Here is a 573,120-nt window from a genome sequence, read left to right on the forward strand (position 1 = left end):
TTCCGAGATAAACTGCTACCCCGGAATTCGTGATTGCGTCCCTAAACGTCGTAACGTTATTGGAACTCATCGCTACACTTGTTTCCGCACGATTCAGCGTTGCATCCTGTTTTTCAAAGCAACTTTGTTGTGCTTTACGAAAAATAATTCCCCGGCTTTTGAAAATGGGCCAAGTCCATAATCCATTTTTCAAAATTCCATTAGTCTATTGACTCTCCAATATTTATGGAGCATGTTTTTTAACGCCTTTCCATTCGAGCTTGTTTTTCATCCATAAAAATTCTATTCATGTACCGCACCAGCCGAGTTACTCATATTTCCCTGGCCTCTATGGAATTTCGAATTCGTATTCCTCTTGCTATGTCCCTCGTGACCTGGTACGCTCAATCATTCGTTGCATACCGTAGACGCGGTTTTGCGAGTACCGTCAATCATGAGTTCGAGCAACAACCAACGTCTATCCATGCATCTCTCGCCTCTCATCCTGTTTATACATTTTGTCTCTTTCGTGTATACACGCGCATCCATATATTAGTAAATCTGTGACGTGTTTGCGTGTGTCTCATCCGTGATACGCTTCAACCGTTCGTGCAACGATTTTCCGTATATATACGCACAAATATACACGCATGCGTACGTGTATACAATTGTGTTTCTCGGTGCACAGAGCTTCCCGTGCTGAAACGGTGAATATTTTCTTTTCAGGATGTCAATTCGCATGATTCTTTTTCATTTGTGCGAATGAATATTTTTGACCCTGGGAATCGTTTAACTTTCGTTGTCATACTCTTCGCATACGTAATTTTTGTGTTCGGACTCGTGGCTTATTCACTATCCTAGATCCAGCAACTAGGCTTCTGATTATTTTTACAAAGAAGTGTTGCCTTAAAGAATTCCAATCGTGGCATTTTTAAATAGTGACAATTGAAAAGAAAACACATGGTTATATTTTTTTCTAAAAATGTTTCCTCCCATTTTTTCGAATTGAATGGTTACGTTGAGAAAAATGTCAGAGCCAATTTTATAATCGATTTGAAAAATAATTCTCCGCTGCATTAATCGATCACTTTGGCGATTGCACTGAGCAATTTCGCAGAAAAGGGAGGGAACACTGCTTAATTATCTCAAGCCAGATATAAATACACCAGCCGTAACAGCAGAGGTTTTCCACAATTTGCATAGGCCCCCTGCAGATGTGATGCCGTAGAGCAGTGGAAAAAAATTATTTATGGCCCAATTTACCTAGTTTGTTCTTTGTGGTTGACCCTTGTGCAGACTCTTCGTGACGTCGAAATTCATTTGGTGGACGAAAAATAATAAAACGGGATTGGGAAACCTCGAGAAAATAAAACGCTGGAATAATAAATACGAATTATAACTATGCATCTATTCAAAAATTAAAGACTGCAGTGAAAAAAAATTCACCCATTAAACTGTGCTGAAAATGAATCCAAAAATTGATCCTAAATTCTTAAGATTCTGAATTCTAAGATATTAAATTAAAGTTAAAAAGTTCCACGGTTTCAATGAATGATGAGAAAAGCAAAATCATTTTTCACTCGCTTCCTCGATCTTCAAAAATATATTCAATCCTCAAAACTAAAATGAAAAATCTCCTGAGAAATTTCTATCCGACGAAAGTATTGAAATCAAGCTTAGCAACAAGGTTAAAAAGCAAAACGGTCCGATTCAGTTGGGAATGTAAAGTGAAATGGCCTTTCATATGGCGAATGCCCCGTGTATCTCATACACACATGTGTGTTTGCCTTCGTACTGACGATGTTTGAAATTCGAGCGACGTTCCGATAACGAGGAACCTTGTCAAATAAACGAACGTCGTATGAACATATAGCTATACACGAGCTTTCCGATCGATCCGATCCATCGTACAATCGATATATACCGTTATAACTGCAAGATTCGAGATATAAATCGTAATTTTGGTAGCCACATGATTCCGCAGCAACAAAGACATGTTCATATAATGCATGTGTATATATATTTATTCATATCCAAACGATATCCGCGAGCATCAGCTCCTCCGTTCTTTGTATCCCAAGAAGATGTTGAACGGTGCAACGGAGAATTATCAGAGGATGTATATAGATACGCTCATCGATAACGATTTGCCCGAACTCTCGTAGCCATACATCAAGGTGAATGGCGATGGGACCAACTATGGCTATTTCGCTGTATCACATAAGATATATAACCCGTAGGGGTCAAGCGTTATTTATCATAAAAATTTTATATATGTACGGGTGTACACGTATGATAAGAAGTCTCGAGTCTCGAGAACGAAACTCGCTGTCTTTTATCGCGTATAATAGCGAATTTAATGAATTGCACTCTTCATTCTTCACACGACTTATACGATGTGCTGCAAAATAAATACCGTTCAAATATCCTCATGAGTATTATTACAGTCGGACGAAAACATGGATACAGAACCAGTTAGACCTGATATCAGGACGAACTAGTAGTCGTGTCAAAGGATCAAGTATTTTATACTTAATTCAACCAGTTTTTGTTCTGGAATAATAAGGTTCCTTTGAAAATTCCTTTCTGCTGTGTGTTGAATTGTAAGTTCAATTATGTGAAAGTAGAGTGTTTTTCGAATAGCTGTTACAAACACCTTGTAAGTTGTATTATTAAAAATTTTGTATAGAGTGGATTTGTATTCAAATTTTGTTGTTCTAGCTTATTTAACAACGAATAAGTTTGTACAGTGAGGATCGAATATTCATATAAAAAATCGTTCTCCGAGAAATCTTTTTTTCGAATTTAAGGATGCGTGACTTGTGACTTGGGGCCACTGATGATTTTATGATAACTTTTTACGTTCGTTGCATTTACGATCTAACGAACTGCAGACTTTTTACTACTGTACCAAGTGGCGTTACTGAAAACTCGGAATTAGATATTTTCTCTTCATACTTATTTAGCAGATCGAATACTTCGCAGGGCTGTGGTGTGGAGGGAAGCTGCTCTCGCATCTACGGAATAGTGATATCTCAGAATATATTCATGTACACAAAGGAAAGCATGGAAATATTTCTGCAAGTATACAGTCGTGACACGACGATGAAAGATTTTCGGCCTTCGTCTCTCGTGCTTCTCTGCGCTCCGTCAAACTGTAATTGCACTTAAACACCGTTCAAACTTTGAATCTTTACGATCCATAAAGGAGGAGACTATACGCTGGACATACTCCGATGCACAAAGCCACAGGAGGACGATAAATTCGGCTGGATGAGCCATTAAACGAAGTAAGACGGTGGAGGGGAGAGCAAAAAGAAGGGAAGAAGGAGAATAAGTGACTGGACCATTTTTTATGTGCTTCCTTTCTTAACGTCGAGAACCCTAAAACAAACATAAGACGCCCGTGAAACAAACCCTTCTATACTCCTGCTTTGAAGTGAAAGAGGACGACAAGCGATGTAAGTCGACGAACTTTCTTGGTGCATGTGTTAAAGTCGTTATATCCTCTGCGTACATACATATTGAAATCCATAATACTTGTGTCTGCCTTATTTCTTTGCGTTGTTTCGTAAATTGGCGCGACTACAAAGTTTCGATGAGTTTTGGTGAATATATCCGTTGTGAAATACTGTAATCGTAAGACTGACGATTGTGCATTGTCTCGGCATCGCGAACCGAGTTCGTTCTCACGCTTTTCAAATAGCCTACTTCGAAAATAACCTGAAATACTCGAGAAAGAATTAGTCTGTAGTCGTCTAATTCACCCGGACGTTAAAAAAGTTAACGAGCTCAGTGCATGCTACGAAAACGAATGGAGGCAAAAGCTTGGTGTTTGAATTCACAGAATATTTAAATTGTGGGCTCGGAATTTCGATCGCATCCAATTTGTTGGATTGCTGTACTCTTCTTTCTAACTAACCGACAGCGACGGCTGCGCAGTCGGTGCATGTCTTCAGTGATCTGTCGAGTTGAGTAGCCTCGGGCGAAAACAAAACTAGGTTCGGTGACCACCTGACTATGCACTGACTCGTGCATCAATCACTGAGCTGGAGGTGATTTTTCTGAGCCTCTGATGCTCCAACCCGCTGAAACTGTGGCTTTTCCTCGGCTCCCTTTGGCCCTCGTGTAATTGCGATACTTTGATGCATTAGGACTGCTGTGGGCAACCCTCGGAGTGAGGGACATCGCAGGAACAGGAGCAGCTATGGTGAAGAGAGGAAAGAAACGGGGCTAATGTGATGGGATAGCCTGCTAAAACCCCATAGGAGTATAAATACTGCTTATTTCTCTTATGGGGTTTTATAGTTACTGCTTATTAAAAGTCATGGGTCAGTCACTTAACCTCACTTGGATAATTTTCGAAATCGAAATTCTTTGACACAGTTTAACTGATTTAAAAAAGGCTCTGCGTCAGCCCACGCAGGGCGATGGCAAAAACGCTCTTAAGCGGTGACAATAAAAAAATACTTTAATCTTTATTTGAATTAATTTTTTATCCTATCGTTTTTCTATATTGTACTCCGCCGCGGTTTTCCATTGCTCGCACATACTTATAAATCGAAGAATAAATTCATTTCAAAAGCACTTGACGAATCTGCGCCTCGTTCTGCCTGATCGAGACTCTCTCAATCTACTAATAGTCTACCAATAATAGTGCAATCGCTTTCTGATGGTTGCTGTCATTTTACCATGCTTCGTAGCCCGATTCAACTCGATATACGAAAGTGAACAATCATGCAGATCACAATTTCACGAGTCGAGATTCCCTAAAAATAATATTCTATGCCCGTGCTTACATACAAACTTCGTTTCAGGTAGACTAGCCGGTCGTTATGGAGTCGGAAGCATTTTGCACCAGTTTTGTTAATGTTAAAGACCCCCTCTTAATGCATTTACCGAATGAACCTTATAACAACGAGCGTGCGGTCGATAAATATCGAAGGTAGTGCACCGAACTGCTTCCTGACTAAACTGCGCAAGACGTGTGTTCGGTTTTCTCACTTTCTTCGCCTGGGCTTTTCGTGCTGGTGGTAACCACACGTCTTTCATATACTAGCGTGCAGCAAAAATCCACTCTCAAAATACACGTATACATAAACGAGAGGCAAGCTCTTGTGCTACATTAACGAAGTTTCGGCAACCAAGATAAAATCGAATTTCTCGAGTGAAGGAAAAAATCGGTCGACGCGGTCGATAACGGTATTCTCGGGCGAACAACTGTACCGAATGAAAGAGAGAACACGGGAGGGAGAAAGTCGGGAAAAACGAGAAAAAATATCTCGATTGTACGATAGTGATATCACCGTTTCTTTGCATGCAGCCTCTGATAGCGTACATAATTTTTGGGCCTGCTGCGTTAAAAAATTAAAACGCCTGTGGCCAACGAGGCATCTGATTACGAATGATTAATGACGAATATCCCACGGAATAATAATCAAATATTGTTTGTTGAAACAAAAATACTATCGTAGACTCGTACGACCGTTGAACAAAGTGATTATTGATTCGTGAAAAAAACTTGATTAGATCGACGATATTTCTGGCTGTACAGAAGGAAAACTACTGTAAGGTAAATTCTGGGGACCATTGATACAAAAGTAAACATCGATGTAATTATAGCACTCAGCTATTTTCTTTAGATTACTAATGAGGTACAGGCTGAGGCTCCTTGGATGCCCTCGCCGTTCCCACATCAAAGGCGCACAGCAACTATAACACGAGCGACTAGAATTGCCGCAAACATAAACGCAAGCATAGGGAAGCTTTTCGTGGTCAGCAACATCAACGTTTCGCACGTGTCATTGGGAAAATAACTCGTTAAGGGCTGCTAGACGATTGATTGGTCAAACACTTTGTTGGATGGTTTCCAAATCCTCTTCTCTTTCGTGATTACGTAACTACTGGTTCGCGCGAACATCATTTTCACCTAGAGGACTCTTAACGAGAGTCAATTTTGCAACGTTTATTCGAATAAAGTTCAATTTCTTTCGTTCAAAGCAATGACCGAATCGTCTTGAGAGTGTGTATAAGCTATAAGTTCTCATGACATTCAAGAATGACACACACGTGGTGAGCGAGAGCGAAGACTTAATTTATTAAGGGTCCGATAGCGAGTGTGGGTGACAACTATTAATTACACTCATCTTGTGACCAGCCCTCGTGTGCTGCCACACTTCACTGAACGTCCCTTTATATACTTCTCTTCCGATGGACCGTATACCAGACTCCCGAGGTACCTTCCACCAGGTCAATTCTATCTCTTTGTTTCGAGCTTCGGTTTGTCACCGCTGGGAAACCCATGTCCATTTTGTTTCAAGGATCCTCTCGTCGCCGACGACGAAGATTCATTATCTTCTTCCATCCCATGCGCTCGACTTTTTCTAGGTCTGGATAATGTACTATGAACTGCTGCGCGATCCACATTTTAGAAACCCTTCACCTTCGGACCAGTTGAAACGGGACGATGTCTGTTCTCGAAATCAATGACACACTTCGCGTTCTCGATGTTCTCTCGCTTCCAGAAATATCAGTCGTACCAGGTACACGAGCATGTAAACACCCGGAGACCCAGAACGAGTTCTCCCCTTCAGATAATCCACGTCGAATGATGCCTCAACGAAAATTCGAAGCCTCTGGACATTTTACACTGTGGTTGAGATGCTGGAAACAGAACTAAGGTTGTTTCCGACACGAGAATTTCGACCAAGCATGAAGTCGCTCAGCTAAATCTGATATAACGTAATACAGCCTGCGGTGTGCCAGGGTGAATATGATACGAGTGAACGCGAATAAGCTTTGACGGAAATCCCTTCTACGTATCGTGAAACTGACAGAAAACCGATCGAATCCTTTCCCCCGAACGTCGTGTTCTTATTTTTCTTTAGCTCTGCGATATGCTTTTGTCAGCTGTTTTTTACATCGGGTGCATATAATCCAGAGGCCACGATAATAAAGAGCGAAAAAATGTGCTCTTTACGTGCTCAATGAATTTATCAATTTACATTAAAACTCTCGCAGCTATTGTGATCCTCGTGTCCCGTTGGGAAAGAAGCCTGCACGTTGCTTCCGTTTAATTCTATATCGTGCAATCTTTTTCCTCTCCTGCTGACGAATACGCGAATCCATTAGCGTGTCTTCAATTCATAACAGAGTGCAACCACGTTACCGTCCAGCGAGAAGCGAAATCAGCGATCTCTCATGTCTCTTACCCTTTATTTCTCTTTTCACTCCTCTCCGTTATGCTCAGCTGGTGCTTCCGTCAGTAAATACACAGAGTTCTCAAGTTTCGCCGTGGCCCAACTCTGCGACGAAGATTAATCGTGGAGTTTGTGATAGCATCTCTGTCCATTCTACCCCTATTTCTAGCCATCGTTCTTTCTCTTTCAGTCTCTATATCACAGCTCCAGACTTGGAGCCACGAATGGTCACAGCTACGAATCTCTTCTATATACAGCAGAGTCAAAATCAGTCAGTCACATAGAGAAAGTTTGCTGGCTTCGTATACATCTTGTTGCGGACCTGGCCGACATTCTAACCACAGAATTCTGCATCAAGCTAGATCCATTTATTAGGTGAGATTTTCACCAACTATTAACCCTTCAAATTCGAGGCCCAGATGCCACGAAACCATGCAAAGCTGTGCTCTCTCCAAATCTTATGGAAACAGCTCTCAATTTTATTGTTACCGCTATGTCATTGATTAATTAAGAAGATTGACTGCGTGCCAAAACGTTAGATCTTCGTGCCCTCCGACAGAAATACTCGGGCATTTTCGATTTTACACGATTGTAAATGGTAAGAAGTTATATCTTCCAACCCATTCGGATGTGCATCGAGTACGTGAATGGAAGGTACGAGAAAGATTAATTTTATCGTAATTTTTTATTTTGATTGCTCCTGCGTGAAGCTTTGCAGGATTTCCCGAGCCTGTCGCGTCTCAGCAGTTTCATTTTCATCCCACTTTACTCCTTGTTCTCCGTTCCTGCGAAACCCTCCAAGAGTATCGCCCATAACCATTCTTCCTTAAATCTCGATTGTATTGAATTTGCACGAGGGCAGATATCAACTATATATGGAAAACTTGACCGATACCGGTCACTATATTTCTACGGAATTTCAGGTCGTTAAGGCTACCGGAAACTCAGACGGAACTGCCTCTCGTCAAGCGATCGACGCACGAACCGGTGCAGGGCTAAGCGGTCTCTCAACCGAGTACTGGCCTGCTCGCCCAAGGCTATCTAACTTGGATATCCCCGGATATACCACATCGACCACGTACCCATTGCTCCCAGCGAGATAGACTATATAAATAATTGATTTAACGATTTTGCCAATTGTTTGAAGTGAACGTTTCAATGTATTGAATGTATCGGTAAAAAACCCGTTAAACATCGTTCCTCGTTAATGCCACGAAAGTTTTCTCATTTTCAAAGAATCGAAAGCGGTGAGCTTTAGTTAATCATTGAAACCATGTGATATTAGCAAAGTCAAATACACCGGCGTGCACGTGAGACGTGACAACTTTCACGAAGTTCGGAAAACTTCATTATTTATCCAACGATTCGGCGTAACCTATATGGAATTTTTACTTCGTATACACAACTCTAATCACTGGAGTGTTCGTAGTACGATTTAATTGACAATAGTTCCCGGGGGCATGCGACAGAGTAGGCAGGTCCCGTAAGCGCGTCACAGTGCATTAAAGTGAATGAATATATGAGTCTCATGAGAGTCATGTACGAAGACTCTATACTATTTATCGAGCAGCGGGAAAGTGAGGGAGGGTAAGGAATGGAACGAGCGCTGGGGGTGTCATTGCATGAAATATCCGAATTTATTTCAGAGGAACGTTTTATTCGCGTGCTCGAAAACTGGAAAAAAAATGAGTGAATTATCGAAAAGGTATGGCAACTGTGGACGGGGATTTATAATCGAGCATCAGAGGCGTTTCGCGTCTAGCGAGCTGCAAAAATTCACTTGCAAACAAACGCTGTATGCAGATTGTACAACGAGCAGAATAAAATTTGCCTCTTCTCGAATCATATATGATCTTAGGATATTAAAAATTAGTGTATAAGCCTGCTCAGGGGGAGCTTTTGCCCAAGCTTTTTTTCATTACTTTCGAGGAACAACGGGCTATTAATTTCTCTCGAAATGAACAGATGTTCGGCGTTTTCCGTGAGGCAAGGTATCGCGAAAAGGAGGAAAGATGTACCACGCTCTTGTTCATGCATTTAATTAAGCGGAGAGTTCTTATCGAGATCCATGTCCGATCCTTCGCCCAGTGTTTAACTTTTCTCAGCGCAACTTTTTTCATTCCCGCGTCTTCCTTCCTCACTCTCTCTCTCGATCTTGTTCGCGAGCTTCTTGTTCATCTCTGTCGTCTCGTTCATCCTTTTTCTATGCGGCGCGAAATTTTCGAACTCGATTATTTCAGCAATTAAATGAATTATTCGTCAGCTCCTTTTCTTAGGTCTCTTCATCTCGACTGATGTACGCGATCCATGCTAATACGATCCTTTTTAAAGTTTCAAAGTTTCGAGACACTAGCTTAATATTACAAACGCGAGTCTCACGCCCATCACGATTTAATTTAGACTACGAGAAAGTCTGCGAACAAACCCAACATCGCGAGAGTCCTTTCAGAGAAAACGAAGAGGGAAGCGCAATCGATAAATGCATAGCGCATAAATTTTCAAACCTGCTCTATTTCCATCCTCCCAAAGGCTAAAGAAATTCTTCTCTAAAAGAGGCTTCTATTTTCAACTTACGATGCTCCGCATCTCTCTTCGAGCTGAGCTTGAAACAATTAATCCCACGAGAGCTGTACGCCGCTTGAAATCCTCATATTTCTCATATAGCAGCAACTTACGACGAGCGATTAATCCTTTGTTCCGTCGAGACGAAAATTCCAAATTCAGAATTCGCTAACAGGCATTTTGCCAAACGACCATTTCCTTCCTCATCTTCGACCACGCGTTCAATGATTTTTCCAATTTAACTGCCTGAGTCGGAACTTTCATTATTGTAAAAACACATTTTTAATTTCACGCCCCGCAGTGCAATTATGCGGAGGAATTCCTGAGGTAGTAATTTATTTACTAAAACTACAGAGAATTTACGACCACGAAACTTTAAGTTTTTCGATTTTCGTGCGCAAGTAAAGCACTCATAAGTCGATAATTTTTGAAAATTTTCCCGGCTGCTTTTGCAGTGCAACAAACGAAAAAAGTCAACACATGGAAAAGTGGGGCGAATATTTTGTAAATTACCACATAATTAATAGTAAGATCTGCTTTTATTCGAGTACATGAAACTCAATCCCAATGGAATTTATTCGAGCATATGGGTTCGTCAGAAACTATAATTGCAGAAAGGTATATCGCAATTTGTTTATTTTAACCGGAAATGCAGGGATTGAAGCAAGTATCAAGGCGTGCTCAGTTTTATCGCAAATTGCTCTTTCTTTGACTGCGTAGAGCAATTCTCTCCTGCTTCTCAAGGATCGAAACACTGGCTCAGTAATTATATACATGGCTTTAATAGGGTTTGTGTGATATGGCACTTGGTTTATGGGAAACGCGTCACACGCCTGAGGGCTCGATTTACCTTTGCGGTGACTTATTGAAGTATGGGCCAAGTAATTAACTGCGGTATGCATATCGCGAAATACGTACATACGTTTTGCCATAATACCGCCAGTAAAACAACTTTCCTCGTGTTCAATGAATTCTAATCGTAAAGTGCGACAAGCGTTTCACGTTAGCTTCCTCCCTATTTCTCATCTCTTTGCGTAGCACGTTCTACGTGCGTAATATATCGCTCGTGATGGTTAACCTTGCAATGCCACCGTTGATGGCTATGTGTATATGCAACGAACACAGTTATCGAGCCTTTGTGTCCGAAGGATTCAATTTATTCATTGAAAAGCAACCAATCTCATCTGATTGATTTTTTTTCAGCCCCGCGGTATAGATCCTCGAAAAAAAATATTTCACTTTATTCTTTACACCGCGTTGATTGCCCCACGCGTGCAGGTGACTTTCGATACATCAACGTTTAAACTTAATGAAAAACCATTTTTTCGTACAGCACCGTTGGCTCGGATCGTAAAAAAAATAATTTGAAAAAAACTTTCATTCTTCATCAGAGTTTGTTAATAGAAAATAAAACGAGTTCGTAACGTTGTCTTATCATGAATCCCTAAGGGCAATTTGTGTCAAGGCTCAAAATGACGTGAACAAAGCTTGTTTCTTCGTCGTCATTGTTGAATTTATAAGCTGTTACCTCATTCCTGCCATTTAAATGTCACCTTTTACAGAAGTGCAAGTCTGCATTGTACAACGCTAATGTATCGTACGCCTTTTGCTGTAAGGAACACGAAGACAATTGGCCAGAACTTGAGGAAGAAAAAGATCTAGAAATAGTGAAAAAAGGAATCTCTGGAACACAAAAAAATGTTGTAGCGCAGTGATGAGGCGAGAGAGGCTGCTCCGTGCATGAAATTCGTGTCTCGAATAGTTAGAAAAGATGCAAAATGTATGCGCCATGGTCTGTACAAAACGTGTGCAGCTGTACCGAATGAGTACTATACGTACCTCTGCTTTTATTTCGTTTCTCAAAAGCTACTCGCACATTTGCTCGTTGTGAGCCCACACTGTGCTCTCATATTTTCGTGCACATGTATATATATTTATATATATATATCTATAAATGTCAGGTTATAGGCGAATGTTCTAGTACAGTGCTCTCACACTTGCATTTATATAGCACAAGAAATCGCGCGCTCGTTCAACGCTTCTATGGTGGCTTTCGTGCTCATGGGTTCTCGGCCGTTGTTGTTGCTGTTGGTGCCCCTGAGACCCACGCAGACAGCAGGTTGTTCCACTAATAGGCTGCACGTTCCTCGTGATTTATTTACAGCCACGCTCTCGACGGTGTTTGTGGAATATACCACTCACAAACTCGCTTCAAACTAGTTTCCAAGGCTTTTTTTTCATTCATTCGTCCGTGCTTTATTATACTCTGCACCAACAAGTTCTATTCTCTCTTCCTCTATTTTTCGAGGACGCGAGTCTCAACATCTAGGCAGAAGCAGCAGTGCTGTCGTTTTATTTCTTGGCATTGAAATCGCTACCCTGCGCGAAACCTACATTTTCACCTTCCATTTATCAACATTTTGATTCGATATTCGTATCCAAATATAATTTAAATCGTCAACAATGCGACGCTTGTTCCGTTGCATTCGATTTGCAAATATTTGTCAGTTTCATTGACTCCATTGTCCATCGAATCTTCCCTATTTCTACGACATCCTTCGGTAAAAATTCGAGCTCTGTAAACTCGCTCGTAGGAATTGTTTGCCACGGGAAGTATACAGACCGCGGCGGGTATACGGTCGATCGAAGCCACCCAGTGAACATCTCTTCTCCCGGATGAACTAATTGACGTTTGCTATATACTGGGTGCTCTATAGTTCCGAGTTATCGTGTTGAAACACTCGATTCACTAGAGGCGAATTGTAGCTATACGAAAAGCTTGTAGTTCGATTAGTGAGCCAAGACACGGAGACTGAGAGAACAGAGAGAGAGCGATTTTGTTCTATCCGTAGCTTCACCCCCTTCAATCTACCGATTATGGGTAGACGATCGTTCGAAAAAAATTGTTTGCCCTGGCTATAACGTCACGACAGACGCGTCGAAATGCCGCAGGCAAGCTCGGCACCTCCTACGATCCATTCTGGCGAACCTACCGCCTCACATTATTTCGCAAAAGTCGAAAAACAAAAAGAAAATTGTATGGGACTAGCTGAATTTATTAAAATGGAGCAACCTTTTTGCGTGTATTTTCCATCGTCTCTATTACCTTCCGTTCCCAAGTAACCCCAATTTTTTCGTTCGAGTGAAAGGGATTTTTTTCCCACGTGAGTCCTTCATAATCGCGGCTAACCGTTTCCTCAACCACCCTCCACACAGCCCTCGTCCGTCGTTAGGAAATGAATCTGAAAGCCCTCCCTATTTTTCTCCGATCGTTCTCGATCATTGCAACCCGATACTCAATTTTTACTTTTATATTATTTGCGGCAATGAGAGCATTACTATAATTAATGAGAGAAAGTTGGCAATCGAGAGGGCGACGAGCTTGGTACGGAAGATGCGACGAAGATAGTGCGCGAGAGAGAGCAAAGTACGCTTCTGTTTCTCGAATGAAACTTTGTTCGCTGTGGCATTATAGAAATTCTTCCAACGTTTTTGTTACAACAGTATTCGGCGTTTGTATACAACGCTCCCACTTTAATAAACTTCAAGAACCCAAGATAACTTACATAACTTGGTTACATGCACAGAAAAATTTAGAGAAATTCATAGGTGAGGGTGATATTTAACCCTGTTTTTAAGCGAATTATTTATTCTTTCATTTCATTCCGCTGGTTACTACGATACGAGCCGCAGTGGTGGCCAAATTCGCATTCTGCACTCCGCACGTTATGCTTACTCTTATGCTTTTTCTCCATCCAGTTGTTGCCTGCTCCTCTTTTATTTTTTTACTTCTGCTCTCTTCAAAAGTCCCTCGGCCTGGTCTGGCGCATCGAAAAAGAGGGAGAGGGAAGGAAAGGCGCGGAGATTAAAATGGTGCAGGATAATGAGAACTGCGTGAACCGTGTGCAATGCACGGAACCTTACCCCAACAGTTGCGTCTCTATATTCCCATTTTGCTTTCCATTATTTTTCCTTTTCTTATATCCGACTATGCTTCTCTGTGCATTTTTCTACGCGCGTGTCTCTATATTTTTTCACCCTGCTTCAATCTCTGCGCGCATTTTATATTTATCAGGGCCAACGAAGAGTTTCCGCTCTCGTTCTCAGCTGTGTTACTTTCCCTTAAAGAAAATTTCATTATTCGCATTTCAAACTTTCTTACTGCTACGAAACCCAGATATTTGTCTTCGCTGAACAGACCGAGCGCAATTCCTAATCCACGGTTGATCTCTGCTCAATTCACACACGATTTACTCGCCTATGATTGACGCTCGTTTTTGTCCGAGTGAACGCGACGTTTGAACGACTTAAAAACTTATTGTATCCTCAATCCTGCACCACCTTTATGTGTGCATAACTGTTGAAATTATTTACTGAGTGCTTCCTTAAGGTATTTACTTGAATATACAATCCAAAGACATTCAGATCCCACGGGTTTAATATTCATTGACTTTTCAATGTATACGTACGGGACAGACTGAAAAAAAGAGGAAGAAAGCCCTGGATCTTGAGTCAGAGAAAATGAGAAGTCGAGAAAACTATACACGAACTTTCAGAGTTTGAATAGAGTTAATGGTTTTTCAATTATCAAGTCTCCGCGACGGCAAACTCATTCGGAAAGTCCCCCCTTTATGTTACCTTTATGTACGAATTCAATTCCTACATTTCTCTGCTCGCCTATCTCTCCGTTACTGTCTCAATTACGTTTCTTCTTTCTTTGTTCCTTATACATTCAAACTTTTACAAAGTGTTCAGTGTACTGATACCGAAGCCAGGATTCAGAGAGGATTAAGTAGCAAAAGATTCACTATCCGGAACTACCGCAGATACCATTTTTTCATGGATTTACTTTTTAACTGGGGAACGAAACAGATGATTGCACGTAGAGCTCTGAGGATTTATCGCGAAAAATCATTTCGTCGCTCTTCGTTCCTCGCAGGGCGTGAAGTGACCGCAGTAAAAGGTACGCAAAGTATTCCATTCGAAAGATCATTCCCTGGCAAAAACTATAGCAAGGTGGAAAAATAATCGAAGAAGTAAACCAAATGATTCAAACAAACACCACTCCGCCGATAAAGACGCGTTTTAGGCCTGGTTCATCGCGTCGATTTCCGGTTACACGAGAATTACCCGAAATCTTCGAAAATGTATAAGTAACAGATCGAACTTGCGCAAATCGTTCCAGTAACCCACAAAATCTGTATAAATCACGGGGAACAACCAGTTTTTTGTAATTCGCCAATGGAAAGATGGAAACCGGTGCTCGGATCAGTTCAACCGTCTGTATGAATGTCGTAGCAGGGTCGCGTTAGAAACTCAGGTGTTCGATGAACGCGAGAAGAGATAAACTTAGCAATTTTCTCAAAGAAAACGTGTCTTACGGGAGCAAATGGATAATTGCTCCTAATAGGCGTCTGGGGGTTCGAATTGCCGTTATCCAAGCGTATTACGTACTGCTCTCGGAGTGCAGCATCTTGTTTTTCGCATCGTCGTATCTCTCTGTATCCCATCCGCTTTTTCATATCTCATCTCGCCCATATGCGTTGCTCGACGATCATGTGCGTGCACTTTTCTGCTCTCACACATAGAGGACTCGGAGCCTCGAGGCTTTTCACCTCAATCGTTGTTCGCGGATTGTTGTTACCGTGCGCGAGATTCCATTCGCTCAGATTTCGCGGCATTCGACACGCTCCTCTCATTCGCTCACTCTTCATTATTTTTACCTTTTTCACCGTCGTTGTGACCGCGAGTATCAACAGTTATACAGAACGGCTTGAGTGGGTTTGCCTCGCGCGTATACGAACTGGTGAGACCGAGTTGGAAAACTGAAGAGTCATGTACGCCAGGTTCGCCTCCAGAAAATCGGTACACATTGCTACACTTACTTTGCTTTTCGTTATATCGCGTTATCTTTTTCTCGCGATACATGTTGCCACTTTCGAAACAGATACCACTGTAAGCGGGCTTGCACACCGCCTCGCGCTTCCGGACTCCATTGCCGATCGTTTATATCGAACAATATGCGAGTCGGTTTGAATATAGTAATAAATGAACTTGCACTTTACCGTCCATATGACTCAATAAGAATGCAAAGTCGTTTATGCCTATCAATAGAATTGGAGAATGATCAGAATTGATACCGTAGATATGCGTGGACACTCTGGAAATAAAGAATATAATTGCGCCACACGCGAATGTTTTCGCCCGTTATCGTACGCACAGTTTGCGCAAACTTTCACAATGAGCCTCGTATCTTCGGGCGTCTTTGCTATGTACGCGTCCGACCTCTACCGTGGCAAGTGGATTTTTTTATGCGACGAGGGTAACCGCTATGGGTATATTTACCACGAAACTCAAGTCTTCGAGAGACGTTTTTTCTCCGGCACTTTAACCGTGCGCACAAATATAGGGTGAATTGCTGTAGGGTTCGCGCCTATATGGGCCCCACAAAAAGTACGTACACACACTTTTACCTAGGCGCTTATAGTACTTGGCATTCCAGCCTGCTCGGCTCATATCCTTTTACGAGCGTGGAAGGGCGCGCCTGGTTTCATGCCTCCTCCTCATCCCCTTTTTCTCGTACCTCGTCCACTTGATAAGGAGAGTTTGTAACCGATACTTCGTCTCGCCATCTCCTTCCTCTCCACCTTGTTTCGAAACTTGCTGGTCTCCTGAGCGAAGGCAGGCGAATATGGGCGCTGGCGCCTAGCCCGAGCACGCGTAGCAGCCGCAATCTCAAGATTAGGGAGTCTCGCAACAGCCGGACCGAAAGTGAACGACCGCGAGATCTTAGCTCCGCAGTGTGCTCCATCATTTTCGTTTCAACGTTAAACGATTATTTTCCAAAATATTTTTGAATAGTCTGCTGCTCGCTTCGAAACCATACGCTTCGCATATAAGTCCAAAGTCCCAGCTATTCGTCAACTAGATTTCGATTTTTCCTATTCAAAAAAGAATGTTTTATTCACAAGAATTTCTCTCAATTCATCGAATTCTTCCTGTGTCCTGCGGTATCGCTTTGGAAACGGTCGCACGCTTTCAACACAAACGGGCCACAGCGTCACCGGTATTGGCGAAAGAATTACCACAATTATCTATGAGATTCGTTAAACGAGGGCTCCCGGTACACACCGTATTATGGAACGATATACTCTTCGTGAGAATGAAACACTGACCGTTATGCAAATTCATAGAAACGATGACGAGCGTGCAAACGCCTGTGTTGGATGTGCTCGCATGTGCATGGTACGCGCGTAAGTTGATGTACGCAATGGCAGCGCAGCGACGTGTGTCTATATACGAGAACTGAGAGCGCAAAGCTTAATCTCTCACGAGACAAAATGATACGCTACTGCAACGTTCCAAGATTTACGATGGAGCCTAATTGCACCGACATATCTATATTCACCCGACATCGCACACATCGCGGTCCGATCCGTCGACCGCGTCCAGCGTACCTCAGCATCCAGTCAGCCCAGCCAGCCAAGCATTTAGAATGCTTCATACACACTGCCTAATACACACATAGCAAATCTCTCCTACGGATGACAATACGTGCGTACAATCGCGTCCTCGTGGAATAGTTATTCCCAATGCTGAACGTTCGAAGAATCCCTAGTTCTCAATGTAATTGAACGAGCAGACATTCTCGAACGACAGCCATTACGGATTTAGTAACATCATTTGTTAGATTTATTATTCCGCTTGAATTATTACCGTAAATGCTTGCCGACCGATGATATCCCGCTCTGCAAATGCCGTTAAAGAAGCAATTACGCGGTTAAACGACTCACAAAGCATATTTGGAATCACGTGTTGGAGATTCTCATTATTTCAGGGTAATTATCGTTCCAAATACTGGAATCGTTACATCTTGGAATATGATGTGAAGCAGAATGCAATTTAGAAATAATGGCTTTGATTATTAAAATCGACATTTTATGGATTCTGAATAATTTTGATTTTTGTTATTGTAGAAATTTATGAACAACTAAAAATATAATGGGCCGTTCAACGGAAGATTTAATTGACACAAATTCACGTTGTTCCTCACACAAACTTCATATTCTCCAAAATCGAATACTTTACAGTTGCTATTCATCTAATATATAATTAACATCTAATCGATTCAACGTCGAATTCATCGCGTTGAGCTCTCGCCGTGGGAGGCAAAAGACTTGTGAAAGAATACATTTAAATTTAAACAATAAACCACCCTTTTCCGCATCTTCCGGCTTTAATTTCGTTTATGCATAGCTCCAGTAGCACAGCGAGAAGCAAAAACCACGAGTTTATACGTGTGCGTGTATATTTATTATAACAACAGTTATCAAAGAAGTGCGATACGTTATTGCAGTAATTGTAATTATCCTCTGGGAGACCGCGCACGCGGCCTTAACTATTCCAGCAAGTCGTAACTAAGATTTAGATTGCGGATAAGGATATGATGCTGCACACTCTTTGCTTTCTATGAATGTATCCATGCTTACGTAACACACGTTTTTCGCGCTGTGTGCGTTCGTGTGTTACCCTCGCGCTCTAGCAGCCTCCTCGTATAATTACGAATGGTTCATTTGCTTTCTCGCGGGAATCTCTTTACTCCGACAAGGATGGTTGGTGCGCGGCCTTCGCACTGAGAATACCTAGCGGAATATATTCAGATTGTCAGAGCGAGTCAAAGTTTGGCTGCATGCGTTTGAGCCGAGCTGGCACAGGGTAAAATGAATGAGTTACAAAAAACTAAGTGAAATTTGGTGCAAATGTAACGAGAATGTAAACCTTGAGAAATCGTTGAGCAAATAAATTTAATGGCAAGTTATTAGAACAACCCGATAATTATCGTAAGCGAGAACTCTGCGATTTGACAGCAGCCAGTATTCTTCCAATAACATCAATTCGTACTTCGCGTCAACGTGTTTGTAGCAGGAGTAAAGACAAAATAATTTGAATATTTGCCGTGCGTTTATTTTGCAGGGCAAGCACTGGTGGATAATCACTCGTCCCTTGGCTCGATAAACATTAAATGTCCAAGTATTTCATTCGTGTCCGTTTAGTCCTCTTCGTCGGCATATAGTCACGAAGTAGTTGGGTCGGTATATGGAAGCGGTGTAATATCCGCACGCCTTCTGCGGTGGTCGTAATAATTCGTTCAGTTTCCAGTCCGAAACGATTCGTTAAGCCGACTACGTGTAATTACACTCCCGTTTATAATTGTTAAATCTTTATCGCTCTCTCAATATCCGGAACTCGCGTGTGCGTTCTCTATTTTATTCGAATATAATCTAGTCGTTGGCCGTGTAACACGGGAGTGACAAATGTTTAACTTTCCGAATAAATTTCGTATGAGTTATGCCCACACAGCAGGAAATTGAATTTATCTAAGTAGAATAGCATCGCGATGAGGCCCGCGTTAAACGTATGTTATTGAATGCAAACTCAAAATTATCTCCCCTCAAATTATTTCACCATGCCCAGGCAGACTTCCGACAATATTCGCTGGATGCTCGCCACTGCAGGTGGCTAACTAGTAAGACTATCCGAACCATGGTGTAGGAATCTCTAGCATATTTATGCTAAAAGCACGAGAGAAAGAGAGAGGGCGAGAGCAGAATCATGCAAGAGCTATGACGAAGGATTTTGCGATAGCCGGAGAGCATAGCTCGCGTGGCAAACTAGGCGTGTAATGTGCTGGATTATTTTAACTGACGACGAAACGGAAGAAGCGAGAGCCTGCATCTCACTCTGACACTATGGGAGAGGATAAATCTCGACCGTGATAAATGCAGAACTTGCCTCACCGTAACTTTTATGACTTGCACTAATACTCGCACTGCTACCAACAAGTCGAAGAAGCTTATTAACGCGCAGCAAAGCTGATACCTTGCAAAAAAAACATTAATGTACAGAAAGTTTTTTCATGTTTTCACAAACTAAAGTAGAACAATTTTTAAGTTTACTTTTATCATTGGGATTTGATAGTTCTTCATGAAAGTAAAAAGAATCTGTGTCGATAACGATCTTCTGGGACTGGTTCTGTTTTTCTCGAAAATTACATTTTAAGTCAACCCACGCAGAACAATGACCTACTTTTATCCGCAAAATCCTTATCAAAGCGATACAAGCGCTTAGTCAAATCATCGGAATTTTAGTGGAACGGACATTTTACGACGAATGCTTCCTACCGCAAACGTGTTTAAGAACTGTGACAAAGAACCCTTTTCATAATTAAGCGTGAATGTCTACTTATTTGTTGAATTCCCCCAACATTTAACATCCTTATACGACTCTTCTGCAGTTTTATAATGTCAATTTTATTTTAGCTTTTAAATTGCACAAAATTCTTAAATAATTTCTAATTCTTAGCAATCTTCTCGAATATTTTCTTGATTAAAAGATCATTATTACACGTTGACATAGTTTCAGATGGGTTTTAATGCGAAACATACCCAGCACGCTCGATACGTTTGCAATAGCAATAGTTCTTCACCAGCACGGAGTAAGCGCACGTACATATAATATGTATATATTCCAGTAAAACTTCGTCTTTGGTGCGCCTCGCCTTTTGGTTATACGCGTCTACCGGTTTTGTGAAGTTTCTCAATGGTCTTTATCACCGCTGGAGAACTCGAAAGTGCCGCGCTCTTGCCAACTTCTCAGCTCTCGCGAGCATTTATTGGATGCCCACAACAATTCGAAACTGTACCACCGCTTACTATATATACATGATACAAATGATATAGGGCGATGCAGAATGAGAATGCCGCCTCGTTCCGTCGAGCATTACAGATTAGTTTCAGTCGAAATAATTCCTTTTATTCACGCACCGTGCCTCGACGAAGCCCTCGTTCAGTTGTAGATTACAGAGAATAAATACTTTCGGTCTTGCAATTTTCCCATCAAAATCCCCACCACAGAAATTTCCTAACAACACTATGCAACATAATAAACATCCGTGTTGCTGACATTGCTCTGAATCATTGCTACGCCGAAGTTGAAATTATGACACAAATAACTATTGTTTAGTTTTTTAACGTCCTGAACGCTGTGAAAAGCATTTAAGTGAAAAATTACAAAAACATCGTTTTTCAAACACTTTCCTATTTTAGTAACATCAAGAAAAACTGACGTTTTTCTACCTCGGATTCCTACCGTTTTTTTTTCGTACCACAATTTTCATGATGGCAATGAGAATGGATGGTTGTCACGATGAAAGTATTTTACAAGAAAACGGTGAATCTGTAACGCCTTGTATAAAGCAGTCGGTGGTATAATCTAAATTTAGTGGGGATGAGGCCAGGTATACCGAGTGGAAATTGCGACGAGGCGTTTTTCACGGTATATAGGTGTCGGCCGGGGTGCGTTCTTCAGGCGACGGACTCGTTCGTCGCTTGAAAACGGAAGCCAGGAATATGCATCGGAGTAAAATTGCAGTTGTGTGGGTGGGAAAGGCGGTGGTAAAAAGTCGCTCGACGGTGTCGAGGAGAAAAAGCGAAAAGGAGATTCGAACGAGGGAATGGAAAGAAGGTTGATGTTGCGCCGGGTATACCTGTAGCGATAATGCTTCAATACGCAGAGGCGTGGACACGTATAATTACACAGAGAATCAGGGGAGAGAAAGATTTTTCTTTCTTCTCGTATATAGCCGCGTTCCGGGCGAGAGCTTCACCTTTAGGTAAAATCCGCGATATTCTGGCTTGACTCTGTTGAAATATGCGTGGTTCGTTAAAAAATCGCAAGCTTAAATGAAGACACATATTTGAGGAGAATGTTTTTTTTATAACTATTCGAGCGCGGACGAGGTAAAAGGCGTTATTTACGAGTTGGCATAGCGGAGGCATCCATAATTAAACCATGGGACGCTGACGACGATATTCTCTCGCACAATGTCTACGTACGAACGCACACGAACGGTCTAGCGCACATGCATATACGACTATTTTACGACTCTTGATCCGCTCTCGAAGTTCGTTCCAGTGTGGTCGCGAGCAGCGCATGTTTTGCTTTTGTTCCAGTCACGGAACACTCTGCCTGCGAGTTAAATGCTCACCTTGCATCCTCCGTCCGAAAGGGTGTGTACGAAGCAATGATAAAATTCTTCGCTCGATGAATCTACGCTCGACGAGTGTCAGCTATACGTATATTTACGGTTCATTCGACATCCGACATTATCACCATCATCGCCATCATCATTATCATCATCGGCCGAGAAAATGAAGATACGTGCGTACATCTGAACGCTGCGCGTGTGCGCGCATGTGACAATGGAGAGGCTAGAATCATGCAACAGTTCTCACCGAATGACAATACACGACAGGCACAATGGAGCACAAGCGGGAAATCATGAGAGAAGGAAGATGCTTCTAACGCGCGTGTGTCCCAATAACACGCCTCCGGCAATTCGGAATGAGCGGTACATGACGATTATCATTCTGTTCCTGTGGTGCGTCTCAACCTCTCCTCTTTCAATCCACACGGCTATCATTTGCGAGCGAATCAATTTATCGGCCGATTCAGTGAATTCGCGTTGCGTAATATGCGCACGCATACTCGAAAAATCGCATTTTTTCGTTTCTCCGTGTGCGCCCTCGCGCGGCTCTCAAAGTTCGTTTTTTTTCCTGACCCCTCGAGGATACCTCGTTTGGCACTGTACGCGGTTGAGTAACTCATCGACACTCGAGCAGGAGAGAGACGCGCTCTTGAAAGACGATATAATATGCATACACCGCCTGGTGAAAGTCCTCTCGATGCACCACGAGAAATATAACTGTGCGCACCTTTGCTCCGTTGTTATTAACTCAGTTGACCCCTGGGCATAGATATACGTATATGTACAACGCGGCATTTGTATTAGTATTTCGTTCATTGAACGATCAGACACGCTTGTGACGGCTAATGAAAACATTATAAACGCCGTAGCTGTTCGTTCACATCGATGAGAACATTTATCGATGCGGTTGGATGTATTAATAATCCTCTCGTTTATCCTCCGGGCCTGTAGAGCCCGGCTATTTTTCGTATTATTCAATAGAAGTATCTATTCGCTTATTAGATATTTCATCACTTGTCTCGTCGACCGACGCGCCGAACGTTTTCAACGTTTGTTTTTATTGGATACCGAAGACACGTGTTCATCCCTCTCGTATATCAATCTTTTGGACTTTTCTCATCTGAACTCTCAGTCGCATTAATTGTTGGCATTTCGATCATTTCGATATTTGTTGGAAAATCGATCTTCGTGAAAGATTTAAACTGTGGGCTATCGGCTGTTACGAAATTCATTTCTTTTTATTTTGAAAGGAAACCAAGCTTTGTCGACTATCATTGAGCGGTTTATCTTTTTTTTATGATTGAATTTTTTTTGTATTGATAAAAACAGCTTTCCGAGGCTCGCACACACATTTTAACGCGAAAATGGTAATCATAAAAAGAATTTAATTATGATTGTTTCAGTTATGAAGAAATGAAAAGTTGGTATTATAAAATTTTTATTACTTCGCATTGAGAGAAAAGCTTTTTTTCGAGATATAACCCGGTACTTCTACGTCATGTTTTACTACTATAAACACTTGTTGTACCCACTGTATATGGAAGTTGTAATTAATAATTGCGAGAGCAATTACATAGTTTAATGAAAATGGTGGAACGAACATTGTTACGGTTTATTCCGCGAGCATAAATCTACGGATTGAAGGTCCATTTAATACGGATAAAATTTCTCTGTCGCTGTTTTACCCAGGTAATCCGATATTTCATCCATTACGGTATTTTACACGTAAAGAGTCATTGGATATTTTGACTTGTGTTACAGAATGCTTTGTTCTCTGGGATCTATGTATTGGTACTCAATGTCAGTTGAGTATTATTGCCAATAATATCGCATGCCTTCACCCCGTTACAGCGATGTAAGCTCTCCCTTGTCCCCACTTCGCGAACCATAAAGATCTGACGAGAGATCGAACGAGAGGATGAAGAGTAACCCTCCCGACGACGAAGTTACCGTTAACCGCGCGATGCAATAACAGTAGCCGGTCGCTGGACGAAAGAGCGAGGGAGGGAGAGAGCCGCGAGTGAGAAGAAACAACCGATCGGTGCAACGTGATCAGTCCGCATTGTTCTACAATGGCAATAAATGTCAGTAGATGGCATTCATGAGGTGCGCAGCACACGCTTTTCTTCGTTGTAAAGCCGCCTCTCTCGCTCGCTCTCTTCCTATTTTTATCTCACCTCGCAGCAAGCTCGACTCCCGCACAAGCGCCTTAAAACTGCACATCGTAGAAACAAAACGACCGCGAGTCCGTATATCGGAGCCGGCGATACGTGCTGATTTCGTACTTTACTCTTTTCTCAGACATCAGCAAATCCGGTCAGCATTGCTTTCGATACGATCTTTCATATACTCTCGCTGTACGTATAACCAACGTCGCATATAAACCTCTACGAGAGAATCTTTTCTTTCGGTCTTTTCATCTATCCTTTAAACTCTTCGCGCATCCTTTCCCACGTATTTTCACACGAGATTTAACTCGAGATCTTTTCGTTTCGTGTTTATCTTCTTTGGCAAATAGAGTGAATGGAAAATTCGTATATATACACGTGTATTTACCAGGAAATTTTTTACGAATAATTTACATTATCACTGCGAGTTTAAGATCAACCTCGCGTCGTTGCAGTTTGTACCGCGCCTCTCTGCACCGGGACTAGGCATATCGCATTGTCAAGCAAGAACATTATTTACCTATCAATGAGCTCAGCTAGTTCAAGTTACTTCGATTCAAACTCCACAGAATGTTTGTGCTCATACAACGGGCGTTTGACGGAATAACTAATAGCAGAACGTTGCTCATAAAATGAACTTTGTTCAAAGGAATTGCGAATCACCAGCTTTTCATTTGAAATGTGACACAAACGATGTAAGTTTCGATCTGTTGCTTTTCATGCACCACGAAACAAGCGTGAATCGTAGGTGGGACGACAACAGCAACATGGGTAGCATGACAAGTGAATGTTTCGAGTACAACTCAACAGACAACTCATAGAAGCATGCACGCAGTTGATGTACTCTCTCGTATAATGTTTTTTTTTTCCCCTCATATCTGCCCGAGGCAGTAGCTCATCTCGCTGCTTCATTGCCTTCATCTCGAGCAAAACCGTTGCCGGGTAGATCATCCGTGTACCGTCTGAGTCTGACATTTCGCATAGCCGGGAGTAACCGCGTAGATGCGACGAGAGAAGAAAGGAGAGTGAGGGAAAATAAAACATGAGAGTTTGATTGAGACAAGGAAACGTGTGAAGGAAAAAATGATAAAATCAAAGTTAACGTACGAAAAGTGCACGCTCGTTTTTCATCGTGCGGGAGCCTCGAATTGGCTCGGTTTTATCCACCTTCTTTTGTGCTTTATTCCTAATGATCATGAAAACCTGCGCGGAAACATTTGCGTTTCTTTCTCTCTATCATTTTCTCATCACAACGAGAATGTCGTCTCCGTGTGTCCGGAGCGTACGACCATCTTCGAGGAACACCATCGCCGAGAGCGATCTAACGATCCTCGACTCGCAAGGATCCCACAGTCTGGAGCAGAGTTTCGTGTGTATATAAGAGAAAGAGGGAGGGAGAAAGTAGCTACTCGCTCGAAGCACAGACACTATAGATTTGGGTTGCTACCGCGCTACCGCGGCATTGTTTACCATAACTGTTATCCCAAATCCCGTAATCAACAATTCTGTCATATATATATCTGTTCAGTGTGCCAGGGCGTGTATACTTGAAGCTTTACGTACGAAGGAGAATCGTATAATTCTATTGATATGAGTTCCGGTGCAATTACATATCGAATAGACTGATGAGCGTCTGTTTACCTCGATGTGATCTCAAAATGAGACTCATCCTCTCACTCTGACGAGTAGGCTGAAAAAGTTATTCTCTCAGTTCTGTGTTCGATCTCGACTACTTCGTCAGTCTGCAGCGTCTCGGAATAATCATTGGAACAATGCATGATTGGGAAGTTTAGCTGGCAATAAAACGAAAAGCCCGAGTGAGATTGTCACAGCAATAGCAGAATTCCAGTTGACGTCGTTCGGGTTTCTCCGCAGAAAATACCTTCTGAGAATCATAAAAGCATTGACTCAGCACACGAGTTGAGTTTTACGGAATCCTTGTCTTTCCCCAAGTTTCCTCTAGCAGAAGACTAAGTTAATTTTCTCACCCTCCCCCTTGTAGTGCTCCATCGCATTAAAAAATGTTCGCAGCATCCTAAAACTTGATTTGACGTTTCCATCGAGGGCTTTCCCGCTCACAAAAATCTCTACATTTTCTTTTAATTCGCTGCTAATAATACTCTAAAGCTTACCGAGTCCGGACAGTGCGTATATTCCGCAATATGCTTCCATGTATTTATAACTGCTGGAGCGTTGAGTGTACGCGAGTCAGAGATCAGGGATTTATGCATGATTATCATAAAAGTCACATGCCGGGTGGCACAGAGCATCGTCGATGTGTCTGTGGATCGGTTACCGCGCGGTCCCCGCATATAGTCGCATGAGCGTTAAGATTCACGGTGATAGGAAAACATGACGCGGAAGTTGAGTGCATACGTATATCTATACATTGGAGAAAGGGGAAGAGCTGAAGGGAGAAACGACAAGTGGGACAACTGCGCTACTTGCATGTAAATAATGTGTGTATTCGTTTATGTGTATGTATGTACATATAGTACTTCAGTGCCAGAGAAAGAGTGTCAAAGAACGAAAGATTTATTTCGTCTTTTTTGCTCCTGCGCTTCGTCTTTCTCTATTTCTCTGTCAGCCTCTCGCGCGTTCTGTTTCTCTCACTTTTTCTCTCTCTCTCTCTCTCTCTCTCTCTCTCTGCTCGATTCGCCCCAGAGCTCTTTCCTCACATACATCGCTCGTATATATCGTACGACAACAGCACGTCTGGTTGCATAATTGCTCGTTACCAGCATCAGAGTCCACAGCACCGAGCCTTCCGATACTAAGGGTCTCTATGAATGCATATAGGTATGTGTAGATCCGAAGTTGTATCGCGGACGCGGCGCCGAGACCCCCGGAAATCACGTCCTTTAAAACGGCGCTCGAGCTCTTTCTCTCTCTCTCTCTCTCTCGAGATTTTTCGCGATCATTCATATAGTTACTCTCGGTCTGCGGTTCGCGCAAGGCTTCGGGAACTTGTTCACTTCGACTCGTAACCTGCGCCGCGCACCAACTAGGGTCACATCGTGGGTTCACGCCGCGCCGCGATGTGTATATACGCCGCGAGCACACTTTATAATAGCTCTGAGCTTCGCTTCTCTTATCTGTAAACTACACGCAGAATATCCCTTATAATTTAATCATGACGATTCGAATCGCATATACACCGCAGGCATCCGAACATTTTCCTGTGTTTTTCGATGTCACTGTACGGAATTATCGATACGTTTGTATATGAATATATCCGCGCGTGGGTTAATTGCGAAAACTTCAAAGAGAAGTAGAATGAACGAATTTATGCTCGGTTACGTGAACGCGGGGCTTGTCCAATATTTTTTTTCCCCCTCCCCTTTCCTCCGCATTACGTAGAAGAATATATTTTATGCATGTGGTACATTCGCCGGGACGTCTATCGTATTATAGAATTTATGCGGCGTGCAAATTCGCGAGGATAAATGAACGACGGGACGCGCCGGGAGAAAAAAAAATAAATCTATATATAAACATACAGATACGTAGATCCGAAGGTTTTACCCGTCTTCGCGTGACCCCCTTCCTCCCAGCGACGAAGAAAAGTCAAGTCAAGCCGCACGTCGAACCTCTCTCCGAGTGAAGCTTCCTTCGAATGTGTTCGCAAGCCCCCGATAGATGAGAGTAAGAAAGATGAATGTGATCGTGTCGTACATGGGTACATTGCACCTTGACTCCTGCATAGTGATATGCACTCTTATATATATATTTGTTTCATCCTCCGCATAACGTTGAGACGTCTTTTTTTTCAAACTCAATCGACATGCAAGTGGGTCGCAAATATCTTCCTCAATGCGAAAGAGATAAACATCGATTCACACGACACACCCCGGTGACCCGTTATATATTAATTAAGAGAGGGCCCCGAGATTCGCAATCTATCGGGATATGGTACATTGAAAATTCTGACTAAGAAAAAGGCTCTGTCGAAATTTATTTGCCTAGGGAATCGTCCACGTTGAGCCCTTTCTTTTCCAAGCGTCAGGCTGTGAAGAAAAACAGCATCGTTTGCTTGCTTTTCTCTTGCTTTTTCACACTACCGATTGGTCTCTGAGTATATCTCGGAATTGATTATTCCATGCGCGCCAATTAGAAAAAATTCTGATGCTCGTGTACTTGCAATGAGACAAAATTTCCTCAAGTCTGAACTTTTATTGCTAGATTATGGGAAAAATCAATCGGATGAAGCACCCCGGATATGTTTGATTCATAAAACGGCGTACGGATTGGGAGGGTCGTTAATGCAGTGCACGCAAACGAAGTACGCTGTATCGGAATGAACCCGGAAGAGGAAGAGTTTCTCTTCGGAATGGAGAAAGATAGAGAAAGGAAGGAAGAACTGAGTAGAAAGATGTAGAGGAAATGCGGAGGAATCTCGATGGACCGAGAATATAGAAGCGAGCGGGTGAGAGCTTGAGGGAGGGTAAACTCTCAAGATAGATCGTAGGAGTTGGTTCGCGGTCTTATTACATCGTAAATTCTCGCCCGGTGATGGATAACATCAAGCCATCGGCAACGACAAATTACTTAACTCCCGAAACCGACGTCGACATCAAGCCCGCGCTTTTCTATGTACGTATATACGCGGAGCTTCCTGCTCTCACTGTCCCTGTCGCGCTCCATCTTTCTCGCTGGCTCAACCGTTCTTGTAGTTCCATTACCAATCGATCGAAATCGATCAATGATGGGTTAAAGCGGAGCTATCGACTCCGAATATCCGCAGTCAAATCGCTGAAGATCGGTGCGCAGCTTCGGCCAGCAAAATACGCGTAGGGAATTCGAACTTTAACATGGACGACGAAGTTTCTCGCTGTATTTATTTTTATTCTCATCCTCTCGCCATCAAATCGTCTCCCCCTTGCTTCATCGCTCCAACGTTTTAACGTACATTTTCTCGAATACTTTTCGCTCCAGGAGAAGGATCTCTTTCCCTTGCACTTTTTTCACATTCTCTCCTCGAATGTATCCAACGAACTATTTCATGAAAACTCTACTACGAACGATAACTTGGCTCGTTTCGTTTTTATTGGCTAGTATCACGTATATGTCTCGTTTGGACTCTCAACTCTGTGCTCATGTTCTTTTCTCGCGAAAGTCCAAGCGGAAAGATTTTAAACTACTACTCTTGTGACCGAATCTTCACCCACTCTTTAGCGATATGGTTTACTGCACGTTCTCGATCTCACAGTGCCCACAGACACACATTTTTTTCAAACGGTAAATCCTCCCAGCAGGACACGCGATATACAACACTCGTATAGTTATATAGATCGAGAGGCACTTTTCACCATCATGTTTTGCACGTTTCCCCCGCCCCTCCATCACCCTTCTCCTGACGCTCTGATTCTCCGCGAGTAGACGAGTTTTTGCCGAGATAAACGCGCTTGCACTGCTCAGATATAATAAAAATAAAATAAAAAAGACAGCGAGGAAGGGACAGAGAGAATCGTGGTTTCTGTACACATCACATAGGGTGACCGAGGAAACGAAGGAGGGAGCGTAAATTTAAGCTCGCCGCAGCGTTTTCTACTCACCAAACAACAGCAAAATAGGAAAAAGGGACGAAGTTTCATCGGGCTATTTCTCACCCCTTCGCAACTAAGATACAACGTACCGAGTACGGTCTTTCCAGCCTCCCATTGTCACTGTCTCTGCGTACTTTCCCAACTTTCCTCCTCCACGCTTATGGACTTATCTGTACAAAGGCTGGATAACCGAACATGTGAAATGAGAAGAAAAAACAGCGATTTAAATCAGGGCTAAAAATCCAAGAAGATTTTGCTTTTAAATTCAACTTTATTCTTTGATAATTCTGACTGAGAATATATGGCCTATAAAATAAAAAGGCGATATTTTTCTCATGGAAAAATGACTTTTCGACCACCTTTACATAGGTTTTTCAGCAAATGAACGTCTTCGTCTCTCTCAGCCGGGACTACCTGGTTGCAAAAAACTGCAGCGTCGTACACCATGATGTCGAGACGTTACCACATCTCTCAATTTACGAGAAAAATCGTTCTTGAAAACTTTTAGCTACCGATCTTCCAGAGCTGTGGTACAACGGTTGAAGGCATATATATGTATACATTTGAGTACGAGACCAACGGCGATAAAATGCACATGTCATACCGGGTGCTCTTTAAGGGTTGAGTGACGTGACGCGTGTGCGATGGTTCGCTCGAGAAAGCTCTAGACGTAAATGAAAAACGAGGTGGATTCTAGTATGGCTCCGCGAGGAGCCACAAAACGTGCGGCTTCAACTTCTTGGAACGAAATCCATTAACGTGACGAGGGCTCTTAAAACATTGCGTTTAATAAGTTATGGCTAATATAACTTCGAAGACTTGCATCAATAGACTATTATTCTGTTGATGCTGGAAGGCAAAAAACGCGCTTAGTTGTGCCTCGAATTATTTCGAAGATTCCAGACTCTTGTGGGCGAAATTCATTTTTTGCTTCAATACTCAAATAATTATTTGAGATTTGAAAAATGTATCATCAAGTATTCTCACGATAATAATGCCGACGGTATCTCTGTCAAGGTCGTCTTCATTAATTAGTAAAGCCGTTCATGAATTTTGGAATTGCCATTACTCGACTCTCGCCAGTGGGAACATTAGAGGATTTTATTTATTCGCAAAGTAGCTTGGAGTTTATTATTTAAAAAGTGTATACTTTAGTTGATGGTAAAAGAAAAAAAAAAAAGAAAGTTCCATCACAATTTTAAAGTGTAAAATGGACTGTAGTGAAGGTATGACGGCTGGACAAATCGGCCAACCCATTTAGAGTCCCTTCACACCCTCTTTTCCCAACTGGAATGAAAACCGCTCGCACTCTCGCATTTTCACAAGCATATTTTCCGTCGATAAATGGCTAACATAAATATCCCGTTACAGGAATAAAATCGCTGGGTTTTGGCACTCGCACGACGAGAGAACCGTTAACGCTAACTGGCAGAGGGTGGTTGTTCACTCGCTCCGGTTTGCTCGGGCATGACTCGAGCTGTTCGTGGCAGAGTATGCGCATGTGGATTCTGTATACACAGCCTGCTTGGAAATGCGTTTGACAGGCAATTGATGCATACATTATAATAGATTAACGCTAAACGCGTTCATCATCCGATAAAATAATGCGCGGTTCAATTTCTCTCGACTTTTCCTCGTTGCGGTGTCGCGGCCAATTGGACTGAAAAATCATAACCAATCATTTTTTCGCATGAATTTTTCTCCGCTTATTTTACTGATGAATTTCAATTGTAAGCACGATTTTTCGTGTATATCATGACCGATGTATATTTAATTATAATAACGAAAATGAAAATATCGAATATTAACGAGTGAAATGATTGTCAGGATGGAATATAATTAAGAAGCAACAAAATTCTATCCCTCAGAAATTCAAAAGTACAAGCTACCTCATAGAGATGTCGACAATTATCGACCGATTGCGAAGTCATCCATCCCATTGAAAAAAAAAATATTAATAAGCACAAATCAAACATCACGAATGTTCGTCTTTCAATCGTAGAAGCATTCAACAGGAAAGCTCTGCACGCGTTGCAAATTTTTTGAACGATAGCGACCGGGAAGAGGGTCACTTCCGGGCCTGGCGGGGCCCGAGCGATTTGTGGGTACGCGCCTTCTCGTTCGTCTTATCGAAGCTCGTTTATGCATATATAAATATACGAAAGCCCGTTGGCTCGCCGAGTGCATGGAAACCACGAGAGGGAAATAGAGAGAACGAAAGAAAGATGAAGAGCAGGTAGGAAATGCACGAGAGACAAACGAAGAGAGAGAGAGAGAGAGAGAAAGCTTCGATCTCGTTAGTGTTCCGGGCACACGTTCCTCGTAAGCCAACAAAATGGCGCCGTTCGTATAACTTAACCCACGAAATCGAGTGTACTAACGCCTCTTTGTCAGTCAGCTGTCGCGATGTAGGGTCTCAGGCTCGGCGCGCATGAAAACGCTCAAAGCATCTAGATATAGATATAGAGCGAAGCCCCAAGAAGAGAGCGTTCATTTACCTCCCGCGATCGTACGCGATAAGGGAGAGGCCCCGAAGCAGCTCTATCATATCTCGAACGGGTGTGCGCGCGCGCGCTCGCGCACCACACAGAGAGCCTCTTTCGCGGTGGCGGAAGGTCTCGATAACGATCTTTTGCCAGAGACGTACTCGTGCACAATGCAAACTTAATTAAATGGAACGACGTTGCACAGACGAGTGAAAGCTCGCGACGTGATATGCACATATCCCAAAGCGAGATACACGCGAATATCAAACGATTTCCACCGGTTCGCAATAACTGAAAACGGTCCATTGCAAAAATTCCATGCAACGTACAATCCACGCTACGACCATTCCGCCTCTACACATTAGTGCTATTGAAATACTATACGAGAATTTATTGTGTCGTTACATCTACCGCTTTATCATAATAATACTTTTCTCTCAATAACATCTCATCGATGTACATAATGATGTTAGCGAAGCGCACGCTCCAGAGAATATCGATATCGAAAATGGGGGCATCCTGAAACGTCAGAGATAACTACACACCACCGGACACCCTTGTGGAAACGCGGTCTCAAGGAATCCTTTGAAATCTTAAACAACAAATTCAGGCATGACTAACGCGTATTTTCACCCCAATGCACTGTTATGCACTCGGATCGGCACTACGATCGGCTGTGCGCTAGTCAATCGCAACTGAATAGATATTTTAGCGTATAGCTCCTGCGTACTCGTGCTCGATAACGAATAGAATGGAAGAAGAGAATCTGAGTCAGGTCGTTCGTGTTTTATGACGGAACCGAGATTTTTCTGGATAGTAGCAAAATCAACTGCCATCCGATCATACGAAACACAAAACTACTACGGGCCCGCTGTATTAATGATTTATTCAATTCAGCTGGAACGTATGCTGCAATGGTATCATCGCACGAGTTTATGAAAAAAGAAACGCAATCGTAATTTGATAGATTCATCCCCCGGCTCATCATCCAATACGCTTGTACGCGATGAACGAATTAATATGCAGAAAATACACGAATGTAGCAAAGCGAGCAGGAAGAACGAACCGTGAAATATTATTCGCTTTATTAAAATGCCTTCAGTATTTAATCGAGTACTCGAATAAAATTGACACGAATCCTGAAATTGCGATATTCATGCGAGTACATTCGATTTTCAAGTTGAAAATAAATTCTAATAAAGATTTCAACATGATTATCCTAATTACATAAAATCGTTTAAACTAGATCGCTGATTCAGAGATCTTTATCTGCTTAAATAAATCGCCTGAAGGAGTATTCGAGAAAGCCAGTTTCTGAATGCAGTTTAACGGTTCATATTCATATTTTCCATGCTTTTTTTTTCAGGAATGTATAACGTTTTGTTATTTACGAGGTTATTCATATACCTTCATACACATATCTCTGAGGAATGTGTGCAATTAATCAGAGCTTCCTCACCGTACACGGTTGTTTGTTTGATACGAATCGTGGTGTACAGAACTACCTATTTCGAGTCAAAACAAAAGTTCAATTAATCAGAATCAGTATGGAAGCGTTGTGACACAGATTTTTATATAACGCCAAATTTTGGTTGAAAAGTTTTGTTGAACCAGCAGATTGAATTGGTTCGCCCAATAATTTGTTGCACCCAAGAAAAGTTTTGTCGGGCTGGCAGATTCTTTTTCTCAGACTCTACACTAAGAAAAAAATGTGCAGATTTATTCTCTCGGAAAACATAGCAGTTAAGTGAAGAAAATTCTTCCAATAACATCAATTGCTATTGAATCAAACATTTTTTTTCTAAGTCTATACTTGGTTGGCTCCTTGGTTGTTATGTATAAATATATTTCACACGTGCGAGAATTAGTCAACCAAACACTTTTCACTCTTTCAGATGCGAGTTTATTCCTTATGGGGGATTCCCGTTGGAATCTTAGGTTACTAATCGTCTCCGGTCGGATTAAAAAGTATCGAAATACACGAATCTGCGACGTTAACATGTGAAGTACAGCCTGATATTGAATACGTCTCTGGAGCGAGTGATTTAAATCCTCTCGGAGAGCGTGTCACGAAATGCGAGCTCGCAGGATCTCCTGAGACAGAAGTTGCATCGGTGTCTCTCGAGAAAATGGCCCAAGTAAAAGTTTCAATAAAATGCTTTTCAGAGGCCAAAGGACGCGCGAGCGTGTGTGCGGTGTGAACGTGCAGTAGCATCCGACGGAGTATTGCTTGGGCTTCCGGCGAGCGAAACGATATCTTTTTCTCTCCTGCTCCTGCGTCGCATGCACGTTCCCTTCGCATCTTCCTCCTTGTCGAGGGGAGATACGATGTAGGTTTCTCTCGCGTTCGTAGGACGTTGAATTCTCAAGAGTTCCCTCTGGAGACTGTTCTCGTGAGGCTCTCGAGAATGAACCTGTGGTGGCCACAGGTGGCTACCGGTTCACCTTGAGCGGCGGACGAAAAATTGCACCTGTCTTCTCCGGCGCCTAAGGATTTTTCGTTCATCCCTCCGAGCTCTCATATCCGCTCTTGGCTCGGTCATTACGTTTACAAAGTATTAGTAAAGCGGAGTAATCGCGATCCGTTGATGGGCAGCAACATCCTTCTCGATTATTTAACCATTTAATGGCTCGGTATTGATCAATGCTCGATATTAAATTTTAGTACCAAACGTAAGTATAATAATTCGCATGGATCCAGCCACAACTTTCTTTCAATGTGTTCACGTTTCGTTAAACCGACGTGAGCATTTTAACGTTCGTTTTATTCCCCTTCACCTTGCGTGCTTTGCCCTTTTCTTTCCGTCAGACTCCAGTCATCTCAAAGGATTTTATCGTAGAAATTGCTCAAGAGTTATGATCTTCTCTATTATAGTTCACCGTGTTTTCTCGTACAATTCTATCTCTGCCACGATCGCGTTCAACTTGCTCGGAGTGTTCCCGAAGAAATTCAATGGATAAACCGTATATACACGCAAAAGGCACGAGACGCGAGCATATTTTCCAAGGAAATATACGAGATGGACCAGTTTCGAAGTTCTTTTATTCAACATGCGATTTTAACTCTGCGTGCAATCTTAGTAATTTCATTTCTAAAATGCTCAAGCCGATTAATCCGAATTTATCGACAATAAGTTTTTCTTCGATTCAGTTCTCATCTCCCGAATAAATTCTCTAAAAGATTCCCGTTCTTTGCGCCGGGTTTCGAAAAAATGAGGTAGGATAATATCGTGATACTTTTTTTCGCCGCCCCCCGAGTGTCACGGGACATATAAGCTCGTAAACTGTGTTCTGAAACTTGAGACCTAATCGTCTTATTTCCCAGAGAGGGGTATCGGCGTCGGTTCTGTAAGAGGATTCTCAAACGCGTCCTCGGATTAGGCTTCTTATTCCATAGTGCGAAATCTCCGTTGGGGATATAACGGAAATTCGAGCTTTGTCGATGTTTCCCAGTTCAGGATGCTCACGGATCATGGATGACGCAAGCTACCTGGGAAAATTAATCGAGCAACGTAACGCGAGTACGATAGGATTGTCCTTTCACATTTCTCTAGTTGTCGTAAGTTCATTCCAACGGGACCGTTGCGTTGAGCAAGAGAACGACTTCCATGAATTGAAATAATCGAGTCCACCTAAACGGTGTGTGATGGAAACTCCCTGTAAATTCATAGAATACCGTTTTCCGAAAATTCAGTCGTGTATCAACGTTACGAGTTCGTTAACCTAATCGAACAACAACTATTTCGATTGAATACTTGGCGCAGAATCGAGAATTCCCTGTGCACAAGCATCCATAAAAGCTTGTAACTGAGAACGCGCTCGCGAAACCATCAAAGCGAGAACTTTCTCATGCAGACGAGTCTTTTTTGCATGTTATCACGGACGAGACCATCTGGCTCGCCGGTTATTTTGCACGGTAAATATTTTGTCCTTGGAAACGTCTTTCTTGCGATTACGTAATCAAAAGAATGAAATTCCGATGGGCTTTTATGGTGCGGAACGAAATTGCTATCGTTTCATAATCCAGAATAAAACGAGTCCTATTTACATCAGCATGCGTTCGACTTGAGGAAAAATATTCTCATGAATTAATCTGCTGGAATGAAAACTGTTTGGTGCTTGAGGAAGGGATGGTAATCGAAGAAACTCGAGGGCCTGCAGAGAAATGCTTAGATTGCAGATTTTGAGGTAGACCGTTTTTTGCTTGGCATCGATTAATGAGAGGAGTACGAAAGGAATGAGTCTCCGACCACAGTGCTGACTGCACGGATAGCAAGAGAGAGAGAGAGAGAGAGAGAGAGAGAGAGAGAGCAAGAGAAATGAAGAAATGGAGGAAGAAAAGAGGAAAAGAGAAAAGACAGTGAGAGAGAACGAATTCTTGGACGATGTGGGTCAAAAAATCAGAGAGCTCAAGCAATTACGGCTCGTTACCGCGAGGGAGAGATCGCACAGAGCCATCACACACCACGTGTGTGGCAGTGGCCTCCAAGTGCTCACTAAATACAGAATCCGGCATGGTTCTGCCTCTCTTCTTCTAAAGGTAGAGCGAAGAGAGGAGTTGGGCTTTGAGAAGTGAACTCACCACGTCCGCAAATGGAAGTTCTGATTTGATATAGCAACGGCATGAAAGATAATGATAAAAATTCCTCAACGTTCGAAATTATTCCGACTGCTTTAGCGATGCATGACCACCTTATTATTGGGGAATTTTCGTGACTCGGTCATTTCGGTATTTCGTCATCGCGGCTGAGCCTAGCGGATCGAATAATAGGCAGAAATTTCGATCGACATATGGGGAAGGCATTATTACATTGTCAAATTGCTCGAGAGCCAGCCTGAGAGAGATCACGCATAGAGTGGAAGCTGGCCTTCAGGGAGAAGGCCTAAAATGCATACAACTGAACCCATAACACACCCGCTTCTGTTCTCGAAGGCATGTCGCCGATAGATTTGCGTTCCAGTCACGCGCTCGAACACTAACCAATCAGGCGTAACACTGCGGCAAACTCGTATGTCCTCTGCGGCTCTTAGTGTGTAATCCCTTGTATGCACCGGCAAATACTTATTATCGTGCGTTATATACACAGGGTGTCTCACCGCCGAATCTCGTCAAAATCGGTCAAGTTTTGAGTGTCGCCTTGAAGCTTCGTATTTCGATGGGAGTCCTTACTCGTAAGTTGAATCCTAGAAAGACACGTCAGAGTTAATATTTTTGAGTTTTTACTTCATTATCCCACACCTCGCTATGTGCAAAGAATCTATTTTACAGATATAATTAGCTACTCGGGACACCCCGTACAGGTAATTGCGCGAGTATTTATTTGACTGTTTCACTAGCAAATATAATCGTCTTACAATTTACGAGATCACAATCCACGACGTGTATATTATTGTGCATATCTGCATCATGTTTGTCAGGGATTTCACGATACGCCATCGCAGAACAAGATCGCTGCGTAAAACGTGGGTGCGGGACTGTAAAATTTTGAGGGTTTATGCCGATGCAGTAGTGCAGCAATTTCTATTCAGCATTTTAACGAGGCTAATTTCTTTCGCTGCGGATATCCAAGGACAACGGTGAATTATACAAGAAAAGGGCATTGAAATTGTAGAAATTCTGATATAATAAGCTTTGCTAGATAACGAGATGATTATCGCTGAAAAGTTGAACATCGGTTTTCGATAATTTGTCAAATGATCCGACCTTCGATTGCGAATCGATAATTAAGATAACCATTTTCTATAGACTACACCAATTAGGATTCCGATCCAATTACAGTCCGTTCATTGATAAATCCAATTAAAACGCTCAAGTTGATTACGGTTTGAGGGTTTTGAGGTGTTACCACGAGGACCTTAAATAACAGCAAAATCGTATTGTATTCACGACGAAAGATCAAATCCTTCAGTGAGTTCAAGGAAACATGAAGTTTCCACCTAGATATTTCATAAATTCGCGGTATGAAGGGAAAAAGTAAAAAATAAAAAAGAGAAAAACTCGACACGCACACTAACATTCATTTGGAAGCGAACTACGAGGGGCAATTGAGCTTGACCGCTTTATTGATCGGCATTTTTGCGGTACGGTGTGAAATACATGGAAAGTTGTTGCAACGTAAAATGTGTGGGTCGAAAAGCATTGAATTGCAGTTCAAACGGCAAGGCTTTGTTCGAGTTCTATCACTTGTCAATGAAATATGAACTGAAAGAAAATTTGGTGATTCTGTGACTCGTGGAGTACTACGTGCACATACTGTGAAACTGTATCTGGTTGTCGTGGGTCGATTTCAGCTAGAATTCAAAATAAATGTTTCCAGCACGAGCAGGGAAAAGGTTGCTATTTGATTGAAGTCCCCAGTGATCATCAAATCCAACGAAAGTTTCGAAAGTCTTCGTGTGATACAGTTTTAAAAAATAGTGGCAATCAATTCTTTTTTAATCAATCTCGAGTTCTACCAAACGTACGCTCCTTCATTTCGATTGATAAAATCGAGACAAAAAAAATCTTCCATGACTTCGACTGAGAATAACTCGTTGATCGGATGCACATTCGAGCACAGTTACAAAATATTCGAATTTTCGAGTATCCGAATCGATCATATTCGTTTTAGAATTCGTAAGCCTAGAGAAATCTACTATTTCTGTGAGACGATCAGAAAGTACCTGGACATTTATACTCAAGCACAACTCGAAACGATCTATTCGCTGCAACAAGCTGCGATTTACATACAACAAGGCACCGCAATGATTACTGCTGGAATACATTAACCTGCATACTCGTCGAAATCAGGCACGAGAACAGACAGTCGGATGAACAGCCAAGTATCGCCGACTTCTTCCCATTCTCCTCCAATAAATCTTCGGCAAGTTTTCTTGATCTAATTCCAGGTGAAAAAAATTATCCAGTAATTCCGTTAGGACCGTTGGTGAATTTGTCTTACATTATATTGTAAAAAGAACAAAAGATATTAGAAAATAATAGTTGAAACAATGAGGAAAAATTGCTTCGACTGACCAAAAAGATTTTTTTTTACATATTTTTTTCAAAAAACGTCACAAGATCGACAGTTCTACATTTTTCTCGAATTATTCGTTGGATTGTCTCAAAATCTTCGAGATTAACGAATGAATTTTTCGTCGTCAGTACACGCCAAGTTTCGCCGATTAAACAACTGCCTACGAAATTAAAATAACATTTTGTACCCGAACAGCGTTTAAGTTGGAAACTCGATCAAAATCACAATTTATCAGTATTTTGAGCTTCTTTCAGGTTTACCAAAAATAGTTGTAGGCATTAAATGAGAAAGTCAAATAACCGGGAATACTTACTTTATCGACTATGAAATCATTGCTAAGAAATTACGATAAATTCGGTAGAAAATATTCGCGACAGTTTTACGAAATGGAACATGGATGACATCGAGTTGAATGAAACATTTTCGTGATGTGAAAGATAGATTTTCGGAATTTTTCGGTATCCCCGATTCGGTAAGTTTTAGTCATAATGAAGAATTTCTATAATATGAAAATAGAAGAAAAAATAGAAAATCGTATAAAAATACATGAAAAATGAAGAATTAAAAAAAAAGTTTTGAAGTTACATAACAAGACGTTTTCGATGTTTTCTCATTGCAGTATAAAAAAGCAGTGGCAGCTTTGAGAACATTCGTACTAGAAATTACATTTTATTCAGACAAATATATACAAATAAGAGAAGTTTTTTGGACGCCTTACTTCGAATGTAATTAATGCTTTTCGAGCGCCAAGCTCAATAATTCGTTCATCGATGTCAATAAAACACGAGGATCTTCGACTAGTCCAGCGCCGACCATAGCACCAGTGAACAACTGAAAATAAAATGTTTATTGAACCTTAGGTCACCTGAATTCAACGTGTGAATTTCAAATGATTGCTCGTATTGAGTGAATCAACCCACCTGTTGAATGAGAAGATCTGCAAGCTTCGGATCAGTAGTTATGAGTTTCGATAATTTTTTGATTATCGGATGATTTGGGTTTATTTCCAAACGTGGCTGCAACAAAGTATATCGAGTCTCTTCGTTCAACTGATGACTCTGTGTGCGAATGAAATGCCTTGCGCTCGCCATGTCTTGTACCGTTATTACACAAGGATGCGTTTCGAGACGTTTCGTCGTTTTAACTTCATAAGCTTTGTTCGACAAAACTTTCTTTACGTGGCCCACGAGTTGATCTATTTCTTCACGATTGATCGAAGCTGTTGAAACGGACACAATTATTTTATGATCTACAAATTCAAGCTAAGGATTGTTTCATGCTCTCGCATCATGTGACGAATTAATCCACGATTGTGCCCATTGTTTGAGGTCAATAAAAAAAATTAAACGTTAAAAAACTATGAATGAAATTGATTTCGAAAGTTTTTTTTTCATTGTCACTTCTCTACTTTTATTATTTAGTTACTCACGAAAATCATCTTTGCTCGCATCATTATCCTGTCGCATTTCTTTTTCTACAGACGTAAGGGCTCGAGAATTGTATTGTCCCAACTGCATCAACACCAATTCGTCGTAGGGTTCGTAGCAAAATAAAACCTCAACATTGCGTTTCTTGAAGGACTCGTAATAGGGTGATTGTTCAGCGAGTTCTCGACTGGAAATTAGGAACAAAAAATGAATATAAATTAACCTCCAGAAAGATTATTTGTACGGTAAAAGGTGGTTAAGAAAAAATTGAACTAATTGTGAGAAACTTAACCCCTTTATAAATAAGGAGTCAATATCCTTCGAAAAAATTTCTAAATAACAGTAGCAGCAGTAAATCTTCAGACTCATTTTTTATCAAAAGGAAAATGTAAGAGAACTGTGATATATTTTTGTAGAAAAATTTCGCGTCGTTGGAATATAACGAATAATTTATATACCGTTGCCCATCTTGTTGTACAAACTTGAAAAAGGCAAGTGATAATAGTGACCCTTTTTCCAACTTTTTCATTGATAAAAAACTTGAAATTTATCAAAAAAATATTAATATTCAAATGAGAAAGGAATCATTTTCGTTGCATTGTGAATATGGAAACTCCATAACAGGTTTTCTTATCCACCGTTTTGTGCAAATTCATTGTTCAGGAAAATATGAATACAAACCTTGGTGCCGCTAAGTAATAAATGTCTTTTTGTTCCGCTGATAAGCCAGTGACGTATTGAGGAATGCTCATGAGTTCTCCGGCCGGTTTCTTCGATGATTCGAATCTCAAAAGTTTTCCAATTTCCTCTTTCTCCGATTGTTCTTGACTCGTTACGATCCCTTCTTTCAAAAATAGCCCATATTCTTTGTAGAATTCGATAAACTCCTCAGGCTGCTTTACAGATTTATCGTGAAGGAATTTCAATACTCGCGCGGTCAAAACGTTTCTCAGCTTTCTGTTATTAAAACCGAAAAAATATGAAAATTAGTTACTTTCTTCATTCCTCTCGCTTCTTTTTTCCAATTGTATCATAAATCGTAGTTTGTACGAATTCCTATCGTTTTTGCATACTCACGCAATAAGAGCACTGTTCTGTAGCAATTCTCTGCTCAAATTGAGCGGTATATCCTCCGAATCAATGACACCTTTGACGAAACGCAACCATTTTGGCAAAATGTTATCCGCTTTGCTATTGATGAGGACTTTGCGACTGTAGAGCGAAATTCCTACCGATGTATCTCTGCTCATTTCAAAGAGTGCTGGTTTTTGTTCAGGGAAGTATAAAAGAGCTCTGATACTCAACGGTACGTCGGTCGAATAATGTAGCGTAAATCTTGGTACATCGTAACAGTTACCAATGTACCGATAAAATTCTATATGTTGATCCGGCGTTACTTCTTTGGGGTCGAGCATCCACAATGGCTGAAATAATTATTTTTGCATCAACTATACCAGTTTATTCAAGTACCATGATCAAAATTTATTTGTGAAGTATTTCTTGTGTAATAAATTTCTTAGAGGAGCTTCAAAAATAGTTGAAAATGCATTTTTAATCATTTATACCTGAATAACGTTGACCCTTTTACCATTAACGAAAATTGGACTGCCCACAAAGTTGCTATATTTCTTAATAATTCCTGCAAAATTTTATCAGTTTAAATATTTGTGTGAATGGTATTCTTAAATGATTCCAACTGAATAATATCTGACCATTTATTGTCGCGTCGTCACTGAATTCTCGACTGTCAGGTCTCAAGTGTAGAACAATTTTGGTTCCAGGCTGTACTCCTTCGGCGTTAGATATTTCGTACGATCCTGAACTGTACCACGAAAAAAATTAATTTCATGGAAATAAATGCTCTTGTCAATTTCAGTCTTGAAAATAGGAAAATTACCCATCGTATGACCAGCACAGTCCTTCCGCGTCTTTGGCGTGTGATTTTGTGAACACCTCCACCTTGTCTGCAACCATGAAGGCACTGTAAAATCCAACCCCAAATTGTCCGATAATCTTGGAAGGATCTGCTGATTCTTGCTTATTTTTCAATTGCTCTAAAAATGCCTGCAAAATCACAAGGGAATCATTATCATCTAAATTCGAAACTTTTACAGAATGTAGCAAAATTGGAAAACGTGTGGAAAGCATAAGCGACCATACAAAAATTCCAGTTTTTCATCATTGTAGCCCATTTACAAAAATACTTTTATAAAGTTTATTTCATAATTCTTTGATTCGAGTAGAACATGTCTCGCTAAACTTCTAAATAAACAAGTTAAAATTAACAGTTAGAATTCGAAAGGGAGAAATACACCCAAGATACTCTTTATCAGAAAAAGGCTTACCTTTGAGCCAGAGCGTGCTATAGTACCCAGATTAGAAATTAATTCTTCTCTGGTCATACCAACTCCCGTGTCTTGGATTGTAAGAGTCCGATTTTGTTTATCTGTTGCTATGTGAATTTCCAAACTTCCATCATCGCTCGTTACAAAGTTTTCACTCACTCGCAAATACCTAAGTTTTTCAAGAGCATCACTTGCATTCGAAATCAATTCTCGAACAAAGACCTAATAACAAAAAATCTGTTAGTGATCTGAGTAGCAACAATTTTTTTCTTTTTCCTCATCATTTTTTCACAATCAAGGCACTATTTACTCAAATAAAAATATTGAATTGGAATTTTTCTTCCTATTTCTCTAAATACAATACAAATTTTCTTATTATAGCAAATTATATTCAAAATCTTCCTATTTTTCATGTAGTTTTTCCACTGAACAGAGCATCTTCGAAGGTACCAAAATATGAGTGTCCAATATCATAAGATTAGATTCAATAAAAGGTAATTTGTAGTCTACCTCTTTGTCGGAATAGAGAGATTTGGCAACAATTTCGAGTAGCATACGAGTTTCGGATTGGAATTCATGTTTAGCTCCTTCACCTGCAAATTTACAATATTCGTGACAAGGCTGATGCCAACTGATGCCAACATCGAACAGAATAATTACCTGTTGATTTTTCTGTATCTTTAATTATATTGTGGTAATCTGACTCTGGAGAACTTTGAGCTGCCGCTTGAGAAGACAGAAGTCGCGTGTTCTCAAATTGGAATACTGAAAAGAATGTCACAGTATATCAGATGAATGGAGTTTGATGATAGTATAACACCTTCCTTTATAATTGAATGAAAATTCAACTGACAATTTTAAGACTATTAAGTGCTGATGAAAACGATTGATACACTTCCAGAATTCGTCACTCAATAAATATTTTGCACATTTTGTGCATCGTTTCACAAAGCTTATACTCTTGAGTAGGCCGATGTACAAATCTTAATATCGAATAGAACGTAATCAACAAATGTCTTTAAAAAAGTATTGATGTACGAAAATCGTAAGTTCTAGTAGCATAACCTCAAACTGAAAATTCCACTGTAGCATGCATAGCTACATCAGTTTAATGACAGTCAGTATAATTGAATCGTAATCAAACCTGGAGATGTTTTGTAGTATCTTTCGACAGGAAAATTCCTACAACTGACAGTCCTAGAAAGATATTTGCTGATTTTTATAGCATGCCGAAGTCTAAACGCTGCCGCCATTTTGCTGTTTGGCTGTTTGTCTGCTCTGTGCTGTGCCTGGTGTTTCTAGTTTCTATCTCCCTGATTTCTGTGATCTCTGATGCTGCTACCGCCGTTGCCGCCAATGCCGCCATGCGGTTAACAGCCACCATTATTACCACTCTTCTTGAAATGAAGTTGATGTGAGCTTGGGAACATATCCCGCGGTGACATATAATTTTCATCAATAAAGAAGATGCGTAAAATCAACGTAAAAACACCAGGTAATCAAAACCAAATGATAAAAATAATCCCAAAGATATCGTGCTTATTATGTGATATCTGATCATATTAATTTTCAATGTTTTTTTTTTTTCAATTTTCCAAAAAGATGTTTACCCAAGCACAATCTGCCAGGTCTCACATATAGTAACGTCGTTATATGGGCATAAGCAACATAAGCGTTCAAGTTTAGTAAGGTAATGTTGAGTATTATAATAAATAACATCGGATTAGCATATAAATTTGTTTATTATCATTATTATCTGTATAATATATTTGAAACAATATCATTCTACAACATTGCATAAAAATATACAAAGACATGAAAAAATGTCTCGACTCTCATACAATAAAACATGTTCATGAATAATTTATCATCGTCATACATCGTTTTCAATTATAACCAAATTTAACTAATTAAATTCTTTTATTTTCCTTCGCGATTCAGCACCTGGCTCATACCGATATTACTTCTTTAAGTTATTTATTTTAAGAGTGATTAAGGTTTAATATTATCTCTTCATTTTTTTTTCGTGTTTTTAAGAATGATTCTCGATGAAATAAACACAACTCAGGCTCTGGTTTATCGCAGCCTTTCAGATAAAAAATCAAAAATATCTACGAAATTCATTGAAATAGTTATAGTACTCAAATCAGACATAAAATCGAGCAATGAAAAGAGAGGAATATCCTCGACCTTGATTTTTCATTTTTTATCTATATTTCTTTTCATACTTTTGTGTTAGTCCATGGGAATTAGATGATTATCAAGTAGCGACAGTTACTCCGAAATACGTTCATCACTAATACGAACATCTTAAACCTAATCGTGTAGAGCAAAAAGGATCTTATAACGGCCCGCCTACCAAATCCATGTTCCGGAAGATACGCGCTCCGTTTTTTTTTGGGAATTCTTTCAAATAATAAAACGCAAAAAAAAAAAAAAAGAAAGTCATAAAAATAAATGAAAACAAAAGACAACTTTTTGGAATGCGCTGTACTTCAGAAATGCGATAAAAATTAATATTATAAAGTATGACAAGTAATCGAATGCTGAATATCGGTAGAAAAACTAATGGAGTTGAATGAAATAGTGTTCGAATATCGGTCGAGGATCAATGTTTCATATTTTTATGGATAATTTTCTTGTGTGTTTCTGTTTTACAATACGAAACTGAATAACGGTATGCTCGTTGCGGCACATAAAAATGGATTCAAATGACAATTGTGTATATCTTGTTTTTTGTTCTCCATTGTGTGAGATCATTGGCCAAATAATATAACAATGACAAAACGCTATCTTAGAAATAATATTTAGTTCGTATTAATAGTAATAAAAATAACTATCCGAAACTATCCTTTTACCACGTGGGATATAGCCATAGTTTATATTTATATACACGTCGTGTAATTTATGATTTTCATTGTTGTTGTTGTTGTTCTTGTTCTTGTTGTTTTTTTCAGTTTCATTCACTTTTTAGATTATCATTTAACCTTATTATTTAGAGTTCATTATTACTATGTTCAATAGCAACATAAATATTAACGCAACGCCGTTTATATACAGACCTTTTCTATAGGCGATACAACATTTTATTGCTGTCTCGTGTTACTATATAATTAATACGTTGGACGACACGAGTTCGTATATTTAGCGAGACAGAGTTCTGATTCGAGATGCTAAAGATTCTTGTTAATTAGCCATCGCTTTTGAGAGCGTTTTTTTTCGCTCGAATTATCGTGTCAATTGTTTCGCGCGGTGCGTCCCACCACGAGTGCAGCTTCTGCTTGGTGAATAATCGGTGAGAATTGACAACGAACGCTTCAACGGAGGCAGGACTAACTCTATCATTAGTTTTACGACTATATCACAATCATTAAGAATAAAAATGTTGATTTGTTTTACTTTTCGTTTTTTTTTTCTTTTCTTTTCTTTTTCATCTCTTTATCTTCGTCGTTTTCGTATTTAATAACTGTTGCGAATAAGCCTCGAGAGAGCGGGACCTCGCCGCAGAAGTTAGAATCTCATTTTGGTGCTGGTAAAACGAGATTTTAACCGAGCGCGATCATTTTTATTTATTTTTCCAAATATTTTAGTCGCAATCGACTCGTTCTGTGTCGAACGACCATTGAAAAATAACCCACGAAAACAGTACTCCAAATTACAATCGCTAAACGTACGATCACGCGCGTCTTCCTCTCTTTCATCTATTATCCTCTCACACCTCGCATATTCGTTTATTTACAGTGTACAAAAAGAAAAGCGAACAAACGATGCTGCACGCGCACACCTTTTGTTTATCTTTTCTTATTTCATTATCAAAATCTCTTCGCATGGTAAATGGTAATATAATGTATGTATATCGTGGATGTATATTTGAATATATACCACATAGAGCCCTCGCGACAACTGATTGCTTATTAACGTACAGCCATCCGTCATTTTAAACAATCTGATAAGACCTATCGAAATAAGTGCACACCCACTCTGTCCGATCATCGCTTTCGGCATCGTTTTTAATATGTACTCTTCAACTGCGAATTCGCCCGGGGCTTGAGAGCTTCTTCGTATTGTTTATAACAATTTTAGAAGGAAGTTACGCCAAATTACCAACGAAAACGGAGTGTCACGAGTCGAGTCTTTGAGGCCGGGCGTTACTCCCAATCGGGCTCGAGATTAAAGACCAAAACCAAAAGCACAAAAAAAAAAAAGTAAAGAATGGAAAAACAAAACAAAAATTTTTATTGATTTTCTGTGAATGTATCGACAAATACGATCGCGATCGTTGAACAGGAATTTTCGCCGGATTAGCTTAGCTATAGTTACAAAGTGGCTCAGGTAGATTTTAAACGCTCTCGCGATTTTTGTGATTTTCTTTCTTTTCAATTTTCGTCGTTTTTTTTTTTTAACATGACGCGTTATCCGGTTTTACGAACGCAAATTATCGAAGGTTTTCAGTGGATCGTTGCGACGACGAACATAAATCACGAGACTCTATCGATTTTCTGCTCGTCTATGACTCCATAGTTTCCTGATTCATGGGCTTGTCATTTTCTTTAGTCTTGAAAATTTTCCTAGATCCGAGAGAAAATGTCTAGCTTTTCTATGTGAAATCCGTTAGGAAAAATACGTTTCCGGTGTTTGTATAGGAAAGCTTTTAGGCGAATGATGATCATTTACCGCTTGAGAGACAATGTTTTTCGCAAATTATTCAACACTTTAAGGATACCACTATGGCAGAAATGCGAAGATAAAAAAACTTTTGCATGTGAGAATAAATGCGAATTTTCTCTGAATTAAATTGACGAACAAAATGAGTAGAATTGGGCGAATGATTGTTCCAAAAAAAGAATAACACTTTAAAGGTTCGTGGGCTTTGTAAAGCAGTTCTAGTATTGAGCTGTAGCGTGAGGAGTTGAAATTTTCGGACAATCCCTTCTATCTGCCTCAAACCCTCCCTTTCGGCTGTCGTTGCACGTAATCCTCGTCCCTCGTTGTTCGCTCCTATACGCGCCTCATCCTATCCTCAGGCTCGTCTCGCCCTCACTGTGATATTGATCCTCCTGCCTTCACCCCGCATACTCCGACTGCGGAGGGCTGTTGCCACCGCGTACACGACCCAAGGCTTCATTGGTTCTTGCGAATATGCGCATCGTGGTCTTACTCACTAACCCAAAATAAAAATTCTCTTATACATCGCTGATTTTAATATTCAATCGTCAAATAAGTATCGCGAGTGTTCATTGTTAATCGTACCAATGAATTCCATCTCGATTTTATAATTTTCGGGATTTTTTTTTCCTAAACACATATACGATAGATTTTATGCCCCAATGAATAAGCAATTTATCGGTGCGAACGTGCCGATTCGAACGAATTGGTCAAGCTTGTATGCCCGGAACTAGAAAAAAACCTTAACGTCGTTAACCGCGATTGACCTATTGCCAAGTGTTCATTGAAACTATTCAGCAGTTCGATTCGATAACGAATTTCCGGTTCGGACATATGTGCGGTAATCTTCGTTTTCAAATTTCTCAGTACGGATGTGCAAGTATTGTAAGACTTTTGTTTCGTTATGTTTCATACTTTTTTTTTTATGATGCCTAAGCATCGGATATTTTGAATCAAAAGAGATGTACGTAGGAACTCAACGCATTTATTCAATATAACAGTTTTAAGTTCAACATGTATATTCTATAAGAATGCCCAGTTATTATAAAATTATAAATAATATAAATAATTAGGTGTACATATTCATATATGTGTGTATTTATATTAATATGGGTCCGTGGGATTGACTATTTCAATGATCAACAAACCGAAAAGCGTCATTTTTCGGGTTACGCGTGACAGCGATAAGGGCCGAATGGACGATTATAAACAGGGACAACGCAAACGTTCGATTATTCGTTCGTGACAGACGCAACGATCCACTGTTGACACACGCACTCGAGCACCTGCCTCTTTTACGTTGGTCCCTAATACTCATTTTTCCATAGTCTTCTGTTTTTCCGTCTCACAACAGTCCAAACCACTCGTTTGAATTTCTTCAATTTCATCATTATCTGCGTCCGTGTAATACGTAGAAAAAGAAAAATAAAATACGAAATAACTTCAATACGTGGCGATTCAACTTTTGCTTTTTTTCTTCTCTTCCATGTCCTCCTCTTCATTTTTATCCCCATTAATAATATTAATTCTATATTTTTGATTTACATAGGTTATATTGACGTCGAGAATCAGAGCACCTGTCTCCTTGATCCTCCTTTTACTACTCTTCAAAAGTTTATCGTCGATAGATTATGTTTCGTGGCCCCAATATTTTACAAGACAATAAATGTCACAATCGTCCGGTACAGAATCTCATTGAATTCCTTGTTTTGTTTGTTTGTTTTGCTTGCTTGATTTTTTATTTTTCTTAATAACTGTGACGAATGAGTTATAATATATCGCAGACAATTGGATCTCTAGGAGCCAGGAAGAAGAGCCCGTACCAATAGGATCCTCGGTGAACATTTATTTATTTTTTTTCGGCGAATGATCGGCCAATCGAGTTTTAAGCTTTGACACTCGTCTACGGATAGGCAAGAACACATTGCTTCAATGCAATGCTGTTTCCCGGTTTTTTTTTTCTCTAAAATTTTATGTTTTCATTTTTTTTCTCCACAATATTTATTTAAACGCGACAGTTTTGATTGGAAAACCGCACGACGACGATTTTTTTTTTTTTTAATTTCATTCTTCTCGTTTTTTTTTCTTTCAACTATGGAATGTATCACTATTTGGAAGATTAGCTGCTCGCAGATCCTGTTCTCAGCGACGTCGAACTGGAATCACACTATACGTTCATCTATCTTGTTTTCTTTTATTATTATTTTCTTTTTTTCCAACACGCGTAATCGCTGTCAATGGATAGGTGGGGGCGACAAGTCATTTTGTGTTTGGCATACAGGATAAGGTGAAAGTTTTTGTTTACGTGGGCATTTAGAAAATTTGTAAAAAATTATCGAATTTCGACTTTTTTGTCGTTCACGTAACGTATTTTTTTTTTCTTCTCTTTTTACGATCGACTACAGTTGCAGGAAACGCGGAATTTACAAGTGGCGGTTAGTTTACGGCCTTTCGGGCTATACGAGACGGTAAACTAGTTCGTTGTGCCGAGAGCGGGACCTGCTCTAACGCGAATTTTTAACCATTTGCGAGAATGGGATCGCGAGAGACCGAATTTCGACCATCCGGATGGATGATGTAATCCGCTCTATCGCGCTCTTCGCCGCTGATTCGCGCGCTACTCTCTCGATATATTATCGTGTTATAATAATCGTCGATTATTAAAACGCGATCAATAATTATCTATTTTTATTATCTGTCATTAACCGTTATCGCGTTATAATAATTATGCCGTAGAATTCTGTAGATAGAACAGCGACAAATCGTCCAGCAGAATTTCCTGCGTTGACTTTTCTGTCGATTTTAAAAAATCATAAAATCGTTGCAAATACTGTACTCCATAATACGTGAAGTCACAGAAAGAAAATGTTTATTTTAAATTTTTCATGGTTTTTTTCAGCGGAAGCATACTCGAATCCATTCAGTAGATAAAAACATAAAAGTTTTTCAGTCCAGATATGATATTATCGTTTGATCCATTAGTGTGAAAGTTTTACAAAACAGAAAGAAGGTTTATTTGCGATTCCGGGCCGACTGTGCGCCGAACTATCTCGAGTCTTCTAGCTTTAACTTCGAATTTTGGGTGCTGCGCTCAAAAATTCTTTCTACATTACGTACTATATATATGTATAAATATTTACAATGAAAGTTCAATTGGCTTAGGTTTCGTAGGCCTGTTAAAACGCGACGCGTGGGCTTGTCCGATATGGGCTCTTTACGCGTCCAACGTTACAGAGCTTCGGAGAGGATTCAACTGTTGGTGCGAGATTCGCCCGGTTAACTCTACACGTAGCCGAGGATCGCTTTCGAGCACGTACGGGTTTGGGCACTTTCGCTACACCCTAATATTGGCTCATTATAAACGATCCTTCGACTCTCGCCAGCTAACTCGAATGTGTTTCATAATTGACTTCATCTTAATAAGTAGATTGCGCCGTCGCGGCGTACGGTCCTACGCATACGCGTATACATATATATTAATATCGGTTGATATAACTATATATATGTATACGGAGTATTTTATGTTGTATAATCAATAATGTTAATTTCAGTGGAGGATCAAATTTTTGAGACGAAACGTCAAACACTTTTTTTTCGATGAGAAGCCATTCCGACTGTTGATTAATTATCAAAGAAACCATTGAAGAGAAAATGCATTTCGTATCCGACATGGTGGCAAACGCTTTTCTAACTTTGGTATATTTGTTCTGAAAACAGAAGGAAAGGAAGAAAACCATGTTCGTCTGCGAGCCACTCACAGGACTAAACTACTGAAGATGGAAATATGTTGTCCATCATATTTTTTTTTTTTTTTTTAAGAAAATTCCTCGCTTTATAAAATTAGTCCTATGAATTTTTCTGCTATCCCTAACAATTCCGTTAATAATAATCAAATCATTGGAAGGGCATCGGATCAAAAAACCTTGATTGAACTTGTGAACTAAAGCTTCGATCGAGGCCTGAGATTTCCATTATTCATTAGACAAACTGTCATATATTTATATGTGTGTATGTACATATGTATTTAAATACACTAGACTCGAAATAATTATTACGGTATTACCTTAAACGCACGAAAGCCGTGAGTGAACGGCAACGGAGCGAATAACGCTTGATTTTTATCCTCGTTAACACTCCAGGGACGATCGATCTTCCACGCATTCTCATACATCCTTGCCGAGGGGGAAGGGGGAAAGCTACGGAAGGGATCGCGAGAAGGAAGTTTAAAGTCTCGAATCGTAAAAATGCTTCAACTAATTCATAAGTAACTTGGTGTCATATTGTATGAATCTTCATTTACAATAGTGGGGAGGATTATCTCCGTTGCGAAGGATCAAGCGTGGAAGATCGACGATACGGTTTTGGAGTGCTCGTCGAAGTAACACCGACAGGTTCAACGTCGACGTGAGCACTCGAAGCGCAGAGAGTGAGGAAGCCAAGTACCCCCCCGTAGTCCCTAAATAATAATCGAAATGAGGAACATATTTCGAGAAAACTCGACTGCACTTTCGTTCTCTGGAAACGGAATTGGAATAAAACAAATATTTTCAAGGAAAATGAAAAATCGAAAGGAGCTTACGTCCTGTTTTTCAATGTACAGTTCCTTTTTCATTTCCTTGCTAGGCAGGCTTGCACTTATTTCTTCCTTGCTCTCTGCGATTTCATTAAAAGGTAGAAAATTTGACTAAATTGTGTGATTATCTAGGAGAATTAGCACTTCCCGGAGAGACCGGTCGACACGAAAATGTGCCACCGAGAATTTCTGTCGAGTTTCAATGACTAACGACATTCCCACGATATCAATGAATCCCGAGAAACGATGATTTTTCTCGTTCATAACTGATTCTACTCTGTTACTGTTGTTACGCCATTGAGCTGTTCGAACCAGAGAAACATAAAAGTACAATCTCGTGGTACGATTTCATTGTGATCGACCGTCTAACTTAAATATCCGATGCTGGAAGAGCCTTCGATAACGTATGCTCTCTATATGTACGTGTGGATTGCGTTTATTCGTTGAACGCAAAGAGAGAAGGAATAAGATAGAGAGAGAGAGAAACAGAGAGCATACTTTAGAGAGCGGAAATCGGAGCAAGATTCAGCAACTCTTGGCGATGACCGTTCAATGAAAAACATTTACGGGGGTCAACATAATGTGCGCGAATTTCACAGCCTTATAGAATGTCGAGATTAAAACCGGCCGTCGATTCCAACGAATTCAATAATTCTTGGGGATTGAAATTCGATGTGTCACCAGCGGGAAGATTCTCTAGTAGATCCAGACTGAATTCCGCAGCTGTTCCTACCGAGGGATCTGGCGCTGACGAAGGCGGCTGACTGTGTTGCTGTTGGGCTTGTTGCTGTTGTTGCGGCATATTACGAACTCCTGGACTTCCTCCGCCGTATTGTTGATGCGGATGTAACGGCGATCCTGCGAATGATATTAAATTTTGAATTTCATGAACTGAACCACCTCCGCTGAGGTCCGAGCATTCTTCACGATAGATAAAACAATGCGATCGTACTTGCGGGGTGGAGAAACCAAAAATTGCATTATTTTTACGAGTGATACAAAAACCTTTTTTTTTACAAATATTTATTCTCGAAGCGTTAGAGATTGGACTGGAATATTTAGAATTGAAAATTTTCAATATTTTTCTTCCCTTAGCAAGAATCCTCATACATTTGACATAAAAGAAACAAAAAATTCCGCATTTTCCTTCGACATTTGATATTTTTTTTTTTCTGTACTTGACATGAAAGAAAAAAAAATGTAAAATCCTGAATTTTTACTTTTACGAGTTGTTTCATTCAACATTGAATTCATGATCGTGTACACCATCCGGAATATTTGTTTGAACAGAAGAGAAGACAAACTCACCAGTCCCCGTGTTAGTAACGGAGTTTACAGAGGACGATTGGGACATTTGCATCTGCATAGACATCTGATTGTTGCCCTGTTGCATTGCAAGTGTTTGTTGCTGATGTTGCTGGGACAGTAATTGCTGCATCTGAGAACTGTTGGCCATTCCTGAACCAGCCATGCCACCGCTCTGCGACCGAATCAACTGCTGATGTTGCATTTGAGCTGCACTCATTTGCATTCCTCCAGCTCCACCCATGACGAAGCCACCTTTTCAACATAAATTATTATTCGTAGCCTTTTTCCTGGTGAGTTATTTCGTTAAGTTTACAGTTTAAAAAAAAAAATCACTAAATTTTGAAACAGTGTTTGATGACTTTTACTTGATACGAGTAACATAAAACACCACTTTTAATGCCTCAATCAGGCATTACTATCAAAAAGATAAAAACCGAGTAGTTCTGAAAAGGAGTTTGCTATAGTCGAATAGGAAAATAAAAACTCCTGTTATTTCACAAGTGCCATGAACATACAACGATGTATTTCACAATGTTTGTATCGCAACCGAGAACGGATAAAAAACGTTAAATCTGTTTATATATTCCGTTTGGTAGGGTTTTGTAGGCGATAAAGAGGAAAGCTTTTGAGGAGGCTGGCGAGAGTAAATCGAATGAGTGAATGGAAACTCACCTTGATGACTCTGCTGATTGAATGGTTGTCGCATTTGAGCTTGAAAGCCCTGCTGCTGATGCATCAGTAGATGTCGCCACTCTTGTTGAGCGCCACGTCCGGCTATACTGTTGGCCAGTGTATCCGGTGGGCCGACGTTTACATTGGGCGGCCGTTGGTTGTTGGTCCTTGGATATCCCAGTCTCTGATGCATCTGGTGCATGCCGCCAATCGCGCCCATGCTAGGGCCTGTGCGTGCACACGTTACGTTGACACCGACGTACATATTACCACCGGCTGCGTGTAACGCTTGTTGCTGCTGTTGCTGTGCCATTTGGGGCCTCATCATTGGACCTGTGAAGGAATTCAAACAGGGCGTTATGAGGGAGAAGAAAAAATGGCTAATCCGAGCGCTGGGTTTATGGTACGAAGGTATAAAATGAGAATGAAAAAGAGAACCGAAAAGGTTGCATGTATTGCACGTTGCTCGTGCGAGCAGGAGCCTTTTTCACGCGGAGATACTTCGCGAAGATAGTAGGAAAAACGCGGATAGAAAAGTTCTCGCGTATTGCTCTTTAAATAGGCAACGAAGGGAGTAATTTTAGAGCCCATAGAACTCTCTCATCCCGGCTTTTCGAACGAGACCATGAAAGAATCGATAAGCCGACGTATTCTCATTACTTTGAGTGCCTCTCAGTTCTGGCCAAGCGCCAATGTACATGAAAGTGACAGGGGGGTTTGAATATGTGTATTTCGTCGAGCGCCAGATAAAATGCAGGCGAATCGAGCCATGTCGCATTGCCTTTTCACCAACAAATTCAGACTAAAATCCAAATGACCGGGGTTTAAATAAAAACTCGATAATGTCAATCGCCTTATCGAATTTCATCATATTTTATATTCGATGGGGAGATGCAATAATGAGACTTACCTGAGGGTGGCATCGGTTGTTGGGCAACACGACGCATAGGACCGGCGTTTGGAAACCTCGCTTGTTGACCCATTCCTATGCCGGCGTGCATCATCTGCGCTTGCGCAGCAGCTTTGTATTCCGGTGGCGGTGGTCTTACACCACCCATTCCTCCGGCCATGTGCTGCTGTTGCTGCATCACCTGCAACAATACAAAAATAACATTCCATCTTTGAATGAACCCTTCAAATGCAATAAATCCACAATTTTTCACTTTACTACACGCAGTCGCAAAGGAATAAGCTGGGAATGCCCGTTCAATTCTGCCAGGTCCGCGCACTCGCTGCTATTCAACACATCAAATAATAATTCTTCTCAGACTGTGCAATTTACTGAGGCGAGAAGTTTGAAGTTTGCAGTTGAACCGGCCAACTTCGGACCTCGACTACGAGGACCGAGTCTAACGATCTGGATTATCAGTCAAAAGACATCTTGTGAAGTTTAAAAAGCCACTCAACTCAGCTAATATCGCTAACTTCGTTTTCAACTAAGCCCTGAATAATGAACTGAACGAATTCTCTAAAATCTCTGCAACCTTTTGCGATTCAATTAGACTTCGTTTATCAGCTTCGGAGTTTTCAACTACGCCTCGGTTTTCAGCAAGAACTTCGATGGAATGAAAAATGATTTTAAACTCGTTATCGATAACTTAAATTCCCCAATTTTCGCACCTTTTATCAAAAAACTAGAGACTTACTCCGAGAGACGAAAAATAGGGTTTTCGACAACTGACTTTAGAAAATCATACTCATTCACGAATATTCGGCTGATGCAAGAATCGAATATACTCAAACTACTTCTGCGTATGTGTTCATTGGAGCTGAAGTATATGCACGTAACAGTAGGTCACGATGTTCGTTCCCGCTGTAGCATTTCGGTTTTTCTCATTCGTGTTTCATTGACTTTTATATTCTCTCCGTAGCTAAAAATTCTTTCGCTACGATCATTATCCGCATGCGCGGAGAGAGGATTTTTTTCTCCACTTTGTTTTGTACGAATAAAGCCTCATCGACGCCGAATTGGTAGGAGGATCGGGAGAAAAAAAACGTTTATGAAAGGTTTGCCACATGGTTACACTCTTACTTTATGTGTGTGTGTGTGTGTGTGTATGTGTGTGTTGCTTGGAGCATTACACAATTGGAGATATCGCTAGCGTTTCAACTTCCTGGTGTTACGCTTGAGACTAAGAGGAGACAACAAAAATCAGCGCAACAGGCTTATACGAGAGCTCGACGACGAAGATAGTGAGAGCACGATCGTGCCGCCGCTAGCCAGAGTTAAATTATTTTAACTGTGCTGTTCATAGCTGTGCTCGGACAGCAGAGAGAACTGTAAAAATGTTATGCCGCTGGCCTGTCACCGCATCATTTCAGGATCCTTTTTTTCTCCTTCTCTTTCTCCCTCGTTTTGCTCTCCCCCCACTCTCAATGCCCTCTCTCTTTCTCTCTTTGTTACTTCATGCCTCGGATTCTCGCAACTATTACAACTCTCCAGCCGTTACACTCAGGCATGTGCAACCCGTGATTAGGCGAGCGGCGCTCTCATCCGACCAGAGAGCCATCGAGCATACGTACACTGGCCTTCCCTCCAGCCCGTGCCCGTTTCGAGAACAGCAGGAAACGGTTCTTCGAAATTCTCATATATGCCGCAATTTCACGGATATATCGAGCCTACTGAGAGATCGAGGCAATTGATTCTCCCGAGAATATTATTCGACCTCGTTGAAAATACGCTTTCGTCTAGTACATGCACGTATACAGAGTATACGGCCACGCAATGGAATATCGGAGATGTCTCTTCGCGAGAATTACTAGTGAGCTCAACGCGCAGTCAGTGGCCTCGATCGCAATTATATCGAGACTCCATTTTTTCCGCTCCTCTTTATCAATCCTCCGTTTCCACTGTGAAGCAACTGTCTGAGAAACTATTTACAGATCTTTTGGCGAAGCCTACGCACTATTTTTGTCACGCGAACATTCACGAGCTGACGGAAGTTTGTGCGACGCCATTCGAAGATGATTATCGTATACGTCAGTTATCTTTCGCGCTGCATGCACCGAGAGCAACGCAAGCAAAAATGCCAACGCGAATCCGTTAATGGAAAATTCGAGGTTTTCTCGTGTTATAAAAAGAGAGCGTGGAACTATGAGCCAAATTTCGTAATTCACTTTTGATACTCTACGACAAAATTTCATGCTCTATGCGACTCATTCATGATTTTAAAAAAGTCGTTTAATCGCCTCAAAATATTTGGTTAACTCCGGAAAAACAAAAACAAAAAAGAATGGATGATCGTGAATAGGAAATAAGGATTGAAGAAAACGGAATCGAAGGATGGGACGTTGCCACTGTTGGTAAATTGAACCGATAGATATCCCCCGTTCGTAACTTTTGCCGAAGGAAGTTGACACAGTGAGGTCGGAAAGCCGACAAAAAGTTTCTACGCATTGTTCGGGATCGGAACAATGATTCTTTGGAGTTCAGAGCTCGTCGTCTTCCACGCTGCGAAGGTTTTTCTTCTTCCAGCGGGTCTTTCGAACCAAACGCGGGCTATTGCGGGCTCGTCCTTTCTTTATTCTCCTTCTTCCACTTTTTTTTATCGTATAAAGGAATGAAAATTGCATTGCAGAAATGAAATGAGAGTAAAAGTGGAGGAGACCTGTTGCATCGGGGAGAAAATAAGTGTTTTGTCGAGTGCGGGACAACAATTTGAAAAAATGTCAAGGCGATGCTTATAAATTAAAGCTATACAATAAAATTCCGCAGCTACTCAATTTTTCATTTTTTCCTTGAAATATCTGAGAAACTAAAGCTTTCGCTAGATCGTTCGATACAATTTGGGAAATCCAATTCGACAGAATTCATAAAAAGTCAAGCGAATTAAATTTTTCCAAAAACAACGTAATCTCGACCAAAAATTCCTACAACAACTCTTCCTCGGGTATTACAAGAAATTTCATTTTTTTTAATAACCGCGCGATTCTCGCGAGCGAATCGTGGAGAATTTTTTTCGCATGTATTGAGATCTTCGTAGAAGGCATATATCGAAGATTGTAAATTAGAAAATTTGGCACAAGTGTTTGTGGCGGTTGTGCAGAAACGCTTATAATTTCCATTTCGAAATTTATCAATTTTAAACTCAACTTCGGGCTTGAACCTCCAATAATTGAATTCGTTGCAAGTGTCTCGATGAAAAATAATGAAAATTCAATAGCATACGAAGGCTGAGTCCTCCGTCCATCAAGCAAGATTTACTGACCTGTTGTGCCCGCATTATCTGCTGTTGTTGAAGAAGCTTCGCGTGCTGATGTTGATCAACTTGACCAGGTGGAACCTGCTGTGGATGACCACGGCCACCGGCCCCGGCATTGCCAGGTTGAGGCACACCGCCACCGGCGGCTGAGGCAGCTCGTCTTATGTTTTGTTGTGTAAAGTTGATGGTCTGGGACTGGGACACAGAGCAATAGGTATCGGTTTGTTGGCCGCTCGGTCCCGTTTGATTTTGGGCTTGTTGTTGATTGAAGTACATGCCCTGTTGAGCCGCGACTGATACGCCGGGTTTGAGGTCACCCGTTAGCTGCATATGCTGACCCGCTGACACCTGTAATAGCAGAGTTAAATATGGACGTTAGAGGCGTAGGCATGATGGATGAGAGTACGGGAGAGCGGAGTGATTGACTCTGCAGAAAAGACCGCCCGCTGTCTTCCTGATAATCAATATCGACGTCATTGAACAGCGAGAGGCACAAGCGCCGTCATATGCGAAACAAGATATTCGTAATGAAAAAGGAATATGATTATGACTGGATTTCGCGTCGAGAAGACTGAGGAGAGAGTACGGCTTAATCGTCAGATCGGAGAGCTGCCTTCCGGAGTTAGTACGAGAACTGAATTCTACGGGCTTTAATTTTCCAAACGAATTCTACGCGAGCAGAGATGGCCCTTTGCAGTTAACGTGTACAGCGGCAGTCCCGGATGGACCCTCGCAACCCGCCACGGCTTATCTCTGACTCTGGGAAGCCTGGGGTAATATATATGACCGGTCTGGTAGGTACGTGCACGAGAGACATACCCCGGGGCAGTTAATGTCGAGGAACATAGTCCGATTAAATAGAGTCATGAGGGACAAAAGTTTGATGATTTCTACGTAGTGTATAATGGAGTGTCGGAAAGCATGCTTTCTCCTATATGGTGAGCATCAATAATGCAATCTCAATCAAACCGTCTTCATCAAAGCTCAGCGTGCTTGACTTACGACGCGAATAATTCAATGCTGCGTACAGCACGTGAGATATTGCACGTGTGCCTCGCCATCCGGTATGGTTCAGAGGGTATGACAAAGGGAGCGAAGGTTATCAGAGCTCGGAGAAGCAACGCGCGCGCCACATCCATACGTGAGTACCCGATAGAACTCGCTCCTCTCCTGTGTATATACGCCTTGGCTATTTACCGTACGTAAGGGACCCAAGGACAACGTGCAATCGCGAACGTGGAGCCCAACTATATCACAGCACACTGGCTCGTACGCTGTTTCACCGCTGAAGGAAACGGCCGGATAGTCAGGCTTCAAACATGGCGCAGGAATAGTATTAACCGCGTCGCAGTGGTAGTAGCCGCCAGTACAGTGCATACTCCTGCACAATCCCTTGCAAGCTCACGCCCCGTGACGTTACACAGACGTTCGTGTGCGCTGTACTAGCTGTCGGTCGCTCTCACATAATTAGCCTAAATCACATCGCGACGGTAGCAAATCCCAGGGGGGACGCTCGCCCCGATGCGACATCTGCATGTAGCACGTATCTTGTTAATTTCCGCGGCTTCGGATAAACAGAGGGTTGGCGTGACGAGAGTCTTTCGCTTCCTATACGGATCGGATAATCATTGAAAAATTACCAATTTTCTTTTATAGAGCTTGAAACATTTCGAGTCGTTTCTCACTTTCAACGCAGCACAAAATGTACAGTCTGGAAATCGTTATGTGCAGTACAGTTCAAACGATTGTTCACGAACTTTACGAGTTCAATTATCAAAGGTTTTTTACTACAGAACAATTCCAAGGAAATTGATCGCGGTGCACAAATAATGGAAGCGTTGGCGCGCACGATCACGTATCTTCGCACATTTGATGGTCCGATATGGCTAATAGAGGTATACGAAGTGACGGCGTAAGCACGATCAGAAGCCTAGCAAATTGTGAATCCAGCATCATTATTAACATAAAATAGGCATGCGGCGCTCGGAGAGTCGGGAAGGCTCGTCGGGGCGAGGGGTTTGTGGAGAGTATAGAGAACGGTCGGACACGCGCGAGGAGCTCAACGCATACGTTTCCTCGTTTGGTTCATGTGCGCGATATGAACAAATTCGAAGCGCTCGCTCTCGCTCGGCCTGCAAAATACCGTCATCATCCACGCCTGCTATACATGCGGCGATTGCATTGTGGCTAATATCACGATGCTGCGCAATCGCTAATCATAGCACACTCGGTGCATGTAGCCCGCTTCGTTTCCCGCGCGGCTGTCTCTGTGGACACCGAGCTTCGCGCGATGTTCCGCGTGCACTTCGCTACACCTGAAACTCTGTGTGTTTTTTTTTCTGATTTACGATATTTCTGAAAAACTACCCAAAATTTAGTGGAAGAAAACAATGACTTTTGAACAGCTCGTTGACTTGCGACGAGCTTTCAAAACTTTATTGTACATAAATAAATGAAATGAAAATTAGAAAAGTTGGAGTCGAGGTGAGAGCCTGGCTCGCTTCGCACCCGTCAAACGAACCTCTCATCCTTCGATGCAGAAGGATTTCCGACTCCAACGCTAAACGTACGTTCGTACACACTCGGTAGTGTTACTTCCTCAGAAAATGTGCTACATGTGAGCCTGCCGAAGGAGATCGCGTCTCGGAGAAGGGGGAGGGAGAGGCGGCAAAAACGTAAATGTGGAATGGCCACACCGCCGATTCTCTCGGAGTGCATTCAGGGTGAAAGAAGTTAAGTATGGAAAATATATATACATGTACGCGCAGTGGCCAACGGAGAGGAGAGCGAGAACGAGTACTGCGAGTCGAGGACGTTGCGGAGGCGCAAGTTGCGCGAGACTCTCAGGCCGCTGACCTCCGCCCCCACCCTACTCTCGTGTGCTCGGGTATATCGAGAGGGAGATTCCTCTCTCCCTCTCTCTTGCACTCTCCTGAAACAAGTGTTCACGCGCGCGCGCCTGCAATCCTCGCTTATAGTTTACGCTGCTTCTGCTACTTCGTCGAAGATATCTCAAGTCTCTCCTCTCTCTTGCTCTCTAATGAAAGGAGCTCCGAATGCACACTTGATTCCCTATTATCCGTTTCAAGATTTGATCCCATTTGTTAGTCTCTTAATTTCAAGGGAGCAGCACATTGAGACGGTGGGACTCTCGAGACAAACCGCGACTGTGTTGCTACCCCTATATAGATATTCTCGGGATAATCGGAAGGTGTTTATTGAACAATGCGAGTGATGAGGGCGCGAGGTTTGACCAAGCGCTGAGTCGTCCCGTTTCCATGCGCATGCCTCAGCTGTTACGATCAAGCCGAAAGTTAGAAAGCTTGCCACAAATCTTGTTCGGGTCTTTGTTCCCCACTCTGTCCCAATACAGAATCCCGAAATCAACACTTTTGCCTCAATGCCATTGTGAGAGTTGAGTTTTAGAGTGTAAAAATGAAAAATTTATTCGACGGACCAAGAAACTTGAAGCCGAATCCATCGCACGTACAGCCTCATAGCTTCGTGGTAGAAAAGCAAATTTTTTTCCCATACCATCCGGAGTTCATGGATGCTCGTTACCAGGCTCGAGCGATTTTGTGCACCTGACGCGTAAACGAATTCCCACGAACGACGATAATCAGGATAAGATAAACGAGAAAGCGATCGAGATATAAAGCAAGAGCGAGAAATACGATGCAAGATGAAAGCAGTTCTCGGTTTCCGTGTAAGACAACCTTCTGCGCGTATCCTAACACGAAACGAGGAGCAAAGTTAAACGAAGAGACAAGTCCACGAGAGAAGTGTACTTCGCCGAATGTATATAGTCGCGTGCGCACGTACGCCAGCAGGAAGCACAGCCTCTGAGCAAGAAAGAGAGAAAGGAGATGCTGAGAGAAAACGCGTTTAAAACCGCGCGACGCCCTTTTTGTAACATCGTATAACTGACGCGCGCGCTTGTGCACTCCCAGCAGAGCAGCCCACAGGTAGATACGCGAGAGAGCTACGTGGCATAATTGCTCACGGCTCATATACGGCGAGTTTCCTATCTCATAATTTTCACGTCCTTTCTCTTCTTTAAATGAATTTTTAAAACGCATATTATTCACAATAAAGAGAGAATGTTCTTTTTGGAAGAACGAGGGAAGCCACATTTTGTTGAAAAACAAACGAATGTGCTGGATTTAAAAGGAGCGCACGCAATTCGAGCGCAGTCGAGTGAAATCTCGGAGCTATTCGAGAGAAATTGAGTAGTAAAGCCAACGCTTTGATCAGACACGACTCGAATGATGTCGCGCACACAGCGAGAGAATCGCATATGCATACCATTACTGAAACGTCAGATAAATTAGACAGAAGCATAAAATTTCATCAGCATGCACTGTCATTCGAGTGAGCGAGGTACGAAACTCTTTTGCATAACCCTGGGCGGAGGACGAATGATGGAAAGAAAGCTTCATGGCTGTTTGTAGATGATGCCTCGTGCAAGCAGCATGTACAACGTGCGAATAGTGCATTCATGATGTTATTCGTGTTTATATGAGTGTATGCGGGGGGATGTATGTGTGCGTGCGAAGGAGAGCAGCAGGCCGAAGGATTTACGGTTGACAGGCGTCATGTTCTCAGAGGGGTGGCGCACACATTGGCTTTCCGGTCGATATTACGTGTTCACGCTAGCGCATTCTCGCGCTTACTCTCTCGTTTGCTATATTAAAGTCCTCACCGTTAATACACAGACGTATGAATACATGTACGAAAATATATAACCGTGCAATGGTGGCCTGATATTGCTGCAAACGTTGGACAGATGCGTATCGTGTAACTCGATGATTAGCAAGCCTGACAAACCGGCGAACGGCCAGCACTCGCTCGCTCGCTCACTCTCACCGTCGAAGGGGCACACGCACACGCGCTCACCGATGATAAATTTCCCTCTGCTTCTACAGACCAAATGTATACAAACTCGAGGCGAAAGTTCGTGGCTTATGCGTGTGTGAGTAGAGTCACTCCGATCGTTGCCTTTGACCGGCGGACAACGCGTGTCACCAGTCAAGATCGATCGGTCACTCAACATTCTCCGTGGGCTCTATTGTACCTTTAGTTTATACCAAAAATTTCAAAAAATCGATCGCTTTGAACCGTTCACACTTATTGAAACCAACGACAAAGCATTATTCTTTGCGTTTCCCTTATTACGTTTCATCAACGTGAACAAACTTCTGTCATCTGCGATAAATTTCTTCAGGATCATACTTTTCTACGTTCTTTGGATAAAATTTTCAATTGTCCCTGCCATCTCGCTCGTGCATCGTCCTCCCCTGTTGCCATCTCACTGACTTCATGGAATAACTGGCACGGAAACGATATTTGTTTTCCAACGTTTTAGGTCTTCACATCGTTAAGAAATAATCGTAAAGCTGACGCTATCGACCTCCTGCATAAAGGTTTTTTTAAGGGAGTTGTACGGATGGTCAAACACACTGAGGCAACCTTTTGCCCGTGCATAAAAGATTTAACGATACGTGTACTTGAGCGTAATTTAAACAAAAGGAGTAAAACAACCGTGAGAGTGAAACACGCGATCGAAGGGTCTTACACCGATGAACGATCTTGGGTAAGGACGTTTCGATAACGCGGACGCGAATATGACTCAAAGGGCGGAGGGTTGAAATTAATTCGTTCGATATGGCATGCTGGACGATCGGTTTTGTTGAATTATATCTTAATACGTAATGAGAGCGTTCTTCCGAAAATATACACGATAACGATGAACCAAAATAACCGAAAGACCGTGGGATTCTGGGAACGGAAGAATCCCTTTTGACACGAATGTCAGCGTATTTTTATTTGTATACGATACCGTCATCGACAGATGGACGAGAAACTATTATACGAACTCTTCGTCCTCTCGTAACTGTCGTTCGCCGATATTCCATTACGCGCGCTCGAAACAGTCCGTATTTTTCGCTCCCACCCCCCCACATGTCCTCCTATCTCGCAGTGTTTCTGTATGTCGAGCAACACCATTAAAAGCTTTGACTCGATTGTAACTCCGGATCTCAATCCCGTTTCTTTCATCCCCATCCACATATCCAATTGGTCTCTTATCCCTTTTTATTTCACGACTCGTCATGCCCCCTCGGCGAGTAATGTATTTATACGAGGGTAGGATGCCGCCTGCTCAATAGTGACGATCAATAAACTATAGTTGACTGGACATTTGACGTGAGTTTCTTTGTGTCTTCGGAAATCTCACTAGAGCGATAGGCACATTGAAAGAAACAACTCGAAACGGAGAGGCGGGTATACATAAAACGCGATCTCCGCGGCGACGTGATTTCTCGATGATTTTCGTAAGAGGAACGGTGATTCGCGCGCGGGGGTACGTCGATGCCGGACGATTTTATCGATCCGTTATTTTGGGCGGAGGAAAAGTATACCGAGCTTATTTAGTTTATTAAAACCAGACCAACACGGTAGAAATAATTAAATTGCGCCGAACGCAAATGAACACAATTTTTCTCGATTTTTCCTCGACGGCACCATGCAGTATTGAAATGAATATTTGCTATTCGTGCGAACGAAAATAGCCCGAGAAAAGAACGTTTTCAGAAAATTTGACCGATCATTGCTTTTGCGAACTTTATCAGTAGATCATAAAAGCTACGAAGAACAATTAGTGATTTTATTGGAAGATATTTCAATAGAAATTTTTCATCAGTTTTGGAAGAATGCTTTCGAAGCAGTGGAAAGCAGCCCGCCGCACAAAGGCGCGAATAGGGGGTGCGAATGGAAAAAGCATTCGCGCGATCTTCGCAAAAATCCATTTTCGTTCACGTAGGCCCGGCCCGGTTGACTCGGGAAATAGTTGCGTTAGTACGTGTAACACGAACGCGTGAATGCACGCGAGAAGACGTATGGTGGAGAATCGTTGGACGTATAGGCGCGCACAATCAGCTCTGCTTCGGTCTCACTTCGGCCCACGCAAATCCGCGCACAAAGTGTATGTACGCAGAGTGTGCTAACAGAGAGAAATAACGAGTGAGAGGAACAGATATATGGACAGGGGTTGAAGGGAGGTTGAGTGAGGCAACGTGAGAGCGACGAAGAGTGGTTGCTCTGCCGCTGCTGTTGGCTGCGGCTCTCCGATATCGATTTCCGATAGCGGCATTTAGTGCTCTGTATATTCTGTCTGCTCCTATGCATATACGTGTCTGATACGCGCGGGCAACTCTACGTATATCCATGAGCATTCGTATATATACGCCTATATTCGGGATATTGGAAGTGACTGAGCAGTGCTATTGGCCTCGTCGCAACAGGACTGTACTGCAAATTGCAGTCAAGCGAGCGTATAGGTGCTTGACAAACCATGCAGTAACTGTACAAGATGTCCGCGAAGCAGGCCAGCGTGCGAATTGTTTTCATACCGTTCCCTCGCCTCTGACGCCCTTCGAAATATTTGCCAACTCAACTAGTCCAAGGAACGATGTAAAAAGTTTTTTTTTTGAAAATATTATAAGGTGCGGCACCAAATATCAAGTGGGGAACTCGATCCTCGCTATTGGTGATCGCTGCAGGTACGATGATTATTTGGAATAAGGATTGCATTGGTCAAGGGAAGCTGAGATACTTTCGATGATGCTGAACTTTGCAACGCTGGAGTCCAACGAAATTATATAAAAAAGCTCAACAATAATTCCAGTAATTCTCCAATTTGGCTGAATTTGCGTTTCGTAATTTTCCAACCTGCAACGATGCTTCGTGAAACGATAAATTGGTGAATTACAAATTTCGTTGGACTCCAACGTTGCAAACTGCAGCGTCGTATACTTCCGAAATGTATCGTGATTTGGGAAGTTTAACTGTTATGCTTCGCGCAGAGAGAGAACGAAAGATTGGTCGAAAATTGGTAACAGGTCGCTTTTATGTTGCGAGTACATTTTTTACAACGAAGATTCCGATGAGGAGCTGAGAATAGCGATAGTGCTTTCTCCCCAAAATTGACGTTGGAGTCACACTGAGAAAGTTAAGAAAAATGTTTCTGTTTTATCGAAAGCCCGAACGAACTTTAGTCTCCGCAACATCTCGAAACATCCTCAGGCTTCGTGAAGAGAAGCCTTCGAGAAGAGAAGGAGAACGAGTGAGAGTGTATGAAGAAATACCTCCGGTCGTAATTAGCCGACACAATAGTCGAGGCGCCAGTAAACTCTCTCATTAATCAAATGCGACTTCGAGAACCGCCCACCCCGCCTCTTCTAACTCGCTCTCTCGCTCTCGCTCCTTTTCGAGAATCCCTGAGGCTACAAGAGGAAAAGATGCACCGGTTTCGCGAGCCTCACTGCAGAATCGAGAAAGGGATAGTCTCAACTTCATCCTGAAACAGTATTCGTGGTCTGCGCGTTCGCCTTGCGTATTAATTACTCGGCTTGGGGTATGTTTGGCGCTGCGGCTTTTGTTTGCGCTCTCTGTACGGAGCTTCGTGAGAGGCACCGGTGGATGACACTCGGGCCAAACAGAGAGGTTGACATTATTTTCCGGCAAGGCTCGGAGCAAGGGATCGTCAAGAAAGAGTCGCATCGGTGTGGTGCACTCTTCAGGATTCGTATCATAACGACGACCCTTAGTTTGCTTCCAAGACGAGGGTGCACCTTTCTACTCATCTTGGTCAGCAACAGCATGCAGTAATAAAAAGCAGAAGCTTCGAATGAGCCTGAATGAGAGAAGGAAAAAAGGCGAGGCGCACCCCTCGTGCGCGCCTCGGGAATCTCATGATTATGAATGCCGGACCATCGACCCGGTGCGGAGCCCTTCCTAGCTTCTCCTCCTTCACTTCTTTCTCACCACCTTCACACTACCACTGCCGACTTTGTGTACGCTTCGCGTTCGCCCACACTGTCACGCGACACGGACGTGCAAACTTGCCCCAGTTTCGTAGCCTGCAGAGAGCCTGGGGAAGAGTCAAAAAACTATGCGAATGAAGAGAAGACGAGAATCGACAAACAATGAACTGGCGCTGCTGCTCTTGGTGCCCCGCGGAGGTGCTTTTTTCTATAATTTAAACAATCGTCAAACGTGTGGAAAATTATTTATAACCTGAGCGTTTCGACCTACTGGGATGCCTCTTAGCTTTGCGATCCGTAATAAGCATACCATGATCGACGATGTTGACACTTCACTCCGCATTATCGCTCATTTTTTAATCGAGTAAAATCGAGTTACCTGCCGATAAAACCAACGAGGAATTTCGTTCGGACGATTGTGGTTGATTCTCCGGCGGTATTCGTAAATTTGTTTATTCGCGCCGTTGATTCACCATTGCGCTAATTCGACATACGGATTTCTATAATAGAGTTCGATCGCGCAATGTGCAGTCTCCGTATGAGAAGGGATTGCGTTGATGCAGATGAGAGAGTGAGACGAACAACGAGAGGGGGGGAGAGGGAGATAGAGAGCCGGTCGAGCGGGAGCAACTCTCAGTTGGGAGTTCGCGCGGGAGGTAATCGATGCTCGGCACCAATTAGTAAAACCACCACCACCACCACCACCACCCTCTACGACAAACGGTTCATCGAACAATGCACGCGCCGTCTGTACACGGTGCTTGCCAGAACCCTCGGCATCGATCAGTTCTACAACTGTCTCACTCTTTCTGCTCTCTATTCCCTCCTACTCGCATCCAATTTTCGAACAATATCTCCATATCGCATATTCCTGATTGTTACAAGAATTTACGAAAATCGCGAGACACAACGAAATATCGCATCAATCAATGACCCACAATCGGTGTCGAGAATTATTCCAAAGCCGTCGTCATCCGATTCATCATCCGCAGTGTTCTATATGAAACCCCATGGTGTATAGTGGAAAGGGACGTAAACTCAAAGTCGTATCGCTTCATAGAGAAAAGTTTTCCGCTCCTTCCTCCCCGTCCTCCTGCTGGTCAATGGTACTCCTAAGGGAGTCGAGAGTTGGTGGATATCGACCGAGAGCCTAGCGAGAGAGAGGGAGGGAGGGCGAGAACACGAGAGAAGGCACGAAGGGAAGAAGAGAGATGGATGCGGTAGATGGATAGCGCGATTTAATCTTACCCGTGGGTGCGGCGGGAGAGGGAACGTACAGTCGGAAATCTAAGGGAGTAGAAAGAGCGAATGACTTAGGGGGAGGAGGGAGGGGAGAGGCCCGTACCGCTCGGTGCAAAAGGGAATTGCTCGGTAAAATTGTTATCGGCAGAGAGGCTGGTGCAACATCCAGAGTAAATAGTGCACCTCTCTTTTCCCTCTGCGCCCGATCGCTGGCCTGTTCCTTCTCTTTCACTCATTGCAACGACCTGCTCGCATCACGTATAGAGCAGCACTGCTTTTTTTGACTTTGAATCGACGCAGTCTAGCCAACGCGTTTCTGTAATCTGCACAACGGGATGGATAACGGATAACATCGAGCGAAAGAGCGTTGATTAATGAAATGCGCAAAAATTTCCATCGCACCTGGCCAACGCGGAGGGACATTTATTCCATATTGAAACGAATATACCCGGCGGATAATGCATTGCTCGTGGCTTGGTAAACCGTGAGAGTTTTATCCATAACGAAATTTGGAATAAATTCTTGCGAGAGGAAACGAGAATAGTACAAAAGTAAATGATTTTATAGTTTAACGTGCTCCCATGCGGAAAATCCATACATCCTCGGACATAACTGAATTTTCATGTATGAAATATTTGAATTATCCCAGCGTCGATTATATTGACACGGTCATACTCGACGAAGGATTAAATAAAATCATGTGATTCTGGATCGAGTGGTGAAACGAAAATCTCAGGCAGATTGTACGCGAGCTTTTGCGACAACTTCAAGCCCGTGGCGGGAAAAATCGTTTACCAGCATGAGATATGGGTTACATTTTCCGAGTGGATTTTTCGCTGTTCTTTATGCGCGTGGAAAATGAGAGAAAAAGCGTGAGAAAACGAGCGCGAGATAAAGACAGGAAAAGGCACAGAGAAAAGCTCTTCCGCGAATACGTATAACGATCGGGTATGTACCCGTTAAAGTCACGAGGCTTCTTCGCGTAGGCGTGTCCTGATGGGCGCGCTCGAAAGTTCAACTCCAGAAAGAGAGACAGAGATAAAGGGAGCTCTATGGGCGAGGGAATGTTAATTAATTAACGCTCTGCCGCGGCATTGATCACGGACGACTGTACGTTACTTTATAAGCACAGCGCGGTGTGTCTCTCACTGATGCTTCTGCAGCTTGCAGAGATCTGTCTGAGAGAGAGAGAGAGAGAGGAAGAGACGGAGAGACAGACGAAGTCAGAGACAAGGAGACAAAAGGAAGAGCGAGAGAGATGCAACCCTTCGCTTCGGCCTCACCAAGAGCGAATCACTGCCGCACGCGCGAACGAAATTACTCTTTCATTCTCTCTCTCTCTCTCTCTCTCTCTCTCTCTCTCTCTCTCTTTGCCGCTCAACACAAAATCTTTACCGAGACTCGTCTGACTATGAAGCGACGTACCGACCGTTACCACTGTCTACCCCGAAGCTAAATAGCGTCGTTGCAGTCTTAATACCGCATCGGGTTCGTTTGGCGTTCCTCAGTTTGAACCACAGGCGTTGCCAAGCGCGCTCACGAGAGTAAGTCTTTTCTCTATACTCATCTTCCTCCGCGTAACATTATTATTTTTCCGACGGTGCGCAGCACACAAAACTGATAAAGTATAAACCCAGCAGCGGAGATTGCGAAGACTTTCGAGTGAAAGATGCGCGTTTATGTGTATTGTACATTGACACACGCGCACGCACATACAAACACGCCCATAAACGGACCTGTGTACGTATGCATGGGAAGCATTAGTAGAATATATTCCTAGAAGGGAGATGAGACGATGGGAACGAAGTATTACAAGAAGCTATAGTTATAAACGCTCCCTCTCCAACCGAGCAACGAACAGAAGGAGAGAGAGAGGGAGAAAAAGAGGGAGATTGGCAAACGGGGAGAATGCGGAAGTTCGATGGCTCTTCTCGCGCCTCCGGGGTCGCCGGGTTCTCGACGCCATTGCCCAGCACCAGAGAGCGAGATACCACAGAGGGATATGTTATTCTCTGGTACGTGTATAGATATATATATATATATATACGTGTACCGCACCATGACACGGAGCTATCGCGCCGCGAGTAAACTAATGGAGTTTATGGGTCGCTTTTAGTCAGTGATGCTTGCGCTCGTCTTCTCAACCGAGATGAGAATCGAGAGTGGGTCCTGCTGACGGAACATACCTCTGCCGATACTCCACGACGCTGGCCATCCTATTATACCTACTGTGCAGGAGAAACACCCATGCTGTAACTAATGTTCGGAGAACGAAAGAGAGAAATCCTATTAACAGCTGAAAACTAAATGCGGCATTACGTTTATTTATGAACGTGATCTTACGGCCCCTCAGAGATTTTCCACCGTATCGAATTTATGGTTTTTTCCAATAACTCATCCGGTGAAAATCACATTTTTTTATACGACATAAAAAATGTAGGTCATGCCTTGAATCTTGAGCCGTTAAATAAGTTCGATCTGAGCAGTCCTATCTGAACAATCGTTTTTTCCCTGGATTTATGTCAGAGACCTCAGCAAGAAGATTCTCCAGGTTCTGGACGTGGGCATAAAGCTTCTGGCAATTTTAGCCACGCGCGAAGGCACTTTGATCGAGCCTACCAGCAGCAGCAGCAGCAGCAGCAGCACACCTACACACCGTCTCTGGCTCCAAGCTTTTTACCCCGCCGTTCTCTTCAGTCACACGACGATTCACCCCTCATCGGCGATGCGGAGGCGACGTGCGAGAAAGAAGAGAAGAGAGAAAGCTATTCTCGACGTCAGGGCGATGCTTAGCGGCAGAGCTTTGACGCACACGAGACCGCAAAAGCTTCCTACGCCGACAGACACCCACATAGCGCCCCGCACATGGCTCTACACACGGATGAGTATTCAAGGAGAGCGCGTTCTGTGAAGCTCCATCTCATCTACCGATGGAACGCTCTCTTACGGCACCGGAATACGACAGAGTAGGCGCCCGTGAGCGCACCCCTCTAGAGATCTCATCATCGCACCGCCACGAGAATCACGAGGAAGAGAGAGACAGAGCGAGGATGAGAGGGGCGAGAACTTGAGCGAGCAGGATAGAGAAAGGATCGCGCGCAACCCCCTTCAGGAAAGTCAATACCTCCCGCCATGATCGCACCTTTTCAAATATCTATACCGACAGCTCCACCTTTACACTCTTCGCACTGCAGAATCTTTTTTTTCTTTCTAACATACACGCATTGCACATCGCACACATTTCCTGTTTCGAGTTCTGCTTCATTGAGGCGTTGCTTCGGCGGAAGTTTCATTAAATTATCTTCAGGCTACGCTAGTTTTGGGGTTAGAAACTTCATGCGACATGGAAATAGAGGAGAGTGGACCGGATGAATGTAAAAGCAGTGGTGTCAGGGGCACGAAGTTGCGTTAAATCGAGTTGGCGCGTAAACGAATCTGGTCCAGTGCGAATGAGTTCTACTTCGAAGCTATTTCTCACAATGAAAATGCTGGTCTTGATGTAAATCGAGCGACGTTGTACTTTAGGAAGAAAAGGAGTATATGGAAAGGTGCCTTGAAAAGAGCAGAAAAAAGGAGGAACTGCGACGAGTGAGCTCGCTTGGATAACGCCATCATCATCGTCGTCGTTGTCCCGGTTATCGGGATACTCGAGGTGAATTTCTATTGGTGCTGGCTTCCCTTCTCATACATCGGCTAAAATTTCCCAGCCAGTTCCGTTGCTGACCGAATTCCCTTCCTTCTACAGCTCACTCGCATGCTTCCGCTTTTCTTTTTTCCCGGCCGTTTCGCGATTTTTTCTCATCTTCAAGCGTGCGCCGCAAGAGCTTCGGAGAGGAAGACAGCGAAGCCAAGGACTTTTCTATGACGAGGGTGAGAACGCTGGGCGAGAAGGATGCTCGAGATACGCCCGTTTGCCGTGGGTATCGTGTCACGTTGCATTAGCAAAGCGTTGAGGTGCCCTACGCGTCCTCTGGGTTTTCTCCATTCCCGTTTCCTCTTCCACTCTTCTCATACACAGCGATAACCTATCTCTGTGCTCCTCTAACCATCACGGCGACAACCTCTGCTCTCGATCTTCGTCACTCATCTTTACCCCCCACCCTCTCTCTCCTCCCCTCTCAATCCTTTTTTGCCATGTTCTCTGCGCAAGAATATGGAACGCCACGGAGAGAGCTCCGTGTATAAGCCCATTTCGCGTTGGACGCGCGGACTCGATGGTCCCAAAGGAATCGAATGATCGACCTTAACGCAGGACATCTCGCTCTCTTTCGTTTTTCCTCATATTTGTTTTTGTTTGTTTACGTTTTTTTTTTCTTTTCCTATGACGAATGTTCACGGATTTATGATATTTTAACACGGAAGCGACGTTAACGAATCGCCAATTTATTTTGAATTATAACCGATAAAATCTAGCATGAAAAATGTGCGTGTATATACCGGCGAAGATAAATGGTCGCTTTTTAATGAGCATTCCATATTACATATTGAATTTACGGCTCGTACGATTCGTAAAATCCGGTAAAAATACACTAGTCTGTATATATTTTCATCATTTGCAGGCTGGATATGAAGCGAGGGATTGGCACAGAGAAAGCAATATCGTCTATCATGAACCTAAATGTTTGTAACTGGAGAACATTTAGCTGTGTAACGAACATGCGAAACGCATAATGCACATTCAACGTTGTTATATATGAATATGCGTTTGAACGTTTGAAGGCAAATCGCGAGAATTAATACGGCGATTTACGATTATACGAAAATAGTACAACCGAGTTGAATTGTTTGCGCAAAGCGTGGTGGGTATGTATGGCACCTCAACCAGGTAGATGCATCGCGTTGTATATCAGTGCGAAGCATCGACCTATCAGCTCCGACATATACCTTGTCTATGAATCAGAAATCGCGTTTGAATAATCCCACTAGTATGTTCGTATTTGTGGTGGATGAATGCTCCCGCACTCTCAGCGAATACTCTCTCGGTTACAATCGTAACTGCTCGTACTACCGATGCTTGTGCGTGATCAGAATTTCAATTTCCAGCAGAATCGAAAAATTATATACACATATAGAGAGTGAATTTAATCTGACGAAGTGAATGGGCTACACGCTCGAAACCAATGTACACATCGAGAGTGCGCGTATGTGTGCGCATGCCTCAATTGATGAAACATTGTGGACATAACACTGGATTGGAGTTGTTTATTTTTTCTTTTATTTTTTCTTTTTCAAAGAAAAATTACGATTGTGAGAGATGCGGCGGTATCTCTCATTGGTAGATATTATCGGACGTTAAGCCTGAAAAATAAACGTTTCCAGGACAGGGCACGTCCGTAACCTAATTCGCTGCTACATTTTATCCGACGCGCCGCGATTTGCATAAGGCATACGCGAAGAACAAAAGACTCTGGGCGCTCTTCTTTTTCTCTCTTGTTGAATATACACATGATATAAGGTGGGTCCCTCCAGAACTGTGACTCCACGGCCTCGTGACACATAGCCCGTGGTCATGTGTTACTATTCTGGTACGTGTGCGTCACGGTACTGGCACAAAAAAGAGCATACTGTAGTATTGGCACATGAAAGTAGTCGTGAATCTATTGAAACTGCGATCGTATCTCTCGGAAGATGATTCGAATCCTGCGAAGGGGCTATTTTTTTTTTCATTTTTCATTACTTCCGAAGGTGTTTCAATGTTTCGTCATGAGAATTATTCGCACGTGGAAAAACGCAGCTTCGTGTAGCGCCTCGTTGCCGGGAGGCAGGAGAAAAATAATCAATGACAATGCAACGTGCAACTTCGCGATGCAGCGATGCGTTATTAGCAACGCAGAAATGTGCATAATCGTACACTGTAAGGAAAACTGGAGGAGGAGACTCTACGCTCTCGCTCTTGGTTCTCTGCACTTCCGTCTGGGTACACCATAACAAGAGATCAACGAACCGAAACCTGCCGCTCGCTGCGAGTTGCAAGAAAAAGCGGAGGACCGCGCGCACGCGGCAACAAAATCATAGCGCCTCGGGCGAGTAAAGAAGTGTTAAATAATTGATAGCGAGCAACGCGTTTACGGAGATGAATCGTGGAACGCTATCATTCTTTCAGGATAACTTCCAATTCGAGAGCGCTCGTGAGTCTCCATTCACCGATACTCGCGCAGAACGATAAGCAACGAAGTTACGAGTACGTTTCTCCGAGGATCCTGCGTGTGTAAAATATCCCTACCAGAACGGAAGGAGACTCCCAACCACTTCCGGTTCCTGACAGCAAGTTTCGTATGCGTGAACGACTCGTATTATCTCTGCTCAATAAACACACTCGTGACGTCGAAGTAGGAACAAATGACAACGCGTCATTGGCATAGCTGCGAAAAAGTAGGCGCGCGCCTCCCTCTTGCGATTCACTTGAAACGCGTCTTCAGCCCGTCAGCCTGCTTCGTTAAACGTCGCACTCTTTCGATCACCGCTTTTCGAACGTATTTCTGTAAAAATTTCATAACCTTTCAAGAGAAACCTGATAATAAAACGTACCGAAGCAATCGTCCGGTCTGAACGATCGATTCGAACGTTAGATGCGTGCAGTCCTTGTAAACTGGTCGTTAACGACGAGGGTATAGTAACGAAGGGACGTCGGGCCCCGCGACATACCGAAGAGTGTACAGTTTTATGCAATGTCAGTGTCTGAGGGAGTGCAGCACCGCAGACAAGGGAGAAACAAGAGAGGATGGGAGAATAGGCAAGGGGGAAAAGCGTGCGAGGAGACAAAGCGAAGTAAATGGAGAACGAAAAAGGATAAAGGGACGTACTGCGACGCCCGTATAGCGGGGGGAAATAGCGAGTAAGTACAACCGAGACAGAGACTGCCGCGCGGAGGAGTACAGCGCGAGGTAGGGAAAAAGCACTGGTGTACGCGCGCTTGGATATATATTCTCTCTTGCTCTCTCGCATCGACGAACTCGGGGAATGTGCGGAGACGTTGCACATAACGCCAACGAATGCTGCAATGCGGCGATGTCAGCGTTTTAATTGAAAACGTTACCAACATTCTTATATATATTTATACGGACGTATATCTAAATGCTTTGCCTTCGCTGTACCACACGGTGTGCTTCGTCGTGCCTATACATGTGAGTCCACCAGGACGTCGGCTGTGCCCGCCTCAGTATCATCAGCAACGAGACAGTCGTGTGTCTTTTTAAATCGTCGATTACGACTCAGAGCGATGAAGACCGATCGATGCTCAAAGGTGAGACAGAATTTGAGACATTTTTTCGTTCGTAGCCCAATGAAATTTGCCCAAAATTACGAGACACAGTGAATCTTCGCGGTGTGGAGTTTCGACGAGTAAGTTTTATTCACGCGCAAGCGTGTGTATGGACAGATATTAAATTACTGGCTCTGCCGGCTGGCGAAAATGAATGTAAAAATCACTTGGAAACAGGAGAGCTCGAGCTGCGTCTTTCGCTTTTTGGATATCTCGGTAAACGAGGCGCGTTTACGAGCGGATGTATTAGAGCATGTAGTAGTTGAAGCAAAGGGCCACGGTCTGGGCGCCTACTCGTCGTTGTGAAAAGTACATGTATATATAGAGGTTTGAATAAAGACGCGAAACCTGAAACTCAGGGCATGCATAAAAGAGACCTCCAGGCGCAAGAGAAAGAAGGAAATTACGCGACCAGGAGCCAAAGAGAAAGCGAGAGAGAGATGCATTGTTTACAGTAATGAAGGCGTAAATAAGTGATGAACAGGAGAGCCGAGTCTCGCCTCCACCGCCACCGCCAACGCCGCGCCACGATCGATCTCAGTAGACCATGCCAGAAGGGCGGTACGCTTTCCACGCGCACCGGATAAGACACGATAGACACTGGTCTTTCGCCGCCCCGAGGACGAGACAGCCCGTTCAACATCATCGAACCGCTCCGTCCCCCTTTTTTTGACCCTCCGAACAATCTAAACTGCGTGAACGTTTCCCCGCGTATATACGAATGAAATGGGGGAACGTTTACATTCTGTCGCTTCATTTCCTTTTCCATTTTCGCGATTTTATACCCCCGCAACGAATCCGCATATCTTCCAAGCACTGAACACGAGAGTGCGTGTGTCGAGAACCATGCGGGAGCACTCACTTTCTTCCGAGGGCACCTTTCATGACGCGTTTTCATAAACGTTGCGCCAGAAATCGATCGCCGGTAGGGAGCGACGGAGTATATGAACAAATTTCCAGTTGAGAGACAAGGAATTTTTCGGTAAAAGATTCAAGTTTTATTTTTAATGCGCAATTTCATGAGGAACAATATTGTTTTGCTACAATTAAGGTGTCTGCAAGCACGAGGAAGCTCGTTTCGTGGAGTTTTTTCATTTTCCAATCGCTTCGAAGAAAGGAAAAAAATATCGATGGGCAAAAGTTCCAAAACATCAACAGAAATCCGGCATCCTACCAGACTCTAGACAGAAGCCAAATATGCCTTAAATGACCGATCCGAAGCTTTGTAGGGATTTAATCCATCCTCCTCAACTTCCTTAATCTCCGCGATGCAAAGACTTAATATTCTCTCGTTATTCCGACCTGACAAATCCTTCGATGCGTGCCTATGATCAGATACGCCATTTTCCGATTTTACTCTCGATCCAAAGACGGTCACCGAGCAGTCTAAGAACCGATGACGATATTTTCGGATTGATTTTTTGCAGCTTACGCTCAAGAGCTTCAATTATAAAATGGAGTCACGTATAAGAGCCCGGGAGAAGGAGACATGAAAAAACTTCAGTTTTTGGACACCTTCGTTGATGTTACAAACGCGTGAATAACAAAATCGTGTATAGCAGAAATGTCCGCCTCTTCCGCCCCGACGAAAGAGCACTATGCAATTATTCCGAGAATTATATGTGTACTTTGCCCCCGCAAAATAAGCAAACGAACAGGAGACCTCGTACCACCACAATATAATTGAGTACGCAGATTTAATACTTAGGTATACTCGTTTTAGTGAGAAGGATGAATATCCACGAGTTCGTTACGTCGACGCAACTTCAGCGACTGTTTGACGTCGTTACTGTGAGCATAGACGGTGAGTAGAGCTCATAGATATGTTACAAACACGAAGTGACGATGCAACTGGAGCTCTTTTAGGTGATGGACGATCCAACGAAGCTGCTTCATGTGCGAGAGTAACGCGTAAAGAAGATTAACATAAACGAGAGCTCGCGGAAGCTTACATCATTCTTAACAACGCAGCAGAACGAGGAAGGAGGAAAAAACATTAGCGATATCAACGAGAGCATCTTGGCGCTCACCACTGAACGGCACACTCTTAATTATCATTGTCAACAGTGTAATCGTAGGTGTTGGATTAGCCGTTTTAATCATCAACATATAACGCCGTGTTACAGTGCATTAGATGCTCTTGCCTGCGGACGAATAACTCCAAGAGCTGCGAGACTCTATGTACGCTGTCAACTTACTTATGACTTCCATTTCTCTGCATCTATCCCGCTCTCTAACGAAGCACAAAATTTCTTGCTCTACTGCGTCATCGACGATAAATAATGCAAAGAGCGAAACAGAATGTGAGGACGAAATTACCGACTTTCGTACCGCGAAATAGACACTTTCGTGGTAGTTGAAAGATATTCAAGGGTTGGGATCCTCGGAGTCGTTACGATTTTACGTTGAATTGCGGATTTTTACTGAATTCTGTTGCAATGAAGCGTAGCTGAATATTTGCTTGAGATATTCTGCTTCACTTGCTCACGAAGTTTGGAGCAAGAGCTTGACAAAACATCGCAGTAAATCTCGAATTGTCTCGCAAGTACGAGCCCCCACTTTCAGGCACTTTTTTCCAGCCTCTCACTCTCGCGTTTGTTTTTCTTTTAGTTCCGTCTATGTGTTCTGGTACGCGTACGCACCTCTCATTTTTCACGAGCTGCATATATACTCCCGTGGTGCAAAGCTAGTTCACCCGTATATATTTAAGCTGCAATGCCCGAGAGCGTTTTGCCAAGCCCTCGTCGTCGTGTCCGTCTCGTTCTTTCGCCTCCCGATAAGGACGCAAGTAGCGAGGACTGGAGTATTATGTTACGTTTGTGAAGGTAATCGAGATGCTACGTAATTCTCTACAACGTTGCTCCCAAGAAAAGGAGAGTCTTTTGCTACCTGCGTTCGTTTGAGACTTCTAAGAGTCTCGGGATGGCCAAGGGCGCACAATAAAGACGAAATGTGTCTTTGTTTCGACACACGGGGAAAATGAACAAAGTGAGAGCAAGTAGAAGAAAAAAGAGAGTGAACTATCCGTCTCATGGCGCTGAAAAAAAAAAAAACTGCTAACCCGAAAGGCTTCGTCAGAGCTCAGTCTTTTACGCGTATGACTGGAATCCCCGATTCGTAATTGGACCGGAAATGGCTATCGCACGAGCCCGCGACGCGTCGTCCGAAGCAACGAAGTTTTTAAATGTCTTTTACTCGCGAGTGCATACAAACACGTTGCGCAATCGAAGACACAAATAGTAAACAAGTCCTCCCATATTTTATTGCTACGATGCCTCGAGTCTTGCTAGTAGTAGAAAAACTGCCGGCATCGTGCCTTTTTTCAAATCTTACCAGTTTGATGAAGAAGAAAAAAACGAAACACGTTCAGCATCGAAATTCATGAGCGACTCGTTATAGAGCCATTTTCTATTTTGCTGTGCTGGTCTCTCTTTTCTCCACTGACTCCACTCTTCTTATAATCTCTACATGACGTACGGTTACTAAAAAGCATGAGTGTTTATACGTACATGTATAGCATATAATACAATCTGGAGGCCTCACGGTTCATATGCCTGTTCTTATACACGAACGACTTCCGGTGACCTGAAATTTTTTTATCTCATAGTCTTATCCACACGTAGACTGATCGCGCAACGAACAAGGGACACGAAACGTCGTTGTACGAAGCTTTGAATCTGGTAAGCGGTCGCCAAGATTTCCACTAAAATAGGGCTTTAAATATTCGTTGTCGCATACACACACGCACACCAAACGATTCGAATTCTTTATTGGCTGAAAATTCGTCTGACTGTCCCGCGTCGAAAAAAGCCCTGAATAATTCAATATCGAGAACGTCCAAATGCTGTATATCTCGTTAAGCATCAAAAATCACAAAATAAAAATTATTCCTGAGTCGTTTGTGTGTATGCATGGGACCGAGTCGGCAATTCAACGTGAAACGAGACTTTGAAAAATGGTCTGATCTTCTCTACCGGAAAGGGAAGTTTCCCAGCACGAAAGTATTTCATAAATTTTCGTCATATTTAATTATCCGGAAAAAAGTATCGAGAAATATTCTCGCTCGATATGGTTTTGGGACGAAAATGATTCAATCACGAAAAGGAAAGATGCGCTTTCCCCCCGAAACTCAGATGAGGGAACCACAAATGATGAGATATTGCTTCGCCGTCGGAGGAACCGCGAGAAAAAGAATTCCCACACCGCCGTCGGGGCGATACATCGCGAGCAATCGGTGCGAGGCAGAAACCGTGCTGAATACACGTTCGGAGCACATCTGTGTCACATGCACACGTACGACGTAAGCGAGCATCGAGGATACCTGTGGATATAAAAAACGAGCGTGCGTGTGTGATGTAGAAAATGTAGGCAAAGTGGCGTGGGCTGTTTCAACGCATTTACAACTCTCTCGATTATAATGCAAGCGTTATTTAAGGCTTCTCGGTTAGCATGCAACGAGGGAGATACCAGCAGTGGATCAGCATCAAGTCTGTTTTCGTTGGAAAAGATGCGCGCGCGAGAGTACTGCGGCATGGTGCGAGCGCAGGACACGGACGAAGAGTCATTTCGCGGGAGCAGCTCGCGAGATGTGATAGCATATGCTCGCGAGCTCGTACGCCGGAAAACGAATGAAGTATATGCCTGTAGATACATGAACGTTGATGCACTGCATGGGTGTGTACGTATAGTTTGTATGCCCGCATATATGGACATAGCAGAGAACGAATGTTGCTGATGTCGCTGGAACGTTGCAGCGCGCGCTCTTTTCGACGCTATAAACTGCCTTAACGTTAAATATCTCCGAAGAGTATCGCGCGCTTGACTCCCTCTGCTCACGAAAGAATGGCATGCACGCGAGAGCCCGAGCATTGGACGAAAGTTCCGCTCAAGTGATCGTATTCTAGAAATACGATTGTCCAATTCGCCTCATTCGTATGTCATCAGGCATGCACGAATATCTGTGTGAGAACATCGCGAGCCGGCAGACAGTCTCAAAAACTCTAAATCTACATATCGGGATAGCCTGAAAGGTTACTGAACGTCTAATTATTCAAAGCTACGATAAGCAGGCCGCGAAAACCTTCTCGTTTGTTTTTTTTCTGGGAATGATGAAAGAAAAAAGCATCGGTCGAAAGTTAGATTATAACCTCAAATGAAAAATGTTGAACGAAATTCTATGGCTATGTCGAAGCTAAATGTTTCAAAAGCACGCGAAGTATTTAAGGTAGCAGAGAACCATCGCTGTTTACGAGTGCCGTTAATGCGATAAATATTGAGTTGATTGAGCACAGAATGTTGGAGAAATACATGTAATTGAGTCGACTCTAATTGATATGCCAGAGTTCCTTTGATTATTTCAGCAACGTTAAATATTCTCCTAAATGGTTCAAGCCAAGTGACTGAAATCGAAGTAAACCGGAAAGGAGCTTAAAACGACGGAATTAAATAAAATGTCGAACCAACGTTGTTGATCACAGCTTCATTACATGGGATCACATTGAAGTAACGTCACGTAAAACCTGCTGCTGTGAATGGATCGAAATAAATAATCGTGCTGGTAAGACGATAGATCTCATTAAGATTCATTAAAGACGACATTTTCAAGTACGCAGCAAACAATTTTTCGACGCGCACACGCGCTATTATACTCCGGAACTGTATAGCTCCGAAGTATCTTGGTTATGCGATGCTATGAGATTCAGCAAAACGATTATTTGCAAATGTAAAGCATGCGAGTTTCTCGTACAAATATATGTAGGAGGGTGCGCGAGGAGAGACGAGAGATGAGAGAGGCGAGAGAACTTCGTGGAACGAACGTGACGGAAGAAATATCCGCAGTGAAGAGTTCTGCCTCGCAACCCGCAAATACGTATTTGTGAGCGTCTATATAAGTTGTGCACACGCACCGATCCCTGTATATGCTACGAATATCAGCGTGTACGAGTGTACGAATACACATGCGAGATTCCTGCGAAGGTTCTCCGCATCTCATACGAGCGACGAGAAGCGTTAGTCCCTGAAAGAGAAATAAGGCGCTCTCGAGGAGAGCCATAATATGACTAATATAATATCGAAGTGTGGTGTGTTATAGCTCGCCTTGACGAACGCTTGCACATTGCGGGAGATGAAGAGGAGGGCGGGAGGGGGGGGGGGGGGCGCGAGAAAAGAAAAGAGTAAGACACGACGCAGTTCGAGAATAACTATTTTCGAATATATGCGTGCTCTGTTTATCCGACTCGATCAAGTACGTATAGTTATGAGTTCCAGAAGGTACGAATTGATAGTTCCACGAAGAAGATTGAAAGAAATTTAAGTTAGCAGAGTATACGGAGCTAATATAAGAACTTCGCGTGCGGCACATACAAACGTTTATGTGTTTGTGTGACCGCGTATGTAGGACATATTATTACAACGCGGAATTTAGTTCCGAAGTGAAAAGCCTCTGATCGACTCGACTCTTGAAGTTAAAATAAAAAGTTCTTCCTTTCGTCGAGCTAAAACGGGCGGAAAAAGGAATTCTATAAGAGCGTCAATTCAGTTCGGACAAACGGAAAAATCGCCGTCGCCAAATGGACGGGATGCACGAATTTTTTTTCGTCGCTCTTTCATCTGCGGATCAGGGGAGAAAAACACTTTTGCTGAATAACCGAAATATGGGAGGATTGAACTTTTTTTATTTCAAAGTGGAAAATTAAATTTGCAGAAGAGATTTTATGACGATGCGCGCGACGAATCGAAAAAATAATGCAACGAATATTATTTCTGGTGCATTCTCCAACAACCGTAAACTTCAATACCATTGAAAGACAAAATTGAGCCCAATATCTTTCGATTCTGAAAATTTCTGCAAAAGTTTTAAAAGAAAAAAGTCCCTTGTCCGCAAATCTACAATAAAATCATTATTCGTACGCATAGACATGCGCATCAGAGACATACAAAGGTGTAAGAGTATCACTCCAATTCGTAATTGGAGCTGTGCATTGATGGTACATGACTTTCTCGTTGCTTTCACGATCACTGCTTCCATCTAGAGCCGGATCTTCTCGTAGCGAGGAAAAAAGTGCTTGCTTAAATGGAAAATCGCGTATGAGCGCATCGGGCTCGTTGATGCGTGTTTGAAAATGTTATTATTCCCAACTGATGGGCTCGAATATTAAAAGCATAAGTTGAAAAAGTAGCGAGTCAGTTTTCATTCGGGCCTATGAACGATTATCGCGGAGTCAGGTGTCAACTGAGAGTGCAGCAAGAAAAAAGAGTGATTCGAATCGAGGGAGTTTAATCGCTCGGTAGGACAATGTTGAAAATGAAACAATGATAGAGCAAATCGTGAACGTTGCAACGCGTCTGTTATATCGAAGGCTCGAACAGCTTGAACGACGAACACCTGTGCAGTTGGAGAAAAGACAATTGTGAGCGTGAGTGCACCCGCGACCGCTATTCTCTCCCTCTGTTTCTGTTTCTATGTTTCTCTTTCGAGAGGGGGAAGAAAGAGAACAGTAAAGCGACGCGGCGGGATGTCACGGTCGAGCTAAAATTAGCGAGACGACCGGATTGGCGGAGAACCCAACTCGCCTCGTATCGGCAGCATCGAGGATTATATACGCAGCGGCACACGTTCAACAATTAGACGATGAAGATCGAATAAATCGACGTAATTAATCATTGCGTTGCATGGAGATAAGACCACGATGATAAAAGAGTGTTATAATTTCATCTATAATCACTCCTTTTCTCAGACCCTAGAAGTTTTTCATATATTGTACGAACGGCTTTTCATATATTGTAACTGAGAACTCGCGATAACGAATCGTACTTCGATAGCTCCTCATTCACTGCTCGCCTTCCCTAACACATCGAATTAAACATTTTTCAATTACGCTCCAGAACATAAATTAATTAAAATTGGAGTCAAAGTGAGTGCGATGAGTCCAAATTTAACGAAGTTTGCAAAATCTAGTTTTCATATTATCGCCTACCAAATTTCACTTCAATCAATTAAAGATTATGGTAGAGCAAGAATTTCCCTTTAATTATAATATGCTGAAAGAATGATTCTCGCATGCGATAAATCAATAAAATTTGGCTCAATTTTTTTTCGGTAACGTATATAATCAATTTAGTTCTACGTGTCGAGCGTACGCGCTAGCTGCTGAGCGGGGGTATATTACCAGTTACAATCCAGACGGGGATTACAATAAGATGTCTAAAATATTCAGATATTTTCATGCCAATTATATGCGCGGTCTTTTCGTTCTCGCTTTCTCTCTCTCACACACACACGCTCTTTTTCATTCGCGACAGAGACGATGTGGGTTACAAACTATAGAGTCATGGATATCGATTTCATGCACGTTATATACGTTAGCATTATGGAATGTGCCTTAACACATAATGCCATCGTGGCTACGAGACGGACGAACGGCGTATGGACAAACGGACGGATATATGCAAGACGTACGAATGAACGCACACACCGACAAGCGCAGAGTACGTTCCCGTCTCGTTTGCTCGTCTTCAAGCATTTATGTACATGTTCGCGCGAGAAACCGTTCACGTTACGAGAGAAACGGCGGAGCCTGCATTCGAGATCAAGTGTTTTGACGGTTGAGTTACGACCTTTCGTTCGACAGGAAAGTCGCCAGTGAGCAGCGCATATGCAAACGGCAAAGCGTGCGTGATCCCGATCGGACGCCGTGCTAGATTCTCGAGACGCAGTGTATGGATATGGTATTTCGCGGCTCTCGTCGACGTGTGCACGGAGCAAGCAGCGATATAGCTTTCACAATTTTTAACCCTTTGCGTACACGCTTTAGCGAGAAAAACAAGAAAATTTTGGTGGAAAATATAATTCATAATATAAGTCATAATAATTCAGTTAAAAAACGACGAAAGGGGAATTTGGATCAGATTTGGGAGCGCGACTGTTTTGAAGATTTTTTTCAGGGACTCCAATGCGATCTTCTCGAAAACAGAATTTCTTATAATGTGCATTGGATCATGGGCATTTTTAGATGCACGTGTAACAAATCTACTTGGGAGTTTGTAGATTATCATTCGTATAACGTAACGATCTTATATAGATCGTATTTTGGAGACTGAGAAGAAATCCTTGCCTCGATTATCGTTAGAACGATAAGAGAGAACATGAGAATTCGAAAATACTTTTTTCTTTCTTGTACAAATCTGAATGGTATTAGGGCAGAGGGAGAATGGCTGAATTCTATTTCGTTGGATGATAATTTGAATATTCCATCGATTAAGGCTCGTGTGGCCTGCTTTACATATGTCAGTCTCGGGGTTAAAAAAACGAACAAGAGCAGCAAAACCATGACTGCTGCTTCCTTCGACAGATCTCGTGCATTTCTTCAAGAATGTGTATTTCGTTTCTTCTCCATAGAGAATCTTCGAGATTTTCTGGCTGGATGTACAGCCGACGGATATCGTATCGTATATCTATCATAGCAAGGGCAGGGCGTTTTTTCAATTGATGAGACTACTTTTCGTAAGACTTGAAAACATTTTGAAATTCTAATTTTTCATGAATATTTGAAGGGTTTACAAAAGACTTTTCAAAGATGCCGAAAAAGTATTTTCATTCCTGAAAGTTTTCGAGTTCCATTCCTCGTTACGGATGGTTTGGCGAAACGCAAGTTTATTATACCTCAACGTCCAGGTCCGGACGTGTGACAATAATAATTCCAGGAATATTCGAAGAGTCGGGTCAGCCGTTTTCATTAAATTCCTGCGGAATGTCGACGATAAGAATGTTAATATCACCGGGTTAAGGATACTCGCGCCCTGTGCGGAGCGTAATTCGATTAGCATTTTCGTTTTCTTCCTCAAAACGTATTCCACACGTCGAGGACTCTATTAACGGAAACGAATTTTAATGAAAAGAAAAAAACAGGAAAAAACTCGACCTTTGAACGGTCAGAGAGTGAAAGCGCGCAAGACAGAGGGAATCAACGATGCAAAGGTTCGGTCTTCATCGTCATCGTCGTCACCGGAGACTTCCTGTACAAAAGGAGCGGTCGCGCACGAGGAGGGCTAGGGCGCGGAAGTTAATTTACATAAAATCGTAAATACAAAGAGCTGTCCGTTCGTCGTTGGGTAATCAGAGGACATTTGCATCTGAGAACGACCCGCCTGGTCGTTCCTACTGCCGCATATACATTTCGATAGATATATACGCATATCTGTGCCCAGATACATCCGCGTAGAATTACAAATGCTTTTATGTATATGTACTAATTCAGAACAGGATTTGGTCATACGTGTTACAGGGTCACAGTGATACAGCTCAAGTTGTATGGGAACTAAGCATATGAGGTTAAAAACCAGCCAAAAAGTCGGTAGTAGAAGTTAAACGAAATCGAAAAGTTGCTCTTGAGTGTGTGCACGTATTCGAAAGAGCAGGAGGCGATATAATCTTGTGGTCGAAAAGCCGTTTTCGTGAGCCAGCGAACAGTTCGGGCACTTCCTGTCTGCGCGGCGATAAAGACGCGCCGTGAAATATCTACTATTATCCAGAGGGTTTGAGGTCGTAGCACTTTTGCCGAAGTCAAGCATAAACTTAGTTTTCATCTCAGACGAATTGGCAAACAGAATTTTAAAAAATGTTGATGATTTGAGGCACCTCCGGAACGAATGATGCGAAGGGCATAACGCGCCCCGAGGAGAAATAGCAATAATGATATGAAAAAAGTGGAATAATCGAAACGGAGGTGTGCGACGAGAGAGTAAGAAGGAAAAAAGTTGGAAGGAAGAACGGAGACTATCGTGTGTGCGACTCGAAAAGAGATTGAGCGTTGGGTTCTCGCACGCGCATTGAAATGCAAATGAGCTCGCGCGCGGTGATTTACGAGGGCCGGAGACACGTACGCGGTACGCGCTAGTCCCAGCGCGCGTTCTCCATCTCGTGAGGTTCGGAAGGGCGCGCGAGCGGCCGCGTTTTACGAACGCCGAAGAGAACGCGCGGCGAGCCCGACAGCGGGAGCGCGATACGATCTGTTGGCGCTCGGAAACACCGCTCGACTGCAATGCACTCCGAGTCAGCGACGAGAAGGGATTCGTCGGGTTGAACGTTCGATTTTCTTGTTCGCTAACTGCGCGACGCGGCGACGAATGCGTCTCATCTCGATAGAGCGTGCCGTCAGTCGTTTCGGGAAAACAATTTACGACGGATAAATGCGACGCGTCGCGCGGCTTCGAATGCTCAAGTTTCTCGTACCTTTCGATGCATTTAATTCTTCTATGCACCACGAATATTTGATGCGACTATGCCCGGAGAACGTACAGTGAAAAAAACTCCAAGGATCGAGTTTTAATTCAACGCGGTGTCGCGCCTCGACGAAAAGCTGTAAATCTCGAAACAACCGACACTGGAAGAACGTCTCGAGTTGCTCCGAACTCCGGCGCACAAGTTTTCAAATTTAAGGGTCGCTCAATTATACCGGCGTCCTATGTATCGAAATAAATGTCGCGCGAATTTATGATCAAGCGAGGATCAACGATTTTCTTATATATATATATATACGGTGTAGCTCGCTCGACGCGACGAGTTGTCGAAGCGTCTATTATATGGGCTGACGCGCCGCCGCGGTGTATTGACGGGGGTGTTGGGCGGCCAGAAGCTCTGCAGTTAGCCGCGATCTGCAGTGAGAACGCGGTTAAATCGAGCAGACGTTGGCGTCGCGACGTCGACGTCGAGCGGGTGCTCGCTGTCGTGAAGCGGGGCAAATTCGTCCTCTCGCTCTATCATCCACGTTCTCCTCTCCATTCCTCTGTGCTACAGAGCTATATGCGGGTGCGCACGCCAATATAGAGGGGATGGCTCTGCGTGGAAGGGCGAGTTCAGCGAGAGAAGGAAAACGGAACTGGGGCGGGGGGTCGCGAAAATTGCTCGAGACAAAGAGAGCGAGAGGGAAAGACGGTTGGAGAGAGCGAGAGAGAGCAGAGATCGCGAATGATACGGGGAAAGAGGAGAAAACTACTTGTTGCGCTGAACGAGCGGCTCTTCCTCGCGACTGATGATAAAAAGAGAGAGAGAGAGAGAGACGGCTTGCTTCTCGTACGACCGCGGCGCTCGCGCCCCCAACAAAAACAGACGCGTTGTCGCAACGCAACAGATATCACCCTCCTCACAAGAGAGAAAGAGAAAAAACGAATGAGCGAGCCTGCGAACCGTACAAATTCACCCTCAACCCTCTTGATCTCTCGATATCAATTCGCACCCGACGAAATTTCATCTTTACTTTGTTCCAAGAGCCTTTTCTCAGGATTCAATTAACCGGAAAAATGCGATTCGTATGTTAGACGGAACGAAGAAGTTCCGGTCGCGTTTCGGGAGTCGAGTATACGTTTTTCGTTCGACATGAAAATCGATGCGATGAAAAATAAGCTATCGAATTTGATTACATTACGCTGATAAGGTTTCCAATTGTTAGCACTCGGAATTCTGATTCCGGAGCGATTTTACAATTTGGTTTTTGACGATTGAGGAAGACCATGAGTTACTCGCCATTCAAAAAAGCAACTAAACTTTTTTGCTCTTTTCATGAACAAAGAAACGATTCGAATTAATTCTCACAATTATTCAAATTAAGTGTAACTTATTTGTAGAGATTGATCAATTTTGTAATATACTGATAGCGGTTAAAATACTTTCGTTGTGAAATCGTCAAGCAAAATGTGACAACAGTCATTTTCTATTTATATGAGTATGCATATCTATATTTTAAACCAATTGACTCATGGTGTTGTCAAAACTTCCAAACGGGTGTTTTTCTTTTTCCATTCCCAACTCATTTTCACCGGTGACAAGGCTTTCTCAGGACATCATTGATATCTAAAAGCATTATATTTTCGTATTATCGTTTTTGACTCTCTAAAGTTGGGAGGATCCAATTTCATTGAATCCAAATCGTCGCACGGGAAGTGTGCCTGCTCTTAAAAAAATGTGGTTTTCGTGAATTGTTTTCTCGACAACCAGACGGTGTACTCTCAAAGTTGGAATTTTCGATTTCCATTAGATACCCGTGGTCTTCCTTAATCTCAGGTGAATATCGATTTCCAACGATATTGTGATACTCGAGCGTAATTGTTCGATAATTTTGATGCAAATAAGATGCTGGAGCTGCTTACCTGTATCTGGTGTCCCGGATTGGTGATGTGGAGTTGCTGCGCCTGATTGATCTGCAGAGTAGACGTGCCTGGTCCCGATGGTGGCCGAGGCGGCGTCGAACTGGTGAAGGGTCCCTGTGAGCCTGTCTGATTCGGTCCACCCCCTTGAGAACCTCTCGGAGGCAGAGGATAACCAGGACTGCCATGATTCGGCATGGAGCCTGGACTACCATAAGGCGAGTACTGTTGCTTATAGGCGCCAGTGGGACCGAGCATATTTGGCTTTCCACCGGTCTGCTGCGGCCTCTTCATATCGGCGAGTCCGGAAAATTGATTTTGTCCTGAGAACATGTCGTTCGTCTGTTGTCCTTGAAAAGGGGCGGACGTGCCGTTGTTCTTATTGTGATAAGAGGCGGGATTGGAGGCAGTTTGATTTTGATTTCCCGGTGGGCCATTGTTGCCGGGGCTCCCGAGATAATCATTGGTGTTACCGAATTGAGTAAACTCGGCATAAGGCGATCTGGCGGTCGGGCCTCTCGCGGCTGCAGCGGCCGCAGCTGCGTTGGGATTGAAACCACCGAGTCCGAGCTGTTGGCTCTTGTGCTGATGCTGTTCGGCCATTTGTTTGAGAGTTTGGGCGGCCGGACTCATTTCCGATTTGAAATCGAGCCCGGAATATGGGAGACGAGCGGGGGAGTATTGGGACGATCCGAGTGCACCGGGACTCGAGTTGGAACCGATTCCTGCCCCGTTATTACCACCCCCGACGCCGTTGCTCGCGGTACCGTTGTTGGTGTGCTGGTGCACCGAGTCCTTATCGTCCTCGATCTTTATTTGGCCATTGTTCGTCATGTTGGCACCGCCAGGTCCGGTGTTCCCGGTAGGGCCGTTCCCACCGCCGGCACCACCGGCGCCGCCGCCGCCACCGTCGGCGTTGCCACCGCCGACATTGCCGGGGGCCCCGACGCCAAGAGTTTCGACGCTCTTGTCATCGAAGTCAAAGTCCTTTATGAGATCCGGATCGAAGCCCGATATTTCGGAGAGAAGATCCTTGAAGGCGTCCGACGTTATTATTTCGTCGCCGGTGTCATCGCCGAAGTCCGGAAAACCGGGGAATCCTGCACCGTTCGCTGCGGCATCTTTGGCCAACGCAGCCGCGCACTGTTCGAGATCAACGAACTCGTTGTCCGGTTCTTGTTTGCACTCGACGAGGTTGCCGATGTCAACGCAACCGATTCCACCTCCACCACCGCCTTGCCCACCGGCCTGCGTTCTCGAGGAGTTCGTCGACGACGTCGTGTCCGGACCCGCTTTCGGCGAGGACGTCGAATTCACGTGATCGCTCTTCACCGATGCGTTCGTCAGTGCTTTCACCGTTACGTTCGTCGATATCTGCTGAGCCTGCGAATTCGCCGCCGAAGTCGTGAACTCCAGCTGTTGCACGATCTCGACCGAAAACTTGGTGAGGCCCTCGTTCCCACCGTTCCCGTTGTTACCATTAGCCCCGCCCTGCGAGCCCGGCCCGGTGTTGGCACCGTTGCCCGATGGATGCTGACTGTGGCCATGGTGCGATCCCCCACCCGCCCCCGTCGGGGCTTGTTGATGCTGATGCTGCGACTGTGTACACTGCAACTTCACCGGTGGCTCGCCGAATCCACCGTCCCCGCCACCCCCGCCGCTTGGCTCGAGGTCCTCGGCCGTCCTCTTCAGGAATTTCTGCTGCTGGAACAAAGACATCGAGGTTTTGACGATTAACAACGGTGCGATTCGTACTATCGATAAAAATCCCTAAAAATCTTTAACAACGATTCTAGATAAATCAATAATACTAAATAAGAAATCAAAGAATCCGGAATATTTCTATCGAGTTATTAATGAAAACGCCTCGCACAGTCAACTCTTCCGTCAACCAAGAACTCGCGTCTCATAGCCAGAAATAAGGAAAAAATGGCTGAAAACGCAATCGCTTTGATCTCCGCGGATGTACCGATGAGTTAACATCGCAGCTTTTTAACGAGATCATGTTTTGTTGTCACGAGCGCTGCCTTATGAGGCATCAGAATGTCGTCGTGAGTTAGCCGACTGTGCAACAAGAAGGCGAGGTGCAAAACGTAATTGGCAGAAGTTTTTTTTCGTCGAATTGGCGATTCTTACGCCTCGTTGGAATGCCTGTATTATTAGAGAAAGTTATGCTCTTTGAATCGGTCATGCCCGGTTGGATGTGCGCGTTGTTTGTCGTCGACTCTGACACGCTAACATCCCGAGATACCCCGTGACTATTTTTTGTAATTGAGCAGACAATTGCTCACCGCTGTTGTCAATACGGGGGAGCTTTTTTGCCTCAAGTTCGGACGTTTGTGCGAGACCGGGGACTATGGACACATTCGGAAATTCACTATAGCACGCTTACCACCGGTGTGTGGACGGGGTTTTGCGCAGTCGCTACACTCTACATGTATACGTAGACAAAGATTCTTCGATGAATTCCGTTCGCCCTCTCGCTTCTCATCTGACTATGCCCGTGCCGCATCACTTTCGGCGGGCCGTATAAATCTCGACAAACGAATAGCCGCTAAATTAAGCGACTGGCCGCGCGGTACGTGAGCTTATGCACTCGCTCCCTCCCTCCTTCACCTTCTCTCTTCCTCGCTGCAATATAGTATAACGCGTCCGGTGAGCTTGGCGGCCGTCACTGCTCCCGCGAACTTGCACTACCGACCATATTCTTACTGCGAAGAAGTTAATTTCGAACATGTGTGAGTTACGTACAAGCGTTATTTGTCTCGTTACATTAATCTCTCAGAGCTTGAAAGAGCGTTGAAGGAGCTATTCGTTAGCACTGCGATGAGCGAGCAATACATTATACGAAATTATATGTTCCGAACGATCAAGAAGGCACCCACCGTGGCCAAACGCGACGATCACAATAATAAAAGTATTTGCTCAACCATCCAACCTCATTATACGAACTAATTGATTACTCGTGATTGAAAGAACTTTGCGAGATAAATTCTCCCTGGTTTTTCTTTACGAATATGTTGGGAATGAAACAGTGGGAACTGGGCGAAACGTGGAAACGAGGTTCCCAAGCAGAAGACGCTTCGATGCATCCGTGAAGTTATTTAAAATCAACATTCGCGTGGTTTTTTTTTTTTACAATCGGTGCACGTCGATGCAGACTCTCAAGAGTTCGACGAACCGATGACGTTTTTCGTGAAATGTTCGCTTTATATCGCACGTCCAAACGCTTTTCCAAGGTCGTTAAATCTTGAATCATCAGGGGATACTATTTTCGGAGGATACCTCCGGAAAGATGCGTGTGCGACACCATGCACAAACGTCAGATTCTTATTCATTTTCAGAACTATTTGTGCTTCTTGCTTCTAAATATCTGCGTAATGGGACGTACAAAATCGTATGAGTCGAGCACGCGTGCGCATTCTCGAAGATGCGACGATGACAAAAAAAGATTGTTTCCAAACGATTTTGTTCTTGATCGAGCGACGAATACTCGCGAGATTCTTTGACGCGCGACGATTCTACGCCGAATTAGACTCGCAGCCACGTCGATAAACACACGGTCAACGCGTAACCGTTGTTTTTCATCGACGCTGTTATTATTCTGCTTATTGTGATTCGAACGAATGTCGACGCTATCGGCTCGAGCGTGACTCATTCTACGAAAAATAATGGAAAAAAATAACACACGGATTCTATGAAAACAAGTAGTTCGAGCAGTCTACGGTGGATCAGACCATGAAAAAACGGAATAGAAAACGAGAGAAAATACAAACAAGCTGTAGACACTAATGAACAAGTCACGTTACAATTGTTTCAATAAAAAAACATTTTTCCTGGAAAATATACTTTTTATTTTCTTCGTATGCATCATTACGACGGTTCCTCGTACATCAAAACCGTATCAGATCACACGCAATCGTGCAATACTCAAAAAATTAACTCGTCGCAATTTTCCACACGATTGCTGACGATACGTTGCTGACGATCCGTTAATTAAGGCGTATTTTTTTGATCCTCGGGCCTCTCGTATATGAACAAAAATATACGAATCCGGCTCTCGGTGCAAAATTGAGCCCGGAGTGAGTTTCCATCGTTCAGATTGCGTGACAAAGGAAAAGAGAGAAGATAAAACAAAAGAAGAAAGCGAGTGTCAGACGAGCAGTGAGAGAGACACTGAGGAGTGACGACGGAACGAGTATCACATGATTTCGTACCGACGGTGCGTATCGGAAGCTTGCTCGGGGTTAATCAGATTCGTCTGATCCATCGGGCGATCGTATAGCGATATTGTGCGGTTTCGTCGTATTACCAGAGCTCCTAGAATCGCTCAACAAGTCGATCCCGAGCCTTGACAACTCAAATTCGGAAATGTTTAATCATTGTTTGTCCGATTCCTCAAGTAACTCGCAGTTTCCATGGTCGATGCGCAAGAAAATTACACTCTTTTTGGTGAGGGTGATTCTCTCGTGTTACCATATTTTTGTAAATGAAGATTATTTCGTATTTTGTATTCCCGGAAAATAAGACGAAAAGGAATTTTCATTAAATTTTGATTTATGATCACGTTACAAGAAAAAAAAAGCGATGATTTTGTAGAAAACAGATTAAACTACGGTCAAAAAAGATCCATCTATAAAGTTTGAAATTGTAAATTCAATCGGAACGTCGAGGCGACAGAGAACTCCGTCTATCGATATCCAGAAAGTTCTTTCGCTCTCTCGAACTTCCAGCAGGCGTACTTCCCTTGACATGCAAATCACGAATAATTATAATAACAAATTCAGGCTTCGACGAGAAACACGAAGCGATCACGTGATGAAACTGCCATATACTTATGTACAGATATGTACGTGTGACATCGAGAAGCAGTATAAAAAAGAGAACGCAGTGTCTTCACTCAGTATGCAAATTCTCTGAGATGGCGAGAGAGGTGGAAATAGAAATTTTGCAACTTTATAATTACGCATAATTTATATTTATGAAATGAATAGCAGTCGAAGGTAAACAAAAACTGTTGATTCTTGATGAAGCACGATTTCCACTTGTTTTTTAAGGTATAGATCATGCCTGTAGAATTGTATTTTATGGATGTCCAAATTCGATCGATTTTTACTTCCTAATTAAAGATTTTATCACTCTAAATTAATGTCAGAGTTGTTAATTCGAAATTGTAAATACATTTTTTCGACTTATCTTTTGGCGAATGAAATTACAAGCCATTAATTGAACGGGGATCCATATCACTGACCGAACCCAAAATTTCATTTGCCCCTGGCTAAAATACTTTTTATGTAAAAAATTTTTATGGCCAAGCCAAGAAGAAACAAAACGCCGAAATGAGCAAGTGTGAGGTTACGAGTGTTCATTTTACCAATTTCTTTCAATCTTTAACGTAATATATCTTTATTACTAGTAAAACAATCGTTTCGAATTTTTTTCCAAACCTTCGTTGGGTATACTTCAGCTTTTCCATAAACTTCGTACGAAGCGTTCGTTCGTTCTATGGAAAGATAAACGATTTTTTACGCACGGTCCCTATAACCTTGTGTACTTTTCTTCATATTCAAGCACGTTTATTTCAATAACCAATAAAACGAACCCTTTAAAATTTGATACGCGTGTAAGTCGACTACTCATTTAAACTTTGAGTAAATTTCAAAACTTTCTCAAGAAAATCGTTTCGTGCATGAACTACCTTAATAAACTCGCATTCGTTTTTATCGAACATCTCCTGTTTCGATGTGCAAAATTTCTATAATTATCCAGCACTCGAAAATTTCAAAAATCCTCAAAAAAAAAAAAAGACTCAACGTGATTGAATCAATCGGCCCTCCTTCTGTCATTTTTTCTCCTCCCCTGATCAGATAGTAAGCATGTATTTTCCACATAATTGAGAGTTTTCATAATCTCGATACGATGTATATGAAAGTCCTTGTTAACTTTCGAATAAACCGACTACTGACCCTTCGAAACGGTGCTGCATCCGAGTGTTCACCGTTCGCGAACCCTCGAGACCGCACCAGTCGGCGGTCCATTCAATAGAGCGGTCGAAGCTACCCTCGCGGACTCGATATCCCTCGTTAAACGTAACCGACCACCTCTCGCCCCTGGCTCGATACACCATCGGACCACGGCGAGAGAGATCCTCGTCACACTTTTTCGATCGCGGTGGCTGTGTATCATATGTCCAGGACACTCGGTCGTAATTTCGATGACTCACCAAAATCAACAATAACATCATGGAAAATAATGAATTGACAAATAAAAAATAAAAAATAAAAAAAAACTAACTCTTCGTTAGTCTTTTTGTTCAAAGTGACGTCAAATATTTTCTTAAAAGTTTCGTTGATTTTCAAAATTCTTTCCTCGAAATGTTTTCTCGCGACCTCAAAATTTGTTCCGCGTTAATAAAATTTCACTAAACAAGGAAATTCGTAGACCGAAATACTCTCTGTAAAATCGACAGCCGCGGAGCCAATTTTTTCATATTTTCTTTAATATATATCAGCGAGTTTCAAACTTTCGTGATTCAGAAGGAATTTCACCCGTCCGTTTGAGACAACAAGCTATTCAACTTCCATCTGCAACGAACATTGTATTCGTAGAATGCGAAGAAAAACAAGAAAGGTAAGCGCGACGTAACGAGGCTGCGTTTTCCCTTCGTTATTTCAGTCTTTTTCAATCTTCGCGTCACCATATATAATATACCGCACGCCATTCCACTGTTGTACACGCGCGTATCTGTGATTATACAGCAGTATTAGCCTTCTCTATTGTCGTGACGCGTGTCACTTCCGTTGCCTCGAGGAACATATTGCAGTTGCACAATATCACGGACTCGCGAACGTTTTGTTCCTGGACTGTATCATTCTGCGCAAAGAATGCGCACGTAATAGTTCTTCCATATAACATGAACAGATAAATGGACAGATTATTTATCAATAATGAGTTTTTTCCACAAATTTATGAGCGATTTATTGATCTACACGAACGTCAACTCTGCTATTCGTTCTTCTTTATCGAATACAATGAAAATCTCTGTGATTGAAGATCTTGAATTCGGGAGCGACTTTTCCAGAGGATTTTTTCCCAACACTGCTCACAACTGCGAGCACAAAAATATGAAGAAACGCAAACAAGAGTCCTCATTGTCACGCAGTTTTGAACGATCAGTTATCAATTAGCTCGTTTTTTAGACACACGAAGAAAAACCGTTCCGCAAGTGCGCGTTTGGAGCATTCGTCGCGAGGCTTTCTTCGTTAAGAATTTCATGCGACAGAGGGGACAAAGAAAAAAACGCGATCGCGTATGACGGATATATCAGAGACACGGAGAACCGCGACGGGCAAACAAATTCCGCATATATTAATTATTCGAGAGACGCAATCGTCAATCAGGAGAGTTATGGGATTGAATATGAGTGTATATATCCGCGCATGGATCGAGCCAGATGCGTGTAGATGTGAGCGTGTGTCGGGCGAGAACCGCACGCTGTTTGATAAGCTCGAGAAAGTGGAAAACAAGGAGTGGGCACAGCTCGTCGTGAAACGGTTCTCGAATGTGAGAGCTGCGTGTGAGATCGTCGAACGAATGTGTGCGAGAAAGGCTGCATTCTGCTTGTATACAACGAGTAAAATTTTACTCATTCACGCGTCTGATGTATCAATAAACAAAAATTCAATTCCATCGAGACTGTCGATTTTTTGTACAATTCAACGTGCTCGAATCAACGCGTGTGAAGTGACTTTCCAGCGTCATCGCTCGCGGATCCGGGATTCGTTTTAGCTGGATAAAATAGTGATTTAGCTGCAGTAGTTTCATCATCGCAGTAATGACGTAACAATAATTCGATTCGGGAAAACGATCAAGAGTTTTTTTTATTTCAGCCTCCGAGGAGAATCGTTTTTCCAAACGTTTTTTTCATTCTTCAGGACCATTAAAATTTTACAATGCACACACATCGAGCTACGAAGCAACAAACCCGAGGCCCAACGATCTTTCTGTCAACGACGAGACAAGAATGGCTGCTGCGTGCACCCTTGAACTTCAGCACCCGGAACACGCCGAAAGACCTTGCTTGATGGAAAAGATGTCGATAGGAGAGTTCGCGACACATAATGCGCGAGCTCTCTCGTCACGATGTCGCGATGCTGATTCGAGCGGAAGAATACTGACATAGTGCCTTTTCTATTCAGTAGCATCCCAAGTCACCGAACGTTCTATTCATCTACCATGTCTATCCGTGTATGCATATATATACGCGAACGATGGCACGAGATAAAAATGTCCAAGCAGGGATTACAAACGACTCCGCGAAACGCGGTAGAACTGTTTATTTCCGCACCGATCTTATCGGCCTGTACAAAACTATTATCTTGTACAGAACGATTCTTCTAACCGGTGTTTTCATGGTATGCCGAATATTTTTTTCGAGACTGCGAAGACGGAGAGTACAGTGACAGCAGCGGTTGGAAACAAATTTTCTGGGAATCGCTGATTCATTTTTGCTGGGATTTCATTCGGAAAGATCGAAAACGTGATAAAACTTTGAATTCTTTGAATTTTCATCAGAATGTAAATTCCCATTAATGAAAAAATATACATTTCTTGCATCATCCACGCCATTTTATTCGATTTTCGATAGCGATTCACGCACATTTTGATCGGTGAAAACGATCAGGGTGCCGATTTCCACTGCTGTGCCTCGATAATTTGACCACTTTAATTGTACCCGTGCATTACTTTTCCAATGAATTGGTCCAGAAGTGCGTGTGACCGTTTCAATAAATTCTATACGAATAAACGAATAATACGAGTGCGCAATCGAGCGAAAATGTTCTTTGGTCAAAAACGAGCGTGCGATGAAAATTAGCCGAAATTCGTTGATGTTTGAGAGAAAAAATAGGGTGTGAGTAAAATTCTTTGTTGAATTTACAAGCCGCGATAAAGTGCTCGTGTTTGTTGGTTACCGAGACGCGCGCGCGATGAGAAGCGGTATCGCAGGAACGAAAACGCGCTCTCGCGATCGTCTCGTTGGGTCTTTTGCAGTTGATCGATATCGTCGTGATTCGCCGACTCGTGTATGTTCCTTCTTCATGCAAAATATATTTCAGCACCTTGGCAAGACTCCCGTCGCGGGCGTCGAATTGATTATTGAACAAACAAGCGTGCTAACACACGTCCACAATACAAATACATATACACATACAACTTGTAAAATAGTGTGCGCCACTGTGGTTCTCTCGCGGCTCAACAACGTTGGATATATATACAGGAAAGTCTGCGGGGAGGAGAGAAGTAAAGGGTTACGACGAATCGACCGAATGCGGCGCCCACGGTCTCCTCTTCTCCTCTCCATTACTCTCTCATCCTCCTCATCCCTCTCTCTCTCTTTCTCTTTCTCTCTGCCGCACTCCGTATCGAAAATGCAGCGCTTGATTTCAACGTAGCGAAACACTCGCCCGAAATAATCTCGAAACATGCCGCGGCTTCGCTCCTGTGAGCTTTCCGTTTGTTAAATGCAACGAGAGCGCAGCAAGTCGCGCGGAACGAGAGAGAGAGAATTTTAGCGCAAAACCTGTAAATAGTCATTACCGTTTGTGCGCTGAATTCGGGCTTGCTAATATATGACAGAGAAACTTTTTTTTGGAGTGTGTACTGGTTCACCGTTGATCGTGACATCTTCATACTCGTACCGCTGTCAGTATCGAAACAGTCCCGCTCGAAGATTTTCCCAACGAGAGGTGGATGGAGCACGATTTAGTTGGAAGCCAAAAATCTTCGTTTTTTCTTTCGCATTACGATGAAAATATTATTGACGTTTTTTGGCGAATTAATGTTTTGCGTACTGCCGTCGGTTCCATTCCATGAAATAAAGCACCAGCGGATATAGCGTTAACCGGCGCATTCTGCATTTAGATTTCGTCTCTTCTATATATCGATTTCTAAACTAAGAACTGTAACCAGCCAAACTTCGTTATATAGCGTAAGGAACCTCGAATAATCGACGAAGCCAGTGGCTCTTCCATCGAAGATACGCTTCTGACACGTATCGCCGTACGAATAACAGCCGAACTAATATTGACTCGATATTCCATGGTTGAAGGCAATTATGAGGAAATATTGACTGTGTACGCGGAATATATCAAGATATAAATATACGTAGCGCAGTAATGAAAATACAGGAGAGCGCGGACACGAAGAAAACGGAGAGCCGAATTCGATGCAGAGCAGAAGAACATTGCGAGCGGTGTTCGCCCGGAGTAGCAGAGAAAACACATTCAACGCTCCCACGGCGAGTGACTTACAGCGATGGACTATATTTACGAATGCAACATCCACACGGACGCACACGCACACAGTCCTATTTTCGCCCGAATCGCGCCTTCTGCCTCGAGAATCATTTCGGATAATTTTTAACGCCCGCGAGCGAAGAAGTTACTTGTGCGCGTCCGTATCCACGGAAAACGTACGCACAGACGACCGAAATTCGTGTGTGTTTACAATATGCCCGCGTCGCTTATGCAGCGTGGCGATTGATGCAATTGTAATTTTACCACATTTCATTACGAATAACTAGGATACAATGAGATATAATGAGAATTACGATCAAAAGGTAATCCGATGTCGTTAAATCCGTAATACATGTATATACATATGGCTGAATTAACTAGCTATTGAATTAATTGTCAATCATGCGGTAAGCGAACACCATTAGAGAGGCTTGTGAGCGAAACTGGTTGGATTAAATGCGATTGGACGCTGAAAACGATATAATTTCCGTGTACGACCGCTAATACTGTTGCTACGAGTCTGTCCTCGCGTACGTTGTACATGTACAGACTTAATTGACGGAGGTATATTCACGAGAGACACGCGAGACACGAAAGCGAATATGTATTCGGGTGATTTTGTTAAATTTCGAGTGGACAGGTCCAACGAGAGCGAAACCGAAGCAAGTCTGAAGCAAAACAATAGTCGAAGCCTGTAAGTCTCCTGTGACATATATATTCAGGGTCTTATAGCTCCGAATATAACATATTCATCGTGCAAATTAATGTCACACTTTCGCTTGATTCTTGGCACTAAATTGATCATGTAGAATTTGTAGCTTAAGGTATTCCTTGCACGAACCCGAATATTCTATAAATAACTGATTTTAAAGATAACAGTAAAGTAAACCGAAATTTCAGGTCAGCTTATCGTGCATTTAATGCAGAATAAAAACTTGAAAAATCGTAAAATTTCTATACGGAAGCTTATGGAAATTCCAAAATCGTCAAATTGCTATTCAATAATTCACACACTAAATAATTCCAAGTTCCCGATACAAACCGGCTCACGGATCGAAAAAAATGTAAGGAATTCATAGCGACGATAAAAATAAAGGCTTACCGAATGCTTAAAAGAGATATTAACGATACAAGTTGGAAAACTGGCAGAAGCAGGAGCTTTTCTTAACGGCGACTTCTCAGAGGTTAGGAATCAGTCCAAATTTCAAGCGCCCCAATTCGCGCCACCAAAAAATACGCTCATGCGAAAGGAACACCTTGAGCGTTTGATATATACGCGAAAGTTTAAGCCTCTATAAAGCTGCTTCGTACTTAGTTATTTACGAGAAAGTGTATGCATTGCCCAAGCAATTTGCGCCAACACTATTCCGTGTCACCGCTTTAATAATGACGCGACAGCTTTTCAAAACGTATGTTCATCTATAAGCATATCTTTGGAGTATACGAATATAAATATGCGCACGATTGGTTAGTGTGAGTAGGTGATGACGATGGAACGAGGTTTTACGCCTCACCCGCCGACAGCGAAGGGTTAAACGCGTGGCGGTGCCATGCGAGACACCCCCGCGTTCACTCTGAGCGCACCTCAGTCGCCAATGACGCTACGTATGAAGAAGGAAGAGAGTGAGAGAGAGAGAGAGAGAGAGAGAGAGAGAGAGAGAGAGAGAGAGAGAGAGAGGCAGCTTCACACACGTGAAGAAGGTATCGATTCCACCCTTAGAATGTGGGGGCTTTCTAACCCACGCCAAGCCTCAAACGCGCAGCAGCAACGACGGGATCGCCACACGCGTCTCTCTCCCTCGCTGACTCTCTTTTCCGTTTTCCTGGGGAGAATAGTTCGGCAGCAGCACGAGGGGGTAGCAGAGCTTTTGCATCTGATTGCCTCGTTTCCCCGCCAGTCCGCATGCTGTCGGGGTTGCGCGTTAGGTTGCAGCCACATCGGCACGGCGCACGACGGGGAAGATCGAAGGAGTAGCGCCAGTTAGTCGCTTACGAGAGAAAGGGATCAAAGAGAAAGAGAAAAGAGAGGGGCGGGTGAGAAAGAGTGGGAGAAAGGACTTTGGCTGGAGGTATAACTTCTCGTCCTCTGCGTGTCTCTAACAGGATACGGACTTGGAAGTTCCCCTTGGAGGTACACACAACTCCCAAACGGCAATGGTCATAGAGACAAACTTGAGGTTCCTACCGGCTCTAGAAAGGTCTCTCGGTATTGCCTACACTTCCTGCCACGGTCTTCTGCCTCTTCCTTCTCTTTGGTAACCACACGCATCTTCCATCCGCTCGTCTCGAAGAATCATAGCCTTGGGATGCCAGTTGATCCGGTATTCGTGTACCATCGACGATTCAATTTCAACGACGCTGAAGTTTGCGACGTTGAAGCCCAAAGAATTGAAGGAAAAAAAGATTTGTGATTCACCAATTATTCATTTCACGAATCATCGGTGTAGGTTGCTAAATTACGAACTGCGAATTCGGCAGAGAAAAAAATTGAAGATTTACTGGAATAATTCGAGAATTTTTTTAGATCACTTCGTTGGACTCAAACTTTGCACACTTCAGTGCCATTCGATTTGAAACCTCGAACCCCCTATTAAATGTCCTCATATTTTTAGAATTTTTGAACAAACGTTGAATACTGACCACGCAGATTTTAGGATTTTATTGACTACCAAAAATTCTACAGTTCAGTTAAAACAACAATTCGTGCTAGTAGAGATTATTTATACACAATTCGTCCCACCGGTATGAAAAAAAGGAGGATCACTCGCAAGAAATTGAGTCTTCATTGAAATGAGACAATTCCCGAAACACCAACATCCACTTAGGCACTTTTCGAAGATGGAAAGAAAAATCATTTTTTACGGATATTTCGAAAAATGATGGATTGTTCCCAGATTTGACAACGCTCCGTTTTCGATGATTCCTAACAGCCCGATAACTTTGTTTTTTTTTTTCGAGATAAATTCTCGGAACGCGAAACTCAGAAGCTCCAATCTCACTGGTGTATTGCAGTTCACCGTTTTTTCATCGGTCTCGTTCCGGAGTCGGTCGACTTGGGTTCGAGATCGACGAAGAATACACCGTAGCGTTTCAAGTGAGCATGACTGTAGATATATGTATATGCATAGATATACATTACTGAGGCTTCCGTAATACATTTGATCGATAATGCCCTATCGCTTTGCGGTTTGAATGTTGTATATGTGTGCTCGAGCTCCGTGTGCCAATGAGAACGAGCGCATGTAATAAAGCCGAAGTAAACCTTTCGTACAGAGCACACTGTGAAGTTGCGAATATGCAGTTCCCTCTCTCTCACTTTCTCCATCTATCTCGCCCATCAGCAAGTAAACTAGAATTCGAAAGAAACAGTTCCAATGTTGGAGACCTCAGTCTATTTTTGTATTCGCCAAATAAGGATCGTATCGATTTAATAACAGCGAGTGATCACAAAAACGTATTCCTGATATTGTAGGATGGAAGCACCTTTCGCCAAGATATGTCAATTCCTTGGTTCATCAACGACATCAACGTGATTGACAGAAATATCGAAACGGATCAACTGATATGAGGAAAATGTATACAAAAAAATGTTTCATCATAGGGAGCGCATAAATCACGCATTATCTATGGCACTGTCATTTTTTTCATTCGACAAATTCCCAACATATTGCTGCCACTTCGACTTCACGATTAAGGCGAAATCGCGACCGATCTCGAGTAAAGATAACGACGCTGAAGTTTGCTACGTTCGAATCCAACGAAATGAACGAAAAACACATTTGCAATTCGCCAGATTTTCATTCGACGAAGCTTCGGTGTAGAGGTTGGAAAACTACGAATTGCAAATTCGGCAGGCAACGAAATTGGAGAATTACTGCAATTATTGGAGAACTTTTGTAGATCATTTCGTTGGACTTCAACGTTGCAAACTTCAGCGTCACGTAAAGATACACGGCCCGTCTCGACTCGCTCTGCCTACAAAATTCTTCTTTTTAATACTTGGCGTCAAGACCCTGCCGCGTCTCTAGATATATACAAATCCATCAATATTTTGTTAGTTCTTGGATCTTTGGTACGATAGATTCGTATAGACGATGAAACCAAGCAGGTACGAAAGGTCCCGAGGCATTGAGGTATGTTCCTGCAGCGATTGGGGAATAAAAATTCGTAACCTCGGGTGCTGAACAAGCAAAACTCCGAGATGATAACGTCCTTAGTTCGTTAAGTATTTTAGTACGTATACACAATAGGCCCTGTAGATATTCGCGAAGCACCAATTGCGAAGGCCTCTCCGGAGTCGAACGGACATGTACTCACACCCCCGCGCACGACGCCACCTTCGGCCTTTCTATCGATCCGTGGCGAGACAGGGAGAGAGAGAGAGAGAGCTTTTACGCGCCCTCACCCCCGCCGCTTGGCTCTCCTCCGCCATCGAATCGCACAGAGCCAAGCACCAGCGCCCGCACGTCACGATGGTGTGTACAGAGAGGAGCAGAGGAAATCCTCGCGCGAGTAGGTGTACGAGTCAAGACAGGCGACTCCTCGAGATCTCGGCGGTGAGCGCGCGCTCTCTTTCCTCTCGTAAAAAGGAAAATAAAAAAGTGGAATGGAATCAAGGAAACGAAAGAAATGGATGGATATAGAAAGACGAAGGGAAGGGTCGAGGTGAGCACGAGCGTGGCCGCGAGGAATGAGCAAAATGTACGGGGATGCGTTCACACAGGCTTTTTCAGTTTACGATTTTTTATGCGACAGCGGTTAGAAATCGTGCCACCGCCATCGCACCATGTGGAAAGTAAAAGAAAGATGACGAATAAAGGAGAAGCGAGAGCAGCGCGCGGTAAAAGAAATGTGCTCGCGGTGGTCAAAGGTCTCCTCGAGGCAAGTCACGATGACCTCCCGCGAACCTTTATGCCGCGGTTCATAGCTCGAGATTAGGAGCAGAGGGTGGTATAAAACGTTCCGCCAACTTGCACTCTAACGCCCTCGAGGCCTCCGCATACATAAAGTCCGACCGAGTGCCGCCGCAGCACCGCGGCGAAAATGATGAGCTTGCGTATGCGGTGACGGATAGATTTTCACGCGTTTATCCCGAGAGTCAATATACCCTTGAAGGACTCGCGCTAAGCTCACACTTCCACGCTCCGGAAAAGCGAGGGATCGACGAGCCATAAGCGATCTGGAATCACTTCTGACACGAGTCAGAAGTCACGCGAAGTATGAAAAAAAAAACATCAGATCGCATTGTCCGTGTACGCTAATGCCCAAAATCCAAGTATCGATAAACCGAAAACTTTACGTGACGGGCCCGTACCTCGATTCCTCGAACACGCGAGCATAAAAATGCTTTCTTTATTCACCAAGAAATGAGCAGAGTTAAGGAAAACAACTGATAATGTAAGGTGACATCGTTCTCGTTGATCGTTCTCACAAAAAACAAGTTGTTCACATATTTACAATAAAAAATTGTGTAAAGCGTGCGTGCACGCGTGCACTCAAAAGTACAAATACATACTCGAAGCGCTAAGCACATTTGTATATTTATACCGTACACGATACGACTAATGTAGGGGGCGAAGAAATGTGCTCCAGAGTCGAGTGTGCGGCGAGTAATCTGTAAGCTCTCTCGCGGTGTGAGCAACGCTCAGACGAACGCAGCTCGAACAATCCGACACGTTGGAACCGGCACGTTACGCCCTTACGTATTCCAGCTGCCACATGTATTTGCAAGGGTATGTGGGACGTCTTCATGATCGCGAAAGAGCAGAGAGGATCGAGCTCGAAGAGCGGAGAGCACATACGGTACACCTACTACTACTTGTACACGTGCAAGTCACGAACAGCGATTATTTCGGACGTCCTCCGCACGAGCGATCTCCGTCACGCGGCTAAATATACCATCGCAACGCGCGCGCGAACTCTCGCTCGCGCGGGCTCTGTATATTAAGTTGACGCTGCGAGAGAGAGAGACAGACAAAATATGTTTGCTATGGATAGGGGCGCTCGTGCGCTACGAGAAAGATGCGAGCTTGGGGCTTGTCGAGGCAAATGAGAAAAAGATTACTGATCGAAACGTGTCGACAAACTTTCGTCAATTTGCCGATCTACTGGATTTTCCGGTCTGGAAGAAAAACGTTGGGGTGTGAAGCGACACGAGGTTCGTTAGGTTATTTTAATTTGATTCGAATGCTACATAATTATTGCCCCAATCGACTAATTTGTAGGGTCTAAATTTATGACTGTGTATTACATAACGTTTATTGCCAATGAGAGAGAGAGAGACCAATTCAATTGTGCGGGGAAATTTGTGCGGGGACTCAACACCCGACTTATATTGAGTTGTCGAGAGTTCTGTCCGATTGGAATCGACTAAATAAAAATATAATGGGTTCGTAAAAAATGTTTACGATTAAAGCCAGAGATTTCGGGCGAGTGGTTCTTCGACTCTCTGTCGTCAGGGCAACCAGTTTCTCGAGATCACTGTTCTCCTCCTTTGACGCTCGCCTTTTATTTTCGGATGTTGGATTCGTTGCCGCGATCTTCTGTTTTATAGTGTTATGAGGTGCGCCACCTTTCCTCCTTCTTCATCTTCACCTCACGCACAATACAAATGAGACCCGCTCCGCTTGGCTGGGGGTTTTAGTACTTTGGCTGCTAACAGTGTCGCGGGCGCTCGCGGTATCGGTCAGTCAAGGCTCACAACTTTCTACGAGCGCGCTTCCATTATCGATCGTTGCCGAGAGAAGGAATGGAAACAAAGAAGGCCGCGCGTGGGTCTTCGCTCTTTTGGAGCGCGGTCTAAAAGTCTCGGCTCGAACGACACGCCACTGTCTTACGTCGCGCAGGATTCGTTTTATCAAAGCATCTACCAGAGTTCTTTCGCATCTTTGGGTTTATACATACGAAAATGTGGATAGCAGAGTGTTTCTAAACTTGCCTTAAAAATTGTTTGTATCAGCAAACCAACGATAAAAATGAATTCATTCGACATGGAAATTGAATTCATCTGTACACTGGACACTTAAAATTTTGCCACAATTTGGGCCTTCCAACCGAAATGTCAACGACTCCAACTGAACGAAATTTTCAGTCAAATATCAAGAACCTAAATATTTGCAAATGGAATGTACCGAAAGAAAATCTACCGATGAAAATCTCGCTCAACATTCATTAAATATAAACGTCTTCGTTGCTCTGGACTCCGATAGTTCAAACCTCGGCTGCGTACAAAGCGAACCAGTCATTAGTGCAACGGAACCGATCCGCTGGACTCGGAGACGATGTGGAATGTCTGCAGAATATACTCACATTGATATACGTGCACAGAGGAATATACATACATAGAGACATGCATATACGAGTCAAGTCAATGGCAGTGGCTCTGCTTGCCCCTGTTATTGGTGTGGCATATACCGGCCGTTAGAATGCCGTTAGACGGAGACCGTTCCATTGTCGAACGGAGAGACTTGAGCGAGCACCAGCAGCAAAGGAGAATTGCACATGCAGTAACGGCGAAGCTACTATACTGCTGTTGCTGTTATATGCGCGCGCTGCTACCGAACGCCGGAAGCACGGCCTCGCGACTTAACCGGAGGGGGACCGCAGCCACAAATTAATTCTATCATCATCGACGAACCGTGTGTACATTGCCGTGTACACATACCTGTGTAAGTCTCTCTTGTGTGTGTGTGTGCGCGCGCGCGCGTACATATTGAAGTTCCCTACTACAATATTCGAAAATCCTTCCAAGTCGAACGTACGATCATCCCGTTTACTCGTTGCGCTCGAGAATCTCGCGATCTATCGCGAATGGATAATCGACGCGCTTATCGAGATCGCTGCGTATCAGTATCGGAAAGTTTTTCGGTTTTTACTATTCGTTCCCGTCGAGCCGAATTCGATAAGTCTGAAATAAATAAATTCGGTGGAGACCAAATTTCGTTGGAATCGATGGATACGTAAATATTCCAAAAACTTTCATTCCCAGGTATTGAGGCTTTTTTTCAATTTTTTATTAGAAACTGTATGTTGAAAAATTTGAAGGCGTTGATGGGAAGGATTGGAGCGATTTCAGAATTTTAGAATAAGCTGTTGACGTAGAAACGAAAATAATTCATTGAGTACAAAATGAAATCGAATGGATATACGTATAAATTTTTCGAGTGAATTATTCTTCCAGATTTTGATGGCGACGCGTGCATGTGGCTCTGCTAAACTTCATACTAAAACGTTCATCCATTTTTAAAACTCTTGAATTTCTACGGATTAACGAGCATTAATTAAAAATCGTATTTATCCTGCGGTAGTGTTCAAAATTTATAAGCTTTGAAGTTTCCCTTGTAAATAAAAGACTCCGGGATGTTATTAAACGGTGAACGCGCGCGGTCGATAATTCGTAGAGGTGAATAGACTGGATACGATTCGAGGATTGAAACGAAGGATAAAAAGAGTAATAACTGAACAAACCACGCGTGAACTACTGTGTGAACATAAATGTTGTGCGTGTACGAATAATTTCCATATAATCCCACTTTTTCCATTCCTTTGCCAACTCCCCGTCTCGTAATTTAGACCTTAAAAGGGCAATAAAAAAAACAAATAAACAAGCAAATTCGAGCTCGCATATTATTTTCCAACTGTTGTGAACCGGCACAAAGTTTCACTGATAAAGACGCAGCATTCAAAAGTCAAATAGAGACCATTTCCGCGTGAGCGTCGTTTCTATAATCCGAGAAAAAGAAACTTTTCTTTTTTCAAAAAATCAAACCCCAACGAGGCTTATCGGGAAACAAGTATTTATGAGTTCGTAAAACGAAATCTGAGCTATCAGCAGCCCCGAATTATTGTGATCGACACGAAGAGATGTAAAACCCTCGAATCGTAACTACATTAAGAGTCCGGCGGTTTTCAACGATGGTATACACATATTTAATATATTCTTCGGCCTCTCGTGCTCCGCGATAGTAATTTGATTACGTCTTGAAGACGTATACTTATGCTTTCTTCGCTAAGATATAGATTAGATTAGATGTAAGTGAACTTATATCGAGTTCAATCCAATTACATAGTGGCCAGAACCGGTGAAGTCACCGGCCAAACTTGAATATTTCTCAGATTGTATGCATAATATATTGATACGTTGATTACTCATCTTGCAACGCATAAAATGTACTGTAAACTGATAAATATTTCAGATCAACTCAGACATGCAACGAAATTGAACTTGATCAAAGTATTTTATAGAAATTCGATATGAATTTTATATCGTGGAACTAGGATAGCAGTGCACGGTGCTTCTTTCTTTTCTTGCTTTTCCTGCGCTGCAGCGTCTTTATCGAATCTCCCTCTCTGCATCTGTCCATCCTGCCTGTGTCGCACGACCTCCTACATTTCTGCCTCTTCTGCCTGTGGCCTTTCTGCTTTTCTGCGGTCTTTTCTGCATTTATCTACCTTCCGGCCCTGCCTCTTCTGCAGTGATTTTTTTATAAGAAATAATCGAGCTCTGAAAAGCGGTTATTTTACTAAGGACTCAGTCTCCGAAAGCTTTCGGAGTTTCCATGCGTAACTTTGCACTGTAAAGTTTATGGGCCCGCTTTTGACGAATCTGTGCGCAAAATCCTAAAACTTGATATGGCGCATCGCTAGTTGCCATGGATGCGATTGTTCATTCATTCCTGAGGACTGATTGCACGAAATGTATTTCCGGTACCGTAGATATACGAAATTGCTAGTCGCCACGGTGACAGTCAAACAGGAGGTTGGCTTGCATCCAGCGACCAATCACAGCACGGATAGAATGAGGAGAGTCAAATCCGCAATTGGATATTCAATAGCCCATGAACTTTCTATTCAGGGATTCAGGGATTGCCCGTGAACTTTTTATTCGCGGGGGAGAAATTCTCGTTAACTCAAATATGCAACGGAATCCATCCGAAGATTTGACAATTTGCTGTTTATTCGTTTACACGATTTACAGACTCCAAAAAACCTGCACCTAGAAAATCAGCCAATTTGAATTTTGTGATTTTTTTTTAGTTTCACATTACTCTGCTCTGCAATCGATCATTCTGCACAGACACATCCAAGTATCTTCACCGCGAAGTTTAAAAATGATTATTGAGAGATCATGGTTATGTTGAAAACATGTTTTACGAGTTAAAAAAAAAGTCGATTGTGCCATTTCGAAAAAACCTTTCATTTGATTCTTTAAGATATGAACGTACCATCATTCCAGGTGATGTGTAGTCGCGCGATTGGCGAGGTAGAGACTGCGCTTCTCACAGGGTTGGCCTGACTCGGGCCTGATAAGGGCCCTCCAACCAAGGGGATTCCATCATCCACCTCACCAATCCACTTTTTCTCCTTCGTCAATGTCTCCACTCGAATAATTCACTCCACTGTCTAATCGCACGTCACTCGAGACGTACGAGATTCGCAATTTTATTTTCCTGTCTCTCTTTCTCGAAACGTTAACTGTGCGTACAGGTTGTTATTCCTTGCGTTCAACGGTGCGGAAGATATCACGAAATCAACGAAACTTGAACGTCATTTTACCGTCGTTGAGACATGCACGTGTCCAAATAGCACGATGTTATCAATCCCGTTCAAATCTTCGATTATTTTCTCACAGTGTCATCACAAAAGTATTAAAAGTTGGCGGATTTACAAAAACTCGTGTCCCAAAGGTCGATATTATTTTCTCAAAGATTTTTTTCCAAGTTTCTCGGTGCGGAGGTTCGATTTAATTCCGGTTTATTTTTGTGTTGTACCGACGTCAGTGCGAGTTGACAGACGAAAAAAAAAAATCAATCGACGCAAACTACACGCAACACTCGTTTCCTCTGGTCTCCACTCGCGAAATTTCGTTCGTCAAACAGAGCCAATTCGTCCCTCGGACACTTTTGCTATTCTGAAAACTCTCCGTGCCAGTTGGTATATCGAGGATTCGAAAACGCTTTCATATGCTTTTTTTGGCCATCGTTACTTTTTTCATTCGCTTTGTTTTCCGCAAACAAAATCTCGACGCGAGATTCTTCAGCAACGCTGCTCGAATCCCGCGCGTGGCGGTTCGTTCAGTGCGTGTGAGAGCGATAACGCGAGTCTCGTTTGACGAGAGGGAGTCGATATCGCTTCAGTCAACCTCGCGGTGCCGACGAGTACATGTACACAGAGCCGTATATTCGAATGTATATATCTATAGATATACCGTAGCATGTAGCTCGCTCTCTCGCTCTTGTCGTTTGGGCGTCGTGAGCGCCCGTAGCCACGAATACTTGACGTTCCACGAAGTATGTGTCACGCACGTTTTTCTCTCTTTCGCTCTTAACTTCAGTGGATTTAGGACTTTCCCACACAAACTTATCAGCTCGACGATCGACGACCGATTGATTTATTTTCCGTTCAATTTTTCTTTTCCATCTGGTCGTACTGGCACTTCGCGGGAATAAAGCAATGAGATGTTTCGAAGCTTTTTGAGCGTACGGGAGAGCTTCGACGAGAAACTGGTCGTTCTAAATTCACCGGTGTCTCCGGAAATAATGGAAAATGGAAAAAAATAAAAAAAACACTTTTATTCGCATAACAATGTTCCCGAGGTTGTAACGAGGCCTGACACGATAATGATGAGATCGATGTAAAGCAGTTTATAACGAGTGGACGACGCTATTTGTCGCTGAGGAAAGAACTATAGCATTCGAAACGTCAATTTTCCTCTCGTAAATCGTCAACAGGTGGTTCGCAACGGTCGTGTACGTTCATGCCGAAGCTGCTCGTAAGCTCACTCGTTTTGTTGTGAGAGCTAACGAGAATAGAGGAATAATGTTTCTTTTAAAATTTGTCCATGTCGGGTTTTGATGTTTATGATTAATTCCTCGTATATGCAGCGTGCTCCTCGTCGCTTTGTGTCGTTGTACAAAGTTCTCGGGAATAGTGTTAGATCGCGAGAGCACAAAGGTTGATATTAAATTCTACTGAAATAATGAAAAACTTGCACGAAACTCGGGAGATTCAGTATTCGCTGATCACAGAAAATCACGATTAGGAATTTCGTATTTCGTCCGATTCTTTGGTATGATTGATTCGTCACACTAACTTTGCGTTGACGTAAAATGTCGTTGTCGGAGGAGTATCGTAACGCGTCGTTTGAGGTAGTGCGAAGGCTTGATAAGAAATCCCTTGCGAGGGGAAAAAAAGGATTTGGAGCACTGCGTTGGACTTGGCTTATTCACGAAGCTCCGAATGTCAACGTTGAAACTTTACGCACTCGCGGCGTTCTCGTAGCGAAAACGCTTTGGAAATAAGTGTTCTTTCATAAATGCAGAAGTATTGAAAGACGCGCACACACAACAAACACCCGGGCGGTACACAAAAAACTCGAGGTCCAAGAGCAACTGCACGCGATCTCTCGCGTATTTCTCTCGCGATTGTCCTGTATTTACGCTCCGGCTCTTCTCACTGCTGATGTTCGTTCCCTCTCGCTTTCTCTCTATCTCTTTCCCTTTCTCGATCTCTTTATCCCTCCCCCGCGCCTTCCGCGAGAGCTTTTACAGTCACGCTCGTTTTCCCCCTCTATCTTTTTTCCTCTCTCGCTCTTTCTCCCTCTCAATATGTATTTCTCTCCCGCGTTCTCTCTCTCTCTCTCTCTCTCTCTCTATCTGTGCCCCGTTGCTGCTCGATCTCGCCGTTCTCGAGTGTATGTCATACTCGGATCGCAGAGTTGGAACGAAAGCGTGTGTATTATCGAATCACCGACGTGTAAAGGAGGCGAGTGTACATTTATCCACGTTGGAATTCAGTGAAAGAAAGACAGAGAGAGAGAGAGAGAGAGAGAGGGCACTTGTAGGCGCGACTTTTTCGAGAGTCAAAAATTGTCATTATTTTCGCTGTTAAACGACGTGATTTTTATTCTCTCGTATTCCAAAGAGCAAAGTTCCAAAGTCCGTTGATTTTCACAAAAAGTGTATTTCCGGAATGGCCCTGTGCACGAGAGGGTAGAACAGAGAATAACGACGAGCGAATGTAATTTATTGTTCCCCTTGAAGCTTCTCGGTTCGACGAAACTTGGAAGATTTTCAATCACAACACGAGTTTCTTAATCTCGTAGACAAATTCTACAGAATCGAGAGCTGCTGTCAAATATCGTCCCTCGAAAACATGAGCTTCGTGCGAGGATGGGGGGCGAGAAAAAATAGAGAATCGTAAGGACGATCGCTACTTTAAGAAAACGGGGGTTGTTTTTATCTAGACACGACGCAAGCAGGTCGTGTGTTCGCCCTGTCGAAGTCCGCGAGCGATTGGAGTCCCGCGCGGGCGTCCCGGCTCACGGCCGTGGCACGCGTGTGAGAGGCAGCGTTATACGGGGTGGGGAGGAGGGATAGACTTGTGTGCGGTTCCACGGATTCTCGCGGTAGGGAGTACAAAGTGGGTGGAAGAGGGAGCCGGGGGGATCGAAGGAGCGGGGAGAGGATGTGAAAGAGAGAGAGAGAGAGAGGAAAAGAGACAGTGCCAGAACGGAGTGAGGGCCTACGAGAGGGAGAGGATTATGGCGCGTGCCACTACACGCTGGCAGGTGGAGTGCGCGTGCCCAGGAATCTTCGTTCTCCGTTCTATCTCACTCCCTCTTTCTCTCTATCTGCCGTTCTGCGTGATCTTTTTCTCTCTCCCTCTTCTTCTCTCTGTTCTTTCGTTTCGCAGCTTCCCCTATAACTCTCCCGTATCTTGCTCTTTTCTCGCCACCCTCAACGTACACGAACTAACCAATGTCGTTTGCCGCGGAGTGCTTCTCGCGAATAAATAAACGGTATAGACACGCGCACGGTATAGCCGCGTGAGTACGAGCGAAACGGCAACAACGACGGGACTAAAAACGCAGCACAAATTTAATCTCAGACTTCACTATTTCTTCTTACGCAGTTGCAATCACATTTTTCCTCATTTGTCACAAGTGTCACATCGTTTTGCCTCCCTTCGATCAAAGTCGGACAGTTTGGTGTCTCCTTTTCCTTCTTCGCGGTTTCTACTATATTTTTCCTTATTATCGTGCGTTCCTCGTCTCGTACTGTTCGCGTGAGTTGTCGACCGGCGAGCCTGGCTCTCGAGGCTTATCGGCGATTGATGGTCGCACGCTGCTGCAAGGTACACTCGCACTTCATTCGTATACAATCGACAATCGCGTATGCATCGAGCACGAGCTCGGGGTTCGGAGTCCAGACAACACGCGCATCGAACTGTAGCTAAATAGCTCGCTCGTATCGATGCGTTGACCGATTATGGTCACGGCTTTATCCTCGATTACGATTATATCGTGATACTTCGCACTCCCGGAACGTTTCGGCTTCTCGAGCTCGCAATCACGGCCGTTATTTATTTCGATATTCTTCGCTCCAGCTCGGTCGTGAGTAAACCTCATACGAAACCGGCTTATTTTCATCGAGAATAACAAAAATATGGAAAAATCCGATCCAATTTGAAGAATTGGAGGTTACCGTTGCATTCGGCGTTTTGTTTACGACGTACCCCTCTCCATTCTTCACACTCCTCTTCTCTCTCTCTCTCTCTCTCTCTCTCGCTCTCTTTCACTCTCGCAAAGTTATTCTCGTAGCGCGATAAGAGTTGCTAACGCGGCTGGTACGATAACGACTCCGTAGTTTTTTTCGTCGCGATGCTCGTCGTCGGTATTCCTCGTTCCGACGATTCGTCGAATTATCATCTTAACAGTATTTGACATACATATACGGATAAAGCCACGTGATTGGGCACAGATACTTGAGGAATAGAATAAAAAAGTGTGCGGGATCGCTGCTCCGAAGAATCGAAATATTTTTAATCCGGGGAAGACAAAATACCTCGAAGCATGCCTGTGGTCTTTCCCGTCCTTAAATCATCGTCAGTCCCGTCGTATGAAACGCCCATTCGAAAAACCAATTCCGATCTCGTAATGAAAAAAGATCTGAAAATCAGGTCAATTCATCCTCGTACACCGGAGCGTTTTTCAGGATCCGCGGATACGATTACCCGCGAGATAGCGAACCTGAGATTCCCTTCGTTTGGACGAATCGACGCTGTGGCCGGCTTCCGACTGCATTTTTCTCTTCCCCTCGCGCAGGCTCCAGTCTCTTGTTTACTCCTATTTTCTCGCAGCGTCATTGAACGTACAACTTTTAATAATCGCAGTTTCAATGATTATCGCGACAGAAAAATATGTCGAATGATGTGTGTATTTCGTTATTCGACTTTGGCGAGTATCGCGCTGTCTCTCTCCCTCTTTCTCGCTGTAGCTCCGGTTATCAGCTGTCACACGGCGCACGTGGTCGTTAAGTAGACGGCCGAGGGAATGGGGAGGGGAGAGCCTCGTAACTGTATGGCCTATGTATCTCTACCGCACATTTATATACTTATTGTATATAAAGATAGAAAGATCTGTAGTGAGAAGTAGGTGTGTGTGTGTGTGCGCGCGTGTGCGTGTGTGTATGTGTGTGTGTGTGTGTGTAGGTCGGGTGGTAGGAGAAGCGACACTCTCCACCCTAGCACGACGATCCTGACGCCTCGAGGAGTCGTCAGCCACTGAATCGACGGCGGCACGAAGCGGCGAGTCTCGCGTCGACTCGTCTCGCCTCGGTATGTCTCGACTCGGCTCGCTCACTCCCTCCTATATAGTTATTCGCCTCGATGTCGACGTAAATAGATGTATAGATATATGGGGGAGCACTCGCGACCATCGTCTGCAATTCTCTCCTTTCTCTCTCCTTCGCTCGCTCTGCTCCGTTCTCTGCTTCTGACTCCACATACCCTCTCCGCTCCCCCCGCCGTGAATTTCGCGCCCCCTCCATTCTCAGTCTCTGGCGCTCTATCGGCTTACTTTTGTCTCTTACTGTCTTCCGTTTGTTGCTCCGTCTCCCTTTTTCTCACGCAGTCTCAGCAGGCCAAAACACACGCGGTACTCGCTCCTCGTACAAGCGCACTCGATTTCACAGTCCACACACCGGAGCGCGCGTACCACATTTTCGTACGAAACCCGAACATCTACTCGATCCCTCGCGCGCCCGCACTCGCCTCGCTATATAGTATAATGCCCCATAAGTGTCTGGAATGCGAAGTTCGTACTGTGAAAATAAACTACAGTCGAATCCCTCTTTCACCGGATCTTTCGCGAACCAATGACGCCTGAATCGATTCGATAAGCGACTGCTCGGTCACACACGGGGGTAGGTTTCGGCGCTGAACAGCCCCGTGGTGGCAAAAGAAAATCCTCTGCGGATGACATTTTCGTTGATATTGGCGCGACTTTTTAAACGAAATTACATTTTTTTGTGGAAACAAACGTTTGGTTTATTCGAGCACTGTTGGCTCGACGGATATTTGAATCAACGAATGCTTTGTTTATTGCTAAATATTGGTCCACCAGCAACCATCAGCAAACTATTGCACCAGTGCAATGTCTTCGTGTTTCTTAACAGTCTCGTTGCTTCCGCAACTTTGTAGGGGAGAGCCGGACAAAACGGGATACCCGAAAAATTCGGGCAATTTTTTTACTTTTTTTTCTCAACTTTTATATTTGTCCGAAAATGAATGAAAAATATATTTCTTCCAAAACATCATGTTTTGTTTTTTATTTCCACTACTGTCTGTGGGAGTGGGGCAAAGTGGATACCATTAACAATTGAGCTAGATGTGTCGGTTTAGATGTGTGTTGTCAACTACTGCTGCGTTAAATAATCGATTTTTCACAGTAATTTTTCATATTCTGTCAAAAAAATCATGGGGCAAAGGGACTTCCCCTTGAAAAAAATGCTCTACGGACGATTTTGACTAGATGTCTCGAATGTGCGGTGAAATTTGAATGAAAAAAAAAAGAAATAGCCTCGAGTGGCCACTTTGCCACAGCTCCCTTATTTTGGCGGACTATCATCCGTGGTCACACCTGCACACAAATCATGTGCCCACTCCGCACAACTTTAACACTGTATTCATGATGAATGAAGAATACAAACTTTTATATAATAAAAACGCACCCAAGGTGCATTGGATGAAAATTATTTAAAAATTCCAGTACATTTCTTGGTTTTTGGGAGTAAAAAATAGACGGAGCTTTTCAAACTCCTGAAAAATTCAATATTTCCTTAGGCATCCCGTTTTGCCCCGCTCTCCCCTGCGTATTCGAGTTTGTTTTTCGCTACTGTTAATCTTTAGATTTTTTATTGTAACTGAAGGCGCGGAGTGTTTCTTGAACCCAATCGGTTTGGTGGTGTTAATAAGGTATGGCTACGGAAGCTTAACCTGCTTAACGAAGCTTTCATGAAGGGATTGGATGTTTTGGTAGGTCATCACAGACATTAAGCTCCGACGATTAGCAACGTTCGGTTCGTATCGCAGCCTTTTTCTTCATAAACGTTCGTGCACCTTTCCACGTTCCACGTGACTTTTTCAAAGCTCTGTATTCAAAATTATTAGCCGTCGCCGCATGCGCAATTTCAAATATTGCACAAGCGTCTCGAAATTTCAATTCTATTCCTACTAAATGATTAATCTATCAACCGGAGCACTAAAATTTCGGCGATATGTTTCCCTTCTATATATTTCCGTGGGCACGAGTCACACTAACAATGTGACACTCGCCCCGCCGAGAAATTTCGTCATTCGAAAAAGAAATTAACTGCAGTGAATTGATTTCACGCCGCAAGGAAAACGATTTTTTTTTGTAAACGAATATCCATCGATTCCCGAGAGCCGATCCTACATTTATCATCACTGAACTTCAGCCTCGAGATTATTATCGTTGAGAAATTCCAATTGGAAGTTGAGCCTTAAAAAACGCTGTCTCCAAACGCGAGTGACAACTTACGAGGATTTTTACTGTACAGAATACACACAAAGTACTATCTCCACCTACACTTTCATTCGCGGGAGTCTCGGAGTCACTTCTAGTCACGTACGCCAGAGTAGTAGTACACGAGAAACCGCGAGTTAAATAAATATACAGATATGAAAACGGGAAGAAGAGACCCTGAGGATCGACTCGCAGTACGTCACATATACACCCTCGAGCTTTTAAATAAACGTCTCTATAATTATATATGAGCTCGTACGATTCAATATGTACGGAGCATCATCTCGGTGCAGCATTGCTCATTGCCGGAAGATCAAGAGTATGAGTGTGCATTCTATGTGCGGTAAAAGATGGTAAAAGACACGCGAAACGGATTAGCGGACTTCGGTGGGTGTGTGTGTGTGTGTGTGTGTCCGCACGAAAGCTTGGGGGTAATCAGAATCTTTGCAAAATCGATTTTTTTTTGTATTTCCTTGAACAAATAATTTTCGGGTGTGACTGTCGATCATGGGTAGCTAAAATTTTGAGCACATTATCCTGAAAACAATGTTCTATAAAGTCGGTGGTTGATCACTGGAGTACGAAAAAAAAGTTTGACGAATTTGAATAAAATTTATTACTGGAAATCATAAAACCATTGGTACCGCGGCGAAGAATTTTTTTTTACTGGAAATCCCGTCGTTTTGGTAATTAAAAAAAATGTGTAATCGAATACTATATATAGAAATTAACTTATTAAAATAATTTTAATTACCGTCAAAGAAAATTATTTGAAATACTCATTTTTTTTACGCCTCTGACTAACCCTAAACCCCTATGTGTGCACGGGAACATACATGCATTCGTAAATATGCCCATATAAGTCAACTAATTTGATTTCACTACTGTATACGTATAAATGATGAAAGGGATAAACGCAGTGCTCGGCAAATCTTTTTTACGACGCGTCTCGTTACCACCTCGACAAAAGAGCCTTCAGTTCCATAGACGATGAGAATAATCGTAGCGGCGAATGTACAGAAAAGCGTATAAAAGCAAAGTATAGCGATCATATGTGGGCAGAGAGAGAGAGAGAGAGAGACGAGTCGGCGAAAGATTCGAAGCGCGTGAGGAATTTTTTGCACACGCTTCTCGCTCTCCGCGCCTAAGAGGATTACAACTCGTTGTCAGAAAATATATAAAGAAGTAAGCAAAAGGACGAAAGTTTTATGAAAGCAAGTGCGGGGGTGGAGAGGGAGAGATTGAGAAAAAGAGAAAGACGCAGAGAAAGGGAGCGAGAGAGTTGTTAAGTTCGACGTGTGTGTATATGTGTGAAAACGTTGTTCGCGCTTCGTAAAGTCCGAAATATATTTAGCAGCGCGCGAGAGCCACGCGAATGCGTCTGAAGGGCTGCCGATAATATTCCAAAAGATGCAGCCTCCCTCCTTTCGACTCGGTGTTAATGTACGAGAAAGCCATTCACTGCATGTATTTCCATGTTTTAATGCATGTACATTTTTAGTAGCGTGAATCACAGTGTAAAAAATCTGAAATATACGAGTCTGGGCTTACGTTCCTGGAGCAACTTTCAATATTCTCCATCGGCTATCCACCGTAAATTGCCATCGTTTATATTCACCTTTCTGTCTTCAATTTCAGTGTATGAACTAGCTTAGTCTAGGAGCAGAAGCGAGACTGTCCCGGCAACAGTCGAATAGGAAAAACTGGTTCGTCTCAATATCAGGTTTGCTCGGCAACATATAAATAACAAAGTATTTCAAAAAGCATATGCGCGTTGGTTGTGTGTTAGCTCGTCAGTGAAATGAGGAAATCAATACGAAAAAATATGAATTTTATACAATTTTCTTGTTTTCCTTCGATTCGTCTCTATTTCGCCCATAAATTGTTAGCTGCCAAAGAGCAACGGACAGCTTCCTGTTGCATCATCGGACGACGCGAGACCCGATGAAGAAACTAGAGCGAGAGCCATCGCACTGACGACAATACGCCGAGACGGGTATCTCCGTACAACAGCGATGCTTGTATACGCTTTTTTTAGTTTAGAAAGTCAGGAACGAGGCTCCCAGTGTTTCTCAACCTGTCGAATCCCTCCCGATAACTTTCGGTGGAAAGAAACTCGAGCCTGTCCCGTGTCTGACTATACGTCGATCGTACTACCTACTTGTCAGCATTATTTTCACAGTATTTCCTCAAATAACTCGTATATTGGGGCTTTCCAGCTAATTTTCAAACCCTCTTTCAATGTCTTTACATTATTTTGCTCAAATAAATAAATGTTTGTGAATAGAAGCCTACGAAATCTGGTACAAACGTTCTAAGGAGACAGTTGCTCACTGCTCGCCTTACTGATGCTTCTAATTGAGGGCAATCACATTTATAGTGTTCTTAATTGATTGTGATTCATAATCTCATTATCAATAATGCTGATTGAAAGACCCTTCGTAGGTGTGTATATAACACACGAATGTCATCAACACGAACGTGTGCATTGGGTATGTTAACCCAAGCAATTTTCAGTGTCTTCGCATTTATGTATTCGTCAGTTACAACGTTAATGGAGATTAAATTTGTGCTGAAATTTCAATTGATAGAGCGGTCGGGTCCATATGAAAAAAATTCAAAATAAATTCTTCGTTCGATAAAATTGCAAGTATAAAATGCAAATTAATAAACTGCAACAAGAAAAAAAACGACGATTGTTGTAAAAAGTGCGTGAGAAAAGAAACTCGTTGAGTGTAAAAAATTTTTATTGTATCAACTGATCGTGAGGAACGAAAATCAATTGAAAAGCTGAATTCGTTGACTCGAAAAGATTTTTTTCACTACGACAAAAACGTTGTTGCGGATCAGCGAAACTTTCGTTGAACCAAAAACATTCACAAGGGCTCGAGCCACTTCACATTGCACAAAAGTCTACTTCATGCACAATGTCATTTAATCTCAAACTTTCGTCAAAACTCTTGATTATTTGTATCTTTTTCTCCCTCTCTCTTTCTCGTTCGTATTTCCTTCCGTTATAGCGGAATTCCTAGTAAATTTGGGTCTATCGGGATGTAATCGTTTGCGGATGCGCCGCAAATGTCAGCACGATACTGCAACATTGTTCGAGGGAGAGTTGAAAGACCGTTGGTACATCTATGAGTAAAATTTCTTTCAATTATCGACTCATCTTGGTTTACCAGCGATGATGAAGCGAAATGGAAAAATGTATGAAAAAAAATAGTTGGCACGATTCGAGAAGTTGAGACGATGATGATCTTTAAACGAGCGACGATTGATCGTAGTTGAATTTATAACTCGTATGCAGTTGGACAAATGATGAATCGGTGTTGAGAAAAAAAAAAAAGTAGATGAACTCGTCTTCCGCCTATGGAAAATATGTCCTTCAGGACTTTAAGGAGTTCTCGCGCAACCTTGTGCGTCTAGAGTCTGACAAAAGTATGGTCCACGAGGCGAGAAGATTATTTTCTATCGTACCGGTGTGTCTGGCCCGATTTTATTTTCCCCGGTTATTCTCGGCTGCATAACTACGCAACGATAAAAAGTGAGTACAAACACCCACATTCTGGGAGCTGATGATCGAAACGGCGAGAGCGCGTGAAGTAAAGCGAGGAGACGAAAAAATAAAGGACGGACAAACGAAGGAAGGAGTGCGAGGGAGAGAAGAAGATAGAGAAGTGGATCGAAAACGAGTCTCGCGTTGCAAAGGAACGCGAAATGGCCGTGAATTATTGCCTCGAGTGGTTTAAAAGTAGGGGCAGTTAGGAGAACCCGTCGAAGCTACAATAAAGACCGAATGATGCTGAGCGTCTATGGACAAGAGAATGAAAGAAAAGGCGTAAGAAGAGCGTGCATCGAGGACGCGCAGCGCGAGAGAAACGAAAGAGCCACGAGCACGAGATGCGAAGAGGAAGAAAGAAAAGAAGGAGAATAAGGAGGATAGGATCTTGGACCATCGTGCAACAGTGTTTACACTCGAAAGTCTTTCTCGCTCTCGGTAAACGCGAGCTCCTCGCAGCAGACCATCGATGATCCCAGAAACCAGACCGTACCACTCTGACGCATCTCCCTTTTCTCTACTCCACTCGAAGGGACCTTCTCTGCTCGCGCTATTTGTACCGCAGACGCACTCCGCGCTGGACCATGCACAGTCGTCGCACGACCGAGAATCACACGCCAGTTTATCTGTACAAAGTACATATACAAACGAACGTGTGTGCATCGCTACAACTCGGATGGCTGATCTCTTCTCACTCGCACCAGTAAATAGGCTCGAGAGCAGCGAGCGACTCGACGCTCTTTCATTTCGCATCTCGACAAGGACCTGCTTACATCAATGAAACACAAGTTTGACTATTCCAATGACTTTTACCCATCACAAATATAATCGAGCGCTATTCTGTTGAGGAATATATATTTTCGGCGTAGCAACGAACAGACGCCGTCCCCTAGGGATGAAACTTTTATATACGCAGTAAGATATCGAACTCCGCGATAACTTTTGATCGCGCCCGAGAAAGAATGCGATTATACACGGTCAGTCATATCTTATGATATCTGATCGTGTCCCCGTGTGGCCACATCCCAATGTTGCCAAGATCTGCTCGTGTATATGATTGGATATTATCGTATGTACAGTCACATTATGTTGATACATGGAAACAGATATACTTGAATACATTTCAGTTTATGTACAGATACGTTAATGAAATTTTGTATCGAGGAAGTTTCAATGGTTCATGATCATTGCAATCGATATTTTTATGGTTATGAATGAGAAGGATAAATTTTGAAAGTAGACCGAGAATGTGATAGATTTTTCCAAAATAGCCAAAAATTTTATGAAGCACAATAGGAACCGTGCGTGAGCTGTAGAGAGCAGCACTACTGTCGATGTGCGCGCTCTCTTGTGTCTGAGTGTGCAATTCGTCGGGTGCTATTCTCACTGTGAAAACATGCGGAAAGAATTAAAATATCTTGAAAAAATAATTTTAACCCTACACCTCATGTTCCTTTTTTCATACCCTCAACCTCATGACCGGGGTTTGAACGCACCCCACTATTTTTTTGTTTATAAATCCGGTCCTACGATGCTAAACTGACTTTATCCTACACCATTTTCTTCGTTTTTTTATAACGAAAAGAATGATGTACGATAAAACTAATTTCAATTAAATTTATATATAAAAAAATCCGTCGGTAATCAGTCGATAATGTGACTTGTTAGGACGGGAGCGTAGTTTGAAGTTCGCGTGGTGTGTGCTCACACCCCAGTCATGCGTTCTAGGGTTAAAAATAATAATCAAATAGGGTTTTCGTCCGATCAAAAACGATCGCATACGGGACCAAAATGACGTAAAAGGGACAAAACTGTCGGAATCGAACGACGTTTTAAACGTCGTAGAAACAGAAAGTTTAGTGGATGAGTTGACAGTGTTTAACCTTTTGGTCCATTTGGTTCGTTTCGATGAAGAATGGATTGTGTCCTCCGGAAAACAATAAAATTTTACTGGTAGTTTAAGGTCTCGACGTCGAAATTGTGGCTTGAGCACCCTCGAATGCAACAAGGACATGATAAAAATAATTTTATTCCGTTAAAAATAATATGCGAAAATTGATAATTCCCATATGAGCCTATGCTTTAAATTGCACCTAGGAAGTTTCGTAGACTCTGCGCACGGTTCCTATAATCAGAAAAAAAGTAACGAGCGCTGACGTGTGTTGATTCGCAGTCAGCTTGCTCGATACTATCGTGGCGAGGCCTCGACCATTTAAAATTTCATTCGTTAGTTTCGATTTTTCTGTAATGCTGCAACGAGAAGATTGATCGCGATGGTGATCATGAAATGGTTACGGAATCCCGATGAGGGTACACACTGGTTTGCAATATCGATTGGTCTCGAGCGCAATATCGAGTCCGATGGGGATTGAAGTAACCCTTCCGCATATTGTATAGCACCGAGAGATCAGCTTCGTCCCGTCGGTTGGCACGATCCGGAGGTTGACGCCAGAGCTTTGCATCAAAAGTGCATCAAAAGTGGCGCGGAAAATTCGGGATTTTATACTCTTTGGCCCGTGAGGATAAAAGAGAACTGAAAAGTCGACCTCGCATATTTTTTTTGTCGGATGTAAAAATCCGGCAGTTTTTTCGACGGATATTCGAGGGCTGCGTGTACGTGTCTGTAGTGGTATCATCGCGTAGCCCGTCGATATTCAAATAACAACACAAAGTGACGGCAAGCTCGCGCTGCATTATTAATTAGAGGTGCGCAAAAGATATCCAAACATAACGACACAACTGACGAGCCCTTTGAGCTAACTCAACGTTTGTTTCAGGTTTCAGTCACACTCGGTATGAAAAATTGAGTGTAACAAAATTTTGAGTAAAGATCAAACGGAGCAAAAAATGACGTTACAGTCCGGAAAAGAAGATGAGAAATTGCTCCGAGTGCCTTAAGTACGACACGGAGCCAAACGTAGATAAAAAACCGGCAGAAAGAGGATAAGGGAGTAGACAGAAAAGAAGTAAGAAGAGCACTGACAGGATGTTGACGGCAAAAAAAATCTCCGAAAAGGTTGGAGGTTGAATGGAGGGTCAAAAAGTCTCGTAACGCGGTCAATCCGGCCATAAGTCTACCACAAAAGCAGAAAATTTAGGATTGTGTTGATGTTAGAAGAAAAACGAATGACGGTGGCCCCGATTCGTATAGACAAAAAAGAAAAAACATTGAAATCGTGACAATTTTCGAGTGTTCCCGATTGTATTTCGAGAAGAAAATGAAAGCAGGCGGAGAGAACCAAGGATATTTCGTGGAAACACGAGGACAGCGAACCTCGCGAATTTATTCGGTGAAAGCAATATATCGGAGTTTAGAAAAACTTGGATAAAGCTCGAGCTACGAAGGCGAGAGGATGTAAAAATGGTTGTGTTACGAATAAGCGGGCGGGGATGTACGCGTGTGTATATGCTTCGCCGATCGAGTCTCTCTCGAGAGGCAAAGAATCGGAATAATCGGGGGATAAATACAGAGACGGAAATCGCTGATCCCATGAGCGTCGAATCACGGGTGGCGTATTATTGTATTCTCGAACCTAGTGTTTCCCGATTATCGTCGTGGCGTGTATTGGTAGCGAGAAACAGGAGGATAGAGAACGCGGAGGAGCGATCGGGTTGAGCGGCACTGGAGCAGAGCCGCATTCCCTTTGTGCAGTCAGTGGCGTAGCCAGTGTTTACTCTCCTCGCTTGGGAGATCTCGACTCAAGTGAGATCAGCGACACAGAAGAAAGAAGAGATGCTGTATATGCGTAACGCACACACGTATACATGTACTCGATGTATCTGTGCATGTGTGTTGAGCAACGTTTTGTAGGTATATAAGGAGAGCAGCAAGGATACAGCCGGAGCAGTGGCACACGGTACGACGCTGCGCGACCCGAGAGTCGTCTCAATTTATTTCGTAAGCCGACGCCGAATCCTCCCACTCTCGGTGCTCCTTCGCCCTCTTAACCAACCTACTCCTTTCGCGATCTCTTCTCTCTCTTTCCATCTTTCTTTCACCACGTCTACTCGCGTTGCTTTGTTTCATCCTCAGCGATTCGTCTTCTCCCTCGCTCGCTTTCGCACCCACCTTCCTCGTTTCTCGGCCATCTTTCTCTTTCCATACTCATTTCTCCGGCGCTCTATCCTTACTCCAAATTTTCTTCTGTACCAACCGACGAATTTCTCCCCCAACGAAAAGCAGGAGCGCTCGGGCGCGTGGCTTTCGTCGTTTATTTCATCCCGCGATCCCTCTCCTCTCTTCCCATTTCTCTCGCCTGTTCCTCGATCGAACGTTTCTCGTCAAGATGAAATCTCGCATACTCTGCTCTCCTCTCGAGTGCTGCAATTTTCTTTCCTTCTCGACGCATCAACTTGGCCCCCTGCGAGCAAGACGCGGGCGTGTATTTTTTTCTTCGGCTTCTTTGTGACGCTACCCTCTGTCACGCGCGACCACCGCTACATCTTTCCGCCCCGCGTGAACGCTCGGATTTTCAAGCTGCCAAGCTCGTGCCCCTCCGTATCTCGATCTGACGCTCCTTCCCTCGCGCTTTTTCACTCTCCTTTGCTCTCTCGGCCTCGCTCAAATCCGATATGACGAAATTTTACTACGCGGTAAGGCATCGCCCCGTCTTGCTCTCGCGTTGAGCCCTGCTCAGCGCGTCTTTTCATCCTTCTAGATTCGGGGCGATGAAAAAAGGCATTTCCGTAGCTAAACAGCCATAGATAGAGCTCCGCCGAGCCTGTTTGAAGACTTTACGATGCTCTTCCTTCTGTTTGATCCACGTTTATGGAGAAACCCGCGGGAGGATATTCAGCGAATATTCTTGACTGTTAAATCCAACGGATTAAAAGCCCCCAAAGCGCGCCCGAGCTAACGCCAAAGTGCTCGGAAGCCTATCTCTCCGAGTACCCGCGCGTACGTGTACTCGGTACAATATACCCGTTTGAGCGGTGAACGAGCGAGAAGCATTAGCGATATCCGGCGAAAGAGTAAATGCAGTCGCAAGATTCCTCGCTCGGAGCTCTCCCAACGAGGATTTATGCGGCGCAGGAGAGCGAGTGAGATGGGTTAGAGCGAAAGAGAGACCACTTTGAAGCGAAATCCACCCTTCTTTCGCGAGTTCTTTCCGGGCGCCCGCGCGCGCCTCTCGTTTTCACGGTAGCCCAAACGCCCTCCCGCCCGCCGAGCGCGCTTCTCCGTACCGCAGCTACTCGCGCCACTCTGCTTTAGTATGGCTGTCGGCTGTGCTCTCAGGGAGACTCCTCACATCCCGGAATAACGACTCGGGCCGCGATATAGCTAGTGAATACGTTCATCAACGACTCGCTAACAAAAGGGCTTCGAGCGAGTTACGTTGGCCTTCCTCAGGAGAGGAAACCGCGGCTTTTCGTAACTCAGAACCGCGTGTACATTACGTCGAGAGAATCATATATATACGAGAGAAATAGCGAAGGAAAGCGAGAAAGAGAAAGAGATGTGTGAGCAAAGAGAATGAGAAAAGAGGAGAGAACATTTGTATATACATGTCTATATAGTAGACTGGGCACGAGTAAAGGTGGCTTCACGCGCGGTGTGGTGACGGTGCAACCACCCCGCGCCAACGCTACACCGCCACCGGGCCTCCCTCTCCATCCTCGACGGTATCCTGACCAACCGGCTGTTTACTGTTTGGCCTCCCGGGATATCGATCCCAGTGGCGTAAGAACACCCCTCGCACGCAGCCACCACGGAGCGAACCAGTGACGGCTGTGTGCCGAGGAGAAACGGTCGCGCGCGCGATTCTCTGCTCGCCGACCGTTTCGACCCGGCTCTGCACTCACTTACCTAGACGAATTCCACGTTGGGAGCACGTACTCTCTATACTCTCCACATAGATTACCTTATTTCACTACTCCCGTTTCTCTTCCATCCTATTCTGGCCCAGCATGCATCCCTCCGTTTCTCTCCTCCCTTTACCCTTCCTTCCCTTCTCAATACTTTCTGCTCCTCTCCGCGCGGCGTTCTACCAATATCAGTTTCCTTTCCGCTTATACACATACACACGGCCGCGTGCGGGAGCGTATTACTGTATAATAATTCAGCCAAGGACCTCTCTTCATTGCTCTTGCGACCCCGATGACTTGCCTTATTTCCCTCGCCGCATATTAGCTTTTCTTGCGCGCTCGCATCTCCCTCGCTCCTTCCAGTTCCTTCAGAGCCACACACCGTCGCCAGAGAGTAAATAAACCCCGTCGCCACGGTTGCATAAATCCTGTTTGATTATACGAATAGCCATGCGACTATTTGGCTGTTGTCTGCAACCGACAAACCAAGATCTTGCAGTATCTATATATTACCGCAACTAGATTGACAAACCCTTTGATCGATTTTCCCGTTAATGTGTGCGCTCCCCGTCATCATCGTTACTCGCAATCTCGGTGAGCCGTGTTTTCCGTGAATTTAATCTAAATACACGAAAATCCTCGACTCTCTCAATGTCGTTCTAATCGGCTGAGTAATTATTTCCTCGGCGCTCGTTCGCTTTGAGATTCGTGTCCTTGACACTATTCTTCGCGGCTAGCAAATGACACGAAAAATCTGCATCCACCAAATGATCGCACGATATTCTCAAACGGTCGTTCTTACGGAAAGCTCATCTAGATCTGACAATTAAGGAAGTTCACGCGAATCTAATGGAAATCGAAAATTCCAAGTTTAACAATTGAAATTTGGAAATACGCTAGAAATGTAGAGCGTGTTCCCGGAATTCTTGTAGGATCTACCGTCTAGTTTTCGAGAAAACAATTGACGAAAATCACATTTTTTTAAGGGCCGTACATTGGCTTTTATGGCAGGCACAATGACGTCTTGAGAAAGCCTTGTCACCGGTGAAAATGAGTTGGGAATGGAAAAAGAAAAAATCTTATTCGAGGTTAACGAGTAGTAACGACATAAACGGTGGAAGGTTTGACTTGGAAAATGGTTGTTGTCGCACATTTTGCTTGATGATTTTACTACGAAAGTATTTAAGCCCCTATCGTTATATTACAAAATTTATCAGCCTCAACAAATAAGTTACACTTAGTTTGAATAATTGCGAGAATAAATAAAAAAACTTTAAATAAAAAAAAATAAAAAATGATTTTACTTGTGTGCACAGGCAGCTTCGGGTTGAATAGTCAGGATAGCAAAATTTAAACAAGCGACAGTTTCAAAAGCCCGGCAGATCCACCAACATCCATAATTTCCATGGTTAATAAGTTATCAGGAGAGAATGTGATCGAAAAATGGTGCAAGATTATTTCATTTACGTTTGCAACAGCAGACGTCCGTACTGATACACCCAGTACAGTGAGTCGACGAAGCTAGCTAAAGTCGACAGGGTCAGGTTAGAGAAAAAAACGACGGAGAAAAGTCCCGGTAATGTGCGAACATGGGAGATGAGAAAGGCAATCCGTCGGCTCAGCCACCCCTTATTACGACGCCACCACCAAGACGATGACGACAGCGACGGCGAAGATGGTTCCACCGTGGTCCAGCGCGAAAATACACACTCAGAGAACTTCTATGACTATATAGAAACGCTAAGCTACGAGAAGCTTCCGAAACGAGGTTCATTGGATACAAGAGCTTTTCCGTTACAAGTCTTATAAGGATCGAATGAAATACTCGTTTTATAACATTAATTTTATCACTGTTATCGTTATCATTGATATTTTACTTTGAATTTACCAGCCTGATTTAGAAACTTCTATATTGAATTATAACGCATGAAGAAGCTGGTGGATGACATTGAAAAAAATCAATCCCATATCGTCATCATAATTGTGGGCTTTTACAAATTTCGTACCATTTTTTAACGTGTCCAAATATCTTGGATTAATTCTTTCTCCATCCTACCGAGTAATGCTGGGCTTCGTGTATATACGAAATTTATTCTCCTTTCGAAATGAAATTCTATAAAAAAATCAAATGACGATACTCTCAGGGCAAGAAAGCATTAAAAACGATTGAATACGACAAAATATGGTGCAAATTACACTTAGCAAAAATGACGTTTCCAGTGAGTTATTGTTTCGTATATGGTATCCAAAAAATCGCCACCGTTGTGTCGTCGGACGGTTATCGTGCAACATTTTTTCTTTCATTTTTCCTCGGTGTAGGAATATAGGTATGTTTGATTCGACTTTCTTTGCGGAAAGAAACTTGGCTCGTAAATGCAAGAAGAAGAAGAAGAAGCGAAAAGGATTATTTTTTCTCTCTTTCTCTCTATTGCTCGACGGTGTCGCGAACTTTCTCCAAGACTGCGTGTCAGAAGTATCTCCAAGTTTCTCACCGTCCGTGCTGTGGCCCCGGTACGATGACATCGTTTCTACTACACACAAGAAAATCCGAAGAATTTCATTTTTTCAAATCTCGCCTCAAAGTCTTCTGTTTTGATACAAGAAAATGAATTGCTTTTCACTGTAGGACGATTGGACCGTAGCGGAAGAAACGTCCCACGAAATAAATAAAAGCAACTTATCGTCGCAGAAAAATGTTAAATAATTTCGATAATTTGTATTAATAATCGTGGGAACGGAACATGAAAGAGAAAACGCATTCGAAATGTGATATGCTCGCATTAAAAAAAGTACCAAAAAAAGCACAAAGACCCTCGAAGAATGAAGTCTTTAAGAAAAAAAAAACATACTGTAATTCGTTTGAAATTGAATGTGAAAATAATAAATTTCGAATTTATTATATCCGATCCTACATAATGAAGTAGCATCGACGAGTGTAATGCAGCGTCGCACGCACTAGTATCAATCAACCGCCCATAAAATTTCTTGCTCAAACGCGGTTCCATTATTATATTTTCCCCCCGATTGTTTTATACGCACGCAAATAATCCACGAATCTCTGTATACGTGTACACGCGCTTGAGTACCAGTCGAGTAATATGTCCAGTTTGCATCTGACAGAAAAGTATTTCTTTCGTTTGTAAATTTGTGAAAATTATTTGCGATGCTGAACTCCAGAGAATATGGCGAGAAATACATGCACTGATAGAAAAGGCCTGGAGATTGACGCCTTTGTCAAATGCATGGAACAGGCGTATACCAGAACGTAATGTGGGTTTACATAAGCTTTTATACGGAATCAATACTCCACACCCAATATACGCCACCCCTCCCCCCCCCCCCATCTTCCCTCCCTCGCCCCCGATTTCCCATCCCCCTCCGAATGAGGGAGACGATGGCCCTCTCACGTATATAATACTTTATGTGTATACACACACACACACACACACACGCACGCACACACTTGATATATATCGAGTGTGAGGCAAGGGAGAGGGAAAGAGGCCACGGTGAAGCGGGATGGTAGAGAAACGGAGACAGGGCGATGGGGAGAGTTTCGGAAGCGGAGAAGCGAGATATAGTCGAACAATCTGATCAGGTAATCCCCACCACATATACAAGCACTCAGACACGCTATCACCCAAATATTCATGGTGGTTCTCCGCTTTATCCTGGCAGATTCGGTGCAAGCCGAGGAGCGATGAGCGAAGCGAAAGCGCGAACAGTTCTCGCAAGGGGCGACGTGACCCTCTTCAATATCCTAAACTATATCGAGCTGCTGCCGCAGCTCGCGGCAGCAGTCTTCCTAGCCGAATAATTATACGAAAGCTTAACAGACTGTTTCCTTGGGTTAAACGAGTATATAATCTAATTTTCTATCGAAATTGGAAAATCCGAATTATATATAGGATAATATGTATCGAGATAGCCGCGCCCGGGTATAACGAAAGTACGGCTGCAACGGAGCTCCGCGAATCGATTGAGAAAAAGGTATCGCAATTAGTGATAATCGAACGGACGATTTACCCTCGAATCGGAAAGGAATAAACGCTCTCTCGTCTTTTGTTCGATGCTTTCGCGGAACAAGGATTTCATTTTCGCGCGATTGCTCAACGATCGAAGATCTCTCCGATTGAGAAAAACTGGAGCTGGACATTCGGAGGACGATATAGTCGATTATTGAAAACTCAATTAGGAATGTTTGATTAGGTTTTGGGGTGGAAGTAAGGAAAAAACGTATTTTGGTAGATAATTTTGGAACTGTTGACATTTTTCTATGTTGACAGATGTCAAAGGTTTCGCGAAACAAACGCAGACGTTTTATCGCAGAAACAGGTGCTCCGATGATCTTTATACTCGTAGTTTAAATTCATGTAAATAAATAAAGAGATCACGAGGGTTAAAAGGACGCTGAGAAAAACCGAATGTCGCATCGGTCGATGGCTGGAGAAGCAGCGTCTGTGACTCCCCCTCACGAATTTCCGCAAACAATTTTTCTTCCTTTTTTTCCTTCCACAATTGTGAACCTCTTTTAGCCGATCTATTCGTAAATTCAGCATTGAGTTTCTCGTGACGTGACCTGTCGATAAATCACGAGAAAACGTCATTAAAGAAAATCTCTGAAATCTCGATGGGTTCGAGTCAAGAGCGAAACAAAAAGAGGGTCAGAACGAAAACGAGAAAGTAAAACGTATATGAGAGAGGACAATGATGCGTCTGTCAGTAACAAATGCGAATTTCGATAGATTTCAAACCGCGCGTCAACCGAAATGAATTTCGCACATCTAAACGCACCTAACCTTTTCCGCAGCATAGTCACACATATAAAAATAGAGAAAAACAGAAAAATCATAGTAAATTGAATGTTTGCGTGAGCAGAGATTTTCGGAATTGTGAGAACTCGGGACCCGGCGACGACGCCACCATTATCTCGTTTTACATACGCGGCGCACACGCGTTTTACATACACGAGCAAAAATCAGTGATGTTGGAGTATGCAGGCTCGACATGCACGCGAGCAGCAGCGATAGGAGAAAAATGTGCAAATCAGTCTGAGAGTTTCGCAGGCTTCCTCCTCCGTGCAGGGCAATGTGCGTGCACCGAGAATTTTTCCATATAAATCATACGAAAGGATGGGCCGGGAGGTGTGTGCTTTTGTCACATTACCACTCCGCGCCACTATACGCGCTAATATATAAATACGGATGTGTTGGTATGTTTAGTAGTAGTGAAAGCTAAAGCGCAGTGAGCGAAACCACCGCGCAAAAGCCCGACGTCCTCGCTCTTCCTCGAGGTGTCTATAAATCAGGCATTACCCTGACTCTTGCCGCGCGAACCGGGAACAGGAGTTGTATATTATCGTCCCAACATTACAGCGCGGGTGAATCCGCCACGCCGCGCGCGCCGCTGCGTGTACCGCGTGGCGAGAGAACCCACGGACCTGCTCGCGTAGTGACTGAAAATCTCGCCGAACTTTTGCATGAGAAGATACCAAAAAATTTGCAGACACAAGCCGTTCCCATTCCCGCCCACCAACGGCGCCGGAAAAAAAGGAAGGAATTTTTCTCATCGAGGAATTTGGAGGCTCTCAAGTAACCCGAAAATTTGGAAGCGAGTCCAGAGACGCCCGGTAGATTTCGAGACGACGAAGTCTCTCGGTAAAATCACAACAGCAGCAATGCACGCGTTGATGTTGTACGTGGTCCGCGCGTGTACGCGCGCGTCGTTTCCTTACGTACATTTCAGCTGTTTACGTGTATAAATATATACACTCGCTCGTGTGGGCCATTCTCGGCTTTCCTCGCTATCTACACCCAATTATGCGTAACAAGCTCTCGCAGCTCCTGCACACCACGAGAAGCCGCAAGTGCTCCCGAAACCTCTGCGTATATCCGCATGCATCGAGATATACTTTGTCGTATTAAACGAGAAATATGTTGCTGTCGTTATGTCCGCGAAGCGCAGAGACAACGAGATCATCTCGAGTTTCAGAGTCAGCCTCCCCCGTCGCCGGAGCGCGTAATGCGTTATATGGTAAAAGTTGCAAAAGTTCGTACATAAGATACCTTATCAGGAACGTGGTGGAGTAGAGAGAACCAGAGACGCGCGCGTGTGTGTGCGCGCGGCTCGAAGACGGAACTTACCTGAAACATAAAAAAATGGTCATTTTTAATTATCTTCTTACGCTCACAGTTTTCATTTGACGTTCTTTCTGATCTTCTGCGATGATAAAACGGCGAGAAAAAATTCGTGTCGTACGAGTCGAGTTGGGATTGTGCAGGCGAGCAAAGTATTTGAGGGAGTTTTTCAACAATTTTTCTGGATGTGTGCACATTCCACGTTCGAATTGTATCGAGTCCTGCTTTCACGGTCGTATACAGATGGCATAATTGCTGTACGAAGATTCGAGTATCATTAAAAAGTTTAAGAAAAAAATGGTCTAGCATGGGTTCTCCATACTCGTGTACACAGGCAATGACCAGCAGACTTGAGATGAGAAAATCACTAATTGGTAATTACCAAGAGCGCCGAGTCCACGACCCTCTTCGAAATCGCTTCAGACGCGGCCCGATTATACCGCGGTGTTCTACCGTTATCCTTCGCGGCGAGAAAGAGAGCCTGAACACCCGCGCTAATTCAACGTTGAAAGAGAGAAAGGAGGAAGGAAATTCTCCGTGGCCATCTTACGGTGGAGGATTAATTCGCGGAGGTACGGGAGACTAGCGTGGGGTGAAAAAATGAGGTAAAAGTTGAAGGGGTTCCGATTGAATCTGCGCCAGAAGCAGGGAGATATGTGTTGAAAAAATATTGTCCGAAATTGATTAGGCAAAAGTTTGGGTGTAAAAAGAAATACAAAAAAACAGCATGAAAATGAGATAAAAAGCGAAGATGACAGCGTGAAAACGCGGCGAACCCAAAGTTTCGAAGCGCGTCAATCGTCCTCGATTTCTCTCGATTAGCGTAATTGCCGGAAGGACGCAAACTCTTCCAAGTGGATAAAGTTCGTATTGAAGTACGCGCGTGAAGTCACAATGCCTTTCGTAATAAAGGATGTTAGGTGAAACGACAAAAGAGAAAGAGAAAGCGAGGGACTCACAAAACCTCTTCAAAATCAACGACGGAAGAGTTAATCGCGTAGCCCTGCTCTGATGACATGCAGCAATGAATCCCCAACAAGTTTCATGCTGACGATGAAAAATTTTGAAGTTTGAATGGCGTTGAAATTTGAGTAATCTCGTAACAAATTCGAACACCGCGAGGAAAGGTGATTTCGACCCTTTTGCCGATGACTCAATAAATAAATCATGCTGTTTCACAATGAAGTGCGTGGGAATCACGTTTGAATGGTTGCGTTCAGATCGATTTGCCCAGGGCAGGAAGTCTGTCGCGATTTTGATCATGAATCGCACGCTCGTCTTTCCATCTCCGAGTTAAACTCATTGAAGATCGTTGCTCGATGAGCATCGAGTCAGTATGAACGTTCGAATGTTACATTAAGCAAGATTCCCAGCAGTCGAGATAAAACGATTGGATCGAACGTCTCGTTATGGTCGTTCACCAGGTGTAATTAAGTCGAAAATAAGGTATTAAAGGTAGTACTGAAACGCGCGGGCAATTATTACTTTCCGGCGTTATTCCCGAGCTCCTCCAACGTAAAACGAGCCACGATCTACACGGAACAATGGGAAGAAGAAGTTGTCTCGAAAGAGTAGGCGTTCCGGCAGGCTGCATGTCCTCAGACCGATTTACGTCAAGAATATAATTAACAGGACTAACCCCGATCATATCGATGTCCGGATGAGCCCTGAAACAACGAAGTTTCCGAGGAAAACTTTACCCCAAGACACGAAAGCTTGATTCGATTCGGCTAAGCGATCCTGCAACGTAAGAGCGTCATCGACACTCATAATCGAACGAATAAAACGTGAATGTGCTTTTCTGAGGAATTCGGTTTAAACCTGAAACTTGCAGGATTATGGTAACGAGACAACGGCTATGAAATCTTGACGAAAGAAGTAATAAAAAACTGAAAAAATGATGAAAAGAGTTTGCCTGCTTCGCTGAGGCTCTCACGAAGCCTCAAAGAGGAGAAAAGAAATTCGAAAAAAGAGGATGGAGAACGGAGCGAAGGAACCGGCGCGGGCGACGGACAATCGAGTGGGCAACGCGCTCCATCACAGCGTACAGACTTAATCAATTTGTAATTACGTACATAGCCCGCGGGGGCCGCGTAATTTCACGTGTACGTCCTACGATCGACGAGAGATGCGCCTATCGATTCATCTCTGTATATTATATATATACGTTCAGTTTATATGCTCTATCACGATGGACGAGACGTTATTATTCAGGATGGAAGCGCATTATAACAGGTACGTACTTCCAATGCACGTTCACATATTTAGCAAAGTGTTCAGCTGTTGGTGGCAGTGAAATCTCGTGCGTTGCATAACCGCAAGATTACTCGTAAATATAAATGATATTCCCCGTTTCCCCGTTGATAAACGCGATACGATTCTGATTGAACGAAACACGATTATGTATTATCGAAAGTTATGCTTCGCACGAGTATCATTGTGCTGGTTACTAGATAACTCGTGAGTTTCGATTTTCCTATGACTTTTATCATTGCCTATAGAAAGACACTTTGCCAATCGATGCAAGCCGATGACACATTTTCAAAAAACCTTGAACATAAGCATTCGAATTCTGCTCATTTCAAATTCGAAGAATTTAACTATCGAAATTGGTGGGACTTCTCTTAGGATTATTACCTTTGAGTGTAATGCGAGTGTCGTATAAAGCAAATAATCAAAACTTCGATACTGTGGAAGACGCGAGTCTTCCAGACCAATTTGCAAGTTTCAACTGCGTGGCATTCCCAGTCGGTTTTCTTTATGCTCTGACAAAACGAGAGGCTAAAAAAACTTTTTCGATTTCATTTTTTTGATAGATGCGAATTTACTGCATCGTTGGCACAAGACAAAAATAGTTGATGAAATATTGATCCGTCCTACATCAAGGTTTGTAGCATAGTTATGAAATTCTTCGTGTCCTCGCACTCGCCAACAGTCGTTCGTTTGTTTTTCACAGTACTGCAAAACTAAACTAGTGACGATTTCATGTTATTAAATCGTATATTAAAAATCGAATATATGGATTCGGACCAAAAATTCGACACAAAATTACAGCCCGGATCGATGTTCTCTGCGTTCGCGTCAACGTCGCGTTCGATCGTCTCGTTTTCCTCGTTTTCACTTTCACCGCGGTTTCGTTTAACAGAAATATCAATCTCGGGTACTCGGAACATTGGTATTGCGAGGCGAAAGTTGAGACAAATCCATCGAAGAAGCATCGCGGTTTATCCATATCGACGAGAGCGGCCTAACCGGATGGAACAGTAAAGTGATTCATGAGCCTTACCGCGCCTCTGTAAGTATCTCAGACATCCGGATAAACATTGTCCCGGTACAAAAGTAGTTGTATACGTGGATGTATTACCGACATTATATGCTCGGTAGGTGTTTTGTGCGGCAGGTTTCTACGGAATTTTGCAACAACAAGATACGAGCGAGACACGAGGAGACGGAGAGAGAGAGAGAGAGAGAAAAGTGAGAATGAAAGAGGCGCTGGAGAGGAGGATAGAAGAAGAGACAAATTACCGTGAAGGTTTCATGAGCCAAAGAGTGATGTAGTCGAGGTACAGCAGCTCGAAATCTTGCGAAAACTTTCGTGTGGCTCGCGTTATGCAAATGTGATATGTCAGTGTGTTACAAAGCGTGTATACAAGTGCGCGAGGCGCGGGGGACGAGCTCGCCAGGATGGTAGCGGGAGAATTAACTCGCGATTGCGTTGCTGGCGCGTGTACGCGCGACGCATGCATATATGCACACCTCGAGAATTCCTTTTCGGGTTGAGATAACGCGAAAAAAGCCGAAAACAAACAGGGCGAACGTCGGTTAACACGATTTCGCTTGATAAACGGAAGGTCGTGAGTGGCGATTCAATGTTTGTGTGCGTGGATGCAGCAGACACGACGAGGTCGGATATAGTAAAAGAAGGGAAATCGAACAATGGGAAACTCGTGATGAGGCTCTTCGCTCTGCAACGCCTCTTCCTTCTTCTTAAAGCGGAAAAAGAAGCCAGAAAATATAAAGAAGGAAGAAGAAAAACGCGTTACCCGGTGAGATCCTCGCTCGTACGGAAGAAAAGTGAGAGGCAGAGTATATATTATTGGGAAAGAAAGTAAAATGACAATGGAGCCTCGAGCGATCGGGGAGAATGGAAATCTCATAGAGAAAGGTGACGCGGTCTTTAAACACAATCAAAATTTTATCGAGACGGTTTTACAGCACAGTCCTTATTCTTACGCTGGAATACATATGCACGCATACTCGCGTGAATACGTTTCAACAATACCTCAATACTACGTAAGCGCGCTACGCGTGTAAGAAAATGAATACGATCGCTCGTGCGTTTCACTTTCGCCACAAGAAATTTGTGTCAATGCTTCGAAAATTGCCTTCGTATCGCGGCTCTCTGCAAACCATGAGTTCTCTATAAACTTATTACATTGTGCGTGGGCCATTTCGATCGCATATACGAGCAACAAATTCATTCGTGCGCGCGCTACACGCGTTAATATTTTCAGAATTACTTTCCCCCCCCCTTTTCCTCGCGACTACAAACGCGATCGGCTTTTATAGCGGGCAAGGAAAATTGCTGATTCAATAGGAATTGATGTTGTTGGAAGAGTGTGAGCTCGACCAAGTATTATCAGGGCAGCGTTGACGCGGAGGATTGACGCAAAACCAGAGCGCTCGTTTGAAAGTTCATAAGATTGCGATAATCATATCTTTCATTGGCCACTCCCAATATCCGAGGTTTCTTCGTCTCGATACATTTTTTCTCTCACTCCACACACGCATAAAATTTTATTTATTTTGATGAAAATCTTCGATTTCACTCCCGGTAGAAGATATACGAATTTGAGGCAGGAGAAGCAGCAAACGGCTAGAGAAATGCGTCGATTTTTTAATGAAATATATATCCTGGAGGAGATAAATAAATAAAGAAGAAAAAAGGAACGGACGAGGTCACGCAAAGCATGGTCGACTCTCACCAGTCACGAGATACACTGTAAAAGTACCAACGAACCTACATTCAGGCATAGTCGTAATAATATCTACTGTAAAACCACGTCCGTGCTGTTCGAGCCTCGTGGGTCCTAGGCTTGATTTCGTAACGGTGAGAGGCGTGTGCTCGTTCTCGTAGCAGCTGTGTATATAGAGACGTGTGTATCTCCGTACTCGAAGGAAAAAATCTACCAACACTGCGTAATCACTAATCTGAGGCCACTACAAACTTACATTCGCACAGTTTTTATAAAAATCTTGCAATGAGTTTGACATTTAGAGTTTGCGCCGTTGAAACCCCACGGACATGGATTTTGTCACTCATCTTTCGATGTAACAAACTCATCGAAGCTTTAGCTTGTTTTATTTTATCATACGAATGTAAATTCAACCAATTCAAATATTTCAACGAAACTTTTATAATCGATGAATCGGCGTGCATGATTTTCAACGGATATTTTGAAAATTATCTTTTCTCACATATTAAAGAATATAAACAAAGCCTCAAATAACTTATTATCATCAACTTCATCGTTTTTAACATGCTTAATAACAAATCGCAGTCATTCGATCGCGGTATTATGGAAATTCAGATACTAAAGTTTCGCTAAAGTTGAGATTCCTAGTATGAACCGCATGCGGGAATGAAATGGAGTTCGAGAAGTTTTTAAACTTCTAAAAGTCACTCGACATTCGTTCGCAATGATTCTGATTAAGCACAATCGAGATGAAACTGTTACGCGTATTTTTGGTTGAAATTGATTGTAGGCATTGCGCTATCTCATAAGTTTATGGTCCATTTATTGTTTCAGTGCGAGCATGAAGACAAAGGCAGTAAAGATTAGCATGACAAAGCCTAAATTGGACCAGGATATACAGGAAAAAGAGAGGGAGAGTGAGAGAGAGAGAGAGAGAGAGGAAAATGCTTATACGGCGGAGATCTCTGGTTCCGTGCAGTGTGAAGCCTGGGGAGCATCAGCCCCGTTAACCTGGAGCGTAATTGCAGCTGGGCGTGGAGATAATGCAACGAATTTAGGGATTTGTGAATCCCTATCTAAATCCAATAGCAACGCAGCAGTCAAGTAATAGTTGGCAACGTGTAACTAGCATTACACCAAAATACCCGAAACTCGTATGCACCTAAACTCCGATTAATTACCATCAATGAAGATAATAATTTCAGTATGAAAATTCCAGACATTCAATTTTTCGTATACCAAAACGTGAAAGGAATTAAGATTATTCTCTGTTCAGGATCAAATATTTGCGTATGAAAAATAATGATTCCAGAACCAAAAAAGTGGCAAAATTCAGCAACGAAAAGGCGACGAGAGAGCCAAGTACGATCCCGAATGAATTATCAGCTGACAGCACCATGAAAAAATTCAATTCCAGCAAACACCCCGTAGATTCAAAGAGACCAACGAAGTCTCTCATTTTCCCATTGGACGTCGAGTTACACATGAAGCCATGAAAGATAAAAGCTACGAAATATTTGAATTACGTGTTCCCAAGCCCATTTCTTTTTGCATAGACAGTGACAGTAGAGTTCTCTGTAAACTCGTCGTCTGAGAAGAGTGCATCGCGGATATTGGGTGCTGTGTGAGACTCAGTGGGCCTGTATATGTATATAAGAGTCAGCAGCAGCAGCAGCAGCAGCGGGAGGAACGACACGCCCTCTAACCCACTCGCGAGCGACGCCACTGCGGCCAGCGTAGCGCACTCTCGGGTCGGCGGTACTCGTTGGTAGATACTCTCCTTTTGCCTTTAATCCCCCTCTTTCGTGGGCTCCTAGTCTCTTCGGCACAATTTCTACTCCACACAATCATGGCATGTGGATAGTGAGGATAAATACAGTGTGAGCGAGAGGAAGAGAGTGAGATTTAGGTGTACGACTAACATCACCAGCGGAATAACTATGAACGGACGTGGGTGGGAGCATGCCGGAGTGTATACATCGGTGCATATCCAAAGCGTGTATCTGTACAGACGCGGATACAAATACGTTCATTTGACAGAAGGCGATATGCACTGGTAAGCGCACTCGGACATCGGGGCCCACAGGCATTTTATTCGCCTCCATTGGATACCTCTCGAATGAACGTATATTCGAGTTACTCACAGGAATACCCAAAACCTTCGATATCCGTACGGAGATATATACGCGAGCGTGTACCCGCGCTCCGTGGACGTGTATGTGCGCGCGGATACATGCCAAGTACAACTAGGAGCAGAGCTGCATATCAAGCTCCACTGTGAGTTTTACACTGCTAGCGATTCCCGTGAACGCTGAGAGAGCTTCAACGTTCTTCGCCATCAAGCCAACATAAGCCTCGAGTCTACTCTCCATCGCACAGACTCGCGTTCATTCAGACACACGTGCATGCACCACCCATTTCGTTCGAATGTACGCCGCATACGTGTGTTGCACTAGTTTCACTCCTCGCATGTGCGATCCCATGAAACAGGTGCATAAAAACGAAGCTACGTATACGAATACTTGTTCAGAGTTATGTGTTCGTGCATGCACGCATCGATTCACTAATGCAGGAGTTGAGATCGCGGGCTGGAGAGGAAAAGCCCTCTGTGAATTCCCTCACGGCGAGTTTGCGGGCTTCTCTCTGCGCTGGGCATCAGCAGCCAGTGCTATTCTCAAGTTGGCATCCCGTCTCGGGTCATGTGCTCCGAGTGTAGTTGAATTACTGTCGGACGCAGCTATTCCATATTTTCGTATGTAAATTCGAATGAGTGTGTGTGTGTGTGTGTGTTTATATCCATTTATTTGGGGCACGTTTTTTTCTAAACATCGAATCGGAAGGAGGAAATTTGAGGATTTTGGGACGCGTAAGAATGACACCGAATTGAGATAGCTTTTCAAGGCCACTCGCAACTGTGTCTTGTTGTTCGAGTTTCAAGAAATTTAGACACAGAATTAAACGAAAATATCTTTTCAGGTATACTTCAATGAAAGAGATTTTTGGATAACTTGCAAAAAAGCAAGTTAGATTGGAGGAGAATCGATTAACGAAATGATATTGGGCAATCACCACCGGTTTTTCGAGTAGTAAATCAAATGAGCTCTAACGAGATCGATCTCAGATTCTGACTTTGCTAATCAACATATAGGAAACAGCTGCTAGGCAGAGAAATCACAGAATTTGGAGTTGACCTCAATCTTTGGTGTGTATACAAAATTTTGCCGTTTTCATTAAAATGTGAGTCAACGCAAAGAAAACATTTTCGTATTATGTAATTCGAAGTTTTCGAGATTAATCTTTGGAAATACTCTGATAACGGGGTTAAAACCCGCTCGAATTGAGAGTGATATTTCTATCGGAATAAAGCAACGATCCTGGCTCGTGAACCGCAAATTAATATAAAAATAATAGAGAGAAGTATCAGTGAAATAATAATTGTTCGTACTTTTGTCTGCGACCTCCGATCCATTCCGAATCCTTTGAAAAAAGCATGATTCGAAGCGTAAAAGATTATTGCGAATCGATGAATTCTCTCGATAGAAACAAAGGGACGCTCTCTACCAGCAGTCGTATTACACTCTATTATTCAAATAGGCGAGGTTAATGATCTTAAATTAAATGAAATGTTAAATGGAACAATTCCCTTTACGATCTTGGAGAGTTTTTATATTTTCAGTGCACAGGAGGAACTCGGAGACGCGTATCGAACGTTGAAAACGCAGCGTCTCGCTCTCCCGTACACTTGCACATAATGGACCATGTGCAGACTGCACACGCGAGAGATGAAGGTGGGAAAGCGTGTGCGGAGAGAGGGAGAGATGTATGGAAAAAGCGTGGCTCAGAGGTACGCGCGAGGGTGAGCCAAGAGTGCGACGAAAGTACGTATATACGTTTTGTGTAGCCGCTGCGGACTTTGGAGTATCGAGCCACGCGAGTCCTGCCTCTTTTGCTTTTTTTCATCCTCTTCCCTTGCCGCCTCTGCCGAGGCTTCAGCCCTGCTCGCGTCCTCTTCTCTTCTCTCGCACGAGGCACTGTGACCGCGGATGCGAGACGCGCGCGTGAACGAGCGAGCGCGCGCGAGCCTTTGCTTTGTCGTCGTCGTCGGTGGCGTTGCTCCTTTTTTTCACCGCATCGCGCGCTCGCGCAGATTCGCGGGTGTCCCGCCACGAGAGCGCTCCACTCTTTCCTACTTTCCCTCCCACTCGTGCCCTCACTTTCTCTCTCTCTCTCTCTCTCTCTCTTTCACACACACACACATTTTCGGTATGATCCTTGTTGGCTCCCGAGACCCAACAATATCGGCCTTTCGTTGTGAATCCTGCTCCAAACTGGAGGGAAAAAGAAGTAATTGCAAAAGAGCAAGTCGAGAGGTGCGCGCGCGCCCGGCCCCTGCCGGATTTTACATGCGTGCAAACTCGCTGGGATACACTTTTCGTCGGCCCTAACAAAAACTGAATGTAAACTGCCTCGTGGATGCGCGGCGTCCGATGAAAACATTGAGTTTTCAACGGCTCTGTTTTCCCGCATTAATGTATTGGACTTTTTAATAAATCGTCCCAGACTACTTCATTGGATCGTAGTCGAAAACTCGAAAAAAATTAAATAACTGTTATTTTCAGCGCCACTCGAATTTCATTTGCACTCAGTCAAATTATACTCGCACAATAATTGGACATGATTCGTTTCCACGTTGAATGCAGCGATCCAATTGTAAATTACAAAATTCGAAGGACCACTCTGCTTCGATGCAACACTTTTCGACATGCCTGCAATCATTCGCTCACTGTAATTACGAATATTTGAAAGCATTGGTAAAAATAAAAAATCGATTCTTCAAAGAGTCACTTTAGCATGGAGCGTAATTGACTTGAACACATTTCGAGGGAAAATCATCGGTATTTGCGCTACGAGTTTCCAACTGAGCCGTTGATTCAATCATTTTGATCCAGATGTAAGGTACCGTTAAATAAATCAGCGTAAAAAACCGAGCGCGAGTTACAAGGATTAGAAGCTGACCTTCGATGGTACGATCGAGGTCACCACCGAAATTGAGCAAAAGTACAAAAACTTGGCTCAACATATAAAATACAACAATTATTTATTGTTCCGCAATAAAAGTCTCTCGGAAGCGAATAAACGTTGGTGACCTTTCGTTCTCGTGGTTTCTGCGATACGTTTGTACTACGTTGATTTCCATAGCGATATCGAATCAGGCACGCGGTTATACGAAGTCACCTGGCGTGTCGTATCAACGAGAGGGGTAAAAAGTTGCAGGTGAATTCACGGGCGTCGCGACTTGATTAGTAATATATTCGTGTATCGTTTGACCTCCGAGAATGTCAGAGATCATGATTTTGGGCGAAAAAATGGAATATTGAGGGGGAAAAAAAGTAGGACGAGGAGAGAGACGAAGCGAGAGCGCCGAGTTATGTATTACGAATTAATAACAAACATATGCCCGTGACGCGTGTATCGCTCTGAAAGAGAAGGTTGGTGCACCTGCATTATCGGATTACTCGTAGCAGCTGCTCTGAATGAGCAGCATTTGCAGGACACAATGCCGAGCTTTTTGACTGCTGTCGAATGGGCATTTATAGCTTCGAAATTCGGAGTGGGAATACGAGCGTTGAATTGTAATGTCAAAGGCCGATAACGATGAAGGCAGCGAATTTCGGTCCTTTAATACCGGAAGTACATCGAATAAATATATTTCTGCAGTACGAGGGAATTTTCTGTACACAGAAATGATTTTGGGGCAGCAAGCCAATATGATCAGCGCGAAATGGATCCGCGTAGCAGGGAAAGTAGCGGGGCAAGCTCAGCCTAAAATGATCATGAAGAAACATGCAGGTTCGTCGCAAGGAAAGTGTGGATTCGGGCAAAATATGCTTACCGCTATTCCCATGTGCGCAACACCGTCAGCCTTCCTATCCATACTTTCATACCGTCGCCGTTGTCGTCAAGGCGCGTCTCTCTCCCTCTCGCACTCCAGCTTACATATTATTACGCTCGTGCTGTATTATGAAAATGCGCACGTCGGCTATAATAATTTATGAACTCTGGACGAGCCTGAGAGCATCTGATCTCAAGCAGCACACTTTGCAACGCCCTCGCACCACCGGAGACTTGCCATGTGGAGGCGTTAAAAATATGACGTAAACGTAAAACTTTAATAATATTCTTCTTTTATATTTTCCACTAAATTGGAAGCTGACGGACGCACGACGTTATTGGAACGAATGTCTGTAGAGAAAGAGTACGAGAACGAAAAACATCGACCAGCAGCAACGATCCTGGTTTTTAACAAAACTATCATTTCCACGAAGCTTCCATTTTTTCAGTCAATTTTCATTTTTTTTTGTTTATCCACCACTTTGCATTGGAAATTGTTCTTCGATAAGCGCAAAATTCCGATAAATGTATTCGTCGATGACAGCGCATCATGTTCAGCGACCGTTTTTAAGGTTCTCTCGAGAGCGCCCGAGTCCTCAATATCGCCGAGTTATCTGGACTCGATCTTTTCTAAGGAGCAATGAATCGCACGTGCGCAAATGAACTCTTATTCGAAAATCGATCGGTATGAATCATCCGCTACGTGCTAGATTACGTTTTAAAGGGGTCGAAAATTCCATGTGACCGCACGTACAGAGAGAATAAACTACAAGGGTTTGCAGCGCGAAGTAGTACGAGTCGATGAACGGCCAGCCAGTAAACCTTCCCAAACCATAATTTTCACAGGACTCCTCGTTCTTATCGTTCACAGTATCAATTACAGGAACGATGATTAAACAATTTATGATTATTTTTGATTTTTAAAAATAAAAGTTCTTCAGTCTGGAATTTCGTGGCTTTATCCTACGATAAAAGATCTTCGAGGTTTTGAACTGCAACCGTTTTACGAATGAAATTCGTGCGACATCTCCCATAAATTGAAACCGAGAAGGTATATGATACGACGCTGAAGTTTCCAACGTTGGAGTTCAACGAAATGAACGAAAAAAAAGTATTTAATTCACCAATTTTTTATTTCACGAATCGTTGGTGCAGTTTGAAAAACTACGAATCGCAAATTTGGCAGGGAACAAAATAGGAGAATTACTGGAATTATTTAAGAGTTTTTTTCGATTATTTCGTTGGACTCCAACGTTGGAAACTTCAGCGTCATTATATGATTAGTTTTAGATTGATAACTCGGGTTAATTAAGACCAATAATATGTTAGTGCACAGCTGCCAATCACCTGGATCGGAAGTACCGAGCAGCCGTGGATATGATGCTCCACGTTGTTAACGAACGAGTCAATTATTGGGTGAGGTGCCCTTTGGAATTAGTCGCGTGACATCGAAAGTCTTAATTAGGCTGCTTTCATATAAATCGCGCGGTCTTGACGCTTCGTCGAGAAGTCGAAAGGAAGACAAATATTATGAGAATAAGTTTTCGTAAGAAACTTGGTCGTAAGATGGAGAATAAATTTCTTCCATAATTCCTTTCCCAAATGTACTTTTTCCAGCAGATGCTTTCTACTCGCTTCCTCCAACTGTATCCATTTCGAAACTTACCATTGGCAGAAATCTCGTAAAATGTATTCGAGAGGAGAGGAATTCAGACTTTTCTCGAAAGGAAAAGTCTGACTCTGAGACGGAACGAAAGTGGCCGAACTCCGCTCATAGGCATCCGCGATAAATCGATGCCGTTATTTTTTCAAAGATTTCACTCTGAGAGGCAGAGATTGTATCTGAGATCATATCGTGCCAAATTTGCGGATTCTGCGAAAGGTACGTTTCGCTAATGGACGCTTAACGTACATTTTTCATGAGGACTCGATAGTTTCGTCGCTCTTTCTCTTCCTCTCGAAAACATGCTTCCGCACCAACTTTGAACACTCCGCAGCATGTTCATCCGATCTGAAATTGTGCGATCTGAATACGGGCGATGCGGAAGATCCTTCATAATTCCGGACGAGTGTTGAGGTCTAGCCTAATTAAAATTTTCAAAAAATCCAATTTTTTTTATTCCATTTTTCGAAAATATACATATTCAAAAGTATCATACTAAAATTTTATAAAGATCTGAGCAGTCGCTATAATACGCGCCGCCCAGTGCGGTACCGCGACCTGGCTTTGTTAAAACACGTTTTTCTCAAAATTGCATTTTTGGAGGGCTCGTTGATAAAATCTCTGAAACTATTTAACCGATCCTTACCAAAATTTTAGCACAAGTTCTTTATGACTGTAGCTACAGCGCAAATCATACGAATTTTGAAATTTCGAGTGGAGCTGTTTTTTTTTTGCAAAAAACGATGAAAAAAACGTGCTTTTCCGTAGTTTTTGGAAAAATGGCCACCATTTCGTAATTTTTGAAAAAATCAAAAATCGATGACGCTGAAGTTTCCAACGTTGCAGTCCAACGAAATGATCGAAAAAAACTCTTAAATAATTCCAGTAATTCTCCTATTTTGTTCCCTGCCAAATTTGCGATTCGTAGTTTTTCAAACTGCACCAACGATTCGTGAAATAAAAAATTGGTGAATTAAATACGTTTTTTTCGTTCATTTCGTTGAACTCCAACGTTGGAAACTTCAGCGTCGTAAAATCGTATGATACGCGTTCTAACCATTTACCCATTGAATCTAAAACCATTTTTATTTTTTTTCTCCGACCATCCGTTCCAGAGATTTTATCAACAGCGCACACCCATCTTTTTTTAGACCCGCCTCCTGCCCCATTTTCCTGTACGAAAACTGAGTAAAATAAATATAAAAAAAAAATTCGGATACTTTAAGAGTGCATTTTTTACACCTAACACTTTTTATATCCATATTTATAATTTATACCGGTCAAAAAGATTCGTGAAAATAGTATTTTTTGTTTGCCCGTCCAATTAGGATAGACTCCTTAATACGCGTACTCGTAGCGTATCAGTTAGAAGTTGGCCAACAACGAGGATTCGTATCTCCTGAAGAAGAGTCGAGTATCCGCAGCAGCGACCGTAAATCCTATCAAAGGTTTTATAAAAGAAAACTAAGAAAATGAATACGCCGTTTTGATAGTGAATAATCGATACGAGACCGTTCTACAGTTGCAGCCGAGTTGCAGAGTCGAGTTTTCTCCGCGTTAAATTCGTTCGCTAGCTCTTTGCTCTCTTCTCGCTATACTTATCGCGTCGTTACTATGTTGTTGCCGTTGCTCGAGAGTGAATCAGCGGGGCTGAGAGCTCTCGGTGCAACATCGAACCTTGGAATGTGCGCGCCTTCCAGCACGAGAAGAGAAAGAACGGGAGAGAGAGAGAGAGAGAACAGACGAGGACGAATTGCGCCAGAACTACTACAAACCGGTGCAGAAGAGGTGGATAACCGAGCGACAAAGAAAACGAAAGAGGAAGACTAGGACGAAGAGAAATCTCCGAGCGAACAGTGATCCTTCGGCCACTTACGCAGTTGAGCTGCGTTTTCTTAAACGGACATGCCGATTTTTCAAATCGAGTGGAATTACTCGTCGAAAATGTATTTGTTCAAAAATTTTTCAAACTTTATTTACCAAGTTCGTTAAAGCGATAAGCGTAAATAAAATTCTCCAGTAACTTATCGAGCGTTTAGTTTTCTCGATCGTTGAATCGTATTTTTTTCCCAGCACTCAAGAACTACCGTTCATTCTTAAGGATCTATATTTAAAGACGATGAAATTGAGCATTGAAATCGGAGCCTGCAGGATAACGGTGGAGGCAAGAAAGCACATGACGCAATCCTCGAGAATGTCAATTAGTTTGAACTCTACAAAAATTAAAGGCAAATTCGATCGTCCGTTAATGACCCTCTTCTTAGGAACGTTCCGCCCATCATTCTGTGCGTTCCTCCGAGCTACCTTTTTCCCGTGTAAATGTATATCATCCTTCGATACTCGCTCACATCTCCGGATCACGTGAGGCTCACTACCGCTCGATTTTTATATCGTTCCAAGTCAATAACTGAGGCCAGAACTGTGTGGACGTTACTGCAAATGATATTTAGCGCGCACGCAACGCCTTCGGTATGCGCCTCCCCGTAAGACCTCTCCAGTCCACATTTTTCATAGTTTCAATTCAACGGAATGCTGCATATACTCATAGATACCGAAGGCACAATCAAATTATTCGAGCGATAAGTGCTCAAATGATTTTTCTTCCAAGACTTTTCAACGGTGGCTCGGCTTGAGAAGCATTTATCGTTTTTGACGAGTGCAAGAACGATCGAGAAATTTGCTCCTACTAATTTCGCCTGCTAACGTTTTATCGAGCGGTTTCCATCATTTTTATCCCAGTCTCGAGCGAAGTGGCTGTAATTGATTTTACAGAATGTAACGTACCGCTGGATATACGCGTGAAGAAAGGCATTTGTAACATGACAGCAGGACTCTGGTACGTAGAAAGAAAGGGGGGAGGAAGAAAGATAAAAAGAAGCCGGCATCCAAGAACGAGAATAAGGCGCACGTGCTGCGGATACCCGAGTCTTTCAACGGGCACAAAAATGCGTTGAAACTAAGTGGGTGGCGGTTTTAGGAGTTTCAGCACAGCTCCTTGTCTCTCGATAAGTTAGATCGCCAATCAAGAAACGTCAATCCGTTGCAGCGTTGCATTACGCTGTTACGCAATTGTTTTGCCTCTCCTGCGCGAACAAATGACGTACGCGCTTATATATATTCGCGCGTATATATGTGCAATTGGCCTGCCTTAATAAGAATACATCTACAGCCCTACAATGTCGTAGAAAGATCTACGCGCGCTGTACGGAGTACGCGCTGATACCCAGGCGAATACATGGCGGCTACAATCGGTCCGTGAAATTGCACAATTCCTCGGGAGGCCCCGCGGCATTGCGTACTGTATCCTGTACGAAATCGCACGGTGCATAAACATCTCGAACGCTAGCGAACAAGAGGCCCGGAGCTCCTGTCGATTTTCCGGTACTATTTCGCGCGTTTACGCCCTTACGGTTTCTCCTTCCGGACGCATTCGTACACGAGTATGCGAATATGGATACGCACAGTCTCGCTCACAGTTTTGTACGTAACACGAGGACATGACCCGAACCGTTAAACTCGTAAAAATATCCTGCTTCCAGACTTTTTCCTTCGAGTTCAGTTGCTTCCTCCTGCTTCGCGTGCGCATTCCCCAGAACTGCTTTACAATCGGTGATGAGCTGAGAAAATGTTGCTCAATTTTACAGTTTGTTTTAACGGATGACGACCCTTCTGGTCGGGAGCAAAAGTACTCGAATATTCGAATAGCACCGCCGAAAGAAAAACGGTCGACGGCCATTAGCGCACTTTGCCTGTTTCCTCATAGTGCACTCTGCTGGTAGGAGACGAAACGAAAGCATCTCTAGAGCGATGGTATAAAAAGAGAGGAAACGAGAAACATGGGAAGGAGCGCCAGCGCAATCGCTGATTGTTACTAAGCTGCTAGAATTAACGACGCTCTTATAGCTCCGTTGAGAAGCCTTAAGAGAAAAGAGAAATGATAAGACTTTTGTGTAATATATACAGGCTCTGGTCAAACCGATAATTATATCGAATGGATCAGAAAGTCCAATTTTTCTCGCGCCGATACTTTCGAAATGTCTGTAATCATTCATTACCTCTAACGGTCTCGTCGACGACTACGCACGTACGATGTCGAAAATCCTCTTCGTTTTTAGTAATTATTATATTGTTATTACATTCACGCAGTAATCATACGTTTCGATGCGAGAGTTTGACAATTTATTGCGGAATGAGAAAAAGTACTTGCGCGTACTTCTCCTTTTCGTAGCCCGACTCCAACAAACCGAACCGGAAATTCTTAAAGTAGGGGAGAGTGGAGTAATTCCGGACGCGGGGTAAATATATGGACACTGCAAGATCTTTTTATTCCGGAACTCCCACGTTCGGGCCCTTGGACTCGTGCCATGGTCTTATCGATGTTTTTAATAAACTCGTATTGTACAAGCCGTGAATTGACATATTTTCGTACATTTTGATGTCACTTTTGCCTATGAAATGAATTGATGAAACTACGAGATGAACGGTTTCAATGATATTGAGGAAATAAATTTAATATCCTTATTCCATGTAAGAATCATAAACGCAATTCATACTTTGGCTTTTCCCAGCGTTTTTGAACTATTATATTAACTTTTGAAATTTTGCGCAGTTTAAATACACATGAAAAACAAAAACACCAACTTGTGATATTGGGTGCATAAATAGAGCAGTGAACGATGTGAAAACAAAAAAGTTATTTTCGTTTTGAAAAATACGAAGATCCACCATCCGAAGACTGGATCACTCGCTGGATCATGTGAATCGAGTGTGAAATGTGGCGGGCTCTCAAAGTTGTATACAAGCGAAAGTACGAGTCGAGAATTTGTTTGCGATATGTGTAGTAATTTCTAATGCAATCTAGATTTACCCCAATAGCCGTCCGGAATTACCACGGAAGTTCGGAGCAAATCCGAATTTACGGAGTGTTATTTTTTGCTAAAAATCTATCAATTTTATTATCTATCAGTTAAAATTTACATCGAAAATCGTAAACGAGATATCGAAGGTTAAAATACATCGAAAATTTGTTTTGTAATTTCGTCATATTGTTCGTCAAATCAATTTCCCTTAGGCGGCCAGAATTGCCCCAATTTCCATAATTCGAAAATCTTCCATTGGACCCTAAAACCTTCAATATTGGAATGAAGCAGCCACGATAAAGTTCCTCATTTCGGAAATGGTGAAAATTCCGTTATCAATGAGCTAAAATAAATTGGAGCGATTCGATTACCATTTTTCGTAAAAATGCGCGCGTACGATGCGCTCTAAGGATCCGTAATATGTAACAGCAGAGCAACGAGAGAGCTCTGCAGACTCTGAATAGTGGAACGAGAGTGACGAAGAGGGAGCAGAGCGAATAGATGATGAAAGAAAGATCGGAGGGAAATCTTGGGTTGGTTTGCGCAAGCGCACGGAAGAATCTCGTCGCGGAGGGGGTAAAAGTGTATGCACGTATACACATATTTAAAAGCGTTTGTATGGATGTATGCAAGTGCATGGGAATGATAATAGAAGAAGGGCGAGGCAGGCGGTCACTTGTTGCGATCCTGTTAGTTCACCTTTTCGTCCAAGCGTCTCTGTCTTCGCCTCGGCCGTGAGTCGCCCTCGCTCTCGCGCCATGCCTCGTCCCATTCCCGTTTCGCATCCTCCTCGTCCCGAGCCATTTCACGAGTGCGATAAGCGTGCGTGGGAGTGAGGGAAATCGGCAAGATTTCTGGGGTTATTTCACGCTTTAGCAGCTCGATCGCGAGCACACATTTTTTCTCCCGCTCGCCCGATGACTTTACGCTTAACCGGCTTAATCCGGTGCGCTTCAAAAAACACTTCGAATCGCGTAGCAAAATCAATAACAGATTGCGGAGGCTCGCACGGAGATCGGAATAAATCGAACTTTTCAAAAATTTCCCAAACGAACAGTGGCTACGGAACGTCGATTCTCGCTAACAATAATTTATCGAATATTGCACGAGGATTCTCGACAATCAACCTTCCGAAATGATTAACCCTGCACAAAACTAAAAATAATTGAAGTACCGAAAAAGAATTGAGACTCGACCATAAACGGCGCCAGCACTTCTTTTGAATGAGACGGAACTCTTGAGACGTACGATCGAAGAATCTTACAGGGAAAGAAAATGAAACGATTATCGAATGGAGTGAATAGTATTAATTCAAGGGCTACAGAGTACAGACGACGACCCCTTCCGAATGGGCAGCACCGGCCACTGGCGGCTCCTCTGTATATCGCTCGCTGAACGCTGCAATCGCGTCGAAACAAGACGGCAGAGGTACACTTTATGGTCTATCGAGAAAAATGGCAAGAGCTGATTCAAGCAGAGCAAGAGAGAGAGACAGAAATGCAGCCTCCAGCTCTCCTAGTCGCCTCCGTAGCCGGTGGTTCGGTCGGGAGAAATTCGATAAAGCAACGCCTCGGAAGGCAGCCCGACGTTAGTCTGACCGCCAGAAGAGACCAAGCAGAGTTCTCCTGTTCGTCGCCTCTGGCACTCTGAGATGTTTCGCCTTTTTATATAAATGCATGGATATAGCGTACGTAAGGAATACGAGATATATATATATATAGGACGATATAATTGTAAAGCTTGTACCTCGTAGAGAACATATATCTGCGAGGATGAGTACAATACAGTTATGGCGTGGAGAGAGAACTCTGACTGAAGTTTACTCACGTTAAGCCCAAGTTAAGACGGCTACTCGCTACTGGCATATTTCGTAATGGTAATATACCGTTAAGTTCGAACTTACCTGGAACAGAGAAACATAATGTACATACGATTAATACAGAAGATCGTTAGCGAACGGTTATTCAAAAATATTATAAAATTTCCTCCTTACGTAAAAAAAAAAAACAAAAAAACAAAAAATCAAATTAATTGAGTTCTTGATTTATACAGAAAGCAAACGCTTGAGACGACGTTTTGTTTGATGCCAATAAAATCAAGCGAGAGGCAAATGTTAAAAGATTTTACACTCCTGCATGAGTTATGAGCACACGCACAAGAAGACTTGCCCAAATTTTCTGACAACTCGGAGTTTTGAGTTTGAGTGTGTGAACTTGAGCTTTTACCTTTTTTAGGCGAAATAATTTGTGCATAATGTCGATGAATTTTTCAAGTGGAGTGCCCGAGCAAACTATAGTGATCGAGGAAGGATGACTTTGAGAAATCGTGAATCCAAGTCAGCTGATAATCGGTAAAACAGTGCACATAATCGATTCAGTAAGTTTGCGAGTTAATAAATGAAAAGTCATCGAGTCGATATATCCGAAAACGTAACGAATGTGCCTTCGAAAAACTGCGAGCCCCTCGAATAAAATCCTCCATCCATTCCACTACATTTATATCTATATTCAGGGTGTGTGTCTGGGTCGTGTAGAAAGGGTATCGCTATTGAAGTATCCGGAATGCCGAGCTTGATATTACGGCTTGTAGCACGTTAGCATGAACAAACACCCGGGCCTTTGGCCCCCAAACGAACGGAGGCTCCGAAATTCCATACAGTTAGGGCACAACGTATGTAAAAAGCGAAAAGCTCACACTGCATTTATCTTCATCGCGCGTGAAAAAAGGAAGATAAAAATGAAAAACAAACAAAAAGATATGAGGAAAATGTTCAAACCGTCGGGAGTGCTGGCACTTTTTAAAAAATTTTCCAATATCGCTTCTGAATGCCGCGAAAAGCCCTGTCGATTATGCGAATCGAAGCGAACTGCGGTCTGCCCAATTTCAATGGACAAAGTTTACGTTGCAAAACGACGCTAAATTCGATCAGTTGAGAGTGACTGAATAAACATGAAACGAAGCCCTAGCACTTACAGCTATTTGCGAGCACTTTTTTCCACTCTCAATTTAAAAACTGTTGATGCTTAGTTTATTGTTAAAAGATATGTTCGCGTACGCGCAGGCTTTGATGTCGACAACCCCCGCTCGCAGCCGCGCTACGTCTTCTCACGCGTACCACTTTCAATATATTTTCCTGTAAGCATAATAGTGCTTCGTGTGCTCTGGCGCGGCCCCTGGCCCCGGAATCCGAGCTTTTCGCAACTTCTTTTCGCGCGAGGCAATATTTCGATCGAGTGAAAAATTCAACCAATACCGGATGCCTCAATCCGCTCCATGGGGAAACTATTTTGCAAGACTCATTTGGAGAAGGCGTTCGAAAGACTATGCATCCAGAGTCGCCATTTAAAGGGGTCGTTTTTTCACGAGAGAGCAGGGTAAAGAGCCGAGGAATTCAATCCGACCTTCTACCAATGGAAACGTCGTCGAGGAGCTTTGGATATTTCGCTCGTGTTTGAGTTACGAGCGCAGGGAAAAGAGAAGCGACGAGTCATCTGCTTCGAATTCGCATCGCAAAAGGACCTTTCTCTCTCTCTCTCTCTCTCTCTCTCTCTCTCTCTCTCTCTCTCTCTTTCTTCTGTTCTGAATCCTCCGCGCCTGCATGTGTCACAGGGTTTATACAATTTCGGGAAATCGATCACCGGCTTTTCCTCCCGCCTTCCCGCCCGCGTGTCTCTGCCCTACGTCGTCCCCTATCGACGGATTCGCCAACACGAACATTCGCCCAACACACGGCAAAGAATCCCGGAAATGATGAAAATAATTGTTATCGGTTATATGACACAGCGGTGTGGTCATTGTTTCGTACCTGTATATGGCATTCGTCGACCCCCTACACAAGCTATGACATGCGGCATCACATTCGAAACGCGCTCCTCTGCACCGCCACAGATATTTGAAATTATCAGACAGCTTTTGACTCTCCCCCTCCTCGTGCAGTGCACTGCATTCAGATATGTGGAAACGTGATGGAAATTCATGCTCATGCATCTCTTCTAAACCGTGGAGATTAACACCGTCGTAAAACGCATTTCCTCGTTTCGGATATCTAAATTAGCGGCTTCGTTGTGTCAATGTTACGATATTTAACCGCGACGCGATCATAAAAAATGCCTCAACGACTTTGCACGAGGGGAACAATTAATACGCATTTGAATTGAAAAGTTTAACGAATCAGAGGGAATATGCAGGTTGAGCTGAAAGCTCAAAGCTACCGCGCGTACAACGCTGATTGTTTGGGTACGGTATGCACTTGAAAGTAGTAAATTGCGAGCTCCTACTTTCAAGAGAGAGAAACCATTATTTTTCCCACCGATTTTGTCGCCAATTTCCGAAATCAATTCCGTTTTTTTATAGTAAATTCATTTCTGGGGAGTCGATCGGAAAATAAACTGCGCGGAGGCCACGATCGAGCTTCGCGAAGATTCGATGAGAATCTTCGCAGACGATTTTATGCCACGAAAACCATGTTGAAAATCGAGTAATATGATTTGAGGAGGATTTGGATCGTGGTTATACGAATAGCATCGATTTTAAGGGAGGATACATTCGAATATTTCAAACTTCTTAAATATTAAGGGGGAGATATCTTTGGAATTCTGATCGTTTGAAGAATTCATTATTGAATGGAATGAAGGGATATTTAACGTTATATAGATGACTCCAGACACGAAATCACATGAAGTTTTGGAATAAATACCGAACAAACTCAATATTTTAATATCTCGAGGCGCTTTAAGCGCCTTCCTATGACAAAAATGACCCTAACTTCGTTCTGTGCTAGAATTTGAAGCACATAGAATTGAAGCATCTTTCGTTTAATTATCATAGACTCTTCCGTTGCAACTTTATTTTGTTCGTATCGCGAGAACGAAGTCCGATTCTGAAGAATCTTGGGAAAGCAATTTTTCGGAAAAACAGTGTGATTTTTGGCTCGGAGCACCTGTCCAGATAAAATAGGACGTGAGTGAAACAAAACGTCGGTTCCAATAATATTTTCACCTCATTTCACATAGATTCCAAAACTCCATTTTCAGCTTGAAAACTTCGATTGCGAAATAAAGTCCGCGGCTAATTCAAAGGTCATATTATTTCTTCTAGTCAACTGATCCGGATGAAATTTTTTTATAAACCCGTACTCTTCACGGGGAGGCTGAATCAGAAGTGAAAATAATAAGGATCAAAGTTCTGTTCCGACGTGATTAATAACGTGGGTTATTCTATCCGGAAGAGTTCGCTTTGCTCTTTCAACTGTTTTATCGCGCGTTCGTGTATCTGAACATCGACTAGTACGTATATAGGCATCGACACGCATATATTGCAGGAGAAGTGAGGGGTTCATGCATCAGGATGACGCGAAGAGGTTTCTCGTGCTTGTGCAATGCATCGCATAGAGGGAGGCGAATCTATACGCAATCCCAATAATTCAGCATCTATCGATCGATCGAGAGCGTGTGGAGTGCTCAAATTTGCTAATTACAGCATAATTGTACAGGCCAACGTTAGGGAGTCGCGGTGCTCAGCCGCCTCCATCTATTTCTCCGTTATATATACAACACAGCATTGTTGGTTGAACTATCGACCAAAACACATACTTAGGGGCATAAATATAGAGGTAGATTCGAGCGTGCGTGACGCGACGTGTGTACATGCGGAGGCATGTATATCTGTAGGCATTGCAGATTGATGATGGGACTGCGGAAATTGGCATTGCACGGTGGACGGCGCAGCGAGGCTACGAAACGCTTGTGTATACTGGGTTAAATACACACGCGTTCCTATTGGAAGGGCGATGCATAATATACATAAAGGCAAATGCGTCGCGCCGTCAAGGGAGTCGTTAAAATTCGACGGCATATAAATACCGTGGTGAACGCATCGGAGGCCGTGGAAATCGAACGCGCGCGTTCGCGTTCCTGAAAAAACGAAATTCTTCCGTTGCAACGGTTCCGAGACTTATTCCCATAATCAGTGAATGAAAAGTGTCTACGGCAAAACTATGCGTCCACACGATTTAACGCGAGCAGGCTTATAAGGAAGAGCGCAATCTGGAAACAAGAGAGTCTCTCTGCGGAGGATAGCGAGAGGTGCCGGTAGCGGAGCAGACTCGAGTTTCGGATGATCCCTTAACGAGCACGAAAGCTAATATCGCGTTACGCGAGAGGGCTGGAGCCCTCCTGCCTGCCTCGACAAACCGGGAGGCAAGGCCGGGAGGAGTTATCCCCACGCAAACTTCGAGATACACGCGCGCGGCTTTCCAATGGACTCTTTCCCCACCATTTGCAACCCTCTCGGGCAAGCAACGCTCCTTTTTGCTACGCACTTTCGCCAGATTTTAGTGGGAGTCGCACGGGCAGAGGGAGAGAGAAAAAAGGAGCAAGAGAGACGAGGAACACCGAAAGTGTGGATTTCGGTGATGTGCACACACGGATTCGTTAACTTTGTCACTACTACTCATGACGTTTGCATTTATATCGCACTCGCACAATGTGCGTCTGTGGATACTCACGCGTGTTAATTCGCACACGAAGTTCCCCCGTTCCGGCGCGCCGGTAAATGAAATCGTGTAATCATTGACAGGGAATGATAACGCCTTAATCGGTTACACGGCTAGTCAACGCGCTTGTAAACTTCGTACCGTAACAGTCATTCCTTTTTCAATTAACATAATACGAATATATCCAATTTCGCGTCATGTGCTAACGCTAAAAAAATTCAACCGACACCTGCGCTTCCCGAGTTATTCACGGATGTAAAAAACAACAATGGAATTGGTTACAATCGTTTGTACACTTGCTCGAGCAAATATGAAAAAAAAAATACTCTTATTTTTTTATTCAGAGATCGTCCAATACAACTGAGGTAAAACAATAGTCGGTTTATTGCGCTGGGAAAAAGTTTTTTTTACTAAAAAACAGTTGTTTGGAAAGGGAGGGAGAGAAAGAGTTCACATCTCGAATGGACGAAGCAAAACACAATTATTGGGCATGCCGAGGCAAGTCATTGACCGTAGCAACGAAACAAACGTTGCAACCCCAATGCAATGAAAATCTTTCAAATTATTATCGAATTTGGACATTATCTTTAGACGAAAAGATGAAATTAGACAAATTACGATTTAGACAACTCCGTAAACGAAAATTCCAGCGAATATTACAACGAACAAAAAATATGCGTAAGCAAACAAACGTTACCAAATAATTTATCGAACGTCATTTCGTCTCGACTTCTTTATTTCAGTTTATATGAAGAAAAAAAAAAAAAACATTTCATATTCATCGAAACATCGAGCCTATACTTCCAGCTATTCCACCTTTGATCGTAAAATTTGGAGGCGTTGTAAGAAATAAATATACATAAGAACACAAAAGTGGATTTTGTCGACTCGATTTTTTGGCCAATAAAACGCAACTCTCTATGATCGGACCCGTTTATATTAACAAGAGTGGTCTAGAAATACTTCTGCATTATCGCGATTCGATCCTATCTCCAAGGATATTTATTCCGGCACTGCGACAAAAATTCTCGAGAGGAATAAAATTTCTATGCGCGCAATAAAATTCCCAAATGTCCGTACGCCGTGAATATTTGAATCAGATTTTATATCGTGAGATTGAAACGAAAAAAAGAAGCTCAAATTTTCCGATCGATATCGAACTACAACGCCAGCAAATTAGTACGCCGCTTTGAATTCAAAGAGTATTTATATCGCGACGGAGGGTTGAATATCGTTTGGAGCTTGACAGGCAAAAAAACTACGAGCGTAAGATTAAAAGTCCACCCGGGTAATCGCGGGTGTGACCGCGCACAGCGGCTATTATTTTAATGAAATAATTGATGCTATCATCGTCCGCGGTACGCGTGAGGAGAGGGGAAATAACCGAGATCCCACGTATACGAGTTTTTCTCATAAGTTGTGTGTACATGGAGCATTCCGAATTACGTATGCGGCATACTAAAAATATCAAGATGACAGGGTGCAAAGTGGGCTCGCTCGTCACCGTCGTCTTTCAAGTATTTTGCCAGCACGAGATCCCGACGCAGGGAAACGAGGATGATGAAGTTGCTCCGATCGATTGATGTACCATAAACGAAAAGACCGGAGATAATTATGTAAATGGAAGGTACGTGTAGGAAAATCGATTAGGTTGTCTCGTGAGCAGCGAATTTCGAGTCCGCTATGAACGTCCTCGGAGCTAAGATACCTTCGGGGAAGATGGCAAAATACGGGACAGAGTCGTCCGTTGACTTCCTTTTCAAGAGCGTACGAGGAACAATCATTGAGTGAGAAAAGGCGAGAGGAAACAAAAAGTTCGATAGGATCATCGATTGTTGTGCGTAGCTCGGACAGCGGGCGGATAAACTTCTCGTGTATATGACTGGCGTGACGCAAGCATGAAAGTGAAGAGAAGCGGAGGAGTAGAGCGCGTGTATTAGCTCGCCTATACGTATAGATCTGAAGAGCGTGCGAGAGTAAGATAACTAAACTGACTAGAGAGGGGCTAAGGGAGGAGTTGAGAGTTTAGGGTGGGCTAGGCATCAGGGTCGTGGTGGTGGTGTCGCCAGTATCCGCAGCACGTCAACACGAGGAGGGAGAGAACGAGGAGAAGGCTGAAATGGTTAAAGTTTTTTGTTTTATTTTTTATACTTTTCCTTTTTACGAAAGGGAGGGAGGAGGATGGGGGAGTGGGGCGAGGGTAGCATATCGCCACGGTAGGTTACACCTGCGTGAGCTTAACGGCCACGTTGGCTCCCGGTGTAGGTGAAGTGGTGTCATCTCTCGGCAATATCCCGAGTGACCTCCCTTCCTCAACGTCGCAAAACCCCCTCCCCAAATCTCTCACTTTCTCTCTTTCGTCTTTCTCTTTCTCGCGCGCGCGCGCGCGCGCGCGCTCGCTCGATCACGGCAGCAACCCCTATATCGAAGCTCTTCCTTCCTACGTGTGTGTTCCATCAGGGTGTTCCACTAACCGTAGATTTTTTCGTTTTTTTCTTCTTTTTATCGTACCATTCTCGCCTGTAAATCCAACCGAGAGTCTCCCCTCCGTATTCGCATCAGCGACGCACCAACACCACCGTCGCGTCATCATCGAGAGAGCAAAACGTGCAGGAGAACATTACACGAAGAGCACAAGAGCAGTGGCGTCGGTGGTGCGACCACGGTGGCTGAACGATGCTCGCATCCGCTGCTGACTTCCCCTACCGTCAACGCGTACGTTCGTGTGTTATATATGCTGCCCAGATTCCCCACCCGGTGCCACTCCGCCGAGTGTCCACCTCGTCGCTGGCACAAGCATGTCCAGCATTCGGCACCACCAGAGAGAGAGAGAGAGAGAGAGAGAGAGAGAAGTGTATGCTGGTGCTCTCCACAACTCTCCGGCTTGCTTTCCTGCCTCTTCGTTCACGGTCACACCCACGGCGGTTCTCAAACTATTTTCATAAGTGCGAGCTTCACCGGATGTCCGGTATCATGGAATGCAGAACGGACACAGAGAACGGAGCTATCAAGAAAAATCATACACACCGAACCGCGGCGACTCAATAACGCACGTTTCGAAGGTATAACAAACGAGTCAAAATCTCCGGTTGCCAGTTTTTCACTAAACGTGTCAAAAACATGTTCAATATATACGATAACATTGAAACTAAATTAAATATAAAAGAGCCGCGAACAACTCGAGCCAGTACTTCGATTATTCAAACTGAGAATACAAAATATTGAAAAAAAGAGTTGCCGGCCCCCAAAGAGGAGACAACGACAGTCGAAGGCTGAAAAGTCCAGCACACACGAGAGTCGATCGAAAAGCCTCGAACAAATGAAAAAAGTGTCGACAAAAAATAGAAGGGGTTAGAAAAGCCGAGTCGCGCGAAAGAGTCGAAGAAATGCCACAGCGGATGGTACAACCGACAGGCGAGTTGAACGAACGAATGATGGGGAGAAAACGGTGTCCGCGAGTTGAGCGTCACTGAGGGTACAGACCGGCTCCACCTAGCATAGGGTGAACGCGGGTCGGAGGCCGTTGGTTCCTCATAGAGTTGCTCTCTTCTTATTATTATTACACGAACGTGCACACCGATACGTACACGGAGCACGCAACATTATTATACGGCTGTACACATATATTTTGAGTATATAAGCGAGCAGGACCAACTTACGAAGGCGCACGAACGCATGCGCCGAACAACGGTGCAGCTCGGAGTCTCCAACGGGGAGAAAAGAGAGGAAGAGTGGGGGGCAGACAGTACGAACTCACGCGAGCATCGCGTGGGAGGGGGATGAAACAGGTTGACTCGCACGCGAGCGGAGCGATCGTATTCTCATCTTTACATATACGCGTGGTGTATGCTCGTGTATATATAAAATAACGAGCGCGGAGACGGAGTGGGGTTGAAAGAGGGATAAAACGTCGCGTCGAGGATAGCGAGCGACGAGGATTCGTCGGCGGGGGGGGAGTCGGCCCGCCGTGGAAGGGCGAAAAGCGAAGGAGGAGAATACCGAAGCGGTGCGGCGGCGACGGTGGTGGTGCGATGCCTCGGTGAGCAAGAGGGGATAATACGAAGACGCGGGTTGCCGCGGCTGAGTGACTACGTGCCGCCACTCTTGCAACGAGCACGGCGTACGGTGGCGTTCCCGCTATGAGCAGCAGATCGGAGAGCCCACATTGAGCAGGGGCAACGCGCGACGAGGTTGCCGCACTCGCACTTGCTTTCCGCGGATTATCATTATCGTCATTATTTCATATTTCTGTAGCAGTACATCCCCGTCGTTTACCGTGAAACGGTGATTCGCCGCGGTATGAGAAAATAAAGAAGCACAGGGCCATGCAGCCACCAACCGGAGGAAAAAATGTGTCGGCGCAAATGAACCGGGCGATTCGATTGGGAGGCAAATGTCATGGGAGAAAAACACGACGTACGATCGCGTTTCGCCTCGCTGCTTGCCACCACCTCATCCTCACGATCCCAACGAAACGGAAAATCCTCAATTACAATAAAAAAAACATCGATCGTTGTGCAGATTATCGAATCTGACGACGTCCCAATGACTTTCGCAACGAAATTTTCTTTCAGGCTTCCCCAAACATTGGAATACGAAGAAATATTTGGTCTTCGAACCTTTAAACTCGCGAGCCTCCCACGATTTTATTACTCCGCACTAACGAACGCGCGTCCATCAAGCACCGAATCAACGACAACGCAATCGCGCCAATCAAAGTTCGATCCTTTCTACCGATGATAGAAATAAAAATAAGTTTTCGCAGCAGTACTCTCCGTGCTCGATGAAAAAATGGGTAAACAAGCATAATACGACGATGCGCACGATAATGCACGCTTCCGAAAGCACATCGTCGATAGGAAACTACGGTCTTTCACCCACGCGATACCGTACCGCATGTCTGGAAAGTGTTCGCAGCTAAGCACTTATCTTATCGAGTTTTTGAGTCATTATACCGGTTATAGCTCGGCATCTGCATACATCTATAGATCATCGTCAGTTTAAATGAATACAAAGAATACAAAGTATGTTTTTATCTATCTATAGGACGATAACGAGGCTGGACGCACCTGACTATACTTTCGGTGTATTTCTATACGAGCGATCGATTATTCGGATGTAAAGTCGGTATATAGCACACGCTCCGTGTACAGTGCGACGCGAGCGGGTTTAATCGATTGAACAATGGATTGATCTCGACCGAGGCTGAATCAATTACGCTTCAATGGCCTACTTAAACACACGCACGTGTTTCAACCGATCGATGAAAATTTGGGCTTGAAAGGCCTTTAAAAAAATGTAATTCGTACACGAAATTTCTCAAGATCGTGGCACATTCGTGCGAGTGGATGAGACTCCGAGCAGTCGCTCTTGCGGCGAATCCAAAAGCACATGCGGCACCCGGGAGTAATTTTTGTTGTCCCCCTACATATCGGGATGATCCTTCGTGCTTCACGAGCTTTTATCACTATTCGCACTCGCTGCTCGGCTATATTCGTGAGGGAATGGTCGTCAGGCTGGACCGTCCGGGTCTAACGATAAGTAAAAGTTTTCACGGCGGGTGGCCCACCGCGCTCCGTATTATAGCCCAATGTGCGGCTTTCACGATCTCACATATGGATGCATACGCGTGTAAATGTGTGTAAAAGAGAGAGAGAGAGAGAGAGATCTGGAGGAGCGTAGGTGTAAAACGTGGGCATATTTGCACGGCATATTCGTGAGCTCGTCTCTCGTGTTTCCTGTATCCAAGAGACGAGCGAGAGAGTGGGAAGATGGAGGTAAAAAGAGAGAGGAGCAGAACGATACAGCCGGTGTGAGGAGATACACACTTAAAAGGAGAAAAAAGCGAGGAGAATACATTCCGGATGATGCTCTCGTATATGCTTCAGCGACAATGTACCGCCTGCTCGTATCTTCGCAGGACACCTCGAGTCTCGACACAAAGTGGATTTACGCAGGCCGGACGTATTTATCGACTCGTTTTCAATGGCTCTTTTCCCTTTCTTTTCTCCCTTTATCTCGCTCAGCCGTGCTCCCTCATATTCGCTGATGCAGCTAAACTCTTAGCCGTAACCGCAACTCTTTACTCTTCGCCCCAACCCCGTTGAATTTAAGATCCGAAAGGGCCATCTTGTACAGGCTTCGGGTTATGAGGGTATTCGCGGGACGCTCTAACCCGCGGAGCGGAGCGAGCCTCCTCGAGACGCGAATTCCCCGCTGAGCCAAATCGCTGTACGTTCTCACAGCAGAGCCCGCTTAAATCTTGCTCAACGATTTTTTAATGCTACGAGGATCCAAAGGGCATCGTAGGCTTCAATAATCGAGATGAATCGGCTTTTTGGGAATGAGAAACGAGACGATAAAAGGAAGAAAAACACTGATAAACATGCAGCTTTTGAGCTGGCTGAATTCCCTTCGCGTGCTGTCACACTTTTTAAGTTGTCACTTCTTTGAAATCCCTGTTCAGACTTAACTCTACGCAATCATTCTGTCCCCGCGTTTTTTTCTCCTGGTCAAGAAAAAAATCGCCCTTGAATATTTTTGGAGCGTCTGCTCTTCCATCCCCCTTCGAAGTTCCGCTGCGGAATACACACTCCGACGATGCTGACATTCTCGCGGGGGTGTCTAGGTACGGACGCGCGCGAGCGGGCTTACGCTCGTGGGTGGGGTGTGACGCGACATCTCACGAGGTTACTGGGCAACTTATCGATCTCCGTGGGATTCCGCAGGAACGCGCACCCGCTCGTTCACTCCCGCACCAACTGACCTTGTAGAAGCTTTTCTTGGAGAGATCGAACTCCGCGCGCGCCTCTCCCTGTGGCCTATTCCGTCCCTCATATTTAAATTGCCTCGTTTCTTCAATCGCGCGTTTCATTTTCGTTCGATCGTTTTCTATCATTATTGACTGCGGTGCGTATAATCACACATCGAAATGAGATCGAATTATGGAAAATCAGTGCTGAAAATTAGAACGACCTGGAAGGGAACGAATTTCTCGTCTGGTTTGAAGAAAAATATTGGAACGAGAGCTCGACGCGAGCTCATTCATAACCGCGGATTGTATCAATGCTATTGTTATGATTTTTAAATTAAAGCGCACCATATAATTTGGTGATGGTAATATTCGCGATAAAAGAAGGCCATCAAAGCGCCATAAATAACCGATGACGAGACGAAGGGCTAATTTGTCAGGTCGAGATGCCCGCGCATGCAATAAAAATCGTTAAACCGGTTGAGGCTTGGACGACAGTTGGATAATTGAAATTGTACGAGATATGCCCTTTGGCGAAAAATTAGCGTCGTGAAAAATATACAGCCCGCGAGATTATACCGAGAAATCTTGTATCGCTAGCGGTTAAATGATCACGAATGAAATCCGATTTTTATCGGGCTTATTCTGGCTCGCCTCATCGTTTTTCTTATCTTTTTTATTACGAATATACGCGGTCGCGTCAGAGGCAAGTGAAACTTGAGGATTTCTTTCGACCGTTGATATTATCGACTGCGTTTTATCGAGCGACTGGTCCTTTAAAATACAACGATTCTCGGACGCTTACAAAACTTTATCTTTTTCTTGTGATTCTTGTGGAATTTTCGGAAGCAGTCGAAAAAAGTGCTTTTGTGACGCGCTGCGTACTGAAAATATCTTGCACTCGTTGCGATGCTCGATTTTACTGGCGTCCCTTGAGCGCAATTGTCCAAGGATAAGAAAATAATCCGCGTCGGACGCAATACAGTCTAAAAACACCGCTCTAAAAGTATTGAGATCGTCCCTTCATTCGGTAACGCGAATTCCTCAAAAATTCAAACATAAGCGTCCGTATATTTTCATTGAATCCCGCCGCGCGTCTCACTCTCCCTGGCACAAACAATGAATTTTTGCCCAGCAGAATACACGTTAAACCCAATAAATTCAATCGAATTAAAACCTCGCGCGTAATTCACTTACGTTAGTAATAATGAATTGATTATTATTTGGTGGTTCGATAGCATCGAAATTGTCGTAGCGAACGTAACGGATAATTTATTCGATAATTCGCTGGTGCGTCAAGCAACGATAAATGAACGTTAATAACAAACATTATCGAGCTCGAGTCTCGTGGTTAGTTGCGAAAAAAAAGTCGTTCCTCTCTCTCTCCCTTTCTCGCTTTTCCACAATCACGATAAATTCCCCCGTTGTGTGTGCGTGCGCGCGCGCGTCGTGCGTTGCATGCGCATTTCAAATGCGTCAAGCTAATACCTTCGTATCAATATATATCTATGGAATAAACCTGCGTAGAAAAGTAATTGCGATAGCATTGCAAACATATTACGCCCGTCAGTCTCTCGGCATTTACGAGACTGCTAAAGGGCTTCCCGGCAAGAATTAAGTATCGTAGAATGCTGCCGGATGATATTATGCTTGCTCCTTCGGTGAGAGACATCCCGCATAGGATGCACATAGATATATTCTCCTCCGATTGATGCGCGCGAATGACAACAATGTCTGAAATGAGCCTCGCACCGAGCAACCGGTGCGAGGTCTATTTTTAGCAAAACGTTTTCCCACCATCTTTTCCCCTAAATCATCGCTAATTATTCGAAATTAAACGAATCCTTTTACTATCTCCGATGTACGTCGACGTTTGATCGCCCAGCTAACGTCCTTTACTAACAGAAATTAAGGAATAAAATGCATTTCGTATTAACCGACGAGTATCGTCAATTCATACGAATACAAATAGATAAATAAATAAAGAAGAAACAAAAAAATGAATGTTTATATTTATATAAGCATATTATATATATAACGTGCGTTAATAACCTCTTAGTCACGACTGGGTACACACTCAGATCGAGCGCAAAGTATGCTAAGCGAAACTGTTTAACGCTGTTGCCCTACGTGCACAACGGGTCTCTCTACTCGTGTGCAAACAACCATTCGGTTTATACGTAAAACGGCCTAACTTTGGAGGCAAAGATTGAAAAAGGAAAATATTGGTAATGCATGCTACGCTCGCATCGGCGAGTACGTCAACTCGCGGGCATGCGATCGTTGTACGATTTCTGAGCAGGAAGAGCTCGCTGGCAAGTAACTGCTAAAGAGCCGCAACTTCACCAACAATTTCAAAGTTTATAATGAAATAAGATAGCCAGAGTTATAATGGGGAGTTTTGTGGAGAGAAAATGGGAAACGGAAAACAGCGTCCTCGGGAAACTCAGCCACGGAATATGCTCGACTCTCAAACAACGACTGTCTCAGTTCGGTTATTGGCAACGTTAAAAATGTCATAAATGATTAGCGCAAACGTCGTTTCGAGCGAAACGAAATAAATAGCTGCGAGTTAATTTTTCGTAAGACGAAGGTAAAAGCACAAATGAGCAACATAAACGTATACATTATTTAATATTAAAAGTGAATACAAAGGTATTCCCAGGAGAGGAAAGCATGGGGAAATGGATACCGCTCACTGCGGGAACGGAATTTTGATTCGAGAAAATCTCAGCGTGTCGTTAAATGAAAAAGAATTCGCGCATGAAAGCATGAAAATATAGCGGTAATTCATGGTCGTTTGGTTAATTCGATTTTTCTTTATCAAAGCACATGAAGCTGCTAAATTAATTGGAAATATATTTATGAGCAGAAAGTTTTCCTTAATGCGGGAAGCAGAGAGGAGAAGCGAAATTGAAATGAGAAACGACGAATGGAAAGCCTCAGATTGAAATTTCAACCATTTTATCCCCCTTATTTCCTATGATTTTGGGACGAGCCCCCGTCGTGTTCGGATCGGTGCGAGAAAAATCTCCGAAAACATAGAAAAACTGTGAAAACATATTCTCAAGTTTTATAGCCCACAATAGCGCAAATCAGAAGGTTGCCGATGCCGCGCGTTTGAAGGCTGAGAAGGAGAGCTCGAACGGTAAGAGTAGCGTGCGTTACCTGTCGTGTCTGTGAGTAATAATGTTGGTAAGGTGTACGCAATGTGCACGGGATCCCGGAGAGCCCTCGACCGCGCGATTCTGCCGTAGAAGCAGGCTGAACTCAAAGAGGTGGAAGGATAAGACTCGTTCGTTGCTGGCTGCTGGTCGAGAGGACCGTCGCTCGTCGATCGGGATGCAAGCGAGTAAGAACAGCCCGAAGAAAAACGAGAAGTAAAAGAAGAAGAAGAAGAAGATGAAGAAACAACTAAGAAGAATAAGGAAGAAGGAGCAAGAAGGATCAACAACCTGCGGGCACTCCCCTAGTATGTATATGCTATGTGTGTATGTAGATAATACGACTGTAGGATAGGTAGTTGAAGAATTATACGCAAGACGAGAAAGAAGCTGATGCGGAATCCTCACGTCGTGCCGGAGAATTCAAGGACCGGCTAAGAAAATCATTTGCACTTGAGGGCATCTATGAGACTGATGTTTACGTCGATGGAATCCAACGAACATTACTTTTCTTTGATATTTTCATGTGCTGATATCGTTGACAAGTGAATTTTTATTAGTGCATGGACCATCGGGACTCGTGGAACACGGACTCAAAGAATTTGGCCAATTTCCAAAAAATGGTTACTCCAAAATGTGAGCCACGAAGACGATCGAGATTCTTCATCGATTTTACAGCTCATATTTGTCGAGAGAAAGATACACGGAGACAACGAGGCCGAAAATTCTAGAGGAAAGTACTAGGAATATAGTATACGTACTGGTTTGCAGTATTAATTCGAAGAACGGTAATAAGAACTGTTTTATCCACCATAGCAAAAAGACCCATACCTTTTATTCGAAAGACTCGAAAGTGTTTTTCTCTATAAGCATAGCAAAAAATGTTTTCAGTCACTTCAAATGTTTGTGTTGTAAAATATGCGCTCGAACAACCCTGAAAAAACATCAGCATTTGTACGGTTAAGGAGGGTGGCTACCGACGATACAATGTTGCCATGCTAAACCATGTTAAATACATTAAAAATTTCAAAATGATAAGAATTTAATAAAATTTGGTGAACATATTCTTTAGGGCCAAATTTGACAATACAAATTTTTTAAGATTTTTCTTCTGTACAGTTATCGAGTAATTGATCACTAAAGTTCAAGTGTATAAGCATAGCGTTTCCATATATATAGGTATACATTCCGGGCATAAGAAATCTGCTTTTATCCGTAATTACTCGATAACTAAGCAGAAGAAAATTTTGAAAAAAATTGTGTCTTCGCACTTGATGTTGAAGAACATTATCACCAAATTTGATCAATTTCTTATCAATTTGACGAACGTAGCCACCCTCCTTAAATGTCACACATATTCGGTGTATTTATCATAGAATTTACTATGCTGACAATGAAAATTTGTGATCTACAATACATTTCCACTTATGAGTAAGTGCTAGTCTGACCTGACAAATAACACTCGAAAACAAAACGAAATATAGTTCTCAGTTGCATCACTTTTTGCTATCCGCAAAAAGCTGTTTAGAATTAAAAGTACGAAAAATATGAAAATTCAAAAAGTACTATGCTGTTTGTAGTCGGTGCCTAAGTACTTTGAAAATTTTTGAAAAATAATATATATTCCTCAGTATACAAAACGAATCCGTTGTTTCCGTCAATTGTCGACGAAAACTAATCGTTTGCAATAACGCGTATCCTTGAGACGAAACTGCAATTGAATAAGGATTCTCAGAATAGGATTCCATAACGTGATTTGTCTTCGGCTCTTAATCACGTTCTTATCAGTGTGCAGTTAAAGTCACATCTCCGCACGCTACAATATCGATTTGACATTTACCTTGAGTATTTTATTGTGTGATAAAAGTGGCAACTGGTTAGTAAAGATGTCAAAAGTGAGTTCTGTGGAATCCGTGAAATACGATAAAGAATTATTTTCCGAAGGATTATTAACGGAGGAGCTAAACGTCAGTGAATTATTCGACGATCAATATATACACGTGGGACAGTCATTTTGTCGAAGAGACGATTATTGTCAATTTCGAATGTTCGAAGGACCCTGCAATAAAGCATGGAACAAAATTGCCAAACGATCGTTCGAATATCGTCGTAAAGTCGTGTCTCATGCTATATATCGTTGAATCTTTCCGCGCCTACTTTGCGGCACAGCTTCATTGGCTATTAAAGGTACACATAGGGTTATTTTCAGAGAGTGTGGTACGAATACAGTATGATGCTTCCATATTGCTTATATCGTGGCCTCTTACTATACAGAATTTCATACCTAACGGTTACAACCGCGAGCATCTTTCTCATTCTGCCTCTCCCTCCCTCCCTCGGTCTTTTATATGTATGCATATAAACAAATATAAATATATTAAACCCGTGCATCGAATGTAGATAACGCGCGGAATCGACTATCGTGGCAATCGCTTGCTCGGCCCCTGTTGCTCCATCGCGTTTATACTCCCCAACCGTGGGGCTTTCTTTATTCCAAGTGTATTACCTGCTGACGCGTTCAAACTCCCTTTTCCTCTCTCTCTCTCTCTCTCTCTCTTTCTCTCGACCGTTGTTTTTCTCTCAACTCGACTATCGTGGATCGCCAAGGTTAATGGCACTGCGAGGTCTCGATACGATCCTAGTTATCGCAACGACGAGAGAGTTCATCCGCGCCCATGCAGCCTTATCCAACGGTGACGTCGAGGCGTATGCAAGGGTCTGCCGAGGATGCGTCGACCACTGGTTAATGCATCGCGAGTAACTCCAAGAATTCTCCCTCGAAGCGATGCCTGTGAGGAAACATTCGCCGGGGGGCGCATACGTATTGAAAAATCTCGACAAATGGATTCTCACTTGGTCTCATTTCTTATTGGCATTTTTATCATTTGTTATTCGAACGGATAAAAGTATTGGAAAGTCCAAAATAAATAGAGGTGAGTATTTGTGTCGCGGAATGTTGAGAAAGAGAGAGAGAGAGGAAGAAGGGGACCGTAAAGGTGGATGGAGCTTTTGTTCGTCAAGACTGCTGTTACACTTACTGTTCCGAGGATGGTCGAGTTCGTATAACGGTACGCTCTCTTACTCTCTTTCTCGAAGATTCTTTCCCAAAGAATATTTTAAACTCCGTCGGATTCAAAGCTTTCGTCAACTGTGAGTGTCGAATACAACGGGAAAAGAATAAGCACGGGATGACAAGTTTATCGGAGGAGCGATTCTACGTCGATTTCCTCTCAACCCATCAATATTAATCGACTATAATTTATTTTGCAATTAGATCAAGTCTCGGCGTTATGCATATTTACGTTGAAACTCCGCGAGCATGTACTGAGAATCGCTGAATATTTTACCTTTCAGAAGTTCCTCTTCGGTCAACGAGTTCGAAGTGAATCATTTGAATCTCGATCTCAAGTCTCGAAGATCTATTAGTTTTCTACCATATCGATGCGTTTCTAGCGTCGTCGAGTGCAAAATGAGTCAGCACCGAGCTCATCCAATTTCGAACTAATTATCGCGGCGAAGGGTAACTCCAATGGATAGAGAGTTTGATCGCACACGTCCCTGCCCTTATTTTCAACGTGTGTTTTATCTCGCAATGAAAATCGAATGGAACCTCACGGGTACTTCCACATTTTCTCCGTTACATATTGTCGCGATGAAAATTTTGACGTGCTTCCTAACAGCGGAGTCAACGAAAGACAAACCCGCATTCACACGGACTAAAACTGATGAGAGGATAAAAAAAAATGTCGTGCGTGATACTTAAAAATATAAAGAAATCGCGCTACTGCGTTCCAGCGATAAGAGGGTCAACACAATTCCCATAGTCTTTGTTTCTCTTCGTCGAGGATTAGTGACTCCGGTGCAACAAGCCACACGAATCCTAAATGGGCCAACGAAGAACTCATTTTTCTCCCACTCTCCAAGTACAAAGATCGTGGCATCCTCGGTGAGAGCAAATCGCTTCTTGCTCTTTTCATTCTTGTTCTTGCGTTAAGGGGGTGGGGGAAGCCGAGAGAAGTATGAGCGTGTGGTGTACCGCATTGTGTATATACACCGCGGAAAACCGCTGGCGGCGGGAGGAGCACAAGTAGCGCCGGTATTCAACGGCTAATATTAGAACGGTCCACCGTGTTATCCAATGCGGGCAGTGCTCTGGCACTTTGCTCGTGGATAGTGGCTCTCGTCGTCCGGAAGGAGCAAACTAGGGGTTCCCCACCGCCGCCCCAAACTTGAGAGGAGAAAGACAACAACCGCGAATTATTCGAGCGAGCCTAAGCAAACTCGCACACAAGAGTACAGGAGAGGGTGAGAAATCGCGTTCCAACGATCAGATTTTATACGGTCGAATAACTAGACCTGTTGGAAAACGAACCCTCAATTTCTCGATAAACGAATCGCCGGGAACTGGCCAATAATTCGAGATCAGATGAGAGATTCAACGATATTTTAAGCAATTCTTCAAGTTCCTCGATGCATCTCGACAGCGCATTGCGTTCGTTGATTTTGGAAAAAAAAATGTAAAATAGCAGTCAACCAACTGGGGGGGGGGGGGGGGGGACTGAAGATTCGTCGTGTTTGAACGATCCAAACTTGAAGATCATCAGAATTGATGAAACTGCAAGTCTATCAGAAATTCCCATAAAAAAAGTAGATTCTCCGATCGGATGGTGCGACGGAATTCGTTTTAACAATAAGTGTACACGCACGATCTCAATGAAATCTTAATGAAAATACTTTTCCCTCGAACGCGAATAGGGCGCACATGGACCATAGAAAAATCAACGGTTTAGAATACGCGCTGATGTTTCCTTTCCGAATAAAATGTAATCGAGCCTGCACAAACTCGAGTAATACACACGCGCAAATTTCGATATATTGGGGGTGACGAGTGAATTGATTTAACGAGCAAACACTGGTAATGGAGGCTGACGGGGTGTCGCAATACAAAAGCAGACGACCCTAAAAAGAGGGGACACATTGTTGGGGATGAATCATCGTCGTATCTGTGCGTGCATACAGGCTCAGAAATGCTTTGAGAACCCCTACGCATTGAGGGGTGAATAGCTCCGCTGTTGGTGTATACAGGATGTCCGAAAAGTCGGAGTTAACACCGCTCAGAGTTCATTGAATCCGGAGAATTCCGGAGGAAAACTCCAAACTTTTTGTGACGCTGCAGCGCTCAATATATTTATTTCTCGATCCCGCCTTTTCTCGCTCCAAAAATTCCGTTCTCCGTCGCTCTGTCATTCGGTAACAATAAACGCATTAAATATTGAAAAAAGTATAATTAAAAGGACAATAAAGATGAGTACAATTTTATTCGCACACACGTGACGAAAGACGGAGATGCGTGCGTCGTGTTTTCCTCAACCGATAGACTTCCTAACACCATAAGCTCTCATGGGGGTAAATGAAAGTCTAGAAATCATTTTGACGCCCTCAAGAGGTCCGGACATGGATCGAATGTATAGGAATACCGGATCGAGGCCAATAGTACAGCTGTTTCTTTTTTATCCACTCGTATATAGAGGCAAGACACACTCGAGGATGGCGCGGAGTGTGCGGCGACGTTGCTCCCTCGCTCATTCGTTTTCCCTCGTTTCTCATCTTGCTCCTTGCGAGCATCAATCTCTCCCCTTCTGTTTCATTTCACGTATTCTTAGCAGTGCAGCGTGCGAGTGCGTGTACACATAATTCGACGCGAGAGTGTTGGGCCCCGTCCCTTAACCAGCTCCAACCTCGTACGCGCACGGGCATCCAATGTTCTCGGTCACACACATACAGAAACGTGGCTCGAATCTCCGCAGAAGAATCGGAGTGAAAATAGTCGAAGGAACACATCCTCGAAGATTAAGAACAACCCGAAAGATTCTGTGGATACTTTTTTTCGGAATACATCTTGGGAATGAAATTTCAAACATTTTCTCCCCACGCCGGTTATTGTACGGACAGAGAGAACCTTCCACTTTCCGAGAAGCCCACCAAAAAGGTCCGCTCGTATTTTTATTAAAAGAGAAATAATGTAGAATGAAACGGGAGGAGTATCAGAAAGCCTTTATGAAAAAGTATCGGAGTACCCCGATGTACGCAGTCTCGACAAAGGCCTCCTCCCTTTGACCTCGAACATGTGGGTAAAAACGTACGAGAAAAAGCAGACCCGATCTAGACAGACGCGTTTATTTCAACAAAATCCCGAATCAACGAGGACCAATATTTTCATAAACGTTGCTTACTTTATTTCTGTAAACTTTTCTGATGTACTCCAGGACGAAGGGGGCAGCAGAAAATTGATTAGGTCGGAACAATAAAAAATTATTAAGAAAGCTCACGCGAATCTAATGGAAATTGAAAATTCCAAGTTTAAGAGTTGACATTTGGAAATATGATAGAAACCACGCATCGTGCATCTATTCCCGGAATTATTGTAGGATCTACCGTCCAGTTGTTGAGAAAACAATTGACAAAAATCACATTTTTTGAAGGGTTGTACACAGGCTCTTGTGGCAGGCATAATGAAATAGGATCCTCCGAAACTTAGAGAGACAAAAGGGAAAATAAAAAATATAATGTTTTTAGATATCAATGGTGTCTTGAGAAAGCCTTGTCACCGGTGAAAATGACTTGGGAATGGAAAAAGAAAAACACTTATTTGAGGTTAACGAGTATAGTAACGACATAAACGGTGGAAGTTTTGACAACACCATGAGCCAGCTGGTTTAAAATATAGAAATGCATATACGCACATGAATGAGAAAATGGCTATTGTCGCATATTGCTTGACGATTTTTCTACGAAAGTATTTAAACCGCTATCATTATATTACAAAATTTATCAATCTCAACAAACAATTTACACATAATTTTAATAATTGCAAGAATATAAATTTAAACCCATTATTTGATCATGAAAAGAGCAAAAAAGTTGAGTTGCTTTTTTAATCACAAGCAGCGCACGATCTTCCTCAAATTTCGTGTATTTTTTTTCCATTCAAAAAATACGAAATTATTTGATGGAGTAAAAACAAAAAGCAAGATGTGGTACGAATCGTGGCTAAAATGCTCAAGCAATGATGCTGCGTACGAACAATTTCCAAGATTCGAATGTGTTATGAGAAGACCGCTTTAAAGCCCCGAAAATGAGCAGTCATGAAAATGCGAGCACGCGCATTACACATTAGTGTACATAAACCATATGAAAATGTATATAGATATACGGAGATAAGCACATATAGCAGTTTATTCGCATGCAGTGTGCACTCTCGTAGCACACCCACACCTGCGCGTAATTCACTTAATAGTATCGCCCTTCGGTGTGCTCTTCGCGAGTGCACTCTGCGCATAAAAGCTAATTACCTGTTACACACTCGGCCGAGTAGAAAATAGTCCGGTGTGTGTGCTCGCGCGCGCGCGCGCGCGCGATCTTCGAATCCGCGGGCGGGACCGTGAGCGGTGCACAATGCGCGGCGGTACTACGGCGAGCCTGTGATTCCGACGGATGCGCCCGCTCACGTTCATCAAATATATACAAACGTATGAAAATACGTGTTCGATATCGATATACGAGAAGGGAAGCTTAATAAACGTGTGCACATGGGACGAGTGTGCATTTTCCAAAGGCCACTAGGAAAATTCACGGTAACGAAGTTAATGCGAGTAAATCGAATGAAGCGCATTCAATCAAGGAGAACCCTCTGTTAAAATCATAACGCCCAACGCGAGGACAATGTTGGTGCGAGCCAGCAGGAAACGCGATCGAGAAAAAACTTTGCGCCATCCAGCACCCACGCGTGTTCAACTTAATGGAATAATTCTGCGAGGAAGCTGGCAATTGCGAAGCGCGCGAATATGAATTTTCGTAGACGCAGAAGCAAATTTAGGCTACGGCAAAGCGTTTGTGCGCGTGTATATCTGGTGAATCGAGAAAGTGAAAGACAGGCGTAGCCGCTGCCGTTGCTTGTGCGCTGTGTAGCGCGATCCGACACAACTGTGTCAAATGGTTGATTGTGACGAATTGTTTCGGTGAATGACCGAGTCCGTTGATACACACGTCGTTCGCACACACACGCTGCTTTTTTAATCTACGTCAACGCGGGGCTATGCGAATGTAGAAACGTGTTATAGATAAACGTATTCGTATTATATTCGAAGTGTACATCTGGCGAATATCTGACGAGGCTTCGTTGCTAGTGAGAGTGCGAGCGAGCGAATCATTCATGAGATTAGAGTGTCGTACACATCGCGGGAGTTTCTCGGGACGGGGAGAGCCCGAGAGGGCACGAGGAAGAGAAAGAGGGAGGGACGGGGCAGGCCAGAGAGAGAGAGAGAGAGAGAGAGAGAAAGGAAGATGAAAAACTTGGGAAATTGGTCCTTCTCTCGCTCGAGAGATCCCCAGGTTGAGAGCCGGTGGTAGAATAAAAGCGATGTTTGCGGAGCGATTAGTAAGTTACGGGCGTGTACTGTCTGGCTCGCGCACATCAGTTGTCAGCTGTCGCGGTGTTTAAGAGGGACGCTGCTGAGAGTAGCGCACCGACAACAGAGAAGCCAAGGCAAGAGAAGCAGCAACGCGCCAGCGGCCCGGAGAAACCAGAAAGACGGAGAGAGCGAGAGCGAGATACGTGCGGGAGTACAGATCGCTTCTAAACCGATGAAAATCTGCTCCCGGTCCAGCCAGGGAGCAACTGCTTTACCATCGCGAGAGAGATACGCCGAGGAGGAAAGAGCCTCAATCGAGCAATCGAAACACCTTTTGCCGAGCAGTTGTCTTCGCTCCGTTTTCCTAATTAATGCTCTGACGTAGCGTCGCCCTGCTCGCGATATGTATACGCGTCACATCGCGCGAGGCTGACATAGTATTGTATACACTCGCTCAAGTAGCCTTCGCTTGTGTACGAACATTCCGCGGAGACTTACTGCATTTGAACGGGGAGCTTGGACAGCGTAGAGGACTGATAACCCGAGACGCTTCGGTTTTAGTGAAACACCGAACGAGCGAGCTACGTTTATTCGAAAAACGACAGAAAAACATTTGCTCAAACTCGTATCGAGTCTCGATCGATTCTATAGCATGAAAAAACAAACTTTTCAATAACTAAACACACGTTTTTCACTTTGTCTGAATTCATCGACGTATTTACGGGGGTGGACAGAATTTTCGAAAGGCTTTTTTAACTCTGCTCCGTACACTGGAAACAAAATTTTGTTGAAACGTTCAAAATTTTGTTGCCTGAATCGAATAAAACAGTCGAATACGTCGGACTAAATATTATGGATGAATGCAAAATAATTTGTTCATGTGGTAAATAAATGTTTGTTTCAATTTACAAAATATGAATTTTTATGTTTTTTATGAAGCATTGTACGATTAAAAAATATTATGTTTATCACTGAGACTAAACATTTTTTTACTTTATAAGAAAAATCACTGTGTACATGACAAAATATGCTTTCGTAAGGAACAACCTTTTCGTTGTTTCAATAACAGAAATAATTTAAATCGGAATATTTGGTGGTACAAAATCTTGATCAGCTGATTAAAAATCTTAAGAAATCAACGAAATATCGATAGTTGCAGCAACAACATCAGAACTACAAATATAATCAACGGTTCAGTCAACAAAATCAATTTTGACCAAATGAATTTTGTTGGATCAACAAAGGAAACATGCTTCGGTTCGAGAAATATCCTCGCAATTTTCTCGATCGATCGAATAATTTTCCATTCTCGATTACGACTGAAATAAGGTGTTAGAGTCCCGGCGTGGATTTCGTGTACCGAAGAATTCAGTGACTCGTTTCTACCCTTAAATGCTTAGTTAAAGATTTTCCTCGGGGGGCTCCCTCGTACTAGAAAATAAATCTGTCCACAAGTAGCACTTGTTCCCCTCGCCACTTTCCCGCCTCTCCAATCTCTTTCGATCTCCCGTTCCAGTCATTATATGTAAATATGCCATAGCCATCATCCAAACCATTGTTGCCGTACGCGTGTATACGCGCCGGACGATTGTAACGGACAATATCGACGAAAGTCGGTTGAAAAACGCAAATCATTCGTGCCAGAATACTTTTTTGAGAGCGATCGGTCAGTGACCTCTTCGAAACCTATCGAATTGTATGAAAAAAAAAGCGCGTTCGGCAAAATCAATTATTATTATTTTTTTGCTATTCGATAGAGGGAGATTGGAAAACAAAGAGCACAGGCATGAATAAGCGGTTTTTAGTGCTTCAGTTAAATCACTCGTTTTGTTTATTCATGAAAGTCAAACGCTTCGGTTTTTCGAACTCATCGCTCCTCTTCCTTCCTACCGCGTTCTCTCTCTCTCTCTCTCTCTCTCTCTCTCTCTCTCTCTCTCTCTTTTTCTCTTTCCCAGTCTTTATCTTTCTCCTTCTTTTTCTCATTAATTCTCAGCCGCGACACAAGAATCTCGGTCTCTCTGTGCTGGCATTATCAAACTTGCGCGGTACTCGAGCCTCGTGCACCGCGGGGTATTACGTAACGAGACAACGATTACACACTTACTTTCTAGCCAAGGCTGCTGCGCTCTTCTATAGCTTTTGCCTCGAGTTTATTCGCGCAAACGTTGCTTTACTTCATCGCGGGTTGTCCCATGCTGCAGATCTATCCAGACCTAGTTATTATATATGGCATTAAGCTTCGAAACCGAGGATTACTATCGCGATCGATCTCTTTCTTTCGCGTTTGCTATTTCTCGATCTCCTTCGAGCTAGCGCAAGGTTAGCGCTGCGAGAGGTTCGCAATTCTCGTTCAGTGTGTTTTTCATAAGCTGGCAAATGATAGCCGACGTGTCGCACCAATTACTGCACCCGTGACCTAATAACAAGTGGCCGATCTCATTCGTACTTGACTAATCTTGCAAAACGTCAGAGATTTTTCAATACCTTTTATTTCTTGTACATAAGTTGTGAGATGCGGAATAATTGTGGGAGAATTTATCGATCGAGGTCCTCTGCGCGATCGACACTCGAGTAATCGTTTGAGGACGAATCATCCTACCGAACGATATTTCGTTTTTCATTACGTTTCGCGTTACATTTGTCGAAGGACGGTCAGGAACATCGTGCGGAGTGAAGGGGACTCCGAAACCCTGTTGGACATTGGAAAGATCGAACGGGATGTTAATCATCGATGAAAAGCGCAGCCATTAGGATCAGCGACGTTTGGAGTATCTCGTGAATAATTATATTCGGTGACCATGATGTGCCAGCATGGAAAGTTCAGAGATAAATCTTCTTCGAGTTTTCGCGTTATGTCATGCGGATTATTAAAACCAGTCAAAGTTTCACTTTCATCGGATTTTGAACGGGTTTTCATGTTACCAATAAATAATGAGAGCAAATAAACTTAGCTTGACGGCGTTTCACGCGTTTGACTTTTCCGGTATGAGACTTAGCTCGTAATGCGAATGCTTCCGAAGAGAAATCGATCGGCCACAAGTATCTGAAGTCTCTCATGAAACTTTTATCACGTTTCGATATCCAGAGCAGCTTTTCGAAGGAGCCTTCTTTTAAATATAATTGTTACGCAACTTTTCAACAGAAATACCACGCATGCTTTAAGGAAATCTTTTACGTCCAATCGTGTTTTAGACCATTATTTCAGCTCCAATGTAATTAGAGAAAGCGATCATTTGATAAGAGAAACGAGTTTATAGCTGACAGATTCGACGACTATGAAAATGTATTTCGCGTAGCGTTTCAGGTGCTTCGTTCTAAACAATTTTGATTTATTGTTTCGTATTTTATTAACTCCGGGAATGATTTCTTGATGATCAACCTTCGAGGCAATCGGTTTATCGAATGTGAGCCTGATGAACGTGAGCAATTTAGTACCAATTAGTAAAAAACATTTGTGACTGAAGTTGCAGCACTACTCGTAGCGAAGATTTAACCATTAAAATTAAGCATGCAAAATACTTTTACCGAGGCGATCGCAGCAATTAAATTTCTTTTTTTATGTAACCAATACACGAAGAAAACGGATTCGTTTTGTATAGTGAGGAATATATTATTTTTCCAGAATTTTCAAATTATTTAGAGGAACCCATTACAAACAGCATAGTATTTTTTTCAGGTTTGCTCGAAGATACTGTTTACAACGTGAACATTTGAAGTGACTGAAAACATTTTTTGCTACGCTAATAGAAAAAGACTCTTGAGATTTTTGAAAAAAAGGTATTGCGGTGGTCTTTTTACTTCGGCGGATAAAACAGTGCGATCCCATCAATTTCAAGCCTGCTCCGATGAAACTAAATTTTATTTTGAATCATTTATAGAAATAACATTTTTCGCATTATGAACCGCAATTGAAAAAGCGAACAGAGACAATTGAACAGAACTTCGATGAGCTTTGGAGTGTTGAAGAATGGTCCGAATAAAGCAGTGAAAAAAACTTGACTGAGATTCCAAAATCATGAACCCGAAATTTCCTTACTTGGGATATCAAAAAGCATCGATGAGAGTTTCACATGTTCGTCGATGCATCCCGTTTGAATACGTTCATTTCCAAATATTTTCACAAACGAATATTCTTCCCCGTGCACAGAATTCGATGAAATACGTTAAAATTCCAGAACCCAGGAATACCGTGTGCACGGAGGAAGTTATCGAGCGAAAATCGACTTTGTTTCAACAGTTGGGGCTCTTCTTATAAAAATACGCGAACGATTTGGATGACGGCACTCCGAACAATTGTCGGTGCATTAAAGAGCGAGGGTGGATATTACGGATATTATTGGTACGGTTCGTAATTGTGTTGTATTTTTAGCATACCGCCCCGCGGCTTACAAACAGAAATGTACGTCCGTACAAAATGGATGTAAGTACACGCGCATGTTCTCAATGTGCAGAGTAATAAAACGTTAAGTTTCAAGGCGATGCATTTCTCACACGTGTGTGTAGTAACGACGAGTCTCTCTCTTTCTCTCTTCATTTCTGTCTCTCCTGCAGGTTAGTCGATGGAACGACAGGAAACAGAGGTGGCAATCGCAGCGGCAGTGTTCTTGGTGAGCGTAGCGTATATAAAACGATACTTGAAAAATTTGCGTGCTCTCTGTACCACCGTCCATGTGATTATTGTATGTATAAAAGTTCGAACGAAACATCGTACGATTGACACGAGAGCTGTGTGTATAACGCCGGCAACAAATAACGTGAACATGTATAATTATTTATGTCGTCGAGCGCGCAGTTCTGCATCGCTCGCGATTCAACTCGGAAATACGAATGAAAAAAAACATCAGGCTACGACTCAAGAGCTTGTGGAATTGAAAAATGTGTTCGATCCAAGAGACCTGCGACTGCTAAATAACACTCTTTTTCGTATTGTTTAATTGCACGCTTGCCACGTCGAGTATAGAGGGGAGGTGTGACATCGGACCACTCGACGAATTTTTTTATAAAGCGTGGGGCGCGAGGGGTGTAAACAAAAGTCAAATACATGGTCCAAAATGCGCCAAGTTCGGTTGTCAGTTGATTCTTCCTGTTATGAAGCGTTAATCAATTAGAAAAAATCTCATTTACTTGGTGGTGCACTGGTTGAGAGTTCAAATAATTTGGGTAACGACTGCCCCTTGGTAATCGATTAATCAAGGCCCTGCCTCATTCGTCAACTTTTTGTATCACGAATTGGAGAGTTACTGGAATTATTAGAGGCTTTTTTGTCATCATTTCGTTGGACTCCAACGTTGCAAACTTCACGGTCATAAATCGTGGTTGATTCGTTGATGAATGATTTCGTTGATATAACCAAAGCATATACGGTGTTGGAAAATCTCGTTAAAGCGATTCTGTTCCTGAACTGAAGCCTTTTTTATCGTTTTTTATCAAGATTGAATGTTCGAAAATTTGGCATGTGGAAACATTTGAACGGTCAGGTATGTTACAGTGAGTTGCGAGGCCGGTTGTGATCGACGTGGTCGGTGGTTAGAGGAGCATGAGCCCAGAGACCGTCTCGTAGATCGTAGAGGACCAACGGTGGGCTGGCTCTCACTGACGGGACAGTACGAACACGGAGCAGGCTCCAGTCCGCGTACACCACCTCTTTCTCTCTCTCTCTCTCTCTCTCTTTCGCTCTCCCTCTCTTTTCTCTGTCGTCCTGTAACAACCGTTCGCTCTTTGTCCGCTCAGCTGCCTCCTGCGAGCAGTGATTCTCAACCCGACAAGTCGAAAGAGAAAGAGGGAGCAAGCGAGAGAAGTGTGGGTACTCCAATTTTTTTTGCCCGTATCGCCTCATCTACCTTGCCTACGATCCGCTCATTTAATCATGATTCAACGAAAACAAAAACTCAAATGATTCATTAATACTGCACGCTTTTTTAGCCCCTATAAAGAGCATTCATCTGGTATGTGAATTTACTGCATCACTCTGTGCGCGCATTCGAAAAAGTTGACATCGTAGCTCCAGCATCGATTATAGCCTCGGTAGTCCGTCATGAAAATAGCGAAAATGCCATGGAGTTAATCAGAAAAACGTTTCCCGAGTTCTCGTATATCAACGAAAAGTTTATTTTCAACTAATTTCGAAGTACGTAAGAGGCATTACGGCAGAAAGAAATCTGGGTGAAAGGAATGTCCATCTTTGTACAGTACGCACCTTCGAACCCGTTCAAGGGAAAGTCCAAATTTCTATGTTCTAAATATCGACGAGGATACCGATCAAAGATCATTCCCGCACTGACGATCGATCATTCGATGTCTCAATTGTAATAATCTTTAATCAGAGACGAGCCAGAATGAATAATCATTCGACATCTCGATCTCATGTCCATGGGGTTCGTTTGACGCACAGCAGGATATTCATGGGATTGAAAAATCAACGAGACTCGAAGAGAAACATTTTCGTATGAGAGCGATTTATCGTTACAATGGCGACGATTTTCACGGGACCGAATGATTAGTATTTGAGAAAATGATGAAAAACAGTCAACTGATATTATGGGAAAAGAAACAAAAAACTGGAATGACCCGATTCAAAGGCTTGAGAAAGGTTGAAACGATTCAATATTCATGAGCTCGAAAAACCGAATCTCATACATCGTAAAGTTTTCATAAATTTGTTTTAATTGAAATATTCGGAATAATTAGTGTGTCAGGTAACACGTACGCTGTCCCAATATCCGGTTCTCCTCCTAAAGGTGAAAAGGGATCGAGAATAAGCTTCTTGCGGAGCTCCGAATCGACAATGGCCTTCGATGAGCTCAAGGAAGTTGATCTTCGGAGCGAGCTCGGATTCGTTTGAATGCGGACGCAACCAGTGCCTGAAAGAGGATACGCGGCAAATTTTGCCGGTGAAAAGTTGGAAGAATTCATAGAATTTATCTGCCGAGAATTCATCCAAATTAATAAATGATAATTTCATACTCTCGATTCCCCGACTCGTTTTCGTTTGAAAAGTAAATTAATCAGAGTTACAGCGAACAAAATAGAAGCATTGAAAAAAAGTATCGTTCGATCCAAATGGAGGATTTGGAGTGTCTGCAATTTGTGCATCGGAGGGAGAGCCTATGAATAAACTTGAAAGTCGCGAGTCTTGAGTCTCCCGCCAGGGGATCGCCGTCTGCTCTTTTGGCGCATCGAAGCACGTTAATTGTTCGTGAATGACGCGTTCTATCCGAGAATAGTATTCGTCAAAATATTTTGGTATAGCCAATGGGTTCGGCAGGCCGCACTTACTTTCATTTAAAATTTTATCTACTCGGTACGTCGCTCTTTAGTGTCATTTATTTTACCACTAATTTATGTAGACTTGCAATTATCAACAAACATTGTTACTGTGAGTACGTTAAAGTTAAACTTTACCTTCCAATAATAACGCGTTGAATTTCATTATTCGCGCATGAGCTTCAACGTTCTTACATTATTTCGACGAAACAATTCCTTTTGAAGATATACGAAAATAAACAAAACGTGAAAATGCACGAGGTACAATAATAAACCTCGTTTAAATTGTCAATCTCCCAACTGAATTTCTATCCCAAAAGTGTGGATTAGTCCAGCTCGATCGTCAATGCTGCAGATTTCGAGAGATAATTTTATCGATATTTTTACTTCTGTCCCGAGTGGGCGAGCTTTTTCGTAGTCGTAGATTCGGTCGAAAAATATTTCGACCTTGAAGATTCGAAGTGAGGTTGGATCGATACTTTTATTTCACTCGCTTTCAGCACGTAAATATACAAATAATTCGCTGAGAATAAAATTCTACCCATTGATGGCTTCGTACTTCTTGAAAAGTCGTAAAAACATCGTATTTGCGAATAGAAAAGTCATTATTTGAGCATGTGTGTTGCTGGATACGCACCGGTAGCGTATACTACGTGCGATATAATTGTACAAGTTCAGCGTCAAACTTTTCGTGCATATAAGTTCGTGATCGATGTACGTATTGTGTGGGTGGAGTAATTACGGAGATAAGTGTCGGATAGTTTATTAAATACCGGTTTATGAAACGAGGAGACAATTGCTTATTAAGTTAGTGGCAGCGTCGTTTTTTGTTGCAGTTGCAGCTGCGTTACTACGGTCTGAATATAAAAATCATGTGCACAGCGTCGCGGGGATAACACGTGTGTGCTGGGGCAAGGTTACGATCTACAGGGTGTGCGAGAATTGGTCGCGCTCCGCTTACGGAAATATCTCCGGATAGGGTTTCGGAAAAGAGGAAAAAAAGGGGATGAGAAATAGGATTGATCGGTGGTGTATATGAAATGTGAGTACTTCAATATGAATTTCGTAATAATTGGCAGTACGAGGAAATTGAATTTCTTGTTGGAATGAGATCGACTCTCCCGGGTACTTCCGTGTTGCTCTTCCCGTTTGGTGGAGTCGAAGAGACCATTAAATCTCAGAAGAGAGAAACACCGAGAGCGAGAGAGCGAGAGAGCAAGAGAATCTCAACCCTCGAGTGAGTTGGACCATTCGCCAGCTTCCGCGAAACAATCTCCCAACCCCTGGGCGCGAGTGCCAGTCGCCCCTTCCTGAGCTCTCTCTTACTCTTCATCTCGCCATCGCTGTAGCGTTACATCACCGAGTGCCTAACTATATGCTGTGTGGCCTCAGCATCCTATTGAATCAATAAATAGCTATTACCTGCTGCTGCTCTACCCTCTCGTAACAGCAATTTTCAAAATCACACGAACTTATCAGATTATGCTTGCTTTCTTCACGACAATAAATGCCTGAGATTACTTTGACACGAAAACACTTTAACTCCGTGCGCGAGAATCAATAATAACTTATTGCGTTACATTCTCACCTTTCAACCCTTCGAGAGCAGGCTATTCCAAAAGTAATTCCGCACTCTACTTTGTTCGACGTACGAAAAATATTAATTACTTGAGCGTAAATAAAAAATTGAGGTTACTCGAAATGCGAAAAACATATGGCGATGTTTCTGTAAATCGATTTTATTCTATAATTAGAAATTGTTCAAAATTATGGACAAATTGATGCATAGATTTTGTGACAACGGGAATCAAAAGTTGGTGCGAAGCAAAAATAACGTTCAGCGATGAGGAAACTTCGATCGAGTAACAAAAATATAATCAAAATAATCTTCTTGTTTTCGACACAATGATGCGTCCCTCGTTGAAGCCTTGAAATTTGAGGACAAATTAAAATGTATGTACGATTCGCAGAACAATCAGTATATGCGCGTATTTAGTGTGAAGGTCGATTAGAGTCTTATTTTTTTTCTCTTTGCAACGTCTGTGAACTTCGCGAAGCCGCAATGTATTCTCGCGTGCGTGGAAACTCGAATTTGCTCGCATCAAAACACCTGTCACTGTCATATTCGTACGGAACGGAACGACTTATCGCGACAAAAATTATAGACAAAATTTCCAACACGAATGATACGATCAAAGAGTTTTATTTCGATTTTTCGTATTTGCGCTCATTGGTTCTTATTCCATTGGGAATTCATTTAATTTGGAACTCGATCGTTTAACCGTTGACTCATTCTTGAACGGAAAATGAATTATTGCTTCGCCACGGCCATTTTTTAATCATTTAGCACGTTACTAATAATTCTTTGACCGAGAAATAAAATGTGCCGATTCAACGAATTTTTTTGTTGGATCAACGGATCGTGGCAAACAAATAAAATTCGTCGGTCCAAACAAAAAAATGATTTGATGCGAACTTTTGGCTCGAATAAATATTGCTCGCTACGATGAAAACGTCGTTGAATCGGGTAAGGTTCGATATGTCGAATAACCGAATTGCAGAACGGTCGATATTTCGAAATTTTTAAAGTTGTAGTAGCAGATTGAAGAAAAATGAGTTATTCGAAATTCTTATCTCCGATCGACTATTTAGCAGATTACGTGTTTAATCAAATATTCCTTCTTTGAATTCGTATTTACTCGAAAATATATATCTCCATGGTTTTCATTTCGACTGCAATTTTAACAGACACCATTCGAACGTCAAAAGTTCATATTTTCAAATTCAAAATGGAGAGTTTTATAGACAGACCAGAATACGGAGTAGCAAAAAATCGAAAGTGAATTTTTCGAGCCTATAAAACGTGGATATATGCAGAATAGCGATAGCTCGAAAAGGCGAAAGTCAAAATGACGATGTTTGAAATTGGAGATCACCAGTTTGAGTAAGTGAGTGAGTGAGACGCGTTTATTTTGAGCTCCGTTGCCTTTCTTTATTTTAACCGGTCGACTTTCTAACGTTTCGCCATTTTGACAGTTCGACTTTTTGCTGCTGTTTCAGTATTCAACCTCAGTAGCATTCAGTCTGTCGTTATATTATATTTTCAAAATAGTGAATATTCACAGTAGAATTTTCAAAAAATCGATATTTTAGTCGTCGTTCTATGTGCGATCGTTGCATTCTATTTTCGATGTAAATGTGCTTCGAACCTTAAAGTTTCTACTTTATTTATTTCGACATTCAAAGCCGCCATTCATCATCTGAATTCATCTGTCTCCATATTATCATTCCAAGCTTATAAACTCGAGATTATAGCTGTTCGAAATTTTAGTCGTTCTAACGTTTTATCCCCACCCGTCCAATAATTTTTGCCAAATACAAATTCGCATTCTACTCGTACAACAAAAGTAGAACGAATGAAAGATTTTATGATAAAATGGGGAACTCGGAGTCGTTGAGTTTCGACGTCTACATCCCGCTGTGGAACAATAGTAAAATTGCGCAGGAAAAAAATTGTCAAGGAAAAGTTGACGACCGGCTGACGGAGGGGTGAAGGCGGGAGGAAGAAATATTGAGGACCTCGTTAAGCATGCCGCTTAGAGCGCGAACGGAGTTCGTCTCGTCCTCACCCGAAGCCACGACTGCTGAACGAATAATAATCCGGCATTATTCGTGTAAAAAAAAAAGCATCCGAGTTCTAGATCGAGTTGAAAGAACGCGTTGGAGTCGAGAACAAAATTTCGGCAGCAAGAAGAATAAAAGAACGACGGAATTAACCAACTCCGTTAATACAATAGAAAGTTAAGGAAACCGGGGGGGATGGAGTGGGAGCACAGTCTTATTGCCGCGTCGTCAATAACACTGATAAGGAGAGGCAGGAAATTTCTTGTTTTCCTGATAAACAGAGATCGAACTCGCGAGAGCTGTGGATCAAATAAAAGAACCGGCGAATTTGTACAAATGGCGAACATACGTTAAAAATGTGACGTTCGTATCTACACGGGAAAATGAGCGAATAAAAAAGTGAACGGGCAATTGAAGAAGCAGCTTTATCGATAGACGTAAATAAAATTTCCATTGAAAAAAGGGAGTAGAAACGACTCTCAGCGTATCCTGAATATTCGTAAATCATCGATCGAAGATTTCTAGTAAATTCGGTTACGAATATGACGCTGAAGTTGAAATAACTGAATAATTCCAGTAACTCTTTAATTTCGTTCCCTGCCGAATTTGCCATTCGTAGTTTTTCAACCTACACCGATGCTTCGTGAAATGAAAAATTGGTCAATTACAAATGTTTTTTTCCTTCATTTCGTTGGAGTCCGACGTCGCAAACTTCAGAGTCGTAGTTACGACGAGCCCTTTCAGTGGAATTTTCTGCAAGCGCTTGAGTTCATTCTCACATTCATTCGAATGTCTCGTCGACATAAATCTTCAGGTAATAATTCACTGATCCAAAATCCTTGGAATTTCTACCTTTTCTTAGCTGGCAGCTTCGTATCATACACTCGGCGATTACGTTGAAAAAATGTTTCAGCGACGTTGAGAGGGTTGAAAGAATCGAAAAGTGTGAATGCTAGTTGTCATTCAAATTCATCAAAAAATAGATTTCTTTTCACACGTTAATCGACAGTTTCGAAGAGTATTTCCACCGTTCCATGCGCGGATACAAACCAACTGCTTTTTTATGAATGGTATTCCAACGCGATAATGAAAACGAAGCGTTTATCAGACCGATAAAAATTCGTTTTGGTTGGAGCTCATTAAATGGTAGAAACGAGCGAGTATTGGAGAGGTACGATTGTCGAGTATTGTTAAAGAGTAAAGTTCATGTCTCGATTTCACTCTTACTGTCGTCGTGGCAGCACGACGACGGAGTCAGTGACGGTGCGGGTGACCTCGTTGCGCGCGAATCCTTCACGTTTTAACGTCCTGAGGTTATTCGTCGTTACTCTATACAATATAACGCGACTTTCCTATTTTCCATGTAAATACGTAGCTCGCGGTCAATCAAAATTTTCGAAAATATGCTCCCCAACGGCGAGTGTTCGAGGTGGAAATGTTCTCAACTAATTTTCAAGCTTTTCAATTATCCTCGTAACCATCGCCTTCGCCAAACGTGTGCAAAGTTGATGGAACACGGCTCAGTATTTTCATTACTTCATCGGCGGTTGTCAAGTGAGAACTCTATAACAACATTTTTCAGGAGTCAATTTCGGAACTCTCGTGTTTTCGGCGCGAGTCTTTGAAAGACAAAATAAAATAAACGAATCGAGTTTCTGTATCCCGTATCTTTCACCGCACCAACGGATCGCGCGATTTGCGACGATGTTACGTGATAAAGAGGCGAAATTCGTGGAGTAGGAATAAAATCGATTGACTCAAAAGCCTCTGACGCAAGACAGATAAGATTTTATTCCAAAAGAAATGTATAATTTTAGCCTCGCGCCCACTCGAAAGAGAGTACAGCAGTTGAACATTGAGATTATTTTGGTAATAGTTGGCACTGAGCGGTCTAAATCGGTCGTCCCGATCAATTATTATCAGGTTCAATGAATTCCGGTCGTCAGACGCGTTCGCCTAGGTTTGTATCGGGGCAGTATTCCGACACTGCACATTGGCAGATAGAAAATTCGTAACGAGCGATGAGCAAATAATAATATTCGATTATTCACTCGGCACGGCTTTGATTCGCCGATATTTGTTTAGCGAGGTGAGCGTGTCGGTGAAACACGAGGGAATACCGATCAAGGAGAATCGAAGATTGAAAAATTGCAGGGAGTACTTGGAGAATCGAGTGGATGAGAATGCAAACGTGAAATAAATCACGGCTTGGTTATTTGCGGGCAAAACCTTGATCAACGTTGTATAGCCGTTTAAGAAAAATAAATCCATAAAGAGAATATACCGCGGAGAGGCAAGAATACCTGCGTAGGCATGTGCATCCGGATAATTTGTAGAGGGTTAAAGAAATCGTCGCAAGAGTCGATGTTCGCGTTAGCAGTGTCGACAATACGAGAATTAGGGTAGAGAAAGAAAAGAGGTGGAAAGAAAGAGAGAAAAAAAGGAGAGGATCGCGGCGAGCATAGTAAAAGTGGTTGGAACACGTTCTGGATGTTGGAGCGATGCTTATTGAAAACGATAAGGCGTCACGGTTCAAAGTATATTCTCGATCCGTGGACGGACCGAGAAAGAGAGATAATAGCGGGGGACTGTACGTTCGCTCTGTTGGGATATTCGCGCGTAGTGTGTGCCGCTCTCGTGAGCGCGACTCCGCTACTCGGAGCACACAGTTCACGGCGAAACAAACGATATTCTAAATATACACGGGCACACATGCACACACGCACGCACACACACACATAATTCCATGCATATCGATGTCCTTAAGCGAGAACAGTGTAAATCCCTGCACCGACGAGAGCTCAAAGGTCTTTTTGACTCTAAGCGCATCGGACGCAAGTTCTCAATAAGAGAGTAGAGGCTCGAGATGAAAAGAGGGCGTTGGTAGCCTCGCTAATGCAGGTTCGATGCGCCCCTTCCGATGGCTCGGATCCCCGATGCGTTCGCTCTACAAATCGGTGGCTCAGAGTCACGAGTGCATAAACCTCGTTCCCGCGTGGCTAAAGATACGCCCTTGTGTATTTTAATGACAGATTTGTGGTGCTACAAAGTCGAGATGTCCCCACCATCGCCGGGTTGAGAGCTCCTGTAGCGCGCGCCCAGCTGAAGCTCTTGCGTGGAGAGTCGGTATAAAGAGCGCGTGAGGAAGCGGCAACAGCGCTCACCAAGAAGCGCGGAGCGCTTCTCTTTCCCTCTTGCTAGTTGACGTTCGTAACATGCAGCGCGGATTCACGATTGTCCAAGCGAGAGGGGGCAAAGAGCGAGGGAGAGGGTAAAGGAGCCTAAGGCATAGTGAACTGCCGCTGCAACAGCAGCGGAGAAGCACCACGCGCGTTCTCGCTCTCTCCGTGTGCTCCGTGTGAGAAAGCATCAGGAACGGTGCACCATACGGCACAGGAACAGACTCACACTCGTGCGCGCACATCCCGGCGCCTCTGCCAACTCTTTCTCTCTCTCGGGCTTCCCTTCGTCCTGTCTATAAGTCTGTCAAGGGTCTCTTTCGCCCGCTCCTTTTCTCTGTTGCCCCCATCGCGTTCCTCCTCTTGGTTTCCCTGTCTTTGCTTTTCTCCGGGAGTCTTTTTCTCTATATTTTTCTTCGTGCGTTTCCTCCCTTTTCTGTCATTCTCACTTTTCCTTATTCCCTCCTTTCGTCTCGTTTCTCTCTGCTTCTAGTTTTCTTCTCTAGTCTCTTCCTCTTTCAGTCCCAATAGTTTTTTCTTCTCTTTTTCACCCATTTTGCGTGAACTCGCTCTCTTTCTCTTCGCCTCCGTTTCTTAGTGTTTCTTCCTGTCACCTTCTTGCTTTCTCTCTCTCTCTCTCTATCTTGTTCGCGTGTTCACTCGGTGTTTCCAACTCTCTCGAACATCTTGTTTCTGTCCTCTTGTCCTATTGGATGCAGCTCTGTAAGAGCAGCACAAGAGCCCTGCACACCGTGTTTCGTAACGCGGTCTGCCCTCGGTTCGACGCTTTTGAGGGGTGTGTTCACACAACCACGAGACGTTTTTATTCTCGCAACAATCCTATGACCCGTTCGTGTTCCAAAGTGTTTGTTCGCCTTGCCGCTATGCCGTCCGCAAAACCCTCGTAAACGACAACTTAGCAGGTCATGAAATTAGAGGAAATAACGATGTATTCCGAAGGGCAATTGAACCTGTCGCTCTTATTTATAGTGCACGGTTTAATCAATTAATATTTCATTGGACGATCAATCGAAATTTCGATTAAAAACGATTGTAACTGTGAAATATTACGGCGGGTATAAAAATTCTGCAAAACTTTGTGAAGAAGCGTTCACAGGTTGAAGTCTTAAAAGTCTATCAGTCTTGGTGAAGAATTTCGATTGAATAAATAGCCGAAAGTTTCGATTTCCAATTTTCGGTCTCAACTTGGCATAATCTCGTAAAAATGACGTTCATTTTTCGAGCCGAGTTCAAAAACAAAACGAAAATAATTTCGGTGTGTTCGAATGCTGAATTGTCCGAAATAACACGAAGAATATCCTTGAGTCTTCTTATCTCAAATAAAAATTGATGGGCCTCTGACTCATAAAAATAATTAGACAGTTAAACCTCTCGATTCTATTGTAACGGATGGAAAAAGAAGCACAGCAAAGGACGATATTCGTTCGACGGTTTTCCTCAATCATAAAAATTCATCGACGTCTCGGTCATTCTACGCTTTAATTTTCTGACTGAAGCGATCTTTTTTCGAGATAAGTAAAGAAGAAAAATGTTGCCGAAAATGGTAGTTCGATCGGTACAATATCGATGCCTGAAACGCGCTCGAAAAAAGCGCTTTACCGCGCGCCGGGCGTGCGTCATCCAGCCGGAATTTAACACTCGCAGCGTCCAGACGAGTGAGAGGAAAGAAATGCGTCTATGCTTATATCGCTCGGTTGTCTCGACTACGGAGTGCAAGTGTGAGAAAGGCAAGAATGGAGAAGAGAGAGAGAGAGAAGGAGAATGAGATACGGAGGATGAGCGAGAGCAATCTAGAACAAGCGAGACAGAGAGCGAGGTAAGCCCGATTGGAATAACAACAAAGTCCATATCGTTGTCTCAACTGATATCCACGTAGCTGACGCTTGCAAAACATCGAAAGTATGTCTCCGAGAAAGTTCGACATCTCTCGTTTATCCCTAATCGCGGAGACTCCGAACTATTTGTCGAAACGAAAATGGTGAGAGAAAGAGTGAAAAAGAGAGAGAGAGAGAGAGAGCGATGAAACGTAGTCGGACTCTGAGCACAGACGCGGTTCCAGACTATGAAGATTCTTTCGAGACAACTCGAAGGAAGGGAGAGAAGAAGAGAAAATAGATGAGCGAGATGGATAGATTATTCATTGGCATTTTCGAGCCTCGAGGTAAAACTCCTCCTGCAGCAGCGCGCGGTGTTCCCGCGCGGCGTTGTTTCACCAGCGTCGTCATATACGAGATCATCTCGGTCTCCGCATCTTTTTATTTTTCTCCTCATCTCCTCCGATCGTTCTCTTAATTCTCATCTTTCACGCTTGCGCGCGCTTGTCGAAAAATCAGAGATTCTCGCCCGGGAGATCGCGACCGGGGGAATCGGTGCTCTGGACTTTCGCGCACGAATCTTTCTACAGAAATGATTTTCTCCAAATACGTAACGCGTAGAAGCGAGATGTATACCCACGCAACAAGACAGACGATAGACACATATGAACGAGAGGAGTAGACAGCAGACCCACAGGGGGGAGAATGTCCGTCCTCTGTCCCTCCACCCTCTCGCTGGACCGCGCGAACCGCAGTGCGTTCGTGGAACAGTGTAATTTTCGTTCCCGACCTCGGACTGACCGGATACCATCGTAGGCGACTGCGAGCACTACACACATGGAACGAAGCAACTTCTAATACGCTCATCGGCCGAGGAATATTCCGTTTATTAATGCCGATCGAATAATTCACACGCGAAACATTCTCCATCGATTCAACGCTTTTTGAACAATTGGCCACAAGCATTTTTTAGCGCTTGCGTTGTTTGGATTACAAATTCTAATGCGACTCGTCGATTAACACTTTTTTCTGATCTCATCTGTCCGGAGACGGTCCTGCTGTTGGTGTAGCGACCACGAACCTGCCATGTTGTTAATTTCATTCGAGAATTTAATCGAAAAAAGTATGTGCGATGCGAAAATAAGGAGGGAAGATCGAACGAGAAGGAAAGGGCCGCGCGAAGGTCCGTGTTCGTGGATATCTCACTACAAATAACACAAAGAACGAGCAGGACACACGAAGGAGGAAGGAGAAGGTAGCGAGAAGAAGAATGAAGAAAAAAAGGAGTTTCTAGCCTTGAATTGTCCTCGTACAAACACCTTTGCGAGAATTCTCGATATTTCGTCGAATCGTCAAAAGATGAGGAGGTCCAGAGAGAGAGAGAGAGAGCGATCGAGGATTTAGTCGCGGCGTCAAAAGAGTGAAAACTCCAACGATTTGCGGGGGCCTCAAAGGCGCTAAAATCGGGTGATCCGTCTTCGTTTTATTTCTTTCTTTATCGCATCGTGCGATTATTCAGCTCTCCATTATAGATTCAAGCTAGATCATAGAGGTTTCTGTGCGGCGCGGATGATCGCGTCTGAACGCTCAGCAAAACGGAATGTCTCGGGAACGCCATTGTACAGCGAATGGAATTCATTCGTTGTCTTGACCACCCAGAAGACGAGAGACGACGGACGTGCCACGCGTGCTGTTGTACCGACTCGGTCTCCTCGCGCGATTCTCGTGTCGTCAGAAGTTCGGTGTAAAATCATGCGAAATCCTCGACCCTCCCCCCATCCTCATACCAGATTTTATACGAGTCTTTTGCCACTTATGATCTTCCCTTCCCCCCCCCCCTCCCCCCACTATCTCCATTCGCGCCTCATTCGCGCATTAGTTATATTGCTCGAATCTTTCCGCATACATATATACCTTATCCGCATGCACGCACGAGCACACATAAAGAAAGGAATTACAATTAAACGAGTCGGGATTTTATAGACCTCGTTCGTAATCGCAAGCTCGCCAACACTTCTGTACAAATGTGCTGTTAACGGTGGAACGAACACTTTCATTTTGTTTTTCCGAACTCCCAAGCGTCGCTGCGTCCAAGTGGCAATCACTTTTTGCTTCATTTTGTGGAGGGCAGGCGCGAGGGGGGGAAGGCTTTTTCCTTTTCTTGGTCATTTACTAATTGGATACGCTTTGATCCGTGATCGGAGTCTATAAGGCTCGTAAAAAGCGTGAAAATATAATTTATGTCTTGTATAATTTCGGTATAAACTGTCGCTAATTTGATTTGAAGGTAAGTGCGTGCTGCGATCTAACATCGAAGTATGAGATAAATCTGGAAAACGTAGGAGCTTGGAAAAGTGGAGGAATGAGAAGAGTCGAAAGAATCATAAGACTGATGAAAAGTGTAAGGCGCGCGATCGCGATGTGGTTGCCGCGACAGGAAGAATGGCGATTGAAATTTTTTTTGAGTTTATTGGTTGAAGGGAAAGTATCGAAGGGGGCCAGCCAGATCAGGACGAGTTAATGATGATCCACATAAAAAATGATCCTCGAAATGAGAATCTCTGGTGTCTGTGAATCCGTCCAATCAGGAGAGTCCGTGGTTTTGCACCACGTGATGCAAATCACACGCGTATAGAGAGAGAGAGCGAAAGCGAGAGAGAGGAAGAGAGAGCAGGAGACGGAGGAGGTTTGTCCCTCACCCGCGCCTCTCGAGATCCTGTCAACTTCTCGTCCAAGGTGAGCAGAGCCATTCGGCAAGCTCGGTTACCCCAATGCTGCTGTATAGGCGCGTCAGTCACGCCGTCACCAAGCGGACACACGACGAGAGAAAGAGAAAAAAACGTCGGAAAGATCCTTAGATACAAAGGAAAAAGAACCCGTGAAACAATTCGCGCTCACTCGACTTTGCTTTTTTATGTTTTTTCCCCCATTACGAAAGAGCAACTGTCATCGATCGATTGCCAAGACGCTACTGCTATGAGTAATGATGCGCGATAAAGAAATGAAAATGATTCGAAGCGAGGATTAACTTGGCTGTTGTCTTAGTTTGCCTAAAGTTCAGTCCAATTTTTTTATCAAGTCCAATTTTCGTTGGTCACTAATTCGTGGAACCTGAGCCAGCACTTCGCAGTCCCATGCCTCGGAAATTTTTCGAAATAGAGCAAAAATTCATCCGTCTACTGATGTAGAGGATCGAATTTTATATTCAGTTCGATTTTCGAGTCTTTCTGAAGATCAAACTAGCCCAGATGTTACTAAGGGGATGAAACGATCTCGTGTCGGTTTTAACCGCACAAGACTTTTGCTCTGTTCATTCGATATTCTCCATGAATAAGCAATTCGTCAGAATTCGCGATTAAAACTACCCTCATTACGTTAGACACTTTACCTCAATAACGAACTTGTCGACTCGGAATTCGCGTTCTTCGAGATAAAACGGGTCACGTCGGTAGTGGGAGGCTGCTGGAAAATTGGAAACGTTTTACGGAGGATATTTGAAAAAATTATTCCACCTCCTCGCGAGCCCTGACCAGCGCCCCGGGTCGAAAAACCAGCTCGTCCCATGTCGATATCCGCCAAAAAAAATTGAATATCAAACGAAAAGCTTTGCGGAATTCAAGCCCTGCCAAGGCGGAAGTAACAATTGTTAGAGCGCTGTCATGACGCTGAAGTTTCCAACGTTGGAGTCCAAAAACTCTCCAATATAATTCCACTAATTCTCCTATTTTGTTCCCTGCCAAATTTGCGATTCGTAGCTTTGCAAGCTGCACCAACGATTCGTGAAATAAAAAATTGGTGAATTAAAAACGTTTTTTTCGTTCATTTCGTTCAACTCCAACGTTGGAAACTTCAGCGTCGTGCGCTGTCGCGTTGATGCTCATTCGCACAAAGCCTCGCTATAAGAGATATCGGTGGTGTAATCGAGGATGATTTCCAGTACCCACGTATAGCGTACAGCAAATATAACGCATTGACCAACGGAACACGGTCAGAGGGAAGATTGCAGGAGTTTGCCTCTGATGCTATTCGAATGTACTACATGTACGATGTACATTTGTCAGTTTATGTATAAATATATCTCTATAAGCTCATAAAACATATGCACTAACACAAACACGAGAACATTGTTAGTTGCACGGTAATAAAGTTTCGTACAGTATCGGTCAAAGGGAGAGGGAGGCCGGCGGAGGGGGCGATGGCGGTTGTTGAGTTGCAGCATTCGATTCCAACGTACTAAATTGCCGGTGGGCGTTCGACTAATGGATTGTAATGCGAGTTGTCGAGCAACCATAATGACAACGATGGTGCCTCTGACCGTGCAACGCAAGCTCCATAAAACGATGGCAAAAGCAAAGACGATCGGGAAAAAAGAGAAAATAGGGAGAGAAATCCTTCGAGGAATACTGGAGAGCGCGGAGAGAAAGGCGGTCGTGAGTTCTGCATACGTAAAGTGAGTATATGATAATCTGGAGCATTTCACAGCGAATGCCACAGAGGACTAGTGAACGTGATAAGACAGTTGTGAAGCTTCGGTGTATTTATCACATTACAGGAAACAAAAATGAAGTGAAAATCAATAAGAAGCAGGGTACGAGGCCCATCGAAACTCGAACCGTGACGCGCATCAATGGGATATTCAATGCAGATTAGATAAGAAAATTTTTTACAAGATGCATGAATTTTTGCACAAAGTATGATTTACTTTGAATTACGAGTTTCACTGGATTTCAATCATGGATCGAATGAAACGGTAGACCAATTTTACAAGCTAATATTAATTATGAGCACTCGAAATATTAACATTCCATCGAGCTAACGCGATCATTAAGAATTTTATTTTTAGACAATATTTTTATTCCAATAAGTCCAAGTCAAAATAGTCAGCGAGTTGGTCGTTCATTTATTCGATTTTTCAAGCTTCGAACCGAACCGAGAAATTCCCTGTCCACAACGAACCGGAAGAACTCCAAACACATGCAACGCCTCTACTTTTTTCTTTCTCCACAGGTGAAAGCTCTGGAGAAAGAAATTTGGTGATTCCTTAAAAAACATCGTTGGATCATGAAATCCCGGAAAACGACTGAAACTTGTGAAACCAAACAAACCTTCGTCGATGAAAGGGTGCTTTCATCCTTGTCAGAAATGTCAATTTGAACAAACAAATCGAGAGTTCGAATCACCCAAACGTTCCTTCAGGCTAACCAGCTTGATTTCAATTTCCACGATTTATTGGACAAGCAAATTAGTTGAATCAACGAATTTCTATTTTCAATACACCTCCGAAGTAACGAAGAAACTTTGCATTGCCATGGAGAATAAAAAGCTTTGGTGCAAAATTGAAAACGAACGAATTCGAACGATCGCTATTCCGAATGAAAATAATAAGCGACCGAAGGAATCTGCAAGCGCACACGCGTGCGTTTGGTGCTCGCTAGTGGGGAGGAGGAAAGAAGAAAAGGCCGGTGATGAGCAATAATAACATTCGTCTCGAGAGCAACGCAGAAAATCAGGCAAGAGGAGAGGCACTTGCCGAGAGTATCACTCAAGTTTACATACACGTACGTACGAGCATATATTATGCACGAATGCACATATACGAATGCATACGTACAGTCCGTCATCAGTATCGTGCTGGCTTAACGAACCGGTAAAGATGCACTTTTATGCATTAATGTCCGCGCACCCACGATAATGAAAAAAAAAAAGGGAAAAAAAAGAATGCGAAGACTGTGAAAACTCTGCGAAGACGAAGAAAAGGAAAACAAAGAGACGAAACGGAGACAAAGAATCTGGTTCATGGCGGCAATGGGTCGACGTTCCATACCAGAAATCTCGATTCCCACAGCTTTCCATCGCTAACTCCATGCTCTCGACACTTATTCATACAGTGGCAATCCATTCACTCTCTCGTATACCTGCGTTTCTGTAATGCCAATACGTACTCGAGGCAGTGAAAACTGTAGTCGAGCATGGTCTGAGTCGATGCAGGGGGCTTAGTCCATTTTGGTTTCGTTCCTACATACAAATTGTTTGTGTATCGATACGGAGGGTGGGGGAACTTTATGATAAATATTCAAACGCTGTTCCTTCCTTCATTTCACGAAATTTTCATTTTCTTTTGCCTGCAATTATTTTTTTTTTTATACGACGCTGAAGTTTGCAACGTTCGAGTCCAACGAAGTGAAGGAAAAAAACATTTGTAATTGAGCAATATTTCGTTTCTCGAAGCATCGGTGTAGACTGAAAAACTATACGAATTGCAAATTCGCAGGGAACGAAATTGAAGAATTACTGGAATTATAGGAGAGCTTTTTAAGATGATTTCGTTGGACTCCAACGTTGCAAACTTCAGCGTAATTTTTTCCTTGTACACTGAACTCTTTCTATTGTTTTTATATTTTTTCTGCTCCAATATATTTCGAAAAAATTCAAAAAACATTCTCCTGCGAATTTTCCACAATAAGCAGACCGATGCAATTCTGTCATAAAAACGAATGTCATTTTTTCCAACCCAAAGAACATTGGAAAAGATCCGCAGAATCAAGGATAAGAAAACCGATAGTCATTTCACTCCCAAGTGGAACGGACGAGCTCCGAAATTAAGAACGACGCTTGTCCGCAGGGATGAAAAAAAAATCAATCGAGTGGAGAAAATCTAAGCAAAAAAGGGGCTGCAAATGAAAGAAAAAACGTGCTTCAGAAAGATGCATTCGGGACGATTCGTTATCTCGTGAACGGCTCGTTATCAACATCGAGCTCCGTCAATCGGCGTCATCGTGTCAAAACCTCGCGAGAGGAACCGACGTGATCCCCTTCCGAATATTGAGATCAATGAATTTTGTCAGTCCAACGGCCCACCGATCGCGGCTCCATTTCGAATTTCGCTCCTCAATATTTGTTTTCCACCCCAGAATACAGAGCATCCTCCACATGGATACAGTGCTCGGAGGTTCTTGATAACCGTCAGTTCTGACGAGATGCAAGAAGAAGAAGAAGAAGAATTGGAAAAAAGGAGAAATCGGAACCTCCAGTATGGCAGCAAACGGTACGACGACCCACTCGCGCAATCCCTTCTTTTTTATTCGCCCCCCCCCCCCCCCCCGCCCTCCTCATCGCCCCCTCCCCTCGCTTATTACCGTACTCCTACGTCTGTATTTCAATGAGAAAGTGAGCTAATAATAGAACCTCAAACCGACAGTGGCGAGGGAGTGTATTACGTGTTTTACTGCGTATTGAATACGCAGCGAGCGTGTGTATCCCAAGACTAAATATGTCTCTCGGTCTGCCGGGACTCAGTCTTTTTGTAAAAAAAAGCCCCCGCGCACCTACCCCCGTCCGGGAGGGTACGAAGGGCGGAAATACGACGCCGGACACAGACGAAGAACACGCAAAGGACAATGAGCGATATTTACTCCAGGAGTAAATGTCGCGTCTACCGCGCTCTCACTCTCGATATGGACACTTTATTATGTGCGCGCGTATATACTAAATTTTCGCGAATAATGTCTGGATGAGCTCTGGTCGAAATCGAGGAGACTCGATCTCTCGAGGCTATATGGAATTTATTATTTTAACATGAATTTTTATTGGAATGGAACAACACGATCTTCAGAGACGGAAGACCGGGAAAAAATACAGAGTTGCGTCGAAAAATATCCACGCGCCATGAGAATTGAGGACGACACGTAAGCTTGTGTTTATAATCGATCAATACTTCGTTATCGAGCTTCACGGAGTAGAAGAATTTTATTGACAATCGAGGCCCCCCCGAACGAATTTTGTGCGAATATGGGGAATTAAGGGGGAATCTAATGAAAAACGAAAATTCAAACTTTGAGAATTGATATTTGGAAATATGCTAGAAACTTACAGCGTGGATCTACAGCGCGTCTATTTGTCGAGAAAACAATTCTATGTACTTTCGTAAGAATTAATAAATATTATGATATAGAACCCTGCTCCTATGGCACCATAGTAATTTTTATTGGAATTTTCTCTGCGTGTAGGCTCTTATGACGGGCACACTCCCTGTGCGACGATTTGAATTTAATGAAACAGAATCCTCCCAACTTTGAAGAACCAAAAACGAGAATAAGCAAATATAATATTTTTAGAAGTCAATGATGTCTCGAGAAAGCCTCGTTACCGGTGAACATCACTTGGGAATGGAAAAAGAAAAACACTTATTTGAGGTTAACGAGTAATAACGACACAAACAGTGGAAGGTAAAATGGCTGTTTTCACATTATTAAAATAAGTTACAAAAAATGTTAATAATTGCGAGAGTAAATTTGAAGCATTTCTTTCATCATAAAAACAGGAAAAAAGTTCAACTGTTTTTTTGAATGACAAGCAACGCACGATCTTCTCCTTAAATTCGTCACAACTCGACAAACGCCGGAGTTATTTCTCAACGTAATCAGCTCGCGTACGCGAATACGTTGAGAATGAAAATAATAAGCTTTAAAAATGTTTGAGAACTTGGACGCGGACGTTTTTTATCGGGTGAACCATTTGTTATAGGTGCTAGGAGGTTTGACGTCATGTAGAAATAACATCGCATACATGTCCGCGTCGCGCTCGTTTCGCTTGTATAGCATTGACGTAATTTCGAGGTCTAGCGCACGTTAGTTCGAACGTAAATACATGTAGTCATGTACACGTACGTACATAAAGTTCGGACGTACAATATCCACTGATATACACACACATATTTTTGTACATATAGATGCGGGAGGAAAATGCGAGAGGGAGAGAGAACGAGAGAGGGAAAGCAAAGGTTCTACGTAACGATCGACCTACGTTCGTCGACAACCCCACGTTCTTCACCCTCGCCTCAAGAACGCCTTCTAATCCGCCAACGAGCTCATAACCTTACCATTCTCGCCCTCGAACGACGAAAACCTCTAATCACTCCATTCCTGACGTATCACGTCAGCGGAGAGACTTTCGTTAACAATTATCGGGAAACTCGTTTGATAAACGATTCTTGTTGAATTTAACCGGGGCTCGGGAGCATTATTACGACACCGAAGTTTTCAACGTTGGAGTCGAACGTTGAAAACTACAAATTGCAAATTCGGCAGCAGACGACGAAATTGGTTGGAGAATTACTGGAATTATTGGAGAGCTTTTTTATATTATTTGCGTTGCAAACTTCATTGTGTAAGCATTTTTCTTCTGAGAGACTCCACTGTTCGTGGGTACGAAACTCGCGATATTTTTACGCAATGTTTGAGGCCGTCTACGCTTTTGTTTTAATCTTTTTTCTTTGAATTTAAGGTATATCATGCCCGAAAGATCGTATTTTATCGGTGTCTAAATTGGATCGATTTTTATTCCCTAATTAAAGATATAATCACTTTAAATTAATGTCAGAGTTATTAATTTGAAATTGTAAATACATTTTTTCAACTAATGTTTTTGACGAATGGATTGACAAGCCATTAATTGAACCCAAAATTTCATTCGTAATAATTGATGCGTAATAAATTGTGTTCAGTTAATTCACTCGTTCAATCTCAATCAGAAGCGAATACTAACGTTTTGCTCATTCCTGTAAAAACTGTCGGGTGAATTTAATTCGTCCAATTACTCTTGCAATCACGTTACATCATTCCGGCGATGGTGCTACACTCAAAGTCTTAATTACTTAGGACTGCAACTCGTGCTACGACTGGCCTGAAGTCACATTTGCCTCGGTCAGCACACGGAAAAATCTCCAATTCCATCTCCAAAAAAAAGAGAGAGAGTGAACTTGATCACGAGCTCGTCAATGAATCCGAAAGGTTCCCCTCGAACTTATCGAAACAATGGAGAAATCGTGGCACTTTCCCGATGCCAAAGTGACCGGTTAACTCAAGACCTGAAAGAAGGATCGTCCGCAGGTGGTGCGCACAAAAATTTCGAACAACTCGAGGGTGGCGTCGCAGAGGTTTTCATGATTTTTCCTGAGATCTCGAGCTCGGAACGCAGGCAGCCAACGTCCGAAGCGTTTCGTCGCAGCACTCCCCTTTAAACCTGTGCTCGGTGCGAACACACAACTGCGTGTATAGTATTTATAAATACGTGAATAGGTACATTATAATATTGTACGAGAGATCGAGGTTCCTCTGTCGCAGGGAGGACAACCGGTCATTGTAACGGTTCAGGTATATCGCACTTACGCTACAGTGACACTGCGTTATAGTTATACTGCGGGGTTGAAAATCAGGACACGCGGCAGCAGCAGGCGCCGCAGGTTGAGCATGACGTCGTCATCAGACGTTGCTGCGGGACGATCGGAGTTGCCGTCCAGTCAGCGTGTACATACATTTGCGAATGGTATTAAAGTGTTAATCGTCGGAGGGCGCAGCGATGCTTTTGATATTTCCTGAATTTCGTTATTTTTCAGTATGTTTTTCGGGCTTTTATCAAACGCTTGATTTTTGCGATAAATTAAGGCAATTTCATTGTATTTCGAAGCAAACTCCAACGGGGCAGAATTTAGTGCGCGCGCGCGTGCGCGGGTACGCGCGAGCGTGCGTCGGGATCGGAAAAATTGGCGGTGAGCAATAAACGCTGGGACACCCGGTGAGCCCCGAGGACGCAGGTACTTTTTCCGACTCGAAAACCCGCGGTAAGGACATTTCTCAGCTCGCTTCGGACAAATTGAAAGGCTCGTTATTTCTCGAACCGATTTAATATTCGTTCGGACACGCTCGCGATTACGACTCTCCGAGATACTCGACGACGGCATGTGCGCGCGGCTGATTGTGATCGATGAGAAAAAACAGTTCTCGCGCCTCGTTCGGCGAGACGCTCCTCTCCTCTTCACAACCTCTTTAGATCTCGGTTTATCTTATTCTCTCGAGTATCAAGGATTTCACAGAATTCCGCGTTATTACTCAGCCACGAATGCGCGTACAGGTCGCTCGTGGCAAATAAAAGTCTCGGGCGAGCGAGCCCGAACATCACGAAATACGCTGAGAGTTAGCGAACTCAAAAGAATCTGACGTTGGACGTTGTTCCGGCACGGAAACCGCTTCATTCTTTCGAGATAGACGATTATTCGGAAAAATCGTAAAACAGACACGAATTTTCAAACCTTCATTCAGGTATGAAAAAAATCTCGAGTGAATAGGAACGAAGGGCCGCTCGGAGGAATTGGCCTGAAAAATATCTCATTCACTTCGGGAACAACCGCCGGGCATATAAATTTCGTTACGAATATGGAAAAAGGGAAATAACGAAGGCAGTCAAGTTCGCTGCGCAGACGCGAGTTTCTTCGAGAAATAAGAAATTCGGTGAAACATTTCAAGGCGAGAATGCAAGTGGATGGAAGAAATGTGTGAAAAAAACAGCAACACCGAATGAGAGAAAAAATGGTGCTAGGGACGCCGTCGCGGAGAACCGTGCGTTATGAGACCAATAACGAGAACTGCTCCACGTATAAAACAGTCTCTTGTTTACAGCGCGCGATTATCCCTGAACGCTCCAAGGTGAGGAGGGACACGCTCGGACGTTTACTTCTCTCGTTACACAAGGAACGAAGAAATCTCGCTCAGCGGAGCAGCCGGAGAGCCGGCCCCCGCGAGAGCCTCGACGAACGTTACACGTCGCGCAGTGAGATTGAGGAAAATCATTCGCACGTGTACACAAAACGTGTGTAATCGTAAAAAACGGAGAATGAAGAAAATGATTTAAATTTTCTCACGATTTCGACGAGGTTGCCTCATTTATTCTGTTTATATGCCATTTTCTGTTACAAGAACGATTCGAGTTTCGAAATCAGATCGAAAGATCCTAATTACCAAAAATTCGAGACCAATCGTCTCGGTTTCGGGTCTCTATTTTGCTTTTTTTATTCTTATTTTTCATCAATCGCGCCTCGATATTTGTACGTAGAAGCGTAAGAATCCTATCTGGTTACAGTGCACCATTTTCACTTCCGTCCCCGATGCCCCATGAGCCCGGGTGCGAGAAACCGAGAGTCTCTGTGAGAGCACGGTGTAGTTTGTAAGTTGTGCTCTCAAACGCCCCGTGGTGGGGAGAAGCGGGCCGAAGCCAGTGACTCTCATTCCGAGAAGGCGAGCGCGACGAGAAAACAACACGAGAAACGTTTACGATTCACGACCGTACGGGAAGCAGCCACGGTGGATCGTCCCGTTCCAATAAACTCTCCGGGTGACCACGTGTCTTTTTTTCATTATACAAACGACATTATTCATGAACGATGAAACGAGTTTGTTTCGGATTATGAGACGCCGCTTTCGGAATACCCCTCGCAAACAGAGTTTTTCTTCCATCTCATTTCTACGTAGTTTCGATTCGAATGGTCGACGGAATTAAATTTCGTTATGTTTCAACTAAAGATCGAGGAGTGACAACTGAAGCGCCAAAGAAATGGGGCGATTCGATTGATCTGGATAGAATTTTTTGTATTTAATCGGCATTTCTGTTGAAGCGTAATTTTGTGGCTCAACTCACGAGGACAGGAAAACATTCGTGCAGCTTAATTTTCTCGCACAAAACGAAAATCACAATGTCACATTTTTTTACACTGAGATTTTGACGACTCTAATAGAAAGATTTCCGTGCTCGATTGATGCGAGGGAACAAAAAACACTTCCACTGTGGAATTGTCTTCGCGGAGGTATAGCGCTGCGAATTATTTTATAATTTCTCGGAAATACATTCCTGAGAAAATGTGTACACATTGATTCTGAGAAATGAAAGCTCGCCGAGCGAATTTGTCCCGTTCTTGTTATTGAAGATTAAGGAATATACCGTGAGCAAAACTTTTCTAAGGGATTAGCAGGAACAACGTTGTTCAACATATTTAAATCATTGTCTGTTTCAAATTAAATTAATTTTACATTGCGAACAATTATTTCCAACGATTAAACAAATTTTAGCTCCCTGTAATGCGAGTTGAAGCGTTTTTATTAAATCGTTTCGGTGCGAACGTTTGATTACTGGAAATCTGATCTTCGTTATCAGATACAGAAATCCGGATGGTAAACGATGAAAGGAGAATAAATTTATCGATATTTAACGTAGTCGAGGGTCTTCAACGTCTCAAGTACTGTTAAAATTCGTTTCGTGTTTCCCTTTTGTCAGACTCTGCGTTTGATCAGTGGATGAAAGGCTGAAATTCAGTAATTAAGGTTCACGTAAAATTGTTCATTATATTCAAGGCCCAAAGTCTTCATTTATGCACGGAATAATAATAGTTTGCCTTAATTATAGACACAGCCAATGAGGCATGTAATTAAACTGGAAATCTCTTAAGTATTTCTCAATGTTTATTTTTTGCAGATTCAAACCAGAAAAGTGGTTGAAAATATTCATATTTAAAAAAATTCATCGCCTGCTGACTGAATTCATAAATTTATTGTTATTTTTGTATTGTTATCGAGAGATGTCAAGAGATTTATAAAAAAAATGACATGAAAATGACAAGCGACATTTACGAGGAAAAAAGAAATTTCGCAATTGAAAGACTCACCACGTGAACGTTGGACAATCCGACATTCTCGTTCTGCTTCTTGTCGGTCTTCTTGGCCTGTCTTTTGTTCTTGTTTTCGAGGAAACGTTGTTTGAGTACGAGAGTGTCCTGAATATTTTGTTCACAAAGGCCGTTGAAGCTTTGATCAAATCGAGGTATGCAGTCGGTTTGACGTCTACGGTAGCCGGTGATTCGTCTCCTAAGACGATCGACGACGGCTTGTCTTTTGGGGGTGAGTACTTCACCCATACCCGGCGCTTGTCCCATTTGTTGTTGTAATTGTAACTGCTGATGATTGGTAAGACTCAATTGAGGAGGACCGGAATTCAAATCCAAAACGGGATGCAAGGGCGATTGATTGTTTAAACGTTGTTGCAAGTTCAAATTATGACCCTGCACGGCGCCCGTGCATACGTTGACGCCGGTGCCGGGGGGGCCTTGCGGGGGCTGCCGGGGCAAAAGCCCCCCGGCCTCCATACAGCCCCCTAAATCCACCACAGGGTAAGCCAGCTCAGTGACAATCGCTGACTAATAAGTGGCCTCCGTTGCCCCCACTGTTTTTCCTCACTGCTTTTCGATCACTCAACAACACATTCAAATATTCTTCCTTTTTTGTACAGACACCACTTTTCTTCGTAGCGAACAATAATCCTCTCGCTGCGATCTTTTTGTTACCAATCAAACACTTTTCTTTAAACCCGAACGCGTCTGACCCCGCTAATTCGATATTACCGAGCAGCATTATCTTTTTATTGTAACCACAATGAGCCGTCCTCACTCTCGTCTCCCTCATGGAAAACATCTAAGAGGCAAACGCTTCGTTCCTCACTATTTCTTTCGTTATGCACACACATGTGTATACTTGCGTACACGGTAGATGTGTATCGATCGGGAATAAATGTATTTTTATTGTTTCAATAATATATTTCACTTTTTCCACTGCATGGGAGTTTCATTTGACGCGATAAAATACGTTTGTGGAATGCTCCATGTTTATTTTTCGCTCATCCAAACGCGCCAACACTTTTCGCTGTTTCACGTTCGTTGAACGACTTTCATCGACAAACACGTGCACAATAATGTGCACGCCGCTTTTTTTTTCACTTTTAATTTTTTCCTGTTCGAAAACACGACTATGTAAACTCGAGAATCCTTGTGTATACCCCCACCCCTCCCTTGCGACGCCGCCAGCAGTGGCGACACCAACTTCAACTCACTGTCACTCGTCCACAATTTGCTTCACTTTTTCCTGCGATCTTTTTCTCAAGTCACCGAATCCTTTCATCGTGAGTTATTCCATTGCTCACGCAATCATCGGAACACCGAGACTAAAGTGATAACATATTATCGAGCTTGTAATAATAAATAAAATCTTCAGATAGCGAGAAATAAATGTTTGGAGGCGCCAATATTCGTAAACGCGCTTGCGCCCTTCGCTCGTGCACCCTTTCGCGTTTGTGTACACCGTATTTTAATGCGTTATGACATTCCTAAAGTGAACTACGATAACTCTACGTCACACTTCAATTTTTGGCATTTTCATACGACAAAAGTTTTTAACATTAAACATCATTGAGAAACCAGAAGAAACACGCTGCCCACGCTTTAGATCGTTCTCTGTTTGCACCACTCTATTCGTGTTTTTCCCTTACACGCGATCCTTCGTATAACCTCGAAATGTTCGTTTTGTAAACGGAGTAACTGAAAGGAAAACACAAGCACATAAACAAATAGCGAAAGCGTAACGACGATCGGACTATTCCTCGCATTTGCGAGTAAAATACCGAAATAATTGTTCTCTTATTTTGATTTTGTTTTTTTTTGTTTATTCGGTCCCGGTTTACGAAACGAAAACGTTGAAAAGATCGACGCTCACGCACGAGATCGAGCTTTACGGCCGCGATCGCCGGGCTAGACTAAGTCCTCGATAAGAGAGCCCGCGCGCTCAACGGAGCAGCGCTCTCTTGCCCCCGTGAAGAACCCGCTGTTGCGGCGGGAGGGAGCGAGACGAGCGTGACGAGACTGAAACGCCTGTGAATCAGACAAAGAGAGAACGAGACTGAGGGGAAGAAAGAGAGAACGAGGGGAACACAGTGGGGGCACGCACGAGCGGCCATGCGGCCTTTCGCCGCTTTTATCGGCTATACTACTCGTGTCGGGGAACCGAGAGTCCCCGAGCCCCCTTCCTCCGTCCTTGCCTGTCCCATCCCCCCTACGAATAACGCAACACGACTTGCAGAGGGTCCCAAGGTATTGTATACACAAAATATACTGTATTTATATTTTACCATAAGAGTTCCCCGCTCCACTGCGAGCTCGACATTTTTTTCAAATAAATAAATATATATTTCTTCCACTTTGTCAAACTCAGCTCCACGTTACACTTCAAAATATTTCAAGTTTCACTTATAAGCAGTTTATACATTTTTCGGTCCTGAAAAATATCTCAAGTGGGCATTAGTCACTCGAATTCTCATCTGATCCTAATGCATCCGGTTATCGTTTCCCGGAGATTCTGACATGAGTCAAACTTTTACTTCTTTGCGTTAACCTAAATTTAGAATCAACGTTTAAAAAAATCATCGATAATTCCAATTTTCTCTGCGAACTCAATACCATTGTGGATTATGGATTTAATGTTATAGTTGAAGCCGGAGCTGAATCGTCAAAGTACTTCGACGAAATGAAGCCTCGAAGGTTCCAGTTTAACAGCGCCGCCATGCATATAGCTATAAAATTCGATCAACCTTAAGATCAAAATAAACTATTACGGAACAAATGAGCCATGAATCAATGTGAAAATAATTAACCTAGTCCACCATCCCGCCATTTTTGATTGCTCCGGAATACGATTTTACGTTGTCCGTTCTTGAAACTCCGAACATATTCTAGCCCGTGAGTAAATCTACATATTTTTTTATGCTACCACTTCGTATACATGCGAGACCTGATCCGCCGTAGAATGCAAAAAAAAATCGAAATTTTTGAATGATATCGAAATTCATAATTTTATAAAGAACGTAAAAATACAAATTTTCCCGTGTTTAACCTCCAAATTACACTAGAATCTGTGATCGCCCGATTCAAATTCTCGATGTTACGAATCAATAAATGTAAACCGAAATATTACTGACGAAATAAATCGTTCTATTGAAGCAAACGAAATACACGAAAAGCATGTCGAAAAGTTACCCGCCAGAAAAGATGAATTTATTCAAAACTCCCGTGCCTGATCGAGGCGCTTCTCTCTGGCTCGTTGAAAATGTCACAACAGGTAGTTGCGAGGAACAGCAAAAAGGAGATAATACAAGGAGAAAGAGATCGAGAAATGTGTGTGCTCCTTGAAACGCGCGCTAGTACACAGAATCGCCGGTATGAAAAGTGGGGAGCGCGCGCGCCTCAGAGTTCGATAAACGTAAACGAGCAGAAATTATATACGAAAGGATCGTCGCCGCGCGTCTCGTTGTCGAGCGATCGTGGCTATGCGACCGACAGACCGAAAGTCGAATAGTGAGTCGGAGGGGAGGGATGATGCGAGCGTAGCGAGCGTAGTTGAGAGCACACTGCTCCGCGTACGCATACATTAAATTCGGAGCCGCTTTTCTGACTGCAGCTGACTGACTGTGAGCGAAATTTTATAATGAAAACAACTAAATTTATCGAATAAAATAACAGGTGTTTATTCCCGCTGTTTCCTCAGCCTTTTTTCTTCATCCCTGCTCCTCAATTATGTCAACATCATAATACGTTGTTGGGTCGTTGAATACCTATTTTTCGACATTTTGTAAACATCGGTTGGAGATCTTGTCTGAAGGTCGTAATTTCGACGAGTTTGAAATCGAGCCGAATATCGAACACGGCCATTGTCATTGTTCAATTCAGTTTTGTCAAATCTTTTCTCGTCGTTAGACCGTACGAGTAGTTTGAGTAAATAATCGGAGAATCTTAAAATTATAATCACTTTTAAAGGCTTTTAAAGGCGGTGCACCATAAATCGCTGAGGGATGAGTTGCACAAGTATCGATTGATCGTTTAATCACAATTCTACCGTGTAAATTCTGCCAAACAACTGTACGATTAGATCGCAAATCGAATTATCATGCATATTCTATTATTGAGACCGACTCGCTGCAAAGCCAACAAAAAAATTGAATATGGACGAGCCTGTACGACGTATACTGGCGATGCAGATCGCTCGAGCGAACGAGCATTTTAAACGAATTTCAAAACAAAACGAAAGTGCTGCCGTCACCCCGACATTCGCGTAACTATGAGCGCGCAAAATTCAAACACACGATTATGTATTTTCCACAGTTTCGAGTAGTGTGAATGAAATTAATTGAGCAGCGGAATGAGCAACCCAAATTCAGAGGTTCGGAGGTCCAACGGACACTTGTACGAATCCAGGAAAAATAATATAATCGTTGTCTGTATATATATATCAATTTTATTTAAACAATATTTGCTTCAATTTGATAATACAATGTTTCCAGCAGTCACCCAATTATAACATTCACCCGGCAATTTAACATTCACACTGGGTTGCGATACCCTCTCCCTCCAACAAAAATACGACTGCGCACTGCTCGTTCTTTCCTATTTATTGAAATTCTTTCACGAAATTGCGCCACGGGACTCGAAAAAAATGTCGTTCGCCAGTCTTCGAGAACAAAGAAATAAAAATCGAGACGTTTTAACGTGCATTGATCTAATTATTGCGCAGTTTACAAAATTATATTTAAAAAAAAAATGAGACAAAATTCTTTGTATTCGGACACAGTGAGAAATGATTTCTTTCTGCAATGACCGATGAAATGCAATCTGCGAGTAACAGTATTTCTCGTATTTTCTTCCCTTCACCATTTTCTCAATAAATTTTTATCGACTGTTGCTCAATATTAATTAATTCGAATTATGTTTGTGTCTCAGTCAGTAGTTGAATCGTGTCGACTTTCGTTACTACTACGCTCCTGACGTGCTCACATCACATTCGCCTCCTCGTTCATCTTTAAAGACTAGATCAAGCAGAATACACGCTTTGAATGAAAATATGTGCAAAATGCTTGTTTGGGTTTGTTCTTTTTTTTTTTGTTTTTTGTTTTTTTTGTATACGTGGATGATTTTTTGTTTCTTTTCCAATCGCTATCTATCGGAAAACCCTAATTGTTCTAGCATTTTCATTATTATGATTCGATGAAATTCGTGGCATTGGTACGAGGGCCACGCGGACACGCCTTTTTTACTTTTAACAACTCACAATCGTTCGGGAAAACAGATATCAGGGTTGAAGAGGCGGAATGTTTTTTTTCTTCTTCATTGTGACAAAATGTGGATTTTGTCACAACCGCAACCAGAGTTACGAGAATATATATAAATTTGGCAGGAAAACCCGAAAACTCTAATGTCTTCACCGTGATATTTTGTAGATAAAATTCTGTTTTGGGTTGCGAATATCGTTTTAGTGATTTTCGTGTGTATTCTTCTATGATTGATGAGAAAACTTTTGGTTTTTCGAGTTTTATACAATTGCATAATTTTTTTTTCAAAAATAAGTGTGACGCCAGGTTATCGTCCTCGCTCAAAGATAATATTTGTTAAACTCAACTGAAACTGAAGCTGCGAACTGCTTATCCTCCCTCTTCTTTATTCACAGTCTTCGTCGCCTTCTGATTTGTAACGTAATGAAAAATGTATTATCGTGTGTATATATCGAATTCCGTTTCTTACGTCTCTATTCGGGTTGGACGAAATTGGATACTGTTTTGAAGGCTTTCACAAAAGTTTGACATAACTATTATAATTCATACGAAAGATTCTTATTTGTTTTTTTATTTTTTTTATTCGTCGAACTAATGGTTCCTGAATATTGTGATTAAATGAAACGAGTTGACTCGATGCCCGCGTTCAGTTTGTCATTTTTTTAGCACAACGGCAGTTTTCCGCAACTCGAATGGAAAAAAATGGTAAAAATGATGTTGTTTATTTGTATTTTATGAAGAAAAAATGGAAAATGAAAAGACAGATGAATAGTTCACGAATAAGGGTAGACAATAATATCGGATACACAACGTACTTAAAAATTCTCACGTACGTCACTAAACACTAACTTCCGTCCACATTACTGGCGATATAACGCGTTATAAAAAGTACGAGTATTAAATTTTTCGAAAGAAATGCATTTTTACTTATCCTACATCGAGCGGTTATAAATATTATTCACAATCCTTTAATTGTCATTAATGAGACACATGGATATATACGAGGTTCGAACTAAATGAAAGTCTGTTGAACGAATATATTTCGCGGTTGGTTAATCTTTTGTTTTTTCTTTCTATTTCGTTTCTTCCTATTCTTTCATAATATACTCTACGGAAGAACGACAGTACTTTCGTACAAGGAACGCTGAGAGAAAATAAAGCGCTCGTTTGTCTCTGCCTCTGCCGTTTAACTTCGCTTTTTCTTTTTTTCTTCTTTTTTGTTCTTTCGATCTATGACGACGATTCACGTGTCGAAGGACAATCGTGTACTCGAAGCTTAACATTACATACAAGGCCCTCCGAATCTCGAGTACCTTGATTTAGAATTGGATCCTCGCTTATCCTATAATCCAAAAATTTATACGCTTCTAACCGACGAATTTTTCACTCTCATTTTTTGCTTTTTCGTTCGCAACTATTGTTGAATCTTTCATACCAGATTCATTCATTCTCCGTTTCAATATATTGGCATAATTATCGATTATTTCACCATTCTGTTGTACTGTACAACTGTCTACTCATTTATTCGAGCTCTTCCTTCTCAGTTTTGATTATCACCGTTGAGTTTTTCTAATTGCCGTTCGAGCCAAGAACCTTTTGTTTTTTTCTTTTTAAATATATATATTTATATAGATCGACGCACAACCGAAACCTCCCTTACTCGTATTTACAATTTTCGCGTGGCGTCCAAAGCGCGCAAGTAGCTACAATTCTAAGGCAGACTATAACCACCAATTCGCGAGATCTCGTCCAGTCGCCCTCACAAAACTTCTGTATCCATTTCAATACCATCGTAGACACTATTCAAAGAAAATGTATTAAAGTATTCCTTATTCGAAGACATTTAACGAGCCAAGATGCAATTCTCCGGCTGTAAGATTTTCAGTTTCAATAAAGAATGTACACCGATAGAAAACGAGAGCGCGCTAATAAAAGCGATAAGTACGGGTACTCAACGGAATATATAAATTTTTCAATCCAAACTCAGGAGTGAACCAAAAAAAATAAAGAAGCATTGAAAAATAATCATATTTCGAATAAATTTATACTTTTATCGGCTTCGAAAATATTTTAATGGACTTGACGTGTAACAATGTACCCGAAAGAAAACGAACTTTTAGATGATACGAAAATCGATACAAAAGTTTTCTGTGATATATTGAACTGATCTACGAGTTTCAACCTAACCTCTTATTTCATCTAGGGAATTCAAGGGAAAAAACGGAAGTTAAGAATTGGATAGAAATGTTGAAAATTGAACAAATTATGTGGTTTCGCCCGAGCATCGAGACATTTCAAAAACTAAAATAACCAAAGCAGGAAGTTCGTTGAAAAATGTCTCTTATACAGTAGCTTACTATTTTGAATGGTACTAGAGCTTGTATCGACGATACGTAACGCAAAAAAAAAACAAGTCATCATTTGTCAAATTTTAACGTCACACATAATCAAATTTTCTCGACTGATGGAAAGAAGACAAAATCAAACGAGATTTTTTAAGAAAGTTTCAAACTGTTGGTCACTATCGACGCAAAAAAAGAAATGTCGTTGTATTTCAGGTGAAGCAATCTTTGTTTACGTTATTTATAATCGTACGAGATTGGTGCGTTGCTTATAGTTTCAAGAGATTGGCCACGTTTCCACTCTGCATTAAAAACTCGCATACACTTCACATGCTTTCACATTCTCCCTCTCTTCATCATTCTGTTTTCTAAAAAACTTCTAATAGACGTATATACAAAATTGTACAATTCCTGGTATCGATAGAATCGGATTAAGTTTAGCCAAACAACATTAGGGACGTGTGCTCGACGTTAAATTCTTAACGACGGATCGTAATAATAATAATAATAATAATAATAATAATAATAATAATACGGAAAAACGAAACTTCAACCCCTTTGCATTTATACAAGTTTCGAAAAAGCAAATTATACGAGTCTCGTTATCGATGTATCTTCGGGAATTTCTAGTTTGGCGAATAATATAAAAACGAATTGATCGAAATAATGAACATGACCGAAGGAAAATGAGAAAAAATCGTGGGTGCTTCGAAAAATAAATCACGTGGTTCGATGAATACGAATTTTCACTTAGTTTTATGTTACTCTCCTCCACGTAATACTTTTTTGGTTTCGGTAAACCGACTATTTATTTTTTTTCTCGTGGTTATAAAATATTGGAGAGCGCGATTATAAGCGGAGGAGGCCCGTGATACACCGTTGGATGTGTGATCAGTCTCTCGCGAATTTCAAATTTTTGAAATATCAGGAGTTTTTCCTTTCGGAACAATCCAAAGTTAGGGTATTCTTTTTTCTATTTGATAATCTCAAATATTCGTAGGAAAAATATTTACTCTAGGTAAATAGTATTGTATGATCAAAGTGTACGATAAAAAAAACGACATCATTTGCATACTCAATCGCCAATCATTTTCAAGTTGAAAAGTATGGAGCAATATGAAATAAACGAACGAGGAAATCTCGTTTTAATGACGAAATATTTAAGAAACATCAGCAAAGAAACATCGCCATGCGACTGACGGCTGATAATACCGATCTCGTTACGTTCGCTCTTTCGTAAGTTAAAAAAAAAACTCTCTACATGTTCATAGAGATAGTCAAAATTGTAAAATAAAAAAAATGATATATCTAAAATTAATTGTCGACTTTTCTGAATAGAATTTTTTCTGCTTTGCATTATCGACTAAATGCAAGTTGAGTCTGGATGCTGACTGGCGGACTTTCGCGATTTTTTCGGATCCTTCGTGGTCAGTTCCTGAGAGGGCCTTCTCGGACTGCCCAATGTGACTAGGGCTGAGGCTACTGCAAGACCGGCTCCTTGCCCCGTCGGTGTATAAGACTCACCTCCGGTTGGTAGTCTGACTAGCAGCGACAGGACAGCAGCACGGTTCCCGCAGCAAGGCTCCAGTGCTATTGGACTCGGTACATCCTGTCGAATAATTAACAAAATTCGTTAGGCACAAGCTCACAACATCATTTGAGAATGTATCTTATCCATGAAAATGTTTAATTCTTTCGTATAATTTCGATGAAGGTTCATCAACATTATTTTTGTGTTTCATGATATTCTAAAATTTTCCCCCCTAAGAATGATTGTAACCATGTTTACCTGAATCAAATTGTTTGAATCTTGTTTCTGTTAAGAATTTTGATAAACAAAACTTTTCACGCAATCAATTGCTGCATTATGTTTTAGGAACTTAAAAATTATACGGACCTTCTTCTTTTTTCGACAACCATTCGAATCTGGCTCCGTGCGTTCCATATCCGATGAGATAAGAACGTCTCGCCTTTCAATCTCCACCAAAACTTGACTGAAGGCGCGGCTAGCCATCTGTTCCATTTCGACGAAAAGACGTTGACGTCGTCGATACATGTCGTACTTCTGTTTGATCTTCCAAAGAAACGCAGCGACCAGGAGTAGAGCGAGGAAGCACCTGTGCGGTGTCATGTAATCTCTAGTTTACAAGTTAGTACTGCCTGAGGTTTAGGACAACAGAAACACTCGATGATCGGAAAAAAGGAAAAATATCGAAGAAACGAAAAAAATTTAAAAAAGTTTGTGTACGGGCTCATAATAATTTTCGAGGTTTCAAATCCATGATCAAGACTTTTTTTCTCACTATTTCGGTCATTAAAAACATCACCGATACTTACGTGGAAAATGTGATGAAAAACTGTTGAAGATTGAGCTTGGAGTATTGGGAAAACGAGATTTGTATCCACAATGGTGTACGGAAGTCGTAAACGTAAACGTAAAACGTCGTGAGAGTATTGTTGTCCTCGCTACCAAAGTTATACTCAGCCTTGTTGAACCGATGCTTGTACGTTGTACAATTAGCACCCAATAACAATGGTTTTTCCGGGCTATTCGCTTTTTTTATCGTTATGTTCATTCTCGCGAGTACCGAACAGAAGATCGAAAATTCCGCATCAACATCCGGTTTGGAGGGTGAATTTTTAAAATTTATCGCTGTATAATGGCTGTCATCCTTCTTACTGAGGTTGAATGTGAATTGATAGTCTATAACGAGGTCATCTGAAATGTTGAAAGTAGCATGAAGAGATGAGACTCGTAAAAAAAAAAATATTACAATAAAAATATGAGAAATAAACATTTGCAACAACGAAAAATCGAAACTCATTTTTCATAGTGAAATAGAACTTGCGGGCAATAATTCATGACGTGATTTTGTTTCTTGGAGTACTTACAAAAACATGATCCTTTCGTCGGATCCCCGTGATAAAGATTGGCAACGTCACATCGCTCGCAATGATCGCCGGTGATTCCTTTCGTCGTACAAAAACACTTGCCAGTCTCACTGTTACACTCGGTTCCTTGATCGTTGCAGGAGCAAGCTAAAAATTCAACCGATGAGAATTCGGAGTTGCATTCGTGCTTAAAAAAAATGACACGTGAAATATGTTTTGAATTTTGAAAACTTACGTTGGCAAGTTGCACCGTTTAATGGACTCCCGTAATATCCGGCTATGCATTTCTCGCAATGAGTACCGTGGGTCAAATTAGCACAGGGCTGAATGCAAACACTGCTGTTTGGAAGACACTGACTGTGACCGTTGCACTCGCAAACTAAAAGACAAAAAGGATTTTTAGTAAGAAGGTACTCTACGAAATTGCCAATGTTAAAAAAATTTCCAAAAATAAATAACTATCGGTAGCAAAAAGTTTTATAAATCCAAGTATTTACGAGAAAAATATGCTTGTTAACTTTAAAAAAAAATCTTTGAAACGTTCGTCATGACCAATTTCATTGCGGTTCAAAAATGAGAAAATCAGAATGAAAAAAATATGCTTACTCGGACATCTGGTAAAGTACCATCGCTCATACAGACAAGTATCGAGAGTACGGCTGCTGGGTCCTCGAGCACCACCAGGCATGCATTTGCCTTTTCCCGTGACGGAGCCATCGTCACACCATCCGCAGCCGGGATCGGATCGACAACTGGAGCAAGATGAATAAAAGCTGCACCATTCTTTGCCGAGTTCGGTGGCGCGACACCGAGCATCGCTGGTAGTCCATTCGCGACATCGTCCGTATGGAAAGCTAGCTGGATAGGCATTTTTGTCGACGCACTTAGCCTCGTTCTGGCACCATACACAATCCGATTCTGTACAATTACGACAAGAAGTAAATTCGACGCATGGACTCCGACAAGGGCTTTCCATCGTTAAACGTTGAGCTTGCACGGTACCGTTGATTATTTTAATGTCTCTAATTTTAGTGAGTTTTCGACACCGATCAGGGCCGCTGGACCACGACCATATGCAATAAGGATTGCTCGAGCAGGCGTGACAAGTGTGTAGCGGTAAACACTCGTCGCGCGAGTTAGCGTCGCAGTGATCGAGTTCTCTAATAGTTATTGGCAAATTAGCGTTCCTCGGACATATCTCGTGAGAACAATTTTCACCGCACCACACGCAGTTGTAGGAAGTTTGTACGCAGGCGGCACAGTCGGTAAAAAGTTTGCACAGCTCTTCGTGCGAGGTCATGCCTCGTGGTGGTGTTTCGTCGACGCATCTCATGTACGTACCGTCGTGAAAGTCGTCGTTTTCGAGCTCGTTCCGCGATATGTTTGTAATTCCGAGACACCGCTCGTCTTTTTTATCCCAAACGCATTTCACGCCATTTCTCGAGACGAGACAGTGATTTTGCGTTGTCAAATAATCGCAATTGCCCGGTGTGTATCTCAGCATATCGGCCAACATTTGCCCGTCGAAACCACCGTAAATGTACATCGAGCCTTCGAATACCGTTGCGCTATGACCGTACCTTGGTAAATCGGCCATTTCACGTGGCATTGGAAATTGGTGCCACGAATCGCAAGTTACGTCGTACGATATCGTATCGGCCGAGTAGCAACGCGCACCGTGCGAATGCAGAGTATCGTTATGCGTATTTCCACCAAACACGAGCATCAAACCCCCCGTGACAAATACCGCGGTATGGAAGAAACGTGCTGATGGTGCTGCAGTCAGTAATTTCCATTCCCGATAAATCGGATGATACGAGTATATGCGGTTAGTCAAAACCTGTGTACTCTGGGTTTCGAATACGTAACCACCGTAAATATATATACGATTTGTCAGAGGATCGTAAGCCGAACTGTGACCGTATCCACCCTTCACCGGGAATCCTATTGTCTCTACGATCTGCCATTTTCGAAGACCGAACGAATATTCTTGCACGGTATTCAGATAACCATATTGCGGAGAGTGACCAAATATTACGATCATCTTCTCATCCTTTCCATGAAGTTTTATTAGATTTGCCGTGTGTCCTGCTACCTGTTAAACAAAATTTTTCGAATTATTATTTGTCATGCTTCGCATTGCGATCATTGGCGTTCGCCGCCACCCTACACAATATTTTTAAGTACCTCAAACGAGTTGTCTCTCAATTTTAACGCATATTCGTTATTCATCGAGCTTCCATTTCGAATCGTTACAGGGAGAAAGCCCATGATAATAAAATATCAATTTTTGTATTAAAAACAAACTTGTTTGTAAAGAAATCTAATCGAATGCAGAATAATTCTGATCCAATGGCCAATCCATTACTCAATCTTTCAGGCGTGCATTGGTTTCAGCCCCGCGGCTCGATGTCTATGTTTACTATAACGTGAATAAACAGTAGAAAATAATTACCTTTAACGGACCGCACATAGTTTTATTGTTACAATTATCTCGCACTGTAACGTTTTCCCATACTTTGGCAGATATATCGAAAGCCCAAATTTCGTTGGTGACCGTTGAATTTTGTACAACACCACCGTACATGTAAATTTTGTCACCGAAAAGTACACACGAGTGAGCGTAACGAGAAGCGGGTCTTCGGCCAACGATGCGAGGTGTTTCCCACACGTTCCCGTTATAATCGTAAATATAGATCATCTTGGTCTTCCGGAAGCTCTCGCCTCCCACGACGTACAGTGAATCCTTCCAAACGACCGAGCAATGACTCGCCGAGCCTTCGGGTGAAAAATTGTAAGGCACCGGCTCCCAATAGCCACGTTCGCTTTTTTGACTGCAGTCTGATCCTGGATAATAATAAAAAGGCACGTTTACTCGAGCTCATGTTCCAGTCTCGGACAGGACAATAAATCTCTTCGAAAGATGAGCGCGCCTGGCGTATTCCATGCAAGAAACTTTTCTCATGTACGAAATATGAATTTAAAACAGAAAATCCATAGGAATAAAAATATAGTAATAAAGTTGAAAATAGAAGAAAAACATCATCTCGGTAAGAACAGAGAGAAGGCAGTTCGAGAGAAAGCGCTTCTATGAAAAAAAATTTTATTGCAGGTCATTCAGAAATCATTTGACTACAAAAATTTCTATTATTTTAATTCTGCATTTTCTTTTGAATTTCTCATCTGTTAAGACTTTCCATCACATTTAAATCAGAAAGAAAAAAATATAGTCGATACGTGCCTATTTCAACGTTTCAATTTCTACGTTTCTCACGTCATTACAATTAACTCAATTTCTTAAATCCGTGGGTTTCTCGAATGCAAGGGATCCCCACATTTTTTTGTTTCTTTAAACACAAAAAAAATAAAATATAGCGAACAAAGCGTGAACAAGGAAGGAAATTTTTTTGAAAACTCACTTTCATAAAGCAGCAGAAGAAAATGAGGGAAATCGCTTTGTAAGGAATTAGTGAAGAATAGGAACTTCTTAGAATTGATAGAGAGCAGATGGAAACTTGCCTTTGAACCCTGGAGCGCAATCGCAACGATGTCTCTCCCGATCGCACTCCCCTTGTTCATGATGTCGGGAACAATTGTTAGGGCACACTTGGACGTCGCAAGCATCACCTGTCCATGTAGCGTCACAGGTACAAACTCCTTCTATACAGACACCGTGTCCCGAGCAATCCGTATGCGAATATCTGAAACAACAACGGCGTATCAAAGTTGTAGCCTCCACTAACGGTTTCAAAGGTTCATATTTATTTGCCAAAGTAAAAATCGTGGAAATTTCCACATTATCTCCACTAGTGTATACCCTCGGAATATTATTTTTCAAATCTTTGCTCCACTCTTTTTCCTCTTTTTCGTATTCGTCACTTTTTCAGTCATCAATTTTTCAATGTTATTGAATTTAATGGATAATCTGTCAGTAAGTCAGCACATTTAACTATAAAATTCACCGCAACCGAAAGTTTTTTTACACGAGTCCAAATGGGTATAAAACAAAATGAACTGTATCCGGTTCAAGATTAGCCGTCAAAAGTGAGTCGATTTGGCGTTCATGATTCGTATACAAAGTAGAAAATTCAATACTGCTGATATTGCCTGGAGGCTCTTGCTATATTGCACGGACATAATGCAACCGTATTAACCGTGGTGGCTCAATTCTAACTATATGCTGGGAAGCAGTACTCATGCATCCACCTAATACGACTGAATAATTCAATATCTATAGGCACTTTGATATTGCTGCATGGCAATAAATGATAAAATATTGTTAATTTACTCGAATGCGCGAGTACACGAATGTAAAGACGGTGGTTCACCTTTGAGTTAGCTCAGGAGGCAAATTCAATTTTCCAAATATGATTTTTTATCATAAATGATGGGAATCTTTGTTCTTTGTGGTTTGTTTACCACCTTCCAGCCGTTATTTGATGTCGCAGATCACATCGGGATATCGATAAACTTTTATTTTCACAATTTCGATAAAACTCGACAGATTTTAATGAAATATGGAAGTAAAAACGAAACGACATATTTTCTGCACATGCTGAGAATTTTAATATCACCGGTGACGATTCATGTGTGCAGACACTCTGTGGAAGTTAGCTATTCTTTGACAAACTCAGAACTTGTCAATATTTTTTTTTTTTCATTTCGAAAGCTTCCTGTGGCATTTGATTTTCAAGAATTTTTCATAAATACTTCCAGCATTCTATTTTTTCACTTATCCTGGAAAGCGTCAAAAGTGAATGAAACCAAATCACTTATTTTCAGTAAAAAGAAACATCGACGCTGCACCGAAGAAGCTTTCAATTCCATCGATAAATAAGCTTACAATTTTTTTCCTCTAAAAATGTATTAAATTTTCAATTTTTGGCGACTCTGTCGCTTGAAATTCCGTAGCTGCAGCGCCCCAAAAGCGGTTAAACTTCTACCGACTTTTATCGAATCTTCGAGTACCGAAGTACTTGACGAAATGAAGTTTCTTATGGTAAAAACTTCAGCAATATGAAAAAAAAGTGTTGGGAAATGGAATGTAAGGAAATTTTGAATAAACGACATCGCGGCAGTGATTCACCTGCTGGGACACGCGTTGATCTTGTAAGTGATGTTGAAGCCGCTCATGTTGTACGCAACGTCGGAGTAAAAGTGAAGAAGTACGCTACCGGAACGAGCTATTACTTCCGGTACCCGACGAATGTGATAACTGTCCTTGTGCATGAGACCATTGAAGACGCCGAGCAGCGGCGCCTCGACGCTGTCTCCGTCATAGATGTACAGATGATCCCAGCCACATTCCGTTGCAAATTCCTCGATGTGCATACGTATCGAGGAATTCGGATTGCTCTCGATCAACCACGAACATTTCACGTCCGTTTTATAATTTCCCGTTCCGTCGTGTATATTTCCGTACGGTGCTGTGAGCCTGCAAATATTTAACAACATTTTTATCCCAAATTCATCTTTATCTCCTTCGCAAAATGGCTTTTTTTCCACAGAAAAATCGATTTTCAAAAAGGCCAATGACCAAATATCATTTCGAGGTTTTCGCTACCCAAATTACGTGTAACCGAAAGTTTGAAATTTCGAAATTCCTACTCAGCATGGCACGACTCAGCAGCGAATTATGTTTGTAAATTTTATTCAAGAAGATAGTGATTTTCTTATGACACAGATTTCAATATAGAATTGTGAAAAAGTATTCCTCGAAGGTATTTAAGGTATTCCTTTCACGAACAGATTGGCGAAATTTCAGGTCAGGTTATCGATCATTTAATGAAGAATTAAAATGTTAAAAATCGTAAAATTTCTACGGGAGCTTATGGAGAATCCGTCATCACCACATTTCTATTCAATAATTCGTACACTGAATAACTCTAAATTCCTGATACAAACTGTCTCACGGTTTGAAAAAAATGTAAGGAATCCATAGCAACGATAAAAATCATCGAATGTTTAAAAAAGATATCAACGACCGAAGTTGGAAAAATGGCAGAAGCAGAAGCTTTTCCCATATAACAGCAACTTCTCAGAAGTTAGGAATTAGTCCAAATTTCGAGTGCCCTAGTTTGCGACACCAAAAAATACGGCCCTGCGAAAGGAATACCTTAAAGAATGAATTTTTGGTCATCCATAAATAGTCTGCTCCATCCTGGTGGGATGTTGAAACTGCTTTTTTTTTTTTTTTTAATAATAGAATATTCATTTAATTTTTTCATCAACGCCTTTTTAAATTTTTCACATCGCATATTTTCAGCACGCTGTACGGAGCAGCTCGAGATTCAGAAGAGCACAGTGATTATTTAAGAACGTAGATGGACATTTAAATAAATTATAATCCATCAATTTAGCATAAAATGTGATGTGCTTTTATATGGGAAGTCCTTCATAATTCATTTCCACAAAATGGATCAGAGTTTCCTCCGTCGTAAAGATCGACGATTATGAATGAATTTTTAAAAAGCCAATAACGCCGGGGCTATAAAACTCGGAAATTTATTTGAGACCATGATACAGCATCGCTTTTTTCCTTCCTCTCTTGCCTTTCCCTGCAACGATAGCACGAAGCCGAGAGACTCGACTCCCGGAAGTCTAACAGACGGTTTATCCGGCTCATCACCAACCCTTGAAATTTCGTCGGTGGCCTTCCCCCTGCAGTTATTTTGCACGCCTGCGTCAGATAGATATTACGCCTTATCCTTCCAGACTACAACGCTCAAGATAGCTGCTTATTTTGATATTTTTAAATCGCCTGATTTCGTTATTTGCCCTGCCATTCCTTTGATATTCAATCTTTGTTTTCCTCATTCTCGTTATAAATATTCTTCGGGCTCGAATAGCTTCCACTTTTCGAGTAAACCCGACCTCGACTGCGTTGAATCTCATAAAACTCGATGTTCGCTGTATCGATGAATAAAAAGATGCGATCACGCGTTAACTGGACCTCGGAAAAACAGGATTTTTAATGAATTCCATCGAATCGAAGTGAATATAAAAAAACGAACTTTATTTTAAGAAGAAGAAAATTAAAAATCATTTTTTAGAGTCCTTCCCAACTTATCTATTGCCCTCGTAACAATTTGAGATCGGCGTACTATTGAAAGGTCAATTTGACGTCTCATCCCGGATTTTTAGGGCAAATGATTACAAATTGAGGGAGGAACGTCTCGAAGAGTGTATAAATGTTGAAACAGTGGGAAAATTAAATTTTTAACTCCTAAAAACTCGAAGGTGGGTTCCTTCGAATAATTGATTATCTATTACCGATTTTCGCGCCCCAGATTTCACCCGATATTTTAAAAGCAGTCTCTAAGGACGTGCCACGAAGAGTTGACGGCGGCCCGCGACGGAAAAACAGCTACATCGAATCTGTAATTGAGTTGAAGTACGTAACTTGGATCAAGGAAGGTCGAAAAACTGATTTCTTAAGGGCTTACATACACTTGTGATGGGCGGAAAAATCGAAGCTTTTGTTATTAGATATTTTTCAAGTAATACAATTTCTGAAGAATATTCTCACCAAATTTCATAAAAATCGGAGCATTTAGAACGATTACTAAAAAACTATTAATCCAATCCATACCAAATTCATACCACGTATTTATTATAATAATAGCTAGGGCCTGGACGAAGGATTTCGTATTTTGTTGGAAAAAAAGAATTGTACTGTCGCCATTTTTTTTTTAATCATGTACTAATGAACATCGTTCACAGTTTTTCAATAAACATTCATTTTCTTGTCGAAAAAAATCAAGAAAATCACGTTTTTTCGCCTGCTGTAAGCGTATACACAAGGCCTCAATCTGATCTCGAAAGCAAACGATAAATCGCGTGCAATAAATTTCAGTTCATAAAACGATCACAAAATATGTGTCCATGCACAGCATGGAGATTTCGTCTGAGTTCGATTGCTCTACTCCATCGATAACAAAAATAAAAAAATCATGTTGGTCAAGAGTTTTCAAAACTATCAATAGCTATCGATATTGCTGAATTTAAAGGTCAAAAGAGTTTATCGAACGTTTTCCTCTCAGCGAACACTTCGGGCACAATCCCCTTTTTATGTAGAAGGTATTTTAAAAGCGATATATCACGAAGGCACAATCAAGTTTGCGAATCGAATCGAGTAATCTGACGTTGACATTGACGTAATCAGCTTAATCGTTGTCGCGAGCTTGGCATCAAAGAATTCAGGCACTGCCACGATGCCGATTAAAAAATACGCAGATATTCGACGTGATTCGTTTGGAATGATAAAAATAGGCGGTCGCGCCACCCGTAAGAGCCTGTCACTCGATTTTGAAAATCCACCGTGGGTAGAAAGCACGAAAAAACCCAAAAAATCGAAAGGAAATATTTCTTTCTCGATTCTTCGTTCCAACCTTCCATAAAATATTTTGAATATTCGCGATCGAATTCGTCTAATTATGATTCTCGTTAATTGGACGGAAAGTTGTGAAATTTATCTGGAATTTGAGAGAGATGGCGATTCGTCACGTTCTTTTATAATTCTCACTTTATACATCAACTCGACGTCAGCCTCGAGCGCGTCCCCAAGGACCAAACGGTCGATGGAACGACGAGCGTGTTCACATGTTCGTGTGCTCGATCCAATCGCCAATGTTGTATCGACTTGAACCATCCAAGGAGACAATATCTCGCCAATTAAACGATCTTCTATTCACGCATACTCGTATATACACGATCGTGCTCCTCGTGTATGTGAGAAAAACCGGACATCGTTCACTGGCCGAGAGTCGTTTTACGATACAGGCGATGACTTCACGCGCGCCTTCCCATCCGAGACTATCATCAGTTGCAATAACGGTCAAACACACCGAGAACCTTTTCTGCCCCTTTATCGCGTAAAACGGTAAACAGCGCACTCTCCGAGAGTTGTCAATACGTTCCACGGTCTATGAGACGACTTTGCCAATGGGTAGGTCGTCTCGCATCAACCGGATTGTGTGTTCGAAAACAAGTCGCATGAAAAGTAGTCTCGACGTATCGATTTTCAATGATAAAGCTAAAAAGGCCTTCCACGAGGCTGAAGTTTGCAACGTTCGAGTCCAACGAAATGGAGGACAAAAACATTTGTATTTCCCCAATTTTTCGTTTGACCAAGCATCGCGCTGTAGGTTGGAAAACTACGAATTGCATCCTCTGACGAAACCGAAAGCTAAATTCTTCGCTGGGCTCTCGCGTTGTTTTGTTTGCGACCACAGGCATACTTGCGAGGGTTCGTCAAACGAATTTTAATATTTTTCGTGTTCCGAGGACGGGAACCGTTCGAGAAGAAAAAATGTGGCAAGCTTCTTGAGCACCAGTCAACCTCTTTTATAAATATACGAGAGTATCGATCATCTCTCGACAACTTCTGGATACGAGGAAGGAGAACGTTGCTTTTTCCGGGCACTGCGATATTCAGCACACGTCCCAATTCCTCCGCTCTACGCGACGGTCACCTATTTCTGAAACGCAAATATCGGTGCTGAGCGTAAAATAAACTAACGAAACATTATTCTTAAGCGCTCTCGACTAACGACAAATTCCTCGAGCTTTGGAACGGCTTCAAGCGTCTTTCAAACAACTTTCCACTCGTTTGTTCTTATTTGAGATTTAAATGGAGAACAAGAATTACATCGAAACGGAAAATTCTAATTCGATGTTTCACGTTTCAACGAAAAAAATGTGAATCGCCACCGCCGATGCGACGTTCGAAGCTGAAATGAGAAATTAATGATTATCGATGAATTATTGCGTGGCTCGAACAATGATTAACAGAAAATAAGTGATCGGATCACCGAGTCGGACTTCAGCACGGGACAATCGTATTGGGGAAAAAGCAAACGAATTCGATATTCCGACGTTTTTGTTCGACGATAACAATGAACGAAAACAAAATAACAGCATATTGACATTCATTGAATCGTTGAATAGACGCAAGCCTCGATCGAAACACCGCAATTTATTATTTCCAACAAAAATCCTCCAATTCGAGGTTTAATCCCGCAAGTATAATTAATACTGAAAGCCGAGTTTGATAAAGGGCTGTAAAATTTACACGAAACTCGTTACAAGCTGGAGCAGAAGTAATAGCAGAAGAGACTTCGATTTTTTAATTATTCAAAGCTGCTGTGGTTTGGTCGTTCGACGAGTTCGTATTTTATTGTGCTGTGAGGCCTTAACGAATGTATTGGACTTTTTTATCGACTCACTCTCTCCGCACACTCCTCCCTCCACTGACGAAAATCTCGTTTTCGGAATCTATGGAAATGTCAGCGAAACCTGAGGCAGAGTTGAAGAACTGAGACGAAATGGCAAGAGTTCTTGTGACGCTGAAGTTTCCAGCGTTTGAGTCCAACGAAATGATCGAAAAAAACTCTCCAATAATTCCAGTAATTCTCCTATTTTGTTCCCTGCCAAATTTGCGATTCGTAGTTTTTCAAGCTGCACCAACGATTCGTGAACTAAACAATCGGTGAATTAAAAACGTTTTTTTCGTTCATTTCGTTGGACTCCAACGTTGGAAACTTCAGCGTCGTGAGTTCTTTTTCCAAGGTCAGATTTGTCGAAATTTCGATCCCTGGCAAATGTGAAGACAAAATTGATCGAAAATCTGTAACGACGCTCGCAACGTCACTGCTGCCAAGTTTACCTCCTTCATACAAAAAGCCCCCTTTTATCGAGGTGAGACACGGTGACGAAATTGAAGCACGGGGCGAATTCGAATGACGCCAACTTCAACGTCACTCTGACAACTGTATTTTACGAGACGTTAATAGATCGTAAACGATGACGAAGAAACTTAATTTCGTGAGATATCACGATCCATTTCTTTACGTCAAACAGTCGAAACCACGTTATCGAATCGTACTTTTGATGACGCTGAAGTTTGCAGTGTTCGAGTCCAACGAAATGATTTAAAGAAGCTCTCCAATAATTCCAGCAATTCTCCAAAATTTCGTTCCCTGCCGAATTTGCAACTCACGACACTGAAGTTTGCAACGTTGGAGTGCAACGAAATGAAGGAAAAAAAACATTTGTAATTCACCAATTTGTTTATTTCCCGAAGTATTGGTGCAGGTTGAAAAAATACAAATTGCAAATTCGACGGGGAATGAAATTGGAGAATTGCTAAAATTATTGGAGAGTTTTTTTTATCATTTCGTTGGACTCCAACGTTGCAAACTTCAGCGTCATTGCAACTCGTAGTTTTTCAACCTACACCGATGCTTCGTAAAATGAAAATTGGTCAATCACAAATGTTTTTTTCCTTCATTTCGTTGGACTCCGACGTTGCGAACTTGAGCGTCGTACCTTTCTTGTAGATCGAGATAAGAATGTCAAAAAACCATGAAAACTCGTAAAAATTGTCGAGAAATTTGTTGAGACTGAGTTACAAAAAACTTCTCGAGTCACTACGAATAAATATTTCAAGTGAATAAATAACAGCAGCAAAAGCACCAACTCTGCTGCAGCAGTTCATTTTACCATCTGCTCACGTTGTCTCGCGCCCGTTTGTGTTTTACTAACGCTTGTACACGTCTGTATATATTTATCTTTTTGTCTCTCCGTGAAAGAAATATATGCTTGTGCGTCAAGATCGCAAGTTCCATAATGAGTCTCGGAGGGCTCTTCGGAATATAATTGTCGCGCAAAGGATCCGGAGACCTTGGAAGCAACGAGACGAAAAAAGGTGCCTCGACGTGTTTACTATCTTCGCGCAGCGGCGTATCATTTCTTTCTCAACGTTAACTGCATGTGCAGAGTGCACAAAAACGTGTTATCGAGCTATTCGTTTTCACTGTGAAAAATTTGCGATCCTCGTCGGTCCAAGATTTTAGTAATTTTGCATTTTTCTTTCTGCGAATGAGTTTTCGGGGATCTGTGGACCAATCGATACGAGAGTTTTTCTCGAATGACTCAATGACCGGACGGACGGAAACGCATTTTTTCAAGTTGGAATAATTCTTGTGCGGAAGCTGCCAAAATTTGTCTCAATGTAAAATTGAAAATGAGCAAATATTTCGAGGCGTTTGAAAATAAATCCCAAGAGGAAGCACCCCAAATGCATTTTTCTCATCGTTTGAAGACGCTTTGTTTCCCACTGTTTTTCCATTCCGCATCAAAACCATTATTGATTTTTTTGAAGTTTCCAACGAAATGATCGAAAAAAACTCTCCAATAATTCCACTAATTCTCAACGATTCGTGAAATAAAAAATTGGTTAATTAAAAACGTTTTTTTCGTTCATTTCGTTGGACTCGAACGATGGAAACTTCAGCGTCGTTGCGGCTGAAAATGCGAGCGTGCTACTGAGGAACGTGGATTATCATTGAACCGGAGAGTCGTTTTTATGACGCAGCATGATTTTTTATTTTTCTAATCGCACTGTAAATTCGACGTAACATGCGGTTAAATTTAACCACCAGGGAAGTCGTGGATTCTACAAAACCCGAGAGCAAGTTTTTCTCGCGCTGCAATATTCTTGTCGAGATATCTTGGTCACGAATGGACAGACTGAAACAAAAGCATTGTCCAGTACCGTGTTCAATCTGTCGCAGAGGGCTGCTGTGAGAAGAGGAAATTTCATTTCCGTTGTAAAATTTCGTTGAAAAAATTCTTGCATCGTGAATTTTTGGATTGTCAAAATTCTTGCATTTTTTTCGTCGACCAACTGACAACTTATTTCATATTTTTTTCATACAAAAAAGAAACTTTGTTCCCACAAAAAGTGTATTCCTCGTTGATTCATTGATCGGGAGAAAGAAAGATTACATTATTCGATTATATCCAGAAGGAGGAAAATTCAAATGAAACTTCAGTAAAAACTGATCTCGCGAATGAGTTCGCGCGGCGAGGCGCTGGCACGAATGCAGTACAGTATACGAATTGTACACATTCAACAAACCGGTACACATACTTCAATGAGGAAAAGGTGCTACGATGAAAAACTTTTATCCCCATAAACTAGACTAACTACATAAATAGACAAACGCACGCTCTCGTATGTACGTATATAAAAACGTATGTGTATTCAGTAGCACGGGGCTGCTGTCGCTCGGTTACGATTCCCCGTTATTCGCATCGTCTCGTCGATCTTGCTCGTCGGTCTGCCAGGCGAGAGTTGCTAAGTCCTGGTACACACGACGTGCAAGAAAAAACGTTCAACTTCGTATGAAAGTTCATTTGAAAAGAAGGAAAAAAAATGAGGATATAACATTTGAATCGGGGAAGAACGAGCGCTGAAACGAGTACACGCTGCGATTATGTTTTAGCCGGAGAGGTGAACAAGCAAAATATTATTTCAACGATGAATTTATTGAGACTGGATTTCCAGGAGGTTGCCGTTACCATTCGAATCATCATTTTTATGATTTCAGTAAAGCTCGTAGTGCCGAGTCCATTTTAATTACAAATTCAAACGTTTTTTTCGTGCTGGAATTTTGTGAAATTTGTGAAAGTATTGAACGATTAAATTTACTGATAATATTGAGGCTCACGTCGATGCGGAGCTGGGAATCGTTCTTTTTTCGTTTGCAGCACGCCCCCCCTGAAATTTATTCGCACGTTCAGTTATGAATATTGCTTCGATCTACATCAAAAGCGATAAACTTGACGTGGAGAAAAAACTATTCGATAAATAACTCGATTCATGAATATAAACAGGAAAAAATTCATTTGCGTTCGAATATTGGGAACTTTGAAACCGTTTTTGATTTTAACCAACGTTAGAATATCTCCAATTGTCGAATTGCGAATCTGAAATAGATGGATGAATATAGGGAAATAGGGGAGGAAAGAGAAATAATTATTCAAATCCGTGAAAATCGATCAATCCAATTTTGATGGAATAAATTTATTCGTATTTCTATTCTATCATTGGAATTAGAAATTGTCATGAATCTGATTATGAATTCTGGAATCAAATTCCAGTACGAAAAAAAATGTTTCGTTTTCACTGTTGGAAATTTTATACGACAACTGGACTTCATATTTGTTTGAAAACGTTCAATGAACTTTTATCAGTGCAATGAAACGCCAATAATGATTACTGCGGCTCCGAGCGACCCGATGACCCTCATTTCCCTCTTTTTTCCCACGCTGTCTGGGGAATTCTCGTCACGCTTGTGTGCCTATTTCCGTTCGATTTTATAATTCGTCATCGGGACTAGTACACCCAACGACAGAGAGTATTTTTGAATATGCTACGAGAGCTCGAAAAAATGGAGGGAAAAGGTCAAACGATTGTACATTTGCGTGGAGAATGAAACGAAAGACGACGGTGATTGAAAGGAAGAAAAAAAAGTGATATTGTACTTTCTCTCCGATCATCGATGTAGCATTGTGCGCTCGCATAAAATATTTCCATGTGCAGCTCAGGCGCGTGTGCTCGTCCATTCAAGCATGAACTAATACGAAAATAAACCTATGTGTGAAGAACGAGAGAGAGCGAAAAAGAAAAAGAAAGATAGCGAGAGAGATTACGAGCTGTCACACGCATGGTTCTGTGCCTTGTTTATTTACGACAAGTCGATAATTCCACATCTTTGCGTAGTACGAGGGGAGAAAAGCTATAAAAGTGTATAAAACGTGTACCGATTGCAAGGAAACGTCAAACCCTCCGTCTCAAGTCGTCTCCATAACAAGAGCAATGCCTGGCGACCACTTATCCAAAATGTCAAAACATTCTAGTAAACACCGAAGAAGATTTGTTACGCCTTTGTTAGTGAATACAGTTTTTTTCTTCCGCCGGAGCTGCACCTCTTATTTCGTGTAAAAAATGGGCAAATGAGGCAAGAATGAAGATTCATTTTTCACCGGTTAAAGCAAGTGCTAGCGCCGATGCATTGCAAGGCAAAAGAGAAAAAAAAAATAGGCACAGGGCAGCCGAGCGAGCAATATCGTGCCGTGGCATTTTTTCGCCCCGCACAGACAGACGTTCGAACTTTTCGCTCACTGTTCCCCGTCAAAATTATAATAATACACAACGGTTGATATACACGTTTGTCAGAATTCGATAGTAAAATGTACGTACCTGACTTTTCCACCGCAGTATTGACAAGCAGTACCTTGCCAGCCATCCTGACAAACGCAACTACCATTGACACAATCACCGTTTACACAATTCTCGATGTCGCAGGGTACCTCGGTGCTCGTGCTCGTCGATGTCGTCGAAGCTGCGGTCGCTGCACAACGCAACACCACCGCCCATATTAACACTGACCATATAAAACCGGTACTAAAATCACTGTCCTGTCTATCATGGAATATTCGTTTGTTATTTTTTCGACGATACTTGGATTTATATAGGAACAAAAACATCTGCAAGACTTCTGCCATTTTGATAGGCTTCCATGTCAGAGACAATGGCCGTTGGCGGACACGCAAGACGACTCTTTCTTTCTCATACACCCTCCTTTCTTTCTCTCTTTCATTCGCACGCACACTTCGCTTTGTATCGTTGCTCTACGGGTACTTTCTCTCTCCCTCTCTTTCTATCTTTCTTTCTCAGTCTCGCTTCGATGACGGCTAATACGAGACTGCGAAAACGTTGCTGAAAGTCTTGCTCTCCGGTATAGTCTCCGTTTGCCGCAGAGAATCAGCAACGACTCTGCCTCTGCCAGTCTGCCAACGAACCGCCGGAGTCGCCCTGCTCTCACTCCCTCCTTATGTTCTTTCTCTCTCCCTCCCTCTCACTCTTCTCGCACTACGTTTGAAAATTTTCTAATTTCTCCCCTCCGCGACACTATTAGGTTCATTGATCCGCGCCATTTCGGCAACGGCAAAACCACGGCAAAACTGAAGACTGGACTGAAATGTAGAGAGTTGGAGGGTAGATAGAGGAGAGACTCTTCTTCCGTCCGCCGCCATACGATAAAGATCCTCGAGGCTCGTGCCCTCTCGCGATTATTTATCGAGCTAATTCCTTCGAAAGCGACATCTCGCGCTCACCGGACGAACTTACTTTGCCGTCGCGGAAACATTTGAAAAGCTCTCAAGATTTTTTGCTCAATTTTTTTTATTTTTAAACCACGTTTTTTTATTTTTCGCTTCTACCATTTTTTCAATGCAGACTCCAATCGCGTCGACAATAATGTCTAATCGTTGTTAAATCAACTTTCGGAAATGGATTTTTTCCGAAAGTATTTGCTTCTTTAATAACTCGTAAATAATGAGAAAACGGATCGATCCGTTCTGAGTTTTAATCTAATTGATAAAAAAAATTTTACGCCTACCTGTAGTCGTACGAAAGCAATGAGCACCGGAGACCGACATCATCGCATCTCCCGTATTTGTTCCCCCACCACCCATCGATTTATAAACATTTTTAAAATTATTTTTGTATCTTAAATAAGAGCGAAATTTCCCAATGACGATTCAACAGGGAGGGTGCTGCTGGCGCTGTCACGGTCAATTGATCACGACGAATATGGAAAAGGATAATAACGCGAAGGGCGAAGAGAGCAGAAGTTGAAGCGGTAGATCGTTCGGGGCGCCACACGAAGTGAGTGAGCTACTTCCGCCGCCGCCGCCGCCGCCACCGCGGAGCGGAATAGTCGAAATACGAAACAAACGAGTCTCGTGCAGGAGCTCGATCGTGCCGCATATGCTCCGAAAACACATCAGCATCGATGGTCCCGTGATTATCAGTAAAATACGCTTCCTCTTTTTGTCTATGAGGAGCTCGAAACAATTTTCTACCAATAAAATCTTCGGGTCAAACAGTTAAGCACGACTTTATCTATTTTAATCTGAATTTTTATTACTCAAGTACGATTATTAAGAAAGAAAAGAAAAGAAGGAAAAAAAAAAACAAAAAATAAACCGCAGTGCCTTGTTCGTGATCGTGACGATCGTTTAGTCACTAAACTGTAAAATGTACGAAGTTCGTAAGATTTTTGGACGACGGGAGTACTAGATTGAAACAATCGCTCCGAATCGTCATGAATAAAAATATCGAAATCTGCGAATTTTCTGAGACGTTTCTTATTGTTTTTAATAATTAGTAATAATAATCAGTGCTCGAGGAAAAAACTATCCGCGTCAAGATCACGTCGCAGCGATCGAGTGTTGCTTGACAAAATAATTATTGCGATAAATACGACGAGAAACGAGAAGAAGAATATTCATAGAGCCGGTGTAAAATGATCGGGCCACCGTCCGGATCCAACGGTATGCCGACTCACCAAGTCGTTGATAATCCAGTAAGGGTTAAGAGAAAAGTCTTCGAGGATCTTGACATTGAGAGTCTGTGCGAGGAAGTTTGTCAAAATGGAAAAAAGCGTTTTCTCAATGAACTCCGAGAGCCAGTGGATACAACGATCATTCAAAATCTCGTTGATCCTACAGAGTTTTCTTCTCCTTCATCGGCCTCTTCTACGTCATCGTCGCCCGGCTCCTCAGTCCAGGAAATAACGAACGTCGGTGGCTCGGTCGCGAGATTGGAAGTGCTCGTCGTCGACGGTACGTGGGATCCCTCGAGCCTTGGGAACGCCGAATTTACCGATATCTCAAGCTCGATCGGCAACGACTCCGAAATTCCGACACTCGATGATGTTAAATCGATCGAAAATGGATACGGAGCTATACTTTCCTACTGGGAACCAACCGACGCTTCCGAAACGACCCAAAATCCTACAAATGCCACTGAAAATCCTGTTACTCCTGCACCACGAACGCCCTTATCCACAACGACCACCTCGTCGACGCTTCCAGTCGAGGATCAAGAAAATGGCAATCTCTCCTGGCTTCTTGATTTCAAACTTGATTCCTTCATCGAGGCACCCGAGGAACGAACGATTTTCCCTCCTGTCAAAGACAATCACATTGGTAACTCATTAGTACTTTACAACTCAATGTATCCATTTTTTTTCATCTTTTTAAGTAAAAAAAAATTTTTTTTTATGTTTTATGATTAACCGTTCGATTCTACTGATGAAAATTCTATTAATAGATTTCTGCTTCTAATGAAATTGATTCAACTCGCTCATCTTTTTCCCATATTCGTAACACACATTACAGACATTCGGTGGGACGGATCCACTCAATAAAAATAAGAAAAATTGATTTTGTAGTTTAACCCTAAAAATGCTAGAAAGAGTCCCAAAGGTATAGGCCGAAAAAAGGAAGCCAAATTGAAGCTGATACAAAAAATAGCTGAGAAGTCATGCACGAATATTTTTCGCTAGAAACACGATTCTCGAGTCCTCTGAGTCAACAATCAATGATTACTTAAGGATGGCAAAGATGGAAATTAGCTTTAACCTTTTCAAAACTTGGATCTCAATGATGGAAAGTCCATTTGAGTAACCCTTCTAGATCGAGATTAACGTAAAAATATAGAATGCCCTAAAACACAATTTTTCCGAAAATATGTTGTCAGGTAATCGAAACAGGTGCAACGCAAACGCTTCACGGGCAAACGTCACAACGTCGGGCACGAACGAGGCGAAAAAAAGTAATATAAATCATCAGGAGAACGAGACAGTTGTTTCGAGTGCGAGTCCGGTGCAGAACGAAGTAATGCGTCATCCGACAATCGTGTCGGCAAACTATGGAGCTGAGAATCGAAGTTATGCAGCATCGCGTTACGGTGGTCCGAAAAAGCCACCGTTCACGTACACCGAATTGATCGAGCAGGCTCTACAAGAGAGAGGAGAGCTCACTGTTTCTGCTATTTATTCCTGGATCTCGTGAGTATTTACGATTTTTTCGAGCGATACCAGAAACTCACTAAACAAGTAACTCTCGTCCTACGAAATAAAAACATTTCGAAGAGTCTTTTTGTCCAATTTCTCATTCAGCAATTTCTGATTCTCGATTCGTCCTGACGTTAATGTACTTATCGAAAATAATTCTGTAAATCAAAATAGTGAGTGACAAAAATATTCTTCCACATTTCTTTTCGACACTGACCAGCAAAGTCGCTAAAATAAATTGAGAGAAATGCAAGATACCAAAACTGGCAAGTAGTACCAAGAATTTTGGTTGCATTCCACCGCGACTAACTTCAGTGCGATGAATATACATACCACGTTGACATTGATCGTTTAATTGGACAATCAATATCGTATCGATTAGGTACAACTTCTGCAGTCATATTTTTCCGTATTATCGCGCATCCGAACGGGCTGTTTATCCGAGGAAATCGTGAGTCTCGGGTGTCAGCGTCGGTCGGGGTTGGCGAAGGGTCATAAGGGGGGTGGGTGAACGAGGCTCGCGGGTGTTCCCGGAGATGGTACTCGTCGGTACCGCTGCCCTCGTTGCACGGTACCACCTGGTACCACGTTTTAACCCCCTTCGCCGTCCTCCACCGTCCATTCCCTTCTCTCGCACCGTCCCCCTTTCGCTCGAGCCTTTCAACGTGCTGTATACGTGTAGGAAATATCATCGCCTCGTGTGCTCTCGCGCCAAGACTTTTCAACCCTCGTTTTCGATTGAAAGGGACCCGCGTCCGAGACGCCGTCTACGGGGTCTTCCATTCTTGACGATCGATCCTGAAAACGAGACGGAATTCTCAGTTAAATAAATGTAATAGTCCTTTTTCCCGAATTACCAAAATTGATACGCTCTCGGTGCTAAGCATCGAAACGTTTACGGATTATAATAAAAATACTTACAATTTATTTTTTTTAATATTATTAAAATATGAAGAGGCTTGCCTGTGGAGTCACTAGAATCAAGTGATTTTTTGAGCTGCTCTCAAGACCCGGATCTGAGGACAGGCAAGCATTGTTTGGAACTTTTTTCTGGAGAATTTTATCATCTAGAATATATTTTTGCATTTTGGTACGCGAGTATTTTATATTTATGACGAATATGAAGGGTTCAATAAGAATAGGCGGTTCCTGATTATTCGAATCGGGACGTAGACCTTGCAATTACAAAATGTTCGATCCGAGACACCCCGTAGACCATTCGAAGTCCCGACGACCCGGGGATTCTTGATTTTTACTGAGAAAAAAAACCCGGGCATTACTAGACTAGAACCGAAAGCTTGTATTTTTTACGCTACTTTTATCCTACTTTGCTGCAGTCCTTGTATCCGCAATATAGCAAAAGCACTGTAAGCAAAGGTAACACATGTATTTTAGTAATTTCCTGTTCAATGCACTTAAAATTCAATCGAGCAAGTCGTTTTTTTTGCAAATTATGACCCGTTCGAAATAACTATCGAAATTCTTGGCATTCGTTCCGAATTAATGCTACAAAAAAGTTGAACGAGATAATAAAAACTTTCTATAGTTATACCTAGTAATTAATTAGCACGAGTTTATTTCACTAAATATCCGAATTTTTAATTTCATGAATTCTTCTAATTTGGCAATTTTTCGGAAAAAAATTGACATAAATGATGTCAAAATTGTGATCGTAATGTTTACAAATTTGATATAAAAGTTAATCAACGATTGAAGAAAATTCATTGTCTCGAGTCTTCATAATTCTCCGAATGCACGCCGCCACATTCGTATTTTTTCAGTATGCATCGATATCAGATGTTAGACTCCAAAAAAGTGTTGAAAAAAAATGGCAGTTATTTTTCAATGCTCACAAAGTCAATTCTCCAAGCTCAATGCGTTGTAATCGATTCTATATTGTGTGGAAGATTAGCATATATCGGCTGGCTATAAAATGCTTGTGCATTTTGTCCATACATCCCTCGAAGAGTTTGCTCGAGCGTGTAATCGGAACGTTTAGGATCGCCACCAAAACTATGATCCCTTGAAAAGAGGGCGAAGCGCCGAGTTCAAGTTGCCGAACGAAATAGCGCTCTGTACGTAACGAGCCGTGACATCGTCAGGTATGAGCAGGTGAAGTAAATTGTTGCTCGAAGGGAAAGGAGCGACTGTGCGGTTCTCGGACGACGTGCCACACTCGGCGAGAAAAGGGCGCGTGACCAACGGGGGTCGTTGCCTGTACGAGACAACGATTAAAATCGTTCACGAGGCTGAAACAAAGAGAGACATTGAAATGCGTGGGCAAGGCGGTACTCGCAGGTGCCTGTCACCAAAAAAGACGATAAAAAATTCTCAAATGCGATTTATATTCTGCCAAAATGAGACTCATTTTTTATCCGAACTTTGAGACACCAAATTGAATCGTACTTTCAAACAGTTTCCAACGCTACTGTCCAGAAAAATCAAAGTAAACTTGTTTGTGGATATTTTTTTTTTTTTTTCAGTGAGCACTTCCCTTACTACAAGAGCAACGACGATCGGTGGAAGAATTCAGTTCGACACAATCTCTCCATAAATCCACATTTTCGGAAAGGCTCGAAAGCTCCCCACGGCGCGGGCCACCTTTGGGCAATTGCTAACCGAGGTGACACGCAACCACGCCAATTGATAACCACCAATGGAACGATTCTACCAATGCCAAGGCAATTTATAAAGAATCTTGGAGAAAACGGTTCACGGAAGCAGAGTAACGTTAACAGGTAAAAAATGAGATTTCGTTGCCAAATTATTCTGGCGTTGAAGTTCGTGCAGTTAAGATCCAGCGGAATATTTTTTTCATCACTTTCTATTCCATATTCCATAGTTTCGAAGTTGGATGTTTCCAGTCTCAGAACTCCCCGAAATTGTCGCAATTTCATTGCAATTTTGCTTGCAAACTCCAAATTATCCAGAAAAAAAAAGAATTTTTGTTGTTTCCCAACTAAACAATTTTCTATAACTGACACGAACCGTAATAGCTTTAAGTATGGAATTACGTTGATCGCTTCTAAATTGATCTAGCCAAATGGTCACATTCGACGAAGTGGCGGCTGCAACCGCGAGTATAAGCCAACCTGAAGAGATCAACCTTGTCACCACTTCCGTGACATTGGAACATTGTGCTGAGCAAATTTTGAACGGTGTTAAGCGTGAAGTCGAGGTGCAGTATCTCGTACCCATGGTCGTACCAGCTAACGAGCCCGAGCCAGAAACTGTACAAACACAGAAGACGGAATCGAACGAACCTCCGTGTCCCGACAAAGAAACGGGTGAGTTTTGTTCCAAGTTCGGTGAAACTGAAACGAAAAAACAAAATTAATTTTTCTGCCCATGTAACAATGTCATTAATCGAAACGAACTGATCCATCCGTACAGAACGTGACTGTTGGAACGTACTTGCAGACTTTTTGAATCCCGTATCAAAGGAGGAAGTCGCAGAGGAATGTGGCCTGATCGGTGAGGGCTATTTGGTAACCGATTTGAATCCAACAGCACTGGGTTTGAATATGGTAGAGCCTGAAATCATAACACCCGACAATCTCTTCGGAGAAGAGCTGAGTTTTCAATTTTACGAGTTAACGTCGCCATCTCAGTTGCAATCTGCCTGACACACGGAGAAAGGCAAGCTGCGCGTTATATTCGTGGACAATTCGAAGATACAAAACATAGGGATTGTCGAGAATTCGCCAAGCAACGAGGGAGCATCATCGTTGAATAACGTTTCTAAGAATACTTGCGGGGAAGCGACCGTTACGAATTTTGGAACTAACAAATATTCCATGGATGAACAAACAGTCGGGATGCGCCAAGATTCTGTAACTTTGGTTGACAGCTGATTTTCCGTACGAGCGTGTCGTACTAATCAGTCCCAGAGCATGCACATCACCTGTTCACCCAACTTCCAGCACCGTAGACAACGAAAAATCATACTAAACAAAGAAAAATAACAAGAGCTACGCGTGCGACTGGAAAACAGTGCTTAAATTATCTCTTGCAAGCACACGATTATCCGATTATTATTAATCTTCATTTCTTCTAGTCTTTACGAAACCGAATGTAATGTTTTTGTATTAGCAAAAGAAATATAATATAATATTTACAATATTGTAAATTTTTCATGCTCCAAAAGTGTTGTGTCGTGTTCAAAAAATTTCATAAAACAATATGATTACTCTTGGTATTACTAGCGGAGACAATATTACTGTCCAATGGATAGTTGGAATCAAATTTATTGATATCAACATTGTTTATATTTTTACAATTATGAAACTTCAAGACAAATTCTTAGATGTTGTATCATTAGTAGTATCTTTCGTTTGTTGTTCGTTGTTGCTTGCCTTATCATCGGGGGAACCTTCGGTCTGTTCTCCCAAAAGTCTTGCCATCAACTTCTCGGCTCTTTCCTTCTTCTTTTGTTCCTTTCGGAACTTTTTCTCCTCTTTCTCTTTTTGTAGCAACATTTTCTGGAATCTTTCATCTTTTGGATCAACCTTGAAACCAAAGTGCCGACGAATCTCCTCCATCATTCTTTCCTTGCGCTCCTTAGCTGCCTGAAGGTCTGTCTCTTTTTTGGCAATCTTAGTATATAATTCTTTTTCCCATTGACTCGTTTTTGCTAATTTAGCTGCAATCATGTCTTGTCTGGAAAACATTATTTAATTTTACTAACGATAATTCGATCCAAAGGGTATTCTTACTTTTTTAATACGAGTAAATCCTATCAACATGAAAACATCCATTACTAAAGCAAAACATCTTGACGGATTGCAAAGTTGAAACCTTTTTGAAACGATCGGATATAAGATTCGCATTACCTTTTTTGTATCTCAGCCTCCTCTTGTGCTTTTTTAGACGCTATTTGTTCCCAACATTCGTGGAGACTCATGGGATATGCAACTTTTTCATATTCTTTTCTTTCTGCAATATCTTCTTTGGTTGGCCAAGCAACACCAGGATGAACACCGGAGCCTTCGATCCCATACCGTCCAAGCATTTTCCTTTTCCACTGCCAAGTATAATGATGAAACGCTGGTCCATCCTCTTCGTAAGGACGATTTCCATGGATTACGTTATAGTGCTCTTCGCTGAGACGAGATTTGTTTCTCCGTGTGTTTAGTTTTACATTCTCATCTTCGGTTACTTGATCGTCAAATCTAGGACGTAGCTCCACAGAGGTTAGGTCAACGACTTCCTCCTTTCCAGAGTCCGTCGTACTGGCATACGTTCTAAGTAGAATAACGCTACGCATTCGAATACGCTGCGTTAATTCATTCACTAATAGAGCTTTTAAACTCATTTTTTTCGACTTGTTTCCAACGAATATTGCTTGTTGATTATCACGATTTTTAGGTTATGATCGAATCTCTGAAGAGTTCAGAGCAGTTCAGAGAATGTCCGCGTCGTCTCCAAACGCGGCGCTCCAACCGAAAGATACTGAACATATAATTAGACGAAGACGAATCGACATTTAAAGTACATATTCAATGGATGCATCCCCGAGGAGGAAAAAGCACTTGCGGATCATCGTTTTATTATAAGGTAATGTTGAAATATCGACACACCACACAGTAGGAAAATCTAATTAATCATTGTTTATTCCAAAAAGCATGTGTTACAAATTGAACACAAAAAAAAGACACGTCATTTCGTATTGTATAAAAACATAACACACCGCAATAACACGAGCAATAATTCTTGGCTAGTACTGCTCCCCTGAATTTTCTTTTGTTTTCATTTAGAGCTCCACCATATTTTGACTCAGTACTGTTGAATCAACCGTAGAATTCTTTTGTAGAGAAGTTCTCTAACGTCACGAGCCCATATGAAATCCATATGATTAAATTTTCGGAAGGGTACTGCTTCCAAAATCGTGACATTGCTCAGAGATTCCGCCAAGTCGTAAATTTCCTAGAAAATCAAAGCAAAGCCCAAATAATTCCCTCGAGCTCTGACATACGAAATTATATGACTTTTGCAACTTTTATCATCGTTACCTCGACTGGTACAATTGCATCGTTTTTTCCATAAAATAATGCGACTGGTGCGGTTACTTTTTGCAACTCATAATTCGGTGCTTCTCTTTGTTTGTACCTGTCAAAATTCTCGGCAAGGCCGTAGTCGTATTGTTGAAATTCACCTGACAGCCCAAAGTTTCAATCTGAATCGTTACAGCTTTTCAAAAAACAACTAAATCGCGCAGCTTTGTTAAAAATTCGGTTGATTTTTAATGCCAACAATCATAGTCAATGACTTTTTCGTTCATTTGAACCTTTGCCAAAGTAATTCCATACACTTCTGTCTTATATCCCTGATCGTTTCAACAATAAAGTACTAACTCGAATAAAACAAACAGAATTTTGACTTCAATTTCAGTTTTTTTTAGAATTGGACAGCTCTCTGGTAAAATGGCCGTTTCGTGAACTTTGTTCATTGAAATTGAACGACGTTTGAAAATTGATCACTAAAAACGTAATTGCAGAATACCAAAGATTTTTTTAGCTTCGTACCTGACAGTATGTTTTGATGAAAGTGGGCCATCGTTCGTAGCGAAGTCCCGGCGGGAAAGGACGAGAAAAGATATGGCAGGAGACTCTGCAAAAAAAAAAGAAAAAAAAATAACGAAAAAATCGAAATGTTTTTTTTTCTACGAGCTCAATTTCTAAAAAACCTTCAGCTTATCGAAAAATCCAAATTTTAACTTTATTCAAATTCTACTTTGAGATTCTTGAAAAATCAATTAAAATTCACTTGAAAACGGTTCGATCGACATTGCGCGACCATCTTATTATCTCGCGTCGCTGTGCGACGGACTTTTTCGATACTCTGAGAAACAAAATTTACAGATTCACCGAAATTTCTTGTTGGCCAAAAAAAATCGTGGCGAACGAATTGGTTGGTGCAAGAAAATTTTTATTCGTTCATCGAATGATCGTTTTTTAGCTCAATGTAAATTTGATGTTTATCTGTCGACTCACCGAGTTCAGTTGTTCTCGATCTTCTCCGACTACCCCAAAGATCATGTTCAAGCAAGCGCTGTGTGAAACCGCGTCCTCGTTGCACCACTGTTCCGCTTGTTTTTTCAAGGCGGTCGTTTGAGGTAGAATTTCGTAGATTTCATTACGTTTTAATGTTTCCTATTGATAAATTCGTTAGTCCGACTTGACGAGTCTTCACAAATAAATGATTCGAGAACAGTTGAATATCGCTTTCTGTTCACCTGCAACGGGCAACCAGCTTGTTTGAATAACGCTTGCATCGCGTTCAGTTTGTGTTTCCAGCGCGTAACAGGAGCCAAGCTAACGAGTAACTTTATCCTCGAGTTGTACTCTGGTCGCAGCGACAACATAACATAAGCGATTGTTGCCCCCATCGAATGTCCGACGAAGCAGACCGCTTTTTGGCCGGTAATAAGGAGAACGTGATCGATCATTGAAGGTAAGTCGTAGTCGCCCATTTCATGGTAGCTGAGAGCGCGTCGAGCAAATGGATTGATCACATTTTGAGTAAACTTCCCAGTACAAAAAATGAGGCTGAAGTTTGCAACGTTGGAGTCCAACGAAATGGTGTAAAAAATCTCTCGAATAATTCCAGTAATTCTCTAATTTATAGTTTCACACCGATTTTGCAATAATTCGTAGCTTTTCAACTTACGTCAACGGTTTCGTGAAATAAAAAATTGGCCAATTGCAAATGTTTTTTTCGTAAATTTCGTTGGACTGCAACGTTGCAAACTTCAACGTCGCGACCAGTAAATTAATTTTGGTCAATGGAATTAGTTTCAGGCAATGGATCCCGCGGTGAAGACGAATCGATTTGAGATGGGGAATTCCCATCAACTGCCAGAAATGTTGGGTGCTTTTTTTTCGATCGTCGAAACTTCGATGAAAGTTACCTGAAATCCCAAAATTTAGGATCACTTGGCTTCTTATTTTGGTGAGTTCGACAATACGTGTTCCCTCTGACGTTACCGATCCACACATCGTAGCCAGCATCAACGAGCATGAAAGCTGAAAATTGTAGAGAATTCGAAAAATTAAACGGATCCGAAGCTCCGCGACACGACAGGGGAATAAAGTAAAAATTTTGTTCAATTCAGGAGTCTTCGTCGCTGCTATTCATTGATCTTGACCTCGAGAGCTCGGGCATTAATATTTCTTACGTTTCATTTATTTTCATATTTACAGAGATCATGGCTCGGTCCCATGAGCACGAAAGCATCGGAGGACCAGAGAACTCCATGCTGCAGGAAAACAACGGGCTTGTAATTGGATTCGGGCGAACTGGGACTCCCGGGCATGCGAAATAGACGTAAAAAATATCCATCCTCGGTCCTCAACGTGTGCTCTTCGACGGAATAACCATGACGTTTTATGAGACCGGCCTGAAAAGGAGAAGAATCGTTGTTTGTGATAAAGAAATTTGGCGATGAACATTTCACCGTAGTAAGCAAGCGTGTTAAAATTTTATCCACAAACTCGAAGGCTTCGTATTTACACACGCTTCTATGAGCAACTCGGACTTTGCTATCCTCGTAAAAAGTATGTTTTTCATGGTTGTGGCCTGATTTGATGGAATCTAATAGCGTTTCTGATCATTGATTAGTTGAAAAACACTCGTTTCATGGCGAAAGTTGTTTCAAATCACTCGGGCAACTTTGTAGAATTAGTGCAGTCGGAAAAGACTGTGGGCAGTATCAACATTACTCGTGCCTTCTCGCTGCCGTGGCCGAGTTGCTCATTCACAATGAATTTTTATTCAACTCCATTAAACTTAAAGCAAACTAAATATCTTCTGATCGTTAAATAACGAGATTACGCGATGTAATGACAGCACTTACGGTATCAAACGCTACGTAATCCTCGTCGACGACGCGTTTCGCGTTTCTCATTCCCGTCAATCGCAAACGAACTTCTCGGATAAAAGTAGCCCTAAAATTCTTCTCAACCGCACACACCAGTCCTGAGGTTATGCAGATCAGTAAGTGTCTCAATAAAACACGTTGACTCTTCATTTTCGTACTCCCTTTACGGTTTGTACATCGGAGCGGACTGTCGGACCAGCGAAAATCAGAGAAATATCTCGGTCGTGCCCCGCTGGAGACGGATATCACGTAATTCCACCATTTTTATTCATTTATTTATTGCAATATTGCCGTTTAATCGGGGTCCAAAGTTGCCATTACGTATCCCAGGTGCGGATATCGATACATGCCCTGCTCTTATTCGTCATTCTTGCCAGATTATTATTACCATTTTGTCAATTCATGAACTCGACTTTTTGTTGACAGAATTCGACAGTGAAAAACGCCACTTCTGGAGGAGGAGGAGCCAATTTCGTTCGAATACTACGAATTTCCGGAGAATCAGAAGAAATTGCGGACTCTCGGTACTGTGCTGCTATTAAATTAACGAGCAGATTTGGAAATGTTCGTTGAAAAATGAACAGCGAGCCATTTGCAACGGGGATGATTTTCGTATCTTAATAATGAACGAGTTCGTATGGGAAGTTTACATTGATGTGACAAAAATAATTCGAGTCCGTTGACTGGATGCTTTGACTGGCACATGGATATTCGAGATTATACTTTATTAACTAACTATCTCGAATACATTGAAAGAAGGCTTATTACTCTGTCGTACAATAATTCTTTAGCATCTTTTGCCCATACGAAATCGAAATGATTGAAGTTTTCGTATTCGACTGCTTCGAAGGTGACAACGTTTTGCAACCTTTTCGCCAACTCCGCGACATTCTGAAAGAACGGAGTGAGATTATCGTTGTTTTTTTGTTTCAATTTCAATTTCAAAATTTGTTTCAATGGCTATTGACTCGATGGGCTGGCGAATTGGTTTCTTTGCTGAAATCACCTTTTCGAACGAGCTAATGTCGCCTTTTCCGTAAATCAAAGCGACCGGTGCGGATATTTTTTTGAGGTCATAAATCGGTGGTTTCTTCTTTCCGTAGAGTCTGAAGTTGTGGGCGTAGCCGAAATCGTATTTTCCAAAGGTACCTGTGACGCAACGAACAAGTTTGATTCGAGGCAGAGAACGATGACGGTTTTTTCCGGAATTCACAATTTTCTATTTTCTGCGTAAAGGAACGAGCTGAATTCCTCAAATCGTTTATCCACGCACACATACGGAAAATAGTGATAATGCTACTCTGTTCGAGCTCGGAAACTGATAATTATCCAAGTAACCGTGTCGGCATGGTATACGCAACTTTCAACGGTAAATAAACTCTCCCAATTCTCCATCGGATCGAAGCAATCTACAATTGAATAAATAATTGAGAACGATTTGGAAGAATTTTACAAGACTTCACCTGACTTTATATTCTGGTAATAATGAAACAACGACGCGGTTGATCCACCAGCCGGAAAATGTGAAAAGATGTAAGGCATTGCGGTCTGCAAAAGGAGCATATGAAAACGTGCGTCTTTATTTCTCAGATTGTTTTTCGGGCGTAAAAACTTAAAAATCAGAGAATTAATGAGCTCAAAATTCAAGCGCTTCTCATTCGAGCGAACATCATTCTCCCCGTTAAACTTACAGAGTTTAGCTGATCAGGATCATGTCCAGCCAGGATTGAAATCAGCAGTTTGCAAAAGGGTTGAGCAAACGATCCATCGCTGCACAAGACCCGGGCCATCCTGGCACTGTACGTCGTTTGTGGCAACAACTCGTAGATTCCATGCTCATCGAATATATTCTGCTCGAGCGACGAACAATCCGATTTTAAACTTCATCGTCTCGACAAATTTGTACTATTTTCTTGATTCATATGAAATCTTAACTCACCTGGAGTACCCGTACAACATTATCGTTAAGGGTAAGGGTTTTGGGAGGCTCTTTCCAAATTGCTACAGGCGCAAGACTCACAACAATACTCATTTTTTCATTATACTCCGGTTTTTCAGATAACAAAACATAAGCCATCGTCGTTCCCATCGAGTGTCCGATGTAAGAGAGTGACGTGCTGTTCGTATATTCGAGAATGTAATCGATCATCATTGGAAGATCGAGCACCCCATGTTCGTGGTAACTGAATGGAAGTTACATTTTTCTCAATTCAGTTCAATTATTCAATTGCTTTATCCTCGAATCGAAGAGGCTATTTTTTGGATTATTTTCCCTCGAACACAATGCGGATTAAGGTATTACCTGAAGCTCCAAAATTGTGGATCGCGAGTTGATAACTGTTTGTGGGATCTGCCGTAACTGTTGCCTCGCAAATTACCGATCCAAACGTCGTATCCTTCATCAGCTAATAAAAAAGCTGCACCGAAAAAAATCTATTTATTGATTCTTTGAAATGATGAGGGAACGACGTGAGAAGAGAAATTTCCCTCGAAAAGTGGCTGGATTGAAACAAAACACAGAAACTGGTCGAAAGCTCTCGTCAAAGTTGTTAAACAAAAAAAAATCATTTCGAAGGACAATTTTGACCTCTCAGAGTCATTCTCCCCTGCGATTCTGCAATATTTTAGTAAAATCCAGGGAGAATCTTCGCATCGTTTCCTCACCATTATTACGAAGTGAATCTACGGATGATAAGCAATAAAAATGCATTTGAATTGCGAATCGTGAGTTAGGAACGGAAGAAGAACCCACGACAAAATCGATCTAGCAACTGACGTGCGAGAGCCTACAAAATGAGATCTTCGAGGCACGACATAGCTATTCAGAAAATGTGTCACGCGTGCTTTTGTTGCGAGGAGAGCATTGAAATCGATTCACTGATGAATCTTGTAGGTTTTTGCCTCTCTCTCTAAATGACTCAACTGAATTGAGATAAAAAATATACAATAAAAAAATGATAATAATACACGTAATGAGGCACTACAAACTTTGGCCCCGAACCCGTCTGTCTTGATTACCTCGAACAAGACAATTTCATTGTAAACTACCATTTCAGATTTTCAAACTTAACTAATCGACGACGATCATCTAAATTTTTCAAGCTGACCAATTGCGCCCAAGATGCACAAATCTTATGAAAATTTTAACGATCAATTTGTAAAGGAAATAAAATACGCGGTACGATGGAGAATTTTTTTTTTTTTTTTTTTATAACGACAATATCGACATGGCTCGCAGGTTGCGTAAATCATTCTTAACAGAAAAGAATGACAAAGCTGTCTAATTTATTCATGAACTTGTAGGGAAAAAAAAATATTTACGCGATACGGAAGTTCATGTTTTTTCAGTGGCTCATTCAATCGATGCCCTTGAAGTCCACTTTTTGTCAGCAGTTTTCTTAAATCTGATGATCAATATTTTTCTACCGATAAGTCATTGCATTTCAAAGTTAACCTTCACCTTCTCGCAGTTGGGAACATTTCCGGGTTGTTTTATTGGTCTTAATCATGATGAAATGAGTAGTCATTGGACTTAGTGGATGGAGCGTCGTCGATATAATATTACCCAAATCTTTTCCGGGTCCGAAAAGGACCCAAGTATCCGAAGACGCGAATAATCCATGTTGTAGAAATACGACCGGCTTTCCTTGTTTTTCTGGAGATGCTGGACTTGCATAAATCCGGAAAATAATAATATTGTAATCGTCCAAAGTCGTGATATTATGGTCGTCGCTAGAATATCCGTATTTCTCAACCATGCCAACCTGTCGATAAAACAAAGTATTCAGTCATTTTTCACTAAATCGCTGTGTACATTTATCCGAATGAGCTGTCAAGGACTGAACCATTGTTTCAGCTACGAAATCAAATCAAATCCGAAACAATAGAAAAAAAAAAAAAAAAAAAAAATACTTGCAGTATCCAAAACAGCAAACTCGTCGCCACGAGCCTCTTCAATGTTTCTGACCCTGTTGACGGTGGGATTGCGAGGAAAAAAATAATCCTCGATGAATTTGAAGCACGTGGCGTTCCATGGGAGAATAAAACACACGAGAAACAGAACACCGGTATTCATGATGGGTTCTCGTTTCCAGTATGAAAACTTAACTGTGTAAAATCAATACAGGATTACTCAGCTTCGAGTTGGCATTGGCGAAAAAAAAAACCAGTTCTGAGTTCAGTTTTCTTGGAAAATGTCACGAGAATAACCGACTATCCAGAAAAACACATTTTTATCCTGCTTTTATGTTGCAAAGTATCAATTAATATTAATTATAAATGAATTTTGAGTATGACGAATTAATCGAATTGAATTGTTTTGAATAATCATATCATGAATTCGAACATTATAAAATTAAAATTGATTTTGTGTCAATAATGTCTGATGATCGTTTCATCAAACTGTTTTGGTTAAAATGCACCACGAATAATCGATTTATTGAAGATAATCACTTTGTCTTATTGACTCTTTGAACGTTCATCATCAATCTTATCGTGGACCGTGGTATTCGATCAATGAATCGTTACTTTTATCTGACCAGCTGTCAACTAGAATTTCACTATGAAGAAGACAAAGGAAACAAAAGGATCCTTAAATTATCAATGAAACGATTCCATTACGATAAATACAAATTGGTCTTAATAAAATCTGAATAAAATAAAACGGAATTTTGACAAAACAACAAATTAAATATTGCACCATTGTTTATTACATTCTAACAGTAAAAATGTTCACCCCAATGAGCAATAAATTTATAACGAAATAAATAAATCACGAACAAGTACGAATGTTTGCCAAGTTTCATCCGAAATTGAGTTCGCACCGAGTGTAATTAAATTTGCATTCACAATGTTTGTTCTCAATATCCCAATAAATTTATTAATTGCACATTCTTCATCGATTTAAAATTTTATTATTCGCGCAGGTGGAACTGCTATTCTGACCGACGCGAGCTCATAAACTGTCAACAAAAGGTCGTAGAAAAACTTTGCCTGCTCGGATAAGAAGGCCCTCGTCATCAAACTCAGAAATTTCCCCCACCCCGTTTATCTACGAGATCCCCAGAGAAGCCCTCTTTACATATCGGAGCTCGACGACGTTTTATTTTGTCATTCTTCTTCTTCGTTTCCTCGCATCTTCCACACCTGTAACCACTAGCTTGCTACCGAGGAATATGATGGGCCCGAAACGGCTCTGAGAATAACATTTCTGTGTGTACAAAACTCGGGGAGTGAGAAGCGCGAATAAAAAACACTAAAATCGCCAATTTTCGACAACGTATTCAAATACCTGTCATAAATCGCGTCCTAATCTTCTCGAAGATCTGACAAAAGTTTTCCAAGGTCTCCGAGACATTTAATTCGCTGATGAATTACTTGTTGCTCAAGGACAAACCATTCACGAAAAGTCAGTGGCTCGATCGGACGACGTGACTACAAATATTTTCGTACGAGTTTCTCATTTCGTGTACTCTGAAATCTAATAACCGAAACGTGTAAAAAATTGAATGGAGTACGAAATTCATTCGGCGTTGAAATCTTTATTGAAGAACATACGGATTTTATCACACAGACGTCGAATAATTGTGCCCACAGTATCGTGAAATTTTTCTCTGTATAGCTCACATAATTTGAAGCTGGAATATCCGACCATTATCGCCAGTAAATATGAAAATTTTTCCATGATGATTCAAGAGAATCGTATAATGATTAACAAACATGAGAAAGGTTTGCTTAATGAGATGAGACGAATGAGATATTCGGTAAATTTAACGATCCCGAAAATACGATCGACGTGCAATTTTTTTGTTTAATACCGATAAATCAGTCGACTGCACGATGACAATTCAAGGATCTCAGAAGGTACAGAAGCTAAGTGAGTTTGTTTAATCATAGAATTAAGACGGATGAGTGATTATCAAAAAGAAAAATGCGTCGAAATAATCGTGCAACCGAAACGGAGGATTCGTCGTTTCAGAAGCACCTCATTTTATTCATCATTTCTCACTCGCTTCCAACCGCTGTGAGTGTTCAATGAACATTCGTACCTCTATGAACCGACGAAACTTCACGCGTCATTCATTATAATATTAAAAAAAAAAACATAATTACTCAACCGAAAAACTACTCGGTCATTATTTTTTCTCATCCAGATAGAAATGAGCCTCACTTCAGTATTTTACAGTAATTGGCAAAAAAAAAGGCTCGAAACATGTGCAAAAATATATTGTGGAGCCTTGAACCGCGTAGTGCATTAATTAACAAAATTATCTTGAACAGAGCGTTGACCTTTTTTTCAACATTTAACTTATTTTGCGGACAGACATTGTTTTTCGAGTTTGATTAACCAAATTGGAATTAGGTGAGTGCAAAATTACACGACTCTCCGAATTATGCGAACCGATAACATCGTCGAGCAAACGAATATTCGAAGCGAACTTTCGTCTCGTAATGACGCGAGATAACACCTGTAAACAGATGCTGTATCTACTGTCAATATTTAACAACACGGTAGTGAAGCGTGATGCAATAAACGACGTAATTATATCCTTTGAAGTGTAAACAATAAATTCTGTCGATTTGCAGATAATAATTGAAGGATAAAGAATTTCCGCGATCAGTAGGCTTTGTTGGAGCATCCGAGTTTCAAGTTCTGAAAATAAATAAAATATTTTTTTTCGTTACTTCGACGAATTCTTTTTCCTGTTTCAAATCGAAAGGATCTCAAATTTATAAACGAAGCTGGATCGAAAAAACTCGATTTTTTTATATTGCGAACCATCAACTGGAAACTACTTGATATTATTTGCACGCAACATGTCGTGATTGATTTAAAATTTCCATAAACTTTTTATCCATTTTGCCGTTTCGTTTTTTACTTCATAGCGTTTTTATTCCTGATCATTTACGTAACGGAATATGATCATAAAATTAGTATTAAAGTATTCTCTTTGGTGTTGATAAACGAATAGAACAGCGCAGTTTAAACCTTATCGGCGCATTAATAATGTTTACAACAAAGTTTTGTATGGGAAAAAAAGGTTGGAAACATTTTCGATTCTGAATTGAATTTTGTGTTCTGTCATTGAGAACGAAATAAGGAGCAGCAACAAATTTCTATTTCTCGATGGTACTTTCGCTCTCGTTTCTTAGGGTCGGTAGCGTCGTCTCAATCTTCCGTCGAGAATTTCTCTTTCCGCAAACTCTCCTTGTTAGCTGGTTAAGGAGGAGCTATTAATAGATCGACAAGTGTTACGAGGCTTTAAAGAAATGGAATAGAGTGTCTCGGAGAGCGGTTACAATACGGACATTCTCGATCGGTCCTCGATATCCCCTTTTTCCATCGTGTTAGGCTCCGAGCAGGAGGAACTTGGGGGATCGATGCTTTATCGCAGCCTCCAGTTTGGAGCACGGAGCGGCAACGATCGTAATCGAGGAACGAACATCTTTCTGATCTACGTCAGTGAGAAATTTCTGCATCGAGCGACTAGCGCATAAATAATAACGAGAAAAACGGAGAGCGAAAAAAATCAAGGTCCGACCTTGTACCAATTTTCTCGATGTTTTCGTTCCATATAAATCGAGTTTAATAATAAATCTTCTCGCGGGATACATCGAAGGCGGAAGAAAGTCGGCTTCGTACGACGAGTTATAAGTTACGTATACATTTACGTACTGAGACATTGATACGATGAAAAAAGGAAGAAAAAAAGAAAACTGCTACTGAGTGGCCGGCGTGGTCGACCTTGAAAAAATGTGGAGCATTCAGGCTCCTATCCGTGGTTAGTGTCGATCGAGTGTGCGTTCGTCTCGTCGTGGATCGAGGATAATTGGATCACGAACAGCATCGAATCTTCGGTCTTATTTTCGGATAATAAACCGAACCGCATCGTTATTTCTTCGTATCTCGTTCGTCGTACCCCCGGGTTCAAGAACTCGAGGCGCCTTGATAAGAAAATTTAAATCCACTGCTCCGCATCATCTGCATAAAATAAAATAACAATTAAATTACTCCATCCATATTTTTTCGTAGTTTGTTTGCACGGTTCAAGAAATTAGGGTCATTTTTATCTCCACGAGGAAACTCGTGCCTCGTTTCTACTGAATACGAAAAAAATTGTTAGCGTCTCGACAGAGATAACAGCCTTTGCCAAAAGATCTAAATTCAGCGATCTTGCTCATTGAATATGCAGGAAAAAAACACGTGATACAAAACGCTGGCAATAATTTCTGTTTGGAATAGGAGGAAATGCAAAAACGTCCTGTCTTTATTTCATCCTCGTCGATCCTGTCTATTTTAATAAATCACTGCAGTCTCCAAATCGTGAGAGGATTGCTAAGATTTTTGTTTCCCGAGGAGAGGGAGGCTGCGCTCTTCCCCGACGACAATGTTCGATAACGTGCTACGTGGGGATACATGCATCGCGAATCGTACAAAGAACTAATAAAAAATCAAATAAATTTGACGATGCAAAGGATTCAGGATGGAATTCCACCGCGTGTAGTTTCCAGTTTACAAAAGAAAACACGAACTCGAATGAGAGAGGAAACATTCGTCAGGAAACGTACAGCTCCCCGAGTCCCGTTGAGCTTTTATTTATGCGATTGTATTATTTACGAGTTTTGTCGTCGTCGTTGTCGTCGGGATTTTTCGTGAGCGTGAGGTAGGGCGGTAAGACGCGTCCGTATAAAACTGCCGAGAGCTTTCGATTTCGGTTCATTGACGGGTTGATTATCGTTCTACTCGGAACATTAAGAAAGTTCATTGAGAAGCTGATAAGTTGGCCCCGGAGGAAAAATATTGGGATCTGACGTTCCGTGGTGCGACATCAGTTTCCGCGGATCCGACACATCGAACCGGTAAATAGAGTGAAAATAGATCGAGCTCGTTTTTTTTATTTTTCTAACGTGAATTTCCGGTGGAGGATGAAATCGAACGAATCAGTTAGATCTTTGGTGTCGCACGACTCGATTCATCATTATCTAACCCGTTACGTTATTACCAGTTTGTGCAGGAATAAACGCAGAAAAAGCGTCGATACGTTCGTGGAAAGAAATCCTTCGCAGTGCTTCGTCTACGAATAAACAATGAAGACGATTCTCGTGTTCCTGTTGCTCCTTGTACACGTATTCGCCGCACCGTGGTTCGATCTTTTCGGCACTAATTATTCGTACAACAGAAGACCGGTTCGTCCAAAGCCACCAAATCGCCAAGGGAAAAATGGAAAAGAAAGATGGAAGGAAATCTGCCGAGTTCATAATCCGATCGGTATTTCTTATCCCGGACAAATTCCTGTTCCCGCGGTGCCATCGTGTCCTTTTTGATATGTTTCAATTTGACGTTTGTGTGTGTGTGTGTGTTTTTTTGTTGCTGTTGTTTCCTTTGTAGAGATGCAGAACTGAAAGCTTTTTTAAAAATATGATTTTTATTATGTACGATCGACAACTGGTTAATACACTTAACGCAAAGGTTGTATGAAGTGGACACACGAACGTTTCGTATTTCGTTCCGTACCGTGTCACACAAGCTGCCTGTATCATTAATCAATATATTTATATTTATTATGTCTATATCTACGTGTAAATATTATTCAACGATAAATAAAATCATTCAATTAATTGAAATCTCTTTCCCTCTCATTTTTCTCTCATAATATTTCTCTCGTACAAGTACACGGTTAAGAAATTTGAACTTAAAGCGTATCATACCGAATGACGACGATTGAGAAAGCGCATCGGTTTTGAACGTGCTTTTTTCACGTTCATCTCATTTACTCAAGTTTTAATTCTCGTATGTACAAAAATAATTTACTTAACTTAGAATACACAGTATTTTGGTGGCTCAAAGATTACTGTTGCAGACTTCTGCTCGATGCGTCATAGCATTTTGTCTTTCTTTTCTTTTAAGATATTTATGAAGTAAAGGGAAATCACAGCGCCTAACGAATTTGAGAAATTCGGGGGACGCATCGACCTGTTATTGACAGCCTCTCACACAAACGTTCGTTGCCAGATGTTTCATTCGATTAGAATTTCAATACGTACTGGTTTGATGCAAACTCAAAAAAATCGGTCACCTTTGAGTCGTTCGAAACGCTGATTTTTTTGGATGTCGATTTAATCGATGAGACAAAATGTTTTTAAAAATGATCCGAAAAAAAAATTTTTTAGTTCTTAATCGATTTTTTTGTTCAACTTCTAAATCGAAGATTCGATAAAATTCACCTGAGCTTTGCATGACTTTTGCTTACAATTTTCTACTATATTCTCAGACGAATAGTAACGCAGAAGATGCGGATGTAACATTGAAAAAAGGAATTCTAATATGCATTAAAATGATTTCCAAGTTTTCGAATGAAGGATTCACTGGAAGTCACATTTGAGAAAAAAAGAATAATTCCAAATTTTTTTCAAAAATCAGTAGTTCTGGTGATCATTTTGGATCATTATTTTATGGAAAAAAATCATCGATTGTTTTTCAGCTTCGCTGTTGTATAAAGAACGTTTTCAACAAGATTGAGAAATACTGAAGTTTGTAATGAAATTTTAATCGAGTAAGCTTTTTGACTCGGAATACATGCAAAACGGTTGTGTCGATGACGAGCCATCGATAACTTGATGCACCAACGACTTTAATTTCAGTGTGACGTCATCGCACCAATGCCGTACAGGATAATTGTTTTGAACACGAGTGACTCGGTTTTCGATTGCGTAAATATTGTTTAAGGGTAAATACGCGATACAGAATTTTTGTCACGATCATCAAGTCACCTGGAAGTCACTTCCATACTTGTATAAGACCGTCTGTGCTACCAGTAAGAATGGACGTGTTTGACATCGATACCGCCGAAATAGTATCGTGATGACCCGAGGACGCGGTCTCTTGTCCTGGGCCAGAATCGTCGAGTGATCCGCGACTTCGCACGTTACTTCCTGTCGACGAAGACATGGCGACACCACCGGCCGGGACCTCCTGAACCACATTCGTGCCATCGATCAATCGTTGTCTGAAAAAAAAATCGAACAAAAACTTTTTACTTATTATTTCTGTTATGGATTGAGTAAAAATTTGCAGAGTTTCCGTAAAAATTACGAAAAATATTTCGTTCTTCTGGAGGAATCTTATTTTCAAGAAGTGCGACATGATAAAAAATAAATAAATTCTTCGTAACGAAAGTAAATGGAAAAATAAAAGTGAAAAATTTCTTCAATTATCCAGTGAATACTAACTCATACGCTAATGAGTTGGGGACTAAGACGTCGCTGGCAGCTGGCAGAGTGACGTAAGATTCGGTCGGTGTGTTTAAATCCCAGAACCGTAATCGCATGTCGGTTCCACCAGCTAATAAGAAACCGGAACGATCGATCGTTCCGGAATGCATCGCACAAACGCTGTGCCCTTCTTGGGAGTGACTGAGAGGTGGAGCGCTCGATGCCCAGAGAACCGTCTGTCTGAAAGCCGTCTCGAGATTCCACATTGATATTTCGTTGTTGCCTTGAACCGCAGAAATTATCCACGAGTGTTCCGTGGGATGCGTTATCACTTTTCGAACGCGGGCTCCTGTAATTTTAACAGCGTTTCATACAAACTCCGAAACCCAGAAAAAAGTAAAGAAATAAAGACCCCTGAGCTCTGCCATTTACCAAAATGACTCACAGTTCCACCCTCACTGCCGTGGATCGCTTTGTTTCAGCGTGATTCGAACTCTTGGTGAATCAGTTACTTTTGCATTTGGATATTTTGATATATTTTTTATAGAATTTCCATGTTCAAGGACGTTTTATCGAAATAAGGGGCGCTCAAAGTTGGTGGAAATGGAAAATCGAAGGATTCGTCCACATTTAACGAACTTACCCGTCGGATGTTTTATGCTACTGATCGGTAGTTGAAACCTCAAATCCCAACAGATGTGAACACCGGAACTAGTACCGAGGGTCAACCACTGCTGGGAATTATTGACGCAGAACGAAGTTATAACACCATGTTTAAGGTCGTTCTCCAAACGCCACGACGTCCCAGGGCATCGCAGATCCCAAGCAACGAGGAAGCCATACAACGAGGCATAAATGAGAACGGATTGTGATCCGGAGTCAAGGTATTGCACGTCTACGGCACATCCTTCTTCCTATGGAAATAAAAAATGTGATGCAGTACAATTGAATGATTGAATATCATTTTTCGCATTGCAGATAAAAACGGAAGCAAAATGTTTGTTTAACCTGTAGATCCAGTTGTCTCGAATAAAGAACGTTCATTTTACTAGAATTCGGTTCGATTCGAAGAACAAACACAGATCCAGATTGGCTAGCTGAACTCGCTAAAGATTGGCCCTGTTCGCAAACCGCAAGACCGACCAACGGACCTCCTCTGTGAACGTAAGTTTGCCGAGAGCGATTCGTTATACTTCTTCCCTCCATTTTACTCGCGTCCCAGATCTTGACGCAACCGTCTGACGAACTGCTGGCGAATAAGCCCGAATCTGGGATGGCAACTAGACGATTGACCGAAGCTCTGTGCTCGTAAAGATGAGCCACGGGGACACCCCGGGGCCTCCATCCATTAGGCAAAATTCGGGTTCCTGTTGGGCGGCATGCACGAAAAATAACCACAAAAGGTTAAGCCTAGGGAATATCCTCTGCTTACTCGTAATCGAGTATTAAATATTTACCACCGTGCCAGGCGATATTGTCAGCCCAGTGCTGGGCTCGCAATGCAGCAGCGTGTTGCTCCTGCTTCCTGTATGTGAGTTGTCGCAGTTCCAATCGGCACGGAGCACATCTGTCTGAAATCCAAATTATTTAGGAAACTTTAGCCACGAAAATTGCCTCAACATCTGTTGGGATATGGCTCCGAGTACTTGATGAAAAATCAGCGTTCAATCAGCAACGTAAATTAGTGGTTCTCGTACATAATTCAATTAAAATAATGGCGGACGAAATATTTCGGGTAGTTTGAGCCTATTGACTTACACTGTATGTACGATCGTTCGTGCAACGAATGGTCGTTGATGCTGTTCGTATCAGCGAGACTGTGCTGAGGAGAAAGATGAATATCTCCTCCCTGCAAACTCGGACTGTGACTCCCGCTGCTTCCCGTCATGTCCGACATTTTTACAATGGTTTGCTGGAAAAGATCATTTTCTTTACTATTATTCGAAAAAAATGAATATTGGTCAGACCAAAAGGCATTTATATTGCAGAAACAATAAATAAAAAATTACACGAATACAATCGTCAACTTACTTGAGAATTGTCGTGAGCAGCAAACATCGTTCGCCATTCTTGGTTCATCGTGGCGTAAGTTGTCGTTGAGTCAGATGTCCTACGATCAATTTTTTTATATCCAGGTACGCACAATTCGTTCTTCGTATCTGGATAAAGAACAACTATGTGATGACGAATTTTGTCTTTCATGCTGTTCAGTTCGAGCTTTCCATCGAGAGTCGATCGACTCATCGTCTGTTTGCTATCGCTCGACAAGCGATTATATTTGTTTATTTTTATGAGGTGGGGCTTCATCACCAGTAAATGATCCTCAACCGTGTCCGTCATAGAATCTGAACTGAGACGACGAAAGAGCTGACAAAAAAGCCGGTTGTTAGTCTTATAAGCTTTTGAATACCTTCTAAAAAAAAAAAAAGAGGTAAAAATGAATTACATTTCGCAGTGAAGTACTCGTTTCATTGTACTGCGGTACAATACCCGCTGATGCTTTTGCCCTGGCTGCTTTTCTCTCATCGAGAACATGAAACAGTTCATCGATGTCGTTGTATTTTACGACGGAGTCGTAGACAGCCCTTGGTATCGGAGCTACCAAAGCTTCTAGCAACAAAAATTCTTTTTCGATCTGTATCAATGAATGTTTGAGGTATGGTTGAATGAGGGTTTGGACCTTGCACTGAACATCAACCAAATTGAGAGTTCTCGCCGACGCCGAAACAAACCCAACCGTTGCGTGCCTGATCCACAAGTTTGGATGAACCTATGAACAAAAAAATTGGATAAGTATTCGTGGGAAAAATTGTGGAATTCTGCCTCATCATCAATAGAACGTCACACGAAAGAAACGATTAATTCTGCTTTACTGTTTACGCTGAAACATTAAATTTCATCTATTTTACAGTTGAATCTCATAAGACTTTCAACCATGCCCGCTTATAACTTGGTCAAGAGAGTGAGTTCAAAATCGTATTGGGTCCTATAACGTATGTACATGAGCATGAGCTTTTCATTTAAAATATCCAAAGTCTCAAAAAATCGTAATTGTGACGAGACATTACTGTCCCAAAGACGCTATGAAAAATTAGTCGAGTTCCTGCGGTTCCGTACATTCGTACGAAAACCATTGAAAAAAATTTCCATAGTAAAGTCTGTTATCATTACCAAAAAAATCACAGTTTCTGAGAGCAACTGATAGAGCGCCGCTTTGTGCAACAGTCCAAGTTCTGTTAGAGTTGCCATTGCATTTATTGCTTTTTTCGTCACGAATTCTTCGGGGTCCGTCAGGCCTTGTTGCAAAAGAGGCACCAGAATTGGACTGCTGTGCCAACCCACGTAAGCTGCTACACCAACGATACACTCGAAAAAAGAACCTCGCAATTGTTTGTCCTCCTTGTCATTTAGAAACGTTATCACGTGGCTCAACAAGACATCGTTTGCTTTTTGTTTGCCAAAGAATACGCATAGTTTGTTAATCCCATTCTCCATCAGAGTTTGTTTGACGAGATTCTGCGAATCCGTCAAGAGCATCGACACCGACTGTTGTACCTGAATATTTCATAGGACAATATTCAAGGATTAATGTCAACAATCAAATTTCGGTAACATTATATTGGAAACGAGCACTTTCATGTTCCCGAATAATATTTGATTTACCATTTCGTGGAGAGTTTGGAGTTCGCTGTCATAACTCGGCTTAGGTCCTTCTTTATTTCCCAAGTTCGAAATGTGAGCATTCTCCAGGTAGCGCAATGCTATGTGAGCCAAATGTGCAATGTTTTCGGCATAAGCAGCGCGTACAATAACCGCCGAATCTTGAGTAAGATGGGCCAGGCCTGGCAATATGTATTCAGGAAATATGTTAATATCGCTTGGTGGTATTGATTTGACAAGATAGAGGCACTTTGTCAGCGTATGTATTGCTGAGACTCGAACACGAGGCGCTGGATCATGAACCAGATGGAACTGCAAATGTTACCACAAAATAAAATGGACATTGGGCATAAACTGTTTGAATAACAACTCTCTGTTGGAATAAAATTGTTTACGATTCGATAAATTTTCATTGAAAAACGAATGAAATATCGTACGTTTACTGGACCACGTATTAACTTACGATATATGGCAGAATTCTGTCAAGTATCGTTTCGTCGGAAGTATTTTCTGCCAATTCGAGTAAAATTTCAAGACTCTGTAACTTGGATTGTGAATGATGAAGTCCTCTTATGCAAGATGTTACGAGTTGCGTGATAATAATGAGACCATCCAGTTTATCAGACGTCTTGGATTCTCTATCGTCATCGTCATCGACATCCTCCTCTTTACTCTTCACCTTATTACTCCGTTCTTCATCACCGGCGACATTTTCAGAGCGACATTCTTCAGTGTTCTTCACATTTCCGGTATTCATTTCATTGGAGTCTTCCGAAATTTTGGCGTTATTATCTTTTACATCGGTATTGTGCGAATCGCATTTTTCCGAACTTTGGTCACTGTCACCCTCCACAATCGTATTGTCCTCGCTTAAACCAGATTCCTCTTTGCTTACTTCGACGTTCGTTACATTTTCGTGACTATTCTTGCCACTCTCCGTTTTATCAGCTTCGCTGATACTCTTTCTGCTTAAATTTTCCTCAGCTTTTAATATATTTATGATATTCCCGATATCTTTTTTCAGCCGATTGATTTTCTCGTCCGGCGAGAGTATTGGAGCTGCCGAAAATATTAACATGTACGATTGCAAGAACGAGTAAAAATATTCCGGAAATACTTTTCCTCTTGCTTGGGACAAATAAATCTCGGCACTCTTCCTGTTCAATGGATTTCTTTCTAGCATAGAGGCCAATAATTCTTGGATCCCAGGATCGTCAATTTTGTCGAGATGCTTGCTCGCGGAGTATTCGCTGTTTCTGTAAGCTGAAAAACCATTGTTACATTTAAAATTACTCTTACACACAAGTCTGGCATTATATGCCGTCTCTTATTCGAATTTACATACCCAACAATTGTGAGAAATCAAACGGTGGATGGCCCTCGTTGTATAGCTCTGTCAAAGCACAACCCGCTGAAAAAATATCCATTGACGGATGCAAATCTCCAGTCTTGAGCTCCTGCTCGGGAAGCAACAATGTGTTGCTCAGTTCAGAAGAAAGTGTTTTGACAAACCTCTCAGGCGCTATGTAGCACGTTCTAATAATATATTCATTAATAAATATATTCTAACATTTAAACTTGACATTTTGTAATCCATGTCAGTACCTTCTCCTCGATGTATCAAAAAAATATGAAAAATCAGCTGGATTGTCCTCCGGTAAGTAGGTTGGTTTAAAACTTGCAAAATCAGTCAGTAATACCCAATTCCAACTTGTTATCATTATATTTTCCAATTTAATATCTCCATGACACACTCCGAACTGAAATTATTGGAGTCATATATTATTTCTCAGCCTTGTACCAAATACAGTAAAAAAATGTATTTACATTATTTTTGTGGACTTTTTTTCTAGTACACGCTCATACAAAATAAAACATTTATGAAAATTAAGGAAAAAAAAAGATCATTTCAATATATTCAGGAATTTGTAAGATTTCATAAGTCGGCAAATTTAGGTTCTCTAATTAAATGAATGGAAAATAAGAATTTTTACCTTGTGAGCTTGATGAAGAGCATACAGAACTTGGAAGGTAATCCATTTTTTTTCTATACTTGATAGAAAAGGTCTGGTGCTGATTCTATCGTACAGAGAATATTTAACATATTCTCTCATTATAAAACCAGCTTTTTCAGCAAGCTTTAAGAAAAAAACAATTATGATTAAAACAGCTCTAAACTAAAAGAGCTGAGCAGTATTGAAGATTATACTTTTAAAGAGCAATGAAAATATTTTCAATGCATTTGTCTTCTACTAAATACTGAAGGAATAAATAGCAATTTTTTAACTTCATCTTTCTATATTATAAAAATTATTTTCTGAAATTCTATAGCCTATTATAGCAAAAAAAAATCTGACATTTCAATTTTCATATTCTAGTTGAAGACAAATATAGCCTGATGAAAATTTTTTCAAGGCTCAATACTAATCAGTCGCAACTTGGCAACAGTTTAAAAACTCTGAGTGAGTTGAAAATGTATGTAATCTGCATTCTACTACAAGAAAGTAACCGTTTTTAATGATCAAGAGTCTATCGCAATGAAATATGCAGCCTTCAACTTAGTATCAAATATTTCTATAATCGGGCTAATATTGCCCAAAACTCACAATAGTTCGTTGAAAAGGTAGACAATTAACAGCAGATGCTAATTTTGATCTTATTTCCTCCAATTTGTCCTTATACGTAGAAAGAGGCAAGGTAGGGTCATGAATAGCAAAAACTTTGACAACTATGAGACCCTCTTGACTGCGAGCTCTGGCAACTTTGAAGAATCTCGTGCTTCCCAAACTGCACAATTTCAATGAAAAAGATTAACAAATTTGTGGGTTTACGTGCTGAAAATGATTGTTTTCAATGCATTTTCAAAAACATACTTAACATCAAAAAGTAAGTCACTGTGATCTGTCAAATAATGCTCAACTGGGAATATTTGACTCGGAGCGATACCGACCAACTGGTTTCCCATATTGAATGTTTTAATCACTCGATCGGATATTATTACGAGGCACTTTTTTCCCAAACGATGGAAATAATTAAATCTTTAAACTAATGGCAAACCGAAAAGAAAGCATCCTACGAAACATCATAAGCATAGATCAAGAGAAACAGAGTTTGCGAAAAAAAAGTGAGGTTATAGGAGTCAGCTGTTTGTGTTGGATGAACGCAAAGACAGAAGCAAGACAGAAGCGCCACTGTATTCCCACGAATGTTGTGTATCGCCTTTGGTATCGCGCACTGAATTCTTATATTATTTTCTCTCGCGTACGCGTGTATATACGAATCACTACTAACCACTCGTTTGGCGAGTGGCGCATCTCGATGTTGTGGCGGATCATGCGGTTTTAAAATACTTGTTTTCTTTTTCCTTTTATTTTTTTATCAACAAATCATTCGCAATTCTGAGTCATCGAAAAACGAATGGAATAACTTATTATGGATTATTCTTATTGTCACCATCATCGTGATCGTGGAGTCGTGTGGAATATATAAATCCGGCACAGCTGCTGTATATGCTGCATATGTGCTGTGTATAGCTATAATGAATAAAACTTCGAAAAAACTGTACATAATCCCTCTATAAGCCATGCTGATAAGGATGATGTCATGTAAATGGCATCCTCCACATAACCAGCCATTTTTTCTTTGGCCCTATGAATATTATTCGAGATTATTTCACATTCAAAGTTAAAGGCTAATGAAAGTTAATAAGTTTTAAGTATTATGAGAAAAGAAATTTCCAAATTTGGCAACATACAGAAATTCAACAGACTAGGAAAAAACACTAGTTCATTTTTCATGTTGACAAATTGAACATAAATAGAAAAAGGTCAACGTTCACTGAAATGTAAACAAAGAGACGCGAGAATGCGCGAGAATCTCATATATTTCTGAATGACATTTTGTGAAATGAAAAACCGAGTTTCACAGGACATATTTTTTTACAAATGTATCTATACCATTGGAACATATATATATGTTCTATCTATAAAGGCAAACTATATCTAACGTAATAATTATTTAAACATATGTACTTCGAGGTTATATATGTGAATGTCGATTTTCATGGTTCATGATTACCATAGGACAATCCTTCAATATATGCTCTGAATATAGTATGTATGCTTGTACATGAATAATGTCTCGAGTCGCTGCTATACGACTGAAAAATTCTAGTGTTAAAATTCTTTCGTTGGCTTTTCGATACTTTTACGTTCAGTATATATTCTCCCGTCACCAAAGAAATATAGCAGCGACATTTATTTGGAGTATGAATTCAAAATATTTCGATTTTCAACAACTTTTTGTAATATTTTAATAGCACAATTATAGAGTCGTGCCTTTCTAGCGCAAATAGAAATTCACCTCTACTTAACCTTCAAATTTTCTTTCGCTATTATTAGATACTGGTACAAATATCGTGAATACAAATGAAAACAAATGAAATTCACCTATATTTACATTTGTGGAAATTCCATCGTTCGTTATTCATAAAAAATAAATGAATTCCGATAACCCTCTAATCTGCCTTCCATTTTACGAGAATGTTGAATTTATCGTATGTATTTACAAAGAAACTTTTATGAAGATTATTTCATAAAAAGAATCGATCATTACAACGTGTAATCTATAAAATTTGTATACAAAATAAATATACGCAGGTGTCAAAAAAATATCTTGCAAAATGTTCTTTTTTAATGATCTCGTCGTTTTAAAAAATGTCATGAATTTATATGGAAAATCATAACAGGGAAAATCAAAGAGAAATAAAGAATTTATTCAGAAATAAAATGGTTTTGCTTTACGGTTGAATAAATTGTGTTATGATACAAAAATAATCCTCCTTCTCTTATTTTTCCGTTATAAAATCTTCAGTTCGTCGGACACGGGTAAATTTCTTTAGCAACAAAGTGTGTAATATCAAGTTCATTTCCTGGAAGTATCCTGGAACAGAGGCTTCGTGAGGCCGGTTGGTAGCTACGGTTCTGTGAAGGAATTTAGCTGATGACGCGTTTCAACGAGGCGAGAGAAACCAAGACGACGGGGGTCAGCTAGCGCATATATGACTCACGAATTTCTCGAGTCTCTCATAACGAGACAATAAAGTAGGGGGGAATAATGCGAGACAATGAAGCGAATTTATAACAATTTTAAAACAGTTGAGAAAGCGCAGTTGAAGGGGATCAAACGCGTGTTGACGAATGTTCGAAAAAAAAAACATTACGAACGATCGAAATACGTGTTTTCGAGTAAACGTACTCTTCGAAATGTTCGAAAAGTATTTATGGTGAAAACAGCGAGTCGGAAGGTTTTTTCTTCGAGTGCGTTTAAAACGAGTGTAGATACGATATCGGAGAAGACGTTTCAGACGAAAATTCCAAGTTTTTTCTAATCGTTTATATTCCAACGAGCGTGGAGTTGTACTCGCGAGAGGCATTGGTAGATCAAAAAGCACGTGGGAGAGACGTACAGGGCCTCTGGAGTAGTGGTGAGTCGAGAAAACAAACAAAGAATCATATAAACAGAGAATAAAAGTTTGGTTATGCGCGTGAAAGTATAAACGCGTTTATCTGGTACGTTGAGTTCGGCGAGTATTCAATACTTCAGTCCACACATATGCGTGGCCGAGTTGAATGTATCTCGGAGGAGTTCCTCATCGGTAGATTGAGAATTGAGAGCGCGTTGGCGAGTGGGATGTGCTGTAATCTTAAATCATTCGTTCCCATATATAAATAACGAATTGAACGAATACACCCGGAGAAATCACTTTCGCTTCTTTCATCCGCAATCTCGATAAGGATAAATTGCCTCAGCCCGTCGTCTTTCAATCCCGCGCGAGAGACAAAAAACCTGTTTTTTCCATACGGAGAAAGTGCGAGTGAGCGAAATACGAAGTTAAATTCTTTACATTTGCGTGTATAGCTGCGAGGTCTCAGAGGCCCCGAGAACGAACTTTTATGATACAATTTTCGACGAGTAGAGAAAAAAAAACGCGACGAGAGCGAAAAAATAATTAATTCGCACTCGGAAATTTCTCGCCTCCACCAGTTTGCTCCAATATTTGTCGATGACTCAAATTCACGATAACAACCAGAGCAGACGAGTTTGACGAACGTAGGTTTCACCACTCACGATCGCTGTGCGTATATATCGGGCATTCCAGACCACAAATCGGCGTTAAGCAGACAATATAAATGTGACTTTTGCGACGACAATGAGGTTAGTTCTCGAAAAAATTCAATTGTGATTCCACGCAAACAGTGCATTTTTTTTACTGACAGCAAAGAACGTGAGACGTGCGCGAGTGATAAAAAAAAATATCAAACGTTATGCTCGATATTCGCTTCTTCCGTTTTCTTGATCGTTCGTAAATATTTAGTGGCCAACGAAGTGATGAGGATAGCATTGAAAAACTAAAAGATTATCCATCTCGGTGGAAAATCATGCAGAACGTCAACCAACAGCACACGCTTTTGTCTTTCATCGAGAACAAAACAACGATTATTTACTAAACTGTTTCGAACGTTTTTTGTTTTTCGAAGTATTGCCCAACGTAGCATGAAAATAATTCCATAGCAACTGGGATCCAGGAATATTAGATTTTTAAGTTGTAACTGTTGTCGAAAATATTCGTCTACGCAGCAGAAACGAAGCGACGAAATTTACCTCTCGGTATATTGTTTTATGTTGCTATAACCTTTAAATTCAAGTACACCAGCGTATTAAAATGCGTGCGGTGAGACCTTAAGGGGACATGTACACGGTGGAGCGTATTATTATAATGTCGCGGTTTTGCGGCAAGAGGTATTCGTCATACTTGATCAGGGTAAAACCATCAATAAAATTCTTCGTGACGAATGTTCCGAATCAATCTATGAACATCTGTCCCCGGTGCACATCGATTTTAGATCGATTTTGAGTCGCATACAAACACAAAATCCTTCATTTGAAATAGTCTACAATTTTTTTTGTTACGAAGAAGCAAAAACGTATCGAACACCCGGACGATCTTGATGAAAAAACGAAACTGAATTCGCTCCTAGCTTATATACGCGAAGCATTCAACTCGAATATGACTTTATTCGCTGTAATGGGAAAATGCAAAATCACGATTTTAGAGCTTTGTCGTGAGACACGAAAAAAAAAACAAATGCAAAACCTGCTCACTCGATTAATACAGCTATCAAATTGCAATTGAGATATCAAGGTGAAAACGACCGCGATGACGTCACTATTTATGCAAACCTCCCATTAAAACAAACTGCATTGCACACACGAGCATTGCGACAATCGGAGGTTGTACAGGCGCTCGGAGTCACAGAGATACCAATCGCATACACAACTCTCGCCTTCGAAAACAGCGTATGCAGCACATGTACAGGTAGATTCATGACAATTGAGCGCACACTCAACTGCGCTTCAGACAATCGAGAAATTTTCAAGAAATATTTTCAGCAGGATATTAACCTTCTCGTTAATTAACGCAATTCCGGGCTCAAAATAAATATAATTATTTGGCCTCCCATGCGATTTTGCGTATCGTGATTTTCGTCAAACTTCGTGAAGATTTTCAGAGTCGTCACCTTGAATCTACTTTCTCCTGAGAACGAGAATAATTAAACCAAGTCCGGAAAATTACGCACTTGCCCGTCGTGTTCACAGTGATTCATCAGACACAACGCAAATTCAAGTTTTCTCATAAATGATACAAAGTAATATACTGCGATTATATAAAATAGAAGTCGGTGGACTTGCTCACATCACAATAGTAATATTTTTTATGAAAGTTATCTTTCTATTTGTCGGTACGGTTGTTATCGTGGCCACACGATTTTTGGTTTACTATCGAATGAATCATCACTCAAACGGACGTGTGATCCGAGAGTTTATCGATTTTATTCAATGAGAACGAAAAATTCGAGACTTTCCTGTACCCCAAATCTTCGTGGGAAGATAATTGTATAGAAAATGGCAGCTCCGCGTTTGTGAGTCAGCGTTTGGGGGTTTTTCATCCGGAATTTAAGCAAATACGGTTTTTTGAAAGTTCAAATAAAACTTGAATGAGAAACGACTAGGTTTCGAGATATTTTCTTCTCGCTGAACTTCCTCCGCGATTTCTATTGATGTTTAATAAAAATAAACGGTGAATTCGATTATTAAGGAGGGTGGATCGCGACGATACAATGTTGCCACGCTAAACCATGTTAAAAATATTAAGAATTTCATAAAATTTGGTAAATATATTCTTTAAAAATTAGTAAGACAGTATAAATTCGCTTAGATTTTTCTACCACAAGCTCTCGAGTAATCGAACACTAAAGTTCACGTGTATAAGCATAGAGTTCACAGTTGTAGATCTCGTGCATAAGAACTTCGATTGTACACTCAATAATGAGATAACCACGTGGTAAAAAAATTTGAAAAAAATGGTATTTGTGTACTTGATGCGAAAGAATGTTATAACCGAATTTGATCAAATTCTGATTATTTTTATTTCGTGATCCACCCTTCTAAGTTATCCGAACATTGCCGGTGAAATATTGAGTTTTCGGTATCGAGTCCCGATCGAAGCAGCACTTGCTCTATTCCAATAAATATCGTTTCTTTTGTAAATTCCATGATTGGTATGGAAAAAATGGTGAGCCTGGAGAGAAAACCTCGTACAACAGAAGGCACGATTGCAGTACCGCGATTCGCAGTTAACCGTGCGGAGAATCATAATAATCGAATCCGTCGAGGAGGTTGAGCAACTCGTTTAAGGTGACGCGAAGGCTGGTGGACCGGAGATTCGAAGGAGCGCGCGAGAGGCGGTGCGAGTGCGAGCACAGCGTACTCGAGGATTCGTAGCGGAGAATTCGTCGCCGTTGCAGCACGTTCTCCGTCTTCTCAGGCTCGTGCCCTCTCCCTCGGTCTTTCTGCTTTTCAGAATCTTGCTCACTCCGAACTTTCCATCGAGAGGGGCCTCTCCCTTCTCGCTGTCAGATCTCACAGCGGCGGGGTGCTCCACACGTAGCTGGAGAAATTAAGACGCATTCTCCGATCGGCTGCTCAGGAGGGAGGATCGTGCGGCGTGGGCGCGTCCCGATTTCGCTGACAAACTGGAGCAAAATAAAGAACAGTAATTAAACAAATTGGCTCGATGACGTGCCGTAAACTGTGACGCGATAAAATCGAGAAAAACGGAGTGCGCGATAGGAATGTATCGAGTTTCGCGAACCGATGAATTCGTCGTTTAAGTGAGTAAAACAGTGAACGGCTCAAGCTTGAAAAATGAAAATACTCCAGTGATCAGTGACACGGATTATTTCCGTCTCTAAACAACCGTCCCGAAAGAACGTCCGTTAAAACTCGCTGTCCGATACTTTCGGTGCAGAGGTTACTCGAGTTTCGCGCCGGCACAAGCGTGCTGTACGTGCATCTCCAGTCGTAAAAGATCCGTTTGTTTGGGTCCCCCGAGTGAAGACGATTGCCGTTCAGCCTCATACGTTGCTCCCGGGGGGGTTGAACTTGCCGATGCACCACACGGAATGATCTTATTTTTAGAATTTCCCAAAGTTATTAACCCTGAGTGTTATGTATTTCTATCTCGTCCTGGAGCTTCCGTTTCTATTCGCAGTTGCGAGCACTCGCTCTCACCGATGCACAGTAGAGTTTTTTTATTTCGGGCCGTTTACCGAGGCTGTTTTTAGAAGGCTGCACATCTGTTGTGCATCAAAATGAAAACTGAAGATGTTACATCGCATTTTGTATAAATATGTAAATATGCGAACCGCGAAAGCCTCGATGCAACGCTGAAATCATTCTCGTCTGCGAATACTCATATTTTGTACTTTCTCATGCGCCACTTCCGGGTTACAATGGACATTAGAAAAGAAATTTGATCCTAGAAACTACATAATTGTAACGTCACAAAGTTTCCTTGATTACAAGCATTTTTCTAGCTTTCACTGCTTTCAGATGAAATTAATAGTTTCGTCGTACAACAATGTCTGTTATTTTATCGAATGCTTTTTCTGTGCCTCTAATAACAGGTAACAACGAGCGTGAGCTCATGTCGTAGGAATTCACGAGTGGCGAATACAAAAAAACGGATACACATGCGCACAGAAATGAACAAGAGCGAGCTGAAGATAGTGCTGCAAAGTAACCCAATGGAGACCTCTCAGTCCAGGGTACTGTCACCGAGCGCGGTAAACAATGGGAATCACTCACACATTCCAATTCCAAAGATTCCGAGTCTCGTGAAGCTGCAGCAGCAGCAGCAGCAGCAGCAACAGAATGGTTCTGTCAAACGTTTCGGCGAGGCTAATATCGTCGGAAGAAACAGCAGAATTTCAGTCGCCGCTCAGAGAGCCTCGTTCGAAAAACTCCAAGACTCGGTGAATCATCAGCCGTCACTAATGAAACTCAGCAACAAGCCTCAAAGTCCTCTTGGCGTCAATAACAATGGAAACAACGATTCTCCGATCGGTCCCTCCTTTCTACGCCACAATTCCCATCACGATGACAGACTCCACACGTCGACGACCACCTCTCCGTTATCCTCACCTGTCAAAAGAAATAGTTATGAATATTCGAAATTGAACAGAACCAATAGCTCGTTGTCATCGGACGCACGATGGAAAAGTAAATACGAAGAATCTGAACGAATCAGAAAATCTCTACTCCAAAAATCAGAAGCTGGTAAATCTCTTTTTATTCTTGGATCTTTGACTAGACAGCTGTTTTAATAGAAACACGAAAAAGGCAGATCGAATGTTGAGACTCGAGGCACCGAAAAATGTTTGAAGCACATGAAAAATTCTTCGTACATAAAGTCGCATGTGAATTTTATAAAATAATGATTGCAGTTGGAATATCGTACACGTGAAACTGGGAAACTTTATTTCTGTCCGAATCTCAACGATCTTGATCTCCGAACGGAAAAGCCTGTGGCAAAGTTTGAAATTTATTTTTCGATCCGTGGCCCTTTCTTCATCGATGATCGACACCTTGGAACGTTTGTTATTCATGTTTTTTTTTTTTTTTCCAAATCGCAAATGACAACCACCGGTCGTAAATTTGACATTAATCAGTGTAATATAATGTCCAAGTACGTGAGGCTGGCTCGCCGAGTACGGACGGATTTATGACGACGTTTTGAGGATCACCGAGCCTCACGTTCCAACGTCTCTTGATCAGAGCACGCCCAATGTGCTTTGCCCCCACGCGGACCTTGCCCCTCGCGTGCCGGATCGTGATTCATTCATGCCTACGTTACGCACACTCGTGCGAAACCACATCGCAAGAGATTTTAGTAAACGATATATGCGAGCGAAAACGTGATTTTATACCGGTCCCGATTGAACATGATTTACAAGGGTATCGATTGTAATCGCCCATCATTTGTATTCAACAATGATCGTCTTAACTGATTATCAAAAATATACGATCTTTCGTCTGGAAATATTTAAAACTACTTAATGAGTCATCGAAACAAGTTTTTTATGTTCAGTGTCTAAGACTCTGCGAGGATCTTTTTTTCTTGTTGAGAAAATGCATAAAATGTCGATCTTTTTCGTGTTTGAAAAAAAAAAATCTTCACAGGATTCATGAGATGAAGGTGTGAGGAAAAATATAAGAACGTCAAAACATTGCCAAGAGGTCGAAGAATTCCGAAAGATCGGAAAGATTTGAACATTGTTCCATAGAACTGAACGGAGTACGCGTTTTTATGGGGAGTTTGTTTCATCGAGCATTTATGAACGAATTTCCAAAGGAAATGTACCAATATTGCTTGAAAAAACGATTTCGAATTTGAAGGAAAAGTGGATTTCAAAGTAATTGAAAACTCTTCGAGTTGGACTCGTTGTAGCGTAGAGAAAAGTTTCGAGAAAAACGCTCTACTCGCACAGTCCGCGTAGGGCAATCTGGCATTCACGGGGCGTTTGTGTTTAACGTTTCGACGTTGTCACTGGGGGGGGGGGGGGGGGGGGGGGCTCAGTGAATATTTTTTTCTTTTTGTGCTCTTATAGACTTGCCGAACAATGAGCGATAACGATTGAAATACTTTTCTTTCGATCTAGAAAAACTTGACCCATCGATTTGAATCTCACGAATCTTTTCAATTTTGAAAATTGCAATAAGTTAGACACATTAAAAAGAATTTTTTTCCAGCTATTCGAGAGCAAACTGATCTACAACGGAAGTGCAGGCAATTGCAGAAGGAAAATGAATCGTTACATCTACAGTCGGAAGACAAAGATAGAAAATTGCACAAATTGCGTACAGGTAAATATGGAAATAAAGAGACTCGAAGATAACTCGAGCACTGAATTGTTAGCATTCGCGTCTAATTACACGGGAGTGTCCGACCGTTAAAAAAATATCAATTAGTATTTTTATTTTTATTCATTTGATAGTCTCGGAGGCAGTTTGCAAAGAGTACGAACAGCTCAAACGACAGTATGACGTCGAGACTGGTGCTATGCACAAGGCGATGCAACAAGCGTCTCAGGTAAGTCTTGGTTCGGATATATTGTTGGGACTCGAATTACTGTCAAGACGTTCGCGAGCCTTTTATCGCAGTTCGTAAGAACTGTCCACTGTACAGGATGTGCCAGATTGAATGACCAACCGTTTAATTTTTATTTTATTCGAAAAGACCTCAACGACTTATACCAAAACGAGTTCAGAGTTCAAGGGAACTCGAAAAATATCTTGGTTTTCGATGGTGTCAAGTTTTGGATTCTTTCCAATCTGTCTTCAAGTCTGAAACTTAAAAATGAAAAAATCTGCGGCGACGCGACTTTCTAAGAAATTAGATCACGATTATTAAACCACGATTCATGTAACGTCGTATTTTGATCGCAGTGGTACAAGCAAAATCGTGAGCTGAAGAGACGCTCGCAGGTTCTTGTGCAGCAATTCATTCAGTCACGTCCCGATGACTCGCAAACGGACGTCGAATTTTCGGACGAAGTCGACGCTAATTCGGACGCTGACATCGAAGAATTGAGAGAGACTGTCCGGGGTACGTGGTTGCAATTTTTCACCTGCAAACCAAATATTTCAATTCTACTTTTAATCTTGCTAATATTTGCTTTGAAAACTTCTATAAATACTATTCATTCGTCTAGAGTATTGACCATATTCTTATACATCAGTCCTTCTATTTTACATGTAATTCAAACTATTGCAGAACTCAGTCAGGAAGTCGCTCGACTTCAGACGGAACTGAACTCTGCGAGGCTTCAAGAATTCGAAGCCCAGGAACAAGCGGCCTTGCTATCGGCTCAATTAGACGAGGAACGCGCATTAAGAAACAATGGTACAAAAATTTATTTTAACCAGAAAATTTACGGATGGAAAAAAAGTGATGACTATTTCTCTATTAATGAGCTTGATTGTCAAACTGCACAAATTCAATGAAATTCAATCACAAAGTTTAATCAATTTTTTGCTCCATCGCGTCCTGAGTGAATCAGATCCAAAAAGAGTACGCGAAACTATTCGAATTACCGGAAGAGCTTCGTAGCAAGACACCCCGTATACGAAACTCAAAAATTATAGCACTCTCTTATCTCTTCAATCGTTCTCTTATCTCGACTAAGATCGAGGTAAAATTTCGAGAAATGTGCCTCGACAGTCTTTATAATTTGAAAGAACAAATCTGAAACGCTTTTCTCCAACGGATTTTTATGTCTTACTCTCTATAAATAACGATTTTACTTTCCGACAGATGAACACAAACTTCGAGAGCTGAAGGTGCACAAAGAAAATATGGAACGTGTGAGTAGAATGGTGGCGGAAGAAGTACAAGCGCTAAAAACACAATGTGATGGTGAAAGAGAGCGAGCCAAAGTGATGAAGATGGAGGCGGACAGGGTGAATATTTTTCTTACCTCAAAAATTGAATTTTGCCAAAGAAATAGTAACACTGCTGAAATCCTCCTTGAAATATTGCAGGTGCAAAAAGAGCGTAACGTTTTGGCGCACCAGAGCGCTCTATTGATGGCGGAGATAAGCGAGGACCCAAACGGTCGTCTGTTGACCGTTCTCCAGGAAGTGGAATCTCTCAAGAGGTTGCTCGAAGAGGAACATCAGGACCATCAATCTCAGATTCAAGCACTCGAAGAAAAATTGGAGGAAAAAGAAGCGAATCTTGAGTTCGAAATCGTCGAAGAGAAATTGAAACTCGCCGAATCCGAGCTCGAAATGGTTGTCGAACGGGCTGAGCGAGCTGAAAATACAGTCAAACAGATGGAAGAGGTTATTCGTAAATTGGAAGAGAAAATTATTGAATTGCAAAATCCACCGGTTTTCATACCTCCGCCACCGCCTCCTCCGCCACCTCCACCACCATCCAAGTTCGTTTCCTCGCCCAATGCTCTTGCCTCGATACGACTTGCCACACGAGAAAGAATGAGCTCAGGAGAACAAACTGCCAATGCAGTTTCCGACATGGAGAACATCCTTGGCATAAATCCCAAAAAAACTCTTGCCGTGCCTCAACAGCCAGGTATTTTCCAAATGATCCCGATTTATCGCTGCTTCTTCATTGCCACTCACGCAGTCCTGTGGAAATTCAAACACTTTTTTTATCTTCACAGCCATTGACGATATAATAAACCAGATTAAAGGTGGACGATTCACCTTGAAACAAACTGATGTAAGTATAAACTTGTTTCAACGATAAAACATTGTTTATGAGCCATAAATCCATGGAATCAGAGACGTGCATGCAGACAAAAAAATAGAAAGCGAATCCCCAATACTACTTTCTCAAAATATTTTTTTTTCTGAAAAAATATATCGGGCTCGAGACGCGATACTAAGTCAACCCTCTTACGTTGCTATGTGGGCTAAATCTTCCTTAAAAAATTGATGTACATAAAACCTTGCTGTGTTTTTATACAGTTCCTTTTTTTCTTCGCGTATTACTGATATTTCGAGAAAAAATGTAGCCAAACTACTACGTTCAAAGACATTCCTGAATTTATACATTCCGGAATGATGGTTGAGCTATCATATGTTCTTGTTTGACTTCAAAATTCTTGTAAATTGTGGTTGTAACAAATTAATATGAAAGAGCAAGGAATATTTAGATTGCATTCTTTTCGCTTTATCCAGATTGTCTGTTTTTTCAATGTGCCTGCTTTCTGCCAGTAGACAGGAACAATGAGCAAGATTCAAATTTGGATTCTTTATTCTATTTTCCTTGCGGCTGAGTAACTTGTTTCCTTTATGCTGTTTGAATGGAAATGGAGAATTATCAAGATTCCGCCCAATTCCTTACAAACGTTAATCCACTTTCTTACCAATTAAAACAAAAATTTTGTGTTTCTTTTCCAGAAGCAGAGAGAAGAGGAGAAAAAACGACGACAAGAAGCCGAGAATGCATCGCCAGCAGTCTCGGAAATGCTCAACATCCTGGGAACGATGAGACGAAGAGCGAAACCAATCAGACAATCCTTCAAATTTACCGATTTATCGACGTAACAGTATCAAGAAGACAGTCGAATACGAAACAATCGTTGAAGCATCGCATACCGAAAAACGCCAAACGTTTAGAGCGACGAAAGAACAAATTGTCGAACCGAAGTGCAGGATGAAGTTTTACGTTGCATTTTCATAATCGTTCACCCACAATGATCGCATTCATATTTTGTAAGAATTATATTGTTATATAATATATAGATATATTATTAAAAAAGCTTGGTACACGTTGATGGCTACGAGTAATGACTCACGATGATGCGAAATCTCGAGTAATTATACACTTTCGTTTGCGCTGCGCGAAAAGCTTTTACAAATGAGGTATGAGGAACGTTTTTTCTTATCCAGTCTTAAGTCCTAACGAACGTTCGCGTTGTTCCGGTATAAATACACTACCATTTTAAATCTGAACGTAGCGTTAATAGATGAATAATTTTGTATCAATTATTTGAATAACGTCGACTAAATTCTTTATCACCCCCAGCGATGTTACCAGATATTGATGGAACTCAATATTAAATTTTTTATTAATATATTCAACACAATACAACAAATTAACAAACAATTCAAACGAAACTTTCTTGCGATGTCAGATCGGTGTATCTTTTTTTCACCGGATGATCTCATTTTTCATCATTTAAACTGATCAATTGGGTATAATTATTCAATTTTTCAATTCGAGCTTTAGAAATTTCGCTGAACTGAAAATATCCGCATGTCTTGCACTCACGTCGTTGGGTCGATCTACCATTCGATTTTGAATACAAATTTTACTCGTTCAAGAGCGAGATTACGTTACTTTAACGTTATTTATTAATAACGTTCTCATTGATCGATTATTTTTATGAATTTCTGTTCGAGTAAAAAACATTTTCTAACTTTTAAGAAAAACTCAGGCTACGTTCAGATTTTTGAACGGTAGTATATATTTAAAAAATATGTGTATAGCTAAATCGTTTCGCATGGGAATAAAGCTGGTTAAGATACGAGACGCTTTATCTCATCGAGGCTGGAGCGAAGTTTGGGTGCTTCGAGGATAAGGACTCGTCTGTACGGGACCATTTCAGCGTCGCCCTCAGTCCAATTGCCGGATAAAGCACTGTCCGAATCTTTTTCAACGGAAAACTCGAACGAGCAATAAGCGTTTTCGGCGAGCACCTCTTCTTCTGGGTTACTCCATAAAATATCGGGATCCTCGTTCACCGATTTTTTCTTGTTCTTCCGTTTCTTGCCGCTTTGGCCCTCCGCGTATTTGTATAATTTGCAAATAAGGATGTAATAATCGAATTTGAAAGCCATGTTCTTGCGTGTGGCGCGATCCATTTCAGCTAGTAAATTTTCAAGAAGCGGCACGGATATTTGGGCAGGAATGTTGACGAAACGCTCGTTTATCAGCAACCCCAGGGCACCTTTCTCGAGCACCGTTTTTACGATGGCATTTGTAGCATCGGTGCCATGTTCACTCGCCAATTGACATAGTAAATCTCTGAGCTGCGATATACACGGATTGTGCTGAAAATAAAATAAATCTATTGAATAAGCTCATCCTAAGAATTATAATTAATATGCAAAAACTGTGATCATTAAAATTGCTGTCTTGCACCTTTATATCTTGTGAAAAGTAAATAACAATTTCACATTTTTTGCAATACCTGTAAACCTTCTCTGATTCTATTCTCGAAATACCCAGTTGCAAAAGAACACATGATGAAGTTGGCCATGCAAAAACTTAGATTTTGAGTATTGGTTTTTAAAAGAAAGCAACTAAAAAATTGGAACCCGGTATGAAGAAACGTTACTAGCACTGTTATTTTCGAAACTGGATTTTATATTGAACTTTTTCCTGTGACCCACCAAGTTTTTACATTTCTAACTTGTGAATATGAATGTAGTTGAATAACTAATTCAAGTAAACCTTAAGATTGTTTTAGAATGGTTGAGAATTACCTGTGTTGACGAAACATTGACGACGGTAGTAATACCAAAAACATCGTTAACGTCACTCTCATCGTCATCAGATGTGTTGCCATCATCCGACTGCTTGACTACAGAACCAACATAATTTTGAGAAATTATTATATCCGTGAGAGTTCCAAGATCTATGTGCGCTTTCAGGAACAATTGTTGCAGCAGAGTCTTTATTCCATGAAAATCATTGTCCTGTGGATTTCTTCCCTCAAAATCAACTTGTATTTCCATTCCCTGTGATACACAGAAGCATATTGGAATCTCAAGTTATTAATAAATTCATATAAGACATACAACGTTTGATAGGTTGGGCTTTTAAAAACCCAATTCTAGTTAGAACTTTTGTTATCTAACAAATTCTTCAAAGTTGGATCCCTAATTGAGTCCCAAATTTTACAAACTTTTTTTTTCTCTGTAATTATTCCATTGCTCGTGAATTTTCATGGAAATCTCTTCATTTTCACGTAACGACACAATATCTTTAAAATCGCTGTAAATCTGTACATAAATGTAAATAGGCCCCAGACAGCCGGCGACCCGAAATATCGACATGCACTTGTCCACACAATACTATAACCGCACTATGTAAATTACGTTCGATTGTGCAATGAAATTGAAACGACCGATAATACTCAGAAACTCTGCTTTCTTCTCCCAAATTTTCGTAAGGACCTTTAAAATAGTATTTAAAACAAAAAATCTGCTTAAACCGAAAGTCATGAGTATAACACATGACCAATAAGCAAAAGTCGCCGCATATACCATTAAGGTTATGTTCGTGGCGACGCCCAGGTTCTATCAATTGACCATGTTGTAGAAAAGTAAATCACAATAACAAAAACGCACCTGTTGTTCGTCGTCCACTTCATCTTCATTATCGTCACTACTCATCGGTTCAGCATCGTTGTCTTTAGTCGCTTCATCGACCTCACGTTTTTTCACCGGAGCCGCCATGATTTTCTACAAACCAGAGAGTTTTGACTGATTACTGCCGAACTGTTGGCTTTGACACACGCGTTTCTCTACTGTCTACTGTCTTTTCACTGCAGATTACGCCGCTATATATATTCCTGTTTCCGCCTGTGTACGCCAGACGCCAGTCGAACACTGTTCTCTCTCTGCTGCTGCGACGACGATATAACATCGAGACGACTATCGACGATTGATAACCAAGGAAACATTAATGAATAACGTTCGATCAACAAAATAATAACTGTAGAGGTCGACACCTTTTTTGGGTTGTACGGCATCAGTGTCAACACCAGTCACTAACCGTAATATGCACATACCACATGGCACATACGACATACGTGGAGTGTTGCCACTATAGGGTTTAAGAAATTGGAAAACCTCCAGGACAAAAAAGAGAGAACAAAACTTTCATAAAATCCTATGTTCCTATGCTGTAAATAGAATTGAATCGAAACAAAAATGCCGGTTTTAACGCGCTTTCAAAAATACGCTATTATTGGTATCGGAAGTTTGGGAGGAACGGCTTTTTTTTACGCAAATTCTTATGGTGATCGTGAACATCCGCAAGTTACTAATTCTTGGACGACGAATTTCACACCCTCGGTCAAATGGGATTCCAATTGGGATAGGTTATACGTTTAGCCGATTATTATCACGATTTTTTAAAAAATAAAATGATCAATTAATAGTCCATCAACGAAAAAGATTCTTTTTCCTTCGGAATAATTATCGGACTAATATTTAACAATTGAAAAGACATTTCCAACTCATTTGTCTTCTCTCATGACAGGCGAGATCCAAAATGTTTGGTTAAACCAATGAAATCTTCCACTGTCAGTAATGAGGTTGACGAGAACAAACTCAACGAAGCGTACGAAGCAAAAAAACCAAAAGCTGTCAGACACCTGATTCTCATTCGTCATGGTCAATATAATCTTGAAGGAAAAACAGATGCTGAAAGGACACTCACTGAGCTTGGTAGGCATTAATTCATAATATCAATGTGTTCATTTATTGATATAGTTGTTTGAGCCAGTTTCGTCATATAATATAACACACTATCTCAACTGCTTTCCAGAAAACATGTGACTCAATTCTGTGTCCAGCACTATATTTTAGTCTTTTCTTCTCGATAATATCGCTATACCAAAGATCTTGATCGATGCCAAAAACTTTAAAAACTAACAAAATTCTTCTCAATATTAATGTCAAAATTGCTCATTGAACTAACCAAATAAAAGAAAAATCTAAGAGAACCTCGTTATTAATCTTGCACCAATCAATTATATTTACATTCATTCAATTGAGGACTTTTATTCCAACATATTGTGTAACAGTACTTGCAATAAATACATAAAGTACTTCAGAAAAATAGTAAAGTCAAGTTTTTATTTATATATGTTTGTTTTAAACTTTATGCTCCCAGAGGTAAAATGATGCAAATCTATACAAATATATAAAAATGTTTGAGAAATTATAAAATTGTGCCATTTATGAATTAGAAATGCTTTATAGAAATAATATAATCGATAAAATCATGACTGTGTATTTGATAAATTTCACAACCATTGCTCGAATTTAAAGGTAGACGTCAGGCAGACTCCACAGGAGCAAGATTAGCGGAGCTGGGTCTACCATACACATTGCTAGTGAAGTCTACCATGAGCAGAGCGCAAGAAACAGCTAAAATTATTGAAAAACATTTACCTGGAGTTCCAGCTATAGAAGATGGTTTATTAATCGAAGGAGCTCCTATTCCACCAGAACCACCGCTAGGTCATTGGAAATCAGAGCGATATGTACGTTTCAAAAGTTTTGTTTGTACATTTTGATTTTTCTGTCTTGCGAAGGAATGAAAGGTAATAAACGCACTAAATTTTTTTCCTAGTTCTACGAAGATGGGCCACGGATTGAGGCAGCGTTTCGAAGATACTTTCATCGTGCGGATTACGATCAAGAAAAAGATTCTTACACAATTCTAGTCTGTCACGCGAATGTAATTCGATATTTCGTGTGTCGGTGAGTTTCGATTCAAACATTGGAGATCTTTTTCACTCCTTTATGATCTCGCATTCATTAACAAAAATCATATTTCAGCGCATTACAATTTCCGCCAGAAGCGTGGCTCCGAATTTCCCTGAAAAACGCAAGTATCACGTGGCTCAGTATAGTCCCAAGTGGTCGTGTAACCCTTCGATGTCTTGGAGATGCTGGTCACATGGTTCCTCAGAATCTTACGACCACATGAGTATTAAAACGGCGACGACGCCAACATATGAATTCAATTTCAATGATATTTCTCATCGCCGAAAATCGGAAAAAACATATTCAAGTGAACAAGGCACAAATGTACGAGGCAGTATTTCAACGCCCTCCGGAATTACGCGTACAATTTATTGTTCAGGGATGATGGAGTGTTAGTGGACGATTCATCGGTCTACTAAAGTTGTCATTTTCATTACATTATATTTTTTCTTTATTGTATCTTGAATTATTTACATAAAGCGTTTTTATATATATATATAGGTATATGCGCGTGTATATAAAATGTACGGGTTGAATTTCTCAATCTTCAGGATCACAGAGCGGAAGTCTTCATTTAGTGTTCTCCTCTAGATTCTCCATGAGAGATGTCAGGAATGTGTTTCCGTTAATCAGTTTCGTTGTTCCCACGACAAATTCAACGTTTACTGCAAGAGAAAAAAATTATTAACGGGAACTGTATCTACAACGATTAAGTTTATCCGAACGGTCGCATAGTTCGCCAGCTTACGGTCTTCTTGTTGGGATAGGAATCGTAACGCCGAAATTTCTGCGTATGTGCAACCACCGATGAAAAATACCAGAACTAATCTTGGTGGCTCCGAACTCGAGTCTTCGCTCGTCAAAGAATTTCCTGTCAATGAAAAAATCGAAATCGGCTTATATGAAAACTACTCTTTGCCACGAAATTGGAACAGACTTCATAAAAATTGAAGTGCAGTATAACGAATCGTTTTTCAACAAGGAAATTCATGCTAATAACCCGGAGCAGGGATTCATTTATTGCCGGGTGATTTGCCTTACTTCGATAAGTCCCGGAAGTATTTCTCAGGTCGCTGCTGACCGCTGGTCCCGGAAGCAAACCCAAAACATCATTCAAACCTTGCCAGCCTCCCGGTTGGACAAGCTGCTCGGCCAAGCGTATGCTCAATGGGGCATACACCGAGTGTACATAACTTATATCTTTGGGTGCAATCTCATTCTCGTCCTCCACTGTGAGTCTCAATGCTTTCCTCAGAACGGCGTACTGTCTAGCAGATTGTTGCGAACGGAGTAATCCAGCTTTTTCAAGATTCAACAAAGTCGGGAGATGCTGAAAACCGTATGTCTGGATAATTTCTTTCTTGTAATAATCCAGCAACTTTGGTTTCAAGCCCGAATTCGTCAGGGATTGTATACACAAGAGTCGCAAAACTTTCAACAACGGTTTTTGCTGAGCTATCATATCCTCGATGTAAGAATTGGGCTTGTCTGTATCTATGCAATTCAATAATTCTTGCTCAATTTGCAATGACTCCAGAAACTCGCTGGAGTCTGTAACTTCTTTAACCATTTCAGCTATGGTTGTATCTGCAATATAAAAATGAAAATTAACAATCCAAGGCCCGAAATATCGCGTTGGACAATTCAATACTTACGCCTGGCCAATGATTGCTTGGTTGCTAGCATGTGAGGTAATCTCGCAACAAATTGTTTTATTTCCTGAACGCTTTTATCCCCATGTCTCTCATCAAATTGAGATGATATTATTTTGGCTTTCTGACTCAAAACTGGTCCCACACCGTTGAAATTCTTGTCTCTGAATAATTTGAAAACAAACGTATTGACATTTTTTGATAAATTTTATATCTCACACTTTCAGAGGAAAGAACTTTAACCTTTCGTCAAAATCTTTATTGTAATCATTGAATGTCTACCTAATCTCAGCAAACAATTCTTCTCCAGAATTCAGAATAATTTGTTCCTTCTTATCGAGAGAAACAACGGTTGGAGAATCGTCAGATGTGTGAAATTTTTCAGGCGGCAGATGTACGGTAGCTAAAAAATAAATGACATTTCTCAAAACGAAATCATGATTATTAAACAGTGATTATTAAAATTGCTTACTGTTTTTAATGCCGAATATTTCATCTATGAGGCCCTCGTAGGTCAATTGAGTTACTAAAGGTGACAAGAGATCAATGCTCCTGTCAAGCAATAGCAAATGTTCAATAGGTGCTGATTGGGAGTTATTGAATTTAACATCTTCCTCCTCTCGATCTAAGCGCTTCAGCAACTCCCACACTTTGTTGGCAGCTGGACCTCGCCCTGTAATTCGTGATATCTTGCCATACAATCTTTGCAGACTTTGTATCGCTTGGGCTACTTGGTATAGGCAAGTTGGATCGTTTTCTAAATAGAATTCTTTGAAGGTATGTGTCAATTCCATGGAAACGAGATCACTGTCAAAGGGGAACAAATCGCATGGAAATTCCTCAATGAGAGTGAAACTCCCAAAAACTCCTCGATTCTGCAATTTTTTTTCACACAGCAAACTCTTTCGTGGCACAAAGAAGATATGGAACTCCTTTCGCTGACTGTTGTTTTGCTCTCTGTTCAAAATTTCAATCATGATTATAAAACAGTTTTGCAAAAATTCTGTAGTTTGTTTTTTCTCTTCAACCCTTGAGAGATATACAATGATTAAAATTGAGATGACAAATACTTATGTAGTTCAACAAATTTTTTTACAGATAAACCTGCATTTCGACAATAAAAGTAGTCAAATCTAGGAAGAAAAAAATGTTTTCAAGTACGATAATTAGAAACTTGGAATTTTGTCAAACACAACGAATCTCTTGAGAGTTGAAAAGAGAACTTTGTTGATAAAGCTGAAAATAGTATGACTCTCATTGTGTCTTGTATATGAATCATTTTGTATCTGATCATTATTTTTGTCATACAGTAAATTAAATGAATGTAAAATTTTGGAAAATTATTATAATTTTGTCAAAATACTGTTAATACAACCGATTAAGACAATTGTTGAAAGAAACTTTTTAATCAAATCTTTCTTGCTCACATAGGAGGTAATTCTATAAAAAGTCAATAAAAATTTCCTTGGCTTTTCACTTTGGCCAAAATCAGACAGCCACATGGCTTACACCTGACCATTGAAAAATTATAAAGTATGCTGTGTTGATATTTCATATTGAAAAAATTCTTATGGATTTTGAAAATGCATGATATAAGATTGTAATATTTTGAAATTTATTCAAGCCTAGAACAAAAAATTCTAGTGACTGACTTCAGACCTTCAGGGTTTTTATTGAATATATGCCTATGAAATTACCTGATTTTTTAATATTGCTTACCCATGGACATTTTCTGCAATTAGGTCTATCAGATGTAACTGAGGTCGTGTTATAAATATTATGTTAGCTACATTGGTGGGTGGAAGTTTACCACCGCATAGAGGATACATTTTGACAACATCGTTCTCCTCAAGCAAATTATATTTTGCCACTAGGCCTGTTGGGCCTGCAAGGGATTGGTCCCAAACGATCGCCTATGAAAAAAAGTCAAATTTATTTTTCCACAAAAATTCGACAGTTGATGAGCGAATGAGAAATTACCTTTGTGCCATCACATTTTTCCAACAAACAAAGTAATGTTTTTCTCGCCTGTTCTTGTATCAGCCCTATATTTATTCGCCCACCTGACAAATGTGCCGAAGACATTGTTATGTTTTATAAAAATAACAAAGATTCGACAATAATTTACATTGTTGCCGTTTTAACGGTACAGCTGATTATGCCAATAAATGACAACCAGTGATGGAGAAATTTAAGGTTGGTTTGTATTCTTGGTTCTTGGCGGTGTGTTGTCGTTGTTTGTCGTACGAACAACTGCGTGAAGGTAGAGGATGATGACGATTGAACAAACAACACTCTAACAAAAGTTACTAGAACCAAGCGTGTCAACGAAAAAAAATAAATAAGTTACCACGGAAAAAAAAGGAGAGCGAATGAAATTTCAGTTTAGTAGTACGGGCTGCTACGACGTACGACGTTACGACTTGGTTACGACGTACTAGACTTCTACTAGACTAGTCTAGAAACGCACGTGAAAATCGTGAAACGTACACTGACCGCACACTCTTTAAACATAACCTGGAAAAATTGTGAAACACCAAAACTGATTCAACCATGTTCAAACATTGCAAATAACTTATTCGTTTATTTATTTCATTACCAGTAAACATTTCGTCACCTCAACATGTTACCTGCCAAACGATTTATACCCGAAATACTGGCACGCCGAAATGTATTATTCAAGTCAACATTATTCGCGAGGTTTGTATTTTCGTAAAAAAAGAATACACTTTTTGTTACTTATACAGTATTAATGAACTCAAGGCTTATTCGTTACTTTAAGTTACTTCTAAAATCATCTACTATGTGACTATCTTATTTTACCGTAAATATCTCGCTGATTTAGAGTCGTTGGTCCAACTTCATATCTTTTGGAAACAAGACGAGGTAAAAAGAAAAGCAGCAGCATTGGACTTACTTCTTTGTTTGAACCTGTGCCTGTCACACCTAACCCGGATGATATCAATGTTGGCGCTGAATTAACTGGGGCTTTAAAAAAGGCTGATCTTCTGAAAATACTTAATCAGTTTGCACAGAAGAAAGAAGTCTCTCAACTGGCTGCTGCACAAGGAATGGATCGTAAGTGAATGATAATTCAAAGAGAATCAAGAAGGGTTGGGCATGTAAATCTATGATGGTCAGATTTAATACTTGAGAAATATACTAGCTCAAGTAACAATATGAAAACTCAAGCTAACTGACATATTTTTCACACACTGAACCAATATACCTGTAACAAAAGAAAGTACGGTTTGAAAACAATAGAAACAATGCTGTAATATTTTTCAAATGTCATATGATTGAAGCTAAGGATGCTGAGAGATTTAAAAAAATATTCAAACTTCAATATATATATTTGAAAATTCTCAGCAAATGCTTATATCTCTCACAATTAAATATTTCGACCATGAATTTGGATTACATAATAGGTGAGCGCTCAAAAAAACATACTTGATATAATTTTGTCCTCTATTCAGCTTAACAACGCATTGTTGATTTTAAAAATGATTTTTTCCAATTTTTCTTGTATAAGTATTGAGTCATCATTAAACATAACTGAATATATAATTCCTTATGTCCAGAAAATTAATAGGCTCAGGAGAACAATGAAAAAATGAATAATCATAGAATCATTTTATTTCAATATCATGGGTCAGGAGTAGTTGAAAGATTTCATTTTCCCACATCAAGTTCGAACGTTAGTTAGATATGACTGTCGATCAGATAAAATATTTCACCATGTAGATTGTTGATTGAAAAAATGTTTTACTTGCAGTTCGTCTACAACTACAAGCACAAGCAAGTTTCCGTCGCTATTGTTTGGAGGCAGAATCATTGCCAGTAGATCTCCATGTCGTATTAAGCGACATTCTCCAGGGTGCAGGAAACATAGTTGACATATTTCCATATTTTGTCAGGCATTCAAAGGAAATATTCCCTCATCTGGAATGTATGGATGATTTGAAGAAAATTAGCGACCTTCGTTTACCTGCAAATTGGTACCGTCCATAACTTTTTCATGAAAAAAATACAAAAACAATTACATCTTTGGGATTCTGATTGATATGTTTTTCACAAAGGTATCCAATGGCGAGATCAAAATCTAGGAAAATTGTGTTCCATGCTGGTCCAACAAATAGTGGCAAAACGTATCATGCTCTAGAACGTTTTATGAGCGCGAAAAGTGGTGTATATTGTGGTCCTCTCAAATTATTAGCAACAGAAGTTTTTCATAAGTGTAATAAAATGGTAATTATGGAGTACTGCGTAGCTTTTCAAATTTTTCAAAATTCATTTATTTTTTACATAAATTACGATGGTTTAAATTCATAGCAAACACCTTGTGATTTGGTTACTGGCGAAGAACGACAATATGCAAACGTCCATGGGACCCCTTCTTCTCACGTTTCATGTACTGTGGAAATGACTAAAGTCAACGAGGCCTGTGAGATTTTTAAATTAACTCATTCATAGAAACAAATGTTGCCGTAAGGTATTAAAACTTTTTTCAAAATATTTAACACAGATGAAGTAGCGGTAATCGATGAAATTCAAATGATCAAAGATCAAGGCCGAGGTTGGGCTTGGACGAGAGCTCTCCTAGGAATTGCTGCTGATGAAGTTCACCTGTGTGGTGAACCTGGAGCAGTTGATCTTGTATGTCTTGTACAATTACATTCGTTTTTATGCGACTAAATTGAACAAAAATGGCAAATACTAATATTTAAAATGTTTTTAAATGAACCAGATTCGAGTTTTATGCTCGACGACCGGAGAAGACGTAGAGGTTCGCCGATACAAACGGCTGACACCCCTGAGCATAGAAGAACACGGCTTAGGCTCACTCGACAGAGTTCAACCGGGAGATTGTATAGTATGCTTTAGTAAAAATGACATATATACCGTATCACGAGACCTAGAAAAACGAGGAGTTGAAGTAGCTGTTATCTATGGCAGCTTACCACCAAATACAAAACTCGCCCAAGCCGCCAAATTCAACGATCCCGATAATCCATGTAAAGTCCTCGTAGCTACTGACGCTATAGGAATGGGTCTTAATCTGTAAGTCACAAACTTATATTTTTATTCTATTCAAGTATAATTTGAAACGTCATCGATAACTTCCTCTTTATAGACACATACGACGAGTTATATTTTATTCACTGATAAAACACATGCTAAATGAAAAAGGGGAAAAGGAAGTGGATACAATATCAGTATCATCGGCTCTGCAAATAGCTGGCCGCGCTGGTCGTTATGGAACTCAATGGGAGCAGGTATCATTTTTCCACATATTTATAAATTTGATTTCGAGACATTTTCTAGTAGTATCTAGTATCTAGTATCTGAAAAGTTCTATTTGAACCAACTCGGTACAGAGTTTATTATATTTCACAAAAAGGACAGTTAAACTACGCTGCTTGAGTGTACTATATTCATAAATTTTTTAATATTTTCCTTGATATTCTTAATAGCTCAAATTTTATTTCGTAAACATTTTACAATATAGCATCCATCGTAAAAAATGTAGGAGATATTCTGATTGTATTTACGAAGTTTTTAGAACTCGTTTATTATATTGTGGTTTATTTTTAAGGGCTTCGTAACGACGTTCAAAAACGACGACCTTCCAACCCTCAAGCATCTATTGAGTCAAACTCCTGAACCTCTAAAGCAAGCCGGACTCCATCCAACGGCGGATCAAATTGAATTGTACGCTTATCACCTGCCAAAGGCTGCTCTTTCTAATTTGATGGATATTTTCGTATCGCTGTCGACCGTTGACGATTCTTTATACTTTATGTGCAACATCGAAGACTTCAAATTCCTTGCTGACATGATCCAGCACGTACCGCTACCTCTGAGAGCTCGATACGTATTTTGTTGCGCTCCAATAAACAAAAAAATTCCCTTCGTGTGCACCATGTTCCTCAAGGTCAGTATTCCCTATGATCCCGCCATTAATTCAATAGAGGGTAATTTTTTAATTCCATTTGTATTTATCATTGATTTTGCAGTTCGCCCGACAATATAGTAAAAACAATGCGATTACGTTTAGTTGGTTGTGTCAACAAATCGGCTGGCCAATCACGCCGCCGATGACAATTCTTGATCTCGTCCATCTGGAGGCAGTATTTGATGTCTTAGATCTTTATCTTTGGTTGAGCTATCGTTTTATGGATCTTTTCCCAGACACCAATACCGTTCAGGATATGCAAAAGGAGCTCGACGCTGTTATTCAACACGGAGTCTTCGAGCTCACGAAATTGTTAAAAAATGTGGAAACAGGTTAGTATCTTCATTGAATTAGGCCTAAAAGTTGTTTTGAATAGTTTTTTTTGTCACTTCCAAGACCAAAAATTATTGCCTCATCAACATTCAAACATGTACGAAACATGATATGAACTATGTATGGTTCATCATATAATTGAAGGGTTTTCTGTTGATAAAAGTAAATTTATTAATTGTGAATTGTACTTAAAAAGGTACGAGCACAGCAGCGGTTACTGTTGCGGACACTGAAAATTTCGAAGTCAACACTCAGAAGCAACACTACTACAGAGGTAATGATTGTTATAGCAACGGAGCGTTTATTATTAATTTATTTGAAAAAATGTCGAGGAGTACAACAGGTACAACGCGATAAAACATGCTTTCATTTTTATTCTTTTTACAGGATCTCCTTCAAATAATAATTTTATGCAGCAGCCTGTGGGACGTGGACGGTTAACCGAACAACTTTTGGCCCAAGGACTTCTCACGCCGAACATGTTACAAGAATTGCAACGTGAATGGACGCAGGTGGGTGAATATGACTCGTTACAATTTTTTTATATTTCAATTTATCTATTATTACTGAGTTTATTTTTATGTCTGCAGGGAAGCAACACGGCCAAAAATTCTGAAAGCGTGGAATATCGAAAACCAGGAAGACCGAGGAAACCGAAATGAAAAAAGAATAGAAGTCTTTTGTTGATAACACGTTGTACATATTTAATATGTCGAGATATAAAACGAACGAATGAATGACTTGGAAATGTTTTCCCACCTGTCGATTTCAATGTATTTTGTGGTATTAAGCATCAGTGCGCGTATTTTCATCCGTGGATGTCGAAGATAATGAAAATCAATAATAATAATAATAATAATAATAATAATAATAACAATAATAATAATAATAATAATAAAGGGTGGCCGAACGAATTGGGGTTGAACGGAGTAACGGTCACAGTGGAAGCCTCGTTTCCAGTTTCGCCAGTCGATACACCAGTATCGATATTTTTGAAAAAATGTAACACGATACTTTAATATGAGTGAACTGGACAAATTTATTGCATCATTCACGTAGGCTCCTTTTCATTGTCCCTCTCGATTGGTTGAAAAGGTTCCACTGTCCGTTGAAAAAGGTTATAAAATTGTTTATCGGTTTTAATTTGATGAAGATATTTTCGTATGATTCTCATCGATGGTAAAATCATGTACTTATTCAGTAACATGTATCTATACATTCGTGGCGACTCGATGTACAAAAGAAGACAGAGAAACACCCACGTTTCTGAATATTTGGATTTACCGGTTTGCGAAACGCTTGCTCGTACACACTCTTTTATCATGAGCTTTTGAATCTTTGGCATATTCAACGTTTCCACAGTTGATATAAATACTTGTGGCGTTGAGGATACTAAAGATTCAAATTTGTTCTCGATGCTATCCCTCATCGTCTCGAACTTTTGATTTTTTTTGTTCACTTTTCTCAACAATCTGTTCAAAACTCTTATAGTCTTCTCTTTCTTCATCATCGCAGAAGCGAATTCTTTAACTCCGGCGTTGTGTCTCCTCGTTTTGCTACGCGTCATTGAACTGTCGAGAGTACTACACTTGGAACATCGTGCTGATCCGTTGTTCACTATTATCGGACACTCTATATGTCTCCACTTTGAACTCACGTCTCTGTATGCTACACAATTTTCGATGTCTTCCGGTCTCGTTTTTTCACCAGCACATCCTGTTGTAAATCAAAATAATAAATAAACGATTATTCAAGGTATTTCAATATGATTTAATGGAGCTCAAAATGTCTCGAATTTTCAAGAAAAAAATCAGAAATAAAATAATTTTCACACCTTCACATACGATTCGCTGATCGAATTCCTCAACGAATTCTTCGACGTCGGATAACGTGAAGACTATACGGCTTCTACCCTCTCTGATAAGATTGTGAATTTGTGGGTTGAGTTCTGCATTGGCAGCGCCACATCGTAATTTCATGTCGCTCTTTAAGAACACTTGTTTCTCCATGTAGGGCATACCGGTTCTAGTCATCCCCATGAAAGCATAAACGACCGTTGTACCGTGTCCCTTGGAGGTAACCATTGACGACCAGCCTGGTGGCAGCTGTACTTCCGTGTAAATGTCAAGCAAATCTTCAAAAAGCATAGCATTTTCACTATCCTCGTATTGAATCTCTGATTTGATATTCAGTGGATCGTTCCTTTCCGAACTTCTCATTTCCCGAGATTGGCTGTTGGATTTTTCATTCAAATCTGGATATGCGTCATTATCATCTGCTGGAATATTTTCATTGCTCAAGCAATCCCACATATCCATAGAAGTGTCTTCTTCTGCACTAGCCATTTGAGTCTTGATGGTGGAATATTCAGTGCTAATTTGAGGTTTGCTCTCCTGCTCAGATTCTACCTCATCCTCCATGCACTCGAAATTCTCAGAGCTCACAGCTTCGACGTAAACAATTTGTTGACCATCTTCACTCGCCGTATACACATATTTCCCCTCACCTTGGAGATTCACTATTGTTGCCATCTCTTGCTCTTGATCAGGATTCTCCATTATACCCGAATTATTTGTATCTTCGGAGCACTCTTCATTTGCCGCACAAATTACTGTGTAAGAATTTTCTTGCTTACATTCGACCATTGCGTCTGGCTCATAAGTCGTCTGACCTAATTGACTATCTATATCGCTGTTTATAGAACCATTGTCTTCTCTGGGTATGACAAAACTCCCTTTTGAAACATTTGAAACTATAGATGGTCTTCTCATTAATCCAGTTCCCCGATTCACTGCAAAATCTTCGTAATCCTCATCCTGGCTATTTTGCAGATTGTTCATAGATTCGCAACTGATGTTTGGGACCGCACCTGGTCTCAAGCGACATTTTTTATACTTTATCTGTGAAAATAATAAACAGTTGGATTATCATTTTTTCTTTTAATAACTTTCGTGTCTTTTGAACTTCATTGACATAAAAAGTTGGTAAATAACGGATTCTGAAGATATATTATATTATATGAAATATGCTGCTAAAGGATGAGAAAAACATCTCCTCCAAGGGAAACAAAAATTTGACTCACAGTAACAACATGAGGTGGAACTCCGCTGACCCAATGAGTTATTATGTCACTGGGAGTAAAATGTTTACTACAAACGTATGTGTCATCACAAACGACGTAATTTTCAATGCCCATGGCATCCGTCCATTTTTTTCGAGTCTCGGGATCCTTGGGTGCAGAAAAAAAGCTGTACGAATTTTTGTAATTCGTTTCTTTACATATAACGCACTTTCGAGTCATGTTTGTGTTTACACCACGGCTAATAGCCGAGACTGAAAAGTTTTGTTCGCGAAATATAATTGAATTCGTTCGTTATGATTAGAGATGATAAGATCGAACGTAATTTCAAAATTTTCAGTGCTCTTGAAAATTTGCTCCTTTTACTTTAACGTTTTCCCACTTCGGTTGAAAATTGAACATTTTGGTTATCTTGCGTCCGAATTTTCATTGCGTTTATAAGAACGTATCTGTTTTTCAATCAAATCGTGCAGAATGACTGTCATATAGATAAATAGGCGTTAATCTGAATGCTAAGAATTTATGCAAGCTATGAATACGATATTTGTCGCAAAAATATAACGTTCTGTGATCTAATTGAGGGATGAAAACAACACGAGTAGTAAAGGTAATTTCTTCTCTTGGTTGGGAACTTTCTGTATAGTAAACCATGTCCATGTATGTAAACTGCCTCCATGTATATAACCTATCATCTAGCGACAAACCGCGTGCTTATTGGCATTCAATCATCTGGAAGATAATGGCGGGAAAAATGTTGCGTAACCGGTATATTTGAGTTTTCAAACTCATTTATTCGAATTTTTCATGTACATTGTGTGCCTTTTTCATTCATACTATTGGCCGTGCTGTAACTTCCGGTAAATCTTTGTCGGGTATTGGAGGTTTTACTTCTGTGCTACCAGTAACGGTTGAAACAGCTTCTTTAGAATCTGTTTGGGGTTCCTGATCTTGAGGTTTTTCAATAAATGTCCTTTCTCCATATTCTCTGGGAGGGGCCCAAGCAGGTAAAATTTTTCCATGAAGACGCCAAGTACCGTACTCATGTGATAAATGCTTTTCATACACCACGTACTCGAGCACATCCTTTTTCACGATCTCGCTGCCACTCATTAATCGTCCAAAACGATCATAAACTGCAAGAGTCTACAATAAAAGTACGATAATTAATTGTGATGAAGGAACAAGTTGATATGGGATTAATAAAAAACTGTGATGCGACTAACCTGTTGTGTGTGGAAGCGAACAGTTATTTGTGCAAAATAATTCGTGTCTGTTATCACATTTGTAGACTTGACTGCAACAACACGTGGCAGTTCTAACGATTCGATAAATTTCCAATGGATAGTTTTGTCTTGCGCATTATGCATCATTTGCTGGAAATATAGTATTGTATTTATTATTTTTTATTCATAACCAGGACAATGTATTAAACAGTTTGTTAGAAAATTTACCGGATATGCCAACTCGGTAACATACATCCTGAGTGCATCCTTGTCTTTACTGTAATAAAATAAAAACGGATTCATTCAACCAGATTCATTCAGTCAGATTTTTATAAATTTTGTATGGCGCTGATCTCCTTACTTTACGAGAGCTTCGTGAGCTTTTATATAAATCTCTTGTGCCTTATCTGGAAATTCCTTAACACTAAACTCCTCTTCATAGCTCTTAATCTTCCTGATAGCCATGAGAGTCTTTCCTTTTTTTGTGACAAATTCGGCTTTTTGTTTGGCTCCCTGGTAGCATAGTTTGTCGATTAATTATTATCATTGTGACAGCAAGAAAATACTACAACAGTTGGTAATGATAAAACGCTCACAGCTGTGGAAAGAGCTGAAAACTTTCCATCTCCCTCTGGTGGCACATATTGCTCAATAATCGAACCAGTACAGCTAATGAAGATGGGTCTTTCCATCCACGGTCTTGCTGGTAGCAATCCTCTTTCCTTCATTTTAGATCGTTCCTGCTCAGCAGTCAATTCTTCATGGTAATCAGGCAAGTCGACCTTTATTACTTTAGCTGCCCTTAGCTTCTTCCATTGAGGAAGCCAGTGTTTTGCTCTTCGCAATCGCACAGGCTGATAAGCTCCGATCGTATTGCGAACGATTGGAAGTAAAAGCCTTGCCGTACTCTGGAACATTGAATTAATACATTCATTTTTGCAACAAAAACAGCTATATTTCATCACTTACCATAAAAATTGACTGATAAATATGAATATGTTTGACAAAAAAATACTGGCAAGTTATGGGGTTGTTCAATCAATTGAACCCTGTAGGTTGTTCTACATAACTTGGAACCAAAATTAACAAAAGTTGTGGAATTCAAAAGTTTACAACTGAAGGATGTAGCTTAAATGACTTTCATTAAAACTTTCAACATTTTACTAACCTGCACACGATTTCCCAATGCAGTGACTTTTGTTAAAGTTGCGTTCACCGACATTTTGAACAGAATTGATGTTCTATAAGTCCTCGATTACTATCACCAATTCCGGCTAGAATATTACAATTTCAATAGTTCAATAATTTGAGAGAATTGTTATATTCGTTTACATTTTTCTTTTCCGGCGAAAATATGATCTTATATAGTTGTATCAGAGAGGTTATGTTTTTCGTACTACCAAGAAAGAAGACCCAACAGACACTGCAATTGTCCAGCAGATTATCTAGATAAAAATAGTGTTGAATTGGATTTACATATATCTGAAAATGGTGTAGTAGAACCATGCCATACTCCTTGTTGAGACCACGGTCCCGAACCCGAATAGCGCTCAAATAAACACATACCCAATGATGTGTATGTATTGTTATTCGCACTGAGTATTGGAGTATTGAGAGTGGGCCCCGGGACCACAGTGCGCGTGTCGACCAGTTCGACAAGGAAACTACCAACCAACTACCACTCCACACATGTGGTCGTTTTCGTAATCTGCTCGCAATTCACATTCGATAAATGCTTCGAGCACTAAAAGAGACGCGTTTTATCAAAATTTTGTCTTCATTTAGTAAGTAGTTTTGGATTATTATATCGCAATAAATTACAATGACCATGTGAGTTTATGAGACAACGAAATATGCAGAGAAATAAAAAAAATCAACAGAACTCAATTTCAACCAAATAGGAAATTTATATTTTGTGTTTCGCCAACTATATCCAACTTATGTTATGACACTTCACAAACTTGTTTTTTGGTTTTTATAGAAGGAAAGCTACAGAATAAAATGTCTGCTGAAGTTGAAACCCTTGTAGAGCCTGTATCAACGTTACATGCAACCAAAAGACCTGCTACAGAAAATGAAGACAGTGGAATCTTAGCAAAGCAACAAAAAATTGAAGAGTTTACAAAGGTGAAAAAACGTAACTATGCTGTGTTACTCGCTTACCTAGGCAAGGATTATTTTGGAATGCAAAGGAATCCAGGCATGAAAACTATTGAAGAGGATTTAATTACGGCTCTCTTTAAGGCCCATTTAATAGGGCAGGAAGCGTTTGATACAATTCAAACCATCCATTTCCAGCGAGCTGCTCGAACTGACAAAGGCGTTTCTGCAACGAGACAAATTGTTTCGCTCAAAATGCGTAAGAACTTGAAAATATTTATAACCCATTCAAATTTGTCGAAAAATGAGAAAAACACTCAACTTTCTTATGCATAGAGACTTAGTAGTATTGATCAATTTTTTGATAATCAATTCACAAAATTAATATATTTCCTATGCTGCCTTTTTATTCTACTGACATTTGTATTTGCTACTACCGCAAATTGTACAGAATAGATTTAACTCAGTAAGTCAATAATAGGCACTAAATTATAAGAAAAAGTTCTGATTGCAATACGTGGACCCGTCCACCTATTGTTTAAATTCACTTTTACTATGGAATGTGATTGAAATTTATTGCATGATGATGATTATTATTATAAAAAAATATCAGAATTTATATTTGAGATTTTTTTGATCCAGTTTTTCTTCTAGTCTCATAAATTTGGTATTAATCTCGAAATAAAATATTCAATATTTTTACTTTGCATCATTTCGAACCTTTCTCTCCGACAATCTTGATTGATATCAATTATGTATAACTAATTTATCCATAACTCGATTTGCCTTATTCTGTTTTTCAAGCCGAAGGTGCCACAAAAGACATTATCAACGAGTATTTACCCGACACTATAAGAGTATTTGGCCTCAAACGAGTGACGAAAGGTTTCAACAGCAAAATTCAATGTACAGCTAGGAGTTATACTTATACACTTCCATCATATGCTTTTGCACCTGATGATCCAAACATCCTCCGTCCACGAAATGGTTGGCTGGAGGAAATGGTACTCGAAGAACGAGAAAAATCTTTATCAATGATAGACGGAAAACCGTACACGGATTATCGATTGAGTCCGGAAATCCGGGAACGGGTTTCAAATGTGTTAAAACTCTTTGAGGGCACTCACAATTACCATAATTTTACGGCAAAAGTGTAAGTTTAAATTGAATGACGAAGTTGGGGCGGTAAATAAATAAACATTTTCGGTATCCATCTGCTAAAAAGTTTCACTACATCAATATGATTTCAGGAGGCCATTGGACCCACGTGCAAATCGTTACATAATGGAATTCAAATGTTCCGAACCTTGGGTCTCTCAGGGTATGGAATTCGTCACCCTTGAAATCAAGGGACAAAGTTTTATGCTTCATCAAATTAGAAAAATGGTCGCACTCGCTATTGGAATCGTGAGAAATCTAGTGACCGAAGAAACTCTCGAGGAAGCTTTTAAACCCGAAAAAATGGATATACCAATCGTACCGAGTTTAGGCTTGGTTCTTAATCACGTATGTGACTCCAAATGTTTTTCCTGTTCAACGATTTTCAAAATAGAGCTCGATCGTTAAGTATAAAATTTTTTTTCGATTTCAGGTTCACTACGATCATTATAACAGGAGGTACGGAGGTGACGGCATGCACGAAACTCTTGAATGGACCGAATGCGATGATGATATTATGCAGTTTCACAAAAAATATATTTTACGACACATTGAAGATACGGAGGTCAACGAAAAATCGTATCCTTTTTTGTCGAAAAACGAAAAAAAAACTTTATTTTAAAAATTCAGAGATTACTACCTAAAAAACAACCATTTATATTTAAAGAATCCAACCCACAACTTTCAATAGTTATTATTTTTTAGACAGCTCAAAGTCTTTTCATAGTGTGATTTTTTGAGCATAAAGAAAAGGGTCGAAGAAATTTTTTCCCTGAATCGCGAGAAAGTCAAACCAATGAAATCTCAAAGTGTCTAGAAGTGTCAAAAAATCTTGTTTTCTAATCTCATCGGGTGCAGAGTTTTTCGACACCACGCAACATTTTTGAAAAAGTGAACGTGGTTATTTGGGCCAAATTGCAGAGAAACCTATTTCGATTTTTTAGTAAATCTTTTACATTGAATGAACGCAGGTTTTGCTGAATTTTTCTAATCGTAAACGTCGATATCAAATTTCTCACGGTTAAATTATGTGGGACATCATTTGATAAATTCATGAATGAAAAATGAAAACATTTGAGGAAACGTAGGCTAAGTAAACCATTAAAAATATTTTATGCCTTATTGATCCTTAATTTTTGCAAAAAGAATGCTCATGTGGCTGGCATCACTGGCTTTGCATACTTACGGTACAAGGGACCAGCACATATCGGAAAGTCCACAGGTGTAGAAATATCTATATTGACGCATCACGCTTTCAAATTGAAAGAGATCCAGCATATTATGTTTATTTAAGCACGAATATATTTTACGTGTGATCCATTTCGAACATCCGGATCGGAGAATGATTTGTTTATATCTTTAACTCATGTTTTGTATGTTGAAAAAATACATTCAACTACGTCTAAATTCTTTTTCGACTATTTGTACAACGTAAACTTGCATAACAGGCGTCAAAAGTGATGTTTAAGGCGTATGGGAAAAAAAAACGTAGGTCAAGAACGTAAAATCCCAGATGAATGGCCGCGACCGGTGGGGAAGCACTCGGAGTGTTTGGATCCGATATATAGCCAGTTCAAGATAGTTCAAATCAGTGTGCGTTCGTCGTTCAACCGACGAGGATATTAATATATCCGGAAAAGTTTTTGTTTTCATCGTTATTTATCCTTGAAAGCATCAACTATTTTTTTGCAATGAAGTTTCCGTGCCGTCTCGAAACATTTTCTACGATATTTATATTCGGTAATTATATTCATCTTCTTCAGCAATTTAAGTTCGATCTGTATCGTAATATGTTTTTGCGCTTCCTCGATTATTGAACATTGAAATTCTCTTGTGTATGGTTTCGCCGATTTTTTTTCCATTTATTTAAAAGACGATTTATTTCTTTCGTGATGTTGGAGCGGTTCCGGGAAACGTTTTCTTCGAAACATGCGTTGAAATATAATCGTGCGGTATTCCCCACACCATGATTGCACAAACAGGATAGTTAAGCTGACGTACAAATTGAAGAAAAATAAAAAATGAACCGAACCGAGTGAAGATTCGTCGGGAAAGGTTATCCGATTCTTGATAACCGTGGATCAAGAGAAAAAAAATGGAACAAAAATACATTTTTAATCAATCTTCATCCGCGCGCATCATCATAATTAGTTGAGAACATAGTTGCCACGGAGTATGCGCTGATTGTGAGAAGCTAAAAACATTTCTGACAAGTATCGCAATAAGAAAAATAGATAAGTGTATAGCGTGGCCGAAAAACCGGTTGGAGCTCGAATGTAAACGATGACCTTGAATGTATCAGGCAGATTTGCCAGTATAAAAAACGATGCTCCGAGGCTCTTTAATTATACGGTGCTTTGTTATCACATACGGACGGTTCGGCTTTTTTTCTAAGCGAGAAAGAAAAACACAGAAAACAATTATTTTTTCATCTCTAGCCCTTAGCGGAATCACAAATTCGAAAAGTCTAACGGTAGATCGTAGCAGGCAAACATCCAATTGCGGGTACGTAATTATAAAAAAAGAAAATCACTTGTCACCGCATGTACAACGTTTTATTTTTAAACAAATTCTAATCGCTCTTCAATCGTTTCGCAGATCTTTGAGCTTTCGTTGTGCCAACGGCGAGTGCATAGCGGGTCATTTGCTGTGCGATGGACGAGCGGATTGCAGCGACGGGTCCGACGAGACACGCCAAGAATGCAGTAGGCCTGAAATTGTTTGCCCGGAGTTTGCATTTCGCTGTGATTACGGAGGTTGCGTAGACGGTGACGCGATTTGTAACGGAATCGACGATTGCGTCGATAAGAGCGACGAACTTCTTCCGAGATGTAACAATTCGGCCAGTAGCGCGACCTGCACTAGCCGTGAATTCAGATGCAACAATGGTCAATGCATTGCGAGCAGCGCGATGTGCGATGGTACTACCGATTGTAGCGATCGTTCCGATGAGACAAGTGTTGTGTGCGGTGGGATTAAGTAAGAATGATTTTACGATGGTATTTGCTTTCGAGAAATCTCTCGTGCATACATTCGTGGTTGACGTGACTTCACTTTCAATGATGGAGTTCTGCAACAGCAATAATTTCGTTTTTATAATCACTTGCGACAGTTTTATAAGACAAATGAAATCGTGAACGCTTTTTAGAAGAATTTTTCATCACTGCTGGAGTAAAAAGTCATGCTAAAATATTTTTACCAGACAAACATCATTGAGACTTCCAGAAAAATTGAATCACTTCTGAATTTTGAAGAGAAAAATTGCATCTGATGATCAGTCGGAAGCATTGGAAGTTCGCTTGGAATTTTCAATGTAATGATTTGAAAAAAATGTATGCATACACACGAGTCTTACGAAGATTGTTTCGCAACACTTGTTTACTACGTTATCTTTTGACTTGACACGCAGCTGTCCTCGGTGGACATTTCGTTGCAACTACGGTGCCTGCATCGATAGTAATTTAAAGTGCAATGGAGTAAGAAATTGTGCGGATGGTTCGGACGAAGATCGCATTCTATGTCGATCGTCGAATAATGGAGGGACCGATGATTCGAACGAGAGACCAACAGGATTCAGTTCTAGGCCAACGACCACCGAGCCTCCGAGGCGAACAAGACCACCGTGCAGACTTCCATCCCAACCGAACAACGGTCGTTGGCGATTACACAAATCGCAATGTCAGAACGATCAACATTGCGACCCTCGAAGCAACACTTATGAACTTGATCCTGGCACTTATCTTATTTACACTTGCAATGAAGGCTACAAAATCAATGGCACTGGCGACGTATTTTGTGGCCCTGAGGGAAAGTGGTCGAATGAACCCGAGTGTGTTGGTAAGATCGTAATTTTTTTTTCTCTTCACTTGACACTAAAAAACTGGGAAAATTCACTGATCGTTGTTTTACGAAAACTCTTGTGATATTCGAAATTTTTGGCAAATTCTTGAAAAACTAAATATGCGTAAAAATAAATTCATACATATTCAGACAAATCGCCAAACTCATTAACACAGTGGAAAACAATGATCAGTTTTATTAACAGTCCCTTAATAACTTATTAAAATTGTCATTATTATTCTTAAAAGTTAATGTTATTGAAATTTGAAAACCCTTTGAATGATGTTTTTCATGTATTTGATGAACTGCTAATTCTGTTTCCACTACAATTTTGGCTGAGTGCCATCAATTTTAGTTCTCGAGAAATCTTCATCTATTTTACATACTCTTATCATTTGTTGGTTAAGTGTTCAATAGTACAATTGAGGAATACAATAATTAGTGAGCAAATCGATTGAATTCAGTATTTTATTGGTTCTCATTCCTATTGCAACTATGAATGAGCTCTCTTTGATATATTTTTTAACAGTTGTCTCAAAGAGCAACTTCTTATCATTTAACTAATGGAAAAAAAAATACAGAAAATGTACCATAATTGAGAAATTTGAAAAGTAATGAGTTATTGTCAAAAATTTGTGAAGAAAAGACCAATCGTAGAAATGTAATGTTTCTTGAAGAAAAAAACAATAATTGTAATACTATTTGCTTTATTTTACAGAAATTCGTTGCAAACCCTTGAGTACGGCTTCAACGGAGGCCGATTGTAGGTATAACGACGAATGGATATCTTGTGAATCTCCGGTACCTCTGAAAACAACGGCGATTGTATCATGTCGGAATAGCTATCGTTCAGATTCGACGATACTATCGTCGCAGCGTAAGAACGTGAAATGCAACGCACGAGGTCAATGGGAACCAGAGCCCATAAGATGTTCCCCAGGTCCGGTTATAATCAACGTTCTGTTTAACGGGACGATAATATCTTTACAAAATTCAATTGATAACATTTGTCCTTTATCGAAGATCATCGACGTTATTAATAATAAAACAGATGCGAGTACTGTTAGCCCTTTACCGGGAAACGGTTATCCTGACATAGACGTTAGAATGCGTGGATGAGATGACAAATCGTTGCTTTGTGACTGCTGATCATTCACGTCACCAGAAATTTATGTAGTACCGAATTCATTAAATTATTCAAATTGTTGTACATACCAAAATGCGCCGAAGTGTGGCGATATCTTTTTAAACTTTGAGCAGCTTTCTTTCGAAACAAAAAATGAAATATATATTTTTTCGCTATGTTAGTACGACAACCACCACCGAGCATTACACAAACGTTTTTTCTCCTCACATACGTAGTGTTCAAAACATTAATTCGTACAATGAAAATGTTTTTTTGAATGGGTGACAATGACTGCGAGACGCATTTACACCGTCTTCAAAGGGCGCATAAAGACCGAGTAAACGAAACGCTATGTTACGATGTATTTTAACGTACTCGAGCCGAACGGGCTCCTAGTTAAATAAGGAAAAAGTGAATTATCGAATGGGGTTTTTCTTTATATTCATAATTCTGAGAATCATTTATCGATCATCGTTAAACGAAAGGAAACTTCATCTTGTATTATTCCCATTTTCATTGACGCTCCGTTCTCGTTGTGCGCGCTTATTTACTTGATACATTGCAGTGCTCTTCCGCGTTGGTTATTTCAATTCTACAAATCTACGTCTACATTGAAAATTAGAAAAATAGTGGGTTCTGCATTTGTAATTTCAGAGTGCGGCCAAATACCCATGAGGAGTAAACCATTGATCGTGAATGGCGAGCTACCAAAAATTTCCGAATTTCCTTGGCACGCAACCCTCTACAGATCCGACACTCCTAATGGACATAAAAGCTTCATATGCGGTGCAACGATTATTCAAAGTGATCTGTTGATCACTGCAGCTCATTGCGTCTTCGATGAATCCACCAAACAAGTTGAAGATGCTGACAAATTCGCTATCGCTACGGGAAATATATTCCAGGAGTTCAACACTTCTTTGCACAATCCAAATATTGTGAAAAAGGCCAAAGTTCGTGGACTGTAATACCTTTTTATTCTAAAGCATATACACTTTTTGTGCCGTTTTTACCTCGATTCAGTTTTAAAATGTCCTCTCTTCTCATTATTTCAGGTAAAAAGAATTTTCGTGAACTGTAATTACTTGGGTCTCGAAGGAAATTTCGCTCGTGACATTGCGATTCTACACATCGATCGACCATTCATTTTTTCGTCAATCCTCATGCCTGCCTGTCTCGATGTCTCCGCTTTTAGCGATCAATCAGTACTCGAAGTTGGAAATTATGGCAAAGTTGCTGGATTCGGTAAAACCGCACTGGGGAACTCAAGTCAAGTTTTACAAAGCCTCAATGTACCATACATATCACTCAATGAGTGCAAAGCCTCCAGTAGCGATCGCGATAATGAAAAGTTTATTACTATCGACAAATTTTGTGCTGGATATAGAAATGGTAAGTATTATCAAGGATTACTCAAACTTCGAAAATCTTTTTGATTTACTCGATAACAAATTATTAAAGAATTTTCTTGATGCATGTAAACCATTGATAGGACTGATTTCTATTTTTAATTTTCGAACGAATATTTTGAAAAGTATTCTATCCACTTAATTCAGTAAGCATTTGAAATTTCTGTTGCAGGCTCATCAGTTTGTGATGGAGACAGTGGCGGTGGGCTGGTCTTCAAAACCGGTGGTCTCTGGTATTTACGAGGTCTTGTGAGTATTGGACTGGGTGCGACGGTTTCAGGTGGCACGAGAAGCTGTGATAGCCACGCGTATTCGCTTTACACTAAGATATCCAGTCACATTGAATGGATTCAGGATGTAATACTGAAGCTGGAAATGTACAACACGTTTCCCTCGTGTCCAGTAAAGTCGAGAAGTCGTGAATCTTCAAAATAATTTAATTTTATCAAATGAAAATAAATACAGGTGTCATACTTTAATTCGTTCGTGCTCATGGAGTTTCATGTATTGAATAATGTCAAGTCGCTCTTATAGTTTTAATTATCTATGTATAGGAGACTCGAAATTTAGCCAGTTTGAGGCAGCATATAATATCACAACACGACAAATGAATAAAACATGATCAATCACTCGATAATGATTGATATCACACCGCGGCAATTTATGAAAATGTAAAAGATAGTTTGTTTACTGTTCCATTTTTCATTTTTGTAACGTGTGAAGTTTTCCAGTTCCTACGAGTACCAACAAATAGTGTTCATTGGATTAAAAAAATCAGGTCGGATTGTCCTTTTGGAGTGACGTATTAAAAGTTTTCGATTGAAGAGTACTCAGTGGTGGAGGTGGAAACTCTGCGGAAAAATGATCACTTATTCACCTTTTACTCGATATCAGTGGCGCCAGAAATTCAAGACTTCAACTACCTTCTAAATTTAAAGCCGACAACTCGCTCTGAAGATCAGGCAAATTCGAGAGGTCAGGAAGAATATTGTTTCCTTTTTCTCTGGGTTTGATGTTGGCGGGCGACGTTTCGAGCAGATCTCGTAGCTCCTCTTCCAATTCTAGATCCGTATCTCGTGTTCCTATCGTTGTGGATATTATATCCTGCAAATCAGCGAGTTCACCGACAGCCTGCAGAGAAAAATATAAAAAACATGCAATGAAAAATGTTTCTCATCCAAAAGTTTTGTTACATCGATATTTCAAACTTGTTAACTGGAATAAAATTTCAAGAAATTTTGTCATCCTTACAACTTCTCAAATATTGACTGATCACAATTCTGAACTGGTACTAAGTATTTTCATTTTTTTCTAATTTTACCGAAATTCAAAGCCATATTCACCTCGGATATATCGTCCATTGTGTTGGTCACATTCTGTTCATTCAGTCCAATATTCTCATAGCTCTTCAGTATATTACTTCCTGTTTTATAGGCTGCGAGAATGTCTGTGTTCGAATTAGCATCTTGTATTCTGGCTATGAGAGTTTGAACATTCTGCAAGGCCGCAGCACGCTTTTCTATGGTTTTATCGATTTCTTGCCTTTTTCTAATGCAAGTTTTTGCCAATTCTCGCATACCGTTGGCTAAAGAAGTTTTTGCTTTTATCAAAGTAGCATATCTCTCAGTTTCAAGTCGTTCTATGTTTTTAATGAGGAATTTTTCTTGTTCCATCAGCTTGAATAAGCCTTGTTCTGCTTCAGAAACTTCCTTGACACCATTTATAGAAATTTTGACCAAAAATTCGTTTGATTCTTGGAAAATTTCGCCTCGGAACGTTGCTCTGTTAGATCTTCTCAGCCAAAGTAAAGCCATCTTCACATTAGTTTCTGTTATATTCGTATTACCCGATTTTTGGATACAATTCTTTGTTATTTGTGACAAAGATAAGAGAACGTTGTCATTATCTTCGTTGATGGTCGAGAGAATTAAGTTTGCCAATTCTTTCAACGTTTTCATATGTATGTACTTGGCGTCAACGTCGATTACATCTTTTACTATATAATTTTTTAATTTTGAAAATGACCACACCATAGGCTTCTTAATCATTGTATCAATTGCCCAAGCTGTCCATCCACTGCTCGAGTCCTTCAGAAATTGTGTTTCAGAGATTATTTCCCCGTTCCTGTATGATACAGAAGAAATCAAAATTTTATTTAAAGGCTAATTTCTATTTAGTAGGTAAATGGTCTACCTGCGGTATGGAATATGAAATAAGTTGTTTACACATTTTTCATGAACATGTGATCAATTAAATTCTTTGTTAGATTCCTATTGGATAAAAAATATAGCAAAAATATTGGGTATCATATCCAAGTGTTCCTCAATGAGATGAAACTGTTCGATTATTAAAATAACTGTATTCAATACACTAGCAAAAATGATAAATTTTTAGAAACCTAAATAATAGAATTTGAACCTGAACTATGTTCGGGACCTTACAAACTAAAAATATACTCAAGGGTTAGAATCCCAAAAAATTGTCTTATGTTGACTTACCGTAGCAGTTCTTCAGCTACAGTGGTTAAGCATAGAGGAGTCCGACCATTCCTTTTAAATGTAACTTTTAAATCCGCCACTGAAAAAATACACCGTTGTTTGGAACTTAACCAGTCTGATATAAGTTTTTCCCAAAATTTATATTTTGAATCCCAATCCTGGCTGTTGACTGAACGGTTACGAAATTCAGCGAACAGAGCATTCATTCTTTCGTCCCTAGACCAGCATTCCGGCATCGAATCAGCGGGCAAAGGTAGACTGTTATTTAAATTGTCCTTCGTCGCCATTCTTCTTAATTTTTATTCGAATGAACACAAAATATGAGCTATCAACGATTCTAAACATTTAACTTTGAACTATAGAGACGACACATTCACTGCAATCATAGCGGTTGTTTGCGCAGTAGGCGCACTATTAATATGTATTTATATTTTTAAAGTTGAGTCATGTATGATTGATGCAACAGTGCTCTTCTTTTATCTCTTTTATGCAGCATTATCATATATATATATGTGTATAGTACCTATATTATCGGAAGAGGAAAAGAAGCGACGAATGGTAACTATCCAATTTCGCTGATATAAAACAACAGAACAGAACAGCAGAGGATGCTGCTGCATGGTTAAAAACGCGCCGGTCAGCCGGTGAGACTCTGCCAGTCATCCGAACGAGTTTTTCACAAGCTCGCATATCTCATGATTTTATTATTTCAGAACGCTGCATTACTTTAGCCGCTTTAGCCTGCTTTAGCGGCGGTTGCATGACAGTTGATTTACGGTACAACTTGGAAATTTACTCCTCATTCATTCCAGTAAAAAGATACATCATTATTAACTCGGGCAATTCGTTACACAGTGTCAAAAAATGGTGAGAACAATATTCTTTTCAAATCGGTTTCATTAAGCAGTGTTCAAATGAAACATCTCGATTACTGCTTCGTCATTATAGTACCTTAGAGGTTAACGTGCACCTACAATTATTTCTAAATAATGTAAAATTATATTTAAAAGATTATTCTCAGACCCAATTCCTGTTTTACGGTCTGCGCTCTTCCGAATTCTTTCACCTCAATACAATTTACTTCCTGCTTCACATTTCTCGATATTTGCAGGTTAGGTGTACGGTTTTTAGCTTCAAAAAATTTTAATTTCGTGTATTTTAGTTTCGAAACCAGTACGACAGTGACGTTACGGTATGGAGCCCCCAAGGACGTTTACATCAAGTAGAATATGCTATGGAAGCAGTGAAGCTTGGTTCTGCCACTGTAGGACTCAAGAACAAGACACATGCAGTTTTGATAGCTCTTAAACGAGCATCTTCAGAACTTTCTGCTCATCAGAAGAAAATTATCCCTATTGACAAACACATGGGCATTACAATTGCTGGTTTGACCGCTGATGCAAGAATGTTGAGGTAGAAATCTATTTTTGAAGTCATCTTTAAAATTAGATACCTTTTTCTTCCAATCAGATTAATTCCTGTATCCTTCTATCTGTGTTTTACGAGTGTTTGCTTTCCTGTTTGTAGCCGTTATATGCGCACTGAATGCTTGAATTATAAGTATTCCCATGACGATGTGTTGCCCGTCAGCCGTTTAATAGCAACCCTTGGCAACAAGATGCAAACCTGTACCCAGAGATATGACAGACGTCCGTATGGTGTAGGTCTCTTGGTTGGAGGATACGATGTAAGTTTATTTTATAAAAAAAAGGTTTGTTATATATTCTGTTTTGCTTATTGAGTAGCAACTTTGACCAAGCTGAGTCTCAAAAATACACATCAACTTCACTGTTGAAATGTAGATACCAATAGAAAAGCATTTGATTCTAATTTTTTGATGAATAAACTTCGCACATTTTTGGATATGATAATCACAACATTGCTCTACGTTGTGTTAATATAAAAACTACTAAAATGAATAAAATATTTTCAAAAAATAAAATAACTTTCTGCAAAAGGATCAAGGGCCCCATATTTACCAGACGTGTCCGTCAGCAAATTATTACGACTGCAAAGCCATGGCTATAGGAGCTCGTTCTCAAAGTGCTCGAACCTACTTGGAGAAACATCTCACCGAATTTCTGGGTTGTACCTTGGAAGAACTGGTGAAACATGGTTTGAGAGCATTGCGCGATACGTTACCGAACGAGATGGATTTGTCGACGAAGGTAGCGTACTTACACTTGAGACTCACAGAATGATAAATAATCATGGGAGTTAACAAAAACACAACTTTTTGTACTGCAGAACGTCTCAATCGGCATTGTTGGAAAAGGCACAGAATTCACGGTTCTCGACGAGGCAGCAACGGCCGTTTACTTGTCGGAGATTGGTGAAGACAAACGTGGTAGACCAGCAGGTCCGGACGTTCAACAGGACGACCAACCACCTCAAGGCCCTGACGCTCCCGAAGGACCGGCAGATCCTCGGGTGTCTGTTGCCATGGACACTGAGTGAATAAAAATGTATTCCCAATCGTTTGCCCACATCCGTTGTAATAAAAAAAGGATTTTTCGCTTCTTGTATACGAAAACCACGAGTTTTTGTTTTCTTTTCAAGTGCAACGCATAAACGTATAAATGTTAAATTTTTGTATAAGCAGCAATGTTCATCGCTTCTAATATCTCTATTATTCAAAATACATTTAGAATATTAACAACATTTATCTATCGGATCGAGAGAAATCACGCTGCAACGGTATCGTCCTCGGACTTCCTTAATTTTCCACGTTCTTTCAGTATATTCGTTAGGAAAAATTCACCAGCTTTGTACGAAGATCTCACGAGGGGACCACTCGCGGTGTACAAAAATCCCAAACGATTACCAGTCGTTTCCAGAGACTTGAATTTCTCCGGAGTCACGTATTCGATTACTTTTAAATGTCTCTTCGTCGGTTGCATGTATTGTCCTAGAGTAAGAGCGTCAACGCCTGCGCTCCGTAAATCTTTCATCGTTTGTTCAATTTCTTCATCCGTTTCACCGAGACCGAGCATTATTGAGGATTTTGTTATGAGATCAGCGTCAGCTTTCTTCGCACCTTCCAAAACGCTCAACGACTGTCTGCAATATAGCGACTTATGAACATGTTTCGAAATATTGAGTATTTCCATCATCGACTAAGTTTTTTACCTATAGCGTGCTCGTCTGTCGCGTACGAAAGGTGTTAGCCGCTCGACCGTCTCAATATTGTGAGCGAACACGTCCAGCTTCGAATCCACGACAACATTGACGCAATGCAGATCACCACGGAAATCTGGGACCAAACATTCCACTAGAATATTACTCCTATAGTAAAAAAGTCATATATTTATTATTGTTATATTTGTGCTTGAAAAGCTATTATAAATTTGGTCCAAGAGTTTACCTTTTCTTCAGTTCTCTCACTGTTGCTGCTATGTGATGTGCTCCACCGTCAGGCAAATCTGTAATTGATTCCAATTTCGTTAACTTTTTAATAAACCTTGAATTATTTTCTTCTACGGTTCTTCCAAAATTGATTTTTCTGTTAATTTAAATTTTATAAACTTGGACGTTTGAGACTTGGAGTCACAGCAGTGGCTAGAGACAAGCAAATTTACATATAATGTTGACAACAGACCCTACTGAATTTTGTAATCCCAGCAATGAATTAATAATCAAACATTTTTTGTACTTTGCAGAAATTGAAGCCTATCTTATATTATCATTTGAGCTTGAGTTTGAATATTGTACTGACCATCCCGATCTACAGACGTTAAGACAACATAATCCAATCCCCAATCCGTAATTGCTGTTGCTGTATTCATTGGTTCTTCTGGATCTAAAGGCGGAGGAGCTTTAGCAGTTTTAACAGAACAAAAACGGCATCCCCTCGTACAAGTATCGCCCATGAGCTGGAAAATTTTTTTTTTTTAGTTTTATACAATGTTATCAGCATTGAATATTTTTTTTTGGTCATATGATTGTCTACATTAATGTTATGATGTTTGTAGGATGAGTGTGTTTTCAAATCTCAAACAAAATGAAAGGGAGAATAATACAATTACATTTAGTTGATATAAATTTCAATGTTTAACTTTGTAAACTTGGAAAAATGGATAATAGATTCTAACGTCACAATGTTTAACAAGCGTGACAAGGCAAAAGCAAAAATAGATCCTGTATGGTATTCATGAACTCGTGTGTACCACATATGAGCTGCAATGTTTATTATATTAAGAATATGTAAGTAAAAATGGATTATATAAGTACCATGATGGTAGCTGTAGCAGTGCCGTGAGCTCCACCTCCCCAGCATTCTCCAATATTGGGACATCTTGCTTCTTCGCAAACAGTACTCAGTTTAAGATCTCTCAGTTGTGCTTTTATCCTGCTGTAATTTTGTCCCATTGGTATTTCAGTTTTCAACCATGGTGGCAATCGCAATCTGCTCTTGTCGCCCTTTTCCAGCTTAAGTTTTTCCTTGTACTCTGGTATCGAACCATCTATGAAATCTTCCAGCTGTGGACCGCTTTTTAACTTTGTAGAAAATGTTTCCTTGCTCGATTTCGACGAGTGTCTAGACTATTTTGTAAAATTTTATTTCAAGTGACATTTCCTTCGAGCGATAATCACGTATATATGATTTTTCAAATTTTCGATTGAAATTCGATTATTCCTTTATTAATTATTTCAAATAACTTACTGCTATGTTGAAATTGATATTTGTCGCTCCCAAAGTTAGGTTCCGTGTATTCACTGAGCGCAACATGATGGATCTAAAAAATTTTCTTTAAAGTTCACGAAATCAGGCTCAAAAGTTTCAAAACAGCTGATCGGAGTTATTTTGTAAAGCCTTCAATTTTCAGGATTTCGATGTGACGCAGTTCAACTGCGTTTTCATTATTTAACTACTACCAGAGTTTAATGCATTCTTCAATATCTTTAATCTCTACTGTGCGTTATGACGAAAGCTTCCGATCGAATAATAATATGGATCAAAACAAAATTATGAAATCATTTTTATTTTATGTACTACCCCCGCATAGTGATTAGTTAAATACTATATATATAGCAGAAGGAAAAATTTTTCGTGACATAAATCGTCGATAAGAAGAAAATCTACGTTAACTATTATTCGCTTATCTTCCGATCGGAATTGGCGGGAAACGAATCTATGGATGTTATCAATGCGATTATACTTGATCTAAGAATCCAAAATCAGAATCGTTAACAATATATATTTTGTAATATTTAAAGAAAAATATAGCTGACTGAGAAGATATATTTGTAAATTCAATGAGAGTAAATCATCAGATGGCGATACGTACTAAAGACCAATATATTTTATTATCAGCTATATATTTGCGGAGGAACATCTTTCTGACTGATTTCCTATGAGCCTTTTGAAGAAGAACTCACCCGGTTGAACTCTCCGTAGTTTCAGTCAGCCATCCGCCACTGGCGTATGACCGATTATTATTGAAATTCACCATCTTTCGATAACTTTTTTTATACAGGATGGAGGAAGTTGACAATATAATAATTCATTCACTACGTGAAATAGGCTGGTAAGTATGCCACCGTTGAGACGATTGAAAATTGCATTTTTTCATTTTAAAACATCAGTGAGATGAGCCAGAATAGGCTTCGGTCGGAACACAAGAATGACAGATAGTGGGTGGTGCTCTGATACTGTTGCGTTTTTTTCTCAAATTATAACGTCAACGAACAAATATATTCTTACAATGAAATATATTCATTAAAAAAACATGCGTGCTGTGTTTTTTATGTGTTTACAAACGCAGTGATATAGAGGAACGAGTGACGAATTTAAAAGGCTTCGACACCGATCTAGTGGTCGATGCTACAGTAAGATGTTTAGAAATTATTCGACCGGGTCTTGGAATATCGAAAGTGCTTCCTGCAAACATGGCAGCTCGCTTTCGAGTTGGAGCTGCACTAGCCCAGGCTTGTTCGGTAATTGAAAAAACCAAGAATACAAAAATAGTTCTTCCTTTTCTTGGGATTGAAGTAATGAATTTGAATGATTCTTCAGGAATTAGGATACAGAGGAGATATCGGTTATCAAACATTCCTGTACAGCTCAGAGACTGATCTTCGGAGAGTTTTCATGTTTTTAGTTGAGAAACTCCCAAAGGAGAGCGACAAAACATCAAACGAACCAATTAGTAAAATTGATCAGTTAGAAAAATCTATTGCGGCTGTTGTCACACGCAGTCTCTCCTCTCCCTGGTTACCCCACTATTGTCACAAAACAAGTTGCAGGAGAGGAGGGTACGTTCATGTGCCTTACAGATCTGTTGATATTGATGTTCCAACATCCAACGATGACGAAGGTAACCTACCAAAAATATACAATAAGCAGTACTTCAATGTATTTGTGATATACAAATTTATGCATTTGCAGAACAAAGTTTTTTAGAGTGCATCAATTATTGTGTATTGGAGTGCCTCAGAAAATGATGGTTTTTCTCCAATTTATTTTCAAATTTGATCAAAATAATTGTAACTAAAGATTAATTAGCAATATCAACGAGTGATTTGGAGGAATCATTTTCTTTTATTATTGAGGACGCATGTCATCTCTTAATGAGGGGAAAATCAAAACCAATAAGCTTGGTTTGATTTAGCTAGCTTTATTTTTCTTCTCCAGAAATTTTTGGAGCTCCTAAGTATACTGAGAAAGACCTATATATAAGCAGATCAATTAAGTTTGTTTCTAGCAATATTTCCATCTGAATGAGTTCCTTTCCATCATGAGTCTTGATTTGAGAAGTCCATTTGCGATTCGAGCATGTATTTAATGTTTTCATTATTTTTCTTTCACTTGCAGACTTTCAAAGTTATTATATACGTTATCAACAACCAGTGCCTGAGCAAACAAGGGACCGACAAAGCCTCTTGTCTTCCATGTTATCGCACAACGCAAAACTCCTGCATTCACGATCAACGAATATAATGGAGCGATTGGATTGGCTAAATTCACAAAAGTCCGATAATACTGCTGAACCAGTTGTTACCGTAAAATCTCCAGAAATATCTGTCACTAGCAGATTCACGTTAAATGACAGACTACGTAGTAAAAGAGTGGAATCTGATGTCGAACGAAATATTGCCGAAGTATCGCTTCCTCAACCTGATGAAGCCAGCTCTGTAACGAGAGAAGAAAGACGCACTCTGGAGATCGAGGGAATCAAATCCGATTGCGAAAAGCTGAGGGTTGACATAGACACTGCGCAGGCGGAAATAAATAAAATCACTGCACAGCTTTCTTACGTCACGAACAAACATGAAACCGATGAGAAAGAGCTTGAAGTTCTCGAAGCTGAAAAAATCATCAAATCGCGGACTTACGATTTGCTGGCAGATTCAGACAACAATATAGACAAACTCAAAACTGTTATAGACTCTGGACGGAATAAATTGATCAATTTAGCAAATCAGTGGGAGAAACACAGAGCACCTTTAATCAAACAGTATCGTGATGGCAGAGAAAAGTATTCTGCTAAAACTGTGAGTATTATCCCTGTCAGGACTTCTCATGAATCTTCAAGTGCAGCAAAATTCGAGCTCTTCAATTTGTCCCATTCACTGGAAGATTATTATAAATATATTTTACTTATCTGGTGTGTTAAACTTTGGGAATGTGTGATCTATTCAAACTGACTAAGCCCTGAAGATTATGAAATACTTGGAGTTTCGGTAAATATATTCTTGTTTTCAAAATCGAATTGTACGCGTTTATGTGAATTTTTTCTTCATTAAATTTTACAGAACAGTAGTCAGAAGAAGCTCGAAGAGTTGCGTTTATTGCGTGACAAAGAAAAAGAATTGCTAGAAGAGTGTCATATGAAAGATCAGCAGTACTCTCAATTGTTAGGAGAGGTACAGAAATTACCGAAAGATGTTAATCGCTCAGCCTACACTCAGAGAATACTAGAAATAATAAACAACGTTCGAAAACAAAAAGACGACATAAACAAAGTTTTGGCAGACACTCGCGAGATACAGAAGGAGATTAATACTCTAACGGGCAGACTCGAGAGATCTTTTACTGTGGTGGACGAACTGATATTTCGCGACGCTAAAACAAACGAAGCATCGAGGCGTGCTTACAAACTTCTCGCTACTCTGCACTCGGATTGTAGCGAGCTTGTTACTATGGTCGAAGAAACTGGGGCTACTTTACGTGAAATACGAGATTTGGAAGAACAGGTATATTTAATAAAAATAGAATACAAGTTTTACAAACTGCTGCTTGTTTTTTAACTTCTTATACTTTTAGATCGACTCTGAATCAACGAAAAATGTTGGAGCTAATTTGGAAAGAATAACTGCGGATTTAACACAGATGCGTCAAGAAACGGCGTCGTTGATGGCACAAATAGAGAATAAAAAATCATGATTTTCATACATTGAACGACAGAACGCAAATTACTGTCGAAATATTTAAGAGACAGAAATAACTTTGTACAGAAGTAAGGTTACATCATCATGATAAGTTTATTTTCGGTTTGTTTTGTGAACAATAGTTATAAAAATGAAATTTTGTGTTTTCAGGTGATGATTGTGGCAATGAAAAAACAAAAGAAAACGAATGAAAAATTGAGCATAAAGCTCATGAATGTTCCGTACAATTGACAATAGCACGTTGCAAGAAATCGTCATTGGTGTTCCTATTTACATGAGCGCATTTGACTTTTCGGTTGAATAGGCCTTGGGAACATTCCGATATCAAAATGGCTAAGACGTCTCAGTAATTCACGCTCAAAATGCGGTATTTCGTACGAAGCCTAATGATCATTCTCATCGATACTATAATTACTTGAGCGTTGACGCAATTGTATAATATATCGGGTCAGCTCGTCGTATCAAATTCCAACGAGTTAATCAAGTATAAATGTCATTAGAATGTAAGGAAAGAATGACATAAAACAAGACTAATAATGTACAGAAATGTAACGCTTGTATAAAATTTGCAATACGTATATCGATACTCGCACGTTGTAATCTTCTCATTAAGTTTTAACGAGCATTAGTTTCTTCGCTCTTTTTTTATTACGGGAGGTATGTAATTGTCGTCAATGTCTTCAGCTACTCGTAATTTGGGACCATACTTCCTGTTCTCCATTATTATTTTCTGCTCAATTTGTAATTCAATCGTTTTCTTATTTTCGAAGAAAGTCAGGAAGCGTTCCCGCAATTGTAGCTCTTTCTTCATTTCATCAACCTTTTCCAGCCTTGATTTTTTATCAAGTTCGTCGATTTGAGCCTGGAGCAAGGAAATCCTCGTCTTTTCCCAATCGTCATAAATCTAGAATTGTTTTTAAATTTCATAAAAATCGTGGATTGTTTTCATGGATTATTTCGAATGAAATTGTGAAGAAAATCTTGATGTTACTTCCAAGTTTTTACTAGTCAGAAGATCAAAGTTCTGAACTTTACGTCGAGTACAAACTTATGATAAAAAATAGTTTTTCGTACAATTATTTGGTCAGTTTCCTAATGAACCCAAATAAATCTAAAACTCTGAATTTGTTTTTTAGCTGAATTCGGTAAATCCAAAGGACCGTGATGGTAAATTTTAATATTAGTAGTTGGGATTTTTTAGAAAAATTTTATCCGCTTTATTTTCATAAATGTCATTTTAATTTAATTTCTAATTTGAATTAACACTTAGCATACTTCAGATACAGTGATTAGATTCTCACCTTGTAAGTCTCCGATATATCAGTTTCTTCATGAGTTTTGACAGCCTCTCGTACTCTTTTTTCTATTTCTTCAAGCACGGAACCTTTTGCGAGGTTGCTTCTATCCAATTTATTCAAGAGCTCATTTAGCTCTTTTACTTCATCAGTTATTTTATCTTCAGGAATATGTGAAAGGTGTTGTTGTACTTGAGCCAATACTTCTTCATAAATACATTCGTTCTGATTGTTGTCTGTCCACTGTTTTATCAAATTGGAAGCATCTTTATACTTTTTCCATAGTACAAGGCCTCTGAGATGGCAACTTCTGCTGACAACATCGTTGCTTGCTTTACCATAGAAAACAAGAGTTTTCCCTACAAGATCTTGTGGGTCTGTTAGGTCAAAGTGATCATCGAAGAAAGGATTCCTGATGAATTGAACTCGAACTTTAATTTCTTCACCCTTTGGATCTTCCTCAGGCTCTGGTTCTGGAGCCTTCCAACTCTCTGGGTTTTCAAGATATTTAAGACACGAATATAAAGCTAAAGCATTGGATATAGGATTGGAAGAATCTTCCTGAAGCATTAACAAAACAGCGACTCGAGCAGCAGAAGCATAATCTTGTCTTTTTATGAATGTATCCATGAGAATATTGTAACACAAGTAATCAGGAAATATTCCATAGTTGATGCGATCGTTCAATACGGTTAGAAGATCGTCGATATTGTTGTTGTCAAATAAGTATCGAATGACCGCATGATGAGTCGAATCCAAAATATTAGAAGCTTCGGATGTTAACCTTAGTTTGGTGAGAATATTGAGGAGACCTTCAACGTGATCAATATTTGTAACGATATTCGAGTAAATGTCAACATCAACCGCACTCGCTCTGCCGGAGCTTTGAAATTTTTTGTCAAGTTCGATGAAAAATTCATCTGGATTTATTTTACTGAGAATAGGCGATTCAAGTCTCTTGTTCCATGCATCGGTACATCTGTAAGCTTCTGATAAAAATGTTCTGTTCAGCTTTTGCACATAGTGCGAACGTGTCACTGCACGAGCATTGCTCCTTAAAATTTTCCACATGTTATTTTATTTATTTGTTTATTTATTCACTATGACATTATAATTTTCAGTTGATATTCTTCGGAGTTTTTTACTTTATAATATGTATTATGAAATTATTTGCACCGGGTTGCCCAGGAGTTGCCTAAAACATGATAGGCATCAAACATAGCAGACATCCGCGTCGGCCGAACACGGCCGAAAGCATGATTCCCATGTGCTGCTGAGCTTCTGCAACTATCCTATAGAGTGCTTTTGAATTCGACGCAAGAAAACCGGTGGCGAGGTTTTTAGATTCATTGGAATAACACTCTCATGTACCGATGTATATCAAAAGTTACACTAACTATTACTTGTAATATTTTTCACTAAATCGTTTCCGGTGCTTTAAAGAATATTAAACAGCTGTAATGCAAATATAAAAAAACGACGTTTAAATTTTGCCGCGGACTTCGTAGAGGTCGCTATATTTGCTAGCAGTATGATAGCGATGAGTCGGCTACTTTTTTTTGTCATTATATTCCTGCCTGAGATCAGTAAGTTCTCGCGGCGCTGCTCGAACAAAAACGCGACGTCCACGGAAAATACCGAAAACATATATAGTCGTAACGTGATTACTGCACTAAAAGAAGTTTTTTCACTAAAAACATAATTTCTAATTGTACATCTTAATCCTGAAAGTAAGTACTCATCACGCCCTAACTTTGTTCAATTCAGACATTTCGTAGTTTTTTCATTTAGTCATTTCTGATAAATTGTGCATCATTGATTTTTACTTGGTCCGTTTGGCGTTTCCAGAAAGGTCGATTCTTCTCATTCTATTGTAATGAAACCTCGTGGTTTTGCTTATCAATATCGAGCAGTAAATTAAATAAAAAAAAATCATGCGACTCTACTTTTTGCAAAAATTCTTGATTGACAAGCTTAATACTTATAATAGAAGTTTTATTCATTCCCTTTTGTCGAAATGCTATGTTGCTACGAATGCATACGTAACATATATATATAATATATAATACGAAATTATATATTCTTTCACGTCGGTTTTACATCCGTTTTCAAATGAAGCCATAAAAAACTTCACATTTTCATATTCATTCTGAAACGTTTCTAGATTTTCCAAAACTTTTTCAAATACAGAAAAATGTATGATAGTGTTTGTTAAAAAAAATGCAATTCTGAATTTTCGGATTGATAGTAGGGTCAAAATTGTTTTTCAGGAGATGTTAGAACGTTTATTAGTTTTGAAACTTATTTGAACTTTATTTTACACATTTTTTTCAATATCAAAGTTTTCCCACTACCAAAAGGTTTGCTTGCTAATGACAAAATTATCATTCTTTCTAGAAACTTTTTGGAAACTCATGAACTTCTAGTTCACTCTAGAATTTTTTACAAGAATTTCAGCAGCAAATAATTTCTATAAATATTGGAAGACAGAAGAAACTTTCAATTTTGTATACAAGCTTTATATCATGCATTTTCTAGATTATTCTATAGATGTTTATATTCCCAGAAATATAAGAGTTGACACAATTTAGATTTTCTGCAAGTTGTACTTAAGTTTTAAAACATTGACTGGAGAGTCGAGCTTCTGTCCTAATTTTGATGAGTTTGCTTAAACAAAGGATTACTTGTATTCAAATTCCAATATATTTGAATATTCATAGGCATGTCTCATTATTTGAAATTATTGTTCGACCATTGTGTATTCTCATTTTCATCATATACTTACATATATGTAAAAAGTGTCTGTTCAAAAAAAACGATGAGTTTCTAGAAAACTATAGAAATCGGTAGGACATAGGGAAACGTTCAGTATATTTCTTATAAAAATTAAAAAAATTAAGAGTATGTCATACTGAAAAAGAAGGATATGTTTGACAATATTTTGAGAACAGAACTGCTAGAAGGTGGCCAAAATTGCTAATTGAAATAAGAAATAAAGAGATTTTTTTTTGTGTAAATTCATTTGTCCACTTGATGTCTATAGTATGGCTGCCGAAGACATTTCTCCGCTAAAAGACGGTGGTGTACTAAAGGAAATCCTGACGGAAGGCTGTGGAGATGAAGTTCCAAGCACAGGCAGCAAAGTCACAGTCCATTATACCGGTACTCTGTTGGATGGGACAAAATTTGATTCAAGCAAGGACCGTGATAATCCGTTTCAATTCACTTTGGGACAAGGCCAGGTTATTAAGGCTTGGGACATTGGAATAGCAACCATGAAGAAAGGGGAAGTAGCTATGCTCACGTGCGACTCGAAATATGCCTATGGCAAAATGGGCTCTCCTCCAAAAATTCCAGCTGATGCGACACTTAAATTTGAAGTAATACTTAAATTTTTCTATCCTTGTCTAAAATGGAAGTTGTTCTTTTTTTAACAATAAAATCTTATTGAACTTAGGTAGAAATGATTGATTTCACGGGAGAAGACTTGAGTCCTGACGACGACGGGAGCATCCAAAGATTCCAGATAGAAACTGGCAAATCTGGTGGTTATCCATCCGACGGATCCGTAGTAGATAGTAAGCAACACATGCTTAAAACTTGCAGAAAAAAACTGTCTGATTGATTTTAATGTTTTTTTCTCTCTTTATCATAGTACATTTGATTGGCAAATACAATGACAAAGTCTTTGAAGAAAGAGACGTTCAATTCACCCTGGGAGAGGGTGAGGAGTTTGGAATTATAGAGGGTGTAGAAAGGGCGTTAGAAAAATTTAGCAGCGGTGAAAAATCAAGGCTCAAGATCAAGAGCAAATTCGCGTTCAAGAGTGAGGGTAAAGCAGAGTTCGGTATACCTGCGGATGCGGATGTAGAATATACGATACAATTGAATAATTTTGAGAAGGTATATGAGCACACCATTTTGATATTTTTCGAATAATTTCGTTGTTAACAATTTCACAGAACTTTCTAATACATGACAATTTTCATCCTATAGGTAGCAGAACCTTGGTCAATGGAAGGCCCGGAGAAAGTTGCTCAAGCGAAATTGTTCAAAGAAAAAGCGACGAATTATTTCAAATCGTCAAAATACCAACTGGCTATTAAAATGTGTCAAAAAGCAGTTAAATATTTAGAACACGAGGACGGTTTCGAGGACGATCTCAAAACCGAGCGTAATGAGTTAATTTTATCGGTTCACCTAAATCTTGCTCTATTTTATCTCAAAACTGAGCAGAACATTGAGGCAAAGGCCGAGTGTGATAAAGCACTGGAAATCGATCCGAATAACGAAAAAGCACTGTTCCGACGAGGACAAGCACAATTCGCTCTAGCATCTCCGGAAACTGCAGTCAAAGATTTTGAGGCTGTACTTAAAGTTGAGCCAAAAAATGTAGCAGCAGCTAAACAAATTTCAGTCTGTAATACTCTCATCAAGCAAAATATTGCGAGAGAGAAGAAACTTTATGCAAATATGTTTGACAAGTTCGCACAAGCGGATAAGCAGGTAAGCCTTCATTGATGTTTGTTCCTTTATTTATTATAAAGAAACGTACATTTTTTTTAAATTGGAGAAATATTGTTAAAATGGGATTAAGTTTCGAAAAAAAATTCAAATTTCATGTTCGACCGTAAACTGTTAGTAATATCGCAGAAGGAGGAAGAAGAACTGCGACAACAGCCTGACGTGATGCGTGGAACTTTAGGTGAATGGGGACAGGAAGAGAGACCAGGAGGCAGAGATGCTACAGCGTTTGAAAAAGAAAATCCCAACATTCTCATGCTCAATGCCAACGGAAGCGACGAATTCAAAAACATGTGATCGTTCAATTATCTTACCTTAGAGAAATGCATTTAATTAATACATTCGTTTTTATACAAATCATTCTTTCAACGTTTTCTTGCCGTTGTTGTTCAATCAGAGATTACTATCAAAATTGATGTATATCTACTATATCTCATATGCTGCCTCCAATTGCCTAAAAAGAAAATGTTCAAAATATTTCCAAACTCTGTAATTGCATTTACACGTTACGATAAATGTTCATTTTGGTGTATCGTGTATCAATAAACTTTTATAATCTCAAGATAAATTTGTATCCTACACTTTGCATCCAAATGAATTTAAACATTGATTCAAATTTCCCGCCAAAATGATGTTAAATTCAGAAATTTCAAATAATCGGCCAAGTTCACGGAGGTAGTTTTCTGACTGACCAAAACTTCCTTCAAGTTGGTACGACATTTAAAATTGTTTACAAAACGCTAGTGCAAGTACCTTTAACCTAACGTAAACGTATAAGCTTCGACTAAAGTGTAAATTGCAAATGCAATGCAGTAAATTATGTTTAATTATTCATTTCAATATTCGATAATTCTGAGACTATGATAAGCTTTACTTGTGAATAAATATTTCATAGTCTTTTATCATAAACAGTGAGAGCATGACTTTTCAGTTATAATGAGCAAATTGAAAACAAAAACTCAAAGTGGAAGTATTCACCGAGATTTTGTGTTGCAGGCCCCAAGTGTATAATAATATATCAGTTAAATAAAGTAAAACATAAGTGAAGAAAAACAGTTTTTGATTGTATTTATGAAGATATAAAAATATAGTAAAAATCATTTCAATTTGAGAAATAATGTTTTTTGCATGGAGTGGGGAAAGTGGTGACACTTTGTATACAGATTTCCATTAACATTTGGCAAAACAAATTTTGTTCAAGATGAATTCGAACAGGGATTATAATATAGCATCCAGGTACCGAACTATTCGAAAACACTTGGATAGTTTAGGTTATCGACAAGCACTTTCTCTAGATGCTCTTCCACTTATTGAAAAATTGTTGGCCGATTTAATACAAACGACTGATAGTTTTAAACACTTCAAGACTATAGCACAAGACAATGTAGAGGTAATGTTGCTATGAGTTTAGTTACTTTTACAACAAAAGCTTACCAACGGACTTTGCACATGAGAAATTTGAATATTGCGTAATGAAGTAGATGCACAAATCTTACAACAGTGTTGAAGTAACGAATAATTCTTTGTGTATGATGTTTCCAATGGGATGAGTTTCTTACATGTGGACTTGTTTTTATATCTTGGATATATACAGCGTAACAAGAATGCTTATGAAATAATGAAACTAAATCAAGAGTGAACTGAACAAAATGGATTTTAGATATACGCCCATAATTTGTCTCATTTCAATGTCACTCTTCTGAACGAAGATAAAGAAAACTTTTTCGATTGAGACACCATGTATACAACAAATTCAAAATCCCAGAATACCAATTGTGTGTATCAATTGTTTTTTTTTGTGTAATATCTGTTTGGTTAGCCGGATCAATGAATGTATCAGCTAACAAGAATATTGATGAAGCTTCAGCATAATTGATTGTTTAATTTCGAACCATTTGATTCATACAAATTTTTGCAGGCATGTAGCGAATTACAACTATCCATTGATCCTTATAAATGTGATAATGCACGGTTAGTCCAGGAGTGCAATCAGCTCCACTTGGATCTCATTGAGGCAAAGGAAGTTCATCATAAACAGGCAAAAGATCTCAAGAAAAAAATTTACAATTTAGAGAGCGAATGCAACAATTTACAATTGGCTTCGTCTAGAAATCTCAAACGTATCAAGGAACTTGAAACAGAGTCGGCGCAAAAAAGTAAACGGATACAGGAGTTGCTTGGAAAATGTTGCAAGCCTCTGATAAACAATGCAGCACTTGGTACTTCTAATGGAGATTTTGTGTTTTTAATATTATGGAATTGGTTAAATCCAACTGATAATAAATACAATGTATTAAAATAAAATATATTGAATTTTTTCAGCATCTAAAAAGAAGCCTTGCTATCCATTGCGAAAACCTTCTATAGAATCTGATCCTTTGCCCAGACTGAAAGGAAATTCTTTACCGAGTCTTACCAAAGTTGAACCGGGTGTTATAGATTTATTGGCAATGGCTGATCATAAAATGAGTTCTCTTAATCACGAGGTAACAGCACTAAGGGCAGAGTTATCAATGCAAACTGACAACGTTTATACATTAAAATCACAGGTACAGAGACAACCATCATTCTTTAATTTACAATCCTCAATTCATGGCATTCACGTCTGTATTCCTCCACTTCCTACTACCAATAAAATTTCACGTTGAATCGTTGATATTATTATTTGCTTATATTAATTCATTTGAAATTTTTTTCGTGCAGTTGAATGTAAAGGAGAAAGAGATATCAAGACTGAAAAAAATGTTAGAAGGTGGACGTCCTCAAAGTGCTGTTTCCAAGGACTGTTCTTGTAAAAAAGCTGATCAATTTAATGAACACAATGGATATGAGAAAAGCTTAGGTCCTCACACTATTTGTCACAGAGGTTGCGAGGCCAGTGAATTAAAAATGTTGCAACAAGTCAAACTCGATCTTGAACAACAATTAAGGGGTTAACAATTCATTCGAATTATTATGGAAAAGTTTAAGAAGTAAATGAATTGCATTGAATTTTCTTTCTCCAATTACAGAAGCTCTCGATAAGCAACATGATGCAATGTCTCAAGCGATGAAGCTAGCTGAGAGAAACGAAGAATTGGAAAAAGAACTCCGTGACATAGATCATATTGCATTGGCTGTTGAGGCTGATTGCAATACTGCAGTGAAAGAGAATAACAAACGCGTCAGTCATCTTCAGGTAAAGCGAGCAATCAAGTAATTTTGCGCAATTATTAATTACATGTCACACCAGCTGAAAATCGCTCATATTTTTCCAATTTCACTAAACGTTATTCGATTCATTGATCAATTAAAAATTCTCAAGTAAATATTCAAACTAATAAAATGAAAAAAATGGTTTTCTAGAGCTTAACACCCAGCAACGGAGTTGAGCATTTAGCATGTTTAATTAAAAAATCCCATCTCGTATCATTAAAATTTCATTGTTCCAGGAGAAATTGGATAACGTCATGACTCAAGTTCACGTACTAGAAGGTGAGTTAATGGTCGAACGTAGGTTAGCACAAGAGTTACGAGCTGATTTAGAAGCCGGACGTCTGGAAAACCGGAACCTCCAGCGAAAGCTTGAATCGACATTGGACGAGAAGAAGCAAATGACCGATCGTATCAACGAATTAACCGTGATTGGTAATGAATGAGTTTTTTTTTTTTTAAGAAATAACGAATTATTAGGTACAACCATTTAATCCCCTTCGTATCCTCAATCCCCTAGAACGTAACTTCACCGATGAGATCCGAAAGCTATCCAAAGATAATGGAAATCTCAAACTGGAAGTTTCTCGTATGGATTGTGCAAACAATTTGTTGAAAAAGCAAATACATGTCAATGATAAACCCCAGAACGTTTACGAGAATTCGAAGAAAATTAAAGAGAAATCTGAAAAGAACAATAAAAATAAAGGAAAAGCATTAATGAGAGAAAAAAACCCGGGTACAAAAGTCGATATTCTTCTTTGAAATTTCACTGTTTCGTAGACATTTTAGGCCTTACAAATTTTTTTCCCCATAAGTCGTATCCTATTAATGTAAAGAATAAAACTTTTCTCTTCCTTCAGCGTCTCGCGGTCAGCGTCGTTCCCATTCGCCACCTGTTCATGAAAAACAAATGGAGGCGATGAGAGATCAAGGAGATTCAAAAGATGATGAAGTCACGAGAGATTCGAATGTCGAAGCGAGCAGAAGAAATTCTCAAAAATTAAACATGGAAAAAGACTCTAGAATCAATCAACTTCAGTTGACGATCGACCAGATTCAGACCGATCGTGATTATTACAAAAACGAGTACAACAGGATGAAAGAACAATGCGCGAGAAATACGGAATCGGATAATGTGAGAGATTAGCTGTAAAAGAGATCGAGTGTCACAAGATAAGCATTAACATTTTGTTAAATTTTTCCAGGCGGAATTGTGGGGTCAAGTGTGCGAATTAAGACGCCAGCTGATTGAGAAGGAACACGCAGTGTTGGATTTGCAGAGAGAAAAAAAAGATCTTTGTCGAGAGAAGTTCGAATTGGAATTGCGATTGCAATCCGTGAAGTCGGATCGTAGGAACAGGGGAAATTCTTGCGGCCAATGTCGACTCGTCGGCAATTGCGCTTGTTCGGCTTCTAGATCGTCATCCGCTGGCGACTCCAAGGTTGATAGATCCTTTTGTGTCATTTGTGTCTCTGGCTTAGCTCATTTTGCTTATTTTTACCAAAATTGCCGAAGCGACCGCGCACTTAACATTGATGTTCACTCAATTATTACACATTAAGCAACACATTAAGATTTTCTTTTGTTTAATCAGACTATGCTGGAGCGAATAGAACGAGAACGAGATGCGGCAAGAGCTGACGTTGATCGATTGGTCGAAGAAAGAGACGCTTTACGGGAACGGCTCAAGGTATTAGAAAAAATTCAATAAATTTCACAATCGCTTGCTTCCAATTGTGTATTCCTCGTACATTGAGAGCATGTACATACCGAGCCGGCGCCATGTAAACACTGTACTGTTACCGCAGACGCAGTGCTCTCAGTTATTCTGATAAGCCCCGAATCAAATCTAAAACTTTGCTAATCATTGACCCACAAGGTGATCAAATGAATCTGACGAATATTTCATTCTACAGATAAACTCAAAAATTTCTGATACTCCACAGTGTTTTCACTGGAGCAGTAGATTTTATTGGTTATTTAGCATAAAAGGAATTTCAGACGGAACATGATTGACTACGTTCTTGTCATCAAAATATAGTAAATTTGGTTTAAAAGTGACGACATAATTCCGCATGGCAATGTTAGCGTAGTAATTTTTCATTCTAAACTTTCTCCATGGGATCAATGAATTCATATCGCATTCTCGAAGCACTAAATGACACGATTGGAAATAATATTCTTTGCAAACTACCGTGACTCGGTGAATAGTTTTTCGTGGCGTGAATATATGACGTGATTAGTAAACTACAAGATACTGCAAAAGTGTTTTAAAAATATTTTACGAACTTTCCATTTGATTGCTATGTGGTGCGGATATAGTAGATTTCACTTCTTCGTAAACGATTATGTAGGCAAAGAGACGATAATTTCCGGCAAATGTGGAATAAATCAGGATTTTTTATTGAGTTATTTCACTTTAATTTCACAGTCAATATTTTATCGAGTTTCTCAGATTGTTCTTGGTTGTTGAATTTTTAGAAAAAAAGTTCTATTTTTAAGTTCGTACTAATTGAGTCAGAGAGGAATAATTTGTAATGCATTTCTTCAATTATATTTGTGCATGCAAACACGATTGCATTGTGGTTGTTAAATTGGGCGTTTGGGCTTTGAAAACTAATCCCTCGAGATCAGCTTGCGGTGGAGGCGCATAAATTCGAGCAGCAACGGTTGAGGCAAAACCTATGTCATGTAGAGAATCGCTTGAGTCAATTAGAACGAGAAAGGCAGGATATTTTGCTTGCGCAGGGAACGCAACGAGCTACGATCGGTGGTTTTGAGGATCAAATTGAAGATCTTCGAGAAGAATTGCGTCGGACAAAACAGGAGCTCACAACTCAGCGTACCCAATATTTTCAACTGAGGTGAGAACGAATAGTAATTATTTCAATTGCTCCAAAGTTTCACTTGAATGCAGAATTTTTAAATCTGAGATTATGTAATTTCAGGACATTGCAAGATCAAGCGGATCAAGCGTTGGGCGATGTTCAGGGTCAGCTGAGTCAGACAGAAGCCGAATTGTACAAAACGATGGATCGAAATAGAACTCTCGAACAACAGAGGCTGCAGCTCGACAATGACGTGAAAGGCTTGAAGCAAGAAATAAATACATTGCGGGCAAATGTATCTCGAGCTGAACAAGAAAAAGAACAAATTTTGGTGAATATTGTGAAAAGCATTCACTGGAAATATTGGGCAGAGAGCTTCATGATATTCATTTCATCATGTTTTAACGTTGCAGATGCAGATGAACGAGAGAAGCGAAAGAATCGCGTTATTGGAGCGTGAGCTCAAGGCCAAAGAGCAAGAAGTAGCTTCGGTTGAGAAACAGTATCACGAGCTTCAGCAAAAGTATCAGTGAGTCTTGAAAATTATTTATCTACATTGCATGGTACATCATATAATTGATAAACTATACTAAAACGGTGGGTGTTGCAGAACAAAAATTTCTGAACTACGATATTTAACTTGTATAATTACAGTACGAAATATTTACAACGTGTAACAGAGTGAGGCACATGGAGGATAAATAAATAAGAGTTTTTGTCACACGTATAGCAACGATCGAGGGCGAATAGCGTTTCGATCGTTGAATCAGTCGAGTTCGTTTGTTGTTTCGTTGCGACATGACGTACGAGCTTAGCACACTTGTTCATTGCAACATTTCACTGTCTTGAGAAGTCTGTCGATCACAAATGTGTTCAAAAGTTGATGGATTTTATTCTTGCGTTTAAGAATCTGGCTAATCCGACAGCGGGTGGTTGGCAATTGCCACCGGAGCTCAGAACATTACTTTCGACGTCGTTGGGTTCGGAGCTGTCACTAATTCTCTTGTATCCCGGGCGGCACTCGCATCGAGCCTTCGATTTATTCGGTTCCCTCGGCTTCCACAAATCATCTCTCGATGTTCTTCTCGCGACTAGCCATTCCCCAGTGGTGCAAGGTCCTTGGGTATAAAGTTTATAACAAGTTTTGTTTATGACGACCATACCCGGGGTGTTTTCGCAGCTGTCGTTACCCTCGTCCGAGCATTTGCCCGAATCCTTAAGGTCGTTTGTACAGCCACAAACTCCATTGTAACTAATGCCATCGAGGGATGGTCTGACGTTGCTATCATACAGAACTATCTGTCCGTTGGGGCAGGGCCCTTTCGAGCCTATTTTGTAGCAAGTTTTTTCACTCGGAAAATAAAGCCTGCCCCGTTTGCAAGGGACGCTCACACAAGTCGTCGAGTTAGCGAGCATCTCGCCATAGTCGCATGGACCACGTGTATGCACGCGATAACAAATACCATTTTTGTATAACACATGACCGGGTTTGCAGGTACATTTGGCCCGGACGATCTCTTCGCTCGACGGGTTCTCCATCGTCGTCACGACGAAATTGTGTCCTGGTAAACACGGCCCTATTCCACCGAGCGGATAACACATTTTCGTTTCTTCATGGTAATGCGGCAAATTACTGTTGCAACCGCAGTAACCACCAGGCAAAAACAGTTCTCCGGGCTCCGTACAAGGACCCCGAGTATAGTGCTCGTGACAACCACCTCCGACACCGGGCCAATGATATCTTCCCAGTTCACCCTCCACGGAGCACGAACACGTCGCTAAACCGTCGTCTCCCAGGATCAATAGCTCACCACGAACACACGGTCCTCGTGTCAATTTTGCGTAACATTTTCCATCTCGTGGCCAATAAACGTCGCCTTTCGCCGCGCATTCCTCGACGTTGCGACACACACCCCATCTTCGTTTGGAACTGTAAAAAATCAGATGTTAGGCGCTTCGTTTTGTTCACGTTTGAGCAGCCCTCTCATCGGGCGCGAACGAACCATTATTACTCTCCAATCGTTTCGACACTTGACTGGAAATACATTGAAGCTTTTTGCATCGTGCCAAAAATTGCGGAATTAGGGAAAATCGTATTTCAACACAAAAGAAAATGTGACGCAGCCATTTTTCACAGACTCTATGCAAAATATTGGAAAGGCTTTTCCAAACTGTCTGATAGGTCAACCAGTGCACGAGATCACATTTCCGTTGATTTCGTTATGAAAGATGTTTTCATCGAATCGGTTGGAAATGTTCACATTTTCAATATTTTCCGAGTCATTGTGTACACAATAAATGATTGAAAATTTACCCAATGCTGCCGGGTGTTTCGGGTACCGGTGCGAAGTATTGCCCTCGGTCGCAGGACGCTTTTGAAAAAATGGGGTGACACAGAGCGTCTCTGGGTGATTGTACGGTACCCGGTGGACATTTGCACTCGGCGACTGTGCCACCGCCTTTGGCAGCGGGTCCCAACTCCATGGTTTCGGGACACGGTGCTCCGATCTGCATTTCATAAAAAAAGAAACAAAATGAAAGAGTGAGCGAATGTAAATTTGGGTGGATCGTGATCGGTAAGCTGTTGCAACCGATTTGCGAGGAAGGAAGAAACCACTTTCTCTCAAAAATACGCTCGTCTATGAACTCGTAAATACAGCGAGGCTGAAAACTCGTTGAAAAATTATTTTCACTGCAATTTTCTCAAGCGATGAATTACCTGAAATATTTTGTAACATTTTCCATCCGCCGGCCAATAGAGTAACTGCCAGCCTCGGGGTTGCGAGGCGCAGGGGTTACTCGACGGATTGGCCCAGGGTGGAGGTACGATCGCCGTTTTAGCATCCGCAACGAGAAGTAGGCAAAGAATGCTTCCCAGGCAAGTCTGCATCGTACTGAAACACGATTCATGCCATTGGTCTGAATATCCGTTTTCGACGAATAACTAAATTATAACTAACGAAGATCCAAACAAGAGCTTATCCAGTGGAAGAGTAAGAACGAAACTGAATGGCAACGATCGAACTATCAACGAGAAAATCATACCGCTCACGGTGGATTATTCTACTGAATAATAAAAAGAAACACAGTGTTCTTGACGAGTGAAAATACGTCGCGAGAAGCTCGAGCGTGGCGGATCACTCGTCACTTACTTTCGTATAAAACGTAAATGCTCCCCTCTATGTGACAAAACATTCTGTGAAGAGCGAGAGAGACAGACGTACGGCTATTGTAAAACGCCGGGTGGTAAACCTCGCGAGCTGGCCAGATCAAGTCAAATGACCATATGTACTTTCACTGTTTCGCTATGGCAATGGCATTGTCCCTGACGGCGGGGGCTGGAGTGACAGCACGCATATAAAGTAACGAGAATGTGCATCGTACGATGTTTTACACTCACGTGATACTTGTGCCTATACACGCTCGTTATTCACATTTAAAAAAATCAAAATTATATTTAACGTTGAACATATTATTGAATATATTGCAAAATATATTTCGAATAGAAATAGTTGCTTTTGAATTTATGGACATGAACGGTTGTTGGTTGCTGTAAAAATGGAAAATTATTCCGATTTGCTCTGTTATCAATATCGTTTCGTAGTATTCTTGAATGAGTTTTCATTCATGAAGAATTACGAAAACTCGAAATTCCACGATGATTTCCGATTTGATCAATTATTGAGTGCAATTCCAATTCAGTTATAAGTCCACAGGTTACGTCATCGCCATAATGGAATGTGAATTGAAAAAGGAGGAGAAAGAAAATATCAAATGGCGAGAAATACGGATCCAGGGGAGACGGACTTTGGCCTTCGACAGGGAAGGTCATTGCGAGTGAAAGTACACCGTGAGCTCCGGTTAGATCGACTTTGACTCGTCGCGTCTCGAAATATTTCGTCATCCAAAATCGCAAACTCGACGCCAAAGACGCTTTAGACACCGAAGACATTAGTCGATTCGTATTGAAAATTCTCGTTCCATTGAGGGATTCGGTGCAACATAATGACTTTCGCTAGAACGAGAAAAAAGCCAAGTTACAAAAACGGAAAAGTGGAGCGAATCGGGTCAACGAGTCGTTTACGAAGGCAGCCGGTTTTCGAGTCTCGTACTCCTTCGCAAAAATTTGTTACTCAATCGGTTAATTGCGAGCGTGCTAGTAGGATTTTTACGCGTGGAAGGAGGACTCGTTGCGTCAGTACTTTCACGTTGCGTCTCTTATTTTCGATCGTATACAACGATTACTTTATGACGAGATCTGCGTGCTCTATAATTTCAAAGAACATCGCGATATGTGCTATTTTTTGTTGCCATTCCACCTTCTCACTATTCTTCACCATCACTTTTTTCGCTTCCTCGTTCAAGTTTTACTTTCATGTTTTTGTTCTGCACGTAACACGCTCGTTCAGCTGTCTTGAATATTTTGAATTCACATAATTATGCTTTTCAATTCTCTCATATGTTCCTTAGGAACTATAAAAGTAAAAAGTAATATAAAAGATTTGATGGGCTCAGATTCAGTGAATTTTTATGGCTTTTCATTTTTCCACACACTTTTCAGTCAACCGGTAGTACTTTTAGAATTTTCTTTTTTATGACAGACACACGTTTGTGCATTTCATCTGTTCGAATCTCGGTTTCTCCGGATCGGAACTTTTTTAAATAATAAAATTGGAGTAAAGAACGCACTTTTACATGGAAGAGGATTATGAATCTGGAAATAATGATGGGAAAATAAGAACATGCGATTCTTTACGTCAAAATTAAGGGGGTTAGGATTGAAGAACAATGGAGATCTGACGAGAAGATGATCATTTTGTTCCAAAACAAAAGTTAGATGCGCGAGAGTATTTTTTGTTTTTTCTTACAAGTTTTTATTTGCTCGATAATTTGTAAGTTCAAGTGTCAAACGTAGACTGACAGTTTCGCGTTTTCGCCAACAAATGGACACCGGCCGTGATCATGAGGCTATTTCGTTGGCAACAATCATGACACCATTTGTCCATAAATTGTTAGTGCACGGGCACGAAGCGCCGAGCATCGTTTACGACGATAAACGGTGGCTTTTTTTTCATTTCGCCGCGAGAAAATCGTTTTTTAAAGTATAATCAGTGTGCTTCCGTCTACTTTTTTGTTCTCTTCCTTCCTTAAAATTCGCGAGTTTTTGCCTCTCGGGCAATCCGGTCGTTGAATCCTGTTTTTGGACTAAAATAATGGATGCTTGTTATCATGTTTGTCCTGCCTGCTGCCCCCCTTGTGGCGATGACGTTAGGTTCAGGTACGAAAAAAACGACTCGTCGAACCACCTTATAGAATCCATCGGAAGAAAAATAACCCGGTGAACATGCCTTTCGAGGCTATTTTTGCGAGATTTCTGCCAAGGCAACCGAGAATATGAAATTGCGAGGGTCCTTAAGCCCATTGAAAAATGTCTCTCGATTATCAGGACGTTTGACCTCTTCGGTGATTCATAGATTATCACGCGTATCGAGAGATTGACGAAATCGTCGCTTTACCCACGATTTTCATTAGAACATTTGCACATTAACTGTTCACAAATGAAATTCATTTTTCTACCAACATTAAAATCCAAATAGCATCGAACTCAATTCACATCTTTTCGGGACAGCGTCCACAAAATATCTCAACTTCCTCTCATGATACAACTCAATGGAGAACACTTAAAAACTGGTTAAAGATAAGTGAGTTCGTCTCCTTCGTCCTCGTGTCAATTGCACAGCGTTTACAAGCGGTTACAAAGTTTTACGTAATGTCATAACATTTCGGAATTTTTCATATTGCATCGCTCCGTAATCGCGCGGTGGGTGGTGAGCGCGAATATTGCTTCTGGTAAACCATAATTTAGGAAACTATTGCGATAGATTTTCACGACTTCCTTAAAACTGACAACTACTGCTACTTCGAAACTAGTCCAGTTTAAAAAGATCTTCACTTTGTAGAAGAATTTTTGATCAGCACGAACAGGTAAAACGCTTTCACCGCGCTTTGGAATTCAATTTGTTACTTACAAACGAGACATTTTAGGCTCAATAAATAATCCAATGTCGAGTGAACTCGAGAGAAACTTTCACATGACGGTTTAATATTGAAGAGAATAGTATAAGAAGAAATCACTGGAAAAATCGAATGGGAAATATTCTATTTTTCTGAGCCGGACGATTCGTTGATTTTGAGAAAGGTGCACTAGGCGAACCGAGCCGGAGGGATGTTGCCGGTCCAAAATTCCCGTGTAGACTGAGTCTCGACGAGTGAAACACTTGAACGCGACTGTGTTACACTGGTTACCTAACTACAAACCTCGACAACGAGTTCTCAAACTGAAAACTGTCGAACCCAACGGGGACTCGACTATAGTAGCAGCTCACACTTGGGGGATCTTGGATCCTTAACCCCGTCATATTCCATTTGATGTCGAAACGTCTTTCTGACGCGGGGCATAAGAGAACGCGTGTAATTCATCGCAATGACGACGAGATCCGGGATATTTGCAGGCATTTCATGATTCGTAGAAAATTGGAATATTGCGATAGGGTTTTCCCGATAAGTAAACTCCAACATACCGACGGCGTCCTTGGCCCTGTTCGAATTTCACAATTCTCTCGATCCACGGCGATCGAATCATTGAGAAATCCGGTTGAATTTTTTATCTTCGTATTCCTCAGGAAAGAAGAACTTTGCGAATGAAACATTTGGAGAATTATTTTTGCCAAAGGATAGCACAAAATTGGAGGAATGAAGAAATCAAATCAAAATTTACGTCGTAATTTATTTTTTTAACAAAATTTCGCTAGTTTTTTAGTATCAATCGCACCTCATTTTTACATCCATATATATTTTGCTTTTTTCCACGTATTTCAAAACCTTTTATCAAACAGTCGCCAGCTATCTATTAATTCTATTACGCAAACGTATTAATCAAATTGAAATAGACTGAATTATTGAAAGTTTCAGTCGTAACGAATGCGTAGATTCGTACGAGTAAAAAGTCCGATTTTTTCGTGTTGTTTCGATCGATCAATGTCCCACTATAAACTTATTGTTCCACGTAAGTTTTCTGTGGTTTCCTAAATAAACCTGATGCCCATTTATACGAAAGAATGGTTGATTATGACCAATGAAACGTGTTCAGCATTCGAGTTGACGATCACGAGCGTCAAAAAGTCATAGAAAATTTGATCCACTCGGTAGCTTCTCAGACGCGAGGAGAACGAAATCAGATAAATGCGTTTTTCTGATTGAAAATTTGAGGTGTGTGCGAACGTCGCTTTGTTCGATGGGTGATCCGCGTTATGATAATGATCCACGCACTGTCGTTAAATAATTCCCCCTATTTTCAAATGCAAATCGAATTTTTTATGGCTCATAGAAAAGATTGTTCTTTACCAAATTTGGAAGAGGGCTCGAAGGAGAGAGAGAGAGAGAGAGAGAGAGAGAGAGAGAGAGAGAGAGAGAGAGAGATAAAGAAAAAAGAATAAGGGGACATGTATATCTGTAACGAAACGTTCACTTTGTATGCGTTGACGCAGGAGCGGTATTGCGTGATGTTCTCTCGTGTCGGTACTTCGAGATGCAGTTAAAATAAAAAGCGAAGAGATAAAAAACAGTGCCGGAGCCACGAGCCCTTCGAGTTAACGGTATTAAAATAAGAGACTCGAGAGGGATCTCCCGATGGACGATACAGACGTAGAACAGTCTCCTTTGTCCTCGCGTCGTTTAGGAGTGCACGAGTGTCTCGTGAAGCAATCGCGGAGTAGAATAATAAAGAGATCGAGGGATCATTCGGGGCGATGCACTCTGTTCGTGAGTCACGGGATACTCCTGTGTCCCTCCCGTTTCTCTTTTTCTATTCCTCCTTCATTATCTCTCCCTCTCTTGAATCCTGCTAGTTTATATTTTTATTTGATTTTTTCGATATGTAATGCATCTATTTTATTTCATTATATTTTATTCCAATTTATTTCATTTCTTTCTCGGATCTCAGGCGCTGGACTCAACATTTTTTGTAATTTGTTTTATTTTCCGCCTCTACTTTGTATTATTGTTTTTCTTTCTCCTTTCGTAATTAATTATTGGTGGTTGCTTTCTGATTGCATTTTTTTTCGGCATTGTTGCCTAAAAGTTCAAATAAGGCAATAAACAAACGTCGTCGTCATCTCTTTCTATCTCTTTCTCTCTCTATTAATTCCTTTTTGTCCCTTTCGTTCTCGCTTTATATGTAGAGTAGCCCGGCTCCACGAATACGATCGAACGTACGACTCTCTAATTCGAGACTCATTTCCATTGTAAAATATCACACGATTGTCGATATCATTTGAATGTTCATAATGAAATGTCAATACGTTATTATCCCCATTCTTTCTCTTTCCTTGTCCGCTGTAACGCCCGCTCAATTCCGGCACGGCGAAGCCCGCAAATGCGTAACTCACCGCAATTAGATACTCCCGGAAGTTGGGTGAGGATGAACTTCCGCACTCACCCTGGTCGTTTGTTTTCAACCGTTACGCCAGGCATCCTTAAATAACCATAAGATATTCAACGCATTTAAAAAATCGTAAAAATGATGGATCGATTGTTTCTGTTATTTATTCATGGCGAACACGTCAATAGCGAAATCGAAATTTTCGGCGTTTTAGAAGTCGAGATTCCATAATCTTTCGTAAATTCTTTTCCTTGATTGTTTTTTTCCATCCAGGTAACAAAGACCAAGAAGTTGGCCCAGTTGAAAGGGCTTCGACTACGTCTGCTGTCTCGTGTTATTAGTTTGAACGTAAATGTATAAAACGCTTGCGAGAAAAAAGGTTTCCAAGTGGCCCCCTTTCGTTTTCACGTTATTACTGAAAGTAAAATGCAGAAAGAATTTATTCCCGTGGTCTCATCCATCGTCATCTGGGAGTCTCCAAGGATTACCGCTTATCAAGGCGGTCAGTCGCCTCTGCTGGTAGATTCACTTTCTATACGGTGCACTCCACAGACTGTTTCCCCCGGGCGCGTGTACATCCGTATAGCGGTATTTTTATAGTTGCAGCAGGATCGAGGCGTCGCAGCATCCGTTCTCGTGCGCGGCAGCGAGCGCTCGATTGCACCGGGTCTTTCGAGCGATTCATCTAATCGTTACGAGTGACTAAGGATTCTTCCGCTAATCGACTCCGGCTGGATAATACTCGGAGAAACTTACACGCGTAATGATCGGATTCGCTGCTCGTACAGCGTTAACAAAAAACTTCTCGAGTCCCATTGTGCGATCCATTGCTTTATGTTTGAACGCGTACAGAGCGGTTGAAAGCAGGAAATACGTAACGTCGATGATACATAACTTTCGTTTGATTTCGTCGTAGATAAAGAGCAGTCCAAATGCAAAGATTCGCGTAACGTAATTTAAATTGCTGATAACCTTATGAAATGTTGATTAACTAGAGATTCCAGCACATATAGAAATTCCTTTATTCAGGTTTGCCTATAACGAGTTTACTGACTCGATCCGTGAACTCGTTCTCCCTGCGCGGCGAGCAGATTAAGAACGAATGAAAAGGTAGCTACAGGAATCTGAGAATTTTCGTTAAAAGGAGTTTTAAGGCCAATCGATGCCTCGTGGCATTTGTAACGCGTGTTAGTCCCTCTTGGATTTTCACTTTCGCGCAAAGACTCGCTGCCTTGCATCGAGACGCCTTCCTTTTTTCTACTTCATCTTTTTGTTACATGCTCGGAGGCTGCAGCCAGTACGGGCTCAGCCGAGACGAGAGAAAGTCACTCGCTTATGCATGCACGATTAACGTCCTCCGGGCTGTACTCTTCTACATAGAATCCCCTCGTCGATTTGTCTTAGTTCTGATCGATTCATCATGCGTTACGCAATTCGTAGCAGACTCGAACCAGTTTTTTTAAATTTTAGTCGTTCAACGCCGCTCGGATGCACCGTTTTGGAAACAAGAATTTCAGTTTCCTCGTTCAATCTGCCGCACTCTTCGTTCACGTTTGATTATACAACTTGTTTTTATTGTTATTATCATTATTATGTGCTACCACGATCATGAGAAAAACCGCGTGAAAAACGCTTTCCCCTTCGATGACCAACGGAGGGGATTTTTCCTCTCCTTTGTCCACACTTGACATTCCGTTCTTCTGGTTCTCGAGATCTCCAATATGAAACGACTTTATTCTAAATGATGGCTTCCGCATCCGCAGTTTTCCGAACAGTTACGGAACCGGCCTCACCGGATTCCATAATTGGATTCAACCACAGTAATTTGATCATGCAGACGATGGCCTGGGCGTAGAAAGGTGGAATTGAAAAAGGCTTCAATCGTAAATGGTGTTAACGGCGGAACTTAGAAAGCGACGGGTCCAAACTTTGACTTTTCTTTTTCGGAACGATTAGAGTCCCTAAACTTTTATAATGTACGAACGGATCAGCCGGAGATAATTGCTGGGGATCGAGATTGAATACGCTTAATCATACGCGGGCGAAGAGGGAGACGGAGATTGGTTGTTACAGAAATTAGCTGCTCGGGAACGGATTACACTCGGTGAGATTTGAAAACTTAAAACGCGTTATATTTCGGTGGAAAGTCCCGAAACAGGAAAGTTCCTGGACACTTGGATTGCATCACGAAAATAACGATCTCGTGACCAAGTTCGAGCGACTCACGTTCGATTGAGCAATTTTACGAGCAAGCCTCTCAATACGTGTTTATCAAATTGATTTTTCACTACACGCGCTACACCGCGTGCACTGCCCTTGTCCCCTTTTTCTACCAACGAGTTTATGTTGCGTTAGCGATAGCAAACGGGAATTCAATTGATATAACGATCGTCGCTATGCGCTCGTTGAATTTCAATTGACATTGTGATATTTAACTCGTTTTATCGACTCCGAGTTTACGAAAGAGTCGAAGCTGAATAATTATTTGCGCTGTTATTATCTGCTCGAATGCTCAACGGTTATCCAATTGATATTCGTCTCGGTTTTTTCTTCTAGAATGTGCGTCGATCAGAGTGCCGAACAAGAACGACGTCTTCGCAACATGCAGATGGAGATGGAAATAAATCAACGACAATTGGCCGCTGCGTCTAACGATCGCGATAACGCAGCACAGGAAAATCGACGACTCCAAGATGATTTGGCAGCGGTTACTTGCGAAATCAGGACTCTTCAGCGTGAGCTCGAAGTCTCGCGGGCTGAGTCTTTCGATCTTAAGAGACAACTGCAAACCTACGTCAGCGAAGTTCGACGAGCCGAAGATTTGATAAACAGAAAAGTTTGTCTTTTTCATTATTCTATGGGGATAGAAAAAGTTGATTAGTTTTCGTACTTTCGCCTTTTCTTGAATTGCCTTGAATGGTTAAATGGAGGAAATAATGTTGAGATATTCCAAGATCGTTTATCGTTAAAAAGTGGTTTGTACACGAATTCAAAGGCTAATTATAGCTTCGGCATGATTTTCTAGACGCAGTCAATATTATTTTTGATTTTACAGCGATGAAAAATGTGAGGCCTTGATCCATCGAAGCTACTTTAATCGACTGTTGGATTGAAGAACATTGGTTAATTGATTACGACTGTTCCAGGAGAATGAGAGAACTGAGATGTTGAATCATTTCCGTAGTCTGAGCCTCGAGGCAACGGTACTGGAGAACAATAATCACAGCTTGGAATCGGAAGCTGCCGAGGCACGAGGAGCTCTTCAATCAGCTCGTGATCGTGCCTTGGATCTCGAACGACAGCTTGCCGATCGAGATTGTATGATAAGAGGATACGAGACCCAAATTACTGAACTGACCCAAACTGTAGCCAGCCTCGAAACTCAAATAAGGCAACAAATTGAGCAGCGCCAACGAGCAGAGGCCGATTTGAACGCGGTGCGAGACCTTTGCGTCAAATTGGATCAGCAGAAAGAGTGCCTTGTGAAAGAACTCGGTGACAAAGAGGCGATGAAGGCGCAGGTATTGTTCCTCCGTTTCGCACACTCATCGCTTATCATAGCCTTTAAAACATGAAAATACTCCAATGAGGAGGAAGTACACAGACACAAAAAATAATCACTTTCACTTTTCACTCTTTTCAGTACGAGGCACAATTAGCCAGGCTCAAAGCTGAACAAAATATGGTACAAGACCAAATCAATCGGGATCACGTGACTGTCGAACGATTGCAGACACTGCTGGACCAAGCCAGACAAGAGTCCATGGATAGTCAATCGGCTAATCAAGAATTACAGTGCGAAATGTCGAGACTCAAACAAAAAATGTGCGACTTGAAAACGAAATTGTAAGATCATTACTTTTATTTATTTTCGAGTAGAGACAACATTTTTTCATTTTTATCCTTGTTTATTGAGAACTGAATATGTTTTTCTTTCGCTTAGATCGAACGAATCTACGGAGTTGAGACGTTATCAAAATCAAGCTGCGGAATACAGCAAACAGATAAGCGAGCTCCGAAGACAAGTTACGAACGAGAGATTCGATCGAGCCAGAAAAGACGAGGAGCACAGGAGGTACATTTCATCACTTTCTTTTTTACTCTGTTAGTCTTTTATATTTTTCTGTCATCTCATGCTGAGCAGTCGAGTTCACATCCGTTAGACATTCCCATGTCCAATTTCATTCTCCCTAACGAAGCAGAATGTGTCTGTGTGGAGACTCCACTAAGTCCACGAGAACCGAAAATTTCGCGAGCGATTCCTTGCAAGGAAACGTACAGCACAGACGCTTGGATTGTAGCTCGATCAACTTACAAAGCGGTTCGTCACCAAGGTAGACACCATAATCGCCCCTTAATTGCGAATGTACGTTGACTTTATTGACAAAATTTTTTTAAATAGTTCAATAAATGTACGAGCCTAAGAAAATTGCTGGAATTATAGTACAGTGCCGCTATTAGAAACATCTTTCTACTTCATTCTACGAATTGTGACATTTTGCGGCATAGCGAATTTCATTTCTTTGCTGAGCTATTTCCGACTCGAGAAATCAAGCGAAATGACGAGACCTGTCGGTGAAAATTCTCTATTTTCCTCGCAGACGAATCATGGTCTCAGAAAATTGACGATCCCTCGTCTTTTGCCACAAGAGTGATTGTTTCATGAAATATTAGTTGTTTTGGAAACGAAATTATTCAAGTGGAACAAAACCATTTCTGTTATACTCGTGTCAACGTTATGAAGCGTTAATGAAGTATCACTAGCTTATCAAGGTCTCAACTTCTCATGCCTAGCGCGAACGTCCATCCTAAAAATACAGTTTCCTTCCACTCCAAGATTTCCTCTCGACTCGCATGTTTTTACGTCGTATTGTTAAAAAACATTTTTTTTCAAACTTGGATTTAAAAGAAGTTGCTAAAAAAATGTTGTTGAATATACCAAAGTGAAATGACGTTTAATTGAAATTTTCTGTGGTTACAGATCCCTGAATTCCACGCCAGACAGTTTTAACGTAGATTTAAACGTCGTTATCTAATAAAATAAAAGAGAAAAAGTTTGTGATTCAATAAATCGTGCGCTTGATTAAAAATACAGATACACAGAAAGCGGCAAAGTTGAGGAGTATCGTTCGCGGATTGATTTGAGAACAGAAGCCCAGAGAACAAACAGGTTTGACACGAACAACTTGAGCAAAGCTTCACCGAATATAAATTGCAAGTGTACGGATCCCAACGGTAAAATGTACAATGGCACGAAGCCTCAAAGTGACATTAATCCTGTCGCTCATGGAACTCATGCAATATTGAATCCAGATATGTCCACGGGCTCAGCGAATCGTAAGGTTGGAGAGTCATCGGAAATCGGAACTTCGGAGTCCCTGGTAACTCGTCAGGAAGCTACTTGTAGTGGTTTGTGCATCCGTGCCAAGCTCGAGGAAGGCGCGGTTCACAAGGACATAAGAGTTCGAATTTCTAATTCTTCGGCGTGCAGTCAATTGCAAATGGATCCGAACAAAACTGCTATCCTCAAATTCTGTACACCACTGGTGGAGCAAAACGCGAATGCACCATCGTCATCGGTCAACGAAGCTGCTGGCAACAGTGAGAGGCGGAATGAACCTATATCGATATCGACTGAGGATAGCAAGATAACGAAAGACAATGAATCGAGACGTCGGAACGAACAATTGAGCAGAACCGATAGAAGCTCACGAAGCATCGATAGCACGATCGATTCTACGAAATGGCGAATCAGACGTGATAGCACATCGCGACAAGGGTTGGAAACTTCAGGTTTATCAAAAAGAATAATCGGCTTCATGGAGGACGACACCTCGGGTTATAAAACATCGGAATCGTCAAAATGCTTCTGCTCAACATTTGGAAAATGGAACAGTAATGAAAGCGGAGTAACCGGAGATAGATTGAGAGAACTTGTGGAAAATGAAGACAGTACAATTTTGTCGAGAGAACGCAGCAGGAGTTTATCCAGAGGGCGGCATTACGAGAAACAATTGGATTGTGCTAAATCAAATATTTCATTTCCCGTTCGCGTTGATTACAGCGAAGCAACTTTAACCGCGGCTGATTTAACAAGGCCCGAGTTTGTGAGGATGCTCACGGAAGTTAAGGAGCACACGCGCAATGTGGAAAGAGAGTTGTCGCGAATGAACAACGCGATGAGGAATACCAGTTTGAATGGGAATCCGTCTGACACCTTCAAATTTGGAAACGAGAAAACCAGAACTCGGGTCTCGAGCGACTCAGTCGACAAACATCGTGTTTCAGTGGATGAGATCACCGCTACAGAAAATCTAAACGCTTCGGCCACTCCGGCGTCAACGACTGGAATTTCTGGAAAGGAAAGGACAAGTAAAAAGAAAAAAGATACAACCGCAACCTCCGAGGTCAACATTCGCCTCGCGCACCGAGACTCGGAATCTGATCCAAAAACATCGGGAATATTCGACGCCGAGTCTACGAAGAGAAGCGAAGAAACAAAAAAGAGTAACGATGAAAATAAAAAACTTAGTCGACGAGGCTGTGATTGTGAAGAAACTGCTTATAATCGATCTCTTTTGAAAAATCAGATCTTCGCGGCAGACACGAACGACGAATTTTTGACGAGCACCGGAGTGGATCGTAATACCATGTTTCCAGATCCTGTGATCACCGTTGACGAGTCCGTTCTGGTGAAACCATCAAAAATCCACAAATTGAAGAAACCACCTTCTACGATTAACAAAACGTGTGTAGATGATCCACAAAGTTTTCCCTGTGCTAATGAGTGTTCAAGTTTATCGAGGAATCTCTTAAGGGATGGCTCGCCAACGCGAGGAACACTTGCGAGAACTTTTATACCTAAGCATCATACGAATGCTGAGAGAGTGCGAAGCTCTTCGACCCAATCGGACGATAATCGTATAGCTGCTTCAACTTCAATCACTGATGTACCTCTAATTGTTCCTCCTTCGACGCCTGTCGAAGATCCGCGTGATTCAGAAACCGAACGTGGCCGTCAGCCATCACGTTTCTCATGTATTCCCTTCAGATTTCGCAATGCTTCAAAAAATCAAAATCCCCGTTCGGGAACGAGATCGCAAAGCGTCGATTCAAAAAGAAACGAGGCATCTAGCGATGCAGTGGGTGTACACAAGACGAGTGAGAACACGGTTTCACCAAGGGAATCAAAAAAATCTAGTAAAACGGAAGGGATTGAAATGAATAGAAGTCCAGTATCTTCAGGTCCATTCACCTCTGGGAGGACGAAAAAATCTGGAAAATTAGAAAATTCAACAAAAGTCCGATCCGCTGCTCGAGAATCGAAAGCAACTCGTACGAGCGATAAGCATGGTTCACCTTCGAGAATATCATCGGAAACTACGAGGCAATCCGAAGCAGTTAAAAAAAAATCAACGAACGAAGGCGATTCATTGGCTCCGAAAAAACTGAAGAGTTCCAAAGGCAAATTATTCGACCAGCGTTCGCTAGAATCGGATCGCTCGAAAGGCAAAAGCTCGTTAGGAAATGAACGAGCTGGTCCGAGCAATCGTCCCCAAAAATCTGCAAATCTTAAGCCTTGTACGGAAGATAAATTGTCGTTGAACAATTATGCGTCCAACAGCAACAGATTAGAAATTGTTGGTACCGTGAAATTTCTTAATGACGCGAAGAAAATACCTCAAAATAGTTCAACGAAGGAAAATACGAAGAAAACGAAGCTTCAACAGAGATCTCGGTCAGATCCACGAGAAACAAGAAACAATAGTAAGGAAAAAAGTCTTTAACAAAGTAAAAACATTTTGTAATTTTCTAGATTGTGATTTTTGTGTTTGGTGATAAGTGTACGTCCCCAAATTCTGTCAGATAAAAAAGTTTTGTTGGAAATTCAAGAAATTACATTATTTGTATGAACATATGTATTTTTTTAACTCAAGTTTTTTCCACGATGTTGTATTTGCTATTTAGTAATAAACCATATTTTAGTATCTTAAAAATGTGTCAGTGACAATTCGAATTGAAGTCTTGTTTATTCAACAGAGAGAAAAATGTTTCGTTTTAGCTTTTTTTTTTAAATGATTTATTCGAATTCCATTTGATCTCTTGGGAGCTTACAGAGTTTAAAATTCTCTTCGAATCGCAAGGAATTGTAAAATTCATATTTTGAACGATCGGACTTTGATCGGACTTTGAGGAAAAAATAAGAGGCGAATGCACATGGAAAAGAAAAAATCATTTGCCATATTTTAGTTACATATTCAAGTTGCACACACGCGTAGACTGATTCACGTCTACGTTTAGAATGCAATGTGACAAATCGGACTTTTATCAATGTCCACGAAATTTTTATGAGCGATCCCCCAACCCACACCTCGTTGAATATTATTAAAAATTCTCGTAACTTTTCCACGAGCATCGTGAATCGTCTAGAGATGAAAAGAACAAAAATACCATTCGCTCCTCTTTTTATATACACTTTGTTCGTATTTCAGTCAATTTATTACATTGCTCGTTCGCACCCATTACACATCATTATTCATTAAATTTGTTTTATTTTACTTTATTTAACCACTCGTGTTTATCTTTGTCGCTCTCGTTATCTTTCTTTCTTCTTTCTTTCACGGTCGTACCAAACGTTGAACATTTAAACTAATTAATTACAAATAATAAAAATAAAAAGCCTCTTGCAAGATTTTTTGTCGTTCTAAACGTTCAGCTATTAATCTCGTTTTATATATATATTTATATATAAAATACATGATCGAGGCTCGTACGGGGGAGGGGGGACCATTATTATACTATACGTTCGTAGTTACACATTATCGGCTGCTTCATAATACTGACCCAGCCCTCTTCAGCATTTTAATCGCTCTTTCACTTTAAATAATTCCAAAAGTCCATTTTTTTCCTTGCAACTTCTACGTCTTGTCATATGCCTACTATAATACAGAAATCTCAGTTCAGTTTTCTTAGACGCTTGAACCTACAGTTGTCAGAAAAAAAGTAATAATGATAAAAAAAAGAAAAAAAAAACAACTAATGTACACACAAGATTTTTCGTGTAACATTGTAAATGAGATACAGGCGTTTATGTACACGTATGTATATTAGATATTCCGACGTATCAACTTATCGTTTATGTATAAAGTTACTGTTCTCTCGGAGGGGGATATCGTGGTAAACAATATTCGTGTAAATGCAATTCAATCCCGACCATCGAAGTACAAGACGTCCGTTAATGTAAAAAAAAAAAAAAAAAAATAAAATAAAACAGATTGGTTTTCACAATAACGCAAGAAATTTAAAGTCAGAAATTTGCGTTTTACATACAATATTACGTTTGACGACTTGCATTTTCTTTTTCAAACTCTTGCGTTAGTCAGCCCAAAGTTATTTGTCATTGGTGCTCAAACTTTTAATGGAAGGATCTGTTTAGTGTGAAAGTCGAGACAAGTCTCCCTACCAGCATTTTTTTTCTTTCACTGTTGCGTGCACTCTCCGCTTTCTTTACAAAAAGGCACAAATAAATGAGGAAAGGGGACACGAAAAAAGATGACGAAGAAGCACGATTGTGTTGGAAAATAGGCAATATTTAGATATAAAACTGCTTTCTGCCAACAAACGATTTTTTCTTCACGATTCACCAAACACGCAGATTTTGAGTCTGAACTGACGTAAACCAGAGTGTTTATAGATTTTTTCAGTGATATGAAACGTTTCTTCTCTGTTTCTTCTAATAATGAGCTTGCTCGTCATCACTTTTTTTTCTTTCTTTCTTTTATGCATGTGCGTATGTTAACGTCGTATTATTTTACAAACTTTTGTTTTTCTCCATCAACCATTAATGATTATTTTTCATAATTAAAATCGAGAAAGACAATAGCTATAAGCGACGAGATTGCAACATGTTGTGAAGAGTAAACCGATCGTTTTCCAAACGCGAATACATTTAATACAAAATTTTTGTTTGTCTAAAGCCTAGATTTTCGATGACTTATGAAAGAAAATGTAGTCGATATAATAATTAAAATAATAATAATAATAATAATAGCAATAATAATAATGGTAATAATCATGGTTACAATCAACTATAACGTCCATAAAGTATTTTCTTCGCCACTTTTTTGTACACGTTTTACTAAACACATTTTTTTCCGCATCTTGTTGAGAAAATAAATATTAATATTAAATCTGAAATATTATCTCGTTCGTTATCACTGTTCTGCATCACTTCTACATGGGTCTTTGTTTCGTTTTCTTCTTTCATTCATATTTATTTTTTGTTTTGTTTTTCAATGACACTAATTATTATAGTTCGTATTAATTACAATCTAAATTGGCAATGGTTTTTTGCCTAGTAAGTTTATAGGCCTCATTTTATATACGGAACATTACGACTGCGTCCTCTTTTGCAACATCATCAGTATAATATTTTATTTTCTGTGCATTGGCTGTTTTTTCTCCTGGTATTACTTTTACACACATCCACAATATTGAAATTTTTGGACAATAGTAACTTTTTTCTTTTCGTTCCTTGTTGAGTTTTATTTTTTTTTTCAATTGTTCGCGTCCCTCACGCACACACTTTACACTATAATTCGAAATATGGGTGCTGATCGGTGCTCGTAAAGTTTTGAAAAGCTTATTTAGAGGCCTGTTTCAAGAGGTCACCTGTGAGTACTGTTACTCTGATCGTTCATGTCGTACAGAACCTGGGCGATTGTCCTCGACGATTCTACATTGCTTAGTGCCACTCCTGCCAAATGAGGCTCGTATGCTCGAAGGTGTCTGCAATTTTAAACAGAAAAATTCGAAATTTGAAATAAAATTTAAAGTGGTTTCAATTCTCCCAGCTTTCATTCGTGTGTGAAAAATATTTTCCATTCCAACTTATTTTGTACCTTCTTCCGTGCGCAGAGTATATGACTAGGTTTCTAAGAATGAGAGCCGCTGTCAGACGAATACTTTTAGTCACTGGACCTTCGTTGTCATCCTGTAAAAAGAGAATCCGAGTATATCAAAATTCATCCAATTTATGATGACGGAACAACGAACTGTTACTTGTATAATTATTTTTCAAATACAATGATAACACTCTCACAACATTCATAGCATCATATGGTAATATTAGATGTCCATGGGCACGATCAAAAGTCTATCAGTTTAATGAACGTGCGTATTTGAAACGCAGTTCGAATGGACATTCGCGATTCAATTCATAAGCGATAAAAAAAAAACTTTCGTACGAGAATACTAGAACGAATTTTTTCATCGTGTCCACGCCGATTGGTCTGAAACGCTCAGTTTCGATAATCCGTGCACTAACGGCACATCGAATTTGTCTTTACAAAAGTGGAAAGAAAAAGTTAAAAATGTGGATCAGCGATCTTGCAATTTGTTGAGGTACAAATCAATTGAATGTGGCATGCCAAGAATTCAAGAGTATTTACAATTGGAGAGATGAAAATTACAAAATTTATGTATATCAAATAATCAAATATTGATGTTTTCATTCGATGTTCGTGCGTCCATATTCGATACCCATAAGTGTTGTCATAATTGAAAAACCACACATATTCATGAGATAGAAAGAGCGGGAAAAAGTAAGCGTTAGCGAAATGGGAATTCATGCTGGAAAGCTGGTAGTGATTGAGAAATTGTGATGAAGAAGTGTCGAAAAAAATGGAACTAATGCGGTGTGAGAATGAGGTGTTCAAGCGAAAATAAAAAAAAAAGGTAGCGTTCGCGTGGCTCGCAACAGCCCTGTATGGTTGTTGGCACCTTTCGGAATTTCTGAACTCTTGTTTACCTGTTCTGGCGGAGGGTTTTGCCCAGGTCTTGGGGAAGAAGAGCTTGAGATGGCTGCAGCGGGCTTGGTTGGCCTCTGCTGCTTCGCCAGGAGAACAAGAAATTTGGTTTAGTTTTTACAGTAAAGATGTTGAAGTTTAAATAGAAATTGCAGGCACAAATAGCCAAATAGCTTTTCCGGGATTTTTAAGGGTGCTTAAGATATATTCATATATTTATATATAATTTTATACATTGAAAAATCCTTAACCAGAATCCTCCTGGGAAACTATCGGAATTGGCCACCTTACCCTTTTAATCCCACCTAACTATTCGCATATCTAATATTTCGAAGACAGAACTAGTCTATTTTTTTCTTTGCAGATGTTAGTTTATGTTATATAGTCATGTTTCAATGTTACTACGTATCTCGCTGTCACCGATCGTCAGTCGAGAGGATTTCAATCCACATACAAAAAAAAGGAGAACCAAAAACGACATCGAATTTAAATCTGAATAATAGCTTAAAATTTTGTAAAAAACTTACCATCAATTCTTTTGGATTAACAAATTCGAGGGCGTGCCTTTTTATGGCATGAAACGCTGCGTTCGGTGCGTAACCAGGATGATGGGGAGTCGGTGGGGTTGACGTTGAGATTTCCGTTTTCCCACTCGCGGTCAACTGTTTTCGCCTCAGTGTCATACTCTAAAACGAAATAAGTGTATGAATAATTATAAAATATCGTGAAATAATTCATTCACTTTTTTCAGCGTTACGGAATACTCGATATTATTTTATTTTATTATTCGGTACAAACTGTGAATGGTACCTCTGAGTTGCAGTGCCTATCGTACAAATGCGTCATAAGAGAAAATTTTCGTCGCTTAAGTCCGTCGCAACTAGCCCAAAGACACAAGATTTCTTCTCCATTCGTTGGACAATGTGCTTCGCATACGTGCAGATAAACTTCGTGTGCCGTTTTGAATTGTCTTGAAATATAAAGGAACACATTTTATAAAAGAAACAATGTCAAGAGATTTCGACATTTTCAGTTGAATCGGAATAATCCGTAAATGCGATAAGAAAAACAGTGATTTGAATAATACCTCAAGCATCCTCGCCACTCGCAGAGGAAGGCATTGGGATCGATTTTAATGGTGATGGTCTTATTCTCCGACGTTTGTTGACTCGTTGAAGGTTTGGATTCGGGTTCCGTTGACGTTGACGAGCTGACGGTTTTGACAATTTTTACTGCTTGTTTAACGGGGAGACCGTGCGTCGATGCGGCTTGATGCGGTGTCGTAGGTCTTGTGGGTGGCGGTGTGGATGCGGGCGTGGGCGTTACGACGCGAGAAGGTAAGCTCGTCGTAACAGGACACTGTTGCGCGATTGCAGGAATCGTGACGGTCATTGCATTCGGAGTACTTTGTGCTACCGAACTGTTGACTATTATGGAAGCTTGGGGAATAGTCGCTGAGGTTGCAACGAGAGGGGGTGGTATATTGGCAAGTGCCGAACTTTGCAACAAAGGCCGAGGAACTTGAGTAACAACGACTTGTTGTCCTTGTGGCGTCATGGCAACCATTTTTTGGGTGTTCTGGGTGGGTGCCGATTGAGGCTGAAGTATAATTATCGTTTTAGCACCAGTTCCCTGTTGTTGGGTAGTCTGGGCTACGAGAACCGTTTGCGCTTGACCCTGTACGAGTGCAGTTTGTGACTGTGCCAGTACGTAATTTTGTCCGGGCACACCACCCGAAACAACGTATTGAATTTGTCCGCTAGGGCTCTGCTGAAGAAGAACTTGTGGCTGTGAACCGTGCGTTCTGCCCTTGAGTTGGGTGGCCGGAATGATAATCTGATTGTTCGATTGTATGGCTTGTTGAACGACAATTTGCCTCGAGCCCGTGACTATCAGTTGTTGTTGAGGTTGTTGCTGATGTTGTTGATGTTGAATCATTTGATTGATGAACGTTCGAGGTTCTTCCTTTACGACTACTGGCTCTTCTTTGATCGGTGCTGGTGGTGGTGCCAGAGGTGGTGGTGGATCCTCGAGGTCGGTTTCGTCTTCTATGCAATCAGCTGCCAATGCGGCGTATAAATTTGCCGCGGTGGATGATACAGTTGCCTTATCGTCGTCCGGATCTTCTGATTTTATACTCGATACCGTAGACTCAATTGTTGTGGAGTCTGCCGCCGGATCCGGTGACGTTGTACCGTTCGAGTACTTCGGTTTTTTCGCGTCAACTTCGTCGCTTGCCTCGCTCGTTCTTCTCTTCATTCCCCGTGGCGCCTCGATCAATGCATCTTCCGACACCTCCGGTTGTATTACGTTTATACCATCGACATCGTTTTTTATTTTCGCATCTGTCGGGGATTCTTTCAGCACCTTTTTTATATGATTTTCTACGAGATCCATACCCTCCTCGTGTATCGAACTTTTTCCCAATACACCGTTCATTATCGGCTCTTTATCAACTTTTCTCTCTAACAAATCAGCGAGCATCATACTCTGCAGTGGTTTATCTTTTGAACCGATGCTCGATGAATCCTTCGACGAACCATCATCTTGCGCGTCCATATCCAAACTATTCGGCGCGCCGTTTAATAATATACCTTCGAAACTCGTCAATGAATTCTCTTCTTCGGCCCCGACACCTGAACAATCTCGACTACCACCTATACCGCTGCTCGATGCTAACGAATTGTTCGTTGAATCCGAATCCTCTGCCAGGGGTGTTGATATTACCCGTTGATTGTTTTTGTTCGATGCCAATATTGCTTGTGGTGGACGACACACCTTTGGACTTGTGGATATGTGATTATCAGTCATGGTCGAGACTACCATCGTTGAAGTTATTGTTTGACTGTTGTTCTCAGTATCGCTCACTTCAGTCTGTTAACAAACCAGAATCATTGAACATTCGAAATAGTAAACTGGCAAATTCTCTCGTAATCTTATGGTACATGACGAAGATTCCAAAAGCGATCATAGTATTGTTCATAGTATGTTTCATTGGCGAAATTCTTCTGAATAAATTTGCGGTTTCTAGATTTTTAGATGGACAATTTATAAATACTTCGATCAAAGACGAATTTCTGAAGATTCTAGTCGAACCGTTCCATTATAACTTTGAAATAAAATTGAAGATATCGATGAAGTAAAATAAACATTAGAAAATTACGGACCTTGTCACAGTTGTTAGTCACGATGACCTTGGCTCCATTGAGCCTTTGTATCTTTCTGGCAGGAATAGTTGCGATTGCAGGCTTTTGCGATTTCGAATTGACAGGAGCTTTGATTAGAATCGGGGCCGGTGTTGCTCCTGGCGCGGCGGGTTGTACGACTCCGGTTAACTGTTGTTGAAGTAACCTTTGCTGTTGTTGACGTTGAGCAACCTACAGAAAAATAAACCAAGTTATTTATTCAATTCCGTAACTTTGAGTTCTGGAAACCCTTGAAGATGCTGAGACACAATTATGAAGAATATTGATAATCGTCAAATTCTCATGCAAATTATTAGTATCGATCGTATTATCATCAGTGCCTGTACTGAAAAACATCAAAAAACAATATTTTGTTAATATAACCCTGAGAAATGGGGATGTTCCTCGACTCTGTTTGGGTCGAGATCGATACATCCTTGAGGAAACGGATAAGTGTAAGGGATAAGTTTTCCGGGAGCAGGTATACGAAAAATAAAAACTTGTCGAGGGACACGACGTAATAATAAAGCTGACGAATAGAATATATACACAAGCAGAAAGAAAAATGAAAAAATGACGATAGGACGTGAAGCTAAATGAATTTTTGTGAGGTGAAACAAGTGGAATTTGCTCTAAAAACAAAAATAAAAATTCTTGAAAACCGTCAAATTCGAGTATACAAAAGTGCAGGGCGCGCGCAACCATTTTTTTTTTTATATATTTGGCGTCGAGCCGCTGTCACTTCTCTTGATACATTTTTGGAATGGAAAACATGACTCAAGTTACGTAGTAAAGGTGGCTGATTGTTTCCCAAAATACTTGAAATTCTCATCTTGAAAAATCATTAATCGTCATTGCTTGGTGAAAAACTCCATGCCCACACGGAATAGGTATGTTTTGTTTTACTTCAATACGCACACACTCTCTCACACGCAAACACACACGGTACACATTTTTGATTATATTTCCTTGCAAGTAGACAATTTTGATCCATACGATAAATCCAGGATTTCCAATATTATGAATCCCTGGAGAGCATCCACAGAGACGTATGAATTTTAGTAATACGAATAATCGAGAAAAATTGTCTTCGTGTTATCGTACGACAACAATACCTGGTTGGTGGTTATTAGCTGGTTGGCACTGATGCTGGATGCGATGCTAGCAGTAGTGTTTGTTACGCAGGCAGTAGGGGCAGACACACAAGTCGCAGCGGCGCTGGGCATGCAGTCGCCGCTGACCGTTACCTTCGTAGCCAGCAGGCTTTTTATTATTGAACTTGAGGTCGCTCCTATTCGATTGTCTTCTTTGGCCACTACTTGGATTTGTGGGTTCTGCTGTTGAGGTTGATGATGCTGTTGTTGTTGTTGTTGTTGTGGTTGTTGTTGCTGCTGGTGCATTTGCGAGCCACTGGCTAGCAACGCTTGACTTAGGTGCGGGTGCGTCACGGACACCTGATCCACATCAATCACAAACAATGCTCAACGATTCTAGCGAAATACTATTTACGATAACGATACGAGAAAAAAATCAAACTATATCTAAGCTGCGAGCCCACTCCAGAATTTATGTCCTACCTAATTCATCGTGACAATTGTTCTCATTACGTGATCTATATATATATACATATGATTTTTCTATTCCGAACAAATAAAAATGATTACTAGCAGCAACGCAAAACTAGGAAACTTCGATTGAACTCCTCCTCATACTCAATAATCCACCACCACAACCACCACCATGGGAAACAGAAAGACGTGTGATAGAAGACAACATCAAAGTCATTGCGGCGAGTGAGAAACACAAACGTACAGAAGGCAGAATAGTGAATGGATCATTTGATGTAACGTATAAATGTGATATGAGGTAAAGATAAAGAAGAAGAGTAAAACAGATATAAGGAGCCGTAAAGATAGGTAGAGGCCAGGAGACACGAGTCTCTTTTGGATCGAGCGTCAACGTTGATGCGCCATGGTCCGTTAATTATCAGACTGATAGCTATTCTTTTTAATTTTTTTTTTTTTTAAATGAATTTGATCGTTGCATGCTTCCAAAATAATGTGTTACATCATTCTTATTTTTGTTTCGTTTATGACAGAAGGTCGATTTTGTGTTAAAAGAGATGAAGTTATAATCAAAATAATGAATAATAATAATAGAAGGCGTTCGTAAAACAAAAAGCAAAGCTTTCCGGGTGAGAGTAAAGATAAAAAGTATTACGACCATGATTTAAGAACCAAGGGCATGAACGAATGACGTACAGAGAACTAGGACTCGGACCCACCTGACTTTTAGAGTCAACCTTGGTGACTGGATTCTGGGGTTGAGTCGGAGCGTTTGAGGATGGTTTCGGCGGGGCTGACAACTGGGCCTTCAATATGGGTGACGCGGGTGCTTGGATTCTTGGGTTTACGGACATATTGGAATTATCGGAATGCGTGCTATCGCCAACGGGACTTATTGGTTTGACTGTACGCTGTTGAACGTGATGCACCTTTACTGGAGTTGTGTTAATCGATGGTATCGTTACGGTATTCGTTCCAACCGCGTTTTGGCTCGGATGCGTCGTCGATGGGGGGCTCACTCGTACTCGAATACCCTCGTAGTACTGCACACCTGTTGTTTCACCTTTCAATGGATTCGGCCCGATGCTATTACCAAACACGCTTCTGCAAATTCAAAAACAAAAATTTGTTGCATTTTCTTGCGATTAATTCCATCATTTCTTATTACATGGACAAATCTGAGACATGCGTTATAAAAAAAGGCTCCAAATAGAGGAAAAAAAACTATCGAAAAAATAATTCTTGAAAAATGAGCCTTACATCGAGCGTAATCAAAAATTAACGTGTATTTTCTTTTCATTCCTGTTTTTTTCCTTACCTCACGACCTTTGGAAAATGCAGGGGAGCGATAACACCTCGTCTTCCAATTTTTGTGCAACAGCCGAGATACTTTTTGTACAATTCTTCCTGTTCGATGCGGATGTTTGCCGAGGGCTCGAATGTAGCTCTCAGCCAACCGAGGGCGAATTGTTCGTTTTCCTGAATAACTTGCTGATGAGCGTGTATCGGATGGTGTACAGGCGTTGTTACTTCTGTTGTTTCTAAAAATAAATAAACCGTTATTATTCATCCTGTTGATTGTAACGATGAAATGTGTACCCCCCCAGCGAAGTAGCCAATGTGGATTATGTTATGAAACTCGAAATGATCTATTATTCTGCAGAACTTACTGTGCGCCGTAACTTTTGTAGCTGGCGTGGCAGGAGTACTCGGCCGCGAAGGTACTGGACTGACTGCGGTCGGCGTCGGAGGTATAGGAATCGGTGGGGAAGGAACGGAAATGGGTTGAGCCGGAGTTGGGACCGGGGTTGGGGTTGGTGTCCGCGTTGGTGTGACCGGTACTGGTGCTGGTGCTGCAGCAGCCGGAGTCGGAAGTCCTGTCGTCGATGGGGGTGCAGGAGTCAAAGTTGACACCGTCTCAACTACCCTCATTAGGATGCAAGCTTTAGGGCCGTAACTCTGGGCTTCGACGGTTACGAGAGCAACTAACGTGTCGATGGCCCCTCGGACTCGGGCAACGCTGGTACAGGGCCTTTCGCCCAAAGATGTAAGGGCGTACAAACACTCGAGGGTATACACGAGAAGAGCGATATCACTCAGGGCCAAAAACCTGTAATCAAAGTAGAGAAAAAATGCATTTTTTAATGTTTATTCAATAAAAATATTTGACGTCTGAAAAGTCGTTGACGACGGATTGAATGAATAAATAAAAAAAAAGTTAAATATAGTATGATATTCTGATCCATACAGCCGGCATGTTCTCTAGTCATTTCTCCGATGAAAACTTATTATTACAAACGAGAAAAATAGTTAAATTATCCTCCGGAAGTATTTTTTGTAAAAGAAATTCCTTCGTAATCGTCTATGTGCTAGGAGTGAAAGTAGTTTTGTGTACTGTCAATTAGAAATGTAATGTACAGCAAGTCAACTAGCAGTTAATGAAAAACAAAATGATTGGGAATGTTTACCTGCATATGAGTTCGTAAACTTCGTCTTCGAGACCAAAAGTAATGATCTCCTCGTTGCTGTCCTGTTGGCTGACTTTGTTGAGGATCTCGAGGCAGGATATAACGATAAACCTATCCTGCGAACTGACGCCTTTTGCAACACACGATAATACCGCATCCGTTATTCTCTCTCCGGCTTCCTTGAGAATAATTTCATTGGCAATATTGCCAAGTATGTCGAAGCCGAGTTGATGCAAATTGCTCCATCTCGCTCGGGTGCAAAGCAATACGAATCTTAGGAAGCATCGATTTCTCCCGAGAACTGCAGCGTTTTCGGGCGTAAAACTGAGATTTCGAAGGATTGAAGCTATTTGAAGAACTCGTTGTCCGTATGGATCTTGAGTGCCTAAGGTTCTACCGACGCAAAATAAATCTTTGTCGTCTTCTTCAAATTTTATCGAATTTTGATTCTGATCGGTCGGATTATCGTCCTCGAGAGACAAAGTTGGTTCGAGTCGCAAACAATCCATGGGTGGCTGAAAAATAAATCGTTTCTTTCAACAGAATTTCTAAGAGGCATTCTCCATTTTTATTTTTCATGAGTCTTTACTATTTCCGCGAAAAAGAAAATTGTGATAGAAACTTCAGGGTCGAAAAATGTTCTGATCACCAAAACTTCAAACGATGCTTCTAGTTGTGAATACATTTCTAAACTCTTCTTATATGGCTTAAATCTTATCGAAGGATATGTTTCGGGAACACCGTGTGTCCGGCTTCATAAGGCGAAATCAAAATTGTCTCATATCTTGCTCGCAATGGAAATAGTCTCAGGGGACAATAACGTGAGTATTTCTCATGAACCGGATATCGGTAATTTTCAGATCGATGATTAAGAATATGAAAATGGTCTCACCACATCGACTTCCATAAGCACCGGTTCAACATCCTGACTAACATTGCTCGTTGTTTTGTTAGGTTTTTCTTTTTCCAATATTTTTCTACGAGAAAACGTGTTGAGATTACTCGTTGGTTTTTTCATGAATATCCTCTCGTCAGTGAGATCGATAACGTCCTGTGAGTCGAGAACATCTGACCAAAACGAGTTTATCGAGTAATTTCGTACTCGGGAGTAGACTTCGATGAACAATTGGCGGGTACCCGGTGAATCGAATACGCCGGCATGTGCCAGAAGTATGTTCACGAGCCTCGGATATTTGTCGAGACGCAATGTGTGCTTTCCCTCGTTCGATAATAGAGTACAAACGTTGATCGCGAAGTCCTGTTCGTTTGGCAACGGTGAGAGCAACGAGAGCGCCAGCTTGTCGTAATTTGATGGTTTGTAAAGATTCGCCGAGAGACCATTGTAATCCCGCAAAGATTCTGTAAAAACAAAAAATAAACAACGTATGATTATAAAAACTGAAAGCTTGAATTTATTCATTCAGACGAAAATTCGGAAGACTCCTGTCAAAATGCAAAAGAAGTTGCAATCTATTCGTATCGTCACGATTCACGTGTAGGTTTGAGTGGACGATAGATAATTCATAAAAGACACAAGAGAGCACGTGGTAACAAAGCGGGGAAAGCTCATATGCGAAGCTTCTTTGCAATGTTCTGAGACAAGTTCACCTTGACTCTCGAGCCACGCATTTATATTGGCGCAAGTTATTTCAAGGTCTGTTTCCAGGCTCGTCCTGCGAAGAGATTGTTGTCTTGGAGTATTAGAATTAAACCTGACACTATTTTAATCAAACGAACGGATAAAAACGGTAAATTAGATTTAAGAAGTCTGTAAATACGTACGAAGTGATAAAGAATAGACAGGAGACGTGAATTTGAATACCAACGTGGAGGGATTCGACTAGAAATGAAAAACTCCGAAGCATTATTCTTCGCAGCACATGATTCGATGAACTCGTAATTACTTATCGTTAATTACGATGATCGAGGAACAATAAACGAGGAATAGCGAGTAAGTAAGAGAATCTCTCCCGCGAGCGCTACAAGGCAAGGTCGTTCGCGACATCGTACCGAATGAATGAACTCTCTCCTGCCTCCTCCTCTCTTCTCTCTTTCTCTCAGTGTTCGTTCATCTCGCTCGTTCGCACGTGGTCTATATACTACTATATACTCGATCTCTCAGTGAATACTTGTCGCCCGGTAGGGCGTAAGGAGGGGATAGAACGTGTAGATCCGCGCCGGTCCTCGTGGATCGCCAGGTCCTATCGGTCGGACCGCGTGTTCCCCGCCATATAGTACATAGTAAACGCTCTACGCACACATCAGCCTTCCAACGACTTCTTTCAAGGTAACCTCTCCTCGGTTCTCCGTCGAGTCTCTTTGTATATATAGACACGAAACGCGAGAGACTCGCGCTCCGAGTGCAACGATACGAAGGACGTCGAAGTTACCTCGATGCGGCGTTCGATGTTGAGGCAGGTCGCGATAACGTCGATCGAGGCGACATCCTCATTCGACAATCTCCGCTCATCTATGTAAACAAACTCACCAATTTCACACTCTGACATATCCCTTGCTCGCTTCTTATTCTCACTCGCAATCGGGACTCTCCCCCAACGTCCAATCCCATGTATGCACTTCGATCTCTTATCTCGATTTATCTTTTCATTTCACTATCTCAACGATGTGCCGAATCTCATTTTCAAATGGTACCGATTCGTTATTATATTAATTGGCAGAAAAATCCTACCGAAAATCGAAAAGCTGCCAACTTTTTTCAGCTTCGGACTGATCTCTCGAGTCTCGAAAACGCATTCGAGGTATCATCATTTCTTTTGCATTCAATCGCTATTTACTTTTAAAGTAGGAACCGAATCAGCGATCTTCAGTGCCAAGTAGGGACTCGACTCCGAAATTTTTTCTCAACATTTCTTATTTTACATGATAAAATAATACAATGGAGGGAGAACATCAATCAGCGACTCATTTGACAGAAAAATGAAAATCTAATGTCCAAATAGCAGTGGAATTTTCGCTTCCTCTCATCCGCCCATTTATCATCATTTTTCTCTTTCGTTTTTCTCGTATTGGAAACGAACTCCATCAGTGCTTCACGCACTCCAGGATTTAGAAGTGATGATAAAATTTATTCTAAAGCTTTGTATAAAATCGTGTCGAAGCCATTTTTCGTAGACCAGGACTTTTGTTTAACGCCTTTCGGTAAGTTTTTTCACGAATTCATTGATGAGACATTATTATTATTTAAAAAATTAATGAAAAGTCGTGGCCGGAAGAATTTATATACAATTTTAGGCGAAACTGTGTTATGACAGGTAAATTTTTAGTGCGTCAATCAACAGCGTAATCGGCAATCGGCACGAGGAAAATGAAGGAAAAATAATGAATGAAGTATAAAAATAAAGATGTAAAAATAATCGGAATCGGAGATGATTTGTCCCGGCATTCGAGCTGATGGGGCATTTTGCCAAATAGCCAAGTCCGTCGCGCGTATAAAGATCATCATCTCGTTGAGTATAGTGTGAAAAGAAAGAAAAAAGGAGCGAGTACATAATGCTTTCCGGGACTCTTTGATCGCGTTTCGTCGCAGAGTGAGCTAATGCTCGAACAGCGAATTCTTAAATACACAAAGCGAAAGATGGCTAAAAACCTTTCTGAGAATATTATATTCGAAGGGTGATTCCGGCGGAGGTAAAAAATATTTGTCGAGACGATCAAAGCAGCTACGTTCTTCGCTCGGCCGACGAGAAATGAAATGCAGATAAATAGAAGTAAAAAAAATATGTAGATGAGAAAAATAACAAGGATCAGAGTTCAGAAGTTTAGCGGCGCAGAGTCAACTCATCGATGGAGTTTCTGTGGCGTGAAAACGGACGAATAGAACTTGCGAATTGGTGAGCTTCACCGGAACTTGAAACAGTTGTCTTGGAAAAGTAATACGCAAGCGCTGGACCGGGGTTGCCGCTTCTCGCAATTCTGCTTCTCTACCGGTGTGAGGTTTGCCTTGTATTTGTGATGGTAATAATATTGAGTAAATGTGGGAGTCAACCTCGGCCAGAAACCATTATAGGAGGGTATAACTCTTGCTGTCTCTTTCTATATTCCCCGTACAAACGCTTATTGATCATGGCTCTCTCGGCGTAGCCTACCGCATCAGCTTCGTTTCGTCTTTATCGCCCTCGTTCCCGACAGTTCTTCGTCCTTGCTGCTGCTGCTGCTTTTTTTTTCTTTCCATTGTGTTCAACTTCATCTTTCTTTTCATCACTTTTCCATCCTCTCGTTTCTGTCCTTATTTACTAGTATTCCGATTTACCTTCACAATTAACGAATCACTCTTCGGTCTGAAAACTCACTTTTTCAGGTATTTTTACAGAATTACCCACGCAAATCTCAACTTTACGACTCATTTGTGCTGTAAATTCAGGCTTTTCAACATCTTGCAAGTTCTGACTGAGATCGAGCTAAAATCCTCGTAGATTTGTCTACAATTTTTATAAACGACAGTTTTAATGTCGATTGAAACTAAAAGTATTGAAATTTCAGAACGGATTTGACGAGCCAGCAAGAAATGAAAATGAAATTCGACTGAATCGATCAATTTTTTATGGAATCTTTCGAAAATTAGAGAGAAATCAATAGCGGAGAAAGACTAGCATGCGAGACCAGCGACGTGAAATTGTACGAGATATTTAGTTGGAGAATAATCGCTGTTTGATTTCGCAGTGAGGTAATATTGGTTGATTGTTGAGGTTGCCCGTCGATTGAGCCGCCGTTGACAAATCTCCGTGGGGGGTCGTTCCGTGTAACAATTGTATTTCGTTTAGCACCCTCTCTAGACTTTCGTTTCCGGTGTGCCTGCACATTCGACCTGGCGCTGTTGCTGGTGGAACAAGCCAAGCTAGAGAGGACTCGGAGCCGCGCAAGCGCCACGATTATAGACCGAGAAACGTGTATTTTAACCCGAGACTCGGGCGTCTACGGAGCCCGAGGTGAGGTGCTATCATCGCGTCTCGTTTTTCTTTGTATCTATATATTTCGTTGACGGTTTAACGCCTCGTTTATTCCGCTCACAAGAGAAATTCGACGTGCAAGGGGAGCCGATGACAAAGACGAGCAATTGAATATCACGACGCTCCAGAGATCTTCGATACTTGGAAAAAGAATGGAAAAAATTAATTTTCACTTTTTATTAATTTCATGTGGAAAATATATTCGGTTAGAATTTTAGATGATGATTCGAAGATCTAAAAATGCTGTACGCGGAGCTAATACACTGTTTTCGGGGTTGTTTGCTTAAAATTTGAATTGCCAGTTCGAAAAATAAAGTTCCAAAAGAGGGTCATGATACTAAATTCCCAAAGCTGGCAAGAAAAATTACGTTTTTTTTCACGACTCGTCATATCGTTGGCCTCGAATAATAATCGACTGTGAGTAACCGATCATCGAATGATTTCATGAAAATTTTTGTGCCCAAAAGAACTGCATTCTTCAAAATGTAGCTTCGGCAAAATTCAGATGCGATCAATCATTCGATCGTTTAACGAAGCCCTTGCGATCGAGAATAATCGAGATGTCGGATCCGTCAGAAAAACAATCATTTTCGACACCAGAACGACGTTGGAAATATTCTTCGATCTCAGCAGAAAGAAAGTTCGTCCGTTCAATCTTCCTTCGTTTTTTGATTCAGCACTTTTCTCTCGTCGTCGGCCGAGATAAAGGCGATTCACCAGTTGCGTGAATGCGAGAGCAGAAACAGCTGAATAGCGAGTTCCAATCATTTCTCGGGGGCGCTCGATGTCACGAGGAAGCGGAAGGACACACCTTATCCTCCGAGGAACGGAGAATGCGACCAAGTGTTTTTCATACTCGAAAAACTCAAGTATGACGGAAAGAATGGGCAGCAGGGTTTTCACGAAGTTGCCGATGTGCCGATGCTCTTGAAGAGTTCAAAATCATGCCAAGGCCCCTCCTCGAATTGCACTCCCATTTTAACCGAGTGTTTTCATTAACACAAACCTGCAACATTGTGTTGATGGTAGTTGTAAGTGAGAGGAACCGAGTGCAGTGCTCTTGCCGACCATTTCCGGTGTCGAGAGTCCTCATCCTCGTCGTCAGCCTGTTGACCATCCTCGCCAAGAAAATGTACTTTCTCGTACCTATCGAGATACCTGTGAAAATGTTGAACAATTTAATTAGAAACTTTGTCAGAATGAATGGAAAAAATGAACTGCAACGATCCATTGAAAAAATTGTTTCAAGCCATTTTAGAAGTATTTTTTCTCAACTCATTAATGGAATTACAGCCTGATAAATTGACAAACCCTATTACAACGTTCTCAAAATTTTCTTTTTCCTTCCCAATTCTTTTAGTTCCCGCGATAGTTCACAATATTTACAATAATCGTACAAACTACTCAGTTGAAACTGAGTCTGCGACTGCGAGCAAAGCTCCAACCTCTACAAAAAAAAAACTCGATTTTACAAAAGCAAGGAAAACTCCTGTCCCACGAAGCTCGCTGGTTACGTTTCAAAATTGCACGCGCTACTGAATTGCCAGGATATTCGGATCCAATGAATAAACATTGGTGAGATGATCCGTGGCTCAGCAGTTGGGCGAATATCTTAACGAAGCAGTGAAGGTTGACGAATGGTATTTGGTGAATATGGAATTTGGTCAGCAGGTGATGCAATTTGTTGCTTTGGCTAGAGAAGCGGGAAAGAAGAGCGAAAATACATGACGAAGAGACGAGAGAGAAACGAGTGGGTGGTTAACGGAAGAAGAGTCGGGTTGGTACAGCGAAGATTGGAGGGAGGAGGGGGAGAAATGGTTGTAGGGCATCGCCATTCATGCAACGAGAGACAGTAGAGCTCGCGGTCGTTTCAGTAGGTGCTCGACATCGTCGGAGCGAAGACCGTAGGTAGGCAGTAGTCGTAGCAGAGCCAGAGGAGAGCTGAGTAGCAGCGATGGACTTGGTCGCTCTCATCCAACGTGGCGACCACGTGTGCGAGACCGGCAAAGTGCGTCGAGCGCTCAGCCCCCGCTGCTGATCGCAGGGTGAAGACGAAGATAGAAGAAAAATGAGCAGCAGAGGGAGGGGGAGAGGGAGAGAGACTCGTGTTGCCCACCGGCTCGATCGGGGCCACGTGACTCTCTCGTAGCGAGCATGAATGAAGTCCGCGAGTCCCGGGACTCTCGCGATGGAGGAGAGCCTGCAAACGTACCGTTTTCGTACATTCACTCAGTCGGCTTCCAGCAGGTACGGCTTTACTCGAGCAATGTCGTTTCAGTTGTCAGAAAACTCGGATAAATCAGAGTCGATTAAAATTCAATGAAATATTGACTCCTCGCAGGCTAAGTACGATTAAAATAGTGCAGTAAACTCGAACCGGAATACGCTGAAAATGGGAACCACTAACGAGGGTTACTGCAGTAGCGGGATTAGCAATTTTCGTACTTGTGCATGAAACGTGTCTTCGGTCCGGATGAATATTTTTTGGAAATTTTTCGAGGGAAATGAGGAAAAATATCGACCATTTTGGACGAACATTGCGGAATTGGATGTTGAGAACGTGAAACGATATTCCACGACAGTCGGATGTTTCGATCAACGGCCATGTGATCACAAGTAAATTCGAAAGAGTCAATTTTTATCGCGGTCTTATAATTTTCCATTGCCAGAAGTGTGATATTCTATCGTAAGAAATTTCGATTCTGCTGGTGTTTTTGAATCTGGCGACACGAATGGAAATATCTTGACACATTTTTTTTCGTTTATCATCTTAATATGGATTTGAATTAATAAGATTTTCCGAAATATTCAGTTGCGTTAGTAAAGTTTGGAAAATATATTTTAGACACAAAGCCCCCGGGGCCCACAGACGACAGAGCTGTCAGAGTGTTTGCCCAGAGACTCTTCCAAGTTCCTTGGTACACGATAAAATGTATTGAAAGTTAAAGACAACAGGGAAAAATGAAAAGATTCGTTTTGCCCGTAGATCATCAGAAAAATGTTTTTTTTTTAAATAAAAACGTCCAGGAGGTACTAAAATTCGTTGAATCGACCAATCGAGTAGATAATTTTTTGTCTGCTCATCTTTTTCAAAAACAACGAGAACAACGGTTTGTTTTATTCCATAAATTTGTAATGAGTTGAAAAAAAAAACGTAAAAAAGTTAAACTTATCAGCGAGTATACGAAATATGATGGAATACGCGTTGACGTACCGGAGATAAATTTGCTTGAGTCCGACACCACTGTTTACACAGCCGCCAGGCAGGTGAAATTGTTCGCACAATGCCGACCATTCGTTTCTCGTGTTTACCTGTAACAAAATAATGTATATGAATAAAACTGATAAGCGGGGGCTCGATCCTCTCGATCGAATGTCAAGATTAAACTCACTCTGTAAATAAGGAATTTCTCATTTGATGGATAAAAAAGATAATAAGGAAGAGGATTTTGGAAAATTCATAAAAATGAGGCGAAAACGGGAGCGGATGACTCGAGAATGACACCGAACAAATTCGACCTAACTCGTGACTATTGTTGCCTTTTGATAATTCGAAGATGGCGGTTTGCTAAAGAAATCGTACGATTCCGTCGGGGAGGATCAGTAGGACAGTGCTCTCTGGATCCAAGCCCGAAGTGTCTATTTTCGGCGTCGTCGACGACGGGCAGCGAGGCGCCGCGCTGGTGGATGACCTCGTCCACGATTTTATAACCTGTGACGATGATTTGCCACATTTCATAACAATAGGAATCCCAACGTTGGAAGCGGATTAAAATAAACGACGTGAGATGAAATCGTGCTGAAGTCGAACATTCGCACGTCGGCCGACCATCAAAAGTTGCGCAGCTTTATTTTGCGTTTTGCTAATCCAACGAGAAAACGATTGTTGAAAAAAGGAACAAATTCAAAGATCCCGGACACGTATAACATTTCTCGGTATTTTTAACTCTATTATCGAGTCACGTGGCCGAACGTTGAGACGAAGGTGCAGCACAAATGGCACTCGATGATTCCAAGCGAACCCGATACATTTGCGAGGTTGAATTGCGTGAAAAACTTTCAAATTGGTCGTGGAGAAAAAATACTCTCAAGTCGAACTCCAATGTGGAGGCGGATTTTCGCGGCGATGATTCTTTAGCACTGAATAAGTTCTTGTGGAGAGTTCTTTTGGAAAATGATACAGATCTAATTTGACGTATGAGCAGCCGCTTTAGATTCAACGGAAAGCTTCGAGCAAGTTTCGTTCGCTCGACTAAATGCCCTTCACGGAACATGGCTGGCGTAACGGATGAAATCTTCAAACTTTTTTCATCAAGCTGGCGTTACCGGTCGATAAGAGGAGAAGAAAATCATAGCACTTCGTTCGAATTCATTGACAAGTTTAGCCAACGACCGAGAAGGCTCCAGCTTCTCGAGCCATTTCGGACTCAATCTTTCGTGCCCACGTACAAAGGGCGATCGGACTAAGAAAGCCGAGCGACACGCGATCGCGATCGAGAAGTTCTGGGCGATCGATCCCGATCTCGCGACATTGCTCGACCTTGACGGTCCTCAAACGAGAATACTACGAAGCGCTTCGTGCAACCTATACGCGGTACGTGTACGCGAATCGAGAAATAGAGGAAGGGGAATAATTTCGCGAGCGCAAACGATGCATAATGAGAGCGCAAGCGCGGCAAACTTCTCAGGGCAAAGAGTCGAGCGAAGCGTGTCGCGAGTCCACGTGCTCGACGTCGTCGTCGCGGCCGTCATCGTCGTGCCGGGAGCAAAGCGCGAGTGAGCGAACGCCCGCGAGCCGGTGTATCTTCGTCGATGTTTGCTAGTGTGCGAGTGCGATCACCACGTGCTGTCTCGTGGGGTAGGACATGGTTTGTTTCCATCTCTCTCGCACCGCTTCCTCTGCTCTCTCTCTCTCTGTGACGGCCCTCCAAGACTCTTCGACTCTCGCTCTCTTTCTCCCGCGGGCTTCCGAGTTCCACTTCTTCCCGCCGAATTCTACCTTCGATCCGGGGCTACGCTTCGTCCGTTAATCTTGAATATAAAACGCCGCGCGAAACAAAATTTGAGCACCTTTTCAGCGGTTCGAATTCTTGAGGCTACTTCGAAGTAGGAAAATTCGACACAGCAAAAGGAGGGCCGAGCGACACACGTTTCTCTGGAACGGCTGCTCTCGGTCCACGCTTCAAACGAGACTTCATTTCTCGTACGAAGATTCGCCGCTAAAGAGAAAAACAGGCAGGTTTCGTCGTCGAATTGTGTGTGCGAATCCCGCTGGCTGAGAGTCCCCGACGATGCTGACTGGCGCGCTGCTCGATCGGCTTGGAAACATTTTGCTGATCGTATTATCTCGATGATGAACGGAGCGCAGTGCGCGATCTATTCTTGAAGCCGAATATATCAACGAGCCCGGAGTTGAGTTTCGTTCATCGGTGTACACTGGAGAGGGCAAGAATCGAAGTCGGGAGGGGGGAGAGCGAGAGAAGGAGACGGAGTCAGGAGAGAATTGGGGAAAGAGAGGGACAGAAGCGCGTCCGAGAGAGAAGCGGGGCTGATAGGGAGAGCGAGAGAGAGAGAGGCGAGAAGTGGGAGAGGGACAAAGTTGATACACATACAGAGGATCGCACACGAGTGGATAGCCACGTGGTTCAACCAGCGGGCCCAGAGCACAACGCGCGACTGACAGTTCTCTCTCTCCCAAGCCAAGCAACAGCTGATCGTTCGAGGTTCTCGGAATGCTGAGGGCAGCGGCAGAGGGGGGGAGAGGGCGCTAAAGAGGACAGGGAGGAGGAAGAGCAGGAAGCGTCGGTGGAGGTTGCGGAGTGACAAGAGCGAGAGGGAAAGAGAACGAGAGCAACGCCGAGGGGGGAGGGTGAAATGTCATGTGGAGAGGCTCCAAGTGGTGGAAGAGAAAATTTTTAGAGGAGGCAAGGGGCAGGGAAACGGTTCGAGAGAGCAAGACACACGGGAGGGAAACACCGGAGGACTGGAGTGAGAGTAGGGGCAAGGGTGGACCCCCGCGTAACAGGGACAGGGGAAAACGAGGTTTCGGCGACGCGCGGTCTGCCGACTCGTCGACGAGATCAGCTGATCGCCGCTCCTCGTCTTCCTCCTCACCGTCGACGACGTTGTTGTTGTCGACGTCTCTTCTCGCATAATCTAATGTCGCTGCTGTGCTTGCTATAAACCATTTTGTTTACTCGCACACGACCTCGCGGAACGTGCTCCTTCGCTCAATCCTAAATCTCAAGAAAGTTTACAAACTTGCAGGCATTTTCGTGAAAACCACTATCGTGTCTTCGAGATTCTCATTATTTTTTCAGTCCGACTTTATTCTTGGTTGCTTTTATTTTACGGGTAGAAAATAATGCGATTCGTGCGCGTGCCGTTGCCACTCAATTGATGGGACAAACGCGATAAAATCTGAATACAAAAGTAGCGAGTATTCTCGACTAATATTTGTTTTCTCGATTTATATTTCTTGGGGAAGGATTCATCGCCGCCGATCGCTGACTGACCGCACGAATTGAATGTACATTTTTATTTTAGTTTCGTTCCACCTAACTCGACGCATTAAATCTTTACGACTCTCCTTCCGGCTTGGTCGTGGAATAAACGCTTCTTTCATTCCTCCCTTCGCAGCCTCTTGGCGATAAACTCGTACAAGTTTCTTCAAATTCAAAGAATTTATGTATTTCGTTTCTGCTGTCTTTTTGCTGTCATTTCGAGGATCAACGAGTCCAGAGGATACAACAAGGCTCGCGCCGAAAAGCGCACAAAACGCTTTGGACGATTCGATTCGGGACGGACAAAGTCGAGTTTGAGCTTCGTCGTTCGGCGCTTTTAATAAATTTAAATAAAACTCTGGCAACACCGCCGCTTACGAATGATTATCATTCTTCAGCGCTAGAAAAACTGTAAAGCGCAAAATAGTTTGTGAATGAGCACGTGCAGTTGGGTCGAGGAGTAAGGGAAGTCGCGGAACATCTCGCGGTGGAACCCGGTGATCGGCGTCCGCGTCATTGCCCCGAGATGGGCACACACGCGAGGCTCGCGAGCGTGCTCGTGTGCATAAAAGTGCAGTGACCCCCTGGCTCGTGCTGGCCCTGGCTGACGATGATCGACCGAGAGAGAGAGAGAGAGAGAGATGGAGCGAGGGAAGGAGAATTGAGCGGCGTGCGCGGAGCATCGCAAGAGTAATGGTTTAGCGCAGAGGGTCTGTGATCTGCGATACATGTACCTTACTATGTTCAATGGTCTTCGTGGCGGCCAAGGCCATCATTATGTCGGTAAGGTGCGCGGGCGCGGGAATCACCGCGAGTATTTTCGCGGTGCGCTTAGAGAGGGAGAAAGAAGTGTGAAGTCTCGTGAAGTGTGCATGGACGCCGGCAAAAGTGGAGACTTCTTTCATAAAAAGTCTGCGTGCGACTCTGGATCAGAGATTTGAAAATACGTGTCGAAGGTAGAGCCACCGAGGTGGACGAAACCGACGCTGCTTGATGGCCAAAAAATGATTTTTCAGCCACACGATTCCTGGAGTTTCTGTACTCGGGAAACGAGCTTTTGAGGCACTTTGCGAAAGTTTATTTTCTTAATCTCTGTGTATTTTCTCGGGTTCGATGAGTTTTGAAAATGCTACGATTTTTCATTGAATTTTCTTCAATTACACGATCAGTGGAGTCTCACTCGGAGGCACAGTGCCAAGCAAAGTTGACGGCGCAACCAGCTTTTGATGCGCGAGTGAAAAAATCGAGAAAGCTGTATAAATAGATTCGAATATTGGGGAGTAGGAAAAAAGATGAGTGGAAAGTTTGTTTCGCTGAATTCCCGACGATGCAGAATTCAAATCATCCTCTCCTTCGGCTCATATCCCATATGCGTACGCGCAGAGATCGTGGGAGAGACAAAATACAGTCGGAGCGCGGGTTCGCGGGCTCATTTGACGAACGGCTGCGCGTGGAACGGAGAGAGAAAGAGTCTCCCTTGGAGACAGCCACGTACGTGGTCGTCGACGCGAACGGTTCATCTGCATTTCGTCGAGTTATTAGAGAGCGAGAAAAAACGATCTCGGCATAAAAATAACGTTGCGTAGAAATCTCGCGTTCGTGCTTAACAGTCGGTATCGTAAACTCGCTGATCGTAATTCCATTTAGAAAAATCGGTGACGAGCACCGTATCGTTGGGTTCAGACGAGGCTCAACGAGGGCCAGGTCCACGTTTCGCGCGGTCAAAAATCGAAAGTATCAATAAAATATTCAGAATAACGAACTCTCGAAGACGTTTCCCGCATATTTATATTTTTCCTCGGGAAAATGAAAGCCTGTCGAAAAACATCTGCGACAGCCGTTCCCATGCAGCTGCATCACTCAATGCTGCTTGAAATACTCAAATTCAATGACGCCGAAGTTCGGAACGTTGGAGCCCAACGAAATCATCTACAAAAAACCCTCCAAAAATTCCACTTTCGTTCCCTCACGCAATTTGCAATTCGTATAGTTTTTCAAGCCACACCATGCTTCGCGAAATAAAAAATCGTTGAGCTACAAACGTCATTTTCCTTAAGGATATTTGGTACAGGCTTACAATGTTGGCATGCTAAACCATGCTGAAAACATAAAAAATTTCAAAATGATAAGAATTTTATAAAATTTCGCGAACGTATTCTTTAGTGCCAAATTTGACAATACGAATTTTTTAAGATTTTTCTTCTGTATACAGTTATCGAGCAATCGATCACTAAAGTTCACGCGTATAAGCATAGCGTTTCCGTATATATAGGTAAACATTCCGGGCATAAGAAATCTGCTTTAATGCGTAATTACTCGATAACTAAGCAGAAGAAAATTTTGAAAAAAAACAGTGTTTTCGCACTCGATGTTGAAGAACATTATCACCAAATTTGATAAATTTCTAATTATTTAGACTTTTGTAGCATACATCGTTAGTTTCGTTGTATTGCAACATTGCGAACTTCAGCGCCGTTCAAATCTCAATATCCCAAAGTTCTCAAACGTCAGTTTTCAATAGTTCCATATAAAATCAACGGCTTCCCTGGTCCACCTAATTTTCATGGTAAATTGTTTGGTTTAGGAGCAACCGAATGGTTTCCCCGTCCAGCGAGCGAGTGCGCACGCACTCGTATAATGAACAAGGAAGTATTGCCTTCGTATCGTTTGTCTCGTGCTTGGACGTGGTTCTCGCTGCAATGCTGAGTTTCTGTCGTCCTGCGACGAGGCTGAACGCTGTGATGAAAGGTTTTCAGCTGACAGCGTATCTAAAACTGTACCGAGAGGTTCAATTTCCCCGCGCGTACGTACACAAAGCGACACATTAAAAAATGTCTGTACGTATGGAGAGCAGAGAGAAGGAGACCGCGACACGGGAGTGTCGGGGGGAAGAGCGACGTTGCCGAGTCGTACGATACGATCGAGGTTTTCGAGCGGTTCGTTCGTCGCACCGTGCGGCAACGTTACAAACGCCAGCCCCCTTCTCTCGTCGTCTCTTTGCAGCTCGCCGAAGTACACACAACTTTCGTGTGTGTGTGTGTGTGTGTGTGTGAGTGCGCCGGTGTATGCAAGCTCGTGCGGAATCCTAACCTGAATGATTGGATCCCCGATTGCATCGTACTCGATTAGGATTCGATCGAAGGGAATAAAAATGAAAGGAAGTACTTCGATTCCTCGATCCTTTGCAACCGCGTAGACGTGAGAACGCGGGCACTGAAACGTGCGCGCGGACGCGACATTAGCACCTCTCGGCGTTTCTCGAGAGTGTGAGAAAAAAAACTACGAGATATAGAAGAAGGTGGAAAAAGAAAAGTCAAATTTGAATGAAAAGGAAACGGAGCGTTGGAGCTTGAGAAAAAATGTCGTTTGAGAGCTCCGAGAGTCGAGGGCGATTCCGAGTTTTCGGATGCTCCGGTGTTACAGCGAGCTCCGTCTCTCTCTCTCGTTCTCGTCTGGTGCAGTCTCTCCCGATGCACGTGTGTGCAACACGAGGTCGCGAACTGCTCTCGAGCTGTGCGCGATGGGCTCTGCCTTCTTATTCTTTCTTTCCCTCTCTCTTTCTCGCACCGCGTGGCTATTTTTATGTATATATATATATGTATTCGTGTATATTTATCTCCCTTGCTCTTTCGCCGGCTCTGGTTTTACGTCAGGCTCTCGCTCTTGCGCTGCAGGCTATGCCGAACCTCGCAGAACTCCGGTTCTCGTATCCAAACAGGGTTGCCGGATTTCTAGCTCGCTCTCGCTCGCTCTCTCGGCCTCTTCCGCCTCGCCGTTCGGTTAATAGCTCCGCGCAACCGTACGCGTCTCCCGTCTTTCACCGTCTCGCGGCCTCTCTTTCTTTCGTTCTCGTGGCCTGGGTGCGCACTGCTGGCTCTGCGGCGGTGCCGGTATGCGCGGCAGGCAGGGCGCGGTGTTGCCGTATCGACCGAACCACCGGAGAGAGAGGCAAGAGTCACCAGGCTCTCCTAGGACGATCGCTGCTCGTACCTCGACGATTCCCAACTCGCGCCTAGCCTGTGTGCGCGCGCGTGTGTGCGCGCCTTTGTAGCCTTCCTGCTGCTCTGCTCTGCCTCTCAGTCTCTATGTGTGCTCTCCTCCGTGTGCGTCCCCGGCACCGCAGCACAGTTTGCATAGCGGCGTACCATCAGTAGCAATAGCACCTATCAATATAGATATGCGACTCTCACAAACAAACGAAAAAGGAAACGCTCTGAGAGAAACTCCACGCACGTAGGAAACTTGACGTTTTTCTTTTTCTACTTTATTTCTTTTTTTTTTTATCATAGGAAATCGTCTCTTTTCCACATACAAATGCGTTCGTTTTTCTTTGCATCTTAGCTATTGAGCTCTGGTTTTCATGAATATTTGTACATTCGTGTACCGTCACGTTTTTTTTTGTTTACATTAGAAAAATTGTCTGGGCATCGATAAAATCTACGACGTTGAAGTTTGCAAGGTTGTAATCCAACGAAATGAAGGGGAAAAAACATTTGTAATTGACCATCTTCCATCTCAGGAAGCATCGCGGTGTAGGTTGAAAAACTGCGAATTGCAAATTCGGCGGGGAACGAAATTTGAGAATTAGTGGAATTATATTGGAGAGCTTTTTTAGATGACTTCGTTGGACTCGAACGCCGCAAACTTGAGCGTCATTAAAATCTGGATTTATTTTCATTTGTCTCGGTAATAAAAATCAGCGAATCGTCGTCGTTGAGCTTGAAAATCTTTTTTGTGATTAGAATTCAGATTTTGCGTTGTTCGAATTCACCTTATATTGTCAATCGTATGCTCAGTTTTTTTAGTATCGAGTTAATTTTCCCGGGATAATGACCGATGACCGAAAACTCTTGTCGCACTTTCATTATTCCAATTTCAATACATTTTCAATCATCGATGCTATGAATGTTTGTGAACTTTTGACTGCCGTACTTCCAAGATTTCAGGGTTACGAAGAAGAATCCGCGAAAATTAATTTGCCCCCCTCTCCCTCCACTTTGCATTTCTGTTAACAAAAAGCAATGGGAGTGTACGCGAAATTAAAAATTCTCAATTTCAAATAGCCCAGCAAAAGTCCGTTGTTGGTGGAACTGAAGTTCTGGCAAATCGACAAATTTCTTTCCTCGGTGTACTTCTCTGCATTTCTGGCTCTTATCTAACGAGCAATGTTTCATCGTCTCTAATTCATTCAGCGACCAGTTTTGCGCCTTTACTCGTCCTCTATTGTAATAAAGTTATGAAGAATGAGACGCAGAAAAATGATGGTTTTTCCCAAAGAGTGTGCGGGGAGAATGATTGATCGGACATTTTCCGCATTATGTCACAGCCTCTGATCCTTTCTGGCACGAGCTCGTGGGAGATAATAAAACCCAAAAGAAACTGCACAGAGATGAAAAACGAAGTAAAATATAAATGAGGGAAACGACGGAATAAATGTATGTGTTAAGGAGGCGCAAGAATTGCGAGTAGACACTGCGAAAATCACCTGGCGATTCACACGTCAGTCCTCTCTGCTGCGTCCCCACTCTGTTGGTCTTTGAGCCCTGAACGTGCCGCCGGCGCTTCACGATTCAGGCCACTGCGAATTCATATTCGATTGTCCGAATTCACGTCACTCGGTTCGCTCAATCCTCTTGCACGGCGAGTGAGAAACGGAATCAATGGATCAATCGGGGATTTGTAATGCTTCACCGGAAGATCGTTTCTGACCGAGATTTTGTCGAATATGAGAATTGGTAAGAAAATTCTTTTCCATCAAGATGGACGAGCATTTCGGGGTTTGTATGCGGCCGATGTATTCGCGAACGGTATTTTTAATCCGAGTACGTTGGAAACTATGAAAGTTTTACGACTCTCGGATAATAAATGGAGGGACGAAAGAGCACGAGGAAAGTACAAGGGAGCTAGCAACGAACAGAGCGCATAGACGACTTTGCTGCGGAGATATGACTCGAAGGGAAAAAATCGGGTCCAGAAGAGAGGGCGAAGAGAATCGGAGGGAAGCGGAGAGCTATGGAACAGCGAGAGCGCTTCGGCGACTATATTTCTAGAGACGACCATGGCCGTAAAACGTGTTCGCTCGCCCTTGAGCAAAACGAGATCGCGAACGGGATTACCTTTTTTGTTTTATTTTTCATCATACAGGAAACTTTCGTTTTGTACAGAAATCAAACATTTTTTTTTTCCTCAAACGTAATAAAACGCGAGCGTTATAAGTGTCGCGGGAAAAAAACAGCAGCGATGAGAAAACGGAATAATGGGTGCCAAGAAAGTCACGGTGAAAATGGCGAGCAAATTTTGAGTGTCTGCGAACGTCAGCGGAAGGATGAAAACGTTGCAACCGCCGACAATCTGGTAATCCATTTTTTTTCTATTAGAACGACTTTGGCAGGAGTTTAAATATTGAATTTCATACTCGTTATTCCCCCACCTTCGATTCGCTTGTCACGAAAAAGTTTTCCTTCTCAACCATAGAACAATTTCGATGAATTCGAAAAATCCTGCACTTTGCCCAATTTTGAATGAATTCACGAATGTAATTACGTCGTAAAACAGAAGTGATGCTCAGTGTGGAATATCGTACTGTGAAAAAACTGGTTTTAGACAGAATAAAATAAATTAAAGTAAATTCCGACATTTTCATGGATCCCAGAAATTTGTTTTCGTCAATTCCCGTCCGTGAAAAGTCTCCGCCTGGCTAACGACGTATTCATCGAGTTCGATGATCCTTTTGAGAAAAATTCGAATATAAAACATGTTTGGAAATTCTTTGACCGCGATAACGAGTGCTTGGAAGTTTGTCTGGGAGGTTCACGACGCACGTTCGGAGAGCCTCTTTTCATCCAGGGAGTTGGCACAAGTATGAGGAGAATTCTGTACTTTTCTCTCATGCATGGACGCCAACTTGATAATCCGCTTGGTTCCAAGACATGCGTCGTAAAGTCGTGGCAACATTGATGATGCGTTTGCTCTCGTCGGGAGCATAACTGAGCACAAAGGGAGCACCAGGGGCGCGTAAAAGGGTGAGACCGAGAGAGAGAAGAAGGGCAAGAAAAAGAGAGAAGAACGAGACAGAATTGTGAACATCGAAGTGCGAACTGCTACGACGCTGAAGTTTGCAACGTTGGAGTCCAACGAAATGAAGGAAAAAAACACTTGTAATTCACCGATTTATTTGACGAAGCATCGCTGTTGGTTGAAAAACCACGAGTTTGTAAATTCGGGAGGGAAGAAAATTGGAGAATTACTCGAATTATTGGAGAGTTTTTTTTACACCATTTCGTCGGACTCCAACGTTGCAAACTTCAACGTCATGAACTGCTTCGCTTCCAAGACGACGATGATCAAGTTTCGATTTTTATTCAAGGGACCATATTTTCGCGGGTGAACCAGCACTGTGGTGAACGACCTGGTGCGTCAGAAATTTCATGGCGAAGCGATTAAGTACCCGAAAAGGGAGAAGAGACAGGGGCAGAGAAGAATGGAAGTAAAACGAGCGGAGAGAGACAGAACATTCGGAAAGCTGCGAAATGGGAGCCCGAAGAGGAGCTTCGAATCTCCGTAGAGAATACGAAAAACTCCCTTTCTGGCTGCAGCGACTCGTCGAGAACGGATATCGGTTTGTGTTCGTCGATATCGTCAGATATCCATCCGCTGTACGATACAAATATATTCCTCCGCATCACTATATATCAACCACTGCGGTGGCATAGATAAGAATATTTTCAATATAGTTGAAAAAACGTATGAAAATGCGTTCGAGTTTATCGATCGTGGCACGAGCTGCTCGCCAAGATGAGTGTACGCCCTCGAGTTCACGCATTCGTGTACGTTTCTGGGTGTCTCATCAATATTGGAATCCCGATTCCTGCTCCCGTCTATGAATCTAACGCTGAATAAACACGAATATTATTTATCGCTGATTCCGAGAAGCACCAAAAGTCCAATCGCGTTATTTTTCTGTGCTGAAAAGTTTTCACGACTCTGCTTTGATGCTTCGTATTCTCGACTCAGCCACGGAAGAATAATTGACGATTTTGAGAGGAAAAAAATGATTTTGTTCGAGGAACTTATCGACACGAGCTCCGAGTCCCTGATGGCGATCCCAGCAGAGTCGCTCCTCACATTTGAGTTAAACTGTACGCAACACTGTCTCTCCCTTCACGCGGTCCATTTTCCGTATTAGAGTTGCGAACTATTCCCCCCTCCTTTGAAAAACGCGACAGTGCTCGCGCCCCCGGGGTCCATTCTCTCTCTCTCTGTCTACCTTCTCGCGTGATTGACCCTGACCTTCGCGTTACTTCCGGTTCGTCCCTATACTCGATTAAGTCTTTTCTCCCTCCCTCTTTCTCTTTCTGTCTCCCTTTCTCTTTTTCTATGCCAATGTATAGAGCAGCCGCGAGTCTGTGCGCGATTGCTGCGCTTCGGAATCCAAAGTGCACGCCACGAGGAAGGAGAGTAAGAGAGGTCGCGCACGTTCCATTTTCGACTATCGAGATTACGGAGTGGGGGAATATGTACGTGCATAAGCGATGCTCGCGGGGCAGTGTCGATGACTCTCACTCCCTCTCTCTCTCGCATTTTTCCCGTCACCACTACTCGGCTCACGCTATCGTGCTCTTTTCCTCTTCCTCTTTCTCTCTTTACCGATTTTTCTTACATTGGCATCGCGACCTTAGCTTAGGAAAAATCGGATGGCCGAAAGTGACGAAGCTCGAGTCAATTGGGATGTAATTGTAATTCATTTTTCACGCAATATTTATACACGTATGCTTCAGATATTAATCGGATATCAAATGGATCGTACTGGGTGCTATCATTTCTTTGTTTAAACTAAAGAATTACTGGAATTAGTAGAGAATTTTTTTATATCATTATTTCGTTGGGCTCTAACGTTGCAAACTTCAGCGTCATTATTTCACTGCTTTTCTCCATAGTTATTCAGGGTATAATAAAGTTTACTTAATCAATCGATTAGTAAGTCGATCTTTCTTTTTCTTTCTCTTTTCGTTAGAATTTGACATTCGTTCGTTTTTATATATTTTTTTAATTTCACTTTACAGAACGAGCATCCGGTTGATCCAACAGAATCTCGTCGATTCATCGAAAAAAGAAAAAACAGAAAATGGATGAAAAAATCTAGTAAGTCGAATAGGGTTTTTCCTCATGGCTGAGTCTATGAATAATGCTCAATTATGTGAAACCTGCGAAGGTCTCCGTTTGCAATAAAATTGCAGGGAAAATTTTCCCAAAGTATCAATCGGTCGATAAATCATCCCCTTTTTCACGCGTCCATAGTGAACGCGTCAGTCCATTCGATCTTTCCAATCAAGCATAAACTGGGGCGACGAGAATTGCGGAAATGAGTCGACAAAAAATACGTGAATGAGCTGTCAGATTGAAACTCCGAGTTTCTCTTGAAGCACATTTTGCGTTGGAAAGCCCCACGAAAAACACGACGGAACACACGTGTCGTGAATTGTTTTTTTCTTTTCATCTCACTCGACTCTCCTTCCATTAAACGAAGCTCACACAGATCGTACACGTAAATATTTTAAGCTCGAGCTTTTATGGGTCGCGAGTTAAGAGTGTGACGTCGTCTTTTGCGTGCTTCTTGAAGGCATTTTTCTCCACTACGAATCCCGAATAAACAAGAGCCGCGCAGTAGTGGCTTCTTTTGCAAATATTTAAGAAAATAAAAATCCTTAGCTCTACCTTAACTCCTCAACATTAAATAATTTCTGTTTGACCCTACGAAGGATACTCGCTGAGAAAGCTAATGAGAGCAACGTCGTTGGACCTTCGAATGAGCTTCTCAGCACTTGAAATCCAACGGTTGATTATTATGACACGAATTTCAATTAAACCATAAATGGTTCATCAATTACTGCGATAATGAATATTTTCGATTCGGCAGTTACGTTGGGTCCCTACCAGAGCTGTCCATCACTAACACAATTGATTTATCAGCAGCGAGACGTGTACATTACATAACGTGAAAATGATGAAACTGTCGTTCGCATTATTCATGCATTACCCACGTTAGAATATAGCGATCAACTGAACTTTCAATTCAAACTTTTGTCACTGAAGTTTACCTGAAAATTGTAGCAATGAACCCCAGGAAATTCACGATATTTGTAACGCTGGGAGAACAATTTAAAAATAACTATTACAGGTCCAATTCAATGCTGAAGAAAAATGTATTTATTTGCACCCACAACGATAAAACGAGTGGTGAAGCTCAGATATCAAAATATCAGATTGAATCTACGAAAAGTACTGAAAAATTCTCACGAACGCTCCATCTCTTTTCTCTCTCTATTTTTTTTCTCTCTTTTTCTGACGGTAATAAATCACGGTTGGTCAGCCTGTCGTCACTTTCCTAAGTAATCGGGATGAGTGCCCAACGCTATTTGATCGATATTTGTAGGCTACGAGCACACGCACACACACACACACACACCCACGCAGGCAGGCACACTGGGAAAAGAAGTTGGTTGATTCAACATTTTTCATGACGCTGAAGTTTGCAGCGTCGGAGACCAACGAAATCATCGAAAAAAGCTCTCCACTAATTTCAGTAATTCTCCAATTTCGTTTTCTGCCGAATTTACAATTCGCAGTTTACCAAGCCACACCGATGCTCCGTGAAATGAAAAGTTGGTCAATTACAAATGTTTTTTCATCCACTTCGTTTTTTTTTATCCAACCTCGCAAACCCCAGTTTCGTAATTTTTCAATCAATAAATCGTGTCGAACTAAATAAAACAGGTTAATTCATTGGTCGCCACGATTACTCGAACCAACGAATCTCTTTTCGCAGTGCACACATACATGGGAAGTATACAAGTGATTCTACAAGCCCAACATTCTCGGATAAAGCTCAGCGAAAGTGTGCAAATCGAACACGCTCTCGTATCGTTACGAGCGCGATCTTATCCCCTTGTCATTGATCGAAAAAGGTCGAGCTTCGGTAAAAATAGGCATACAATATTCGGAGTATTGGTTACACATTGGCTGTCATCACTGGGGAGGAATCTCATCGGGGACGTTAGTTTTCGTGCTCCTCTGTGTGCGTGCATAAAATATCCTCTGATCGAACAAGAATTGAGTAAGTTTTTTGTACGACCGGAAAATACTTTCAAGATGAGCAGGCAGCAGCTGCGGTTGAGATGAAAAAATTGATCATTACGATCCTTGGAGTCGCGTCAGTGAATCAAAACAGCCGATTCATTTCTTTTGCTAGTCTTTTTAATAAAATTCTTCAATCCTTCGTGCTGAAGGATTTTTCGTCGATGTCAAAAGGCCAGAAGAAACGGAGCGAATGTTGAAGGCCCGTCGTGTTTCGCCGTGCTGCATTTCGGCTCGTTAATCACACGAAGATTCACGACTTTGGTGCAGCGTCGCTGCGACGAACTCAACAAACTGCAACGCTTATACCTTTCTTACGCTTCGGTTTTTCTTCCACGATTAGTTAGGTTTTTTTTAATCGCCGGAACAGACATTTACAGACCTTGGATCTCCGTCATTCTAACGCTTTCAGTCACTGCGAAAAAGGTCGGTTCAAACTCGTTTTAATAATGCATTTTGAGGGATGATTGTGCCTTAACTTACTTTTTTTCTGCGCAAATTTCGCATGGGATTCGATAAGGATTGGAATTTTCAATTTTCCACCTGAGTTAGGTCGCTCCAAACTTCGCTTTTCTTTGGGTATGTTCCTTATAATTTTCTCTCCACGGAAAAACCTTTTTTTCTCTCAAATTTCATTTTATTCGACGATAAAGTTGGTGATTAATGAAACTCACTTTCATCCATCCGCCATGGGCTGTGACGAGGACATACAGCAGGTAGAGATCGATGTCCTTGCCACTGATTTTCGGTGATTTCTTGAAACTCGTCCTGAAAAAGATCAATACAAATATCAGTGAAAAAAGTTTTACAAATAAAAGATTGAAGACAAACGCAAACATTGAAAATTCAGTTGGATGCGTTCATCGAAAATTCATAATTTTCAGTGTGGCAAAATCTTTCGTTTTATAGTAGAGCGCATCAAATAAAAACTAATACAGAAATAAAATTACGTTTGTACGAAATAATTTAAATTCACAGGAAGGAAGCAATGAATCGAGCGTTTTTTTCTAATGCAGTCAGAGGATAAAACGAACAAGTATTTCATCTTCCGAACGTCAAGCGTTCAAATACTCAAACTACTATCGATGAGTTTGTACTCGTTCTTTTGCTACGCTCGTTCTCTACACACTCAAGTTTTTTCAGAGGAAAAAAGAGAAGAAAGAGAGAGAGAGAAAGAGAGTTTGCACTGCAACGAGTGACTGAAATATTAACATGTGAACGTGAACGACTCGTTTCAAACAATCGACTTCTCTATAGATATAACGAGCTCTGAGAAACGATCTGGTTTGAACGACAGTAGAGAAAAAAAATACAAATGCTCGGTTAATACGTTCCTAACATCGATCATTTTTTTCAGTTCTCATCGTGAAGGAATTGAATTTTTTAAATACTCGATACTGTCGTCTGCAATGACAGATGAGCAGCTTCGTTTTTTCTCGAGAAAATATGCAGAAAGCTCAACTTCATTTCCAACCGTCACGTACGCAACCGATTATTTTTGTTTTTTCGATTGAACGAAATATTTATTTAAGACTGTCGGAAGGTCATCTCTGTGTCCAGAACTCATCGGTTGTTTTCAAGCTCTCAAAAAATTGAGTGATTTTCCGGAATGAAGCGGATGAGGGAAATAAATTTTATGAAAGATTTTAAAAAATGGGAGAAATGGACTGATAAGTGTCGAGAATAGTTTGATCGTTCTCGAATGAAGTTAACTTTTCAAAAGAATTCCAATAATTAAAGTTTCCATTTTTCCATTCGCCACTTGAGGTAAATAGCATCGAAATGTGGATGCTGAACTTCGGAGCACTTGGACATGAGTAAGAATAATAGAGAGCATTGTCGGGACGTTAAGCAGAGATAAAAACGGACGCGAATGCTTCGTGCGTGTGAATCGAAAAGCACGTTTCCGGGTCATTTCAGTCGTTCGTATTCTCGTGGAATTAACGCGCTTGGGAGCGTTCGAGGACCGATCGCAAAAGTGAGTTTGCAATTGGTCTCTATTGAAAATTGGAGAAACCACTTTCTCCGGCGGATGGCGAGCTCGATAACGAAATTTAAAAACGAGGCTGGAACACGATACCGAATTTTCGAATTATTCAAATTTCTCGGTATTTTTAATCCTCCGTGAAGCTCGATGAAACCATCAGTTTTGAGGTGACGCTGAAGTTTGGAACGTTGCAGTCCAACGAAATGATCTAAGAAGCTCTCCAATAATTCCAGCAATTTCTCAATTTCGTATGACGCTGAAGTTTCCACCGTTGGAGTCCAACGAAATGATCGAAAAAAACTCTCCAATAATTCCAGTAATTCTCCTATTTTGTTCCCTGCCAAATTTGCGATTCGTAGCTTTGCAAGCTGCACCAACGATTCGTGAAACAAAAAATTGGTGAATTAAAAACGTTTTTTTCGTTCATTTCGTTGAACTCCAACGTTGGAAACTTCAGCGTCGTAATTTCGTTGCCTCTCGAATTTACAATTCGTAGTTTTGCAACCTACACCGATGCTTCGTGAAATGAAAAATTGTATTACAAATATTTATTTCGTTCATTTCGTTGCAAACTTCAGCGTCGTAGTTTCGAGGGTGGACGAAAATTCAAAACGAAACGAAATAATGGATAAAGCAATGAAAAGGTCGAAAAAAAGGGATGAAAAAATGGGAGCAACGATAAGCGTAAAGAAAAGCGATTGCTTACCCCCTGGTTTCGTGGAAGTGATGAAGCTCCCTGAGGAAGCTGTCACGTTCCCGTTCATAGGTGACGGGGTCCTTGTTGAGGATATTAGCCATCGTCGTTGCTCGTATCGGCCGGTGTATTTATTTAATTATTATGAATATTCAAGAGTATAGCGCAATTTAAAAAATTAGCGCATGCTGCGGGAGGGCGACGTTGATTTCAACATCGAATCCGAGGATGGCACATTTGGCCGTGCCTGCGAGATTACATCGAGGATCGAGTCTGGACGAGGTGACGCGTTCAAATTTCGACATCGGCACGCGAAAACTTGACGTTGAAAAAGCAAAGTGTAAAAAAGAAAGACAATCGGCACGAGTGCTTCACTGTAAGCCGCACTTCTGCGTTTTTCAATTCCGTCACTTTCCACTTTTTATCCCACTTCGATCTCCGAACAACACAAAGCTTGAACAAAAAACAAGAAAAAACACCATTAAAGCATCATCTTCGTGTCACGTCAATTTCCCCTGCTCTCACTCTCTCTCTTTTCCTTTTTCTTTCTTTCTCTCACACTCGTCTCGCTCATTTTCGCCCAAATCCTTGGTGTTACAAGGCAGTCAAAAAAAAGCAACGAAAACACTAAATTTGTGAGGCGTAAATCATTCTCCGGCCAATCATTATTTTTATTAATAATATAAGAGCACAAAAAGCACGATTGTACTTTTACAGACGACTTGTGAAAACGGACGCGCGTAACGCACGCATAAAATTAAGAAACGGGATATAGGCGAATATTTGTCATGTTGCACGGAGGGGGTGGGAGAAAAAAGAAAAAGGCGGGTTCCCGAACGCTCGAGAGCGCGCCTAATTTCTCGTCTACCGTAGTCGATCACTCTATTCCTCTCCCTCTCGTTTACAGACGGAATCCCGTCCCGTCATCCCGTGGCGAGTGTCGAGAAAACTGAGGTGAAAAGCACATGCACATTCGTAACGAGATATTCGAATCGGCGCGAGAAAGCGATACGTTTTTGTCGCGATGAGATTACCGAGCGAGGGAGGTTAACGTACTTTGGGGGCTGATGGTCTCGTAGTGCAGTCGGAAGGAGTACAGAAAAAAAAGAAAAGGAAAAAAAAACAGAAGTGGACGGGATGAAAGACTGGAGAATTCGGGACCGAGCAAGCGCGATGTTTTAGCGAGTATGTTGCATACACTCGGTTCGCGAGTACGTTTACTACACGAGAAATATACACTTACGCACCGATGAGAAAAGATATCCGCGGACGCGACGAGAAAATACTCGAGTTAGTTCTGCGCGCGTTCTATCTCGCGCGCATACACGCGAGATGGCGCTCACATACACACGCGCACATACACACGAATATATGCGGGCGCACAACACGAAGAGGCACGGTGAACTACAGACAAGCGCATACACCAGCAAGACAACGTATTAAGCTCAGCGGATCGATTCACCTGTCACTTGTCACAGCGTGTGGCACCAGGCAACGTCGACGCACGCTACCCAACTTTTACACTCTCGGAGAGACAGACACATACAGCCATATATACACACGGGCGTGTACACATGCTCGAGATCATACTAAGGAATCACAAATTCACAAGCTCCCTCTATACTGGGCGCTTCTTTATTTTATTTTACATTTCATCTCCGTCGTGAGGATACTCGGCTGCACCGTTGGAACAAAAAAATATACGAAAAAGATCCGTTCAAACGAAGCCCGGCGCGACGCCCCCAGATACTACGAAAACCCCGAATGTATGACCCCACCCGAGCGCACGACGGGTAACGGGCAAAAACAATGGAAATAAATGATATTAAAATAACGAAGAAAAATAAAAAGAATAACAAAAGGTCGGTTTCAGAAAAATTACTACTCCGCAATTCTCTTTCGGTTTTCGCTCTCCCGTGCGAAGCTCCGCAATTGTGAGGGGATGCGTGCGTTTCTTTTATGTTTTTATAGGACGGACGAAAGAGCCCGTCGTTTTCGACTATAAGTCGAATTATGTTAAAAAGGGGCACGCGCGAGCGCGCGATTTTGCGTTCGCGTTTCTTGACGTGCGAGCGTATATCAAAATGGCGGCGTACCTCGCCGCTCTCTGGCATCCATTGCCATTGCCTGCTTCAAAGCCCTCTGCCCTACCCCTCACCGCTCGAATGATATTTTCACCGTTTACAACAATCACACATGCGAATATGTACATACACGTACTCAACGTATTTTCTGTGCTTCCGCCAGAGGCGCGAGTCGAGTTAGACAGCGGTGGCGCGCCACACGCTCACCAAGAATTAGAGAGAGAGAGAGAGAGAGAGAGAGAGAGAGAGAGAGAGAGAGAGAGAGAGAGAGAGAGAGAGAGAGAGAGAGAGAGAGAGTGAGAACGCGTGAGGAGATTCCCAAATGTAGTGCTAAACGCACACTCACGTATCTACCGCGGAGAGGATTTCGCGAGAACGCAATGACACACTATCACATACCTTCGCGATTTATCCTACACACTCGCTAGCGTCACTCTTCTCTCTTTGGATTTTTTTGTTCTCTTTCACGCACCCATACACTCACTGACGTTCCACTGTTTCGCTGTATCCCTTTTTTTTATTCGTTCTCATCTCACGTCATTGTCAGTGAACCGGCGTCCCGATCGAGAATGCCGGCTTCTCAATGGACACCTTGTCGCAAAAAACACAGGTCGCGGTACACTACACCTATTTTCCTGTCTAGATTTTCTTCGGTGTGTATATTAATGTATGTACACACCCGCGTCAAGCACGAAAAACTCCCGGGTCACCGCGGTAGTAGTATTTTTACTTTCAAAATGGATGTTCCTCGCGACAGAGCGGCGGACGTTTGAATTTCCGCGTTCACTGCCACTAGAGGCGCTAGTTACATTCGTCGTATCGCAACGCCATCTTGCTGAGTTTTTATTAACTTAGGATACTCGGCCTAGGGGGGCGGGGGGAGTTGTTCTCTACACTGATGCGCGCGCGTACTATATTCCGATTACGATGCACACAAGCGCGAAATGTTGACCCACACAAGTATTCGACCTGTACGACGAGCGAGTGAGACGAAAGAAAGGGAGAGAGTGAGAAAGAGAGAGGGTGAGCTCGGTGGACCAGGCACACTGCAAACAACTAATGTTTTACTCACTCCCACCCCCGCCCGCGGGAGAGAGTGAGGTCTGCGACGACGAGAAGGCTCTCTTCTATGATAATATTCGTTGTGAACACACCAGTAATTACAATTTTGTCGGCATCTCCCTCGTCTTTCTCCGTCCTACTCTTTTATTCCTCGATTTTTTCTTTATTTTTTAATAATGTCCCATTGTCTTAATTTTCACCACCTTTCCGCTTTTTCTCGTTAATTCTTCGACAAAGATGGCCCTTTCTCTCTCTCGGTCTTTCACACCAAAAATGAAAACTTCAGTGCATCAGCGAACACATGAAACTCGAAAATTTTAGCCGAAGCTCACTTTACTCGGCCGCGAGAGAACATTTGTCTCTGAACGGTATATACACACACGCTTTCACGAGAACTCGTCGAACGTACACGCGACTCGCGAATCGAAAGAGAGAGACGGAGAGAACGACCGAGACAGAGTGGTGGGGAGAGGGTCTAAGCGACGCAGTCAAGTCTCTCGTGTTCCTTCGGATAGATACTCCCAATCTCCCGACCCCGACGCGACGACGAGCACTACTCTGCTCTACCGCGCGCGATTTCTGTATTGTAGCCGCTCGCACTCCTTGAAAAATCGAGTGCAGGTAGCAGTAGCGGTGTGAAATATGGCGGAGCCAGTCACTACCAAGCGCGCTCCGTTCGCAGTACGATCGTACGATTTACTGACGAACCGGAACGGTACGTCGTGCTTGGACAGTCTGGCCAACTAGCGACACCGCTTCCTACATAGTTCTTCGTGTTGAAAAAAAAAAAATACAAATCGACATTTTTACCCTCCCGAACGTTCAATTAAATCAAACGAAGCTTTTTTATTTCGTACCTTCCGGAACGCTCGTTTTTATGGATGACGGAAGACGTCGCGATCTATAATCTTCCGGATCACGCGCTCGATCTCGAAGTACCGCGCGCGCGGTACTTCCTGAGCGATGTATCTACCCCCTTCTCCCATTTTCTCCCGCCCACCAGTTCACCCATATCCCACCAGATGTCGCAAGCCTACATGCGCTGCAGTACACTCGTTTGCGAACGCTCCAGCGCAGTTTCGCGGGTACTCCATTTTTTGCTAACCTAAATGCCCTCCTAGAACTCGCTGCTTTAACCCTATTTATTCAAGAAATGACGTATAAGCGAAGGAAAAATGTCAGGGGCGATGGGCATCTGAAAAAAAGTTGGAGAACGAAGAGACGCACGAAGGATCTCGACGAGGTGAGTCTCCAAAGACTTGTGTATGCTTCGACTGCATAAAGCACGTGCGCGCGTTTCCATGTGGTTCATTTTCGTACACCTTTTCGGTAATTGTTTTGTTTCTTTTGCCCCGGCGACTCAGATCGACGAAGATATTAAAGACGAAAACGCAAAGAAACTTTTGAATCAAGAAATCGATCTCGACAAACCCGGCGCCGCACAGCATTACTGCGTTCATTGCGCGTGAGTTAAATTTTTTATACCTCTAGTCTTTTCCAGCCTAAACATAACCTCATTTTTTTTTCTAATATTCTAGTCGCTACTTTATCAATGAACGGTCGTTGGACGATCACTTTCGCACGAAAGTTCACAAACGCAGATTGAAAGCACTCGAGCTCGAGCCTTACACCATCGAAGAATCGGAACGTGCCGCAGGACACGGAAATTGGCAAGTGGCCAAAAAGCGCAAGATCGAAACCTTGAAAGCTTCTGATGTCGAAGGAATGGATGCCGACACAGACTGCCTCTCCAATTCTAAAATTGTGAGGACAGAATAGGCTAACGGTTCGCGGAGTCTCCAGTTTGGCTGTCGAAGAACAATGATTAGCGTCATGTTGAGATTTCCAGGTAAAGTGGCGAGAGTCTGCGCTTGTCGCTTACCGAAGAACGAGGTAAGATCTTACACTTCTGCGCTTTTCATTCCTGGAAACAAAGCCAACAAAACCTTTGCTCTACTTTCGCCGCACTTGGATTTTGACAAACGTTTTGAAGACCTTGAAAAATTGCGCAAAGAACTTGAGTTGCGGGGTACTAAGATTGACGCTGACGAACTAGCGAAAACTTGGCAGTTTTACAGGTACATTGACACTAACAGATGGGCACTAGAGCATAAGCGAAACGAAATTGCCCAGAGCATGAAAAGGTTGAAGAAGAAAAAAATTTTGAGCAGTGAGGAAGAAAAGGAAAAGATACAGCTCATCACACAAGGCAAAGTCCTGAAACAGGAGCTGAGAATCGTCAAAGAAGCTTTATGGGAAATGGAAGAGAACGTTGTAGTCAGAGCTTTGAAATTACCCAATGAATTACACGAGAGAACCCCACCGGCCAGTCCGGTAATATTGAATCAAGTCGGTGAGAAACAAGAGCCAGAAGCAAGTGAGATTAAGAGTCACTTAGCGGTTGGTTCCTCTCTAGGTTTGATCGACTACAAAAATCCATTGAGCTGCTATCTGTGCGACGAAGCTGCACTCTTTGAACTTGCAGCATTGAGTTACGCGGGCAAATATTTGACAGAAGCTGAAATGATAAGAGTAGCCGGAACAGACTTCGCTTATAGTCTTCTCGTTGAAGCTGCCGGCTTCGATCACCAAGATCCTCTGCAAACTTTCCTGCTTCGGATGAACGAAGAGCATGATCCTGACAACTGCAATCGTCTCCATCTCGTCGGTGGCGCTACTCTCATCTCTTTTCTTGCAATGCACACCAAACAACTCATCAATCCAAGTCACCTTCCTGTTCGATACTTCGCAACTGGACGACAATACGTCCCACATGCCGAAGGCACTGCGACCAACGGACTTTTCACCATTTGCCAATCTTCCGTTGTACATGCTTTCGCATTGGTACAAGATCCACTCTCTCCTGAGTATATGGCTCAGTTTGAACTTATTCTGGCGACCGTCACTTCCTTGTACAACAATCTCCAAGTACATTATCGTACGGTCATGAGGTCTGCGAACGAACTCAAACCTTGGGAAAGCCTTAGAGTCTCCTACGAAATGTGGTCTCCTCATTTGCAAGAATACGTCGAGATCGGTCACGTCTCGCTGTGTGGACGATACTTGAGCAAACGTCTCCTCATCGCCTATCAAACACCTACGGGGAGAGACTTTCCAGCTATTATTAGCGGCACTGTTCTCTCCGTTCCGAGATTACTCGCTTGTTTGCTCGAACAAGATCCCAAACAATTTCGTATTCCCACGGAAATTGCTCAGCACATGCGATCTTTTTCGTAAAAACGATGAATTCGACTATCGAGTTCCCATCGCTACGATGCGCTCGAATTTTTTAATATTTTTCGCCCATCAAATATTCAATCATAAAATTCATCCAAAAAATTCATCGGATCGAATTCATTTCAGGAAATCGATTTACGGATTTACAGAATTTTGAAAATTCGAATAAAATTTTCGTAGCATCTTCTCGATGGGAACTGCAGTACCATCAAAGTCTTGAGGTTCTGTACATTGTTATTCTTTACAAATGTATATGTTCACACGTTTCTAAAGAAACTAACCATTGTTAGACATTTGTTAATAAAAAATTCAAACTCCAGTCTTCTGAATTCAAGTTCTATGAATCTTGCAACTGTCATCTTTGGAAATTGAAAATTTTGGCTTTAGTCGACACGAAACAAATCGGAAATGAAATTGAAATAGAATAGGCCCACACTGTAGTCAAAAACGTAGAAATTCTGCGAAAAATTAGAAACGAAACGGTTCTCTCTCCAGTGATCATTTAAAACCGTGATTTATGCTGTCTAAAAATTTTTTGTTGTTGGGAAAGCACGAAAAAAATGATGGTGCTGACGAGTGGAAAATCCTTCATTTGCAAGTTGGTGGTCAAAATCATAAAATTGAGGTTGACGCGAATAAATAGCACTGAGATAAACTGGTTTTGCAGATTCCTTTAGGCAAATTACGAAAATATTTCTCATCTCAGCATGGAAAAATCCATTATTTATACGGAGGGCTTGGAATCTGCGTTTTTGTATTCACCCTCCCTCTTTGCATTGAAAAGGGACAAATTCATGAACGAATCGAGTTACATTTCGATACGAACATGAATGAAGCAGGGGAGGGGGTAAGATTGATGCAGGGGAAGCTCTACCCTCAATTTTTATCGCCCACGTGGTGAACTTTCCACCGTTTTACACAAAAAGTATTTTGGTTTCTATACATTTCATCAAAATCGGTAGTTTGCCTGTTCGTGAAATTGAAGGACCACCCCTTGACAGCTCTCCTTCGAAGGGTGTTTTCTTCACCCCTTCAAAGCAATTTCCAATGCTCGTTTTAACATTCGAAATTTCAGTGGGATCGGAGGCAGACAGGAATGTTTGCACTTTCTGCAAGTTTCGATTGATCACCTCAGAAATTCACTAAAGATGTATGGATAAAAAGGGGGAAACGTTCACGTACGAACTGTTCGAAGGAGCTCAGTCTCGAGAACTCTATTCAACTCGTCAGCAAATTTTTTTCATTTCAATCAAATTTCCTCTCGTGCATAATGAGCAGAAGTAATTTTTTCATTTTTTTAATATCATTTTTTAGTATATTGGTAATTTATAACATTATAATTGATTCAACGTGAATATTTTATATGCATAATTCTGTCGAATGGTTAATTTTTAGGCTGATACTTTTTATGATGAATTTTCCGATTGGTCTGAAATCCACAAATCTGTCAAAAACATTGATATTTTTTTTCAAAAATCTTTCAACTTCATCGCCATGAGATGAGTTGAGTATTAATTAACAGTTTTAAGGTTGATCCTCTGCGACAGCCCCAACCAAAAGTTATGTACTGTCTGCATATTAAAAGGCTTGATAATTCGTTCGGATCGTAATCAATAACTTTGTAAAAACCCTATATACGCACTCGGTGCCAGCAGATATAGTACAAATATCATTTGCTTTCGTAAAATTTATTCTAAAAGTATTTTTGATCCGACATCGTGAGTAAATTTTTTGACGGAACTATCCAGGTTACGCTTCAACACACAGAAAAGGTTGTCTATACAGACGACATTCGCTTGTTCGCTTGCAGCAAAATATATCGTATGCAGCCTAAACCTTCGTACTTCCCGAGGCTATATCTGTCAAACTAGATGGTCAATCACCTTGATTTTTTTTCACAATATCTGTGATATCCTGCTCTAGCTCCTCCTCGTTTTTTATAAACTTCCTAATTTTAGTACTAGCGGTAGAATTAATAATGTGTCGTTTGCTTATGCACGGTCCATATGTTACGTGTTAATTGAGTCAACTTCATTTACATATATCTCGGGTTCGGGATGGTGAAACTTGTTAAAATTTTATAGAGGTGTTGTTCATATGTTAAACAATACGTATGCCAAATTTAAATAATTTCCTAATTTAATTGTCTCGTGGAGGAACCACCTTAATGAAACAAAGGAAAGAATGATTTTTGTAATACTTCAACGTCAGCTGTCAGTTGACAGGAGGCTACGGACGCACGGAAAGTGGAGAATTTCTGTTTGACATTAAAAATGGGTGGTGAATTTGGTGCATTGGGCGTACATATCCGTCGTGTGGTTTATTACAGTCTGTCACCTTTCGAGCAAAAAGCGTGGGTTCGTTCTATCTCATGTGGGTTGCCAAATTTGGGGAAACGTTTTTTATCAGCTCTCCCAACGATGATGCCAGGTAATGTGTTCAAATATTGTTAAATTTCGTCCGAACGATAATTTAATATTCGAAATACTAAAGCAACAACAATACGAACGAACGAAAACTCTGTGCAGGATTTCTCATGGGAGCTTGGATTTACCACTGGACGGTCACGGAACACAAGCTCTTGTTGCGAAAAAATCCAAAAGATTTTGAGAACGACGAATGAGCTGAGGGCTTGAAGAAATAGAGAGAGAAACAAAAGTTTTTCCATTAAACGCTTCGAGAAAGATTTTATCTCGGTTATTTGTGGCACCCCAATGAGCTGTGCAAACAATCTGAATACATTTTTTTTGTCTGTTTGATTAAATTAACATACTGGTGGCTACACGCAATGGGACAAAAGAGAATATAAAAGTTTCGGTGAAAAGAGCTTTCAAACAATTAATCGATATCGTCGGAGAGTGACTTTTGGCACTAAAAGCTTTTTCGATACATATTGACATAATCGACCGAGCATTGGATAAGTGATTGCAGTAGAAGAGAATTTCATGATAAAATTTCTGACACTGTTTGCTTTTTTTATAAAACAAAGAATCTGTCTGGAAAAAAACTCTCCAACTTCGTTCACCATAATCGTATTTTCTACAGTTTTTAAAACTGATTTGTAATATTCAATCATTCTTTAGTCTCGTGATTCTCGTTCGAATGTAGTGAATACGACAATTGAAAATTACTCATATTGAGCAAAGAAAATGTTTGATTTCTCCCAAATTGCTTATAACAAGTTTCGCGTCACGAAACAAGTCAATAGTTTCAGCTTTGAAGAAAATAAACGGTACAGAACTGGTGGTGGGATTTGTTCGGATCGACCATAAATTATTGTCACAAACTTGCTTGAGAAATCTTGTCGCATCGTACTTTTGTATCTGTGTAGCCCACTCGATAATTTTTCCTCATTATTTTTTTCGTTATAAAAAATGATGAATTTCCTTCGCGCGATTGCAATCGCGGAAATTTCTTTGATGCGAATTCTTTTTCCGGGGTTTCTTGTTCAATATTTAATGTTTGACAATATCAGAGGACGTTTGGAAAGGTTGCAATAAATTTTTATCGATAGACAGCCTTTTTGTGCCAGTTTTATGATCGTCGGCTGTGTCTACTTTTGCTAACGCGTGCATTTCGCCACCCCACTTGTTGAAGACGGGGTCAATCGTTTACCGCCCGGGGGTGCGGTTCACCCATTACGACGAATCATCGTCGTTATCGCTAGTTCTATTCACTCGCCAATTCTTTACTTACGTTCTGACCCATTTATAAGATACGAAGTTAACCGTTTTGTAGGCATTACGAATGATTCTTTCCCCAATTTATTAACGTTTCCAAGTCCATAAAATGCGAGCGTCGTAGCCACGTTGCTTTTGCTCGTATACATGAAAAGACTAATTTTCATGAGAATTGTTGAAGCTTTTCTTATTTCCTCAAATTGCTTGTCTTTTCAGTAAGGTCCTTTTGCTACTTTAACGACACGCAGTAATTAAATTCCGGCTGTAATTAGTTTTGGATTCTAAAACACCGTGGCAGGAAAAACAATGGAAATACATTTTCTACCACAGTTTTCCAGCTTTTATGTTGGGTGATCTTGAAAACTCTGTAAATTTTCAATCTTTCTTATCACAATGAGGTGGATGAAGGAATATTTTTAACGCGTTTACGTGCATTTTTCATCGGTTGAATATATATTCCATTAAAATTCTTTAGTGACCAAACACTCAAGACATTGATTTTCCCTTCATTTGCATGCAATAATATTCGTCGTATCAGTATTGATCGCCATGTTTACACAGTACGCAATTTACTGCTAGAATTGAATTTCAGGGATTCTATTAGATTTCAACATTGGACCAAGGAACGGATGTTTCTATATAATTCGGAATGCGCAGTCGGTTATCATGCCTCCAAAAATCTGTTGAACTACTAAGACATAATTTGATTTAAAATTCCATGTGACATTTGATTATAAATTCTCGACATGAGAAACGTGCAAAACGTAAGAACGAAAATTTTGTGAATATTTCCCTAATTTCTGTGCGTGCTTGTTATATTGCAAACAGTTCTGTGAATCCGTCATAAAATTAAGGCGTTAATTTATTTTGATGCAACGAAAGATAAAATATTTATCATTACATTATTCAGTAAACATTTATTTTTGCATTCACGAATGCACAACGGACAATTCAATAATCAAGAGCGCAAAGTAATGCCACTCCTCTCTTAATCCAGTGGGTTTGATGTTTGTCGCTGGGAATTTCCATATCAAGAACAAAATTGGTGGAATGTCCAGTCGTACTGAGGGTCCCGGCCCGTATGATGGTCTTGTAAACAGGACAATCGTAAATACCGCTTTCGGGAATTTTGTGATTCACTTCTGGCAGCAGAAGTAAGGGTGGCATTTCTAATGAACAAGCAAATAATGATAGGAAAAGATTAAAGAAAAACATAATTCATCAAACGTGTTGGTTGGTCTAAATTCATTATTCAATGATCGAGGTTTTTGCGGGGGGTGTTTTTACTGGCTAATCATACCGGTATAAAGTTCTTTGGGAAACGACTCAGCCAGGGCCTTCCCGCCCCAACGGCACCCTTCGAGATACAGCCCATACACGGCGCAACCGTCTTTTGGTCTCGCTTTTGGTTTCTCGCGAAGAACCTTCAACGTGTTTTCGAACAATTAATCAAAATCAGTTTCTCGTTTTTGGAAAAGATTTTTCATGCGCCAAGAAAATGTTATGAAAATTGTTTTTTTTTTCTTCATTCTCACGACGATAAGTAGGGGAACATGGGGCAAATTGAACTTTTAAGAAACTAAGACAAATTCATTAATGAGCACACGGTCTTTCACTTGTATTTGAGTCCCAAAACTGACTACCATCGCTAATTTTTCAAATTTCGAAAAGAAAAAATTTCGGGGCAAAACGAACTCGGCCTCTGCGAAGCAAAAAAAATTATAAAAATATATTTCTCGCAATACAGCCGTTGGAAATGACTGCTCCCGGATGTAATGCAAGCTCTGGCATACGAGAAAAGAAATAGGACCCCCTCGAGCCCATTTATTGGATGCACGAGAGGAAAAAATGGGGTTAAGTCGCAGATCGCTTCTAAACCCATTTTTTGGTGACATGTGAAACATTAACTTGGAGTTCACTGCGCCAGGGTATAAACGATATTTCAATTATCTTTAGGTTTTGAAACAGATTCCCGTTCCCCGTAGGTTGGATTTCGTGAAAAACGATTTGTGGGGCAAAACGAGCTCAGCCTCAGAGAGGCATAAAAAATCCGAAAATTGCATTTTTCACAATCAACGCGTTGGAAGCGACGGCGTCCGCGCGTAAGACGAGCTCTGCTATGTGAGAAAAGAAATGGGACCTCCTCGGGCCCATTTATTTCATGTCCGAGACGAATAAATGGGTTAAAGTCGCGGATTTTTTCACCAATTTCTTATAACATGAAAAAAATTAACTCCAAATTTACTGCACCAATATATAAATCATGATTCAACTATGTTTATGTTCTAAATCAGTTTTCCCGTTCCCTCTTTCTCGAATCTCGTAAAAAAAAAATGTGGGGCAAAACGAACTCAGCTTCTGGGAGGCATGAAAAATCAAAAAATTAGTTTTTTCGCAATAAAGACGTTGGGATGAATTCAATTTTTTTCACCGTGGATTATATTTCATCCGGAGACGGATGAATTGTATCATTGCGATTTCTGTAGAAAACAATTCCAATGAATTCAATTTTCTTTGTTTCTTACATTGTTCATCATTTCATTTTAAAAATAAGGGAATTCAAGAATTAAAGAATTTTTCGTAGTTCAGAAAATTTTGCCTCTGCCCTGTGCCCATTGTGGTTTCAAAAAGAAAAAAAAACAGGAAATTTTAATATTAAACTTTTCGCTTCGAGTCGTGTTCGTTTTGCCCCGGATTTCGCGATCACGGGGCAAAACGAACACGGTGTTCGTTTTGCCCCGTGTGTTCAATTTGCCCCATGTTCCCCTACGTTTTTTGAAATTTATAACTTACTTGAAAACTAAAATCGATCGTATCTATGGACACGACGTGTTGCCGCGCAAAGTTCTGCAACGTGCCGGTGAGAAAAGCCTGGGGAAAGTAAAATCCTGATATCCAGAACGCAGATGGGATTCCCTCGTTCTGCCATTGGTTGATGAAAGCAATTCTCTCCTTCAAATCGATCACCCATGCTCCTGCATAAATCAAGGATCAACACACTCTATTTACCTCTCTCCGCTAAGCGGCACTAATTGATATTCATCCTTGCCCAATCTATGAATCGTTATCACAGAATATTTTTCATTTCATTCTCGTAATATTATGAAATAATTGAAAGTCAAATTAGCCGCGAGTAAATAAGATTCGCGGTGATAATAACAGTCGATTGAAGTAAGGAAACTGATGCACGCTTTTTGTTGGCTCCCGGTCGCTCTACACCCTTAAAAAAGTCGAGATTGTACAGGCATTTTTTTTCACCCAAAAGTAGCAATCTATACTATTCAAAAGTTAATAAAAGGTGCGAGTTTCGATAAAATTATTCATTCGATCTCTAAACTTTTCTTAATAAATTAAAAAAAATCGACATTCTTCAACAAGCCTTGCTTTGGTGTTGAAGTAAAATTTATATTTTCAGTATAATTTTTTATCAAGATATTACTGGATGCATCACGATTATAATGTCATTCGGTGTCGATTGTTATTGATTTGTCTCAGCTACGAGATTCCTAAACTCTTCGGAATTGTGACCTATTTTTCTTTTAGACTTCATTCCGGAGGATTGAATCGGCTCCAAAGAAGTGCCACCATTTCCATTTTAATGGCTCAACTTCCTAAGCTTCCTGCAACATTCACTTCACTCGTGCCACACAAAATCATAAATTCTCCATATCTCGTGCATTGCTAGGATTAAGGGATTTTCGACTGAGCCCGTGTTTTTTTTTCTTCCCATTTACCTTAACATCCGTTCTTCCTCAAACTGGGCATTTTCTCTCTACCACTTTTTAGCCCTCTTTTCTTAATGTAAGTCGGTTTTTTGCTTTCGTTAGCATTTATTTATCATCAGCCTGCTCAGTTCCTGTATAGCCAACTCTCAAAGGAATTTTTCCGGTTGGGATATTAAGGTGGTATTTAATATTTGCCAACCCAGAAGAGTAATCGACTGGTACAAATTACACGAAATACCTGCCATGCATACGAGTTAATTAAGCAATCAGTTAAGATAAATAAAGAAATGAGGCGAGATAAATTTCGGGAATTCACCTTTGGCATCCTCAAACTGAACTTGCATTCACACAGAGATTTCAATAATTAATTGAAAATAAATATTGTGAATATATGAATTCGTGGAACGTCTAGTTTCTCAATATGGAAACGGTAATTGGTTCATATTTACTGTAGCAATATAATTGTGTTTGTATAGTATGTCATATTTGATAAATTTGGTACTTTGTCAAAAGAATAACTTCCTACGAGACGCTTGGAAAGAGTTTTTAATGGCTATTTCCAGCGAGAGCCTGTTTCAAAGAAGAGAAAATAAGCAAATCTCTACAAAATCACGGTTTAATTCACTCGTTTTTGTTTTCTCATCGTCCTAATTTTACTGGAATTACTTTGACTTGCTTTCGCTCCTTCAATGTGCGTTCCTGGAACTGACCCAATTTTAATTTTAGTACTTCTACGAAACACTATTTCCATGATGAACCTCGCGATAATGCAAACTAATACGTTTGCGAGATCCCGTAAGTACCCTGGAACAATACACGACTTTGCTCCGAAAGCCTGCATGCAATCTCGGTACGGACATGATTTTGGGCAAGGGTTATCGACAACCTGTACACCTGTATGAAGCATCAACGTTAACTAGCATTTCTGAGAAAATCGAGAGTTTTTTTAAATCGTTAGCCAGCGAGTGAATGTGCAGTGACAAAGCGTTTAAAAAACAAAATCACAGTCAACGGTCAAAACCGATATGCGGGATGAATTATTGATTGTAGTTTTAAGCTTCATTTGAGTTTACGAGTTTTATTTGAGTTATGGATCAATAACTAACCGAGAGGCTTCAAGGAAGCGTAAGCTTTGTCCTGCCATACTTTTGGGACCTTGTTGTTAAAAAGATTAGTCGCCATAGTTTCCAAGTTGTCTGACATGACAACGAGGCCCTTGAGAGCTTTGAGCAGATCGTTGAGGGTTCTCACTATTTCGCGTAACAGGCCGTTGTAACGTTTTGCTTCTTGGTGCAAAACTGTGTTGAGGGATTCCTCGTAAAGAACCGGATATCTGTTGAATCATTGAAAATTACAATAATTCCATAATGAAAACAAAGTTAGAAGTCACAAAACCCACTGTTTTTCAATGCTCGTCAGATCAAATGGGTCAGGTATGCCTTTGAGAATTTCTCTGGCCAGCTGATCGGTGACCTGATCAACGCTGACTGCCGCACTGCCAATTTCTTTCGGTTGTAAAGCGAGCAATGTACCCAAGCATGCGTAAGTTTCAGCTTGGGCACAGCTAATGTCAGCATTTGCATGAAGACCAAACAAATTTGGATGATCATTCAGCGGTAATGATTTTATGTATGAAATGTATTCTTGAAACGTCGAAGTTCCCGGAAGCTAGAAACAGGGAGGAAGATTGGTCAATGGGGATTTGAAAATTGTATTGGAACGATGAATATGAATAATGATAATTTTACGAGCAATTTGTCGCGCTTGCCTGATGATAAAAGCCTTCTGAATCGAATTTATACTTGGCATTGGCTACATCGGCTTTGTAGAAGTCGCGGAGAATCGTCAGAACAGTGCGACGGTCCCAGTCGTCTGTTATTCTTCCACCGTAATTTATATGGCCAGCCGTATAAATAAGTACCTTAATAATTTACAAATGATATATTTCAATGTTTATCATGAAAAATGTCATTCCATATTTTTCTTTTTCTCCACAGGATCGTCCAATTTTTTATTTTTGTACACTTGCTGAGTGAGCATTTTATGTCGTCAAGCACGACGAACAGAAGAATTTTTTCTTTTTCGAAAATTGGAAAAAACTATTGTTACATATTTATCCAAAATGACCCCAAGGGCGACTTTAATCTAGAATTTCTAAATTATTGGCGCCCGAGGAAACATGGCTTCGTTGTTGATTTTTTTTCGCCATTTTGAAATTTGGATAATAGTATATTACACCACAAGGGCAGAAAGTTTGATATTCCTGCAGCACTCGCTTCGCTCGTGCAGCAAATGTCGGGGGCAGGCATCAAAACATCTTCTATCGATAGTTGCGTATTTCGGAAGAAACGTACTTTCGACCGGCTATGAAGAAAAATAGTATACACCATACGGGCAGAAGTTTGATAGCCCTGAACTGCGCGTCAAATGCCCTCGGCTTCGCCTCGGGCATTGTGACGCGCAGTGCAGGAATATCAAACTTTCTGCCCTTGTGGTGTAATATACTATTTCCCCGCGATATTCTTATTCGGAAAGATTCAAACTGATATCCCGAATTTTTATGTATCGTTCGGAACGATACTGGCAACGCGACAAGCGTTTAAACACGGTTGGGGTCATTGCGAGTTTTTTCTAGAATGTGTGACCACGGAGGGTTAAATGTATGTTTACAACAAAGCCTTAGTGAGGACAAAACTGTTGTAAGGGAAACTGGGTACAATTGTGCCACGTTACGGTTGTGACAGTTGTCATATGAGCAAAAGTATAGGAAAACACTCTCGTTTTTTCTTTTAATACTTGGCGTCGAGCCGCTACCGCGTCTCTTGATAGCAGGGATGTGTAACGGGACAAAGGAGCTGCTTGCACGTCCGAATTTGCCTCAAAGCGAAAAGTATTTTTGTTCGATTCATTTTGATAATTACTGACACAAATATACCGATAGAAAAATGAGAGTTTTTCCTCGAAATAAGTCAAATATTAGTAGTTAAATAGCAGTGCTTACTTCATTTATAAGATTGTTTTTTATTGACATGACGTTTGTTCGTTTACAAAAAAGTGCATTGGGTACGGTTGTGACATTTTTCCTGGATACGATTGTAACGTAAGCTATCAATGACCCAGTTTGAAAGTATACTTTTTTTGGCTGTAACAAAACTATAATGGGATGAAAAGTAGGATCCATGTTGTTTTTCGGCGTACTGAAATCAAATTCAAGCCCCAAATTGAGAATTTCTAGTTGAAATTTTCCCAGATTTTATTTCCGTTGCTGCAAAGTTCTAATTGGTTTCTAAAAAAGTTTTATTGCGATATGTTGTGTGACGTTACATATTGCTTGCAAATGAAGTCATTTCAAGCCATATTCGAGTATTTTTTTAACGTGTCACGACCGTCCTTGGGATGTGGTCCGTTGTGACAATTTCCCTTTTTTTTCTAACTCGCTCCTATGAGCTAACCATCGTATTTAAGGAAATAATTGTAATTTGTATAAGTATACCAATGTACACATTGCATTAAACAATACTTTTCGTTAAGCTTAACTAGCATATTGACAGAACTATGGACGATCAGACGAAAATCGTTTCAACCGTACCCAGTCTCCCCTATGCTATTGTGGTTTCGTGTCTATCACTTTGTTAGGTACTTGAGATAGAAATGAACGGAAGAATGTCTAGAGAAGCGAAAAAGTGCGTACAAGAAGCCCACGGTGATGAGTGACTCGATGAGATGTCTCATCAATATATACAAACATTTGTGCCAATTTTATCGGGGTATAATAATCGTGACAAAAATAACGATGGGTCTCGGGTCTAAGTGCACGACCTTTTTATTGACCACGGTCTAGCTTGACTGATTGATATTTCTTTTATCAATTTCGTTTCCCTGATATACCAAGCATCTTGCATCGAATTAAGCAATTTCGGAGGATGCTCGTATTTCAAATTCCTTAAGGTAACTCCTTTACTGCATGGTAGTCAAATGAATGCTAAATTTTCAAAACACTTTTAGACCAAGTTTAACGAAATGTTTAATTAAAAATTATTAATAAATAATTTTATTTAAGTTAATAATAATTTAAGTTTAATAATAAAGTTTAATTAAATGTATTGTTAGTGGATTTGTATTACAGCATATTTTATTAAGATGTAAAAATATTAAAAACGCTAGTTTTGCAAAACCATCAACTGATAAATGCAAATTTCCACGCTGACACATTTTCACTGGTATTTTTCAAAGAATTATCTGCGTTTTTCCATCGATTTTATTGCAACAAGTCTCATTTTGTTCGTCAACCGGTTCTCTATGAATCCACCGTGTAGTTGTTTTTTTAACTCGATCGTTTCACTGTTGCAGCTAATTGTTCATTAAGTGAAAAAACTTTTTCATTCATAATTTCTGAAGGAATGAATTCAAAGGAAAATCTACGTGGTGAATTCGTAGAGGATCAGTTGAGGAACAAAATGAGACTTGGTGCGATAAAATCGGTTAAAAAATGCAGATGATTCTTTGAAAAATACCTGTGAAAATGTGTCATCATGGAAATTTTGCATCCATCAGTTGATAGTTTTGCAAAACTATCATTTTAGATATTTTTTTCACGTTAATAAGATATGCTTGAATACATATCTACTAACAATAAGTTTAATCGGTACGTTGAACTTGGTCTAAAAGCGTTTTGAAAATTTAGCACTCATTTGACTAGCATGCAGTACAGGAGTTACCTTAAGTATAAAGGGCCAGGCTTTTCGTTTGAAAGTCAGTCGAAGGAAAATATGATGAAATACCTTGAACGGAACCGTTGTATATTCCATAAGGAACATTTGAAGTTGAGAAATACAAATGGTCAAATCACCGTCGGTGAAATCATACGGTATATTGAAACCCAACGGTCCGAATTTTCTCCTCTCGAGAAGGGCGGAGTGAAACATGCAGAGAGAGAATAACAAATACTTGAAAGATTCCACCTTGGGATTTTCGGAAGCCAGAAATTCTTGCAGCTCGGCAACTTGAGTTAGATAAGCTCGCAGCATATTCGCCTAATTTTTATGTAAATTTATAAAGTCAGATATTCAATTCGATGAATTATTCGGTTGAGTAAGCAGCAAAAAAATTCTTCAATGGAGCTCGAACTCGTGGGGCATTTCGCTTTTGTTGAACTCTTTAATGCATATTGGTATTTATGGAACACCGAATTCAAAATTTGTAGCAATTCGAAAAAGCCAAGCGGCTTGAAACGCCTCGCACACCCACCGAGTCAGTTCCCAATTTTTACTCCATTTTATTAGTCATCTTACTTTAACACCTCGCGGTGGTTCCACCGTCATTTTGCATCCATTCTGAAGTATACTGGCAGGAAAATCAGGAGACGGAGTGGACGTCAGCCAAAGACGAAATTCTCGGTGTACGGTATCCGGAGGAAGAGTTTCAACGAGGTGTTCAAGCTTTGGCATCCAACTCGGTGCCAAGTGACAGTTCTGTAAGGAAAAAACCAACACAGAATTCGTCCATTACGTTTCAATGGATCATTTCGATATCGCTGATGTACGTCGTAGAACGGAAAAAACGACTATTGCTTCTCATTTTTCGATATTCAATATCATTCACGCAACTGTCCAAAAGATATTGCATTGACCTTGAAGAAATTCCCTACCTACCGACTGCGTTGGTCCAGTGAAACGAGACGACAGTTTTGGCACCTTAATTTACGGGAGACTTTATCATATTATTATGACGTTAGAATTGGAACGTGCGGAGAAACCGGAGATCAATAGTAATCAGACCCCTGTCATTATATCTTGAGAATCAATCTTGTCGTTCGAAGATAAGGGACACGGTATCGAAAGGTTCCTGAACCGAGTATAATGGACCGAGAAAGTGACAGATGAGAATTTACGGTACGTGCTCTCCCCTAAGCCACTGCGATGAAGCTTTGTGTTGAAAAAAAATTCACAGAATGAACGAAAATAATGTAAAAAAATAAATAATACTCTCATTTTTACATTCGAGAGAAAAATAATGTAGAATTTGTGATCTCAAAGTAGGTTCAGCGAACGAATTTTCAAAAGTAACATTTTTAGGGGCTTATTCCGTTTGAGTATGTTCGGGTGCATAATGGAACAGTGATTCGGTCAGTTGAGTTTTCGAGAAAAATCAACGTCACACGTTCTTATCTTATCATCAGAGAATCAGATGCAACATATTTTCCCCCAAATACTGAGCTATTTGCTTCGACCTATTTTCTTCGTTCCCACGAGACTCGCCAGGGATATTCGATACGAATAACAAAGTTAAAGTGGGTTCTGTGATCTGCCTGCTGACAGGAAATAAACAGTTCATAGGTCGAAAGGGGATGCAGGAGAACGAGTGTTGAAATGAGAAGAGAAAAAGTGATACGTGGGAACAAACGAGTTGACACAGGGAAATGCTTGAAGAATACAGGAGTAGCTGGTCCTTTGGAATAAACAAGGCAACCAAATAAATAACCAACATTTGACCTCCTGTCATTTTTACATTCGGCAGATTTCTATTCTTAAACGCGATCACATTTGGCCTTATGAATTATATCTCTTTCCACGTTCAGATATTGAGAGATTAATGTGAAGTTGAGGGAACGATGAATAAAGTAAAAGGTTAGGGAGAATAAAGGAAAACAAAAAAATTGAAGCACGTCGTGGTACGTTGAAAGAAAAGTTTCGAGAGTTTCTGGAAAGAGTCTTCGCTATACAAAGAACTCATTTGTCAGAGACGTCGTGACCCATAAAAATGGTATATGAAAATCTGACTCGTAAAATTGTCGATGTTTTTCCTTTCTCTCTCTCTTTCGTTTTTCTTCCGACAGTTCTCCAGTCAGCAGCACCTACGTAGAATATTTAAATTTATAAGTACCTGAAAGAACACCCAGTTGCCAGCCTCCATAGAGCTCTTAATCATCAACTCTGCTCGTGGGCCTTGTCCCTGCCCGAGAGAAATCGTGTATAATTTTTTTGCCATTTTCAGCTTTTCAGCAAACTTGTACAATTCGGCTGCAGGATCCGTGCCGATTGATAGTACAAATACGAGGGGAGTCGTCGGGGATGACTCTTTGTAAATCACCGCAAGATCGGTCGTTTGTGGCTCCACGAACTGTTGACCGAGATAACGTGCCAGATACAGTTGCATCGCGTTTGTTACTTTGTCCGGACGAAGACACTTTAGCACTATCATTCGTTGAAAATCGTTCAATCTCTTGTCAAAGGGCTCTGGATATTGTTCGCTAAGCACACAAGTTACAGGCAAATTCAATGGAAATTGTTTGTCAATTTTACTCCACTTTTTATTTTCAATTTTTCAACTGCATTCAAATAATTTGTTACTTTTTGTAACGTGTGCAATCGAGCAAGCTGAATTCTCACATTTCTGGCTGCAGGGAATCAAAAATCCTCTTGAATTTGCCAAGTTCGTTAGAAAAAGTTTTCACGAATCCATCAAATTTACGAAGCGTTTCCAATGCTTGAATCTCTTTCCAGCATCTCGGAGATATCCATTCGGGAGCCGGATTTGATAGATTCTTTTAAAAAATATCAGGTCACGATATATGAGAATCGAAATGAAAAAAAAATCAGTACAGATCGATACATTTGAAGGATTGCAAAAGTTTTAGTTCTTGAATGAAAATATTTGAAGAAAATCGAAGGTAACAATCACTGCAGAAACAACGATTTGTGCTAAGAATTAAAAAAAAAAATTCAATTAATCATCTAATGATTTTCATAATATTTCCAAACAGAAGGTCATTTCAAATCGAATATTTCGACCTTTCAATCGTTTCATATCCTAGATTTTTCGAACAGTTTTCAATAAATTTGAAAAAATGACAAATATTCCTTCTCGTAAAAACAAAAATTTTAAAAAAGGAAACGATGAAAAAAATCCATCAGTTCCATCAGCAATATGACGTGGAATACCCGATATTTAAATATTCGGAACGGGAATGGGGGAAAGACGGTTTTATTAGTGTTTTACCTGAGTGGGCACTGATCCGGAGAGCAAAAATCGCCATTCGGTTGAATCAATGTGGCCCGCATCGATGCGTATTCGGGCACATACGAGAAAAGCGAAGTGTAGTTTGTGCTTCTCAAAGAGACTCCGGCATACGTTCGCGAACAGGGAGAATGTAAAATATTCGTTTACATTTTGAACCCGTTTCGTTATGTCCGCTATTAGTCGTAGCAAAAGAATTTTGTGATTGCGAATTCTAATACCCGACGGCGTGAGTTTTAGTCACAATAAGCAACACCGATTGGTCTACATTATTTCATCAAATTGTCGTTACTGGGACCACTTACGGGTTTTTTCGGAACCGAGGATGCTCGAAATGAAAATATTGATGAACCACTCGAGAGAATATTGATACATCGTATCAACGAATTGCAAATCCGAGAGACAAAAGAATAAAATCTGCGCTCTATTGGCTACCGGAATATAAAGGGATCTCGTGGCATCGATATCCGCTTGCGTAGTTTCTGCCGACGATACTTTTACCTTCGAAGAAAAGTAATTACATATATAATCTTTAAATTTCCTGGAAATTTCACTGTATCTGTGAAAACGCACATTAAGGGCTTTTCCATGAAAAAAGAATGTTGCTCTTTGTCGCATGAGAGCAGAATGGATTTTTTCATTACCGTGAAATATTCAATAACTTTAAAGGGCATTTTTTACTTGAACATTTTTTCTCGCCCTCGCACAAGTAATAGAGTCGCTATGGAGTGTACTCCAAATTCACGTGAGAATACACGTGCAGCAAATATTACGAATGGCATGAAAAAAGCGTAATGAAAATCTGACCTTTATTTCTTCGCTCTTAACTTTCGAAGCTTCGAGAGTAAGAATCAAATCAACGTCGTCAACCGCTGATCCTTCGGACGATGAAAGTCTCTGCAATATTCGATCCTCGATGTCTTTTAAATCTTTCTTCATCTCAGCGTTCGATATTATGAGGGCGCTTCGCGTCTCTTCGAGGTCGGACCGTTCTTGCATCACGACCAGTGATAACATCTGATCGAGGAGTCCACTTTGAGGGATGAATAAAAATGTAACTTGTCGCTTCACTGATTCATTGTAAGTTCATTTGTTTCCATCGAATGGGAAGAGAAACTTTCAGTGATTAGAGAGGCTCGAATACTGAGGAAAGAACAAGGAGTCGATGCGAAAAGCCTCAGCCTTTTCTCACCTTCCTGTCAGTGTGAAGTTAACCAGCAAAACTTTGACGGCGACCTCCGGGCTGTAGTGAGGATTCGAAAGTTTCGTCGTGATATAAAGACGGAAATCTTGGTTATAGGGAGCTACGTTTTCACCGATTTTAACGCTCAATTGACCAGCATGCTTGAAGAGAGATCGCAAGAGAACTCCGTCGAGGGCAGGTTCGAGAACGAGACCGATGTTTTCGATCAAACATGGCTTCCCGAATCTCACACAATGCTCAACTACTCGAAGTATATCCTTGTCGCTTATTTTTACAATCGATAATCCGCTGCTTTTACCCTGTGAAAGAGGCATCGAGAGGATTTCATAGTGACTAAAAAATGCAATCAAATGAAAGTTGCCCTTGCAAACGTAAGTTTCCGTATCTTTAGACTTAATAAAAATATGACAAAACTTTCTTCATTTCAAGCCCAAACACAAAATTATATTTATTCGTAATTAATGCTGTCATTTTGGTCTGGAGTTCGAAATGGTAGCACCGAAATGTTGTTTCAGGTCATTTGCGTAGGATACGAAGGTCGAGTAATTACAAGGATGAGCATGAGAAAAAAAGAGATTTTTTTGAATTTTGTGCAAAGCCACGAGAAGAATAGGGTGTCAGAAAAATGAAAAATATCGCTGACACAGAATTTCATTGCAGTTCCAATTGCCTCCGGTTTTTTATAGCTCTCGTAAAAAGTCTTTTTACATTTTCCCTAAAAATTGGAATGAAAGGCATTTGTTATGCAAAATACTTGATAAAAATAAAATGCAAATAACATGGCTGCTGCACGTGTATTCCATATGAATGAAATTTATAAAAACCGAAGGGTTTTATGGCTAGATATTCGTTCAAACGTGTCTTTTTTTTGGGCTCAAATCAAATGCACGAACCATATTTTTAATCCACTTATTGGCCTGTCCCTGAGGATCGATAAATAAAGGCCATCTGGCAGAATTTTTTACGAGTACGGCGTTTTCCACGGAGAGAGAGTCACGTGGTAACCCATCAATTTGCCACTTTCGGATCTCAACAGGATCACCGAGTACAGAGACAGGATTGCAGCCTTGTGTATGTGGTACTCCGCTACCGAGGATCACGTGCCATGAGGTCAAAAGGCTCTCGCGATAAGTGTCCGTGAATGGAGTCAGGTATGCTATCGCCCCTTGAAAATAAAATAAACACGTTTTACATGACTATATACACAGATTCGTGATAATCTATGACGTCTTTAATAATTAATATTTGTCGCTGGATGGTATTTTAAGGGTTTATAGATATTCGGATAGAAAAACAGTCATTTTTTCAGTATATTTTTGCTAATAACTTTTTGTGGATTTATCAACTGTTTCGCTGCTCACTCAACTGGTGCGGATGCATACGTGAAATTCCGCATTATTCTGTCCCCCACAGGGACACAAACAAACGGTTAAACTTTAACCAGCGAGTATTTAGAATAATTGACAAACTTTTATAATGAAGCAAATATCAATTACGTGCAAGCAAAATGTACTAAATTTGATAATAATGAGGACGCCATGATTGCACCCATCTCAAAAGGGATGATACTTTGGTGTCCGGCTACCAATTAGAGGGCAGTATGGCTAGGGACGTTGTGTAATTTGTTTTTATGACAACGTGTGTAACGTCGTTAGGCCTGTTGATCATTTATATCGCTCAATAGGCAACTATTCCTTTTTTATAAACTTTAAGCAAGTGTCATAGAGTTTCCATTCATTCGGAAATGGAAATTATTCATTTGCTATTCTTGGTAGCAATAAACACGCTTTTCTTATATATTCAATTCAAAATTATACAAGCATCAGGACGATGAAGTTAAGACGAAAAACAATCGCGACCGTCACGAAAACCTTCGTGAATTTCACCCCCCCCCCCCCCTTCCCGCTCCTCACTGAAATATTCATGTTGTAGAAGCTTGTTCGATAAGGGATCCGGTGCTAACCATGGTGAACTCTGACAACGCTGTTTTAGGAAAATTCTTCAACAAAAAGGTGTTTGCGACGTAGTTTTTTCGAGTTTTAATTTCAAGCCACTCAAACCTAAAACAAAGGATTATTCGCATGATTTCGTAGAAACTTCAGTGGGAACTGGTGCAGAAGTGGCAATTATGAAGGCAATTGAATAGCGATGAAGCTCAAACGTGAGGGCAAGTGACCTGCACTCGAGTATATGTGAGTGACACGATTCGCTTAATTGACTTTTCAATAATTGGCATTAGGACCCTGTTGCGGTTCTGGATTGAAAAAATCAATGAAATACCACGAATTCTGTGATATTGCGAGAAACTCCGTGTAATTAAATTCCACAGGCATTTAAGGGCTCAGTAAGTCCTTACTTGGAGTGGTACACAGTTCCTCGAAAAAAACAACTTCGGCGAGAAAGATTTTCCGGGATTTTTTTGAAACTCTTAAATCGTGCTTTCTTGCTCAGAATGAGGACAACGAAAAACTTTTATTTCAATTATCCAACACCACAAGAGTTGGCCGAAAGTTTGTGCAAGAACAACTGTGATTAGTTATCGCTAACACGTCGCACTCATGACCCACCTACATATACGCAAATAAAATATTTTCCGAGTTCTTGGCTGCTTTTTGACAAGAAAGAGGGCGGCCTCTGATTTCCCTCGAATTCGTAATTCAACCATAAACTTTTGCTTCGCAATCAGTACTTGGGTCGTTTTCTGGCTGAAGATATATTTTTTGGAGAGGAAGGAACTCGGAAGCATTTCATTAGAAAGAATTTATATTTGTTATCCTGAAGAAAGTCGAGAACAAAAAATGGATAAAATCAACGTTGAGATCCCTGTGAACTTTTTTCCTCATGAAACGATTGCTGTCGCTTGAGTTTAACGGGTTAATCCATTACAATATTTGGTCAGTGATTCCACCGGTTGAAGCTTGAGTTATTGACAACTATATTGTCCCAAGAAAAGAACACCAACATGAAAGACTGAGAACTCGATAGTCGTTAGAGTCAATTCCCGTAAATAGAATGCAGTTCGATAGAGTTAATTACGAACTGGGAAAACTTATGGGAAAATGAATAAAGTATCAATTTAGCAGAAGCCATCGATGAAGTTGGTGGAATAGCATTCGGTATAATTCAATGTTGTGCGAATTTTACTTTTCTTCGAAAGGTTAAAGATCAGTGAAAAATTTTTTTTCGATCTTACCAGCAGAAATGAGAATATCACCGATGACATTTTTCAACAATCCTTTCATATCATTCACTGAAATCGTCCATCTTTTTTGTTCCTCGGCGAGACCCGCTATGAGTCTGACAGCTCTCGACATTCTGTCCTCACAAAGTTGTTTCTGTTTCTCGAGTTCTGCTTTGTTGTTCTCTTCAACGCGGAGTAGCGACTCCAATTTTTCTATACCCTCTTCAACTTCTCTCAAGCGGTCCATAGCCACGGCCAAAGTTTTCTCGGTCTCAGCGAGTGCTTTTTCTGCTTCTTTGAGGGCAATCATTTTCGGCTCAACTTTTAGATTCACGAAGTAATAATTGTACATGGCGTGAACCCACAAACACAGAGAATGACAAGCTCTTGATACTTGTATTACCTTTCAAATTGAACGAAACAAATTTCATTGGGTTTTCGATGTTTCTTGCTAAAAATCGTGCGTTGCATTGATATTTCCTTTATTTTTTCGGTTTCTTACTTTGGTTGGGTGAAAAGCCGGGTCTTCGACGTATATCTTCAGTTTATTGATCATCTCTTCGGTGATATTTTTTTTGTCGAAGGTTGCAAGCTCATTCAAAAAGTGCGAAGGATCAGCGAGCATCTGAGTTCCTGGTGTCCAATAATCAAGAACTTTTTCACCGGAAGCTTTGCCCGCGACCTGGAGAGAGTAATTTTCATGAGATTAAGCTCCATTGTTGTTAAATTCGACGGAAAATTGATTGTCAACCGTTGCAAGTATCTTCTCGGAGAAACGAGACTGGAAAACCAGTTCAATAGAAGCAAACTATTTCAATTAAAATCAAAGGACGTATAATGAAAGTTCACTTCATCTGGAAATTTATTTAATTTGGTGCTACACACTAGATGATTGAAAATGTTTCCTTTACTTTCAAAGGTTTGACATCTTTCACGATGCACATTGCCTCGATGACCAAAGTGACGCCAACGGGCGGTCTCTTCATAGCTTTCACTTCCGTCAAGTCATTTTTATTCAATGATTTTAAGCTCGTTTCTGCAGCATCTAGCATTGGTTTTGCCTCACCTATATAAAAAAAAACAACATTTTCGTATAATTTTCGTTCAAAATTTCACTCGAAATTATCGAAAAGCATTCGAGCCATCGTAATCTTTTGATTCGCCTCAAGTTTCGTGGATATTTATAGGGACTCGCCATAACGAGAAATCAATCTTTCGTTAATAATTCAACTTCCGCGCCCAATTATCGAATCTTCTACACCATTTTAACCGCATTTGAGGTCGTTTGTGAGTATATTTAATTCGATGTTTCGTTCTGTCGATTTAGACACGAATGATTTCTCAGATCATTGTCGACAGAACTTCTAACGATTGGATTTGAATGATTTGTGTAGTAATCTGCTCCTAAATCTATAATAAAAAGACTAACGTAGATCAGGAATATCTCCAGACAGAAATACCGTCAACAACGTACTTAAATCGGCTTCGGCCTCGTCCTTAATAGCTTGATTCTCACGCTTGAGCTTGGAAGCTTCGTTTTCCTGAAGGACAGCCTGCGCCTTCGTTTTCTCGGCTTCGACCTGCGTACGAGATAAAAATAGATTTATTTTGCTGTTACTCGATTGAACTTGCAAAATAATTGGTGCTCACGTAGAGCGAACGAGTTGAAGATTTTGCAGTGACTCACAGTGTCTCTCGTGATACGATCTATCATCTGTGCAGTGGCTTTTGCCGCCTTTTCCAAATTCGGTTTCATGTTTTTCAGAACTATCTGCATGTCTTTTACTTCAATTTCCGTCTCTGCGAGCTTGTTTAATCCTGTGAAATGAATTTTCACAAGATTACTCAAGACTATTTTTATTCGATTTAGGTATGAACTTGTTAAGAATTTGAACTGGAAGCAAATAATGCCCGAAGAAATAACGGAGTAAATTTAACTTCGTTTCTCCTGGGTAAAAAAACGTGCGATCGTCGTTTCGACCAGTTTTTACGGAGCTAATTTGAAATGAGGAGGAGAGAAAAAAAATTTACATCTTCGTATCGAAGATTTTGGTACTTTCGTGTGCGTGCTAAGTTAGGAAGATTGGACGCGAACGATTTTCCTTGATAATGAAATGTCTGTCAACTGGGAGCTCCGCCAGATTCATTTAACGAGACTAATTTCACGCTCGATAGGACGAAGAAAAATCTCCGTTAATTAGTTGTGACTAGTAGAGAGGAAACCGTTCACTTACAATCTCTGATATTCGAAATCTCAATAAGAAATGACAAATAAATGAGCAAAAGAGAATGGAAGAGAGAGAGCAAGAACGCGAAAAAGAAAGCAATGGTGATAATAAAGAGTCGAATCTTGGGCGAACCAATTAGCAATCAGTATTGATTTGAAAAGTTAATTATAGTGTATTAACCGGGGATGAAATATCGACTAATCTGACATCTTTGAATAAAAACAGTCGGAAATGTTCATATTATCAATTTCCTCAAATTTTTCGCCCAATTAAACTCAAATGAAAAATTATTTAAATCCACTGCGAGCTTTCAATTTTTAACTCGATCGTTTACAAAGCAGCGTTATAGGAAGAGTCGAAAAAATCTTTGTCATGGCAATCCGTTCCATTAGTCAATAATTTTGCATAGCACAACCCAGTACACATGCAACAAAAACCCCGGTCAAATATGAGTCAGCCAACCGAGGGAGAAAAAAACGTTTGATAAAGTGCAAAGTTTATGCATATATATTCCGTCGAGAGCAGGTGAAAAATTATGAAAAGCTTCTCAGACCGACTATACGCATAACTTGAACGCGTGGACGTAGGCGTTATTATACGTCGGCGATGACTCTCCAGAGTCTTCTTATAATAAATGGAGTTGACTGTGAAGAGGCTGCGGGAAAAACGACCCTACTGCGTCTGGTTAATGCCTTAACAAGGACGCAATTGGGCTAGACGTTATTTTATTCGGTCATGTGATTCGGAGGCAACGCGACGAAACGACATTTACCCATACCATTTCTCAATCCTTAAGCTCGTCAGAAACAAAATTTTCGTATGTGTACACGTGAAGCGAGTTCAGCACGGATAAGTCTACAAATATGAAAACGTTCGCCACGATTTGGTGCGTGCTCAACTTGGCTCAATCAAATTTATTTATTCTATTATGAATTTCATATTTTTACATAAATTTTATATATTTTTTTTTTATTTCTGAACCGCATTCACTCGATTTTAAATGTTTCTCTTGTAACTTGATTGATTGAAACTTGAAAAGAGCTGAAGAAATAAATTTGTTGAGTATCGTTGAACAAAACGTCTCCAGGGTTCATCATGAATTTCCAACCGATTCCATTAAAAATGTAAATATATTCCTCGAGTACCTGTAGATAGACGAGTGATTCCAAAGGTTAATTCCTCTTTTTTCTTCGCCAGGAGGTCCCCGTAACTCGATAACAATTCAAGGTAGGATGTGGGAGTGATGTAATTGTGTCGACTCAAAGCCTAAAAACAAAGCTCGCGAATATTGGTGGTTCACGTTCACGTCGTCGTTACTGTACGCAAATAAAGTTAGTGTCTGTTTATTTTCAGATTCGCAAGTTGTTATACTCACTCCGATAAAAGTGCTGACGCAGTCGCGGCAGAAAAGTAACAAAATATACCGAGCTTTAAGGAGGGTGGCTACATTCGTCAAAATTATAAGAAATTGATCAAATTTGGTGATAATGTTCTTCAACATCAAGTGCGAAGACACAATTTTTTTCAAAATTTTCTTCTGCTTAGTTATCGAGTAATTACGCATTAAAGCAGATTTCTTATGCCCGGAATGTATACCTATATATATGGAAACACTATGCTTATACACGTGAACTTTAGTGATCAATTACTCGATAACTGTACAGAAGAAAAATCTTAAAAAATTTGTATTCTCAAATTTGGCACTAAAGAATATGTTCACCAAATTTTATTAAATTCTTATCATTTTGAAATTTGGAATGTATTTAACATGGTTTAGCATGGCAACATTGTATCGTCGCTAGCCACCCTCCTTAAGCGATAGAGAAAAAGTCTCGGGGGCAACTGACACGAGAAACGAAAAATAGAGCATTTTCGGATTGGTACAGCTTTAAAGCCTTATTATACACTTATAGCGGGCGAAAAAACATGATTTTCTTGATTTTTTTTTGACAAGAAAATAAATGTTTATTGAAAATCTGTGAACGACATTCATTAGTACATATATTCATGTACTCCAGCTGTATTCCGGTAGCACCTTTTTTTAAGCATCAGTTGCGGTGGACGTGATAATGAAAAAACTAGTAATCCGATACAGACCAATTTTATACCACTTATTAATTATAATAATAGCTTGGGCCTGGACGAATGATTTGTAAAAATTTTGATTTAAAAAAATGGCGAGAGTTTTAACAAAAAATTCATTTTTCGAGGTGCCAAATTTTCGGTTTTTTGTTACTAATCGCGTTTAAAGGATTCAAGTATTGGACGACCGCGCGCGCCGGGCGGTCGCTCGAAATACCCTCAGCTACGAATCTGATGCTCCGATCTTCATGAAATTTAGTAAAAATTTCATGAAAAAAATTCAGACATCGTACTTGAAGAATATCGAATAAATAAATTTTTCATTTTTCCACCCACCACAAGTGTAAATACGGCCTTAAGTCACACATGACCGAAAGCCCCCAGATTTTGTGCAATCCGTCGTCGCGACTAGGTGATCCGAGTATAAATAAGGTTTTGGAGTAATACTGCGCGATCTTTTTATAATGGAAAAACGTAACATATATCAAAAGACTCGACTGCCTGTATAAATTGTGTTTCTCACGATGATATATCTGATGCAAGTCTTTTAGAATTATGCTCCTTCGAGGCAAACTGTAAATCTGTAATCGCCCTGTAAAATGGGATTAATGGGTTCTGTGATTCGACCAGAGCATGGGGCGTAAGCATAACAATTTCACTTAAACCCATGGAAAGATGAAATCCTGTGCTCATACTTTAACTTTTTATTTTAAAGAATTTCTCTCATTACGACCTTCAGTTTTTCTCATTATAGCATTGAAATTTTTATGTTGTTCTTCAATACAGGATTTGGGTAAACTCCCCAAAAGCTTCTGCCCTCTCCCCTCTTGAATTTTTGCATAGATTTTTTTCTCGACGCGATGTGAAACTCCCAGTATAAGGATATTTGGGCATCGCAGTATATTCAGAGATATCGAAGTGTGAATATTCATCGCAGCACGTACGTCTATATTCGTTATATTTGAGTTAACGAATGGGAACAGCAGAAGGACTAGGCAAATAATCGATTTTCAGAATTCCATATCTCAGGAAATATAACGATGCGCCAAAGTACCTGGGACAGGGAATTAAATATTGTCGCGGAGAATTTTTATGCGAAACTTCATACAGCTCGAGACTATCGGCATTTTTTAAATTTATTCATCGCTTTATTACCAGATATTAGAGACTCTTGTCAGCAAAGGTTTTGTCCTGTCGCTGGGGTTTTAATAATGTACTTACGGCGAGAAATTTTTGGCTCGCTTCAACGACGCTTGTGTGCATATACTGACAGGTTTTGACGATTGATTTGAATACATCTCCGACTATCGTTGGATCTTCGATTTCCGATAAGAATTGCGTTGCTACGCTCTGCAACGTATCATGAGAATAATATTTTCAAACAATTTTTTCTTCGAGAATAAAAATCTCGTGCACTCATTCACTTTTGACGGGAAAAATATTGTCTGGCGAACCATGAAAACCTGAGAAAATAGTTCGATCTCATGAAAAAAATATATGAATACAATTACTTGAAGGGCAGTATCCGGCCATGGACTGAACCAATCGATCGTAGAGCAGTTCACCAGGGCAGGAAATTGTCTGATGCGAGCTCGAAACACCTCACCTATAGGACTGTACAACAAAACGAAGGGCGAATAAAAAAGAGCAGGCGTTCAGGTACCAATGAAGGTATGAAACGTGTCCAATAAAACGTTTGAATTCCTGGGCTGAATTTTTGATCAAAGAGTTTTGCATTTGCTCGTTTTACTTGTTTATCTCACAACGAAAAGAAAAACGAAATGTGTTGACCTCATGGTAATGACGGTGTGAAGATTATTGCGAACAAATTTCTGATAAACTGCAAATAAGTTGCTCCGATTGATTGCCAATCCAGCTTCTTGAAGGTGAGGCCTCATTTGTTGATATATTTTCTCAAGTTCGTCAATTTGATATATATTAGGCACATCTCCGCTGTTCAGAATGTTGTTTAAATCCTCGAGAAATGAGTCGTTTTTAATCTGAAATGAAAGAATAACAGAAGCGAGTAAAAAAGCATAAAGAAATGCAAAATAACGTGTTTTAAGGCTGTAAATATCCGACACTTGAACAAATTCTTCGAACGAATCAACTTTGCAGAAACAATATCAAATTCTCGATCGGGTACCCAGGAAAACTCGATTACCATGTACAATTAATCAATTGGCAATTATATACAAGCTCGTACTCATCACAAAATTTGCATACTTTGAAAATTGAAGAATTTTTTTTTTCTTTTCAATTTTGACGTTATTTTTCAAAAGTTTTGCAGTGGAACTAGCGTCTTGAGGTATCGTTTTTATATTGATTACCTGTGTGTCGGAGAACAAAAACACAATTTGCCGGTTTTGCAAGCCTGCTTGGAGCATAATATTTTTGACGTCTTCCCGCCAGTCATGATTGGAATAAGCTTTGCTGAGCTCTACTTGGAAGCAAATATATTCTTCTATGTGTGATGCGAGTTTAGTCAGACTTCGTCGTCCTGGAAACGTTTTCATGATCAAAATCGTGTAGTAAAAAACCATACGGTGTGTAAAGCAAAGCATCCCGAGGTATGCGTTTTTCGTAGTTTTTTTCTATCTCGACTTTTACCCTTTTACCTCTGAATATGAATTCTCAACGAAAATTTTGACCATGCTACATTATTGAAGGAATTTTTCATATTTTCCTTTGAACGATTTTGTTCGATTGTTGAATAATAAGTCGAAAATATGAACGAGCAACTGTTGCATGAACGAGCAACAGTTCTTGGGTCAACAGTGGCATATCTCGCTTTCAGAGAAAATACCAAACAGCTTGTTTTCAACAAATATTGATAAACATAAACTCGACGTAAAAATGGGACATGGAAAACCGTAGATACGAAATAGTAACAAATAAAAGTAAGAAGAAATGAAAAGAAAAAATGGAAAAACAAAAATTGGAGTCAGCAAAATCAATAGACAAGGTCGTTCACTATATTTTTATTCTACCCTCGTTGAGTAGTTCAGTAGTATAAATTACCAGATCCTCCCATCCCAAGTAGAAGAGCATTACCACGAGGTTGACGTAAAATTCGTGCGATTCGACAAACGTGACTCATCGCGTCCTCGAATAGAACTAATTTCATAGGTGCTGTTGTGGAGTTGTTATAATCTTCGAGATATTCGATTAAGACTTGTTCCAACTGCGTTTCAGGAAAAATAATAAATCATTATTGTTCGTTGATTCATTGGTATTTTAGATTTTGCTTGCTCATCGAGGAAGCTTTGTGACGATGAAAAATTTTTTTTTCCAGTTTTCAATGTCAATGTGCTCAAAATGTTCCAAAACATCGAAAAATCATATCTAGAAAAAATGTCCGGGTGTGTGTGTGTGTGTGTGTGTGTGTGTGCGTGCGTGCGTGCGTGCGTGCGTGCGTGCGTGCGTGCGTGCGTGCGTGCGTGCGTGCGTGCGTGCGTGCGTGCGTGCGTGCGTGCGTGCGTGCGTGCGTGCGTGCGTGCGTGCGTGCGTGCGTGCGTGCGTGCGTGCGTGCGTGCGTGCGTGCGTGCGTGCGTGCGTGCGTGTGTGTGTGTGTGTGTGTGTGTGTGTGTGTGTGTGTGTGTGTGTTATGGCACTGCAAAATTCAAACGCTTATAACTCGGAAACGGTTTGAGATACAGGGCTACCGTTTTACACAGATGTTAATCTATACAAGCTCTTCACTCTCTGATAATTTTGTCAGAATTTGTAAAAAATTACGAATCTGACGACGTTTTGAAATTTTCATAAAAAGGGTGTCGACGCTCTAACTTTCGAAAATTTAGAGATTTATTAATAATTTTTTTTTTATAAATAGACTATCATAATAGGAAGGTTGGTATTGAATTTGGGGAATATCGGTTGAGTGGTTCAAATTTTATGACATTTTGAATTTTACGAAAATATGAATTTTTCAAAAAATCGTCCAACCGCTTCAATTTTTGGAAATCTTGTAAGATATTATGTATAAGTCTGTACTTCCTCTATACTTTTCAGCAAAGTTGTCAGAATTATTTAATTTCAGTGTAAATAGAAAAACAATGAAAATTGAAAGTTGCAAACTGTTTTTTCTGATGGCTCGTCATTCAGTTGTTTTTTATGGATTTAAACAAAGAGATAAATTAAAGTTCGTAAAAGAAGGCAGAGAAAATAATGTATTTACATTATTTCCTTGTATACAAAAAAAATGCTGCAAATTGAAATTTGCAAATTGCTTCCTCAAGGTGATCAAGATGCACGGTGCTCAAGATGCACGATGCTCAAAGCTTCCTCTATGAGGAAGCCAAAATGATAAATATAGCACCTCATAGAGGAAACTTGAGCATCGTGCATCTTGAGCACCGTGCATCTTGTTTACATTTTTCGATGAAAGAAAGCCCGAAGGGGTTGATCATTATGCAGCAGTTTCGAAGTACGTCAGTACTTGTCCAATTTTGACTCGTCATGTTCAGAGTATGTTCAAGCATCTTTTTAAAGCTATGGACTACAATACTCCTATTTATTAAGGAGTAACAAATCGTTACATTTTCTGCATGCATTGTTAGGCACTCCTTATAGAGTCCATTCATTTGTATTCAAACGAAAATTCCTTGACTTTATTTTATTAGTCTTCATTTTATTGCTATTTCTTTATATGAGTTTCATGTTTTCAAAAAAATTCAAAATAGAAAAGTTCTTTTCTTCTTTGGATTAATGATTACTTCTAATGTTTTATTTATTTCAAAGTTTTCGAAAAAGGGCAAAGGAAATATTTCGCACTTTTGTGCGTGCAGCTATCTTCAAATTATTCCAAGAATTATTTGCAACAAAAGTTTGATGTTTCCCCAGTGATAAATAATAATAAACTGGAAATCTCTTTATTGGTAACCATGAACTGAAAATGTATCCATATTATTATGGACCTTACTGCATTTTACTATTTTCGGAATATAATGAGTATTATTCCGGTGAAACCCCGGAATTCCTCGAAACATTCTACAAATTTTTGTTTTTGTATCACGTATAGTAACATTCGAAAAAGCTCTTGTTCCAAGAATTAGTTTATATTCCAGTATCATGGTTATTCAGTTTCCGCGAATATTCCGTGTTGCATATATACAATTTCACATTTTCCCATATGAATGTACGTTAGTTAGGAATTAGCTCAGATTTTATTCACTGTTATAAAGTATGAAACAACGCTACGATATGTTTTCGGTATTCTCGTCATACTGTTATATCATCAACCCCATCCCTCATCAGTGTGGATGTTTTGTTCGAAAGAATATACTGAAATTTGTAAGCGGTACGTGAGAGAAAGATGTCAGAGAAAGAGTTTTCGATTATCAGACCTTTTGAAGATCATCAATACGCTCGTACTGCTCGCTCGTCCCGCAAAAACTGCCATAAAAAAAGGTTGCGGAGTCCAACTTTTTATCAGAAAATGGATTTCCAAATTTTTCGATTAAAATCTTTTGTAAGATTTCGTTGAACCATTTGCGATCGACGTCGTTTACGAGGCGGTCGTTAAATACTCTCAAATTTTCGTGGTACCAAAGAGAAAATAATTTGTCTGGTGACTGTGAGAGGACAAATTTAAATTTGACAATTTTGGCATCAATTAATTCGTAGCAAATAATCCACAATGTCCATTGTCGACGTACATCAATTTTTGTAGGATCAGCCATCAAGATACCCTGGAATACTTTGCTCAGGTCACGGAGATTGAATGTGTAGTGAGACTTGTCCGGCGTGGGAAGCAAATCACGACAAATGATAGAAAATATATCGAGGGTTGCATCTACCATTTTGTCAACAATGAGGCTGTCAAAGCTTGGAGTTCGCAATATCCATGAAACGAGAATAGTCCCGAAGATATTCTTCTGTGGATAAATGAAAAAAATGAGGCGTTGTGAGTAAAGCGAGTTTCAATATAGAATGGAAGCATTTGAGAAGAATATTTGTAAAATTGAAATGGGACAAAGATGCTGTAGAAGGAAGCAAAAAAAGGCCTCATAGAACATGCGATTTTGTAATTTGAGTCCTTTAAAAATGCGCAGAATTCTGAATATAATTTTTCGTCGAAAAAATCTGTGGTAAAAATGTTATGTTCGTGAAAGTCGGCACGAAGGAATGAGTTATCGAGGACGAGTATTTAAGGAGTTTCGGTACAGGCGATACAATGTTGCCATGCTAATCCATGCTAAAAAAATTAAAAAATTCAAAAAGTTCAGAATTTTATAAAATTTGGTGAACATATTCTTTAGTGCCAAATTTGACGACACAAATTTTTTAAGATTTTTCTTCTACACAGTTATAGAGTAATTGATCACTAAAGTTTACGTGTATAAGCATAGCGTTTCCATATATATAGGTATACATTCCGGGCATGAGAAATCTGCTTTAATGCGTAATTACTCGATAACTAAGTAGAAGAAAATTTTGAAAAAATTTGAGTTTTCGCACTTGATGTTGAAGAACATTATCACCAAATTTGATCAATTTCTTAATATTTTGACTTCTGTACCGAAACTCCTTAAGGGATTAAGGCCGGAAAGAGCTGAACAACAAGTTAACAATAAGTTTATTCAAGAAGTTACAAATTTGAGGTTCTATTGCCTCGAGATCAATCGTTACGAATTCTCCTTAAAACTAGCGATCGTTGGTTAATCAATAATTTTATAGATTCAGGGGTTTCCCCCCTCTCATGCGAATATAACCTCAATTTGGATATTGATATCGAGGGTCGGGAGCGTCGATATTTCGGGGGGGGGGGGGGGGGGGGGGCCAAAAGTTAGACCGACAAAATAGCGAAAAAATATATGCATATATAGATATAGAGAATGCCTTGTTCGCTATTTTGTCGTTCTAACTTTTGACCCCCACTCGATATTTCGCCATCGATGCATTCACTCTGAGAGCGCTCAATTTATATACTTTTTATTTGATGAGTGCGATATGTGGGCACAACAACTTTTTACAGGATTTGTCATTCTGAAAATTGTTGAAAGCGGACAAAACCAAGCTCAATTTGTAGCGGAAGTTTACCTTGCAAAGTCCATAAAGTATGTCTGATTTTAAATATTAACAAAAAAAGCGAGTTAATGTTTGCGTATTGTAATTTGTATAAAACACGCAAAACTGAACCCGAGAGCTGACAAAGAAAAGTTCATTTAAGCATGTTATGAGGTATGTTTTATTAATGAGCTGTATTGGAAATCGATACGATTCTCGATGTAGCGTCAAATCTGTATAAGGTTGTAATTCATCCTGGCGGCGATGTCCAACAGTAACTCTTTAAGGGCTCTATCCTAATTAGAATTTTCAAAGAATGGATTTTCTTTATTGCACTTTTCGAAAGTACGCATATTTAAAAGTATCATACTAAAATTTAATAAAGATCTAAGCAGTCCAAGTGTACTTTTGAGCAACGTTTACTCGGCTGTCTGAGGGCGGTACCGCGTATCAACCGATTACGTTTTCAATAGATCGTTACCAAAATTTTACCACATGTTCTTTATGATTATAACTATAGCGCATATCATATGAATTTTGAAATTTTAATTTGAACTTTTCGAGAGATTTTATCAATAGCGCACATCCATCTTTTTTTTTGGCCCTGTCTTCTCCCCCATTTTTCTATATGAAAACTGAATAAAATAAAATACAAAATTTATGTATATTGTATTTCTATGGTGTATTCTTTAGGCTTAACACTTTTTATATCCATATTTATAATTTATATATAACGGTCAAAAAAATTCATGAAAATAGTATTTTTTTTGTCCGTCTAATAGGGGCATAGACTCGTTAAATTCGGTCAATTTCCGTATCGATTACAAAAAAGCCCTTCGATATATCATGCTATCATTATCTCATGTGGACTTTCCTTCTTCATATTATTTATTACACACATGTTTATTCGGTCGTAATAAATAGGAATTTTTCTCGCTAAATAAAGTATACATTTAATGGGGCGTTATAAATGTTTCGTGCTAAAAAAAGTGTATTACGATAAAATTTAGCGGTACAAGTAATACGGTTGAATAAAAAGCGTTTACTCGTTTCTTTTATAGTGCTCTATATACGTTCATATACGAGTTACACTTATGAGCTACGAGTATAACGTAGCTCGAGTATCATTCCAGTGGGGGTCGTCGAAGCAAAATAACATCAATCTTAACGCTCTCGGCTTAAGGAGTCGTGAGCATAAACTTTCCTGTTATGTATTAAAACCTATGTATGCGTATACACTTTATATATAACTTCGCGTTCGAACTGACATTGGTTATCTTGTCACACATATCGATAAGGGACATGGACCGATGTGTATGTTAAGTAACTAGGTACTCGTGCTCGTCCTTTTTTCTTCGAAAGATGTGGAAGACGTACGGAAAGAATGTTCGTATGGTATATAGTCGCTGTTGGAATACGATGCGAAGAATCGAAGGGTGAGCAAAATGTCTAGTCGTCGAGGGTGAATAAAGGGAAAAAGTACTGTAGACACTCGTATCCCATGAAAGTTATGAGGCATAATTACCCGGAGGTAGAATATTGATGCGTTATTAATAAGAAAAGTGATCCCTGCATGTAAACTTTACGTCCATTTACGAACAGTCGTTACTATACTTGTGTGTCGAATGTTACAGTGGCGCGTGTGTGCCGAACAAATGGAAAATTCGGGATCCAAACTATGGGGCTGTGAATTACTGCGAGGAACAAAAAACTTGAAAATATATCGACTACCCAAAAGTTTCGGCCCCACGTGTTTCAGATATTTTTTTATTTTTGACAAGTGAGTTCCGTTTTCAGGCATTTTTTCTGTCAAACATTTTTTCATGGAACATCGTGCGAGCATGTTGAGATATTTCGATCGGATATTTTAACACTTTCAGTCACAGACGCCACTACAGTGGCGTCATTTTATTCTCGGTCTCATTGTTCCATTTTTTTTTACATGGAAGACTTAATATATGTTTCGGATGTTTTTTTTTTTTTTTATTTATCGAATCGCTTGACCGAAAGGCTTAAATAATTGGAAAACATTAAAAAATAGCAAAACTTTAGACATTCGGAGCAATGCTCTTTCGAGTTATCACCAAGGTCACTCATAAGAAAGGGGAACAAGTATATTAGGGTCACGTTTTTTTTATGTCGGAAGAATATTTGTCGTATAGGGGCGACCAGGGCAAAATGGGGTACTACAAAAATTGTGAAATTTTTTTTTTTTCATTCTTACAATTTTTGACAATTCTTCCAGTAAACTAAAAATGGAATTCTTTCAGAATGTTATCGAGACGAAAATATCAAAAAGGAAGAAAAGAAAGAAATTTTGAAAAAATATGAAAGAAGAGAAATTTTGAAAGAATTCCATTTTCTTCTCCCTTTGCCTGCTTCTAGACCAACAAATAGATGAAGCTTCTGAAACTTCCAGAAAGTACTATGTGTCCTTAGGATTGCCCCGTCCCCTTTATATGTGATCATGTAACCACCGTAAGAGCGGTCGTCTCTTTAATTGCCTTTGATAGGTGTGGACTCGATCCTATGGAATAAAACCCGAGTCGGAGCTCAGACGATTACGCAACATAAGCGAAAGAAAAACGGGAAAGAGGAAACGACGGGGAATATATCGTCAAGAATTTCTATATATAGGGGAGACCGGGGCAAAACGGGATACCCGAAAAATGAGAGAAATTTTTTTGTCTTTTTTTTTCAATTTTTATACTAGTCCGAAAAGAACATGAAACGTATTTTTTCCGAAATATCTTGTTTTTTTTTGGATTTCGATTTTTTTTTTCAAAAAAGTTCTTTTTTTTTTACATCACTTCCAAAGTAAAAACGTTTTTGCACAGATATACAAAAAGTATTGGTAAATCTGCGATTACTGCGTCACAGATTACTGTCTACGACAGTAATCGCAGATATATGTTTGCGGACCATCACCCGTGGTTACACCTGCACATTAATCATGTGCCCACTCCGCACAATTTTGTCACTTAATCCATGATTCAGTGGACAAAGAATACAAATTTTTACAAAATAAACATTGGCAATCTTCGTTATTATTCATATCATTAATTTTGAATTGAATTACAGAGGGTGGGTGCGTTCGACGTACGTTAGAGCGTTGTAAACGCTGAGAGCGCTCACAGCGTGCGCTCGACTTACGTTTGAGCGCTGTAAGCGCCGAGATCGCTTTCAACGCTTACAGCGGTAAATCGGAAGCACTCGGTTACGGGTGCAAAATGCACCCGAGGTGCATTGAATTAAAATCATAGTAAAAAAAAATTTCATGAGTTTTTGAGGGGTACTTCGTTTTGCCTTGGTATTTTTTTTTTTAAATTGAACAGAATTCCAGTACATTTCTTAGTTTTTGGGAGTAAAAAATAGACAGAGCTTCCCAAATTTCTGAAAAGTTCAATATTTCCTTAGGTATCCCGTTTTGCCCCGGTCTCCCTTATATACGATGGAACTTTTCAGGTTTGGACTAAGAAGTTGTTTGTCACGCGACGTCTTAGGCAATTATCATAATTCTTTGAGATCAATTACGAGAAATACATTCTGGCGATCATAAAACGAAATACAAAGGACTTAGGGGCGTTACACTACGAAAACTACGAAACATAAACTCAATTGATTTATACTCACTTTCGCGTCGTTCTCCATATCCGGAAATGAAACGAAATGAAAATGTCGCAAAAGCCTGGCTGTGACAGGATTCCTTCCGCCACCGGGTGGGCCCAAGGCACACACGAAATTCACATCTTCGATATTTCTGTACGAACCGATTTCTTTGCGGTCATACCATCCTTTCATAACGGGTCAAACAGTTATTGATATTGGAAAATTTTATTCAACTTTATTCGAGTAGATATTCCATGCGTAAACTGTGCATAAGCAATGTTTGCGGCACGGATCGAGCCTTGCACTTGTTTCGTATGAGTTTCAATAAAAAATCCTCTATTTTTAGCTGAACTCGATCCAATAGTTTCGAATTGAGAGGAAATATTCCATTTGCTTCACCATCACGGTTATACATTTTTTCCAAACAGTTTGATCGATTTGGACGAAGAAAGCTCCACTCGTGTGAAAAAATTGTAATAACGGCCTCTGCATTCGTCGATTAAACGGTATGGAAAAATTTTATTTTCGAAATGTTCACTCGAGGCGACTCGATCGTTGTCGTTCATCCTCTCGAGAATTTTTATTTTCTTCGATCCGGCCCAACAAATAAAGCTACACTTACAGTTGGCGATCTCCTTTCATCAAAACTTACCTCCGAAGTCCATGAATTGACGGATCAATTCGATCGGTGGTTGAGCTCCGTAAATCTCAAGAGCTGGCATATTGAAATCGTCGACGAAGAATACTTGCTTCTTGAGAACCGGTGGTCCGTAAAACCCTTTGCGTCTCTTGTCAAGTTTCGAATCGATCAAGTCCTAAGTCGAGAGTGTTGTTTGAAACGCATTGGTGATCGATTCGACGAGATTTAATTCAAAAAATAAAAGAAAACAATGAAATTGGACTTGTGAGATTTGAAAATCATGGAGACTATCAACTCAAATAATAATAATCTAAATATTCGCCGCTCCAAATCTCCCCTCCAAAGTACAAATCCCCACTTTCGGTGGATGTACGAAATATTTCTCGCCGACAATTCTTCGCCGGTAATTTGTGATCACTCGTGCCGGGACCGTCAACCGGTTACTTCACTTATAATCACGGAATCAAATCCCGGACTGGCCATCCTCGATTTTGGAATATAATTGTATCGTGTCATTATTGATTTTGATCATCGGAAGGAAATCGGGGTCCCGGGACGACAAAGCGAATTTACACCTCCTTACCAGATAAGTTCATTTATTTGTTCAAATGTATCTCACGATTTCATCCCGCTCGTCGATGGGAGAGTAATTACTATGTTAACATTCATGTACTTGATTAAGATTATATCAAATGTGAAATTATATTCTCCATCCTGATTTAGATACGTTTTGTTCAATAAAATAATCCTCACCGATTTCAAACTTAAAATATAAAAAATTTGCTTATAGACTCGACGCTGACCTGCGTTTGGTTTGCAGTAGTTCTAGCCGAGAACGTGATGAAATCGCAAATAAATTTTTTCGTCATATTCCGCGAAAGTTTTGTCGTGATCGTGAGCGTTTTCCCGCTTCCGGTCGGACCAACACACAGAACGTTGCTCTCGTTAAGAAGTAAACTACCAATCAATTCGGAGTTTCTAACATTATCCATCGTTGGTACTTCGATGTCTGGAAATTAAAATTCTTTTTAAATGCAAATTTTTCATCGAAATTTGCCCGATTTCAAATTATCAAAATATTTTATTTACGTTGGTGAAAGTTTAGAGACAAAACTAATTTGAGCGAGCAACGGCATTCTCAGCCCTATAACTCCTTGAAATTATATTTTTTCGAATGAGTTTTGTAAATAATGCGAAAAATCATTGATGACCATAGTATCGAGCATATCGCGCGATTAACCGAACCTGCGAATTTTGTTTCCGGTGTTATTTTGACGCTCGGAATATCCACATGCCATTTGCGCCAACTAGGTTCCAGCGGTTCATTACCTTCAATCGTATCGGTGAACCCACCGTCGTGAAGCCTGGAGATAAGTCGGTCATCCACGCGATCAGTAAATTATTTCGCGAGAGTCATGAAACAATAAAATACACTCTGAACAAGACCTGTAATCATAAACCAAGCCTTCTTGAGGAAATGGCATTGGATGCTCGGTCAGTTTATTTTTATTTCGCAACCATTCGTCGAATACTCGACGTCCGGCGTAGTCGCAGCTTCCGCCAAGGCTCCAGACGACTGCAAACGATGTCCACGGTGCCAATAAATCGGCTAGAACGACATCCGACAAGATTTACCATGTAGAAAATCAATCAAAATTGTTTATTTATCGTAAAAGTGACAAATGAACCGGACAAATATGTGATGCGCGATAAACTTCTCATTTACTAATGAGAGTACTTCGAGAACAAACTTTTGCAATGTCCTAAAGTTTTCCATTAGTTTTACATGGAAAGTATCGATTCCTAACGCCCACATTTTTTCCAGATAATCAAACGGATGCAAAGGGTGTAGACGACCCCATTGAATTTCGAACCATTCCTAATCCGGATATATTACGAGTTAAGGGAACGTTTATCACTCTAAAAATATCTTGAATAACGGGAAACAACTTTTTCGTTTTGATTCCAAAGAGTATTAAATATTTACAAATAAAAACATGAATTATTCATTCGCCATAAATGAGTCGAATCTCAAAATAATGTAATCCCGTTGATTATTCATATTCCTGGTTCGTATTTGAATGATATCCCCAAACATATGCTCATTCAAATGTAAAATATCAGATGTCAAATATTTATCGAAAAATCATGTCCACTCGATTTGAACTGCAATATTGAAACATTCAATATTTACCGGAAATGCACTTTTCATATCGTCTAGTCACATGAGAGTACACGTCGACCCACTGATACTTTGATGGTTAAATAAATAATGCTAGAATTCAGATACGTTATTGATTTACTTAGCACCCTTACGAATGAGTCGTTGGAAGGCGAAACTCGGTGGTGCTTTTCCATCTCTGCCAGACATCGGTAGGATTCGAAAATTCATTAAATTTATGTAGGCTTTCACCATTGAAACGTCAACTGTAGAGACAATTTCGCGCAAATTCTTGCGTAATAAATTTATCCCGTCAGGAATCAATTGGTAAGTCAGACTTCCGATTGTTTCTGCATACTCTCGCATACTCTGTAGAAAAAGATTGATGGGTCAATGGCGTACGAAATCGAAGGGAATGGGGAAGGAGTGTGAGGTGAACGAAGAAATAAAATCGCATCTGAAAAATAATCTCGTCTAATTCGATTATCATTTACGTTGAATATGCGAATGTGCACAACTCCGAATGATGAGTTTCTGTACAGAGAGAAAATTCCAGTAAAAACTATTCTGGTGTTATAGCAGTAGGGCTCTATATTGTAATATTTATTAATTCCTATGAACATACATAGTAATTTCTGGTGAAGGGAGAACTCGATGAACATTGATGTGTGATGCCAAAATAAATATATCGGTACACATGTGTACCGATATATTTGTACATGCGCGAATGAAATTCTGCTGTGCACCACAGTAAATTTCTAAACATTTTGGCGGATCATCGATGCTTGTGCTCGAGCTCCTCAAATTTGACTATGTTTAACTGTAAATTTCGTTTGTGAAAACAGTACTAACCAAAGCTTCAATAATTCTGGTTTACAGTTCATCACCGAGTCAACATAAATTTTACAATGTTTCCTTGGCGAACTACGTAGGAAAAAATAGCACAGTTTAAACATTTGTCAAAGTAAAATACGCAATTAAAAAGTTTTTATTTGGAATTGACTTGAACATTACACTATTTTGGTAAAAACCTCCAAAATGGGTAACAGCATGGTGTCACAGTAATTTTTACAATTTCTTTCTCTCCGTGTAAATATTGAAGCGCGAAAACAAAAATCTGCTTGTGTACCATAGTAAATTTTCAAACATTTTGGCAGATCGGCGATCCTTGTATTGGAGCTTTTGGAATTTTACTATGCTCAACTGTAAAATAAGCAATTCAGAAATTTGAATTTGGAATCGACACGAAAATTACAATGGTTTTGGTAAAAGCCTCCAAAATGAGCGATATGGAACCCTAACGCTATAGCGACATCGTAATTTTTACTATTTTTTTCTGTCCGTGTGGATACGTCAAACGTCAGTGATACTTTACCTCTGGTATGCTGTCAAGCCAACAATTGATCAAAGGTTGAAGGCCAAGTCCTTCCGGTTCCAGATACACCATGCCGCATCTGGAAGATTGAAAATGTGAAAAAAACTACCTGTGCCTACGAACCTCTGAAAATTTATTTTGTCTTTGCTTATCCATGACGAGTATGTTTGGATTTCTGGCTCTTGGTGTTTTTTTTCACCAGTCGTTTATCACGATTGATAGCTTCGAGGCTGATTCATTGACACTATTATTTTGACAGATCGAGGAAACGTGCTAAGAGGGCCAGACTGCCCCTCGGCAGGAAAAGATACGTCGAGCGGTCGACGTTCATGAAAATTCACGAGATACGCTTATTATTGCTGCTACATTCTTCATCTGGAATCGCGTGATAACAGAGTCAGATTTGTCATCAAGTTATACTGTTTACCTAGAAACGGTCGCAGGTGATGCAACTCTAAGATCAGCGACTTCGAACATCATTGTTTGCGTTGGCAAAAGCTTCATTATTTCACCGGAAGTAAGACAAAGTTTTTTGTTGTCGTCAAGAACCGTGTTCATGTTTTCGATCCAGACAGCATCAACCGGACCATCGAAAATGTACCAACGCTTGTCGTTGTCGGTTGCGGCTGTACCTGCTCGTATGAGCGTTGATAGGATTCCATCGGTCCTACAAATAAAGCAATGGCTCTTGTTTTGTTTTGCCGGTACAATGCATTGGTTTTTGATTCAGTGCAGCGTAATAGAGTGAATCAACTGTAAAATGTTTGTAACAGTAAATCAATCAACGGTACTGTAAAACGGATGTAATTAATATGCCTGACCATTCGTGGGTATCCAAGTCGTATTCGCCATAGAGTTGTCCCATTGTTATTGATTTTGGATTGAGTACAAATGTGTGTACCTCGGTGAATGGCTTTCCGTTCGGTTGCGCCTGGCCTTGCAGTTTTGTGCATGCATTTTTCAATATTTCGTAGCACTGAAACATTGAAAGCAGAAAATGCTTCTAATGGAAAACGTTGATGTTGTTGACACATGTTTGAATTTTGGCAATAGGGGAGATCGGGTAGGGTTGTGCCACGTTAGGTTGTGACAGTTGTCATATTAGTTTTTGATAGTGAAAATTAAGTATTTTTGTTCGATTTCTTTTGATAATTACTGACACAAATATATCGATAAATAAATGAGTGTTTTTCCTTGAAATGAGTCAAACATTAGTAGTTAAATAGCAGTGCTTACTTTATTGATAGATTTTGTTTTTTATTGACATGGCGTTTGTTCGTTTGCAAAAAAGTGCATTGGGTACGGTTGTGACATTTTTCTTGGATACGATTGTGACGTAAGCTGTCAAAGACCCAGATCGCTAATTTTGTAACATATGTAACAGGAAGGTAAATTTTTTGCATCTAAAAAAGCTATAATCGAATGAAAATAAGAATCCATGATGTTTTTGGGCGTACCGAAACCAAATTCAAGCCTCAAATTGCGAATTTCTAGTTAAAACGTTCTCAGATTTTATTTCTGTTGTTACAAAGTTCTAATTGGTTTCTAAAAACGTTTTACTACGTTATGTTGTATTACGTTACATATCGCTTGCAAATAAAGTGATTTCAAACCATATTCGAGTATTTTTTTAACGTGTCACAACCGTCCTTGAGATGGGGTCAGTTGTGACCATTTTTCTTTTTTTTTAAATCGCTCATATGAGCTAACCATCGTATTTATGGAAATAATTGTAATTTGTATAAGTATACCAATGTACACATTACATTAATTTCGTTAAGCTTACTAGCATATTGCCAGAACTATGGGCAATCAAAAAATGAAAATCGTCATAACCGTACCCGGTCTCCCTTACTCTTACGATATTTCGATCAATTTCACCACCATAATCGTGAGAAAATACTTTTTTTCTCAAAATAAGCGAATAACGAACAATGATTTTCTGAAATTTGGCAATCCTATGAAATTCGACATCGCATTCATCTGGAAGCCCTAAACATTTATAATGCTCGAATGACTGGAGAAGCCCCTGAACCAATATATGAATCGACGTTATGGAAGAGCTCGTAGAGTTGGCTCGTTTCGTTTATCAGAATCAAAAAAATATTGGAACATCACATTGACATTTATGAAAAAGTGTCACAATTATTATTTTGACCCACCCTAGAGTACACATGACACCGTAACTGCACTTTTCCCAGTGGCCATCTCGACTCTTGATAAACAGTCTGAAGCTACTACATGGAATAAATTAATAGGGAATTAAGATGAATAATTATAAAAGGTGGTCTCAAACGAAGTTCAACTGTTCTCTTTTGTGAAAAAGTTTCAAATCCTGCGGATTGGTCGTCAGGTTCTTTAGGAATAAACAATGCTATTGATATTTGAATAATAAATTCCATTTCAATGACAAGACAGTGTTCTTTGGTTTTTGTTAAATCATGAATGTAATTTGTAGTTTCACTGTTTCATCATTTTCTCTGAAAAAAATGAATTTTCATACCAAGAGTATAACAAAAATAATGTTTACACGGTTTCGAAGTTATCATAATATGGTTATACGAAAATTATAAATTTTCAAATAAAAATTTTCATATAAATTATCGAAATTCATTGATAGAAAATAGAATAGTTATGGAATAGAACTTTTCGAGGAAGATTGATCGCTGAAATATTAAAAGGTACATATCTGAACTGTCAGGCGGTATAAAAATGTAAGTTAGTGTATTTAGGATGGGAAAAAGAACTCGTGCTCGAGGCGAACTAAATTTGAAAGTGGAAGAGCTGCTGTTCAGGGCTTCGGAACGTCGATACTTTGCACAGGAAAATGTTTTCCTCATCAATGTCATGGGATCGATCTATTTGAAAATTTCGAAATCGCCACAGCACGTAAAATCACTCGATTCAGTTCGAAGGTTATTGACAATAACGGAGGCAGTTTTTCGAAAAACTTAAAATGCCTTGTATATTAAGATTTTTCTGGTATAATTCAAGTAGATTAAATCAGCTTTATGTCAGACAGATTATTTTCAAGCACCTTGTAATTCATGGTAGATTCTCAACGACGGTGTACAGTGATCGATCGGGTAAGATTTCTACACGGATGACATAATCCTATTCAAAAGAGAGTATAAATACCGTTTTTTATATTATTCATTTTCGATTTTCATAACTTTTCATTTTATCAGTGATGAGTTAAAATTTTTCGTTTTTGTTTTGTGAGCCTCCAATATATTGTTATTGACCTATTAGGGTAGTTGTTGAAGTCAATTTTTTCCCCTACTTGAAGAAATTTCTTCAGTGCTTTTCATTCACGTTTACAAATTTAGTAGCATCGTTTTACTCAAGATTGGGAGAAACCGAAAAATCAATTTTCAAGCAGTTCTTTACAGCTTTTTCACAACAATGATTCGAGAGTATGACTAACATCGTGCGTGCCACATGAAATTCGACAGTCCCGTAAAAAAAAATCGTGTTATTCCAAAATAAGAATTAAATCATCGCGGGCACTCAATGGACTGACAATATCATCCAGAAATAGCTCGAACGAAATAAATATTGCCAAAGACTTTGGATATCATGAGCAATATATTCGGTGGATGAAAAGCTACTGTTTCTTTGCGCTAGCACGTGTTTCTGTGCACAGAACTGTTTGAGTGAGATATCAGATATTATCGTTGGAGGCGAAATCCGGCGCGGCGAGGCAGCGACACATTTACGCATCGATGTTGAGAGCTGCTCTGATGTTATTCTCAGTAATCGTTTTGCACATATGAAGAAAGCTTCTATTCGTAAAAGTGACTGAGAAAATATGTTTCACACTACTCTATATTCATTCATAATATCCACGTTGAAAATGTTGAAAAAGAATATCAAAGGATATCAGAATGAGCGAAAGGCACTAATTTTCAAATTAGCTGTTCATTTTTATCTTATGTCTTAATTACAATGATTGAGGTACCATACGACGGACGAAAATCCTTTTAAAACTTGGTCGTTGAAAACGGATTTACACGTAGTCAAACTAGCTTTTCGCTTTATACAACTCAAGATACAGTTTGTCGAGTTTCTCTAGCGCCTGAGGTTATTTTCCTGAAATATTTGATAGATAAAGTGAAGTTAATTGACGAATAGATCGGAGATTATCGTGTTTATTACAGTTTTCCGACCGAGAGTATGAAATAAATAGTGAGCACATCCCATTCGCAGTAGCAATTTTTTTTTCATTTGATTCATTACTTGACGATGATGTATTTCATGGCAAAAAGGTTGGCCGACATTTCGGGTTGTTATTCACGAAATCACCATAGACTCTTCCTGTAATTTTTTTCTTTTTCTGCTTTGTTATTGAGCATGAGGAGGGAGTCACGATGAATGAGCCAACTCCTGGATAGCACAATTTTCTTATAACGCCCTGCAACTACGAGTGTTCCATCAATACGATGAAAAACAGAGTAACAATAAATGTATAATTTTTAGTATAATTGAGCGGGTAATTGTGTTTACTTGAATGGAATAATCAAAGAAATTGTAATTGGTTCAATAGGCTGGCTTGGCCGACACGTGCACAAACTTGCAACAGTTTTATCAGGTTTGTTAACCATGTCAGCAGGTGGATATGACTCGAAAATTAATCTCATTCAAAAACCCCATTGTTGCTTAAGAGCAAAGTAACGATATAATCGAGAAAAAGAGATTTTTCGGTGGTCTCCGAAAGGGTGGTTTCAGGGCGCATGCGGACAAAACGTTTTGGCCGGGAGGTCTTGAATGCCGGGTATCACGTTGCCAGTCTATTCCGCGCTTCTTCTCATAGCACAACGCTAAGTAACGCTTACTCTGAAGAGGACATCTCAGTTTTAAAGAGTTACAGAAGACGTTGGAAAATTTAAACAAAAATGTAGTGAAAATCGCTTTGCTGCTACGTAGTTATTAAACTTTCAATCATCGACGACCGATTGAATTTGAAGCAAGTGGGTTCCGCATAATTGTGATGTCGTAGAGCGAACTTTAACCGTAATTGTGCCCTAAAAGTCGATCTATAAAACAATTCAAAAGTAAAAATATGCTTGTGATTATTTGTGTGTGCAAAAAATATCCTCATCCCGTATGGTTTATCTAAATAACTGATAATTCCGTGGTCGTAGAAACTGGAGTTAGTTATTGGAATAAAAGTTTGCATCGTGTGACAATGGAAAAAGGAGCTTGAAATCCTTGCATAAAAATAAACTTTTTCTGTGCAAATTTCCGAGTGGAAATTTTGGTGTAATCCGATTGTAAAGAGTTGAGAAGATATTTATTCGATTCCCGTGTCCGTTGCGAGTAACAGGTGGCCGCGTAGTTATTTTCATCAGTCGTGTAAAATTGTCTATTTAGAAGGTCACCGGTTGGCCTCATGGTGAGGGACCTAAGTGGAGTGCTACGAAAACCATAACAATATTTTTTATGTCGAAAACGACAGCAAAAATGTAACTGTGATGTTTTAGTGCTTACGAACAAATATTGGTTTCATTTAATCGGAAGTGGAAAAAAAAAAATTGTGTCACATCGACAAAGTTTTTCTTCAAGGAAGATTTCCATGGTTTTTCTCACGTGTGGAAATGTATTTATCGTTGATAATGAAAACTGATGTCCATTTTCGAACTCAAGTATTAAAATCGACGATAACCGCGCGGTTGATTTAATTCAGCGAAAAAATGTTAACGTCAACATAAAATTCCGTTTTACTCGTCATCGCAATCTGCGAGTTTCGATATTTCTACGATCAGTCGCTTGACGTTAAGCACGCTCTTTTGCGGGGATTCTTGCTTTCTTCGAGGGTGGCGTCATCGTCTGTATTAAAACGAGAGTATAGAAAACGATCGTGATTTTATTTACATCTCTGAATCGCAGGGGGGTATGAGCCTGTTGGTGGGATGAACAACGAATCCGGAGATAAAATTGAGCAACTGGAAAGCATCGTGAATCGATAGATTTTTTATGAAATTTCATAATCCTTGAAAGCTCGTTACTACCGAATGAACAAGTAGCAAAGTGAATTATAGAAAGATTGAAAAAAAAAAAAAAAAAAAAAATGTTAAGCAAAATGGGAATAGGATTAATGGATCGTCTGACGACTTTCGAACCGAGTTGCTTCGAGTACTACGATCATCCAACCCCTTTTGGGGGTCTTTTGATGCGGTCGAAACGATCGACGACGAACTATGCGCTATCAAATTCATCGAGCAATTATTCAAATATGAGTTACGAGTACTGGGACAGCGATGAGGAATCGGGCTGCAACGCGGTGTTCTTTTTGCTCGATTTTTTTCATGCTTACTACATTCCTTTTATCATATTATTGGGTTTCGTTGGTAACTTATTATCGTGCGTGGTTTTTCTGAATACGCATTTAAAGATGCGGAGTTCGAGCTATTATCTGGCCGCGTTGGCGACTGCAGATTTTGGATTTTTGGTAGCTCTCCTTTGCGTGTGGCTCAACGGCGCAGTTGGGTGGCGAGTTTTCAACAAGGACGGTTGGTGCGAGATACTTGTGTACATAAGCGCCGTTTGTAGCTCGCTCAGCGTATGGCTCATCGTGGCGTTTACGGTTGAAAGATTCATAGCCGTACAATACCCACTTCACCGACCGCACATGTGTACAATAGCGCGAGCAAAAACGATCGTACTTGCTCTCGTTGTCGCCGCTTTCACTCTTCACTCTTACGCATTTTTTACCGCTGGCGTTGTGCATAAGGACGGCCACGATATTTGCGACCTTAAGATCGAATGGTGGGAAGTTATGAGAATAATAAGTATCATCGACAGCATAGCCAGCCTCATCGTTCCTCTCGTACTCATCGTTACTATGAATACTATGATAACGAGAAATCTACTCAGCTTCAGCAGAAGATTTAGACACTCCCCGGAAGAATCGAATCATTGTCCGAGTCGCGACAGATCTGACTCTAATCTCAATCGAATGCCGGTAAGCATATAAATTTAAGGGGTATACCCTAATTAAACGAGCAAAAAATTGACTATTTTCACGATTTTTTTTTCACTGAGATAAATTATAAATGTGGATATAAAAAGTGTTAGGCCTAAAGAACACACTCTTAAGATACAGAAAAAGAAATTTTTCATGTTTACTTTACTCAGTTTTCGTATAGATAAATGGGGGAGAAGACAAGTCCAAAAAAAGATGGGTGCGTGCGCTGTTGATAAAATCTCTGGAATGGATGATCGGAGAAAAAAAAAGAAAAGTGGTTTTAGGTTCAATAGGTAAATGGCTATAGCGCGTATCAAATGATTTTTTATTTTTTCAAAAATGACAAAATGCCGGCCATTTTTCCAAAAATTACTAAAAGGCACGTCTTTTTTCATCGTTTTTTGCAAAAAAAAAATAATTCCGCTCAAAATTTCAAAATTCGTAGTTCGGCAAAATTTTGGTAAGGATCAGCCCAATAGTTTCGAAGATTTTATCAACGAGCCGTCCAAAAGTGTAATTTTGAGAAAAACGCGTTTAAACAAAAGCAGGTACGCGATACCGCACTGGGCGGTGCGTATCAGCTCGCTCAGATAGCCAAGTAAACGTCGCTCAAAAGTACACTTGGACTGGTCAGATCTTTATTAAATTTTAGTATGATACTTTTAAATGTGTGTACTTTCGAAAAGTGCAATTAAAAAAAAATCGATTCTATGAAAATTCTCATTAGGCTAGACCCCTTAATTAGTTCAAGCACGTTTTCGCACGAATTCGTACGAAAACGTGTTTCAAGAGGTTCTAACAGTCGAAAAAGCACGTTGCCTTTATCCACAGCACAATGTATTCAGATATACAAAAGGGATCCCGTACGAGAGTTTAGTCACTTTAACAATTAACAGCTGAGTGGAACCAGTGATACGTGACACTGGAACTAATGTTGTGTGCAGTCTGAGGGTGCGAAACGTCGTTCACGGGTAGTCGATTGATCCTTCAAAGGCAAGAAAGCATTCGGCGGTCGGAGGGACGAGTGATTCAAGAATTGAAAGATTAAAACTTCCAACGATTGTTGTGATTGGAGCATTTTCGTTATGCTTTATCGAGAAATTTTGTGGATTCGACTATTCATTCTATTTCTATATCCATCATTAGTTTATTTAGTGAATGAGAAAGTTGTTAAGGATTGTTGACCGAAAGATTCCCATGGATTCCCTTCATTAGGGGTAAGATTCGAAATGCACTCAATGCATTTGAGTAAATTGCACTCGAACATGAATTGCACAATAACCGATTGCAGAGGCGCCTCATTCAGCACCTAGAATAATCATCTTACCACGATTTCTTATGAATGGAAGACGAAAGTCAGCGAATGTCTTTGCTGGGAACAATTTTCTATTAAGGGCCTCGTTACGTGGTAGATATACGTCAAAACCCTACTGTATATTAATCCGATTTCATAGGAAACAACATTACGCTAACACGACTTGTTCCGTACATCCACGCAGTTGGTTCATGTGAATTAATATTATTTTGTCTTGAGATGTCGAACAGCAGTTTGAATTTTCCTTTATGAGCACATTCCACTATATGATATGAAAGGAAAATGTGAAAAAAAAATTTCATATTCCGTCGTTATATAAAATACGTACTGTATAATAAATAAATAAATCGTCTATTAAAATAATATTTGAATGTAATAAAATGATATTCTCATAACGTGAATATTGCCGGGAGCTAAGGATCTGAAGAGGTGCTTTCCATTATTGCGAAATTGGATTTAAAATTGCGTGGCGTACAAAAGAGTAATAAACATATTATAAAAACGGCTCACATTGCATTAGAAAAAATGCATCGTTCAAGCGATCCTGAAAGATTTTGTTTGCCATATTATCATATAGAAATTTTCTCGAATCAATATACGTATGGATGCTTTTGGAGGTTGGAACAGAGTTTACGCTCATTTTTCGAGCATAAATATATCGTCAGTGTTCCAAATCGTTGATCCACTGCTCCCGAAAGTATTTTTGGATTGCTTGTAAACAGAACATCTTATGCAAGCCTGATTCATTCATCTATGCAAGACTAAAGCATTTTGTAGAGAGAGTTGAAGCATAGCACCGATATTTAGTTCGATTCGATGCTTCACTCTAAAATCTATTTATAAGTTTTGTCTTTTTGCACCGTGAACTCCGTGCCATGCTTTTGAACCCATCCAAGTACTGTCTCCGGCCAGATGCCATTTTTTATAACCCTCTCATACGTACCACATAATGTTCGAAGACTGTGACAGGCACTCGTCGCTTCCCGATATCCAGTAAAAACCTGGGAATGCCATTAATAAAAGGCTGAAATGGTCCCGTAGAGGCTTTTCATGCGAGCATATATACTCTTGGATAAGTTCAAACGTCGTGAAATTTCTCTCGAAAGATGACGTAAAGTTAGTTCGTTATTCAGAAAAAAAATACGAACCAACCAGGTAAATTTTGTATAGTTTTATTGTATCGTTATAAAATGAAAACGCACTTTTATGTTCTCGTGCTTTCGATGATTTCTCGTAATCTGGGCAATAAGCTACATGAGCGAGGATTGAGATGAAGGTGACTGAATGCAATGCAATGCTTAAGCCAATGTTACGAAGGTGATGAATTGTGCCTCAAAACTACCAATCAACTGATCTTTCTATGATTATCGAATGATTATATTATTTTATGTAATATTATTACAATTTCAAGTCCATTTCAAGTCGATATTTGTTTGATTGAATGCTAATGGAAATTCATACCCTAGAGTGCTAATCTGTCTGTCGCAACGATAAAGCAAAGCTTCATTCGATGTTACGCAGACTGACACGAAATTACGTCCAATCATCAAAATGTTAGCTCGGGATCAGGAGTTTGCAGCAGCAGTAACAGAAGCAGCTGGATTACGAGTCTACGTACAGGAATTTAAAACTTCATATCTATTGATAAATCAATTGCATTTCAAATAGCATTGAATCGTGAAAATTTAATTCCAGGAACAGAATGGTTATGAAGCACACGGAAGTTTGTTTTCGTCAAAGAAATTAAAGTTGCCGAGAGAACGGAGCTAACAGAAACGAGGGAAAACATTAAAAACGGCGAGAAGAAACTTTCTGGAGAAATTCAGCACACCGATCTTCCAATCGACTGTACAACTTTCCTATCTTATCGATTTTTTTTGTTGAAGGATTTGCAAGCTTTTTATATCAACATACTTTTTCTCCCCTTTTCAAGACGGGAATAGTTTTCTGATCAATCATTTTTCCTGTCTATGCGATCACAAAGACGATAACACCAATAAAATGCCACTAAATTGTGTCGGAACCCCAATTTCTTCCCTTTGATTACAAAAATAACGCGATTAAGCACCAGAGTCCCTAATTGCCGTGGTAATATGTTATTACCACCTTAAAAAACAAGTTGTTTATGGACGCACGTGTCGCGCCTACGCCATGGTGTGCCTGTTTTAAGGTTATTCATTTGGAATTTCCGGCACGTGGATGCGATGGTGCGTAGAAGGACGCATCACACGAGCCGGCAAGACCTTCTAGTACGAAATCATCTCCCCTAAACAAGTATCTTACCCGCTCATAAAAAAAATTCAAATCATCTGCATGCATAATATTATGAAGCCTTGTGGAGAGGTGTCAAAAAGCTGAAATAGCTCCTTAATAAGTGATGCCTCGTACTTGCTTCACCAAATTTTATGAGTCAATGATTTTTATATTAAGGAGGCTCGGTCGCGAATACCTACGCAACAGAAAAAAACAATTTTTTAATATCTTATAGTTAGATTATCAATAATGACATGTGCAAAATGAGTTTCGGTACAAAAGTCTAAATATTAAGAAATTGATCAAATTTGGTGATAATGTTCTTCAACATCAAGTGCGAAAACACAAATTTTTTCAAAATTTTCTTCTACTTAGTTATCGAGTAATTATGCATTAAAGCAGTTTTCTTATGCCCGGAATGTATACCTATATATATGGAAACGCTATGCTTATACACGTCAACTTTAGTGATCGATTACTCGATAACTGTGTAGAAGAAAAATTTTAAAAAATTTGTATTGTCAAATTTGGCACTAAAGAATATGTTCACCAAATTTTATAAAATTCTGAACTTTTTGAAATTTTTTATGCTTTTAGCATGGTTTAGCATGGCAACATTGTATCGCCTGTACTGAAACTCCTTAAGAACGAAAAAAATAGTGAAAGTTAGGATTTTTAACACGGGTCTTATGGAAGAGTCACTCTCAAAACGCGTGTTCTAAGAGATATATATGCACTTACGCAACAGAAATAAACAAAAAAAATAGAGTATTGTTCTCCAAATCGTAAGGATTCAGAATATATCAAAAAAGTTTGGAGTTATCCACCTATCTAAAAAGGTATTGACTGTTAAAATGTCTACAAACTCGATGTTCTGAGACGTTTCGTGACGGTGAGACGATTCCGCAACGTCGCAGAAATCAGATGTTCAGCACAGCGCTGAAGCGCATGCGCGATATTTGAAGCATCGACTGTCTAACCTGAAATTTGTGAAAAACACACGGACGTCCGGGCGTGTGTATACGCGTACATAGAGGTTAAAAAACGAATTAATTGTATAAAAACGTCAAGTTTTAACGATTAACACAATTTATATACTTATTTTCCAACAATAATAAATAATGTTATATATCACAGGTAATGAGACTGAAAAAAATCGTAATAGATCGTTGAGTATTTCTGTATGAAATCAAGTCATTTTCAGCTGTTGAATTATTTTCTCTATATTTCGACGTTGTCACTTTTTTGTGAGCAGGATCGTAACGTCAAACTGTACCTTTTTTTCTGTTCTTTTTTTTATTGATGTGTGACTGATTATTTCTATTTTAAATGATTAATAATCGTTTTATAATGCATTGTGGTAATGCAAATATGCGCATTTAAAAGAAAACGGGGTGCCCCGTTCATGCACCCACAGAACCCGGCTCTACGCGACCGAGTTTCCTTAATGAAGTAATCGACTCATACATTTCATTCCAGTTTTATGACGTTCAGAGAAATGTTTTTTCACCTTCCTTTTAAAGGGATCACCTCGCGTGGTCGCCGGATTTTTTGGGGTTTTTTCACGATTTTTTTGCGGCGAGAAAAAAAATTTAGACTTTTGAAATTAGAAGGGTTTATTTATTAGTATTTCAACTCTATGATGGAATTTTTTAACTCTCATATCTCGGGTTAATTCAGTGTAAAACTACTCTATAGAAACCCACATGTTTCACCATGGTCTTCACGATTCCGGGGAATCGGTTTATCTCAGATCAAAAAACCAAAGGACGTTTTGATTTGTAAAGCAGCGGCCTGGACTAAAATCATACAGAAATTTAAAAATTAAAGGGTGGTTGAGCTATGAAACATTTTTGAAAATTGAGATCAGGTGTTCAAAGCGCGAAAATCCCTCAATTTTTAATATTTATGTATGATTTTAGTTCACACGATAGTCACTGCTTTATACAAATCAAAACGCTCTTTGGTTTTTCGATTTCATATATAAGCCGAACCCCCGGAATCATGGAAACCATGGAGAAACATGTGGGTTCCTGTGGCTTAGTTTTACACCGAATTAACTCGAGATATCAGAATTAAAAAATTCTATCATAAAATCGAAATACCAATAAATAAATCCTTAAATCTCAAAAGTCTATGTTTTTTTCCTCGCCGCAAAAAATTCGCGAAAAAACCCTAGCTGCCACACGGGGTGACCCCCTTAAGATCTGCCCAATGCTACAACCGTAAAAATCTACTTGGAAATGGAACGATTGGCCCCAAATGAATTGGGCTTCAAAAATATAACTGATGATTCACTATTCCAGTCAAAAACTAAAGCTGTCGTTTTATACCAGAGACTCTAGTTTCATTGTTTCGCATTACTATACACGAAATATCCTTGAATTTATGGAATCGGAATTAACATCAGCTTCGCATTACCGCTACAATCGCAGCGGTACAATTTTCACCTCCGACAGGGTGAGAAGTTAACGGGAAGTCGTTATAATTGAATATTTCTGAAACACCGGAACCGAACGAGCATTAAACCGGAACGAGCATTAAATAGGAACCGATGCCTATTAAAATACAAAACTTTAGCGGGCTTCGGTAGGTTTTCACTAAACTGTAAAAATACTGAACTGTAGCGAGCGTTCTTTAGCTCGAATACGGACTAGCGCCACTGCTGCAATCTCATTTCATTTTCGCTCTTTCTTCTTTCTTCTCCTTTTGCTGTTGTCGACAGTTTCTCGCCCGAAGTTTCGCGCTCGGGTATCCCGAAGACCAATATTGTTCGGTTAATTCGTTTTATTTCCTGGTATGACATATAACGTGGCAAGTCGGATCCATTCCATTTCGATATCACTATATAAAACTCAGTCCTTATCCCGATCTAATTTTTAACGCATCATTACCAAAGGCACCTTAAACGTGAATTTACATGACTTTTAATTTGAGAAAAGAGCAGGTCAAAATCGCTCGAATTTCATTAGTCCATGTGGGTTTTTCAGTGGTTTTTAAGCTGCTGTTAATATTTTAAGGATCTGCCATCCGGATGACGGTCGAGCGAAGTATGAGACAAAGCACTGGGTCGGTATTTTGAATCTCCACCTTATAACGTACCACCCTCGACGAGATGCCACTTTGAGCCGAGTTGCGGTTACGTTTCCTAATTATAATATCACACTGTCATCAACTTTCTTGAGACACATTCTCTTGTTATCTCAGGAGACTTCAATGTCTTATGAAACTCCAGTTGATGCCATTAACCTCGGGGAAACTTTATGAGAAAAATACGTTTCACGTGTTAACTCTATTCGCTAAATTAATAATAAATAAGTGATTTTATAAAAAACTTGAAATCACAATAATTATAACAATTTTATAATAGAGGAAGCAATTCTGTATGGAAAATTATAAAGAAGTTTGTTCGTGAAAAGAAAAATTTGATTTTTACAATTTCAACTTCAAACGGTGATAGCACCAAAACGGTTGCTTCGAGCTAAATGTTCATTAGGACTTTTTTTTGTAAGGGAATCGATTTTCTATAAAAACATATTCTTGTGGTTTTTCCTAGAGAGTCATGATACGATGATTAGAGGTCTCATTAGTTTCCTGGTTTATTTTTATGGAAAATCTTCAAACGCGATGCGCCCTTCGAAATAATTTTTCGGTGAGCTCTGCTGTTGGGGATCTTTTTTTCACCCTAATTCGACTTTCTCCGCTGAATCTAGAGGAAAAAAAATATCGATTTTTTTCCGCACACCCTAATGAACACTAATAGCTTGATCAGGTAAATCTATTATTGGATTCAATTTTGTTATATCGATATGGAAATTCTACTAAGCTTTTCCATTCAAAAAATGGTCAATGTCGCTCCGGTCCTTCCCCTCAATTCGGCTTGCGTACGAACATCAAACTTCACCGTGCGTGCTAATCAATCGGCTAGTGTTTCTTTCCGAATTTCAAAAAGCGAAAGAAACAACGAGTCGTGGGAGCTTTGGAACATCGAAAGTAGGGAGCGTCCATGGAATGTACGGTTTCGCAAGCACCATTTTTCATCCTCGGATCATTGCTGCGAGTCCCAAAGGGCGTGGTATTGACATCGGTGATATGTGTATGTATTAAATACTAGAAAGCAGTAACGTAAAGTTTCTACCGATATGGATCAATCGATTGGCCATACTGACATGGAAAATAAACTTTTTACTATTTCTTCCGAACTGATAAAGCTATTTTCAAATGACTCCGGTGAACGATATTCATCGATCAAGTTTCGAATAAAACGATTTTTTTCCAAATCGAAGAATATTCAGGAATTCCTGTTCGTTTTCTCGGGGCAGTTATAATAATAAAGTGCAGGCTCGTATTAACAATTACTTTGATAGACGAGCGATTTGTCAAATGTAGCGATGGATATAGATTATCGGAACTTCATCGCTTTTTAGTCTCGGTCAGCGTGTTCCATCGACTACCTTTGAAATTCTGGTTACAGTGAAATCTCCTACTCAGGCCGTTCGTGCGTGATTGATTAAATAGTTTCTATAGTCATTTCAGGGACATCTGCGTCCCTGTTCCTCCATATGCCTCGAAAATTAATCGGATATCGTGGACACATGTGACCTTTATGGGTTTTCCCATTGTTTACAGCATTCGAGATTTGAGCCTGACTAATAATGCGCTGTGGAAAAGGACCATTTAGTCAGCATGAAACTAAAATTAAAGCACAATAACTTTATTCGTTATTTTTCTATCGTTCGAATATTTTCTTATTTTCCGCAAGAAAGGAGGACGTGATATAACGGTAACAATTTGATTTTAGAGCGGAAGTAGCAGCAACAACGGAGTTGTCAACATACCGATGGGTATTATCGGAGCCCGCAAACAGCTCTCGCAACAATCATTCCAGTCTTCAAAGAACAACCATTCTCGAAATCAGCCATCGCCTGGAACACCGATCCCTTCGACACCCAGAAATGCTCAACAAGTACCGGAAATATCCATGAGATGTATACGTGAGTTTATTTTTATGCTGTGAATATTATTCACTTTCCCCTCGTTCCATAAAATCAGATTACATTTCACCCCAGTAAATACGATTGCAATTTTTTATAGGAATACCCACTGCAAAGTAATCATTGGAAGATTCAACTGAAATTGATTTCTGTTTGTTATTTTTAGACATTAGATCCTCGTCGAGAAATCTCGTCTCGACTAGAAATCAGCAGAGCATTACGAAAATGTTACTCCTCATCAGCACTGTTTTCATTCTGCTCAATTTGCCAAGGTATATTAAAAAGAAAAACAAAATCCTTTTTCCGAGCCCCTCTTACTTTCGTATCGATGTACGTGGGCAGTCATGGTTGCCGGAAAAAATATGCTACCTTAATTTGCATAGTGAACTGGGGTTGATGTCTTCGCGACCGGATATTGGAAAAACACGCGTGGTGTTATTTACCTCCGAATAAACGTTGTCCATTAGAGTTCTAACGAAGACCAATTATTACGTTCCCTCGATTGGAAAACGTTTCGTTGAATACTCAATTGATGGGCATGAATCTGGTGATTCGAACTTTGATATTTTTGTTCACTCGCAGGAAATTATCGATTTTTATGTAACGAAAATATTTTTCGATTCGTTTTTACCGTTACGAAGAGTCGAAAATAGTATGTAATAGTAGTAATATAGTAGTTTATTTCCAAAAGTATACCCTTCCGGGTTTTTACAAATATCCCCTCTTACATACTAAGTGTCCTTATCTTTTTCTTTACTTTCTCTCCCTCAATTGCTTTCTTTGTTTACATGTTTTCGCATCATCCATTCGTACCCTCTCACAAACTCGCACAACTCTTTAATCATCTCTCCTTTTAGCGCTCTGTTAATTTTTCCTTCTACTTCTTCCCCCGCCGCTTTCTCGAGCCATCCTTCCAGCTCACCTACCAATACGTGTTCCATTTCAACATGGTCGTCTTTGCATTTACAAATTTGCGCTAGAGTCTCCTCCTCCCTTCCACATTTTCTGCATTTGCTTTCTCTGTAACCTTTGGCCTCTTCCCTTCCTATATTCCCACACCTCATCCTTGCCCATGCTTCTTTCAATTCAATTCGTGTGTCTTTCCTTTCCCAATACTCTTCCATTCCCAATCTCTCTTTTCTGTTTTTGTATTCACTGTTGTATCCCGATTTTTCCATCTTTTCCCAATTTAGTTGTATCTCCTGATCCGTCTTCACTTGCGTTACCCTTTCTATTATATTCTCCACCCCTGCTGCATCCCCGTCTCTAATCTTTTGCCATATTTGCCCCTCTCCTACTTCTTCCATTGCTTTCTTTATCTCTTTTCCCCATTTTGAAGGATTTCCATTCAGAACTCCCCTCACTTCCTCCTTTAAACATTTTTTCGGCCATCGGTCTTCGTCCATTTTCATGATTTGTACTATGTACTTTGCTGCCCTCTTCCACATTTGAACTGCTATTGACTGTTCAAATGACATTAGACTGTTCAGTTTTGCTCTTTCCTCGATCCCCCATACCGCCGTTTGGATTTTATTTAAGTTTGCCCTCGTGTGTTTTTCGTAGGTATTTCCTTGCGGAAACCACACTCTCAAATATTTATATTCTTTTACGATCTCCAGATTTTTCCCTTTATATTTCCATCCTTGTCCCGCTTTCTTTCTTCCTCCTTTTTTGAACACTATTACTTTCGTTTTATCTATGTTAACCGTTAATCGATTCTTTTCCACATATTTCTCTAGCGTTGTGGAAAATAGTATTTTTAATGTAAAAACACTCATATTTGACGTACTAAAAATTCGTTTACAAATGAAACCTCTCAAAATGTGAGCGTACATTTTTTCCGTGGGAAATAAGGGGGCACAACGATTGTAAACATGAAATTAAGTAAATTATCAGATTGAAAAGTTGTTTCGTTATCGACTAATATCAATACAATGACGTATTTTTTTTTCTGTAGTTACGTGATACGACTCTGCGTATTTTTCTTCACATTGGCGCGCAAGGAAACTCCGGCATTGCTATGGTGTTTGCAACAATTTTTTATGCTCTTATACTACACAAACTTCAGCATTAATTTTCTACTTTACGCCATGTGTGGAATTACGTTTCGTCGATGTTTGGATCAACTGTTACGCAAAACATTCAAGAGCATTACCAGGTATCATTGCAACTCTCAGAGATACACATAAACGTGTTGCCTATGAACTGTCGACAAACCGATCTTTAAAACATTAAACCTATGACGGAGTTGATAATATCAAATATCGATGTATGTTATTATTACGTCCGTGTATACAATGACAGGATTGCCACGATGAGTGAATTTGATTGCTCTATTCAAAAGGCATTGTGGCCACAAGAGAAGTAAGGGAGAGGGCACAGGGTACGTAAAATTTCGAATTTTCAAGAGCAAACTTCGTTTTGAATTTTTAAGTCTTAAAATGATCACACAATCTTGTGTGAATAAAATGTGGAAAATGATTTCAATCAAAATTAGCACTGCTCGTATTAAGAAGCTGTTGAAACAATCGATGTCAAAGCAGTGTAAAATCAACACGAACTGTGGACTGTTTTGTTATGATATTTTGACGAGATGTAGTTATCGGAAAGACAATACTTTCGGTGACCAATCGAGCGTGGCCAGTCGCCGTGGTTACCATCTAATCTTAAGATATCCCTGTACGTTATACATTCGGCGTTTACAAATTAAATTAAAAATGTTCGCTCTTGGGGAGATCGAGAATTTGAAAATTTTGTGGAAGAAAAAATAATTTCCAGTGTCCCCGAGTTGCTCTGATTTTTATGTCCATTTATAAATGCAATCTTAGATTCCATTTTTTTGAGCTTAAATTGCTTACTAATGTAAGACAATGAAAGTTATATTTTTTGGGTATTTGATCATTGTTGTCAAAATTATTGATAAAATCAAGAAACGCTTTAGTTAAACGGTCCAATGTAAGCTCAAGTTATCGAAATTAATCGAACTTTGATATGATCTTTAAAGTTGAAATAGCTGGTCGTAAACTTCAAAAAGTGATGATCTCTGATTGCAGATACCTCGGAAAGAAGATTAGAAGAGTTTCGGAAAGTTCATGAATTTCTAAAGACTGATGGAAAAGGATAGCCGGATGAAATCAAAGCTCATACTTAATACCGAGGAAAAACATTTCCATTCATTGACCCTCGTACGTTGAGTCTGTGTACGTCTCGGTCATGATATTGTATATATAAATATATTCATATAAGCCAGTTGGAGCAGTTATCAACTTTATGTTTAGCAATTTACAATAAATCGCTTTGAAAACGTAGAGTAGAATGGCAAACTTTTTTTAATTATTTTTTTTTGTCAGAAACAGTGCCATCTCGTTGCATATATATTTGTACATAAATTTTACTATTTTAAATTATTATATTAAATTTTTAATATTGTTTTGTCTAGATTTATGTAAATTAATATAAATTTTGGGACACACTGGCTCCTAAAAATTTGAAATATTGAAAAAAAAAACAACGTCTTTGAAGTCTCAAGTGCTTACGTCTTAAAGTGTTACGACGTTGGCATGAAAAAATTCAATCAAGCTCAAGTCCAAAATCCAATTTGAGTGATAAAGCCAATCGATAAATCGAAAAGAGGCGTAATTCTGATCGCCCAAAGGAAAAATCAACAATATTGTGTAATTATAAAATGAATTGGCAGTATATTTTATCACTTCGTATCGTGGCTATGATATCTCATAAATTTTTCGACGTCAGGACAAAACAATCGTTGAATGTTGAAAAAATAATAATAATTAAAATATGTCGTGAATCCGAACGACTTAGTGTAATTGCAAACGATTTAAATACGAACCAGCACACAAATCCTAAACATTTTTTTCTGTTTTATTGTTTCGCTGTACACTGACAGCGATGTGGGTGAAATCGAAAATATCAAGTTTCCCTTCTCAAAATTATCTCAAGTTACGAGATATCGAAAATTAATTAACAAAATATGGAGGGATGGACCCGTGTTCCAGCAACTACGAAATTGATCTCACTCGCCCACATGAAATTCGACGAATGTGATGTTAATTTCCTGAAAATATTAACGTTCGTCATGTAATTTTATTTTATTACATTATATTCGATCGGTTGTAGTCCAACGAGCAAGTGCACTCGAATTAATAACATTCAACAAATGCGCAGCATCAGAATGAGTACCGAGTCGTGAGTACTCTTATTTTTGCTGCGTGTCCAATGGACATGAAAAGGCCATGAGTTTGGTTACAGATTCCCTCTTGAATCAACAATTTATACGAGCACTCGAATTATCGTCAGTTCCACTCTGACGCGAGTCCTATGTTGTAAGACATCGAATAAATTCCAATTTTGTCGCTGAGTAGAAGTCGTTAATCACATATCGACACATTTTTAATTCAGTACCATAGATATTTTCGGAAAAAATTAATGAGCATAAAAAAGTGAACTGCTCGATGAAATCTTCTAGAGTATCGTATTTCAGTTTACACACCTGAATTGCATACTTCATCAATTTATTTCTGGAAAACTTGATGTCGTAACGAAACGAGGGTTCAGCTTGCTGAAATTTTGTTGAAAGTGCCATTAACAACAAGGACTAACAATTCTCATAGGTCGACCTTAAACTCCGTGGAAGATAAAACTTTCGAATTTAAATACGTTCTGTTTCCACACCCTACCATATGCCGCCCCCGAATATAAAGAAATTGTATTTTTACCGTGTCTTCTGTCTGGATATTGGAAATCTTTGTCGCACAGAATTTCCATACATTTCGTTTCTGTACCTAAAATAAAGCAAGCAACACGTGGAAATCGTCTGTTTGGGGCTGTTTGACGACGAGAGACCTTAATAAATAAGAAAAAACTAATAATCCTGATGTCGTCACCCACGCGGAAATGAATTTTTTGTCATGCTTTCGATACATTAGTTTGCGAATCGTCTATGTCACGTGGGTGGTAGACACACCTCATGTTCCTCGAAAAACACTATCGAGCTCTACGAGACGTGCCACAATTGCGGTGTAGCAGCTTAGCTCGGCTTCGCTACTTCGCGGATTAACATCGTGTGGCCACGAGTCACCTTCATCAGATGCATTTCGGTTGGAAGCGCAATCAACAAGGAAATAAGTCTTTAGAAAAGCTTTAGACTTTGAACCCATGAGACTTCCTCCGCGCTTTCACGTACTGACGTAAGAACGACGACTTATGTGGTACTTCAAATGAGAGCATCCACGACAGAGCCCCAAAGTAAGCTGAGGGATAATGCAAGAATATTATAGTCTTACGTTAATGTTTGTCCAAACTTCGAGCTCTTTTCTTCGACCTTGAACATGTGCGCGTACACGAAAGTGGTTGTGATCATAAAAGAGGAGAAGTTATGCTAACGACTCAAATAAGTGACTGTTTTCGGAGGCTGGGAAAGTTGAGAATTTTTTTTTGTTGATTCTCTTGTATTTGGGGTTACTAAATAATCATTTTATTAGGTGATATAATTATGATTCGTCGAAAAACTGATGTTTTTTATCAGAAAAAAATGCATCGTCCATTTAATCTTGCCTGTGATGGTTGCTCACTACAAAGTGAGTGTATTTCATGAGAAGCTCCATTTCTGTAACTAACTTGATGGAATTTCAAGTAAATCGTCTTATATATTAAGTCGGAGTCTCCTTCTATGTGCACAATCTTGCGAATGCAATTAGTTTTGCAATCAAACTCTTCCCTTTGATTTTATAAACCGAGGTATTTACAAAGAATTCGTAAGTTAGTTTTTCCCCATTATAAAGATCAAAGGAAAAACCTTCGAGTTGTGACCAATTTAGAAGAAAAATGATCCTCCAGTTATAGTAAAACTAAAGTCCTCATAGAGCTTCGAGCTTTTCAAATTATAGTTGAATGAGCCTCGGACAACGTATCGACACATTTAACGAGAAACATTAACGACTGGACCCTAAGTTCGATTAAATCTTGTACAATAGAAATTTCGAAATTCTTTCCATGCAGCTATGGGCAGGGTCAATGAGACTGAGAGGCGTTCATTAATGCCAGTGATCGTTTTTTTTTCGTGAAATAAAACGCACAAACCTCAAATTTTTACTTTCCAACCCATGTTTGATGAATAATGAACGAAATAATATCGCGAGACGTCGCTTTTCCCATTAGCGCGTGCGAAATCGTAGATAAGATTTTACGTTTAACGTTGCCATGACTCCTACTCACCTGTGGGATCCGACGGAGTTCACAAACTTGCTGTAGCAACACTGGAAGGCTCAAAAGCGTAGCGGCAATTTACGGCAATACGTGTAAGGATTTTGATTTCGAGGATTAAGAAGCAATGATGAGGGTCAAGATCGGGATCGAGATTACGATCAATGTGGAGGTAGAGCAGGTCAGTTGTTAAACTTCGAGATTAATGGAGCGATGGATAGAGAGCGCTAAAGATTTTTTTATCGTATACCGATTTATAGCAAAACTTTGAGATAAATGTCGTAGAGGTGACCACTCTGGACCACACGATGAGAAATGGCTCACAAGCAAGACAAAAGTAGCGAGATCAGATGTATACAGGGAAGTCCGGTTCTTGAGGCTTTTTGCACCAAATTTAGGGGGCGGGGGGAGTGTCCCCAGCATTAATTCGTGGTTAATGGCACTGGCAGTGAATTTTTCTCTCTCTTTCTCCTGTACACCTCTCTAGATAATGGAGGCGGGTGTTTCTATTGTTGGTGAAAATATTATAGCACTCAGAATGCACTGAGAGAAAAATATACTATTTCTAACTATATTTTCACTGTGTAACATCGAAAAAACACAGTCACAGTTACGATAATTCTATGGTAGCATAAATGATGTTTAAATGGTGGGAACAGCAAACAATCACATAAACACACGTTAAGTGAGCATAATTAACGGACTTAGTTCATTTTACCAAAAAAGTTTGTCCTGTATTGCATGATATTTAGATGGAATCTTACAATCAATAAGGTATGAGCTCTTTAGAGCCCGATAGACACCTTTCGCATGTACTCTTTTCTACGGGATTATTCACTATAAAAAGTCACGTTCGAACAAATTAATTTTGCAAAACTAATAGCGAATTCGCTATGAGTAACCCAAAAATCTTGGACATGGTGTGCAACTTATATGTCAACTCTAAAATAATCGTTCTCGTAACAAAATTTAAATATCCTGAAAACTCAACATTTTGTTTAAGCAATTTTACCGTTTATTTAAAGCAAAAGCATCGAGAAGTCGATTTATGCGCTTTATCGTTGGAAAATAATATGATACGGCTTCCGAATCGTGGATTAAACAAAAATGAACCTCAAAAATTGCTACTTTTCTGCTTTATTTTGCAAAAACCCAATAAAACAAGGGTTTCAGTTAAACTTTAATGGCACGATTGAAAAAAGCGACCTAAAAAATAGTCGACAAGGTAGCTTACGAATTTTTCCAATGGCTTTTTCATAGCGAATAATCCCCTAGAAAAGGGTACATGCGAAAGGTTCTTTCGGGCGTTGAAGGGTTAATCGTATATAAGTAGCCATTTTGGTATTTTTTACTAAACGAATACCAATAGGTATTATGCATATGATGAAAGATTGAGAACAAAAAATATGTTTTACCGAACTATATTTGAGTTATCGTACACCATGCGTTTATGGGAATTACTTCTTGCCTGTAATGCTCCGCACACAATATGAGTTATGTTAAATTTTTGACAATACTTAATAGCATTTTTTCAAATAGTTTATTGTTATACACACTATGGAAATGAATGTTCAACTGGACATTGCAATTATAGTCTATTCAACAGCAAAATAGTTATCTCGTCAATATGTTTTAACATCTTTTACCCATTTTACCCATTTTACGATAGTCGTTTAGTAAAACCTACCATGGACGTTGTTCTCTGTGTGAAAGACTTTTTGAGGATAGTAATGATAGCACAAATGAAAGTCTCCAAAAAATTGTAATCTGAGTTCGTTTACGAGAGGCTCTTAGACGACTTGGTTATAATTTTTTTTCATGAAAATCAAATGAGCTCGAAACAGGGACCTTTTTCTTGATCGCAGAATAGACGAAGTCAAGCATTGAAAAAGTTTATGTGCTGACGGTTCATAAGGATGCGAGTTCATGGGTAGACTAGAAGATGTTTAGAGCTGATCCCGGACTGACGAAAATGATAAGTGAATTCTATTCCGCTCCAGTAAAACATGAAGCTTTTCAATTTAACATACGGATATATATTTTTTCAACAATATATTTGGAAATGATCTTAGCATAACTTCATTTTCGTTGGAAACGAGCGTATCGATCTAAAGAATGGTATCTCTAGAGAATTTGGATGTAAGAAATTGAAAAGGAATGAAGACACTTGACAGATTATATTTTTGTACTGTATATACTTATTTTTTCATCGAAAAATGTAAATTTTTTATGACAAATTAGTTGGAGTTTCAGCAAAATTAACAGGATATGGAACGGTTGTCGTTTTTGGGGCTGTGAACCGAATTGTGGAAAATCGAATTGACGCACGCGTTATTAAAATGAACAGACACAATGTTTAGATTTGAAATTTTTGAATTAAATGTAAAATAGTTATAAATATATTCAACTGTTAGTAGAACGATGAAAAAAATCTTCGATGTTTGAAATAATAATATTTATCGTATCTATGGAATGTGATAGTTTGAAAGAAATTTTATTCATGTCTAGCTTGAATTTGTGTCAAACCGATAACAAGGTTCATTAGTGTATATTTATCGAATAAGTAAATCAAATTGTATAATGCATCAAGTATTAGTGTACTCTTCGACAATTGATGTACTTAAGCCTATGGAGCTTTGTATTATTTCGTTAAATGACTTGATACCAGGAACTGTATGCTTCGAACGGTGTGAAATCTCCGTAAGTTAAGATAAAGAAAACCTCAATAAGGTGGAAAGATATTTGACTGACTCATTTATAAGGTTGCTATGTCCATTGTGTTACATTATTCGGTAAACTAATAATAAATAATTTATAAATAAAGTTAGGTCATTATTAGAGAGTAAAAAACGAATAGAGTTGCGTTTTTCTAATTTTACGTATTTTAAGAACATTTTTCGAACTTCAAAATTTGTACGAGCAGCATCGTTGCCAAAAATTAAATCAAATCCTTTTCTTACGAGGGCATGAAATACCAATGTAAGTAACACTTCCTTTCACTACGAAAATAGTTATCAAAAATTTCGATTCAATTCATTCCACGCGACTATTTTTGATCTGGTGCCGGCGAATATTAAAAAAATCCATGGATCAATTCAATTTTTTTTGCACGCGTATTTCCCATTGCAGTGTTTGATAAATGTAAGTCAATAAACTGAGCCTGTTCCTACTGGATTTCAACATTGCATTCCAAAATTGAAGAGCGTTCATACATCAACGATTATATAAAAATAAACAAAAAACGTTCCGAATTTTTTCTCTTTGACGAAATGATAAAAATGTTGGAGCAAAATGACCGGCGGCAATGATAGATGTTATACGTTTCAAAAAATATTACATTTTATTCGAAAAAACTGAAAAAATTGTTTCCTCACGTGAAAACTCATTTCATTAAAACATTTTTTCCTTTTTCCATACAGAATGGTATTATAAAGTCGAATGTACCCTCAATAAAGAATCCTCCAACCAAATCTCGAGTTGTTAATCATACCTGTGAAATGATTTCACTAATACCTGTTGTTATTTTTTTTTTTTTGGAAAATCAAATTCCTTAATGAAGCTAATTGAGGATGGTATTCGATGAGTGACAGTATCAATGATATTTCAGTGATATCATTGATACTCAAATGTATAATGTAACCACAATGATTCGAAGGGTTTTCGCAAAAAAGGTGGGTTACAGATACTTAGCCGAAACTGTTATATCAGCTTCGCGAATAATGTAACCTCCTAACGGTTCAGCAAATTGCATAACACAACAAATTTCGTCAGTTGCCTTGGGTGTTCCTCAGATAGAAAAAACTTTGACGATGGGATATAATGAAAAACGAGTCAGAACACCGTATCGATTGGTTTTGTAATATTTCCTACAAAATCAGCCACACTAAGTTTGCCGATGGAATACACGATGATATTTGTCTCGACCATAATGGATTTATTTAGTATTTCAACCACGACCAGAGAACTCTATCGACTCATCGTCGTTTTGGTATTTTCCTGAGAGAATTCGAGACGTCTGCTCTCTTCTAGATTCAGAAACAATTCGCCGGGGAGCTCGCGAACGAAGGGCAAAAAAGGAGCTAACACCCATTGATGTAATTTGTGCGAAAAAACTCTCTCGTATATACGAGGTGATGGAGGACTTGGAATTCTACTGATAATTTGAAAAATTGGAAAAACACTCTTCCGATGAAATGTGAGCATCAACCGTGCGCTGTAATGTCATTTACTCTGAGTTTTAGGGAAAAGGACATCAAATCTTGCAGGGAAGGAGCTCGAAACATCATTTCTGAAAGGCCTCCTAAGCGCATGTGCTAACTTTTATCTCTCAATATTTCTCCTCGTGCAACAAGCTTCGATTCAGTCTGATTTTATTATTTAAAAAAAATTTTTTTATTTATTCTTGGACGTGACCAGAGAAGCAATCCGATTATCGAATCTCTTGAGCTTTGGTATAAAAATGTTCTTGTCGGCGTAACAGAAATTAGACCACGTTTCATGAGTTCTCGGGTACATATATAATTCCGTCTCGAGTAGATGATGCGATCTCTGATTCAATTGGAAACGAAAAAAGGTTAAGATTGACGTTTTTTATTGTCCATTAAAAGACGGCGGAAAAAGCCTCCAACTCTTTTTTAAAAAAACTCATTTTCGTAGGAAGAGAGATCGAGAAACGTCTTTAAAGGGGGTCGTAAACGTCGTTATATGAAGTACGCTTAAAGCTGAAGTAAAATACTTTATTCATGGAAATTTAGAAGGATTTCATGAGCCCTGGTAAAGTATTAAACGAGCACCAAGATTCTTCCTGAACCTTCAATTTTAAAACAGTATACAAAAAGGATGATAAATAATGTACGTATAGTTTCAGTTTTGAGTTCGAGGTCGAAAGGTCTCCAAATGTTTTCTTACCGGACTTTTGCTTTCAATGACTTGTTGTTGAAAATGTTTTTCATCAATTTTTCAATGGCTATCAGACCCCTCGACATCGTCGAAAGTCGCTCATTTTGAATGCACTGCTGTGTCGTATTTTGTACAAAGAGGATGAACCAATAAAACCACGAAAAGTCCTTCGATGAAGGTGATCACAAAAAAAATCCTTAGTGAAAGTCGTGCTTTTAAGGACGGAAGTAATCCAAAGCTGATTAGATTGAGGGATCGCTGAACCAAAATCACGTTGTTAGAATATACCACAATTAATACTATGGGACTTTTGTTATACAGTGAGAAAAAGAAGATTATTCGACGAGCCAAATGGATTAAAAAAAAAGAAAACTGTTGCGTCAAAACATTTTTTTCTTCAATTTATTTAGTTGATTTCAGCGGATTACTCCGTGTGACAGCCGGATTTTTTGGGGGTTTTTCGCCATTTTTTTGCCACGAGAAAAAGAAGCATAGACTTTTGAAATTTGAATAGTTTTTTTATTTGTACAAAATTTCGATTTTCACAAATGTTTCAAAACACGAAAAACCTTCAATTTTTAATATTTTTGTATGATTTTAGTTCAAGCGATAGCCACTGCTTTACAAATCAAAAAGCTCTTTGGGTTTTTGATCTCAGATAAATCGATCCCCCAGAATCGTGGAGACCATGGAGAAACATATGGGTTTCTATGGAGTAGTTTTACACCGAATTACCCCGAGATATCAGAGTTGAAAAATTCTATTATAGAGTTGAAATACCAATAAATAAACCTTCCAAATTTCAAAAGTCTATGTTTCTGTTTCTCTCACAGCAAAAAAATCGCGAAAAGACCCCAAAAATCCGGCTGCCACACGAGGTAACCCCCTTAACTAAATTATGAATTAAAATCAACTGAGCTACCAGATCTGTATAATTTCATTTGCACTCCTCAAATCATTCATTTGCTTCCGAGGATACTTTTTTGTTACTTAAAAAAAAAAAGTTCGAGGAAATTTAAGATTATCAAAATGAGTTCTTGATAATCGTTAGTATGAATAGCGGAATTATAGAATCTATTAAAATGACATATCGCTGCATGACCATACATTTTTTGATCCTCGTTGAAGTTTAAAAATGGTGTTTTTTGTGATATTATAACGAGCTGCCTCGAGTCAACGTTCGTCACGAGGTTTCTACTCTATGAAATATGTCGACCGAGCCAAGAGTTATGTACGCTAAATCAAATAAAGCTCCCCGGTATGAGCTTTTTTGTTTCAATATATTTTACTTTCGCATTATTAAAAGAAAAATAAAAATTAGAAACTGTATATAGAAGAAAATTGACATTCTCAGTGAATTATTTTTCTAGAAGTGTTGCATTTTTCGTTAAATCGTGAGCATATGGAGCTAGTGTGGAAGTTTATTTTCCCTTGAGACTGAAAACTACGCGTCACACAGCTCATTAGTACACACCGACATTCATTCTCGTCAAGCTAGTAGCGCTTTTCATAATTAGAAAGACAGAAAAATGTCAGCTGAAAAAAATGCTTAAAATTAGTGAAAACTCACTTTGGTTTTACCGGATCCCGTTGGTCCAACCAGCATAAGTCCGTGTCTCACCAAGGTCGTCTCGTACAGCTGTATCACTTTTTTCACGTAAGCTGTAACGAGATTAATAATGCTTTCAATCGATTATTCTGCTGACACAAACGAACGGATTCGATATTCGAATTCTAGCTACGTACTCACCGTTAACATCCTTCAAACCCATTTGCAAAATTGTTTGTCGTATTCCTGCATCAAGAATTCCATAATCCACCGGTACTTCGATGAGCTTTGGAAATAAATCCGAAACGATACCTGTCAAGAAAGGTAACGAGGGGTTTTGATAACTTGTCCTTGCAGGCACTGAGCTCATTCAGTCGGAATTTTAACGTGAAATCGCTGCGAGCCAAAAGGGATCAGGACTTTTGTAAATTTCCCTTGGAAAAGAGTATTTAATACTTTGGACGTGAAAGGAATTACTGTCAGGAAATGTAGAATTATGCCGTGGGCGAAAAGCTACATGCTCGATGAACTATTTTTAAATTGCATCGTTCTGTAACGACCTTTTTCTCTGTTCTCTTTTCGAACAAAAATGTTTACCGCTGATACTCACGACCAAGCTAAATTCCATTGGTATCGTAAATACTGAATTGTAATGCAGGACGTTAATTGGTCAATCAGCATGACGCTAAAAACAAGTTGATTTTTAATTCTTTTTTAAAAACGTTGAAAAGACTCGATCCATGCTTCTGTAGAAAACTCGCTTCATTTCTCGTGCATGTTGAGACGCCAATTAATCTTAAATGTTTTTATGTTGAGCTGAAATTATATTTTTCTGTCACTCTGCACAACGTAATTGTGCGACGTGCAATTTTCAACGCGACTTCCTCGAAGGAAGGGAAAAATATGCTCATGGAAACTTGTACTTTCCTATTTACCAAGTTCTTCATGAAATTAGCGAATAATGAGGCACAGGTTTTGCAATTTCCGTGTTATTCACGGTCAAAACTCTTCCATTCGGATGAACCTCTTTGAAGTTTTGCTCGCGAATTTACAGTTTGTTGAAATGTTATTTTGAAATGGGTAATTCCACGATACGATCGAAAGAGATGAGAAAATTTCTGCGTCACAATTCGAGAATCCAGAACTGGGAAATCCATAGTCGTGGGAGAATAAGTTTGAACAATCTTGCTGCTTTGATGTCTGAGGTACTAAGTTTCTTACCGCTAAATAGCTTCAGATCATCTTTAAGGAACTTTGGTACGTTAACATCGCGTAATGCCCTGAGACATATTTGAGCTTCGTCGAGATGTTTTTGTTCGCGTTTCAAGTTCCCAGCAACCGCGATTACAGTCTTCACCGCTCTCATGCCAAAGTCGTAATGATCCTGTGTGAGAATTTCGAAATAAAATTGATATTTTTATTCTGAAAAATCAATAGCAAGATGTAAAAATGCTCGTTAAAAAAAAGATCCGCGCGAACCGACCTGACTGCTTAATTGTTCAGAACTCAACTTGAAGGTCGTCGTTATTTTGCCAGCAAGATTTTTCGCGTCCGTAAAACCGTAAGAGAACAACGAGATTTCAGCAATGAGTGAATAATTCGGGACCATCATAGCAACGGGACGGAAGAGTGCTTTAAGGTTGTCCGGTAATTCAGTTCTACCAGCGTAGCCCGGATTCATTGTGATAAAAACAGCGCACGACGGTTGTAAGGCGATGTCGACGCCCTCGAAGAAAAACCTATGTGCAAGAAAATGAAACTTTTGTTTTCGCTGTTAAAAATCATTTTCAGGCTGTGCTGGGGCGGAGTTGAAATTCCGAATGGTAAGAAATCAGAAGGCTCAAAAGTCCGAAAATCTAGCTGGAACTCGAAATATAGGGAAGACAGGGGCAAAACGGGATACCCGAAAAATGAGAGAAATTTTTTTGTCTTTTTTTTTTTTTTAATTTTTATCCTAGTCCGAAAAGAACATGAAACATATTTTTTCCAAAATATCTTGTTTTTTTTTGGATTTTGATTTTTTTTTTTCAAAAAATTCGTTTTTTTCAAATTCTCTTTTTTTTACATCACTTTTAAAATGAAAACATTTTTGCACAGATATACAAAAAGTATTTGTAAATCTGCGATTACTGCCTCGCAGATTACTGTCTACGACGGTAATCGCAGATATATGTTTGCGGACCATCATGTGTGTGGTTACACCTGCACATGAATCATGTGCCCACTCTGCACAATTTTGGCACTGAATCCATGATTCAGTGGACAAAAAATACAAATTTTTACAAAATAAACATTGGCAATCTTCGTTATTATTCATATCATTAATTTTGAATTGAATAACAGAGGGTGCGTTCGACGTACGTTAGAGCGTTGTAAGCGCTGAGAGCGCTCACAGCGTGCGCTCGACTTACGTTTGAGCGCTGTAAGCGCTGAGATCGCTTTCAACGCTTACAGCGGTAAATCGGAAGCACTCGGTTACGGGTGGAAAATGCACCCGAGGTGCATTGAATTAAAATCATAGTAAAAAAAAGTTTCATGAGTTTTTGAGGGGTACCTCGTTTTGCCTTGGTATTTTTTTTTTTGAAAATTGAACAGAATTCCAGTACATTTCTTAGTTTTTGGGAGTAAAAAATAGACAGAGCTTCCCAAACTTCTGAAAAGTTCAATATTTCCTTAGGTATCCCGTTTTGCCCCGGTCTCTCCTATAGATATATCACACTAGCGAGATTTTCGGACTTTGAGCCTTCTGATTTCTCATCGTTTGGAATTTCAACCCCGCCCCGCTGTGCTCATTTCGGAGTTAATATCCACAGAAGATAGGGTTCAAGAACTGTTTGCGTAATGAAATTACAGTAATTGCGCGCATATTACTCACCTCTCGGCTCGTATTTGCTGAGCCTTCTGAATCGTCATGATTTGCTGTGCTATTACCGAAAGCACTTCAATGTCTATTCGATTGAATTCATCGAAGCATGCCCAAGCACCAGCACTAAATCATATTGATTTCGTACGTGTGTATACTCAAGAATATGTAATTTGGACTCATTTTTATAAATAAATGAACGCATGAGATGGGTCACCGATCGAGGGCTTTACCTAGCCAATCCTTTGAAAAACTTGCCCATTGACAAAAAATCCAGTTGATCGGAACAATTGAAAACGACGCATTGAATAGCGAACGCTTTAGCGAGGTCCTTCGTCGTCTCGGTTTTACCAGTTCCAGCTGGTCCAGCAGGCGCGCCACCAAATTTCAAGTGCAAAGCTCCCGTCAGAGTCAAATAGCATCGATCGGTCAGAGGCGTTATCACCAGCCGCCCATTATTCCCTAGATATTCGTAGCTATTTTTTTGTCAAACACATTCGAGATTATAGCAAGAGAGAACTATTTTGTTTCACAGGAATCACGAAACTGGCTCCTCAAGCAATTCAGCGTTTTATACCCGTATGGAAATTCCGCGTTAACAGCTCGAACCCGCAAATTATTTTCTGCTTCGATCCAGTAGTAACGGAGCTGTGATATCCAATCGAAATCGTTTATACTCGTTACGTCCTCATCAATCAACTTGGCAAGAACATCTCGCGCGTGAACTTCGATTGTAATTGCTGCCTCGAGCATCATTCGCTGAATTTCGGTCTGATCACCACGTACCAGGTCCCGAAGGTCGTCCAACTGGAGATGAGCAGAGTTCAATATGTCAAATTCGAAATTCTTATTTCCGTTCGACTATTTAGCGGATTACGTGTTTAATCGAATATTCCTGCTTTGAATTCGTATTTACTCGAAAATATATATTTCGAATGCCATTTTAATAGACCATACGAATGTCAAAAGTTCATATTTTCGAATTTAAAACGGAGAGTAGTTGCTTTATAGACAAATCAGAATATAGAGTAGCAAAAAACCGGAAGTGAATTTTTCGAGCATATAAAACTTAGATAAGCAGAATAGCGATAGCTCGAAAAGGCGAAAGTCAAAATGGCGATGTTTGAAATTGAAGATTACCAGTCGCAGTAAGTGAGTGGCGAGTGAGACCCATGTATCTTGAGCTCCGTTGAATTTCTTTATTTTGATCGGTCGACTTTCTAGCGTTTCGCCATTTTGACCCTTCGACTTTTTGGTGTTTCAGTATTTCAACCTCAGTAATATTTAGTCTTGCGTTATTATATTTTCGAAATTATGAATATTCACAGTATTGCTGATTGTAGTAATTTACGAATCGCGAAAGAGTGATAGTCGAATTTTCGGAAATCGATATATTAGTCGTCGTTCTATGCGGGCGATTGTTACATTCTATTTTCGATGTAAACGTGCTTCAATAGTATATTACACCACAAGGGCAGAAAGTTTGATATTCCTGCACTGCGCGTCACAATGCCCGAGGCGAAGCCGAGGGCATTTGACGCGCAGTTCAGGGCTATCAAACTTCTGCCCGTATGGTGTATACTATTTTTCTTCATAGCCGGTCGAAAGTACGTTTCTTCCGAAATACGCAACTATCGATAGAAGATGTTTTGATGCCTGCCCCCGACATTTGCTGCACGAGCGAAGCGAGTGCTGCTGGTCGGGGGGGCAGGCATCAAAAAAACAAGATATTAGCAAAGATAATTAATATGAATATTTGCATTCCTATGAAGCTGAAAATAAATCATTATTCCGAACGACTATATTCATTTTATCAGCCTGGTCACTTTATTTTTGGCTTTCACATTGATTTTATCTGGAAGGATAAATGTATGTTATTCGTTCGGATTTGTACTGTTTTGATAATAGTGCTTGGAAATAATATGGCATTTCCATAACATATTTCCGAATGAATAACATAATCTTATTCGTACGGTTTGCAGATGACTAGACACAACCTTTCAAAAAACACGTAAGCAATATCTGTTCAAACGTCAAACGTCAAAAGTAAAAAAAATAATTACGTCAATCCTTTCGGAATGCAGAAAAAAGTTTTTGCTCCCGCCGAGACAAATGAAGCGCGTGCAGTTTTGACAGCGCAGAAATGTTATCTTTCGACTAAGGTGTGCAGAGAAAATTTATTTTCGACATTCAAATCTCTAGTCGAATTCATCTGTCTCCGTATTATCATTCGAAGTTTATAAGCCCAAGATCTTAACTGTTCTTCGAAATTTTAGTCGTTCTAACATTTTATTTCCACTCCTGAAGATAATTCCGATGTCGTACGGATAAACGATCATTTTATTATTAAATAATTCCGATAGTTTAGTTCAATGAAAATACCCAAATTTTGCAACGAGCAGTAAAATCCTCAACAGTATAAATAATAAAAAAAAACCACATATTATTAAAATTATAAAATTTTCATGTTCCTATACTTACGTGACTAAGCATGAGGCGATAATAATCCCCGAGCGAATTGTTTAGAATCGCATTTTCGACGTGTGCCGTCCAGTAAGTTTGTCCAGCACATATGACAACTTGTCCCGGCCACATATACACCCAAGTTTTGCGCGGTGTTGTTTCGACGACCTCCAACGATCGACGAATAATATCTCTGAGTGTATTTCGCATCGCATCTTCGACCTGGCCTAGCCAGTTTTCGACGTTACCATTGGGATAAATCGTTGGGCTCAATGGCACTTCTTCGTACTCCGCCGAGTACATCTTAGTTATTTGTAAATCTTCTTCGAATTTTAATTCTCTCATATTTTCGAAGCACTTTCTCAAGTGGGGCTGGACTGCTCGAACGTTCTTTGCTTGAGCAAGAATTTCGAGCAGTTCGTCGTCGCTGAGGAAGAAGAAGCGCGGAAAAATCATTCTTTTTGTTTCCAAATAATCGGCGAGACCTTTTTGCACTAACTCGAGAAGGGATATGCACTCCTTCAGACTCTCGAATAAACTTTTGTCCGGACAAATTTCAAGTATCTGGTTAATGCGAACAAATTCTTCAGTGATTTTGTAGCAAAGGATTTTTATAAATTTGATCAATTATATCTTGTCATTTTTTAAAAATGTTTGCATAAAAAAAAATAATTTATAAAAATCAATCTCACGAATGGACATTCGTTCGCGTTTTTCATAATCCGTCGCCAATTTCGTTCCATCGTGCTGTATTTTCTTGTTTCAACCGGCAACTGGCGACTGATGTCTTCCGAGGTGAAAATCGGCTCGAGATACATCCAAAGTCTGCATCATCGTTCAAAGTAAGGAAACACGTAGGAGGGTGTCATTTTTCTCTTTTGTTACCTTTGGACTTCGATCCAATAGCCTATTACTTCTTGGGTGAGCTTCAGTTTGTTCTCCCACTGGATTATCTCATTGTCGAAGGCACCTTTGAACGGACTGAAGCTTATTTGTTGAGTACTGACGATGTGATCGTCCAGTAGAATGAGAACTTCATCAGGAATTTTCATTATGTACGTCCCTGCAATGTTCCGAGTAAATTTATTGGGTGTTCAATTTTCGTCGCCATTAAAATGGAAAATTGCTTTGTACCGACTACGAGACAGTTACTTTTCAGAAACTAATAAAACAACATTAGAAAACTGTGAGCGTTCTCAAGTGCAGCGAATGAGTCAATCTGTTCACGGACGCTGCAATCTTTATCTTTCATATTGAAATTTGTCGTGACAGCAGACAACGGACCCGAATTTTTGTAGGGCATCACTTCCATTTCAATAGTTTCCCATTCTTTCAACATTTTTTCCAGCATTCCCTCGATCGTATATTCTTTAGCAGCGCTTTCGGATACTTCCTTAACGCTATCTTCAAAATTCTCGATCCCCAAGAAAAGAAGACCCTTGAGGGTAAGGGCTGGAGTCAAGGCCATTTGAATCCCAGTACGAGTGCTCAATTCTTCAAAGTGTCGAGATTTCATGCCAGGATTTCTCAGGGATTGTATGAGGCCGATGTAGGGCTTGAACGATTCAATTTGATCTCGTATTTCGAGGGCGATCGCTGCTATTGCTGATTTTTAATCATTAGTCAAAATTTCAGTCGATCACTGCGATGGAACAACAAACATTTTGAACAATAGAATATTGAAAAGAGATCAGGAGAAACGAAAACGAACTTGGTTGCTCTTCGAAGACTTTTGCGCATCGTGACATCGACTTGTGCATGTCAGCAATGGTTGCCTCGATGTGCTGACCGTCTATAGTCATCAGAGGATTTTCCATCCAAATTTCGTTCGAATGTAACCAATCTAAGTAAATCGACGAAAATACAGTTAAATTTGAGACGAAAATTCATCATATCATTTTGAAAGGCTCCAATGTTTGAAGGATATTTGTAAAACCACGCGACTTTTTAGTTAGGGGTGCTGCGATAACGCTTCCGTTTGCCTGAATCAATATTTTTGGAGCTTTGTTGGTTTCCGCGACGAATCAAGCAAAAATTCTTATTTTCCAAAATTTTCTTTCCAATTTTCGGATGAAATCATTCGGCTCTCGTAATCTAAGATTCGTTGAATAATTTAAAAGAAATTTTGATGCTTCGATGAACTGGAGCGAGTCACAAAATAATATTTTTGGATGCACCACTTTTCGTGTAGCAGAGTGGGATTTGCCAGTAATGAAATTCACTTTTTTATTGTTTGAAGAGCTCGGGAAGGAAAGTTCTTTCAGTCGAAATGCTTTTCGCTATTTTCTATTGGGCGTTAAAAAGCTCCGAATATTTCGTTCGTTTTTCTAAAATCCGTATTCGTAAGATTGCTTCTTGATAATAAATTGAAACGGGTTGGTAAAAAAGCATCGGAATATTTTTATTGGCATGAATAAAATATTTCAGAAGCGGGCTCAAGGGTAGAAGCGAGAGCTTTTGCGTGTCGCGTAATAGGCATTTAGATTTGGATTTGATAAAAAAAACGTATCGGTTACCTGAGGCAGTGAGCCAGAGAGTTTTGTAAGGCTCGAAATCTTTCATGAGCTTGGTGAGATGGTCAAAAGGTGTTACAGGGACGCCAAAAAGTTTTTGTCGTTCGTTGAGTAACATCCCGTGTTCTTGACTGTCTTTCATCGATTTCCAAACCCTTTTAGCGTCTATCGCCGTTTCGTGTATCTTATCAATGTCGCTTTGTTGAGCTATGTTCGTAACATTACCAACGAGAGTGTCTATTCTATCGAGAAGATTCGCCTCGTCTAGCACTTGTTGCTTGAAGAATTTGTCCACTTCGTTGGTAAAACGAGCTACGGTCTGTTGGGTCTACTGTGAAAAACGAGCAAGATAGAAAACAGCACGACGAAGAGCAATTAAATTTTGACATTTTTTTGTGCATCTGCACCTTGAAAGGACATTTCGAAGAAGACAAAGAGCTCGAAAAAAAACTAACTCTGCGAGTTTTTCGAAGGTTTGATTGGGTTCCGAAGAATTGTGAAGAAAATTAAAGAGGCGAAGGATCAAAGCATGATCAAATCGACTTATTCGATTCTTTTACTTTTTGCTCCATCACACCGATCGGGCTCGAGAAAATGATGGAGCTGAAAATCTTTCAGAACGTAGAATACCAGTGAGATTCACAAAACCCACCTGAAGCTCGATCTCGAGGGGATAACCGATCGCTTGCCATTTCGCTTTGAAATCCTCGTCTGATAAATTCCACTTGAACGAATCGAGTATGTCGAATTCAAGTTTCAACTTTTGCATCGTACCGTCCAAGCTTTTGACGGTTAACGGTAGAGTTTCCATCCATTCTCGAATGTCAAATATTTCTTCGATACTCCGCGGCTCTTCTTTCAACTTTTCACAGATCTCCGTATAATTTTTTAACAAATCGTTCACAGCATCGCGTAAAACTCCCGTAAACATCGATAGCAAACCGTTGCCAAGATCCTTACGTTTCTCGACCAGATATTTTTTTAACGGCTCAACGTTAACGTTAAAAGCTCCGATATAAATGTATGCCGGTACTGTTTGCTCGATGTTTCGTTTTATGTTGAATTGGAAAGCTATTTCCTCTTTCACTTCTGACGCCGTGTGCTGGGCTATTTTAAACTTCCTGGTAAATGAAATTCTATATATTCATCTCACGTTGCACTCGCAGCGAATGCAATGGATTCACTATGGACACCTCGATGATTTTTAGTAACAGAATAAATAACGCAATTAGAATATCGATTAAGTGACGCAATATCGACGTGATTGCTATCCACTGGATCAACAGTGCAAGTGAAAAATTCTTTGAAAAAATGTATTTTTCTGCGAACTTTTGGTGTGATTCGTTTCTATTTCTATTTCGATTCACGAATCGAACGAGCAATAAGCCATTTTCAATTTCCGAATCAACACTTCGTTTGCATTTGTTTTGAAATCTCGTCTATTTGTTCAGTTTATTGCACTTTTTGCTTTCAGCAAGCTTTTTTTTCGAACCGTACTTTTGAACTGCTCACAGGGCAAAAAAATGAAATCAGGTACAAGCTTATGGAGGGAGTTTACCAACCGAATGTACTCGGCAACGTCCAGCTCGTGAAGATCCAAATATTTATTGTATTGTTGGGCGTAAGCGAGCAGAGGTATGACCGATTGTTTGTAAGCTCTGATCAATCGATCTCGAATGTTACAAACGGATTGTTCCAAAAGACCTACGGAGCTGAGGTAAAGATCAGTGGGAAATTTGAGACCGGTCAGGAAGAGCGGATGCGCCTGTCGTATCTTGTGACACTGGATGAGCGCGTTATCGAAGAGAGAGACGATTACGCTCTGACGAGGAATTGAAAAGGAAACTTGATCACTGGAGGTAAATGAGAAGTAATTCAAAAGGATAATCGACGAAGCCATTTTACCACGATAATTACCTCGAACGTTTCCAGATTTTTCGAATAGAAGGCACCGGACTCGTTCATTTTCAGCTCGATGGAAAATATTGGATTCACCGACGGTGAAAATTGCGTGCTGATTAAATCGTCGCCCCAGGAATAATCTCTCTCTACATCGAGCGTACACAAGGCCGGCGTTTCCAGCATTTTCACGTAGTGTTCCATCGAGTTTGTTACAAGATTTCTCAAGGCGTTCTGTCAATTTAATATTTCGATGGGTCAAACATCTCTAGAAAATACTTCAGAGAAAATAAATTGACTAGAAAATAAGCGACGCAGCGTTCGAGAAACTTCTTTATGGATCTTTCAATTTTACTGTGCATCGAAATTTCTGAGCACGTGCTTTACACTTTTAGCGAAATTTTCCAACGTTAACCGGCAAGAATTTTTACATTTTATTGTGACGGAATTTTAATCTCTATGCTAGAACGAATTTCATGCGTGGAGGATTAAATTTTTATGATGCAATGCAGTATGAAAATGCAGGTAGAAAGGATTTTTGTTAACTTTTTTCTCGTTAAATTCCTGTAAATGTCAGCACAAGTCGCAGATTTTCTATAATGATATGGGAGAAAAAACGAGCGAGAGTTTCGACAGTAACAGAGCTGCTTGAAAAAATAAAACTACTCACAAAAGCTGCTAGATGAAGAAAAAAAAATTCCAAAAAGATAAAAAAACGAACTGAAACTGAAAGAATGGCGCACGTGGTGAATTAAAATCGTTACGTGTTCGTTGAAATGAAATTTCTATAAATGAGAGTTCCGTTAATGTTGACGTAATTTTTTTTTCCAAACAGATAAAAAACTTCGTGAAATATGCACCATACCATGGAAAAAGCTTACTTGCATAAGTAGGACTGTCAAATCGTTGAATCTTTTGAGCTTCAAGACGTCGTAAATTTTCGGGACCTTGAGTTCAATACTGAAGCATCCTTTGCCTATATCTCTGAGCCACATTCTAACTGAACGAACTATATTTTCCAACCAGTGTTCTCTGAGATATTTGATCAAAGCGCTCGTCGTTTGGATCTGTTGAGCCTCAAACTCGTCGAGGGTCATGGATTTTCCGTAGCTCGTAGCAAATAAATTCATGGATGAAACCTCAATGCATGACTTTACGATGCAAACGCTCGCCTCGTACACTTCCGGTCGGACGTACAATGTATTCCAATGAAAAAAATCTCTCGTTTTCTACAACCAGTAGATTCAATTTAGATTTCAATCAATTTCCGTACACAGAATCACTTGGAAGATTAAAAAATTGTGAGAATACTTCGAAATTTTCCATTCCAGTTTTCAAATTTTTATTTTTCATCGCCCAAGTCGAATCTTCTTCTAATTTCGGAGTATCGAACTTGAATATTTCAGGACACGTTCGCATGATTTTTCTCCATTGGAGGTCGCACATACAGCGTTTGTAGTCCAACTCGATTTGTGCACAAAGCTAAACAATTTGGACAATAAAATAATAGGAATGAGAGTCAAAAATCATGTGAATGTGTCAACGGCAACTTTCATTTGATGAGAAGCACGTCTGACGACGAGAAAAAAATATCTTTGCTGTCAAGGATACACACGTTAGCAATATTCCTTGACGAGAATTTCAACTCGCCCTGCCTCAAAGCGGATCGAACGATAATATTTTTCTGCTCATCATCGAAGGACGGGAGATCTTCAATCTGCATGCAGTCGAGGTACAAGTTATATCTAGATTGAGAAAAAAAAATATCGAACAGTCTTTGACACAAGCCTTGCACTGTGCAAAAGAAATTTCACATTTTTTTCCCATGCTTCCAGTCAATTTTCCATCGAATATTTCGAACTGGGATTCTCACATAATTCAAAAAATTTCTCGTCAATTAACATTTTGGAGTTATTCATATTTTTTTATTTTCCTATTTCTAGTCGCCTACTTCACTCAGCTTTATTTTCCTCGATTATTTGCGAAGCACGTATCCGGCATTCGGTTTGTGCAAAATTGTATTTTATACGATCATTAATGTTCACTTTCCGGAAGAGAGAATCACAAAAACAATTTTCTCATTGTTTTTCGAGAAATTTACTTCAGGATAAAAGTACTGAGATGGAAATGTGACAAAAAAAATTTTTTATCTCCAACCACGATCTTCGGAACCTCTACGCTAAATTTTAACGGTTTCGGAGTATCGTCGAACCGGTAATTCATTCTTTTATTTCTGATTCAAAGAATAAAACAATGGCGAATTTTCATTTATTGTCAAATTCTCTCATTTCCTCCGGAATTTTCATAGTGAACTGTTTCTTTGAAAATCAATAAAATTTATTCAAACTTGTAAGAAATTGCAATATTTCCGGCTGACCTGATGCATGCTTCGGATTGATTTCGAGCTTTTATCGCAGCAACGACTCTTTCAGCGAATAGACAAGGATCCTCGGCGAAAAAACGAATGAGAATTCGTGGTAATTGGAATATTCTTGCATGTCCATCGAGAGTTCGGACGGTCCACAGTTTGGTTTCGTCGTCGTAGTGAGTTACAGCAGCGTTGTGCCAATCGTACAAATTCACGAGCTCTTTCAAATTTCGTGGTAACGAATAGACCGTTTTTTCAATGGGTTTTTCCACGAATACGGTCGCTGGTAACGGATACTTTGTACCATCGATGAATCCTAGTTGCATCCAGTCGTTTACCGTTCTGTAAAGTTTCATTTTTTCAAATAAAAGAGTACGAAAGTGCTGTTGAAAACGTTCTCCTGGAAAATTACTCCGAGCCTGCCTTCGACTCTGTTTAAACTCGTTCACGTGAAAAGTGACGAATAATACCACATCGTGTGTCCGCTTTCAATTGTTCTGGAACTTCTGCTTGTGAAATAGCAGTCGCTGTCGAAATAGCGAAACGTTTTTATATCGAAGGGAAAACAATTTGTCAGGAAAACATTATTTTTATTACAAATCGTCGGTTTTCCATAGTTTGAGATAAAAAAAAAACATTTTTATTTGCGATCTCTTTAAATCGATGGATTGCTTTGGGCTGGTCAAATCATTAAATGGTTTGCCTTCTCGACTCATCCTTCATTTTGGGAAACGAGTTTACGCTTTCGAAGCATTTTCTGTCGATAAAAAAACTGTACTTTTTTTCATTTATTCAAATTTTACGTTTGAATTTTGCAACAGAATCGATAAAGGGCTCTATGGAAGTGTAAATTGGAAAAATAATGTCAGTGCAGGCCAGTTGTTGGTGTCGTCGACAAACCTGCAGTCCAAATCCTCGTTATCGAAAATCTCGAGTGGTAAAAAATTGACGGTAGGGCAGAGACCGTGTTTTTGTTCGTCACTGGCGAGCGGTCGTACAACATCTGGTGATAAAATGTCGAGTAAAGAAACTCCTGCTTTACTTAAAGCGTCCTGAACTCGCAGATTTCTGTAAAGTCTACGTCGCCGTTCCATCTCAATGTTACGAGGCAAGTGTTTCGGTTCGACGTGTATTTCTTTCTGTACTTTCGGTGCAAATGTCTCAGCTGGAAAAGACTGAAGGGATCTGCCATTTCAGAACTTTTGTCCATGAAAAATCAGTCGAGGATTCGATCCTTTGAATGATCGAAAATTTTGTAAACGACTGAGCATGTGCTCGTTTCGGGTTTTTAATGCATTTTAACGATGTATGCTACAAAAGTCTAAATAATTATAAATTGATCAAATTTGGTGATAATGTTCTTCAACATCGAGTGCGAAAATACTATTTTTTTCAAAATTTTCTTCTGCTTAGTTATCGAGTAATTACCCATTAAAGCAGATTTCTTATGCCCGGAATGTATATCTATATATATGGAAGCGCTATGCTTATACACGTGAACTTTAGTGATCAATTACTCGATATCGCAACCATGAGTGTGAGAGAGGTAGTTGCAAATTTCGAAATCGAAATTCTTTGACACAGTTTGACCGATTAAAAAAGGGCTCTGTCAGTCGATTTTTGCCATCGTTCTGCGTAGGCTGACAGTGTCTTTTTTTAATCGATCAAACTGTGTCAAAGAAATTCGATTTCGAAAATTCCAAGTGAGGTTAGTCGACTGATCCATACTCTTAAGGCCTCATGTACACTTGCAGCGGTCGAAAAAACGTGATATTCTTGATGTTTTTTTCGACAAGAAAATAAATGTTTATCGAAATACCGTGATCGACATTCGACAGTACATATGTTCATGTACAATTTTTGCAATGAAAAAATTTTTCAAAATGGCGCAACTCCAGCTGTATTCCAGTAGCACCTTTTTTCGAGCATCAGTTGCGGTGGACTTGATAACGGAAAAATTATTAATCCGATCCATACAAAATTTATACCATTTATTTATTATAATATCAGCTTGGGCCTGGACGAAGAATTTGTCAAAATTTTCATTTAAAAAAAATTACGACAGTTTTAACAAAAAATTCATCGTTTGGGGTGCTAAATTTTCGATTATTTTGTTACAATTTTTTCTTCCAACAAAATACGAAATCCTTCGTTCAGGTTCTAGCTATTATGATAATAAATAAGTGGTATAAATTTGATATGGATTGGATTTATAGTTTTTCAGTAATCGTGTCCACCCCAAAGGTATTTTTCACGAAAGACGATTCTGAGACAATCGCGTTTAAGATTCAAGATTCCCTCGGTTGAAATACCCATAGCTACGAGAATCTAATGCTCCGATCTTTATGAAATTTGGAGAGAATATTTCTCAGATATTGTACGGTACGTATGCAAAGTTTGCGATGCATCATAATTATTCCCAGAATTGAGTGATTTTCCATGTGAATCTTTGAATATTAAACCCAATTATTCTAACTCAATGAAGGCATGTTTACCACAAAGAAATTTCACTGTTTTATCAAGAAGAGAACATTTCCTTGACGTTATAAAAGCCGTAAAATTATTCGAAACGGAGCTCCACTGGATTCGCAAATAACTGTATTTGCCTAATAACGAAACAAATAAGTAAACATTCACTAAGCAAAAGCTCACGATCGATGGATCCTCGGGGAAGGTTACCCAGCGCTCAGCAGCGCCGAGCGAACCAGAGCTTTCGTGGGTTGTAAAGTTATCCTTCACCGTTGCGGTGTGCTGCTCGGTAAATATTTGCCAGACAAGCTTCGTTCTCCTGGGAGCGATGGGTCTCGGTCTGACAGGATATTCCGTGCTCCCTTTGTCAAAAACACCCAAAATTTCAATGTAAAATTCCGTGACAAAAGTTCCTTTATCGAACGATTGCCGTCTCCCATTTCACCTGTTACGATTTCCGAGTAATAACCTCGTTTGGGAGTCGTCGGTTTTTTCATTTCACGTAAATTCATCGTGATGAAACTCAATTTCTCTCTCTTTTTTATTTTTTTAAATTTTATCCTAACCTCTCGTCCACTAAAGCAAACTTTGGCGGAGGGCAACTGCTGAAAAATCACACGAGACAAATGAATGAAACGAAATTCAGAACGATATCGTTACGCAATAAAAACGCTGTCAGTGGAAAAAAAAGTACCGAGACTAGACTTTTTTTTGAAAGAGTTTTTGGGATTTATTCAAGTCCGTCATGACGCGCCATAATTTTCATTTCGAAATAATCGATTTTCATCGTACAAGAAAATGTACTTCGAAAATCCAGATAAAAATATTCGCCCTAATTAAAATTGTGTCTAATCATTCTAAAGATTGGAAATTCATGCTGATTATTTGAAAATCGACGTCGAATGGTTGAAAAAAGAGATTGAAAAATCCAACATTGTTTGGATGAAAGGTCGCAATTCGTAGCTCCAACCATAACAATTACTTTCAAGGTAGCTCGTGTGTCAAGTTTTCAGCGTGAGAAGACGATAATTTGTCAACTTAAAAAAAAGCGAAAAAAAGAGTCGTTCAATTTCTACTGTTCGTTGATTGAGCCTGGTGGAACATTCAAAACCGTTTTCTGCTATTACTTTTCCATTGTGTTACTAAAGGACCTTAACAGGGAGCGCAGGAGTTCTTTGTCACAATTGAGTCACGTACGATCCACACTGTAGCACTAAGAAACGATTCATTTGTAAATTGTCACGTTCGAGTCCAGATAACAAACAGTTTAAATTACGTTAAATTGCGTCCACCTTCTCAGGCTCAAACTTTCCTTATCTCACACTGTAAATTGTACGGAAATCGGGTGCTTGAAATTGTCGTTGGAAATTGCCTCATGTAATCGTTCTCCCCATCACTGTGTTTAGCGAGAATTTCGGATAATTTGAAGTGAATAAAATGTGAGGAGACAAAAAAAGATTTCAAGTACTGAAAAATATGACAGAAATTCCGTAACTATTCAGAGAGTCGTGAAGAAGCGTGATTTTTCAATAAACAACGTTGATTCACGACGGAAAGTACCGAGTGTCGGAACGACGCTTTGACAAGCATACGTACAGCAGAGAGTCGAAGTACGTCGAGGAGTTTATAGGTAAAGAAGGAAATCGTTAGGTCGGTAAAGGAGATTCCTACGCAGTGCGCAGTCGGTGAAAAATATTGGGATCGTTGAGTTTCGTCTTCGATACGGTCACAGACTCATCAGTAGGGCTATGCGACCGTACCATGCCCTGTAGAGCCTGTAGACGCGCTGAGGATGTTGAGGCGTAGCGACATGTCGTATTATATTGAAACGCAAGGCTAATGCCCGTTTTCTCCAACGTTAATCTGAGTTTAAACTCGGTTCATCCTATCTCGAAACTATATGAAAAAAATCGAATTGAGTTTGAACCGCGTCGGAAAAAACGGCCATTAGGGCGGGTTGTTCCAACTTCTAGGTAAGCCCATCTGACAGTTAAGGATATTTGGGACAGGCTTACAATGTTGCCATGCTAAACCATGCTAAAAACATAAAAAATTTGAAAATTATCAGAATTTTATAAAATTTGGTGAACATATTCTTTAGTGCCGAATTTGAGAATACACATTTTTTAAGATTTTTCTTCTGTACAATTATCGAGTAATTGATCACTAAAGTTCACTTGTATAAGCATAGCGTTTCCATATATATAGGTATACATTCCGGGCATAAGAAATCTGCTTTAATGCGTAATTACTCGATAACTAAGGAGAAGAAAATTTTTTAAAAAAATGTGTTTTCGCCCTTGATGTTAAAGAACATTATCACCAAATTTGATCAATTTCTAATTATTTAGACTTTTTTACCATACATCGTTAAGGTAACTCCTGTACTGCATGCTAGTCAAATGTGTGCTAAATTTTCAAAACGCTTTTAGAACAAGTTCAACGTACCGATTAAACTTATTGTTAGTAGATATGTATTCAAGCATATTTTATTAACGTGAAAAAATATTTAAAATGATAGTTTTGCAAAACTATTAACTGATAAAGATACAAATTTCCATGATGACACATTTTCACAGGTATTTTTCAAAGAATCGTACGTATTTTTAACCGATTTTATTATTGCACCAAGTCTCATTTTGTTCCTCAACTGATCCTCTACGAATTCACCACGTAGATTTTCCTTTAAATTCATTCCTTCAGAAATTACGAATGAAAAAGTTTTTTCACTTAATAAACAATTAGCTGCAACAGTGAAACGATCGAGTTAAAAAAACAACTACACGGTGGATTCATAGAGAACCAGTTGACGAACAAAATGAGACTTGTTGCAATAAAATCGATGAAAAAACGGAAAAAACGCAGATAATTCTTTGAAAAATACCAGTGAAAATGTGTCAGCGTGGAAATTTGCATCTATCAGTTGGTGGTTTTGTAAAACTAGCGTTTTTAATATTTTTACATCTTAATAAGATATGCTGTAATACAAATTCACTAACAATACATTTAATTGGTACGTTAAATTTGATCTAAAAACGTTTTGAAAATTTAGCACTCATTTGACTAGCATGCAGTACAGGAGTTACCGTAAAGGTCTACGAGTCAATGCTTTTACCCGTCAGATAAGCTACCTAGAAGTTGGAACAACCCGCCCTTACGAGAAATTGTCTCGACGGTTTGATCGCGCAGTGGCGATGTCGAGAAGCTTCGAAATACCCCAGAGCTCTGGTAGGTGCTGCGATCTTTCGGGTTTCTCTTGAAACGAGAGTTGCTGTCTTTTGGAATGAAGATTCCTACCTTTAGACGCGCATAAAACACTCGATTTACAGGGTAAAATGTACGGTCTTGTTCGCCATGTTGACGAATTCGACATCAGCTAGAAGCTGCAACGAGAAAACGATAATACGAAACGAGCCGGAGAGAATGTAAAGAGTATCGGAGTGGGAATGGAGTAGTTGAAATATGAGGACGCTCGAACTGGAAATAACGGGACGTGAGAAACGAGAGCATCGAGTTCGGTGCGTGCGTCATGTTTCGTCGAGCCGCAGCTGACGCGGAGCGCTCATCTAAACAGTGTATATAGAGTGAGCATAAAATCCGCTATTTGAGAGTAAGAAGTATTCGGAGCAGAGTGGGGGAGAATGCGGCAGAGAGGTGGTCGACAGGTGTCACCCTCTACAGTCGTGTTTAGCTAATGAAGGTACGCGGGTTCTCTCATCAGGGAGAAAACGTTGGATCAGCTGTGTGTGGTCGTTAAAAGGTATTTCGCTTGGTAGAGACACGACGAATGGCTCGCCGTGTATGTGCGCGAAGAAGAACGTGAAACGTCGGACGTTGATGACGATAGCGCGAGAGGCACAACTCGGTTCATTTAAAAAGTCTCTAGTGTCCGTTGTGTGTGCGCGTGTGTGGATTGTGTGTGTGCCTGTCGAGTGATTTGTGTATATTCGTATGTATATATAAATATATCTGTGAGCAGTATGAGTGTGTAAACCTCGAAAAGATTATAAACGTTTTATTATCATGTTTCGCGAGTGAAATTCGTCTAGTACTCATCGGTGCTTCGATACACAAAAAACGATCCCTTTCTCTCTATCTGTGTGCGTGTCTCTCTCTCTCTCTCTCTCGCTTGTGCTCGTTCTAACTCAGTGTTGTAGGTATACACTCGACCGGGTGCTGTGGCTCGCTCCGAAGCATCTTCACTGACAGGTGAAAAAATCGCGAGAATAGCGAGCAAAATATATAACGAATAAAACAATAAAAAACAGTGCTGAGAAACGTATGTTGAGAGAAAAACGAAGTGAATGAAAAGAGACGTTGAAACGAGAGAGAAAGATTTGGAAAAATTAAATCAAATAAAAAAACACGGAAAAACCCTTTATATCCCCGAAACGCGCAAGCGAGGCATGACGGGAACAGGTGACAATAGAACCTCGCCATGTTAGATTTCACAAGATCGCCGTACGTGCGTTAGCCGCGGAGTTTTTTTTATCTCCATTATTATTATTATTGTTATTATTGTTGTTGTTGTTATTATTTCTTACTTTCCTTTCGTTTTATTTTCTTTTTTCCCCGTTGTTTAATTGCTTTTTGTAATCGGGTAAAGAGAGAAGAAGAGGGCGCGCGACTTTCACGGGGCAGTGATCTACACGAAAATCATCCAAGCTGGATAGGTTACCCGAGTATCTCCGCGATACCGTGGACTGGTTTATGGGGTAAGTTTCGTTGTTTATTATTGTGGGACCAATGAAAAAGCAAATCAATGAACACGGTACAAAGAAATCCGGAACGTAAAACTACTCGTCGACGAGCCACCGAATTCTTCCTCTCGTTCATTTGTATTTGCGTGTTTGAAAGTGAGTTTTTGCTTCAAAATTTAATGTGTGCGCGTGTCTATGCATTTTCGTATCGCCTGCATCCCGCTCATTTGTTTTCTCTCATACCCAAACGACACAATATTCCCCAAGGTACTACTGTACAATTTTTTACGTACGAACAGCAGGAGTGTTCTATGGCTCAACGAAATTCGTGTTCAAAAGAATGACGAAATAATTGCCATTATTAATTCAATTCAATTTTTACATCCAAATATCGTTTGCAGTTGTGTACTCGTATTTCGTGGCCTTCGATTCGTTCGATTTATTAGTCCTGTTGGAAAATTACGTTTTTGTTTCTCCACAGTTGCTTCCAATTATTCGTCCACAGTTTTTAGTTTTTTTCCTAGTGTCTTTAGGTGATTTGATTTTTCAACGTAGCAAGTTTGTCGTATCGTCATTACCAGCGTAGCTTACTCAAATATTGTAAAAAACATTTTTGTGAAAAATTCATCTCTAACAATTCGGCCATGCTTACGTAATGTGTAGACTTAATATCTTTCGAAACTCAGGATTCAGAACTGAGCTTTTCGCCGGTAAACCGCGGAAAATTCCACGGAAAAAAAGTATTTGCGGAATCGCATTTTTTCATCAGTTTGTTCCAGAATAAAAAACCTCGATATAAATATCGTTTCGGGAACGTACAAAACACTCGAACTCGATCCTTGCATCAGTGGAAGCACATTTTTGTTTAGAAACTCACAGCTGATTTACTATTTCTACGAAAATAATCGACGTTTCAACAACCTTTAAAAACTTCGAAATACAAGAAAATGTAGGTGATATAAAAGTTGAGTAAATTGTTCAATAAAAAAAGTTTACAGTGTCGAATGGTAAAAAAAAAAAAAACAATTGCAGTATTTACGTGAATTTAACATGTTAGAGGAAAGTATATCCATTACGATTTTGAAATCGACGACGTGCGATTGATATGCATCGCTTGTTTGAGCTTCCTTGGCACGTAAAGATTAAAAAAAAAATAATAATTTTTAGTTTGTGAAATGAAACAAGAGACCGATTACTAAGTCGGAGAACGTACTTCTCATCTTTGTATTTTGTATCAACGTTCGCCGATCCTCTCATATCTCAGCGAGCCCCGGTCTACATGAGAATGAAAGAGAGAGAGAGAGAGAAAAGAGAAAAAGAGTCGACTTTCGACGTTTTTCTGAGAGAAAGTTCCGCACAGCCGCGCCGTCGAGATTTGACCGCTTCGTCCTCTCCACAAATGTTTTTCATCGATGGGTCTCTCGCTCGATTATCGTCACGGCTAGCAACGTAACCGTTCGGTTCCTCGATTTACCCAAAATTCGTCCAACGAATTTTCTTGTTTTTTTATTTATTTATACAATAAAAAAATATTCGTATGTAGAGGAAGAAGAAAATTGAAGACGGAATTTCGCTTCGTCATTCGAAGCAAATCGTAGATGGTCACGTGACACAAAACAGTTTTATCGAAAACATTTGATTTTTTTTTCAATATTTTTCTTCTATATCTCATAACTGCGACAAATCTTCGTGCATCCATTGACATTGACTGAGCTTACGGACTATTCCTTATCGAAGCAATGCCAACGGTTCGTTATCTTAATTTTATTCTTCATCGAAACTTCGTCTTATCTGAGTGAATAATATGACTTCTAGATTTCTTTTTATTCATTTTTTTTCGTTTCGTTTCGTTCTCAATCGGCGTTAGAACAAAAGGTCGACAAGATAGTCTCCATTTTCACCCTTGTGTTTATGCATAAATATTCGATCTCGTCACCATCGAACGTATTCTCGTATATTTACGTATATTTTTGCCGACGCTCTCATCAGTGACTTAATCAGCGATGCGTGTTTACACATATAGTTCCTTACGTAAATCCTCTCTCGACTGTTTCTCGAGTCAGAGCGATCGCTTCGACAATATTTACATACCTAAAAAACGTGTGCACATAAACATACGAATAAATGAGGTCGGAAGCTCAGGTTCATTGTGAATTCGATTACAGCCTACAAAGTCTGTAAATTTTAACTTTTTGGTGGTTGCAAAATTTGATGAATATTTTCGAAACAAATTGGTTTATTTTTTCGTCTTTTTTTATAAAAACGAAGAAAAAATACGAGGACGATCCTCATAATCTGACTATTGAAAGGAAATTTCTTCGAGAACATATTTCAAAAAATATATTTGAAAAAATCATTCGAATCGAATAGAAGTTCGTCGTGTCAATAGTTGTCACGCAAACGAAAGTTTTTCCTTCCATTTATTTATCAATGAATGAATTTTTTTTTTATAACCCAAATCCGATTACGAGTTCGATTGCAATTAGTTCGATTATTGAAAGGAAATTTATCAATAATAAATCCTGCTGTCCGCTGTTGTCGCTCCACGTGGATATCGCTACAAATTTATCAACAAAAGACGAAAATAGAAAAAGAAAGTTGGTATTTTGCTTTTGCTACTGAGACTTGCAGCTTTCAATTGTAACGAAAAATGTTGAATTTATATTTTTTTATTTATTTTTAAATCGTCCAACTTTTCGCACAGGTTTGATTTTCAGACGAAATTCGGGCGATTATCGTAACCAAAGAATGCGGATGAATTTTGTTGTTCTAGTCGAGAAAATACAAACGATGCAAATTCAATATCGTAATTTGCTCAATCAATTTGAGGATCAGTGCATTCTTAAATGGGTGTAAATTTATGCTCACAGACCTTAATTCGTTGCACAAGTTTTGCCATTTTTTTTCAACAGACTGGCAATAAATAAATGCAGGGAAACGCTGCAATAATGGCGCTAATACCATTTTTTCGTGAATTACGTATCGAAATTACAAATCTGAAAAGTGTTTTATCGATTTTATTTCATATGAAAAATCCACCAGTTGGCACACTCGTTGCCCAAGCTCTAACGATTTTTCAGAAGGAAAAATGTCCTGATTCTCGCGCTCGTATTTCTTCGTTTCCCATTGTTCAACTCGGTTATCGATCGCTGAAGAAAGTATTACGAGGCCTCGAGCTCGTAGATGGGTTAGTACGATCAAAAAAAATATGCCCCATAAAATATAAAATTGAAAGACTGCTTCTAGCGCATAAAATAAAACCGATAAACATTCATCAGCGACCATATCCAAGGCTTGATGAAAACTTTCTTTTTCTCAACTTCCCAGGGGACGTTTGACGAGATTTGAAAAAACGACGTTCACGAAATTATGATTGGCCAGCGACCACTCGACACGACGCTGAAGTTTGCAACGTCGGAGTCCACCGAAATTGACGAAAAAAACATTTGTAATTCACCAATTATTTATTTCACGAAGTATCGATGCGGATTGAAAAACTACGAATTGCAAATTCGGCAGAAAACGAAATTGGAGAATTACTGCAATTATTGGAGGCTTTTTTTAGATCATTTAGTTGGACTCCAACTTCAGCGTCGTCCACTCGACGACCAATTTTTCGAATTTCGGACCGTTTCTAATTCCGTTCTAACTTCTTAATTCGTCACTCGATTGAACATTTCCAGAAGACCCGCGATCAATAAAAAATGAAATAATCACGGAGATTTCATTCTGAGAATCCTGGAGCTAAATTCTCCAAATTTTTTCAAAACAAAGTCCAAGCGCTAGCACAAATCGAGCTTCATTCGTTCGATGATGCTGAAGTTTGCAACGTCCGAGTCCAACGAAATGAATTAAAAAAAGCCTCTAATTATTCCAATAATTCTCCAATTTCGTTCCCTGCCGAATTTGCAATTCGTAGGTTTTTCAACTTGCACCGATGCTTCGTGAAATGAAAAATTGGTGAATAACAAATGCTTTTTTCCTTCGTTTCGTTGCAAACTTTAGGGTCGTTTTGTTCGAAAAGTTGACCAAAATCGGAAACTGTTGTGACCGAAAATCCAAATGTTTAATTTTCCAAAAACGAGGAAACGCATGAAACTCAAGAGCTGAGCATAAGAGAAGACAATTGGATCGTTGCTCGTTCATTTAGAAAACTTTGTCCTCAGCCAGCCTTCCCCGGCTTATTTTGAGACATAATCACGAGAAAGCTGCTCGGAATGCGGTTATACGTGTATACATATATTTGTGAAGGGATATCGAACGTGGATGTACTCTCGTACACGGTGTTAGCCAGTCGAAAATCGTTGCTATCTATTTTTGGGCGGAGAAGAGTCAAGCAAGCAGATTTTATATAGTGCACAGGGAAAAGACTTGTGTGTGTCCAAAAACGTCCGCACCGATCGCTGCGCTCGTCGTTCTCTCGTCTCTTCTCTTCTGTCGTCGCAACGACGTTTCGTCGACTAAGATTGCGGAAGTAGCTCTAATGATGATGAGCGCAGCCTGCGAGTGGATCTGGCCGATAAATTATTCCACTATTCTTGCACCTTCGTAAAAGACGAGCTTGTGCACGAGTTTGTGAAAAAAAGAACATTTCGGAGACGATTTGATGAGATGATTTGGCTGCTGGTGGAAACCCTCATGGCGATGGGGACACGCGTGTTATCTACACTTGTGAAGAACGCTTGGGGGATTTTCGTACTCTGTGCGCATTTTCATCGGATCAAACGGAACGCAATGGGAATTTTACGATTGCAGAGTATGGAGATGTATCGATAGGATTGTTTTTTTTATTATTTTTCAAAGGATCATTCATCGAATTCAAAGAAATTGACTCTCTTTTTGCCTCAATTGAAAAACTGTATTCGAGTTTAATAAATTATGCTATTTGAGGGCTTTTCTTCGAGTAATACCTTGAGGGGGGTCCTGCTTTAGAAAGTAAAAAGATTCTATTGTTTTCGGGAATGTTTTCGGATAGATGGAAATAACTCAGTATAGCGAACTTTTCGGTAGAGTTTCAAGGATATTTCAAGAGTACAAAAACATTTTTTTAATGTGAAAAAGACTCACATTATTCTCATTATTCTCAACATGAAATTATTGTGTGCAACAAAAATTCCAAATTTTTTTTCGATGGGCATAGATTAATAATTGAAACCCAAGAAGTTTTTATTGATTCTCATTAAATCTGGATCACAGCTCAGATCGAACTAACGATCGAGGATTTTTATATTCCTCCACGATGCAGATCCATTAACATACATTTATATTTTTATGTTTATTTTAACATATAATTAATTATAGAAACAATTTTACGACGAATAGGGTTTTAAATGTATTTTACGAGTTATCAAAGTGCTCTAGAATTCGTTGAAACTTTCTTGAATTCGTCAACAGTATTTTGATTGATCGTAAACATTTAAAGTATCTAAATTGATGCCAACGTGGCAAAGGTGAGACAAGTTTTATTAGGTCGTGAGACCAGAAAAAAAATGTGTACGATTTAACCGGTTCTTGGTTGAAATAGAATTGAAATGATGAACTTTTCTGGATAAAATGTTTTTTTCAAAGTTCGCTGTCTCACGATTTAGATCTCGGTGGCGTTAATGTTTTTTTGTATCCTCCGAGCTGCACGTTAAATTATTTCTTCGTTTTTGCGAGCAGTATGGAAGAGAAAAATTGCGGGTATCCCGGAGATTTTGCCAGACTTTTGATCATCCCTGTGGAGGCTTAGCTGAGCCACTCTTTGGGCACGACGATGGGCGAGAAGACGGAGCACTGGAGTGGTGGCTCTTTGTCTTGTCATCCCGAAAGGGATAGAAAAAAGGGAGTACTGGCGTACGAGGGTACGAGGCCTTTCGAGGGCCGATGGAGAAGGCCTGTGCGAAGATGGTACAAAAGCATTCTCGACCGTCTATACAGGCTTGTTGTAACCCCCTAAGAGTGTTACGCTTGGTGACAAACGCTCGTAAAACGGAGGGTGAAAAAATTCGAAAAAATGAGTACATAAGAAACATCGAAAGGGTGCGGAGTCATGACGCACTCTTCCGAAGCGAGGTCACCGGTGCATTCGAATCCTTTGATCGATGGATATTTGTGAGCTTTTCTCCGACCCCCACCCTGAAACGCAGGTTCATAATTTTTTGTCAAGTAAGTTTCATTCGGGTACCAAACTTCGCAAATATTTGAAGAAGCATCAATCCGAAGGTCTTGGCAGCCCAAAAGCTTTTCTGTGTCGAAATTGTTCCATTTTTTTTGCCACTCATGAGCCTCTTTTTTGCTCATTCTTCTCAAAGCCCGTCTCATACTTTTGCGCAAAATCATCCATTTCTCGTCTCAAAAATGACTTTTTTTCCTTCTCATCTCCAAATATATTTCGAAGAATTCGTGAGCCTTCCTTGATGGAGCCTTTTGCTCCATCAAGAGTGAATTATAAATTGTTGAAATGGTGTATTATTCCTCGAAGTAGATTCGCAACAAAGAGCCTTGAATCACATCGACTCTGTTCACTGAGATCATGCGGGTATCGCGACGTGATATCTGGAGGTGCTTTCTCCACAAGAGCTGGACCAATCGAAAAAAATATTTTGCAAAAGTTGATGAAATTTAGTGCACTATCGAAAGATAAGAAATAAATGATGGAAATTGAAATTTGCAAATTGCTTCCTCAAGATGGTCAAGATGCACGATGCTCAAAACTTACTCTATGAGGTGCTATATTTTTCATTTTGGCTTTCTCATAGAGGGATCTTTAAGCATTGTTCTAAAAGCTTGAGAAAGCAATTTGTTACTTTTGATTTTTTTTTTTTTTTTTCAATAAAATTTTAACTTATTTATCGACTTTTAACTTTTCCAAATTAGTTTCCAATAATTAAAGCGGATTTTACGAAAAACTCATATTTTCATTAGAATTCCAAAAATCATAAAATTTAAACGGCTCAACCAATATTTTCCAAACTCAATACCAACCTTCCTATAATGATAATCTATTTATAAAAAAAAAAAAAAAAAATTAGTAATAAATCTTAAAATTTTCGGAAGTTAGAGCGACACACTTTTTTAAATAATTTCAAAACGTCGTCATACAGACACACACACACACACACACACATATCCGGGCATTTTTGTTTAGATATGATTTTTTGATGTTTTTGAACATTGTTTGAGCACATTGAAATTGAAAACTGGAAAAAAATTTTTATCGTCACATAGCTTTTCCTCTGTGAGAAAACAAAAGTGCATTTCCACACAGACTTTTTCTGCTGAAAATTTAATCGAGTACTTAACTTTTAACTTTATCTTGAACAAATTTTTAAAACCTCGATTTATCGAAGGCTTAGAGGGCAGGGTTACGCGAGTTCTTGCGTCTGTTTACGAGTGTACCTTGTAGGAAATCATTGATCGAGGCTCTACGCGAGAGACGAGTGAGAACTCATCCTCTTTGCACTCATTCGAGATGAGTCACAGGCTCTTGGCTTTTGCTAGCGATTCTCGTTGCGCTACGCCTCGGTGAATCATCTGCTATCTAATCTTTTGCTCTTCTGCTTTCTCACTTTTGTTCTTTCTCTCCCGCCCTCCCCGTCTCTCTTTCTCTCCCTTCATATCTCTTTTGTTGTTACGGTTACGGCGCTCCAATTCCACTCCGCGACGAGCACGTTCATACCTTTTTCACGCGTTACTTTTTCCCCTTCTGCTGAAAGAATCGCCGATATACCAGCTCTTCTATAGAACTCGAAATGAGACGCCGCATCGATCGTCGTTTTTTTTCTCCTCTTCGTTGACACAAGACAATGTTGGCAACGTGTAAACTCCGTAATTGGTACCGTAATCGATCTCGATTTTACGCTCGCCGACAGACGCGATCTGGTTCAATGTGAAAATTACCGGAAACGCGAAACTAAGGCAAGTGTGAGATAAACACAGGTGTTGCCGAGTCGTTTCTCCTACGTGCCGCTCATCTATTTTTAATGTTGTACTTTTCACGAGCGCTAAGGTGTGCGGAAAACCGAAGGAAAATCGGGGTTTTTATAGTGCGAGAAACCTCGAACGTTCTTGGCTATTCGAGCGGTAGAAAGTGTCAAAATAAATTATTAACATTAACGATACTTTTGATGACCTGGCGGCTTCGCCAAATGCTCTTCAAATACTGAATCTTTTTTTTTCCAATGAGATTGACATTGAGGTATTTCCTCGTGAGCCCTCTGCTCGTTGTTATTCGTTGCTAATATTTCTTAACGAAATACTTTATAAAGGATTTTTCTATTAAATACAAACTCTCCATCGTTTTCCGGAAATTCCATCAACTTCTTTTCTGTACAAAAAAAGATCTTCAGGCGTTTATTCCCTTCGATTTCGCTCTATTAAAATGTGGATACTTTCGAAATACTGATGAATTTCCAAGCTCTGTAGCCTGTCGCTGAACAAGTAATTTGAAGGTTTTTTTTTCTATTTTCATAAAACAAGAGTCAAAATTTTGTATAATCGCATGACGCTTAAGTTTGCAACGTTCGAGTCCAACGAAATGATCCAAAAACCCTCCGATAATTCGAATTTGCAATTTTTAGTTTTCCAGCCTGCCTCAATACTTGGCGAAATAAAAAATTGGTAAATTTCGAATGTTTTTTTCGTTCATTTCGTTGGGCTCCAAAGTTGCAAACTTCAGCGTCGTAAAGCCACCAACATAGTTTGAATCATCGGCTCTGATCTCGTGAAAAATCCGTCGTTTCTGGTCCAGCGATTTTCCATTAATTGTCAAGCAGCAAAACTCTTTTTAGCAAACAAGTTTTTTATACCTTGAGGGATTTAAACGTAAAGTAGTGAAATTTTCCGCGGATTTGTACGTACTGAGATTTATGCATAAATATGATAAAATATTTCTCAGATTATTTAGAATTCTGTGGGAAAGCTCACGATAAATTTCAAGCGATTAAAAAGCAGCCTCGCGAAGCGAATCGCTCGACTTTTTGTGCGTTCATAAGGATTTTATTCCTTATCAGGGTGTGCTAGCGGCTTGGTGAACTTTCAGTTCCGGAAAATAGAGGCAGAGTTTTAAATCTTAATTTATAAATGTATAACTTCGCACGCGTGAGTAAACAGGAAATAGTGTCGATGATTTCTCGCGTCGTAGCTATTTTCGTGTTTCCAGGGCGCTTCGAATTTTCCGGCTGGCAAAATTGGGTCCCTCGTTAAATAGATCGTGGACATTCGCATCCCCACATTCATTACTGAGCTTATATTCAAAGCCGTTAGGTAAAGTCTCCGTCGTACGACGACACACAACGAAGAAATAACTTCGTTGCTTTGTTCGGGCATTTTATTTCGGGATCATTTTTACCGCCAGGTGCTCTGACCGCGTTTATCGACTGTTTTTTTTTATCTTTATCCGTCTCGTCGTTCGTTTACTCGTAGCGAATTTATCTCACGTTTTACGAGCGGTTGGTAATGCATCCATCAGCTTCGCAACGTTGTCGTCTTTTTTGACGGTTTCCCCTTCAATTATGTCTCCTTTCCTCAACGATACACATTCGGTTCTGTATAGAAACGATTCGGAAATACGATTATTCGCGAGCTCGCATCGCTAAGAATCGTATTATAAGAATTTTTTCCTCAAAATGAATTTATTTTATCTTCGGAATAAATTTAAAAATGTCAAAAAATTATTGAGCACATTTGCTTCTGAGTAATCGAGTTTTTACGTTTACTTTCGTTCTTCCCATCCGATTTTTTTTCCGAGTTCCATTTTTTGAAGATCGTTGTGAGGATTTCCGCTTGACGAAACAATCTCGGCGAATAAAGATACTCAAACTTAGTTTGATACGAAAAGTGTAAATATTTCGTGGATAAATTGCTTCATGTTGAATCTTACACAAATGGTTCTTATTTACAATGGAAATTGGCTTACTCCAACTTCCCTTCAATTTCATTACGAATGTTGATCAGCGAATCGTATCGAATTGCTAGTCCCATTGTTTGCTTTGGTAAAGTTCGTTTTGTTGATGTTGGAAAGGTTCAAACACGAGCTCGTTAACAGCATCAGCGTCAGCGTCAAACCTCCGAACATATTTCATTCGAAAACACGAGTCGAATGAAAAAATGCACTAAATTTTTACCATTTTAAAAATTTAAGGTAGTTCTGTACGAACACATATGAGCTAAAAGTTTGAGCGGCGGCGTACAATAAAATCCAATGCTTATACGACGCTGCAGGCTACACGGTTTTGTCAAAGCTTGTACACAATTACACCTCATGCACGGAATCTACAGATACAGAAAGTGCCGCTGTAATCGTGGCAACAACGCCATTCTTCAGTATTACCACAGCGTCGAGCGTCAAAGTGTCAGTCTTTCCCGAAATCTTATTTACCGTCACGAAGAAAGTTAAAAAGTGTTCAAATGGCAATTCAATCGAGAAGGGTGGTCGAACATTTGAGAAAAACGCTTTCACATTGTTTTGTATTGCGCGTATGAGTTCGCCGCACCGTGCACTGTTGCCACGTCGTCAGAGCTGGTCATGCGCCCGTTCCGCGTCACCTAAAATTGACACAGTTCATCAGTCGATATCTCCGAAACAAGATGGTCAAAAATTGCCATTTTTTAAAATATTAATCCCTCGACAGTGCTGAATACACGACTGGTTTTATTTTTAATCATTTTTAATCGCGAATATCTCGAAAACTAAATGGTGAATCGATATGAAATTTTGACAGTCGGTCCGAGAAGGCTATTATTACACCGTATTTAACCCTAGAACGCATGACTGGGGTGTGAGCACACCCCACGCGAACTTCAAACTACGCTCCCGTCCTAACAAGCAACATTATCGACTGATTATCGACGGATTTTTTAATATATAAATTCAATTGAAATTAGTTTTATCGTACATCATTCTTTTCGTTATAAAAAAACGAAGAAAATGGTGTAGGATAAAGTCAGTTTAGCATCGTAGGACCGGATTTATAAGCAGAAAAAGAGTGGGGTGCGTTCAAACCCCAGTCATGAGGTTGAGGGTATGAAAAAAGGCACATGAGGTGTAGGGTTAAATTTCAGTCGGTTCTTAAGATTTCAACAAAAGTACGAAGCTGCTTTAAAATCGAATGTGAGATCATGAAACTTACTTATCTCTCAATCTCGTGAAAAAAAAAAAAAAAAAAAAAAACAGTTAAGCGAACGAGAAAAATAATGAATTGAGAAATAAGGCATTAATTAGAGGGAAATCAAACAGCACGATCTCGCACGTCTCAATTAAAAGGACGATTTGCGGAGCTTACACCGTTCGAAATTGTTCAAATCCCCCTTGTTTGCTGTTCACCGGTCGCATAATATGCATCCGGCCATTTTCCCTCTAAGTCTATACAACAACGAATACAACGCGTAGAATACATAATGAAAGTACGTCGGGCAAATACACGGGGTACGACGCTTCATCGAAACGTTACGGGCGCGTCAACCGCGCGAGTGTGCACAGCGACACGCGGAGACCAACACACCTTCGTGCGGTCGACGTTGTACAGCGTCCGAGTTTGTTACATAAGCCTATTCCATGAGCGTGGTGAACGTTAAACGAACCCGCTCGAGCGACTTCTTTTATATCCGCTTTTCCCGCGATTCTCGGCCAAGGTAAAAAATGTGAGTAACGAAAAAAATGTTTGATAGCGCGGGAGACTGCGACGAGGACGAAAAAATCATCTCGTAATTCCACTCGGTGCTGGCTTCACCTTTTCGCACGTGTTTTGAATCTGAATAAATGAGATTAGAGTGCCCGGCCGAGTTGAATTATTCTCAACGGTATAAAATTGTGAAATTCGTGAGACTCTTCCACATTTACCAAATGACATTGGTCAAGTTCCGAAAAATCATTTAAAATTCCGAGCGCTCCTATCAGGGTTTCTCAGCGAAGTGGTTCTCATCGATTCTTGCCGGAAGAATCCAAAAGTTTGGAAGCGAGTTTCGCGAGGGTCCCGCTGCTTCCGGAGAGCGAACATATTTTCGCATATTTTTCGTAGTACACTCCGCGGCACGATAACGATGCTACGCGACTCTGCTTCTCTACTTTTAATTAATGAAAAGAAAATAAAACTTTTCAAAGCATAACAAAAGGGAAACTGGCCACCAGCTGATTTACGTTGTTGCGCGATCTCGCTCCCTAATGCGTTCGGACACGCGAGTCTCTGTTTAGTGCCTGGACAGCACAAAAAGCCCGATTTATTTTATTCAGCTATTTCGGTACGCGAAAGACATTGAAATACTCGAGAATCCCGGCGTCGTTCGTTCGACCTAGCAGGTCGCAATGAAAGGAGAAAAATCATTTGCCAAAGTGCCAAAGCACCGGGCGTTTCATGCACGCATAAAAATGTCCCCACGTGTCCTTTCGAGCCACAAATCCCTCCGTATGCGGAGGAGGAACAATTCGCAGCAAGATATATTTTTTGTGCTTGGCTGTGGGAGGGAGGAAATACCGATGACATTTGAGGATACGGCGCTCGGTCGATTCCCAGTCTACGTAACAACAGCCCTCGAACTTTTATCATTTTTTTCATTGCCAGACGAAAGTGTCATTGAGGTTAAAAGGACAAAAAGACGAGGCTGAACAAACGAGAGACGCGAGCTTTTGCACCTCTCCGTTTTCCATAGACTCAATGAGACTAATGTCGTTCGACTAGTAATTCTTATCGGCCTATTCCTCTCTCGCTCTCTCTTTTTATTGCTGAGGGTTGGGTGTGCTAATAGCTGAAAAAGCATCGTTTGGAGTGAGATCATCAACAGTCTTTTCAACCCCACACGCGTATCCTTCTTCCCGCAATGATTATGCGCCGAGTGCTCTTGGCTGCCATTCATCGCGACTTTCCAGTGCGAATTTTTCATCTCTGAGTTTTAGTATTTTTCATTAAAGTCTCCGCTGTACTTCGCGTTCTTTTTTGCCGTATGCTTTTTTCGGGGTCTCGAGCACATTTATGCCTTTGCCTTTGTACGGGGAAGTTTAACGTCGCATGACGCTGAAGTTTGCAACGTTGGAGTCCGACGAAACCGTGTAAAAAAGTTCTCCAATAGTTCCAGTAATTCTCCAACTCCGATTTCGTTCCCTGCCGAATTTGCAATTCGTAGTTTTTCGACTGCGATGCTTCGTGAAATGAAAAATTGGTGCGAATTGCGATGTTTTTTTTTCAGCGTCGTCAACGTCGCGTAGAAATTTGTTGGTACAATAATTCTGCTCGAGTTGAAACGAAGTTCTGAATTTTCAGATATTTTCCGAGTAAATAAAACATCAAAGTGTTGGAAGTTGCTGGCCACCCATTCGTGCTTTTTTCCTTATTGATTTGCTTCGCGGTAAGTGCCAAGTCGTTCGAAGGTGAGCTAGAGAGTTGGACAAATTTTATTGAAGAAGAATAAAAAAAAGAAATCCTTACGGGGATGAACTCTGGCGATTTTATCGCTTGAAAAGTTGCTAACGAAAGGAAACAGCAGGTGCGAAATTCTTGAATGAATGCTAAGATCGTGTACCTCGGAAATATCTTTCGTGTTTTGTGATTCGGGCGTATGGCCCTGCTCGAATGAGTCATGCGGTTTTCGCGCATCGATGAGCGAGACCGAAATAGAATCGGCCTTCGTGTTTCCTCGCTGAGATCAATTCCCTTGCGGTAGCGAGAACGTTTTGCTCTCGTATTTGTTAACGACCAACTTGCCACTCTCCGTTCGCCGCGGTCGCCTATCACCTGTTCGGGTGATCGGTGACCATCACCTTTTTATCCCAATTTACCTTCGAAGTTTCGAAATATCCATGCCACGCATCTATGAATATTTAATGATAAAGAAATCGGTTTCCAACCTGACATTTTCCGGTTGATTTTTCGCTTCGACTCTTCGACAAAATTGTGCAATATTTGCTGGTGAAACTAACTCTCTCTCTCTCTCTTCGCTGTGGTGCATTTAAATATTAGGCAGGTTCAAATTATTCTTTTGAAACTTGACATACCGCCGTGATTTTCATCGAGAAGATTCGAAGCTTTTTTGAAGTACTGAATTATCTCGCGAAACACTCACGATTATACGGGCGGAATAACAACCGTCCTCTTTACGGCTCTACTCAAAAACAACGCTGCTCCAAACAGCCCTACTCTCAAATTGGCAATATCAATACAATGCGATACGTCTCCTCGTTTGTTATTAATAATCTGTGTTTTTAGTTACTGTGGAAAAAAGGCTTTTAAAAAAGACGAATATCACTTCAACGTCCTGTAAATATAGAATTTCGCAATTTTTTCGCGTTTTTATAGGTTCGTATGAAAGGAAAATATGTGGAAATGAAAAAAAAATGTGGAATTTTTGTTGCAGACAGTACTTACAACCTCCACATTGTACGCAGCTGAGAAACTTCGACAATCAGACTTCGCGCATAAACCATGTACAAATTAGTATTTCTCACATTATAAAAATGTTTTTGTAATTCCCGTCTATTCTAAAAACATTTCCGAAAACAATCGATTTTTTTGACTTTCTAAAGCAGGATTCCCCTTAAAGAGCGGAGTTGTTATATCGAGTAAGCTGCGATGAATACAGTTAAAATAGCTGCTACTTAACAACTTTATCGGTAGCCATTTTCGATAACAATTCCGCTCCTTCATAACTGCGAATCTACGCAGTTATTCCTCTACTCTCCTTAACATATCTATTCCGGTGCGACATTTAGGGAGGTTGGATCAAGAAATCAAAATAATAAGAATTTGATAAAATATCGTGATAGCATTCTTTGTCACCAAGTATACAAATACAATTTTTTTCAAAATTTTTCACTAATTGAGCCTGAAGGAGGGTGGCTACGTTCGTCAAATTGATAAAAAATTGATCAAATTTGGTGATAATGTTCTTCAACATCAAGTGCGAAGACACAATTTTTTTCAAAATTTTCTTCTGCTTAGTTATCGAGTAATTACGCATTAAAGCAGATTTCTTATGCCCGGAATGTATACCTATATATATGGAAACGCTATGCTTATACACGTGAACTTTAGTGATCAATAACTCGATAACTGTACAGAAGAAAAATTAAAAAAAAATTTGTATTGTCAAATTTAACTCTAAAGAATATGTTCACCAAATGTTATTAAATTCTTATCATTTTGAAATTTTTTATGTATTTTACATGGTTTAGCATGGCAACATTGTATCGTCCCTAGCCACCCTCCTTAAATCGAAGTTCTTATGCGCGAGATGTATAACTGTATATATGTAAACTCTGCTTCTATACGTGAACTTTAGTGTCTAATTATTCGAGAGCTATGTGATAGAAGAATCTAAAAAAAATTATATTTTTAAAGAATACATTTACCATATTTTATTAAATTCTTATCATTTTGAAATTTTTAATGTTTTTAACGTGGTTTAGCATGGCAACATCGTATCGTCGGGATCCAACCTCCTTAATCCCCAATAGCAATTTTCGAGTAGAGCCGTCAAGAGGATGGTTGTTATTCTGTCACAATAACGCAATATTTTTATTTCAATTTTTCACACTTCGCAGTTTCATCTTCATGTTCCTCCGGTATTCGCTCTCTTTTTTTTTTTATCAGCAGTTCCGATTGATCCTGCAGGCAATTTATATACTAGATCAGACTCGTGGCATCAATTGTCGTTCAGGAGTACCGGGGAATTTCAGAGCTTCGTGTGGTATTCGTCGATCACGTGCTGCGAGTCGACTACGACTACATATGCGATGGCTTTCTGGTGTGCGGGATCGGTAATTGGCAGTGGCAATTACCAGTGCACCGCGACTCCTCGGGACTATAACCGATAATCCGAATCTACAGTGCGAGGGCCTGCATGCGGGGCATTTGCATTATCGCCTTCGATGCTTCCAAGTTTGAATTAACTCCCGGTGTTTTCAGTCAATACTGCTGGGTCGTGTCCGTCGTCGATCAATCCGGGCGTTTGTAATCTTCCGCACTGATTGCATCTTCAAGATCGAACGATCTTTCCCACAACAATTGAAATTGGCTCCGAAATATCGAACATCCTGTGGCTCGTGTACTCGAAAACAATTTTATCAATTTTATGGTATCCCCCTGCAGAAACATTATTTCATACGACGATGTGGCCGCAAAGTTTAATGAGATTTAACAGTAACGAGATCGGACTTTCTTTCACCTTCCCTCTCGCACTGCAAACGCAGGCAATCTTGTTCTCCTTTTGTGCACTAACCGGTGCGGCGAATACATGTACGCGAACGCCCACAGATATGAAAGCATCGAAAATTCCACGTGCATCTCTCCTGTGCGCAGTCATTTATCGGTATCGTGCGAAAAACTACGGTCACGCCTGAATTTAATTAGAGTAATTTTCAGCTCGTTACTAGAGAGAAATAAAATATATTTTCTGCTATGGTAACCACAGCGTTATTGATATCAACGATTCGTAGAGTCTATCGAATATTTTGGTGCTCGTTGTGTCCGTAATTTCGGCAAATTTACAATTTCACTTGAAGTTTGTACCAAAGCTTGTGAAGTTTTTCGAATAAATTGAGACGAATTTCGAGCTAGTGTAATAATCAGTTTCGGGAGCGAACGACGCTCCTTTGTTTGATGGAAAACATTGTTTCGAGAAAAACACGTTGTCAGAGAAAGCAAGCTTTTCGTTGGTAATTAAATATCCACGTTTCCAGGGACTCCTGGACGACTATAATATCCCGTCGTTTTCCTCCGGAGCTCCACTAACACAATGAGCGATTGTATAACCGCACAGATGGAGCTCGGCAATCTGTGGCGGCAGGGTCCTTTTTTTGCCTGAGTGCATCATGACCTGCTTGCATTCGAACAAGAATAACTTCGAAAATAATCTACGCGTTGAAGCAAACTTTTGTAAGCATTATTTCACATACTTGAACCATCGATTTTTCTGACTGTTGTACTAGGTCGGCCATCCACATAACCCGGATGTCTGAGCGTCAAAATTATCGACACAGTTTGACCGATCGGTACAAAAAGTGGATTGAAACTTGTTCGTTTTGATTTCATGAACTGTGTAAAAAAATTTTAACTTTCGACTTTCAACTTGCAGTCGAGAAAGCATAATCAATTTCAATTGGAGCCTCGATACTGTTTCAGATTTTTAAACAACAAAATAGTATGGAAACACTGTCGTTAGTAGCATTGAGAAAGATCATGCGTTACTTGTGGTTAAAAAAGCAACTAAACTTTTTTGCTCTTTTGATGATCAAAGACATGATTAAAATTTGTTCTCCCAATTATAAAAATTTTGTGTAATTTATTTGTTGAGATTGATCATTTTTTAAATATAATGATAGCCGTTAAAATACTTTCATAGTCAAATCGCCAAGCTAAATATGTGACGACAGTCATTTTCTATTTATATGCATATCTATATTTTAAACCAGCTCGCTCATGGTGTTGTCAAACCTTCCACCGTTTATGTCCTTGTTGCACTCGTTAACCTACAAAGTGTTTTTCTTTTTCCATTCCCAAGTCATTTTCACCGATCGCTTTCTCAAGACACCATTGTGATATCTAAAAACATGATATTTTCTTATTTTCGCTTTTGGGTCTCTAAAGTTGGGTGGATTCTATTTCATTAAATCCAAATCGTCGCACAGGAAGTGTGTCTGCCATAAGGCCTGTGTATAACCCTTCAAAAATGTGAGTTTCGTCAATTGTTTTTTCAACAACTAGACGGTAGATCCTATAATAATTCTGGGAATAGATGCACGCTGTATATTTCTATCATATTTCAAAATTTCAACTCTTAAACCTTGGAATTTTCGATTTCCGTTAGATTCGCGTCGACCTCCTTAATCACGATCCAGAAATATTTCGTAAAAAGCCAAGCTCTATGACGCTGAAGTTTCCAACGTTGGAGTCCAACGAAATGATCGAATAAAACCCTCCAATAATTCCAGTAATTCTCATATTTTGTTCCCTGCCAAATTTGCGATTCGTAGTTTTTCAAGCTGCACCAACGATTCGTGAAATAAAAAATTGGTGAATTAAAAACGTTTTTTTCGTTGGACTCCAACGTTGGAAACTTCAGCGTCGTCAAGCTCTCTCGGGCCTCAGGAAACAGAGATTCTTTTTCGACTCGTTTCTTTGGCCAGCCCAGAAATTTCCAAGTCTCTAATACTTAGCGAAGGTTTAGTTTGACAAAGGCCTGCCCGACTGGATAGCTGATGGTCTCCGCTACTTAATATTATCAGGACGAAAATAGCTGCTCCATTTAAAACTCTGAAAAGAGGGAGAGAAGTTGCACACGCGTGTGTTGACAATCGGTTACTCAAACAACACGAGGACGCCACCTTCTGTCACTTTTTATATCGAGTCCCGTGTACACGTGTAGTTTGGTATTTTCCTCTGTAATCTACTTGTTTCCCTCTCTGCCTCTGAGCCTTGGACAGGCTCATTGTTTAAATTCCCGTTCCAGGTTTCTACACCGTTGTATACACGCTACTTTGTGTACCTTCGTTTCAGTGTAGGTGAGCTCAGTCCACACGTATTTGACTCACGATTATACGCAGTGTGAAAGCGATGTAGCAGCGCAGGGAAACATATTTACACGTGGGTTTGCGCGTATATGTGTGTGCCGCCGCGGCCGGGAGATAATTTCCGTGACGACGAAGCGGGGAATCTATCGTGTTACGATAACGTCACGTTGACAATTAACCCTCGTGTGCGTTGCTGCTTTTCTAAATTTATTAATTTACGCGCTAACACCGACCTCCCCATTCAATATTTTCGGGCCTTTTTCATTAGATTAAACTTCCTAATGCAGTGTATTAAAAAGGTGAAGGACTGTCAAAATTTGACGCACTTCCGCATCATTTTTCAAGCTCCCTCCTGCTTTTTCTTTTTCTTTCAAATTACAACTTTACATGACACAATGTAAAGTTCCCCCGGTTACTGAACTTGTTTGGTTTCTTTGCAAGATATCCCGTACATAGTTTCCCTCGTAATTGCATTAACGATATCCGTGTACACATGCGTTGTACGTTCCCATGTATTTAATGTACGAACTCTGGCGTATAACGATGTACAGACGAATGTGTGTGTTCGGATACTCTTGGGCAGGGAAGCCCCTTTGGGTCGGGTGTAAATTCAGTAGTAACGATAACGCTCCAGTACCGCGAAACTACTTTTTTTTTCTCTTTTGTTTTTTTCTTTCTACGTCAAACGGTGTCGGGAGAATTTTTTATCGTGCGTTCGTACTGCTTTGTTCTTTCGGGCTCGTTGTCAACGTTCGACTGTCTTTCGTTGAGAGCTTATCGCCCGTATCATCCGTGACGCACTTCTCGAAAGACGTTTGCTCTGCGACGTTTTCTAACGCAGGAGAAAATATGTATTTCGAGTGACAGACGCTCCTCTGTTTTAGTCGGTAAATCGAGTGTATGTTGGTGGCTACGCAAATATCGTAAACTCGTCACGAGTGTGTGTGTGTGCACGTCTTGAGATCTCGGTATATACTTATTCGTCTAATTGTCCAACGATCGTACCTGTTCGTATACAAGGTTTCCGTGATAGACGTAAAGAAAACTATGAGCCACGAGGCTCTTACGGAAAAAGGAGAATCAGTATGTTACCCGCGCTCGACGAAGTCGCTCGTTCCTCACTGCGCCACTTTTCCCTGACGCACTTTGACTCCATTCGAGTCTTTTTGATTCCACACTTTTTCGTCGCTCGATTGTTAATTCTATTGTGCCTGAATCGTGGCTTTTTTATCACGATGTTTGGACTCGGTAGAAGAGCTCCTAAATACTCTGTGATCGATACTTCGTTGGCTCTCGCTACTGAGGACACTGTAACGTGCTTCTGCAGGTCAGTTTCACCGTCGATATATTCCCCATTTTCTGTTTTACTTTCATTACTTGTTTTTCCTCCCGCCCAAGTCTCTCGTTCAACGTGTCTCCTTAATAAAGTGAGTTTCCACTAAAGTGAATCTCTCGTTTCGAGGATCGTAGGATACGATTTATGACCCTCGAATTTACTGTGCTCATTCGCCTCCTCAAGCATCACCCATGAAAAGTTGACTCAATAACGCTTTTTCTTGCCTCCCCCTCCCCGCCTTGCTGTCTATAGATCGCTGTAGCGTTTTTGTTGGCGCCTCGCTACACCTCGACCATCAATTAAAAGTTTCATGCAATTGTTCTCTCCTCCTGCTGATGTTTTTTTTCTCGTATTTCGATGTTTTTTCTCCCCCTTTTCCCCGCTATCTTCTGCTGTTTTTTATTGGCTTTTCATTGCCTGCTATCACAGACTAGAGACTACACACGTCGCTGCTATACATCGCGACATAAAAAGCCGTTGTCACGTGCCACTGACAAGCGCCCTCACCAGTGTACGCTTCCCACTCTTACGTAATTCCGTCGAAGTATGTATATGCGCGGCTCTACGCGGTGTATTGCGGGGCACTACACACGTTTCTTCATAATGACAGACACGTACGACTTTTTTTTGTTGTTTTCTTCTCCGGACTTTGAACGTCTTTTATCCTCGAAGATAACAAAAACGTCATTTATATTTATAAGTATGTATTTTCAGATATTAGCTTGACGAAAGGACAGGTCGGTTCGCATCCAGGATTTCGTTCACCTCCTTTGTTCCCCTTCGTTAAGGTAGATCATGCCCGAAGAATCGTATTTCATGGGCGTCTAAATTGGAACGATTTCTACTTCCTGATTGAAGATATGTAATCAAATTAATGCGTCAGAGTTATTAATTCGAAATTGTAAATACATTTTTTCAACTCATTCTTTTGGCGTATGAAATTACAAGCCATTAATTGATCAGGCAGCCATCACTGACTGAACTCAAAATTCCATTCGTCCCTGGCGAAAATACTATAGTTTTTTGTGTAAAAAATTCCATTAGAGAGCGCAAAGGTAAACACAAAGGGAAATGGATCAAGAAAAAAGTTTTAATAAAAAGACAGAAGGCTGTGACAGGAATGGGCCAAGCCGAGAAGAAACAAAATGCCGGAATAAGCAAATGCGAGGTTACGAGTGCTCGTTTTACCAATTTCGTTCAATCTTCAACGTAGTACATCTTTACGACTAGTAAGACAATCGTCTCAAATTTTTTCCCAGACCTTCGATGTAATACTTCATTGCTGTTATGTACTCTTTCATAAACTTAGTAAGAAGCGTTCATTCGTTATATGGAAAGTTGAACGATTTTTTTTCATATTTAAACGCGTTTATTTAAATAATCGATAAGACGAACCCTTTAAAATTTGATACGCTTGTCAGTCGACTACCCATTTAAGCTCTGTGTAAATTTCAAGACTTCTTTAAGAAAATCGTTTCGTGCATGAACTACCTTAATTACATTCTATTTACGACCCTCTACAGACTTCACTCATCCTTTTTATTGATAATTATCTGATAATTATGCAAACGTTATTACGACTGCATTCTACTTCCCGATCGCGTACGAAAGGCGAGCCATTAATGTACAAGCATCTTGGAATTATTCATTTCAGGCAATTTCGGGGTACGATAGAATCGTCTTAAACGTGTACAGCGTTTGCCACGTGACAGGGACTGATCGATTGATTTTAGAAACCATGTTACTCGAACTCTTGTGCTCAGAGAACTCGTTCTCGCGGGCGTAAAATATGTACGATGAGTTTTCGGCTGTTACTCTGAGAAAAAAAAACATGGCTGATTCAACCAAATCCTTTGTCGAATCAACAAAGGACGGCGCGAACATATTCAATCGGCTGCTTCAACTTAACCGAACTTAACTTTTGTTAGTTTAACGATAGTTTCGTTGTAGTGAGGAAACTTATTTTAGCCAGCAATTCGAGTTTGAAATCAACCAAAATTTTGTTTGTGTTAACGGATTTGATTTCGTTCCCGACGCTCGATTAGTCGCTCTTCGCACTTTTACTTTAAATCATCAATATTTCAGCAGCCCCCTCGTAATAAAATATCATTTTTCGATTAATTTGTGCCGTACACTGAAACACGGATCGTTTAACTCGTTTTTAAATTGTAATGTCGTTTGAGATGTTTTTCATGAAGACTCGTGTCAAAAGAAGGAAATAAAAATCAGAGTCTTTTAAGCGGTTTATTATTATTTTATTGAGAATGGTATACGTCGAGTAAGTTACTTTTTCACCCATTTTAACTACGATCCATGAGAAAAACTGTTTTCACTCGAATCCTCGTCGTAATGTTAGCTCTAACGTTATTTTTATTTTTTTTTTTATTTTCTTTAATGGAAAAGCGTATTGAATTTCATAGCAATAAGGAGCAGTGAGAGTTTCGAAATCCAAACTTGAACGTGGTGGTATAAACTGCGCGCGCGAACATCTCCCATTTCCGGTATTCATCGGAGACGCGATTAAGGTCAAACCAATATTTGTCTTAGCGTTCAATCGCCTCTACGTTGCGACGACGTATTAGACACTCTGGACACGTTGCTAGACTGCTTCACATATGTACGGGAACGAGTGGGTGCATGAAAATACGTGATGAACACCGTCTAATTTAAAAAAAAAAGACTCTTATTTGAGTCGCAGTTCCTATCCGTATACACCGCATCGATAGACTAGTTATCGAGCCTCCAACACGGAGAAAATGAGGCCGAAAATTCTAGAGGAAAGCACACGGAGAGACTTTTATACGAATATTTCGGATGAATTTGCTAGAAAAATTTGCTACGTTTTATAGCAGCGCTGTTTTATATCGCACCATTCTATTACATTTCACAAAAATGCACAGTAATTTTGATGCCGAAAGCAGTTATCTCAAATTTTACTATGTACGACAGGCAAAATTTAGGTCTGCGACATTCTTACATCGAACGATGTATCGATATCCGAATGTCACTCGTGTCTTTGGTGAAATGTTAAAAATTGGTGAATTAATTGGACTGGACAAATTGCTTGAAATTTTAATATGCCACTGGTTAATTTTCATGTTTATACGGAGCAACGCCTCATATAATTGGTGGGGGCATGAATTTTGCTATGTTATTATTGAGCAAAATTCAGTGCGGTAAAAGGGAAAATACGAAACTGTGCAATTTTTCGTATAGCACGGAGAACCGACTGCTATGTTATCTCCTAAATTTTCATCAAATCATTTCATTATTTACTATGTTTTTGATCAGAATTCGCTCGGTGTTCATTTTTGATATAGTACAGCGCGTTATTTACTATGAACTGTGTGCTAATGGTTCCCCAAACTTTTGCATTATTTGACACACTCTGTAGCGATTATTATTATAATATCGATGTAGTCCGACGTTACTATAAAAACATAGTAATTTTTGCTATAAAAGTCTCTCCGTGCACTAGAAATATAGCATTTCGGGGACCGCATATACGAACTGGATTGCAGCATTAATTCGAAGAGCACTAATACGAATTGTTCTATCCACCATAGTAAGAAGACCGGATACCTTTTATTCAAAAGACTGTAGAGTCTTTTTCTTTAGAAGCATGGTAAAAAATCTTTTCAGTCACTTCAAATGTTTATATTGTCAAGTACGCTCGGGCAACCCTGAAGAAAAACTATGTGCATGGTAAAATGCCACAGGTATTCGGTGTATTCGTGTATTCGTCATAGAATTTACTATGCTGACAGTGAAAATGTGTGTTTACAATACATTTGCACTTATCAGTAGGTGCAGTCTGACACGATGAATAACACTCGAAAACAAAACGAAATATAGTTCTCACGTGCATCACTTTTTGCTATCCGCACATAAAGCTGCACTAAGAAAAAAGAATTGTTGATTCAATAAAAATCGATGTTATTGGAAGAGTTTTCTTCATTCGACTGCGATGTTTTTGGAGAGAATTAATCTGCAGTTTGATCTAAAACTCTTTTGCTCGTTTAATCATGTTTAACTTTGCGATGATCATGTGACGATTATATTTTTCATTGGCACCCCGTAATGCCACATTTCGTCGTTCCAATGACTTTTTTTTCTCAGTGTGTTTATAGAATTGAAGGGACAAAAAATTGGAAAATTCAAAAAATACTATGCCGTTTGTAATCAGTGCGTAAATACTTTGAAAATTATTGAAAAATAATATATTCCTTTTACTATACAAAACGAATTCGTTTTCTCCGTGAACTTTTCCTCAGTCTCATTCGCAGGCGCGAGGACTAAACTCCGACGCTACGTGATCGCCAGTCATTGAATAATTAACTTATTTTTCGCTTCGAATTCTGTGCTCACGCTCTTTTGGAACGACGAGTCCAATCAAGTAGGCCAAATATATTATTCAGATTTTCACTTCTGGCCAGATAAGTGGTTCTTTCATAACCAAAAATTTCGACCTTCCAAGAGCTCCGAGCCAAAGCCCCAATTTTCCCCTCCTCATCGTTCTTCGTCGAGCAATAATTGCCCGAAAATAATCCTCCAGCCGTAGATTTTCATTCGATAAAACCGAGAAAATGGTACTACCCATATGATCGTTGAATCGCAATCGTTCTCAACGTTCAAGGTCCCCCTTCACACATTGACTTTTGTGAAATTCCTCTTCTACCACATTTTTGGCGACAGCAATCGAAATCCTAATCGAATTTCTGCTCAACCCAGTTAAAATTGGACTTTGAAACCGTCCTTGTGTCATGTCACGGAACCTTCTTTTTTCCCCTCGCGCACCCCTTGCATTATTTTCGGCTGTTATATGCTTCAAAGAAAGCCGGGTACAAGTTCGATCGATATTTTAAATTTAGCCTCTCAACTCGAATGTTTAATTCATGTGGCAGGTAATATGTATACATACATCGATGTATAGCCTCTGCCAGACGCGATGTTGTCGTTTCGTATTTCTCGTAGACGAGACATGCCCACGTATAGTTCGACAGGAGGAATCGTAGAGGGTGATAAGAAGGTGGGAGATGAGGCTTCGCTATCCAACATCATTTCTTGAGCGAGGGGCACTTAACGTAATTGAACGAACGGTACGAGCGTCATATCGAGTTTAATTTTCAGCAGCCTCCTTCCAGGCCGTAGTTAATTCGTCGCGCTTGGACCCTTTCTTATGCTTTTTTACACTAAATAATTTCGAGAGCGTTAGCTTCGGAGAAATTTCAACAGGAAAGTTCAACGAAATTGCAGCATTTTCATTATTCAAAGTCTCATGAAAACTTCTATAATTAATCCTTAGGGCCTTAAACTGTGATAAATATTATTACAGCTGCAAGCCCGAGGAGCTCGGTCTGCGGGATTGCTTTTCGAATTTGTTCGAGCCAAGACACAGAAGCGGAATAAAAAGTTGAGTTTCGTCGATTTCAAAAAGTTTTTCCGTCAAATTATAAATGCATACGGACAAAAGTTAAAAAATTCAAACAAAAGTAAAATATTTATTCTCCAAGAAGCACTCTTATTCCTCAAGCTTCGCGTTGCAGATCCTCTTTAATGCAAACAAGGGCAACTTGTGACCTGCAAAGTCATCCCCTGAGGCGTCTTCGGCTCTTCTCATACTCCGATCCGTCATACACACAAACGTATCTTCACACCCACATCACGCAACGGATTAGACGTGAACGAAAGGCTTGTATATCTATACGCGGAGCTGCTTCTATACGGGAGCGTTAATGAGACGAGATTAACGCTTGACTACTCCGCCAACATAATTTTATCTCTCCGGTTCATATCGCAATATTCGCGTGGCCCTGAATCCTGAGCGTTCGTTAAAAATTCTTTGATCGATAATCCGTTATCCAGAGTCACTTGTATTCCGAAGTATTTTTTCAAGGATCGGAGAAATTGAAGGGCGAAAACTGTGGATTTGTTGCCCCGATCTTGATGATTTCATTAGAGAATCCCTTTTGATATGCCAGCATTATAAATTATGAGAGCGTCACACATCGTTTAGCTCAATATCCTGGCAAAGGAATGATCGTGCCCCGTGCATCGACGCTAATACAATATATACGACAAAGGAAACCAGCACCTCATTTCGTCATGAAATTTTGAGACGAAGGGAGATCGAAGGACCCTCGCTCTTTTCCCTTTTCCCGTTCACCCTCGACGCGCGAGATAAATACACAGCGATAGTCGAGGGTGCACACGGGTAAACAAAACGTCAACCTGCTCCTAGCGCTCGGTCCAGAGGGATGACGAGCGAGAGCGAGGGGAGCAGGGAGAGATGAGCGAGGGAGTCGTCTCGACGACGCCTGAGACGCCGAAGACGCGCGTCCCACAGGCGCCATCAGGCATCGATCCAAACCCCGTTGCAATCCCACATGGATTCTGTTTGCAGCTTCAACGTTATCGCGTTTTCGCACGATTGTTATTTACCACTTTAGCGGCGCCAGCCTCGCGCGCTCTTTCCCTCGTCCGTACCGAAACTTTGTTTTTTCTTCTATTTACGGGAAAAGTAACCGTAACTTCCGCAATAGCTAATTCCAACGTTGTATTTCGAACGGATATTAACACAAATCGTTTTCGTACGTTTTCAACATTGAACCTGGGAATATTATAAATTCAAAAATTTCGAAAATAGACTGAGCGGCGACGAAACGTGTTAACGATCCACCAACTTTTTTTCATCCCCCTTTAGGAACAAAACCGTGGAAAGCAGGTTTCGTCCTTCTTTGCCGATGGGCCCGTGACTTCGGTCTTTTTCTTCCACAATCTCGTACAATCTCTACAGAAACCTCGCTACGGATACTTTCAAATTTTGGGGCTAATTAAAAATTGAAATTTACATTGTTTCTGATTATAAGGATTTGAGGGCTTCCGAAACGTTTTCAATTTACATTCGTTCCTGGAGGATCCGCGTCGACGTGGACACATCATTTCTGGTAGAATTCTGGTGAATTTCTGGTAGTTACGTCACGTTGAAAACTCCCTTTGAAATCGTCCATTCGAATGGAGATTCACTGGAGTCATAGACGAGATTGTACACATCTGGGAGGGAAAAAGAGCAGGAATAATCTCATTGAAATGTTGAACGAGCTTCCGAAGCCACGTAGCATAGGAAACCATGCAAAGTCGACGAACAGCGAGCAGAAAAAACATTTTTTCCAACAGGATAATGGAAAAAAAAACAAAAAACAAAAAAACAAAAAACACGCGCACACAATGAATGCAACTTTTATTCAGGAGTCGATATAAGGAATCGCTTGCGAAACGCTGCAATATTCCTACGTCGAAAGTACCCTGTTGTTCACCGCAGTGAGAGATGCTGCACTCCATTTCCTTGAATTTTCTATACAGACGTCTCGCGGGAAGTGTTCTGTTTAATGAAGCATACTTTCCCATTGTAAACTCGTGGAGCAAATTATAGCCATTGAAATGGATTACGTTCGTAACTATGCTGACTTTACCGGGTTCGTTAAGGTATGTACACTGACGGTGTGAAATGTTGGCTTGCTCCGACGAGGAGAGAATGTTACACGAGAGATGCTGAGCACAAGCGTCGGACGAGCGTAGCTCCAAGGAGCTGACGTCTTCGCGGATAAAGAAAAAATGATGCTGAAGTTTCCAACGTTGGAGTCCAACGAAATGATCGAAAAAAACTCTCCAATATAATTCCAGTAATTCTCATATTTTGTTCCCTGCCAAATTTGCGATTCGTAGTTTTGCAAGCTGCACCAACGATTCGTGAAATAAAAAATTGGTGAATTAAAAACGTTTTTTTCGTTCATTTCGTTGAACTCCAACGTTGGAAACTTCAGCGTCGTAAAGAAAAATTGCCATAAAAGTAACGATGGACTTTTTCAATGACGTGAGAAAGCGCATATTTCAGTTTTTTGGCACATCGTTGATGATCCAAAAGTGTCTGACGCTCTAAAATGTCGAGCGAACTTGCCTCGGTCGTGTCTCCAGCATCGAGGCGCCTGTGCTCGGCCTCGAAACCCTAAAATATCGTATACAAGCGTGTTAATAAGTTGATTAAATAATACGAGCGAATTTTCCATCTGATTAAACCCGTGGATGAAGCTCCCTCCAGAATAGGCGAGCAGGAATGTAAATGAGTTCTGCGGACCTAGACTCATTCAGTTTCCGCGAGCACGAGCACTCGAACTACCCTGGAAACAAAATATAATAAAAGATAACGATCGTATTCTTATTTATACAATCTAATTTTCGCGAAGCGTGTTCCCAGGGCGATCGTCATTGCGGATCCGGTGTCCCTTGGCTGCATGAATAATAATAATAATAACGATGAAAACTCGTCGGAATAATAATCGACAAAGGAAAGTCACGGTTCATCAACTTCGCCGTCCCGATGCGCGACTTTCCTTCGGCACGAACCTTCCGAGCTCCGCGCTAAAATATTCAAGCATATTCGATCCTTGCGCGAGGATTCTAAATAAGCCTTTGAAAGATTGGCTTGACGAAGCGAATCTCGACAACTCGCGTGGCCAAGGAGGGGCCGGTAGGGCTCCTGAAAGTGGGTCGAAAAAAGCTAACTGAAAGGTGACAACTTACCGATAACATTTCAACACGCGTATAAACTACGCCCGGACGCATGTGAATATAGAAAATGAATGAAACGCGGCGAAGAGGGCTGGCGAAGCTGCCGGCGAGGCATGTTCGTGTCAGTAGTTCAATTTCGTGCGATTATGGAAGAGGATAGTAGAAAATGCGCGTACGAAGGCCCGAGCGGCGAAGGAAGGAAGCGAAGAGCGCGGAGCGTTATCGATTGTCGCAGCGATGCCAGAGGGGCTGGCGGCCAAGTCAGCTGACTCGTGAGTCCACCGTCACAGCTGATTCCTCGAGGAGTGGGGAGAGCGTAACCACCGCCGCATTACAGTTTTCGCTCTCTCGCTCTCTCTCCTGTTTTCCCTCCACTCCTTCCATATTCCGTTCGTCGCCCCCCACTCCGCGAGGCTCTCGCGTGGCGCCCTACGTCAAAAGCAAGCGGCAGCTCACTGCGGGGGTGGCGTCAGTTCGTTGCGGTGTTAGCAGCGAGCGCGCCTAGTTTGCCCCAACTCCGCTGCCCGCGCTGCTCGCTAGCGAAAAAATAATACCGTCGAAAAGGGAAAGAGAGAAAGAGAAAAGGAGATTCTGATAGCGCAGCGCACGCGAAGAAAGAGACGCAGGAACGCGGCGCACACGAGCCGGCATGCTGTGCACGAACATCCACACCGCGCGGGGGGGGCTTTCGACGAGTACACGCAATATAGAAAGAGAGGTCAGTCGCGTTCCGAGCGCCTCGCCGGGCGAGCCGATGACTTCCCTGCGGATTACGAAATCACGTTAATTTTGTTTTTTTTCTCTCGAATGTATCATGGATGTGGGGAAACCATGAAATCTGCAAACATCGCAATGTTTTTTGTTATTCAAACGATCACGCACGCCTCCCGATAATGAACTGCGAGCTCGGGAATTGAGGGGATCGGATAGGGCTGAAAGTGACGATCGACTCGAATCAGGAAACCCGAGAAAAGTAGTCGCCGGAACACTCTTTCGGGCGATCCAGCATTTTCGCAAACTCGTGCTCCGTTTCATTATTCCCATGGTTATCTCATCCTCGCTAGACTCTCGACTCATCCATTGTTTTCGTCGCTCCGTCTGCCTCCATCACCCTTCCGCGTCTCGCTCGATCGCTCGAAACTTCCGTCAAACTCTTCTACAAACTCATTTCTGTCAGCTCGACAAACATTTGCCCGTATTCCATCACAGCGGTTTCGCACACTGGGAAATCTCTCGACGCTCCGTAACGTTCTTCGTAACCCTGTCCATAACACGCCTAATTACTCTTGTTTATTGTGACGTGGAATCTAATTACGCATGCGACCAGTGCCAGTAAAGTTTGTGGTAATGCAGCAGATTTTATTGGCGATTTTCAACTCCGCTTTAGAAGTTGACTCGACCGATAAGAAATTTTTAGAGGAATAAACGCTCGTGGGGAATCTTGCGCCAGTTATTTTGAGCAACTTTTCACTTCCTTCGTCGCGACTCGTTCGGGCGCTTTATTTTTTGCTACGAAAAAATCAAACACTGCCTTTTTTCTTTCTGTTTTTGTTCTGGCTTTCGAACTGCTTCGACTTTTGGCATTTGAAAATTTGGTCGAGATAATTTAGACTCCACCAATATTTCTACCGAGACTGCAATTTCGTTTGACTAATTTAGAAGCGAAATTAGGGGAACCGACCGTTCAGCCAGGCTTCGTAAACTCGATATCATGGTTTATGCTACTGACAGCAGCCGATGGTAACGGCCACTCGGCTAATTTGAACTTTGAATTATATTCTCCATTTCGTTTCATTATTCTCTCAAACAAATCACATTTTATACGAAAAAAAGTTCGCTACCGAGTCCCTGCATAATGTCCCGCGTATATTCCTCGAGGTTACCAAGTAGCAAGAAGTCCAGGAAAGTTTCTGCTAACCCCGTCCAAGGCAGCAGCATCCACGTCTGTTTTTCTTCTTCACCTAAACGCGCATGTACATTCGTATATGCAGCATGCACGTGTACCGTCCTCGATGTCCTTCGTAACTAGCTCATACGCTCATAAAAAAAACTGCTGCGAAGGAAAACACAGAAAACATTTCACAGTCCAGACGTTCGCGTGCAGATTTTAAGCTAGTTTTCTCCGCTGATTAAAATATTTAAAAGGCGTTCATGATTTCATATTAGTTCGCGAGGGTGTGGTCAGGCACGTGAAAACCGTGTTTTTTCTCGCCAACTTTTCAGTGGTCGAGAGAATAGCAGACTCAAACGAAGAGTTTTTTCTCTCAGAATCATAAATGTCCGGTTTTCATAACGCAAAACGATTGATCATCTCGAACGGTTAATATTTCATACGACCGAGTGAACTTTCAGTCGTCCTTTATCATGCTTTTTCTATTGCCACGGTGAGTTTATAAATAATAACCGAGTTATTGCGGAACACTGAGAATGTACGTAAGTAAAATTGTTAATATCGATTGATTAATATTGATGGGAATAACTCGTTGTTTCTTGCAAGAAATATTCTCTTTCCAACCGGAGAAAAGGGAGGTTAAAAATTATCTGGCTTTCGAGCTTTGAAAACGAGGCAAAGGGGGCGGATTTTCTTTCGTGCATTAGAATTCCCCAGTAATTCGATAGGAACAAGCGTTTTTTGTTTGTAAGACAACGATTGAGAAAATGAGATGGGACGAGGGTGCTCGAGCCTCAAAAGGAGCTCCGGATCGATCATTTCATCGTGAGTTTCGAAATCGACTTCTGTCGTCTCGACGAAATGCGAAAAACATTCTTTATCATTTCCTCTTTCGTACGATTATTCCGAGTTGTGGGAGAATGGAATGTTGTTCAAGACGGAAAATTCTCTCTGCGAATCCAATACGGCGGAAAACCGATAAACCGATGAAAGAAAAATCTCTTTTTCCGTATTTATATACATTTATATACATGTATATAACCATAAATAAAGCAAGAATATTCAAGACATTCGAGTATGGCATATTAACCTACCGTTATATGGTTCAACATACTTTTGTCCTCGCTTCGAATGAAACGAAACGTTCGACATTTTACGATTGACATTCCGAAATGTCACCAAGGAAGATAATAAAAATGATAAAAGCGATCGAATATTTTCCATGGAAATGTGCATCGTATTTTGTAAATTTTTTTCACATTTCATCCTTTTTTATCTCGTCGCGCGTTCTCATTTAACGAAAAGTTTTCCGTGTGCCTACTTTGTTTTCCAATAGTAATGAAAAGAGTTTACCACGAAAAAGTTAATTTCACATGCTATAGTTTCACTCATCGTTATTTTTGAAGTCGACAAAGCAGCGAATACAATTTTTTATTTGTTCAGAATTCGCAGCATCAAATGTCCTCGTTCCAATGCCCATAAGTTTTTCAAATTCGACATCAAATGTTTTCATATTCACTGCACAAATGCGGCGATTGAAATAAAAATCTACCGAACGTTCGCAAATAAATTCACAAGCGTAGTCACGTGCACCTGCCGATTCGCCCTCCAATTAATCATCTTTTTGGATCTACATGGCGTGCCGATATCGAAACGCAAAATGTCTTAAAAGCATCGCTTTTGATGAGGGAGGTACATTAATAAATGAATACATTTTTTGTCATCCGCTCTTCTCAGTCTGTAGGTCTCTATTGACCGAACAACTGGTCTTTTCTCATTCCCCATCCCCGGCCTTACCGAGCTTACAGTAATAGAAGTTTAATGGATTTCTGTTTTTCTCTTTTCCTTTTCTCGGCACTCGTAGCCTTCGCCGTTCCATTAAAAAACTTGAGCATACAAAAACCTTCTTCAGGTTAATTTTCTTCAAAGTTTGCTACATTTTTCTTGCAGTTTCATCATCGTTGCTGACGTTTCACCATGAAAATAATGCAATTTTTTAAACTACTGAACTATTCGTTGATTCTGAAAGCACTTTCACTGAACACGAGATTTTGTTGAAACCTGCTTGAATACGTGTACCGCGAAGCGTTTGAATATTTAAGCAAAAAAATGAAAAATGTCTCTTCTCTTTTTTTTCGTATCGAGTCCATTCGACTAATCCAATTGGTTCGTCCATCCGCCTTTTTATTCATAATTCGCTATACCTTGGTCGTCAAAGTTTTCTCATAACGTTTCGGTTCATTTGGAGAGTTTGGTCGTGGCGCAGTCCCAACGAAATCGGTTTCTCGGGGGAGAGACCTTCGAATTTTTAATTACTCAGTTTATTCACTTTGGAGATAACGTAGCCGAGCTCATTAGCGTGCAATCGAGCGAGGCGAGGCGGCGAACAAGGGTGTGTTCTACGGGCATCGATGTCCGTATGCCGAGGAGCCGCATTCGATGGTATCAGATTTCTAGAGTCTTTCCGTCCGCATCGATATTGCCGAAAAATATGAGAGAATTATTAACCGTTTGACGAGCATTAATCGGACTTTGGAAACCTGTGATATGAGAGGTCCAAAGCAGATTAGAGAGCGAGTGAAATGAACTTTGCTCGCTCACCGAACAGCCGACTATCTAATCGCGCATTTACGTGTCAGGTTCCCCCGGAGTTTATCGCCCGCGTTTTTTTAATCAACGCTCAATCTGACTCGATTAATTGTGATTAATTTCTGTGTAATCTCGGCTTTAGATTAAACGGCAGAGATTCGCCGAAGTAATTACGGAACAGCATTAAATCGTCTTCCACTAAATACGAAGGATTTGCGTATACGTGCGAATGTACACGCGCGCGTATACACAAGCGCACGAGTTTGTAGAACCGTCCCGTTGGATACGAGCGATACGCAATCTATCGATATTGATATATACAGTGCGCGTGGATGCGTCAGCAGCTCATAAAATCTGATACGTAACGTAAGCGTTCCGCCGGGTCGAAGCTTCGAGCCGATATTTCGCGGGGGAATAAGATTTATTCGAGTGACGAGTGATAGAAATTTTTGGAGTGCCGGTGAGCGAGTGTTGTTCTCGGAAGCGGATCGAAGTAGAGTGCCCCGCAATAGTCGAATTTAGCCGTCCAGGGAAGAACAGTTGGCCGCTCCACTGGGGAGGATCGATGGTCGCGAGAAAACGATCGCGCGGTGTCTCAATTGAGGAGGGAAGCGAAAAATAAGGAGACGCGAAGTGTCATGAGTGCTCGAGCGCGGTGCGTCGAGAAGTGATCGATCACAGAGGCTCGGGGATGCTGCGACGCCTCCGAAGATTCTGATGATCGATTTATTAAAGGCTAAAAAACAATCACATTTTTTCCGTCTATAAATATCTACGAGTTTGTGTGTGTGCGCGCGCTTGTGCCTCTCGATGAAATGATAGAAGCGTGAGCCGTGTATCAAGGAGCACAAGATTACCGTCCATCTCGTCGCAGTCTCAGTGAAACATCGATCAATTGTTCGCGCCAATAAAATCGAAGCGATATTACACTTGCGGATGGAGGAAAACGAATCGTCGCGCGGCTCAGTGATTTTTCTGGACGCTTTCGCGGTCGCCCTGCCTACGAGGAGGAACACTACGCAAATAAATACGAAAATAAGTGTGAAGCGATGAGAAAAGAGATAAAATGTGAAAAATACGATCGGAGAATCTGGCGAGGAACAGCCGGCCTCGAATAGTTTTCAGTCCTTCCTCCATCCTCGGGACCGTCGTCATAAATTGTTTGTTCGAGCGTTCGATGACCGGCCTGCAAGATTTGGTGCATACCGAGCGCCCGTGAAAAAATCGTCGTCGGCCGCGCGGGCGAAGAATCCTCGGACGCCGCGACGACGACACCGACGACCATTGCCCACGTTATTTCGGGTTCAACCTCTTGCCAAAATTCTGGCAACTCAATCGGTAATGTAACCACGACATCGTCCACCAATTATATTTCGAATAAAAATATTGCCTCGACGAGCGCAATCACGACGGCGACAAGCTTGAGCGCAATGCTGCGCTCGCCGGCCAGGGGTGCGGTCGCTTTGTTGCACGACTTATCGTCCTCGACAACAGCATCGGCACCCACGACGCCCGTGCATCATTCGTCCTCCGGTAATTCGAGCGGCAGCGGTTCCGCCTCGTCGCGACTTTCTCTTCTCGATACCTGTCACAGGAAGATTCGCTTCTTTGGAGAATTGGTCGCGTGAGTTTTCAATAATAAATAAACAACAAAAATCAACCAATTAAAACGAATGCAAACAACACAACAGCAACGCAGTTTTATCTTTCGAGAGCACTTGTGTGGTGCGAGGCGCTTATATGCAGCTTCAATATTATTGTGTTTAATAAAAATATTAACAATTATTATTATAACGTGGGTAATTATGTGTAGAAATAACATCGGATATTTAAACAACCCAATAACAATAATATCAGCGAGTTAACATTATTACGATCGATTTATCACCGATTACACTCGGACCTCGATTTTATGCTCGCTCGCATTTGAGCCACTGCTCTTCCAATCGTAAACGCTTCTCAATTGATCTCACGTATCTCTTGGTGACGGAAGTCTTGATTATACAGCTTTGGTCAAAAGTATTAGGCGCACTCGCCGAGTTTTCTTCGACGCAGACAATTATTCGAATGTTTCCACGGAAAACCATTGCAAGTCGATTTAAGGTAGTTCATGCACGAAACGATTTCCTTGAGGAAGTCTTGAAATTTACACAGAGCTTGAATGGGTAGTCGACTGACACGCGTATCAAATTTTAAGGGGTTCGTTTTATTGGTTATTGAGATAAAGGTGCTTAAATATGAAGAAAAATACACAGGACTATGTGTAAAAAATCGTTTATCTTTCCATATAACGAATGAACGCTTCTTACGAAGTTTATAAAAAAATACACAATAGCACTCTCTAATGCGATTTTTTACATAAAAAACTAGAGTATTTTCGCTAGGGGCGAATGAAATTTTGGGTTCAGTCAGTGACGGATGCCCGATCAATCAATGGCTTGTATTAATTTCATACGCCAAAAACATTAATCGAAAAAGTGTATTTACTATTTCGAATTAATAATTCTGGCATTAATTTAAAGTGATTATATCTTCAATTAGGAAGTAAAAATCGATCCAATTTGGACACCCATAAAATACGATCCTTCGGGCATGATCTACCTTAACAAACCGGCTTTTGAAGCGGACGATTACAGCTTCGTTTTGCTTACTCCATTCCGTTTCTACGATTCTTTTTGCACCCTCACCGTTCCGAAAACGCGCGGAGAGAACTAAACGAAAATATTTAGCATGAAATTCATCGTAAAATTTACCGGATGTATTTGACTGTGGGGACGAGTAAATAAAAAATATTTATTCCAGTAACGCGTTGTAAAATTTTCCATATTTTGACGACTTTACAATTTTATAATAGTAAATATTGCAGATAGTGAAATTTATGGTACGTATTTGGTTATTTACAAACGGTTCAGTGAATAACGGTAAAATGTCTTTGCCCTATAACGTAATTATCGATCACTCGTTTCCGAATTTCGTAGCACACCGAAACGGTGATTTACACACTTTAACAAAGTGCTCTGACGGTAGGAAAACAATGGGGAAATGGGCCGATATAGCGACAAGATACCTTTGCCATGTCCCAGTATAACCGCATCCTAGCATAAACATTCGTACGGAAATTTGTACAGTGGAGCGCGGTAAAATTCACCGTCGCGTAAAAATTTACTAAATACTCCGGTAAAAGTTCCTACAGTGAGCAATGAATATTATTTTTTTAATAGAAAAATTCACTCATTCTCGTCACCGCACTATCGTAACTGGACGGTAATTTTTCAAATGTAATTCTCTCCAAAAAAATTCGCACCAACAGAAGTAGCGAAGGGAATCGAAGATGGTTCGTTTCGGAAGCTCATTCGTCGAATTGACTTACATTGGTTCATAACGACGAACGGACAAAAACTCACACGGTGCTCAATACTTTTGGCGAAGGCTGTAGCAGCCTACAAAAAATCAATGTTGACCTTAGCCCCGTTAGAACACGTGCAGACTTTTTCGTTTTCTTTTCTTCCATTGTGATTTCGGTCGTCGCTCTCATTAGCGAAAAAAAGCAGTGACCTCGCGATGGCCCCGTGCAGAAAAATGATAAAAAATAATTCCCAGTACGTGGGAGATTGAAAAATTTTTAAAAAAGTTCCTTTTTCACAAACTATGCCAAACTGCATAAGGTCCTAGAAATCGATCCATCGCAGCACGCGCGAGCGTAATTCCGTCAAACCTGGAAAGTGCACAGGAGCTTATTTCCTGAATCGAGATCCCACTGTACATCGGTTTCTATCAAAAGAAGTTACGCACTCACGCTGTATGCTTTGTAGAAAAAAAAAAAACAAACAAAATGGGAGAGAATGAAATGCAAATCGTACAGGAATTGTACAAAGCTTTGCATCGTATACTCGAAAGTAGTATCACTTTAATGTAAATCTATGCAAGTGTGTATGCATATACGTAAATGTTTGATTGGTTGGGTGTGCACGAAGGTAAAAATGTGTGGGCTCGTCAGAACAGAATTCTCTCGGGAGATTGCAGCGAACCATTAAAATGGAAGGAATGAAATCGGCTTGAGTTTGAACAGAGGAAACCAGCCGGTTGGAAAGAGCTTTGACTCTTTTCCCATAAACCTCGGCATAAACGTTTTTTCATATGAATAAAAATGATTTTATTGTGACAAAAAAAGCATCGTTTCATTCCAATTATATCTCGATATTTTTGCCGTTTGTAAGTGTTCATTATTTATCTTCTAAATACGCTAAAATCATTTATACGAAGACTCATTCTTCGTGTAGTATTTACCACTCGATTTTGTGTCTTCCTGTCAATTTCTTTCTGCACTTCGGCCCATGTATTTTGTAGATACAGTAAATGCGGCAGAATTTCGTCAGCAATTATCGATGGCAACGACGCTGAAGTTTGCACGTTCGAGTCCAACGAAATAAACGAAAAAGACATTTGTAATTCGCCAATTTTTCATTTGACGAAGCTTCGGTGTAGGTTGGAAAACTACGAATTGCAAATTCGCCAGGCAACGAGAATGGAGAATTACTGGAATTATTGGAGGGCTTTTTTACATGATTTCGTTGGACGTCCAACGTTGCAAACTTCAGCGTCACGATGCCGATAAGCCGTGGACATCGAATCATGCGCCGTTTTTGGATTAGTGCGTGTACAATTTGTAGCTGTCATTATTGTTATTGATTCGACATTGTAATTATCGGTAGTACGATTGTTGGTGTTGTTGCATTGGAGCTTAGAGAGCTAGACGTGGCTTTTCGTGACCGCTGTATACAGACAGGGGTAGAAACTGGATGGTGCGGATATGATTTTTATTACTTATGCGTCTTGCGTTCTTGTACTTTTATTATTATCGTATGCCGCTAAATTCTAGTAAAAACTAGTACCAAACAGCTGTAAACCGGCGTGCTTACAGCGAACCGGAAGTGCGTCAATAGACGCTCCACTGAAACTAACTGTTTCGTTCTTCGAGGAGAATCACTTTGCTTTTCGTCGTTATTCGGTGTACGTTAGTGTGGGCACACGCTGCTCCTCTATCGTCGCGTATAATACGCGGGCAATTTTATTTTCTCTCCGTCAAGCTTTTTACTCCTCGCAATGTGCGCACGTGTGACTGCGCCAAAATATGGCGACAACTCGTTTCAGGTTCTCTACGCGACTATTTTCTTTCGTGCTTTATCTCAGTCGCGCTCTTTCTCATTTTTTTGGCGGTGTGGCCCTTCACTGGGCGACATCTTGAGTTTTTCGTGCTCGTTAAATTCTCTGTTTGGAGCTTTGCACCTTTTTTCCTGATATGCGAGCGTCGGTTATCGGTGTTTGAAGAAATATCTTACAGCGGACACCTTATGGGTCGTTGAAAATGAAACCTGCGAAATGATTGAATTGAAATAAAGTCGAAGGAACATTTCGATTCTTAGTGACCGAACTACACGAGCCGGAGACGAAATTCTTGTGCTGGAACTATAGAAAAAATTTATTGCTTCTGGTAAAAAACATTTGCTGAACATTTCATTCCGAACCTTCGCACCTCCTTAAATTTCATCTCGAAAGCCTTGCTGACTTCTATCATGTGTAATAATTAACATAACGCGTCTCTGTAGCTCTATATATTTCGAAGGTTAAACTTGCGGACCAATTAAGAAAGCCCTGAAAAGTCAAGGAGGTGAAAATTGTCGGCGGCTGTACGAGTGGCAAACCGGAGTTATCGCGCGTCATGTCCTCGGCCCTAGAGATGCCACTTGGGTTTGAAAAAAAAAAAGAAAAAAATTTCATTATCTTTCTCACTTTAGTTTACTCTTCTTGAGTCATGTTTTCCTTCGCTTCGTCGTCCCGGCGAGCCGAGGCTCCGTTTCGTATACACTTCTCGTGTAACCTCGCGTTCCGGAGGTCACGATTTTTATATGAATTATTCAGTACATTTCTCATAAATTTTCCATCTTTTCCTTTCTGTTTTTTCAACGGCTTGCTGTACCGGACCTTAAAAATCACCCACGGAACTACCTTCGACTCGTTCTTCACATTTTCTTTTCACTCCTTTAGTTTTTACGTTATTGCGCCTACTGACGCCGTTCCGGAGACGATTGCGGTTGTGGGAATCACCGCAACCGGAAGGTGAACGATAACGGGAACGACATACAAACGTCCAAATACCGCGAAACAATTTTATCGTTATGTCTCGCCACACATTTTAATTTTTGCTCCTTTATTTACAGGGGAATATAAATGATTTGGGAATCAAGAGAACAAAAAGGTTCTTTGATGTTCGAATGAATTTTACAGACTTTGAGTTACCGCGATTCGTTCATTTCCTCTTGGAACAATAAAATTTTATAAATTTATTGAAAAATATTAGTGCACAAATCCGTGGCGTTTTGAAATTGGAAAATGGGTTTTGTCCCCAATAACATACAGAGTTGATGAAATTCAAAAAATCACAGGCTTTCGTACGTTTGGTTTGAGTTCTAGGACCAAAACATTTTCTGATATTAAATCGAATAAATAATCCTTTTTAGTAGATTCGGAATTATTGAGGCGGGCTCGTGCGTAACGGTTGTCAGTAAAAGTAAAATGTTTCTTTGTTCGAGGCTGTAACCTCGATCGATTTAGTTTCAAGGTGCGTGTTTGAGTCGTGGTATTTCGAAGTTTGTTATTCCGGATGATATTGGAAATAAGAATCGTTGGATGTCTATTTATGTGAATTTTTATGCTGAGAAAGCGGAGCTTAACTGCGGAATAAAAACTTTTCAAAATTCAGTCAAAAGTTTATAATTGTTTGTTGCAGTATTTAAATTCGCGTTGTTGAAATGCATCGGAAAATCATTTTTTCCAAGTTCCGTTGTGCAGAAACAATTTTTTTTTTTTTTTTTTTTTCACATTATCGAAAAAAGATATTTCATTTCGTTACGACACGACAAATTTCAGTACCCTCATCTCTCACTCGTGTAACTTCGCAGAGAACAACTGTGTTCTGTGAAACAGGTTTTACATAGTTCGAAAACTCACAGGCTCCAGCCTTGTTGGTATTCCAACTTTGTTCAAGACGCTCCAGCGCGAGAACAACCCTTTGCGCGGGGTTATGGCTACGTGTTTGCGATAAATAAGTTTTTTAACTTCTTTCTTCTTCACGTCGGATTTCATGATAATTGCGTTGGCATAGGAGCCAAATACAATTCAAATTGTCTCTTCGAGAAAAATATCATCAAGGATATCAATGCGAATGAGCGTTACAATAAAAAAGAACGAAAAGTGCAAAGCTTCGTGGAAAAAAGTTTTTTAAATAAAGTTGTAAAATCACTGGGTTAACAAAAAGATTAATCTTCAGTATCATTCGTAAAACTTTTTCAATTTTCATTCGTTTTTCAATTTTTTGGTTTTTTTTCAACTTCAATTAAAAAAAAAAATCTTTTTCAACATTCGATTTTGCATTTTTTAATTGTTTGAAAAATGCAGTTTTAAAAGAAGCGCATTCGAGTAAAGTTCTTCGAGTAAACGGTTCGTCATCTCTAGGGCCATTTTGCACCATTTCGATGAGGACGCAGGGGCTCTCGAAGCCATGCGCTTCACTCATTACGCTTCATTGCGTATAGTTTGTCGACTGGAAATTTTTAATCGCGAACGCAGCACAATGTCTGTCGCAATCGACACCGTTCGGCTTCTTGCAACGGTATGGTCGTCGGTGAAAACGAATACACGGAGAAAAAGTGGAGGAAAATGTTGTGAGCGAGATCGTAGGAGCTGGCTGAAAAAAGGGAGAGAGAATAATCATGCAGCAGACACGAGCCAGCCGCACGTCGATTATAGTATGCGGCGTGCTCTTACCACGCACTCTTTCACGTAGAAAAGTATTTGCGGTTCTATACGACGACAATATTCATTCAAGGCTCTCCAGTCGAGCTTTTAATGCTCCACGCATGTACGAGGATGCTGTAGACAATTTAGCTTTTTTCCTCCGGCATTTGCTCTCGGATGTCGCGTACAAGAAATACAAAAACTCATCCTTATCTTTTTCATTATTTCTCTTCCTGTCAGAATAATGTATGATTTAAGGCTTTCCGAAACTGTATTAAATATACGAACTAAAAATGTCTTACAGTAAATCCTTTTGCCTCAATCTTTCGTTATTGATTCAATTCTTTATGGAATTTCGAATGATTTTAAAGAAATAAATATTCATTATTATTTGATGGGTGACCGGAACAATTTCCGGTTACGAGGCTTCGATACGTTTAAGGAGGTTCGTCCAGTGATCGGATTAACAGTAAGATATTGACCGAAAAATTTGAATAGGTATCGATACGGAAAAAATCACTGTCAGAATTCAAAGCACTAAAAAACTGTTTTTAAATAAACGTTGCTTCAAATTTGCGTAGAGTTTCGCTGCTTACTAAGTGCCAGCTCATTGTGCTCAGTAGATTCGTCATAGCGCCTTACTTATTTGTACTTTTTTCTATTGGATGTTTGTCCTTAAGGCCTGTACGGTGGTGGATTGGTTCCTAGAATAAATTAGTGCTTCTCGTTTCAATAGAACTTTTGATGCTGCTTTAGGCTCCATAGAAGCTACTTTTGGAATATCTGCAAAAAATTAGAGTACGTTTCATCACTAATGAACAGAATCTTCAAAGATAATCGATGTTTCCTGTCACATGACATTTATTTTTTCAACGACATGGACCGGGTGATTGAATCATTGGTGGATGAGAGAAACGACGTTTGCGCATACGCCGAATCAAAATCGTGTACAACTTCGATATTTTCGACAACGAAAAATCGATTTTTCAACTTCCCTCGTTTTCAGAGAACCAATTCCCTCTTGATTATTAACTCCCCCGCCTCCTTCCCCGTCCAATAAAATCTCGCCCTTTATCGATCCCGAACTGTTAACCAAAACTGCTCGTTCATGTTGTCCGCATCTTTGTCACACGAAAAATAGTTGCACGGAACAAAGGACAAAGGTTGTACAGTGTAGTCCTTAAGGCGACGAGCGAACGCTTTTGTGACGCGGCAAAATCCCTCGGCTGCAACACGCGCATTGAAAACGATCGTCGATAGTCCAAAGTTAGCTCATAACGTTTTCTTTCTCTTCTTTGAAACTTGCAGAAAAGCCCGACGAAAGGAAAAGGATGCCGGTACAACGGAAGACCCAAAATTGTATCTGGAGGAAGCCGCTCTCGAACGACAGCTGCCAGAACTCGATCTGAGAATGCTCGTCGACCTTCCACCCGGACTCGACTACAACGAGTGGCTAGCCTCTCATACGCTCGCACTTTTCAACCACATAAATCTCTTTTACGGCACTATATCCGAGTTTTGTACCTCGACGGGATGTCCGGATATGACGGGTCCTGGCTTAAGGTATATTTTTTTATGATACGACACTACACCCTGAGAATATCCTCAAATATTCCCTTCTTTCTGCTCTATAAGAATACAACCACTGTCGAATCGAGCTCTTGCACCATTCTGACTATCTAACCGGAGAGAAAAAAAATTGTAAAAATTACTGGCACACCAAGTGTCGAGGTATCGCCCATTTTCGGGATTTTTATCAAAAACATTGTAACTTTCAAGTAAATTGGGAATAAAAACTTTTGAATTGGGCATCTTGCTGTGACAAAGGTTTAAAAAACTGTGCTTTTTTTCTCACGTAGTTCTCTGAGGAAACGTTGTAAAATTTATGTTGACTCAATGATTAACTGTAAAGTAGAATTATTAATGTCGTTTTGCTATGGTTAGTACTGTTTTCACAATCGAAATTTACAGTCGAAAATAGTCAAATTTGAGGAGCTCGAAGACGAGTATTGGTGATCCTCCAAAGTATTCAGGAATCCACTATGGTACATGGCAGAATTTCATTCGCGCTTGTACGTGTGCACACACGTGCACCGATATATTTGTTTTGGTATTTTTTCATTACTGTTCTACAGTATTGCCAGGATGAATTCATTTTTTCCTTAAAAGGCGCGTTGACGTGACTATTTGTGTGATTGAATGGAAGCTTTTTCGAAAAATCGTTTTCCAATGAATAAATGAATTCATCCTTGCAATACTGTAGAATAGTAATGAAAAAAAAATCGTTTTTTTATCTGTACTTTGGTCACGGGAAAGGTCTGTTTGGATGATAAATTCTTCATTATTATTTGTATATTGATTCGTTCCCTCCGCATCCGAGTCTCGTCCACCATTTGGTCCCTTTGATTTATGTGATTTTGATAGTCCATTACGGTGATGAAACTATGCAAACGTTCTTGCCCTCAGAACATATTTGTGGTTCGACGAAAAGGGAAAGAAAACGAGAGTGGCTGCGCCACAGTACATAGACTACGTCATGACATTTACGCAACGCACCGTCAGTGACGAAACTATATTTCCTACTAAATATGGTGAGTTGGAGCAACCCTATTTCATCCTAAAAGGGAATCGATGTTCGAGAGGTATTTTTTTTCAAGTCAAAATTACAACCTATGAAAATTCGCTTTTTCTTCATTCGATGAATAAATGAAATAAATAATACAAATTTAACGACCAGAGAGCGAGCTCGATGATTTTGGTTTTGCATTTTTTCAATTTTGTATAAATTTTAATATTGTGCAGCTCGATGCTAAAAAAATCTAAAACTATCGTTTAAAGAAACGGAGATTATAAATTCATCTGAGTCTATGAGAATATATGAAATTTTTAATAATTCTGTGGATCTTTGGCGTACGATTTTAGCGTAATTATATTTTCATTTCACCTTATGTTACATACGTAATAAATTATTGATTACAAATTTAAGAAAAAGTTACATTAAAAATAATGTTTATCATTAAAAATTCAACAAATTTGACATGTTTGCGTTATTCTATCGAATCGATCAATATCGTCAGTTTTTTTTATGTTTTTACAGCAAACGAGTTTCCGAGTTCGTTTGAATCAATAGTGCGTAAGATTCTGCGGCTACTGTACCATGTAGTGGCACACATTTACCACTGCCACTTCAGAGAGGTGGCACTTTTGGGGCTTCATGCTCACCTCAATTGTGTCTTCGCTCATCTCACGCTCCTTAATCAACGCTTCAACCTTATCGATCCCAAGGAAACGGAGATCCTCGGTGATTTGGAAGCCGCTCTATTAGGTAATTGCTTCTTTCTCTCGTGTCCCAAAGCTGTCATCGAAATAAAAAGTCCCATTTAAAATGAAAGCCTCAGTATTTTCTAGCGTTATTGACCACACAGTTCTTCGCAAGTTTTCTGAAAAAATCGTGAAAAAAGAAACAGAAAAAAACGTACCACGTAAATTTGGGGCATGATTATATTTCCAGGTGACTCAGCATCCGCGCTTTCGCAAAATCCAGCTGTCCAGGAGACGCCGACGACAACAAACACCTAAAAAGCCGAGGGGGCGATGCGGTATAAATGAGAGGTTGCAGTTCCTGAGACTAGGTGATGTTAGGCGGTTTGTTGAATTATTATTTTATTTTTCCAAGTAGCGCATACGCGATTGATCAGAGGAGTTTTAGTCTCTCCAAGAGCGAAGGAAAAGGGAGTGACGATTCTGTAAAAAAAAAAAAAAAAAATAACAAAAGAACGAAGTAAACAAAAACCGCGAAAAAACGTGAAGATGATGCAAAAGCGAAAGATTACAAGAGACGAAACCAAGTAGTACCTGTACATAGCGAAGTGTGAACAACTACATGATGTAATTAGGTTCCTCCGTTTGTTGTTTGTGAGATTGTACATAATTTATTAAATGGTATAAGATATACGAGAGAGATGAAGGATGCATTATTGGTTATCAATTGACAAAGTTAGTTGCTACGAAGAGAGATTATTTGGTCTGTATAAAATGGGGGGAAAAAAAAACAAAACAAAAACAAATATAAGAAAATACTAAAAAGAAATGAAACAAAGAATGAAACAATAATGATATTGTAAAGTTGAAATAAAACCAAATATATACCTGGTGTTAATAAAAGTTTGTTCCAATTCATGTCTCGAGTGTCATCGCGGCGAGAAGAAAAAGCATTGATGACTCTTTTCCCACGAAGTTTCATCGTTTTCTTGACTCCTAGAAGGGGATGAGCGTCAGGTGCATCCCCCGGTGATTGGATTGCTCGTGCGATTTACTTCGACGATCCTGAAAGCTCGAACAACCGCGGCAACTTCCCGCAGAAAAAAACCAAGCGCTTCGGCTATGGGCTCGCACAAATCGCGAATCGATGTCGCTACGTTGTACAACAATATCAACACCGGCTGGATAATCGCGTTGAAGAATATCGAGAGTAATGGCTTGACGAAGTAATCGGCCAGCAACTGAAGCGTCCCGACCGTCAACGGTCTCACGATACTGTACAATACGAATCTCAACAGCTGGAGAACAAAAGCCGTTAAGAATGCGATTCCGATGTGTATCGTTCCGAATATTTCCGCCCAAAATCTTGTTGCTGCGCTGTCAGTCTTCTCTGCACACTTTTCTGTCGCTAGTACAGGCGGCGAATCCGTCGTACGATAATATCTGTGGACACACACGTTTTACAAAGTTTGACAAAAGTTTGTGTATCCACTTTTCTGCATCAGTTCGGTCTTCCGACCCCGAGACCTTTCGATTTAGAATAATTTTTCATACGCTCCGGTGTACAAGAGTGAACGAGCTACGTTTTTTTTTCTTTATTTAGTCATTTATGAAATTTTAATTTTTTCTATAACAAATATGTCAATCCCAATTTTATACAATTCCTTGCCATATTTTTTCTATAAAAATTACGTCGATGTACGACAGTTTTGAATCGAAAAACAGAATCATTTCGGCAATAAGTGAATGAAAATTTTGTACAATTGTTATTGGGAATTTTTAATGACGGATTTATTAGTTTCCCAGTTACTGCGATTCGGACCCCGCAGAAGAAAGCAGAAAGTTCAAAACTCAAATGACAGTGAATCCACAAGCGAGCAGCTCTTCTTTTCTTGGATTAAATAAAACTTGCACAAGATTCACATCAATTGAAAGAGATCAGAGTCTTGGAAGATGAGATGACAAAGATTACGAAAAGAGGTTCCTGACTTTTGTCAGATACGATCGGCGTTTATAAAAAGTGCTGGAAAATGGTGTATCAATCTATACCAACGCTGAGTTTCCATGATCGAAATAATATATGTCGATTCGTTCGGATATCTCTTCGAGCTCTTGTTTCGCTTCTTTATATTTTTTCGGAGGATCATCGTTGCTTTGCTCCAACCCTTCATTCTTTTTCCTCGGTATTCCTTCTGTACCTCCGTCCTCTGTATGTGGCTGAAAAAAATTTTAGTCATTCAAGAGCTGTACTACATGTAGAGATCGAGACACACTATTAAACTTTCAGTTCCGAATCACAGTTTCATTATTTTTTATTGACTGAAAATATCTATTCGCAAATCCTAGCAAAACATTGGTTTCACTTATGATATTAGTTTGATGGTACTTTCCAAAATCAATTGCGTGTCTATACTTTTCAAAGTTGTAGTAAAATATTCTTCCTCTGGACGTTCAATGGTTGTAACCAAGAATGCGGTATAGTAAAAAATAACCATAAAAACAACAATGGTCGGTTCAAAATACCTTTGAATAATGGCGATAATGATTCCTTTTCATTTTGACTTCGTAGAGTTTGTCATTTCTTTTTGCGTATTCCTTTTTCGGCCATTTCCACTTGAAACTAAAAAGATTAAATGCGCATTTACATAAATATTTTCATACGAATATTGAATAAGCTATTATTACAATTAATTTACCTTTCTGCATTAGGGAAGCCACATTTATCAGGAACAGCGTAATGTTTGCTGCAACAATGAGAGGAAGAAAGAAATTTTCATTATTCAATTCGGTATTACTCGGTATAAAATACACTAACACTCTGTAAGCGTGGCAGAGGCACTGAATTGCTGGTTGAAATTCTTTGGAAGGTTGAAACTGCCCTTTCTGCGGTTGGTGGTTCGCCGAGGCTGGTTGACCACAATTCGGTAAAGTGGTTCCTCGTACTTCGGGCGATGCGACTATTTTTTCGTCCGGCTTACACGCGCATTCGTTCTCTATAGGCCCACACAATTTTCTATTATTTATATTTTGCTGGTATTAGAGCTTGATTACAATAGAATTCGAGATTTATTAGTATGGATATGGACTCCTTATTAAATTGCTGGTTAGCATCTATCCAAAAGGTTCAAAGTTCAAGCAAATTGATTTCATGATTTGAAATACCAAAAAAACAAGGTTCCACCACTTTACGCAACCAGCTTTACAAACGTGTACGAAAAAATTGCTCGGAATAAAAAATATAAAACAAAATAAAATTTGAAGGAACCCCTTTTTTGATGTTTTATGGGAAATGATCAATTGTAACGTAAAAAAGTAAAATGATACTTGTATCAAAGCGTAGTCTTGCAGAAATATCGGACAGTTCGGACGAATTAATTATCGAACTAACGTCAGTAGCGAGAGAAGTCACATTCGATGGATCTGACGTTTCTGAGCACGGACATCCCTCCTCGTCCTCGACGGTCATGACGGATAATAAAAATAATGTACAAATGAAAAAAAGAAAAAAAATATATGTATATCACGAAGTGTCGTGGAAAATGAGTTAAAACTGAAAATCAATCGATGATAAAGACGAGTCAAACATCTTCTGTCAAATTGACAGAAGTTTTAATAATATTTAATCGTATGATATCGCATGGTTTTGTTTAGAATTTCGTGCACGCGTGGTTGGCGTTGGTTTCGATATCTTTTCGTACAGTGAATTGTCAAACGAGCCATTTATTCATCATCACTTACATGAGGATTCGAGAATCTCGTTTATTTTCTTATTTTTTTTACAATTTCGTTTCGTCGGACAATTTGTCGCTTTTTTTCTATTTTTTTTTCTCTTAAAGCAATGTACACCAATGAAACTCGAAGTGAATAATACAGACATGTTTGCTTTGAATTTAACGTATCGTTTTTTGTTTTATCATTCAACGATGCCGAAACTTTACAATACATAAATTGAATTCTACAATCACGCGAATATCCTAATTACGTTTATTTATGCGTCAAGCGACAATGACGCAACCTCTATGTGTATATAAGCCGTTGCGAAGTCATCGCTCTATTTTACGCTTCCTTAAATTTCTAACCAACATCTGCTTGTGTAACGTTCGATCGAGCAGTTCTCGATAATTTCATTCTTCTTTGAAAATTTCTTTTCCAAGGCGTCTTATTCTACAGACGAAAGAAAAAATGACTATTCGCAATCTACGTATCTGTTTATCTCGTTATTTCGCATCCTTAATATCTCGTATTGAAAAGAACCTTAGTAACTATTTCAATGCATTTTCATTTTCGATCATAAGAATGTTTATTAAAATATCGATTCGTCTTGCTTTTCAAGAGAATCGGGCAAAGAAAATTGCAAATTTCTGCGCGTTTGTTATTTATAAATATAATTGACGATAATCTCCGGTCGTCAGCCTATTTACTTTATCATGCCGATGAGAGATCGTTTCGCTAGTGGTATATACACGTAAATACACCAGACTAGAAAATAAAAGCATTCCAATTTCATCCCACAATATCTGGAGTCGCGGTAGCGACTCGGAGACAAGTACATTTATGAAAGCGAGTTCACTGCCAGAGACTCTTTACAGGAGCCATTGCGTTCCCAATTGTTTTGAAAATTTCTTCCTTCCTTAAAACAAAAAATAATAATAATAATCATAACAACTACTGCCAGTGATTCGAGAACCTGATCGTTTGTCCAGTAAAAAGGATCTCCCGACGGAAGGAACATCTCACAAAGTAATTTCGAACAATATTATGTTTTGTACCCTCGAATCACAGCATTTGGGTTTAGCATTCGTAGTAGCAGTCATTATTGACGTTGTCAAAATTACTTAAATCGAATATGTCAATGTTTAGTGATTAAACAGTGAGAAAAAAATATGAGAGAGCCACAAAGATATTTTGCTACGGTCTACTTTATTTACGGAAGCCGTGGTCGTGTTTAATAGACATTGCCATTTTGTTTTGTTATATATATTATATAAAAGACACGCGTAAGGATGACAGATTACTTAACTTACACGTAAGTGATATACAAATAGGAAAACTTGTATTGCTAAAAGTGTATAATGTACAACTTGATTTAACCGTACTTCATTCAATTCATTCACCATAACCCACGAAATATTGTGTGCGATTGGACTCTGACCGTTTTAGTTAAATGCCGATTGATGTCGAAATCGCAATATTTTTTATATGCAACAACTACTGAAATATTGGAATGTTGAACGAAGAAAATGAATTAGGAGAAAAAAAGATAAAGTGTCTGATCAAAGAAAATATACGTATATCGAAGTAATACCGGGTAATTTCGTACTTTAAAATTATCGAGATCACAGAGGTTTGAAAAAAAAAAAAATTCTAAAACAAACAACGGAAATCTTAAAAACACGATAAAATGAAGGTGTATTTTTTATAAGTACCTCGGGTTTGATAAAATTCAAAATATTCGGAATTATTGTAAAAGATTACCAAATATGTATCACATTTATTCTGTATATAATTATGTGCGTAAAAAAAATAACGTTGAAATGATTGAAACAAGAAGAAAACGCAATAAATAAAAATACAACATATAAATAAACGGCCAAAGTGATATGTTCAAATAAAAAAAGGTCGTCTCGGTTTACAAAAGATCAATCGTATTCGTCAAGTGACAATAATCTCTATTGCGTTGTGTTACATTGATAGAATTTTAACGAGTATGATCATTTTCTCTAACTACAGTGTACAAAAATAAAGGAATAAATGGTGTGTAAAACGTACATTGCGAAGGTTGATATAAGGTACAGAAAAAAAAAATTTACAGGAGCGATACGATTTTTGATTTCGGTCTTGGGTTCTGCTTCTCGAATAATTGTTTCATGATATTTACGAACTTGCCTCTTCCGTCGATGCATCCTCGAAGAAATTACGATATGCATATTCATGAGACAAATACGAAAAAAAGTAAAAGAAACGAAATAGCAGTCTCTTTGTCATGAAAATTGGATCTCCAAATCTCTACAGAGTATTCAGCGTATCGAAACTAATAATAAGATGCGTTAGGAGGCTTGAGAATCCAATTGATAGTTTAAACGCTTTCAGCGTGTTCAACATTTGCCAACAAATGTTTCACGTGACAACTCTTTGGTTAGCACAATACGACGCCGATCAAGAGTGTGATATGGTGTTTCAGCATCTGGTGGCTACGTTAAATCATAAATACACGCATTTGTTTGTTTCTTTGTTTTTCATTTTAAACAGATTATTTAAAATACTGGAATCCCTAGACATATTGAAAGTTGTCTTTCGCTGTAAGTAGAGGTAGCTTTTCGACGCTCTCCTTGAGATCGAAACTGTGAAGCCAGTCGGAGCTTGGTTTTGCTTTCACACCGCAAAAGCTTAAGTTGCAAAAATCTGCCAAATTCTGTAGTGCACCGCGATGGAAAGGATTACCTTGTTTGAAGTGTTCGTAACGTCCAGCGTTGAGGCGCTCATTCGTCGTCATGCCCAATACCATTATCTGTTGAAACGAAAGAATTTATTGAATGAAAAACATTCCACGCTAACCACAAGTTTCGTATTTTCATGTTTGCAATCCTCATTCTAAGCCCGGTGAAATAACAACGTACTTGGTAGGTATGACAAGCCAGAAGAGTACCGACACACAGCGAATGTAGAGCCGTGTTTACCGTCACCCACATGACCCAAGGATCACAAGTAGCCGCCGATACCAGGTAGCTGTCTGCCGTATGACCGTTGGTCAAATTTGTCCAACACTCGAACTGCCAATACTGGACACTCGCTGACAGTATTACGATACATAATCCAAATAGAGAGGCGAGGAATCCCAAGAAATACTTGTGGTTATGAGACCCTGATTAGGAAGAAAAATTGCATCACAGTTTTATTTAGATTCATGTGTTAATTACATTCATAAATATTAATATTATCTAAAGAGAATCTCCTGAATTTGAATCGAGTCATTGGAGGATTATTTGGAACAATTGTTGGTATTTTATTATTTCATGAAGAATGAGTTTTCATTTTTGAAATAAAGCTTTACAGAACTATTTTTCATTGACAAGAATATTTGTGATGAGGTGGGTTCCAATTATCGCCCGTAGAGCCCGCAACACCCAAAACTCTATCCACAGTGGACGGGCGATAAGTGGAATGCACCTATGGAGATAGTTCTCTTGAACAAAATACTGGGGAGAAAATACCATGAAACTTCTGGATTGTCGGAGCTCGTTTGAAGTCTAATATTGCTTTAGATATTATTTATATTGCTTTAGTATTGTTATTGTTAAAAAAAAACGTTAAATACTGCAGCTTGGGACTGTGAAAACGGAGATCAGAGATTCAGCTGTCTAGTTTTTCATCGTTGAGTCGATTTTGTCACAGAATATAAAATTCTTTGAATGCCATTAGAATGATTGCTTTACCAGTGGTTTTCCACCAAGTTCAAAGTGTGTTGCTTACCGATGCAGTTGTTTATCCATGGACAGTGGTGATCGAAACGAGCGACGCAACGATCGCAAATGGAACAATGTTTGGATCGTATCGGTCTTCTTACAAGACAGCTCGTGCAAAACCATTGTGGCTCAAAACCACCAGTCTCCGCTAATTCTATTATCGTCTGTGAAAAAAAAAAGAAAAAATAAAACACCGTGAACATTCATAGGGAGAAATCAATGATATCGCGCACTATTTAAGCTGGCGCACCTTTATTTCGATTCACAAGAAACACAGTAACGGTTCTATTAAAAGGACCATTAAAAAGATTGAAGAAGAAAAAGTGGGAATAGCAAGTTTATTAATCCACGCATGTTCTAAAATCATAAACTTTTTTCCCAATACAATCGATTTTCTCCTTAATTTGTTTCATTTTCAATATTTTACATATTTGATTTCTTTTTTATAGAATGAATTTTCATTATGTTCCAAAATTATTTTCAGTATCCGCTCGGAAAGTTTTAGAGGTCACTTGAAACTTATTCAAACTTTAACGTTCAATGAGATAAGTGAGTGTGGACATTTCGTCTTGTAGGTTTTGAAATGAAAAAGACTTACATTCAATTTATCTTCGTGCGTTGCTGATATTACTCCAGGATCACCGCGCCACGTTTTCAAGAAACATATCCAAAGTGGCACCGAACCACCGACTAACATTAGCCAAAGGTACCAGGCTGCGTGAATGCCTAACCAAAATATCCACGTGATATATACCCACATCTGTAATTAACATCATCAAAATATTTCACATGCCACAAGCGTCCTGTTATTATTTATTTGTCTTAAAGAGTGTTGTAGTAGTCAGGTAGAAAGTAAAAAATCGAGAATAGAAGAGTAGGTCAATTTGCGATACAATTGAAAACTATCTATGATAAGAAATTTTGATAAGATTTTATTCTCGATCCAGTATGTGGGTTAACGTTTGGTTATCAACAAGATAACAATAATTTCCCTGATGTACGGAGTTCGCAAGGTGCATTATCGTTTTCTCAGATATTATGAGTTTTCATATGGTTCAGTGTTTGAAGAAATTCACCAAGATAAACTCACCTTCGTCGCTAAATAAATGGACATTGGTAATATTTGAAATAGCCTTTCGTCGAATAGGAAATTTTTCGCTAGGTAAACAGCGATATAGAGGGTGAGAAAGGCACCTAGTTTTATCAAGTAATCCAATTCACATTGAAAAATTATCCCAATTATGTAAAACACTATGAACGGTGTACTGACCATACAGTACCAACGTATTCTCTGAAAAGAAAAAATAAATAAATAAATAAATGCTATAATTCGTCGAAGTTTAGTCGTTTGATGATTTCGACACTTCTCAGACATGGCAGTGAATTTTAAAGATTCACTTAATCATGGGAAATTTACCTTATCCCTGCACCACGCTCTCGTTCTTCCCTGTCTTTCTCTAATCTCGTGGCTAACTTTGTGTCCGAGCCAAGCGGCGCCGATATGAGGTCCCAGAAGTGTCATTGGGGTCTCATTCTGGAAGTTGGGTACGTCAAGAGACGCTCCCTGATGGACTAGGGTTGATATTGCTGTGTTGTTTTTGGCTATTATAGCCCAATGTAAGGCGGTGTTACCGTGAAGGTTGTCCGTCAGAGAATGGGACGCTCCGAGTATTAACAAAAGTCGCGTCGGATCCAAGCTAAAGATATAGTGAAAGTTCTGACTAATCTCGAACGTAAATCTTACGTTTTTCAGTCTAGAATTACGCGTACGTGGATATCTCCTGAAGCCCTATTTACCTATTGACTTTGTATGCACTCCACATAAGCGCTGTCATGGCACTACGATCAGGTGTATTAGGATTAACACCTTTTGCAACTAGATAGGCGACGATACCAGTGTGACCGAATTGGGCGGCCAAATGTATGCACGAGAAACCCTCCGAGTCTCTGAGTGTAGGATCGGCACCAGCTCTCATTAATATCGCGAATGTCGACAGATGACCTTGCCTGTAAATGAATAAAAAAATATTTAGAACGCTGTGATATCAATCAATTTTTGCTAATCAATTATTCATGACAATTTATGAGGTAAACAAATTTGAGACGATACCTTGTGGCCCAATGAAGAGGAGTCGACGCTAACTCTCCACCAATCGCATCAACGTTTGCTCCTTTTGCTATTAAATATTTAACAATTTCTTTTCTGTTGTTTATCGCTGCCCAATGCAGTAATGTTACTGTTTCAGCATCAGGCTGATTTACGTCGGCTCCGGCATCCACCAACTCTGTCACTCTCTCTAGAGCTCCGTACTGTTGAAGAAAGGAATAAAACAAAATAAGGTGAATATACAGAAGAAATAATGATTAATATAAACTGGATATCACAAAACCGTATATTAATTGGGTTTTTGAAACATCTCTCAAAAGTAACATTTATATAAATCAGTTGCTAATGGTTTGGATTCAAATGTTATTTGTATGATTCTTCATGAGTAAATTGATAGGAGACAAAAAATCCTCACATGAAAATGACAAGTTGGTTGTATTCTGAGCAATTTGATCAAACTTGATTGCATTTGTAGAAAATTATTTTTGAGAAGAGGTATTCAAATAGTGTAGAGCACTACTCCTTTATTCAGAAAAAAGATTCTTCGAAATGAAAATATTATCATGGTGATCGTACCTGGGTAGCTCTGACTATGTCGAAGGAACTGCAGTCCTGTGGAATTGGTCTTGGGACATCTTGATGGTGATGAGTGCTCTTGTCCTGCTCATTCGAATTGTCTCCGGGACATGCTGCTCTCATTGGTAGGGCGTACATGATGATGTTTCTGAAATCCCATTAAATTCAACAACTGAGATTAATTACGTATATTGTTTTTTAAAAGTGTAACTTCACCTTCTTGATCGTCGAGAATTTACATTTACATTCAATTCCTTGACGGAGATAAAACTACTGTATTATTCCTTCTGCGTTCAGAAAATTTCAGTGAACTCAAAAAATCTATCAAAAAATGATTGAAAAATAATTGGATCAATGCAACCTCTTTAAATTTGAAAGAAACACGAATTCATATTCTATTCGCGCTCATTTCATTTTTCTCAAAAAACCTTTCGTGAACCTTTTATCAATTCTGTATTTCACTCAAATTTGGTTAACAGAATTTTCTCTGCACAATCGTACTTTAAAACTGAACAATTAGTATTTATGAAGAACCATCCAAACTGTATTTTATTCAACTGTGCACCTTCGGTGTGCTATTTGATATAGGAATCAAGTTTTTCAACATTCTTTCGTGAAGAATCGAACAACAGCTGCTGATTGATTGGCTAATTACACAAATGAGAATGAGGGTCGAACGCAACATGTGCAATTGAAAATAGCAGCCTTACCTGGAAGCAATACAGTGACCAAGTATTCACTGAGCATTGAGTTTTCATGAGACATTTATATTCAGGCGTCTACTGTCACATAGACCCACCATTTATGAAACAGCACTCGCACACCTATCACTGTATGTGCAGTGCTCATTTCAAAACCAAGGAGGATAGTAATTTATAGTCAAGATGATCACTCGAAAAACAAAATGAGAAAATCGATCATGACATATTTATACAGCTATATATGGGGGCAATTTAAGTCACTGATGGGTTTACGAATTGCACAGAGCAAACCAATGTTCATAACAAGTTTTATGATTGGAAGCTTCAATGTGATTTTAAAAATTCATAGAAAATCAGCATTATTACAAAAATTCATTTATATTTAGTAACAGTAATAATTAATAGTCATAATTTGATAGAAAAAGTAGAAATTTGTTTTGATAGTTATTCCTTCCCCGTATTCCCCGTATCTATTGACTACCAGAGAGCTGAAATAATACTGAGCATCTCTGGAAAAGACATTTTTCTTTCTTTTTTACTTTAGATATCACTTTAGATACTTTAGATATGAGTTGAACAAGTTCTCGGAATGAAAATAAAAATATCGAATTGGCAGAATTAACGAGTACTAATAATCGAAGGAGCATGATGTCGCGTGATTTTTTCAAACAGACGAAAGTGTCAATAATCATAAAAGCTCGATCCAGTGCGATCCGGCACGAATAAGTCTGAATCGAACAATACGATAGTATATATAATTATAATGCTTGTCAGTAATTCAGTTTCAACTGGCGAGTACAGCGGATACATATAAAAACATAGGCGGCAAAAGGGAAGAAAGTTGGATCGATTTTATTTTCCAATGATGGAAAAAAAAAGTGAACGTGACTTATTTACCAATGCAGCGATAAATATAGGTTATTAAAGAGAGAATTTTCTTACCTGTCTTTTCTCGTATTATTCCGTAACTAAGATCCACACTTTCGCATACCGAAAAATTGACGAATATTCGTCTTCCTTTGTTTTTTCTTACACTAGTTTCAACGAAGCCGGATTATCAGGAAAAAAGAGACATGGGAATTACAAGGCATCTTAAGGGGTGGGGCGGAGGTATTTAGTATGATAATACATGGACGAAAAAAGGTTGATATTATTTTGGCAAGATAAAAACCGAGTCTCGCGGCAGATGATAAAGATTTACGCTTTTGTACTGTACGTTCAGAACTGTGTGCGAGTTATTTACTAATATTTTTATTTTCGTTTGTTTTATCTGTCGTTTTAACACTGTAGAATGACGAAGAAGGCACTAGCTGCAAAAACGTTGTGCTCTCGTTTCTCGTTCATAATATAATACTACCCGTATCAATCCGTATATCGTGTCGATCCTCTCCACTTTTCTTCCTTTTCTCTCAGTCGCTCTTTCGATACTTGATTATTATGTTCCTGCGACATTAAGCCTCACGATAACAACAAAAAACTCGACCAATTTTCACCCATCATCGTGGCAACGAACCATGCACAAAACGAAATATAATTTCCTACGATAGTACGATGATTTCTTCGATCTTTGGGGATTCGTTAGTATACTGTGCAAGCTTTTTTTCCCAGGGAGCATTTCGCCAAACAAGCCAAACAGCGCCACCCTCGCCGGGCAAGTATGCGCTTTCTTCGACGATCCACCAGGCAGCAGCACAGTTTTGTCAGTTTTTTAACCACGGTTGGTCAAGCAGGGAGCCGATTAACCGATGAAGAGTAAATTCAATGAAATTATCGCATTTCTAACGATTCTGGATTTGTCGTAGTACTTGATAACCGCTCGCACGATAACAAATTTTTACCATCGGAAACTATAAAGTGTCGTACAGCCAGGCAGACAGACCAAAATAGTACTTTTCAAACTTTTCATTATGATTCTCATAAATGAAATCTTTTTAATCGCTTATAGTGCTTTTGATACTAAAAAGTCAGAGTTTTAATTCGAAATAAATATTTACTCCTACCACGATAAGAACCATTTTCATCGAATTTTCATTTGGTGAAAGATTATCGACTGTCGATTGATAGTTGAGAAAACGTGCGTGCCCGTTGATGGTTAACTGAAAATCGAGCTGACGAACAACAGGGCGTTTTATCCACAAAACTGTGAGTCTGGTGTTATCTGCTAGTAAGAAATTCCTCCCTTTTTTTTTTTATTATTTTATTTAAAAAATCTATTTTGCAAAATCATCCATTCTTAAATCGTGTTGCAAATGAATAATGAATGCAAAAATATACTTCGACTGTTCCCTCAAAAGTCGCGATGCTGCGTTATTTTCTGACTGAAAATGATTTTCATTCAGGTCTTAATCCAAGTAATAAAATAATTGCTAATAATTATTGGTTAATAATACATTGAAAAAGGCTTCAGAAGCAGACGCGTTTTTCCAACTTATAACAATCCTTGGAACTCGAGTTCCTCAAATTAGAAGAACCGTAACTAGCAATATTTCCCTGACAGTTGGCCTTCAGGTTTGGAAGAAGAATCGGAGAAGTTCAGTCGCGAGCTGACAAGGAGGGCTTCGGTCCTCGTATAAATTTATCGTTTCATTTTCGAAGCGCGTGTCAAAAGACAAAAGGCCGATAATCAGAATAGAATTTGGTTCAGAAATACTTCGACAAGCTTTCTCCTATTATAAACGATGACAAAATATCTGTCAGATTTATCCGATTTTATCGTGTCGAAAGAAACGAATGAATTGGATTTTTTTCCATTTTCATACGATTGGAACGCGATAATTAAGGGAGTCTGCTTCGACGAAATTTTTCACCGGAAATTTTACACCAGAGAAGAAACACGAGGACTCGAGACCCAAAGAATACACAAAAATGTAAGATTTGCACAAAAACTAAAGTTTGCTTTCTCCATTGCATCCGGAAGGTTGGGCTCTGAAACTGCCTTCCGGAAATCTCGTTTGTATATGCGATTGGTAAGACAAGGTCCTCCAGAGAATGAAAGAGCGAGGCAGGAGGAGGAGTTAACTGGCTCGACTGAGCCCCAAAGGTGTGTTACATTCTATCCGGAGATTTCGAAATTACCGGATTATCCCGTGGAAAGTAGCTGGCGTTGCAACTATCTAAGGCGCTTAACATCGTGGACATCGTGATAGGGGAGTGGTTCACACGGTTTTAGCACGATCATCCTCCTAGCTATTTTCCTCCTATATCTTTTTCTCTTTTCTTTCCTTTGCGCCTCTCTTTCTAGCTGTATTTTTCGCCCTCTCTCGCTCGCCCGTTGGAGCCTCTCTCTTTTCCCTTTTTTCTTGCTTCATCGTGGCTTTTCTTCTTGAAGAAGATTCTATAGAGCATTACAGGGGGGGTTTTCTAGAGGTGCCCTCCCGACCCTTGACAGGCGGATAAAAAGTCGACGATTTAGTAGCAGCTTGGTGTGACGGCGCCGAGCCGGCGTGCTCGCTGTGCCGGATGCGAATTAGTTAATTCCGGAGAAGAGGAAGGATAGAAATGAAATGAGAGACATAAATAGAGAAATACCAGGAGACAAAAGGGAAGAAAACGAGTCAAAAGAGAGAGAGAGAGAGAGCGGGCAGAGAGTACGGTGACCTGAATGATTTACCGTTCCTCCAGCTTCCGTTCGAGATTCCAGTGCCAGAAGTAACAGTGATTTTTCTTTAATTTTATTGTTCTTCAGTTATTCCTGGAAGACTCCTAAATTTTTGATCCATCTACGAATTCTTTTGGGGTATTTCAGATCTACGAGCATCTTCAAGGAGATCAAATGTTGAGGAATTAATCAAGTTCCATTTTCGGTGATCCTCTTTCATTCGGATTTCAAAAATAATGTATTTTTTCAGATATCACATGATAACGTGCATTAAGATGTTAAGATGTAATGGAAAAAGGTCTGCGACGAATGCGTCGAATCATTCCTGTAATAATCGAAAATTAGTCGAACCCAGAATTACCAGTCCCATTATACATTCGTGTTCCAAGAATCTTATTCTTGGAGATTGATCTTGTAAGTGATAATCGTAAGTGATATTCCTTTTGCATGAGCGTATTTTTTGCCGATGTAAATTTGGGCATTCGAAATTTGGACTGATTCCTAACCCCTGAGAAGTCGCTGTTATATAGGAAAAGCTTCTGCTTCTGCCATTTTTCCAACTTCCATCGTTAATATCCGAAGACTCGGTAACCCTTTATTTTTATCGTCGCTATGGACTCCTTAAATTTTGTTCTATCTGTGAGTCGGTATGTATCAGGAATTTATAATTATTTGGTATACGAATTATTGAATAGAAATGTCGTGACGATGGAATATCCATAAGCTCCCGTACAAATTTGGCCATTTTTCAAGTTTTCATTCTTTATTAAATGTTCGATAACCTGACCTGAAATTCTCCAATCTATTCGCATGCACTTTCACCTAAAACTGTTATCTAAAATCAGTTATTTGTAGAATATTCGAATTTTATTTCTCGAATACCTCAAAACTTACAATTAGTAATATGAAAAAGTTACGAGACGCGGCTAGAAGACTAAAACTCTCATCACTTCCTCGCCAACCGTCTCCAGACTCGTCTTCGCTATCTTCAACTCGTCATGTTTCGAAATCGTGCGTGCTCGGATTTGAAGAACGAGCCATGGAACGATAGTCGGTGGGTCTTTAGTCCCGTACACAGAATGTAAGCACGTAATTTACTAATTTCCCATAGAATATACAATCAGGCCGGGTCACATCGAGTCACACGTATGCACACACTCGACCAAACACATTTAGTACACAAGGATAGGGCGTGCGGACGTATAGATAGCAGTTACATAGCCCCGATGTTGTCATACGTCCCTACCATCATATTACGACTAAGCAATCCAATTTCACATACGTAGCACACCTCAAATATGTATACGTGGGAGGTTCATAAATGTGCGTATTATCGTATGGTCCAGCGTGGTCGTTTGCTCCCTTCCGTGGCCGATGTCAACGTCCGCGGAGCTCGTGGATTGCGTCAATCATTAGACACGCCGAATTGTTTCTGGCGGCATCACATTTCCCCGGTACTTGGATCTCTGACGTTTTCAATTGTTTTTTGTGCCCCTCGGTTGTTGCGCGATAACGAAAAAAGCGGGAATCACTCGTGCGCTACACGTCGAGGCTCTCTCTCCCTCTCTCGGCGGATAAAACTTTCAATGAGAGAGATCATGAAATCAATCGGCAATCTATTCGCTTCGGACACACGTTAAAATGCAGACTTTCTTGGTAATTGCGTCTCCGCGCCGTCGTTGGATATCGGGAGGTTTTTGTCCTCTTTTTTCTTCGATTTTTCGTTTTTCAGACAAGTTGTAACCGCCAACGAGAATTTTTTGAGACCGACTTTCATCCATCTTTCCTAATAATTTCGTTCGGATATAACGGACGACTATGAGCGGGCGCGTTGCAGCTCTCAACCGCAAAACCATCGAGTTTCTATTCTGTTCCAATCTGTCTGGCAATAATCCTACAAAGAGCTGATCAGTGCGAACTCTGTAGAACGAGATGCGGAGAGACGACGGAGAGGGAGACGGAACGAGAGCTCAACGTCTGGAGGCTTTGCGTAAATCCCCGAGGCGTGAAGCAATATCGAAACGCCGATTTCCCAGGCGACACGCCACGCCAGAGCTTGTGGATCTACTTGATCGTTTCATGATATCGCACTGAGAACACCCGCTCGATGATCGTTTGCGAAAGACAAGCACACCTACACATTTGACATGATCATACTACACGATTTTCATCACGGTAGACTCTCACTGCATTGCCACTTTCTGTGCTCACCTGCTGCTGTGTGTCACAAGTTTTCGATCAATCTTCCACCCGAGCTTTATACCTTACAAAATTACATCCTCGATATTGCAGTAATATTTCATTTGGTCTGCGTCACTCAGCGATTGCGATCGTTCTCAATCAATGGGGAAGGAAATTTTGATCCTTTGGCATTCTCGGTTAAATAGAATATATAAGAGACTTTTCCCGTCATTAGTTATCGATGAACAGGAGTGCGGTTTCACCGAAAGTTATTCAGACTCACGGATCGAAGGGACGAAATACTTTGCATCATGAGACAAATCGCTCGGGATCTTGCAGTTTTTGTCTTCCTCGGAGCGATATCTTGCACTCTCGCTCGGCCGGTCCGCGATGCCAAATCTTCCAATTTACGGGCTCAGGATGACTTCGACTTTCGAACGATACTTCGAGACTTATTGGTGGATGGAAATTCTCCGGTGGAAAGTGTCAATGGGAAAAAGCTCATGAAGAATGCCTCGGGTATCGATGATTCTTCCTGCACCAATTTGTGTCATAAAATTTTCGTTCTATCAATTCGTGTAACATAAAAATTAACGAAAGAGTTGCTGAATTCCGAGCGTAGTTAGCTCGGGTTTACCTCGAGGGGCGTTGACAACGATAAAACAGATCCATCCTCGTTTATTTAATCCTTCGAGAGTCGAAATGATAACGATGTTGTTACAGGAAAATCGGACGAGGGTGGATACTACAAAACGTACGGGAGCGACGCGGAGGGCGAAAAAGGCTTCGTGAAACAAACGTACAGCAATGGCGACCACGGATACAAAAGCCTTGACACCTTTCACAAGAAAGCCGGAGACAATTACGGATTCGAAAAGCATACGGCCTTCGGAAAAGCAAAGGGTGCTGACAAGGGTGGCGAACAAGCCGAGAGTGGGGCTTACGCGTCCAAGGTTAAGGGGGACGGAGACCACGAGCAAGCGGGTTGGCAAACTCTTCATACTTTTATTTTCTCTCTGCCCCAGCGTTGAGTGTAATCCTTCGAATTCCTGGAATACTCAAAACTCTTAACAATTCTGATTATCGGACATAACGACGTTTATTTTTCAGGCACTGTAGTGGACACGTATTACACCGAGGATGACGGCGACAACGCTGGATACAGCGAGGCTGAAGAGGCGGGTGGAGGTGACGCTAGTGGCGAATCCGCTTCGTACACGGACGGAGGTGACAGCGAAAATTACACGGCGGATGGCGATGGAGATGCCGCACACTACACCGAGGGTGACTCGGATTCCGGAAATTATGGAAATTCCGATGGTTATAACGAGCATTATTCGAGTGGTGGCGGCGACGAAGGATCTTACGGGTCTCATAGCTCGTACGCCTCTGACGGGGAGGCCGGCTATGACGGTGGGGAATATTACTAGCGTTGTTAAGTCCACTAGAGGAATTGAAAGAACAATGAAAAATGTGCAGATACGGGAATTCCTGGAGGATATTATCGTCGGTATTTTACCTCATAAATTGTTGTTAAAAAAATTTGTAATAAAGTATGTTTTGTTGGCGATAAAGAACGTCCATCGTGTCGAGTCCCCCGTAACGTGTCTTGGCCTACTTCGAATTTACCAAGTTGGTAAATATTTTGTGACAGAAAATATTTTTCAATACCCGTTCACACGCCACGAGCCTCCAGCGTGCGACTTTCTTACTTCACGCAACAACGTGCTGCATAAAATGATGATTTTTTTCCTCCACTCCGCTAACGCGTTTGCCAGTCCCGTGGTGGTTTGTTATAAACGCAAATAGCATACCGCGAACTAACTCGAGCGGGGTTTCTCCTCGGTGTAGACTTGACAGACACGACCAGTTACCACCATTAGTTCCGAGAGGTGGGTTATCCACGAGTTCGCGTAAAGCTGACAGGCGAAGAATTTGTAGGGATTTGTTAAAAATTACTTCGGTCACGCGAGACCCTCTTGCAGGTGGAGCTACGCCGTCGCTTCGCTGACAATCATTCTTTTTTCTTTTCTCGCTCTCTCTCATTTTTTTACTTTTAGTTTTATAGCCTGATGCAGATTATTATTGAAGCTATTGCAGTTCGCTATTACAGGAGGATACACTTTTGTTTTCCTCCCTCCCTTACGGTCATTGCTGTCGTATAACGACTGCGAAACCCGTTCACCAACGCCTCTTTTATTCACATTTTCAAATTCCAATTATTTATAACGAGAAAAGTTTGGCCCCCTGTCAAAAACTTGTTCTTCTGGGTTGCCCGATTAAACACCTTGGTAATTACGAATATCCATTTTTTAGTAAGCCTCCTTGAGATGTGACGTGGTAAAGCTAATTTCGTTGTACGTTTACGGGGTCACGTACGTTCGAAATTTCAAAAAAAAATCATTTCCTTTTTCTTTTTCATCTTTGTTGTTAACACAAGAGAAATTTTCACGCAAAGAGCTCCCCTGACGACAAAGTTGTGTATTAAATAACCCGATTCGCAGGGCTTGACTTACGCGCGGTGGCAATTTAACGCGTTCGACCCAAAACAATTTTTTGCGCCACGATCAGTGCGACGCCTAAAGGGCTTCCTTTCCGGGTATTCACTAATCATTTTTTGTAAATTATACAAGAGATTAATTTTTCACTCTCTTGCTATACTCTTTTAAAATATCGCTTCGATGTTGTCACCTAATTAGAGTTCAACTTTCCATGACAAGAGCATACCTAATTTTATAACGTGACAAGTAGCTTATTCTTTGCAAATTTACAAGGATTTTACTCAAAAATTGTCCTCAGTTTATCCCTGATTAATTTATTGAACCGGCTGAAGATGTTATTTCTGTGGTAATGTTAAGGGGTCCACCCTAATTAAAATTTTCAAAAAATCGATTTTTTTATTGTATTTTTCGAAAGTATAGATAAAAACGTATTATACTAACATTTTATAAAGATCTGAGCAGGCCAAGTGTACTTTTGAACGACGTTTACTTGGCTGCCTTTGTTTAAACGCGTTTTTCTCAAAATTACGTTTTTGAACGGCTCGTTGATAAAATCTCTGATACTATTCAACCGATCCTTACCAACATTTTAGCACATGTTCTTTGTGACTATAATTATAGCGCATATCATACGAATTTTTAAATTTTGAGTGGAACTTTTTTTTTTTTTTGCAAAAAACCATGAAAAAGACGTGCTTTTTCGTAGTTTTTGGAAAAATAGCCGCTGTTTTGTCATTTTTGAAAAAATAAAAAATCGTATCATATGCGCTATAGCAATTTACCTATTGAATCTAAAACCATTTTTTCTTTTTTGTCCGATCATCCATTTCAGAGATTTTATCAATAGCGTACACCCATTTTTTTTGAACCTGTCTTCTCCTCCATTTTTCGGTACGAAAATTGAGTAAAATAAAAATAAAGAAAACTTTTCTGTGTATTTTAAGAGTGCATTTTTCGAGCCTAACACTTTTATATCCACATTTATAATTTATACTGTTCAAAAAAATTTGTGAAAATAGTCCTTTGTTTGCTCGTCTAATCAGGGTAAACCCCTTAAATTGAAAATTATATTTGAATTAATAATTACTTGGTTTTTCCACTCAGTTATATGAAGTTCTGGTGAATATACAATTCACAGAGTGTAAATTAAAAATACGATATCGATTCCAATCATTTGGAAGCTTTCCAAAACTTGTTTAAATTATTTCCGCCCGTCACACTACACTTCACTCGTCAGTACGCTGGCTTCATGAATCTCCGCGAAGATTCACGACGCCAGGTAAAGTTGAATTTTCATCAAATTGAACTAGTCGAGAATGAGAGATAAAAATTAGGGCAACTTTATAAAAAAATTATCGCCAATCATATAATTGCCCATCAAAAATGTCATCGCAAATTAACATTCGTCATATTGTAATGATGTGTAATAATATTGTAATGTGTGCAAACTTTTCAAAATTATTTGATTTCGTAGTCTAGAAATATCGTTAATTATTCGTGAGGCTTTCTCATCAAATATTCCGAAGTGAGAAGATGTGAAATTCGTTTCAAATAGTGAACATATGCAGGGAAGGAGTACGGCCATCGAATGAAATTTCTGTGTAACAGAGCTCGTGAAAGTCTGATGAACCCAAAGGTGGCGGTTTCAGAATGGATTAATTTAATCAACTAATCCGAGTTCCGTGGATGTATGAGCTGGCGAGATATATAATAATAGTGCATCCGATCATCACCTCCATTTTGTTACAAAGGAGGTACAATCCGAAGGACGCTAATCGAAATGGTAGCGAGTTCGCTCGCCCAACAGACGGACTTGCGGAGTTCTGACTCTGCAAGTTTCGAGTCTCTTACTTGGCGATGGACGAACGTCAGTGGATTTGCTTACAAGGCAATCTCTACGTTTGCAGATGCGAAATGTAGAAACCCGGATATATAGCACGCGACGACACACCTAATCTCATTTCAGATGTGAACGTTCGAAGCTTTCTCTCTCTCTCTCGCTTCAAATCGAAGTTGGCAAAAGGTCCGAACGAGAACAGCCAACCAGGGGACAAGAATGTTCACACGCTGATTATGAATCCGACGAAAATATATTTATAGCTACGAGATTTGCGTCTCCTTTGGAACGATTCCTTACAGCGTTTATGCAGCGCCAAAATTTGTCGATCGGCCTTATCCTCAGCCAATTTCTCCAACTATCGAGATCTTGGCTGTGCCAACAGTGTATATTGAGTCACTTTTATGTATATTAAACGACACTTTTATAATAACATGAGAAAATCAGATGAAAATGCCTTCAGTTCCCAAATCCAGTGTCATATTCTTGCTCGTGTGCTGAGTAATTGGTAATATCGATTCCGTTCACTTCGACTCGATTAATAAATTGAATGAATAATTCTACTGATAATACGGGTCAACAAAAAATTTGACATTGATATTTGAGTATGAAATTTTGGTAAATTGGATCATATTTGAACGAAAAAAAATTACATGGTATGAAAAAGTTTGCTTTTGTATCCAGGAGAACGTTTGACCGATATTTTTGAAAATGAGTGATTTCAATGTTTATTTTTTAATAAAGTTTGCAACGTTCGAGTCCAACGAAATGATCTGAAAAAACTCTCCAACAATTCCAGTAATTGTCCAATTCTGTTACCTGCCTAATTTGCAATTCTTAGTTACTCAGTCTACATCAATGATTCGTGAAATAAAAAATTGGTGAATTCCAAATGTTATTTTCCTTTTTGTCCATAATTAACCACAAAATCGTGAAATGAACAAACAACAAAATTTAGGACAACAATTTTTTTTGTACACTCTTAAGTGGAATATTTGTGAAAATAAACGAAGTTAAGAAACTAAAACGGTTAAAACAATTTTCTGCTTTGCACTTGCCAAGTTATTAATTCAAATTGAATATCGCGTGTACATATTTACAGCGCTGTATCAAGGGTGAACGGGATCGACCCCGTTGAGGGTCGATTGCCAATTAGCACGAGATTCGCAAGATTTGTGTTACGGTGATTGTACCAAGTAGTTCGAGTCATGCCCGGAAAGGTATTCGGGGAAGCAAATGCGCAGGGATTGCTTTTAGAAACTGTCGAAGCCAAGAGAGAATCCGAGCCAGTATAGGGATTGTTTCGAGTGTTGGTACTTAGTTCATTGTAGAAGAGGTAGACCGGGCTTCTTTAACGAAGACATCCGGTTGAAGAGGCTGTTTGCGTGTCGACCCGTCGTGGTTTCACGGCGCTTGTGCTGCTATTGAATATATATCTATAACTAACACTGACTTGTGCGCTGGGATACACATATACAGGCGGACGCTTGTATCCGAGTTGGCGAAGTTGTTAAAGTCAAGATTTCAGTAGTTGAACATTTATAACGACAATCTTGCGATGGAGTGAGCCATCGTGTGGAGCATCCTGGAGATCTTGGATCGTCAATGCTGGAAGGAGATCCATTTGACGTTCGTAGTCTATGTGTACGGTGACATACTTAATTTTTGCAGCCGAACCTTTTAGTTGGGGTCCCAGGTAGCGGCGATCTTTACCCGTACTACTGTGACGATGCAGGTGCTCGCAATAGTGCTTTTTTGGCGTTTTTTTAATGAAGAATCGACAATTTATCAATTAATAAACGTCGGTACTTTTATTGATAGAGAGAATTGGTGAGTTAAAAATTTTCAGTGTGTTGTGGGGAATCAACCTCGATTCAGGACGCAATTGTCGTGTCAAGGACGTTCGTCTTCTTCGAGATTCAATTTTTAACTGCCTCCCTCTTGGCCCAGGAAACAACTGCTTCACTCGAAGGAGGGAGAATGATGAAAAGTTTGAACATCTCTTAGTAAAATGTAAAGAAAGTACGGTCCTCCAAGTGGAAGCCATTTAGTTTTCGTCATCGGAAGATGACTTTCCGAGGTACGCAGCAAATTCATATTTCTTAAGATTTAGAAGAATACAACACAATTAAAAGTATAAATTTATGAGCCATGCAGTGGTCATTTTAAATCTTAGTTTTACGAAAGTCTTTTCAGCGTGTGACGCGCAACACTTGGGTAGGCAAACATTGCAGATGTGAGTAATTTGTTTCGCTTCGAAGTTTTTAATATATTAAATGAGGTAAAATTGAAGTTTCGAAATTGAAAATTTTGTAACTGAACAGCAGAATTTCTGGTAATTTCGAGCATTCTCGTTTTCGCGGTCTCTCTGTCGTTACATGAACGATTCGAGAAGTATACGCTCCAGTAGATAGTGTGTTAATATTTCATGGTCGAGGGATCATTTTCAGGGCAGATGCGGCTTCGATATATTCGTGAAAGTGTTTGCCACCGTTCCGAGAAATTCCCCACTTTCTGTGGGTATACCACAGAGAGCGTGATATCGGTTTTGATCGGACGAAAAGTGAGCATGCGGCTGGAAAGTTTTGACGGGGAGAAGCGGAGTGTGGTGTGACGCTAAGCCCGGAAATAGCTACCTCCGACGAAATATATTTAAATGTGGTGTTGCCCGCGGTCTCGTGATCATTCTGTTTATCGCGGTTGAACGAGATGGTAAGCGCTATCGAGCGTTCGCTGAGCGTGTTATTCTTACTCTGTTTCTCGCTGTCGCTGAGCATCGCACGAGAAACAGCAATTTCTCAAGATGTTCAAATCACTGAAGTTCCGGATGCAAAAAAGCATGAGCTGCAATTAATTAAAAGCGATTTGGTCCCCGCGGCAACTAAACGTCATGGTCATCACGGACATCATTCCGAATCCGGCGGTGGTCACAAGCATCACGAGGGACACCACGAGGAACACGGGGAGAAAGGTGAGAAAGGCTACAAGACGAAGCATCATCATGACAAAGGTCATCACGGTAATCATGGAAAAAAACACCATTCCGGGCATCACGAGGAGCACGGTGGTCACAAAAAAAAACATCATGACGAGGCCGAAAAATATGGCGAACATCACGAAGGTGAGAAGGGCCATAAAGCTGGTAAATTCGGAGAGAAAAAGGGACACAAAAAGGGCCACAAAACCAAAGGTTATCACAATAAATTCCACAAAGACGAGTACCACAAGGAACACAAATTCTACGATGACTATCACAAGGGTGGGCACCACAGCAAACATGGCGATTTCCATGGTCACCACGAGAAGAAAGAAGGTGGTCACAAAAAAGGTGGCCATCATCATTCCGGCCACCACGAAGATCATCACGGCAAAAAGGGCCATAAATCCAAGGGACATCATGACGAAGACCACAAAGGTCACCACGGGAAACACGGCCACGAAGCTCATCATTCCCACCATGACGCATACGGCAAAAAGGGCGAACACAAGGATGCCAAGAAATACGGTTTCAGCAAAGGTCACAAAGGTTGATCTCGAAACATTGTTCCCTTGGAATATCTTTCATTGTTTAACAGTTACTTTCAGTTTCCCTCTTGTACATACCTTCATGTTATTCGTAACCAATGCATTTAGATTTTAAGGGACACAAGACTTGTTACATTGACGAAAATATACTTTATTACCTTACTATTGATGCATCACGATTTTTTTGTTTCCACAATCATTTGAAAATTATTGAAGGTTCGCAATGTCAAAAATGACTTCATAGAAATCTATCGATATTTTTTTCACGCTGGAAGATTAACCACGTTCCGTCGTTCAGTTTGATAGACTCGACATTACGATATCGTGACTATCGACGAACTCAGATTACATAATATCGTGCGGAGATGCGGACATTTGCTGTCTGGATTTTCGTTCGTTCTAGAAGGCCAAACGCTAATTTGCATTTGATAGCCCGGATTTGCGACTTGGCACTTGTAATCCTATGAGCTCGCCTATCCCAATTTGGTTACTGATCTATTCGATCATTATCCAGGCCTCTTCGGTTATTCCCTTTCATTTTCACATTATCGATTCTCGATGATAGGCTTGCTGTTGTAATTCTAGATCCGGATGTTTCTGAACGTTCATTCCATATTAGAGGGCTTTTATCACCATTTTTTATACTTTATTATTCTTAGCTAGCTGTATTTCGATTTATAACAGAAATGAGGAGGAAGCTTCAACAAAAAGCAAACTTCTTTCGAAACGACGATATTTTTAATTGCAGAAATTATAGTTGTACAGCTTGTCATTTAGAATGTTAATTTCTGTCTTAGCCGAGCTCATTCGTAAACCGAATGAATGTTTTCAGCGTCAATAATGAAATGACAGTTCGCTCTAGTAGAAAAATAATTTCCACAGTTTCTGAATTTGTGTGTTTCACTAATTGTGATACGTTGGGTTTGCTTTTGTTGTCGAGTGTTCTGGTTCGTGACTGATGCGTACATATATTTCCGCAATCTCATCAGCGTCTGCTCTGTAGCTGCTTCCTTCTTTGTTCGTACGCTCTTGACAGTGCCTTTTATGCCAGTTCTTACTCGGGGAGAGGTGTTGAATTCCCTTTGGGAAATGAGCTTTTGTTAGTGCGTTGCCAAAATTGAGACAATCTAGTTTCTCATCAGTACCCTACTCACCTGGCTCGACAATATTTTTCTCCAATTCAGATTATTCGATAAATTGCTCTCCGATAATTGAGGAATTTCAACTCCGTTGTAGAGCTCCGTCGATATCTTTAGCGTTTGCGTTTCTCTGCGCGCATTTCCATGCGTTGAGCCTCTGCTCGGAATTGATGATATCGGTGTAGTTCATCGCACTGAAATCGCACTTTGCCTGAATTCGTCGGGAAACAACGATGGGTGGTGGATCTATACGTGCTCGCATTTCAACCCCTTTCTTTCACGAGTCACACTCCAATTACATTAATTACACTAGAGCCAGGCTCGCCGTGAGAACAATGAGGTTGTTATTTCCCTGTAGCCTACAAATGTTTACACGTCTCTGGTGATTTTCGAGTAGACTGGGGTTTGTGTGCCGTTAGTATATGGATGTGTGTGCGTGTGCAGGTATCATACTCCGCAGCGTAGTGTTCTGCTTGGTCTTGCACACTCGTGCTACACCGCTTGTCGGATCTGTGACAGTGTACATGGAATCGACCAAGAAGAGGCCAACCGAAAGCCAATTATTTTGTAAAGGGACCGTGTAACATTTTCGCTCCAGAAGTTGAAGTTTCCTAGACTTTTTATGTTTCATTTATACTCGATGTGCTTGCTTTAGTATCAGTTACAATTTATTTCAATTGTCTTATGCCACTTTCGCTTTATTACCGTTGCAAATATTCTCAAAGAACGTTGCAAAATTTCATCTGGATGAACAAAACTGTTATCTCGAGCGTTTCAATAATCCGCTGTTTGCGTATATTCCAGAGAGTAAAAATAGGAATGTCTAATTTATTTGGGTGTGAAAATTTGCACGTGAACTAATTGGTCGATGTACCCATTGCTTCTTTCCATCTAACAAAGAAACGAAGGCAAAAAAATCCACTGAACCCATCCTCGGAGGTCTTGAATCACTGGAGAAAAGTTATCCTCCACTTGTTTAGTTCTTTGCTACGCTCGTTATTTCGGAGTTATCGATTATATTTATATAACTCGATACAAGAGGACAATATGATACGTTTTGTGTTCTCCGTTACATGAGAGCGGAACTCGAGTAGTGTAAGAAGATTGAGAGTGCTTGATCTTTCTTCGAAGCATGTTTTGTACAGTTGCTGGAGTATTTGGAATGTATTACTCGATGGTGGTCGTCCCACATGACTGATCCTCAGCAGCGTAGTTGGATAACGGTAGGAAGGAAGTTGTAGCTTAATTTAAACGAGCTGTCTAAGAAGGATTTTTTGTCTGACGGAAGGGGCACTTGGAGGCTTACGTAAATCGCCTATAAATACGGCGTAAATGAAGATTAAATGATCAGTTCATCATGGGAATCCGAAATCCAAGCATGAGTCCTGGGTCCGAGCTGACCGGGAAGTTCGGTCTTTTATTCATCTATATTTTCGTTGTCATCGGAGAATTTGGAGAACGAAGCGAAGGAAAACTGCAGGATGTTGGCGGAGAATCCAAAATTGCGAGCGTCACATATCCGGGTCTTTTGAAAATTCGACACCGACGATTTACGGAGGAAGAAAATGAGAGTCTCGATCTCGAAACAGCTGCGAGTGAGCATGGTCATCATTCGGAATCCGGGGGAGGTCACAAACATCATTCCGATCACCACGAAGATCATGGTGAAAAGGGTGAGAAAGGCTACAAAAAACACCACCATCACGATAAGGGCGATCATGGCAAGCACGAGGAGGACCATCACAGTGGACATCACGAGGAACACGGCGGACATAAAAAGAAACATCATGACGAGGAAGGACATCACGGTGAACATCACGAAGAAAAGAAGAGCCATAAAGGTGGCAAGTTCGGTGAAAAAAAGGGTCACAAGAAAGGCCAAAAAACTACTGGTTATCATCACAAAGCTCATAAAGACGATTACCACAAGGAACACAAGTTTTACGATGACTACCACAAGGGTGGACATCACGACAAGCATGGACATCATCACGGTCATCACGGCGAGAAACATGGCCACCATAAGAAGGGCGATAGTCATCATTCCGGTTACAAAGACGATCATCATGGCAAAAAAGGACACGATAAAAAAGGACACCACGATGAGGACCACAAGGGACATCATGGAAAACACGGCCATGAAAAGCATCATTCACATCACGACGATTACAAAAAGAAAGGCGAACATCATGACGGCAAAAAATGGGGATTTAGTCATGGGAAACATTAATAACTTAGCGAATAATTGTAGACAAATGTGTTCTTCATTAGCTTTTAGTTGACTGCGACTGCTTGTAATGTCTTTTGTATTCAATAAAAAAAAATAGTGGATATTAAAATGATTGTTTCTTGTGCAACATTAATTCCTTTTACAATCAACTTCGTGGCTTAGAAAACTTGTAACGAATATATTTTTTCAAAGTAATTACTAATATTAGAATGGCGAAAATTGCCGGTACATCAGTTACTCATTAAAATTATTGTTTTTCGATGTGTTTTACGATACTAATATGAAAATCAACATTTGAAATTTTCCACGTAAACGTAAGTGAGTATGCGTGCTCGAAACATTACGACAACAGCGTATAAAAATGAGTTGCTGTTTGTCAATTTACTTCGTGTGCAATTTACTAAATCATTTCACCCTTTTTTATCGTGATGATGGCAGAAATTCCGGACAATTTAATATTTCGCGTCTGCATCGACATAAGTTTTTTGTTATGATGATTTACTCATCAATTTATTGATCGCTTATTATTATAAAGTTAATAATAATATGATGATTATTAAGGGGTCTATCCTAATTAAAATGAAAAAAAATCAATTTTTTTATTGCATTTCTCGAAAGTATACATATTTAAAAGTATGAAACGAACATTTTATAAATATTTGAGCAGTCCAAGTGTACTTTTGAGCGACCTTTACTTGGCTGTCTGAGCATGCTAATACGCACCGCCCAGTGCGGTACCGCGTACCTGCTTTTGTTTAAACGCGTTTTTCTCAAAATTACGTTTTTGGACGACTCGTTGATAAAATCTCCGAAACTATTCAATCGATCCTTACCAAAATTTTACCACATGTTTTTTATCACTATAGCTGTAATGCATATCTTACGAATTTTGAAATTTTGAGCGGAACAATTTTTTTTTTTTACAAAAAACAATGAATAAAACGAGCTTTTCCGTAATTTTTGAAAAATTGGCCGCCATTTTGTCATTTTTGAAAAAAATTAAAAATCGTGTGATATGCGCTATAGCCCATTGAACCCATGAGCTATAAACATGGGATATAACCCAGGCCCATTGAACCATTCAATGGGCTATAACCCATTGAATCTAAAACCATTTTTATTTTTTTTCCGCGCACACCCATCTTTTTTTTTGGACCTGCCCCGTCCACCATTTTTCTGTACGAAAACTGAATAAAATAAATATAAAATAATTTTTTTGTGTACATCAAGAGTGTATTCTTTAAACCTAACATTTTTTATATCCATATTTATAATTTATACAGCCAAAAAAATTTGTGAAAATAGTCTCTTTTTCGCCCGTCTAATCAGGGTAGACCCCTTAATTACATTGGGGCATCTTCATAGAAAATACTCCTAGTTTAATAGTCATTATCGATGTTCGAAAACCAGGTGAATGAAGAAAATGAAATGTGAAATCTTTATGAAATGTGATCATACAGCGATTGAAATAGCAAATCATATCGTGCATGCCGAAAATAAAGGAGTGATTTTCGTTTTTTATTCATTGAATCCATCAGCCAAAGAGTGAGGTATTATATTAACGATAGTATGAATCAAGATTCCGTTTTATAAAATTTCGTCTATTTTCATCTTGAAGTATTTCGGCAACGTGCGCTCTAACTGAATACACGCGAATATTCTATTTTTAATCATTAACTTATCATTACAGTCGTATCATACGAGATACTTCGCCTGACAAATCGGTGTAGAAATTAATTTTTGAGTATCTGCTATTCAATCTGGGGCAACCTGTATCGTATCCCTAAATATATCCAACTGAAAATTTAATGAAAATAGGTTGCCCGTCGCCTTTTGACGTATATATTTCAGGATGTGAGAGCTAATGAAAGAATAGCAATGATTAATGTTCTCAGAGTCGTTATAGAACTAATTTATATGAAATTAGCTGAAAGGTAGGAATACTGTGACGGGTTGTAAAAAAATCCAAAAGTATGGTTATAAGATTTATTCAGGGATTATTTAATCGCTGAAAAATCATAAAATACAAATACAAACATAAACAAACAAATGTTCCGAGTAGTCTCATTCACAAAAAATTCTCGACGAAACAAGGGAGCGGTGTACTCTGACTGAATCAGCTGGTGGTTCCTTCTGGACTCAATGACCTTTCTTGAAAGACCACTTTTTCTCGTCTTCGTGTCCTCCTTTTTTGCCATAACCATGATGATGTTTGTAGTGGTCGTCGTGTCCATCAGCTTCTTTATGGCCCTTGTGGTCATGGTAATGATGGCCCTTCTCGTGGTGACCTTTCTTTCCATAATGATCCTCATGATGACCGCCCTTGTGATGTCCCGCTTTGTGATGTCCACCTTTTTTATGTTTGTGCTCGTGATGGTGACCGCCGTGTTTCTCATGATGACCCGAGTCGTGGTGCTCGTCGTGAAATTCTTTGTCCTTTTTGTATTCGTCGAGTTTCTTCACTTCGTGATGACCTTTGGTGTGATGACCTTTGCCATAGCTGCCTTTCTCGTGGAATTTGTGACCTTTTTCTCCCTTCTCCCCCTTGTGATGTTCGCCAAAATAGCCATCATCGTGATGATGGTGCTTTTTGTGACCTTCGTGTTCGTCGTAGTGACCGTGATGATCTTCTTTATCGAAATGCCCCTTTTTTCCTTTCTCGTGATCATGATGACTCTTGTAGCCCTTGTCACCCTTATCACCGTGTTTCGACCAATGATCCGAATGGTGCTCGTCCCCACCACCCTTCTCGTAATGGTGACCGGATGCAGCGGCCTCAAGATCACTCACCAAACTTCGTGGGATATCTCTGGCGCAGGCCAACGCCACGATCGAGCCCACGAAGAGTACCAAGAAGGATCCCTTCGGCAAACTCCCCGAACGAGGGATCATTTTTTTTATTCTATTAGCACGCTTTCGCAGTCCTAGGAAAGAGGCGAACGTGTTCACCCAACGTTTTGCGATGATATGACTTATCGCTTTTACCAGCCACCTCTATTTATATCCCCGATGTTGGACAATCAGCTGATGCTGGAGATTGGGTGAATATGGACGCTTAAAAAAAAACGTTGTCTGGCCGGGGAACACGATTCGGTCTACAGGAGTATTGCATTAGCGAACTTATACTTTTTCCATGCGTTTCCAGATTGCTACGAACTTTCCTAACCACAACACCGTCCTTTCACGGTGGACCACATTTTTTCGGCACTTTTATTATCCGTGATTGTACACGCTATTTACGATCTTCACGCTCAACGCCTCTCTTACATTGTGCAACAGGGATTCTGCAACGTTTCGAGTCTCTAACTATACGATAAGAAACATGCAATCAATTATAACGTTTTTTTCAACTTATTTTACACTCTAGTGGCTTAAGCAAAGTTTGAATGAAAGGGAGAAAATAACATCTTCGAACAGTAGATCCATTCTGAGTTCCGGTTGAAAAAATTAACAGAGCAGATAGCTCCGTTATTGGATAGACTCAATCTACGAAGCTGAAATCGAATTTTCGATTAAAGAACGTCAATTTTTCAACGATTTGATATTTTTGCATTTGTCATGTTTCGATCACTCGAATGCAGTGGATTGTCATGAGATTATCAGGGAGCCATTGGAACAGTGACAGTATCGATGAAGCAATATTAAAACATCCAATATTACATTTCAAAAAGCTTCAACATCAGAAATAAAATGTGATCGGTTAATTCACAGATTATATTAAATGAGAGTTCGAGTGAGACTGAAATTATTCATGTTTCAAAAGCTTTTCATGTTTCAACATTACTACTTCACTGCATACGTTTCGTATGCTGGTTGCCAAGGAAGGCTGGATTGAAGTTATATTACTGCGCAATTAAAGCCACTTTCGTTATACCAGAGTTAAATATACGACGTACGAACAGAAACTAGTAACATTTTCCATGCGCCGTTTGTGGGTATGGATAAGCTTCATGATGAGAAATTTGATATTCTGTTTCTCGAGCTCTTGGCAACATGGAAAATTGCTCGTTATTGTTCGAAATCGTGATCGAAATAATTCTACCCCTGATAATCGAATTTCGGTTTGGAAGTACTTATAATTACAGATTGCTGTTATCGGGGTTTGAGAGGAATCATTCGTAATAAATTAGTAATCTGACAGGATATTATTGTTTTATATATACTTTTATTAAACAAATTCATCATCAACATTTGTATTTGTTAAGGAGGATTGTACCTAAAAAATAGCCAACGGTGGATATGTGTACACATGCTGAAACAGCCATATAATGTGTTTCATGATAACAGGGAGAAGATGCGTAATAATCAATGATGACCCTTGGAGAAACCGTGCTTTTTCCCATCGTGATGATCGCCTTTCTTCGCAAAGTCTTCGTAGTGGGAATAATGATCGTCGTGGCCGTGTTTTCCATGGTAACCTTTGTGGTCCTCGTCGTAATGTCCCTTGTGATGATGTCCCTTTTTGCCGTGATGATCATCATGATAACCGGAGTGATGATGGTCGCCCTTCTTGTGATGACCTTCCTTACTACCGTGATGATGATGGTGATGCCCGTGTTTCTCGTGGTGTCCTCCCTTATGATGATCGTCATAAAACTTGTGTTCTTTGTGATAATCGTCTTTGTGCGCTTTCTTGTGATAGCCATGAGTCTTCTCGCCCTTTTTGTGACCCTTTTTCTCGCCGAATTTGTGACCTTTATGGCCATGTCCACTCTCGTGGTGCTCTCCGTATTTGTCTTCTTCCTCGTGGTGATGCTTCTTGTGGCCACCGTGTTCTTCGTGGTGTCCAGCATGATGCTCTTTACCGTGTTTACCGTGATCACCTTTGTGATGATGGTGGTGAGTGTGATAACCCTTATCACCTTTTTCACCATGATCCTCATGGTGATCGGAGTGATGCTTGTGACCGTGGCCAGATTCGGAATGATGGCCATGATGACTTGCAGCGATTTCAAGATCTCTGTACTCGTCATCCGATTCCCGGGCGAGAGATACGACTACTAATGCCGAAAGCACGACGAACCCGAGGCCCAGCCTCCATCGAAAGCCACTTCTGGTCATCTTGGCTACTACTTCGGGAAAACGAGGAATCCAATGGACTGATCAATCACGTTTCATGCTTATGCTTATATACTTGCTCTCGCTATTACAATGCTCAAAGGCTGCGTAATCGATTGCGTTTATCGTTCGCTAACAAAGCCTTCTCAACTCGGGGCATATATTTCGCAAACTTGTCTTACCAGGACAGTGGCTCTACGCTCCTATAACTCGGCTGCAACGACTCTCGTTTCAGACAAGCTGATGAAAATATTCTCGGTACATTTCTCTTGTTCAGTGATCTCTAAGATCATCCGTGGTATTACTTCGAGTGATGGATAGATCCAAGTCCGAATTTCGATCGCCATTTTGATAGATAGAAATCAAACAAAGTTACGGTTTTACAACTACCATTTGCGCAATCCTCCCGCTCGGTGTGACGCCCGCTCGCTCGACAATTTCGAGTTATAATTTATAAATTGGGTTAAGGATAAACTTTCGAAATGTTTTAAACGCGACAGGAAAGCGTAGTACGCTAGTAATTCTTTGATAGCGCCAATTATCTTGCCAAACGATATAAAATCGAAGAGGCTGGACTTCCAATGCACATTTGACACACGCGATTCGAGTGTTCACAGCCCTGCTCTGTTCTATTCTTGGATATATTCGTTTAAGAAGTTTTTCCAAGATGAATTACTGGACGGCACTCAGCCTTTTGGTGCTGTGCATCGGCGTGCACACTGCTCTGGGAAGGAATTATTTCAGACACTTTGGCGACCTGGATTCAGCAGCGTCCGGTCATCATTTCGAAGAAGGTGAGGGCGCAGAGCACCATGCAGATAAATTTTCAAAGCATGGAGAGAAAGGTGAAAAGGGTTATAAGAACCACCACGAGGAAGAGGAAGGCAAAAAGGGTCATCACGACAAGGAAGCGCACAAGGGTCAGTACAACGAAAACGAAGGTCACAAGAAGAGCCATCATCATGACGATGGCTATTATGCCGAGCACCACAAAGGCGAAAAAGGCGAAAAGGGTCACAAGTACAACGAAGAAGGTCATTATGCCAAAGGACACAGTACCAAAGGTCGTCACGAGATCCATAAGCTAGACGAATTTTTGAAGAACAAAAAGTTCTGGGATGAGCACAATGATGAAGGCTATCATGAGAACCACGGTGGACATCATCACGACCATTCCCATAAAAAGGGAGGACATCACAAAGCAGGACATCACAAGAGTGGTCATCATCAAGATCATCATGGAAAAAAGGCCTCTCACGAGAAAGGATCTCACTTCAATGAGCACAAAGGTCACAAAGCTGCCGATGGCCATGACGAACATCATAAACATCATTCAGCTTATGGCAAGGAGGATGATCATGACGACGAGAAAAAGTGGTCTTTCGAAAAGGGTTATTAACCTTTAAATACGTGCACTCTTTCGGACCCTTTTTTCAGATTAAACTATTCTCCGAATTATTGTACTTTGAGAATTCACATTTATTTAAAAATTATTGTGTACTGAATTAATAAATAATAATATCTATGTGCAGTAACCATAATTATGCAGTATCGCAATCTTTCAATTAGTCCCTGCAGTTGATTCCTAACTACTGCAAATTAACACCGCAGCACGACCGTGCTGCTTGATATTTGTTTAATGGAATATTTAATTTAAAGGGTAAATAGAATTCGGTCGCTTCCTGGGCGAATTCCTAATTGAATCGATAATACGAGTACCGAGAACTTTTACTATTTAATTTTGTCGAGTGAATCTCATTATTCAATGAGGTATTTCGGAGAAGTAAATTACCTGCACCATGCACCCTCGGACTTTTTCGAATTCATTATAAATACCATCTATAATAATAAAGAATAAAAAATTTTTTTTTTTCAAACGGGGCGTTCGTCGATTGAAACCCTGACGTCCACGGTTCTTTGAATCAGAAATTTTATTTCGCACGAAAAAACTAGAATATTAGTTCGGATTCAAGTGGTGATATGCTGAGAAAAGTGAGCTTATCTCCATTCTCAAATTCTGTGTCCATTTTTTTTTCATTGCATTACCAATCTTTTGGATTGATTCACAAAAGTATTTGTAAATAATTCCCATTGATTGTGCATCGATGGGAGTGATGGATTCTATCGTAATTTCATTTTAAAGTAAAGGAGAAACATTTCAGTAACGTATTGTTTATTTGCACAAAAATATTCGACGTAAATAAAAAAAAAAAAAAAAAGCAGAACAAAAGATCTTTTTTAACCTTCATAGAATTGTTTTTTTTTTCTTCATATTAATTAACGCTTATTGTGGTGTCCATAGTTTTTATGTTCTTTCGCTCCGTTGGTAGCCGCATAATCCGAGTGATTATCATAGTACGAATCGGCGCCTTCTTTGCTTTTGAAAGCCTTGTGTTGTGCGTCCTCGTGGCCCTTATCGTAGTAGCCATCTTTGCCTTTTTCACGGTTCTCGTGGCCTGAATCGTGCCGTTGACCTTTTTCGTATCCACCATCAGCGGAGGATTGATGTTTGCCGGAAGATGCATGCTTATCGTAATAACCGCTCTTGTGATCCTCGTCGTAAAAATCGGTGTCTTTTTTGTACTCGTCTTTGTGATAAACATTGTGAAATCCCGTTGTTTTACCCCCCTTTTTGTGATAGCTTTCCTCTCCGTAATTTGAGCCCTCGTTGCCCTTGTCGGCTTCGTCATGCTCCTCATAGTGGCCAGCACTTTCACTATGTGATTTTTTGTTACCCCCTTCATCGCTGTAGTGACCTAAACAAACAAAATAGAAATTCAGCTCAAGGCATCCTCGTGAAGGTTTTTACTCGACGAGGTTCACCCGAAAATCAATATTCCTACATGACGCTTACATAACCGGTAACAAATGGTATACGATGGAAAATCAATCACAGCTTTTTGCTCACGTCAATTTACTTTTGATAGAAAGTTATCGTGCAAACCGTTTCATAATAATTACCATCAATTTTTTTCATCTTGAGACTTATTTTTTTTTTATGAAAAATCTCAAATTTCAGCTCGCTAACGACTCACCTTCGTGCCTATCTTTGTGATGGTTGCCTTGTTCGCCATTATCGAATTTGTGGTGGTTGTGGTAGCCTTCATCGCCGTGTTCACCGCGGGACGAGTGTTTCTCAGCGTTGAAATCTTCACCGTCGATGTGCTTTTCATCATCGTCGTGTTCCTCCGAACTGTCCTCGTCCTCGGTATCGTCATCGTCGTCATCGTCTTCAGGGAAGTGCTCCACTGTTCTATGTGCTTCGCCAGGGACGTAGTACGGTGCGAGAGGTGGATTTTTGGAGGATGGCGCCAGCGGTACAAAGTATCCTGGGGGAATGGTCGATATTCCAGTTTTATAGACCGGTAATGAGCTCGGGATGATGGTCCGATGTGAATGCAAGATTCCGTGGGGATGTCCGTAATTTATATACTCAATTGGCTTTGGTGCGTCGTAGTAGCCGCCAGTTCCGTGATTCGTGTACCGGATGTACGAGGCTTGTTTTCCTGGGTGCTCGTCGTAGGTGTATCCAGTTGCTGATGTTTCAAGATCGGCCTTCCGCATTCGGGACATTGTCATTCTTTCCATCGTAGTTGGAAGAGAGTTTACTGAAGCCATTAGCACTATTGCACTCCACACGAAACTCCTCATCGAACCCATAATCGCATCGACTACAGAAATATGACAAGACACCGATGTCTGGGTTCTTCGCTGGATTAATAAACTGTGTGCTTCGATGGGGTATTCGTCGGATCTTTTATATTCGTACTTCGAGTATGTGGAGCATGCTAACATAATTATAACGGCCATGGCCATCAAGGAGCTATTATTCAAGTACGTTCGATCTTGGGGACACTTTTGTACCGATATCTCGGTGTACCCCGTTGAAATGTTGCGAAATTTCTCAAAGTCTCGCGTTTCAGGTGGGTGTGTGTGGGTACGAAGGAGAGTAGAGCTGGACCGAATGACCGTGAGGAGTTTGAATCGCCCCAACGGTTTCTCGGACCTCAGATGCGATGGTCGCATTTATCATGGCCTCTTTTCATGCGGAATAGGGTAAGAGTTTTCATTCATACGCGATAAGCGTCACGTTCGCAATATACGTAATTGGGACATCAAGATAAATGGACTCGATTCGTTATTACCAACGGTCAATAATTTAACAGTACAATGTGAAAATTCGATAGAAATTCATGACGAATAGAATAATGAGAAAATTTGGAGTTCGCTACCATTGCATTCGATTGCTATCGTCTTATCAAAGGTACGCATTTGGAATTGAATTTGTCTGTGTGTGTGTGTTTTTGTAACACTGTTATACGTTCAATCGCGACGATTGTGAAAATGTGAAAGATAAAAAAAGTCATTGCAGGCAAATGGTCAGGCATGCGTGAGCAAACAACACGTGCTGTCGATCGACGGAACATTCGGCCCTGAGCGCTCAATGGGGCGAGTCTATGGACTATTCGAAACTCGTGAAATCCGTTGGATTGTCGAAACCACGAGCAGAAACGACGAAGCTATTATATCGACGATAATGAAGTCACCTCAGTAGCTGCATTTCGGAGTAATGTCGCTATGAAATCCTTGCGAGGAGGTAGTGAACGAGACTCGAGCGCTGCGATCGTTTGGCAATTCTGGCGCAAGTGACATATAAAAGACAAGCATTGTGGGCAATACAATTGTAGTATCTGACAATACGATTGGGAGAAGACATCAACAAATATCGACACGCGTCGTCGACGGTGTTCCTTCAATAAAAGGGAAAAGAAATCTTGAATCATCCATTTGACCTTTTATAACTCGAGTCACTATAAAAAGCTTCTTTTAATATAGAAACAAAAATGCAAAGGTTTTCCCGTGGGTGGTTCGTCGCGTGGATGTTTGCGTGCATAACTGCGTATCCGACGAAACCTGAAAAACGAGGTCAGACTTACGGACTTAATGTGGACTTTGGTCTCTCGTCTGAAAACGACTATGACTTTGAAGATTTCCCAGTAGAAAAATATGTTGACGGCAGAGACAAGGCCGGCCCAGAGACGCTCGAGGAGAACGGAATCTCGGGGACGTCCGTTAAAAACGCCCACGTTAGTTTGCCACTGAAGCTGGAACCCGATGCCGAAATGTTACCTGCTCATTACAGGGGCGTAGAGTCACCAGGTGTCGACCATATGGAAATCCTGTCAATCGATTCTTCGGGTATGAGTACGAATTCGAAAACTGCTGTGGCTGATGGAACGAAAATGGTGACCGGAGCTCGCGTCGTTTCGGGTGACAAAACTTCGGAAGGATTCGAGAAAGGACTGAGAATAAAGGCTGCTAAGGAAAATAGGAAAGGCGAGTACAACGAAGCAGCTGGAAAAAAGAAGACTCACGAAGAAATCGATGAAAGCTTTAGAGGACTGAAGCACGAGACTTCCGGTGATAAGGGCGTAAAGTCGAAGGTCGAAGCTCAACGTCACAAGGGTCACAATGCAGCTGGCTATCGGAATGTCTATCACAAAGACGAATACAAGAAGGACGCCGATTTTTACGACAATGATCATGAAGGGGGACGTTTTCGTAAGCACGGCCGTTACGACGAGAAGCACGTTGCTACCGAGAGTGATTTCCGCAATGGTGGTAATCGTGCCTCGGAATTCTTAAACGCGGAAGCAGCCAAGAAAGGCAACTCCGAGACGAGACGTGCCAGCAAAAAGTCCAAGGGACACAATGCCAATTCTGGTTACGACGTTTTCTTCGATAAGTTCGATGAGTTTGCCAAGCAAACGAGTAATGGTCAATCGTCCGGCGACAATGCAAAGACTGCCATCAAAATATGACGTTAATCATACGATTTTTTAAATACCCTGTTCATAAAAGTATTTTTTTGTAAATAAATCAAAGCTTCAAATAAAATTTGAGTGATGAAATAATAAAAAAATGATTGTCTTAATTTACTGTTGAAAAATAAAATAAACACAACAATAATGAAACGAAACTATAACGGTAGCAACCGCTAGATTTTCCGGTGCATACGTGTGCAGCATCAGAATCAGTTGCTTCGTGACATAAGCCTGCTACGAGCCCGGATACCGGTTTTTTTTCTCCGAACAATAATGGTTGTATGTGCTGCTAATAAAAAAGGTTTTCCGACCTACAGAATCCTCCTTCCTGCTCGGGGCACCAATTTCAGCTGTGGATTGTAACGTTATATGTCATGTGAATAAAAAAAATTATATACATCTTCTCTCGTGCAATTTATCACGCTTTTTCATACCTAACAAAGTATTACACTGACCCTAGGGGACGGAGTTCGGAATATATAGCGAAACCGAGGGATGGGACCAAAGAGCGAGATAGTAAAAGTTACGAGATTGTAGTAAAGAAGATGAAAGTAGGAAAAAGAGTCCATCCAGTTCAGTTTCGGAGCGGCGTGCGAATCCGAACATCCAGAAAAGTAGTTTTCTTTGATAAATGGATATCAATAATGTTCGTCCTGATCTACTATGCGTAATGTAACGTATAATTTAATAGCGATATATCACAATTTTCTTAAGGTAGATCATGCCCGTAGGATCGTATTTTACGGGTGTCTAAATTGGGTCGATTTTCATTTCCTAATTAAAGATATTATCACTCTAAATTAACGTCAGAGTTATTAATTCAAAAGTGTTAATAAATTTTTTCAACTGATTTTTTGGCTAATGAAATTACAAGCCATTAATTAAACAGGGATCCATCACTCACTGAACCCCAAATTTCATTCGTCCCTGGCTAAAATACTACAGTTCTCTGTGTAAAAAAACCGAAATGGATACAGAAAGAAGTGTTAATAAAAAGACAGAAGGCTATGACAGGAATGGTCCAAGCCAAGAAGAAACAAAACACCGAAATAATCAAATGTGAGGTTACGAGTGCTCATTACCAATTTCGTTCAATCTTTAACTTCATTGTTGTGTATTATTTCATATAAACTTCGTAAGAGGCGTTCATTCGTTATATGAAAAGGTAAACGTTTTTTTAAGCATAGTCCCCATAACCCTGTGTATTTTTCTTCATATTCAAACACGTTTATCCAAATAACCAATAAGATGAACCCTTTAAAATTTGGTATGCGTGTCAGTCGACTACCCATTTAAACTGAGTGTAAATTTCAAGATTTTCCTAAGAAAATTGTTTCGTGCATGAACTACCTTAAGCATCGTCTAAACGCAGAGTGCATAATTGATACAACTCACAAATGATGAGAATGTTCAGGTTATAAATTGACTGCGATAAAAAGCAAGAGCCTAAAGCGCTCCGTGGATAAAATCCTCGTGCTTTTTTCTTTTGTTTCAGCAGTCAATGCGAACGGTAGGCAGGTCTCGTGTATAATTTTCGAAAAATCGGAAAGGCAAAAATATTGCGTACATGTGGAATAATGGAGTAGGGGGTTGAGGCTACAGCCTTTGGCTATCAAAAGAAAAACTGACGTTCGTAGCTTTTCGTCTATACTCGTGTATTCCCTTACATCTGCTGACAGGAATATCCTTCTCGCTTTTTTTTTCTATTCCTCCTCTCATTTTCCAGCACCTATTCGTTCTTCGTATGCTCCGGTTAAGCCCCAAGGGCTCTGTGCATTCATCAACAATAAGCCGCAGCAGCAGCAGCAGCAGCAGCAGCAGCTAACCATGCGGACCAGCGGGAAGAGAGGTTGGGAGGGGGGTGAACTGAGGAATGGAAGTATGAGGGCTCCATTGTATCTAAGAGAGGGGCGAAAGTGATCCTGTGGTACAGAAACGCTGTTTGCAGAGGGCGCGCGTGCGCCACATCCAACCGGCCTGAATACATAAATCAGTCAGTCTGCATTCTGCCAAGCATATCACTTGGAGCAACGGGTATGAATGAATGGAGGTGCTGAATTATCGTCTGGTCGGCTTCCAGCTAGCCGACGTTACCACCAACGGGATGGGGACAGGCCACCCCCGACCTTTCCTTACTTCATCCTTTGGCCTCCTTCTCTCTCTCTCACTCTCTTTCGGTCTCCTTGCCTTACAGCAATGACAGAGTCCGCAGAAAGAGAGGAAGGTATGAGGAAAATAGAACGTAAACGACAGCGAGAGGACCACCGGGCGAAATCAGCGCTTCGGGCCAAGTCGTAAATCCTAGAACGTCTTTGTCGCGAGTCTCCTGCGCTAGGCGAAAGCCAAGCGCGTCCAACGAGCTATAGATTGGGTATGGCAAGCCCGCGGGATTTTCCTTTCTTCGAATCTGTCGTCGGATACCTATTCTCCTTAATCCTTTTCCGCTTCTTTCGACAATTATTTACCGCAAACTTCCAAACCACCGTATCGTCTAGTATTGGCTATTTGGTGAGAAAAATTGGGCTGCATCTTCAATGAAAAACCATCGTCATTTGTTTTCTTTTTCTGTGTGCGTGCGTGTGTTTTTTTTAATTGTCTACGAAGATCGCGGATTCATTGAGTTGTCATCACTATAGCTCGTACTTTCGCATTTACGGTTATGTCACGTACTCTATCATGTCTCGATTTATGTTAAGCAATTTCGTTCGAAAATTTGTTCACGCAGCGCACACCTCGACGGTTGGAAAAGCTTGTGGAAGAGCTTTTGCGCAAACGAGGTCGTTAAGCGGGCCATGTCCTGTGAGTAAAGTACAGCGATATAAATTAGTAATTGGAGTGTAGTTTTTACGATGTTGAGCAGGTCGAATGTTCTGATAAATAATTACGATCGATTGGTTTACACGGGTCCACATGATTGACAGTTTCTCGAGAAATTCATATCGCGGAAATAATCAAAGTGCAGCTCACATTGCCTGTTCTCTCACTTATTAAGGGAAACACAGATATTAAAACGAGAATTGCACTTCCCAATGATTTCCGTCGAGTTATGGAGCTCATGTGCCAAGCGTACTTCAAAAAGGAGCCAAGCCTCGTCAACATCGGCCTTGCTAGTGAGGAACAACCACCTCCAATCCTTCTTAACCTGATGTACCAACAACTCAGGGAAGGTATGACAATCATAGCCGAAGATAGAGAAAATTGTATCGTAGGTGCGGCGATAAATGCTGGCTCGTGTCCCTGGGAGCCTGAAAACCTAATTGAATACGCCGAACGGTGCGAGAGAGGATCCGTACGGGATATTCTGAAATTTTATGCGTATGTCACCCAAGCCCCTCAACTATGGAACAAATATTGTGTTCTGAAAATATTCGACTGTGCCTCCGTAGCAGTAGATTCAAAATATCTTGGTATGGGAATTGCGAAACGTCTCGTTAAGGAGAGTTGGTATCTGGCTAGAGACTGCGGCTATCAAGCCTTCCGTATAGACTGTACGAGCCTGTGAGTATTTTGCGTCCTTAAGTTTTCTAGATTCTACAAAACTCCATTCTTTTTAGCAAGTTTTTAATATGATTTTTTTTTGGAATTTTTTTACTCTTTTTTCTAATTTAATAAATCAAGAAGATTTGAATATTTTTATTACGATTTAAGGTAGTTCATGCATGAAACGATTTTCGTCGACTGACACGCATTTCAAATTTTAAAGGGTTCGTCTTACTGGTTATTTAGATAAACGTGCTTAAATATGAAGAAAAATATACAGGGTTATGGGGACTATGCTTAAAAAATCGTTTACCTTTTCATATAACGAATGAACGCCTCTTACGAAGTTCATGAAATAATACACAATGACAATGAAGTTAAAGATTGAACGAAATTGGTAATGAGCACGCGTAACCTCACATTCGATTATTTCGGCGTTTTGTTTCTTCTCGGCTTGGACCATTCCTGTCATAGCCTTCTGTCTTTTTATTAACACTTTTTTCTTTATTCATTTCCCTTTGTGCTCTCTAAAGCGGTTTTTAAATCAGAAAACTGTAGTATTTTAGCCAGGGACGAATGAAATTTGGGGTTCAGTCAGTGATGGATCCCTGTTTGATTAATGGCTTGTAATTTCATTAGCCAAAAAATAAGTTGAAAAAATTTATTTACACTTTTGAATTAATACTTTGACATTAATTTAGTGTGATAACAACTTTAATTAGGAAGTAAAATTCCACCCAATTTAGACATTCATAAAATACGATCCTACGGGCATGACCTACCTTAATGCGTGCTGATTTAATTCGCATGATTTTGAACTTTTTCGATTAAAGTTTATGCACGTAGAATAACTGAATTAATCTTATTCAGCCTTCGTTTAATATAGACAGTAAATATTTTTTATTGTAACTACGATTTTACACTTCACTGAAGATATACTGCAAAAATAGCCGAAGGTTTCGGTTGGGAGTGCGTATTCGCAGTGTCCTACAGAAGATATATCGATAGCGGGGGTCTCGTCTTCAAGTGCATAGAAGAGCCACATACGGAAGTTCGGGTATTCGCGGACAGGCCACTCATCTGCAAAGATTACTGCATCTCGAATCCGGATAGTTGTAAAATTGGCACGGTGCCGCGCGGAAAATAAATCCATTGAAAACGCTTGAGCTAGTTTCAAGAAATAGTACAAATTGTACAGGAACGTCCATAAATTCCAAAGGATCCAGTAGTACGCAGCATTCTTCGTAGTTTTGTCAATTCTCACAGGCCTCAATGTTATTTCTCGAAGATTGGCTGGCCCACCAATCAGTAGAAGTGAAATGAAATCAAGCTCGATTGATTGATAATAAAAAAATACATATTTCTGTCTATTTGCACATATTCGTGGGATTGACCTATAACGAAAGTAATAAAAAAAAAAAAACCACATAAACTTAAAGGAAAATAATGAGACAACGATTTTCGTCATTTGTAAGAGATCGAGAAAAAATAGCTCTTCGAAAAAGAAGTATGACAAAGTGCCTACTTAAAGTTTCTCCTCCTCCCGTCGGATCATCTTTTCAATATAGATTTTGTTCGACGAGCCCGCAAGTTCGGTAATATTCAAAAATTTTTCAGCGCCCCTGAACGTTTTATTTCCTGGGGAATATCCCACCTATAAAGTATGACGTGACCAGAAAACCGAAATGGTTATGGTCCACTGGTCTTTTCCCTTGTTAGTGGAAACTTACATTTCTCGGCTTTTCAGGCTGCCTGACACTTTATATACATACATGCAGGAGTATGTGTGTAATATATATTTAAGGGTTGAAATAAAGCCTCAGGGGTCGACAGTACGCTTTCATGCGCCCCATTTACAACATTACCTACTTTCACGCTTGCACTCACGATTTGCAGTGGCTTTACGTGCAATGTAAGATCATTGCTCGACATACAGTTACTGCCGGGTATGTAAAATATCACACTTTTCCTCGGACCTATGAAACTGTACGAAACACCAGGTTTGTCAGTATACACCATTTTTCGTTATTACCTAGAATCTTGGCTACTCCGAACAATCCTGCGAAAACTTTAGTGCTGGATACAACATTTATAATGGAAGATACCTCGAAAATGTACATTGTATATCGAGCAGAGTGCTGATTCCACTGAACGCACTGCTCCTGAATAATAATACACACTCACCGCGTTTCCATGAATTATATTAGATTATGATTGTGACAAGAACTCTTAGATAAACTTCAAAGCCCAGAATCTATACATTTATTACACAGACCAAATATATACATAAAGTGGAATAACAAGGACTTGCTTGGTTGTATGATGAAACTTGTCAGCTTCCATTGCATTGAAATTCCACAACAAATACATGCGGAATAGGACAATGCGGTGGGTCGATATGCTCCGATGCCTGGACTTTTTCCTGATACTATACTGCGAATACGAATCTCTCTCTCTCTCTATATATATATAACGGTTAGCCAGGTAAATAGACTTGTCTCCGGACGCTACTACGTCTCTTGATGCTCATATATATCTCAAGTAAAGGGCGACGATATAAAAGCGACAAGTTGATGGTATACAAGAACGTGGCTGGCAAATAAATGGGATTGCAAAATGCAGAAAGGAAAGTTGGCTTGTTCGTGGACGTTACGGTTGGAAACTTTGTCCCACCTTCGCGCCAGTCACCCCCGCTTGCCCTTCTATCCTCGCAGGTACATTTGCGCTGGTTCTCTCGATAGAATTGCACATCCTTTGCAGGAAAGCGGGTGCAGATCTCTCAGTAGCGAAATACGTCGAGGCAAACCACGGATGAAGTTGGAACGGAATTTCCTTGCTGAATGAGCAAAAAAAACAGCACGCATTTCCTACACGCTTCCTTTCGTAACTTCGTTGTTCCGATCTTATTACAGGTATGAATTTGCCTTTTCCTCCTCTACCTTCGCGAAATACAGCCGGCTCACTGGATATGAGTTATAGCCGATTCGAGTCGTAAGTCTAAATTTTACACGCTCTAGACAAATTGAGATATATTATGCTCACAGGATTATAGCGCGGGGAAACCAAGACCGAGAGGGCTGTCTACAAATTTTCGCAAAAAAAATTGTATTCTCGGCACATGTATCATGAGCCGTTTATTTGTGGAGTTGTGACAGGGAAGCTTAAATTTGAGTAATTCTGTACACTATCTACTATGCAAAATAAACCTCTCCAGATCTATTGGAATCGTTTTGTCGATTGTGCTGCAGGATTGTGTCAATGAATACCGCAGACGGTTGACCTTTTCTTCGGTCCATGAGTTCACCTGCTTTCATTAAATTAGTTTTTACTTTATACTGTTTTATCGTAATTCGATAAACTTGTGAGGACGGCCATGAGTATTTTTAAGATGGCTATAACTGTAGTTGACGATATAAATATATTTGTCTGGAAATATGAAAGTAGAACACAATGGGTTTTTCAATTACGAATTAAGGCCTTGTGGAGACTTGCAACGGTCGAAAAAACGTGATTTTCTTGATTTTTTTTCGACAAGAAAATAAATGTTTATTGAAAAACTGTGAACGACATTCATTAGTGCATATGTTCATGTACTTGCACAATTTTTTTCATAAAAAATGTCTCAATATCACGAAACTCCAGCTGTATTCCAGAAGCACCTTTTTTTGAACATCAGTTGCGGGTGGACATGATAACTAAAAAATTATTAATCCGATCCATACGAAAATTTATACCACTTATTTATCATAATAGCTTGGGCCAGGACGAAGGATTTGTAAAAATTTTGATTTACCAAAAAATGGCGACAGTTTTGACAAAAAATTCATTTTTTGAGGTGCTAAATTTTCGGTTTTATAGTTACAAGTTTTTTCTTCCAACAAAATACGAAATCCTTCGTCCAGGCTCTAGCTATTATTATATTAAATAAGTGGTATAAATTTGGTATAGATCGGATGAATAGTTTAATCGGGTCCATCGCAAAGGTATTTTTCAAAAAAGATAATTCCGAGATAATAGCGTTTAAAGATGCAAGTATTAGACGACTGCGCGCACCGAACGCTCGATTGAAGTACCCATAGCTACGAATCTAATGCTCCAATCTTTATGAAAATTGGTGAGAATATTCTTCAGACATTGAACTTGAAGAATATTTAACAAAAAAATTTTGTATTTTTTGGCTCATTACAAGTGCACATGAGGCCTTAAAGAAATGAATGAGGTTAACAGATATCCATGTAAATATGTGATTGTTCCGAGAACTCTGCTAGTCCTAAAATCAGATGGAAAACATTGATTATCCATCAGCATTCAATAGGAGAAAAATACGATTAATCTTATTTTTAGTTTGATATCGTAGCCCCACGTTCTCTATTGGGATCGATAGTTGAAAATCTCTTCAGTGAAAAACAATAGCTCAAGATTCGTAGTCTGTTCCGAGGAGGGTTCGTAATTAATAGAGTTAGCGAGAGTCTTGCATTATTCCCACGTAATACCATGGCAACTATCGCGTAGGAATTATAGTTGACAAACTTGGAAGAGTAGACGACAAAGAGGTGAGACTGTACCGAGTTAGTCAGTAAACTATTATGGAGGAGACAGTTCAGCATCGACTTCTCTGTCCGCTTGTACTTCGTTTCCTTCGAACTTAATTTAGCAGCCCTGCTGTCTACAAAATATACTCTTGATATCCACGTCGACAACAAAAATTTACGACATCGCATATTTCAATTCCTCGAACAGCTTCGTACCGAAGAAATTAGTCTTCAGATTATTTTGTTTCGAGCAAAAAAATCAAATTCACCAGAATATTAAGGTAGTTCATGTACGAAACAATTTTCTTAAGCAAGTTTTGAAATTTACACAGAGTTTAAATGGGTAGTCCACTGACACACGTATCAAATTTGAAAGGGTTCGTCTTACTGGTTATTTAGATAAACGTGTTTGAATATATGAAGAAAAATACACAGGGGTATAGGGACTATGCTTAAAAAATCGTTTCGTTAAACGGAAACGTTACGTTTACACGTAACGAATGAACGCTTCTTACGAAGTTTATGAAAAAGTACACATTAACAATGAAGTATATGATGAAGGTCTGGAAAAAAATTCGAGACAATTATCTTACTAATAATAAATATATATTGCGTTAAATATTGAACGAAAATGGTAAAACGAGCACTCGTATAACCTCACATTTGCTTATTTCGGCATTTTGTTTCTCTTTGGCTTGGCCCATTCCTGTCATAGCCTTCTGCCTTTTTCTTGATCCATTTCCCTTTGTGCTCTCCTAAGCGATTTTTTCACATAAAAAACTGTATTATTTTAGCCAGGCACGAATATAATTTCGGCCTAAGTCAGTGATGGATCCCCGATTAATTAATGGCTCGTCATTTCATTTGCTAAAAAATAAGTTGGAAATGGTATATTGCACGCCTAGGGAGGGAAAGTAGACTACTTCAAACAGGCGAGGGTGATAAGCACGCGGTTTGAGGTGGTCTAATTTCGCTCCCGTGGAGTGTATACTATTTTTTACCACACATGCGCCGAAAATTCAACCTTCCGATTTCGGAAAGTTGAACTTTCGGCGCATGTGTGGTGAAAAATTTATTTACAATTTTGAATCAATAACTCTAACATTAATTTAGTGCGACAATATATTTAATTACGAAGTAAAAATCGACCCAATTTAGACGACCATAGAGAATACGTTCCTACAGGCATGATCTACCTCAATGAAACCTAAGATCCTGATGAAATAATCTCAATCGAACAATCTTAACCAAATCGTCAATCTTATCTGAGTTTATCTCGAGTGGATAAAAGAGCAGTGGACTGGACACTTCTCCATCTTCATTTTCCTGCCCACGAATGTGAACCTATGAAGATACATCATTTACTCGTCACCTTCAGTTTTACAATATCACGACGTAAGCCTGCGTATATGGCATTCGTATAAATCAATTAATATGAATGTAAAGCGTGTCTATATATCTCTAGAAGCGCTTAGAGACCTTGAAGTCAGAAAGCTTTTGGATATCGTGATGGTGAAACGGGCTTGAAGAGAGGCGCAAGAGAACCGAGCTTAATTTCCATAATGCCGGTCCCAGTGGTGCGGTGCTCGACCCAATGTCTGCGGGTATTTCCGGTATATGTATACACGGCTCGGTGGTTGGTGCGGTTTGCTTGGAGCCAAGAGAGACAGAAAAGGTGGTCGACCGACTGGACAGCAAGGAGAACCAGGCAGTAATGGTGCACCATGCATTTATGAGGGGGCAAGGCCGGGGTATGGAAAGAGCAAAGCGAGGGTTCGCAAAACGGGACATGTGCGAGCTAACCCTGGTGTTCCACTAATATCGAGAATTGTTTGCCGAATTGAAATAGTTTGCTATGCTCGATGCTACTTCCCCTTCCCCTCCCCCTCCCCTCCCCCCCCTCCCCCTTAACACTTCTTCTATATCTGTAGATACACTCTGTGTCTCTGGCTATTGCCTGAACGAAGGGAGCTTCGTGTTAACGTATATAAGCTTTGTGAAGTGGTCGTAGTCGTGCAGTCATTGTCGAACACTAAAGACAAATGTGTATCTATGTCTGTCCATCTTTAGGACTGTGGGCGGGAGTCACTGTATGAAAACTCATACAAAATTCGGTTTCCCACGTCCGCAAAGTCCATGACTTCTTTCATGTTCGTTTTTCATGATTTTTTATTTCTATTGTTCTTGGGCGTATTCGATTTTCATTAACATCAGTTCAACTCCACTTTTCTCCTCTTTTCACTGTTCTCGTTACTGTCGTTAGGAAACTCTCCGGAGTGTTGTCCACAGCGAATTGGGCAGCCGAGGCAAAGAAAACGGTGGAAAACTCGAGCGATACGAAGCCACGCATCAACCGCTCACTCACGGCTGTCAGTACTTTAAGTTTAATGATATTTTTGTAATGCAATTTTACTCTGAGAATAGATGCACGAGGACGACGCATCGCCGACAGCTCGGTGATAGTTTGACCACATAAAATTAGTTGCTCTCGTACACGCATAACAAGGAGAAGCTTGTGTATGAGTTATCGTCCTTTTGTACCGTGTAGCAATTGAAGTTGCAATTGAAAGGGGAGTGTACGAACACAAGGTGACTTTGGGCTATGGAGTTTGATATATGAGTTTTTGGGGCGGTTGGTTGATTGACTTACAAAGTAGTCTCGGAGCTGGTGTTTTTGTGCTAAATTTTCTCGGCGTAGGTGAATATGATTTCAATATTTTTTCAATATTCTATCAAGTTTTATCGATGCACGAAATGATTTTATGAAAGTCTTGAAATTTAAGAGTTTAAGAAATTTAAGACCTTAATTTTAAGAATTTAAATGCGTAGTCGACTGACACGCATATGAAATTTTAAAAGATTCGTCTTATTGGTTATTTAGATAAACGTGTTTAAATCTGAAGAAAAATACACAGGGTTCTATTATTAAAAAATCATATAACGAATGAACGCTTCTTACGAAGTTTATGAAAAAGTACACAATATTAATGAAGTATATAATAAAGTTTTGGGAAAAAATTCGAGACGATTGTCTTACTAGTAATAAAGATATATTATACGTTGAAGTTTGAACGAAATTGGTAAAATGAGCACTCGTAACCTCACATTTGCTTATTGCAGTATTTTGTTTCTTCTTGGCTTGGACCATTCCTGTCATAGCCTTTTGTCTTCTTACTAACACTATTTTCTTGATCCATTTTCTTTGTGTTTTCCCTTTGCGTCTCTAAGGCGTTTTTTTACATAAAAAGCTATAGTATGTTAGCCAGGGACGAATGAAATTTGGGGTTCGGTCAGTGATGGATCCCCGATTAATTAACGGCTTGTAATTCTATTCATCAAAAGATGAGTTGAAAAGATGTATTTACAATTTCGAATTAATAACTTTGACGTTAATTCAGAGTGATAATATCTTTAATTAGGAAATGAAAATCGATCCAATTTAGACACCCATAAGATACGATTCTACGGGCATGATCTACCCCTTAAAGTTTTTTCCATTAGATTCTTCAGTCGATTCAACTCCGTTTTTTATTCGAATTCACATATTCTTTTTTTTTGTTTTTTTTTCTTTAGTAGCTTCGAAATTATTACGTGTACGGTAGTGTGCACTTTGAAATGTGAGTCCTAGCCCATTTTCTACTGTCTCCAGGTGTGAACGAACAGCAGCATAAGGTAACCAGCGAAAGAATTGGATTTCTCTAGTGCTACACGTGGTTTGTCCTGGACGAGGAGTCTTTTTCGATTTACAGGGGAGAAATGCGAAAGTACCGAATACACATATATATAAAATAGGGTCCTTGTTTTGGCTCTCTCGTTCTCGTATTCGTTTCCAAACCATCCAGCATCCTCTGGCTGCTCTCACACGTCTGTTCGAGTGTACGAAGCGTTCAGCTCTCGTTCCTATCTGCTGGCCACTCGTTACATCGTCGAGTGTAGTGGTAGTACGTAGGATTGTTGGCTATACGTGCACCACACTTCCATCCTGATGCGCAAGTCGGCACGTACGAGTGACGTTGAGAAGATTGTTCTCACGATTGATACTTTTTTATATTTTTTTACAGTAACGTCAGCCTACACGATTCCTCTTCGGTGTTGATTTTTCAGACGCATTCGCTACTCGTTCCGTTTTCACTCGATGCTCAGTGGTTTTTATTTTTGTTCCAGATGCATTTTTCCCAGTGTACCTCACGTGAACTTATATTTTTCAACTAATTCCGTTATTTATTTTCCCCAGACTTTTGTCATTCGATGACGAAAGTAATGTGGAAATGGAGGTTCTTCGTAATCGAAAAAAAAATGTCTCACACATGCTCGATACACGCCTAATCTAGTGTTATATAGTTTTTTTTGTCTTCCATCGCCCTCCTGTTATTTCTCTTTGTCGAGAAATTCATTCGACCGAACATGCGGCATCTGTTCCACTATCTCTTCGGAAGCCTCACAGCTGCTGCCAGCGTCGTCGGCGTCGTTGTCGTCGACGTCGTGCAAAGGATTTTTGGCGCACTCCGCGAAGATATGCCATTTGCGCCAGGAGACCACATCAAATACGTAGTCTGTGATCTCGTACAGCGAAGCTCTCTGCTACTTGTACGCGTTTCTATGTGACTCCCAGCTGTTGCAACAATTAAGTATACTCTACGGTGTCGACGGGCAACGTATAGCTTATATATAATATCGGGGCAGGTACAATATGGTGAAAGCTCCATTTTCCGTTATAGTCGCAAGCATTGTTGCACACAGCGTAGCTGACCGGGCTGTATCGTGTGCCTTTATGATTGGGCTACGTGCTGTTAGATCGTGCTCAATGACTTAATTGATATCGTATCGGCATCTCCCTTTCTCGCGTTCAACCTTCGATATGGTGCGCGCGCGCGCGGTTCTCATTTTGTACAAGTTTGTTAGGTGCTGGCTGTATGGCCCTCTGTTCGATGTTTCCCTGGAAGCGAATTGCTCAAAGGATCCTACATTTGTACTATTAAAGAGACTACTAATGTCGTCCCTACGATGCCAATCAAAATGCACTCATCAAATTATTGTACCGTTTGGTCGTTCGAGGGTCCGAACGTATCGGCAATTTGTCGTTGAATCCGTTGGGATGTGCTGCCGATTGAATGAAAATCATTGAAAGGATTGAGGCCAATCAGTTGGATAATTCTCTCGAAAATAGCATCGGACCGTAATGAATTTTCGATTGTTATTGTTCCTGTACACGTAAATTCCTATGCTCGCGTCGATAACGTATTTTTGAGTTACCTTCAAAACACTCGATACGACAAAGGCAGCTTTTATTCGATCGAGTATCGTTTCACCGAGAACGAGATATTAAACTTAGTTTAAGTAGAAAGGCTCGATGATAGGTCAGACAGATCGGTTGCCAAGCGTGTATATAAGAAGGCAATCTAAATAAGGCTCAAGTCCATTGAAACTTTTCCAATTATCGCTTTGTCGTTATATGCTTATATCTATACGAAAATATGTAAGTGCTTGTGTGTACGTATACCGCAAAGTTGAAAAGGGGGAGAAAAAAATATATACGCGGAGATCACGGGGGAGCAAGGGAGCGAGAGAAAGAGTGAGAAAGTACGGGTCAGGAAGGATGTGTACAGCTGGGGGCGTGGGATCCCCATCGTCCTCCGCATTCGGTAAACGTTCCGTAAATAAGCCTTTGTGAGAAAGGTAGAGGCGCGGAAATTGAATTGGAAAGTTCGTTGCTAATGGGGAAGGGAACTCAGAGTTAAAGTGGCTGTAGAGCCCAAACTGCAAACAGCGAAAAAATCAAATGTTAAAAGTATTTTAAAAAACCTCCACGACCGATCCCGCTCGGCGTATAAATTTTCTTCGTTGCAATATCCTCCGGTGTTTCCGTATTTAAAATCTCCCTCTTTTCGTACAATTTTGATGAAAACCTGACGGTCCGAAAATTAAAAGTTCTCTGGCTCTAAGAATAACCGGATACAGGACAACGGTTCCTGTACTCAACTACTATTTTCCTCGAATTACTGTCAACCATCAAAATCCATGTCAAACAAAAAGTTGACCAATAAACTAAATACATAAAACTCTATCACGTAATCAGTTACCAACCAAACCCGATCTGGGGCCAAAAAAATAGATATCACCGAGAAAAAGAACTGAAGCAAATTTTTTTCTTTTTTTCGATTTTTTTCAAACAAGATAGATTTCCATTCCCATTATATTCTAGAGCGAAGTTTTTCTCGAACAGGGTTACAAGCGTATAGTTAGATTCTGAGATGCTATAGCAAAATGCGGAAAAATCGAAGTGAATCGACCGCACCGGATGTATGTGCTCCGGCACACTCCCCGTGCTTCGCCCAACTCTTTGTATTACGATAGAAATCACTTGCTTTCACGGTAGTAACGGGTGTCGTCGTTCGTTCTATACACATGTATAAATGTGTATGTGAATATCTATAGAGATCGTTGGTACTATCTCTACTCGCACGCTGCAATTATCTTGGATTTCGTGATCAGACTTCTTGAAGCACGATGCGGCATGGCTGGAAGCTACGTGTGTCGTCGACAAAAGGAGGGTATATATAAAGAAATAAAAAGAATGTAAGGTTGCAGACCGATGAAAACCGGGGGCTCGTGGAGGAGAAAAGCGGAAGAACAAACAGATGGAATAGAACTGGGTGTCTCTATATAGTTGTATATATATATGCGTATGTACTAACTTACACTGCTAGTTATCGTCTACGTGGTCTTGGAATCTCGCGAATAAATCGCCGTGTGCATCGTGTCGTATTTCTTGTAGATCGGGTCCAGAAGTGCTCCAATTTGGTTTCTATTTTTTTTCTTTTTTTTTTCGATATGTCGGTAGCGAAATGTAAGTACACGAATCGAAGCTTGATGATGGATTATTTTAAGGGGTCTATACGCTCATTAGACGGTCAAAAAAAAAACTATTTTCACGAAGTATTTTGACTTTTATGATACTTTTAAATATGTATACTTTCGAAAAATGCAATAAAAAAATCGATTTTTTGAATATTCTAATTAGGATAGAACTGTTAAGGTTCTCAAGTATTCTTGTAGATCGATGTCGCTGTGATGTGTAAGGTTTCAGACATTTTAAGGTCGATCCCCTGCGACAGCCCCAACCAAAAGTTATGTACCCTCTGCATATTAAAAGGGGTGATAATTCGTTCGGATCGTAATCAATAACTTTGTAAAGAGCCTCGTACTCGGTGCCAGCAGATATAGTACAAATATCATTTGCTTTTGTAAAATTTATTCTAAGAATATTTTTGGTCTGACATCGCGAGTAAATTTTTTGACGGAACTATCCGCGGGCTACGCTTCAACACACAGAAAAGGTTGCCTATATAGACATTTGCTTGTTCGCTTGCAAAATATTATATCGTATGCAGCCTAAACCTTCGTACTTCTCGAGACTATATCTGTCAAACTAGACGGTCAATCACCTTGATTTTCTTTCACAATATCTGTGATATCCTGCTCTAGATCCTCCTCGTTATTTATAAACTTCCTAATTTTAGTACTAGCAGGAGAATTAATAATGTGCTGTTTGCCTATGCATGGTCCATATGTTACGTGTTAATTGAGTCAATTTCAATTACATATATCTCGGGTTCGGGATGGTGAAACTTGTTAAAATTTTATAGAGGTGTTGTTCATATGTTAAACAATACGTATGCCAAATTTAAATAATTTCCTAATTTAACTGTCTCGTGGAGGAACCACCTTAACGTCACGATGTGATATTTAAAATGTCATAAAAGTTGAAAGTCACTTTATCGACTTCCTTTCTGGTCCTAGAGATATTTAAAGTTAATGGAAAATCTTTTTCGTGGCATATGGCGTGATAAGAATTCAACTAAAATTGTCAATCAAACGAGGATAAAACATGCGAGTATTAAAATTTTATGGGTTAGATAAAAAAAAAAACACGATTCCTCGTTGAAAGCATGCACGACGATACGTTAATTTGCAAGGAATGAAAAAAACATCGAGTTCATCAAACGAAATGTAACGAACGCGATGTTGGACTCGTCTCCCAAGCAAGCGCGAGAGATCCAATTTGATATTTCGGAAGGATATTTTCTACAAGAAACGTTCACCGGCTGGACAGAAGTAGAAGAAGCTTTTAGCTGTTGATTTCGATTGATGATGGGACTGTATATACGTACGTGAGCACTCTTGCAGACGTAATTCATGAGCTCCTTGCCCGATCGTTTAGAGTTTAGACACGTTGAGTGGCAGGCGCCTTCCACAGAGCCGCATCAGAACAAAACTGAGGAGAGAGGAGAATGGTATATATCACAATAAGCTACCTATATATATGTATGCTACAACAAGTGTGATGCGAAAGCAGATATATATTCTTGGACTAACGGATAAAAGCGAGAGAGTAAGGAAGATACAAGGGGAGGTTGAGAATATGGAGTAAGGCGGCGAGCAGCTATCCAACTTTCTTGATTAAAAGTTAATTACTTTTCAACTAAAGCCGCAGGATTTCAATCGCCGAGCGATCAATTATTCCGAAGATTCGGAAAAGAGATCAAAACTGTATGTAGAACTGATATACCTTATCTCGATCAACCGAATAACTCTCGCGAAAAAATAATCACAGTTCTAAAACTTGGCGTACTGTACAATTCCGCACTCGTCCCTATAATAGAATATTTCTTCTCTTTTCTCCATCTCCTTCCATCCGAGATACCAGACGAATAAGGTCAACACCTCACCCCCCCCCCTCATGATGGATTTAGCTTTTTTTTGCTTCTCTTCTGACTTATTTACGGATTGATGCTTTATCGTAAATGCTCTGCGATGGAAGAAATTTCGGGCTCAAGCGTTAAGCCCTTTTTTATGCAGTACATGCGTACATACGCAATAGTGAATAAGAATATCTCGCCTTATCCTGTTATATATATATATGTATGTATAAATATCAAGATATATGTCTGATCGAGTGTCGTTGCAGCAGAACGGTTCAAACACCGCACTTTGAGAGCTTTGAGAGCGGAGGAGGAGTATTCACCGTGCGAAAATCGAATGGAAGCGTGAGTGTGAACCCCAGTGGGGATAATCCCCTTCGATTCCATGGAGAAGTTTGTGAAGCACTTTCGTCCGAAAGGCATGTACGAAAGGATCACCATCGAGCCGATATGTGAACTCGGCTGGTTCAAAGTTTTCAAGAAAGCTTCACACGAAATAACCCGGCGAAAAGTCGAAAAAGCACAAGGTGAAATTGCACGAACGGGATAATGTGAAAAGGAAAATTTATTATATCGATTTGAAAGATTATTATTTTTCGATTATATACGACAATATGTAACGTGGGCTTTGGGCGATTGGGAAAGTACGTTGGATTTGACGAAGAATCACCACATTCTATTCCTCTATATTTGAAATAATCCAACACGGAACGTTGGAAACTGCTTGATGTTATATTTCGTGACTAGAGTTTCCTCAAATAAAGGAAATAATTGGTTTCATCGAGCTTCGCGCTATGTACACGTGCCTTGTTCACCGTTAACAAAAACTTGTTGGAGTGAAATAAACGTTGTACAAGTGAATTTCATTAAAATGAAACAAATATTTTTTCAGATTAAATAAAATTCAATTTATTCAGATGGATTCTCGTTTATTCACAAAATGCACATTCGTTGCTTTGTTGAACCCCGAGGGTGCCACTGCAAACTAATTTTTACTAATTTCTCCTAATTACGGTACATTTCAAGAGTTTAATAAAACGTACAAGCAGCTTTAAAGCCCGGTATACATATATTAAAAAGAGTTTATTCAGCGCGGAAGGCTGACTTTTCAAACGGAGTTGGAAAGCGCTGTACGATCGCTGCGTAACTACCTCCATCCCGTAGCATTGCGATTATTCATGCTCGACAAAGAGCTCGCTAAAAAAGAATATTAAAAATAAAGAAAAACTTTGACATTATTATAGGACTGCATGCAGCGACGAGCATACGATAGAAACGTGGCAAGGTTGGCTAGTGTTTGTGCATTTTCCGTCGGTATTTTTTATACCGGGTGTTCCATTCTAATAAGCATTGAAATAAATTTAAAAAATCAACTCAAATAAGAGATTCTTTCAAAACATGATTCTACGAGAACATCCGTTGAAAGTACGATTCATTTTTATTGCAACTTTCAAGTTTTTTGTTTCCGTTTATAAAAGGCTCCGACTAAAATTTAGTGAGCAGGCTTCGCAATCGATTGATGAGCCACGACCAAACATCATTTTTAGCGACGATTCGCAGGAGCCCGCACGGTCTCAACGTGTCGCCACTCATGTTAAGTGTGGCCACCCCGAAACGACATTGGACGTTGAGTGTAAGCTGGGGCCAACGAGCTTTTGATTAAACTTTTTTCCCCGGAATGACGCACCGAAGGATCAAGTTCGATCAAGATGGTCACATTTGGAACGAGACATTCGAGAATCGGCGGATCAGCCACCGGGAGTCAGGTCTCCCGATCTTCTGATTCGCCAGTTATCGAATTTTTTTCTGAGGGCTTTACCAAATTTCGCCCACTGCGTGGGCGACTGATGGCGATACTCGATATAACCAACCCCATTGACACTGTCCGTCAACATGATTCAGCACAAAGTTTGCACGATACAGCGGCATAGAATTGTGAACGGCTTATTGGACTGTGCTCTAGGAAAAATAGCAACAATTTTGTACAGCGGCTGCGAGGCTCGCGATCAAGTTAGAAAATACCTCGGTTGTGATCAGGCGTGGGGTTTGCGTTTCCATCAGAATACGTCACTCGTTGATTGCCTCCTTTTCACAATTTTGTCGACATGCTCCAGGCGGTTGGCACGTACGAAGAGTAAACATCGGGAATCCCGGAATGAAACTTGCTGCGATATTTCTAAAAGATTTCGATTTTGCCACATTATTTATTTTGCTCCTCTTAACACGTGAAAATTTTGTAGAAAATACTTTTATCCTATTTTTTATGTATATTTGACAAATATTTTTCAATTAGAACACCCAGTATGTGGAAACCTAGGGAAGAATGAAATCTAGAACGAGCCGTGAAAACTCCACAAATTAGCTATTGTTAACAAACGCTTGTTTTCATGCCCTCACACAAGACAGAACTTTTCCCTTCGGTAATCGCTGGCTGAGTTAAACTCAGTTTGACCACTGTTACCAGGATGAGCTCTCGTTTCATTTACTTTCTATGTGTGTATTCTCATTGGAACGATCCTTGGATATTTAACATCGAGGAATAAGCTCTCCGTCAATTTTTCCCTTTAAATTCACGTTTATTAAGTTTGTAGAAGCTGAAAATATTAGCTCTTACTTTTGTGACGAGGTCTTTTAATGAGACGTTTCGCTGATCTATTACATCGTGAAAGATAACACTTCGGTGTTTTGTGGATATTTATAGCGTAATCAGATACATTATTATATATCAAGCCCAATATTTCATACTTATTGTAATTGTATTTATGGTATACTTAAAACTCAAAGTAAAGTGGTTAATAATTATCAATAAAAATCGGTCTACGTCATGCGATGTCGTAAAAAAATATTGGTACTGTTTGATTACAGTACTTGGACAAAAGTGGATGAATATATTATGCTTTATATTCTTGATAATATCACTCGGCTAACTCGATTATTTTCTTTCCTCACCCTCGAAAACGTATAACTGCTTTTTCCCCTGTTGTTTCTCTTGCTCTCTCTTTCTCTCTCTCTCTCTTTCTACAAAGAAGAAGAGTATTAATTTTTTTCCATGAACGAGAGCCGAGCAGGTGCTGCCGAGTAAGTAGCAGTTGGAAGCGAAACGATCACGCTTGGCGGGAAGCATCCGCGAGAAACTGTTTTCGACTGATTATAAGCCACCCCTCTGGAAAAGCTCCCCTTTAGAAGAAGGCTCGTGTTATTGCGTTATTCACTGCACAGCCTCGTTCTCTTTTCGTATACTGTTGGAACGATTCTCTCTCGTATACACACAATATATAAGCCCAAGCCAAATTTTCATGTACAATATTCACGTGTTTACTGTACATTGAGAAATATTTAAACATGCCTTTAAATTATTTATTTTCATATATCCGTTGAGAAAACTGGTTACGAACATGTGAAATAGTTCATCACCGTTTTTCTCGTTTCATGAGCGCACACTCGAGCTGCATAAACATTGGACCGAATTTTTTGGCAAAAAGCACGGGTGAAGTGCGTTTACGGAATGAAGTTAAATGATGAATGGGCCATTTTCTATATGTATTATAAATATACGTAAATTATGACTAACGAGGAGCGGCGAGGGGGGTGGGGCGAAGGAAATACGGAGAGAATGGGCCGAACAGATGATGGCATTCTCTGGTTGAGTTTTCGTTGTCTTTAACTTTCCTCGCTAAAAAACTTGCTTGATGATGATCGTAAACAGTTTATGGGAAAGCTTCATCCACGAAATATGGATCTGAAGAGGAGGCAGGCGCACGCGAGTTCTACCTCACACTCAGAAAAGGTTTATAAACACTAGTACATACTTTAGTGTAGAGACTCTTGCTCCGAATGGTCTATAAAAATCTCATGTTTATTCCAAGGGCTGTAAACAACCTCTTTCCGAGGGGTCTCCAGTGATATATACAAACATAGAACGGTTTATTATTATATACAATATTATACTGTGTCTACTGGTTGTTCTCCCCTGCCTCGGTCTTTCCCCACATCCATACAGAGAGTTTGCTTCGTTTACCGATTTCATCTCTCCCGGAATTGAATTGCTTTGGCATAGGATTCCTTCGTGTTTCAATGCCAAGATGAACCAAATGTCGTGATTGAACGATTCTACATTGTCAAACGTACCCGTCTTTTACTCGATTTATGATGTCCATTCAACATCCATAAAAAGCATCCATAAAATAGACATTTCGGAATAAATAATATTTGAATGATGATGTTCGTATATTGAGATTATTTAATATACTTTTTCAGTCATATCAGACGGTTATTTTACAGATTCGAATAAAGGAAGGAGTGTGCATTTTTTCGCTTGTTTGTTTGTTCTAAGGTAGATCATGTCCGACAGATCGTATAAAGGGTGCTTAAATCGGATCGATTTTTATTCCCTAATTAGAAATATAATCACTTTAAATTAACGTCAGAGTTATTAGTTCGAGATTGTAAATAAATTTTTTCAACTCTTCGGCGAATGAAATTACAAGCCATTAATTGAACGGGAATCCATTACCGACCGAACCCCAAATTTCATTCGTCTCTGGCTAAAATACTATAGTTTTTCTGTAAAAATCACATTAGAGAGCGCAAAGGAAAACACAAAGGGAAATGGATCAAGAAAAAAGTGTTAATAAAAAGACAGAAGGCTATGAGAGAAATGGGCCAAGCCAGGAAGAAATAAAATGCCGAAATAAGCAAATGTGATGTTACGAGTGCACATTTTACCAATTTCGTTCAAACTTTAACGTAATAAGTAAGGCAATCGTCTCAAATTTTTTCCTAAACCTTTGTTATATACTTCATTATTGTTGTATACTTTTTTATAAACTTCGTAAGAAGCGTTCATTCGTTATACGGAATGCTAAACAATTTTTTACGCACAATCCCTATAACTCTGTGTATTTTTCTTCATATTTAAACATGTTCGTTTAAATAATTAATAAGACGAACCCTTTAAAATTTGACATGCGTGTCAGTCGACTACTCATTGAAAATCTGTGTAAATTTCAAGACTTTCTCAAGAAAATCGTTTCGTGGATGAACTACCTTAAATTATGTGTCGTCTGGAATCATATTCAAGGAGAATCAATTTTTCAACAAAATTTCTAACCTTTCATCGAATTGATGCAACTTTTATCCAAAAGTTTGCAAAAGTTTTGGGATATTTTTGATATTTCTGTAGTTGATTGTTTTGGTGAAGTAAACTGTACACGCGGATCGTTCTCGATCTTATAGCAAACACAATTACGTTGAAAACATAACAATTAGGAACACGCACAAATTTTCTCTTTTTTCTATCGTTGCGGTCATTAAAATAGGTTTCCCACAGCAAACAGACAATTGAGAAAGTGAGTCCTCGGGGCTATATTGTAATAGCGAGGGTTGAGGACGCTCAGTTTGAACGCTCAGAAAAACGCTACAATGACACAACTCTGAACGACCTTAAACAAACGGACCATGTCGTTTTTATGTGGAGTCGGGGATATTCTTGCTTCAGACTAAACCCACACGCATAAAGTTTCGTGCTATAACGAAAAACCACTGGTACGCTATCGAACGTGGATTGCACACAATAGCCCAATTTCATCAAGTTGTCACGCGATTGTCGAATCGCAAAAATTGCCACGCTATACCCCAATCGTATCCAATTCCTCGCAAATTTCAGATAATCCAAAGGAAAAACAATTCGCGAACGTTTTTACGCTAATTTTCATATGAATCCAAATTGCTTCCACATGGACGGGTAATTTACTGTGAAATTGTGTGGTTCGCTTAGTTACACGGTTACAAAGTAATTCCGCCTTGAAATAAAAATAGTTTAACCAACAGAATTATTTCGTCGAATGGCGAATAACTTTTTCATGAATTTTCACCATTTTTTTTTATCTTTGACAGCATCCGTGCAGACTCTTTCTTTCAAATATTTAGTGTTGAGCCGTCATCGGTACTCCTACACTCACATTACTTTTGTTCACTGCTGTTGAACTGAAATCGTGAAAAAAAAGTTTATTTCCCACGGTGCCAATGAACTCTAAGAGCACGAGCATTTATAGTGTCTAAATTTGAAGCGTAATAGAAAGAATCAACTGTAATGGTCCCAGGATGACATCCATCAGGAGAACAAGACGAAGAGTTATTACGAGCCTTTTTTTCTCCTGAGGCAAAATGACTCTCAGAGCGACACTTTCTCGAAACGAGCGTCAACTGGATGAAATGGAAAAATAGAGAAGGTGAAATAGATTGAAGAAGAAAATAACTTCCACGTAATATTTGTCTGTTTTCACATCAGACTGAAATAGTATTTCGGCGAACGTGTTAAATTGGGGCCTCCTTTTATGGTGTAAACACATT

General features: G+C 40.6%; 41 protein-coding genes and 2 long non-coding RNA genes across 80 annotated transcripts; 21 read left to right on the forward strand and 22 right to left on the reverse strand.

Moving 5' to 3' along the window:
• Positions 1-39,655: 39,655 nt before the first annotated feature.
• Trap1 (TNF receptor associated protein 1) lies at positions 39,656-44,095 on the reverse strand. The gene is made up of 12 exons (XM_043411975.1): positions 43,919-44,095; positions 43,435-43,539; positions 43,285-43,367; positions 42,775-42,996; positions 42,327-42,493; positions 42,142-42,251; positions 41,995-42,068; positions 41,507-41,853; positions 41,111-41,386; positions 40,432-40,616; positions 39,923-40,221; positions 39,656-39,833 (listed from the first exon to the last, which is right to left on the reverse strand). The coding sequence occupies exons 1-12, from the start codon at positions 44,025-44,027 to the stop codon at positions 39,732-39,734; spliced, it is 2,079 nt and encodes a 692-aa protein (XP_043267910.1). The 5' UTR covers positions 44,028-44,095; the 3' UTR covers positions 39,656-39,731.
• A 4,309-nt stretch (positions 44,096-48,404) lies between these two features.
• LOC122406493 (neurogenic protein mastermind-like) lies at positions 48,405-205,784 on the reverse strand. Of its 4 annotated transcripts, none has more exons than XM_043411970.1 (7): positions 203,879-205,784; positions 88,663-90,360; positions 58,201-58,542; positions 54,903-55,083; positions 53,993-54,325; positions 53,321-53,572; positions 48,405-52,870 (listed from the first exon to the last, which is right to left on the reverse strand). In XM_043411970.1, exons 1-7 carry the CDS (start codon positions 204,353-204,355, stop codon positions 52,614-52,616), a joined length of 3,540 nt encoding a protein of 1,179 aa, XP_043267905.1. In that variant the 5' UTR covers positions 204,356-205,784; the 3' UTR covers positions 48,405-52,613. The 4 variants fall into 4 exon arrangements, with proteins under 4 accessions (XP_043267905.1, XP_043267904.1, XP_043267907.1 ...); XM_043411969.1 differs by having other exon boundaries at positions 88,663-90,363; XM_043411972.1 differs by lacking the exon at positions 203,879-205,784 and adding an exon at positions 109,178-114,501.
• A 2,523-nt stretch (positions 205,785-208,307) lies between these two features.
• Positions 208,308-230,234, reverse strand: dsd (attractin-like protein dsd). Of its 2 annotated transcripts, none has more exons than XM_043411408.1 (10): positions 229,420-230,234; positions 219,457-219,804; positions 217,890-218,071; positions 216,826-217,217; positions 214,977-216,465; positions 214,606-214,749; positions 214,371-214,517; positions 213,816-214,197; positions 213,376-213,595; positions 208,308-213,087 (listed from the first exon to the last, which is right to left on the reverse strand). In XM_043411408.1, exons 1-10 carry the CDS (start codon positions 229,722-229,724, stop codon positions 212,842-212,844), a joined length of 3,855 nt encoding a protein of 1,284 aa, XP_043267343.1. In that variant the 5' UTR covers positions 229,725-230,234; the 3' UTR covers positions 208,308-212,841. The 2 variants fall into 2 exon arrangements, with proteins under 2 accessions (XP_043267343.1, XP_043267342.1); XM_043411407.1 differs by having other exon boundaries at positions 213,376-213,616.
• Positions 230,235-230,788: 554 nt separating this feature from the next.
• Positions 230,789-237,210, forward strand: LOC122405788 (uncharacterized). Of its 2 annotated transcripts, none has more exons than XM_043410760.1 (5): positions 230,789-232,214; positions 232,768-233,077; positions 235,567-235,821; positions 236,123-236,370; positions 236,504-237,210. In XM_043410760.1, the coding sequence occupies exons 1-5, from the start codon at positions 231,530-231,532 to the stop codon at positions 236,707-236,709; spliced, it is 1,704 nt and encodes a 567-aa protein (XP_043266695.1). In that variant the 5' UTR covers positions 230,789-231,529; the 3' UTR covers positions 236,710-237,210. The 2 variants fall into 2 exon arrangements, with proteins under 2 accessions (XP_043266695.1, XP_043266694.1); XM_043410759.1 differs by having other exon boundaries at positions 236,477-237,206.
• Positions 237,211-237,314: 104 nt separating this feature from the next.
• On the reverse strand, positions 237,315-238,547 carry CRIF (growth arrest and DNA damage-inducible proteins-interacting protein CRIF). The gene is made up of 2 exons (XM_043410773.1): positions 237,916-238,547; positions 237,315-237,742 (listed from the first exon to the last, which is right to left on the reverse strand). The coding sequence occupies exons 1-2, from the start codon at positions 238,395-238,397 to the stop codon at positions 237,373-237,375; spliced, it is 852 nt and encodes a 283-aa protein (XP_043266708.1). The 5' UTR covers positions 238,398-238,547; the 3' UTR covers positions 237,315-237,372.
• A 174-nt stretch (positions 238,548-238,721) lies between these two features.
• LOC122407197 (uncharacterized) lies at positions 238,722-251,212 on the reverse strand. The gene is made up of 17 exons (XM_043413244.1): positions 246,697-251,212; positions 245,878-246,068; positions 245,527-245,725; positions 244,264-244,378; positions 243,901-244,144; positions 243,653-243,811; positions 243,425-243,509; positions 242,968-243,110; positions 242,698-242,852; positions 241,938-242,148; positions 241,283-241,691; positions 240,993-241,107; positions 240,318-240,564; positions 240,076-240,234; positions 239,608-239,692; positions 239,095-239,237; positions 238,722-239,008 (listed from the first exon to the last, which is right to left on the reverse strand). Exons 1-17 carry the CDS (start codon positions 246,764-246,766, stop codon positions 238,859-238,861), a joined length of 2,880 nt encoding a protein of 959 aa, XP_043269179.1. The 5' UTR covers positions 246,767-251,212; the 3' UTR covers positions 238,722-238,858.
• Positions 251,213-251,367: 155 nt separating this feature from the next.
• Vps15 (vacuolar protein sorting 15) lies at positions 251,368-260,104 on the reverse strand. 2 transcript variants are annotated; one of them, XM_043410742.1, is made up of 16 exons: positions 259,706-260,104; positions 259,439-259,619; positions 258,827-258,970; positions 258,438-258,592; positions 258,178-258,368; positions 257,296-258,095; positions 256,836-257,144; positions 256,344-256,727; positions 255,619-255,942; positions 255,204-255,539; positions 254,931-255,084; positions 254,630-254,743; positions 254,181-254,539; positions 253,816-254,086; positions 253,191-253,521; positions 251,368-252,967 (listed from the first exon to the last, which is right to left on the reverse strand). In XM_043410742.1, exons 1-16 carry the CDS (start codon positions 259,795-259,797, stop codon positions 252,739-252,741), a joined length of 4,374 nt encoding a protein of 1,457 aa, XP_043266677.1. In that variant the 5' UTR covers positions 259,798-260,104; the 3' UTR covers positions 251,368-252,738. The 2 variants fall into 2 exon arrangements, with proteins under 2 accessions (XP_043266677.1, XP_043266676.1); XM_043410741.1 differs by having other exon boundaries at positions 254,181-254,551.
• A 1,851-nt stretch (positions 260,105-261,955) lies between these two features.
• LOC122405783 (shootin-1-like) lies at positions 261,956-272,539 on the forward strand. Of its 8 annotated transcripts, none has more exons than XM_043410748.1 (9): positions 261,956-262,317; positions 266,861-267,512; positions 268,986-269,099; positions 269,231-269,325; positions 269,682-270,138; positions 270,550-270,695; positions 270,777-271,329; positions 271,421-271,479; positions 272,163-272,539. In XM_043410748.1, the coding sequence occupies exons 2-9, from the start codon at positions 266,927-266,929 to the stop codon at positions 272,307-272,309; spliced, it is 2,157 nt and encodes a 718-aa protein (XP_043266683.1). In that variant the 5' UTR covers positions 261,956-262,317; positions 266,861-266,926; the 3' UTR covers positions 272,310-272,539. The 8 variants fall into 8 exon arrangements, with proteins under 8 accessions (XP_043266683.1, XP_043266684.1, XP_043266682.1 ...); XM_043410749.1 differs by lacking the exon at positions 261,956-262,317 and adding an exon at positions 262,441-263,048; XM_043410747.1 differs by lacking the exon at positions 261,956-262,317 and adding an exon at positions 265,016-266,065.
• On the reverse strand, positions 269,433-270,821 carry LOC122405798 (uncharacterized). The gene is made up of 2 exons (XR_006259824.1): positions 270,713-270,821; positions 269,433-269,863 (listed from the first exon to the last, which is right to left on the reverse strand). It is a non-coding gene; the product is annotated as an uncharacterized lncRNA (long non-coding RNA).
• Positions 272,540-272,805: 266 nt separating the features above from the next.
• LOC122405794 (protein BCCIP homolog) lies at positions 272,806-275,334 on the reverse strand. The gene is made up of 3 exons (XM_043410771.1): positions 275,121-275,334; positions 274,254-274,508; positions 272,806-273,818 (listed from the first exon to the last, which is right to left on the reverse strand). The coding sequence occupies exons 1-3, from the start codon at positions 275,226-275,228 to the stop codon at positions 273,285-273,287; spliced, it is 897 nt and encodes a 298-aa protein (XP_043266706.1). The 5' UTR covers positions 275,229-275,334; the 3' UTR covers positions 272,806-273,284.
• A 200-nt stretch (positions 275,335-275,534) lies between these two features.
• On the forward strand, positions 275,535-277,737 carry Pgam5 (Phosphoglycerate mutase 5). Its single transcript, XM_043410772.1, has 5 exons — positions 275,535-275,875; positions 276,037-276,224; positions 276,831-277,045; positions 277,135-277,265; positions 277,344-277,737. Exons 1-5 carry the CDS (start codon positions 275,706-275,708, stop codon positions 277,492-277,494), a joined length of 855 nt encoding a protein of 284 aa, XP_043266707.1. The 5' UTR covers positions 275,535-275,705; the 3' UTR covers positions 277,495-277,737.
• A 46-nt stretch (positions 277,738-277,783) lies between these two features.
• car (vacuolar protein sorting-associated protein 33A) lies at positions 277,784-281,184 on the reverse strand. The gene is made up of 8 exons (XM_043410757.1): positions 280,904-281,184; positions 280,643-280,836; positions 279,396-279,880; positions 279,206-279,326; positions 278,927-279,087; positions 278,313-278,858; positions 278,020-278,142; positions 277,784-277,936 (listed from the first exon to the last, which is right to left on the reverse strand). The coding sequence occupies exons 1-8, from the start codon at positions 281,006-281,008 to the stop codon at positions 277,842-277,844; spliced, it is 1,830 nt and encodes a 609-aa protein (XP_043266692.1). The 5' UTR covers positions 281,009-281,184; the 3' UTR covers positions 277,784-277,841.
• Positions 281,185-281,314: 130 nt separating this feature from the next.
• On the forward strand, positions 281,315-285,949 carry Suv3 (Suv3 helicase). The gene is made up of 13 exons (XM_043410744.1): positions 281,315-281,623; positions 281,769-282,001; positions 282,699-282,921; positions 283,003-283,171; positions 283,256-283,367; positions 283,449-283,579; positions 283,671-283,984; positions 284,058-284,199; positions 284,520-284,858; positions 284,941-285,211; positions 285,409-285,486; positions 285,600-285,724; positions 285,803-285,949. The coding sequence occupies exons 1-13, from the start codon at positions 281,547-281,549 to the stop codon at positions 285,872-285,874; spliced, it is 2,286 nt and encodes a 761-aa protein (XP_043266679.1). The 5' UTR covers positions 281,315-281,546; the 3' UTR covers positions 285,875-285,949.
• On the reverse strand, positions 285,508-288,947 carry LOC122405785 (uncharacterized). The gene is made up of 3 exons (XM_043410756.1): positions 288,295-288,947; positions 287,047-288,112; positions 285,508-286,928 (listed from the first exon to the last, which is right to left on the reverse strand). Exons 1-3 carry the CDS (start codon positions 288,511-288,513, stop codon positions 286,264-286,266), a joined length of 1,950 nt encoding a protein of 649 aa, XP_043266691.1. The 5' UTR covers positions 288,514-288,947; the 3' UTR covers positions 285,508-286,263.
• Positions 288,948-289,057: 110 nt separating this feature from the next.
• mRpL45 (mitochondrial ribosomal protein L45) lies at positions 289,058-291,131 on the reverse strand. Of its 4 annotated transcripts, none has more exons than XM_043410769.1 (7): positions 290,991-291,131; positions 290,683-290,788; positions 290,111-290,422; positions 289,876-290,027; positions 289,743-289,791; positions 289,515-289,664; positions 289,058-289,434 (listed from the first exon to the last, which is right to left on the reverse strand). In XM_043410769.1, the coding sequence occupies exons 2-7, from the start codon at positions 290,734-290,736 to the stop codon at positions 289,120-289,122; spliced, it is 1,032 nt and encodes a 343-aa protein (XP_043266704.1). In that variant the 5' UTR covers positions 290,737-290,788; positions 290,991-291,131; the 3' UTR covers positions 289,058-289,119. The 4 variants fall into 4 exon arrangements, with proteins under 4 accessions (XP_043266704.1, XP_043266703.1, XP_043266702.1 ...); XM_043410768.1 differs by having other exon boundaries at positions 290,912-291,049; XM_043410767.1 differs by having other exon boundaries at positions 290,915-291,048.
• A 25-nt stretch (positions 291,132-291,156) lies between these two features.
• Pus1 (Pseudouridine synthase 1) lies at positions 291,157-294,179 on the forward strand. The gene is made up of 6 exons (XM_043410764.1): positions 291,157-291,298; positions 291,496-291,873; positions 292,419-292,767; positions 292,865-293,120; positions 293,206-293,351; positions 293,919-294,179. Exons 1-6 carry the CDS (start codon positions 291,247-291,249, stop codon positions 293,998-294,000), a joined length of 1,263 nt encoding a protein of 420 aa, XP_043266699.1. The 5' UTR covers positions 291,157-291,246; the 3' UTR covers positions 294,001-294,179.
• Positions 294,180-294,320: 141 nt separating this feature from the next.
• On the forward strand, positions 294,321-299,626 carry LOC122405784 (modular serine protease-like). Of its 2 annotated transcripts, XM_043410755.1 has the most exons (8): positions 294,321-294,512; positions 295,211-295,277; positions 295,371-295,751; positions 296,182-296,609; positions 297,331-297,552; positions 298,393-298,691; positions 298,794-299,130; positions 299,320-299,626. In XM_043410755.1, exons 1-8 carry the CDS (start codon positions 294,464-294,466, stop codon positions 299,580-299,582), a joined length of 2,046 nt encoding a protein of 681 aa, XP_043266690.1. In that variant the 5' UTR covers positions 294,321-294,463; the 3' UTR covers positions 299,583-299,626. The 2 variants fall into 2 exon arrangements, with proteins under 2 accessions (XP_043266690.1, XP_043266689.1); XM_043410754.1 differs by lacking the exon at positions 294,321-294,512 and having other exon boundaries at positions 294,550-295,277.
• LOC122405789 (charged multivesicular body protein 7) lies at positions 299,567-302,074 on the reverse strand. Its single transcript, XM_043410762.1, has 4 exons — positions 301,646-302,074; positions 300,491-301,271; positions 300,071-300,278; positions 299,567-299,998 (listed from the first exon to the last, which is right to left on the reverse strand). Exons 1-4 carry the CDS (start codon positions 301,930-301,932, stop codon positions 299,922-299,924), a joined length of 1,353 nt encoding a protein of 450 aa, XP_043266697.1. The 5' UTR covers positions 301,933-302,074; the 3' UTR covers positions 299,567-299,921.
• A 277-nt stretch (positions 302,075-302,351) lies between these two features.
• On the forward strand, positions 302,352-304,178 carry Prosalpha6 (Proteasome alpha6 subunit). The gene is made up of 5 exons (XM_043410774.1): positions 302,352-302,512; positions 302,808-303,058; positions 303,173-303,332; positions 303,604-303,813; positions 303,893-304,178. Exons 1-5 carry the CDS (start codon positions 302,510-302,512, stop codon positions 304,100-304,102), a joined length of 834 nt encoding a protein of 277 aa, XP_043266709.1. The 5' UTR covers positions 302,352-302,509; the 3' UTR covers positions 304,103-304,178.
• Positions 304,179-304,252: 74 nt separating this feature from the next.
• Las (lipoyl synthase, mitochondrial) lies at positions 304,253-306,666 on the reverse strand. Its single transcript, XM_043410765.1, has 6 exons — positions 306,309-306,666; positions 305,876-306,187; positions 305,361-305,517; positions 305,010-305,067; positions 304,775-304,930; positions 304,253-304,705 (listed from the first exon to the last, which is right to left on the reverse strand). The coding sequence occupies exons 1-6, from the start codon at positions 306,372-306,374 to the stop codon at positions 304,330-304,332; spliced, it is 1,125 nt and encodes a 374-aa protein (XP_043266700.1). The 5' UTR covers positions 306,375-306,666; the 3' UTR covers positions 304,253-304,329.
• A 326-nt stretch (positions 306,667-306,992) lies between these two features.
• On the forward strand, positions 306,993-310,622 carry LOC122405787 (coiled-coil domain-containing protein 22 homolog). Its single transcript, XM_043410758.1, has 7 exons — positions 306,993-307,173; positions 307,411-307,582; positions 307,662-307,962; positions 308,460-309,139; positions 309,401-309,841; positions 309,912-310,104; positions 310,187-310,622. Exons 1-6 carry the CDS (start codon positions 307,124-307,126, stop codon positions 310,029-310,031), a joined length of 1,764 nt encoding a protein of 587 aa, XP_043266693.1. The 5' UTR covers positions 306,993-307,123; the 3' UTR covers positions 310,032-310,104; positions 310,187-310,622.
• LOC122405790 (uncharacterized) lies at positions 310,106-312,558 on the reverse strand. The gene is made up of 2 exons (XM_043410763.1): positions 311,338-312,558; positions 310,106-310,940 (listed from the first exon to the last, which is right to left on the reverse strand). Exons 1-2 carry the CDS (start codon positions 312,400-312,402, stop codon positions 310,662-310,664), a joined length of 1,344 nt encoding a protein of 447 aa, XP_043266698.1. The 5' UTR covers positions 312,403-312,558; the 3' UTR covers positions 310,106-310,661.
• Positions 312,559-312,902: 344 nt separating this feature from the next.
• Fkbp59 (FK506-binding protein 59kD) lies at positions 312,903-316,417 on the forward strand. Of its 2 annotated transcripts, none has more exons than XM_043411680.1 (6): positions 312,903-313,061; positions 314,375-314,711; positions 314,789-314,909; positions 314,987-315,234; positions 315,328-315,837; positions 315,985-316,417. In XM_043411680.1, exons 2-6 carry the CDS (start codon positions 314,376-314,378, stop codon positions 316,150-316,152), a joined length of 1,383 nt encoding a protein of 460 aa, XP_043267615.1. In that variant the 5' UTR covers positions 312,903-313,061; position 314,375; the 3' UTR covers positions 316,153-316,417. The 2 variants fall into 2 exon arrangements, with proteins under 2 accessions (XP_043267615.1, XP_043267616.1); XM_043411681.1 differs by having other exon boundaries at positions 315,974-316,212.
• A 124-nt stretch (positions 316,418-316,541) lies between these two features.
• Positions 316,542-335,430, forward strand: Cep135 (Centrosomal protein 135kDa). Of its 2 annotated transcripts, none has more exons than XM_043411671.1 (17): positions 316,542-317,245; positions 317,774-318,074; positions 318,178-318,404; positions 318,559-318,787; positions 318,867-319,033; positions 319,287-319,482; positions 319,911-320,185; positions 320,256-320,492; positions 320,646-320,741; positions 321,686-321,915; positions 322,000-322,210; positions 322,293-322,408; positions 332,876-333,155; positions 333,466-333,840; positions 333,963-334,165; positions 334,263-334,394; positions 335,301-335,430. In XM_043411671.1, the coding sequence occupies exons 1-17, from the start codon at positions 317,057-317,059 to the stop codon at positions 335,353-335,355; spliced, it is 3,519 nt and encodes a 1,172-aa protein (XP_043267606.1). In that variant the 5' UTR covers positions 316,542-317,056; the 3' UTR covers positions 335,356-335,430. The 2 variants fall into 2 exon arrangements, with proteins under 2 accessions (XP_043267606.1, XP_043267607.1); XM_043411672.1 differs by having other exon boundaries at positions 321,800-321,915.
• LOC122406285 (multiple epidermal growth factor-like domains protein 10) lies at positions 322,410-328,199 on the reverse strand. Of its 2 annotated transcripts, none has more exons than XM_043411677.1 (4): positions 327,909-328,199; positions 324,599-324,773; positions 324,194-324,387; positions 322,410-323,809 (listed from the first exon to the last, which is right to left on the reverse strand). In XM_043411677.1, the coding sequence occupies exons 1-4, from the start codon at positions 327,917-327,919 to the stop codon at positions 322,753-322,755; spliced, it is 1,437 nt and encodes a 478-aa protein (XP_043267612.1). In that variant the 5' UTR covers positions 327,920-328,199; the 3' UTR covers positions 322,410-322,752. The 2 variants fall into 2 exon arrangements, with proteins under 2 accessions (XP_043267612.1, XP_043267613.1); XM_043411678.1 differs by lacking the exon at positions 327,909-328,199 and adding an exon at positions 324,925-325,775.
• A 3,352-nt stretch (positions 335,431-338,782) lies between the features above and the next one.
• On the reverse strand, positions 338,783-378,650 carry Bap170 (Brahma associated protein 170kD). 14 transcript variants are annotated; one of them, XM_043411662.1, is made up of 18 exons: positions 378,632-378,650; positions 374,641-375,081; positions 372,622-372,715; positions 357,526-357,623; positions 355,318-355,469; positions 350,237-350,703; positions 349,345-349,859; positions 348,547-348,986; positions 348,195-348,417; positions 347,596-347,980; positions 346,427-346,765; positions 345,294-345,503; positions 343,214-345,000; positions 342,937-343,096; positions 342,654-342,812; positions 342,129-342,209; positions 341,221-341,312; positions 338,783-341,107 (listed from the first exon to the last, which is right to left on the reverse strand). In XM_043411662.1, exons 2-18 carry the CDS (start codon positions 374,730-374,732, stop codon positions 340,987-340,989), a joined length of 5,415 nt encoding a protein of 1,804 aa, XP_043267597.1. In that variant the 5' UTR covers positions 374,733-375,081; positions 378,632-378,650; the 3' UTR covers positions 338,783-340,986. The 14 variants fall into 14 exon arrangements, with proteins under 14 accessions (XP_043267597.1, XP_043267594.1, XP_043267593.1 ...); XM_043411659.1 differs by lacking the exon at positions 378,632-378,650 and adding an exon at positions 377,867-378,386; XM_043411658.1 differs by lacking the exon at positions 378,632-378,650 and adding an exon at positions 377,785-378,386.
• Positions 356,215-357,658, forward strand: LOC122406293 (uncharacterized). The gene is made up of 3 exons (XR_006259949.1): positions 356,215-356,558; positions 356,653-356,927; positions 357,157-357,658. It is a non-coding gene; the product is annotated as an uncharacterized lncRNA (long non-coding RNA).
• LOC122406292 (zinc finger protein 593 homolog) lies at positions 378,440-379,558 on the forward strand. Its single transcript, XM_043411687.1, has 3 exons — positions 378,440-379,017; positions 379,139-379,239; positions 379,313-379,558. The coding sequence occupies exons 1-3, from the start codon at positions 378,928-378,930 to the stop codon at positions 379,551-379,553; spliced, it is 432 nt and encodes a 143-aa protein (XP_043267622.1). The 5' UTR covers positions 378,440-378,927; the 3' UTR covers positions 379,554-379,558.
• A 37-nt stretch (positions 379,559-379,595) lies between these two features.
• Positions 379,596-381,330, forward strand: Slimp (Seryl-tRNA synthetase-like insect mitochondrial protein). Its single transcript, XM_043411684.1, has one exon. The coding sequence runs from the start codon at positions 379,596-379,598 to the stop codon at positions 381,009-381,011; it is 1,416 nt and encodes a 471-aa protein (XP_043267619.1). The 3' UTR covers positions 381,012-381,330.
• A 4,312-nt stretch (positions 381,331-385,642) lies between these two features.
• LOC122407198 (dynein axonemal heavy chain 1-like) lies at positions 385,643-457,926 on the reverse strand. Its single transcript, XM_043413245.1, has 53 exons — positions 457,879-457,926; positions 457,524-457,783; positions 456,614-457,082; positions 455,965-456,289; positions 455,160-455,291; positions 454,733-455,053; positions 454,334-454,511; positions 454,141-454,273; positions 453,467-454,012; positions 451,563-451,792; positions 451,219-451,461; positions 450,998-451,111; positions 449,606-449,861; positions 449,344-449,506; positions 448,324-448,434; positions 448,144-448,235; positions 420,745-420,899; positions 420,351-420,590; positions 419,924-420,002; positions 418,704-418,917; positions 417,834-417,996; positions 417,633-417,751; positions 417,191-417,396; positions 416,400-416,562; positions 415,772-415,932; positions 410,784-411,006; positions 410,476-410,696; positions 408,149-408,311; positions 407,458-407,627; positions 406,919-407,127; positions 406,639-406,741; positions 406,349-406,477; positions 404,191-404,311; positions 402,505-402,635; positions 402,292-402,397; positions 401,729-401,883; positions 401,320-401,499; positions 400,830-401,220; positions 398,530-398,801; positions 397,625-397,935; positions 397,240-397,465; positions 396,738-396,933; positions 396,415-396,608; positions 395,805-395,959; positions 395,299-395,665; positions 393,708-393,887; positions 393,198-393,449; positions 390,185-390,337; positions 389,816-390,084; positions 389,523-389,749; positions 387,485-387,666; positions 385,992-386,115; positions 385,643-385,860 (listed from the first exon to the last, which is right to left on the reverse strand). The coding sequence occupies exons 1-53, from the start codon at positions 457,924-457,926 to the stop codon at positions 385,643-385,645; spliced, it is 10,749 nt and encodes a 3,582-aa protein (XP_043269180.1).
• On the forward strand, positions 425,886-445,144 carry LOC122406286 (thyrotropin-releasing hormone receptor-like). The gene is made up of 5 exons (XM_043411679.1): positions 425,886-426,887; positions 435,260-435,452; positions 435,619-435,724; positions 437,410-437,610; positions 438,506-445,144. The coding sequence occupies exons 1-5, from the start codon at positions 425,994-425,996 to the stop codon at positions 438,546-438,548; spliced, it is 1,437 nt and encodes a 478-aa protein (XP_043267614.1). The 5' UTR covers positions 425,886-425,993; the 3' UTR covers positions 438,549-445,144.
• A 600-nt stretch (positions 457,927-458,526) lies between the features above and the next one.
• Positions 458,527-463,209, reverse strand: sac (sterile affecting ciliogenesis). Its single transcript, XM_043413246.1, has 6 exons — positions 463,143-463,209; positions 462,881-463,059; positions 461,129-461,367; positions 460,238-460,570; positions 458,742-458,970; positions 458,527-458,538 (listed from the first exon to the last, which is right to left on the reverse strand). The coding sequence occupies exons 1-6, from the start codon at positions 463,207-463,209 to the stop codon at positions 458,527-458,529; spliced, it is 1,059 nt and encodes a 352-aa protein (XP_043269181.1).
• A 23,587-nt stretch (positions 463,210-486,796) lies between these two features.
• Mob2 (MOB kinase activator 2) lies at positions 486,797-512,217 on the forward strand. 2 transcript variants are annotated; one of them, XM_043411682.1, is made up of 5 exons: positions 486,797-487,202; positions 509,362-509,616; positions 510,520-510,644; positions 511,151-511,378; positions 511,565-512,217. In XM_043411682.1, exons 1-5 carry the CDS (start codon positions 486,961-486,963, stop codon positions 511,630-511,632), a joined length of 918 nt encoding a protein of 305 aa, XP_043267617.1. In that variant the 5' UTR covers positions 486,797-486,960; the 3' UTR covers positions 511,633-512,217. The 2 variants fall into 2 exon arrangements, with proteins under 2 accessions (XP_043267617.1, XP_043267618.1); XM_043411683.1 differs by lacking the exon at positions 486,797-487,202 and adding an exon at positions 500,402-501,883.
• LOC122406291 (uncharacterized) lies at positions 511,709-514,187 on the reverse strand. The gene is made up of 4 exons (XM_043411685.1): positions 514,011-514,187; positions 513,838-513,934; positions 513,368-513,531; positions 511,709-512,757 (listed from the first exon to the last, which is right to left on the reverse strand). The coding sequence occupies exons 2-4, from the start codon at positions 513,868-513,870 to the stop codon at positions 512,328-512,330; spliced, it is 627 nt and encodes a 208-aa protein (XP_043267620.1). The 5' UTR covers positions 513,871-513,934; positions 514,011-514,187; the 3' UTR covers positions 511,709-512,327.
• Positions 514,188-515,018: 831 nt separating this feature from the next.
• Positions 515,019-523,752, reverse strand: Hip14 (palmitoyltransferase Hip14). Of its 4 annotated transcripts, none has more exons than XM_043411675.1 (11): positions 523,104-523,744; positions 522,171-522,199; positions 521,461-521,608; positions 520,888-521,087; positions 520,575-520,784; positions 520,195-520,498; positions 519,868-520,068; positions 519,376-519,537; positions 518,785-518,941; positions 517,932-518,176; positions 515,019-517,822 (listed from the first exon to the last, which is right to left on the reverse strand). In XM_043411675.1, exons 3-11 carry the CDS (start codon positions 521,596-521,598, stop codon positions 517,586-517,588), a joined length of 1,854 nt encoding a protein of 617 aa, XP_043267610.1. In that variant the 5' UTR covers positions 521,599-521,608; positions 522,171-522,199; positions 523,104-523,744; the 3' UTR covers positions 515,019-517,585. The 4 variants fall into 4 exon arrangements, with proteins under 4 accessions (XP_043267610.1, XP_043267609.1, XP_043267608.1 ...); XM_043411674.1 differs by lacking the exon at positions 522,171-522,199 and having other exon boundaries at positions 523,104-523,604; positions 523,675-523,736; XM_043411673.1 differs by lacking the exon at positions 522,171-522,199 and having other exon boundaries at positions 523,104-523,752.
• Positions 523,753-528,209: 4,457 nt separating this feature from the next.
• On the forward strand, positions 528,210-529,427 carry LOC122407200 (spore wall protein 2-like). Its single transcript, XM_043413247.1, has 3 exons — positions 528,210-528,459; positions 528,664-528,924; positions 529,051-529,427. The coding sequence occupies exons 1-3, from the start codon at positions 528,252-528,254 to the stop codon at positions 529,368-529,370; spliced, it is 789 nt and encodes a 262-aa protein (XP_043269182.1). The 5' UTR covers positions 528,210-528,251; the 3' UTR covers positions 529,371-529,427.
• Positions 529,428-534,982: 5,555 nt separating this feature from the next.
• LOC122406187 (histidine-rich glycoprotein-like) lies at positions 534,983-535,955 on the forward strand. The gene has a single exon (XM_043411484.1). It carries the CDS (start codon positions 534,988-534,990, stop codon positions 535,807-535,809), a length of 822 nt encoding a protein of 273 aa, XP_043267419.1. The 5' UTR covers positions 534,983-534,987; the 3' UTR covers positions 535,810-535,955.
• A 2,344-nt stretch (positions 535,956-538,299) lies between these two features.
• LOC122407201 (histidine-rich glycoprotein-like) lies at positions 538,300-539,172 on the forward strand. The gene has a single exon (XM_043413248.1). The coding sequence runs from the start codon at positions 538,300-538,302 to the stop codon at positions 539,170-539,172; it is 873 nt and encodes a 290-aa protein (XP_043269183.1).
• A 2,057-nt stretch (positions 539,173-541,229) lies between these two features.
• LOC122406112 (histidine-rich glycoprotein-like) lies at positions 541,230-542,125 on the reverse strand. Its single transcript, XM_043411339.1, has one exon. The coding sequence runs from the start codon at positions 542,062-542,064 to the stop codon at positions 541,312-541,314; it is 753 nt and encodes a 250-aa protein (XP_043267274.1). The 5' UTR covers positions 542,065-542,125; the 3' UTR covers positions 541,230-541,311.
• A 1,261-nt stretch (positions 542,126-543,386) lies between these two features.
• LOC122406111 (histidine-rich glycoprotein-like) lies at positions 543,387-544,243 on the reverse strand. Its single transcript, XM_043411338.1, has one exon. It carries the CDS (start codon positions 544,231-544,233, stop codon positions 543,478-543,480), a length of 756 nt encoding a protein of 251 aa, XP_043267273.1. The 5' UTR covers positions 544,234-544,243; the 3' UTR covers positions 543,387-543,477.
• A 616-nt stretch (positions 544,244-544,859) lies between these two features.
• On the forward strand, positions 544,860-545,731 carry LOC122406526 (histidine-rich glycoprotein-like). Its single transcript, XM_043412026.1, has one exon. It carries the CDS (start codon positions 544,898-544,900, stop codon positions 545,627-545,629), a length of 732 nt encoding a protein of 243 aa, XP_043267961.1. The 5' UTR covers positions 544,860-544,897; the 3' UTR covers positions 545,630-545,731.
• A 3,291-nt stretch (positions 545,732-549,022) lies between these two features.
• Positions 549,023-550,052, forward strand: LOC122407202 (uncharacterized). The gene has a single exon (XM_043413250.1). It carries the CDS (start codon positions 549,075-549,077, stop codon positions 550,050-550,052), a length of 978 nt encoding a protein of 325 aa, XP_043269185.1. The 5' UTR covers positions 549,023-549,074.
• A 2,795-nt stretch (positions 550,053-552,847) lies between these two features.
• On the forward strand, positions 552,848-554,682 carry LOC122407203 (arylalkylamine N-acetyltransferase 1-like). Its single transcript, XM_043413251.1, has 3 exons — positions 552,848-552,854; positions 553,058-553,553; positions 554,469-554,682. The coding sequence occupies exons 1-3, from the start codon at positions 552,848-552,850 to the stop codon at positions 554,680-554,682; spliced, it is 717 nt and encodes a 238-aa protein (XP_043269186.1).
• The last annotated feature ends 18,438 nt before the right edge of the window (positions 554,683-573,120 follow it).

The sequence above is a fragment of the Venturia canescens genome, chromosome 2 (assembly GCF_019457755.1).
Source record: "Venturia canescens isolate UGA chromosome 2, ASM1945775v1, whole genome shotgun sequence".
NCBI classification, from domain to species: domain Eukaryota; kingdom Metazoa; phylum Arthropoda; class Insecta; order Hymenoptera; family Ichneumonidae; genus Venturia; species Venturia canescens.

Excerpts from the sequence above, each read along its gene's own strand:
- LOC122405783 (XM_043410745.1), top strand. The coding sequence starts at position 266,357 with ATGATCTTATTTTTAGAATTTCCCAAA. Across the intron at positions 269,326-269,681 it reads CGATGCAACAAGCGTCTCAG|TGGTACAAGCAAAATCGTGA; the intron begins GTAAGTCTTGGT and ends TTTTGATCGCAG. Across the intron at positions 270,139-270,549 it reads ACGCGCATTAAGAAACAATG|ATGAACACAAACTTCGAGAG; the intron begins GTACAAAAATTT and ends ACTTTCCGACAG.
- LOC122406286 (XM_043411679.1), top strand. The coding sequence starts at position 425,994 with ATGTTAAGCAAAATGGGAATAGGATTAATGGATCGTCTGACGACTTTC. Across the intron at positions 426,888-435,259 it reads CTAATCTCAATCGAATGCCG|AGCGGAAGTAGCAGCAACAA; the intron begins GTAAGCATATAA and ends ATTTGATTTTAG. Across the intron at positions 435,453-435,618 it reads AATATCCATGAGATGTATAC|ACATTAGATCCTCGTCGAGA; the intron begins GTGAGTTTATTT and ends TGTTATTTTTAG.
- LOC122407201 (XM_043413248.1), top strand. The coding sequence starts at position 538,300 with ATGGGAATCCGAAATCCAAGCATGAGTCCTGGGTCCGAGCTGACCGGG.
- Suv3 (XM_043410744.1), top strand. The coding sequence starts at position 281,547 with ATGTTACCTGCCAAACGATTTATACCCGAAATACTGGCACGCCGAAAT. Across the intron at positions 281,624-281,768 it reads AAGTCAACATTATTCGCGAG|AGTCGTTGGTCCAACTTCAT; the intron begins GTTTGTATTTTC and ends TCGCTGATTTAG. Across the intron at positions 283,368-283,448 it reads GACTAAAGTCAACGAGGCCT|ATGAAGTAGCGGTAATCGAT; the intron begins GTGAGATTTTTA and ends TATTTAACACAG.
- LOC122406112 (XM_043411339.1), bottom strand. The coding sequence starts at position 542,064 with ATGATCCCTCGTTCGGGGAGTTTGCCGAAGGGATCCTTCTTGGTACTC.
- Prosalpha6 (XM_043410774.1), top strand. Across the intron at positions 303,333-303,603 it reads TCTTGGTTGGAGGATACGAT|GATCAAGGGCCCCATATTTA; the intron begins GTAAGTTTATTT and ends TTTCTGCAAAAG. Across the intron at positions 303,814-303,892 it reads AGATGGATTTGTCGACGAAG|AACGTCTCAATCGGCATTGT; the intron begins GTAGCGTACTTA and ends TTTGTACTGCAG.
- LOC122407203 (XM_043413251.1), top strand. Across the intron at positions 553,554-554,468 it reads CGTATAGACTGTACGAGCCT|ATATACTGCAAAAATAGCCG; the intron begins GTGAGTATTTTG and ends ACTTCACTGAAG.
- LOC122405788 (XM_043410759.1), top strand. The coding sequence starts at position 231,530 with ATGATCGGGCCACCGTCCGGATCCAACGGTATGCCGACTCACCAAGTC. Across the intron at positions 232,215-232,767 it reads TGTCAAAGACAATCACATTG|GTAATCGAAACAGGTGCAAC; the intron begins GTAACTCATTAG and ends ATATGTTGTCAG. Across the intron at positions 235,822-236,122 it reads AAGCAGAGTAACGTTAACAG|CCAAATGGTCACATTCGACG; the intron begins GTAAAAAATGAG and ends AAATTGATCTAG.
- LOC122405790 (XM_043410763.1), bottom strand. The coding sequence starts at position 312,402 with ATGTGGAAAATTTTAAGGAGCAATGCTCGTGCAGTGACACGTTCGCAC. Across the intron at positions 310,941-311,337 it reads ATATATCGGAGACTTACAAG|ATTTATGACGATTGGGAAAA; the intron begins GTGAGAATCTAA and ends AAACAATTCTAG.
- LOC122407202 (XM_043413250.1), top strand. The coding sequence starts at position 549,075 with ATGCAAAGGTTTTCCCGTGGGTGGTTCGTCGCGTGGATGTTTGCGTGC.
- LOC122406111 (XM_043411338.1), bottom strand. The coding sequence starts at position 544,233 with ATGACCAGAAGTGGCTTTCGATGGAGGCTGGGCCTCGGGTTCGTCGTG.
- LOC122405787 (XM_043410758.1), top strand. The coding sequence starts at position 307,124 with ATGGAGGAAGTTGACAATATAATAATTCATTCACTACGTGAAATAGGC. Across the intron at positions 309,140-309,400 it reads AAAAGTATTCTGCTAAAACT|AACAGTAGTCAGAAGAAGCT; the intron begins GTGAGTATTATC and ends TAAATTTTACAG. Across the intron at positions 309,842-309,911 it reads TACGAGATTTGGAAGAACAG|ATCGACTCTGAATCAACGAA; the intron begins GTATATTTAATA and ends TTATACTTTTAG.
- LOC122405784 (XM_043410754.1), top strand. The coding sequence starts at position 295,099 with ATGCTCCGAGGCTCTTTAATTATACGGTGCTTTGTTATCACATACGGA. Across the intron at positions 295,752-296,181 it reads GTTGTGTGCGGTGGGATTAA|CTGTCCTCGGTGGACATTTC; the intron begins GTAAGAATGATT and ends CTTGACACGCAG. Across the intron at positions 297,553-298,392 it reads GCCCATAAGATGTTCCCCAG|AGTGCGGCCAAATACCCATG; the intron begins GTCCGGTTATAA and ends TTGTAATTTCAG.
- LOC122406291 (XM_043411685.1), bottom strand. The coding sequence starts at position 513,870 with ATGAAAAGGAATCATTATCGCCATTATTCAAAG. Across the intron at positions 513,532-513,837 it reads ATTATCGCCATTATTCAAAG|CCACATACAGAGGACGGAGG; the intron begins GTATTTTGAACC and ends AATTTTTTTCAG. Across the intron at positions 512,758-513,367 it reads TTCGATCATGGAAACTCAGC|ATATTATCGTACGACGGATT; the intron begins GTTGGTATAGAT and ends GTGTGTCCACAG.
- LOC122406285 (XM_043411677.1), bottom strand. Across the intron at positions 324,388-324,598 it reads AATGTTACAAAATATTTCAG|ATCGGAGCACCGTGTCCCGA; the intron begins GTAATTCATCGC and ends TATGAAATGCAG. Across the intron at positions 323,810-324,193 it reads GAAACACCCGGCAGCATTGG|TTCCAAACGAAGATGGGGTG; the intron begins GTAAATTTTCAA and ends GATTTTTTACAG.
- LOC122407198 (XM_043413245.1), bottom strand. The coding sequence starts at position 457,926 with ATGAACGAGTCCGGTGCCTTCTATTCGAAAAATCTGGAAACGTTCGAG. Across the intron at positions 457,784-457,878 it reads AAAATCTGGAAACGTTCGAG|AGCGTAATCGTCTCTCTCTT; the intron begins GTAATTATCGTG and ends ATTCCTCGTCAG. Across the intron at positions 401,884-402,291 it reads CGAGGCCGAAGCCGATTTAA|GTGAGGCAAAACCAATGCTA; the intron begins GTACGTTGTTGA and ends TTTTTTATATAG.
- LOC122407197 (XM_043413244.1), bottom strand. The coding sequence starts at position 246,766 with ATGAAACTTGGCAAACATTCGTACTTGTTCGTGATTTATTTATTTCGT. Across the intron at positions 243,111-243,424 it reads TTACCAGAATATAAAGTCAG|GTACCTTTGGAAAATACGAT; the intron begins GTGAAGTCTTGT and ends GTTGCGTCACAG. Across the intron at positions 240,565-240,992 it reads CCTAAATTTTGGGATTTCAG|CTACCATGAAATGGGCGACT; the intron begins GTAACTTTCATC and ends ACGCGCTCTCAG.
- LOC122405785 (XM_043410756.1), bottom strand. The coding sequence starts at position 288,513 with ATGACTCGAAAGTGCGTTATATGTAAAGAAACGAATTACAAAAATTCG. Across the intron at positions 288,113-288,294 it reads TTCCACCTCATGTTGTTACT|ATAAAGTATAAAAAATGTCG; the intron begins GTGAGTCAAATT and ends TTATTTTCACAG. Across the intron at positions 286,929-287,046 it reads TCAGCGAATCGTATGTGAAG|GATGTGCTGGTGAAAAAACG; the intron begins GTGTGAAAATTA and ends GATTTACAACAG.
- CRIF (XM_043410773.1), bottom strand. The coding sequence starts at position 238,397 with ATGAGTTTAAAAGCTCTATTAGTGAATGAATTAACGCAGCGTATTCGA. Across the intron at positions 237,743-237,915 it reads GAGGCTGAGATACAAAAAAG|ACAAGACATGATTGCAGCTA; the intron begins GTAATGCGAATC and ends AATGTTTTCCAG.
- LOC122406493 (XM_043411969.1), bottom strand. The coding sequence starts at position 204,355 with ATGGAGGCCGGGGGGCTTTTGCCCCGGCAGCCCCCGCAAGGCCCCCCC. Across the intron at positions 58,543-88,662 it reads ATCCGGGACACCAGATACAG|GTGTCAGCGGGTCAGCATAT; the intron begins GTAAGCAGCTCC and ends CTGCTATTACAG. Across the intron at positions 53,573-53,992 it reads CAATCAGCAGAGTCATCAAG|GTGGCTTCGTCATGGGTGGA; the intron begins GTGAGTTTCCAT and ends TATGTTGAAAAG.
- LOC122405789 (XM_043410762.1), bottom strand. The coding sequence starts at position 301,932 with ATGGCGACGAAGGACAATTTAAATAACAGTCTACCTTTGCCCGCTGAT. Across the intron at positions 301,272-301,645 it reads GTAGCTGAAGAACTGCTACG|GAACGGGGAAATAATCTCTG; the intron begins GTAAGTCAACAT and ends TGTATCATACAG. Across the intron at positions 299,999-300,070 it reads GTCGGCTTTAAATTTAGAAG|AGTTTCCACCTCCACCACTG; the intron begins GTAGTTGAAGTC and ends ATTTTTCCGCAG.
- Las (XM_043410765.1), bottom strand. The coding sequence starts at position 306,374 with ATGTTGCGCTCAGTGAATACACGGAACCTAACTTTGGGAGCGACAAAT. Across the intron at positions 305,518-305,875 it reads CTGCTACAGCTACCATCATG|CTCATGGGCGATACTTGTAC; the intron begins GTACTTATATAA and ends AAAATTTTCCAG. Across the intron at positions 304,931-305,009 it reads GTGAGAGAACTGAAGAAAAG|GAGTAATATTCTAGTGGAAT; the intron begins GTAAACTCTTGG and ends TTTTTACTATAG.
- mRpL45 (XM_043410769.1), bottom strand. The coding sequence starts at position 290,736 with ATGTCGGTGAACGCAACTTTAACAAAAGTCACTGCATTGGGAAATCGT. Across the intron at positions 289,792-289,875 it reads GCTCACGAAGCTCTCGTAAA|TAAAGACAAGGATGCACTCA; the intron begins GTAAGGAGATCA and ends ATTTTATTACAG. Across the intron at positions 289,435-289,514 it reads TTCGCTTCCACACACAACAG|ACTCTTGCAGTTTATGATCG; the intron begins GTTAGTCGCATC and ends CTTTTATTGTAG.
- Fkbp59 (XM_043411680.1), top strand. The coding sequence starts at position 314,376 with ATGGCTGCCGAAGACATTTCTCCGCTAAAAGACGGTGGTGTACTAAAG. Across the intron at positions 314,910-314,986 it reads CGACGGATCCGTAGTAGATA|TACATTTGATTGGCAAATAC; the intron begins GTAAGCAACACA and ends TCTTTATCATAG. Across the intron at positions 315,838-315,984 it reads TCGCACAAGCGGATAAGCAG|AAGGAGGAAGAAGAACTGCG; the intron begins GTAAGCCTTCAT and ends GTAATATCGCAG.
- LOC122406292 (XM_043411687.1), top strand. The coding sequence starts at position 378,928 with ATGACGTATAAGCGAAGGAAAAATGTCAGGGGCGATGGGCATCTGAAA. Across the intron at positions 379,018-379,138 it reads GCACGAAGGATCTCGACGAG|ATCGACGAAGATATTAAAGA; the intron begins GTGAGTCTCCAA and ends CCGGCGACTCAG. Across the intron at positions 379,240-379,312 it reads CATTACTGCGTTCATTGCGC|TCGCTACTTTATCAATGAAC; the intron begins GTGAGTTAAATT and ends CTAATATTCTAG.
- LOC122406526 (XM_043412026.1), top strand. The coding sequence starts at position 544,898 with ATGAATTACTGGACGGCACTCAGCCTTTTGGTGCTGTGCATCGGCGTG.
- Cep135 (XM_043411671.1), top strand. The coding sequence starts at position 317,057 with ATGAATTCGAACAGGGATTATAATATAGCATCCAGGTACCGAACTATT. Across the intron at positions 318,075-318,177 it reads GATAAACAATGCAGCACTTG|CATCTAAAAAGAAGCCTTGC; the intron begins GTACTTCTAATG and ends GAATTTTTTCAG. Across the intron at positions 333,841-333,962 it reads AAGAGGCGATGAAGGCGCAG|TACGAGGCACAATTAGCCAG; the intron begins GTATTGTTCCTC and ends CACTCTTTTCAG.
- Vps15 (XM_043410741.1), bottom strand. The coding sequence starts at position 259,797 with ATGGGAAACCAGTTGGTCGGTATCGCTCCGAGTCAAATATTCCCAGTT. Across the intron at positions 255,943-256,343 it reads CAGAAACTGTGATTTTTTTG|GTTCATCCAAACTTGTGGAT; the intron begins GTAATGATAACA and ends TTTTGTTCATAG. Across the intron at positions 255,540-255,618 it reads CGAGTACTTCACTGCGAAAT|CTCTTTCGTCGTCTCAGTTC; the intron begins GTAATTCATTTT and ends CTTTTTTGTCAG.
- LOC122406187 (XM_043411484.1), top strand. The coding sequence starts at position 534,988 with ATGGTAAGCGCTATCGAGCGTTCGCTGAGCGTGTTATTCTTACTCTGT.
- Bap170 (XM_043411662.1), bottom strand. The coding sequence starts at position 374,732 with ATGGCTAATATCCTCAACAAGGACCCCGTCACCTATGAACGGGAACGT. Across the intron at positions 348,987-349,344 it reads GTTTACGAACTCATATGCAG|GTTTTTGGCCCTGAGTGATA; the intron begins GTAAACATTCCC and ends CTTTGATTACAG. Across the intron at positions 343,097-343,213 it reads GAGTGGCGAGGATGCTTGAG|ACAATTCAAAACGGCACACG; the intron begins GTATTATTCAAA and ends TTATATTTCAAG.
- Trap1 (XM_043411975.1), bottom strand. The coding sequence starts at position 44,027 with ATGGCGGCAGCGTTTAGACTTCGGCATGCTATAAAAATCAGCAAATAT. Across the intron at positions 43,368-43,434 it reads AGATACAGAAAAATCAACAG|GTGAAGGAGCTAAACATGAA; the intron begins GTAATTATTCTG and ends GTAAATTTGCAG. Across the intron at positions 39,834-39,922 it reads CAGATCTTCTCATTCAACAG|TTGTTCACTGGTGCTATGGT; the intron begins GTGGGTTGATTC and ends TTTTATTTTCAG.
- LOC122407200 (XM_043413247.1), top strand. The coding sequence starts at position 528,252 with ATGAGACAAATCGCTCGGGATCTTGCAGTTTTTGTCTTCCTCGGAGCG. Across the intron at positions 528,460-528,663 it reads GCTCATGAAGAATGCCTCGG|GAAAATCGGACGAGGGTGGA; the intron begins GTATCGATGATT and ends ATGTTGTTACAG. Across the intron at positions 528,925-529,050 it reads CGGAGACCACGAGCAAGCGG|GCACTGTAGTGGACACGTAT; the intron begins GTTGGCAAACTC and ends TTTATTTTTCAG.
- LOC122405794 (XM_043410771.1), bottom strand. The coding sequence starts at position 275,228 with ATGGCGGCTCCGGTGAAAAAACGTGAGGTCGATGAAGCGACTAAAGAC. Across the intron at positions 274,509-275,120 it reads AAGTGGACGACGAACAACAG|GGAATGGAAATACAAGTTGA; the intron begins GTGCGTTTTTGT and ends TGTGTATCACAG. Across the intron at positions 273,819-274,253 it reads TCAATGTTTCGTCAACACAG|CACAATCCGTGTATATCGCA; the intron begins GTAATTCTCAAC and ends TTTTATTTTCAG.
- Pus1 (XM_043410764.1), top strand. The coding sequence starts at position 291,247 with ATGCTTCGAGCACTAAAAGAGACGCGTTTTATCAAAATTTTGTCTTCA. Across the intron at positions 291,874-292,418 it reads AATTGTTTCGCTCAAAATGC|CCGAAGGTGCCACAAAAGAC; the intron begins GTAAGAACTTGA and ends CTGTTTTTCAAG. Across the intron at positions 293,352-293,918 it reads ACGGAGGTCAACGAAAAATC|AATGCTCATGTGGCTGGCAT; the intron begins GTATCCTTTTTT and ends TTTTGCAAAAAG.
- Pgam5 (XM_043410772.1), top strand. The coding sequence starts at position 275,706 with ATGCCGGTTTTAACGCGCTTTCAAAAATACGCTATTATTGGTATCGGA. Across the intron at positions 277,046-277,134 it reads ATTGGAAATCAGAGCGATAT|TTCTACGAAGATGGGCCACG; the intron begins GTACGTTTCAAA and ends TTTTTTTCCTAG. Across the intron at positions 277,266-277,343 it reads ATTCGATATTTCGTGTGTCG|CGCATTACAATTTCCGCCAG; the intron begins GTGAGTTTCGAT and ends ATCATATTTCAG.
- sac (XM_043413246.1), bottom strand. The coding sequence starts at position 463,209 with ATGAATTTACGTGAAATGAAAAAACCGACGACTCCCAAACGAGGTTAT. Across the intron at positions 461,368-462,880 it reads TCCCCGAGGATCCATCGATC|AAAGAAATACACGTCGAACC; the intron begins GTGAGCTTTTGC and ends CCGAAAGTACAG. Across the intron at positions 458,971-460,237 it reads CAATCCGAAGCATGCATCAG|CTACGGAAAATCCATGACCC; the intron begins GTCAGCCGGAAA and ends ATTTGCTACGAG.
- car (XM_043410757.1), bottom strand. The coding sequence starts at position 281,008 with ATGTCTTCGGCACATTTGTCAGGTGGGCGAATAAATATAGGGCTGATA. Across the intron at positions 280,837-280,903 it reads AAAAATGTGATGGCACAAAG|GCGATCGTTTGGGACCAATC; the intron begins GTAATTTCTCAT and ends TTTTTTTCATAG. Across the intron at positions 279,327-279,395 it reads AATATTCGGCATTAAAAACA|CTACCGTACATCTGCCGCCT; the intron begins GTAAGCAATTTT and ends TTTATTTTTTAG.
- dsd (XM_043411407.1), bottom strand. The coding sequence starts at position 229,724 with ATGGCAGAAGTCTTGCAGATGTTTTTGTTCCTATATAAATCCAAGTAT. Across the intron at positions 217,218-217,889 it reads TTGCGCTCCAGGGTTCAAAG|GATCAGACTGCAGTCAAAAA; the intron begins GCAAGTTTCCAT and ends ATTATTATCCAG. Across the intron at positions 214,518-214,605 it reads AAACGGTGCAACTTGCCAAC|CTTGCTCCTGCAACGATCAA; the intron begins GTAAGTTTTCAA and ends TTGAATTTTTAG.
- Slimp (XM_043411684.1), top strand. The coding sequence starts at position 379,596 with ATGATTAGCGTCATGTTGAGATTTCCAGGTAAAGTGGCGAGAGTCTGC.
- Mob2 (XM_043411682.1), top strand. The coding sequence starts at position 486,961 with ATGTTACCCGCGCTCGACGAAGTCGCTCGTTCCTCACTGCGCCACTTT. Across the intron at positions 510,645-511,150 it reads TATATTTCCTACTAAATATG|CAAACGAGTTTCCGAGTTCG; the intron begins GTGAGTTGGAGC and ends ATGTTTTTACAG. Across the intron at positions 511,379-511,564 it reads TTTGGAAGCCGCTCTATTAG|GTGACTCAGCATCCGCGCTT; the intron begins GTAATTGCTTCT and ends TTATATTTCCAG.
- Hip14 (XM_043411673.1), bottom strand. The coding sequence starts at position 521,598 with ATGTACGCCCTACCAATGAGAGCAGCATGTCCCGGAGACAATTCGAAT. Across the intron at positions 519,538-519,867 it reads CCATTTATTTAGCGACGAAG|ATGTGGGTATATATCACGTG; the intron begins GTGAGTTTATCT and ends TGTTAATTACAG. Across the intron at positions 518,177-518,784 it reads ATGGATAAACAACTGCATCG|GGTCTCATAACCACAAGTAT; the intron begins GTAAGCAACACA and ends CTTCCTAATCAG.